The sequence below is a fragment of the Furipterus horrens genome, unplaced genomic scaffold, assembly GCF_987537825.1.
Source record: "Furipterus horrens unplaced genomic scaffold, mFurHor1.1.pri manual_scaffold_8, whole genome shotgun sequence".
NCBI lineage: Eukaryota > Metazoa > Chordata > Mammalia > Chiroptera > Furipteridae > Furipterus > Furipterus horrens.
The window spans coordinates 57,366,635-57,943,350 of NW_028327178.1; the positions used below are offsets into that span (position 1 = coordinate 57,366,635).

Genomic DNA, 576,716 nt, shown 5'->3' on the forward strand with positions numbered 1-576,716 from the left:
ATTGTGAATAAATAAAGCCATCTTTAGGAAAAACGGTATTTTTTAAAATTTTATTTCTTACAAATTAAAAATAGTATGATCCTTATCAAACACAGTTTTTAAGTGTTTCCTAGGTTGCTTCAACTAAGTCCCTACCCCAATACATAGAATTCTGGAGGCCCCTCTAACAAATGAACCCTGAAATCATCTGTGCCAGACAGGAATCCTTTATCCATTATTTGGGTGGGTGAGTGGGTGGGTAGGTGGAGGCTGAATGAAACCCCACTAAAGAGAGGGGCTCAATCACAGGACCAGAAGGCATGGCCTGGTCCATCTCAGGTGCCATCTCCTGACATGCTCCCTCTAAATCCTTCTGCCTCAGATAGGTCAAACCCATCACTGCCTTAGGGTCTTTACATTTTCTTCCTCAGCCAAGGATGTTTCCCCTCCAGTAAAATCCCTATAAAGATGTCCACATAGTAAGGAACTGCTTTTGCCTTTGTTAGTGGCTTTGTTTTTTCTTGGAGTTCATTTTTTCCTATTCCTAAAGTTGGATCTTTAATTTAATTCATTTATTTCTTCATTGTTTTTTTAGATAAATATTAATTTAGCAAAAATAATATATGCTCACTACTTTCCTGCAAAACAACTCAAGCAACACATAAAATTAGAAAGGATAAAACTAAATACGATAATCACCCCAAAGTCTAGTAAAAATATTATTTTTCATGTATCATGACCATCATTTCAGATATCTCTATAAACATTTAAACACTAATATATGGTCATGCTAATTTAAAGTGAAATTAAATTGAATTTTAAGAAAACAAGCTAAACTGTAACTGTAAGAATTATTTATTCAGACATTTTTCCAGTGAAGATATTAGTTTCTCAAAGATCTCTTTAAAAAGTGGTTATAAAAAATATGAATGAGGCAAGTATTTTTTAAATTTAATTTTCAATTACAATTTACATTCAATATTATTTTGTTTTAGGTTCAAGTGTACAGTATAGTGAAAATGTTGCTGGAAATTCAGCTCTTTCTGATGCAGTACAGAATTAAAGATCAGCATGTCAATTAGTATGCAAGCAGAGTTTATTAGTAATACGTTCTCTTCCCTGAGTTGGGTGAGAGAGGCATAGGCCTGTGGTCCCTTTGTCCTGAGAACTTATATAGTTTGTGGGGTGAGGTGAGGGAGTTACATATTGATTGGAAGATAAAGGTGGTGTCCGCTTTCTCCCAAAAGGAAGTGACCACCTAATGGTAGGTAGGTGTGCAGGTCTATTTCCCAGGGTCCTTATCTTTGCTCCAGACCACATCTGGTCATCCATTGTAAAATAGGTACATGATTAGAGACATTTAATTAAAGTTAAGGCAGTTAACCAAAATTATTTATGGGATTTGTAAACACTATGGACCCCTCTTAAAACACATACATGACCGGAGGCAGTTTATCAAAGTTAAGGTAGTTAACCAAAGTTATTTATGGTTTTTTTCTGTAAGCACTATGGACCCTCCCCCCGCCTCCTTCTACATTCTCTAACTTCTACCTAACAGACAATTAATTATATACTGTACAAAGAGATCCCCCAATATTTCAAATACATAACCTGGAACCATACATAAGTTATTACAATATTATTGACTATATTCCCTATACTGTACTTTACATCCCTGTGACTATTTTTAACTACCAATTTGTTCTTCTAATCTATTCATCTTTTTCACCCAGCCCCCAAAACCCCCTCTCCTCTGGCAATCATCAGTGTCTTCTCTGCATTTGTGAGTGTTTCTATTTTGTTTGTTCATTTATTTTATTCTTTAGATTCCACATATAAGTGAAATCATATAGTACTTGTCTTTGTCTCACTTATTTCACTTAGCATTGAGATAATTTTTAAAACATTTCAACTGTATGTTTTTACTTCGTGGAAAAATGAAGAAATTAGAACTCTTACATTTTCTTCTATCACTTGTCCTTTTTACTCGTGAATTTTATAAATTATATTATTATTTATACATTGTCAGGTTTATAACATTTGTATTCCACATCTCACTAAATCTCTCACAATTTAGTCTTATGTGGACCCTGAGAGAAAAGATACCTATGAAGAAGGGTTCTGGGTGGCTAACTGGGCTCAAATTTAAAAAGCAGAGCCTAGCAGCCATTTCTAAACAGGTGTCTCTCATGCAAACCACATTTCAGGGTCCCATTGTTAGAAGAGGCTACAGAATTCTATGTATTGGTTATGGACTTAGATACTGAGCCTTAGGAATGTCATTTTAAACCTGTGTTGTGATAGAGAACATAGTATTTTTATTTAGTTCATGGGAAATAAACTTAAAAAAAAATACAATCTTTACTAAAACTGCCTGCCTCCTGGACTGAATTGCCTGCCTGCACTGTTTCTGCCAGCTGAGCCAGACCTTATAAAGGAGATCCTATTTCAACCAATGGAACAGAGTCTTTCCCCAACTAATCAGAGCTGTGCAGCTATATGCCCATCAGTATCTTCACTGACCAATCAGAGCAGCTGCATTCTGACCAATCCTGACAGTGCTTTCTGGACCAATAAAACCTCAAGGATTTAAAGTTTTCATTTGCATGAGATCAGACCAATCAGGGACCAGGCGCAGGGACTTCTGTTTACGTAAGTTGGCTCCTCTCAGGCATAATGAGTGCACGTTGCCTTTCCATGGAATATTGAACCTTGCTTGTGTTTCCCCTGGCTGGAGTTGAAACACCGAAGATAAAACGCCATCTTGGTAAAGTGGAGCAGATCGGCACAGACAAGTATGGCACGGAGCCTGCTGGAGCAGGTGAAGCAAACCAGAGCAGAGCAGTGCCACCTCATCCCAGGGTCCCCTGCCCCCAGGGATCTCTCACAGAGGTGCTCTCTCATAATTGTTTCACAGTTGAGCTGTTTGCACTGAATGAAGTATGCCGGCATTCATCAGGTGACACTTACTTAAGGGGATACTTAATGGATTTGATATCCAACACTAATCTTTTTGCCATGTCTTTTTTATTATTAAACTTTAGAATTTTCATCACTTCTTCATTATTTGATTTGAATTATCTCAATTTTTTTTCAAAAAGGATCAAAGTCTGCTCTGAGTTTTTACATTCTTGAGCATGTCTGTCTGTTACATACACATATGAACAACTCAGCTAGCTTTAAAATTCCTGGATCATATTTTCTTTCCCTCTGAACTTTGTAGATTTTGCTCCTTATCTTCTGGACACGGAAAATTCTGAGTACAACAGTTCCCTCTTGCATCACATGTTAGTTACCTATTGCTACAGAAAAAATTACCCCAAAACTTGACTGAAAAGAGCAAATACTTATTATCTTACAGTTTCTGTGGATCAGAAATCTGGGAACAGGTTGGCTGGATGATTCTGCCTCAGGGTCTCTATAAGGTTGCAATTAAGTTGTTGACTGGAGTTGAAGAATCTGCTTCCAGCCTCACTCACATTGTTTTTAACAGGACTCAGTCCTCACCACATAGGCCTCTCTAAAGGTTTCTTGGGTATTTAATGACAAGTGACTTCCACCAGAACAAGTAATTAAAAAGACAGATATAAAAAAGAGAGTCCACATGAATCAAGCTGGAAGCCACATTTTTATAACCTTTTCATAACTGAACTCAAAAGTGACATCCCATCACTTCTGTTGTAGTCTATTACCTATAAATGTGCCTAACCCATAATTAAGGGAAAAGAAATTTAGCTCCACCTTTTGATGAAACTGTATCAAAGAATTTATGGGCATATTTTTAAGATCACCACATACTATGTCTGTATTTTTTCTGTATAGAAGCCTATCTTATTTTTTACTTACCCTTGGGATTTAGAAATATCACCCAGCTACCTCTTGGTGTGATCGTTTGAGCACAAATCCAGGTATATCTTAAGAAAATTTTCCTCTACCATATTTTTAGATCTTCTTTTCCATTTTATTATTTTTCTTTGTTCAAAAAATTATTATACTATGTTGGGTTTCCTTTGCTTTTGCATTCATTATCTCTATAATTATTGTTATAACCTTATTGTCTTCCGTTCACTTTTCTGTTAGTTTGTATTTCTTCTAGCTTATTCATCATGTCCCTTAATGTGTTTTCAGTCATGTTTATTCTATGTGTTATTTTACATACAACTACTTCTATAAAGAATATATTTGCTGCATTTAATGTGACTTTGTGCTCTATGTTACCTTTGTTTTTTAGTTTTATTTATTTATTTATTTTTGAGAGTCGGGAAGGGAGGGAGAAAAAGAGAGGGAGAGAAACATTGATTGATTGCCTCTCGTACATGCTTCTACCAGGGACCAAACCAAAAACCCAGGCATATGCCCTGACCTGGAATCAAATGGGCAACGTTTTGCTTTACAGGACAACGCCCAACCAGCTGAGACATACTGGTCAGGGCATATAGTACTTTTGTTTTAAATTTATTTATTGGCTCTGCCAGCTCTCTTATTACCTCTGTGGACTTCTTTTTTCTTTGAAATTTTATACCTTTCTTTTTCTTGAGCTTCCTGCCCTCATTTTTATTTTTATTTATTTTTAAAAATATTTTATTGTTTATGCTATTACAGTTGTTCCACTTTTTCTCCCTTCTTCCCCCTCCACCCAGCCCACACTCCACTTTCATAATCAGTCCCCTCACCATTGTCCATGTCCATGGGTCCTTCATATATGTTCTTTGACTAATTCCTTCACCTTCTTTCAACCTGTCTCCCTCTTCCCCCTCCCCTCTTACAACTGTCAACCTGTTCCATGATTCTATACCTCTGGTTCTATTTTGCTCATTAGATTCCTCTTGTGAGATCATGTGGTATTTGTCTTTCACTGCCTGGCTTATTTCACTTAGCATAATAGCCTCTAGTTCCATTCATGCTGTCACAAAAGGTGGGATTTCCTTCTTTCTTTCTGCTATGTAGTATTCCATTGTGTAAATGTACCATGGTATTTTATCCACTCATCTACTGATGGGCACTTAAGCTGTTTCCAGCACTTGGCTATTATAAATAATGCTACTATGAACAGAGGGGTGCATAGGTTATTTTGAATTGGTGTTTAGGATTCTTCAGTTATAATCCCAGCAATGAGATCACTGGATCAAAAGGCAGTTCCATTTTTAGTTTTTTGAGGAAATTCCATACTGTTTTCCACAGTGGCCACACTAGTCTTCATTTCCACCAACAATGCTATAGACTTCCCTTTTCTCCACACACTCTCCAGCACTTGTTGTTTGTTGATTTATTAATGATAACCATTCTGACAGATGTGAGGTAATATCTCATTGTGGTTTTAATTTGCATCTATCTTGAGACTAGTGACATTGAGCATTTTTTATGTCTATGAGCCATCTGAATGTCCTCCTTGGAGAAGTGTCTATTCATGTCCTCTGCCCATTTTTAATTGGATTATTTGTCTTTCTGGTGTTGAGTTCTGTGAGTTCTTTATATGTTTTGGAGATTTACCCCTTATCTGATGTATTGTTGGCAAATATGTTCCCCCATACAGTTGGTTACCTTTTCATTTTTAAGATGGTTTCTTTAGCTGTGCAGAAGCTCTTTAATTTGATGTAGTCCCATTTGTTCATATTTTCCTTTATTTCCCTTGCCCTAGCAGATATATCGGCAAAAATATTGCTACGCGAGATATCTGAAATTTTACTGCCTGAGTTTTCCTGTAGGATTTTTATGGTATCATGACTTATATTTAAGTTTTTTATCCGTTTTGAGTTTATTCTGGTGTATGGTTTAAGTTGGTGATCTAGTTTCATTTTTTTTGCATGTTCCAGTCCAGTTCTCTCAACACCGTTTATTGAAGAGACTCTCTTTACTCCATTGTATGCTCTTGCCTCCTTTGTCAATTATTAATAGACCATAAAGGCGTGGGTTTACTTCTGGACTCTCTATTTTCTTTCATTGATCTATGTGTCTGTTGTTATGCCAGTACCAGACTTTTCTGATTACAGTGGCCTTGTAATATAGTTTGATATCAGGTATTATGATTGCTCCAACTTTGTTCTTCTTTCTCAAGATTGCTGAGGCTGTCTGTACAGGGTTATTTTTGATTCCTTATACATTTTTGGAATATTTGTTCTAGATCTGTGAAATATGCCATTGGTATCTTAATAGTAATGGCATTGAATCTTTAGATTGCTTTGAGTGGTATGGACATTTTAAAGATGTTAATTCTTCCAATCCATGAACACAGTGTATGCTTCCACTTATGTATCTTCCTCAATTTCTTTCTTCACTGTCCTATAGTTGTCTGAGTACAGGTCTCCTTGGTTAAATTTATTACTAGATACCTTATTTGTTGTTGTTGTTGTTGTTGTTGCAACAGTAAATGGGATTGTTTTGTTAGTTTCTCTTCTGATAATTCATTATTGGTATATAAAAATGCCATTGATTTCTGATTATTGACTTTGTAGTCTGCTGCTTTCCCAAATTCATTTATTAGGTTGAGTAGTTTTTTGGTGGAGCCTATAGGGTTTTCTGTGTATATTATCATGTCATATCTGAATAGTGACAGCTTGCTTCCTCTTTCCCAATTTGGATGCCTTTTATTTCTTCTTCTTGTCTGATCATTGTGGCTAGGACTTCCAGTACTATGTTGAATAAGAAAGGGTAGTGATAGCGGACACCCCTGTCTTGTTCCTGATCCTAAGGGAAATGCTTTTGGTTTTTGCCCGTTGGGTATGATGTTGGCAGTAGATGTTTTGTATATAGCCTTATTATGTTGAGGTATGCTCCCTCTATTCCCATTTTGCTGAGTGTTTTTATCATACATGGGTGCTGAATTTCATCAGATGATTTTTCCACATCTATTGATATGATCATGTGACTTTTGTCTTTCATTTTGTTTATGTGGTGCATTGTGTTTATTGATTTGCAAATATTGTACCATCCTTGCATCTCTGGAATAAAACCCACTTGATCATGGTGTATGCTCTTTTTGATGTATTGCTGGATTTGGTTGTTAATATTTGGTGAGAATTTTAGCATCTATGTTCATTAGAAGTATTGGCCTGTAATTTTCTTTCTTTGTTGTGTCTTTCCTGGGTTGGAATTAGAAAAGTATAGGCCTTATAAAAAGAGTGGAAGCCTTCTTCTTCTTGAATTTTTGGAGTAGTTTGTGAAGGATAGGTGTTAGCTCTTCTTTGAATTATTGGTAAAATTTATCTGTGAAGCCATCTGGTCCAGGGCTTTTGTATGCCAGGAGTGGTTTGATTACTGCTTCAATTTCACTGGTTGTTATCTGTCTATTCAGGTTTTCTGCTTCTTACTGATTTAGTTTAGGAAGATTGTTATGTTTCTAGAAATTTATCCATTTCAGCCAGGTTGTCCTGTTTGGGGGCATATATTTAGTTGTTCATAGAAATTTTTTTTTCTGTTAAAAAAATTTTTTTTAATTGTTGTTCTATTACAGTTGTCCCACTGCCCTCCCACCTCGTCGCTCTCCACTGCCCCACCCCCTCCACATAGAAATTTCTTACACCCTTTATATTTCTATAGTATCAGTTACTTCTCCCCTTTCATTTCTGATATTATTTATTTGGGTCCTCTCTTTTTTCTTGATGTATCTGGTTAAAGGTTTGTCAAATTTGTTTATCTTTTCAAAGGCCCAGCTCCTGGATTCATTGATCTTTTGAATTATTTTTTAGTTTCTATATCATTTATTTTTGCTCTGATGTTGACTTTTCCTTCCTTTTACTTGCTCTGAGCTTTTTGTTGTTGTTGTTATTGTTGCTGTTGTCTTTCTGGTTCTTTTAGGTGTAGGGTTAGGTTGTTTGAGATTTTTCTGTCTTCTTTAGGTAAGCCTATAATGCTATAAACTTCTCCCTTAGGACTGCTTTCACTGTGTCTCATAGGTTTTGGGTTGTAGTGTGTTCATTTTCATTTGTTTCTAGGTACTTTTTGATTTCTTCCTTGATGTCATTGTTAACCCATTCATTATTTAATAACATGTTTATTAGCCTCCATGCATTTGAGTGTTTTGGGTTTGTTTTCTTGAGGTTGATTTCTAGTTTCAGGCCATTGTGATCCAAGAATATGTTTGATATGAATTCAATTTTCTTGAATTTGTTAAGGCTTATTTTGTGGTCTGTCTTTGAGAATGATCCATGTGCATTTAAGAAGAATGTATATTTTGCTTCTTTGGGGTGAAATATCAATTAAATTCATTTGATCTAGATTATTGTTCAATGCTGCTATATCCTTATTGGTTTTTTTGTCTGAAATATCTGTCTGTTGCTGACAGCTGGGTGTTAAAATCCCCTATATAACTGCATTGTTATTGATCTCTTTCTTAAATTTCTCCAAGATTTTCTTTACATATTTTGGTGTTCCTATAGTGTGTGCTTATATGCATATGTTTATAAGAGTTATAACCTCTTATTGGACTGGACCCTTAAGTATTATGTAGTGTCTTTCTTTCTTTCTTACTATGGCCTTTGTTTTGAAGTCTATTTTGTCAGGCAGAAGTATTGCTACCCCAGCTTTTTTTGTCTCCATTTTCAAGGAATATTTTTTTCCATCCCTTCTTTCACTTTAAGCCTGTATAAGTCTTTTGTTCTGAGGTGGGTCTCTTGTAGACAGCATACATGCGGATCATGTTTTCTTATTCATTCAGCTATGCTGTGGTTTTTGATTGGAGCATTTAATCCATTTACATTTAAGGTATTATTGGTAGGTACTTATTCACTGCCATTTTTCACTTTGTACCTGTGTTCCTCTTTCTATTTCTTCTTCTTAAAGCAGTCCCTGTAGCTTCTCTCACAATGCTGGTTTGGTGGAAATGTACTTCTTTAGCCTTTTTTTTTTTTCTTTTCTCACTTTCTTTCTCTCTTTCTTTCTTTTTTTTTTTGTCTGTGAAACTCTTTATTTCATCTTCCATTTCTAATGAGAGCCTTGCTGAATAGAGCAGTCTTAGTTGCAGGTCATTGCTTTTCATTATTTGGAATATTTCAGGCCAATCTTTTCTGGCCTGTATTGTTGCTATTGAGAAATCAGCTGACAGACTTATCAGAGCTCCCTCGTAGGTTCCTTATTGTTTCTCTTTTGCTGTATTTAAAATGTTCTCTTCGTCTTTAATCTTTGCCATTTTAATTATGATGTGTCTTGGTGTAGGCCTTTTTGGATTCATCTTGATTGGGACTCTCTGTACTTCCTGAGCTTGCATGACTTTTTCCTTCACCAAGTTAGGAAATTTCTGTCATCATTTCTTCAAACAGGTTTTCTAACCCTTGCTCCCTTTCTTCTCCTTCTGGTATCCCTCGTCATCGGCAGCCGTCCGTCTCGAGAGACGATGGTGTAGCTTCTTAAGAGTCTGTCTGCACCGCCGAGAATGGCTGTGCAGTCCGACTCGGGAGTGACACGGTATCTGTCTCCTCCCGTGTTGAATTGACATCTTGCGATGACGCTGGAGTGTCCTCTCCAGTGAAGCTGAAGCTACAGAGCCTGGGCAGGGTGATATGGAGGGTCTGCTGTTGCCCATGCAGCAGACCCCCCCTCTCTTCGCAGCTGAAGGGTCCAAGGGAAAGACGGAGTCAATACAGCTTGGCTTCAGGTGCGCCGCAGGAGTTGCTGGTGTTGACTACAACGTCAAACCGCCTTAGGGACTCCGGCTCCGGATTTTCTGTTGGGGTTTACTCCCTTAGCCTTTCCCCTGAAGAGGTATGCCGCAAGGCAGCGGAGGTTTTTTGGAGTCAGAGTTTTCCTTCTCTGATGTGCCCTGACTGGAAGATCGAACCAGCGACACTTAGCTCGCAGGCCGGCGCTCAATCCACTGAGCCAAACCAGCTCTGGTATCCCTATGATGTGAATATTGTTATGTTTCATGTTGTTCCAAAGCTCCCTTAAACTATCCTCATTCTTTTTAGTTGTTTTTTCATTTTGTTGCTCTGATTGGGTGTTTATTTCTACCTTGTATTTTAAATCCCTTATTCTATCCTCTAATTTGTCTAGCCTGCTTTTAATTCCTTCTAGTATATTCTTCATTTTGGTATGGTTCTCATTCATAGTTTTTATGTCCTTTTTGATGCTGATGTAGTTCACATTAAGTTCCTTGTAGTTCTCACTAAGTTCCTTGAGCATCCTTATAACCATTACTTTTAGCTCAATATCTGATGATTTGTTTGTCTCAATTTCATTTAGCTGTTTTTCTGGGGATTCCTCCTTTTGTTTCATTTGAAGGCTGTTTCTTTGTCTCTCTATTTTAGCTATCTCTTTTTGTTTGTTTTTATGTTTTAAATAGATATTCTTTGACTCCCTGTCTTGTGGGGTAGCCTTATTGGTAAGTGTTCTGTGGTACCCAGTAGTGCAGACTCCTTGATAGCCTCATCTGGATGCTATAGGAATGCCTTTTATGTGGGTTACATGGACTGTCCTGTTGTATTTGGGTCTTGGTTGTTGTTGTTTTGCTTGTTAGTGGAGTTTCCCTTCCAGCTGGCTGACGGAGAGGCTCACCACATCTTGTACACTGTTTACAGATGCTGGCAGAATGAAGCAAAACAACATAAAAAACAAAAACAAAACAAGCAAGCCCCCCAACCACTACAGGAATTTCAATGACAAAAGATCAGAGACTAGTTAAAGTTCAAAGAGAAATGGAATATTAGGGAAAGGAGGAAATAAAAAAAAAAATAAGAGAAGTCCAAAGGACAAAAAAGTGATTATGGAAAGGGAAAATGGAGAAGAACTAATACAAGTAAAAAATTGAGAGAGGAAAACAGGAAAAAAGGATAAAGAAAGAGAAAGAATAACAAAAATAAGAAAAGAAAAGAAGGTACAATGGGGTAATCAATGGTAAGAGTAAAATAAGAGATGTGACAGAAAAAATAGAGCAATAAAAATAGAAGAAAAAGAAAAACAGGAAAAAAACTAATGATAAGGCTATGAAAAAGAAAAAATAACAAAAATAATAAAAACAAAAGCAAAGTGGAATTCATCTCAGCAGAGTTTAGTGCTTGCCTGCTGGGTTCCCCATTTGGATATGTCTCTAATGTAGTCTGAGGCTGGTGTACATCAGTGTCAGGTGCTGTCCACGTCTAGCCCTTGGCAGCCTGTTAAGAACTACCAGTGATCCACCATTTGTTGCTGATTCCTCCAGGTTATGGCTGCACCCAGGATGGACCAAGCTGCTCTGCACAGCAGGGTTTTAACAGCACTGGGTCAGGGGTATGTCAGGAAATGACCCAAGTCACCACCGGATCCACCTCTCTCTGCCTCTGGCTGCTGGCCTGCTGTCAGCCTTAGACTAGTCATATACCCAACTGTTTCTGAGAGGGCTTCTGGTGGGATGAAGGGGATGGAAATCTTGGATCTCCCATGGCAAATGCCTTTCAGACTTCAGGGAACATGGTTGGTATGTATCTCTGCCCCCGAGCCAGTGGTCTGAGTCTGTTCAGGATTATTTCCCTGTAGTCAGCAGGATGAGGCCCCTAGTAGGTTATTGGGTGGGGCCTCCAGAATTCAGGTTTGGAGTCTGCTGGAAACCAGAAGGGTGTTTCTATGACTCTCCCTTGAGGGGGACATGCCAATCTGTTTCCTTGGAGAGTATATGGTATGGCTGTGTCCTACAATCAGTCTCTGACACTCCCTGAATCTGCATATGTTGCTGTCTCCTTAGCATGGGTTAAGATGTAGGGTGGGAGAAAAGAAAGAATAAAGGAAAAACACACACATACACACACACACACACACACACACACACAATGAAACCAAACAAACTACATAAAAGGGAAAAAAACAGGTGCAGGATGGAGGGAGCAGGATTGCAGAGGGAGAGTGGGGTAAGCGGTATTCCACAGGGTATGGTAAGGTAATTGCTTTTCCCATGGGGAGGGCTTGCTCTTCTCAAACAAAATACTTACTGCGGAATACAGGTATATCCCAGCACAGAAAGTCCCACAGCAAGTCCCACACATCGCTTCTCAGTGCCTCCCACACTAGACTCTCCTCACAGGAATGCAGTCCATGACACTTTCTTTCACTGGGGCCCTAGGTAAGTAGTTGTGAATACAAGACCTGTGTCTTGGCTTCTTTAAAAATTAAGAAAGAAAAAAAAAATAGCGGCTTTGTCTCTAGCAGGTCTCCTCTCTCCCCATCAGAAACAAACCCTGCATCCTTTCACTGCTGGATGCTACATAGTCTGCTGATTCCAGCACTGGCACTCTGGGTTTGGGAGCTCGGTTTGTGTTCCTAGCTTTTCTTTCTCAGGGAAGTGCCCACAGCTGTGCTGCCACCTCAGCCCACTGCCCTTGTGAACAAGCCAGCCCCTGTAACAACCTCACCCTTCTTACAGGTTGTGCTGTTTCTTTTCCCCCATCCTTGTTGAAAGCCTCTTTTTTGGGTACTCTTCAGTTGATTTCACATCTCTAGTCCTCTCTTTAGTTTTATTTCCAATTTTGTTCTGGGAGGAGGTATGCGATATATCTTCCTACTATGTCATCTTTTTTCTCTCTCCTCTTGACCTCATTTTTTTTAAGACATCATTTTTCTCTAGCTTCTCTGAAATAATAGAGAACTACTTGTGTGAATTCTTCCAATGTCTAGTTGTGTGTTGAGTCTTCTGTGATGTGTGCTTTTCATCTCCAATTCCTTACTTGCTCCTGTCCTCATCCCTTTTTAAGTAGCATTTATGCATAGATCCTGCAGTGTCACTAGTGGTTATCATGGGTTCAGATCGGCGATCAAATTCACAGACCACAATAAGCTTTAGTCTAATACTATGTTTAGATAGCTTTATAGAAGGATACAGAACAGAATATTCAGAATGCATCATTACTTCATCTTTTCAGGGTTCCAACAGCTACCCAGGTACACAGTTTCTGATATCTCCTTATCCACATGGAACATGTGTCACTGCTGCTGATGACAGATAAAATGCACATGGGTAATCTTAACACAAAGGTTTTCACCTCAATTTCTCACCATTTAAAAAATATGATTGTCATGTAACCACAAGACTGGATGCCAACTCTCCCAGGTTCAGACCCACAGATCACAGAGGGTTCTGTGACAGTCATTATCACAATCCCTTCCATCTTCACCTTCTGGTAAGTCTCCTCAGCCAGAGACTGGGTCATTGAAAGGAGGGATAGCATTTCTCTTTCAACTCCCTCACTTCCTGGGTACTTCTTGTTTTATTCTGCATCCTGCTCATGCCTTTACATCCATTGGATCCACCAAAACTTCATTGGATGGGTCTTTCAAAACCATGACACTGTTTTTTTGAAAACCTGTATTTTAAAAAAGCACTTCAAAGACCAAGCCATTGCCAGCACAGTTGCCAACCGGATGGACCAATTCACTTTTCAAACCCAGAACAGCAGCAAGATGGTGCAGATTAGCACTCCCTATAATGCCTTCTTCATCCAACCTTTGTCTTCCCATGAGATCTTCAGATCCATATCCATTGGTTGTAACATCTCTAAGCAAGTTCTTGATCATTATCTGCTGGAAGATGATCTACTACAATTTGTTGGAAGGTTTGGCAACAGTGGTGGAGAAATGTATGTCTTCAACTGCCTAAGTCTCTAGGACCCCTAGTAACAACCACTTTGGAATCTGTCATACAGGAGAGATTGGAGTCTTGCTGTGCCAGACTATTCCATCTAATTTTGCAAAAACTGTTTTATATAATGGCAAAAATATGGCTTCTCTAATTTTTACTTTTTGAAATTTATTAAGATTCTTTCCATAGGGTGACAGCAATTAATTTCTGCCAATGCTCCTTGATTGTTTGAAAAGAATGTGCACTTTCAGTATGTTGTGATTGTGTATTTCACATCACAGCATTCCAACTTATTTTTGTTGTCAATTTGTAAGAAATGTAAGTTAAAAATCTCCTATTATGATTGTGGATTTGTCAATAATTCAATGTATTTTCTCATGTAAGTTTTCAACATGTGTTTGTGGTTGGATCCCCAAGACCTGTTCCATTTCTTCTATATTGTGTCACTTCCAAGTGTTTGGGACATAATTGATATAATACCATGGATGGGCCATGATGGTCTCAGGTAACTGAGGAATGCCTTCCCCTTTGCTTCAGTTTATACAGAATTTGTGCACAAGCCAAGTCTAAGCCAACAACTACCTGCCATTCCTTTCACTGTGTAAACTGGTTCAACCATGACAATATGACCTAAGTTGGTTCATGAAGAGTGTACACTAGGATGTGTGTGTGTGCATGTGTGTGTAGTTAAAGGGAGAGATAGTTGATGCTGATGAGGAAATATTTGTCTCTAGATGTTACTAGCATGAGGAGAGATTGCTTTAGGTGAAGTAAATGCTCTTAAAACAAGTATAATTCAAAAATGTAACTGTGAGTGGTCTTTGGGAGCTTCATTCAGCCACTGGGCCAGATCTCACCTGAAAGCTGTCCTGTCTGGACTGTTGTGGCCTAATGAATTCTCTCCATTATTTAAGCCAGCTTGAATTCTGTCTTCTATTATTAGCAATGAAAAACATCCTAACAAAACTAAATGCTTCAAGGTTTTAATGGTAAGTGAAGAAAATTCATGCCTTGTAATTTTTTTATGGATTATGTTTTTATCATAAAATGTCTTTCTTTATCCTAGTTGACTCTTTAGTTCTTCAATTCTGTTTTTTCAGAAATATTATTGTGGCCAAATCTACTTTTGTTGATATTTGTATGCGTATCATTTTCCATCCTTTCATTTTCAACAAATATTTGTCTTTTTCTTCTATATATTGCCTCTTAAGACAAGATAGAGCCTAATTAATAATCTCTTATCCCATTTAAGTTCTTAATTAATCAAAGACAGATACAAGAAACCAAACGATAGAGCCAAGAAGATATTGCAACAGAAAGTAGATTAGTGGCTATCTTGGCCTGGACAATGAGGGAGAGAATAAAGGGGCATGGGGAATGATGGTTAAAGGTTACAGGTTATTTATTTATTTTTTAAGTAATAGCTTCTAAAATTTATTGTGGTGATAGACACACCACTCTGTAAATATAATAAAAGCCATGAATTTACCTTTTAAATAAGTGAATTGTATTGTATGTGAATTATCTTAATTAAGTTGTTAAGGAAAAGTGATACTGAATAAATAAAGCAAGAAACAATTGGGAAGAAAACTCTTAGAAATTTGAAGCATTGTTGCCAAAACTTATCTATATAAAAATATGTCATATACATTATTATATATAATTAAATTATTATACATAACTGTTACATTAAATTATAATATGAATTATGTAACTATATATATAATTAAAATTATATATAACATTATATATAAATATAGTGTATATTTATATATACACCTGTATGTTTATGTGTATAAAAAATTGCCCACAATATGGCATAATGAGGTAAAAATACAGAAAATATAAAAGATAAAAAAATCCAGCCATGGTGTTGAAATGTCTGTCTAATAAGAACTTCAAAAACACATGACAGAGTAAAAAGGAGAAAAATAGTAAAAAAATAATAATATAATATAATTTCCTGGAACTGAAGCACATACACCTTCAGTTCAAAAGGGCCCTCCAAGTGCCCAGCATAATGAATCAAAGAGATCCATGTGACCTAGCACAAAATTTCAGAATATCAAAAATAATGGAACTATCCTGCAAACTTCCAAAAAAGGTGGATGCAGAGAAGATACATTTTGCATCATTTCTAACTCTGGGTGCCAAAAGAAAATGTACTACTGCCTCTAAATTTCTGAGGAACAATAATCTTTCACCTATACATCTAGAACACACCATTGTTTAAAAGGAAAAGAAAGATATGGAGGTACTTGGGAGGTTTACCTTGTGCACAGTAATTCTCAGGAAGTTATCAGGTTGATGCAAAAGTAATGTCTGACTTTTTTAAAAGAAAGTTTTAGATAGTGTTTATTAAATCTTTGCCTCTTATAATTTTTGATGTCATAGCAACTAATTTATACCTTATTTTTTTCAGATTATCAAAGTATTGTTCATAATCAGCCGCAATATTTGCACCTATGTTTGCCCCATCTAAAGACCACATTAGAAATGTTTTACTCTATGAGTTTCATAAAGATGCCAATGCAAGTACAGCAGCAAAGTATATTCAGAGCACTTATGAGGATGATGCAGTGACTAAAAGAAGTTGCAGGAGGTAGTTTTCCCATTTCCTAAGTGGGGATTTCAGTTTGAAAAATGAGCCAAAAGAGGGTCATCCAAAAAAACTTGATTCCGAAGTGTTGGACGCTGTTGTCACAGAAAACCCCACCATCACCTCTAGGGAACCTGCAGAACAATTTAACATAGCCCATACAACCGTGCTACGCCAGCTGAAAAGAATTGGAAAGGTTTCAGTAGTTGGAAAATGGGTCCCACATGAACTGTCTTCAGAGAATCTACAATAGTGTGTTGCTTGTTGTGAATCATTGCTTTTGTGACACCTTCAGGCACCATTTTTAGGTAGGCTTGTTACAGGTGCTGAGAAGTGGATCCTTTACCATAATGTTAAATGCCACTGATCGTGGATCAGTTGAGGAGGAAGAAGAGTTCAACAATCAAGAAGAGAACTTCAGCCAAAGAAGAACATGTTGACTGTATGATGGGATATGGAATGAATTGTCCATTATGAACTGTTAGACAACAATCAAACAATTACTGCTAATCTTTACTGTGAACAACTTCGTCATTTGAAAGCAGCTTTGAATCAAAAGCGATCCTCCTTAGTCAACAGAAAGGGTGTAATCTTCCATCATGATAATGCTTGTCCTCACACAGCTCAACTCACCAAAAAGTTCTTGAAAGAGCTTGGTTGGGAAATATTGCTTCATCCTCCATATTCTCCTGACCTTGCTCCTTCTGATTATCACTTGTTTTGGGGACTACAGAACCATTTCGATGGTCTTAGGTTGACATCAAGAAAAGAGATTGATAATACAGAAAACTAAAGAACAACATAAACAAACGAACTAAACAGGACAAAGAGCAGAATAGCAGTTAATAGGGGGGAGGGGGGAGGGAGAGAAGGGGGATAAGTAAGGGAAGGGTTTAGTCAAGGAACGTGTATAAATGACTCATGGACATGGACAACAAGGAGGGATATGATTGTGGGAGAAGGGGTGGGCTGGGTAGGGGAGAGCAATGAGGGGAAAATGGGACAACTGTAATTAAAAAACCAAAAAATAAAAAAGTAAAAAAAAAATTTTAAAAAAAGAAAAGAGGTTGAAAATGAGTTGGATTCATATTTTGCTTCAAAACCTAAAGAATTTTACAAATATGGCATTTATGAGCTACTTGACAGATGGAATGAGGTTCTAGAAAGCAAAGAAGGTTATGTTAATGAATAAATATTTTCATAATCACAGGCTTTTTCATTTTTGAAATGGACCTCGAAATCAGACATTATTTTTGCACCCTTATATCTGAGGCTCCCCTCTATGGCCAACGAATGGAAGTCCCTGGGTGACACCCAAATAGCTGTCTTAGAGAGCAATTGGTTCAAAGAAAATGAGGAAAATGGCCAAGAAAAAAAATCAGAGACTGTAGCAACCATCACCTGCTCAGGAAAGCAGCCTCTCATTCCTCAGTGAGTAGGTTCATAAGGCTGAGCTCATTCTCAGCTGACTCCTGGTGTTTGTAAAGATTCCTTAGTGGGGGGCTGCTTTCCTAATACTGAGCCCCAGAAGGCAAAGGATGTGGAAGTAACTCACAGAGACCCAGCTACCCAGATGGATGACCTTGAGAAAGTCCAGAAGAAGAGCAGAATAAAGTTAGTGGGTATATTACTTAGCTGTTGCTGCATAACAGACCATCCCAAAATGTAATGGCTTCAAAAAACCATGTTGTATCACTCATGTGAGTCTGTGAGCTGGCAGGATGGTTCTGCTAATCTGAGATGGACTCAGCAATGTTTGCTCATGCATTATCCTTGAGTCAGCTGTATTCAGCCAGGTGGCTTTCCTGATCTTGATGGGGTATTCTAACAAGTCTGCAGACTCAGCTGGAATAACTGGGCAGACTCACTCAGCTCCAGGTGGTCTCTCATCTTATAGCAGGATGGCCCAGAAATCCAAGAGAAAAAGGAAGCATGTAAAACCTCTTGAAGACTAAGCCCAGAACCAAAACAACTTCCCTCTGCCACATTCTGTTGACCAAAAGGAGTCAGGGGGCCAGCTCAGACTTGAGGGGTAGGAAATAAACTGCACATCTTGATGGGAGGAGCTGCATAGTCATATCATTGATGATGTGGATATATGGAGGAATGAAAAATGAGGACTACTTTTGCAATCAATCTACTAAGGGGAAAGAAATACTTTTATTTTTTATTTTTTAATTTAATAATTGTCGAGGGGAGAGAGAGAGACATCAATGTGTTGTTCCACTTATTGGCTGATTCTTGTATGTGCCCTGACAGGGGATTGAACCTGCAAACTTGGTGTATCAGGACGACACTCTAACCAACGGCCATGAGAAATAAGGATTTTTTAAAGGTACTAAAATGGTACCTTTTTTCCTAGGTGGGCTTTCTCTTCCTTTCTTCTGTATGGATCATTTTCCCCAGATCAGAACTTCAGGCATTCTGCATAGTTCAGACTTTGCTATGTTTTTTTTCCTATATTGCACATGTAGAGAAGCCTTTCAATGGACTCAGTATGGCTTACCTGAGCTAAGGGAGCCAGCAGGAAGGCTTTAAAATCACTCCTGGGAGGACTTCCAGCCAAGATGGAGGTGTAGACAGACAGGCTACATCTCCCTCCACAACTAAGAAGGAATATAACTACCTCAAGGCTGGAGACAACCAGAAGTTCCAGAGAATCAAACTACATGGAAGTCCAGGAGACAAAGATATAAAGAAGAAATACACATCCAGACAGGAAGGAGGAGCGGAGCTGGGAGAAGAGGACGTAGTGTGTTGGTGACAGCAGCGGTGGCAGTAGCAGGCCGGCAGAAAGCGCAGTCACATATTTTGAAAGTCAGGATGGACACCTGGGGAGTGTTCCCAGCTCCTCACCGAACCTTGCAACCCACAGTCCCAGCACCAGGGAAAATCAAGCCTCACTGCTTCTGACTGTGCAGACCAGTGGGGGTTGGAGTGGAGGCAGAAACTGCTGGTCTCAGCAGAGTCCGCTTGTTTAAAGGGCCCCCACGGTCCTAGAACATCTGCAGACCCACCCACTCTGGGAACAACGGCCAGGGCAACAGCTAGAGGGGTGCCAGTCCAGTGGGAAAGTGGGAAAGGTGCATGGAAAAGGGGTGAGTGCTGGGCAGGCGGCATTGTTCCCTCTCGGACCCCTCCTCCACATACAGCACCATAACGTGGTGAAACAGGTTGCCCTGTACTGACGAATCACTAAGGCTCTGCCCCTTAGGACATAACAGGAGTGACAGCTCTACCTGGGATGCAGAGGCAAACAAACACAGGAGCCTGTCAGGATGAGGAGACAGAGAAGCATGGCCCAAAAGGGGGAACTGATCAAGGTTCCAGTGGGAGAACTAAGCGACAAGGAGATAACCAACCTAACAGATGAAGAATTCAGAACACTGGTGATAAAGATGCTCACAGGCTTGACAGATATGCTTGGGTATGGAAAACGCATAAGAGAAGAAGTGAAGGCTATGCTAAGTGAAACAAAGGAAAATCCACACAAAACCAATGGTGAAGGGAAGAAAACCGGGGTTCAGATCAATGATTTGGAACATAAGGAAGAAGAAAACAGTCAACCAGTGCAGAATGAGGAAACAAGAATTGAAAAAAATGAGGAGAACTTCCCAAATTATGCAAAAAAGATGGACATACAGGTCCGGGAAGCACGGAGGGTCCCGGGTGAGCTGGACCCTGAGGGGACCACACCAGGACGAATCATGATTGAGATGCCAAAGGTGAAAGATAAAGAGAGAGTCCTGGGGGCAGCAGGAGAGAGGCAGAGAGTTGCCTACAGGGGGGTGTCTATAGGACTATAAGCTGATTTCTCAGAGGACTCTTTGCAGGCAGGAAGGGACTGGCAAGCAGTATTCAATGTGATGAAAAGCAACCCACAACCAAGATTACTCTATGCAGCAAAGCTATCACTTGGAATGGAAGGGCAGATGAAGTGTTTCACAGACAAGGTAAAGCTAAAAAAGTTCATCATCGCTAAGCCATTATTATATGAAATGTCAAAGGGATTTACTTAAGAAAAAGAAGATCAAAACTATGAACACTAAAATGACAACAAACTCACAACTATCAACAACTGAATCTAAAACATAAAAACAAAATCCAACTAAGCAACCAGAATAGGAAGAGAATCATAGGTATGGGGATCATTTGGAGGGTTATCAGCTGGGAGAGGGGAGGTGTGGAAATGGGGAAATGATGCAGGAACTAAGAAGCAAAATCGGTTGGTACAAAATAGACGGGGGGATGTTAAGAATAATATAGGAAAGGGTGAAGTCAAAGAATTTATATGCATGACCCATGGACATGAACTAAGGGGGGTGGGATTGCTGGAGGGAAGGGAGTACTGGCAGAGGGGAGCAAAGGGGAAAACAATTGGAACTACTGTAACATAATAAAATATACTTTAAAAAAATCACTCCTGGAACATAGCATTGAAAGGGAGACTCGTTCACTTCTCCAACACAGGGAGGCAACTGAGGCTCTCAAGGGAAGGAAGACCTGACTTCCTCCTCCCTCCTGGAGTTGATCTTTCCAGGAAACAGACATAGAGGTTTTGAGTGTAATGGAAGTGCCTGCTTAGGCAGAAACTTAAAATTATGCAGCTGCTCCCATCTACAAATTGAGACCTTAAGTCACCTGGAAGCGATTTGTCTTAATATCTTTTGAGTTTCCTTAAGTTATATAAATGTAAGGCAAGTCAGCACTGCCATTTTTTGAGGAGGAGCATGAATGGACCCTTACTTTTTTTGGTTTAGAAATGTCTACCCCTCCAAAGAGTCTTTAATATACAAAGCCATGGCGGAGATGGTGGCAGATTCACACAGGGGCCAACAGCCTGCTAGAAAAAGGGATATAAGGTTTCCTTTTTTGGAATCAGACTCTCTCATGGAGACTGCTGTGGCCTTCATGAGCTCCCCCAGCAGGAAATGGTGGCCACACCCTCTGTCTGGCTTTTGGGTGGCTTGCCCATTCAGTGCTAGTCACAGGTTTCTACTCAGTTTGTGGCCTTTCCTGCAGTTGTGCATTCAGACAGTTATCAGCCTCAAGCCCATATGGGAGCCTCTGTCTCTGCATAGTCCTTGGGGTTCCTGAGCAATTTGGGTGGCAAGGTTCCAACCTGAGATGCAGAATCTGTCAATTGGAACAAGTGGGGGATTAAAGTAGAACACCAGACCAGAGCTGTGTTATCTGGATGGATTTGGAGAGCTCTTTGTGTTCAGACTCCCAGCACTCTGCAGTGGGCTTCACACGCAGGTCTTCCATTAGTCTCAGTCTTCCCAGTTCTCTGGGATCCCTGACAGCTAACGCAGTGGGGTTCCTTCTCTGCCACAAGCCTCCAGTTGGCATTCTGCCTCCACCACAGCAGGGCCCAGATCTGTCATCAATAGAGGATTCTGGCATAAATTTGATGCATTTCTTTCTTTTTTTTTTAAAGTATGTCTTATTGATTATGTTGTTACAGTAGTTCCAATTGTTTTCCCCTTTGCTCCCCTCTGCCAGTACTCCCTTCCCTCCAGCAATCCCACCCCCCTTAGTTCATGTCCATGGGTCATGCATATAAGTTCTTTGACTTCACCCTTTCCTATATTATTCTTAACATCCCCCCATCTATTTTGTACCAACCGATTTTGCTTCTTAGTTCCTGCATCATTTCCCCATTTCCACACCTCCCCTCTCCCAGCTGATAACCCTCCAAATGATCCCCATACCTATGATTCTCTTCCTATTCTGGTTGCTTAGTTGGATTTTGTTTTTATGTTTTAGATTCAGTTGTTGATAGTTGTGAGTTTGTTGTCATTTTAGTGTTCATAGTTTTGATCTTCTTTTTCTTAAGTAAATCCCTTTGACATTTCATATAATAATGGCTTAGCGATGATGAACTTTTTTAGCTTTACCTTGTCTGTGAAACACTTCATCTGCCCTTCCATTCCAAGTGATAGCTTTGCTGCATAGAGTAATCTTGGTTGTGGGTTGCTTTTCATCACATTGAATACTGCTTGCCAGTCCCTTCCTGCCTGCAAAGAGTCCTCTGAGAAATCAGCTTATAGTCCTATAGACACCCCCCTGTAGGCAACTCTCTGCCTCTCTCCTGCTGCCCCCAGGACTCTCTCTTTATCTTTCACCTTTGGCATCTCAATCATGATTCGTCCTGGTGTGGTCCCCTCAGGGTCCAGCTCATCCGGGACCCTCCGTGCTTCCCGGACCTGTATGTCCATCTTTTTTGCATAATTTGGGAAGTTCTCCTCATTTTTTTCAATTCTTGTTTCCTCATTCTGCACTGGTTGACTGTTTTCTTCTTCCTTATGTTCCAAATCATTGATCTGAACCCCGGTTTTCTTCCCTTCACCATTGGTTTTGTGTGGATTTTCCTTTGTTTCACTTAGCATAGCCTTCACTTCTTCTCTTATGCGTTTTCCATACCCAAGCATATCTGTCAAGCCTGTGAGCATCTTTATCACCAGTGTTCTGAATTCTTCATCTGTTAGGTTGGTTATCTCCTTGTCGCTTAGTTCTCCCACTGGAACCTTGATCAGTTCCCCCTTTTGGGCCATGCTTCTCTGTCTCCTCATCCTGACAGGCTCCTGTGTTTGTTTGCCTCTGCATCCCAGGTAGAGCTGTCACTCCTGTTATGTCCTAAGGGGCAGAGCCTTAGTGATTCGTCAGTACAGGGCAACCTGTTTCACCACGTTATGGTGCTGTATGTGGAGGAGGGGTCCGAGAGGGAACAATGCCGCCTGCCCAGCACTCACCCCTTTTCCATGCACCTTTCCCACTTTCCCACTGGACTGGCACCCCTCTAGCTGTTGCCCTGGCCGTTGTTCCCAGAGTGGGTGGGTCTGCAGATGTTCTAGGACCGTGGGGGCCCTTTAAACAAGCGGACTCTGCTGAGACCAGCAGTTTCTGCCTCCACTCCAACCCCCACTGGTCTGCATAGTCAGAAGCAGTGAGGCTTGATTTTCCCTGGTGCTGGGACTGTGGGTTGCAAGGTTCGGTGAGGAGCTGGGAACACTCCCCAGGTGTCCATCCTGACTTTCAAAATATGTGACTGCGCTTTCTGCCGGCCTGCTACTGCCACCGCTGCTGTCACCAACACACTACGTCCTCTTCTCCCAGCTCCGCTCCTCCTTCCTGTCTGGATGTGTATTTCTTCTTTATATCTTTGTCTCCTGGACTTCCATGTAGTTTGATTCTCTGGAACTTCTGGTTGTCTCCAGCCTTGAGGTAGTTATATTCCTTCTTAGTTGTGGAGGGAGATGTAGCCTGTCTGTCTACGCCTCCATCCTGGCTGGGAATTTGGTGCATTTCTAGAATGCCCGCAGGGCCCATCCCCACTTCCAGGGGAGTAGCCAGCACAGGGCTGCACTACAGCTGATTGAGTCAGTCAGCTGCAGGGGCTCAGGGGCACTTCTGAGGCCAGCTGCTAGGTAGCAGGTGCCTCCCAGCTACCTGACACCCTGTACACCTAGATTTCCCTGGACCACTGCGAGGCAGCTGACCACAGAGCATCTACCTGCTCAGTGACTCTGCCCCTCTAGGGCTTAATTTTTAATTAAACAATATAGGAAGCCTGACTGTGATCCACTGAGGGAATGGTTATGAGCACACAGTGTGAACTGTAAAGACTGGGGTAGAAAAGCCTGGTGTGGACACACTGATGAAAAGAAAGCAGAGGTACCCCTCTTAAGGAATGTCCTGGGCCAGCTACTGAGAACCCCATCCTGGGCAGAACACCATCCTTGTGAAGAGCGAAAAGTTCTAAAAGCATTATTCTAAGGAGGGGAGGATAAAAACTGCTGTCTTCTTTGCAGGTGTTGACTCACTGAAACCTCAGAAGAGGGCTGTCTCTGAACTACTGTGATTATCCCCACTGCACAGACAAAGGAACTGAGGCCCAGAGAAATTGTGAACTGTAGAAGCCCACATCTTAGTAAGAGGCCAATGGGGATGCAGAATGGAAGTAAGGAGTGGGTGAGGTGGAGAAGGGTGGAGACACTGGAGGGAGGTGGGTTACAGTGAGTTGGGACACTAAGGCAAGGAGAAGGATGCTTTCCGGAGGCAGTCTGTGACCACTTCCGCAGCCCCAAACCAGAGGCCACCAGCATGGGATGGCCCCTGTTCCCAGAGGCCTAGGCAGGAAGGCATTGGGACCTCTGGGAACCAGGCCCAGGACTTGCTGGCCTTTCCTTTGCAGACAGCTTGGGAGCACATGCTCCTACCAGCCTAGACTGTTATAATTTTCAGAGTCTTTTCACTTATCAGAGTTTGTAATGCTACATTTGTGTGACTTTCTCACTAATGTCTGGCACCTTCCCCTGCAAACTGGAAGCTCTGAAAGGGCAGGGAGCACACCAGGTGTTTACCACTCTGTCATCAGTGCAAAGTGCATGCTGGCGCATGGCTGACATTCATGAGTAGATGGAATGAAATGAAACAGTACAAAGTTAACCATGGTGAGAGTACAGGCTGGGGGACTTTGTGGGTTGTGGCTTAAACAGTCATTTCTTTGGTCTCAGCCTCACCCTTTATCCTAGGCCTGACTCTCTGCTTGAATGCATGTGTCCTTTCAGCACATAGGAGCTGGAGTGATGATCATTGTTTTAGAGGAAGTATTCAGAGGAAAAAGAGGAAACGAAGTTGATGATTTCTTGGAAGCTACATCTTTTCTACTGTGGCTTTATCTGTTTTACAGCTATGAAATATCTAAATGCAGCCATCCCATTTCACTGGAATGGCTGTCTCAAGGACATAACCAGGAGGTGACAGAGCTGGCTGTGTTCCTGAGATGGGAGGAATCACTCAGGACTCCAACTCAGAGTCTCTGCTATTCCTCTTCTCCTTCAGGGACTGAGTAATGGCCTCATAAAACTGTAGTAAGCACAATGACCTCTCCAGTTTGATTCCTATTCACTTGCAGGAATCATTTACCTACAAGAATTTATTTATTCCCAAACATAGAAGTGTCATCTATTGGTTAAGGATGCAGAATGGTTTCTGTATATTCCAGTATATAATTTGGCAGAATAGTAATTATTGATTATTAGAATCTTCATGGATTTTATGTCTATATTTATTATTGTGCAGCATTATTTGTGCTTCTTATCCTTATACTGTGGTGAGTGAGAATTTTCTGAGAGGAGGTATGAGTGTGCTCCTCCCTGCCTTTCCCTTTCTTCCTTTTTTAATGGCTACAAGAAAGTGTCTAGATAAAACCAACCAACAGGAATGACTACATACTACTGCTTTATGAACCTGACAGATGATTGCAATGGGCAACAAACCTGTAGGTAGAAAACCTATAAAACACCTAAAAATACCTCTCTTTTGTCAAGTTGTGATGAAGAATATCTATAGACCCAGGGAATATAGGTGGATTTCTTAGGTCTGGAAGACAAAATGTTTATAACACACGAGACTGAAATTCTAAGTTGCAAAGATATTAAGGCTGGGCTTGGAGGAAGAGCTTAGGTTTTCTTTATTTACAAGGTCTATAAAATTGGAATCATCCTGTATTTATCCCAGTAGCAGAGAAACAAAAGACACAAAGCCTGATTCTCATAAAAAGCAGGAAGGGGAAGACTTGGGAGTCCAACAAGGGGGATTCCAGGACCTGTCCTGTAGGATTAGGTCTGGGGCTAGAAATTTCATCCATACCACCAAGAACCTTTGGCCTAACAAAACACATCCATTCTTAGTCCCCCAGTGGCCCATCAAGTTCAGCCATGAACACTCAAGAGCATCCACATGAATCAACTAGGGAGAATTCCTCACCTGCCTGCCTCATTCACCTGCATCCATGCTTGTTCTTCACCCAGGCTTGGTTTTCCCTCTTCGGCCACTTTCGCATATTGGATTGGTTAACTGATTCTGTTTCCTTGGCTCAACTCTTGGCACTTTGGAGGGATTTTCATACCTACTGGCTTTCTTCTTCACCCAAGAAAGACACCTCAACCTACCTTTGACTTCTAGTATCCAACAATGAATTCCCTAGTGGGGGGCCACCAAACCAACTAGTAAAGGAGTTACTCTTTTAGAGCAATAGGAAGGGGTACTGGGAAAGAGAAGAGAAAGGAGGGTAGAAGGGAACAGCTATGTAGGCCTTGAAGGCTCCACTGTTCTCCCCAGACACAGCTAAAATGAACCCCTTTGGTCAATCTCCATTTTAGCATCAGTACCACTAACTGCTCAGATCTGTTTGCAAATCTGTGAGATGATTTGAGAATCTGAACATTATTAATGAGAAAGTCTGCTGTGTTCTCTAAATAGTAACACTGTGAAATGGAGTCACCAAATTCCATCAACAACAACAACATATATATATATATATATATATATATATATATATATATATATATATCTCTGAGGAATAAGATTTCATTTTTAAAAAAGCAGGTCAGAAATTTTTAATAAGTATAATTAATGGCTTCAGAGAGATGCACAAGGATATTGCCTTCATAGACAAATAAGGATATGAAAAACTCAATTGCTAAATTAGGAAAACCAAAAGTTCAATAGATGGTCTAAAAAATGGAATGAATACACCTGAATATCAAATTGGCAATATAGAAAAACCTGAGGAATTATCATAAAACTACAAAGAGATACAAAGCATAAAATAAAAGTTAAGGGTCAAGAAAGATAGAAAAACTGCAAAAGCCATCAAATAGGAGTTCTAGAAAGAGAGCATCGTCGTGGGCAGCCGTCCGTCTCTCGAGACGATGGTGCAGCTTCTTAAGAGTCTATCTGCACCGCCGAGAATGGCTGTGCAGTCCAACTCGGGAGTGACACGGTATCTGTCTCCTCCCGTGTTGAATCGACATCTTGTGATGACGCTGGAGTGTCCTCTCCAGTGAAGCTGAAGCTACAGAGCCTGGGCAGGGTGATATGGAGGGTCTGCTGTTGCCCATGCAGCAGACCCCCCCTCTCTTCGCAGCTGAAGTGTCCAAGGGAAAGACGGAGTCAATACAGCTTGGCTTCAGGTGCGCCGCAGGAGTTGCCGGTGTTGACTACAACGTCGAACCGCCTTAGGGACTCCGGCTCCGGATTTTCTGTCGGGGTTTACTCCCTTAGCCTTTCCCCTGAAGAGGTATGCCGCAAGGCAGCGGAGGTTTTTTGGAGTCAGAGTTTTCCTTCTCTGATGTGCCCTGACTGGAAGATCGAACCAGCGACACTTAGCTCGCAGGCCGACGCTCAATCCACTGAGCCAAACCAGCCAGGGCAAAGAAAGAGAGCATAGAGAGAATGGAAGGGAGGAAATTTTCTAAGAAATAAGAGAGGAAATTTTCCCTAAACTGAAAAAAAAAAAAAAATCATGAATACTGAGATTAGCAGGGCCCCTCAGGAGATTAACATGATAATCGAGTAATGTTTTCAAAATTCTTAGTGAAAACCACTTGGAACTATAACTAAATACCAAGCCTAACTATTACAAAGCTATCATTCATTGTGAGGGTAAAATAAAGACATTTTCAGGCATGCAAGAAGTAGAACATTTAAGTTCCAGAGACATGCTCTAAAACAAACAAATAAAAACCAAGTATTAGAGGATAAGCTCTAGTAAGAAGAAAAATCTTCGAAGACATGAAAAGAAAAATAAAAAAACAATACGAAAAACACCAGTGACCAAATAAAATAATAAAAGGTATTTTTAAAGAGTAAATAAATGCTGATTGTTTAAGGTAAGAAATTTTAAATGGCATTGTGGATACATTACTTGGAAAACTGACAGTTTTCCTCAAATGCATACCCTATGACCCAGCAGTTCTGTTTCTGGATATGTATCCAAAAGGAATGTATGGATATCTGTACCAAAAAGATACATGCTGGAATATTTATAGCAGTATTATTTGCAACACCCAGAAACTAAGACCAACCCAAATGTTCACCAACAGTAGAATAAATAACTTGTGATATAGGCATAGAATGAACTACACAGCACAAGAAAGGCACCATGCTATATGCTTCTGTGTGGGTGAGTCTCAGAGGCATAATACCAAGCAAAACAAGTCAGAAACAAAGGAATAGATAATATATAAAGTTAAGAAACAGGACAAATTGATTTATGGTAATGGGAGTAAGTGTTATGGCTTACCGGTGATAGGGGGAAATGACTGGGAGACCCAAAAGTCTTTTGGAATACTGGTAATGTTCTGTATCTCGCTCTGAGTAGTGTTTCCACTAAGTGTGTTCACCTAGGAAAAATTCATCAAGGTGTATAGTTAAGTTTTTTGCACATTAATGTATATATGCTATACTTTTATGAAAAATAAATAAGTAAAATAATCATGGAACAAAAATTCTAGAGAAGTGGTAAGTGGCGCAGAGGGAAGTAGAACTATCTCATTCAACTTCTTGTGGGGGTAACAACTACAGGTAGTGTTTTTTAAGTATAACTTTATACATGTTTCAAAGGTGAAAAAACAAAGAAAATTCGATTGGCATAACAAAATGTAAGAAAAGGGGAAAATAAACAAAAAATACATAAGAAACAAAAAAGTAAAACAGTTCTAATATCAACTATTGCAATAGATGTGAATGGGTTAAACTCATTAATTAAAAGAAAAAGGCCCTGGTTTGATAAAAATACAAACTCTAGTTTTGTGCCCTTTATGTCAAACATATCTAAATGAAACAATCTAGGAAAAATAAAATTGAAGAAATAAAAATGCCAATAAGACAAAAATATGGCAATAATTAATCAGATAAAAGAGAATCCAAAGTCAAAGCATTTAATAAGACAAAGAAAAGGATATGTCATACTGAAAAAATGGAATGCTCCACAGAGTAACAAGTAATAACCACTTTTTATTGCACAGCTTCTAAATTTACAGAGCAGAAACCTGACATAATTATAAGTAGAAAAACACTAGATCCTCAGTATCTCAGCAGGCAAATTTGATAAAACTCTCACAGAAATAAGTAAAAAGAGGATTTGAATAAATCAATTAATGAGCTTGATATAATCTCATACATACACTCTCTCACACACTAATTTCTGCTCCACTAACAGAGATAATGTATTTTTAATCAACAAATGGAATATTCTGAAAATTGACCTTGTGCAAGGCCATAAAGGAAATAATAATAAATTCAATAAAGCTATTAATATCTAGGCCATATTCCCTGATTGAAATGCAATAAAACTGAGTTAACAAAAATGTTTTAATAGCTCTTGAATAAAAAGAAAAATAAAACTACATAATGTACAAATTAGTTGTATCTGAATGATAACAGGAATACCGTATCACAATATCTGTTTGTCTGCCAAAGCAACACTCAAAGAAAAAAGTATGGCTTACATGCATTTATTAGACAACAAAAAAAGATTGAAGATAAATAAACTTTCTGTTCAAGAAATTATTAAAAATTATTTAAAAATTGCAGAAAGGTAGAATGATAGAGTTAACATTGAAGTAGAACTTAATGAAATAAAAAAATGCAGTTGATCAGTGAAATAGGTGTTTCAAATGACAAAAGAAGACAGGACAGAAAAGTAGAGCTACATACCCATCTGCCTTATAAACATAAATGGAACACTCCTAAATAATATACCATATAGAACAGAAACATGAAGGGCCATACAGAGGATGGGGTGCTGCCCAACAAAGTCTACTTCTGTCTAAGAATCATTCTGTATTTGTTTCACTCTCAATGTGTTGCGGCTACACAGGCGAGACTGAACACTCTGAGGCAGTGAATAGAGCAAGCAAGAGGGGTTTTATTGCCAGCGGCCAGGCCGAGACCAGTGTCTCAAAAATAGGCACCGACCCCAAATGGGGTTTAGGGCATGGTTTGTATAGGGCTTTGCTTCTTCTTTGGCAGGAAGCAGCCTTGCGAAGCAGGGGCTGGACAGGGCTGCAGGAATGTCTTGGCAGTAATAGGAACAGAGATTCGCAGGGCCATAAGGTTATCTCTAGCTGCAGGTGCAGCCTCTTAGTCATGGTCAAATTCTTTGTAAACCAATAATCTCTGCAAAAAGGCTAGACATCCTGTAAGACATAAATTTACAAGAGTTATAAACAAGTCACAAGCAAATAGAAGGAGGAAGAGGCTATGGGAAGGAGCTGAGCTGGGGGTCTCTCAGCTTGCAAATCATCGAGCAGCTGTAACAAATGTATTTTTTTCTCTACGTGCAACCCCCTCTCAGTCCCTCTCTGTCTGTCTCTCTGTCTCTCTCTCCTTTCAGCCCTCTCAACCTTCCTTTGTCCCCCTTCCTCTTTCTCCCCACCTCCTTTCCCTCCTCTCTCTGCCTTTCCCCTTTCCTTCTTCCTCTCCCCTCTCTTCTTTGTCCTCTCTCTCTCCCTCTCTCTGTAAATAGGTATGCATCTATCTATTTTTCATCTTTTCTGAATGTACCTATTCTGAATATGTTTATCTGTGAGTCTCTTTGCCTTTCTTTTCAAATTTGTCTTTTTTTTCAGTTTACATTTTGTTTCTTTGTATTCAGATGTTTCTGAGTGTCTTTTGTCCTCTATTGTATTTATGTATTTGTTTCCTATTTCTTTTCCTTAAATGCTACAAATATCAAAAATAAGTGAATGTTACAATTTTATTAATTTAATGTGCCTCAACTTTAATTTTTAATTAAGAACAGACTGTTTTTATAGTACTATCTTAAAATTAAATTGATTGAATTTTTAATTTTTAAATAATAGTTTACATTCAATATTATTTTGTTAGTTTCAGGTATATAGCACAGTAGTCACACAATCACACACTTCACAAAGTGCACCTCACCCATATTTCCAGTACCCACCTGGCACCATACATAGTTATTACAATAATATTGACTATTGACTATATTCCCTATGCTGTAATTTATATCTTCATAACTATTTTGTAACTACTAAATTGTACCTCTTAATTCCTTCCCCTTTTTCAACCAGTCTTTCAACCACCCATCCCATTCCTCTGGCAATCATTAGTCTGTTCTCTGTATCTATGAATCTGTTTCAATTTTGTTTGTTTCTTTTGTTCTTTAGATTTCACATAAAAGTGCAGTCACATGGTATTTGTCTTTCTCTTACTTAACTCACTTAGCATAACACCCTCAATCCATGCTGTTGTAAATTGTAAGATATCATTTTTTCTTTATGGCCAGGTAGTATTTCATTGTATATATGTACCAAAAATTTTTTACCCACTCATCTATTAATGGACACTTGGGTTGCTTCCATATCTTGGCTATTATAAATAATACTGCAATGAACAGAGGGCTCCATATATTCTTTTGAATTAGTTCTATGGATTTCCTCAGATATAGATCAAGAAGGAAAATTAATGAGTGATAGGGAGGTGACATTTTGAGTTTTTTGAGGACCTTCCATACTGTTTTCCCAATCTGCACCAATCTGTATTCTCACCAACAGTGCACAAGGGTTCCCTTTTTTCCACATTCTCACCAACACTTACTTGTTATTCTCCTATTAAATAGGATGTCTTTTTATTCTATTAATAGTTTTGTTTTCTGTACAGAAACTTTTTAGTCTTATTTGTTTACTTTTTGTTTCCCTTGCCTGAGGAGATATGTCAGAAAAATTTTGCAAAGAGAAATGTCAGAAATTTTACTGCCTATGTTTCCTTCTAGGAGTAGGTTTCAAGTCTAACATTTAAGTCTTTAATCTATTTTGAATATAATCTTGTATAGGATGTAAGAAATTAGTCTAGTTTCATTTTTTTGCATTTATTTGTTCAATTTTCCCAACACCACTTATTAAATAAACTGGCTTTACCCCATGGTATGTTCTTGCCTCCTTTGTCAAATATTAATTGACCATACAGGCATGGGTTTATTTCTAGGCTCTCTATTCTGTTCCATTGATCTACATGTCTGTTTTTATGCCAGTACCAAACTGTTTTGATTACTATAGCCTTTTAGTATAGTTTGATGTCAGGTAGCTTGATACCTCCAAATTTGTTCTTCTTTCTCAATATTGCTTTGGCAGTTCAGTCTATGGTGGATCTATGCAAATTTTTAGCTATTTGTTCTAGCTCTGTGAAATACACCATTGGTGTTTTCATAAGAATTGTATTGAATCTATAGATTGCTTAGGATAGTATTGACATTTTAATGATGTTAATTCTTCCCACCGATGAGCATGGTATATGCTTCCATTTATTTGCAAAATCTTCAATTTCTTTCTTCAGTGTCATATAATTTCCTTAGTTAAATTTGTTCCTAGGCATTTCACTTATTTTTAAGTTTTTTAAAATTGTTTTTCAATTAAAGTTCTCCATTTTTCCCCCATTTCTCCCCCCCAACCAGCCCACCCCTTCTCCCACAGTTATTCCCCACCCCGTTGTCCATGGGTCATTTATATATGTTCTTTGACTAGACCCTTCCCCTACTTATCCCCCTTCTCTCCCTCCCCCTTCCCCCTGATAATTGTTATTCTGTTCCTTTCTCAATTTTGTTCATTTGTGTTGTTCATTAGTCTCCTGTATCAGGTGCTATCTTGTGGTATTTTTCTTTCATTGCCTGGCTTATTTCGCTAAGCATAATTCTCTCTAGTTCCATCCATATTGTCGCAAATGGCAGGAGTTCCTTCTTCCTTTCTTCTGCATAGTATTCCATTTTGTAAATGTACCACAGTTTTTTAATCCACTCATCTACAGATGTACACTTAGGCTGTTTCCAGCACTTGGCTATTGTAAACAGTGCTGCTATGAACATAGGGGTGCATAAGTTCTTTTGAATTAGGGTTTCAGGATTCTTCAGATATAATCCTAGCAGTGGAATCGCTGGTTCAAAAGGCAGTTCTGTTTTTAGTTTTTTGAGGAAATTCCATACTGTTTTCCATAGTAGCTGCACCAGTCTGCATTCCCACCAACAGTGCACTAGGGTTCCCATTTCTCCACATCCTCGCCAGCACAAGTTGTTTGTTGATTTGTTAATGGTGGTCATTCTGACAGGTGTAAAGTGGTATCTCATTGTGGTTTTTACTTGCATCTCTCTGATGGCTAGTGATGTTGAGCATTCTTTCATGTGTCTATGGACCCTCTCTGTATCCTGCTTAGAGAAATGTTTGTTCAAGTCCTTTGCCCATTTTTTAATTGGGTTGTCTGTCTTCTTGGTGTTGAGATGTGTAAGTTCTTTATATATTTTGGAGATCTATCCCTTGTCTGAGGTATCACTGGCGAATATGTTTTCCCATATGGTTGGTTCCCTATTCATCTTACTGATGTTTTCTTTTGCTAAGCAGAAACTCTTTAGTTTGATGTAGTCCCATTTGTTTATTTTTTCCTTTATTTCCCTTTCCTTAGGAGATGTATCAGTGAAAATATTGTTATGTGGGATCTCTGAAAATTTCCTGCCTATGTTTTTCTCTAGAACTTTCATGGTGTCATGCCTTACATTTAAGTCTTTGATGCATCTTGAGTTTATTCTGGTGTGTGGTGTAAGTTGGTGGTCTAGTTTCATTTTTTTTTTTTTTCACGTCCCTGTCCAGTTCTCCCAGCACCATTTGTTGAAGAGGCTCTTTTCACTCCATTTTATGCTCCTCCTCCCTTTGTCAAATATTAGTTGACCGTAGAGGCCTGGGTTTATTTCTGGGCTCTCTGTTCTGTTCCATCGATCTATATGTCTGTTCTTATGCCAGTACCAGACTGTTTTGATCACAGTGGCTTTGTAGTATAGTTTGATGCCTGGTATTGTGATTCCTCCTGCTATGTTCTTCCTCAAGATTGCTTTGGCTATTAGGGGTCTTTTTTGGTTCCATATAAATTTTTGAAGTATTTGTTCTAAGTCTGTGAAATATGTTATTGGTATTTTAATAGGGATTAGATAGCATGCTTTAGATAGCATGGACATTTTAATGATGTTGATTCTTTCCATCCATGAACATGGTATTTGCTTCCATTTATTTGTATCTTCCTTAATTTCTTTCTTCAGGGTTATGTAGTTTTCTGAGTATAGGTCTTTTACCTCCGTGGTTAAGTTTATTCCTTGGTGCTTTATTTTTCTTGTTGCTCTAGTAAATGGGATTTTTTTTTTCATTTTTATCTCTGATATTTTATTGTTGATGTACAGAAATGCCTTCGATTCCTGTATATTGACTTTGTACCCTGCTATTTTGCCAAATTTGCTTATTATGTTTAGTTTTTTAGTGGAGTCTATAAGGTTTTCTATGTACACTATGATGTCATCTGCAAATAATGACAGTTTTACTTCCTCTTTTCCAATTTGGATGTTTTTTATTTCTTTTTCTTGTCTGATTGCTGTGGCTCGAACTTCCAAGACTATGTTGAATAGGAGTGGAGAGACTGTACATCCTTGTCTTGTTCCTGATCTCAAGGGGAATGCTTTCAGTGTTTGTCCATTGAGTATGAGGTTTGCTTCGAGTTTCTCATATATGGCCTTTATTATGTTGAGGTATGCTCCCTCTGTTCCCATTTTGCTGAGTGCTTTCATCATAAATGGGTGTTGTACTTTATCAAATAACCCTGGCTGGTTTGGCTCAGTGGATTGAGCGTCGGCCTGCGAGCTGAGTGTCGCTGGTTTGATCTTCCAGTCAGGGCACATCAGAGAAGGAAAACTCTGACTCCAAAAAACCTCCGCTGCCTTGCGGCATACCTCTTCAGGGGAAAGGCTAAGGGAGTAAACCCCGACAGAAAATCCGGAGCCGGAGTCCCTAAGGCGGTTTGACGTTGTAGTCAACACCGGCAACTCCTGCGGCGCACCTGAACCCAAGCTGTATTGACTCCGTCTTTCCCTTGGACCCTTCAGCTGCGAAGAGAGGGGGGGTCTGCTGCATGGGCAACAGCAGACCCTCCATATAACCCTGCCCAGGCTCTGTAGCTTCAACACGGGAGGAGACAGATACCGTGTCACTCCCGAGTCGGACTGCACAACCATTCTCGGCGGTGCAGATAGACTCTTAAGAAGCTACACCATCGTCTCTCGAGACGGACGGCTGCCGACGACACGACTTTATCAAATGCCTTTTCAGCATCTATTGATATAATCATGTGGTTTTTGTCTTTCATTATTTTTTGTGGTATATTACATTTATTGATTTGTGAATATTAAACCATCCTTGCATCCCTGGGAATCCCACTTGATCATGATGTATGATATTTTTAATGTTTTAATACTTTGGGTTTGCTAATATCTTGTTGAAGATTTTTATTTTACTGTTCCTCAGGGATATTGGCCTATAACTTTCTTTCCTTCTAATTTCTCTATCTGGTTTTAGAATTAGATTCATCATGGCTCTGTAAATGAGCTTGGAAGTTGTCCCTCCTCTTGAATTTTTGAAATTTTTTGAGAAGGATGTGTTCTTTTTTGAATGTTTGGTAAAATTTACCTGTGAAGGAATATGGTCTAGCACTTTTTAAATTGGGTGTTTTTGTATTACTGCTTTGAGTTTGTTAGTTGCAATCAGTCTATTCATATTTTTGGTTTTTTAAAAAACATTAAGTTATGGAAGATTGTATGTTTCTAGGAATTCATCCATTTTGTCCTGATTAACCAATTTGTTGTTGTATACTTGTTCATAACATTTATTATACTCTTATGTATTTCTGTGATATCAGTTGTTACTTCTCTGTTATTTCTGATTTTATTTTTCAGACTCCTCTTTCTTTTTTTCTTGATGAGTTTGACTAAAAGTTTATCAACCTTGTTTAGCTTTTCAAAAACCAGGTCTTGTTTTCATTGATTTTTTTGTATTTTTTTTTTTAGGCTCCATTTCACTTAATTTCAATATGATCTTTATTATCTTTAACTCACTCTCAGTTTTGTGTGTTCTTCTTTTTTCTATTTCCTTTAGGTGTAATGTTAGATTGTTTGTTTGAGATATTTCATGTTTTTTGAGGTAGGCCTGTAGTGCAATAATTTTCCCACTTTGGACTGCTTCTGTTGTGTCTATAGATTTTCTGTTGTTGTGTTTCATTTTCATTTGTTTAAAGATATATTTTTTAAAAAAAGATTTCAACTGTGATTTTAGTTATTTATTTTTTAAAAAATAGTCAAAACATCTTTATTTAAAGGATTACACTGTTAATAGGGCACATCTATTACCTAAGGATGTGAATTTTCTTTCCCCTTTGTTAAATATTTTATTGTTTATGTTATTAAAGTTGTCCAGCTGTCGCAAATTTTCTCCTTTTTCCCCATTTCACCCAGCCCCCCCTACTCCCTCTGCAATCCCCACACCTTTATTTATGTCCATGAGTCATGCATATATGTTCTTTGGCTAATACCTTCACCTTCTTACAACCAGTTCTCACCTCCCCGCTTGCTTCTTACCTCTGTCAGTCTGTTCCATGCTTCTATGCCTCTGATTCTATTTTGCTTGTTAGTTTATTTTATTCATTAGATTCCACATATAAGTGAGATCATATGGTACTTGTCTTTCACCGTTGGGCTTACTTCTCTTAGTATAATGAAAACATTATATATATATATTTGCCAATGATACATTGGATAAGGATTTAATTTCCAAAATATATAAAAATTTATATGACTCAAAACTAGGAAAACAGACAATCCAATTAAAAAGTGGGCAAAGGGCCTGAATAGATACTTCCCCAAGGAGGACACTCAGATGGCCCACAGACATATAAAAAACACTCAACATCACTAATCATTAGAGAAATGCAAATTAAACCCACAATTGGATATCACCTCAGACCTGTCAGAATGGTTATCATTAAATCAACAAATAACAAGTGCTGGTGAAGATGTGGAGAAAAGGGAACCTTCATTCACTGCTTGTGGGAATGCAGACTGATGCAGCCACTGTGGAAAACAGTATGGAATTTCCTGAAAAAAAAAATAGTAATGAAAAAAATTACAATAAAAATAAAAAATTAAAATTAAAATTATTTTTTAAAATAAATAATGAAACTGCCTTTTGACCCAGGATTCCACTTCTGGGAATATACCCTAAGAATCCTGAAACAGCAATTCAAAAGAATATATGCACTCCTATGTTTATAGCAGTGTTATTTACAATAGCCTAGATTTGGAAACAGCCTAAATGTCCATCAGTAGATGAGTGGATAAAAAAGCTGTGGTACATTTACACAATGGAATAATATGCAGCAATAAAAAAGAATGAACTCTTACTTATTGAGACAGCATGAATGGACCTGGAGAATATTATGCTAAGTCAAGGTATCTTTTGATTACTTCTTTAATATCATTGTTAACCCATTCATTGTTAGTAACATGTTATTTAGCTTCCATATTTTTTGTGTATTTTAGTTTATTTTCCTGTAACTGGTTTCTAGTTTTATACCATTATGATCAGAGAAGGTGCTTGATATGATTTCAATCCTCTTAAATTTATTAAAACTTGTTTTGTGTGCTAACGTGTGGTCTATCCTAAAAAATGTTCCATGGGCACTTGATAAGAATGTATATTCTGATGCTTTTGGGTGAAATGCGCTGAACATATCAATTAAATCCAAATAGTTTAGTGTGTCACTTAAGACTGCTGTTTCTTCGTTGATTTTTTTGGTTTGTAAGATCTATCCATTGATGTCAATGGAATGTTAAAATCCTCTACTATGACTGTATTACTTCTACCTCGACCTTTATGTTCATCAAGGTTTGTTTTAGATATTTTAGTGCTCCTATGTTGGATGCATGAATGTTTACAAGGGCTATATCCTGTTATTGAATTGATCCCTTTATCATTATGCAATGTCCTTATTTGGTTCTTATACTCTTTGTTTAAAAGTTTATTTTGTGTGATATAAGTATTGCTGCTCCAGCTGTTTATTTTTTTTGTTTGTTTGCTTGAAATATCTTTTCCAACCCTTTACTTTCAGTGTATGTGTGTCTTTGGTTCTGAAGTGGGTTTTTGATAGACAGCATATATGTTTTTTTATCCACTCAGTTACCCTATGTCTTTTGATTGGAGTATTTAACCCATGTACATTTAAAGTGATTATTGATAGGTATGTATTTATTGCCATTTTATTTTTTATAATTATATTCCTCTTTTATTATTTCTTTCTTCTCAAGTCCTTTTACATTTCTTGTAATGCTGGTTTGGTGCAATACATTCCTTTAGCTTTTTCTTGTCTGGGAAACTCTTTATTTCTCCTTTGATTTTAAATGATAGCCTTGCTGGGTAGAGTAATCTTGGTTTAGATTTGCTTTCCTTTACTTTGAATATTTCGTGCCAATCTTTTCTAGCCTAAAATGTTTCTGTTGAGATATCAGAGGACAGTCTTATGGAAGCTCCCTTGTATAACCCTCTTTCTCTTGCTACTTTTAAGATTCTCTCTTTGTCTTTAACCTTTGCCATTTTAATTATGATGTGTGTTGGTGTGGGCCTCATGGGTTCATTTTGTTTGAGATTCTTTTTGCTTCCTAAACTTGTGTTTCTTTTTCTTTTACCAGTGATAGATGTTATCTGTCATTATTTATTCAAATAGGTTCTAAATCCTTTGCTCTCTTTCTTTTTCTGATACCCCATACAATGCAGATGTGTTAGGCTTGATGTTGTGTCAGAGTTCCCATAAACTATTCTCATTCTTTTTTTCTTATTTATTTACTTAATTTTTTTCTTCTCTGATTTGGTGTTTTCTGCTATCTTGTCTTTTAAATTGCTGATTTGATATTCTGCTTCATCTAATCTATTGTTGATTCCTTGTAGTGTATTTTTAATTTCAGATACTGTATTTTTCACTTCTGGCTTTTAAAAATGGTTTCTATGTTCTTTTTTTATGCTTGCTAAAAAAGTGGTATTCATCAGACTAATACAGATTCAAACTCAGTACCAATGTTGGTTCTGAGGCCACTTACTAAATGTCTCATGTCTCAGGGTACACCAAGCTCAGCTGCCACCTGCTGGGTGCCCACGGATGTTTGTGGTGGGGTAGGACCTCAGGGAGTCATCAGGGTGAGGTCAACAGAGTTCTTCAGGCCCAAACAGACCAAGATTGACTGTGTGAAAGGATGGTTCTGCACAAGAATGGTGGCACTGGTTGGGCATGCGAGGGAAAAATGGCCCCACCATAGAGTCACACAATTCAGTGTCTCCCTGATTCAACCTGGACCTCTTCGAGAGCCTTCCTAGAAAGTCTGCATTGTAATCCCAGGCTGGTCTCAACCAGCTGACAATTCTTCAGGGCATGAGCTCAGCAGAGCTGGACTACTGCAGGGGTGGAGGGGGATGTCAGGAAGGTGGGATTATTGCATTTCTCCAGGCTGATGTCATATGGAGGGGGGAGTGTTAGACCCAGGAAAGATAGCATCTGTAGGCAGTGTGGGAGAGGGACTCTGCACAGTGGCTCTACCTTTAGCTCTCTCCCTGGAGTCATACAACCGTCTTTCCTGGGATGTTTCCAGTATGCTTTGAGCCTTTCTTCTTTTTCCAGAGCCTAGTGTGAGTGGCTGCATACAAGATTTTGTGTACTGGTCCTTTAAGAGGATGTCTGGGTTTCTAGCAGACTCCTGTCTCTCACTGGTATCCCTGCTGATTTTCACAGCCAAAAGTTTAGTGGGCTTCTCTCGCTGACTTTAGTGCTCCTGGTTGGGGATCCCAGTGTAGGGTTAAGACCCCATACTCCTCAGGGGGGACCTTGGCAGCTGAGAGATCCCTTCAGATTCTCAAGTGACACACCTGTGTACAGGCCAGCCCTTTTTGCATCTTTGCCCTTCCTACCAGACTCAGTGTGGCTTCTTCTGTAACTCCTTGGTTATAAGACTTTTATTCAGCTAGTCTTTAGGTTAATTGTTCTATAATTTAGTTGTAATTCCAGTTTGGTTTGGGAATAGCTTCCACATACTCCTTTATAATCTTGGATCCATCACCTTGAGTTTTGTTTTATTTATTTTATTTTACTTTACTTTTTAATCCTTACCTGAGGATATGTTTATTGATTTTTAGAGAGAGGAACAGAAAGAAAGAGAAACATCAAGCTCTTGCCTCCTGTACATGTACCTTGACCGGGGATTGAAACTGCAACTTTTTGGTGTATAGGATGACGTTGTAACCAACTTAGCAACCCAGCCAGGGCCTTGAATTTTATTTTTTAGAAATTACCAAAATCAATTAAGCAGTATATTAAAAGGTGTCTCAGTATTTGTTCTACTTTAGAAAAAAAACCTACTAGTTTAAATCACTATTTTACTGGGGTGCAAGAAAAACCACATAACTTTTCATAGAATACAAATCCACTTTTGAAAATAATCAACGTACACACTTTCATGATAAAAAAAAAAAGCTTCAAGCAAATTAGGTTCTTTCTTAATATGATAAAAGGCATCAGACCTCTATAGTAGTCATCATACTTGATAATGAAATAAAAAGAAACAATATAACTATTATTGCACTATTTAATCTTTTTATTGGAGATTATAGCCAATACTATTATATGAGGGGAAGTGGTATTGATATTGGAAAAAGGGGACAAACTGAGATTATTTGCAGACCATATGATCATCTACCTAGAATATTCTCAAGAGAATCACTTGACAAACCAATGAAAGATTTTAGCAGTATAGCCAGATAGAAAAATCAACAGCTTAATTACATGCTAGCAAAAAGCAGTATAGCCAGATAGAAAAATCAACAGCTTAATTACATGCTAGCAAAAAGCAATTAGAAAAATGAAATGAAAAATGATCTCATTCTTAAAAGCAATAAATTTCATAAAATATCTGGAAAAAAACTAATAAAAATGTCTAAGAACTATGTAAAGAAAGCTACCAACATTTACTGAATTGTCTTCAATAAAATTTAGATATATCAGTTCTCCCATAATCTATAAATTCAATGGAATCCCAATTGAAACCTCAGTAAGACTGTTAATGGTATATAACAAGATGATTTTCCCCTTCTGCCTCCAGAAGAGAAATTTCCAGAGGTAGTCTAGAATATTTGAAAAAAGAAAAACGAGGGATAACTTCCTTCATCAGATATCCAAATATTTTATAAAGTTATAGCAGTTAAATCAGTGGTAACTTGCTATGGAAACAAAGATTAGAGAAACAAACCCAGAACATATCATGTACATATGGCAAAACAGCTTATCATGAAATCGATTTTTTAAATTCAGTGGCAAAACAATGAAATATTCATTGAATGATAAGAGGTGATTGACTATCTACCTGAAAAAACCTATATATCATAATTCCATAGTATAATTAAAAATAAATTACAAATGAGTTTTAAAAGTAAACATAAAAGAAACTATTTTACAATTTCTTTAGAAGATACTTTCTTACTAATACCCAAAATCTGCAAGCCAAAAAAGGGCATGAATTAGAAAATTTGCACACAAAAAAATTAAAACTATTTTGTCAAAAAAATAACATAAACTAGTCCTGACTGGTGTGATTCAATGGGTTGGATGTCGTTCTGCAAAGCTAAAGGTCACCAGTTTGACTCCCAAACAGGTACCAGGTCCCTGTGTGTGCAAGAAGTAACCAATTGATGTTTCTCTCACACATCAGTGGTTCTGTCCCTCTCTTTCTCCCTTCCTTCACCTCTAAAAATAAATAAATAAAATCTTAAAAAGAGAACCATCTTAAAAAGTAACATAAAACAAGTGAAAAGACAAATGATGGACAAGAAGAAAATAGCTACAGCATCTGAGTAAAAGCCAGAGCATATACAGATTTCCTACAAATAAATAATAAATAGTCCAAAAAAAAAAATCCCCAAATAAAACAAAGTGGGCAGAATAAATGAAAAGGTAAATTCACATTTAAAAGAAATAACAATGAACAACAAATAAATGTAAGGGATGCTTAATTTTTAATATAATGTTCAGGTAATTGTAATTAAAATTAAAACAAAAATGTTTTTACCTCTATAAGAATGGCAAATATTAAATTGCGACACTGAGTGCTGGCAAAGGTGTGGGGAAACGAGCATTCTCATACATTAGTGGTAGGTTGGAGTTTTTATACAGTCCAACTTAATAGTATCCATGGTTTGAATCTGCAGTTCCACTTCTAGGAATCTATTATTCAGAAACATGTGCCTATGTGCACAGACCAAAATACAAGAAGATTTGTTGCAGCATGCTTTATATTAGTATAATGATCTATCAGAAGAGTGGGAAGGAGGGTGGTTGATGTGTCCAATGGGTAGAGGAGGGTACAGCCCCCAGGACACCTGGAGTGTGGTGTGTCCTGCTATACTGGCTGCAAGTTGTAATGCTTCATGGCCCATCCTGGCCTTCAGATTATAGCTATGTGTTGTGGACAGGTTGGACACCCTGACCAGTGTGGACATCCATAAAGTGGGATCAATAGCATTAAGACTGCATTAGGTTGTTTGAGGATTGAACCAGACCACATTCAAACACTCCCCTAATTTCTTTCCCCATTTCTGTCAGAAAGACTCATGGAATAGTCTGTCTGGTCAGGTAGCCTGCTCCTTTGAGATCAGCAGGGTGAGAGGGGAACTCAAGCCAGCTCAGCCTGCTTACTTGTTAGAAAGACTGGAGAAAACCTTGTTAATGCTTCTACCCTTTGGCATTACTATTATCATAACAACTACAACTGCCATCAGGAGTCTTGTTAAGAGGTCCACCCTCATTCCAGCTTCTCAGCCTGGCTCACGCCTTTCTAAGGCCTCCCTGTCACCTGGCCCTCCTCAGCACTCTGCCAGGCTTGCACCCTCTCCATCCTCTGGAGGTCAATGGTCCTGAGACCCTTCCTCATGCTCCCTGGGGCGTGCAGGCCCTCTGTGCACAATCCCCACTGCAATGTCAACACTCTCTCAGAGCTGTGTCTGCAAGTCCCACTGTCAGCATGGATCTTACTGTTGTTTTCTAAGCTCTGACATGCGTCAGAAGTGAATTTTAACTTTTGGAGTTCATAGCCAGGTTTGAGGGATAAACAGATGCAAATAATTGCAAAACTGTATCATCGGTGTAGTTGCTTGTGGGGAGGAGCTTTAGGTGGCCTGTCTTGAAGCTCAAGGTTTCTACTTCAGGGGTATTTTGTTTAGCTGCAAAGGGGTGATAGAAATTTTAGGAGGGAAAGTAAAGCTCCCCCAGCCACTCTATGGTGTGGTCCCTGCTTATGTGGGACTTGGGTTAATGGCCTTAAATGCAGAGAATGTATTATACATTCTCTGCACTCCTCACCCTGGTCATCTTGCAGGCCGCTCTGATGAGGCTTCTGAAGCTGCTCAGAGATCATGGGGCACCCATGGGTTGGCCACTCCTTTTGTAATCATGTCAATTTGTAGCTCTTATTACTGCATAATGTTATTTCATTAATGTTTGGGTGTACATTTTAATAAATTCATAAAATTCAAACTAAGTCCCATGGTTGGGATGGGGGTGCAGCACTGTGACTCTGCATTTGAGCTAAGAGGTGGAAGGAATCTTGTGTGGGGCTGGGAGCCAGGGGCAGGCTGGGTCCAGGGTGGTTTCTCCATCAGGGCTTGGGGCCTGGGTTCAAACTCTGTTTTTGCCTGCAGTCATTCAGTTAGTCACTCAGCAACTTCCTGAGTACCTGCTCTGTGCCAGGCCCTGTGCTAAATACTAGGAATTCAGAGATAAGTGAAACAGATGCTGTCCCTCTCTAAAGTTCTATCAGAGGAACTGTGTGCATGCATTGTGGGTAGGATTGGTTGAAGACCAACTGTAAACAAATAAATAAGCAACAAAGATCCAGGGAGTGATCTTCTTCTCCACAAGAGAAGAATATAAAACACAGTAATGTGAAGTGGGAAGGGTCAGCCTGGCTGGGGAGGTGACATCGGAGCTGAGACCTGGGTGACAAGGAACAGCTCCATGGGAAGAGCAGGAAGGAAGCAAGGAGGGGCAAATCCAGATCAGACAGTCCCCAAGGTCTCTGTGGTTCTGGTCTGGGGCCAGCTGCTTGCCTAGCACCTGTGAACTCTGGCAGTACTCCAGGCCACACTGGACACCCCCTCCCATCACTGTATGAGCCTCTGTTGGGCTGTAGTCATCCACACCAGGCCTTTGCTGGGTGTGCTGGAGTGCCTTAGGGATCCAATCAGACACTTCCTAGGAGCAGGGCCTTTAGCTGAAACACAGACTAGGAAGCCTCCACATGAATCTGTCCTGCTTCTGTGTGTGTGTGTGTGTAGGTATGTAGAATAATTAGAGCAAACGATATCTTAGCCTCTTTCATTAGAGTTCTGTGGCCTACCTGGCTTTTTTGAGTCAACATCTCTCTTTTCCCAGTGAAGTCCATGGCCATCGATGTTCTCTGCTTCTCCCGCTCAGGCTAGCCCCACTCAGAAATGTGGCAAGGGATTGCCCTTCTTGTAGTGCAGTTGCTGCGGTGCAGGAAATTCTGGCTCTGGGGAGCCCTCTCCTGTCTTTTCCTTGCTGCTATTCATAAGGCTGAACATTTACATCCAGGGCAGAAGCTGAAGCTGGAAAGTCAGAGAAGCAGAAAAGGTAATCTGGGCTGAGGAAACTGATCCTGACTTTCTGCTTGAGCCATTTGTACTTACCACCAGATTCATTCTGCCTAGAGGCTTTGTTTTGTACCAGGATCTGCCTGGATTTCAGGAGAGCAGGTGGGGAACTCACCATGGATCCGGAACAATGGATGCAGCAGCTTCATTGTCTAGGTTTCTCTTTATTTCTGCTGTACACACACACACACACACACACACACACACACACACACACACACACACACACATATTCACAGTGATGCAGCACAACACACAACCTATGCGGCACACGTGAACTGAATGCATGGCAGCCCTGCGACAGTCCAGTGGTGGCAGATAATAGATGTCTGGTCTAATAGGGGACTTTAATAAAAGGACTATTTTCCTAGTTGCAAGTGGGGCTGGTCTTGTCAGGGTGAAAGCCAGGAAATGATCCTGCTGCTCTAAGGCAGTCCTGGCCACCCCACCACCTTTGTCAGGGCCTTGCCTGGTGTGTGTGTGTGTGTGACTCATAACTGGCCAATGTGACTCCAGGAGATTGACTGTTGCTTCTGGGGACAATTTTCTTTGTGCTGAAAAAGAGAGAGAGAGGGAGCCCTTTGCGCACCCTGTTCTTCCAGCTTGGCCAACTGTGGTGGGCAGATGAGATGCTTGGAGCTAAGGCTGATATCTGGACACAATGAGGGGAGATGTCACAAACATGCTGAGAAGAAAGATGGGATGAGTCCTGATCCTTAGTGAACCCAGACTCTCACCACTTAGTTCACCACGTGAGAAGCACAAGCAGGTAGGCAGACCTCAAAGAGAGAAGAATAGGGAGCACCAAACATTACATGCCAAATTCCTGCATGAAATTCTACCCAAAACATGCCAAGAGTGTTATAATAATGAATGTCCCTTCTTGTGGAAACATGAGGCTGGAGAAAGGAGGTTCCCCTGACTGATAATGTCTTCCAGGAGTCAGAGAATAGAGGTTAAGTGTGGCTGGTGTGAATCTCCCATAACAAGTTCAGATGACAGTGAAGATTAAGTAGTGATCTCTGCATTTTAACCAGGTTGTATTTTAGGAATTTGCCCTGGCTGGTTTAGCTCAGTGGATTGAGCGTCGGCCTGCGAGCTAAGTGTCGCTGGTTCGATCTTCCAGTCAGGGCACATCAGAGAAGGAAAACTCTGACTCCAAAAAACCTCCGCTGCCTTGCGGCATACCTCTTCAGGGGAAAGGCTAAGGGAGTAAACCCCGACAGAAAATCCGGAGCCGGAGTCCCTAAGGCGGTTTGACGTTGTAGTCAACACCGGCAACTCCTGCGGCGCACCTGAAGCCAAGCTGTATTGACTCCGTCTTTCCCTTGGACCCTTCAGCTGCGAAGAGAGGGGGGGTCTGCTGCATGGGCAACAGCAGACCCTCCATATCACCCTGCCCAGGCTCTGTAGCTTCAGCGTCATCGCAAGATGTTGATTCAACACGGGAGGCGACAGATACCATGTCACTCCCGAGTCGGACTGCACAGCCATTCTCGGCGGTGCAGATAGACTCTTAAGAAGCTACACCATCGTCTCTCGAGACGGACGGCTGCCGATGATGATGATGATGATGACGATTTCATTGTTATGCTTCTTTTTCTTTTTTAAACTACATTTTTGTTTTGTTTTGTATTTCAGGACATTGACCTTTGGGAAGGGTTCAGGACAGTTGTTTGGCAGGGTGTTTTACATTCTGGATCTGTCTGATTGTTTTCTCATGATTAGATTTAGGTCTCACATTTTTAACAATACTCCACAGGAGATGTGTGTGTTCCTTATTGAATCATATCAGGAGGGACATCATATTAGTTTGTCCTACTCTTTGTGATGTTAAATTTGGCCATTTGATTAAGGCAGTGATCTTCAGGTCTCCTCATTGCAATCTAGTTTTCTCTTTGTTATTATTAAGAAATCTGTGGTGAGACTTGGAGGTTGGTTGAATATCCTGTTCCCCAACTACGATGGCTTCAATATCCATTGATATTTTTGCCTGGTTCAATTAAGTCACTGAGGGTTGCAAAATGGTAATTTTTTAAAGATTTTATTTCCTTATTTTTAGGGAAAGGAGAAGGAATGGAGAAAGAGAGGGAGCAAAACACTGATGTGAAAAACATCAGCTGGTTGCCGCTGGTACGCGAAGCTGGCAATCCAGGCGTGTGCCCTGACTGGAAATGGAACCAGTGACCTTTTGCTTTGTGGGATAACACCCAGCCAACGGAGCCATACCAGTGAGGGCAAAATGGGAATTTTTAAATCTCACATTGATTTTCTGGTATTCTTTTGTAAAGAAGAGTTTCCCCCTTTTTCCATTCTTTCTTTCTCTCTCCCTCTCCATATGGACTGTTGGATTAAAAAATTAAATGTTATAAACTCACATTGCCAATGTGTATAATGCTCAAATTGTCCAAGTTTGGCAAGTGGGAGCATAAGAGGCAAATTTTCTAACCAGGTACATTGTTGCACCAAAGGAAATTGGGGTTCTGTTTTAAGGAGCAAATGGTTATTGGCCAGCAACTAGTGGGCCTGTCACACCTTATCTCCCCAAAGCCTCAGTTTCCTGGGCTTTAGAATGGGGTAATAACTTTCTTAGGATAATTTCCAGGGCCAAATGCATTGGACATGGATTGAATGCATGAAAGGCAGGTGTGCCTTTGTCATAGAGCCTGGCACAGAGAAGGTGCTAAAAAAAAAAAAAAAAAAAAAGATTTTCCCTTCTCATTCCTCCTTATTCCACTGCCTTTATTTAAACTTCTCATCCTACTTTGCATTTGTCACATTATCTTCACTTGTTTCCCACTCAGTTTTCTTGTCTGTGAAACAGGGACACCGAACTTGTTGGGTCGTCATGAGGCTTAGCTATGCTGCTGTCAGTGTAAGCCCCTCTCTAAGTCTTGTGAAATTCCAGTTATCTCCCAAGATCTTGCAGATGATTGTTGGGAGGGGGAGGCAACACACAGTCTCCTGGTCTTCTGTGGCTCTGACTCTTGTTTTGCTGAATTAGTTGTGCATTAATTATTTTATTATCTGGCTCAGAAGTGAAATCTATCTCTTTCTTCAGGTTTTAGAACCCCCCACCCCCTTCACAGCCATAGAAGATGTTTAGGTGTTCGGGGAACCTTGAAAAATATGTGGAGCATGTAGGGGGTGTCAAAAGTGCCCCAACAAGATTTTGTAATGGCTGGTGAGGCCCTTGATTCACACAGTAAGAGTGATTCTGGCCATAATTTGTGCTCTAGAGCACCCTGTGGGATCAAGCTGAAGCCAGTTTCCAGCTTTGACCACATCTTTACACAGCTTATCCTGTTACCTCACTTTGTTTCTCCTGAGGCACTCCCCCAATAAACTGCTTGCCTCAGAATCCCCTACTCAGGCTCTGTTTATAGGCAAGAAGTGGAGGACAAAAGGGATAGAGGGAGATTTGCAAATCTAAGTATTTGAATAAACTAGCATGTGTCCTTGCTCATAAAAATCCTCTGGTTACCCCACACCCAGGATGTTCACTGGCTTCTTCATCCAAGCTGTATTCATTTCAGAGGCAGTTCACTGGTATTTCTCCTTTACGCTCTCCTTACTCCTTCCTTTCCAGGTTGCCAAAAGGAATTCCAAATTACTCTTGCTAATTCATGTAGCAATCCAATGTTCCCCAGTTACAGATTCCAAACTCAACTCCAGGCACACTTTGGCAAATCAAAGCCATTCAGTAATTCGGAGGAAAAAGAATGGACTTCATTCATGGTTGCTGTGGATGTGAATAGCAATCATTGTGTCCCTTCATTACACATATGATCCTGTGTGAGAAGCAAACACACTATACTCAATACATGGTATGTATGCTCTTTGGATAATGTCTCCTAAGTGCTTAGGACCATTCACTGCCCTGCTAAGAATAAAACTCTGACCTTGGACTATAAGGCCCAACATGGTCTGAGCTTTTTGCCTCTGGCTCTCCTCTGCTTGCTTTTCACCTTCCAGACTTTCCATTCATGTAGCTAGATCCTCTTTCCTTCTTTAATGTGGCACGGTCATTCCTGACTCAAGGCCTTTGCACTGGTTGGTCCCCAGCAAACTTCTTTGCCTATCTTCTCTTGGCTAACTCCTACCAGACCTTAGATCTCAATTCAAATGGTTCTTCCTCATAGAGGTTGCTCTGGCCTCTCAAATTAAAGGAGGCCTCATATTAATTTTTTTCATGGCATTTATCACAGTGATTAGCAAATTTATTTATGTGCTTTCTTGTCTCTTCATTTGTTTATTCCATTATACCTAAACAGCAGGAAGGCGGGACATGTTTTGTTAGCCATATTCCATGTGGCTAGGTCAACGCTTATTCGGTTTTCAATATCAGTTTGCTTAATGAATCAAGCCGAGAACCGCACACAAGGTTACCTTCACATGCTTGGCTTAGTCCTCTCGCAGGTCTCCTGGCCTCAGAACATCACGCGTGGCTCTGCTTCAAGGATGACCTTTCCAAAGCAAGCACCGTCCATCTCTCTCTTGCTTCCTACCCTGCTATTGGAGGCCCTCTGTGCACAGGCACCAGCTGCTTCACTTTCAGCGCGCTTTCCCTAACTCGCACACCACGCCTCCAGGTGCTCCCTGGTTACAGAAGGGTAGGTCGGGCTGGTGCGACTACAATTCCCATAACTCCTCGCGAGTCTACGTCACATTATTGGCCGAGCCTCCGGCGGCGTCCAATAAAACGTGGCTCTGTTGGCTTGTGTCACCAGCCGCCCGAGTCCCGGAAGCGACAACCCGGCGTCGTCCCGGTTACTCTGGAGCCCGGTGGCTTGCCTGAATGCTTGCTGATCTGCTGCTATGGGGGGCACAGAGAGCAGTGAGGGCCGCAGGGTGTCCTTCGGCATGGACGAGGAGGAGCGGGTCCGGGTGCTGCAGGGCATCCGGGTGAGCTGGCTGCCGGCGGGTGCGACGAGAGAGTGTGGCCTGGACACGGCGGTCGTGGAAGGCGCCGAGGGTGGGGAGGCCAGGCTGGCCTAAGGGGAGGTGCGGGCGGATAGCGGGTGGGCGCGCCTCACTTGTGGAACAGTGCCTACTCCTTGGTGGAGAGCATCTCTCCCTCCGGCCAGTAAATGAGGGAGGTGTGGCTCGGGGAGTGCCCGAGGTCCCCAGTACAGCGAGTGGCCGCTTCAGGCTTCACCACTATGGTGGCATCAGGTGTGAAAGAGTGGAGAGCGAGAGAGATGATGAGGTCACATTCCAGCTCCAGTTGACGTAATTGTTACGTACCTGAATTTGTTCTATTGCACACCAAGTGCGTGCGTCCTGTTATGTGTACACGAGATGCTTCCAATACTGGGCAATTGCAACAATCTCTTAACTAGGGGTTCTTGGCTTCTCAACACTGCAGCCAGTGGGGTACTTTTAAAAGTTATGATTCAAATCTTAATACATTTCCCCTTGGTTAAAATTATAAGCAAGGGTTTTAATGAACGCCTAGTGTATTTAAAATGAAAAGGAATGACCTTACCTTATTTTACAAAACTATGCTGCTGATATCTCTGACCACATCTCTTGCTAGTTCCCACACTTCCCCCCACCCCACCCCCATCTATTCACTAGCCTCAGGAACTCCTTGTTTCAGCAAGATGTCAGCTTGCTCAAAGCACAGGATCTCTGCATTTGCTGTTTTCTCTCCAGCTTAAAAAAATTGGTTTTGCATAATTTAGTAATTTGTTTTCAGTGATAAGTTCCTAAAATTATATAACATTCTCTAGTTATGTTGTAATAATGATTGTATATTAGCAAATGCCTAAATATTTTACTGACTTAATTTCATAACAATATAGAATATTAAAAACATTTCTAATTATTTGAAACAAAAATATAAAGCATTAATACATTATTCTCTCGCTGAAAAAGCAGGTTTTAAAATGCTAAATCTAGATTTTGATGATTTTGAAGTGAATCCTTGGTTTTCCCTATTTCTCTGCAAGTCAGTTATAATTTTTAGTACAGTCATATAGCAACCACAATTCAGGTGACTGCTGAAAGTCTTTCAAATTTTGTCCTTTCCACCTTTTTTTCTGGAACCTGTTTCTGGTGGTTCTGTCAATACCAAGGGTTTTTATATGATGATTGCTGGGTAATGTTTGCCTAATACTTCAGTTTCAACTTGCTGAAGGGATGTATGCAAAAGTCAGACTTTTCTGGATGCTGTAACTATAGCTTCCAGACATCACGTTGCCAACCACCTAGACATCATACCAGATGCGTTCATTTCCCTCAACAATATCTGTTGCCAAGGTGAGGCAGATCAGTTTCTTACAGCCCCTTGGTTTTAATCTGTTTCAATGTTTTCTTTCATATGAAGTCTGCTGCTTGAATCACAATCTGATTAACACTTCCTTTCTGGGCCCTATTTGCCACCCCACTCCCCCCCCTCCCCACCCCCTGGTTTTGCTTATGTCCAGTTCTTACCATTCTTGTTACATTTAAAATATCTGAGTACCCTTCCCTGACCACTTAACCTAAATTAGCTTCCCATCCACCCTGTTACACATCTCTTTTTTTCAAGTGCCCTTCACCATTTAAAATTTCTGTTAATAATTTACTTGTTTATTGTGTTTCCCAGTACAGTGTAAGGTTCTGGAGGCTAAGGCTCTTGTCTGATTCGAGACTCTACCCTCAGAACGTAGAATAATAAAAGCAGCTCATATTTGAATGCTTAGTGGGGGCATTGGATACCCTTATATAGGTATCTTCTCACTTAACTTTCAACATCCCTGTGAGAGATGTAGAATTCTATTTGCCCATTTTATAGGCTAAAGACAGCTGAGGCAGTGAGAGATGAAGTAACTCATCCAGAGTCACCTAGGTGACATGTGATAGAACTGGGATTGAAGTAGGTAACACGGGCCTGTTCATTGAATGCTATACTTCCTTCTACAACTGTGTCTGGCAGATAGTGGTGCTTTGTGAATGTTGAGTAACTGAATGGCTGAATCCATTGAAACGGAGATTGAGTTTAAATGGAATGCACAGAACTTGGCGTAGGTGAATTACTTAATTAGGGAGGTGGTTCAGAAAACATCAGGAGTCCTACCTTCTGAACAGATGCTTATTAGCTGTGTGACCTTGGGTGAACAACTTGTGTTTTAAGTCTCAGTTATCATATTAAAAAGAAAAAAAAAGGGAGGAAGGTATGATAATCCTAGGTGTTGCCTACAATAAGATGAAGATGTGTGTTGAAGTGTTTAGAGAAAGTACAGAGTGTTTTTAATAGAGTGGGGGCCTCTGACTGTTTGTGTGGCATAGTATTTAGCACATTTGGTACCTCCTAGGTGTTATCTAATCTTGACCTGATGTGTGGCAAAGACAAAATGAGGAGAAGATGGCTGGTGTTGGAAGGTTGAGAGGCAGGAGCCTGAATTGAAATTTAGGTACTGGAGCTTCTGTTTGTGTGCTCTCCCACCTTATCACCTGGTATCCTGCTTTTGGGAATGTTAGAAAGTAGGTCAGTGAGAGTCCCTTGGGAAGTGATTTCCTTAAAGTTGATAGAGGAACATTATCAGACAGATACACTTTATTTTTAGTTTTCTTAACTCTTCTTCAAAGTATAAATCCTCTTTAAAGATGGAGAATCAAGCTTAGAAAGGTTAAGGAGTTTGTCTAAGGTATTACCTGGGTAACTTCTGGGACTTTAATCTACAAGCCTTTCTGTTGCAAAAAGCAGCCTTTTGTCACTTATAGCATCCTCCTCACCACTTACATGCAAGACAGCAAGAAAATTCTATGACAAAGCTTCCACCTGTCCTGACAGGACCCTAGTGTCTCAGCTCTAGCAGAGGTTGTTAAAGTGAGAGGGAGCTTTGGTGACTCATTGATTTCTGGGCAAACTCATTAGACAGAATAAATGACTTGTCCTGAAGCACACTGTGAGGTGCATGGCTCCATGCTATGATAGCCCCTCCCTCTCTTAGAGATCAGAGAAAAGGAGGTGACAGCAATGAAGTGTTTTGGTTTAGTGACTTTTGTTTACAAAATTACTTGAGGGTTGGGGAGTTCACTTTGTCTTTAGGCAGGCAAGTAAAAATCGGTAGAAAAGATAATTGGATGAATAAAATAAATTAATTTTTTAAATTTAATTTTTATTTCATAATCATAAACTAAACTCTGCAATCCAGCTAGACTTGGAAGAGGTAAGGAAAATATGGAACCTAATGAACTGTAGTGAGAGCACAAAGATTGTAGAACATTCCAAGCAGATGGGGGTGAAGGGGTGGCTCTCCTGAGCTACAGAAGGAATGGTCTGGTAGTTAAGATAAAACACAGGTCAAATTTATAAGAATTGTTCACAGTCAGCAATGGTGATCTTCTTGCTGGTCTTGCCATTCCTGGACCCAATGAGCTCCATAGGTACCACAACATCCATGCGTCTTTCACCTGGCTGAAGACCACGTGCTTTCCATTTAACCACTAAGTCTCGACAGTGCTGATGAAAAACTGGGAATCATTTGTGTTTGATCCAGCATTTGCCATGGACAAAATGGCAGGACCTGTATGCTTCAGGATGAAATCCTCATCATCAAATTTCTCCCCATAAATGAACTTGCCACAGGAGCCATTATGGCGCATGAAGTCACCATCCTGGCACATAAATCCCAGAATAATTTTGTGAAAGCAGGAACATTTATAACCAAATTCTTTCTCCCTAGTGCTCAGAGCATGAAAGTTTTCTGCTGGTTTAAGAACTTTGTCTGCAAACAGTTCCAAGGAGATGGTAGCCCAAGGGCTTGCCATTGACAACAATGTCAAAGAACACAGTGGGGTTGACCATGGCTGGACACAGGAGCTCCAGGGTAGTATCTGCAAGGTGACCAAGAAGTTAATTTAATAGAAGGTAGATGCCAAAGAAGAGTATCTTCCCCAGTTCCTTCAGAAAAAGTTGAATATTCCTAAAGACCACTTGTATTTAATCTGCAAGACGTGGTACTGGAACGTGCTCTAGTTCCCTTAGAATTAAATGCTAGGGCCTTGCTGGTTTGCACACTTATTTGCCTAAATTTACATACTGAGTTCCAGCCCTATTTCCTTGGAAGGTAAAAAAAATTAATTCAAAATGCTGCAACTCAGCTCCAGTTTTCAAAGCAAGCATGTGGCCCAAAAGTTTATTTGCTTTTCCCCCCATAAGATGGGTCTAGTAGTGCTTAATTGTCTTTAATTTCATTCAAAACAATTTTGTTAGATTGTATTGTGACAGCTGTCATATCAGTGTGCATTTAAACAAACATCAAAATTGGTGAATTTTTGTGTAGCCATTTTAATATTGAAGATGGAAGAAAATAACATTTTCAGCATATTGTGCTTTGTTATTTCAAGAAAGGTAAAAACACAACTGAAACATAAAAGATTTGTGCAGTGTATGGAGAAGGTGCTGTGACTGATCGAATGCATCAAAATGGTTTGCAAAGTTTTGTGCTGGAGATTTCTTGGTAGACAATGCTCCATGATGGGGTAGGCCAGTTGAAGTTGATAGCAATCAGATAGAGACATTAACTGAGAACAATAAAAGTTATACCACGCAGGAGATAGCTGACATACTCAAAATATCCAGATCAAGCATTGAAAATTATTTGCATCAGCTTGGTTATGCTAATTACTTCTATGTTTGGGTTCCACCTAAATTAAGCGAAAAAATCTTGACTATTTCTGCATGTGATTTTCTACTTAAATGTAACAAAAATTTTAAAACAAATTGTGACAGGTGATGAAAAGTGGATATTTTACACTAATGTGGAATGGAGGAGATTGTGGGGCAAGTGAAATGAACCACCAACAACACCAAAGGTCGTTCTTCATCCAGAAAAGGTGATGTGTATATGGTGAGATTAAGAGTCCTCTATTATGAGTTGCTTCTGGAAAACCAAACTATTAATTCAAACAAGTACTGCTCCCAGTTAGACCAACTGAAAGCAGCACTCAATGAAAAGTGTCTGAAATTAGTCAACATAAAACATTTAATCTTCCATCAGGATAATGCAAGACTGTATGTTTCTTTGATGACCAGGCAAAAGCTGTTAGGCTGGGAAACTCTGATTCATCCACCATATTCACCAGACATTCCACCTTCAGATTTTCATTTATTTTAATATTTGCAAAATTCTCTTAATGGGAAAAAATATTGCAATTCCCTGAAAGACTGCAAGAGGCACCTGGAACAGTTCTTTGGTCAAAAAGATGGAATTATGGGAAGATGGGAAGATGGAAGTTTTGGGAAGATGGAATTATGAAGTTGCCTGAAAGATGGCAGAAGGTAGTGGAACAAAATGGTGAATAAAGTTATTGGTGAAAATGAAAAAGTGTCTTATTTTTACTTAAAAACTGAATGAATGATTTGGCCAACCCAATAAAGACTTTCTTTCAACCAGTATGTTTAACCTCATCCTCCAATAAGAAAAGTCACACACATGGCAATAATGTCCTGTTAATGTCCACTTTGCCATTTCTCTGTCCCATGTAAGCATCCATTTTGTGATTCAACTGAAATTGGTTGCTCCTGAACATTCAGACTCCTCACTCTCTTCAGCCGTTTCTCTAGTACTTCCCCAGCCTGCTGCTTCAGGTGTGTCCCAGACTCATACCCTCCTTGGCTACATCACCTTTACCATCATTTCATTGGTCCTATGAGGGGAGTCTGGGCCATTGTTAAAAGGAAGATCAAGAAGGATGTAGTAAGACACAAGAGACAGTCACAAGAGAAGCCACATGCTGAGCACTGTATCCATAGCTACTGTTTATCCATCACCTCAGTAAAATGCTTACTTGTGAATGTGTTACTTGCCAGGCACAGGGCCTGAGCTTGCACAGACAATAAGGACAAAGCATAAATTTCCTGCCTTCATGGAGACCTCAACCCAGTAGGGAAGATAGACCAAAAGAAAGAAAAAGGAGACAAATGAATAAAATAACTGCAAGTTCTATGAAGAAAACAGAGGGAACAAGGAGTAATGGGACCAGCTAATGCTGCTCTGAGGAGGTGACTTTGAAGATGTGCCTGAGCTAGCCAGGTGAAGTGTACATATTTACTCTTTGCTGAGTGTTTTAAGAGCACTACCTCAGGTATTCCCCATGCTGATCTTGTGAGATTATCATCCCCATCTCAGAGGTGAGGAAACAGGTTCAAGGAGGTGAAGTAACCCAAGGTCACAGTGAATTAGTGGTAGAGCTGGAAGCTCAGATGCTCTTAACTCCATAACTTCTTTGCATGGCAACCACATGGGCTGGGATGTTGGAGAAAGTTGGCCAGTTGATGAAGCCAGACATGTAATGGGCACTTAATGCCAGACAGTGCTGTTTACATGTTGCCCTGGACGAAAAAGTGCAGCTGTGTGTGGAGCTTTGCAAAGATTGTATCTGATGATGATGGTTTAAAAAAAATTTTTTTTTCATTCTTCAAGAGAGGGGAAGGGAGGGGAAAAGAGGGAGAGAAACATTTATCGATTGCCTCTTGCATACCCCTTACTGGGGACCTAGCCTGCATCCAGGCATGTGTTCTGACTGGGAATTGAACTGGTGAACTTTCACTTGCAGGATATCACTCAACCCATTGATCTGGGTCAGTCAGGGGGATGGTATTTATTTAAAAAAACAACTTTATAGTGTTGTATTTTACATATAAAATCACCAATTTCAATGATATTTCTTAAGCAAATTTACAGAATTGATCAACTGTCATCAAAATTGAATTTAAGAATATTCGCAAGACCTAGAAAGATCCATTATGCATATTTGCAGTCGCTTTCCACTCCCACTTCCAGTATCAGGTCACCACTAATCCTTCTGTCTCCATACATCTACCTTTTCTGGACATTTCATGTAAATGCAGTCATACATATTTTATGTCTGGCTTCTTTCACTTAGCACAATGTTTTTGATGTTGGTTCATTGATGTAGCATGTATCAGTAGTTCCTTTTTATTGCTGAATAGCAGCACTGTATGTACTGCATTTTTCAAAACTAGTTACCAGTTGGTGCACATTTGAATTGTTTCTAGTTCTTGACTATTGTGAATAATGCTGCTGTGGACATTTATGTACAAGTTTTTTGGTGAATGTATGTTTTCATTTCTTTTGGGTAGATACATTAGAGTAGGATTGCTGGGTGATTCTGTTTGTGAATTTGGTGAGTGGTTAGGTTTAACTTACTAAGAAACTGTCAAACTCTTTCTAAAGTGGCTATATCATTTTACATCATTCCCATCAGTAATATACAAGGGTTTCAATTTCTTCATTTTTAAAAAAATTACAGCAATTTTGGTGAGTCTGAAATGGTATCTTTCTGTGGTTTAAATTTGCATGTACCTGATAACTAATCATGTTGAGTATCTTTTCAAAAAAATTTTATATTTATTGTTTTTCTATTACAGTTGTCCCACTTTTTCCCTCAGTGCTACCCCCCACCCAGCCAAACCCTTCCCCCACAGTCAATCCCCACCCTGTTGTCCGTGTTCACGGGTTATTTATATTAGTTCCTTTACTAAACCCTTCCCTTACTTACTCCTTTCCCTCCCACCCCACTCTCTCCTGATAACTTTGACTCTTCCTTGTTCAATTTTGTTCATTTGTTTGTGTTGTTCATTAGTCTCCTGTATCAGGTTGATATCACATAGTATTTTTCTTTCATTGCCTGGTTTATTTCACTAAGCATAATTCTCTCTAGTTCCATCCATGTTGTCACAAATGGCAGGAATTCCTTCTTTCTTTCTGCTGCATAGTATTCCATTGTGTAAATGTACACAGTTTTTTCATCCACTCATCTACAGATGGGCACTTAGGCTGTTTCCAGCACTTAGCTATTGTAAACAGGGATGCTATGAACATAGGGGTGTATAAGTTCTTTTGAATTAGGGTTTTATGATTTTTCGGGTATAATCCTAGCAGTGGAATCGCTGGTTCAAAAGGCAGTTCCATTTTTAGTTTTTGAGGAAATTCCAAATTGTTTTCCATAGTGGCTGCACCAGTCTGCATTCCCACCATCAGTGCACTAGGGTTCCTGTTTCTCCACATCCTCGCCAGCACTTCTTGTTTGTTGATTTGTTGATGATGACCATCTGACAGGTGTAAAGTGGTATCTCATTGTGGTTTTTATTTGCATCTCTCTGATGGCTAGTGATGTTGAGCATTCTCTGTATGGACCCTCTGTATATCCTCCTTGGAGAAGTGTTTGTTCAGGTCCTTTGCCCATTTTTTAATTGGGTTGTCTGTCTTCTTTCTGTTGAGATGTGTAAGTACTTTTTATATTTTCGAGATCAATCCCTTATCTGATGTCTCATTGGCAAATATGTTTTCCCATATGGTTGGTTCCCTTTCATCTTGCTGATATTTTCTTTTGCTGAGCAGAAACTCTTTAGTTTGATGTAGTCCCATTTGTTTATTCTTTCCTTTATTTCCCTTTCCTTAGGAGATACATCAGTGAAAATGTTGCTATGTGGGATCTCTGAAATTTCCCTGTCTATGTTTTCTTCTAGGACTTTTATGGTGCCACGGCTTACATTTAAGTCTTTGATCCATCTTGAGTTTATTCTGGTATATGGTGTAAGTTGGTGGTCTAGTTTCATTTTTTTGCATGTCTCTGTCCAGTTTTCCCAACACCATTTGTTGAAAAGGCTCTTCTCACTCCATTTTATGTTCCTACCTTCTTTGTCAAATATTAGTTAACCATATAGACCTGAGTTTATTTCTGGGCTCTCTATCCTGTTCCATTGGTCTATATGTCTGTTCTTATGCAAGTACCAGACTGTTTTGATTACTGTGGCCTTGTAGTCTAGTTTGATATCAGGTGTTTTGATTCCCTCTACTGTGTTCTTCTTCCTCAAGATTGCTGTGGCTATTCGGGCTCTTTTTTGGCTCCATATAAGTTTTTGAAGTATTTGTACTAGGACTGAGAAATATGTCGGTATTTTAATAGGGATTGCGTTGAATCTATAAATTGCTTTGGGTAGTATGGACATTTTAATGATGTTGATTCTTCCCATCCATGAACATGGTATATGTTTCCATTTAGATCTTCCTTAATTTCTTTCTTCAGTGTTATGTAGTTTTGTTGGTAAAGGTCTTTTACCTTTTTGGTTAAGTTTATTTTTAGGTACTTTACTTTTCCTGTTGCTATGGTAAATGGGATTTTTTTTTTAGTTTCTATCTCTGATGTTTTATTGTTATACAGAAATGCCTTCGATTTCTGAATATTGACTTTATACCCTGCTATTTTCCCGAGTTCATTTATTAGGTCGAGTAGTTTTTTCGTGGACTCTATAGGGTTTTCTATGTACACTATCATGTCGTCTGCAAATAATGACAGTTTCACTTCCTCTTTTCCAATTTGGATGCCTTTTATTTCTCTTTCTTGTCTGATTGCTGTAGCTAGAACTTCTAAGACTATGTTGAATAGGAGTGGAGAGAGTGGACATCCTTGTCTTGTTCCTGACCTCAGGGGGAATGCTTTCAGTTTTTGCGAATATTAAACCATCCTTCCATCCCTGGGATGAATCCCACTTGATCGTGGTGTATAATCCTGTTAATGTTTTGTTGGGTTCAGTTTGCCAATATTTTGTTGAGGATTTTAGCATCTATGTTCATCAGCTGTATTATCCGGTAATTTTCTTTCTTTGTTGTGTCTTGACCTGGTTTTGGAATTAGGGTAATACTGGCTTCATAGAACGAGTTTGGGAGTTTTCCCTCTTTTTGGATTTTTTTGAATAGTGTGAGAAGGATAGGAGTTATTTCCTTCCTAAATATTTTGTAAAATTCAACTGTGAAGCCATCCAGTCCAGGACTTTGTGTGCTGGAAGTTTTATCATTAATGCTTCAATTTCGCTGGATGTTATTGGTCTATTCAGGCTTTCTGCTTCTTCTTGACTCAGTTTTGGCAGATTATATGTTTCCAGAAACTTGTCAGTTTCATCTAGGTTGTCACATTTCTAGTGGTACAGATGTTTGTAATAGTTTCTTACAATCGTTTGTATTTCTGTGGTAACGGTTGTGATTTCTCCTGTTTCATTTCTGATTTTATTTATTTTGGTCTTCTCTCTTTTTTTCTTGATGAGCCTGGTTAAAGGCTTGTCGATCTTGTTTATCTTTTCAAAGAAACAGCTTCTACTTTTGTTGATCTTTTGAATTGTTAGTTTAGTCCCTATGTTAGTTTAGTCTCTATGTCATTTAATTCTGCTCTAATCTTGATGATTTCCTTCCTTCTATTTGCTCTGGGCTTTGCCTGTTGTTCTTCTAGTTCTTGAAGCTGTAGGTTTAGATTTTTTTAAAGTATATTTTATTGATTATATTGTCACAATAGTCCCAATTTTTCCTCTTTGCTCCCCTCCACCCAGCACCCCCCTCCCCCAACAACACCCCCCAAGTCCATGCCCATGGGTCGTACATGAAAGCTCTCCTGTCTCACCCTTTTATATATTCTTCTTCTTCTTTTTTAAACTAATTAATTAATTAATTTAACAATAAAAAATAACAATCCCTCCCTCTCAGACTTAAGACCCTTTACAATCTTATAAAGGACAATGGGCGAAGGTCTCGAGCTCTTCTAACTGCTTCAAGCTGGATATGGTCGTCGGCCTACCTACCCTTGGGTTCCGAAATCCCTAATAAGAGCGGGGGTGTGGAGGGGAGGGTGGCCTTCCCACGTGGGGAAGGATCATGCAGGCTCCAGGTCGGTTGGCTGTCCTCGGACAACGGCATGCTTGATTTAACAGGCTGGCATTCTTGTATTCTGGAGGCAACAAATTTGGCAACAGGGTTAAAAGACATCATTCAATCTATAACCACTAGATGACAAAAGACAGGTATTAATTTTTGAATGTCCCACATTAGGGAAAAGAAGGGCTTCTTTGGAGGAAGGTGTGCCAGGTACATCTCACCTGTCCAAAACTCTTTTGTCCATTATACTTAGTTTGGGCTGAGGGAAATGTTTTAGGTTTCCCCCCTCTCGGGCCTCTGGGCTCTTTCTGTCCAAGCCTTCAGGACAGAAGAGAGAAACCAGTTTTAAAGTGAAGCCCACAGACCACCCCATTCTTCACCAACCCAGCCACTTAGTTCAGTCAAACCATTGAGTCTCAGTAGGGAGTGGTAAAGGCAGAATTAAGTGAGGCCTATACATACAGACGATCACTCAGGCAATGAGATCATAGGCTTATGCCCTTTGAAAACAGAAAACACATGTTAATTTATGTAACATAACCCACATACAAGTCTAAATCTGTAGGATTGTCTTACTGGAAAGACATCTAGTTGCAAGGCATTTGACATTCCTCTTGCCTGTAAATTGAACGTCTTTGATAATACCACAGACATAGTTTAATTTTCAAACGAAAACAAATTTTAGATGAAAAGAAACTTTAAAGATGGTAAGCTGCACTACTTTATAGTCTACCACTGAGCATTGTGGTTTTCCTTGAATCAGAATTTTTCTCCCTAAGATTACCCTCCTTGTCATTAAAGGGACGGCTTTAAGTTTATTTTTAATATGTCCTGTTCATTTGCATAAACACAACAAGAGCAGAAAATGATCACTTATGATCTTTAGTTCTGCTTTGCTGGAACTCATGCTAGGAACATTTAGGGTGACCTTTAGTCTGCCCTTCAGGGCACAGAAGCAGAACCACATACCTGGCATTCAGCCTTGCCTGTAAACACCTGTCTTTTCCAAGTCCTTCTGGTTTTCCAATGTGCCTTAAGGTCCTTCCTAGCCATCTTTCAGGAAAACAATGTTCATTCCTTCCCTGGAAAGATTGCCATGGACGGAAAATCCACCAAGGTACCAGGCCTTTTATCTCATGGGCTTTTATTACCTTTGAAAGTTAATCTCAGTTCCTCAGGGCTTTTTGGTAACAACCAGAGCCTAAGCATGTCTTTTTTACGCATGACATTCCAGTCAAAGTCTTAGTCAAAAAAACCTCTATTAACAACTGGTCTTATTAGTTTTATGCAAAGAAATTTATGTTATTACTTCTTTAGAATGCCAAACTCTGGAAGGATCAGATAGGGAGAAAAATATACAGTGTGAAGGAAAATTCTTGTACTTCTACTATTCACTGAACTTGCATTTCCATTCTTTATATTTTCATTTTTCCCCCCCATTAAAATTTTTTTTGGATTTTCCATTACAGTTGTCCCACTTTTTTTCCCCTCTTGCTTCCCTGCCCCCGGCCCCCCCTTCTCTCACATTCAGTCCCCACCCAGTTGTCAATGTGTCATTTATACATGTTCTTGAACTAGACCCTTCCCCTTCTTACCCCCTTCTTTTCCTCCCATCTCCCCCTTTGTTACGGTTAGTTTATTACTTGTTTACATACCTCTGGTTCAATTTTGCTCATTTGTTTGTGTTGTTTATTAGTTCCTTGTAATAGCTGATACCATAAGGTATGTTTCTTTCGTTGCCTGGCTTATTTCGCTAAGCATAATTCTCTCTAGTTCTATCCATGTTGTTGCAAATGGTAGAATTTTCTTCTTTCTTTCAGTACTTATTCATTATCATTTTCCCCCTTTGTACTCGTGTTTTCTCGGTCTCTTTCTGTTTCTTCATGTTCTTAAAGCAGACCCTTTAGCATCTCTTGCAATGCTGGTTTTGTGGAGATGTATTCTTTTAGCCTTCTTTTGTCTTGGAAACTCCTTATTTCACCTTCCATTTTGAATGAGAGTCTTGCTGGGTAGAGTATTCTTGGTTGTAGGCCTTTGTTTTTCATTGCTTGGAATATTTTTTGGCATACCCTTCTGGCTTGTAGTGTTTCTACTGAGAAATCTGATGATAGCCTTATTGGAGCTCCCTTGTATGTTATTAGTTGTTTCTCTCTTCCTGCTTTTGGGATTCTCTCTTTGTCTTTGAATGTTGCCATTTTAATTAATATGTGTGTTGAAGTGGGCCTGTTGGGATTCATCTTCATTGGGACCCTCTGTGCTTCCTGGACTTGCATGACTCTTTCTCTCATGTTAGTGAAGTTTTCTGTCATCAGTTTTTCAAAGAGGTTTTCTATCCCTTGCTCTTCTTCTCCTTTTGGAATTCCTATGATACGTTTCATTCATAATTCCTATTATTACGTTTCATGTTGTCCTGCAGCTGTCTTAGAGCCTCTTCAGTCTCGTTCAGTCTTTTTTCATTTTGTTGAACTGTCTGGGAGTTTTTGTCTACATTGTCTTCCAGCTCATTGATCCAATCTTCTTCCTCTAGACTGCTTTTAATTCCTTCTATTGTGTTCTTCAATTCAGAGATCGTATTCTTCATTTCCTCCTGGCTCTTATTGATAGTTTCTATGTCCTTTTTCATGCTGGTGTAATTCTCAGTAAGTTTCTTTTAGTTTTTTGGAGTTCTTTGTAGTTTCCCTGGAGTTCTCCGTAGTTTCCGCTGAGCTCATTGAGCTTATCCATAATCCATGTTTTGAATTCCATATCTGATAGTTTGCTCCCCTCTATTTCATTTAGCGCTCTTTCTGGGGATTCTGCCTTTCCTTTCAATGGGGGGTTGTTTCTCTGTCTCCCCATTTTTGTGACTCCTATTGTTTTTTGGTGCTTCTTAGAATGATCTGCAGTTCCTGAATCTGCCCCTGGTGGCATCAGATCGTGTACCAGTCTGGGCCTAGGCAGCCTGTTGGAGACTTCCAGGGATCTACTGCCTTTGTCTGGCTTCTTTAGTTGTTAATCTATTCAATCTGTGATTAGCCGGCAGGCTTAAGGACCATGGGTGTGGCAGCTTAATTCCTGTAGGCAGGGCTTTTGCTTCCCCTCAGGCTGATGCCAGTTGGGGGGGCAGGGAATGGTCTGTCTGCAGTACTGGGGATGAGTCAGCACTGGGACCCGGTCAGCTGCCTCCCCAGTTCTCCCCTCAAAGCCACCACACCAAACTCTCCCCAAACGTCTCTAATCCTCTCTGCCTTCCCTCCGCTTGAGCCCAGGGTAAGTGGGGGCCAAAATATTTTTGTATGTGATCTGCTTAAGAGCTCTGTTCCTCCCGCTGTTTCTCTCTGGCTATCCAGAAACCCTGTGGCTTTTTGCTTTTCACAGCTGGATACTATTTTACTTTCCACTCTGTTGCTGTAGGCTTGGAAGCTCAGCTGGGTGTTTAGACCCTGCCCTTCTCAGGGGGAACCCCCAGATGATGAGTTGTTTCTCAGTCCCTTCAGCTGCCAACCGTGTGAGCCCAGCCAGCCCGTCCGCGTCTCTGCACTCCCTACCGGTCACGTTGTGATGTAGTGGCCTTTTCTGTCTCTCCATGGTTATAAGACTTCTCTCCAGCTAGTGTTTGGTTGGTTATTCTGGATGATTTCTCCAAAATTAAGTTGTAAATCCAGACTAGTTCTGGTAGGAGGTTAGTGTAGCTTCCACTTACTCTTCCGCCATCTTGTTTCTCCTGGATTTTTTATTAGAGATTCTACTATCCTTTTTAGGTAGGCCTGTATTGCTATGAACTTTCCTCTCAGGACTGCTTTTGCTGTATCCCATAGGTTTTGGATTGTTGTGTGTTTGTTATCATTTGTTTCCAAAAACTTTTTTATTTTTTCCTTGATGTCGTTGTTAACCCACTCATTATTTAATAGCATGTTGTTCATTCTCCATAAGTTTGAATGTTTTTGTGTTTTTTCCTTAAAGTTGATTTCCAAATTTAATCTGTTGTGATCTGAGAAGATGCTTGATATAATTTCAATTTTTTTGAATTTGTTGATGTTTTTTTGTGTCCTATCATGTGGTCTGTCTTTGAAAATGTTCCATGAGCAATTGAAAAGAATGTATATTTTGCTTCCTTGGGGTGAAATGTTCTATATATATTGACTTAGTCCATTTTTTCAGGGTGTTGTTTAATGCCACAATATCTTTTGTGTTTCTTTGCTTCTAAAATCTGTCCATTGTTGACAATGGTGTGTTAAAGTCCCCTACTATGAATGTGTTGTTGTTTATATCCTTCTTAAAGTCTTTCAAAATTGTCTTTACATATTTGGGTGCTCCTATGTTGTGTGCATATATTTTTATAAGGGTTATATCTTGTTGATTGATGTTCCCTATAAGTATTATGTAATGTCCTTCTTTGTCTCTTTTTATGGCCTTTGCTTTGAAGTGTGTTTTGTCTGATATAAGTATTGCTACCCCAGCTTTTTTTTCACGTTTATTTGCTTGATAAAATTTTTTTTATCCCTTCACTTTCAGTCTGTGTAAATATTTTGTTTTGAGGTGTGTCTCCTGTAGACAGAAGATATGTGGGTCGTGTTTTCACATCCATTCTGCTATCCTATGTCTTTTAATTGGAGCATTTAATCCATTTACATTTAAGGTTATTATTGACAGGTATTTATTCATTTCTCTTTGTACTTGTGTTCCTCTCCTTCTCTTGTTTTCTTCTTTTTCTTACAGCATTCCCTTTAGCATCTCTTGCAATGCTGGTCTGGTAGAGATGTATTCTTGTAGGCTTTTTTTTTTTTCTTGGAAACTCCTTATTTCACCTTCCATTTTGAATGAGCGCCTTGCTGGGTAGAGTATTCTTGGTTGTAGGCTTGCAATATTTTTTTTGCCATTCCTGTCTGGCTTGTAGTGTTTCTGTTGAGAAGTCAGTTGCTAGCCTTATCGGAGCTCCCTTTTATGTTATTTACTGTTTTTCTCTTGCTTCTTTTAGGATTCTTGCTTTGTCTTTGAATGTTGCCATTTTAATTTTGATTTGTCTTGCGGTGGTCCTATTGGGGTTTATCTTCCTTGGGACCCTCTGTTCTTCTTGGATTTGTATAACTTTCTCTCATCAAGTTAGGAAAAATTTCTGTCATTACTTTTTCAATCAGGTTTTCTATCCATTTTCTTCCTCTTTTTCCTCTTGTATCCCTATGATTCTAATGTTGTTTTGTCTCATGTTGTCTTGCAGTTCTCTTAAACTCTCTTCGTTCTTTTTAAATCTCTTATCGTTTTTTTGTGGTGTCTGGGAATTTTTTTCTAAATTGTCCTCTAATTCACTGATCCGATCTTCTGCTTCATTTAGCTTGCTTTTGGTTGATTCTACTGTGTTCTTCAATTCAGAGATTTTATTCTTCATTTCTTACTGGTTCATATTAATATTTTCTATTTATTTTTTTTATGCTGGTGTAGTTCTCCGTAAGTTCCTTGTAGCTTCCCTGCAGTTCTTTGTAGTTTCCTTGGAGTTGTTGGTAATTTTCCCGAAGTTTGTCATCGTTTTCTTTGAGGTTGTCAAGGTCATTAAGTTTCATAATAACCATTTTTTTGAATTCTGTGTCTGCTGGTTGGCTTATGTCTGTTCTGTCTATCTATCTTTCCGGGGATTCCTCTTTTCCTTTTATTGGGAGGTTGTTTCTGCATTTCCCCATGTTGAATTCTTCTTGGTTGTTTTTTATTAGATTTGTCTTCTCTGATTTCTCACTTTCATGATATGAGATTCTTTATAGGAGATTTGGGGATTCAGTGGTCCAGTTTCTTTGATCTTCTGAGCCTGATGCTCTTGTTTTGCCCTTTATGTTGTTTTTTTAATCTGTCTTGTTTTATTTCAGCTACTCTTTGGTGGGTCTTTTCCTCTGGTTAGTTGATTGAGAGTCACTCTGCCCACCTTGTCTTGAGTTCTTTTGTGGAGGTGCTTTTAAAATGTAATCATACAACCCAGGCAAGAAACCCGCACCCTCCAAAAGCTCCCTCAACCATAATTCTACTATCGGCTGCAAATGAGCTAGTTTTATTATCTTTGTAGAGATACTAAGACTGTTATTTCATAGGAGAAACAGATAGTTGTTTTAAATGAAGGAAGGGTGATTTTTGAGAGGGAAGGTGATACAGTATTAATTTTAGCAGTATGGGTCAAGGCTATGCAAGGCAGCTATTAGCAGTTGTACTGTATGTTTGAAAAGGAGGAGAGGATTGCAGTATGGAGTGAGAAAATGGAAGTGTATAGTATTAGGTTTATATAGTAGTTATATGCTGTATGTTTTGCGTGGAAGGTAGGATAGACACAACAGACATCCAAGAAGACAGATGACCAAAAATTGAAGAAGAGGGTTATGGGGGCTAGAAGGTAGGAAACAGATTAGAGAAAGAGTTTTTCAAGAATAAAAATACAGAATAGAAAGTAGCAAGAAAGAGAGAGAGAGGAAAGAGAGATACAAATTAGAGAAGGGGAAGGTGGGAAAGAGAAGGAAAGAAGAAGGTTTGGAGAAGAGGGAAGGGAATAAGTTGAAATTAAAATTAAAAAAATTAAAAGATTAAAAAATGATATAAAATAGAGAGAAAAAAAAGAGAGAGAGAGGAATAAGAGATGAGAAAGGGAAGAAAAAAATAAATGAATGGAGAGGGAGAGGAGGGCAAAATAAAGAATAAAATTAATAAAATTAAAAGTACTTAGAAAGGAAGAAGGAAAGAAGAAGAGGAGGGAGGGAAGAGGTCAATAAGGGGGAGGGAAGGAAATAAAAAGAAAGGAAGAGGAGAGAGTAGAGATGGCGAAAAATTTAAATTAAAAATTTAACAAGGATGAAGGAGAGAAATGCAAGAGAGAGAGAAAGGAGAGAAGGGGTCGGGAGGAAAGAGAAAAAGGAGAAGAAGGGGAGGGAGAAGGAGGGGAATAGATTAAGATTAAAATTGAAAAATTAAAAGATTAAAAAATGAAGTAGAATAGGGAGAAAGAAAGAAAGAGATAACGAGGAGAGGGAGAGAAGGAAAAGAAGGGAAAGGGAAGAGAAAAAATGAGTGGAGAGCAAAGGGGGATGAAATAAAGAAGAATTTAATAAAATTAAAAGTACTTAGCACGAAAGAAGGAAAGAAAGAGAAAGGAAAGGGAGGGATGAAGAGGATAAGGGGGAGGTAAGGAAATAAGACAGGAAGAGGAAGGAAAGGGAAAAAATTGAAATTAAAAAGTTAACAGAATAGGATGAAGGAGAGACATGCTAAAGAGAGAAAGGAGGGAAGAGGAAGGGAGAGAAGAAGAAGACGAGAATAAGAAAGAAAGGGAGGGGCAGTGAGAGAGAGTGCGAAATAAAAGAATGAAAGGATTTTAACTCAATTCAACTATTAGGCAGTCTCTAGGTTTTTTGGTTTTTTTTTTTCCTTCTTTCCTGGGTCCGCCCCTAGTCAAAATTCCATATGTTTCAAATCTTTTCTAGTTGGTTGGCTGGCTGTGGGAAGATCCTGCTTGATTCTGGGGTTGCTAGTCTTTTATTCGTGGGCCTACCGCTGCTCTGCTGTGAGCTGCGTTTAGTTGTCCCCTCCTGTGGCTCCCTCAGCCCTCCTCAGGCCTGTCCAGCAATGCCTTCCCACCTTTAGGCCAGTCTGCGCCTGCCAGCAATCTCCGCCCTGCCTCCAGTCGTGTCTCTATTCCCGAGTTACAGCTTCCGCTTGCTTCCCCTTCCATATGTCTGCGCATGCTACCTCTCTCCCTGTCCCAAAACCATCCTTTTGTTCTGCAGAACTCTGGTGCAATAGGTCAGAGCACTGGGCCCAGCTGCGCTCTCCTGCCCAGGAGCTCTCTCCCAGTCCGGAGTTCTTCAGCGGCTCTCCCGTGTGGGCCTCTCTTCTTCTTCTTGCCCCAAAACTGTCTCTATTCCCGAGCTACAGCTTCCGCTCGCCTCCCCGTCCACACACCTGCATGCGCTACCTCTCTCCTTGCCCCCAAACCACCCCTTTGTCCTGTGGGATTCTAGCGCGATTGCTCAAAGTGCCAGGTGTGAGCGGTGCTCTCCTGCCCAGGAGTTCTCCCCCGTACGGAGTTCTGCAGTGGTTCTCCCATGTAGGCCTTTCTTCTTGCCCCCAAACTGTCTCTCCAATTATTTCCTTATATATTTAGGTGCACCTATGTTGGGTGCATATATGTTTATCAGGGTTATATCTTCGTGATGGATTGTTCCCATAAGTATTATGAAATGTCATTCTTTGTCTTTTTATAGCCTCTGCTATGAAATCCGTTTTGTCTGATATAAGTATTGCTGCCTCAGCTTTTTTTTCATGTCCATTTGCTTGGAATACTTTTTTCCATCCCTTCACTTTCAGTCTGTGTAAATCTTTTGTTTTGAGGTGTGTCTCTTGTAGACAGCATATATGTGGGTCATGTTTTCGTATCCATTCCGCTACCCTGTGTCTTTTGATTGGAGCATTTAATCCATTTACATTTAAGGTTATTATTGACAGGTATTTATTTATTTCCCTTTGTACCTGTGTTCCTCTCTCTGTCTCTTTTTCTTGTTTTTCTTACAGCATTCCCTTTAGCATCTCTTGCAATGCTGTTTTGGTGGAGATGTATTCTTTTAGTCTTCCTTTGTCTGGGAAACTCCTTATTTCATCTTCCATTTTGAAAGAGAACCTTGTTGGGTAGAGTTTTCTTGGTTGTAGGCCTTTGTTTTTCATTGCTTGAAATATTTTTTTCCCATTCCCTTCTGGCTTGTAGTTTTTATGTTGAGAGATCTGTTGATAGCCTTATTGGAACTCCCTTGTATATTATTTGCTGTTTTTCTCTTGCTGCTTTTAGGATTCTCTCTGTCTTTTAATGTTGCCATTTTAATTATGATGTGCCTTGGAGAGGGCCTTTTTGGGTTCATCTTCATTGGGACCCTTGTCCTTCCTAGACTTGCATGACTTTTCCTCTCATCAAGTTAGGAAAATTTTCTCTCATTACTTTTTCAATCAGGTTTTCTATCGCATGCTCCTCTTCTTCATTTATCCCTCTGATGTGGATATTGTTTTGTTTCATGTTGTCCTTTAGTTCTCTTAAACCTTCTCATTCTTTTTCAGTCTTTTTTCATTTTGTTGCATTGTTTGGGAATTCTTTTCTAAGTTGTCCTCTAACTTACTGATACAATCCTCTTCTTCACTTAGGCTACTTTCGATTGATTCTACTGTGTTCAGAATTTGTATTCTTCATTTCTTCCTGGCTCTTATTGATAATTTCTATGTCCTTTTTTATGCTGGTGTTCTCAGTAAGTTCCTTGTAGTTTCCCTGGAGTTCTTTGTAGTTCCCCTGGAGTTCATTGTAGTTTTCTTTGAATTTGTCAAGTTCATTGAGCTTCCTCATTATTATTGTTTTGAATTCCATATCTGATAGCTTGCTTACTTCTATTTCATCTATCCCTCCTTCTGGGAATTCCTCCTTTCCTTTTGTTGGTGTGTTGTTTCTGTTTGGTGGGGTGTTATTCCTCCTCCCCATTTTGGGCACTGGTCTTGTTTCTCCGTCTTAGATTGATCTGCTTTTATTTTCTGCCTTTATGGTGTGACCTTCTTGTATACAGTTGTTGAGCTGCTGCCTCCAGCTGACGCCACTTGGAAGGGAGCTGTCTGCTTAAGGATTTCTCCCGTAGTACTTGGGATGATTCTGTACTAGGACCTAGTCTGCTGTTCTCCAAGCTCTTTCTTGAGAGCCAGCGCCCAAAAGTTATTACAAAGTGCCTCTAGTTCATTTCACCATCCTGTGGCCTCAGCCAGAGACGAGTGTATTCTCTCACACAGTCCTGGGGCAGGTTGGTCCATTGCGCACTGGTGTGGGTGTGTCAAAGTCTGAGTGGTTGCTCTCCTGTTATGGCAGAGGGGGGGAGCCTCTGTGTGCCTGTAGGCGGGTTTGTTGTGGGCCTATTGGGGTGGCCAGGACATTGGTTTTATGCCTGTTGGGGCGGGTCCAGGTGGTGCCTGTATGCGGTGGCCCGCACGTTGGTTTCATGCCTATTGGGGTGTGCCAGGGTTGCCTGGGCATGGCAGCTGGTGAGTTGGTTGCATGCCTGGGCAGGCAGACTGGTGCTCTTCCGTGTGTGCGCTCACGTGACCCAGGGGGAGGTTTGGGGAGTGGATGAGTGTGCTTCTGCACCTGCGTTCCTCAAGAATCTTGTCCCACCCCCAGCCTCTCCTCCGCTCTCCACAAAAAAACGAAAGAGAAAAAGAAAAAGGAAAAACACAGTCATACACGCTGTTTCTTGCCTCTCAGAGCCAGATGCCATCAGGCCCACTCTTGGCTCTACCAGCAAGCAGAGCCTCACTTTCCTCCCGATTCCTCTGTGGAGAAACCTGGGGTCACTAAAAAATCTTTGTGTACTGCCAGCCGCAACTTGGAGAGCCAACCCAATCAGAAATCCCATCTCTTCCCTTTCTCCTCCGCTGTCCTCACCAGCTAGGTCGCTCCCAGGCAGTCTTCTCTGATCCAGGAGCACCAAGGTTCAACTCTTGCCAGTATCCAGATGTTAACTGAGATGTTCTGTCCACAATTAGTCTAAACTACAGACATGTCTTGGGAGCAAGCAAGCGCAGCCTCCCCTCACTCCTCTGCCATCTTCCTCATCCGAGATCTTGAGTATCTTTTCATGTGCTTATTTGCCATGTATGTATTCTCTCTGGTGAAATGTGTATTCAAGTCTTTTGTCCACTTTTAATTGGGTTCTTTGCCTTTTTATTATTGAGTTATAGGATTTCTTTGTGCTGGATAGCAGTCCTTTATCTTATTATGATTTGTAAATATTTTCTCCCTATATGTGGCTTGTCTTTCATTTTCTTTATGGTATCTTTGCAGTGTGAACATTTTTAATTTTGATGGTTTAATTTCTCAAATTGTTATTTTTATTGATTGTGCTTTTGGTAGCATATCTTGTAAATCTTTGCCTAACCTAAGGTTATGGAAACTTTCTCCTTTGTTTTTTCCCAAGAATTTTATAGTTTGGGCTATTATATGTAGGTCTAGAATCCATTTTGAATTAATTTTTTGTGTATGTTGTGAGGTAAAGCTCTAAATTAGAGTTTGGCAAAAAAAAAAATTTTTTTTAATGACTTGATAATAAATACTTTGGATCTGCTGACTAGAAGGTCTTTGTCATTACTATTCTTCTCTGAAATTTCTTGGTGAATGCAGCCATAGGCAATATGTAAATGAATGGTTGGGGCTAGGTTTCATTAAAACTTTATTTACAAAATCAAGTGTTTGGTTAGGTTTGACCCTAGCACTAGGATTGAACCCTTATCTAAATCCATATTTTTTACATGAGATATCTATAATTTTTTCAAACTCCATTTGTTGAAAAGACTATCTTTTGCCTATTGAATTACATTGAGACTTTTGTGAACATCATTTGACCGTAAACATCGGGACTCTCAATCCTGTTGAGAGGTCCATTGATACATGTGCTATACACTGCCATGATTATTGTGGCATTGCAGCAAGTTTCAAAATTGGGACCTATAAGGCCTTAAATTTTGTTGTTATTTTTAAGCTTGTTTTGGCTGTTCTGAGTACTTTGAGCATCCTTATATGTTTCAGGATCAGTTTGTCAACTTCTATAAAAATGCCTATTGGGATTTTAATGGGGATTGATATTGAATCTGTAGATTATTTTGGGAGACTTGCCATTTTAACAATATTGGGTCCTTCAATCAGTGAGAATGAAATCTCCCTTAATTTACTCAGATCTTTAAACACTTTTCTTAGCATTGTTTTGTACTTCCAGTATACAAGTCTTGCACTTCTTTTCTCAAATTTATGCCCAAGTATTTTATTCTTTTTGATGCTGTTATACATGGAATTGTATTCTTAATTTCAGTTTTGGATTCTTTATTGCCAGTATGTACAAACACAATTAATTTTTGTATATTGATCTTGTGTCCAGCAACCTTGCTGAGCTCATTTTGTATTTTGATCTTGCATCCAGCAACCTTGCTGAACTCATTGTTTTTTTATTCCTTAGGATTTTATATAGGTAGGATCATGCTGTCTCCAAATAAAGACAGTTTTCCATCTTTCTTTCTAATTTGGATACCCGCCCTCATTTTTTCTTGCCTTATTGTATTGACTAGAACCTCCAAAACCATATTGAATAGAAGTGGTGAAAATGAATGTCTTTGCCTTGCTCCTCTACTTAGGGAGAAGACATTCAGTTTTCCACCATTAAGTATGTTAGCTGTAGATTTTTTTCATAGTTGCCCTTTATCAGATTGATGATTTATCTTTTAATAGTCCCAGACATTCCTTCCCCTCTGTCCTTATATCCTGTTTTTCTTTTGTAAGCTCTTGGTGGGCAAAGGCTGTCTTATTTATTATAGTGGCTATCTCATTAGTAAGTGCATGTTGTATTGCCTGCTTAGATTAATGAATTGACCCTTCTTTTACTGAAGCTGGTGATCTGGTGGCAGCTGTGCATGAGAATCCTATTCTATTTACAATTCCAAGACTTTAATTAAAATTTGTTTCATTTATATGCAGCAGACTTCCTTTTCTACCTTGCTATTGCCTAATGATAAGCTTCTTGAATGTCTCAGCATAAATGTTGGTGCTCCTTATCATATTGTTTTATATTACATCATCTTTGTTGACAGTTTAGAGGCAGTGTGATAAACAAAAGATCACAGACAATGTCGTCTTGTGCCCTGATACTCACCTCTCTATGTTCAAGATGGCTGTATGGTACAGCACCTCCATGCACCTGTTAGCTAGGTACCTTGAAGAGATTGGATCACAGATCCTCTCCATTCTTCCCCAGGTTTAATGCTCTACCTGACTGAGTGTAGTTGATGAGGTCATAACAGGAAATGCCAACTCGGAAAGCCAGGAAAATGGATGGCCAGGTTCTCTACAGCTTTCCAGTGAATGGTGTCTATGGATCTGAATGTCAGGTCTAGCAAATACTGCTCAATTACACAACATGTACCAGTCCTGGGGCTAGGTGCTTTCTCAAGTGTTATTCTCTTTGGTGCTCCCAAACATCACACCTTCTGAGGTATCAGAAAACAAACTATAGCTAATTCTATAGGGAAGCAGAGAACTTCTGGTCCCTCCACCTTTTCCTCTTCAGCTGCTGAGGAGTGAAGAATCATCTTAAAGATAAAATGGTACAAAGGCCTGGAGGCCAGGATGTAGACTTCCTTTAGTGTTCTCCATTTATCTGGCTCTAGGTTCCCAGAATCACTGGTATGAGGAGGACAGTAAATGCTGGCTACACAACCATGCTGTACCTTAGGGGAAGACTTAGCAACTTTCAAGGGTTTATTTAAACATCTTTCAGATCTTCTCTTTATAGTGCTACAGTGTAACCAGTAACAAAATTTAAATGGAATAAAAGTTGAAATGATTTCCATCTTACCTTCTGATTTCAGTATATAACTCTTAAATCAAATAAATTGAAAGTTCATTGTAATACTCCTTAACTGTATTGCAGTATAGTGCTGATGATCTTTTCTATGTTCAAGATTAATCTATAAAGTAATATGTGGAGAGTTGTTAACTTTAACTCTAAGTTCATCTCAGGTCAGATCCCTCATTTTGGAGGTAAAGATGCTACATTGGAAGCATCTTTGATTCTGTAGGTTTTAAGTGCTACCTTTTTCACCTCATAAAGGGAATTCACTGCATGCTCTCCTGCAGCAGCTCTGGTTTCCAGGATCAAACCTGCTGTTTGTGCTGTTCCTCTGTGGCTGGTAGAGGCTTCAGAATGTTCCCTAGTTCAACCCTCGTTCCCTTCTACACCCGCTCCCTGGTCATCCTCTTTCATCTTCATTTGTGAGCTGACGGGAGTTCTGCATTCTAAATATGGAACTGAGAGATGTCCTGAATGCCACTGGTCATGTCCCCATGCATGTTGCTTGGACACTTGTAACTCACTACTTTCAGTGGAACTTACTTGCATCCCCTCCTCTATCACCTGGAAAACACTGTTTGCTAGGTTGTGAATGAATTCATCCAGACCTACATCCAGAAAGCTGGATCCCACATTTCCTTTTTTTTCCTCTACTGTTAATGACAAATTTTCAGTTATCCCTTCTGTTTCTCTCCTCTTTATCCTTTGTTTTATCCTTCCCATGTTTATTCTTCTCTTTATGTCAGTTTAGGTCTGTTCTGTTGCGTTGGTTGTGGTTTTGGACGCTGAAATAAATCCGGCAGACAGGATGATTGGCCAGTAACGAACGGAGGGCTGTGGCTCGCTCAGACCATCAGCGGAGAGCGGGAAGCCTCATCCTCCTTTTATTAGGGTTTCAAAAGTTGCTAAAAATAGAACAGGGGGTGTGACAATCCAGCCAACAACAGGAGAATTTTACAAGTGATAGTATCATTGATATGTCTAGCACCTATCAGGGAAGCAAGGCAGACACTCTAATCTTCAAAGCCAGCTCCATATCAAGACTTCATTAACAAGGAAGCAGATGGAGTACACAACAGAACCTGTTTTACCCAGGATTCCACGACTCAGTGGCCTCGACAGCCTAAAGCCGAAGGCGGAGACGAGAGTTGCTCATCGTCTCCTGAGTCATGGGATGCCACCTAGGTGGTGGGGCATGAGAATGCCCCTACCCAGAGATCTGTCTTCCTGCAACATCTCTCCCTTTTTGTTTTACAGACGTCTTATGGAGCATGACTGAGGAGATAGCAGACTTAACTTTCTGTCTTTTCTTATAGCGCAAAAACACAATAACAATTACTAAAATGAAAATAAGGAATAAAGAAATTGTTCCAACATGAGTTCCAATGAACCCATTAATATAGGGAACAGGATCCATTTTATCAATTCCACTCATAACATCTTCAAAAATACTTTGACCAGATAATTGTTCTAAATGTTTCTCAAAAGTAGTATGAATTTTAGTTTGTAAGGTAATAATATGCTGGGTTAGATTATCATGATTTAGCAAATGCTTACGAACCCGTTCCCAAGGGAATTCAGTTTCATTATAAGGAACAGGAGTAATACAATAAGAAGATTGGTTCCAATCACATTTTAACAATAACTGTCTTTTAACACTTTGTAGTTGATCACCTACTAAAACAACTGCTTGGTTTAAATCAGCTAACTCAGACTGCATTTCAGCATCAATTTGGCATTGAGCAGTCCATAATTGTTCAGAATTCTGATGCCAAGTCCTTACAAAATCCGCAGTCTGCACAGACTGATGAAGAGCAACACCAGCAGTCGCAGCGGTAGCGGTGACAGCAATTAGTCCCATGATGACTGCAATAAGGAGGCCAATAAAGCGCTTGCTCCGGCGAAGCAGTCGTTCAGCCACCTTATGAAGGAGTCCAGAGGCAGGGCTGTCTTGCCATGCACGGCCAAGCTGAACAGGCATCCAGACTCCAGTTCGGGCTCTCAGGAGGTAGAGACTTTCCTTGGGAGACAAACTCATAGTATGATTAATACAGGTATGCAGAGTACAATTAAAACAAGAGATTTGGCCGGTCTCAGGAACCCAGGTAACTTTCCCTTTGAGTAGTAAATAGGGAAGTTTAACACAAGCCTGAAAATATCTGGTAACATTTTGTACAAAAGTAAGGTTATGAAAACCCTTGGCCTGATATAGCCGTCCCGTCCAGACATTAAGAGGTTCAAAAGCTGCACTTAATTTCCACAAATGAGATTGAGAATAAAAGCCTTTCATATAGGGTAATGGTGGTGAAAAACCACTTTCTTGCCAAACAATGGAATCTCTGGCAGTACCGGTCATCCAAGTAATGTTATTGGTCCATTGTATATTTTGCTTAGGATCTGCCGTACGAGCGGAGCCATACGGACTCCAAGTAATGACGCTTCCATAGGAAGTATTAACAATAACTCGTACTTGTTCTCCCCTGCACTGAGTCCAATGGACCCAATCAGTTACTGAGAGAAATGTTGGCATTTTACAGAGTGGCCCATTCGATGGAGAACAAAATTCACAATGATTTGGAATATAACCAGTAGGAGTATAAGCAGAGAGCATTATTAACAGCTTATTACATAACTCGGTGGTATTTCCTTCTACTGTGAGCCACTTTTGGAGACCAATATTAAAGCAGTGGTAACCGGCACCAAAACAAATAGGTGGACCAGAAACTCCTGTAATATGGAACCATTGTTCCTTCCTCATCAGGCTTTAAAGGACCACGTATATCAAAAGGACCGGGAAGTCAACCTGTTTCATTATGATATATAGGAACAGTAGGGTCCCACCACGAGACCCCTCTCATTAAAGGTGGATTAGCAATATAAGCCCAATAAGTATAATTTTCAGCATTAGCTCCAGGGGCCTGAATAAAATGGCAAGCATTGCCAAAAACAAGGCCTCAACTGTAAGTGGTCTATGATTAGCTTTTACTAATACTTTTCCTTGATTTACTAATTGTTTAATTTGATTTTAAGTTGGCAGGTTCCTTCAATCCTCCTCGCCGCTGTCCTCTCGTCCCCTCTTCTGGGAGGACATGATGCAGCTTAAGGCGTTTGTCAGGAATCCAAATATTCTGAGTGCCTGTGGAAATATAAGCATAACCTCGGCCCCATCGAATAACAGTTGCTGGGAGCCAATTGGAGGTTAAAACATCATAATAATAAACAGGTTGATTTATTGGTGAAACGGTTTTCATTGCCCAATGCCTTTGAGCTGGAACGAGAGAATCATCATCAATTTGCAAAAAATTTAGAGTAAATACTGCATTCATTAATCTTTTCTTTGGGGAGTCCATACTATATCCCCCTTTTTGTTTTTCAAGAAGCTAACGCCCTTTTGCAATTCTTATTAGCATTTTTAAAAGCCAATTGTTTTTTAGTTCTTTTGTAAGATTTTCTTATTTGACAAAGCTTTCCAAGTATTTTAAAATGTATTAAGCCTGATTGGTTTAGTTTTCTTCTTTTGGGTAAGAAGAAAATAATAAATTCCTGAGATATTTCAAGGGCCCTTTGAAATACCTCAAGGTTGCAAGGAAGTTTTTTAACTTTTAAATCTTGAAAACTTTGTCAACTAAGGAATATATATTATGAAATAATATTTGACTATTTAAAGTGATAATAAAAGGTATATAATATTAATATAGACTGAAAAAATTCAGTTTTTAGCATTGAGAAACATGAATTTTTGGATATTAGTTAAGTATTTGAGTAATACATTAAATTAGCAAGATGCCTTTCTTTAATCTGGCATCTAGTTCCTTTTACCAGTTGCTGTAACAACCGAAAATAAATCTTTTGTTTGTTAGATAACCCTGGTCCGCACCAGTTTTAAGTCGGCTGCTAGGCGCAGGCCGAGAGGAGGCGTTGCGCAGAACCGCAGCCCCAGTGGTGGAACTGGCGGCGCTGTGAGGGGCGCGGAGGGGGAACCGGCAAGGCGCGCGGAGGCGACTGGCCCGCCGTGGCCGCGCCGACCGCACACCCCCGGCCCTGCCACAGCCAGGGCGCTCCACAGGAAGGGCCCGGCTTGTGTCCAGAGTCGTTGCCGCTGCCGCCGCCGCCGCCAGCCCCTCGGGTATTCGAGCCCCCGCCCGCAGTGGGAACCTCCTCCCGCCACCACCTCCTGACTTTTCTTTTGAGCCATTTCTGGCTGATTATAAATTCGAGAAGGCAATTGCTCCTCCTTGCCAAGTGGCTCAAAGTCCGATTGAAATGGCTGTAAGGCCTTCGACACCTGGTTAAAAGCGGCCTGTGTTTTGGACCAGTTTGATGAGCTCTTCTAAGAGCTTTACCAACTTGTTTCCACACCCTTAAATTTAACTGATTTCTTCTCTCTGGAGTAAACCAATAACAGTGTTTCTTGACCTGCAAGAATAAATCTGTTAAGGCACTCTCTTTTATTTGTACACCTGAACTTCTAAGTAAAGACTTTAAAAGCCTAATATATTCTTCCTTAACTGAAGGATTGTTCCCCATTACTCCGAAGCGTTTTTCCGAAAAGTTTGCTTAGACCCGTGCGATTTCCTTCTCGGTCCTACCCGTCCCGGTTTTTACCTTCTGGTCCCTGTTCGGGCGCCAGATGTTGCGTTGGTTGTGGTTTCGGACGTTGAAATAAATCCGGCAGGCAGGATGATTGGCCAGTAACGAACGGAGGGCTGTGGCTCGCTCAGACCATCAGCGGAGAGCGGGAAGCCTCATCCTCCTTTTATTAGGGTTTCAAAAGTTACTAAAAATAGAACAGGGGGTGTGACAATCCAGCCAACAACAGGAGAATTTTACAAGTGATAGTATCATTGATATGTCTAGCACCTATCAGGGAAGCAAGGCAGACACTCTAATCTTCAAAGCCAGCTCCATATCAAGACTTCATTAACAAGGAAGCAGATGGAGTACACAACAGAACCTGTTTTACCCAGGATTCCACGACTCAGTGGCCTCGACAGCCTAAAGCCGAAGGCGGAGACGAGAGTTGCTCATCGTCTCCTGAGTCATGGGATGCCACCTAGGTGGTGGGGCATGAGAATGCCCCTACCCAGAGATCTGTCTTCCTGCAACACTGTTCCATCTTTCATTGGCCATTGGATAAATTGTTCTTTCTCCCAGTAGGATTGCTTTTAGCTGTATAATTTCTTTTAAGGTAAATTTTACTTTTAAACATGCTCCAAAATTCAGAAGATGGCGCATAGGGAAAAGAACATCTCTTACTTTCACCTTGTCAGTCCTGCTCTTAGAGGCAGCCCTGGTTACCAGCTTCTTACATCAGTGATTGTTAAGTTAAATTGTGTTACCACTCCATTCCTTCCTTCTTGTCCATACAAGCTTTCCATGGCCTCTAGGTCAAAGGCAGACTCTCCGGCCTGGCTTACAAGGCTTTCCATGTTCTGGCAGTACTTTCTGCCTCTTACTACACATCCCAGCAGTATGGACACTTATTCCTGCTATACACTAAGCTACTTCATGTTTCTATGTCTGTGAGTCTGCTCTTAGTCTGCAGTACTTTCCCTTTGACTGCCTAAATTCCTCTTCATCCTTAGGACCAATTCAAATGTTACCCTATAAAGGATGCATTTTGTGATGTCACTGCCCCACCTCTCAGTGGTCACCATCCTGTGTCCTGCAGACTTTGTTCACCAACCAGTGCTTATTCCTCTGGGCAGAGATGATCTCTTCCTTGCTTACTCCTTTGCCACCACGTGATCAGGAGCCACCTCTTTCTGTCCCCAGCACCTAGTCCAGAGCTAGGCACAAGTCAACAAAATACTTGGACAGAATTTTGAACCACTGGCTGAGTTTTTCTTGCCCCAAACCATGAGTCCAGAAACTTTGTGATATTAATTGAATTAATTGCCAACATTTAAAAACTGGAGGCCTTTCATAAATTTAATTTAAAGTCTGGTCCATATTCCCACGTGGTGACACTTTCTCAGTTATGGGAGCATATGCTTTCACCACTGTCCTCACCACATTGTCCTGCCCTTCCCCTCCTACCAGTTCCCTTTTACTTATTTTTCTTACCTGCTAGACCCCTGTGGGCATTTGTGTTTACCACAGTTGGTGTAGGAGGTCTCCAAGGGCTCTTCTTGGTCTGACATTCTGGGACTTCGATCTAACTTGACCTTATTGAAAACTGAAGGAATAGTGAATAAAATCACAGGATCACAGGATTATGCAGCATCTCTATGGGGATTAAGGTGTCCAGGCACCAGAAGCCACTGGCAGACCTGACAAGCTCATTTTTCTGGAAACTTCCCTGGGTGGTCAGCCTGATGGGAGGAGCCCTAAGCCCTGGTGGGAGATAGCAGTGGGCTGCAGTTTTATCTCCTGGCACCCATCGATCCTCAGAAAACGGTGCCCTGAGTGGCTATGGGAATGGCCATGCAGACCTAGCTCACTGCTGACTCACCATGGAACCTTGCACAACCTGTTTCTCTGCACCACACCTTTTCCACTCTTTGCATGGGGAGACCACCTCTTCTGCTTATGAGGGAGCTGATGCGTTGGTTAATGCAAAGAATAATGCTTAGGAAGCTGCCTCTACATTGTTTCTTCTCAAATGTGTCTAGATGAATAACATGTTAAGACTAAAAAGTGCTTATTTTCATATTGACATTTTTCTAATTAAAGTAGGCTGTTTTATGAGTACATGTTCCACCTTCCACTTCATGTCCTGGGGCTCAATAAAGTATCATAAACTGGGAAATGTGACTTTCATGTAGTTTTATTTTTCTTGAATTGGCCCTTCTATGAACATTGTTACTTGTCGCCTCAGAGTGGCTCTGTGTTACTGGCTGCCTTTACTTGTGCAAGTTTCACTATTAAGTGCCCCAGCATTGGATGGGAGTCTTGGCCCCCGCACTTAAGACTTCCTGTAATCTTGGAAGAATCGTTGTACCTCCCCAACTCCCACTGCTTCATTGGTAAAATCGGAATGCACCTAGCTTGAGGGCTGGCATGTGGGGTGTGTCCAGAGAATGTTAGGTAGTGGTTGTTTTAATCATTATCTTTTTCATAGGAACCCATGTCATTACTCTAGAGTTGAGTGCCTCTGCTACAGCTTTGAGCTTTGTTGCCCTCTTCTGGAATTTGGGGACATTGCATCCTTTCTGGCTTCAGCAGTTTGATGCTAGGGAATTCTCTTTTTCTTTCTCTACATGCAGCATCTTGCAGCTTCCTCTGTAATCTGTTTGCCTGTGGAACAGAGATGCTGAATACATTTAGAGCCTGCACACACATAAGAATGGTTCTTGGCTCAATGTTGACAACCCCTCTCCAGTTAGCCAGGCTTGGGTCTTGATGTTATATTTCCCTCATTTAGTTCTTTGAGACTTTTTCTTCTTGCAAGATGCATCTCATTTTTAAATGCTACCTGTCTACAGTTTCTCATGAATCCTTTCAGGCTTTTTCAAACCTCTGTATAAAAGCATACTCTTTACCTTTTTATAGTACGCATCAGATCATACAGTATGTAATTGCTTCTTTCATTTGCCCTGTGCACTGGTCAGCTGCCAGGTCTTCAGTCATTTAAGTTTCTTGGTGTCTCTTGCGTCCATTCATTCCCCTCACTCCAGCAATTACATTTCAGCAATTACAGCTTTGATTGCTCCTGATGTGCACTGTTGTGACAGACTGTTCTGTGTAAGGTGACGGATGATCTGACTGAGTCCCTGTTCAGAAACCATTGGTGGTTTCCAGTTGACAGCAGAATAAATTGCAGCCTCCTTACAATGTCACTCAAGTCCTTCCCTGAGGGGACCAACCAGCCTTGCACATCTGGTTTTCTTCACAGATTTGTGCTGTGTCAGGCTGAACCTTGGACAACTCTTGAGTGCTCTCTCTCTGCCTGTGCTCCTGTCCTTCTCCTTTACTCTCACCCCTTCTCTGCACTCATCTCTTTAGTCCCAACTCAGGCCATCTCCCTTCCAGCTGGAACTTGCAGTTCCTTTATTAGCACCTTAGTTGAGCTTCTCATATCTGACAGCTTAGCAGCTTGTGTGCGTTTGTCTTGTTCACCCTATTGCACCATAAGCTTTTTGAATGTAAAGCTCTTGGCAGTTATATCTTTACATGCTCCATTGCACTAGTGTGTTATGGACATGTGCCTTTAGTAAATATTTATTTGTTTCATGTATTTAACAAATATTGAGCACCTCCAGTGTGCTGTTCACTTTCTAAGCACTGAAGATACAAAACAGAATCCCTCTCCCATGGATCTTACATTCTGGTAGGAGTAATGACAAGCAAGTGATCAAATGTGAGTTATGTAAGGTGGGTAACAAGTGCTGTGAAGGAAAATGAAGAAGAGGAAGGGAGAGAAAAAGTGATGGTAAGTTTGTAACTTAGAGTGGCCAGGGAAATGCAGGAAGTGTTTTTTTGTGTTTGAACTTACTTGTGACTCAGCTGGGGTTCCCTGACTTCTCTTAGCAATTCTGACTCCTTTGTCGCTTTACTTTTGCAGTAGTTTTCCCTTCCACAGGCCCCTCCCACCTGTTAGTGCTGTTTCACAAGTGCATCTCCCCTGTCTCTTGTCATTGGATCAGCATCCTTTTGCTCCACAGGAGACTGGGCAGTGGTTAAGGAGTCAGGCAGCCTGGCTTGCACTCTGTAAGCTTCATGGCCTGGGCAAGTGCTTTACCCTTTCTGTGCCTTGGTTTTCTAGTGGGAGGTGGGCATTGCATTGTGAGGATTAATGAGGTGATCTGTGAGTGCTGAGTGCACTTAAATAGTGTATTAGTAAGTAGGATGTTACAGCTTGTAGTTATTATGACTGACCTTCTTAATATACTGGGTCAGCGGGACACTGCTCACTTCTATCATGGTTCTTCCATTTGGCGCTGGATAATATGTACCCACTTGCAAGATTTCTAGCAGCACCCTTCTCCCCTAGCCTTTTAGTCTATGGTGGCCACATGATTTACTGATAGACCCCTATGGTTTAATAAAGAAACCTCTAGCCCCCTCTTTGGGAACTTCCCTCTAAAGTAGGTGAGGAAAATGTTTGGTTGCAGTCATGCAATGGTGATCGTTAAGATGTGAGGTTCTAGATTCTCAGTGTATTTGTTAGGACAGAAGTGGTGAGGTCTCTGCATGTGTGTGACTTTAACTGAGGCCTGACTTTGGCTTTTTGTGGCCTGCTGACCTGCAACCATGGCAGTCCTGGGCCAGTGGGCTGGAGAGAGGAGGAGAGACTGTCCCTTCTTGGGTTCCATGTTGTCAATGGAGACATGGTAGTGGCAGGGAAAGGCCCTTCTTCTTGAAATCCCATGTTACTCCACACTGAGGGCAGTAGGTCAGAGCTGGAGGGTGCTTTAAAAACAATCTTCCCACCCTGACCTGTGTTACTTGGTTGGGTGTCATCCCATAAAGCAAAAGGTTGCCAGCCAGTTCAATTCCTGGTCAGAGCACATGCCTGGGTTGCAAGTTTGGTCCCCGGTCGGGGTGCATACAAGAGGCAACCAATTGATGTTTCTCTCTTGCATTGATGTTTCTTTCCTTTTCTTTCTTCCTCTTTTCCCCTCTCCCTAAAAATAAATAAATAAAATCTTTTAAAACCCAATCTTCCCAATTTAATTTTGAACATATTACGCAAGTAGAACACTTAGAATAGTGCTCAGTTTAGACTATGTGGTGACTTACCTATTGTTATTACAATAGTCCCCCTTATCCATAGCTTTGCTTTCCGCAGTTTGTTGCCTGTGGTCAAATATTAAATGGAAAATTCAAGAAATAAACAATTTATGAGATTCAAATCATTTGCTGAGCAGTATCATGAAATCTCGCATTGTCCCACCTGAGATCTGAATGATCCCTTTGTCCAGTGTATCCACAGTGTATGTATAGTACAATAAAATAATTTAAGGCAGAGGTGACATTCACCTAACTTTTATTACAACATATTTTATAATTGTTCTATTTTATTATTAATTTCTTACTGTGCCTAATTTATAAATTAAATTTCATTGTAGGTATGTATGTATAGGAAAGACCAATATATACAGGGTTTTGTATTATCCATGGTTTCAGGCACCCATCGGGGGTCTTGGAACATATCCCATGTGGACTTCTGCATTATTGATTAGTTCATGTATTATTATGTACCCAGTATGTGCCTGGTATGGATTTTATTTAGTATTTGAATAGTGCTTTGCAATTTCACATAATAGCTAATATTGGTTTTTACTTTGTGCAAACTGCATTGTGTAGATTACTTCATTTAATCCTCACAGCAGCATTATAGCCTATACCATTAATTATTTTTATCTCACAGATGAAGAAACTGACTTAGAAAAAGAAAGTCCCTTGTCCAAAGTCATGCAGCTGGTAAACAACTTAGTTGGGATTCAAACCCAGGCCTCTCTGACGACAAAGCACTTAATTCCTGCGCTGTATCACAGGGGTCCCTGTTTCATAGGTAATAGAGGTGATGTTCAAAGAAGTTAAAGAATTAGGTGAAGGCCACATGGCTGGAGCATAGGTAGCACTCCTCTTTTCTTGCATTGCTTTGGATTCGGCCCTCCATCTCCTGTCCACATAGGACCACATCTGGCCAGCTATGATGGCACAGTGACCAGTGGGCCTCTGGCACTGAGTTCCCAGAACCGTGTGGCTCGGGAGGACTCCATTCTGGTTCTCTTGGTACAGGAGCACTACCCAGATGGCGTTTATTCTTACATGACTACTGTGTGTGTATGTATATTTGTTGATTAAAAATGTTGCTTGCTGTATTTTGTAGCAACATTAAAATACATTACAAATCTCCCACTGCCAACAAGAAGCCTACCAGTGTTTTACTTAAATCCTCACTCACCGTGTAGTATGGTTCAGATTATACCACCTGGGCTGGGACTAGGAAATCAGAGCCTGTGACTCACCTGTGACTCACCACACCTGCTCTTTCCCTTGGATCAAATGTGAGCTTTTAACTTTCATCTGCCAGGGCATAGGTTCTTGCCTTTTCTTGCCTGTCTGGCCTGATCATCTGGTCCTATTCTTACACAGTGGCCTTCTGTCAGGCCCTTGGACATGCCAGATTCTGTTATTTTCAGACTTTATACTTAGCCTCTCCTCTACTTGGAACTAAATCATTTTCTTCTGGATTTCAAGATGTAAATGTGGAGGCAGGAGTCTTAACATTGGTGCCATCTCCTCTAAGAGGTCTTCCCCAATACATGTGGCTTCCTGCACACATCTCATCACTGCAGTATTGTATTTTATTCTCTCCTAACACTTAACCAGTAACATACATCACCAACTTTTTAAAAAAAGAGAGAGGGGAAGGGAGAAAGAGAGAAAGGGAAACGTCAGTGTGTGGTTGCCTCTTGTGCGTCCCCAACGGGGGACCTTGCCGACAACCCAGGCCTGTGCTTTGACTGGGAACTGAACCGTGACCCTTTGGTTCACACGCTGGTGCTCAGTCCACTGAACCACACCAGCCAGGGCACATCACCAATTTTTAAGACACGTTTTAACATCTCTGAAACAGGGATGTCATAAAATAGGTGAAATGGTAATTTCATTGGTGTTATTTGTCTTCAGGTTATATAAAAATAATGGTGTGACTTATAACTGTTTTAGGTTGTCCTAGATTGGATGAAATAAGATTTGTAAAATGTTTATTGCCTCACCTCCTATTAGAATGTAAGTGCCATGAAAGCTGGGACTGTGTCTCTTTCACTGCTGTTTCATCGCTGTTTCTTTCACCTACTGTTTCTAGAACATTGCTTAATAAACAAATACTTGCTGAGGGAAAATGGGTTGGAGTTATGCTGTCCTTGGCTAGGCTGCTTCTTCTGGTTCCCAGGACCTCCTTTCTATGTGTGCCAGCACCTGTTCTTCCTGGTCATGTGACCCTTTACAGCGTGACCATTACCAAGGTGACTGCCTGTATCATGCACATTACACATCATTGATCACCCATACCCACATAGATTTTTAGGACCACTCAGTGCTCTCCTCCTTCTGGACACATGTCTCAGAGGACTGGTGCATCTCAGAGAATCCACCGGGAGCTGGTAAATGTTTAACAACTAACTTTTCTCTCAAGGAAGATCCCTGATTTCTGTGTCTTTTTAAGCTAAGTCTCTGATATGATGTGTATATATCTGATCTTTAATTTATGCTGTGCTATAGAACAATTGTATTTGAATTTAAAAAATTGTCAGTTCTCGAAAAAAAATGTGGCTAATTTAAAGCTGGTCATGAAGTCAACCAGCTTACAGAATTCCAGAAAATTTAAAAATTGGCTCTTGCAGGTTAATTCCAGCACACTGTAGAAACACCCAAATATTTTTCCATGCAGATTTATTCTTGAGTGTCAGCTTCATGTCCTGCTTGCCTAGAAAAACATCCCATCTCAGCCTGCTGTTGCCTTACACCCCATCAGAGGTCCCACCTTGACCTTCTGTGTAGATGATTTCAGCAAGAAATTGGCACTAGACTGTGCTATAGAGTTTACTCTTGACTTTACAAAACATTGGCTCATTACAGGTTTTAGTTGCTATGCTGCAGAAAGGAGTGAATGAGCCAGTGAATTTTAAGGCTTTTTTCCTTCTAATATAAACTGGGATTTTACATCTACAATCAAGCTAATTTGCTATTTTTTCAAATAGTCTCTCTTTTCTTGATTTGCTTTTTCTGTCAATCTCACAAAAGTTCTTGAACTAACTTAAGATCAAAACTCCTTTTTCTTTAACTCTGTGCTCTCCTTTGTCCCATACCACTGAGTTATAGCACCAGACAAAACCTGTTATTGCATGTCATTGCTGCTGCTGCAGGCCTTGTCACGTCATGACCAAGGGCATGCTCCCTACTCCAGTGTGCTCCCTATGACAGTGCCAGTTCACCTTCCAAAATACCTGTGTTCTTGCCTGTCTCAGAAACTTTCAGCAAGGCCCACATCTGTTTGAGCCCTCTGACTTTGAAGTTCCTGTCTGTACCAGCTCTACCAAAGTCAACCTTCCCAATGCACACCTTTCAAAGTGAATTTAGGGCTGTAGGCACACTGGTCTCTGACTGTCTGTGTCTCTTTCCACCGGGTTGTCACTGTGTGAGATTACCTTCTCCTCCACACACCGTAGCTTCTCTTCTATCCAAATCTAGCTGCTGCCCTCAGGAGAACGCACAGGAGAACCTTCCTTAGGTTACTTTGCTTATGCTGAGTGACATCCTGTCTGGACTGCTCATTTTTGTTTTTAGTTCTATTTTTATAACAGCTGTATTAAGATGTGATTTATATACCATACAAGTCACTCATTTAAACAATTCACTGGATTTTAGAATAGTCACAAATATGTACAGTCGTCATCACAATCATTTTTATAACATTTTATCACCCACCGCCCCCAGAAAAACCCTTTTACTCTTTAGTTATCAGTCCTTAGTCTCCCCAATTCCCCAAGTCCAATGCAACCACTAATTACTTTTTTGTCTCTGGAGATTTGCCTATTTTGAACATCTCAAATAAGTGGAATCATATAGTATGTGGCCTTTTATGTTTGGTGTATTTTACTTCGCATAATGGTTACAGGTTTATCCATTTTGTAGTATATATTAGGACTTAATTCTCTTTTAAGGATCATATGGTAACTATGTTTAACCTTTTGAGGAACTTACAGAGTTTTCCACAGTGGCTCTATTATTTTATATTGGCATCAACAATGTATGGGGTTTCTGATTTCTCTATATCTTTGTTAACACTTGTTATTATCTGACTTTTTGATCGTAACCATCCTAGTGGGTGTGAAGTGGTATCTCACTGTGGTTTAAACTTGCGTTTCTCTAATGACTAATGATATTGAGCCTCTTTTGTATGTTTCCTTTTTTAAAAAATATGCTTTATTGATTATGCTGTTACAGTTGTCCCAATTTCTTTTCCCTTTGTTCCCCTCCATCCAGTGACCCTCTTCCCTCCAGCTGTTTCCCCCCCCCTTAGTCCATGCCCATTGATTGTGCATATAGTTCTTCTCAACATCTTCCTATCTACTCCACTCCCTCCTACTATGCTTCTTAATTCCTGTACCATCTCCCTCCCTTTCCCCTCTTCCCCCTCCCCACTGACCTCCCCACATAATGTTCCCCATACCTATAATTCTTTTCCCACTCTCGTTGCCTACTTAGTTTGCCTTTGTTTTGATTCCCTAGCTTCTGTTGTTGGTTTTTGTGATAGTTTTCATTTTAACATTCATAGTTTTGATCCTCTTTCTCCTAAACAACTCCCTTTAACATTTTGTATAACAGTTGTTTGGACCTGATGAACTCCTTCAGTTTTACTTTATCCTGGAAGCACTTTCTCTGCCTTTCTATCCTGAATGACAGCTTCACTGGATAGAGTAATTGTGGTTGTAGGTTTTTGCTTTTCATTACAGTATTCCCTCACTTATCGTGGGTATTACATTCTAGACCCCCCACCTCCATAATAGGTCAAAATTCACAAAGTAGGAACCTTACATTTATTTTAGTATTTATATATATTTTAAGGCTTTATAAACCCTTCCCACACACGTATAAACCATTCCCAGTTGCTTATTAACCTTATAGCGAAAAATCTGCGATAAATAATTAAATATAATATTTTTTAAAATCCTGCGATACAGTGAGGCTGCGATAAGTGAACCATGATATAGAGAGGAACTACTCTACTTTGAATATTTCTTGCCAGTCCCTTCTTGCCTGCAGAATTTCTTTTGAGAAATCATCTGATAGTCTTAATTGGGACCCCTTTGCACATAATTCTCTTCTTCTCTCTTGATGCTTTTAAGATTATCTCCTTATACTTAATTTTTGACATTTTGATTATAATGTGTCTTGGCGTGCTTCTCCCTGGGTCCAGTTTTTTTTGGAATTCTGTGCTTCCTGGACCTGTAAGTCTGTTTCCTTCCCCAAGTTAGGGAAGTTCTGCTTCATTATTTTTTCACATAATTTTTCAATTTCTAGCTCTTCTTCTTTACCTTCTGGCAACCCAATGATTTGGATATTGGCTCACTTATAGCTGTCCCATAGGTTTCTGAGCCTCTCCTCATTTTCCTCACTTTTTATTTCCTCTTTCTGCACTGGTTCACTGTTCCTTCCCTGTGTTCTGATTTATTGATTTGATCCCTGGTTTCCTTTCCCTCAACGCTAGTTTCGTAAGTGTTTTTGTTCATTTCAGCAGGACTAGCCTTCATTCCTTCCCTGTCTTGTTTAAGATCTGCTGTTATGTCTGCAAACATTCATATAACCAAAGCTCTAAACTGTGCCTCAGAAAGACTTCCTATCTGCTGCTTCATTAGATTAGATATTTGCTGTCTGGTCAGGTGTGTCACTGGGATCTCTGTCATGATCTGTGCCATCCTGACAGTTTTGTGTTTACCTTTGCTTCCTGGGCAGGGCTGTCACCCCTTCTCCATTATAGGGGTCGGAGCTCCTGTGCACTCATTACAACCAGGTGACCCTTTTCACCACACTGTGGTGTTTTCTATGGGCTGGGGCATCCAAGATGGCTTCCTGCCATTCACTCTCCACTGAGAGACTGGGAGCCTCCTCCTCCATCCCCAACCCCTCCGGGCCTCACAGTCCAAGCAATGGGGGTTTGCCTTCCCTGGCATTGGAATTGCAAGCTGACAGGTCTGGTCTGCAGCTGGGGGTGCTCCCCAAGCGCTTCTCACCTCCCCTTAAATACGGGTGTCTGTGCTTACTGCCATCCCACCGCTGTTGCCACCACTGCTGCCGCCGCCAGCACAGCTTGACCTCTCTGCCCTGGCTTCACCCCTCCTACCCGTCCAGATGAGCTCCACTTCTTTATAACTTCATACATTGGACTTCCATTTATTTTCTGGAACTTCTGGTTATTTCTGGTTTTGCAGTGGTTGTATTCCTTCTTAGTTGTGGAGGGAGATGGAGCGTGTCAGTCTAGGCCCCCATCTTGACCAGAAGTCTCCTGTGTGTGTTTGCCTCCGTGTCTTAGGTAGAGCTGTCGCTCCTGTTACATTGTCTTCTTTTGTATATTTTCTTTGGAGAAATATTTATTCAGATCCTTTGTCCATTTTTAATTGGATTATTTTATTTTATTGAGTTGTGGGAATTCTTTATATGTTCTAAATATACATCTCTTGTCAGTTACATGATTTGCAAATATTTTCTCCCATTCTGTTGGTTATCTTTTCACTTGATTTTGTCCTTTAATATGTAGAACTTGAATTTTGTTGAAGTTCAGTATATCAATTTTGTTTGATTGCTCTTGCTTTTGGTGTCATATTTACAAATCCACTGCCCAAATTGAGATAATAAAGATTTACTTCTAAAAAGAAGAAAAAAGAAATTTACTCCTATATTTTTTTCTAAGCGTTTCATTATTTTAGCTCCTACAGTTAGATCTCTGATCCGTGTGTATATGGTGTGAGGTTGGTGTTCAACTTCATTTTTTTGCATGTGTAAATTCAGTAGTACCAGCACCATTTATTGAAGAGACTATTCTTACCTCATTAAATTATCTTGGCACCTCTGTCAATCAATTGACCATAGATATATGTTTGTTTCTAGATTCTTCATTTTCTTCTGCTACTGTACATGCTTAGTTTTCTTTTGTCCTACATTACTAATTAGCTCTTTAATTTGTATCAGTATTAAATACTAGAGGGACTCCATCATCATCATCATTATTATCTTTAGTTGCTATAAGAAATTAAAATTCAGAAGTGCCAAAAGTAAAAGTCCTACCCCAGCTATTCCAGCTCCCACTTACAGAATTTTGTGTTTTTTATGTAGTCTTTTAGACTTTCACATCTGAATAGATTCATACATGTGTGTATGCATATATGTGAATATTCAGATGCATTTTCACACTTGTGAATTTACATATGAATATATTGACATTTATATTTGTATGTATAATTTTTATAAGTGCATCTCTCTTTTTATAAAATTGAGATATACAGAGTGTTCTATGACTTTATAAATCAGCAGTATATTTTATACATTGGCCCTGGCTGGTTTAGCTCAGTGGATTGAGCGTCGGCCTGCGAGCTAAGTGTCGCTGGTTCGATCTTCCAGTCAGGGTACATCAGAGAAGGAAAACTCTGACTCCAAAAAACCTCCGCTGCCTTGCGGCATACCTCTTCAGGGGAAAGGCTAAGGGAGTAAACCCTGACAGAAAATCCGGAGCCGGAGTCCCTAAGGTGGTTTGACGTTGTAGTCAACACCGGCAACTCCTGCAGCACACCTGAAGCCAAGCTGTATTGACTCCGTCTTTCCCTTGGACCCTTCAGCTGTGAAGAGAGGGGGGGTCTGCTGCATGGGCAACAGCAGACCCTCCATATCACCCTGCCCAGGCTCTGTAGCTTCAGTGTCATCGCAAGATGTCGATTCAACACGGGAGGAGACAGATACGATGTCACTCCCGAGTCGGACTGCACAGCCATTCTCGGCGGTGCAGATAGACTCTTAAGAAGCTACACCATCGTCTCTCGAGACGGACGGCTGCCGACGACGATTTTATACATCCCTTTGTGACAGTTACATGTCTTACAATCATTCTTTTTTTAAATTTAAAAAATTATAAAAAAATTTTTTTCTATCCTTACCTGATGACATGTTCATTGACTTTCGAGAGAGGGGAAGGGTGGGAGAGAGAGGGGGAGAGAAACATCAATGCAAGAGAGAAACATTGATCAGTTGCCTCTCGCATGTGCTCCGACCTGGGACTGAACCTACAACCCAGGCATGTGCCCTGACCAGGAATTGAACCCGCAATGTCCTGGTTTATGATATGATGCTCCAACTGAGCCACGCCATTCACGGCACCTCATTCTTTCTTAATGATTTCATAATATTCCATAGAAGGTATACATCATCATTCTTTAATCAGTTCTCTATTGTTGCATATTTATATTGTTTTCCTTTCCTCTTTTTTTTTTATTCTGTATTTCAATGCTGCTGTATACATGTGGGAGCACTTTTCTTGACTGGATTCCTGAAGTGGAGTTACTGATTGTGGTTTTTGTCTTTAAGTCATTTTTACATTTTTTCCCTCAACTATTCTTTATGATGCTTTATACATATTAGACACTTAATAAATACTTACTGAAGTGAACACTTAAGGGTTTTCATTCTGCATTCATCCTTAGCTTGCTATTTCATTTTGGTAAACTGTTTAATGACACCCTCTGGCCTATTTCACTTCCTCGAAAATGAATGAAAGTTTTGGTTATCCAGTCTTCATTAATAGGAACTAAAGTGAAATGAGTATGTGTGGCACTTGGGGAGTATACAGAGGTGAGTAAGAGGAATCTCTAGCTTTCAAGGTAGTTACAAACCATTAGGATGAGGCAGGTAGGATGTCCCTAAGAGGCACACAAGAGTTCCAATGGGAGCATTAAGGATTGGGTGAAATACTGCTTCACTTGGGTGTTATCAGGGAAGATCTCACAGAGTAGGGGACGCTGTGATGCCTTTAAAGGAAAGATAAGATTTGGGCAAGTGGAGACGTACCAGGGGAGGGGAGCTGCTGATGTTCTTGGTAGAAGAGCAGCATAGTGAACTCAGAGTGGGTGAGAAAAGTGTGAACTCAGGTTCCACTGGTGCGGGCAGGGAGCAGCAGGAAATGAAGCTAGAGAACCAGCAGGGGACCTGCTGTGGTCAGCCTGGAATCCAGGCAGGGGTCTGGCACTAATCTGATAGGTGCTGGGCTGTTAAAAGAGTCTTGGAATGGAATTATATTATTGGAGTTGGTCTTGAGGACGTGGTGTCAGTGGTCAATCTGGGGCATGGTAACAGGATAATCTTTATTTCCAGAGGTTTGTTTCTATGATATAACTTTTTCCCATTCCTCAATTCTTCCCTTAGCTTTCTGAAAATGTGATTAACCGCATGAAGGATTCCAGCCAGCCTTCCAAAGTGGGTCAGCTGACTTTTCCTCCTGCTCCCTCACCTTCCACATTTGACACCTCTAAAGGCCCGGAGAAAGGTATGGCAGGTTGTAGTAATTCTGTGGAAAGCTGGAGTAGAGTGAAAGGATTGAATAACCATGTTCCTGTCAGAACATGTTTAACATCTAATGTGGCTCTGGTTTGTTTACGGGCAATGTAAACAACTCCTTTCCATTAACTGCTTTTGAGGAGAGTGTGGCTTCCATGCATGACAGATGCTGTCTGGTATAATGAGAACAGCATAGGTTAGTCAGAGCTTCTGTGACTGGGGCCAAACTGCTTTGCCTTACTGTTTCAGTTTCTCTGTATGTAAAAAATAAGGAAAAAGGGCTTGGTTCAACAAATCCTGCTTTTAAGGATTTGTAAGCACAGCATAATTATTAATGTTGGTATGGTCCAAAGAATGTTAGAGATTTATGTGAATTGAGACAATTAGGGGAAATTGAGTTGGTGACTCTGGTGTCAACCTCAACAACTCTAATCTAGCCCACAGGTCCTGGTCCTGGCCTGGGCTTCTGAGAGCGCCTTCTATCCTGTACCTCACAGAAGTTCTTCTTGTACCCATGTAGGACTCTAAGCTGATTTGTTCACTACTGTTTCTTGCCCATCACAGATGAAGAAATTTGTGCTTTTCTCTAAATAACTACTTTCATCAAACACAAAGGAACCAAAAAGTTTAAGAAAAGAGGTGTAAGGTACAAAAATGTTAAGATATTACAAACCACAAAAGTCTTGGGGCAATTGCTGTTCAAAAGAATCTGGGTCTTAACTATCACTTGTAACTTGATGTATAATTTTTCACCAGTTGACTCGGGGAGCCATGGCACTATGGAGTATAAACTCAGTCTTATCATGGATAACTGTTCATTGTATTGTATGTGGTCTTGCATTAGAGTTGTATTTTCTACTAATCCTTCCTATTAGGTTATAAGATTATAGAAGGCATGAATGATATCCTGTCCATTCATCATGTACTGGAAGTTAGCCAGGGATCAGGACATGGGCTTCGTGCTGGGGCACTGTGATGAGCAGAAAAGGACACCATTCTTATGGCACCCACAGTTCTAGTTAAGGAACCAGATATACATAAAACCCTGTAGGTCACATGTATCATGATGCTGCAACACTAGATGCATGCCCAAAGTCTAAGGCATCAAAGACTCATTATTTTAAGGCAGGGCTCCAAGGAGGGATGACTTTTGAACTGGATTTTGAAAGCTAGAACAGTGGTAAACAGGTGGTTCAGGCATGGTGTAAAGCATTAGCAGAAGCCCAGAAGTGGTACAGCTTGGCCTGTTTGTGGACCTAGAAGTAATTTGCTATCTCTGGAGTACAAAATAGATGGAAAGAGAAGGTGTCAGGGCCATGCTCAGGCTAGGTCCTGGAGATCTCCACATAGTGGCCAGAAAGCTTTGGCTACATCCTCATCCAGAGTGTTGGCCAGGCCTTCTACATCTTCTTCTCTGTATCGTCTGCCTTAGGACTTCCTGAGCTTTAGGGCAGATCAGTACCTGGATATGGATGCACACCAAGATCTTATTGAATATTCTGAGTTAATTTCTCAAAACCCACACAAGATGCCCCCATCCTTTATGATAAGGGCTAGCTCCTGTGATTTTTCTAGGTGACTTATAAATTGAAGTGGGTCTATCTTAACCCAGGGCACTTTAACTGGTGAGAGGGAAAAGTAATGAAAAAAACAAAAATTGCCAAAATGTATTATGCACACATGAGTTTCAGCTTTGGAAGATAAAAGTAACACTTATTTCAGTTTTAGTAAGTTTCAATAGCTTAAGAAACAAGAATTGTGTTTCATTTGTCATTTGGTTTTAGTTATAACAAAGTATTTTGCTGTTTAAGTGAGTGTGAATTTTTGAGTTTCTGAATGCTAAAAAATAACATAATGGACTGTTTTGGAATTTACTAATTTTATGATATTTTTACTTCTATAATCAGTGCTTGCTTTTATTTTAGTGATAGAACTAATTAGAAAAGAAAGTTAAATTTAAATCCTTATGTCATACCATACCTCAAAATAAATATCAGAGGCGAGTCAAGATTTAAATGTAAGAACTGAAGCCATAAAAATGTGTAACAGTACATAAAAGTACAATAAGTAGACTTTATAAGCACCACATCAAATGAAGAAACCCTAAATTATAAAGAAAAGTGGATCCTGTTGATATAAGAATTTAGAGACAATTTTAAAAAATAAATGAAGAATGAATAATAAACTAGGGAACTATAACATGACAGAATATTGGTAGTCTTAATATATAGAGTTTGTAAAATGTGCAGAAATGGTCATATATATGTGATGAGATTTCAACTTCACTAGTGATTAAAGACACATTAAAAGATGAGTGTTATCAAGGGGGCAGGGAAATGGCCAGGCTCATACATGAAAAATGGGAGTGTGGTTTAGTGCTACTTTCTCTACAATGGATTGATATATTTGATACATTATTTTTGTAGCAATAAAAAGGGAAAATTGTATAAAAAACAAAAATAGGATAAATTACACCTCAATAAAGTTGTCATAAGCAAATAAGTAAGAAAAGGGAGCATTAAAGTCAAAATAAGAACTGGTCATATACTATTTTTTATTCCCAGTTGAGAACCTGACATGTTACTATGGAGCATTTAGGTGTGCCTTCCTTGAAGGTCGCATCACCGCTGGGCCCATCCTTCTGCAGGGGGTCTGAAAGTGGGAATCATAGGATGATTACTTTTAGAAACGACGCCCTGAAGGATTGAGTGCTCCAGCCTGTGAGTTCAGCATGCTTTAAAAAACCTTAGGAGTGGAATAGCAAATCCTCATGTATTCTTTCACAAAGCCTGGTTCTTCTATAATATTTTGTGCAGTTCTAGTTGCTGCCACTTTAGAAGCCTATGATGAGGTGTAGGATATTTGCCCAAGGCCACAGAAAAGTGTTGAAATTTGGCTGAGAGATGGGAAGGATAAAGGCTGGAGAAGGATGAGAATAAAACATTCAGTACCACCAAGTGGTGAGTAGAGTAGAGTGAATTGGATTTGCTCAGAAATCTCTTAAGTTCATGACCATCAAAAGGTAGACCTACTGTAACAACTTAAAGAACCCAATAATATTAGTGATTGATTTGGGTTAAATGATATATAAAATACCATTAATAGGGGGTGTTTGCCATATTCAGGATTAGAAATTCATAGAATGGGATACTAAGAGAAACAAGATTTAAGGAACCTCCCCTCCTTTCCCTTCCCCCATGTCAAACTGAGACCCCAGAGGCTGTCCTTTCATCATGAAGCATGAAGTGGTCCCTCAGCTGTTCTTGGCCAGTGTTTAGTAGAGGACTTAGATTCCAAGTAATTGTAAAGTGAGTAGGGACGGATTTGAAACACGGCACTCAAATAGTTCTACCTACTGCCAGTCCCATGTAGTAAGAGGTTCTGGTGCAGAATGAGGGCGTTGGAAGACCTTTGGGCTGTCCCTCTTCAGACTGGCTTGATCAAGGATATGTTCTGTGTCCATCCCCGGGCATGTCCCTCCTTGGGAGTGTACTTCTGAGCCCCCTTCCTGGATGGCTGCTATGCCATCCTTTGTCCTAGGGTGCTACTGACAGTTCTTTTCTTCTCATCCCTTTGCAGACTCCAAACTGCCCATGTCAGAGTATGGTGGTGGCCAGCCACCATCAGGGGTGGAGGAGGATATCCTTAAAAAGTGAGTATGAGTGCCCACTTACACCTGGCTCTGTGCTCTGGCTGAATGCTCTTTCCTCACTGGGAACTTTTCCCTGGCCTAAAGGCTCAAGGTTTGTCTTACGTATTTTGTCTTATTTAGATTGCATAACAACCATATGGCATAGGTGGTACTAGCCCTAGTTTAAAGGTGAAGAAACACCAAAAGGGGCATGGAGGAGTTGATTGCTAATGTTCTCAAAAATTCACTTGAAAAAGCCAGGGCTAAATAATTTAGTGTCTGGACCTTCTGTGCCTGTGTGTGTGTGCAGGCAGATTTTCAGAGATATGAAGGAGAAAGTGGAGCCCTCTCAATTCTAACTGTAGTTGGTGAGATAGACTTGGCTCCAGGATGTGGGTGACTTCCCATCAGCATAGGCCAAAACCCTGGAGAGCTGGCCATACCTCTGAACTGAGACCTGCTTTACTTACTGAGGCTTGTAGAAGAGTGACTAAGGCACAGAAGCCCTCCTGGAGTGCAGGTTTGCATCCTGACTTTGCAACTTACTGGTAATGTGACCCTGGAAAATCATTGCATCTTTCTAGTGCCCCGAGAAGGACATAATTTGAGTACCTATGTATTGGTTTTGTCCTGATTAAATATGTTAATGTATACAAAGTATACACAGTGCTTGGCACACAGAGTTCTCAGTGAATGGTAATTGTATTGTTATTGATCAACTTCTTAAAACCCTTGAGTACACTGGCCTCTATGGCAAATGACCATGTGAGTTTGTTTAGGGGGCAGAGTATCAGCTACAGTTGAATTTGTCCCTCCAGTAGGTCAGCCTATGTGGGTCTGTTTCATACTCATGGATTGAGATCCACATCCTAAGAATTTCACCTCACTAATCCTAAGAGGCCTCTCCAAGAATAACTAACCTGAACCCTTCTTTTTGGTACTTTTAAACAGTTAGAAAATGATCAAGTAATATATGCTAATAAAAAACTTAGAAACTATATAAAGTGAAAATATCATCCATAAATTCATCATTAAAAGACAACCACTGTTAGTATTCGGAGTGTTTCTTTCAAATGTGTCTTTTCCCTAGTTTAGGTTTATTTTTTCAAAGTCATATATAAATTTATATTTTGCTGTTTTCACTCAGTATTATAATTTTTCCATTTGTTACACCTGCTTTATAAACATTTTTATTGCTAAAAGTTTTTTGTTCTCAATTTTTAGATTTAATCTATAGAGAAATCAAATAACATGTTTTCAAATGATGATATAATATACCATTGTGTGATTATACCAGATGTGTTTTAACTTGACCTTGATTGTTGGACATTTTATATGCATTTTTTTACACCATAATAAATAATACTACTAAGAGGACCTTAGTTCTAGTAACTTTTTTCTCTCTTTAGGATTATTTTACTGGGCAGAAAGCACAGAAATAGATGAAAGGTTAGGAAAAGACTAAGAATAAAGAGTTACATGTTCAAGAAAAAGATAGTTACATGCTGTGTAAAAACCTTCAAGATCTCAAGTAGAGGCAGGGAAGGTGGTCTTCCCACCCTTCCTACCTACTTTGAAAGAGTAGCTAGTGATGGAATTGAAACCCTGCCCCAAGAATCTCTCATTTGGCATGTGACTGCCAGATTCCTTACCTGGTGGTCAGCTTTCCTTCTGTTCCTAATCGATATTGTTCAACTGAGAAAGTGTCAGCTGTTTTCCCTGCCTTGGGGACTGTCACTGAGGCCTGACATCCGAGGGGTCAGACATTGTGAGCTTTCACAGTATTGTCTCTGGCCATCCTCATATTCTACTGGCCTACAGATCCCAATCCCCAAGCTAGCTGAAGTGCGTACACAAACTTTTTCTTGGCTACCTGCTGCCAAGTCATTACCTCTGCACCTGCATCTCCTGTGTCTTTCCTGGCACAGGTATAAACAGGAGCAGGTTATAGTCCAGGATGAGCTGTTCCAGGCTGCAACGAGGGACAGAGAAGCAGTCATGAAGTACCGAAGTGCACCTCTGCATCGGGGGGAGGGCAACGTTGACCAGGAGGAGAAGTCAACTCTGCCGGTGAGTGCAGATTTTCCTAAGCAGGCCTTTCATGCTCTGGCAATGTAGGGAAGGAAAGATAGGGCCTGGGACCTGACTGGTCTGAAGCCTAGAGCACAGGCTGCCCATTTGATGTCCTCTAAGTCACCTTTGTAGAAAGGGTGCCTTTTTAGAGACCAGAAACTTGGTTCTTGTAAATCTGGCTGTGACACTCAAATGCTTTTCTACCTTCGGTCTGGGTTTTCAGTCTCTTGGGACCTCAGGTCTATAGTGCAAGGGCTGGATCATTTGATGGCCTGGTCCTGCTCTGAAACTTGAGAGTTGTAAGTGTTTCAGTGGTATATGTGTTAGGAGGGTATGAAGGGAGAAGACTGGGGCTTGGGGCCATGCAGTAAACAAGATTTGGATTTGTAGAGTTAGGCAGCCTGGGTATGAATCCTAGCTCCCTACTTGTTAGCATGGGCACATCCTCTAGTGTCCATGAGCTTTGGTCCAGGATCAGGATGTTTGCACACAGTATTGCCCAAGGGATCAGCGGAGATGATAAGTAACTGTGAAGGACTTAATGCTCCCTGGAAGATCATGAATGTGTGCTCTTGTTTCTGTTATTGTTATTAATACACCTAACTGGTGGGAGTCTATTAATTAGGAGTCATTGTGCTATTAGTGCAGATGTTCAAAGTGTGCAGTAGTCACATAAAGAATGTTGAACTGGGCCTTCTGGGAAATATGAACATGCAGAATCTTTTACTTTGGGAAATTTTCAGTCAGTGGAGAAGATAGACTTACACCAAAACTGAAAAAGGTCAAATCAGTTACATTAAGTGTGAAATGAAGGTAAAGATAATATGCTTGGCAATGCAAAGGTAGTAGTGTCAATCAACTGCTGGTAGAAGAGATGGCATTTGACCTCAGCCTTGAGCAATGTGGAGCTCCCAGGCTGAGGGAGCAGCTGGGCTGAGTTAGAGGATATGCAGGAGGTAATGGGGACACTGAGAAGTGAGTGAGATAGGAAGCCAGATTAGAGAAGGCCATGGACACATTGAGTAGTTAACCCACAATATAGTTCACAGTGACTCTGAAACTATAGAGGATTCCCAGAAGTTCATAAGGATGGGAATGATGTGATTTGACTTGTGTTTTTAGAACCCTGTGGCATCCTGGTGAAGAATCAGTTGATGCAGAGAGAAAATGGGGTGAGAACACAGTTTTAGAGGCTCTTGCAGCTAGTTTCTGAGGGGGCAGGCAGGTTGTCACCCCTCTGCAGGCAGCCTGACAACCAAGTCAAAAGAACCCTGGTCCTGGGGATGAGGGATTAATCAATATGGCACAAGCAAAAATGGTTGATCACCTAGAACAATCAACTAGCAAGGAAAACTGCAGCTTCCAGATGTGGTATCTTCTTTATTCTCACTGGGAATGTGTTAGTTACAATGAAAGTGAATACACAGCTTCCCTTCTCCACCTGCAAAGGAGAGGGCTAAGCCCTGCTTCCTCAAGACTGTCCCTGTAAGAGAACCTATACAAGTGGGAAGTGACATAAATGATCTTCAGTACAAGTGTGTAGGATTTTTTAAGTGAAGGGTAACATTAAATGAGATAAATCATTATTTGATTCCTGCCCCCAAGTTTCTGGGTGGATCATGCCCTTATGAGCCAGAGTTCCTAGGGAATAGTGAAGCAAGTGACTTCCTTTGTTTTGAAGAGGTTTAGTAACTACTTTTGTGGGCATTCCCATTTTTTGACTGTTCAGCATCCATTTGTTCATGCATTTGGTGCCCCTGTTTCCTTTTGGGAACTACCTGTTTCCTGTTGTTGCGTCATCTTGCTGGGATTGCAGTTCTAATACCCAACTTCCTCTATGGAAGCTAGATCTCTTCTCTCCCCCTGCCATGGTGCAGGCAAAATCTGGGCACAGGGCCAAAGGGTAGGCACTCAGATCTTCTCTCCAGGGACTTTCAGTTTTGAGTGAGTGAGGAGGTCAGGGTGGGAGGCCAGGGTGGAGTCATTTGTTGCATGGCTGACCAGGACATCAGAATGTGAGGCTGCCATTGGTTTTTGTCTGGTCCTCCTGCCTTCTTGACGATTGGATCATTTGCTGGTAACCTGCTGTCAACTCTCCTTTGCTTCAGTTAGCTGGAGTTGGTTTCTGTCTCTTGGTGCTATAGCAGATGCAGAGCCCACTTTTAAAGGCTTACAACCACATTCAATATTCAGTGTAAACAGAGAAGAAGGGAAGCTAGAACCAGGCTCTGTTCTATAAGTGCAGATGAGATATTCACCTAGATGCTGAGAGAAGCTGTGGCCATCACTTCCGTTTGGGTTGGTGTGGATGGCTTGTGCTTTTAGTGGTAATAATTTCAAAACTGTATTTTGTAGGATTTAAATAGGCGAAGAAAGATGGAGAGAAGAACCTGAATAGAAGCATAGAGAATTTTCTTTCTTCATCTGGATCTTCTAGATGCAAGGATTGGAGGAGTGTGCTAGACAGAGTACTAATGGTCCCAATGTTGGGATCACAGCATATCCTCTTAGTGAGGAGGCCAGGTTGCACCCCAAAGCAGGTCGCTGGCCAAATGAACTGGCTGCTCACTTGTTCTTGGTAGCTTTTCTGACTAGTGTCCTCAAGCCCTGCACTCTTGAAACCGTAGCCTTGTCTGGAGGATTTTCTTTTGAGTTTGCTGAATGCAGTTTGACATTTAAAGTGCTCTTCTGTCCTGTCTTTTTGCCTCTGACTTTAACAATATTGATTTTTTAAAAAAATTTTTGCATGAGGGAATGATTCAGCTTACAATTGAGAAAAGTTCAGGAAACTAATGACAAGGAAAGGTAATAATTTTGTAACCAACTTCTGATGACAAATGGGTTATCATTTCCCATCTAGTGCATCAGTGATGAACTGTTTTTAAGAATGTTTATGCCTGATTTTTGGTGCTTGCTGACTGGTAGAGCCCCAGTTATATATTGGTGTAATGGCCCTGGTGTCAGTGGAGCCTGTGTGAGGTGTGCGTCTCTCTGAATTGGGGGGCGTGGGGGGAGTTTAGTGTCAAAATAAATGTTTTGGAGTCCAAAACATTCTAGAGAGAAATAAGAAAGAACAGAGTGGTTTCTTGGGCTGAGTTTTCTGACGGAAAGAGCTTTAAAAATTTAATGGATGGAGTAATAAATGCTTGGCAGTAGCTTTACTTTAGGGAAGAATGAGGTTTATAACCTTGTCTGTTGGATTCTGATACATATTATTAGGTATATACAATTGCATTACACCTGATAGAAAGGAAAAACTTTGATTTCTTTTCTTTTTTTGGTGAGCAGTTTATATTTGTGTGTGTGTGTGTGTATGTGTATGTATATAAATAAAATTTTGTCTGTGTGCTTGTTACATGTTAGGCATTGGGTTAATTTCTGTTAAATAGAAATAAGTAAGATACATCCTGACCTCTTGAAATCTAGCTGAACAGAAGTCCTACAACTAAAGATATACAGAAGAAGCCACATCAAGACTGGTAGGAGAAGCAGAGATTTGGAACTGGCTGGTCCCACACCCTCATGTGACAGCTAAAAATTGGGAGGGATATCTCAGCTGTTCCCTCTAAGAAGCAAGGGGTCTCAGCCCCACATCAACCCCCCCATCCCAGGGTTTCAATGCCAGGAAGAGAAGTCCCCATGACCTTTGACTGTAAAAACCAGCAGGGTTGTGGTTGAGAGAGAGGAAGAGCTTCAGGAGTCGCAGGCAGTTCCTCTTAAAGGCCCATGCACAGATGTACTCGGATTCACTTACTCTGAGTTTCAGCATTGAGGCAGCAGCTTGAAGTAATTTAGTTTCTCAGGGCATCAGGGTGAGAGATGGAGGAGCAGCTTTCCCCCAGACAGAACTACTGGCCAGGGGCCATTGTTCCTTTGCTGAGCCGTACCCATAAAGAGCCAGCAGATGGGCTCCATATCTGAGTCTACATAAACCTAACACTGTTTGCTCTGTGCTGGTGATCTATGACCATGCCCCACTCAACTTTTGAGCCCACCCAAGCCATTTTCAGTAGCTTTTCCATACAAATGGCCTGTCTTGGCTCATGCTTTGGGCTTTCCTAAAAATCTGTCAAACAAAGAGCAGCTGGGCTCAGCATGCCCCATACCATTCACTACGCGGCCCCAGACCTGACACTAGTGGCAGTGGAACTTGGTTCACAGCTTGGTCTCTCTCAGGTGCCTCCAAGCAAATGACTTTGTAGCGCATACAGGGTAGCTCCAGACAGGGTACAGGTGGTGGGTGACTTTTGCCTACATTTCTCAGGAGGCCTCATAACCAGCACACCCTGCGGGTAGCTTCAGACCACCTCAAAGCACCACCCAACCACCTCCACACTCAAGCAACACACTCAAGGGGCAGACTCAATGGCCACCAGAGCTCCACTGAAGTGAGTTCTTCTCTGTGGGGTGAACCCCTGCACAGCTGATCCTACACAGTGGTCACAGCCAGTCCTCACAGCCAATGGGGATAAATTCCTGCCAATGAGATGCTAACAGCAATCAAGACTCAACTACAACAGGAGGGTATACACAGCCCATGTGGGGGGGGTGCGCACCTGAAGTGCCTAGCTTGGGTATCAGGGAGGCTGTGCCACTGGACCCTACAGGATCCTTACTACATAAGGCCATTCTGCCAAGCCAGGGAGATGTAGCAGTTCTACCTAATACACAGAAACAAAAACACGGAGGCAGCCAAAATGAGGAGACAAACATGTTCCAAATGAAAGATCAGAACAAACTCCAAAAAAAGAACTAAACAGTATGGAGACAATCAATCTACTAGATGTAGAGTTCAAAACTCTGGTTATAAGGATGGTCAATGAACTTAGGGAAGGAGTAGAGGAAATTTGTGAGAATTTCAACAAAGAGATAAGAAACATAAAAATGGAGGGAGATAAAAAACATAAAGTAGAATAAGTCAAAATGAAGCATACATTAATCAAAATGAATAGTATGTTACAGGCAATGAGTGGAGTAGATGAAGCTGAGGATCAATTCAGAGATTTGAAAGATAAGGAAAACACCCAATTAGAACAGCAAAAAGAAAAAAAAAAAAAAGAATCCAAAAACATGAGGATAGTAGAAGGAGCCTCTTGGACATCTTCAGTCATACTAACATTCACATCATGGGGGTGTTGGAAGGAGAAAAGAGGAAACAAGAAATTGAAAAACCTATGTGAAAAAATAATGGTGGAAAACTTCTTTAACCTGGTGAAGGAAATAGACATACAAGTCCAGGAAGCAGAGAGAATCCCAAAGGAGATGAACCCAAAGAGGCACACACCAAGACACATCATAACTGAAATGCCAAAGGTTAAAGACAATTGAGAGAATCTTAAAAAAAAAAAAAAAATCTCACCCAAGGACATGCTTATTGATTTTAGAGAGAGTGGAAGAGAGGGAGAGAAATGTCGATGTTAGAGAGAAACATTGATTGGTTGCCTTTTGTACACACCCCAACCAGGGACTGAACCTGCGACCCAGGCATGTGCCCTGACTGGGAACTGAACTGGTTACCTTTCAGCCTAAGGGACAGCGCTTCAACCAAGTGAGCCACACTGGCTAGGGTAACAGTGAGAGAATCTTAAAAGCAGCAAGAGAAAAGCAGTTACCTATAAGGGAGCTCCCATAAGACTGTCAGTTGATTTCTCAACAGAAATTTTGCAGGCCATAAGGGATTGGCAAGAAATATTCAAAATAATAAAAAGCAAGATCCTACAACCAAGCTTACTCTATCCAGCAAAGCTATCGTTTAGAATTGAAGGACAGATAAAGAGCTTCCCAGACAAGAAAAACCAAAGGAGTTCATCACCAAACTAGTATTGCAAGAAATATTAAAGGGTCTTCTTTAAGAAGAAAGCAAAGAAAAAAAAACTATGAATAATAAAGTGACGATAAATACTTATCTCTCAACACTTAATTTAAATGCAAATGGATTAAGTGCTACAAACAAGATGTATGGAAGTTGAATGGATAACAAAACAAGACCTTTATATATGCTGTCTACAAGAGACCCACTTAAGATCAAAAGACACAGACAAACTGAAAGTAAAGGGATGGATATTTCATGAAAATGGAAACAAACAAAAGCTGGAATAGCAATACTTATACCAGACAAAATAGACTTTAAAACAAAGGCCATGTAACAAGAGACAAAGAAGGAACCAGTACTTCTACTTCTGGGTATTTATCCAAAGAAATCTAAAACACTAAATTGAAAAGACATATACATTCATATGTTCATTGCAGTATTATTTACAATAGTCAGTATGTGGAAGCAACTTAAGTGTCCATCAATACATGAACAGATAAAGAAGTAGCGCACCCATACAATGGAGTATGACTCAGCCATAAAAAAAAAAAAAAGAAAGAAATCTTGCCATCTGCAACAACATGGATGTGCCTAGAGGGTATTGTGTTCAGTGAAATAAGTCAGACAGAAGAAGACAAATGCCATACGATTTTATTTATATGTGGAATCTAAAAAACAAATAAATGAACAAGCAGAACAGAAACACTCATAGATACAGAGAACATTTTGACAGTTGCCAGATGGGAGGGGGCTTAGGAGGATGGGTAAAATTAGTGAATAGATTATGAAGTACTAAGTGGTAGTACAGAATAGTCATGGGGATGTAAAGTACTGCACAGGGGATATAGTCTATAATATTTGTAATAACTATGTATGGTGGTAGATGGGTATTAGATTTATCAGGATGATTACTTATTAAGTTATATAATATCTAATCACTGGGTTGTACACCTGAAACTAACATAATACTGTATTTCAATTGTAATTGAAAATAAAAATACTATTTAAAAAAAGATAGAGCCCTTTTCCTTGTGAAGATCTGTTCATCAGGAGAGTTACATGTTCTTAGAAGCGACGATAGAGTGTTTAACATCATACCAAAGGGACTGGAAAGTACTAGAGGAGGAAAGAGGCAGCAACAATAGCCTTTTCCTGGTGGGGTGGGAAAACCTTCTAAGAGGAGGTGACATGCCAGCTGAATCTTTTCTTTCTTAAGTATATTTTATTGATTATGTTGTTACAGTTGTCCCAATTTCTCTTCTCTTTGCTCCCTTCCAGCAATCCCACCCCCCTCCTTACTTCATGTCCATGGGTCGTGTATATAAGTTCTTTGGTTTCACCCTTTCCTGTATTATTCTTAACTTCCCCCTGTCTATTTGTACCAACCAGTTATGCTCCTTAATCCCTGCATGATTTCACCATTTCTTCCCCTTCCCCCTCCCAGCTGATAACCCCCCAAATGACCCCCATACCTATGATTCTGTTCCTATTCTGGTTTACTTAGTTGGATTTTGTTATTTTTTAGATTCAATTGTTGATAGTTGTGAGTTTGTTGTCATTTTAATGTTTATAGTTTTGATCTTCTTTTTCTTAAGTAAGTCCCTTAAACATTTCATGTAATAATGGCTTGGTGATGATGAACTCCTTTAGCTTTATCTGGGAATTACTTTATCTGCTCTTGCATTCTAAATGATAGCTTTGCTGGATAGAGTAGTCTTGGTTGTAGGTCCTTGCTTTTCATTATGTTGAATACTTCTTGGAAGTCCTTTCTTGCCTGCAAAGTTTCTTTTGAGAAATCAACTGATAGTCCTATAGGAGCCCATTTGTAGGCAACTCTCTGCTTTTCTCTTGCTGCTTTTAAGATTCTCTTTATCTTTAGCCTTTGGCATTTTAATGATGATGTGTCTTGGTGTGGTCCTCTTTGGGTTTGGCTTGTTTAGGACTCTCTGTGCTTCCTCGACTTGTATGTCTATTCCTTCACCAAATTTGAGAAGTTTTCCTTCATTATTTTTTCACGGAGGCGTTCAAACTTTTGCTCTTCCTCTTCTCCTTCTGGCACCCCTATGATTCAGATGTCGACACGTTTAAAATTGTCCCAGAGGTTCCTAATCCTCTCCTCAGTTTTTTAAATTGTTGTTTCCTCATTCTTTACTGATTGACTGTTTTTTCCTTCCTTATGTTCCAAATCATTGATTTGAACCCCAGTTTCCTTCCCTTCACTATTGGTTTCATGTGCATTTTTCTTCATTTCATTTAGCATAGCCTTCACTTCTTCCTTTCTGCGTTTGCCATACTTAAGCATACCTGTCAAGTCTGTGAGCATCTTTATCACCAGAGTTTTGAACTCTACATATTTAGGTTGGCTGTCTCCTTGTTGCTTAGTTCTATCACTGAAAACTTGATCTGTTCCCTGTTTTGAGCCATACTTCTCTTGTCTCCTCATCTTGACAGGCTCCTGTGTTTGTCTCTGTGTCTTAGGTAGAGTTGTTGCACCTGTTACGTTGTAAGGGGTGGAGCATTAGGTATTCATCAGTACAGGGTGACCTGTTTCGCCATGTTGTGGTGCTGTATGTGGGAGAGGGGTCGGAGAGGGAACAATGTCACTTCCTCAGCACTCGCCCCTTTCCCAGACACTTCTCCTGCTTCCGGTATGGGACTGGCACCCCTCTAGCTATTGTCCTGGCCGTCATCCCGACTGAGTGGATCTGCAGACATTCCAGGACCATGGGGGCCCTTTAAACATGTGAACTCTGCTGAGAGACTGGCAGTTTCTTCCACTGCTCCAATTCCCACTGGTTTTCACAGTCAGAAGCAATGAGGCTCTATTATCCCCAGCGCTGGAACTGTGAGCTGCGCGGTCTGGTCTGGTGCTGGGAGCACTTCCCAGGTGTCCCTCCCTACTTTTAAAACGTGTGACTGCACTTTCTCTCGGCCTCCTGCTGCTGCCGCTGCCAAACTGCTTCCTCTCCACCCCGGCTCTGCTCCTTCTGCCTGTCTGAATGAGCATTTCTTCTTTATATCTTTGTTTGTTAGATTTTTTGGAACTTATGGTTGTCTCTAATTTGAGATAGTTGTATTCCTTCTTAGTTGTGTAGGGAGATGCAGTGTGTCTATCTAGGCCTCCATCTTGGCCAGGAGTCCCCTCAGCTGAATCTTAAAGACTGAAGAGCAGTTTGCCAAGTGAAGAAGAATGAGGAACGGTGTTGCAGATGAAGGATACTGCAGGAGCAAGGGCCATTGGCTGAGAGAAGACAAGCCTTTTGGCTGGACTCAAGGGGAGTGGTGGGTGTGGCAGATAGAAGAGGTCAGCTTAGGCCTTGTCTTGGAGTGAAATTCTGGAAGTGTGACAGGGATTGTTAGGGCAATGTTTTCTTCATCCTCAAAAGAGACACACAAGAAGAGAGAGCCTTTCTTCTGCTAAATGTCAAACACTGGAAAAAGTTCTAATCGGTAGATGAAGATGTTGGGGCCATATCTTTCTACTGAACAGAGGGAAGTAACTGGATATTTCTCTACCTGAATGTGGCCATCTAACCTAAGGACTCGCACAGGAAAAATGGCTGTCCTGCTCTGCTTTTCAGTTCTCAAGGATGTTTTGATGTATTATTGCATTCTTTTCATTGGTCAGACATTCTAAGAAGCTGCCACTTTAGTTCTATGAACTCTATAATCAGGATTTTAAGAAAATACCAGATTTGAAAGTTTTTGAATTGCAATTTTCTGCAATTATGAGTGAGATGGAAGATTTATTTTGATTTTACTATAGCCATAACCTTTTTTCATAATTCTTCTTTCCTACATCTTTGTAAGTCTTTCTCCTCAGATTATAAGCTTCTCGAGTGTAAAAACTGTGCCCTCTCTCCATGTGAGATCACTTTGGTCTTCTCTATAATGCTCAGCAAATTATAGATGCACAGCAGGTAGTTATGGAATGGCAAATCTCAAGTGATTGAGGGTGTGGGGTGGCATCTGCTTAGGACACTTTGCATAGAGTCTTTTGTTGACTCCTTGAGGCCTCATGGCAGTGCCCCATTGCAAACAGGTGGGAACAAGTACTCATTTCAGCCTTTCGTAGAATGGATAGCAACTCACAGATCTGATCTTTTCAAACAATAAAGGAAAGCAGAATCAAAAAATAGAACAAAAAAACAAAAAACAAAAAAAACAAGTGTTCAGTGCGATATCTTGGAGTCAACTAGAAAGCAGTTTATATGACTACTAATCAGAGACTTAGCGACTTATGGTTTAACTTATGTGGAACAGGCAGAGAGTGGGTCTTTAGTGACTCTGGCCTAGGGATTCTGGTGACTTTGTCCTTATGTTTCCTTCAGTTTGAGCTACAGACAGATCTTGAATTGCTATGAAGATCTACTTGCAAGCAGTTAGAGGGCTGGTAAAAGGCATAATCTAGAAAAATGAGAGCATGACATCCATAGTCCCTTTTCTTTGTTCCCTTAAATCTTGCTGAGTTTTTTTTCTAGATTAGATCAGCGGTTGACAAATTTTCTCTGTAAGGAGTCAGATAGTAAATATTTCAGGTTTTGCAGGCCATATATGGTCTCTGTCACATGTTCTTTCTTGTTTTAATAGCTCAAAAAAATGTAAAAACCATTCTTAGCTCAGAGATCATACCAGAAGAGGTTTGTAGGTTGAATCCACTTGTGGGCTGTAGTTTGCTGACCCCTGGACTGGACAGTGAAGCTCTGGAGATTTTAACTTTTTAAGTCTCTGAGGAACCGGATTCCTCAAGGAGCTGGGGGGCGGGGGGGCAGTGGCGCTGACAGTAGTCCCAGGTCCTCAGTGGTTTTCATTCCTATGAGAAGTTTCATGGCATGGTGCTGTCTGTCAGCCTCAGTCTTCTGATCTGTAAAATGAAAGTTTTTTCCTGGAAACAGCTTTGTGGGCTCTTTGTGAAGGGTCATGAACTTCCACTTTAAGTCCTGATTCTTTTCACGTTTGGCATTTTTATGTTTTCCGCTTTTCTGTTGACATTCCCTATTTACATGTTATCCACCTTTTTCATACTTTTCATAGTTATTCTAAAATCTTTATCTGATTATTTCAACATCTGGGTCAACTCTGGCTTTGGTTCAATATACTATTTCCTCTCTTGATAATGGGTCCCATTTTCCAACAGCTTTTTGTGCCTTGTAATTTTTTATTTGCAATGGACATCATGGGAAGAACAGTAGAGAGCGAGGTAAATAGTGTTTATGCCTAGAAATGCCACTCTTCTTCTTTGACAGGCCATTTGAGTGGGTAAATGAGCAAATCTTGTCTGTAGTTGAGCATGATGTGGGCTCTGTTGTTGCTTTGACTTCAGACCCTGTGAGGGTGGAATCAAAACCTGTTTAGCAGGCTTAGAATCTGATCACTGCAGAGTTTGTTTGTGCTTTCCTGCTCTGCCATCACACTTTTTGGAGGCCCTGCTTCTCTGTCTCAGGATGCTTCCTTGTATCTCTTGTAGTGCTGTTTAATGCTTGGTGTAGGGCTTGGAGTACCATGAGGCTTCTCTCCATCTCATGCCTGACTCTCAGGTGTCAGCAGACCCTGTGCATCTGTGCCTCGGGGGTGTTTGTGAAAGGTGCTCATTTAGTTCTGCCCAACATCCAAGTCTTTTAAATAGTATCATTAAAGAAGAAGATTCTGGGACTTCCAGCCAAAATGGAGGCCTAGACAGACATGCTGGGTCTCCCTCCACAACTAAGGAATACAACTATCTCAAAACTACAGACAACCAGAAGTTCCAGAAAATCAAATTGCATGGAAGTCGAACAAAGATATAAAGAAGAAATACTCATCCAGACAGGTAGGAGGGGCAGAGCCGGGCAGAGAGGATGTGGTGTGGTGGCGGCAGCGGCAGGCCTGCGGAAAGTGCAGTTACACGTTTTAAAAAGTCAGGAGGGACACCTGGGGAGCGATCCCAGCTCCTGACGAGACCCCGCAGATCACGATCCCAGCACTAGGGAAAATCAAGCCTCATTGCTTCTGATTGTGAAAACTAGTGGGGGTTGGGGCGGAGGAAGAAACTGCCAGTCTCTCAGCAGAGTCCACTTGTTCAAAGGACCCCAACGGTCCTAGAACATCCGCAGACCCATCCACTCTGGGAATGACAGCCAGGGCAATTGCTAGAGAGGCACCAGTCCCATACAAAAGTGGGAGAAGTGCCTGGAAAAGGGGCAAGTGCTGAGCAAGTGGCATTGTTCCCTCTCTGACCCGTCCCCCACATACAGTGCCACAACGTGGTGAAACAGGTGGCCCTGTACTGACAAATACCTAAGGCTCCGCCCCCTGTAAGGTAAGAGATGCGACAGCCCTTTCCCAAATCACAAAGGCAAACACAGAAAGATGAGGAGACAGAGAAGTCAGAAGCGAGGGCAGATGAAGGTCCCAGTGGCACAACTAAGCAATGAGCAGGTAGCACGCCTAACGAATGAGGAGATAGACACCTTAACAGAAGCACAGTTTAAGGCGTTGGTGATTAGGATGCTCACAACTCTGACAACAAAGATAAAACAGGACAGGGAAAGAATGAAGGCTATCCTGGCTGAAATGAAGGAAAATGCATATGAAACAAGTGGCGAAGGAAAGGAAACCAGGGTTCAAATCCACAAATTGGAACATATTGAAGAAACAAAGAGTCAACCAGTACAGAAGGAGGAAATGAGAATTAAAAAAATGAGGAGAGGCTTAGAAATCTCTGGAACAGCTATAAACATGCCAACATCCGAATCATAGGGTTGCCAGAAGGTGAAGAGGGAAAGCAAGAAATTGAAAAATTATGTGAAAAAATAATGAAGAAAAACTTTCCTAATTTGGGGAAGGAAATGGACATACAGGTCCAGAAGCACAGAGAGTCCCAAACAAACTAGACCCAGGGGGGACCACACCAAGACACATCATAATCAAAATGCCAAAAGTTAAGGATAAAGAGAGAATCTTAAAAGCAGCGGGAGAGAAGAGAATTACTTACAAAAGAGTATCTATAAGACTGTCAGCTGATTTCTCAAAAGAAACTTTGCAGACAAGAAGGGACTGGCAGTAACTATTCAAAGTGATGAAAAGCAAGGCCCTATAACCAAGATTACTCTGTCTAGCAAAGATATCATTCAGAATGGAAGGGCAGATAAAGTGCTTCCCAGACAAAGTAAAGCTGAAGGAGTTCATCATCAGCAAGCCATTATTATATGAAATGTTAAAGGGACTTATTTAAGAAAAAAGATATCAAAACTATGAACATTAAAATGAAAACAGTATCACAACTATCAACAGAATCTTGGTAATGGAACAAAGGTAAACTAAGCAGACAACTAGAGTGGGAACAGAATCATAGGAATGGGGAGCATGTGGGGGGAGGGCAGCTGGAAGGGGGTAAGGGGAAAGGGAGGGAAATGGTGCAGGAATTAAGAAGCAAGGTAGGAGGGTGGGGAATAGACAGGGGGATGTTGAGAAGAGCTTTATGCACAACCCATGGACATGGACTAAGGGTGAGGAACTGCTGGAGGGAGGGGCGTTGCTGGGTGGAGGGGAGCAAAGGGAAAAGAAATTGGGACAACTGTAACAGCATAATCAATAAAACATACAAAAAAATAAAATAAGATTCTCATAGCCAATACCAAATTTATTTCACTCTTCCCTTTTATTGTCATCATTTTGAAGTACTCTTTACTCCCCAAAGAAAATGAAAAGGTCAAAGTAATATGACTACTCTCACTCCCGTCCTGAATGTTTAGGTCCATATGACTGCCAATGTATAGGGTCAGGTCTTCCACAGGACAGGTGGGCTCTTTCAGAATCAGAAGTAAAGGGACACACCATGCAGCTGACTGTCTCTATGCCCCATTTGCAGCCACTTTTACTAAAAGAGCAGAGGTGTACATTTCATTATTTTAGAGGGGTGGAATAATTAATTGGAAGGGGCACTGTGAGGTCTCCAGGGTTCCTAATTTCTTTATTAAGGCCAACGTTAAAATAATCTGGCTTTGGATAAAAGAAAACTACAGATAGGCATGCATGAAAACTGGTTCAACTGTATATTTAGCTGATTACACACTGAAAAAAGAACTGCGGTTTTATTTCTCATGTATTTTATACAAATTGGGGTTGGAGAGAGGGTATTAAAACCAGTCATGGCATCCAGCCACTGGCTAAGAGTCTGGCACTAAGTCTAGGGGTGGCCCTTAGTGTGTGAGGACAGGATTATGATGCCCACCTTGTGGGTGCTTCTGAGGATTGACCAGGGGAGCAGGTAACCTAAATGTTGGCACCTGGGTGCTTGAGGAAGTGGACATGCTTTTCTGGGAAAGAGAGGCAGACAGAGCACTGCAACCAAATACCTGTCACTGGGATCCTTTCACTCTGGAATGTTGTTTCCTTCTCTGTGGAATGAGGGTAGACAGGGTTTCACATTGTTGGCAATGTTATAATTTATTCTCTTCTTCACCTCCACTGTGGACCTAGGACACAAAGTTGATATGAACAGATTCTTAGAACAGAAACAGCCATGTAGTCTTCTGATCAGCTGTCTGAAAAGAGAGGCAGGGCCTCACAGAAACACCTTTCTTCTGAGCAGAGGCCTTGGGGCTTCCCAGATATGCATTACGGGTATAGGATGAGGGCACTGTGGTGGCTTTGCTGCTGCCAACTGTCTTACCAGCTTCACTTTGTTCTTTGTCCACCTCTGCCCAGCTTCTCAACCTGCTGTCCATCAAAATCACCTGGAAATTTGGTAAAAAGTACACACAGTTGGCTCTCACTCTGGAAAGAACTGGATTAGATTCTTTGTTGTCACGATCCTGGAACCTGTATTTTTAACAGCTCCCATGTAATGCTAGCATAACAGGTCCAGAGCTGGCTCCTAGGCTGACAGTGGGAGCCAGTGACACTAGAGGGACTCATGGCCCTTTTTGCTGTCTGGACCACAAAGGGATGTGGAGTGTTCCCATTGATGCTGTGGCTTCCTGGGCAGGGACCCTGCTTGTTTGAACATTCATGAAGTGACCAATGGACCTGTCCCTGACACAGCTTGCTGACCATCTGGATGCCTTTGTCAGACTTCTCAGCCTCAAAGGAAAGCAGGAGCTCTTTTTCTTTTGCTGAGGAGAGATAGGGAAGAGAATCAGCCATCTGCTGGTATCATGTCCTGGAAGGGGTCCAGGTAAGCTGGACTCAGCATTTTAGGGGACTAGGCATAAGAAAACATTGCCAGAGGCCAGGTGGTGATGGTCATGGGACATGAGGGATGCTAAGTGGCACCCATCAGACTCCCAGTAATAACCTGGTTTATGTGAGAGCCCAGACTGTTGGTTCCTTGTAGCAGCAGCCCCTATAATGCTGGAGGTATGTGGCAGAAACAGAAAGAAACCTTTCCAAAGCATGTTGGACTCGAGCCAGCTGGAGCAGGGGAGGGCTGCTATGATCTAGTTGTGTCTCTTATCATGGAGATGTGGCCCCAGGTGGGCCCAACAGACTTGTCCCTGAGAAGCCTGGTCTTGTTTTTTGTGTACTTCATTAAGTGCATTATGATGATGTCCTTGGGGTGAAAAAGTCCTGCCTTTCTGCCATCTGTTCTATGCATTTGTTTTATGCACCACCGGAAATGTGGTGGTCACCCTTGTAGTGAGGATGGAAAGAAGTACTAGGGTGAGGGAATGAGTAGTGGTATGGGGTTGAGAGGGGCCAGGGCTAGTCTGGACAGGGTCACCAGGGTGGTTCCAGTGGATCAAGGAGAAGGTGAATAGTGGTCTCCAGCTGTTTGAATCCTAGTAGAAAGTGGAAAACTTATGGACTCCTCTTTAAGGAAAGCTATTTCTCTGTGGACTTCTCAGATTAAAATGCAGGGACTTAAGAATCTGACCTGTCCAGAATGGCTGTGAGGTGAGAAGGGAGATTCCCAACACTTTGGGGCAGTGCAAGATGTGCATTTAGTATTCTTTTAGTTAAGTTGGAATTCTAAGTGGGTGTCACAGCCTAGGCTGATTAGTATATGCACAGCCTTCTTCCCTTTGCTGCCTCACACATCTGCAGGTGCCTTTCATTTTCCCTTCTCTGGCCCTGATGCTAGCTCAGGTGACCTCTGCTGTGTGCTGACAAAGCTGGAAATCCTCATTAGCTGCTAACTTTGTTAGGCATATAGTTGATTGTGATTCCATTCCTGGTGTCTTTGCTTCTAATTAGCAGATTGCATTTCTACCAAAATGTCTGTTAGCACCAGGGATGAGCTAAAGAGGCTGACAGCTAGGGCTGGGATCTGGAGATAACTATGAAAGAAGCTTTTTCTCTTAAGCATCTTCAGGGACTCAGCTGCTGACCTCAGTCGGTCTCCTTGGCCTCTGTGTGCCTGATGGGTCCCAAGGGATCTGAGCTGCAGACTCCTGTGCAAAAACCCACCAGCAGAGGGGGTTGACCTGAGCCAACCACAGAGGCATCAAAGCAGCAGGTGGCACCTTTACTGACTTACTGCTTTTGAGAGTTTGGAGTTTTTGTATTTTGAGTAGGTCTTGTGCAGCTGTGTATAAGCCTACAATTGTCAGGAAACCTGACTTGAGAACTGGGGCACTCCTCCTAGCTGGAGGCGTATGGTGTGTGCCGGCAGTCCTGCCTCTGAGAGGACGCAGGCCGTCCAGGCAGTATCTGCTGCTTGTGTTCACTCTGCGCCTGTTCCCTTCCTCTCCTATGGGGGAGTGTTGCTCACCACCCTGCTACTCTCTTCATGCCTGAGGAGCAAGAGCCCTAGGTGATCATGGCAGCAGTATATTTTCTTTTTTTCCGTTTTTTTTAAATATGTTTTATTGATTATGCTGTTACAGTTGTCCAATTTCTTTTCCTTCTGCTCCCCTCCACATGGTTGCCCCCCTCCCTTCAGTCCCCCCTTTTAGTCCATGTCCATTGGTTGTGCATATAGTTCTTCTCAATCTCTTCCTGTCTACTCCATTCCCTCCTACCATGCTTCTTAATTCCTATGTCATCTCCCTCCCTTTCCCACTCCCCCACCCTGCTGACCTCCCCCCAATATGGTCCCCATACCTACAGTTCTTTTTCCACTCTCATTGCCTATTTAGTTTGCCTTTGTTTCGATTTTCTAGCTTCTGTTGTTGTTTCTTGTGATGCAGTTTTCATTTTAGTGTTCATTGTTTTGATCCTCCTTTTTCTAAACCAGTCCTTTTAACATCTCATATAACAGTGGTTTGGATCTAATGAACTACTTCAGTTTTACTTTATCCTGGAAGCACTTTCTCTGCCCTTTTATTCTGAATGACAGTTCCGCTGGATAGAGTATTGTGGCTGTAGATTTTTGCTTTTCATTACTTTGAATATTTCTTGCGAGTCCCTTCTTGCCTGCAGGGTCTCCTTTGAAAAATCAGTTGATAGTCTAATTGGGACCCCTTTGTACATGATTCTTTTCTTCTCTTGCTGCTTTTAAGATTATCTCTTTAATTTTTGACAGTTTGATTAAAATGTGTCTTGGAGTGGTTCTTCCTGGGTCCAGGTTTTCTGGAACTCTGTGCTTTCTGGACCTGTAAGTCTGTTTCCTTCCCCAAGTTCGGGAAGTTCTGCTTCATTATTTTTTCACATAATTTTTCAATTTCTAGTTCTTCTTCGCCCTCTGGCAATCCTATGATTCAAATGTTCATTCGCTTATAGCTGTCCCAGAGGTTTCTGATCTTCTCCTCGCTTTCCTTACTTTTTGTTTCCTCTTTCTGCACTGGTTGACTGTTTGTTCCTGTCCTATGTTCTGGTTTGTTGATTTGATCTCTGGATTTTATTTCCTCATCACTTGTCTCGTATGTGTTTTCGTTCGTTTCATTATGAGTAGCTTTTGTTCCTTCCCTGTCTTGTTCCAAATCTTTTGTTAATTCTGTAAGCCACCTTATAACTATAGCTCTGAACTGAGCCTCTGAAAGGTTTTCTATTTGTTCGTCTGTCAATTCCCTCATCTGCTGCCTGATGAGCTGCGTCACCGGGATTTCAATCGTTGTCTGCTTCATTCCGACAGACTTGTGTTTAGCTTTGCTTCCTGGGCAGGCTATAGGGGGTGGAGTCCTGTGCACTCGTGACTACCCGGCAACTGGCGGCGATCGGTGACCTTTTTTGCCCGCACTGTTGTGCTTTGTGTGGGGGCGGGGGTTCGAGATGGATTCCTGCCGTTACTCTCCGCTCAGAGATCGGGATCCATCCCCCTACCCTCTGGGCCTCTCTGTCCGAGGCAATGGGGGGGTCTGCTCTCCTCAGCATTGGGATCGCGAGCTGCTGGGACTCGACTACAACCAGGATTGCTCCTCTGGCATTTCTCTCAGTCCCGTCACTATCCCCGCTGCTACCGTGGACAGCACCGCGTTTTCTCACCCCTCCTACCCATCTGGACGAGCACCGCTGATTTATAACTTCATACGTTGGGCCTCCATGTGGTTTTATTTTCTGGAATTTCTGGTTATCTTTTGTTTTGAGATAGTTGTATTCCTACTCAGTTGTAGAGGGAGACTGTGTGTGTCAGTCTAAGCCTCCATCTTGGCCAGGAGTCCATGGCAGCAGTATATTTTCATTTTCTGTCCTGTTTGAGTGAAATTGGGCTAGTGCCTGCTTACTGCCATGTGTGTCTCTAGGATGTTACCAGGGCTGGGGAGAGGGGTGGGTCACGGTTTATTTTAAGTCAATTTGTATGGTCTATTCATGTAGTCTTTGGGAAACTATCATTTTGCCTTTTCCTTTTTGCCGAAAAAAAAAAAAAGTTTTAGATATGTCGGTTAGGAGAATGTGTTTGCCCTCTTGGGTAGATGCCATTGCTGGCTACTTGCACAATAAAGAAATTAAAAAAGAATTAGTGAAAAGTGGGACAGGTGAAAAGTCTCAAATTATTCCCTTTTACTTCTGTGTCCACTCAGTGACTAAGCCAGGTCCCCATCTCCCGGGTCTGAGTACCAAGATGATTGCGCTCAGATAGTACAACATGTGTGCCAGTCAGGAGCAGTTTTGTCATTAAGGACAGCCCAGGTGGCAGTGGCTGAAACAGCGAGGTTGTTTATCTAATGAAAATAAGAAGTCTGGGACAGACACCCTAGGCAGGTATGTTCACTCAGTGCTTCAGGAGGGATCCGTTGTCCTCCTTTCCTTTTGACCTGCTATCCTCAGTGTAGCTCTTCTCAGGACGGGAGGATGGCTACTGTGACTCCAGGCATCATATCAGTCTTCTAATCTGAAAGAAGAAAGGACCAAGAGCCTTTTCCTAGTGAAGTTTGGTTGTTCATGTAGGAGTGACACCTTTCCCAGGGACTCTCATTAGTAGAACTGTGTCACAGGATCCCTCTGGCTGAAGGAGGATAGTGAGTAATTTAACTGGGTACTTGACCCCTCCCCCAAATAATTAGGGTTATGTTATTAATGAAGAAGGGGCTGGATGCTGCTCAGGGGGCAAGCAGCACTTTCTGTAGCATGGCAGCATAGAGCCCTGCTTTGGGACCTGTTAGATTTGGACTCATATTCACCAAGTACTGTCTTTGTGACACTGGACATGTTACTTAACCTCTGTGAGTCTCTGTTTCCTCATGTGCCAAATGGCAAACATCTAGAGTTGTTAGGATGCTTTGTGACATGATGTAAGCAGAATATTCAACATGCTTTCCTGCAGATGGAAGGCAGCCAGTTCATTCTTTTCTTTGCATTATGCCAACTCCCCCAAAATGCAGGGGAAGAGAAGCTGAACAGTAACTAATCTGCATCCAAAAGATGGAAGTGGGGACTGATTTTCCACCATGGTGGAGAAAGGACAAGACATGGAGGGCAGGTGTGGTGGCTGTTACTGAGTCCCAGCCTTCCTTTACTTGAGCCAGTGTCATTGTCAGCAGCATGGGCAGCACATCCTTTATCCTGAAGTAGATCATCCAAATCATGCTGGGCATCATCTCCTGACTCCCAAGGTTAATTTGAGCTAAGAGAGGAGATGCTGCTGCTCCAGTGCCTACACTGTCCTGGTTGGTGTTTTTTGTTTGTTTGTTTGTTTGTTTTTTTTCATTACGTAGTTTTATTTTCTTGCAACAAGTAAAGGAGACAGATGGACATCCAAAGCTCTGTCTCTTGTAGGGAGGCTTAGCCATTGCTTATATACACTATTTGGTCATGTAATTGCATGTTTCTTTGGAGTTTGCACATTAACAATATATGCTATTACACATGTCACATGTTCAGAAAATGTCAGAGATTTCTTTACCTGGGCAGGAATTTTACTATTATAGTTAGGGTAGATCATGCTGAGGATGCTGGAAAGACTGTACTGCATAGACTCAGCTTCTTAGTTCCTTTATATGTATTTCTTCTTTGCAGTTGGCAGCAAGCTCATCTGGCTGCAGCTGCATTAAAAAAGAAATACTATGATTCTGTCCCTATTCTGGTTGTTCACTTAGTTTGTTTTTATTTTTTTAGGTTCTGTTGTTGATAGTTGTGAGTTTGTTGTCAGTTTAATGTTCATAGTTTTGATCCTCTTTTTCTTAAATAAGTCCCTTTAACATTTCATATAAGGACTTGGTGATGATGAACTCCTTTAGCTGTACCTTGTCTGGGAAACACTATATCTGCCCTTCCATTCTAAATAATAGCTTTGCTGGATAGAGTAGTCTTGATTGTAGATCCTTGCTTTTCATCACATTGAATACTTCTTGGAAGTCCCTTCTTGCCTGCAAAGTTTCTTTTGAGAAATCAGCTGATAGTCTTATAGGAACCCATTTGTAGGCAACTCTGTGCTTTTCTCTTGTTGCTTTTAAGATTCTCTCTTTATCTTTAACTGTTGGCATTTTAATTATAATGTGTCTTGGTGTGATCCTCCTTGGGTCTAGCTTGTTTGGGACTCTCTGTGCTTCCTCAACTGTATGTCTATTTCTTTTGCCAAATTTGAGAAGTTTTCCTTCATTACTTTTTCACATAAGCTTTCAATTTCTTGCTTTTTCTCTTCTTCTGGCACCCCTATGATTCAGATGTCAACACATTTAAAGTTGTCCCAGAGGTTCCTAAGTCTCTCGTCATTTTTTTTCAGTTCTTGTTTCTTCATTCTGTACTGATTGACTGTTTTTTTCCTTCTTTACGTTCCAAATCATTGATTTGAACCCCGGTTTCCTTCCCTTCACCATTGGTTTTGTGTGGATTTTTCTTTGTTTCATTTTACATAGCCTTCACTTTTTCCCTTCTGTGTTTGCCATACCCAAGCATATCTGTCAAATCTGTGAGCCTATTTATCACCAGTGTTTTGAACTCTGCATCTTTGAACTCTGCATCTATCTTCTCATTGCTCAGTTCTCCCACTGGAACCTTGATCTGTTCCCTTTTTGGAGCCATGCTTCTCTGTCTCCTCAACTTGACAGGCTCCTGTGATTGCCTGTGTGTCTTAGGTAGAGCTGTTGCAGCTGTTACATTATAAGGAGCAGAGCCTTAGGTATTCATCAATGCAGGTTACCTTTTTCATCATGTTGTGGTACTGTATGTGGGGAAGGGTCTGAGAAGGAACAGTGCTGCTTGCTCAGCACTCGCCCCTTTTCCAGGCACTTCTCCCACTTACTGTATAGGACTGGTGCCTCTCTAACTGTTGCCCTGGCTGTCGTTAACAGAGTGGGTGGATCTGGGGATGTTTTAGGATTGTGGGGGCCTCTAAACAAATGGACTCTGCTGAGAAACCGGCAGTTTCTTCCACTGCCTTGACCCCCCACTGGTTTTCACAGTCAGAAGCAATGAGGCTGCGTGGTCTGGTGTGGCTCTGGGATCACTCCCCAGGTGGTCTTCCCTACTTTTTAAAATGTGTGACTGTGCTTTCTGCTGGCTGGCCATAGCTGCTGCCGCCACCACACTGCATCCTCCCCACCCTGGCTCTGCCCCTCCTACCTGTCTGGATGAGTATTTCATCTTTTTATCTTTTTTTTGTTGGACTTCCATGTAACTTGACTTCCTGGGACTTCTGGTTGTGTCCAGTTTTGAAGTAGTTGTATTCCTTCTTAGTTGTGGAGGGAGACGCAGTGTGTCTACCTAAGCCTCAACCTTGGCCAGAAGTCTCCTTGTTTGTGTTTTCCTCGAGGCCCAGAATGAAGTGTTTTTGTGAATTCTGGGCTCTTATGAGGCTTAGGGAGAGCCCACTTGCATGCATTCTTAGTGGAGTCAGAGCACACCAACTCTTAGCAGCAATTCCTCCCTCCATGCCTTGCTGAGTCCAGCAGTATTTCTTTGGAGGATTCTGGTGCTTTAATCTTTGCTGGGACAGGGGGTGGGGTTGCGGTAGCAGCTAAGGCTGAGTACCCAGCAGAGCAGCTCTGTGTGTACGGCCTTTGTGTGATTCAGCAACAGATCTCGGATGCCACTACATCTAGGCGTTCGGAGGCAGTTTCCATGGAGGGGTTCTCTGAAGCTTGTTCACTCCCCTCTACCGACCCCCACATTATCCTCGCCCAGCTGCAGGGCAGTCAGTCACCTACTGTCCTCTTACTTTGCTGACTCTGCCCTTGCTCATACCCTTCCCTAACACATAGTCCTGTGTGGATTTTTTTCCCTCTGGCTGTGTAGCTGTTAGTTTTTCACACAGCCCCAGCCCTCTGTCCTATGTGGCCCCCATTCTTCTCCTCTGCACCTCCACCCTTCTTGGCCACTGCAGTAGGTATGCAAGTGAGCACAGGGCAGGCTTTGCTGAAGAGCCTCTGTTCTTGGGGTTCCTGAGTGTCAGACAATATGGAACATGGGGCCCATTCTCTAGTTGCCTACTTGGACATGATGTCGGTACCTTATCTTTGTGCTGACATGTGCTGGACATTAATAGAAATACACAGCCAGGGCACATGTGTGGAATTTCAAGCATCTGTGAGGGCTGGTGATTTCAGTAGCCTATTGTCTGCCTAACCTCTTCTGAAGAGTTTTTGATGACAAATGAGTAAGACTGTTAACTCTAGGAAACTGGGTATGTGACAGGTTTTCTTTATTCCTTTTTCTTTTTTCCTTCTTGATTCTCTGTAGTGCTTCCTGAATCTTTGCTCCTAAGCAGTGGGTTTTGCCACCTCAGGATTTTTATTTAAATAACTGCAGCTTGAGCAGTGCTTTGCTGGGACTGACAGGAGGACCTCGCTGGCCTTAGGAGGTGTGTCTGTGGGGGTCTCAAGGTGGCCCAGGGGTACAAGGAAAACCTTCACCTCAGTCTTGGTTCTCTCGGCCCAAGTTTCTCACCCTGGTCCCAGCCCATGGGGAAGCCCCTTTGTGACCGTGTTACAGAACCCCTGGGCTGCTCCAGTTGAAAACAAACCCACGGGCTTTTTAGTTAGGGGCCCGATTGCCCGCCGCCAAAATTATAACTCTCAATACCAGAGTTTGATGAAAAGAAAAAGAATTGTTTATTTAACAGTTATATAGATTTAGTTATTTGCGGATTTCTGTTGTTAAGTCTTATGCTCTTTAAAATACCCACAAACACATATCCTTGCCTCCCCCCCTTCCAAACCAGGCTAGTTTTCGGAAAGTCAGAGAAACTGTTTCCCTACTTTCCAAACACAGTTCAGCTTTACCAGCAGCTGCCAATCATTCAATCCTGATTGGGGAGGTCCTTTCTGTGCTGTGGTGCCCTCCAGCTCTCAATGCAGGATCGCCTGGATTCTCAGCCTCCTTGCAAACTGCCTTCTTCCTGCAAACCGCGCAGATCTCCTCTCCTTCTCAAAACCGCATGGCGAGAGCCTCTTAAAGCAGCCCGGAGACCCCTTCTCCAAGCCACATGGAGAAGGCCCCTTCACCAAGCCACGTGGAGGGAGCACACGGGAGAGCGAGAGAGCGAGAGCCCGAGAGCGCGAGCGCGAGTGAGAGCCCGAGTCAGAGCGCCAGAGCGAGAGCCAGAGTGCCAGTGAGAGCCAGAGCCCGAACGAGAGCTTGAGAGAGTCCCAGAGTGAGTGCACGAGCGAGAGTCAGAGCGCCAGAGCCAGAGCCCGAACGAGAGCTTGAGAGACCCCGCTAAAATGTCTGCAGCTGCTTATATATCCCTGACTGCGTCATCTGACGCAGTGGGCGTTGCAAACAGTTCTGACCATTCACAGACCCTTGCGTAGGCTCTGTGTGCTTTCCATACCGTCCCCTGGTTCAAGACTCCTCCCATCTACCTGAGGCTTTGGATGCATTAAAGCCATTTGCATAAGAAAGACAGTAGCCACCAGCCTCAGGCATGTGGAAGCATTTGAAAAGCTGCTTACTTCTCCCCATCCCCCAGCAGCAAACTCTGGGGATTTTTGGACTCCCCTGTTTCTGTAACAACCGCATAGGGCTGCTGGGACCAATGGCTTCTCTTTTGAGATGTTGGAAGTTTTGGAGCCATTTTCTTTTTTCTCCTTCATCTCATCTCCTTATTCCTCCTTGAGCTAGTGATGCCTCAGTTTTTCTGACTGGAGTCTAAAACCCAGGAGAAGAATGACTTACTTAGAATATCTTGGCCTTGATGTGATCAACAGGAGTTCTGTAGGTGATGTAGAGACTTGTGTTTGCTGCTGTATACTGTTTACCCTCTTAATATCATCATGTATTTTACATTTCCCCAGTTGAAAAGTCGAAGTAAAAAATGCACACAGGCCATAGTTTTAGTATGGGTGTAAATGAGATAATATTTGAACACCTAGGAAAATGCCTAGTATGTCTTCTATAAAAATTATTAAACATTTTCTTAGTGAGCCCTAAAGCTGAAAAGCATTCCTTGCCATCCATTTCTGGATTGTGTTTCTCATCCTTCCCTCTAGTATGGCTGTTGTTTTGTTGACACTTCTTAAATCAGAAACCTTCTTTTTAAACTCTTATGCTTCCTCTCTCCCTCTGAACCCTTATCTTCATCCTCTTTGTATCTCCTGGCTCCAGGCACCTCCTTGCCCTGCAGGAACTATACTGACCACCAGTTACAGCCAGTACCTTCTTTTCCTTCCCTTCTTCCCTTCATTTTCGTGTCCTTCATTCACCCCACATTGCCAGATTTTAGTCATGGGTTAAACCCTACCATATGCTTTCTCTGTATGTGGGCCTAGGGTCCTGAGGGCCACAAGAGGCAGTTACACATGAGGCTGAAGGGTCATCCTCCCAGCTTCCACCTCATTTCTCCTGACATTCCTTTCCAGCCAGCTCCCGTGGCATTGCCCACTGTATCCATCCCTGCCCTCTTGACACTGACTTATTTAGCTCCAACTCAGCTTTCTCTGTCCTTGCCTTGCCACCCTCCTTTCTCCATCTCTCAAAGGGTGCATTGTCTGCTGCCGGCTTGGGTCTAGTCTCTTCTCTTCCCTTGGAGCTTGCTGTCTTTCCTTTGTGCTCTCCATACTCAGCTCCTCATTGTCTGAAACCAGTGCCCATTTTCTACTAGCTTCTCTGCTTGCAACCTGGCTCTTCTTTTCCCTTTACTGTAGTGTTTTGAAATCATAGTGGTAAAATCATAGTGGTAAAATCATAATCTCACTTCTCAAAATACTACAATCTAGCCTTTGCTTCCATTAATATTTTGTTCTCAGAAACCACCACCTTCTTCTTTCCAACAAATCTGGTGATTTTCCTTCTTCATGTTTCCTTCATGGGGTATTTGACACGAAGGAGCTACCTTGTCTTTAAACTCTCATTTTTGTCAGCCTCTGTGCCTCCCTTTCTGCATGCTTTATCCATTCAACACATGTTTATCAAGCGGCACAACTGCCGGTACACAGAAGTGACATGTTCCAGCCCTGCTGGTGCCTGACCCAGTTGGAGACACAGACATTAAACAAGTAAATATTTATTAAATTATAAACTGAGATAAATATGATGCTGTTAAAGAACGAAGTATTGAGAGAGAGAGAAACAGTAGGGATCTACTTTAGATGGAGGTCAGGAAAGGCTTCTCTGAAGGACAGACATGTGAGCTGAGTAATACCTAGAGGAAGAATGAAATTAAACAAAGAACTGGGAGAAGGACCCTGCAATAAGAAGGAAGAGCATGGTCAATGACCTTGGGGTAGTGTTACAGAAACAGGGGAGTCCAAAAATCCCCAGAGTTTGCTGCTGGGGGATGGGGAGAAGTAAGCAGCTTTTCAAATGCTTCCACATGCCTGAGGCTGGTGGCTACTGTCTTTCTTATGCAAATGGCTTTAATGCATCCAAAGCCTCAGGTAGATGGGAGGAGTCTTGAACCAGGGGACGGTATGGAAAGCACACAGAGCCTACGCAAGGGTCTGTGAATGGTCAGAACTGTTTGCAACGCCCACTGCGTCAGATGACGCAGTCAGGGATATATAAGCAGCTGCAGACATTTTAGCGGGGTCTCTCAAGCTCTCGTTCGGGCTCTGGCTCTCACTGGCACTCTGGCTCTGGCTCTGGCGCTCTGACTCTCTCTCTGGCACGCTCGTTCTCGCTCTCGCTCTCTCGCTCTCTCGTGTGCTCCCTCCACGTGGCTTGGTGAAGGGGCCTTCTCCATGTGGCTTGGAGAAGGGGTCTCCAGGCTGCTTTAAGAGGCTCTCACCATGCGGTTTTGAGAAGGAGAGGAGATCCGTGTGGTTTGCAGGAAGAAGGCAGTTTGCAAGGAGGCTGAGAATCCAGGCGGTCCTGCATTGAGAGCTGGAGGGCGCCACAGCACGGAAAGGACCTTCCCAATCAGGATTGAATGATTGGCAGCTGCTGGTAAAGCTGAACTGTGTTTGGAAAGTAGGGAAACAGTTTCTCTGACTTTCCGAAAACTAGCCTGGTTTGGTAGTGGGGAGGCAAGGATATGTGTTTGTGGGTGTTTTAAAGAGCATAAGACTTAACAACAGAAATCCGCAAATAACTAAATGTGTATAACTGTTAAATAAACAATTCTTTTTCTTTTCACTAAACTCTGGTATTGAGAGTTATAATTTTGGCGGCGGGCAATCGGGCCCCTAACTAAAAAGCCCGTGGGTTTGTTTTCAACTGGAGCAGCCCAGGGGTTCTGTAACAGTAGGAGGCAACTCAGTGAGAGCAACTGCAGGCAACTGGGTAGGCATGGGGTTTGGGTCAGATGCAGGAAGGAACCTGTGAAAGGTTTTCACAAAGGTTTTGGACAGGGTGGCTTAGAATGGACAAGAACAGAGGCAGGGAGATCAACAGGAAGCTACCCAGGAGTCCTGGTGAGGTGTTATGGTGACCCAGACAAAAAACAGTGACTAATTAGATAGGGAGAATTGCACAAAGAAAGAATAGACATATGTGGGTATGTGGGATGAGGAGGAAGGAAGTGTTGTGCATGATTCTGGGACTTCTGACTGGAGACAGATGCCCTTTGCTGACTAGAGGAATGAGCCATCTCTACTCCCTTGGCCTCTACCCACTCCTAAATGGGTATACTGTCCACTCATGGTCCTAGTATCAAGCAGAGATTGAGCAGCTATAACAAAAAGGCCCCCAGATACATCTGTTCCTCCTTCATATAACAGTCTAGAGGTAGGTGGGTAGTTCAGGGCGGTGCGGCTCTGCCAGCCTCAGTACCTACGGGTTCAAGATGATTGCTCTTCTCTTGGTTCTCAGCCCTTGGGAAAGGGAAGAGGCCAGGTGGGTGCACACCCACTCAGTCATTTAAGGCCAAGACGTGGACGCCATTTCTGTCCATAGTTTAGTGTCAGAAGGCAGTAACATGGCCACACCTAGTTACAGGTTGTTTAGGAAACATAGTCTAGCTGAGTGGCCCCCAAAATATGATTAAACTGGAGGAAGGGAAGAATGGGTGCTGGTGGACAGTAGGAAATCTGCCACTATAGTTTGTTGCCTCTTCATTCTTTCTCAAAGACTTCCCCCACACACCTACGTTTGACCAGACCTCTGTTCAGGGCTTTGAATTTCTAAGTGCTGCTTGAACATATCTCTCTTGATGCCTTTAGCTACCTCCAACTGACGATGTCCAGAACAGAACCTGTCTTCTTTCTAAACACGTGTTTCAGTCTTTTACAAACTATTTTTGCTATTTCTCAGTTCTCCACATTTAGCAGTAAAGGGCCCTAGAGAAGGTATAATACTGTTGGCTCCACCCATTTGTGAGAGGTAGTACTGAGTAGCAAGGGGGGATGTGTCTGAAGAGTTGTCTTTGACTTTTCCTTCCTAGTGGTCAGCTGGCCTTGAGGTCTTTCACTAAAACTTGAGACAGGTGTCTGCTATTTTGAAGATGATCTGTCAGGACGCTGAATATGACAAGGCACATGGCTCTTCCTTGATCATCTGTTCACAGTTAGGCACTGGCCGGACCTCCCAGAGGGATGGTGTTTTCCAGCAGATCAGACTGAACGAGAGAGAAGTCCTCCAGGACTGTGGGCTCCTTCCTAGAAGTTGGATCAGGAGGAAGAGGAGGACTGGGGGGTGGTCCAAGGTGGCCTGACCACTGGTGCTGTAGGCTTACTGGAAGATCTGACCCTGGTTGAGCATTGCTGCTTTTATAGAGTGTTGAGGCCTCAGCTTCCTATCAAGCCCTCCCCTGAGTAAACAGACCTACCCAGCTTTAATGCTAATTCCCTTTGCAGTGAGCCTGAACTTCCTGCATCCCAGTTAAAGGTAACGTATTAGCACTGCCCCATCTGTCACCATTAAAAAAAGTTCTTTTAACAGTTGGTCAGGCATTTCTCCCATGCTAATGAAGAATCTATGAAATTTCTCCAAGGGCTGGGGGCACTGTCAGATGCTCAGCCTTGTCTTCCTCCACAGGAAACTGCAGCTGACAGAGGGAGGGCGGTTGGTACTCTGTGCTGATTCCAGCAAGACCGTCTTCACCTCCAGAGGCTCTCAAAGTATGGGAAAGAGAGATTGTGTGGAGGAGGGCATTCTTATCTTCGTTGCCCTCTGGTTTTCCCTAGAGTCTCCAGGACTGGAGAAAGGGGATGTGTTTTATCTTTGTGCAGCCTGCAAAGCCTCTAGGGGCTGATGTTTTCATCCTGGCCTCTGATAGCAATTCTTTAAACATAGTTGCTCTATCTCCCTAAGAAGAATTTTCCAGCATAGCCTAACTTGATTCATGTCTCTGCTCCCCTAGAGAAGTAGGGTTCTGCTTCTTTGCTGGACCCTCTGGTCAGAAAGGACCTGGGTTTATCAAATTTTAGGGTAGAGATTCTTTTTTTGTTATGTCCAGCCAATGGAATTGGAGGAATTGGCATAGCCTGGACTCAGACACCAGATTGACTGGGATCATATTTTGCTTCCTAGCTGTGCTCCTTGGTTAAGTCCCTTCACTTTTTCAGTTGTCCCTTCTTAAATGAGGATGACGGTTTTGCCTGTGTCCTAGATTGCCACGAGGACTTCTTGCAATAATGTATGTTAAGTGCTTAGGTGAGTGCTTGGCACCTGGTAGGACACAGTAAACATCCTCATGGTTGTTCACAGTTGAAGGGGCTATACTGGCCCCATATGTCTGCACAACTCTCTGCTATTTACTAGGCCCTCGCTCACCAACGCCCTTTACTCTGCCCAACTCGCTCATCTGATGGCCATGTAAAGGATTTTCTAAGTTCTAAGGACTTTACATTGGGTTTTGGACCAGAATCTTAGGATAAATATCGGAGCTCATATCCTGTGTTTGGGGGCAGGGGTTCAACATGCTGCTGTGTACCTGCCCATTGCATTGTTGGTACTCACTGGGGGCAGGCTCTGGGGCAGGTGCTGCTTGTCCAGGTTTAGGAATGGTGGGGAAGAACTCAACTGACTCCTTCCCACTCTTCTTCCTGTCACTGGTCCCAGGGAACTGTGTGGTAATGATTTTGATTGTTGCCACAGCCAGAAAACCACTGTATTTTCTGAATTAAGTCTGAGGCGCTGTTGCCCTGGAGCCTCTTTCTATACTGTTTTGGGCCCTCTAAGTGGCAGTCCTGGGCTAGCCCTTGGCTGAGAGGACTTGAGTCTTGGGAGCAGGCCTCAGGCAGGCAGGGAGGGCAGGCCCCCTTCCTCTGATGTGCTCTGTTTCAGGGCCTAGATCTAGCTGAGAAAGCTCGAAAGGCCCATTATTTTGGGCTGGATCTCCTACTGCCCCCTTACCTTTTGTTGGGAGTCCTAGGGTTTTGCCTTTGTCCCTAGAGGCCTCCCTTTGTGGTGGCTGCCCTGGGAACTGTGGTGCACATTACTGGATGGGGCTGCTCAGTGGGGAGGCATCCTGCCCTCCAGCCCCTTCAGTGGGCTGCCTTTGGTGTGTGGTATTCTATTCCTCATCCAGAAAGTTGCTGGTGGCTTGACTTGCATCCAGAAAATGTAGAGGAGGAACAGTTGGGAGTAGATGAGGAATGAGAAATGTTGGGGTTTTAGGATGGGCTGGGGCATTCACTTCTCAACCATAGGTAAGTCACATTGCTTCTCCTTGACAAAAACTCAAGATTAAGGCCAAATTAAGAGCTAAGTCTGTGGGTCTTCTTCACATGGGAGGAAAGGAGGGTTCCTTTCACAAGCACTTTGTGCTGGAGCTACCGTCCACTCTCCACCCTCACCCCTCATCCCCCACCCCCATGTACCTTTTCTTTGGTTCTGTTTTGCAAAACAAGCCGGTCCTGACTTTGCTGTGGGTGGAAGGACTGCAGTGGTTTTGGCAGCCAAAGAGACTTTTCATGAACTGGAGAAGGGACATAGGGAAATCACAGTGGTGACTTTAACTTCCTATGGCAAATAGCTGTTGGGTTTAAGGAACCTGAAGTTGGCATCCTAACATTGACTTTCTTGCTTGTTTCTACTGAGAAGCCAAGGCCCTGACAGCAGGAGCCCTGTTGTCCTTCTGCCTCTTGGAGGTTGAGGAGAGGGGGCCTGGTGCAAATCTTCCTAATGCTATTCCAGTGAGCATGCTGCAGCCCGCCTGAATGTCTGCCTTAGCTCCATGCCTTCCATAGCTGCTCTTGCAGCGCATTGGCCCAACCCGGGTGGATCTTGAGTAATTGTTGGGCAGGGAAACAGCTTCTAGGAGAGCTTGCTGAGTTGTTTCAGCCTTATCAGCCCCTTGGCATTCTTCTCCCAGATAGACATCAGCACACTCCTACTTCTCTTTTATGTCTTCATCTTTTTCTCCTTGTGACCCCGCCTCTCCCATCTTCTTTCTGGCCTACAGGCACACAGCCTAGAGCCTTTATGGGCTGCCTTTCTGCAGCAGTGGGCTAAGAGAGGGCTTGCAGGCTCTGCTCTTTCTGTTCTGTGGGCCATGGCACTCCACCATGAGTCTTTTGGTGATGTGAACACACATACCAAGCCCCACTGGAAGCTGTTGCCATTGAGAAGCTCATTAGGAGCCATTTCCCTGAGGGGATGAGGAGGACAGGGATTGCCTGCTTGGAGCCTTTGTTGGGAAAATACTAACTTCAAGTCAGTATACAAATTCTAGATGTAGTGGGACACTTATTAGAATTATCCACATGCTTCTTTAAAGCTTTTGTAGCAGCACAGAAATCCCTGTGGCCTTGGTCTTTAATCTCTGGTTTACAGGTAGATAAGAAAGTCACCTATTCTGTTAGTACATAAAATAGTCTCAGCAGATAGAGCTCCAGTTCTTTCAATCATAGTCTGAACTGGTCTATGAGAGAGGTAGTGAGTGGTAGAAGAATCCAAAAATACTTAAACAATTTGTGTGACCTGGGCATTCGTTTCTCCATTTGTAAAAAGGGGACAATAATACTTACTTTACAAAGTTGTTGCAAGGACAGAGTATAAACATATTCAAAGTACTTAGCTCAGTGCATTGCACAATGTAGGCCTGCGGTAAGTATTCATTCCCTCTTGGAGATGGTGCCCGCACCTGGTTTCTGATCAGCACATCCTTTCCTCCAGTTTCTAAGCCAGGTACTCAGCTTGTAGGGAGTGTTTAAACTCCCCTGTGTGCATTTGTGCCAGGACACCCAGGGGCATCCCTCTTGGGGGAACTCTTTCTAAGATGCTAGCTGTTGGCAGAGGAGGGAGTTGAGGCAAGGAGCCCAGCCTATCCAGGAACATTTTTCCTTTTGTTTCCTCCAAAGCAGGCTGATTCAAGCAGCTCAACTGCCAAAGTGAAAATCCTGTGTGGTCACCCTAATTGGTTTTCAGAGGAGACTGATTTTTGCCTGTGTAACCACTGCTAGGGAGCCTGATGTCTCTCTCCTTAGGGATCACCAGATGAATTTTGTTTTTAGCCACCACAGAATCCATCCTCTACCTTTTTTTAAAAGGACGTGTTTAGGAGCCCTGTAGATGAAGGTAGGCACCTTCAGCCTTTTGGTTTGGAGGCTATTCCTTGGAAGGGTTCCCAGGTTAAGAACCTGAAAGCAGACAAAGAAATGGCCACAGGTGAAATGAGGCTAGTGTCAGTCTTCCTGGGTCTGGCAGTCTTCCCAGTGGAGGTAGTGAGTGGTCATACTTTAAAATCCTGGGGAAAGGGACACTGCAGAGAGAATCAGAGCTCCTCAAGTATATGAAGAATGATAACCTGAAAAAGAGTAAGCCAGCTATTCTGGTTCCCAAGAGAGCAGAAGAAGGCACTCCAGGCATAAATTGTAGTAGGAGAGAATGTGAGGATGGGGAAGGGTTAAAAAAATTAGAGTTGATTAAAACTCTTCTCTCTCAGCAGGATCTGTCCTGGCTGGCATGGAGCAGAACTGTCTTCAGTTGGGAAGGAGATGTACAGTTAGGATTTTCAAGGCTGGGAACAGGTTCTGAGTTCATCTCCCTCAACTCTGTCACTGTAAAAAGAACTGAAGCCTAGATGAGATTAGGTGGCCTGTCCAAGGGCCTGAGCTGGTGCCCATGTCTGAAAGTCCCTGGGCATTAAGCTCTGGGTTGATAGCATTGGCTGCAGAGTCATCTCTGAGGCTCTGCTGCACAGCATCTGCTGCTGCATCGGGAAATGTCTTTCACACTGTTCCTTGAAATCTAGTAGTTTCACTGAGCTTCCCAGGGATTCTGCAGTATATCTGTATTTGAGTCACTAGCTCTTTTTTTGGCAGTCCGATTATTCAGGCCTGACAGGTAGGCAAAGCTGTCTCATTAAAGACAGATATACTTGTGTGGCTTGGGAAAAAAGGAGCATTCCAGTAGTTTAAAAAAAGAATACTGGTCATTCCTTTTATTTGTAAACTCAATGTATTAAGATTTGTTGTCATTAAATGAATGAAATGGGAGCCAAGTGTTGTACCTTACTATTGTGAAATGCTCAGATGTTCAAGGTGCTGTAGTGTCTGTGTGTATGTGCACACCACGCCTGTGCGTGTAGTACAGCCTGGTCCTGGGATAGGTGCTTTGCATATATTTTCTCTCATGATTAACCTGCTAGTTAGGGACAGTCTCAGCCTATTTTGCAAATGACTGAGGCTCAGGGAGGTGAACCCAAACCACGGCAGCAGGTCTGTAGATATTGATGCTGGAGAACAAGATAACAATTGCAGCTACAAAGCAGGCCTTCAGGCTTGTCTGGCTGTTGCCATCTCCTTTTCTTCCAACCCCACCGTGCATTAGAATCTGGGGTAGAGGGAGGCAGAGAAAGGAAATAGAGATTACAGAGGCGTCTTGGGTGATTCTGTTAAATATGACTGCTATTGAGAATCTATAGGTTTTGTAGAAGGAGAAAATGAACATTATTAAAATGCTTCTCCTTAGTGTCCAAAAGAACTGCGGGGGAGCCCTAGACTGCTGGAGAATGTGATGTCCTGAGTGAGGTGGCATCTGCTTTAACCTCTTCCTTACTCCACCTGGAACTAGAAGGGGTCAGGGTGGCCTGACTTGTATGCCACAGATCAGTGGGGAAATGGAATTTGTGTCTCACCAGTCTTTTTTCACCACTGCATCTCCTTTGTAAACTGAAGTTTCCCTCCACCCTGTCACACTTTACACTATAGGCTGGAAGGGCTAGAAGGCCTCTGTTTCCTCATCTGTAACAGCCAGCAGCTTCACAGGTTATGAGGACTAAATGAGAACTCATTCATTTACTTGTTCCCTCAACAAATGAGAGCATGAGTACTCTATGCTCTGTTCTCAGCATTGGGATATGATGTGGACATAATAAATTCTTAATTTTTGTGCTTATATTTTAGTTGTGTAGAATATAAGTACAGGGAGAAACACAGTAAACACATAGATAATAGGTCAAATGATAAGTGTCATGAAGACAAACAAGGTTCATTTTAAGAGGGATGGAGAGTGAAGGGTAGGTGTGCTTTTTTCATTTTTCCTGAGGTGAAATACGTAAAATGTTTTAGTGTTAATTCAATGGCATATTCACATTCTTGTACAACCATCACCTCTACCCAATGCCAGAATATTTTTGTCCCTCCCAGAGAGGGTCCACCTTTATATAGAAAGGTGATATTTGAGCAGAGATGTGAAAAAAATGAGGAAGTGATCCATGAAAATATTTAGGACAGGACCTTTCCAGGTAGAGGGACACAAGTGGGAAACCTTCAGGCCAAGAGCTTATTTGTTGAACTTGAGGGCCTAACAAGGTGGCCAGAAGGCTTCTCAGGGTGAGTTGGGGAGAGCCATGGGTGGTGGGGTTGGAAGCCCTGCTGAGGCCACAGTGGTCAGATCCAGGAGACCAAGGGGGAACCTTGAGGGGCTGGAGTGACTCAGTGGCATATTGGGCATGCAGCAGGTGCTCACTAGGTGTGCAGCATCCTTTCTGGTTGCCTTCCTGGTTCTCTACAAATCACAGCTTTTTGGTTTAGTCTTCATCTGATTATCTGCATGTATCTTGTTAATGAAGGCAAGAATCATGTTACATTTGTTTGGTTTGTCCATCTTTTACACCTGTAAATTGATTAGTGGTATTACAGATTTCTGCCTCTTTCTCCTGTTTGTTTATGCTTGGAAAAAAATCTTTAAAAAAAAGTTTTATCTTTTCCTTGATTAAATTGCAGGTTGTACTTGGGGACATTGCCTGTAGAAAAAAAGATATACAAACTCATTTTGGAAGATCCAGGAAAAGATACTTAAAGTTAGTAATGCAGGGAGGGGTAAAAGGGAAGTTGGAATGCATTACTATGAAAACACGATCTAAAAAATAAAAGGCTTCTGCACAATGTAAGGCAAGGCTATATTGCTTACCATGTATAGATTGTTGGAAAGTAGAAAGAGTGCGGACTCCTTTGAAACCAGAGCCAGGAGATAATTTTTAAAAATTGAATGGGAAATATAGCACAGAGAAATCTTGGGGTAGAAACCTGAGCCAGTTGTAAGTAAGGTTTAAATCAGAAGTCATACATGTAAATGTCTTCCAGGGCCAAATAGGCCACGGAAGCAGGTGAGAATTTTGGCAATGGAAGATAACAGGGAGTGGTAAGGACTGGGCACTGCGAGGCTCACATGGTTCTTCGTTGGGCTGGCCTGCTGTTGCCCTAGGATATGGGCCTAGCAGTGCTGAGTGGATATACAGGTCTTATGGGAATTTTTAAATGTCAGCAGATATTCAGGCTTTAAAAAAAGGAGAGAAAGGAGTTGGAAGAGAATGAAGAAATTGTGTGGTACAAACAAAGCAAATCTAAATATGGTCAAAAGGCCCACTGGATTTCAAACTTCCATTCAGATGAACCTACCCTCAAGAGTTTTGGGGAATGCAGGTTGTTGGTTAGTTTTTTAGCTGAAATTCAGGACTGAGTGAGCTTTCCTGCAAATCATCTGTGGCTCTGTTGATAACCTTAAGTTTGTAATCTGTAAAACAGGCCACTACCAGCTGCTCCAAGTCCATGGGGAGCTTTAAAATCTTAATTAAAAGGCCACAGCTATATAGAAACACGACCCTTGGTGAAGTGACAGTCTTCCCATGGCCATCAGTGCCCATCAGCAGGTGCCATTCCCAATGTCCCCTCCAGCCTGAAGCAGTTTGCTATTTTTTAGCTGTTCTGTAACTCCATCAACAAAATCCGCCTCCTGGTGCCACTCATCTGTATGTTTAATTATATAAATGGATTTACAAATCACAGTGGTGTTGAACTACATCTTATTTCTCAGAGCATATCAAAGCATGGTACACTGTGTCTTGTTGACCATTCATTCAGTCTGAAAGTAGACACAATAGAGGATTATTGCTTTCTTCTGGTGAGGAAAATGGAGGTCTCTGTAAAGAGGGTCTCATGGGATGGATGTGGAATGCTTTAAGCAGCTTTTTTCTTTTAACTGAAGATTTGTATTTTGTGTTTCTATTAAGCCAGTTGATTGCTGACTCATTTTTAGCAATTGACTTAAATTCTCAAGCCACTACTCGAGTTTGTATTTGAGTAAGGAGGTATGTGCAGTGTTGGAGGAGGATGCATGGGGCCAAGAAAATGATCTATCAGGTACCCTATAGGAAGGGCTGCTTTCTCCCCTTCTAAGACCAGTAGCTGAATGTGTTCTTCTAGAAAGGCCTCCCTTCTGTCTAACCTGCATCACATATGTAATTTAAACTCCTTCCCTTTTGATTGATTTCAGTAAAGAATAACTAGTGAGCACCCTTTCTGAGTAAACCTTCATTTTTGTGCTCTTAATTCCATTGTATTCTTACATGCTCTGTTGAATTTTTCATTCTCTGCTCTCTCTCAGCTCACCAACATGGTTAGATCTTCTTGTCTTCTCCCATACTACTGATTCTTCAGCATCCCTCCTTCCAACAATGGCTTGAAGCCCTGATTACCTGCTCATTTACGGAGTTTTTATAACCTGGTGGTCAACCTTATTACTACTCTTTTACAGTGATTCTCTCAGAGATGCCATTGATTTGTTCTGCCTGCCAAATCAAGAGTGTTCTCCAGGTCTCACTCTATCAGTGTTATTATCGTTGAGTCATTTGAGTTACTTGCAGGCATTGTAATTATATTCTTAAACACTTTAGCTCATATTTCATCTCCTAAGAATAAGAACATTTCTACCTAACTACAATAAAATGATCATACTCTATATGTAATATAGTTATTCATGTGGAAATAATACAATAATTAATAAATAATGATACAAGAATAAACTGTGTGTTTTGCTTACTCATAACTGTAAACCTACTTTTGCCCCACCGTGCATAGGCCATATTCAGTTTTTCTGGATGTCCCAATCTTGTCCTTGATAGCTGTCTTTTAACAATCCAGGATTCAATTAAGGATCATGCATTGCATGTGCATGTTGTATGCCTTCAGTGTCCTTTAATCTGGTAGAACAGTAGCCCAGGCATTATGTAGTCTCTTATGGCATTGATATTATTGAAGAGTTTTGTAAAATGTCTCTAAACTTGTATATATGTGATCATTTCTTCATGATTACATTCAGGTTAAACATTTTGGTCAGGATAATTAAATAAGTACAGCAGTCCCTCTCTATATTGCGGTTCACTTATCGCGGCCTCACTGTATCGCGGGATTTTTAAAACTATTACATTTAATTATTTATCGCAGATTTTTTGGTATATCACAGGATTTTGCGGTACTATATATGTATGTTGTTAAAGTTACGTAGGTTTAAGAGTGTAGAATAAATGTAAGGTTCCTACTTCGCGGGGGCGTTTAGAACGTAATACCCACGATAAGTGAGGGAATACTGTACTCTTGTGTTTTCTCAGTGTACTACATGAGGAAACACATGATGTAACCTTGTGTTTTTATTGATAATGTCTAATTTGATCACTTGGTTAAGTGGTGTATAACAGATTTCTCAATTTTAAAGTACCTTTTCCTTTTTGAAATCAAAAAGTAATCTGTGGGGTACTGCTGTTGTTACTGAACAAAAAACAAAACAAACCACGGGAGTCTATCTACCTGTTGCCACAAAAGCCAAACTCGTGAGTTGGGTGCTGATGCAAAAGGAAAAAGTTTTATTCTGATGCTGTACCATCTTGGAGAAGGAGGACTCCCCATCTCAAAGCTCATCTTCTCTGCAAAGCCCAGGCAAGACCCAGTTGTCCTCAACAAGACCAGACTAAAAGACAGTACCCAGAATTTCTGCTCCATTTTAAAGTACCATTCTGTGGAGCCCAAGGCAGCTGCTAAGTGATCATCCAGGTAGCTTAGCTTATTCCCAGCTGCTGGCCACCTCCAGGCTCCCTCCTGGAGGTTGTGCATGGAGCTGGTGCAGCCATGGCTTCATGGCTGCTACGGCTGCGAGGTCATATGCTTCCGGATCAGAGACTGTGTGAACACGCTGGCAAATGCTTCATCGGGTCAGCGAGAGAGGGAGAGATTATGTCCTGGAGGCCATGGGCTAGTGCACTGTCTTGAGTGCAGGTTCTGAGCAGCGAGCGACAGGCAACAACAGTGCAGACCCTGAGCAGTGAGCAAGTGCAGAGGAAGTCCTTAGCAATGAGCAACAAGCAAGAGATAATTTCTTTTTTCCCCTGGGGCTATAATCTGTTTTGGGTATGGGATGGGTCAGGTGCTCATAACTGCTATTAAACCCTTAAAGTGAATTTTTATTTCAGCTACAAAATTTTTGGTTGGTTCTTTTTATAGTTTCTATATCTATATTTATACTCTCATTCTGTTTGTGTATACTTTTCCTGATTTCCTGTTATATGTCTGTTTTCCTTTATTTCTTTGAACTTATATAAATGATTTTTGTTTAGTAAGTCTGATGTCTGGACTTTCTTGGGGGTTCTTTCTGTCAGTTAATTTTGTGCCTTTGAAAGGGTTATACTTTCCTGTTGCTTTGTATTTCTTTTTATTATTTTTGCAGTTGTTGAAGAGTGGACATTTGAATATTATGATGTCATAACTCTGGAAATCAGTCTTTCTCTTTCCCAGGATTTTCAGTTTTCTCACTTTTTTAAAGGCCATAGTAATCTATCTGTTCAGCTATATTCTCCAACTATTTATTCTTGCAGAGACTATATCTTTTGTTATGTGTAGTCAGTGAAACCTCTATTACTTTAGCTTATGTTCAGCTAATGTTTTGACAGAAATTTCCTTTAATGCCAGGGCTTAAAAAAACACCAGATAAAAAACAAAATAAAATTCAAATATTTTCCTAGTCTTTGTAGATTTGCTGATTGTTGGGAAACCTTTCAACAGTTAGCTAGGCTTGTTTTGAACTTAGAGGTCAGCCCAAGGTAAAAGATTAGGGGCTTCTCAAGTCTTTTCTGAGCATGTGTCTTGCCCTTGGACTGTGTGTGGCTCTCTAAATTTTCCTGTATACATAGATGCTTTTAACTCTCCTACTGGCTCAACGAATCTTCTCTAGCTTTTATTCCTAGGTGTTCTGTTGTTTGAACTATAGTCTTTTTCCCTAGCCATGCCTGGCCCCTTTCCAACCAAAGTCCTAAGTTAGGTGAAACAGTGGGATGTGCTTTGCATAAGTCCTTTAGACAGCCCTTAGACAGGCTAGAACAAACATACATAATAATTTACAAATAAAATTTGCTCCCTCTAGGACCAGGGAAGAGGGTCCCTCATTGGATATGTGGGCTGCTGCCAAGCCATGGAAGGGGAAGGATGAGGGCAAGTAAGAATGCCACAAAATTTTTCTGCTTTTCAACTTTTCACGTTGCCTTTTTCTTGAGTCAGTGTTTGATTGCTGTAAACCTTCTGCTGTATTTCGACATTCTGACAAAGTTGGTTCTGACAGTTTCTGCTTATTTTCCACTGTTTCTGTGAGAAGGTGAGAGCTTAGAGCTGCTCACTCTTCCATTTTCCTCAATTGATTATTCTCATCTGAATCATTATGCTGATGGTTGCAAAATGGTCACTTTGAATTTCTACAATTTTTTTTTTTACATTTATTAGTTGGCATTCTTTTATTGAACAAAAAGTGCTTTATTTTCTGTCTCCTGTTTGTGTATTAATTAGTATTGATATGAATTTAAACATTTGAACAGCTTATTATTTTATATGACTTTAGAGAGGTATAATTTATATAAACGAAGTCCAAATACTTTCTGTGTTCAGGTTGATGACGTTGGCAAGTGCAACATGTAACAATCATATAACAATTATCTGAATCAAGTTATAGAACATGTCTTTTTCCCCAGAAATTTCTCCCATGTTCCTTTAAAATGGCCTTTTTGTTTTTGCCTTTTATTTTGAAATAATTATAGCTTTGCAGGAAGTAGCAAAGATAGTAGAGGAATTTTCCCTGAAGGTTACATCTTGCATAACTGCATTATAATATCAAAACTGGGAAGTTGACATTGGTACAATGTGTAGGTATAGTTCTGGGTCATTTTATCACATGTGTACATTCCTGGAACCAGGAGTTCAGGCTCCCTCTACTAGGCCTCTGTTGACACCACCCTGGCTGTGGAGACAAGAATCCTTGTTACTGTCTCTTAAGTGGTCTCCACTGGCACTGCAGGTGACAGGGTGTCACTACTGGTGGAAGGTGGTTAGGGATCTGCCTTCTCACCTGTTATTCTTGTAGCACCAGGTTATCTTGTCCCAGATTTGTGAAGAAGGACATACAGACTCCCCAGTGGGGATATGGCTGCAGGGTTTTTTTGTGGGGTTAGGCTGGAGTAGGGTATTTATTTAAAAGTTTCTGTCTTGCTTGGCTGCTTCTTTCCTCATCCTTTGGCCAAAAAAAGAAGGCTTTTCTGGGGTCTTTTCATCTACTCCCATTGACATATCCTAGAGTTCCTAGTCTAGGTTATATGAGGCAAAATGGAAACTTAGGAAAATCACTGCATTGTCATTCTTTGGGTCCCAAGTACCCTAGCCAGACTGACACCTTCTTTCTCTTTACCTTTCAGGATCATTTTCTGTTTGTTTTGTATGTACAATGTCCACAATTTTAGCTGTATTACCAGAAGGAGTAGGAAGGAAGTGTATCTACTCCTGCAGACTCACATTTTAAAGACTTTGACACATGCTGTCAGAATTCTCCATAAAAATGGCAATACCAGTATACATTCCTACCAGTATTATATGACAGTGAATGTGGCTAACACTGCATTTTATGAGCCTTTTTAAATCTTTGTTGATCTGATAGGCAGAAATTGATGTCTCATAGTATTAATTTTTGTTTCTTTGGTTTCAAGTGGAGGTTGAATATTTTCATATTTATCGGCCTCAGTTTTTCTTTTCCTGTGAATTGTATCTTCATGTTCTCTGAAAGAGATAGAAGAAAATTGAAAATTGAAAGAGAGGGGTAATGTGCTACTATATTACTTATAGTCTAGCTAGGAGACAGAAGCCACAGCAATCATTTGAACAGAAAGAACTTAATATCAAGAACTGATAGGTAGGTATAAAGTTAACTAGGTTATTAAAAGTGTAAGACAGGAACACTGAGGTGTTATGGAAGTAGCAACTGCAGGAAGCAGCTCTCACCTCTGGGGCTGGAGGATCAAAGGAGAAGGTTGTAGTTTTTCAAACTCAGGTGGTGAAGCGGGGTTCTGGTCAAGATGGCAGTAAAATTCAGTACTTGAATCCTCCCACAACCACATTAAAATTACAACTAACTACAGAGCAACCTGAAATCTAGAACCACTGGAAATCTAGCTGAACAGAAGCCACCTGAAATCTAGCTGAACAGAAGTCCTACAATAAAGGCTATAAACAAGTCAAATTGAGACTAATAAGAGGGTTGGAGATACAGAATGGAGTGGTTCCATACCCATGTGTAGCAGTTAAAAATTGGGAGGGACATCTAAGCTGTGGAGGTCCCCCTTAGGAACAAGGAGTCCTAGACCAACATGAGCACCCCCCCCCCACCATAGGCTTCCAGTACGATGAAGAGAAGACCCCATAACTTCAGGCTGTAAAAACCAATGGTGATTGTGGCTGAGTGAGAAGGAGGGCTACTGGAGTCCTAGGCATACCTCTTAAGGGCCCTTTGCTTAGATTTTCTCAGACTCACTCGCTCTGAGCTCAGCACTGGAACAGCAGTTCAAAAGGCACCAGGGGAGGGACTGAATTGACTGGCATCAGGGTGAGAGCTGGAATGGCAGCTTTGCCCCAGACAGAAATGCTGGCAGAAGCCACTTTTCCATTGCTGAGCCCTCTTCCCACAGAGCCAGAAGGCAAGTACCATATCTGATTCTCCATCAACCTGGCTAACATTGTTTGTCCGGCCCTGGTGATTCTCCATGACTCCACACCATTCAACTTGCAAGCCCACCCAAGCCTGTTCCAGTAGCTTTTTCATAAAAGTGGCCTGTCTTGGCTCATACTTTCTAAAGTCTATCAGACAAGTGGCATCTGCCTCAGTGTGTTCCATACCACTCACCCTAAGACTAGCACTAGCAGCAGCCATCCTTGGTCCACAGCTTGCCTTTCCTGCGTACCTCCAAGCCCAGCACAAATAGCAGCCAACAACATATCACTTTGTAGCACATGCTGGGTGGACCTGGGCAGGGCATAGGTGGCAGCTGACTTTGGCCTGTGCCTCCTGGAGGTCCCAGAGCCAATGCACCCTGTTGACAGCTTCAGACCACCCTGGAGCACAACCCAACCAGTTCTACAAGAGACACACTCAAGTGGCAGACTCAGTAGGCATCAGAACCCGCTGAAGTAAGTTCTGTTCTTTGGGGTTGGTCCCTGTATAGCTGATCCTCCACAATGGCTGTTGTCAGTTCTTACAGCTGATTGCCCCAAGAGTAAATCCCTACCATCGGCATGCCAACAGAAATCAAGGATCAACTACAACAGGAAGGTGTACCTGAAGTGCTCAGCTTGGGTGACTGGGGAGTCTATGCCAGTGGACCCTACAGGACCCCTGCTACATAAGGCCACTCTACCAAGTCTGGGAGATGTAACAGCTCTACCTAACACATAAAAACAAACACAGAGAGGCAGCCAAAATGAGGAAACAAAGAAATATGTCCCAAATGAAAGAACAGAACAAAATTCCAGAAAAAGAACTAAACCAAAAGGAGACCAGTAATCTACCAGATGCAGAGTTCAAAACACTGGCTATAAGGATGCTCCATGAACTTAGGAGAAGAGTAGAGGAACTCAGTGAGAACTTCACGAGATGGGAAACATAAAAACAAAGATAGAAAACATAAAAAAGAACTAGTCAGAAATGAAGAATACACAACAGGGAAACAGCAGTGGAGTAGATGAAGCTGAGAATAAAATCAGTAATTTGGAAGATGAGGAAGCAGAAAACACCTAATCAGAACAGCAAAAAGAATAAAAGTCCAAAAAAAAAGAAAGAATAAAAGGATAGCATAAGAAGCTTCTGGGACAACGTCAGGCACACTAACATTCATTTCATGGAGGTGTCAAAGGAGAAGAGAGAGAGTAAGGCATTGGAATCCTACATGAGGACTTCCAGCCAAGATGGAGGACAAGACAGTCATGCCGAGTCTCACTCCACAACTAAGAAGGAATACAACTACCTCAAAACTAGAGACAACCAGAAGTTCCAGAAAGTCGAGCTACATGGAACTCTAACAAACACAGATATAAAGAAGAAGTACCCATCCAGACAGGTAGGAGGGGTGGAGCTGGGGCAGAGGATGCGGTGTGGTGATGGCAGGAGCTGCAAGCCGGCGGGAAGCGCAGTTACACGTTTTAAAAAGTAGGAGAGACACCTGGGGAGTGCTCCCAGCACCAGCACTAACACCAGACCAGACCACACAGCTCACGGTCCCAGAGCAAGGGAAAATAAAGCCTCGTTGCTTTTTTTTTTTTTTTTATGTTTTATTGATTATGCTGTTACAGTTGTCTCAATTTCTTTTCCCTCTGCTCCCCTCCACACGGTGGCCCCCCTTCATCCACTCCCCCCTTCCTTTAGTCCATGTCCATTGGTTGTGCATATAGTTCTTCTCAACCTCCTCCTGTCTACTCCATTCCCTCCCACTCGTCGTCATCGGCAGCCGTCCGTCTCGAGAGACGATGGTGTAGCTTCTTAAGAGTCTATCTGCACCGCCGAGAATGGCTGTGCAGTCCGACTCGGGAGTGACACGGTATCTGTCTCCTCCCGTGTTGAATCGACATCTTGCGATGACGCTGGAGTGTCCTCTCCAGTGAAGCTGAAGCTACAGAGCCTGGGCAGGGTGATATGGAGGGTCTGCTGTTGCCCATGCAGCAGACCCCCCCTCTCTTCGTAGCTGAAGGGTCCAAGGGAAAGACGGAGTCGATACAGCTTGGCTTCAGGTGCGCCGCAGGAGTTGCCGGTGTTGACTACAACGTCAAACCGCCTTAGGGACTCCGGCTCCGGATTTTCTGTCGGGGTTTACTCCCTTAGCCTTTCCCCTGAAGAGGTATGCCGCAAGGCAGCGGAGGTTTTTTGGAGTCAGAGTTTTCCTTCTCTGATATGCCCTGACTGGAAGATCGAACCAGCGACACTTAGCTCGCAGGCCGACGCTCAATCCACTGAGCCAAACCAGCCAGGGCTTCTTAATTCCTGTATCACTCCCTCCCTTTCCCCCTTCCCCCTCCCTACATACCCATAGTTCTTTTTCTACTCTCGTTGCCTATTTAGTTTGCCTTTGTTTCGATTCCCTAGCTTCTGTTGTTGGTTGTTGTGGTACAGTTTTCATTTTAATGTTCATAGTTTTGATCCTCCTCCTTCTAAACCAGTCCCTTTAACATCTCATATAATAGTGGTTTGGATCTAATGAACTCCTTCAGTTTTACTTTTTCCTGGAAGCACTTTCTCTGCCCTTTTATTCTGAATGACAGTTCCGCTGGATAGAGTATTGTGGCTGTAGATTTTTGCTTTTCATTACTTTGAATATTTCTTGCGAGTCCCTTCTTGCCTGCAGGGTCTCCTTTGAGAAATCAGTTGATAGTCTAATTGGGACCCCTTTGTACATGATTCTTTTCTTCTCTCTTGCTGCTTTTAAGATTCTTTATCTTTAATTTTTGACAATTTGATTAAAATGTGTCTTGGAGTGGTTCTTCCTGGGTCCAGGTTTTCTGGAACTCTGTGCTTCCTGGACCTGTAAGTCTATTTCCTTCCCCAAGTTCGGGAAGTTCTGCTTCATTATTTTTTCACATAATTTTTCAATTTCTAGTTCTTCTTCTTTTCCCTCTGGCAATCCTGTTATTCGAATGTTCATTCACTTATAGCTGTCCCAGAGGTTTCTGATCCTCTCCTCACTTTCCTTACATTTTGTTTCCTCTTTCTGCACTGGTTGACTGTTTGTTCCTGGCCTATGTTCCGGTTTGTTGATTTGCTCTCTGGATTTTATTTCCTCAACATTTGTCTCGTATGTGTTTTCATTCGTTTCATTATGAGTAGCTTTTGTTCCTTCCCTGTCTTGTTCCAAATCTTTTGTTAATTCTGTAAGCCACCTTATAATTATAGCTCCGAACTCAGCCTCTGAAAGGTTTCCTATTTGTTCGTCTGTCAGGTTCCGCATCTGCTGTCTGGTGAGCTGCGTCACCAGGATTTCAATCGTTGTCTGCTTCATTCTGGCAGATTTGTGTTTAGCTTTGCTTCCTGGACAGGCTATAGAGGGCGGAGCCCTGAGCACTCGTCACTACCCGACAAGTGGCGGTGATCGGTGACACTTTTCACCACGCTGTTGTGCTTTGTGTGGGGGCGGGGGTTCAAGATGGATTCCTGCCGTTTCTCTCCGCTCAGAGATCGGGATCCATCCCCCCACCCTCTGGGCCTCTCTGTCCGAGGCAATGGGGGGTCTGCTCTCCTCAGCATTGGGATCACGAGCTGCTGGGACTCGACTACAACCAGGATTGCTCCTCTGGCATTTCTCTCAGTCCCGTCACTATCCCCGCTGCTACCGTGGACAGCACTGCGTTTTCTCACCCCTCCTACGCATCTGGACGAGCACCGCTGATTTATAACTTCATACGTTGGGCCTCCATGTGGTTTTATTTTCTGGAATTTCTGGTTATCTTTTGTTTTGAGATAGTTGTATTCCTACTCAGTTGTAGAGGGAGACCGCGTGTGTCAGTCTAAGCCTCCATCTTGGCCGGAAGTTCTGCCTCATTGCTTTTGGCTGTGCAAACCAGTGGGGCTTGGGGAAGAGGAAGAAACTGCTGATCTCTCAGCAGAGTCAGCTTGTTTAAAGGCCCCCCACGGTCCTAGAACATCTGCAGTCCCACCCACTCTGGGAATGGCAGCCAGGGCAACAGCTGGAGAGGCACCAGTCCCATAGGAAGGGGGAGAAGTGCCTAGAACAAGGGTGAGTGCTGAGCAAGTGGCATTGTACCCTCTCAGAACCCTCCCCTACACACAGTGCCACAACGTGGTGAAAAGGGTCGCCCTGTACTGACAAATACCTAAGGCTCTGCCACTTACAATGTAACAGGAGCAACAGCTCTACCTCAGACACAGAGGCAAACAAACACAAGAGCCTGTCAAGGTGAGAAGACAGAGAAGTATGGCCCCAAAGGGGGAACAGATCAAGGTTTCAGTGGGAGAACTAAGTGACGAGGAGAAAGCCAACCTAACAAACGAGGAGATAGCCAACCTAACAGATGAAGAGTTCAAAACACTGGTGATAAAGATGCTCACAGGCTTGACAGATACGCTTAAGTAGAGCAAGCACATAAGGGAAGAAGTGAGGGCTATGCTAAATGAAATGAAGGAAAACCCACACAAACCCAATGGTGAAGGGAAGGAAACTGGGGTTCAAATCAATGATTTGGAACATAAGGAAGAAAAAAAAAGTCAGCCAGTATAGAATGAGGAAACAAGAATTGAAAATGACGAGAGGCTTAGGAACCTCTGGGACAACTTTAAATGTGCCAACATCCAAACCATAGGGGTGCCAGAAGAAGAGGAAGAGCAATAAGTTGAAAACCTATTTGAGAAAATAATGAAGAAAAACTCCCCAAATTTGGGAGGGAAATGGACATACAAGTCTAGGAAGCACAGAGAGTCTCAAACAAGCTAGACCCAAAAAGGACCATACCAAGACACATAATAATTAAAATGCCAAAGGTTAAAGATAAAGAGAGAATCTTAAAAGCAAGAAGAGAAAAGGAGAGAGTTGCCTACAAAGGGGTGCCTATAAGACTATCATCTGATTTTTCAAAAGAAACTTTTCAGGCAAGAAGGGACTGGCAAGAAGTATTCAATGTGATGAAAAGCCAGGACCTACAACCAAGATTACTCTATCCATCAAAGCTATTATTTAGAATGCAAGGGCAGATAAAGTGCCTCCCAGACAAGGTAAAGCTAAAGGAGCTCATCATCACCAAGCTATTGTTATATGAACAAAATCCAACTTAGCAAACCAGAATAGGAACAGAATCATAGGCATGGGATCATTTGGATGGTTATCAGCTGGGAGGGGGAAAAGGGAGAAATAAGGAAATGATGCAGGGATTAAGAAGCACAATTGGTTGGTACAAAATAGACAAGGGGAAGTTAAGAATTATACAGGAAATGGTGAAGCCAAAGATCTTATATGTACCATCCATGGACATGAACTAAGGGGGGGTGGGATTGCTGGAGGGAAGGTGGGTACTGGGCAGAGAGGAGCATAGAGGGAAAAAATTGGAACTACTGTAACAACATAATAATATATACTTTTTTAAAAAAAGGTCATATGCCATAGGCAAGTGGGAGTTCATCACCACTAAACCAGTATTACAAGAAATGTTAAAAGAGTTTTCTATAAGAACAAGGTGAAAAAAAAAATGATAAAAAATATGAACAATAAAATGGCAATAAACATATTTTTCAACACTTATTTTAAATGCAAATGGATTAAATTCTGCAATCAAAAGACATATGGACACTGAATAGATAACAATACAAGACCCTTATATTGGCTGTCTACAAGAGACTCACTTCAGATCAAAAGACTAAGACTGAAAGTAAAGGGATGGAAAAAGAATGTTCATGAAAATGGAAACAAACAAAAAATCTGGGTAGCTATACCAGGCAAAATAGACTTTAAAACAAAAGGCTATAAGGAGAGTCAAAGAAGGAGCCAGCAATTTCATTTTTGGATATTTATCTGAAGAAACCCAAAACACTAAATCAAATAGACGTATACATTCATATATTCACTGCAGCATTATTTACAAAAGCCAAGATGTGGAAGCAGCCTAAGTGTCCATCAATAGATGAAGAAGTGGTACACACATACAATGGAATATGACTCAATCATAAAAAGGAATGAAATCTTGCCATCTAGAACAACATGGATGGACCTAGAGGGAATTGTCCAAAGTGAAATAAGTCAGATAGAGAAAGACAAATGCGAGGTTATTTCACTTTATGTGGAATCTAAAAAAGCAAAATAAAGAAGAGGATCAGAAGCCAATTTATAGATAGAGAGAACATTGTGATGGTTGCCAGATGGGAGGTAGTTTTGGAGGCTAGGTGAAAAAGCTGATGGGATTAAGAAGTACAAAATGATGGTAACAGAACAGACATGGGGTGTAAAGTACAGCATAGGAAATATAGTCAATAATATTGTAATAACTGTGTATCTGTCAGAGGGGTACTATAGATTTATCAGGATGATCGTTTAATAAGTTACATAATGTCTAGGTTGTATACCTAAAACTAATATAATATTGTATGTCAACTGTTATTGAAAAATAAAAAATTATATACTTTAAAAAGACTCAAGTGAAGAATTGGGCCCATGGAAACTCATAGTTTGGAGGAGGAGTACTGCTAGGTTAAAGCTTTTGTCTCTCAAGGAAGGGTGTGAGAGGAAGTCTGTTCTTCAGGTTTTGGAAATAAATGGAATCAGCTGCTGCTACAGGGAACCATGGTGCTTCTGGTGAAGGAGCATTGCTGGGATGAAGTACACAAGCACAGAGGAAGGAGCCAGTCTCTTTCTCCTCTATCCTTGCAGTTTCCTTCTGATGTCCCCTAATGAAGAGACTCATTCCTACAGGGTCCTAGGCTCAGCATCACAGAGCTCAGTGTGGAAGGGTGTGCTAGGATGTGAGATACAAGAACTCAGTGGCCAGCTCGGCTACCCTTCCCCTAATGGTTGTTGCCTTTGCTGTGTATGGGGTTAGAGAAACAAATCTGCTGTGCCTACTTGGCTTGGTTCTTTAGTTCCTTCCATAGTTTGAACAATTTGCCATAGTGAGCATGATTTTAGTGTAACTTTTCTTTTTTTTTTTTCTTGTACAACATGGTCCTTAATATATTTTCCACATGTATACTGTACTGTGCATGTACTACATATATATTGTCATATAGAATCAGGTATAAAAATATGTATATATATGTATGTGTAGCCCTGGCTGGTTTGGCTCAGTGGATTGAGCGTCGGCCTGCGAGCTAAGTGTCGCTGGTTCGATCTTCCAGTCAGGGCACATCAGAGAAGGAAAACTCTGACTCCAAAAAACCTCCGCTGCCTTGCGGCATACCTCTTCAGGGGAAAGGCTAAGGGAGTAAACCCCGACAGAAAATCCGGAGCCGGAGTCCCTAAGGCGGTTTGACGTTGTAGTCAACACCGGCAACTCCTGCGGCGCACCTGAAGCCAAGCTGTATTGACTCCGTCTTTCCCTTGGACCCTTCAGCTGCGAAGAGAGGGGGGGTCTGCTGCATGGGCAACAGCAGACCCTCCATATCACCCTGCCCAGGCTCTGTAGCTTCAGCTTCACTGGAGAGGACACTCCAGCGTCATCGCAAGATGTCGATTCAACACGGGAGAAGACAGATACCGTGTCACTCCCGAGTCGGACTGCACAACCATTCTCAGCGGTGCAGATAGACTCTTAAGAAGCTACACCATCGTCTCTCGAGACGGATGGCTGCCGACGACGACGACGATATGTATGTGTATATATGTGTGTGTACATATATATGTACTTCTTAGGACAGTGGTTCTCAACCTTCCTAATGCTGTGACCCTTTAATACAGTTCCTCATGTTGTGGTGACCCCCAACCATAACTAAAGCATAGTGATTAATCACGAAAACAATATGTAATTATATATGTGTTTTCCGATGGTCTTAGGCGACCCTTGTGAAAGGGTTGTTCGACCTCCAAAGGGGTCGCGACCCACAGGTTGAGAGCTGCTGTCTTCGGGGATTCTAAGTATTATTAAGAGTAATTTTAATTACATCTGATTGTCCCTTTATTATTTTTTTTACATTAAAATTTTTTTTAAGCTTTTATTTTTTATTGTATTTTTTCCATTACCATTTAATCACCTTATACCCCCTCCCCCCACAATCTCCCCACTGTTGTCCCTTTACTTTAGAACCTATCTCCTCTTCTCAGTTCAGTAAGGTGAGACTTCAGTTTATATTTCAGTCAAACCAGAGATTCCCTGTGGCTGGAGCTTGTTCGCACATATCTATTTCACCTCTACTTGTCCTCATTTGTTTTCCTATTTATATTGATTTTAAATTTGTAAGGACTGGACCATATTTATCTTATTCACAGGGGCTGAGGGCACTTGCTCAGTAAAGTTTTGTCAAATCGATATTGATAGTAACAACAATATTTCTTTTACATATAATTACTCACTTAATTCTCATATCAACTTTTAAGTAGTTATAACCATATTACATCCATCTCAGGTGAACATTTTTCACATTTTAACATCTCTGAAATTTTATAATTACTGACATCTTATAATTGATTTTTTTTTCTTAGTGGTAATAGAATAATAGTTTATTGTACAATTGATGGTGTTTTAGATTCAATTAAATTTGGTGTTATTTCCCTTTTATAGATCAGGAAACTGGGGCACAAGAGGTTAAGTCTCCTGTCCCAGGCCGCTCTGGTAGAAAGCATCAGACCCAAGCTGAGAAGCCTGTCCTCCATTCTTGGGGTCCTACTCTTCTTCCTTGGCTGCCTTCCTCTCTGAGTGTCTGCAGAGAATGTCCTCTGCACCCTGCCACCTGTCTCTGTCTCGTCCAGCCTCCAAGTCTAGCTCAGATTTCACCTGCCATGCCAACCTTTCATTTCCCATGCTACCTTGCTGGTCAGCTGTCATTTCTTTACCTTTTGAACCCCATAGCATTTCCTTATGACACATTTCACTTGATTATCTGTGTCTTTTGTTTAGTGGAGTTTACATTTTCCAAGATAACCAAACTCCAGGTTAGCTTATAAAGTAAAAACTATTCATGATCAAAATTACCCATGTATACCCTTTAGGAAGACTGGATTAGGTTTGAGGTCCAGTACACTTAGTTTTTCCTGCCACATTATGCAAGTCACCGTTTTTTTTAACTTAGCACCAGATCAAATAGTTGTCTTGTGTTCTGTAGCTAAGTTGTAGGAAAAATACTGATTTTCAACACTTGGCTTGCACTTGTGAGTGTAACGAGACATTTATACTCTAAGAGATACACAGGAACTGAGGTGAACTGTGGAAGGCATGTCTTCTGCTTGCACAAGGCCACCCTACAGCCCACTTTTTATTGCACGGCTCAGCTGGTGTGGCCAGATGGGGCATACCTGCAGTAAGCTAATTGTGCTCCTTTCCAAGGCATTTGTTCGTTGAGAAGAATGGCAATTTTTCTTCATTTTTTAATTTTAAAAATATGGTTTTAACACCTCCGTTGTCTTTTAAAGTGTCCAATTTGATGATTTTAGTATATTCATAGACATGTGCAAACATTACCCTAAATTTTAAAATATTTTCATCACCCCCCCCCAAAAGAAACTGCCCAATAGCAGTCACTCTCCATTTTCCACAATCCTCCCAGTTATGGGTAAGCACTAATTTACTTTCTATCTCTATGGATTTGCCTATTCTGGACATGTCATATAAGTGGAATGATATATTATGTGATCATTGTGACTGATTTCTTATTTAGCATAATGTTTTCAAGATTTATTTATGCCAGAGGCATATATCAGTACTTGATTCCTTTTTATTGCTAAATAACATTCCATTGTATGCTTACAGCACATTTTTTTGTATTCATTCGTCAGTTGATGGACATTTGGGTTCTTTCCACTTTTTAGCAATTATGAGTAATGGTGCTGTGAACATTTGTGTACAAGTTCTTCTGTGGATGTATGTTTTCATTTCTCTTGGGTATATACCTAGGACTGTATCTGCTGGGTGATACAGTGATTCTGTGTTTAAACCTGTTGAGAAATGCCCAGGTTGTTTCCCAAAGCAGATGCCTGTACCATTTTACATTTCACCAGCAGTGTATAAGGGTGCTAGTTTCCCCACATCTTCACCAGTATTTGTTATGTTGTTTTGAGTGAAGTGGCTTTGACTTGCATTAATGACTCATGGTGTTGAGTACCTACTGATGTGCTTATTGGCCATTTGTATATCTTCTTTGGAAAAACAGCTATTCAGATCCTTTTCTCATTTTTAATTGAGTTATTTGTCTTTATTCAATTGTAGCGGTTTCTTGTATATTCTGGACAATAATCTCTTATGAGATATATGATTTATAATGGGCATCTTTATACTTGATGGTATCCTTTATTTATTTTTATTTTTTTGTTAAATTTATTGGGGTTACATTGGTTAATAAAATCATATAGGTTTAAGGTATACAATCCTATAATACATCATCTGTATATTGAATTGTGTGTTTACCACCCCAAGTCATGTCTCTTCCATCACCATTATCTCCCCTTTATCCTCTCCTACCTCCCCCCCCCCCATTTCCTTCTGGTAATGACCATACTGTTCTCTTTCTATGAGGATATTTTTCTTTCTTTCTTTCTTTCTTTTTCACGCAGCCACCTTACCTGCTCCCCTCTGACAACTGTGAGTCTGTTTCTACTTTATTAGTTAATTTTGTTCATTAGATTACACATATAAGTGAAATCATATGGTATTTGTCTTTCTCTGACTGGCTTATTTCACTTAGCATAATACTCTATTTACACAATGAATACTACTCAGCCATAAGAAAGAAGGAAATCTTAACATTTTGCAACAGCATGGATGGACATTATGGTGTCCTTTAAAGTACAAAAGTTTTTAATTTTCCTGAAGTCCAATTTATCTATTTTTTCTTTGTTGCTTTTGCTTTTGATATTGCATCTTAGGTCCTGAATATTTATACAAATATTTTTTTCTATGAGTTTTATAGTTTTAGCTCTTATACTTAGGTCTGTGTTCTACTTGGATGAAGGTAGGATTTGTTTTTTATTATGAAAGAAAAAAATAACTCCCCAGGAATCTTAACAAAGGAATATTTCACACTCAGAACAGACACCAGGATACCCAATTACAGGTGTATTGACTCCAGTCCTTTTCCATTTCCTCAGAGCAGAGGTGGGAAGGAGACAGTTGAAGCAAATAAGCAATTCTGTAAAACAAAGGCTTTAAATCCCTACAAATATAATTAAAATCTAAGCTGCCCTTTTGCTTTTAAAAAAATGTTTAATATATCAAAAGGCATGCTTTACTGATGTGCTAGTCCCACCAGAAAATAACCTCAATACCCCCATGTCAGTTACATGGTGAAGTTGACCAGCCATCTCATATTTCTAAGCCCCTCTGTGTATATACATGTGAGTCTTTAAACCAGAGCCACGGGGCTCAGTGACTGCTGCTATAATGTGCTTCCAACCAGTATCCACCCCTTTTAAAAGGGTGGGCAGGGCACAGTGAAACCCTTAAGTGGTAGTGAGGGAATAACAGCCCCAAACAGCCAACTTTTTAAGCACCTTCAGCCTTATCTCCACTCAAAAGGAGATTGTTATTCCAATCAGACTACTCACCTCAAATTTGGCTCTCAGTGACCAGAATGTTTTCTCCTTTAGGAAAAGCACACGTATCTGCACACCTGTATATATGATTTTTTGTTTTGCTTTTAAATATAAAAATACTACTTTGCTTCATGTTATTAATGGAGGACCAAGCAATGAGAACTTTTTGTTCTAAGGCAGGGCTACCATCCCATCCCTTTATGTTGAGCTTATCTTCAAGTGAGGGCATTTAGCCCCAGGCAAGACAAGCACCACACCAGGGTAAGAGGGCATTTTCCTGCCTAATTCCCACCCTTTCCTTGCTCCTGATTCTCAGTTTTATTAGAAAACTGATTATAGTCTTTTTAAGAAATGGCACTTCCCACCAAGAGGGGAAAAATAACCACAAAGTAAGCCCTCCACTTCTCCCACGTCCTTCAGCTACCATGAAGACTAAGTCCCACCCCTCCTTTCACAAATGCTTACTGTCTATGTAGCTACACATATTGGGCAAACATACCTGATTAAATGGAAGCAGTGATTATGTCCCTTTCCTCACCCCCCTGCCACACACACTCATGCATTAGAAAGCTTTAGTGATGGGGGAACATAGAGGGTGTGTTTGTGAAGATTTTAAGAACTTGACCTCTCTATTTTGGTCAAAGAAAGCAAGAGATATTAATTGGTCATGAAGCATAAAAAAGGACCTTGATATTCTGTCCTTTGAGTTACAGCTATTATGACAATTGAGGGGGGTGAGAGTGGGAACAGGATGAAGAATTAGAAGGGGGTTCACTGATTGCAAGTCTAGTCCACTTAGTTTTTGTACTGGAAGGGCTCATCACGAGTTTCGTTGAGAGGGCTTTGTCACTGCAAAGGAGTCACAGTTGGCAGAGGGGTGACAGTCTTCAAAGTAACCCTTCTTCTCCTGGCTGACAGTCCAGGGAATGTGGGAGCTAGTGGTATGGTTGGCCATGTCAGCAGAAAAGTTGTTGATATTGGCGGTTTTGTGGAATCCAGTTAGGCAATGGACATTGGCCAGGACTCCCATTGGGATTGTAGGCTTGCATGTGGTACTGGTGCTACTTATTCAGTCTCTTGATGGACTTGATGCACATTAGACCATTCTCCTCTCATGTGGTCTTGGTGATGAAGTTGGTATGGCAGCCTGCACAATTCCACTTCCCAGAAATAAGCTTAAGATAAAAGGTTTTGAAGCAGCTTTTTGGCTCCTTCTTGAACCTTTGTCTGGTTTGACCTCCTTGCCTCCACTCCAGCCTCCACCATGTCCACAAGGATGACCCAGAAGACGACCTACAAGGTGTCCACCTCTGGCCCCCGGGCCTTCAGCAGCCGCTCATACTCAAGTGGGCCCAGCATCAGCGCCTCAGCCTTTTCCTGGGTGGGCAGCGCCTACCAGGTTGGCCTGGGCGCCAACATGAACCTGGCTGGAGGTTTCGGCGGAGCGGGGAGTAGAGGGTCCATCAAAGCCATCCAAGTGAACCAGAGCCTGCTGAGCCCCCTGAAGCTGGACGTGGACCTCAATCTCTAGGCCATGCACAACCAGGAGAAGGAGCAGATCAAGACCCTCAACAACAAGTTTGCTTCCTTCATCGATAAGGTGTGGAGCCCGGAGCAGCAGAATAAGATTCTGGAGACCAAGTGGACTCTTCAGCAGCAGAAGACGACTCGCAGTAACATGGACAATATGTTCGAGAACTACATCAACAACAACCTTTGGCGGCAGCTGGAAACACTGTCCCAGGAGAAACAGACTGGAGGCGGAGTTCGGCAACATGCAGGGGATGGTGGAGGACTTGAAGAGTAAGTACGAGGACGAGATCAACAAGTGCACAGAGATGGAGAATGAATTTGTCCTCATCAAGAAGGATGTGGTTGTAGCTTACACGAACAAGGTAGAGCTGGAGTCCCGCCTGGAAGGACTGACTGATGAGATCAACTTCTATAAGCAGCTGTATGAAGAGGAGATTCGTCAGCTGCAGTCCCAGATCTCCGACACGTCCGTGGTGCTGTCCATGGACAACAGCCGCTCCCTGGACCTGGACAGCATCATCGCCGAGGTCAAGGCCCAGTACGAGGAGATCGCCAACCACAGCCGGGCTGAGGCTGAGACCATGTACCAGATCAAGTATGAAGAGCTGCAGTCATCGGCTGGGAAGCATGGGGATGACCCGCGTCGCACCAAGATGGAGATTTCTGAGATGAACCAGAGCATCAGCCACATCCAGGCTGAGATTGATGGCCTCAAAGGCCAGAGGGCTGCCCTGGAGGCCTCCATCGCTGACGCCGAGCAGCGTGGTGAGCTGGCCGTCAAGGATGCTCAGGCCAAGGTAGCTGAGCTGGAAGCTGCTCTGAGAACCACAAAGCAGGACAGGGCCCGGCAGCTGCGTGAGTACCAGGAGCTCACGAGCGTCAAGCTGGCCCTGGCTGTGGAGATCGCCACCTACCACAAGCTGCTGGAGGGCGAGGAGAACCGGCTGGAGTCTGGGATGCAGAACGTGAGTATCCATACCAAGACCACCAGCGGTTTCTACTCAGGTGCGCTGAGCCCAGCTTATGGCAGCTCCAACTATGGCATGGGCTTCCAGGCCAGCTTGGGCTCTGGTGGGAGCTCTGGCTCCTTCAGCCGCACCAGCACCAGCTCCTCCAAGACAGTGGTTGTGAAGAAGATTGAGACCCACGATGGGAAGCTGGTGTCTGAGTCATCTGATGTCCTGCCCAAGTAAACAACTAATGCTGTCCCTCCTGTCCTCGGAGCTGCGCAGGGGAATGGAGGGCACAGGAGGCCTACCTGAAGTTCAGACCCACCCAGTCCTCAGCTTGCTCTTGGGGTGGGGGAGTTTACCGCCTTTTACCCATGTCCCTGACTAGAAGCCAAATCAAGTGTTTTCCTTTTTCCCCAAAATAAAGTCTCACCTGGCTGTGCCAAAAAAAAAAAAAGAAAAAAGGTTTTTGTGACTCCAAAGTCTTCACAGAAGACTTGACAGAAGATTAAGTGGGCCACCCCAAGATAATCTTCCATGTCTCTTCCTTCACAGGGTCCTATATGGAGTTCCCACTGGGTAAGCGTGACATTGGCATTTTGTCCCCACGATTTTGACACCAGCATACAAGTAGGCCTAGTAATGAGTCTCCATAATATTTCTGCCGTAGGCTTTGTCTACTCTCACGCCACAGTAGTAGGGCCTAGAGAAGCCACTGAAGGTCAACCAAAGGGGTGCCGATCAAAGTATATTCCTGTTTCATTCCAAACCAGGGTGCTGATTGTTCATTGTGTTCATTATCCATTTACAGGTAGGCCTTAAGTTGGTCTCTACAGGCTTTTGGTTATACTTGAAGACTTCACAGAACACCAGTTTCTTGGGGTCCTTGTGGAGAGATTCCCAAAATATGGCAGCAGGGATAAGATAAAATTACCTGTTGGAGACTTCATACTGAAAAGTACTAGAGCCATCAAAATTCCACTTGGTCCCTGGCTGGGTGACTCAGTTGGCTGGAGCATCATCCCATGTACCAGAAGGTTGTGGGTTTGATTCCTGGTCCAGCACATACATAGGTAGCGGGTTCAACCCCTTGTCGGGGTGTGTGTGGGAGGCAACTGATAGATGTTTCTCTCTGACATCAATGTTTCTCTCCTGTCTCTCAAATCAATAAGCATAACCTTGGGCAAGGATTTAACAAAAATAAAAATTCCATGTAGACAACTCTTCTATACACTTGTCCAGGGTCCAGGTCTTACAGCGCAGTTCTTCTCCAATATCTTCAATCCAGATATAGATAGCTTGGACTTTATTACCATGAGGCAGGGACATGCACACCTGCTTGACACCTTTGTTCAAGTTGGAATTCGCTGAGGTGGCCATGGCGGAAGATGTTTGGAGAGGGCGAGCTGGGTAGCAGGCCGTGAGAGCGAGGTGTGGAGAGGAGAAGAGGAGGCCAGGGTTGCTGCTCAGGCAATACATTCTCCTCCCATCCTTTGCTCTCTATTTTTTTTTTCTGCCTCACTCGATCATAAACTGCTTAGGGAAAGAAAGTCATGTCGTATTTATCTCTATTCCCTTCACCACCAGCTCAGTGTCTGATATATACTGGACTTCTGAGTAAATCAGAGAGAGCAATAGAGGCCTGATTAATGAAAGTGTGAGAAAATATTTCTCCTGTTAATTCTCAAGTGTGTCCCAGACCCTGCAAGTGAGCTTACATCACTAATACTGTAATAAGCAAATCATACAGGGATTACCAAAAAGGATTTTCCTTTTCAATTTTAACTTCTGATTATTTAAAAACAAAGTCTCAATATGATGCTTTTATGTTTTCATCCAATCCTCACACCAATGTCCCTCACAGTCACAGGATATCTAGTCCTTTTTAATGGAGTGCACATGTCAGGCTCAAAAGTTTTGGGGGTCTAGCTATCAGAATTTAAGAATGTTTTATTTTCATTGTGCCTACTTTTACATGTAGCTTCTATTAATTGCAAGTGATAATGATTTTCTATTTTTAGTAGTTACGTAAAGTTTTAAAATCAATTTAACTAAAAAAACAAAGTAGATTTTTAAAAAATATATTAAATAAGGTGATCCACAGATGTTGCAAAAATCACTAGGGAGCCCTCGAATAATGAAAGTTAGGGAAACACCTAAGGGAGGGTTTACCCTTTTGTTTTCTCTTTATTTTTTCATTTCTTATTTTTATTTTTGAATGGATAATACATTGACATGACTCAAAAGGCAAAAAGTACCAAAGGCTACAGTATAAAGGCCCCTCACTTTGTTTCTCCAGCCACCTGGCTCCCTACCTTGGGGTAAAACTTACTGATTTTTTATGTATTTCTTCAGAGGTTGTTAATGCATATACAGAAAAATCTTCCTATGGGATCTTTTACTACAGTTTTACACAAATGTTTCCTTACTCTTCGCCTGGATCTTTCTTGCCTTTGAGGTAGTTCTTGGCCTGGGGTAGCCTGTCTAGATTTGTGGTGGTCTTGCAGATTGCTTGTGACCTTTCACTCACCCTACTTCTGTAGTGATGTCTCAGATGTTTAATATGTGAGAAAGGCATGTTCAGAGGTTGTGCTCCTAGGCAGTACTGCCGTGTGTAGATTAGGACTGCTTTTGGCTACAAGAAACAGAACATCCAACTATGAGAGGCTTAACCGTGTAAACAAATATTGTCTTCCTGCAAAAGACGACTGGCCCAGTGGTGTCTGAGATAAGGTGGCTTTTTCACAGCTCTGTGGCCTTACATTCACAGTTACAGGGCAACCAGTCCTCCCACCAGCGCCCCTCACAGTTACAGGGCACCCAGTTCTCACACCAGCATCCCTCCCAGTCATGGGCCTCCAGTCCTTACCAGAGTCTCAAGCAGGAAGGGGTAGAGTCATGGGTCTGCTTCTTCATTTGGGCAACACTTTTGTCCAGTGATTTATACATGTTTCGTTGGCTGGAACTAGCATGTATGACCATCTTACACCAATCACTGCAGTGGAGGCCAGTGGTTGGTTTAGGTCTGTCACAATTTTCCCCCAACGCTTGCAAAGGGGCTTGCCTTTCCTGGGTTTAGAGGCTTCTACCTTCCACAAAACTAGGGATTAGCAGCCCGGTGGGAATGGCCATGGATAGCCAGTGCACAGTGTCTGCTACAGGACTTAATAGGGATGCCAGTAGAAGAGCTGAGACAGATGTTCTTGCTCAGAGAAGTATCAGGTCAGCACATCCATTTCTGAGCTCAAGAACTAGAAGCAGCAGCTGATTTGGCCTAAGGCACTGGCAGCTGGCGACACAAATACTCTTCTTGCCCCGGGTTTTATGCAGTAGAATTAGATCCCAGAGGTTTTCTTCTTTTGAAGTTTCTTCCCCTGGGGACTTATATCCTTTGGGTGAATTCTTTGTTCCAGTCTTCCTGTTAGAAGAAACCAAAACTGCCTCTGCTCCCTCCTGGCTGGTGTCTGGATTCTTGGAGCCTGATTGAGCAGCTGGTCATCAGCCAAGGGGTCAGAGCTGAAGAGGGGGTGCTTGAGTGAATAGAAGATGCTGGCCTGCCCTGCTTTCAGAGCCTGAGTTGGCATTCTTTTATTTATTTTTTAAGTATATTTTATTGATTATGTTGTTAAAGTAGTCCCGATTTTTTTCCCTTTGCTGCCTTCCACCCAGTACCCCACTTCCCTCCAGCACTCCACTCCCCTTAGTTCATGTCTATGGGTTGTGCATGTAAGTTCTTTGGCTTCACCCTTTCCTATATTATTCTATCTATTTTGTACCAACTGATTATGCTTCTTAATCCCTGCACCATTTCCTCATTTCTTCCCCTTCCCCCTCCCAGCTAATAACCCTCCACATCATCCCCATACCTATGATTCTGCTCCTATTGTGGTTTGCTTTGTTGGATTTCTTTTTATTTTTTATATTTAGTTGTTGATAGTTGTGAGTTTGTTGTCATTTTAATGTTCATAGTTTTTACCTTCTTTTTCTTAAGTAAGTCCCTTTAACATTTCATATAATAATGGCTTGGTGATGATGAACATCTTTAGCTTTCCCTTGTCTGGGAAGCACTTCATCTGCCCTTCCATTTTAATGATAGCTTTGCCAGATAGATTATTCTTGGTTATAGGTCCTTGCTTTTCATGACAGTGAATACATCTTGCCAGTCCCTTTTATCCTGCAAAGTTTCTTTTGAGAAATCAGCTTTGTAGGTAACTCTCTGCTTTTCTCTTGCTGCTTTTAAGATTCTCTCTTTATATTTAACTTTTGGCATTTTAATTATGATGTGTCTTGGTGTGGTTCTCCTTCAGTCTAGCTTCTTTGGGACTCTCTGTGCTTCCTGGACTTGTGTGTCTCCTTCCTTTGCCAAATTTGGGGAGTTTTCCTTTATTATTTTTTTCACATAAGTTTTAAATGTCTTGCTCTTCCTCTTCTCCTTCTGGCACCCTTATGATTTGGATGTTGGTATGTTTAAAGTTGTCCCAGAGGTTTCTAAGCATTTCCTCATTTTTTTCAATTCTTGTTTCCTTATTCTATACTGGTTGACTGTTTTTCTTCCTTATGTTCCAAATCATGGACTTGAACCCTGGTTTCCTTCCCTTCACCATTGGTCTTTTGTGGATTTTCCTTCATTTTATTTAGCATAGCCTTCACTTCTTCTCTTATAGGTTCGCCATACTTAAGCATATCTGTCAAGTCTATGAGCATCTTTATTACCAGTGTTTTGAATTCTGCATCTGTTAGGTTGGCTATCTCCTCGTCTGTTAGGTTGGCTTTTATCTCCTCGTCATTTAGTTTTCCCACTGGAACCTTGATCTTCTCCCCCTTTTGGGCCATAGCTTTCTGTCTCCTCATCTTGACAGGCTCCTATGTTTGTTTGCCTCTGTGTCTTAGATAGAGCTGTCACACCTGTTATGTTATAAGGGGTGGAGACTGTACAGGGCAACCCATTTCACCATGTTGTGGCGCTCTATGTGGGTAAGGAGTCTGAGAGGGAAGAGTGCCACTTGCTCAGCCCTCGCCCTTTTTCCAGGCACTTCTCCTACTTCTGTATGGGGCTGGCACCTCTTTAGCTGTTACCCTGGCCATTGTTCCCAGAGTGGATGGGTCTGCAGAAGTTCTAGGACCATGGGGGCCCTTTAAACAAGCAGACTCTGCTGAGAGACCAGCAGTTTCTTCCTCTGCCCCAACCCCCACTGGTTTGCACAGTCAGAAGCAATGAGGTTTTACTTTCCCCTGTGCTGGGACCGTGAGTTGTGTGGTCTGGTCTGGTGCTAGGAGCGCTCCCCAGGTGTCCCTCCCTACTTTTTAAAACGTGTGACTGCATTTTCCATCGGCCTGAGGCTGCCACCGCTGCTGCTGCCTCCACCACACCACATCCTCTCCACCCCGGCTCCGCCCCTCCCACCTGTCTGGATGAGTACCTCCTCTTTATATCTTTGTTTGTTGGACCTCCATGCAGCTCGATCCTCTGGAACTTCTGGTTGTCTCCAGTCTTGAGGTAGTTGTACTCCATCTTAGTTGTGGAGGGAGACGCAGCGTGTCTGTCTAGCCTTCATCTTGGCTAAAAGTCTCGGCCTGAGTTGGCATTCTTGTGCCCATGCTGAAAGCCCAGTCTTTCCAGTCTCATTCTCTCCTGCTTCACTGTTGCTCTTTTCTCCTTCCTGTCTTTTTCTTACTCAACTCCTTTTCTACTCTTTCCTCTCTAGCCCTGTAGAGCTGAGAGCTAGAGGCCCAAGGTCTTTTCTTTCCTTTCAGTGTGCACAACTTTAGGAAGCCCTGTTGTTTTCATGAACTGTGAAGGGCACAGGCACTGTTCAGAAGGTGGAGACTTGGGGAAGGTTGGAGGAATGTCACAGGAATGAGAAATGGATGTAGAGATCCTGTGTGACTGAGCCTAGTCAGGGGATTTGCAAGGATAGTGGAGCCAGAGAAGGCTGGAATTTGGTGGTTATATTCATTTGTGTGTTTAATCCTTTTGTAGCTTTACTAGTATTCATAAAGCAAGAGGCTCTCAGCAAGGCAGTGAACAACAAGCTGATGATTAATTGCTCTTTTTAAATTGTAATTATATCACTCACCAGAACTGTGAACATTAATTCTCAATTTATAGAGTGAGTAATTTAATAATGAAGGGGCTGTTTGTTGTGCTCTGTTCTTGCTCTTGCATTTCTGCAATGCCAGGCCTTCTGCCTCTCTTAGTCTGATGGTGCCCGCTTCCCTCGTGATTTTAGTGCCTGTTTTGGCCTTCTGATATCACTTTTTGTTGACAGTGGCTGGGGCTTGGGGTGATGTCACATTCTCTAGAGAGAAGGAAAACCAGTCATTTCTGACTCCAATCTGATGCTGCTTTTTATTAATTTCTCTTCTAGCAACAATAGCCTGCTTTGGCTAACTCAAGAAAAAGAACATGAACTTATTGGAAGGATATTGGAAAGCTCACAGAGGCCAAGGGAAGGCTGGAGAAGCAGGTCTTGAAAGAAGAGAGCTAAAACCAGGGTCTGTGTGGGAGCACTTATTCTTTGTAGGACATTAGGCAGTTAGTGCCTGCAGGACCTAAGAAGGGACTCAGCTTCAGAGTTTCTAGTCTATCATTTTACACTGGATTGATTCCAATTCTTGAGCCAGTCACACCCTTGGCAATGGAGGGTGGGTCATTTGACTGTGCCCACTTTACCAGAAGCAGGAATGTTTGGTGGGCACCCTCCACAGGCCCTGTCTTCAACCTCTGGATGTTTACCTCTTTTCTGTCACAGGAGAGAATGTGCCCATTGTAGGGAAGGAGCCCACAGGGAGGAAAGATTAGCACCACCTGGGGGCCACTGGTCTACAGCAGCAAGGCTCTGGCCTTCCTTTCTTATGGATGCCATTTTGCATTTTTCTTCTTGAATTTGTAGTCTGATTTGCTGGTGTTGGAGTACAGGAAGACACGCTCTTCAGATGGCCACTCCTGGACTTTTCAGTAACATCATTTTGTGCATGGCACTGGGAACTCCTGAGCAGATTCATTGTCATTTTGGACCAGGTGTGTAAGAAATACCTTGTACTTTTAAGAAACCCTGTGGATGTTTTTATGTTAGATATGCCTGCCTGGATACTTTCTGTCCCTCAAAACAGTCACGTATCCTGTTTGGTATGATTTTTCCAATCATGAAACTATGTGGTGTGGAGCCACATGCATTTACCTTTTTGATCAGCAACCATCATTTGTAAGCTGGTAGGCTGTGTGAAGGGTGCAGGCTGGAGCCACAGCATGCTGGCCTCCACTTGTAGGTGGGAGGCCTCTCTGGTACACACTACAAATACATGGTATTGGCCTCTTTTGCTGAGGAACTGAATCAGAAAAGAAAGATAGTTAAATACTTTTCAGGGAGAGTAACAGGGCACTCTTATGAGTAGGGGAGTGCTGTAGACAAATGTTTGTAGACAGATGTTTGTATCCTCCCCAAAATTCATATAAAATTAATCTATGGAAACCTACTCTCCAGTGTGATGATATTTGGAGGTGGGGCCTTAGGGAGGTGATTATGTCATGAGGGTGAAGCCTATGAATGGGATTAATGCCCTTATAAAAGGGACCCCAGAAAGCTTCCTTGCCCTTTTTGTCATGTGAGACGAATGCCATTTATGAACCAGGAAGCAGGCCCTCACCAAATACCAAATTTGCAGGTGCCTTGATATTGGACTTCTAAGCCTTCAGATTTATTTGACCTCAGACATATATATTTATTTTAGAAATAAATTTCTGTTATTTGTAACCCAGTCTGTGGTATTTTTTAATAACTCTAACAGACTAAGAGTCTAGTTGAACTTCTTCAGATCCCCATAGATTCATTTTTTTTCTTGATCTCTCGTGGGAGATACCATACCTTGTACAAAAAGTCTTGAAAACTGCCTGCAGATTTTGTGATTACCAGTGGATGTGTTAACCACAAACTGGATGATTAAGAATCCGAATCCATTTTACAGCCGCTGGCCTCATGGTTTTCTTCTCATCAGTGATTCCTGTCTTTGTTTGATGTAAGAAACCCAGTTTAGCTTTGACCTCATCTCCTGGATTATTCTCCCTTCAAGTTCTTGAACAACCTTCTCCCTAACCACAGATCCACCATCTGTTTTGCCCTTTTTGCTCTCTTCCCTCTGGAACTTTTTCGTTGCTTTCATTGCATTCTCAGAACTTCCCTGTTCTCTGAATTCATTATCTCTCTGGTATCATTTGTTTTCTTACCCTGTGAAGACCACAGTTAGCATGTCAGGTTTCACCTCTCCTCTTTCTAGCACTTATTATATGTCTATGCCCAAACTGGAGTGCTGCGGGAGAAAACTCAGGAGCCAACATGTAGCATGTTGGCCCTGCCTCAGTGCCACTGCACAGTGTAGCAGCACTGCTCTCTGATCTTCCATGACTGCCTATAGCAGCTTTTTTATGGTTCTCCCCACCTAGGTACCCCTCATTCTCAGCAAACACCTTTGCCTTGAAGATCACTGAGGAAGAAGGCTTTCTATTTTGAACTCCTGCTGCTTCTTCCTTTCATATTAGTGTCTCTGACTCTTCACCCCTCGAACTTGTGATCTTGATTGGATTCCGAGGAAAGGTCTTATCTGGGATTTTAATCTGCCATTGTCCTTCCTCTTGCTTATTGTTTACAATTTTTCCTCCCTACTGACTCCTTTTCATCTTTATCTGTTTGCCCAAGATTCCCCAAACATCCTATTATTATATATTTTTAACCTAGTTCTAGTGTTGTAGAAACTATGCATCCTTCTAGGTATTTGCCAGGGCAGGGCAACCTGCTTCACCACTTTGTGGCTCTGTGTGTTGCGGAAGGGCCAGAGAGGGGACATTGCCATTGCCTGGCTTCTGGAGGTTTTGCCCAGCACTTGTCCTGTTTCCAGTAACTTCACCCACTTCCTCCATGTGACAGGTGCTGTTCTAGCTGTTGCCCTGGTTGTGATTCCCAGAGTGAGTGGGTTTGTGTATGTTCCAAGTTCGTACAGACCCTTTAAATGGACTGTCCTGAGAGACCAACAGTTTGTTCCATTGCCTCAACCCCCACTGGTTTTTGCAGCTAGAAGTCATGAGACTTTATCTTCCCGATGCTAGAACCCAAGGCAGTGTGGTCTGGCCTGGGGCCTGGATTGACTGCTCCCAAGGTATCCCTCCCAGTTTTTATTCACCACATGTGAATGTGAGGACCACCCATCCACTGCCACTGCTGTCACTGCTTCCTCAGCACCACACCACGTCTTCTCTGACCAAACTCTGGGTCTCCGCGCTCCTACCCATCTGGGTGAGTGTGGCTTCTTTAAATCCCTGGTTGTCAGACTTCCATACAGTGCAATTTTCTGGCAGTACTGGGTGGTTTGTTTGTTTTTTTAAGTATACTTTATTGATTATGTTGTTACAGTATTCCCAATTTTTTTCCTTTCACTTCCCTCTGCCAAGTACCCTCCTTCCCTCCAGCAATCTCACGCCCCCCTTAGTTCATGTCCATGGGTCGTGCATATAAGTTCTTTGGCTTCACCTTTTCCTATGTTATTCTTAACTTCCTTCTATCTATTTTGTATCAACCAATTATGCTTCTTAATCCCTGTACCATGTCCCCATTTCTCCCTCCTCCCCCACCCAGCTGATAACCCTCCAAATGATAACCATACCTATGATTCTGTTCCTATTGTGGTTTGCTTCATTGGATTTTGTTTTTATTTTTTAGATTCAGTTGTTGATAGTAGTGAGTGAGTTGTCATTTTAATGTTTCATATAATAATGGCTTGGTGATGAAGAACTCCTTTAGCTCTACCTTCTCTGGGAAGCACTTTATCTGCCCTTCCATTCAAAATGATAGCTTTGATGGATAGAGTATCTTGGTTGTAGGTCCTTGCTTTTCATCACATTGAATACTTCTTGCCTGCAAAGTTTCTATTGAGAAATCAGCTGAGAGTCTTATAGGCAACCCTTTGTAGGCAACTCTCTGCTTTTCTCTTGCTGCTTTTAAGATTCTCTCTTTATCTTGAATCTTTGGCATTTTAATGATGATGTGTCTTGGTGTGGTCCTCTTTGGGTCTAGCTTCTTTGGGACTCTCTGGGCTTCCTGGACTTGTATGTCTCCTTCCTTTGCCAAATTTGGGGATTTTTTCTTCATTAATTTTTCCTCTTCTCCTTCTGGCACCCCTATGATTCGGATGTTGGCACATTTAAAGTTGTCGCAGAGGTTCCTAATCCTATCCTCATTTTTTTCAATTCTCATTTCCTTATTCTGTACTGGTTGACTGTTTTTCTTCCTTATGTTTCAAATCATTGATTTGAACCCCGATTTCCTTCTCTTTCCATTGGTTTTATGTGGATTTTCCTTTGTTTCATTTAGCATAGCCTTCACTTCTTCCCTTATGTATTTGCCTTACTTACGCCTATTTGTTAAGCCTATGAGCATCTTTATCACCTGTGTTTTGAACTCTACATTTGTTAGGTTGGCTATCTCCTCGTCTGTTAGGTTTGCTTAGTTCTCCTCGTCACTTAGTTCTCCCACTGGAACCTTGATCCGTTCTCTCTTTTGAGCCATACTTCACTGTCTCCTCATCTTAGCAGGCTTCAGTGTTTATTTGCTTCTGTGTCTTAGGTAGAGCTGTCACACCTGTTATGTTGTAAGGGGCTGAGCCTTAGGTATTCGTCAGTACAGGGTGACCTGCTTCATCATGCTGTGGTTCTGTATGTGGGGGAGGGACCCGAGAGGGAACAATGTCGCTTGCTCAGCACTCTACCCTTTTCCAGGAACTTCTCCCACTTCCTGTATGGGACTGGCACCTCTCCAGTCGTTGCCCTGGCTGTCGTTCCCAGAGTGGGTGGGTCGGCAGATGTTCTAGGACTATGGGGGCCCTTTAAACAAGTAGACTTTGCTGAGAGACCAGCAATTTCTGCCTCCGCTCCAACTCCCACTGGTTTGCACAGTCAGAAGCAATGAGGCTTTAAAATCCCTAGCACTGGGACCATGAGCAGTGCAGTCTGGTCTGGTCCTGCGAGGACTCCCCTGGTGTTCCTCCTGACTTTTAAAAACGTGTGAATGTGCTTTCTGCTGGCCTGCCACTGCTGCCACTGCTGCCACTGCCACACCGCATATTCACTGCACTGGCTCCACCCCTCCTTTATTTGTTGGACTTCCATGCAGCTCAGTTTTCTGGAACTTCTGATTGTCTCTAGTTTTGAGGTAGTTGTATTTCTTCTTAGTTGTGGAGGGAGATGCAGCATGTCTGTCTATGCCTCCATCTTGGCTGGAAGTCTGGGTGTTTTTTGTTTTGAGGTTAGTTGTAATTCTTCTTGTGATTGTGCAAGAAGGCAAAGCATGTCTACCTGTGCCTCCATCTTGACCAGAAGTCTGTCACAATCTTGACTGAAAGCCCCGGAAGATTTTTGTAGGTGCTTTTTATTAGGTTGAAGAAGTTCCCATATATTCCTAGTTTGATGAGAGTTATGATGAATGGGTGTTGAATTTTGTCAAATGCTTTTCCTTCAATTGGTATAATCATGTGGTTTCTTCTTCAGACTTTTATTTCAGTGGTTTTCATTAATTTTTATGACAATTCAATCAGCATGGCTTTTCTAGAGTAAACTCAACTTGGTCATAGTGTATGTGTATATACAGGCATGTTTGTGTACACATATATATGTTAAATATATTATGCTAATATTTTCTTTAGGATTTTTACATCTCTTTTCTTTATGTCACTAAATCTTGTTCTGTAGGGTTTTTTTTTGTTGTTGTTGTCTTTATTTGATTTTGGCATCAGGGTAATGCTAACCTCTTGAAATGAATTAGGAGGTGTGGTTTCTATTTTGTTGAAGAGAATTTATAGAATTTGTAATATTTCTTTTTACAGTAAATGGAGGAATTTGATAGTGAAATAATTGAAGCCTGGAGATTTTTGTTATCAAAAGGTTAATATGAGTTCATTCTTTACTAATTACTATTCAGTTTATTTACATCATCATAGGTGTATTTTGGTTGGTTGTAGTTTTTGAAGAAATATTTCATTCATCACAGCTGTTGATTTGATGTGTAGATTTGTTTGTAGTATTCTCTTATCTTCTTAATGTCTGCGCTCTGTGTAGTGATAGTCCCTCTTTCATTCTTGAAATTGTTAATTTGTTTTCTTTTTGTGAATTTTACTAGAGGTTTATTAGTTTTATTGATCTTTTCAAGTAACCTGCTTTTTTTTCAATTACAATTTACATTTAATATTATTTTGCATTAGTTTTTAGTGGTTAGACAATTATATACTTTACAAAGTGATACCTCTACAATATTTTAAGTAATCCCCAGGAACCGTACATAGTTATTCCAATATTGTTGACTATATTCCCTATGCTGTACTTTACATTCCTATCACTATTTTGTGGCAGCCATATTGTACTTCTTAATTCCTTCACCCTTTTCACCCATCCACCGAGGCTTCCTCCCCTTTGATAACTATGAGTTCGTTTCTATTTTGTTCATTTACTTTCATTTTAAATTCCATATATAAGGGAAATCATACGGTATTTGTCTTCCCCTGTCTGACTTATTTTATTTAACATAATACCCTCTAGGTCCATCCATGGTGTTGCAAATGGTAAGATTTCATTCATTTTTTTTGACTGAGTAATATTTCATGAGTATATATGTACCATAGCTTTTTTATCAAATGTCTGTTGGTGAGCACTTTGATTGCTCCCATATCTTGGCTGTTGTAAATAACAATATAATGAACATAAGGGTGCATATATGCTTTGTAATTAGAGTTTCAGGTTTCTTCAGATGTATATCCAGAAATGGAATTGTTGGGTCAAAAGACAGCTCTGTTTTTAATTTTTTTGAGGATCCTCCATACTGCTTTTCACAGTGGCTGAACCAATTTGCATTATCACAAACAGTGCACAAGGGTACCCTTTTTCCACATCCTAGCCCACACTTATTATTTGTTGATTTATTGATGGTAGCCATTCTGACAGTTGTGAGGTGATATCTCATAATGGTTTTGATCTACATTTCTCTGATGATTAGTGATGTCAAGCATCTTTTCATATGTCTATTGGCCATCTATATATCCTCTTTGGAGAAGTGTCTATTCATGACCTTTGCCCATTTTTTAATTGGATTGTTTGTTTTTTTTGCTGTTGAATTTAAAAGTTCTTGATAAATTTTGGATACAAACTCCTTATCAGATATATTAGCCAATATGTTCTCCCATTCAGTGGGCTATCTTTTTATTTTGTCGATGGTTTCTTTACTGTGCAAAAACTTTTAGTTTGATATAGTCCTATTTGTTTATTTTTTTTCCTTTTTTTACCTATCAGCAGAGAAATGTTGCTATGAGCAATGCCTGAGATTTTACTGCCTATGTTTTCTTTTAGGATTTTTATGGTTTCAAGTCTAACATTTACATTTTTAATCCATTTTGAGTTTATTCTTGGTGTGGCATAAGAATGTGGTCCCGTTTCACTTTTTTGCACGCATTTGTCTAATTTTCCCCATACCACTTATTGAATAAACTATCTTCAGACCATTGTATGTTTTGGCATCCTTTGTCAGATATTAATTGACTGTAAAGGCATGATTTTATTTCTGGGCTATTTATTCTGTTCCATTGATATATATGTCTTTTTATGCAAGCACCATGCACTTTTGATTACTATGGCCTTGTAGTATTATTTGATATTTGGTAGTGTGATTTCTCCAACTTTGTTCTTATTTATGAAAATTTCTCTTGGTATTCAGGGTGTTTTGTGGTTCCATATAAATTTTTGGAATATTGTTTCTAGTTCTCTGAAATAGACTGTTGGTATCTTGATAGGAGTTATGTTGAATCTGTAGATTGCCTTGGGTAGCATGGACATTTTACAATTCTTCCTACCCATGAACACTATATATGCTTCCTCTTGTTTGTATGTTTTTCAGTTTCTTTCTTCAGTGTCTTATAATTTTCCAAGTAACAGGTCTTTTCCATCCTTAGTTAGGTTTATCCTAGGTTTTTATTCTTTCTGAAGCAATTTTAATGGGATTGTTTTCATAATTTCCCTTTCTGATAGTTAACTATTGGCATATAAAAATGCAACTGATTTCTGGATATTAATTTTGTATCCTGCTACTTTGCTGAATTTATTTATTAGTTCTAGTAGTTTTTGGTGGAATCTTTAGGGTTCTCTATATACAGTATATGTCATCTGCAAATCATGATAGTTTTACTTCTTTCCAATTTGGATACCTTTTGTTTCTTCTTTTTGCCTGATTGCTATGGCTAGTACTTCCACTGCTATGTTGAATAAGAGTGGTGAAAGCAGACATCCCTGTCCTGTTCCCAATCTTAAGGGGAATGCTTGTAGTTTTTATCCATTGAGTAAGATGTTGGCTGTGGGTTTGTCATATATGGCTTTTATTACATTGAGTATGTTTCCTCTATTCCCACTTTGCTAAATGTTTTTTTAGTCATAAATGGGTGCTGGATTTTTATCAAATGCTTTTTTGGCATCTATTGATATGATCATGTGGTTTTTATTTTTCATTTTATTTATGTGGTGTATCACATTTATTCATTTGCCGATATTTTACTATTTTTGCATCCCCAAGAAAAATCCCACTTGCCTATGGCATATGACCTTTTTTAAAAAAAAGTATATATTATTGATTATATTGTTACAGTAGTTCCAATTTTTTCCCCCTATGCTCCTCTCTGCCCAGAACCCGAATTCCCTCCAGCAATCCCACCCCCCCTTAGTTCATGTCCATGATCATGCATGTAAGTTCTTTGGCTTCACCTTTTCCTATATTATTCTTAACATCGCCCCGTCTATTTTATACCAACTGATTACACTTCTTAATCCCTGCACCATTTCCACATTTTCCCCCCAGCCCCCTCCCAGCTGATAACCCTCCAAATGATCCCCATGCCTATGATTTTTTCCTGTTCTGGTTTGCTTAGGTGGATTTTGTTTTTATTTTTTAGATTCAGTTGTTGATAGTTCTGAGTTTGTTGTCATTTTAATGTTCATAGTTCTGATCTTCTTTTTCTTAAGTAAGTCCCTTTGACATTTCATATAATAATGGCTTGGTGATGAATTCCATTAGCTTCACCTTGTCTGGAAAGCACTTCATCTGCCCTTCCATTCCAAATGATAGCTTTGCTGCATAGAGTAATCTTGGTTGTAGGTTGCTTTTCATCACATTGAATACTGCTTGCCAATCCCTTCCTGCCTGAAAAGTATACTCTGAGAAATCAGCTGATAGTCCTATAGGCACTCACCTGTGGGCAACTCTCCGCCTCTCTCTTGCTGGCCCCAGGAATCTGTCTTTATCTTTCACCTTTGGCATCTCAGTCATGATGCGTCCTGGTGTGGTCTCCTCTGGATCTAGCTCGCCTGGGACCCTCTGTGCTTCCCGGACCCGTATGTCCATCTCCTTTACAAAATTTGGGAAATTTTCCTCCTTTTTTTAAAATTCTTACTTTCTCTTTCCGCACTGGTTGACTGTTTTTTTCTTCCAATGTTCCAAATCATTGATTTGAACACCGGTTTCCTTCCCTTCACCATTGGTTTTTTGTGGATTTTCCTCATTTCACTAAGCATAGCCTTCTCTTCTCTTATGCGCTTGCCATACTCAAGCATATCTGTCAAGCCTGTGAGCATCTTTATCACCAGTGTTTTGAATTCTGCATCTGTTAGGTTGTCTGTCTCCTCATCTGTGAGGTTGGCTACCTCCTTGTCGCTTAGTTATCCCACTGGAACCTTGATCCATTTCCCCTTTTGGGCCATACTTCTCTGTCTCCTCATTCTGACAGGCTCCTGTGTTTGTTTGTGTCTGCATCCCAGGTAGAGCTGTCGCTCCTGTTATGTTGTAAGGGGAGGAGCCTTAGGGATTTGTCCATACAGGGTGACCTGTTTCACCACGTTGTGGTGCTGTATGTGAGGGAGGAGACCGAGAGGGAACAATGCTGCCTGCCCAGCACTCGCCCCTTTTCCACACACCTCTTCCACTTTTGCACTGGACTGACGCCCCTCTAGCTGCTGTCCTGTCTGTCGCTTCCAGAGTGGGTGGGTCTGCGGACGTTCTAGAACAATGGGGGCCCTTTAGACAAGCAGACTCTGCTGAGACCAGCAGTTTCTGCCTCCACCCCAACCCCCACCGGTCTGCACCGTCAAACGCAATGAGGCTTGATTTTCCCTGGTGCTGGGACCGTTAGCTGTGAGGTCCGGTGAGGAGCTGGAAATGCTCTCCAGGTGTCCCTCCTGACTTTTTAAAACGTGTGACTGTGCTTTCTGCCGGCCTGCTGCTGCTGCTGTCACTACACGGCATCGTCTCCACCCCGGCTCTACCCCTCCTACCTGTCTGGATGAGTGTTTCTTGTTCATATATTTGTTTTCTGGACTTCCATGCAATTTGGTTTTCTGGAACTTCTGGTTGTTTCTAGTTTTGAAGTAGTTGTATTCCTTCTTAGTTGTGGAGGGAGACGCAACATGTCTGTCTATGCCTCCATCTTAGCTGGAAATCTAAATGTGCATTCTATTTCTTTATTCTTAATATAGGCCTGTAATTCTATGAATTTCCCTCTTAGCTCTGCTTTCTCTGTGTCTCACAGATTTTGGGATGATTTGTTTTTATTTTCATTTGTTTCAAGTATCTTTTGATTTCTTCCTTGATTTCATTATTGACACATTTATTGTTTAGTAACATATTATTTAGCTTCCATATCACTGTGTGTTCTTCAGTTCTCTTCTTGTGGTTGATTTCTAGTCATTAGCTTCTGGTCATAGAGGATGCTTGATATGATTTCAATGTTCTTAAATTTATGGAGTCTTGTTTTGTGTCTGAAACTGTGTTCTAGTCTAGAACATGTTCCATGTGAACTTGAAAATAATGTATATTCTGCTGCTCCCTTTGGGTGAAATGCTCTGAAGACAATTAAATGCATTTGATCTAGTGTGTCAGTTAAGACTGCCATCTTCTTGTTGGTTTTCTGTCTTAAAGATCTATTTATTGATGTCAGTGGAATGTTAAAATCCCCTACTATGATGATATTTCTGTCTGTCTCCCTTTATGTTCATCAAGATTTTGTTTACATATTGAGGTGCTCCTGTGTTAGGTCAATCAATTTTTCCTAGGGTTATATTCTCTTGTTGGATTGTTCCCATTATCATTATGTAATGTCCTTCTTTGTCTCTTAGTATAGCCTTGACTTTAAAGTATATTCTGTCAGATATGAGTATTACTGCCCCAGCTTTTTTTCCATTTGCATAAAATATCTTTTCCATTCCTTTACTTTTAGTCTGTGTATATCTTTTGTTCTGAGGTATGTATTTTATAGACATTGTATAGGGGAGATCGAAAATGGCGGAGGAGTGAGGGGAGGCTGTACTTCCTTGCTCCTGAGACCTGTCTGTAGTTTAGGTTAATTGTGGAAAGAGCATCTCAGTTAACATCTGGATACTATCAAGAGTTCAACCTTGGTGCTGTTCGCTCAGAGAAGACCATCTGGGAGCGACCTGTCTGGTGAGGATAGTGGAGGAGAAAGGGGCAAGATGGGATTTCTGGCCGGCTTGGCTCCCCAAGTTGTGGCTGGCAGTGCACAAAGAGTTTTTAGTGAACCCAGGGGTGGAAAGGGAGGCTCTGCTTGCTGGAAGAGCCAGGAGTGGGCCAGGTGGCATCTGGCTCTGAGAGGCAAGGAACCGCGTATTTTGTGTATGTGTGTGTGTGTGTGTGTGTGTGTGTCTATGTGTTTTGTTTGTTTTTTGCAGATCAGGGAGGAAAGTCTAGGTGCAGAGCAAGGTTCATGAGGAACGCAGGCGCAAAAGCGCACTCGCCAACTCCCCAACCCTCCCCACCTGGATCTCATGAGCACACATGTGGAAGTGCCCCAGTTCGTCTTCCTGGGTGCACAACCAGCCTACTGGCTGGTGCACAGAAGCTCCTATGGTCTGCCTGCCCAAATGCGCAACTCGCCCGCTGGCCAGCCCGCAGTAGCTCCCGCCATGTGCCCGCTCCAGCACATAGCCAGTCTGCCCACTGCCAGCCCCGAGTCTTTGCACAGAAGAGTGCGCAACCTGTCCACCCTGGTACACAACCTGTCAGCATGCCCCTGGCCTGCGGGAGGGAACACACTTGCCACTGCTTGAGGCCAAAGGAGGGTGAAGTGAACTACAGGCGCTTTCTAAAAGTTTTGGGTACTAGATCTGGAGAAAGAGGTGGCAGAACAGCAGACTAGATCGCAGCACAGAATCTTACTCAGTGATACAGGAGAAATCTCTGAAGCAGACTACTCCCCTCCAAGTAGCATCAGCCAGAGGCAGCAGCTTAACAAATGTGTATACAAGACAGTCACACCACAAAGGTAGGAAGTAAAAGCAGGTCAATCTAAAAACAGAAACAAGAAGAGCCACTCAAAATGGGGAGGAGAAATAACACCCCATCAAAAGGAAAGGAGGAATTCCCAGAAGGAAGGATAGATGAAATAGAGGCAAGCAAACTATCACACATGGAATTCCAAAGGATGGTAATGAGAAACCTCAATGAACCCAACAAACTCAGAGAAAACTACAATAAACTCCAGGGGAACTACAAAGAACTCCAGGGAAACTACAAAGAACATCAGGGAACTACAAGGAACTTACCAAGAACGACAGCAGCATGAAAAATGATAAAGAAAATATCAATAAGTACCAGGAAGAAATGAAGAACACAATTTTGAAACTGAAGAATGCAGTAGAAGCAATCAAAACCAGTCTAAATGAAGCAGAGGACCAGAACAGTGAGCTAGAGGAGAACATAGAAAAAAATTCCAAGACACTGAAACACAGTGAAAAAAGGCTTAAAAAGAATGAAGCGGGTTTAAGAGAGCTTCAGGACAATTTGAAATGCAACAATATTCATATCACAGACATACCGGAAGGAGAAGAAGAGGGGCAAAGGATAGAAAACCTGATTGAAAAAGTAATGACAGAAAACTTTCCAAACATGAGGAGAGAAAAAGTCTCACAAGTACAGGAAGCACAGAGTGTCCCAATGGAGATAAACCCAAGGAAGCCCTCTCCAAGGCATGTCATAATTAAAAGGACAACATTCAAAGATAAAGAGAGAATCCTAAAAGCAGCAAGAGGGAAACAGCAAAAAATATACAATGGAGATCACATAAGGCTATCATCAGATTTCTCAACAGAAACACTACAAGCCAGAAGGGAATGGCAAAAAATATTTCAAGCAATGAAAAACAAAACCTACAACCAAGACTGTGCTACCCAGCAAGGCTCTCATTCAAAATGGAAGGTGAAATAAGGACTTTCCCAGACAAAGGATGACTGAAAAAATACATCTGCACCAAACCAGCATTGCAAGAGATGCTAAAGGGAATGCTTTAAGAAAAAGAAGAGGATCCAGGAAGTGCCGATCAATCTAAGAAGCAGCAACAAACAAGAAGAGTCACAAAAACGGAGAGGCAGGAAAACAATCCCCATTGAAAGGAAAGGAGGGATCCCCAGAAAGAGTGCTAAATGAAATAGAAGAAAGCAGACTATCAGACATGGAATTCAAAATATGAATTATAGAGAAGCTCAGTGAGATAGGAAACCTCAAAGAAAACTACAAAGAACTCCAGAGAAACTACAAGGAACTTACTGAGAATTACACCAGCATGAAAAAGGACATAGAAGCTATCAATAAAAGCCTGGAGGAAATGAAGAATACAATTTCTGAATTGTAGAACACAGTAGAAGGAATTAAAAGCAGGTGAGAGGAAGCAGAAGATCGAATCAGTGAGCTAGAGGACAACGTAGAAAAAAGTTCTCAAAGAGTGCAACAAAATGAAAAAAGACGGAAAAAGAATGAAGAGTTTTTAAGACAGCTGCAGGACATCATGAAACATAATAATATTCATATCATAGAAATACCAGAAGGAAAAGAGAAGCAAGGGATACATAACTTTGAAAAACTAATGACAGAAATCTTTCCTAACTTGATGAGAGAAAGAGTCATGCAAGTCCAGGAAGCACAGAGGGTCCCAAGGAAGATGAACCCCATCAGGCCCACTTCAGGACACATCACAATTAAAATGGCAACATTCAAAGACAAAGAGAGAATCCTAAAAGCAGCAAGAGACAAACAACTAATGACATACAAGGGAGCTCCAATAAGCCTATCGTCATATTTCTCAACAGAAACACTACAAGTCAGAAGGGAATGGCAGAAAATATTTCAAGCAATGAAAAACAAAGCCCTACGACCAAGAATACTTTATCCAGAAAGGCTCTCATTCAAAATAGAAGGTAAAATATGGAGTATCCCAGACAAAAGAAGGCTAACCCACATATATAATGTCTAAAAGAGACCCCACCTTAGAACAAAAAATCTACACATACTGAAAGTGAAGGGATGGAAAAAAATATTTCAAAGAAATGGACATAAAAAAAAAAAAAGATGGGGTAGCAATGATTATATCAGACCAAACAAATTTCACAGCAAAGGCCATAAAAGGAGACAAAGAAGGACATTTCATAATACTTCAGAGAAAATCCATCAGGAAGTTATAACCCTTGCCAACATATATGCAACCAACATAGTAGCACCCAAGCATATAAAGAAAATTTTGAAAGACTTCATGAAGGATACAGACAGCAAGACTCTCATAGTAGGGGAACTTAACATCCCATTGTTAAAAATGGACAGGTCTTCAATGCAAAGAAACACCAAGGGTATTGAGGCATAGAACAACACTTTATATCAAATGGACTTAGTTGATATATATATAGAAAGTTTCACCCCAATAAAGCAAAATATAAATTTTTTTCAAATACACATGGACCATTTTCAAAGATAGACCACATGGTAAGACACCAAACAAGCCTCAACAAATTCAACAATATTGAAATTATAACAAGCATCTTCTCAGATCATAATGACTTGACACTAGAAATCAACCTCAAGGGAAAAAAAAAAACATTCAAACTCATGGAGAATAAATAACATGCTATTAAATAATGAATGGGTTAATAATAACAACAAGGAAGAAATAAAAAGTGTCTGGAAACAAATGATAATGAACACACAGCAACCCAAAACCTATGGGATACAGTGAAAGCAGTCCTGAGAGGAAAGTTGATAGCAATACAGGCCTACCTGGAAAGGATAGAAGAATCTCTAATAAAAAATTTAACCCTACAGCTACAAGAACTAGAGGAACAACAACAACAACAACAACAACAACAACAAAAAACAAAAAAAAAAACAGTGCGAGTAGAAGAAAGGAAATCATCAAGATCGGAGCAGAATTAAATGACATAGAGACTAAACAAACAATTTAAAAGATCAATAAAACCAAGAGCTGGTTCGTTGAAAAGATAAACAAAATTGACAAGCCTTTAACCAGGCTGATCAAGAAAAAGAGAGAGAGCACCCCGAAAATTCAGTCAGAATTAAAAAAGAAGAAATCACAATTGATACCACAGAAATACAAAGGATTGTGAGAAATTATTACGAACCACTGTATCACAAGAAATTTGACAAATTTGATGAAATGTAGAAATTTCAGGAAACATATAATCTTCCAAAACTGAGTGAAGGAGAAGCAGAAAGTCTGAAACCGATAACAAAGAGTGAAATTGAAACAGTAATCAAAAAACTCCTGGCACACAAAAGCCCTGGACCTAATGGCTTCACAGGTGAATTTTACAAAACATTTAGTAAAGAAATAACTCCTATCCTTCTCAAAATCCCAAACTCTTCCTATGAAGCCAGTATTACCCTAAATCTAAAATCAGGTTAAGTCACAACAAAGAAACAAAACTACAGGCTAATATCACTGATGAACATAGATGCTAAAATCCTCAACAAAATAATGGCAAACTGGATCCAGCAACACATTAAAAGATCATACACCACGGTCAAGTGGAATTCATCGCAGGGATGAAAAGATAGTTTAATATTCGCAAATCAATTAACGTAATACACCACATAAAGAAAATGAAAGACAAACATCACATGATCATATGAATAGATGTTAAAAAGGCATTTGATAAAGTCGTCGTCGTCGTCGTCGGCAGCCGTCCGTCTCGAGAGACGATGGTGTAGCTTCTTAAGAGTCTATCTGCACCGCCGAGAATGGCTGTGCAGTCCGACTCGGGAGTGACACGGTATCTGTCTTCTCCCGTGTTGGATCGACATCTTGCGATGACGCTGGAGTGTCCTCTCCAGTGAAGCTGAAGCTACAGACTGGGCAGGGTGATATGGAGGGTCTGCTGTTGCCCATGCAGCAGACCCCCCCCTCTTCGCAGCTGAAGGGTCCAAGGGAAAGACGGAGTCAATACAGCTTGGCTTCAGGTGCGCCGCAGGAGTTGCCAGTGTTGACTACAACGTCAAACCGCCTTAGGGACTCCGGCTCCGGATTTTCTGTCGGGGTTTACTCCCTTAGCCTTTCCCCTGAAGAGGTATGCCGCAAGGCAGCGGAGGTTTTTTGGAGTCAGAGTTTTCCTTCTCTGATGTGCCCTGACTGGAAGATCGAACCAGCGACACTTAGCTCGCAGGCCGACGCTCAATCCACTGAGCCAAACCAGCCAGGTACATTGATAAAGTACAACATCCATTTATGATGAAAACTCTCAGCAAAATGGGAATAGAGGGAGAATACCTCAACATAACAAAGGATATATGCAAAAAACGTGAAGCCAGCATTATACTCAATGGACAAAACCTGAAACCATTCCCGCTGAGGTCAGGAACAAGACAAGGATGTCCACTCTTGCCACTCCTATTCAGTCAGCATAATCCTGGAAGTTCTAGTAATAAAGATTAGACAAAAAGAAAAAAAGAAAGAAAAAGAAAAAGAAAAAAGGAATAAAGAAATAAAAGGCATCCAAATTGGAAAGGAAGAAGTAAAACTGTCTTTATTTGCAGATCACATGATAGTTTACATAGAAAACCCTACAGACTCCACTAAAAAACTACTCGACAAACTTCCTATTTGACATAATAAGTAAAATTGGCAAAATTGCAGGGTACAAAGTCAATATTCAGAAATTAAGGTATTTCTGGACACCAACAATAAAATATCAGACATAGAAGCTAGTAAAAAAAATCTCATATACTATAGCAACAAGAAAAATAAAGTACCTAGGAATGCATTTAACCAAAGAGGTAAAAGACCTGTTCTAGGAAAACTACATAGCACTGAAGAAAGAAATTAAGGAAGATACAAATAAATGGAAGCATATACCATGTTCATGGATGCTAAGAATCAACATTATTAAAATGTCCATAATACCCGAAGCAATTTATAGATTCAGCACAATCCCTGTTAAAATACCAGTGACATATTTCACAGACCTAGAACAAATATTTCAAAAATTTGTATGGAACCAGAAAAGACCCCAAATAGCCACAGCAATCTGAGGAAGAACACAGTAGAAAGAATCACAATACCTGACATCAAACTATACTACAAGCCACTGTAATTAAAGCAGTCTGGTACTGGCATGAGAACAGATATATAGATCAATGGAACAAAATAGAGAGCCCAGAAGTAAATCCAGTTCAATATAGTCAACTAGTATTTAACAAAGGGGGAAGGAACATAAAATGGAGTGAGAGGAACTTCTTCAACAAATTGTGCTGGGAGAGCTGGACAGGGATGTGCCAAAAAAATGACACTAGATCACCAACTTACACCACACAGCAGAATAAACTCAAGATGGATCAAAGACTTAAATGTAAGCTGTTACACCATAAAAGTTCTAGAGGAAAACATAGGCAGGAAAATTTCAGATATCCTGTGTAGCAAGATTTTCAATGATACTTCTTCTAAGGCAAGGGAAATAACAGAAAGAATAAACAAATGGGACTACATCAAACTAAAAAGTTTCTGTTCAGCAAAAGAAAACATCAGGAAGAGGAGAAGGGAACCAACCATATATGAAAACATATTTCCCAATGATACCTCAGACAAGGGATTGATCTCCAAAATATTTAAAGAACTTATAGGACTCAACACCAAGAAGACAGACAACCCCATTAAAAAGTGGTCAAAGGACCTGAACAGTTTTCCAAAGAGGACATACAGAGGGTCTATAGACATATGAAAGAATGCTCAACATCACTAGCCATCAGAGAGATGCAAATAAAGCACAATGAGATAGCACTTCACACTGGTGAGAATGGCCATCATCAATAAATCAACAAACAACAAGTGCTGGCGAGGATGTGGAGAAAAGGGAACCCTAGTGCACTGTTGGTGGGAATGCAGACTGGTGCAGCCACTGTGGAAACAGTATGGAACTTCCTCAAAAATCTAAAAAAGGAACTGTCTTTCGATCCAGTAATTTCATAGCTGGAATTATACCCATAGAATCTGGAAACACCAATTCAAAAGGACCTATGCACCTCTATGTTCATAGCAGCACTATTTACAATAGCCAAGTGCTGGAAACAACCAAAGTGCCCATCTGTAGATGAGTGGATCAAGAAAATGTTGTAATTTACAGAATGGAATACTATGCAACAGAGAGAAAAAAGGAACTCCTACCATTTGTGATAGCATGGATGGAACTGGAGAGAATTATGCTTAATCAAATAAGCCAGGCAACAAAAGACAAATGCTATATGATATCACCTAATACAGGAGACTAATGAATAACACAAACAAATGAACAAAATTGAACCAAAGATATGTAAACAAGGAACAGAATAACAATTACTGGGGTAGGGGGGAGAAAAGGGGTGTAAGTAAGGGCAGGGTTTAATAAAGGAACTAGTATAAATAATCCATGGGCATGTACAACAAGGTGGGGATTGACTGTTGGAGATGGCGTGGGTTGGGTGGGGGGAAAGAAATGAGGGAAAAAGTGGGACAACTGTAATATAAAAACAATTAATATATAAATAAATAAGTAAATAATAAAATAAAGACATTGCATATATGGGTCTTTTTTTCTTATCCATTTAGCTACCCTTTTATCTTTTGATTGGCATATTTAAGCAATTTACATTTAAAGTGATTATCGATAGATACATATTTATTGCCATTTTATTTTTTTATTTTTTACTTTTTTTAATGTGTTTTATTGATTATAATATTACATTTGTGCCAATTTCCCTTCCCTCTGCTCCCCTCCACCCGGTGGCCCCCCTCCCTCCAGTTGTCCCCCCCTTTTAGATCATGTCCATTAGTTGCGCATACAGTTCTTCTCAACCTCTGTCTATTCCATTCCCTCCTACCATGATCCTTAATTCCTATATCATCTCCCTCCCTCTCCCCATTCCCCCTCCCTGTTGACCTCCCCCCAATATGTTCCCCGTACCTATAGTTCTTTTTCCACTCTCGTTGCCTGTTTAGTTTGCCTTTGTTTCAATTCCCTAGCTTCTGTTGTTTCTTGTGATGCAGTTTTCATTTTAGATTTCATAGTCTTGATCCTCCTTTTTCTAAACCAGTCCCTTTAACATCTCATATAACAGTGGTTTGGATCTAATGAACTCTTTCAGTTTTATTTTGTCCTGGAAACACTTTCTCTGTCCTATTCTGAATGACAATTTCGCTGGATAGAGTATTCGTGGTTGTAGGTTTTGGATTTTCATTACTTTGAATATTTCTTGCCAGTCCCTTCTTGCCTGCAGGGTCTCCCTTGAGAAGTCAGCTGATAGTCTAATTGGGACCCCTTTGTACATGATTCTTTTCTTCTCTCTTGCTGCTTTTAAGATTCTCTCTTTATCTTTAATTTTTGACATTTTGATTATAATGTGTCTTGGAGTGGTTCTCCCTGGGTCCAGTTTTTTTGGAATTCTCTGTGCTTCCTGGACCTGTAAGTCTATTTCCTTCCCCAAGTCTGGGAAGTTCTCCTTTATTATATTTTCACTCAATTTTTCAAGTTCTAGTTCATCTTCCTCGCTCTCTGGCAAACCAATGATTCTTATGTTGGGCTTTTTATAGCTGTCCCAGAGGTTTCTTATCCTCTTATCGTTGCTTCCCATTTCCTCTCTCTGCATTGGTTGACTGCTTGTTCCTTCTCCATATTCCAGTTTGTTGAAATGAACTCTGGATTTTTTTTCCTCACCATCTGTCTCGTATGTGGTTTTGTTCCTTTCGTTATGAGTGTTTTTCGCTTCTTTCTCATCTTTTTCCAGATCTTTTGTTAATTCTGTAAGCCACCTGATAACAATGGCCCTGAACTGAGCCTCTGACAGGTTTCTTATTTGTTCATCTGTCAGATTCCTCATCTGTTGCCTGGTGAGCTGTGCCACCGGGACACATAGCTTCCACCTAATCCTGCTGCCATCCCCAAAAACTTAGATAATTGTGTTAGACACTGTGACATCAAAAGTATATGTGATCATCTTTTTGCCTATCTACAAATCTTGACGTTTTTAAACATTTGAATATTAGGATTAATAATGTGTATCTTCTGCTTTGTTATGAAGCCTATGATAAAATGTACATGAAAGTGGTAATAATATCAATGGCTTTCTAACTGAATCAACTCCTATTAAACACTTTCAGCCTATTCACTGCTTTGTCCTCTTCTCTTTTTGTTTTCTGAAACTCATCCTCTAGTCTCTGCCTTTTTACTATTATGAATAATGCTTCTATGAATATAGGTGTACAGGTATCTATTTGAGTTCCTGCTTTCAATTATTTGGGATATATACTTAGAAGTGGAATTGCTGTATCATAAGGTGTTCTTATGATTAAGCTTTTGAGAAACCATCAAACTTTTCCACAAATGTCGCACTATTATATATTTTCACCAGCAATGCACAAAGGTTTTGATAACTCCATCGCAAAGATTTCGATGTGTTGTTATTTTTTTTAATTGGGGAAGTAAAAATATATATATTTTTATACTTTCTTTGAGAAAATTTAAAGAAAATTTTGTTGTCCCATGGATTATTTAGAAGTGTGATATTTAATTTCACGTTTTTGAAGGTCTCCTTGTTATCTTTATATTATTAATTTCTAATTAAATACATTCTGGTCAGAGAATATTTTCCATGATTTCAATTAATTTCAGTTTATTAAAGGTTATTTTATGACCTATGAGATGGTCTAATTTGTGAATACTCCATGAATGCTTGAAACTAATGTTTATTTCTTTTAGGTGAAGTGTTTTATAAATGTATATGGATTCTGTCTGTTCATGGTTGTGTCAGCTCTTCTGTATTCTTGCTTATTTCCCATCTAGTGGTTGTATCAATTTTTGAGGGAGTTGTGTTGAAGTTTCCAGTTGTAAATCTAGAATTCTCTATTTCTATGTCAGTTCTATTATATTTGCTTTTTATGTAATAGGAACTGTGTTGTTTGCTGTGTACACTTTCAGATATTATGCTGTTTTAGTGATTTGTCCCTTTTATCTCTATGTAATGTCCCACTCCTTAGCTAGTAATATTCTTCACTCTGAAAACTACTTTGTCAGAAATTAATGTTGCTTGTTTGGCTTTATTTTAATTGGTGTTTGCATGATATATTATTTAATACCTTAACTTTTTTTTCTTTTAAATATTTTATTGTTTTTCTATTATAGATGTCCCACGTTTTCCCCCATTGCTTCCCCGCACTTGACCAACCCCTTCTCCCACAGTCAATCCCCACCCCATTGTCCATGGGTCATTTATACCAGTTCCTTAACTAGAAAGTTTCCCTCCTTACTCCTTTCTCTCCCTCTCCACTTCCCCTTTATCACTGTTAGTCTGCTCCTTGTTTAATGCTTCTGGTTTAATTTTGTTCTTTTGTTTGTGTTGTTCATTAGGTTCCTGTATTAGTTGATATCATATGGTATTTGTCTTTCGTTGCCTGGATTATTTCACTAAGCATAATTCTCTCTAGTTCCATCCATGTTGTCACAAATGTTAGACGCTCCATCTTTCTTTCTGCTGCATGGTATTCCGTTGTGTAAATGTACCACATTCTTTTATCCACTCATCTACAGATGGGCACTTCGGTTGTTTCCAGCACTTGGCTATTGTAAATAGTGCTGCTATGAACATAGAGGTGCATAGGTCCTTTTGAATTCGTGTTTCTGGATTCTTTGGGTATAATCCCAGCAATGGAATTACTGGATCAAAAGACAGTTCCATTTTTAGATTTTTGAGGAAGTTCCATACTGTTTCCACAGTGGCTGCACCAGTCTGCATTCCCACCAACAGTGCACTAGGGTTCCCTTTTCTCCACATCCTCGCCAGCACTTGTTGTTTGTTGATTTATTGATTATGGCCATTCTGACCAGTGTGAAGTGCTATCTCATTGGGCTTTGTATTTGCATGTCTATGATGGCTAGTGATGTTGCGCATTCTTTCATATGCCTGTGAACTCTCTGCATATCCTCTTTGAATAAGTGTTTGTTCAGGTCCGTTGCCCATTTTTTAATTGGATTGTCTGTATTTCTGGTGTTGAGTCCTATAAGTTCTTTTCATATTTTGGGGATGAATTCCTTGTTTTAGGTATAATTAGGAAATATGTTTTCCCATGTGGTTGGTTCTTTTCATCTTGCTAATGTTTACTTTTGCTGAGCAGAAACTCTTTAATTTGATGTAGTCCCATTTGTTTATTCTTTCCTTTATTTCCCTTGCCTTAGGAGATGTATCAGTGAAAGTATTATTACCTGGGATGTGTGAAATTTTCCTGCTTGTTTTCCTCTAGGACTTTTTTGGTATCATGTCTTACATTTAAGTCTTTGATCCATCTTGAGTTTATTCTCATGTGTGGTGTAACTTAGTGGTCTAGTGTCATTTTTTTTTGCACGTCCCTGTCCAGTTCTCCCAACACCATTTGATGAAGAGGCTCTTCTCACTCCATTTTATGTTCCTTCTCCCTTTGTCAAATATTAGTTGACCATACAGACCTGGGATTATTTCTGGGATCTCTATTCTGTTCCATAGTTTATATGTCTGTTCTTACGCTAGTACCAGACACTTTTGATTACAGTGGCCTTATAGTATAGTTTGATGTCAGGGTCAGGTATTGTGATTCCTCCTACTGTGTTCTTTTTTTTTTTTTTTAGTTTTTTAAAATATGCTTTATTGTTTATGCTATTACAGTTGTCCCAATTTCTTTTTCTTTTTTTCCCCTCTATCCAGTGACCCACCTCCCTCCAGTTGACCCCCCCTGCCCTTTGTCCATACCCACTGGTTGTGAAATTAGTTCTTCTCAACATCTTTCTGTCTACTCCACTCTCTCTTACTGTGCTTCTTAATTCCTGTACCATCGCCCTCCCCCCATAATGTTCCAAATACCTATAATTCTTTTCCCACCCTTGTTGCCTACTTAGTCTGCTTTTGTTTCAATTCCCTAGCTTCTGTTGTTGGTTGTTGTGTTACAGATTTTTTTTTAAATTAATTTATTTATTTTGGATATTTCAATTATAGTTGTCCCATTTTTCCCCCAGCCCACCCCTTCTCCTGCAATCATATCCCTCCCCGTTTTCCGTGTCCATGAGTCATTTATACATGTTCTTTGACTAAACCCTTCCCTTATCCCCTTTCTCTCCCTCCCCCCTCCCTCCTATTGACTGCTATTCTGCTCTTTGTTCTATTTAATTCTTTTGTTTGTATTGTTCTTTAGTTTCCTGTATTAGGTGATATCATATGGTATTTTCCTTTCTTTGCCTGGCTTATTTCACTAAGCATAGTTCTCTCTAGTTCTATCCATGTTGTGGCAAATGGCAGGAGTTCCTTCTTTCTTTCTACTACATAGTATTCCATTGTGTAAATGTACCACAGTTTTTTGATCCACTCATCTACAGATGGGCACTTAGGTTGTTTCCAGCACTTAGCTATTGTAAACAGTGCTGCAATGAACATAGGGGTGCATAAGTTCTTTTGAACTGGTGTTTCAAGATTCTTCGGGTATAATCCTGGTAGTGGAATCGCTGGTTCAAAAGGCCGTTCCAGTTTTAATTTTTTGAGGTAATTCCATACTGTTTTCTTTTTTTATTTTTTTAAGTATATTTTATTGATTATATTGTTACAATAGTTCCAATTTTTTCCCCTTTGCTCCCCTCCGCCCAGCACCCCCCTTCCCCGACAATCCCCTCCCTAAGTCCATGCCCATGGCTCACCCTTTCATATATTCTTCTTCTTTTTTTTTTAAATAATTAATTAATTAGTTAAATATTTTAACAATAAAAAATAACAATCCCTCCCTCTCAGACTTAAGACCCTTTACAATCTTATAAAGGACAATGGACGAAGGTCTCGAGCTCCTCTAGCTGCTTCAAGCTGGACATGGTCGTCGTCCTACCTACCCTTGGGTCAAGAAATCCCTAATAAGAGTGGGGATGTGGAGGGGAGGGTGGCCTTCCTACAAGGGGAAGGATCGTGCAGACTCCAGGTTGGTTGGCTGTCTCTGGACAACGGCATGCTTGGTTTAACAGACTGGCATCCTTGTTGTATTCTGGGGGCAACAGGGTTAACGGACATCATTCAATCCGTAACCAGTAGATGACAAAAGACAGGTATTAATTTTTCAATGTCCCACATTAGGGAAAAGAAGAGCTTCTTTGGAGGAAGGTAAGCCAGGTACATCTCACCTGTCTAAAACCCTTTTGCCCATTATATTTAGTTTGGACTGAGGGAAATATTTTAGGTTTCCCCCCTCTCAGGCCTCTGAGCTCTTTCTGTCCAAGCCATTAGGATAGAAAACAGAAACCAATTTCAAAGTGAAGCCCACAGACCACCCCGTTCTTCACAAACCCAGCCACTTAGTTCAGCCAAACCAGTGAGTCTCAGGAGGCAGCAATGCAGACAGGATTAAGTGAGGTCTATACGTACAGACAATCACTCAGGTAATGAAATCGTAGGCTTATGCCCTTTGAAAACAGAAAACACATGTTAATTTATGTAACATAACCCACACAAAAGTTTATAGATCTGTAGGACTGTCTTATAGGAAAGACATCTAGTTGCAAGGCATTTGACATTCTTCTTGCCTGTAAATTAAACATCTTTGATAATGCCACTGACATAGTTTAACTTTCAAATGAAAACAAACTTTAAATGAAAAGAAACTTTAAAGACGGTTAGCTGCACTACTTTATAGTCTACCACTGGGCATTGCGATCTTCCTTGAATCTTGATTTTTCTCCCTAAGATTACCCTCCTTGTCATTAAAGGGACTGCATTAAGTTCATTTTTAATTTATCCTGTTCATTTTCATAAACACAACAAGAGCAGCAAATGATCACTTATGATCTTTAGTTCTGCTTTGCTGGAACTTACGCAAGGAACATTTAGGGTCACCTTCAGTCTGCCCTTCAGGGCACAGAAGCAGAACTGCATACCTGGCATTCAGCCTTGCCTGTAAACACCTGTCTTTTCCAGGTCCTCCTGGTTTTCCATTGTGCCTTAAGGTCCCTTCTAGCCATCTTTCAGGAAAACAACCTTCGCTCCTTCCCTGGAAAGATTGCTATGGACCGTTCATCCATCCAAGGTACCAGGCCTTTTATCTCGTGGACTTTTATTACCTTTGAAAGTCAGTCCCAGTTGCTCAGGGCTTTTTGGTAATAAAAGCATGTCTCCTTTAGGCATGACATTCCAGTCAAAGTCTTAGTCAAAAAAATCGTTATTAACAACTGGTCTTATTAGTTTTATGCAAAGAAACTTAGGTCATTACTTACTTCTTTAGAATGCCAAATTCTGGAGGGATCAGATAGGGAGAAAATATATACAGTGTGAAGGAAAAACCTTGTCCTTCTAATATTCAATGAACTTGCATTTCTATTCTTTATATTTTTATTTTTTTCCCCCACTAAAAATTTTTCTGTTTGTTTTTCCATTACAGTTGTCTCACCTTTTTCCCCCTCTTGCTTCTCTGCACCCTGTCCCCCCCTTCTCCCACATTCAGTCCCCACCCAGTTGTCCATGTCCATGGGTCATTTATACATGCTCTTTGACTAGACCCTTCCCCTTCTTACCACTTCTCTCCCTCCCATCTCCCCCTTTGTTACTGTTAGTTTATTCCTCGTTTACATACCTCTGGTTCAATTTTGCTCATTTGTTTGTGTTGTTCATTAGTTTCCTGTAACAGGTAATAGCATAAGGTAATTTTCTTTTGTTGCCTGGCTTATTTTGCTAAGCATAATTCTCTCTAGTTCCATCCATGTTGTTGCAAATGGTAGAAGTTCCTTCTTTCTTTCAGTACTTATTCATTGTCATTTTCCCCCTTTGTACTCGTGTTCCTCTCTGTCTCTGTTTCTTCATCTTCTTAAAGCAGACCCTTTAGCATCTCTTGCAATACTGGTTTGGTGGAGATGTATTCTTTTAACCTTCTTTTGTCTTGGAAACTCCTTATTTCACCTTCCATTTTGAATGAGAGCCTTGCTGGGTAGAGTATTCTTGGTTGTAGGCCTTTGTTTTTCATTACTTGGAATATATTTTGCCATTCCCTTCTGGCTTGCAGTGTTTCTGCTGAGAAATCTGATGATAGCCTTATTGGAACTCCCTTGTATGTTATTAGTTGTTTCTCTCTTGCTGCTTTTAGGATTCTCTCTTTGTCTTTGAATGTTGCCATTTTAATTATGATGTGTCTTGAAGTGGGCCTGTTGGGGTTCATCTTCATTGGGACCCTCTGTGCTTCCTGGATTTGCATGATTCTTTATCTCTTCATGTTAGGGAAGTTTTCTGTCATTAGTTTTTCAAAGAGGCTTTCTATCCCTTGCTCTTCTTCTTCTTCTGGAATTCCTATGATACGGATATTATTACGTTTCATGTTGTCCTGCAACTGTCTTAGAGCCTCTTCAGTCTTGTTCAGCCTTTTATCATTTTGTTGCACTGTCTGTGAGTTTTTGTCTACGTTGTCCTTCAGCTCGCTGATCCGATTTTCTGCTTCCTCTAGCCTGTTTTTCATTCCTTCTACTGTGTTCTTCAATTCAGAGATCGTATTCTTCATTTCCTCCTGGCTCTTATTGATAGCTTCCATGTCCTTTTTGATGCTGGTATAATTCTCAGTAAGCTCCTTATAGTTCTTCTGGAGTTCACTGTAGTTTTTCTGGAGTTCTTTGTAGTTTCCGCTGAGCTCATTGAGCTTCTCCATAATCTGTGCTTTCAATTCCATATCTGATAGTTGGCTCCCCTCTATTTCATTTAGCACTCTTTCTGGGGACTCTACGTTTCCTTTCAATGGGGGGTTGTTTCTCTGTCTCCCCATTTTTGTGACTCCTATTGTTTGTTGGTGCTTCTTAGAATGATCTGCACTTCCTGGATCTGCCCCTGGTGGCGTCAGATCCTGTACCAGTCTGGGCCTAAGCAGCCTGTTGGAGACTTCCAGGGATCTACTGCCTTTGTCTGGCTTCTTAGTTGTTAATCTATTCAATCTGTGATTAGCTGTCAGGCTTAAGGACCGTGGGTGTGGCAGCTTAATTCCTGTAGGCAGGGCCTTTGCTTCCCCTCAGGCTGACGCCACTTGGCCGGGAATGGTCTGCCTGCAGTGTGGGGATGAGTCAGCACTGGGATTCAACCATCTGCTTCCCCAGCTCTCCCCTCAAAGCCACCACACCAAACTCTCCCCAAGCATCTCCAGTCCTCTCTGCCTTTCCTCCGCTTGAGCCCAGGGTAAGTGGGGGCCAAAATATTTTTGTATGTGATCCGCTTAAGAGCTCTTTTTCTCCCGCTGTTTCTCTCCGGCTACCAAGAAACCCTGTGGCTTTTCGCTTTTCTCAGCTGGATACTATTTTACTTTCCACTCTGTTGCTGTAGGCTGGGAAGTTCAACTGGGGGTTTAGACCCTGCCCTTCTCAAGGGGAATCCCCAGCTGCTGAGCTGCTTCTCAGTCCCTTCAGCTGCCACCCGTGTGAGCCCAGCCAGCCCTTCTGCTTGTCCGCACTCCCTACCGGTCACGTTGTGATGTAGCAGCCTTTTTTGTCTCTCCGTGGTTATAAGACTTCTCTCCAGCTGGTGTTCGGTTGGTTATTCCAGATGATTTCTCCAAAATTATGTTGTAAATCCAGACTAGTTCTGGGAGGAAGTTAGTGTAGCTTCCACTTACTCCTCCGCCATCTTGTTTCCCCCCATACTGTTTTCCATAGTGGCTGCACCAGTCTGCATTCCCACTAACACTGCAGTAGGGTTCCCGTTTCTCCACATCCTCCCGAGGATGTGTTACAGTTTTCATTTTAATGTTCATAGTTTTTATCCTTTTCCTTCTAAACCAGTCCCTTTAACATTTCATATAACAGTGGTTTGGATTTGATGAAATTCAGTTTTACTGTGTCCTGGAAGCACTTTCTCTGCCCCTCTATTCTGAATGACAGCTTCACTGGACAGAGTAATCATGGTTATAGGTTTTTGCTTTTCATTCCTTTGAATATTTCTTGCCAGTCCCTTCTTGCCTGCAGAGTTTCTTTTGAGAAATCAGCTGATAGTCTTATTGGGACCCCTTTGTACATAATTGTCTTCTTCTCTCTTACTGCTTTTAAGATTCTCTCTTTGTTGTTACAGTAGTTTCTTTTTTTTATTTTTATTTTCTTTTTATTTTGGTTTTTCAATTACAGTTGTCCCCTTTTCCCCTAATTTCTCTCCCCCACCCAAACCACCCCCTCTCCCGCAATCATATCCCTCCCCGTTGTCCATGTCCATGAGTCTTTTATACAGGCTCTTTAATTAAACCCTTCCCTTACTTATCCCCCTTCTCTCCCTCTCCCCTCCCCCCTATTGACTGCTATTCTGCTCTTTGTTCTATTTAGTTCCTTTGTATTCTTAATTTTTGACAGTTTAATTATAATGTGTCTTGGTGTGGTTCTCATTGGTTCCACTTTTTTTTGGAGTCTCTTTGCTTCCTGGACCTGTAAGTCTATTTCCTTCCCCAAGTTTGGGAAGTTCTGCTTCATTATTTTTTCACATAATTTTTCAATTTCTAATTCTTCTTTACCTTCTGGCAGCCCTATGATTCAGATGTTGGCCCGCTTATAACTGTTTGATAAGTTTCTGAGCCTGTCCTCATTTTCCTCACTTTTTGTTTCCTCTTTCTGCACTGGTAGACTGTTTGTTCCTTCCCTGTGTTCCAATTTGTTGATTTGATCCCTGGCTTTCTTGCCCTCACCACTAGTTTCATAAGTGTTTTTGTTCATTTCAGCAGGGCTAGCCTTCATTCCTTCCCCATCTTGTTTAAGATCTGCTGTTAGGTCTGTAAGCATTTTTATACCCAAAGCTCTGAACTATGTCTCAGAAAGATTTCCTATCTGCTGTTTCGTTAGATTAAATATTTGTTGTCTGGTCAGCTGCGTCGCCAGGATCTCTATCATGATCTGTGCCATCCTGACCATTTGTGTTTACCTTTGCTTCATGGCCAAGGCTGTCACACCTCCTGCACTATAGGGGGTGAAGCCCCATGCACTCATCACAACCAGGCAACCCGTCTCACCTCACTGTCGTGTTTACTGCGGGGGGGTGGGGGTCCAAGATGGATTTCTGCTGTTAACACTCTGCTGAGAGACCAGGAGCCTCCTCCTCCATCCCCACCCTCTCCGGGCCTCACAGTCCAAGGCAATGGAGGTCTGCCTTCCCTGTCTTTGGAATCGCAGGCTGACTAGTCTGGTCTGCAGCTGGGGGTGCTCCCCTGGTGCTTCTCGCCTCCCCTTAAATATGAGTGCCTGTGCTTACCACTGTCCTGCCTCCATCGCTGCTGCTGCCACTGACAGCACAGCTTGAACTCTCCTCCTTGGCTTTGCCCCTCCTACCTGTCCAGACAAGCACCTCTTCTTTATAACTTTATACGTTGGACTTCCATTTATTTTATGGTACTTCTGGTTATTTCTGGTTTTGCCGTAGTTGTATTCCTTCTTAGTTGTGGAGGGAGATGGAACGTGTCAATCTAGGCCTCCATGTTGGACAGAAGTCTCCTGTGTTTGTTTGCTTCTATGTCCCAGGGAGAGCTGTTGTTCCTACTACGTTGTAAGGGGCAGAGCCTTAGTTATTTGTCATTAACCGGTGACCTGTTTCACCACGTTGTGGTGCTGTATGCGGGGGAGGAATCCGAGAAGGAACAATGCCGCTTGCCCAGCACTGGCCCCTTCTCCAGGCACTTCTCCCACTTCCGCAACGGACTGGCACCCCTCTAGCTGCTGCTCTGGCTGTCTTTCCCAGAGAGGGTGGGTCTGCGGATATTCTAGGTCCATGGGGGCCCTGTCTGGATGAGTATTTCTTTTTTATATCTTTGTTTGCTGGACTTCCATGGACTTTGATTTTCTGGAACTTCTGGTTGTTTATAGTTTCGAGGTAGTTGTATTCCTTCTTAGTTGTGGAGGGAGATGCAGCATGTCTGTCTTCACCTCCATATTGGCCAGAAGTCTCGTTCCTACTGTGTTCTGTCTCACGATTGCTGGGGCTATTTGAAGTCGTTTTTGGTTTCATATAAAATTTTTTAAGTATATTTTATTGATTATATTGTTAAAGTAGTTCCAGTGTTTTCCCATTTGCTCCACTCTTCCCAGCACCTCCCGTCCCCCAGCAATCGCACCACCCCCCAAGTCCATGCCCATGTGTTGTGCATACAAGTTCTCTGGCTTCACCCTTTCCTATATTATTCTTTTAAAAATTAATTAATTAATTTCTTATAACTATAAAAAAAAAATCCTCCCCTCTCAGACTTAAGACCCTTTATTATCTTATAAAGGACAATGGGCAAAGGTCTTGTGCTCCTCTAGCTGCTTCAAGCTGGGCATGGTCGGCGTCCTACCTACCCTTGGGTCCAGAAATCTGAAATAAGAGTGAGGGTGTGAAGGGGAGGGTGGCCTTCCCACATGGGGAAGGATCTTGCAGACTTCAGGTCAGTTGGCTTTCCCTGGACAACAGCATTCTTGGTTTAACAGGATGTCATCCTTGTTGTATTCTAGGGGCAAAAGATTTGGCAACAGGTTTAAAAGGCATCATTCAATCCATAACCACGAGATGACAAAAGGCAGGTATTAATTTTTCAATATCCCACATTAGGGAAAAAAAGGGCTTCTTTGCAGGAAGCTTGCAAGGCACATCACACATGTCCAAAACCCTTTTGCCCATTATATTTAGTTTTTGCTGAAGGGAATATTTTGGGTTTCCCCCCTGTCAGATCTCTGGGCCCTTTCTGTCCAACCCATTAGGATAGAAAAGAGAAACCAGTTTTAAAGTGAAGCCCACAGACCACCCCATTCTTCACCAACCCAGCCATTTAGTTCAGCCAAACCGTTGAGTTTAAGGAGGTAGCAATGCAGACAGGATTAAGTGAGGCCTATACGTACAGACAATCACTTAGGTAATGATATCATAGGCTTATGCCCTTTGAAAACAGAAAACACGTTAATTTAGGTAACATAACCCACAAATCAGTCTCTAAATCTGTAAGACTGTCCTATTGGAAAGCCATCCAGTTGCAAGGCATTTGACATTCTTCTTGCCTGTAATTAAGCATCTTTGATGATGCCACAGACCTAGCTTAACTTTCAAATGAAAACAAACTTTAAATGAAAAGAAATTTAAAGACAGTTAGCTTCACTACTTTATAGTCTACCCCTGAACATTGTGGTTTTCCTTGAATCATGATTTTTCTCCCTAAGATTACCCTCCTTGTCATTAAAGGGACTGCAGTAAGTCCATTTTTAATTTATCCTTTTCATTTGCATAAACACAAAAAGAGCAGAAAATGATCACTTACGATCTTTAAGTCTGCTTTGCTGGAACTTACCCAAGGAACATTTAGGGTGACTTTCAGTCTGCCCTTCAGGGCACAGAAGTTGAGCCACATACCTGCCATTCAGCCTTGCCTATAAATACTTGTCTTTTCCAAGTCCTTCAGGTTTTCCATTGTGCCTTAAGGTCCCTTCTAGCCATCTTTCAGGAAAACAACCTTTGTTTCTTCCTTGGAGAGATTGCCATGGATAGCACAAACACCAAGGTACCAGGCCTTTTTTCTTGTGGGCTTTTATTACCTTTGAAAGTCAATCCTAGTTCCTCAGTGCTTTTTGGTAAGAACCAGAGCCCAAGCATGCCTCAATTAGGCATGACATCCAGTCAAAGTCATGGTTAACAAATCCTCTATTAACTACTGGTCTTATTAGTTTTATGCAAAGAACCTTATATCATTACTTACTTCTTCAGAATGCCAAATTCTGGAGGGATCAGGTAGGGAGAAAAATTTACATTGTGAAGGAAAATCCTTGTCCTTCTAATATTCACTAAAATTGCATTTCCATACTTTACATTTTCTTCTGTTCACTGTCCTACATGTGATGGTTTTTTTATTTGTTTGTTTTTCTATTACAGTTGTCCCAGTTTTTTCTCTATTGCTTCCCTACACCCTGCCCACCCCTGCTCCCATAATCAGTCCCCACCCAGTTGCCCATGTCCATGGGTCATTTATACGTGTTCTTTGATTAGATCCTTCCCCTTATTACCCCCCTCTCTCCCTTCCTGCTCTCCCCTTGTCACTATTAGTGTACTCCTTGCGTACCTCTGGTTCAATTTTGCTCGTTTGTTTCTGTTGTTCATTAGTCTCACGTAATAGATGATAGCATAAGGTATTTTTCTTTTGTTTTCTGGCTTATTTCGCTAAGCATAATTCTGTCTAGTTTCATCCATGTTGTAGCAAATGGTAGAAGTTCCTTCTTCCTTTCTTTTACATAGTATTTTAGTGTGTAAATGTACCACAGTTTTTTGATCCACTCAACTACATACGGGCACTTAGGTTGTTTCCAGCACTTGGCTATTATGAATAGTGCTGCTATGAACATGGGGCTGCATAGGTTCTTTTGAATTGGTGTTTCAGGATCTTGGCATATAATCCTAGCAAAGCAATTGCTGGTTCACAAGGCAGTTCCACTTTTAGTTTTTTGAGGAAATTCCAAACTGTTTTCCATAGTGGCTGCACCAGTCTGCATTCCCACCAGCAATGCACCAGGGTTCCCGTTTCTCCACATCCTCGCCAGCACTTGTTCTTTTTTGATTTGTTGACGATGGCCATTCTGACTAGTGTGAGGTGGTATCTCATTGTGGTTTTTATTTGCATCTCTATGATTGCTAGTGATGTTGAGCATTCTTTCATATATATATATATGGAGCCTCTTTGAAGAAGTGTTTGTTAAGGTCCTTTGCCCATTTTTTAATTGGGTTGTCTGTATTCTTGATGTTGAGTCCTATAAGTTCTTTATATATTTTGGAGATCAATCCCTTGTTTGAGGTATCATTGAGAAATATTTTTTCCCATACAGTTGGTTCCCTTTTCGTCTCGCTGATGTTTTCTTTTGCTGAGCATAAACTCTTCAGTTTGATGTAGTCCCATGTGTTTTTTTTTTTTTCCCTTAACTTCCCTTGCCTTAGGAAAGTTACCAGTGAAAATGGTGCTACACGGGATATCTGAAATTTTCTTGCTTATGCTTTCCTCTAGGACTTTTATGGTGCCATAGCTTACATTTAAGTCTTTGATCTATTTTGAGTTTATTCTTGTGTATGGTGTAAGCTGGTGGTCTAGTTTAATTGTTTTGCATGTCCCTGTCCTGTTCTCCCAACACCATTTGTTGAAGTGGCTCTTTTCACTCCATTTAATTTTCCTTCTCCTTTTGTCAAATATTAGTTGACCATATAGACCTGGGTTTATTTCTGGGCTCTCTGATCTCTTCCATTGATCTGTATGTTTGTTCTTATACCGGTACCACACTGTTTTGATTACCGTGGCCTTTTAGTATAGTTTGATATCAAGTATTGTGGTTCCTCCTACTGTGTTCTTCTTCCTCAGGATTGCTGTGGCCATTTGGGATCTTTTTTGTTTTCATATAAATTTTTAAAATATTTGTTTTAGGTTTGTGAAATATATAATTGGTATTTTAATAGGAATTGCGTTGAATCTATAAATTGCTTTGGGTAAGTTGGACATTTTAATGATGTATTCTTCCCATCCATGAACTTGGTATATCGTTCCATTATTTGTATCTTCCTTAATTTCTTTCTTCAGTGTTATGTAGTTTTCTGAGTACAGGTCTTTTACCTCATTGGTTAAGTTTGTTCCTAGGTACTGTATTTTACATGTTGCTATAGTAAATGGGATTTTTCTTCTAGTTTCCATCTCTGATATTTTATTGGTGGTGTACAGAAATTCCTTCGATTTCTGAATATTGTCTTTGTGGCCTGCTATTTTGCCATTTTCACTTATTAGGTCGAGTATATTTTTTGTGGGGTTTATAAGGGTTTTCTGTATACACTATAATGTCATCTGCAAATAATGACAGTTTTACCTGCTCTTTTCCAATTTGGATGCCTTTTATTTCTTTTTCTTGTCTGATTTCTGTGGTTAGAACTTCCAAAACTATGTTGAATAGGAGTGGAGAGAGTCAACATCCTTGTCTTGTTCCTAACCTCAGGGGGAATGTTCTGAGTTTTTGCCCATTGAGTATGATGTTGGCTTCAGGTCTCTCCTATATGGACTTCATTATGTTTAGATATGCTCCCTCTATTCCCATTTTGCTGAGAGTTTTCATTATAAATGGATGTTTTCCTTTATCAAATGCTTTTTCTGCATCTATTGATATGATTATGTGGTTTTTGTCTTTCATTTTGTTTATGTGGTGTATTACGTTTATTGATTTGTGAATATTAAACCATCCTTGCATCCCTAGGATGAATCCCAGTTGATTGTGTTGTATGATCTTTCTAATGTGTTGCTGGATCCGGTTTGCCAATATTTTGTTGAGGATTTTAGCGTCTATGTTCGTCAGTGATATTGGCCTGTAGTTTTCTTTCTTTGTTGTGTCTTGACCTGGTTTTGGAATTAGGGTAATACTGGCTTTATAGAAAGAGTTTGGGAGTCTTCCCTGTTCTTGAATTTTTTGGAATAGCCTGAGAAGTATAGGAGTTATTTCTTTCCTAAATGTTTTGTAAAATTCACCTGTGAAGCCATTAGGTCCAGGGCTTTTGTGGGCCGGGAGTTTTTTGATTACTGCCTCAATTTCAGTAGTTGTTATTGTTCCTTCAGGCTTTCTGCTTCTTCTTGATTCAGTTTTGGAGGATTATATGTTTCCAGAAACTTCTCCATTTCATCAAGGTAGTCAAATTTCTTGTGATATAATTGTTCATAATAATTTCTTACAATTCTTTGTATTTCTGTGGTATCGGTTGTGATTTCTCCTCTTTCATTTCTGATTTTATTTATTTGGGTGCTCTTTTTTTCTGGATGAGCCTCGTTAAAGGCTTGTCAATTTTGTTTATCTTTTCAAAGAACCAGCTCTTAGTTTTATTGATCTTTTGAATTGTTTGTTTAGTCTCTATGTCATTTAATGCTACTCTGATCTGGATTATTTCCTTCCTTTTACACGCTCTGGGCTTTGTTTGTTGTTGTTCCTCTAGTTCTTGTAGCTGTAAGGTTAGACTTTTTATTTGAGATTCTTCTATTGTCTTCTGATATGCCTTTATTGCTGTGAACTGTCCTCTCAGGATTGCTTTTGCTGTGTCCCATAGGTTTTGGGCTGTGTGTGTTCATTATAATTTGTTTCCAGAAACTTTTTGATTTCTTCCTTGATGTCACTGTTAACCCATTCATTATTTAATAGGATGTTAACATTCTCCATGAGTTTGAATGTCTTTGAGGTTTTTTCTTGAAGTTGATTTCCAGTTTCAAGCCATTGTGATCTGGAGAGAATCTTCCTATAATTTCAATATCCTTGAATTTGTTTAGACTTGTTTTGTGTTCTATCATGTGGTCTATCTTTGAAAATGTTCCATGCACACTTGAAAAAAATGTATATTTAGCTTCTTTGGCCTGAAAAGTTCTATATATATCAATTCAGTTCATTTGCTTTAGAGTGTTCTTCAGTGCCTCAATATCCTTGGTGTTTTTTTTTTTCTTCTAAGATCTGTAAATTGTTGAGAATGGGGTGTTAAAGTCCCCTTCTATGAGTGTGTTGCTGTCAATATTTTTCTTGAAGTCTGTCAAGATTTTCCTTATATATTTTGGTGCTTCTATGTTTGGTGCATATTTGTTTACCAGGGTTATATCTTCTTGATGGATTGTTAACTTAAGTATTATGAAATGTCCTTCTTTGTCTCTTTTTTTGGCCTTTGCTGTGAAATCTATTTTGTCTGATATGAGTATTGCTATCCCAGCTTTTTTTTATGTCCATTTCCTTGTAATATTTTTTTCCATTCCTTCACTGTCAGTTTGTGTAGCTCTCTTGTTCTGAAGTGGGTTTCTGGTAGACCGTTTATATGTGGGTCATACTTTTTAATCCATTCAGGTACCCTATGTCTTTTGATTGGCGCATTTAATCCATTTACATTTAAGTTTATTATTGATAAGTACTTATTCATGTCATTTTTCCCCTTTGTACCTGTGTTCCTCTCTGTCTCTCTTCATTTCTTCATCTTCTTAAAGCAGACCCTTTAGCATCTCTTGCAATGCTGGTTTGGTGGAGATATATTCTTTTAGCCTTCTTTTTTCTTTTGTCTTGGAAGCTTCTTATTTCATCTTTCATTTTGAATGAGAGTCTTGCTGGGTAGAGTAGTCTTGGTTATAGGCCTTTGTTTTTCATTTTGTCTTGTACTGTTACCATTCAGAAATCTGATGATAGCCTTATCGCAGCCACTTTGTATGTTATTAGCTCATTCTCTCTTCCTGCTTTTAGGATTCTCTCTTTGTCTTTGAGTTTTGCTGTTTTAATTATGATGTACATTGGAGTGGGCCTGTTTGGTTTCATCTTCATTGGGTCCCTCTGTGCTTCCTGGACTTGCGTGATTTTCCTCTCATCAAGTTAGGGAAGTTTTCTGTCATTAGTTTTTCATACAGGTTTTCTATCTCTTGCTCCTCTTCTTCTCCTTCTGATATCCGTATGATATGGATATTATTACATCTGATGTTGTCCTGCAGGTGTCTTAAACCCTTTTCATTCTTTTTCAGTCATTTTTTGTTATGTTGCACTTTCTGGGATAGTTTTCCATGTTGTCCCCCAGCTCGCTGATTTAATATTCTGTTTCCTCTAACCTGCCTTTGATTCCCCTTACTGTGTTTTTCGATTCAGACATTGTATTCTTCATTTCCTCTTAGGTCTTTTTGATAGTTTCTATGTCCTTTTTAATGCTGGTGTAATTCTCAGCAAGTTCCTTGTAGTTTCCCTAGAGTTCTTTGTAGCTTTATTTGAACTTCCTGAGCTCATTGAGCTTCCTAATAATCCATATTTTGAATTCCATTTATGATAATTTGCTTACCTCTATTTCATTTACCACTCTTTCTGGAAATTCCTCCTTTCCTTTCGATGGGGAGTTGTTTCTCTCTCTCCCCATTTTTATAACTCTTCTTGTTTTTTTCTGCTTCTAAGATTGATCTGTACTTCATAGATTAGCTCCTGGTGGCATCAGATTGTATCCGAGTCTGGGCTTAGGCAGCCTGTTGGAGACTATCAGAGATCTATTGCCTTTGTTAGTCTCCTTTACTTGTTAATCTACTTAATATGTGATCTGATGTCAGGCTTAAGCACTGAGGTTGGGGCAGCTTAATTCCTGCAGGTTGGGTTATTTCTTCCCCTCAGGCTGATGCTACTTGGATGGCAGTGGTCTGCCTGCAGTATGGGGAATGAGTCAGCAGTGGGACTCAGTTGGCTGCTCGCGCAGTTCTCTCCTCAAAGCTTCTACCCCAAACTCTCCTTAAGCATCTCTAGTCCTCTCTGCCCTCCCTCTGCTGGGTCCCATGGTAAGTGAGTGCCAATATATTTTCAAACATGACCCATTTAAGAGCTCTTTGTCTCCAGCTGTTTCTTTCAGCCCAGAAAAAACAACAACAACAACAACAACAAAAAAAAAAAACCTGTGGTTTTTCTCTTTTCAAAGCTGGATGCTATCTTACTTTCTTTTCTGTTGCTCTAGGCTGGGAATCCCCACCTTTCTCAAGGGAACCTCTGGCTGCTGAGCTGTTTCTAAGTCCCTTCTGATGCCACACATTGGAACCCCGCCAGCCCTTTTATGTCTCCGTACTTCTTACCAGTCACGTTGATTTGGGGCAGCGTTTTCTGTCTCTATGTGGTTATAAAACTTCTCTCCAGCTAGTGTTCAGTTAGTTATTCCAGATTATTTCTCCACAATGAAGTAATTTCAAGTTCGTCTTGGGAGGAGGTTAGTGTAGCTTCTGCTTACTTCTCTGACATCTTGGATCTACCACTAATACCTTAACTTTTAATCTCCCACATAAACATCCTTTCCGCGTATTGTTGGATCATTTTTTAAAAATTTATTCTGACACTATCTTCTTGAAATAGGTGTGCTTAGATCATTCCTGTTTAATGTAATTAATTATATGGTATGGTTTAAGTTTGCCATTTTATTATTTGTTTTCTGTTTGTTTCTACTGTTTTTCGTCCTCCTGTTTCTCCTTTCCTGCCTTTCTGTAGGATACTTGAACATTTTGTAGTATTTCATTTTGATGGGGAAAAAATATGTATATATATCTTTGCTTTATTTCTTTAGTGGTTGCTCTCTATAATATACATACTTAATTTACCACAGTCTACTAGTATTAACATTTTACCACTTCAAGTGGAATATAGAAACCTTAACACCAGTTATGTTTCTTTATCCTCCCCATCTAAGGATATAGTTATCTTAAATATTATTTGTGTATATATTGAAAACCGTTATCAGAAAGTGTTGCAATTTTTTGCTTTCAAATGTCAAACATAATTTTTCAAAGTCAAGAGCAGCATTATTTATTATTCTTACCCTTTCTTTTACTCTTTCTTTATTCCTGATATTCTAAGTTCCTTCCTTCCTTTCTTCTTTTCATCCCTTCTTCCATTCTTCCTTCTTCCCTCCTTCCTTTCTTATTTATATTTTAAAATTATATCCTTTTTATGTGAAGAACTTCCTTTAACAATTAGTGCATATCTGCTGGGAGGATTTTTTTAATTGATTATGTCTTTATTTCTCCTTTATTTTTGAAGAATATTTTCACAGGATACAGACTTCTGGGTTAACAACTTTTTTCAGTCTTGAAATTTGTTGTGCCACTTCCTCTGGCCTGTATGGTTTCTGTTGATGTAATGCAGGAGGTCAAGCATGGGGATCTCAACTGTTTGTCAGACAAGCCAAAAAATTCATAAGGAAGACTGGGTGGAATAGATATTGCCTTTATTACTCACGTTACAAGGAGCACCAACAGCAGCAGGTTGGCAAAGCAGGACTGCCTGTGTCTGAGACTTGTTTTAAGGGATCCCAGACAAAGGAGGTATGTATCCTACATAAAACTCCAAACTATATTACCTCAGTATAAAGAAAAGGTCAATAGTCACAGTACAGGAAGCAACTTTTAAAAGGTGATAAGGAGGAAGTTATAGTCCATTGCCAAGACAATACACATTCCTTCTAGCCAGTGGCCATCTGACTAGCCCTCAGTCTTTGGAGGGCGAAGGGCCATATATTGACCCCACCATTGAGAAATCTGCTATTATTTGTATCATTCTCATATAGGTAAGATTTTATTTCTCTTTGCCTACTTTTCAGATTTTTTCTTTGTCTTTAGTCTTAAAATTTTAATTATAACTTGCTTGGGAGTAGACTTCTTTGTGTTTATCCTATTAAAGTTCACTTAGTTTCTTGAATTTGTAGGATTTTCTTTTGTTAACTTTGGGACGTTTTAGACCATTATTTTTACAAGAGATTTTTCTTTACTATACTTTTTCTCCTTTCTATTTTGGCCTCTAATTATTCTTTGTGTTTTATATATTTCCCCCAGTTTTTCTGTTTTAACTATATATTTTTATATATTTTTTAATTATATTTTTCATATATATATATATATATAAATTATTTTTATAAATTTACATTATCCATTTCATCCCCCTGCTTTTTAAAAATGGGGTTCATTACTTATTTTGCTGGAATCCTTCTTTAAGTAATTCTTTTAGAAAAAGTTTATGTATTAGAAACTTTATCCTTCCATGTTTTTTACTTTTCAGTAATTTTATAAAACTACTAGGGAAAGCCCTGGGAAAGCTTCTAAGGAAAGTAACTTTAGCCCAATACTTTAAAACCGTTTGTCCCCTGTCTTCTGATATTACCAGTAAGATCTTACAGTTCTTTATTATCCTCTTTACTGTAGTACTTTTCATAACAAATCTTGTATTAGATTATTGTGTTCACCTTTGGTTTTCCCACTACTGTGCCTTGAAAGCAGGGGCCTTAACCTGTTAATCTTTGTAAATATAGCCCCTAGCACAGTTCTCAGTGTTTGTTTCTTTGGATTGAAATGTGGAAAATAGGTTTACCAGTGATAGGTAACAGAATTAACTCAGAACAGAAAAACAGGAAGGGACAAAAAAGAACAGAATGACCGCAAAAACAAAAAGGAAAAGCGGTTATGGAACATTGAGAACAGACAAAACACATTCCAGGAGCAGAAAGAATACAGGACAGAGGGTGAATCAGGTGGTGAAACCCCCTAGTCAATAAGGGAACAACAACTCACTGAAATATAAAAAGTAACCAATAGAAACGTATACAACATATACTTCCCCCTAGTGTGGTTTGTTGCTTTAAATACCAGTATCCGAACCCCTTTCAGGTGGGAATTGGTCCTGATCTGACTAATTTCCCCCACTTGCTGGAGAGTCTCCCCAATAAATCAATTGCTCTGCTATAAGCTTGCTCCTTTCTCCTGATTTCTTGTTGACTCCAGACTCACAATCAGGAGACGCATATAAACTGATACGTTTGGTTCTCTGGTCTTGTTTATTATTTATATTGTTTTTTGACTGGAAATATCTGAGCCTCTAGAAAATGCTAAGACGTGGGCAAGGAACCACAAAAAGTGGTCCTAGTAATAAGTTGGGCTCTGCTGTCAGTCTGCTTCTCTTGCTTTCAAGATCAGCCACAATTTGAACTGGAAAATAAATTGGTCCTTTTTAATGGATACCTTCTGTTGTCTTTTCCCAACCAGTTTTCCTTTTCTAGCAGGCGACAGTCACAGGGTGCGAATGAGTGTTCTCTCTCTTTGCTTCTTGAAAAGTGTTGAGCTCTTGACAGCTTGTGTGTTCCCCAAAGCAGAGGCTGGGTCTGAGTCACTGTTTCATTCTCCTGATGTCCAGCACGTGGTCTCCTGGACTCTTAGGTTAGTGGGGACCTCTGAAATTCATAGATAACACTGGGGAACACACTTTTTGGTGAGTTAGATCTGACACTTGTGTTTGACTAACTTTTGGTATCTGAATCCAAAATTGACCCCAGTTTTTCTCTATCACGTCAACTTTTTAAGGTACAGGATACCCTCCCTTTGTCCCAAAAATCTTACAAAATGTACATACAAAGGAAAATAAAGAAAAAATTACCTGGATATACTGTTTATTTAGAGTTATTTTATTCATATAAAGGCTATATATTGTTACTGTAAGTCAAATTGTGTACAAGTAGTAAAGTTCTGCTACCAAGCATTCATATTAAGGTATTTTATCTTTTCAAACGACAGGCTAGGAAATGCCATAATGAAATACTTGAAACAGTCTCCTTTAATTGGCAAAGCTTTGACAAATTACTTCATGAGACCCAGTTTTATGTGCAGAGGTGGGAATATAATGTTCTTTCTGTCAACAAGTGGCTCATGTAGAATGTTTGGATCACCAGGTTTGAGGTCAGATCTTGGAGGCCAGTTTGCTGGCACTTAGTTCTTCACCATACTCCTGTTTTTCGAAAGAGAGTAGTTCAATGAAAACTGGCACTAGAATTACAGCTGAATGAGGCACTGGGCGTATAGCTGATGGTTGACTAGGGTACTCTTATTTTACATTTATTTTTCTTGTTATATACTGACGTTTTCACTATGTAAAAGTAACAGTCACTTGAATGATCTCTGGGCTCTCACCAAACCATAGGTATACCAAATGGTAATTTATCATGTGTTCCCTTCGTCCACATTTGTAAACTCTTGACACACTGCTTGCACACCTTGTGAGGGGCCCGAGACTTATCTTAACCATCAAGTTTTACTTTAAAATATGCAAAATAGGCTTGCCTGACAAATGCGCTGTTGTTTGTGCTTTGGGAATAGTGAAACTGCCACAGATATAACAAAACAAATCTGGGTTGTTTAGGCACTTACAACGAGAAATAGCAGAGGCAGACATGATCTGAAGGAAAGGAAATAAGTAAGTATGTAAATAAAAAAATAAATTCTGCTAACTCCTTGTATGCAGAAAAGAACTCAGACTACACTTAGGAATACGATTCACTGTATAGAGCAGCACACAACCTCTCGCCACAGGTGTAACTGAATAGCCTAGACAAGTATGAATCTGTTTCTGGTCTCCAAGGTCGTCCCCCACCCCTCCCCTCTTGAGGGAGGTTTGTTCTCAGCCAGTAGGAGAGCACTAGTGCTTCCCTTGATCCAGGCTCGATCCAGCCTAGAGTGGTCACATTAAGATAAGCTGTAGAGGAAAACTTGATGTGATAGAAGAAAACTAGCTGCAATTTTGAAATTAGCATGCCTATTTAAGTCTAAAACAGCTGAAAAATCGAACTCAACAGAAATTATGTTAAAAATTGTTCCCCTGTGTCATAGCTGCCTAATCACTGCAAGTTTATTTTTTGCAGGAATTCAAGATGGGCTGTGGTCTGAGTTGCTGTGCACTTCAATGTGATTTTCATTACCTGATTTTATCCAGACAAAGGCTGTGGTGTTTCTGAGCAGTCTGGGCTATTTTAGGCCTTGGACTGTTGTTCTCATATCCTGGAGTGTTCAGTTTCTTGCTTTCCCCAGTTTAACAGGACAAGTTTCAGGGTCGACCTAGGTTACCCTCCTTTAGAAAGCATTACTGGCTCTCCCAGGACTGGTTTCTGCTGCACTGTGCTCTGAGCTTAGTTTACCTTGCTACTTTGCGCCCTATTACCTAAAATACAAATTACTTGAAGGCAGTGTCTGTGATTGAGTCACCTCTGAATCTCTGGCTTTCAGCCAGGAACTTGATGGGGACTTAAAATAAAGAAACAAGGTATGGAATGACTAAAAGAATCTTGTCTCTGGCTACACCTAGCAGGTACTGGGTACTGTGAGCTGTAAAACATGTTTGAAAGGGAGAAAGGTTGCTGGGTCTGAACTGATTGCATAGGGTCTGGAAATGCCTGGACAAACTGCATGACTTTGTCCTAAAATGTAGTTATTTCTACCCTGGCCAGTTGGCTTAGTTGCTTGGAGCATCATCCTGTACACCGAAGGGTTGCAGGTTCGATCCTCATTCAGGGCACGACCTAAGTTACAGGTTCAGTCGTCAGTCAGGGTATGCATAGGAGGCAACTGATTGATGTTTCTTTCTCACATTGATGTTTCTCCCTCCCTTTCTCTCTCTAAAAAAAATTTTTTTAAATCAATGAAACATCCTTGGGTAAGGATTAAGTAGATAAATTAATTAATTAATTAATTAATAAGATGTATTTATTTCTTTGTGATCTGGTCATATTTATCGTCATAATACTCCCATTCCTGGGATAAAATCTGGATCTCTGTTACTTTTAAAAAAGGGAAACAAAGGAGAAATGACTGTCCAAAGTGGTCTTCATAGTGTTATCAGGAAAACCCTGGTTCTTCTTGACGACACAGTAAAGAATTATAGATCAGTGACCCTATTACTGTTCACACAAATTTTAATAATGAATGGGAGAGCAAAAGCAAGGATGGCCAAAGGTGGGGGTGGTACACTCACTCTAGGGTGGCCAGAGGCCTGGCAGCCAGAGAGCCAAAAATGCCATGAGAACCAGGAAACAAGTCCATTGTTCTGACGACTTACATGGTTGGCACTATGGGGATGAAGAAGTTACATATTGATTGATGGATAAAGGTGGAGCCATCTTTTCTCGGAGGAACGTGACTACCCAACCTTAGGTATGTGTGGGGATCTGTTAGCCTGAAACCTTATCTTGATCCAGAACTCCATTTGTTCACCTTGTTTTAAAACATGTAAGTGAAGGGAAGCAGTAAATTAAAATTGGAGCAGTTACCCAAACTTGTTTATGGGCTCTTTCTGGAAGCATTAGGGACTCCCTGTAAAACAGATAGTGACCAGAGGTAGGTAATTAACCAAAGTTGTTTTATGGGCTTTTTCTTTGTGCACTGTGGACCTATTCCCACCTTTCTGGTCTTGGATGAAAGCACAGTTTCAAAGTCTTTCTTTCCCAGACAGTGAAAAGGATACATACAATTTCAAGGACTACCCTCCTGTGTTTAATATGGTGTTTCCTGTGATGTTGGAACTCCTGGCAATGCTATCAGGCCAAGCCCAGGACTGCTGAGTTAGTGGGTGAGACATGTCTCCATCCACTACTCATTCTTCTGTGACAACAGCAGAAACAGGGCTGGAAGGTGACCCAGCTTGTCCTGACTCCTGGGTAAGAGATTCATGCAGCTGACCACACCTTACATTCCTGGGTGCCTCTTAAGTATCCTGCTAACAGCCATACCTGGGAGCCTTAAGATTTTGCTTTTCTGGGTTGGGAGTTGGGGGAGAAAGTCAGAGAACAGAAGAGCAAAAAGAAGAAAGTAGGACTTCAGCCAAGATTGAGGCCTAGACAGACTGCGGCGTCTCCCTCCACAACTAAGAAGGAATAAAACTACCTCTAAACTAGAAACAACCAGGAGTTCTAGAAAACCAAGCTGCATGGAAGTCCAACAAACAAAGATACAAAGAATAAATACTCACCCAGACAGGTAAGAGGGGTGGGGCTGTGGCTGAAAGGACACGGTGTGGTGGTGGTGGCAGCGGCGGCAGCGGCAGGCCAGCAAAAAGCACAGTCAAACATCTTTAAAAGTCGAGAGGGACACCTGGGGAACACTCACATCACCAGACCAGACAGCACAGCTCACGGTTCCAGCACTGGGGACAATAAAGCTTCATTGTATCTGACTGAGCAACCAGTAGGGGTTTGGGCAGAGGCAGAAACTGCTGGTCTCTCAGCAGAGTCCGCTTGTTTAAAGGGCCCCCACAGCCTTAGAACGTCCCCAGACCCACCCACTCTGGGAATAATGGCCAGGGCAACCACTAGAGAGGCACCAGTCCCATATGGAAGTGGGAGAAGTGCCTAGAAAAGGGCAACTGCTGAGCAAGCTGCATTGTTCTCTCTCAGACCCCTCCCCCCAAGACATTGCCACACCATGATGAAACAGGTCACCTGTACTGACTAATACCCAAGGCTCCGCCCCTTACAGTGTAACAGGTGTTCCAACTCTACCTGCGACACTGAGGCAAACAAACACAGGAGCCTGTCAAGATCATAAGACAGAAATATGGCCCAAAAGACAGAACGGATCAAGGTTCTAGTGGGAGAACTAAGTGATGGGGAGATAGCCAACCTAACATATGCAGAGTTCAAAACACTGGTGATAAACATGCTCACAGATTTGACAGATATCCTTAAGTATGGCAAACGCATAAGGGAAGAAATGAAGGCTATGCTAAATGAAACAAAGGAAAATCCACATAAAACCAATGGTGAAGAGAAGGAAACCGGGGTTCAAATCAGTTATTTGGAACATAAGGAAGGAAAAAACAGTCAACCAGTACAGAATGAGGAAACAAGAATTGAAAAAAATGAGGCGAGGCTCAGGAACCTCTGGGACAACTTTAAACATGCCAACATCCAGATCACAGGGGTGCCAGAAGGAGAAGAGCAAGAAATCGAAAGCTTATGTGAAAAAATAATGAAGGAAAACTCCCCAAATTTGGTGAAGGAAATAGACATACGAGTCCAGGAAGCCCAGAGAGTCCCAAAGAAGCTAGACCCGAAGAGGACCACACCAAGACACATCATCATTAAAATGCCAAAGGTTCAAGATAAAGAGAGAATCTTAAAAGCAGCGAGAGAAAAGCAGAGAGTTACCTACAAAGAGGTGCCTATAAGATGTCAGCTGATTTCTCAAAAGAAACTATGCAGGCAAGAAGGGACTGGCCAGAAATATTTAATGCGAAGAAAAGCAAGGATCTACAACCAAGACTACTCTATTTAGCAAAGCTATTATTTAGAATGGAAGGGCAGATAAAGTGCTTCCCAGACAAGGTAAAGCTAAAGAAGTTTATCATCACCAAGCTATTATTATTTGAAATGTTAAAGGGACTTATTTAAGAAAAAGAAGATCAACACTATTAACATTAAAATGACAAACTCACAACTATCAACAACTGAATCTAAAAAACAAAAACAAAACAAACTAAGCAAACAACCAGAACAGGAACAGAATCATAGGTGTGAGGATCATTTGCATGGTTATCAGCTGGGAGCAGGGAGGGCAGAGGGGGAGAAATGGGGAAATGGTACAGGGACTAAGAATCATAATTAGTTGGTAGAAAATAGACGGGGGTAAGTTAAGAATATGATATAGGAAAGGGTGAAGCCAAGAACTTATATGCACAACCCATGGACATGAACTAAGGGGGATGGGATTGATGGAGGGAAGGGGGTACTGGGCAGAGGGAAGCAAAGGGAAACGAAATTGGGACTACTGTAACAACATAATCAATAAAATATACTTTAAAAAAAGAAGAAAGTAAACGCTTATTTGAATTCCACTATCTAGAGAGAAAGAAGTCTGATAACATCCTTGTTCATATATGCACTTTTGTAAATGGTCTTTTTATCTAACAAAAGTTAGTGGACATTTTCATGTCATTAAATAGAGATCAACACCTGGATAAGTGTAATTTTTTACATTTCCTATTTTAATATTAAAATCAACACTGTACGCATTTGTACATCTACATCTTAGCTTCTTTTGTCCATATTTCCTTTACGTTAAGTTCCTAAAATGGCATTGCATAGTCAAATTATATGCACATTAAAATTTATATATATATATGTGTGTGTATATATATATATATGTTTAGATTATTCTCTAAGAAACATTTCGAGAAAAATAGTTTACTGCATGTATATATATTATATATATAATTTTTCTAGTAACTTTGTGGTTTTGTTGTTAACCTATAGCTCTGCAGTTTATTTGAAATGTATTTTAGTGTACAGCATAAAGTAGGTGGCCAATTTTTTTTCTTTGAAAAGTAGTTGTCTCAATGTCATTTACTAATTAAGATATTCTGAGTCAGTTGATTTATTGATTTGAAATAACTTTTGTTTCATAAATTAATTCCCCATGTTTAGTTGAAGTTGTTATTCTGTTTCTTGACACTTTATTCACATAACTTATCATGTACCTATGGTTGACAGAATGGCACCAGGTGTTATACTGGTGGAGTCAGACTGGGCCTTGGTAGTTGAGTTCAGAGCCAAGACTCAAACTATAAGAGAAAGTTTATTTCAAAAGTTACAGAAGTAGAAGATTAGTAGAAGAAAGCTTAGCAAACAAGTTACAGGAGCAAAAGAAGAGACCTTAGAGCTTAGGAGAAAGAGAGAGGCAAGGAAAATGTGCCTGTGGGAAGAGGGTAGGAGAAAGGGGTGGGGAAAGGCTTGGTTGTGGCTCTATACGAGAGCTGCAGTGGGCCCTCTGTCTTGAGGGTATTTATTTGGTGGTCTCAGGGATAGATCCCAACAGAATATTCATGAGTTTCCAGGTGTGTTCTTTCAGGGTTGTGGTCTCTACTAATCGGTCAGCACCACAGCAGGGGGTCATTAGTCATTACTGCTGGTCCTGATGTCAGCCAGGGTGTCATTTGTCTGGTTTTGCTGCTTTTCTGGACCTGAAGCTGAAATACAACTAAGGCCTAGATGTATTTGACGTGGGACAGAACCTCATTGTCCTAGAGACTTAATGCTTGAGGGTTGTTCTCTGGCTTCCTTAATTATTTCCCCTCTAAGGGGGTCTAACCTGCATGACTAGCGACATGCCAGAGGAGGAAAGGTCAGGAGGTCTGAGCACCGTGAACAGTGATATGGTAGGGGCAGAAAAGTACCCTGAGGGCAAGGTCCTTGTTTTCCCAGTTTTGCACATTCCTAGGCACCCGATGCTTTCCATTTTGTGACCTTCTATACCTGGCCCATAGTCCTTGTTCTTCTCATTCCTGTGTGACTGGCTACCGCATATATTTAATGTATTCATACTATGATGCTTCAGAATTCTAAAATTTAATTTATTTTTTAAGTAAATAGTCACATGATTGAAAATTAAAAACATTCAGGAAAATAGACAATGAAAAGCCTCCCCCCAATCTTTAACCCATCTACCCAGTTCCCATCCTCCTCCATAAGGAATCACTATTACTAGTTTTTTCTGTGTTCTTGCAGAAAAAATTCTTAATGCACATTCAAGGAAAAATGAAAATTTATTTTATTTTTATCCTTTTTACACATATGGTGGCATACTCTATATACTATTCTGTACTTTTTTTTTTTAACTTAACATTATCTTGGAGACCTAATCCCTTTTAATTACCCTAGCTTTATAATATATTTTAATATCTGGTGGGACAAAGCCTGCTGCATTCTGTTCTAAATTTTCCTCATTGTTCATACACATTTATTTTGTCAAATTTCGGAATTGGGTTTTCAAGTTGAAAACACCATATTTATGTGCAGTTTCAATCAGAGAAGATTAACATCTTTATATTTAGTATGGAATTCCCTTAAATGTTTTTTGACAGCATTAACTACATGCAGACCTCTCTTTCTCATTCACCAGTGGAATACTTCCTGTGCTTCCTGTGTGCTGGAGGCAAGCTGTCAATAGAAAGACCATGGTTTTGCCCTCCTAAAGCTTCTATACTGGGGAAGAATATGAGAAATAATTAGGCAACTGAAAAATGTTATACATGTTATGGATAAGGAAAGCACAGAGTACACATTGGAGGAACACAGAGCCCAGGAATGGGTTTTGTGGGGGATGGGTTGGAGAGAGAGATGAAAGAATTGTCAGGAGAGAGATCCAGAATTCACTGATGTCTAAACTGAGATCTTAATATTGATAAGGAGTTAGCCTATCAGAGATTGAAAAGTGGAGGCAGAGAGACAAATTTCAGGCCAGAGTGAACAGCTTATATAAAGACCTGAAAATGAGGCAGAGATAAGCAAGTTAGAAGAATGAAAAGCTGCTCAGGGTAGCTGGAACATGAAGCGAAGAGGCGGTTGAAAGAAAGGAGGTTGACAAGATCAGGACCTTGCAATCCAAATGAAAGCCTTTTTTACAGAGGGAAATGGAAAATTATCAAATTGTTTAAGTCTCTGTATTTGTTTCTGAGGTGTGTGTAACAAAGTACCACAGACTGGGTGGTTTACAGCAACAGAAATTTATTGTCTCATAGTTCTGGAGGCCAGATGTCTGAAACCATGATGTTAGCCTGGTGAAGGTGCTAGGGAAGCCTCATTTCCAGGCCTCTCTCCTTTGGTAACCTCAGCCATTCCTTGGCTTACATATGGCTCTCTTCTCCATGCCCCTTCACATGGCATTCTCCCTGTGTGTGTGTCTGTCTCTTAAATCCAAAATTTCTCCTTTTTGTAAGGACACCGATCATATTAGATTGGGGTCCAACTTAATGACCTCATGTCAACTTAATTACCTCTGTACAGACCCTATCTCCAAATAAGGTCACACTCTGAGTTACTGAGTTAGAAACCTCACATAAGAATTTTGGGGGAAGACAGTTAGCCCATAATGGTTGGTAAGTGACACTGATCTGACTTGCATTTTAAGTCAGCAGTATTGGAGAGTGGCTTGCAGGGAAGGAGAGGCTGGAGGATGAGGAAAAAAACTGGCTGTACTTCAATAAGAGATAAGGATCTGGCCTGGAGAAATGACAACAGACTTCCAGAGGAGCAGATGATTAAAGAGCTAGCAAGGAAACAGAATTATAGAACTCAACTCGGTGATTATAAATCTGTGAGAATTGAGGGCACTTGGCTGTCTGTTATAAGTGGCATATTGAACACAACCATTCACCTTGCTTGGCTCCTTACCCAAGCCCAATTAAAATGAGTAAAAACACTGGGAGAGGAGATGATGGCAACAAAATTGTGATAGCTGGAAATGAGGTCAATGATCTGTAATTGGCTAAGCAGACCAGAGATAGCTGGATCTCTAGTCTACATTGTAGAAGTACAAAAACAGTTGGGCCACATCAGGGAGCCCTCGTCGGCAGCCGTCCATCTCGAGAGACGATGGTGTAGCTTCTTAAGTGTCTATCTGCACCGCCGAGAATGGCTGTGCAGTCCAACTCGGGAGTGACACGGTATCTGTCTCCTCCCATGTTGAATCGACATCTTGTGATGACGCTGGAGTGTCCTCTCCAGTGAAGCTGAAGCTACAGAGCCTGGGCAGGGTGATATGGAGGGTCTGCTGTTGCCCATGCAGCAGACCCCCCCTCTCTTCGCAGCTGAAGGGTCCAAGGGAAAGACGGAGTCAATACAGCTTGGCTTCAGGTGCGCCGCAGGAGTTGCCGGTGTTGACTACAACGTCAAACCGCCTTAGGGACTCCGGCTCCGGATTTTCTGTCGGGGTTTACTCCCTTAGCCTTTCCCCTGAAGAGGTATGCCGCAAGGCAGCGGAGGTTTTTTGGAGTCAGAGTTTTCCTTCTCTGATGTGCCCTGACTGGAAGATCGAACCAGCGACACTTAGCTCGCAGGCCGACGCTCAATCCACTGAGCCAAACCAGCCAGGGCGAAGCCCTAGAGAGCTCCAAAATCAGAGGGACCAGGCACATCTGAAAGTGGGTGCTGGGAGTGGGATAGAGAGAGTCTGTGTGAGTAGTTGGATTCCCTCCCCACCTGTGTAGTATGGTAATTGCACTTTCTTCATATTTGCAGAAGACCCATGGTTTCTTCTCCAGGTTATCACCTGCTGATATTAAAGCTGAAGGACTCTTGAGTGCAGGGAAAGCAGGCATCACTAAGATGGCACATCATGCTCAAGACCAGGTGAGACCTTTTAGACCTGCCTGACTCCAAGAACATAGGCATAAACCTTCCAGACAAGAGATTAAACCATTCCTTTATGAGAAGCTGAGGAGCTCAAGTGAAGAGCTGCATAAACACTGAAAGTTGGAAGTTCTTTAGTAAAATGTTCTGAACTGGATCACCCTTCCAAGTGACAAATTGCTCCGTAGAAATATACCTTGCAACAGTTTGTTATTGCTTTAGTTTTAAATATGATCATCAGACATTTGATAACTTTTTCTGAAATCATCAAAATATAAACCAATATAAATATCAGACCAAAGAGTCAGCCTCTACAATCCCAAACAAACAAACAGGCAAACAGAGAAAAAAGGAACACAGGGAACAATGCAGGGGAATAGAAGAAAAGCTTTTTTTACAGTTAAAAAAATCCTCAGATTAGAGGAAATATTGTATTCATAAAATTAAGAGGAGGAGCTGTACAAAAAAATAACACTTAAAAAAGAGAGGTCTTAGATAGTAAACATATGATACTAGAAATTAACAATTCAATTGAAGAAACAGAGTTGAGGCATTCTCCTAGAAATTAGAACAAAACTTCACAGATGGAAACTATGAGAGAAACATTAGGATCATCAGAGACTTTGTTTAGGAGGTCAGACATCCAAATAATAGCAATATCAGAAAGAGAAAACTGAAGAAATTATTAATGAAATGATTTTAGAAAGTTTTCCAGAACTGAGGAATAAGCTTCTGGATTTGAAGATCCCATTAGTTCCCAGCCCATCAGCTCTAGAGAATAGGTTTATGCCAGGCTACATCTTCATGAAGTTTTAGAACATAAAGCACCAAAACTTGTCCTACAGGTTTTCAGAGAGAAGGACGTATTATCTATTGCTGCATAACAAATTACTCCAAAACATAATGGCTTAGAACACAAAGTGGCAAACTTTTTCTTAAAGTATTTTAGGTTTGTGGACCACACAGTCTACTGAACTCTGCCTCTGCCCCACAAAAGCAGGCATAGATTATACCTAAATGAGTAGTTATGACTGTGTTCTAATAAAACTTTATTTATAAAAGTGCATGGCTACTCCAGGGCTATCGTTTGCTAACCCTGGCTTAGAAGAACATTCTGTCTTACAGTTCCTGTGGCTTAGCTGAGTCATTCAGCTCTGAGTCTCACAAGGCTCCACTGAAGTATGGATTAGGGCAAAGTTCCAACCACGTTTGACTGGGGTGGATCTGTTTCATCACTTATTCACGTGGCTGTTTGCAGGGTTCAGTTCCTCTGGGTTATTGCATCAAGGGCCTCAGTTCCTTGCCACTCAGTTCTCTCTGTAGGCAGCTTGCTTCATCAGAGTGAGCAAGCTCTGAAGAACTTAAACAAGACAGAAGCCACAGTCTTTTATAACTGTGGAAGTGACATCCAATCACTTATACCATATTTTCTTTCTTAGTACCAAGTTGCTAAGTCCAGTTCATGTTCAAGGGGAGAGAATTGCCATCACAAGGGTACACCAGAGATAGGGATCATTGGGGCCACCTTAGAAGGCTACATAACTCAAGAGGAAAAAAGAAGAGGTTATGCACAAAGAGTTAAGAATTCTGAGTGTCTTCACACAACAGAAACACTGGAAGCTACAAGACAGTGGAGCAATGTCTTTACAATTCCCAAAAGAAATAAACATTTAATTCCAGAGAAAACAAAGTAATACTAGAAAGGAGATATAATTGCTCATCTATGAATAATATTTATGCTGTAAACACTAAATGTTGAGCTATAATAAATGTTATGATCAAACCCATTGGGATGATGGGGCAAAGGGAGATAAGAATGGACGTATGTTTAAGGGAGCTAAATCGTCATCTTTCATAGTAAGTCAGTAGATGGCAGATTAGAAACATGGAGGCAGATATTGAAGAAACGTCTAAAATAATCTTGGTGGTCTCTGAGGAAATGGGAAGAGGTGAGACAAACAGACTTTACATACTATTTTGATGTTAATAGAAATGAACTTTAAAAAGAGGATATCTAAATTCAGCGTGGTATCCAGGATGGATTCTGGAGAACAGAAAAAGGACAATAGTGGAAAAATATAAAATTTGAATAGTCTCCAGTTTAATTAATAGTAAAGTTAGCTTCTTCATTTGGACAAAAGTACCATAGCAATGTAAGATATTAACATCCAGGCAAACTGGGTGAGGAGAATGTAAGAGCTCTATATTCTCTTGGCAACGTTTTTGTCAATTTAAATTTATTCCGAATTAGAAAGATTTATGTAAGAAAAAAACAGAGAAAGACAAGATGGATAAGGCTCAGCGTTGATGCTCTCTGGCTACTGAGATACACAAGAAGAGAAGCAGGTTCCGTCTGCAGGTGGGTGGGGTGTGGAAATAGGATAGGCTTGGCTGTAGACACTTCAGAGAAATCTGTGTATCCAGGTACAACAGCTGTCTCTAGACAGGACCTCCAGATTAGCGAACCAGAAGTATGAACCACCAGTCCCTGTTGATCAGTAGATGGAATGTGCCCATGGAATGTGTGTGAGGGGAAAAGAGAAGGACAGAGCTCTAATAAATAGCAAGAACATTAGGAGAAAAATGCTATTTTTACACTTTGAGTTTCATTCCTAATTGTAGTTCTTTGTATTGATTCACTTGTTTTTATGAAATCAGTTACTACTGAATTTCTACATTATATTATAATTCTAATTAAGAGCTAACAAACTCCAAAGCCTGTGGAAGCCATGCACAATTAATTGGTTGAAACTGACCTTGTATGTAGGTAACAAGGAATGGTATAAACTATGGCAAACTGAAGTGTGCCTGCTCTGCCCAGAACGGGGACTTCAGCTTCAGCTTCAGCTGATTCTTGCTAGGTGGTAATGTGGGTCTAAAAGTGACACATTTTATTTCTAAGTAATAAGTACAGGATTTTATGTGAAACCTCCCAATTTTTAAGTGTTGGCAATTAATTATTTTTAATTTTTGTTAAACAAATAGAACATGTCTGTCAACAGAGTGGCTTGCAGACCACTTTTTTGTGACCTCTATTCAAATTCTTTCCTGTGTGTGTGTAGCCACTCTTCTTTCCCTTGTCTCAAACCTTATCTATGCATTTAATACAAAGTACCCCAGCAGACTGGCAACATAGTATTTGATGAGGCTGTTGACAAATCTGAATCTAGGACATATTCATAGGCAGTCCTGTTTATTAAACCCCTGTGCTCCAGAAGCACTGGCTTACTGATGTGAACTGAATGCAATTGGCCAGATTTAGCTTCTTGCTCAAAGAGAGTTTATTTATCTCACGATTGTCCCTTGTCAATGATGACTGTGTCATAAGGGACAGGGTCCAATTTCATGCCAAAGTGAGACAATGTGGCTTAAGACCTGTGGATCTATTTTGTAGCCTAGAAGATTAATCTAGCAGGACTTGCTCTTCATAAAGCCACAGCAGAGCATGGCACATTTTCCTTTCAGGTATTTGCAGATGAAGTCCATTTTTTAAAATTTACCACCATGCTGCTTGTTGCAATTGGGAAAGAACACAGCTTTACCATTAGAAGATAAAAATGCAAACCTTCAAATGAAGTTTCCCAGTGTTGTATCCTGGAGTTTCTTTGTACATACAGACCTCATAGTGGCTCTTTTTCCAAGTTGTTCAGGCATATTCTCAGTCCTCCATGAAGTCTTAGAAACACCAGATTTCCTGGATTGTATTTGGCCACTTTCCTGAGAGTCCCAAATGCAAATTTGGAAATACAGATCTGGTTTTTCACCAATCTCTTATGTATGTGGCCTAATCAAAAATCTTTACTCCACATGTGACTTTGAATTTGGAGAAAAAGCATTACAGGTATTTTTCACATGATGAATTATCAACCTCATATTAAAAATTAGCTAGATCATCTTTTTCTGGTTTCTAGTATAGCTAAAGAATGTTTTCCTCTTTATTTTATGTCTGTTTTTTCTAAGTTGCATCTCATTTCTTGCTTGAACTTCATAATCCTACTTTTTGTGGAAGACTATCTCTTTTGCCTATTGATTGGCACTTTAGGATTTTTTTAAAAAATATAAGTATAGTTGGCATATAATATGATATTAGTTTCAGGTGTACAGTACAGTGATTTGACATTTATATATGTTATGATGTAATCAACACACTTAGTTTAGTAACTAACCATGCAAAGTTATCACCTGCATTTTATATGTACTTTTGAATTATCCAATACATAAATTGTCTTCATTCCCTGGAGAACGAAGCTTCTCCTGGTGTCTGTGGCTTCTATTTGTCCATGCAGTGTTGGAACCTATCATGATTATATGTACGTAAAGCTTGCTTTATATACTGTAAATCTGGTTAAGTTTGTAAAAATTAAATTTTGTAAATATGAATCTTTTTTTAGGGAGCCAGCATGGTGTTGTAGAAGAATATGGGACTTAGAATCAGGTATTTTGTATGAAATTTCTTACCTATAGTAAGCAATGGGTCAATAAATCTTAAAATTAAAGAAAAAAAATTAAAGTTTTAAATTCAGATCTCTGTTTTGCCTTTACTGGCTAAGTGATCTTAGTTGGGCAAGTCCGTTCCCTTCTCTGAATCTTGGCTTTGTCATTTTGTTGATAGGGATGCTGACCCTACCTGTTGACCATACTAGATTATTACTAAGGAACAAAAGAGGTTGTGAGTAAATCAGTTCAAAATTGATGTTAATAAATTACATTGCTGCTGTTATTTTAAAATATACAGGGTAGTTTGCTCTTTGAAGAAAACATAAGGAACATGAATGGTCGCCTTATTTCAAGAGTTTTTCTAAAGTTGCAGGTACCTCTATACTGTAATCTCCGGTGAGAAGAAGGACTGCAAGAAATATAACTCAGGCCACTACTGAGTGCTTTTACCCACATTAACTCCTTGAATCATCACAATCATTCTTTGAGAAAAGCCTTAGCTTTATTTTTGCAAATGAAGACAGGGAGGCCATATTGCCAGGAATGCCTGGCTGGAGAACCCACTCTCCTGACCTTCAAAGAGAAGTCTGGACATCCATTGATTGGTCCAGCACCTGATTGGCTCTCGTCTACTTGTTTCCTGACTGCTTATGGATCCAGGCCCTTGAGCCAGTCTTGGAGGCCTGGAGCTGGTTTAATTAGGGCCAGGAGAGTTTCTGCCCAGTGAACCTCAAAGTATCAGTTAGTTGCAGGACACTAGCTGTAGTTTGAGGGAACTACCAGGAAGCTGTTAGTTTTAGACTTTTTTTAAAGTATATTTTATTGATTATGTTGCTACAGTAGTTCCATTTTTTCCCCCTTTGCTCCCCTCTGTTAAGTAACCCCCTTCCCTCCAGCAATCCCACCCCCCTTAGTTCATGTCCATGGGTCATGCAATAAGTTCTTTGGCTTCACCCTTTCCTGTATAATTCTTAACATCCCCCTGTCTATTTTGTACCAACCAATTGTGCTTCTTAATCCCTGCACCATTCCCCTCCCAGATGATAACCCTCCAAATTATCCCCATACATATGATACTGTTTCTATTCTGGTTTGCTTAGTTAGATTTTAGTTTTATTTTTAGATTCAGTTGTTGATAGTTGTGAGTTTGTTGTCATTTAGTGTTCATAGTTTTGATCTTCTTTTTCTTAAGTAAGTCCCTTTGACATTTCATATAATAATGGCTTGGTGATTATGAGCTCCTTTAGCTTTACCTTGTCTGGGAACACTTCACTGCCCTTCCATTCCAAATGATAGCTTTGCTGCATAGAGTAATCTTGGTTGTAGTTTGCTTTTCATCACGTTGAATACTGCTTGCCAGTCCTTTCCTGCCTGCAAAGTGTCCTCTGAGAAATCAGCTGATAGTCCTATAGGCACCCCCCTATAGGCATCTCTCTGCCTCTCTCTTGCTGCCCCCAGGACTCTCTCTTTATCTTTCACCTTTGCCATCTCAGTCATAATGTGTCCTGGTGTGGTCCCCTCTGGGCCCAGCTCACCCGGGACCCTCTGTGCTTCCTGGACCTATATGTCCATCTCCTTCACAAAATTTGCGAAGTTTTCCTCATTTTTTTCAATTCTCGCTTCCTCATTCTGCACTGGTTGACTGTTTTTTTCTTCCTTATTTCCCGGTTTCCTTCCCTTCACCGTTGGTTTTGTGTGGATTTTCCTTCATTTTACTTAGCATAGCCTTCACTTCTCTTATGCGTTTGCTGTACTCAAGCATATCTGTCAAGCCTGTGACCATCTTAATCACCAGTGTTTTCAGTTCTGCATCTGTTAGGTTCTCTATCTCCTCATCTGTTAGGTTGGCTATCTTCTCATCACTTAGTTTTCCCACTGGAACCTTGATCAGTTCCCCCTTTTGAGTCATACTTCTGTGTCTCCTCATTCTGACAGGTACCTGTGCTTGTTTGCCTCTGTGTCTTAGGAAGAGCTGTCGCTTGTGTTACATTGTAAGGGGTGGAGCCATATGTATTAGTCAGTACAGGGCGACCTGTTTCACCATGTTGTGGCGCTGTATGTGGGGGAGGGGTCCTAGAGGGAACAATGACACCTGCCTAGCACTCGCCCCTTTTCCAGGCCCCTTCCCATTTTCACACCGGACTGGCGCCCCTCTAGCTGCTGCCCTGGCCGTCATTCCCAGAGTGGGTGGGTCTGCGGATGTTCCAGGACCGTGGGGGCCCTTTAAACAAGTGGACTCTGTTGAGACCAGCAGTTTCTGCCTTCACCCCAACCCCCATTGGTCTGCAGAGTCAGAAGCAATGAGGCCTGATTCTCCCTGGTGCTGGAACCGTGAGTTGCGACATCCGGTGAGGAGCTGGGAATGCTCCCCAGGTGTCCCTCCTGTAAAAACATGTGACTGCACCTTCTGCCGGTCTGCCGCCACTGCTGCCACTACCACACCGCGTCCTCTCTTCCCCTCCTGTGAGAAACACTCACAATAAAACACCGGGACACAGGACTTGAGTGGCAAAGTGAGGCATTTATTCACGAGTCTGCAGAGTCAGGCACAATGCCAGCGAGGAGAATGTGCACACGAAGTAGACAAAGAAAACTGGTTTTATAGTAATGCAATTAGCTCCCCTTCCCTAAGGCGATTAGCTCCCCCTCCAGTCTCCTTTTCTCCCCGTTTCTTCATTACTGGTTAATCTGGATTCACAATCTAACCGATTAACTACTTAACTCAGGGTGTGATTAACAAAGCGTAATCTAGTTATAGGTCTATCTCCAACTTATTTGCAGAGTTATCTAGCTACATCTTCCCATTTCTCTGTGTTTGGTGACAACAGTCTTCCTCCTTTTGATCCCAGAGATATGCGTGAGAAGCCTCGGAATGTCATTTCCTCCACCCTTTTCCATGATTCATCTGTTAATTATCTCCTACGTTTGAGAGTCACTGGCTTGCTTCTTTATCCCCAACACTCCTACTTGTCTGCATGAGTATTTCTTCTTTATATCTTTGTTTGTTGGACTTTCATGCAGCTTAATTTTCTAGAACTTCTGGTTGTCTCTAGTTTTGAGGTAGTTGTATTCCTTCTTAGTTGTGGAGGGAGACGCAGCTTGTCTGTCTAGGCCTCCATCTTGGCTGGAAGTCCCTGTTCTAGATTTTAAATATTCTCATCCAGATGGGAGAATAAATGGGGAAAGTCCAAATCCATCTCAGTATTTGTGGGATATAGAATAGAGTTCCCCCAAAGGTATTATTTTGAATCCAGCATTAGACTTAGCTAACTTTGCTAGGCTCATTGCACCAAGAATACTGGTGTGTGGCTTTTCTTGATTTTGTATTTCTGGATTGAGGTACAATTTTCAATGGTGGGTTATTGGCCTGAAATCATATGTAGTGAACAAGAAATATAGATAAGAAAGATCTCTCTATTGAAAGAGCAGAGGGAAAGACAGAGGTTCTCTTAAAAGGGTTGGAGGTAACTCTTTGTCGCTGCCTCTCTGCCTTCTTAAGGGAATTTGTCTCTCACTGATTAAGCACAGACAGGAAAGAGTTTATGAATCTCACCCAAACTTGGGAGACCTTCAGTTTGGTATTCTAAGTTCTTTTATCGCAGAGTTATTGTGTTTTCATCAAAACCTTGTTTTATTTCCTACTTGATCCTTAAATCTTGGCGCTTGCCAGGGTCATATTCCATTTTTATTGAACAGATCTCTGAGTGATTCCCTACCTTTCTGTGTTTTCAGCTGTCCTTTCTACACTAAAGACTTCTAATTCTGTGACATGTCCAGGTCAAATTTCTCTTCTTGTCTCCCTAGTCTGCTCTTGTCTCTGTTATCCAAGTGGGTTAACAGTAAGCTAGAAGTGTGGCTAGCATCTCTGACTCTTCCCTCTCTCTCACCTGGTTACAGTTACAAGTCCTATTCACTTAAAAACAAAGTCCTATTTACTTAACCTTCAGTTTTCCCTTTCAAGTCAACCCTCTTTTCTCCCCATGACCGCTCTTGTAATCTTGGCCCTAGCTGCTGCTTAGTGGGATCCTGGCCTCTACCTGATCTCTCTGTCAGTAGTCCTTGTTCCCTTGGAATCCATCCTCCATCGTACCCACCAGAATGATCTATCAGAAACATATGTCTGCTGATGCTACTCCTTTGGTCAAAACCATGCAAAGCTTTCTTTGATTTCTGTGACCAACTGCTAGCTCTATAGTTGAGCAGTCAAGGTACTTAGCTGTGCCTCTGCTGGCCTCATTCCAGCTTTTCCCCAAGGAAGAGACCTGCACCCCTACTGGAGGTGCAGGACTTTGCTAGGCTAGTCATCATTTGCAAAAGACTCTGCAATTCCATCTCTGTTCTTTTCTTAGAATGCACCTTATGTTTCAAAGGTGCTTAAGTCACTGGTCCTGTATCCCAGGAAAAAATGTCTGCTAACATCAAACTCAAGTACCCTCTTTTCTCTAGGGGCCCTTCGCGTTCCTCTGTACCTTCCTCTCATGGAGCACTGTATGTTAGGAGGCCAGGATGTACTTGAGGACTGATGTTATTTGTATTATTTCCTCCTGTAACAGTGTAAACTTTGGGCTTGATGCAGATGTGTCGGGAGAGTAACGAGAGCCCAGCACAGAGCCAGGCACACAGAGGCTTTGTCGTGTTGGACATAACTAAACAAATAGCCAATACCCAGGTAGCTGTATGGACCCGGGAGCCATTGCTTGGCTATATTGGGTGACCATCTAGGTTTCTCTCTCTTTTTTTTTAAAGTATATTTTATTGATTATGTTGTTATAGTAGTCCCAATTTTTTTTCCCTTTGCTCCCCTCTGCCCAGTATCCCCCTTCCCTCCAGCAATCCCACCCCCCTTAGTTCATGTCCATGGGTCATGCATATAAGTTCTTAGGCTTCACCCTTTCCTATATTATTCTTAACTTCCCCCTGTCTATTTTGGGCCAACCAATTATGCTTCTTAATCACTGCACCATTTCCCCATTTCTTCCCCTTTCCCTTCCCAGCTGATAACCCTCCAAATGATTCCCATACCTATGATTCTGTTCCTATTGTGGTTTGCTTAGTTGGATTTTGTTTTTATTTTTTGATTCAGTTGTTGATAGTTGTGAGTTTGTTGTCATTTTAATGTTCATAGTTTTGGTCTTTTTTTTCTTAAATAAGTCCCTTTAACATTTCATATAATAATGGCTTGGAGATGATGAACTCTTTTAGCTTTACCTTGTCTGGGAAGCATTTTACCTGCCCTTCCATTCTAAATGATAGCTTTGATGAATAAAGCAATCTTGGTTGTAGGTCCTTGCTTTTCATCACATGAAATATTCTTTGCCAGTCCCTTCTTGCCTGCATAGTTTCTTTTGAGAAATCAACTGATAGTCTTACAGGGACCCCTTTGTAGATAACACTCTGATTTTTTTCTTGCTGCTTTTAAAATTCTCTCTTTATCTTGAACCTTTGGCATTTTAATGATGATGTGTCTTGGTGTGGTTCTCTTTGGGTCTAGCTTGTTTGGGACTCTTTGTGCTTCCTGGACTTGTATGTCTATTTCCTTCACCAAATTTGGGAAGTTTTCCTTCATTATTTTTTCACATAAGCTTTCAATTTCTTGTTCTTCCTCTTCTTCTTATGGCACCCCTATGATTTGGATGTTGGCACATTTAAAGTTGTCCCAGAGGTTCTTAAGCCTCTCCTCATTTTTTCCAATTCTTGTTTCCTCATTCTGTACTGGTTGACTGTTTATTTCTTCTTTATGTTTCATATCATTGATTTGAACTCTGGGTTTCTTCCCCTCACCATTCGTTTTGTGTGGATTTTCCTTCATTTCATTTAACTTAGCCTTCACTTCTTCCCTTATGTGTTCGCCGTACTCAAGCATATCTGTCAAGCCTGTGAGCATCTTTATCACCAGTGTTTTGAGCTCTACATCTGTTAGGTTGGCCATCTCCTCGTTTGTTATGTTGGCTATCTCCTTGTCACTTTAATTCTCCCACTGGAACCTTGATCCATTCCCTCTTTTAAGACATAATTCTCTGTCTCATCTTGACAGGCTCCTGTGTGTGTTTGCCTCCTTGTCTTAGGTAGATCTGTTGTACCTGTTACATTTAAGGGGCGAAGCCTTAGGTATTCATCAGTACAGAGTGACCCGTTTCACCACGTTGTGGTGCTATATGTGGGGGTGGGGTCTGAGAGGGAACAATGCTGCTTGCTCAGTACTTGCCCTTTTTCCAGGCTCTCCTCCCACTTCTGTATGGGACTGATGCCCCTCTCACTGTTGCTTTGTCTGTCGTTCTTAGAGTGGGTCGGTCTGTGGATGTTCTAGGACTGTGGGGGCCCTTTTAACAAGTGGACTCGGCTGATAAAATGGTAGCTTCTTCTTCTGCCCCAGTCCTCACTGATCTGCACAGTCAGAAGCAATGAGGCTTTATTTTCCCCAGTGCTGGGACTGTGAACTGCATGATCTGGTCTGAGGCTAGGAATGCTCCCCAGTTGTTCCTCCCGAGTTTTTAAAATGTGTGACTGTGCTATCTGCCAGTCTGCGGCTGCTGCTGCTGCTGCTGCTGCTACCACCACACCGCTTCCTCTCCACCTCGGCTCTGTCCCTCCTACCTGTCTGGATGAGTATTTCTTCTTTTTTTATATATAAACATTTTTTTTAATTATTTATTTTTTTGTTTATTTATTTATTTATTTTTTGAGAGAGGGGAAAAGAGAAAGGGAGAGGGAGAAACATCACTGTGTGTTGCCTCTCACTTGTGCCCCCAACTGGGGACCTGTCATGCAATCTAGTCATGTGCCCTGACTGGGAATTGAACCAGCGACACGTGGCTCTCAGGCTGATGCTCAATCCACTGAGCCACAGCAGCCAGGGCAGTATTTCTTCTTTATATCATTGTTTGTTGGACTTCCATGCAGCTCAGTTTTCTGGAATTTCTGGTTGTCTCTTATTGTGAGGTAGTTGTATTCCTTCTTAGTTGTGGAGGGAGGCGCAGCGTGTCTGTCTAGGCCTCCATCTTGGCCCCTAGATTTCTCACAGCTCACATTTTCTTATATCAGATGTGTCCAGTAATAATCTTTTTGAGCCAGCCAGCTATCCTTTGAAAGGGAATCTTTTCTCCCTTCTGGAAGGATCTGGCTTCCAGATTCTTGGGTCTCCTTGATTTGATGGTTGTGGGCCTGAGAGACTGGGACAGAGGAGGTTCCTATCAGCTTGTTCTTGAGGCCATCCTTTAAACATACTTGTTATTGAAAAGAGTTCTGCTGGGGCCCCCTTTTTAAGGGTATGGAAGCTCCTATATCTCACACAGTCACCTACCACTCTCTCTGAGTAGATTATAGCGAGTGAGCTCAGGGCCATGCCTCTGCAAAATGTTCTTGCCTCTCTGTTTTAATGACTGAAAGCAAGAAGGCAGCAGAGCACTATAGAAAAAAAATGCGGTTTTATTGTATTGTCTTTACAGTAATGTACCTTGGGGCTTTTGCCATATAGATTTTTCTCTTGCTTTTTTTTTCTTTCGCGTGTGTGTGTGTGTGTGTGTGTGTGTAATGAAAAGCTTTCCTGACAGATGTCAGAAAGCCACTTCTAGGGCATTGATGGTTACAAAAAAGAGAAAAGGCCTTAGCTTCCTCTCCTTGTCAGCTGACCGTGTGTTTCCACACCTGTGCTGTCATCTAGAGAAGGCCAAGTACCTGCCTGCAAGTCCCTGCTTCAGGGGTGCCTCCCGGTGCACAGTCTGCCCTGCAGGGCACCTGGCACCAGGGTTGGTCAACTGCTGTACAGCTTCCTAGTTTATAGTCTTGCTGTCATTCTCTCTGCTGAACTCTATGCAGTTTTCAACTTCATATGTGGCACGTGAGGCTGAATTTGAGCCTTCCTCTTCCCCTCTGTGAAATTCCTGCTCCAGGAAGTTCCTTCCCCTCTGTGCCCTGTGCTGTGCTGCCTCTGGGGGTCTGGGATTCTGTTGTTAACCTGGGGTGCCCAGACCCCATTTTGTACTGGAAATGCAGTGTCTGGGTCTTGGTTGAATGCCATCAGGAGATTTAAGAATATGCTAACAGTTCGGGTTGAAATACTGACTTGGCTGCCATCTAGCTCTGTCTTTGGGTGGTTCTTCACCTCTTCCCTCCCTCAGAGCCTCTCCCCTGTAGAAGGTGGCATGATTGTCCTGGTGCCTGTTAGGATGGTGTGAGATGACCTGCAAATCAAAACTTGACAGAGGGAGGTGTTCATGAATGTCTTCCTCCTCTCTTTTCTTTTATGTTGCTCTCTTTCCTTTTTTGTAGGTCTCTTTTCTAGTCTTCCTGACTCTGAGGAATCTTTTCTTCCTCCGAGTTCTTATGCATTTGGTACTTCCCACCTTATTGTAATTATTATGGATGAGCTTATCATCTTTCTCATGTACTTTGGCAGTTGTGGACTTTGTCTCCCAACAAAGCTCATCCTATCAGCTGCTCACCAGGTTTCCTTGCTCGGTACATGCTTGCTGAGTGCATGAGCCTAACCACTAACTTCCAAGTCAGTCTCCCCAAGGCGACTGGATCCCCTCAGAGACAGCCAGCCTGCCTTTCATTATGTTTGTTACCTGCACTTGTTTTGACTCTATATTAAAATGTATATTTTAAGAGGAAATAAATGAAGGCATATGAAGCAACAGCCTATCCATGTGGGCCCTAATGTTCTCTTAATACAGATCACCATGGCAACATGGTAGCCTTTACATTTCATTAGTTAAGAATATGAACTCTCCTGCCCACAGATGCTAAGTGGATTGGCCACCATTACCCAATGCTACCTGCAGATGTCTCTTCTTGAAAGACAGTGGACCTCATTACCAGGAACTTTTCCTTGGTTGGGGATTAACAGACAGCAGCCCTGGCCTCCTATATCCCCTGTGTCTCCCTATTGTCTGATTCTATTCTCTGTCACAACCTGGTCCCTCCTACCACAGGCCTTATGGCATTGTCAGTAGGTCTAAGTAGGCATGAGGTGGGGTGACAGGGATATTGGCCAGTGGGGTTGTGGACTGCATTCCTGGTATGTCTGCTTCCATTACCACAGTGAATCCAGGAAGGTGTGAGGATGGATTTTTTAAGGTTCAGTTTAGCAGGTCAACTTAAAGCTTCTAGTACCATATGGACAGCTCTGTTGTATCTTTCAGCTACTTCCATTTCCACTTGCTGTCCCCACCCAGTTCAGTCTTTGGGGTGACAGACTCTAGCCTCCCTTTCCGTAAAACCAGCCTGTCCTCTGAGTCCCTGCCTCACTACATCATGATGGAAAGGTGAAGTTGTAAGCTGCTGGCTTTAGACTTTTTTTGTAGGAAAAAAATATGTATGTATATTTTTTCTGGTAACAGAACACATTGAGACCAGGTGCAGGTAAATGGACCTGAATTCTGACAGTTGCTCAGGAAGGCATGACAGCATTCTTTAAAGCCATCAGTCTCAGAATGGTGTGTAGACAGCACCTATTTCTGGGCAGTTTGACTTCCCTAGCCCATTAGCTAATAGCAAATGGTACCTCGCTAGACAGGCTTTTGGATATTGTATGAAGGCAGTTTCAGCTTTGGTGGAAGTTGGTAAAACTAGGAGATTTTTATTAGAGAAAAAGACTTGTTTACCCCTTGGGTCCTTCCCATAAAGAGGCTGTGCATGCTGCAGAATGACAAGCTCAACTGTCCCTATACTCCAGCTGTGACTACCCTGGAGGCGTGGAAGCTAACTGGCCACATCTTCCCATTCTGCAATCCTTTGCCCTCAGTCTTTCTGAGCTGACTGAGATTGTGAGTGGCCACAGCTGATTGAGGATTCTTTTGGCAGACAGGTGTCTAAATGAAGACACATGTGCATGTCAGAGAGTGTTTGCTTTTCAGTGTGCATACGGGGAGATGGGTCTTACTGTATTGTTCCCACCCCATAGCCCCCTTCTCCAGGGAACTGCCCTTCTCTGCTGGAGGTACTTCTTTTTAATGAACACTCTAGTTTCTTACTTTGGTCAACCTGGCCACAGTTGTTGGTCAAATTATTTTTAAATATATACATTATTGAAGTATAACAGTAAATGCATGGATCTTAAGCCAACAATTGCACACATTTTTACACAGGACCAAGATATAGGTCATTTCTTGCATCACAGAAGATTCCTTTGGATTCTCTCCTAATTAGTACTCCCCAAATATAACCACCATTTTGACCTCTACCACCATGTTTTGGTTTGCCTATTCTTGCATTTTGTATATGTGGAAATGTACAGTATGGTATTCTTTTCATTCTAGCTTCTTCTGGTCTTCATGATGTCTATGAGATTTATCTGTCTTGTTGTATTGAGCAATAGTTTTTCCTTTTCCATTGCTATGTAGTATTTTATTGTCTGAATATACCACCATTTATTGATCCAGTCTACATGGTAGATATTTAGGTTGTTCTAGTTTAGGACTAATATGAATAATGGTGTTATGAATATTTTTTGGACATGTGTTTTGGGGGACATAAGTATTTGTTTCCATTGAGTATTTACCCAGAGGTAGAATTTGTTAAATATCTTTCTTCAGTGGTTGTATCAATTTACATTCCCTTAAATAGTGTGTGAGAGTTAAACTCTTGCTCATTTAAGAAAAATGGACTGTCTTTTTCTATCATTTTGTAGGAGATCTTTGTATATATAGAATCAAGCCCTTTGTTGGAAATATATAATGCAAGTATCTTCTCCCAGTCTGCGGCCTTCCTCTTCACTCTCTTAATAATCTCTTTTGTGAAGTCCCATTTCTCAATTTTTCTTGTACATGTGCTTTTTGCTTCCTGTTTAGAACATCTTTTTTCATATTGTGGTCCTGAAGATATTTTCTACTATCCACTCTTTTCTTCTAGAAGCTCCTTTAAGAAACAGCTTTATGTGGATATAATTCATATCATAAAATTCACACTTTTATACAGTGCATTGTTTTTAGTATATTCATAGCATTTTGGAATAATGACCACTATCTAATTTCAGAACATTTTCATACTATCCTCCTGAAGCCCCATACTCATTAGCAGTATCCTTCTATTCTACCCAACCCCTTAGCTTCCGGAAACCATTAAACTGTTTTCTGTATCTATGGATTTGCTTATTCTGTACATTCAAAGAATCGTGTAACACATGACCTTCGTGCCTGGCTTCTTTCACTGAGCATAACATTTTCCAGGTTCATCTGTGTTGTACCATATACCAGTGCTTCATTCTTTTTTATGGCCAAATAATATTCCATTATAAGGATATACCACATTTTATTTATTCATTCATCAGTTGATGGCATTTGGGTTGTTTCCACTGTTTATTATGAATAATGCTTGTAAAAACATTGATAAGTTCTTTTTGACATATGTTTTCAATTATTTGTATAATTATTCTCTATAGAGTTATTCACATACAAGGTAAGGCTTAACTTTAACCTTTTTAGGAATGCTCAGATTGTTTTCCAAAGTGGCTGTACCATTTTACATTGCCACCAGCAATGTATGAGGGCTCCAGTTCTTTTACATCCTTGCAACACTTGTTATTGGCTGTCCTTTTAATTGTAGCTATTCTAGTGGGTGTGAAGTGGTACCTCTTTGTCGTTTTTGATTTGCATTTCCCTCGTGATTAGTTATATTTGGCATCTTTTTTATGTGCTTATTTGCCATTTGTATATCTTTTTGAAGAAATGTCTATTCAAATCCTTTGCCTTTTTTCCTCCTTTTTAAATTTTTGAGTTGTGAGAGTTTTCATATATTCTGAATATAAGTCCCATATGAGAGAAGTAATTTGCAAATATTTTCACCCATTTTATGGGCTTCTTTTCACTTTCTTGATGATGTCCTTTGAAACAAAAGTTTTAATTTTGGTGAAGTTTAGTTTGTCTGTTGTTTCTTTGCCCGCTCGTACTTTAAGAATCCACTGCCATATTGAAACTCACTAAGGTTTATCCCTATGTTTTCTTCTAAGAGTTTTGTAGTTTTAGCACTGAAATTTAGGTCTTTGGTCCATTTCAAGTTAGTTTTATATATGTTGTGAAATAGGAACCCAACTTCTTTCCTATGTACATGGAAGTCCAGTTGTACCAGCACCATCTGTTTAAAATACTGTTCTTTCCTCACTGTTTGGACTTGACACCCTTGTCAAAATCAATTGACTATAAATATAAGAGTTTCTTGCTGGACTCTGAATTCCATTCCATTAATTTATATATCTATCTCTATATTACTACCACACTGTTTAAAAATTTTTTTATTGAATTTATTGGGGTGATATTGTTGGTTAATAAAATTATATAGGTTTCAAGTGTACATTTCTGTGATACAGCACACACTGTCTCGGTTACTGTGCTTTTGTAGTAGTTTTTGAAATCAAGAGGTGGAAATCCTCCACTTTTGTTCTTTTTCTGAACTATTTTGATTATTTTGGGTCGCTTGGGATTCTGTATGGTTTTTACGATATATTTTTCTATTATTGCAAAAGAAAAAGGGCAGCTGAGATTTTGATAGGGATTGTGATACTATATTTCAAATTCTTTAAAAAACTTTCTTATTTAGGTCTCTGGTCCATTGTGAATTAAATTTTGTCTGAAGTACCACGTAGTGATACCCATTTATTAAAAATATAATTCTTACCTCACTAGATTTCAGGAGGACCTTTGTCATTAATCAGTTGACTATATATGAAACGGCTTTTTCTGGGTTTTATTCAGTTCAATTGTTCTGTTTATTTCCTTGTGCCAATAATACTTTTTATTAATTATTGGTTTGGCTCAGTGGATTGAGCGTCGGCCTGCGAGCTAAGTGTCGCTGGTTCGATCTTCCAGTCAGGGCACATCAGAGAAGGAAAACTCTGACGCCAAAAAAACCTCCGCTGCCTTGCGGCATACCTCTTCAGGGGAAAGGCTAAGGGAGTAAACCACGACAGAAAATCCGGAGCCGGAGTCCCTAAGGCGGTTCGACGTTGTAGTCAACACCGGCAACTCCTGCGGCGCACCTGAAGCCAAGCTGTATTGACTCCGTCTTTCCCTTGGGCCCTTCAGCTGCGAAGAGAGGGGGGGTCTGCTGCATGGGCAACAGCAGACCCTCCATATCACCCTGCCCAGGCTCTGTAGCTTCAGCTTCACTGGAGAGGACACTCCAGCGTCATTGCAAGATGTCGATTCAACACGGGAGGAGACAGATACCGTGTCACTCCCGAGTCGGACTGCACAGCCATCCTCGGCGGTGCAGATAGACTCTTAAGAAGCTACACCATCGTCTCTCGAGACGGACGGCTGCCGACGACGACGACGATATTTATAATAGGTCTGATTATCTCATGTATTAGTCCTCAAATTTTGTTGTTTTCAAGATAACCTTGCTTTTCTAGGTCCTTTGCATTTCTCTACCAATTTTATAATCAGTTTGTCAGATTAACATCTATAAATTAATTTGGAGAAACTGACATCTTAACATTCTTCCAATCTCTCTTCCTCTCTCTCTCCCTCTTCCCCTTTCCCCCACCTCTCTCCTGTCTCTCTCTCTCTTTCTTTCTCTCTTATGCTAATAAAAATGGTATTGCTTTTTATCATTTATTTTTTACTTATTTCTAGTATTTAGAAATAGTTAATTTTAATAAATTGTGTAGTTTCCTTGTGTTTTTCTATATTCAGCCTGATTATCTCAGTGTCATAGTAATTTTACTTTTTCCATTCCAAAGATTGGAATTTTTTTAAAAATTATTTATTTTCTTGCCTTGTTATACTGACTGAACCTCCAGTATAATTTAGAATATAAATTATTATAGTGGGTTCTCTTAGTTAGTTGTACACTTAAGGGGAAAATGATTAATACTTCATGATTAAGTATGATGTTAGCTGTATGTTTTTATAGGTACTGTTTGTCAGATTTTTACTCCTAAGTTGCTAAGTTTTTATCATGAGTGTGTTTAGAATCTTATCAAATACTTTTCTGACTCTATTGATAACCATGTGTGTTTTGCCTTTATTCCATTAATGTGATAAATTATAATTGATTTTTAAGTCAAGATAATTGAGGTGTAATTTGCAACCAGTAAAATTTATCCTTGTTGTTTACAATTCTGTGAGTTTGGACAAATGCATACTCTTATGTCAGACTCTCCATGTGTATTATAAGTTGCATTGGCATAATGTTGGCATGAAGAAGACATCCTTATGACCTGAATTTAGGTAGGAAAACTGAGACCCAGAGAGACAGGTTATCATTTATCCAGGGTCTTATTTCTAATTAATAACAAGTGGAGATGCAGAACCATGTCTTCTGACTCTGAAACAGATGTTTGTCATCACCCTTTGTTGACAATAGCAGCCTACTAGTGAGGCTCCTTCCAGGAAGTGGCCACAGCTTCCACTCCCACCCTGGGGCCAGTTTTCACAAAAGACCTAAGAAAAGATTCAGTCAGTGACTATAATGGCAGGGGAAGCTGAGAGTTCATGGTGGTCTGTAGAAAGGATACCTAGGTTACTGGACAGGGAGCCTGGCCTGAGTGGGTCTACCTAGGGCCAGCTGTAGTGTGTGGGTTCTTGACTTCGTGTAGGAAAAGTTTCACAACACAGAGTCCAGGTGACTATGAGGATACATTTATTAAAGCTGGGGACAGTAAAACAAGGAACAGCTTAGCATAGAAGAAGAAGCAGAAGAGCCGAGGCTGGGCTGCCTTAGTTCACTGGGAAGTCAGAGAAAAGAGGGCTTTGGGGGCAGCTTTAGGCAATTAGCCTGGGACAAGCTGCCCATTGCCTTGGAGTTTAGGATACTTATGCTTGTGGGGAAGGAGGTAGGGGAAGAAGAAGGGAAAGGGAATGGCAAGGAATGGCTGGGTCCTTTGTCCTGAGGCTTTTCTCTCTCTCTTTCAGGCAGGAGTCTTAGGGGATGTCCCAGGGGAGGGTTTTAGAAGAATATTCATCAGTTCTCCACATGTGCCCTTTCAAGGTCATGGTTTCCACTGATTGATCTGTGACAGGGCAGGAAGTCTTTAGTCATTGCAGTTGGTTCTGGTGTCACCCACCTGGTTTTGTGGCTTTTCTGGGCCTGGAGTTGAAATAGGACTGAGGCCTAGATGTTATCTCTAGAGAGGTTACCTTCTGTATCTGGCTATAAATTGCTCAGCCATTGTGTTCAGCTGTTTCTCAGTTTACCTATTCTACTTGCCAAGGAATTTTTCTAGGTTACTATTCTGTGTCACCTAGACTTAAGGAATGGGGAAGGCTTCCCAGAGGCACTGAGACCTAAGACTCAAGAATAAGCAGGGGTTAACAAGCAAAAGGTGTTGGGAGGGACAGAGGAAGGGAGTAACCAACCAGGAAGAGGGGACTGTATGCCAGATAATAGAATGAGAGGGGCAGGATGAGACTGGAGGGTTAAGCAGGAACCACATCATTCAGGAACTGAAAGCCATTTTAAGGAGACTTGGAATTTATTTTGTAGACATATTGAATCAATTGAAGGCTTTTATATAGGGAAACAGCATGATCAGATTTGTATATTGGTGAGGTGGCCTTGCTGCAGTATGAGGAATTTTGTAGAGTGAAACAAGACTGGAGGAAGGAAGAGGAGTTCCCAGATGCTGTAGTAATCGAGGAGGCAGTTAATGTGTCCTGAGCCAGAACGATGGATGGGAAATAAATGGAGAATGCTTCTGGAAATATTTAGTAGGAAAAAATCAGTAGCATGTGTTGCATGGTTCGAAGGAAGTTGAGAGGTAAAGACAAGACCCTTAAATGAAAATGGAGTCTCTTTGCCCTGACTGATGTGGCTCAGCTGGTTTAGCATTGTCCCAGAAAGCAAAAGGTCTCTGGTTTGATTCCCCTGTCAGGGCACATGCCTAGGTTGCTGACCCGGTCCCCAGTTGGGGCACATGCGAAAGGTGACCAATTGATGTTTTTTTCACACATTAATGTTTCTCTCCCTTTCATTCTGCCTCCCTTCCCCTTTCTAAAAATAAATAAAATGTCAAAAGTGGAGTTGCTCTGGTTGAAATAGCAGTGGTACACCCACCTCACCATCTCTTCTGTGCTGTAGCAGCTCCTGGGATAACTCGAAGGGAACATGGTTTGAAAATCACTAACCAAAATCAGTGGCTTGGTGAGAGGGCTTCATTCTCTTTAACCCTTCCCCTTGGGTGAGGACACTAAGGACACTCCTTTCCCCCTAGCTTCTAACATGCCACTCTCATCTGGGATCCCTGCCACTCATTCTCATCTTTTTCTTTCTCAGTCTCTTCTAGGTCCTCCTTTCCTTTTCATCTTAAATGTTGGGCCTTCAGCCTTACATACTCAGCTTCTACGTTTCTCAGTCTTTGTGTTTTCCCAGGAAATATTGTCTCCTCCCTGGGTTTCACTTGTCCCTCTAAGATCAGTAAACCCCTCACCTCCAAACTGCATAACCAGTGGTCTACTTGACATCTACTCTGAGACATTCATGGGTCCCTAAAACTCAGAATCTTATTCTCTGCCACTTCTCCCTCCACCCTCACCCCCTGCTCCCTTTGCTGGAATTGAAAGCTTGTTCTTACTTTTCTGTTTAGGCTCAATTAACTATTTGTTTGTTTGTTTGTTTGTTTTCTTGCTCTCAAAGACCCTTCTTCCCTAACTTTGCACCAACAACAGTGACTGGTATATAATAGGCCTAATAAATTTTGGTTGAATGACTGTATCCTGTGGCTTCAATATGCATCCCAGTGCCTAACATTTCAGGGGCCATCAAGAAATGTTACTGCTGAGAACAACTTCACCTACTGAATGTCTGTTGTGTGCTTCTCACTGTACTTGGTGTCCCTTGGCTCAAAGATGGCAGAAAGAAAATGGAGCTTCTACAAAAAGTGTTTAAGGATTTGCTGCAGAACCTGGGAATAGAGGAAGAAGAGAATGGAGTCACTGAGCACCTGCTGTGTGCCAAGTGTCTAACATCCTCACTTCATTGAACTCCCACAGTAAAACCTTGATGTAGCTGGACCCCCTGTGTTTCATCCAGGAAAATCAAGACTTAGATAAGTTACATAACTTGCCTTAGATCATACAGCTGGTAGCCTAGACTGGGTTTGAACTTACTCTTAAATTCAGCCTGTCTGATGAATAAGAGACTTAATGAATGAGCAAGACTTCTGGTAAAGATGGTGGCATAGGCAGACATGGCTTGCCTCTTCGCACAGCCACATTAAAATTATAACTAAAACATAGAACGGCCATCACTTAGAACCATCAGAAATCAAGTTGAATGGAATTCTGACAACTATGAAATTAAAGAAACCCTATCCATCTAGACTTAGCTGGAAGCTGGTACCATATTTGTTATTCCATCAACCTGGCTAACACAGTTTGACCCATCTTGAAGATTCCCAGAGACTCCGCCCCGACCAATTTATGGGCCAACAGAAGCAGCTTTTCCTTATGAATGGCTGGTTTTGGCTCATGCTTCACAACTTTCTAAATCCTCTCAAACAAGCAGCAGATGGCCTTAGTGAGCCCCAGGCCCAGCACCAGCAAAAGCCAGTCTAGATTCACAGCTTGGCTTCAAATGAGAATCTCCAAGCCCAGAACAAGTAGCAGCCATATAAGATTGTTTTATAGATCAGGCAGGATGGCCCCAGGCAAAACACAGATGGAGGCTGACCCTGGCCTGCACCACCCAGGAAAGCCCAGGGCCAGTGCACCCAGTGAATGGCTAAAGACCACATAAGAGCACCACCACCCTGCCCCTGCACAGCTGATCCTCCACGGAGGGCAGAGGTTGATGGTAAGTGGTCACAGACAATCTTTGCAGCTGACTGGCCTGGGTAAATTCTTCCTATCGATCTACCAGCAGCAACCAAGGCTAAACTACAAGAGGAGGGTGTACACAGCCCACATGAAGGGTATAGCTCAAGTACCCAGCTTGGGTGATCGGGGAGGCTGTTCTACTGGACCATACAGGACATCTACTACATTAGGTCACAATATTAAGACACGGAATCAAAGCAGTCCTACCTAATACATAGAAATAAACAAAGGGAGGCTGCCAAAATGAGGAGACAAAGAAACATTGCCCAAATGAAAGAACAGATCAAAACTCCAGGAAAAGAGCTAAACAAAATGGAGATAAGCAATCTATTAGATGCAGAGTTCAAAGCACTGGTTATAAGGATGCTCAAGGAATTTAGTGAGGACCTTAAGAGCATAAAAAGATCCAGTCAGAAATGAAAGATACACTAATTGACATAAATAACAATTTACAGGGAAACAACAGTAGAATGGATGAAGCCAAGAATCAAATCAATGATTTAGAAATAAGGAAGGAACAACCAACCAATCAGAACAACAAGAAAAAAAGAATAAAAAAATCAAGGATAGTGTAACCAGCCTCTGGGACAACTTCAAGCTTTCCAATATTTGCATCATAGGGGTGCCAGAAGGAGAAGAGAAAGAAATTGGAAATCTATTTGAAAAAATAATGAAATAAAACTTTCTTAATTTGGTGAAAGAAATTGACATGCGAGTCCAGGAAGCACAGAGAGTCCCAAACAAGAGGGTTGTAAAGAGGCCCAGTACAAGACACATCATAATTAAAATGCCAAAGGTTAACGATAAAAGAGAGAATCTTAAAAGCGGCAAGAGAAAAGCAGTTAGTTACCTACAGGGAAATCTCCATAAGACTGTCAGCTGATTTCTCAAAAGAAACTTTGCAGTCTAGAAGGAATTGGCAAAAATACTCAAAGTCATGAAAATCATGGACCTACAGCCAAGATTGCTCTACCTAGCAAAGATATCATTTAGAATCAGAGGGCAGATAAGCTTCCCAGACAAGAAAAAAACTAAAGAAGTTCATCATCATCCAAACCATTATTATATGAAATGTTAAAGGGACATATTTAAGAAAAGATCAAAACTGTGAACCATAAAATGGCAAAAAATGCATATCTATCAACAATTGAATATAGAAAACAAACTAAGCAAACAAAAACAGAGACAGAATCATGGATACAGAGAGCACTTGGATGGTAGCCAGATGCAGAGGTGGGTGGGGGAATGGGTAAAGAGGTGAGGGGATTAATAAGTACAAATAGGTAGTTACAGAATAGCCATGGGGATATAAAGTACAGTATAGGGAATAGAGTAGTCAAAGAACTTATACACATGGTCCATGGGCATGAACAATGGTGTGGGGATTGCCTGAGGGGGTTGGGGGTGCTAGGTGGAAGGGAGGCAAAAGGGGAAAAATCAGGGCAATTGTAATGGCATCATCAATAAAATATAATTTTAAAAAATAAATGAATGAGCAGTTAGCTATTCATCTGTCGTTTTCCTTAGCTAAACTGTGAGCCGGGAGTGTGTTTTATACTTCAGAGTCTTGCATAGAGTATGTGCTTAAGAAATTGTGATGTAATGAATGAACTGCAAGAAAATGTCAGTAGAATGCTAAACTAGGAATTGGTCTGCCTTCACCCTTCCTGTTGCTTTATTAGTCATCCATTAAATCTGTTGCCTCCTTTCTTTCTTTTTCAAGTCTTTTAAATAGTGAGAACACCTCTTACATTTAGCAGTGTAGATAGGAGATGAGTAATTAGATAATTTGGCAAAATTTTCTGAATACCCAGCGCAGTATTGTGTGAACTCAGGGCCTCCTGTGTAGTGTGCCGGGCTAAGGGCGGAGTCCTGCTCCCTATGGGTAGCAACAGTAGCTACTGAGCAACCAGGATGGACAAGAGCTGTGTTAACGATACATGTCTGCTGGCTGGCATGAAGCCATATCAGTTCCCAAGGCGGACTGGGAAGCCAGGACAGGAGAGAGCTACTTTGACTTCCTGTCTTAGCATACCTGTTAAGTTGTATGAGGTGGGGCCTTAGGTATTCGCCAGGGCAGGGCCCAGCTCAAGATACAGGCCCAGAGGTAGGACTGCTTTCTCTACCACTCCTCTTGTGGCTTCAGCTCTCCTTCAGTGAAGAACACTTGCATCTCCAGGAGGGATTGCTGGTTCTCCATCCCAGAACCTCCTGGTAGCCCTTTGCCCCAAGAGATTTCTTATTGCTGTTGTCTTTCTCCTTGTCATTTCTTGGCCACACCAAGAGCTTAGGGCTTGTTTACCTATCCAGAGGCCTCAGCTGTTGGATTCCTGTTGAGGCTGAGAGGCAGAGACTGGTCTGAGGTTGGGTAGAGGGCCCTACTACATTGGCACAGCTTCTGACTGTGGTGCCAGTTTCTGGTGTCTTTCCTCCTATAAAAGTTGCTTGTTCATTTACATGACTGCAGTGCTGTTCTCCATGTACCTGCCATTTTTCCTAACATGAGGTGCTGATCCCCTGGTATCAGTTGAGATTCTTTGATTGGAACCCATAGACACCAGCTCCAGAGAACTTAAAAGGGTGTGTTGAAAGAAACTGGTGAGCAGCTGAAGAATCAGGCCTGGTCAGAGGTCACACTGGAGTCTGGGAAGCAGGGACTCCTGTGTAGAAGGCCTGTCCTATTGAATAGGATAGGACACTAGCCATTTTAACATCTGGTGTTTGCTCAAGACTACTCTCCCCAGAGTCACACGTGATCTTGGCAAGAAGATGGAAAATTCTGTTGGGAGTGAAATGGATGTCAGCAGTCAGAATTATGCAAATGTCTGTTCTAGCTCCTCTAGTAGTCCAGGCCCTGCCTTCCTGTCCAAAGAGTTTCTACCAAAGCCCTCCTCAGCCACCACCATTTATGGCTCCTCAGACCGCCCCACAGACCTACTCTTTGTATCACTCACTGATAGCCTCTCTTACACCCCAGATATTGATGATTGTGTTCTCCTTTATGTCTTGATCAGTCTAGCTAGGAATTTATCGGTTTTTTAAAAGTATATTATATTGATTATGCTATTACAGTTATCCTAATTTTTCCCACTTTGCCCACCCTCTGCCCAGTACCCCCCTTCCTTCAGCAATACCCCCCTTAGTTCTTGTCCATGGGTCATGCAAATAAGTTCTTTGGCTTCTCCATTTCCTATACTATTCTTAACATCCCTCTGTTTATTTTGTACCTACCAGTTAGGCTTCTTAATCCCGGTACATTTTCCCCCGTTCTTCCCCTTCCAAATGATCTCCATATCTGTGATTCTGTTCCTGTTCTAGTTGTTTGCTTAGTTTTGTCTTTTTTTTATAGATTCAGTTGCTGATAATTGTTTGCTGCCATTTCATTGTTCATAGTTTTGATCTTCTTTTTCTTAATTGCGTCCCTTTAACATTTCACAAAATAAGGGCTTGGTGTTGATGAACTCCTTTAGCTTTACTTTATCTGGGAAGCACTTTATCAACCCTTCCATTCTAAATAATAGCTTTGCTGGATAGAGTAATCTTGGTTGTAGGTCCTTGCTTTTTATCACTTTGAATATTTCTTGCCAGTCCCTTCTTACCTGCAAAGTTTCTTTTGAGAAGTCAACTGATAGTCTTATAGGAACTCCTTTGTCGGTAACTCTGCTTTTCTCTTGCTGCTTTTAACATCTCTTTATCTTTAACCTTTGTCATTTTAATTATGGTGTGTCTTAGTGTGTTGCTCTTTGGATCCAACTTGTTTGGGGCTCTTTGTGCTTCCTGGACTTGTATGTCTATTTCCTTCACCAATTTAGGGACATTTTCTTTCATTATTTTTCAAATAAGTTTTTAATATCTTACTCTTCCTCTTCCCTTCTGACATCCCAGTGATTCAGATGCTGTCACTTTTGGAGATGTCCCAGAGTCGTCTTATTCTCTCCTCATTTTTTTTGAATTCTTGTTTCTTAATTCTGTTCTGGTCGACTCTTTATTTCTTCTTTATGTTCCAACATTGATATGAACCCTGGATTTCTTCCCTTCACTATTGATTCCCTGTGGATTTTTCTTTAGTTCACTTAGTGTAGCCTTAATTTCTTTCCTTATGCTTTTGTTGTACTCAGTGAGTTCTCTGACCATCCTTATCACCAGTGTTTTGAACTCTGCATATGATAGCTTGGCTATCACCATTTTGTTTAGTTTTTTTTCTGAGGTTTTGTTCTGTGATTTGGATGATATTTCTTTGTCTCCTCAATTGAGCAGCCTCCCTGTGTTTGTTCCTGCTTTGACTCCTTGTCTTAGTGCACCTGTTAAGTTGTATGATGTGGGGCCTCAGGTATTCGCCAGGGCAACCCACTTTACTGCTTTGTGGCTCTGTATGTATGTGTGTGGGGGGGGGGGTTGAAGGAGGAACAATGCTGCTGCATGGCTGCTAGAGGCTTCTTTGGTACTTGCCCCATTTCCAGTCACTTTACCACCTTCCTGTATGTGACTGGTGCCCTTCTAGCTGTTGCCCTGGTGGTGGTTCCAGGATTGGGTGGGTTTTCATATGTTCTAGAACCTTATGGGTCCTTTAAATGGACTATCCTGAGAAATCAGCCATTTCTTCCACTGCCCCAACCAACCCCCACTAGTTTTTACAGCCAGAAGTTATGAGGCTTTGTTTTCCTGGTGCTGGACCCACCCATGGGCTTCGCAGTCTGACCTGGGGCTGGGATCACTCGCTCCTAAGGTATACCTCCCGATTTCTATCCACCACACACTGCCCATTCTGCTGGCTGCTGCCACTGCCACTTCACCACCACCACACCACATCCTCTCCACCCCACTCCCATTCTCCACTCCTCCTACCAATCTGGTTGAATATGGCTTCTTTAAATCCTTAGTTGTTGGACTTCCATGCAGTTCAATTTTTCTTGCAGTACGAAGTGTTTTTTGTTTTGAGGTTAGTTGTGGTCCTTCTTATAGTTGTGCCAGGAGGCAAAGTGTATCTACCTACACTTCCATCTTGACTTGAAATAGGAATTTACCAATTTTGCTGATTGTTTAAAAAGAAAAATAACTTTTGACTGTTGATTTTTCTCTATTATTTGCTATTTTATTGATATCTGCTCCTATTTTTATTATTTCTTTTACTTTTGGTTTAATTAGCTGGGTGTTTTTGGTTTATTTTTTCAGTTTCTAAATGGAACTATAAATCATGGATTTGGCAAACCTTCTTTTCTAATAGGAGTTTAAAGCTGTCAAGTGCCCTACAATGATCATTTTCACTGCATACCACAAGTTTTGTCCTATGTAGGTGCAGTTTGGGGCTAGTCATAGATTTGGGCAGAGTTCAAATGCAGGATTTGGGGCTCTTCTTCCTGGAGTATTTCCCCTCACACTCCACATGCTGTGGTAGCTGCTAACTATTTGATTTTTAGGCTCTCAGTGTGACATCATATGTGACCTATTCTTAGGTAAAACCCATTAAATACAGCAGAGTTTTTCAGTACTGTTTCCTCCTTCAGTATGTTAGCTCTCCTTGAACTGCTACCTGTGTTTAATAATTATCCAGGAACTTCAGAGAGCTGTTTTTTATATTTTGTCCAGAATGTATCATTTGTTTTTGGCTAATAGGAGCTAATAGGAGCTAATATGGCTTCTGTCCTATGGGAAGTGGATCTCTTCCTGTTTGCACTAGCATTGTACCACCTGTGTCACTAGATGTCATTGGTTTCCAAATAGATTGCAAGGACAGGAATGAGGCCTATGGATATTGCACCTCTTTGCAGCCTCTGGTCCCCTCTGAAGGTCCAGCCCTGGGAAGTGTTGCAGGTATTTTTAGTCAGGCTTTCTATCCCATGGCTCCAGCTGCTTCCTATATGCTGGAGATCTCCAAATCTCTGTCTCTGGCTTAGGCCTCAGCTGACCTACAAACCCACCTGTCTTCTGGTGCCTCTCACTGGATACCACTGTATAGGTAACACGTTTACAATGGAACTTGCCATCTTACCCTCCACCCCACCACCCCCAACCCAATGCTCTTCCTGTGTCCCTACTCACTTTTTTTTGTTTAATTTGTAAACCTTTATTATGAATGGAACACATGAGTTTCATCTTATCCTTTGTACTGTACATTCGCCAGAGAACGACTGTGAATCTGGGACCGCACTTGTACATAGTACACAGCCTATGTCTTCCCTCGACAGAGCTTGTAATGCAGACACTGGAGGGTTGAGTCAGCATCCTATGGGGCTCGAGGGGGACCCACTCAGTTTTTTTTGATAGAGAAACATTATTCTTGTATTACAATCTCTGTTAATAAAAAAACCTCATCATGCCCCTGTTTGGGTTTCTGGCCTCATCATCTCTTGTCTCATGTTCCTCCCCTTTGCAATCTACTTTTAACACTGTCATGAGACTGACCTTAGGAAGAGGCAATTTTGAGTATTAACAGTCTCATTAAAACTCTTCAGCGCCTGTCCATTCCTTGAAAGCATTTGAGGTCTTTGTGGCTGTGGTCCTGCCTGCCTCTTCTGGCCCCACTCCCAGGCACTCCTCCTGACTCCTTCTGAGCTACAGCTGAGCAGCACAACTGCTGTTCACAGAATAACTCTTTCATGTGCCTGGGCCTGCTCATGTGCTGTGGGCTGTGTGCTTCTCCCAATTCTCTGCCACATGGACTCTCAGTCTTGAGTTAGAAGAATGTTGCCTTCTCTGTGAAACTTCTTGACCTTCTAAGGTGGAGTCAGGTGATCTCTCCTCTGCAAAGACCTCTGTGACAATTCTTTAAGTGCTAAGTGGTGGACAGCAGCCTTGTCTGATCTCAGTGCCCCGAAATCCTCATGCAGAACAGGGCCCAGCAGGACCCATTTCCATCACTGAGAACTCTCCAGGGCTGTAGGCTTCCTGCATTAGGTTGGTAATATGCACAGTAACTCTTGCCCCAACAGATGTTCTATGTGTCCACTGAGCTGAAAAGCTGATTCATGTTCAGTAGGTGGACTTCAGACTCATGCTTAATCTCCATGAGAAAGATAAAACTCTTACTTGTCCTTACGATGTGAAAAATATGCAGCTAACAGTTATTAAAGAGAAAAAAAAGACTTACGTTATTGAGCTTTTATGATGTGCCAGGAGCTTTTCACATATGATTTTGTTACTCTTCACCACAGAGAAATTGAGCCACTGAGAGGGGAGCTGACTTTCTCACAGCCCTGCATATGGTAAGGTTCAAAATTGGGATTCCAAAACATGTCTCTGGCTCAAAGTATCTAATTACGCATTCAGTGAGTCTAATGGCTTATTGTAGGCATTGGAACGAATATCTTCTATCTCTTCTTTTCTCCGAACACATGCTACCTTTTCTTGTTCTGTGTTAGCCTGTCTGTCATCAGTAAGAACCCAGGCTTGAATGCCAGGGACTGTGTTGTTTCAGCAGTGGCAGAAACCCTGTGTGTAGGCCCTCTGCATCGTCTCAACCATGTCCATGATGAGCTTAGTACTAGTCATAGAGTAGCTACTTCTGAGTATTTGTAGAGCCCACAGGGATAGCTGGCAGGTCTCTTCCTGAGTATGTGCTGCTTGTTTCCTGCTGAAACAGCCGGGCTCAGAGTTGTGAAGTCCTCAGTGCTTGCCTGACAGAGGAGGAACGGTACTCTTTCTTGCCTTTGCCAAGACCAGGGCACAGGATGCCTGAAGAGTCTTTTGGCTCTTGGGATTGCTACCATCCTCATATTTCAGTGTGCTCTATATTTTCTTTATGCTCTGTGGCACTTCTGGGAACAGAACTCAAGTAGTGCATCCTGGTCACCTGAAAGAACCCAGTGATGGGATTAATCAGAGCCAGATGAGTCATTGCCACCATAATACCTCACAGAGGAGTGAGGGACCATGCAAGGTGAGCCTTCACCCCCAGCACTGTCTACTGATATTGGAAGGGTGGCGGGTAATTTTTCCATTAGCATTTTGCCTTCCTAGTCATTTTGGGTCCAGCAGTTTATAGATACAGCCTTCATACTGTGCTAGAATCTTCTCCAGTGACTTAAAAGTTTAGTGGGATTGACACAATGACACACTTCCCATAGGGGTATACCCTGGGGTTTAATGGGGAGTAACCAGTCCCCTCCACATGTGCACACAGGCATGCACGCATCTGCATGCATATGCATACATGTATGCACACACACACATACTTTCTAGCTCCAAACATAGTAAAAATTCTGTACTTCCAGGATTTGCTGGTTCAGGAGCCACATTAGGCAAGTCAGTTTCCTCCTGGCATCGGGGCACACACTCCACATTTTATGGTTGGGTTTGCCCCCCAGCAGGACACTTGGCCTCCTTCCTTGGCCTGGGTGCAGAAACCTTCTAGCTCTTTCCAGAAACTTGATACCTCTTTTAAAGATTGAAGATTTGCCATGATAAAAGATATGCATAAACATGTTAATTCTAAAAATTGTTTCTAAACAATATCTTGAACAGATTTGTTAGAATAATTTATGTAGTCCCTTGCCTGAAGTATTTCTTTAATAAAGACTTATAGAGAAGTAATTTGGGGAGGTAGAAAGAATGTGGCCTTCATGATCATACAAACCTGAGTTCAAACCCCAGCTCAGCCATCCAATAGCTATGTGAGTTTGAGTTCATGCTCCTCATCTGGCACCCATATCCTGTATGCCACTGTAATAGTGACAATAATAACCACACAAAATTTATTAGAGAATAAATGTATAAGCTCTCCAAAAGATTCTTGAAGATCATAGCATTGTTATAGGTGGCCTAAGTTATAAGTACAAATTCACTTCAACATACATTTGTTAAGTATTTACCTACCAGGTACCATGCTAGACAAATAAAAGTGACTAGGGCTTCTCTCATGAAGCTCTTATATTTGCAGGGGAACAGTAAATATAGATCAATTAGTATAACAATAATTAGAATAATTTTTAAAATATATTTAAATGCAATGGGAGAAATAGTTCTGTTTGGATGGATGGAGAGAGAAGGAAAAAATATGTTGGTCAGAACTTTGCACTCAAAGAAACCAGCTCTGGCTGTCATATCAAAGAGGGAATTCACAAGAGGGATCCTAAGAACTGGTCAGTGGATGTGAGCCTAGAGGGTCAGGTTTGGGGAACTCCCTGGAAGCAAGAAAGCCTCAGTCTAGAAGCTCTACCAGTGATGTCCTCATTGTACTGCTATTCCTATTGCTCTCACTGTGCTCTCTGTCAGTTCCCCCATTCTGTGTCATTTACTCAGTATTTAGATTCATGGGATGGTGACTGTCAGAGCCCCAGCCAGGTGCCTGCCTCTGATGAGCCCAGGGCAGAGTGAACATACATATCTGCCCCCACCAAGATATACTACAGCACCCCCCGTTGTCCCCTAAGACTCCAAGGTGGGATTTTAGAAGGTGCTAAAGGAAGGGTTGATTGAGGCCTGAACAGTCAAAGGGCCACAGAGCATGCAGGTGGGCCCTTGAAGAATCTGCCAGGCTGTCAGGCAGGGTATAGAACAAGAGGCCTTTTTGACAAAGAACAGTAGGAGACAAGAACCAATACCATGGAATCTGGTGTGTGAGGGAGAACTACAGTGTGGAATGGGCAGTATTTTCTAGGTAGGTGAGACTAGGACTAAGACTAGGACTTTAGCTGTTCATATTCTTTATCCCCAGAGGTAGCACAGGCAGGGATTATTGATGGACCCGCAGAGCTGGAGCAGACTTCTGAGTGGCTCCCAGGACCTCGAAGGCCATCAGGATGACTGCTGCCATCTTCTGTAGCTCAGCCTCTAGGCAGTGCCACGGGAGCTGACCGGGAGCCCACTAAGTCCCATTCTGGCTCCAGGGCAGCTGTTGCATGTTCTTGATGTCACTGTTTTAGCCCAGGTCATAGGTGTTGACAGTGGAGGTAGGGCAGTGCTGCAAAGAGCGCATGACATCTCTGGTAGGTGTGAATCTTGGCCAACCTGCCTGCTGACACAGCTATAGGCCCAGGGGGGACCTGAGCCCCAAGCCAGCTCCTCCCAGGTAGTTGGGAGCTGCTTCTTTGACTCTTTCACTTCATGACATTATGTAACACGCCTTCTAACCCATTAGCACACCTGACCTTCAGGTTCGGGGTTCACATAAGGTCAGGAAAGAATTGCTCTGGAAGCCTTTGGGCTTACCAGAGCCCCACACTCATTCATGGCTGGCTCTGTTCAGTTTGTGTCTTTCTCTCGGAACTGGAGGTGGAGCTGTAGATTGAGCCTTGTTCTCTGCTACAAGCAAGTTCAGTCACACATCATGTTTGAGCATCATCTCTGAACTCAATATTTGTAGCTGCAGTGAGAAGCAGTAGGCAGCTAAGTGGAATCCTGGTTCCTTCCTCCCTCTCCATATGTCTTTTCATCCTGCAGATTTCTATACACGAGTAAGCTCGCTTTGTCCCACTTCTGCTTATTTCAAGTGGCATGTTGTTACTCTGCCCTGAAAGACAGACCCTGCATCACTCACAGGCAGGGACTGTATTCTCCATCATTACTTTTTAAAAGGTGTTCAGCTAGAACATTGCATATTATTTCCTCTGTAAAGGTTTCTTCTTGCCATGTTTGTGTAGCATACAATTGTTGTAACTGCAGTTGATATTTTGTGTGCCTGCTCTTGCAAGTGCATGGCGCAGGAAGATAGATAATCAGGCCATCCTCATGGGCAGCAGCCTTCTAGTTCGGCTTTTATGAACTGGATTTAAAAAAATAAATAAATAAGATCATATCACTCTCCTGCTTAAAACTCCAGTGGCTTCCCACTGCTCCTAGAAGACAGTGTACACTCCTTGGTGCCACCTGCCAGGCTCCACACAGTCCATCTCAGCCTGGCTTTCTTGCAGTTTCTCTTGTCTCTCTCTCTGCTCAGCTGTTTGTTGTGTTGTCTGTTCTGTTCTTCCTGTGCTTTAAAAGGTGTCACATTTGTTTCCAGGTAAGGGCTTTCGAATTTTATGTTTTCCCTGCTGGGAACCAGCTTCTCTGCATCTTTGTGGACCTTCCTTCCTGTCCTTTCACTGTCAGCTCAGATGTCACCTTTTCAGAGGGCCCTTGTTTGGTCAGTGAGTCCTACCCTACCTCTCTAGGCTGTCACTCTCATCACTGTCCAACACCCTCTCATTCATCACAGTACTCCTTGCTCTAAGAATAGTCTGGCTACGTGAACATCTAGGACATTTCTGTGACTGACTGACCAAATGAGTGAAATAGTAGCAGCAGGGACATTTGTATAGGGAGAGGAAGCCACAGTAGGGATTGTGCAAAGATGCCAAGAGAAGAGAGGACATCTGCAGAGAGTATCCACATAGACCACATCAGGCACTCTGCTTCGGGGAGCTCTCCCTCCCCAGGGGCAGCTTTCATTCACACTTGGTTAACGCCCCCCATTTTCTAGTTTTTCATATGGAAGTCAAAATGTTGTTTTTGTTTTTTGTTTGTTTGTTTGTTTCTGTTTTTTTTGTATTAAATGGTTTTGTAAATGCTGGTGACTGATTCAAACCAAACCAAACCCAAACCACCTTATAGACCAAACACAATGGGATCATGTAGTGGATGGCCCACTAACTTGACTTTCCTTTCCTAAATCTTTTATCCATTCACCAAATGTTTAGTAACTCCTCTCCCTGAGTTCAGAGCTTCAGATATGGAGATAAAAAGTTTTCTGTCCTCAGGGTGTTTATGGTTCACAGGAGGGGAAAATAACCAATCCAGTACAATGCTGAATGATAGGACTGTGACAGAGGAGGGTACCTGGCAGCCTCCTTTTCCAAAGGAGACTGGGCTGTCACTTGGGGCTTTCACACACATGCATGAGGTCCCATGTGATTCACCATTACTTTGTGCTAATCTGAGGTTCCTCCTGCCCACCCCCTCTATGCCACCCAAGTGGTGTGTTTAATTTCCAATCCTCATCAGTCCTGTGCCCTAGAACTAACTCAATTACAAACTGCTGAAGTGCTATCCTAGCTTCTTAAGATGGTCTTGCTTGGAAAATTATACCAGGTAGGACTTGATTACTCTGGGAGATGAGGTACATTACTTGTAAATTTTAGCTCTACCATGCACTGATTGTGTGGCTCTGGGTGACTTAATTACTCTGTGCCTCATTTTCTTGCCTTTTAAGTGGGTTTAATAATAGTTCTCTACCCCACCACATGGTTGTGTAAATTAAAGGAGCATTTAGGTATCTATTTAACTGTTAATATGATAAAATGGTCACTGCTGCTTTTATTTGCTTGCTCCCAATTGTTTTAAGAGACTGCTGATCCTTGTTTTTGTTATAGCCAAGATTAACTTTTCACCCAGTACCTAGGTGTTGCTAAGGGGAAGGAAGGCTGCAGAGAGTGTGGTACTTATGGGATCAAATGTGTGAATTAACCAGCATCGAGCATTTCCCATTGTTTCTTTCCTTGTGGTCTTATTCTTTTCTTACTTTGGCTGCATGGGGACAGCAGGCTTCAGTTACCTCAGAGGCCATCTGTCCTGCGATCTCTTGAACTCAAAGTCTCAGTACTCTGGTCCACCCTATGGATGGGGGTTTCAGCGCTGCAGCCAGTGGGTGGGAACTGGGAAGGAAGCAGCATGAGCAGACTCAAGTCTTTAGAATGAAACTATTTTCATGCAGCTTTCCCTGGTAATAAAAGGAAATGGGGGCTGCAGAGAGAGCTTGTAATATTTCAGCAGATAGTCTTGTAGTAGAATGTTTTCTCAAAGTTTTCTGCAAGATATCAGGGACTCTTAGAAAATGTGCATCAAGTAATGAGGAACGAAAATGTGGCTTTGAGCACTCCCTCTCCATGGCACATTGCTGAGCTGTCCTCTTTTTCTTAGCACAATAGCTGGTTTTGAAAGTTAGGAAGATAATCCTAGAGAAGTAGGCTCTCCTGGTTTCTCCATGGACTCTAAGGATCTGCGAGTTGGTCCTGGGTCAATGCCCACATAGCTCTGATCCTCCCCACTTTTCTTTTGGGCTCTATCCTGGACAGGACCCATTTGATAGACAATTAAGAAGAGCGAACTCCTGTGGCAACCCTATGAGGAAACCTGGGTTTAGAGAAACCAAGTACCCAGTGTCTTGTGGTAAATAATTGTTAGAGCCAGAATCTTGACCAAGCTTTTAGGCATCACAGTGTACAGTCTTCTTAAAGATTAGCATCTCTTTCCCCCCCAAATCAACTTCCCAATAATATCATTTATTTTATTCTTTGAGCAAATATTTCCCACGTGGCCCTGGGCATAAAGCAGCAAACACAACAATGCTCCTGACCTCCAAGAATTTACAGGCTAGAAAGGGTATAGGCAGGTAAACAAACCAGCAAATGCACAATTTGTCATCCTGGAATGCATCTCTGTATTCATATAAATTTGTTCACAGTGCAAGTTGGCATCTGGCAATATTCAGCAGTTTATGTGTAAGCATATCCATGTGCTAAATGCCATATTAGCTGTGTGAATATGTGTAGCTATGTATAGATGACACATGTAAGTGCAAGGTACACTATTTCATTCATCTTCACCATCTCGGTGGATATAGTTTCCCATTTTTAGGCCAGCAACCTGTGTTTCCCTGCCTGCCTCCTTACATTTAATCAGGCAGTCTTCTCCTGTGGGACCCTCTTTTCCACGCTAGCCAGCCTCTGTTCAAGTCCTCGCTGTCTTCTCTAACCTGGTTTATTGCCTAGGCCTTCTAACTGGTCTTCCAATCACAAGTCCTTTTTTTCCCCCTTAATATCTTGTTCACTTTATTTAAGAATAATTTGTTTCCTTTATAATCCTATATATTTTTAACATCTTTATTCATAAAATCACCTATTTAAAGTATATGGTGCTTTTTAGTATAGCCACTGTATTGTGCAACTATCACCACAGTCTAAGCTTAGGACATTGTCATCACCCCAAAGAGAAACCTAATACCCCTTAGTAGTCAGTCCACATTCTCCACTGTCTCTCGCCATTAGAAACCACTAACCCACTTTTTAAACTCTATACATGTGCCTATTCTGGATATTTTATTTAAGTGGAATCATAATAGGTAGCCTTTTGTTTCTGTCTTCTTTCATTTAGTGTAATGTTTTCAAGCATATATCAATACTTCAGCCATTTTTATTCCTGAATATATTCCATTGTGTGGATATCTATCACTTTTTAAAAATTCAGGTGGATATTTAGCAACTGGGTATAGGGAAAAGAGGAATGGCTGACTGGTGATGGACACAGTTTCTTTTCGGAGTGATGAAAATGTTCTGGAATTAGATGATGGTGATGGTTGCACAACTTAGTGAATATACTAAAAATCACTGAATTATACATTTTAAAAATTTATGTTTTATGATATGTGAATTATATGTCAATAGATATAGATAGGCATATTAAGGAAGGGTACACATAGATATAATGAGGGAAAGTAAACACTGCTATGTGCCTGTGTGAGAGGGTTGTTGACATATAGCAGAGCATCTTAGTATCAGTTCAAGGGCAGAGATTTTCTCAGATCATATCAGAGTTATATTTTTCTTTGAGATTTGCCTTTTTACATTAAAAATCTGCTATCCATTATGGTTGTGAATAGGTATATTCTCTTTTCTGGTTGAGTGTCTAAGAACACTTTTATTATTATGATAATCATTCTTGGCTCCACTTTTTTTTTTTTTTTTTTAACTACAGTGACTAGATACTGCATTTAATGTTTTATACTTCTCGTATACATAATCTCATTTAACTTCACTACAACCTTATGAAATGTAAGTGGTGATAATCTTCCCATTGTATAGATTAGGAGACTGAGATTTAGAGAAGTTCTGACTGGAACAAGGTCACTAGGGAAGTGCAGATCTAGTATTTAAATCTAGTTTTTTCAAACCTACAGCTTGCTCTCTTAACCCACTACTCTATCATTTTTTAAAATTAGAATACGTTATTATTAAAGAAAATGTTGTGTGGAACATAATTTAGACCAATCATGGATCTTACAGGGTCTTTGAGATGTCATTTTATATATATTCTTTTTATATAGTGTCTTGTTACTCAAAGTAACAGTACCTGGAAGCTTGTTAGAAATGTGTACTCTTGGGCTCTTCCCAGACCTCTAATTTAGAATATATATTTTATCAAAATCGCAAGTGATTCAAATGTGCTTTAAACATTTGAGAAGCACTATTATAATACATAGCTTTAGAGGCATCCAGTTTGATGATCAACCAGTGAATTTACATTATCTGAAAAATTCAGGATGAGATGCTGTGGTCCCCAAATATTGTGAGGTTGGTAAACTGGGAGTCAGGAAAACTATATTCATAGGCCTACATCTGTGTTACCTGGAGCAAGTCACTAAATCTGAATTTTATTTTGTTCATACATGAAATGAGGAATCTTTGTCTCAGTTCTTGAAAATAAAGCATTTGAAACCATTAATTTAGCACTCAGATACCTCAATAGCTGTGTCACGTATCTTTCTAAATATATCTTTTCCTCTCTTTTTAAAATCTGTTTTTGTCTTTATATTTAAAATGTATTTCTTATCAATAACATAGAGTTGGGGTTTTGCTTTCTCATTGGGGGATCTGATAAGCAAAATAATCCCCCACCCCCCAAATATCCACCTCCTAATCCCCAGAACCTATGAATATGTTCTTTTATATGGTAAGAGGGACTTTGCAGCTGTAACTAAGTTGAGGCTATGTGATGGAGATTTTATCATGTATTATCCAGGTGGGTACAATGTAACTTTAAGGATCCTCATCAGGGAAAGAGGGAGACAGGAATGTCAGAAAGAAAGAGATCCAGATGATGTTGGGCCATGAGCCAAGGAATGCAGGCAGCCTCTTGAAGCTGGAGTAGGCAAGTTAAGTATTATCAGTTCTTCTCTAGGGCATTCAGAAGGATACAACCCTGCAAACACCATGAATTTAGCCAAATAAGATCTATTTGAGACTCCTGACAACTATAAGAGAATAAATTTGTTTTGTTTTAAGTTACTAAATTTTTTGGTGATTTCTTACAAAATAAGAAACTAATATGGTAGTTAAGTCTGTTTATGTTTAATGCCATTATTGATATGACTGGATTTAAATTTACCATCTTCACTTTTAATTTCTGTTACATTTGTTCTTTGTTTTTCTATTGCTAGTTTCTTGAAGGTTTTTTGGGGGCAGGGCAGGGAGTGGACATGAATCAATATATTTTAGAATTCAATTTTACCTCCTTTATTTACTTTTTATTTTTGCCCTTTCTGTTATTTTTTTAGTGGTTGCTTCAGAAATTACTTTTAAAAAGAACTTATGATAGTCTATGTTCAAAAATATTCTATTACTTCAGGAAGTATTTAAGAACTTTATAAAAGCACCTTTCTTGGGATTCTTCTGAGCTTCTTAAATATGTTATGTGTTGTATTTATTTTGGGAAATTCTTGTCCTTTGTCTCTTCACCCTTCTGCCTCCTTTTTCTCTTCTCCCACTAGGACACCAATTAAATATATGCTATTTCATTTGATATTGTTATATTATCTTGGGTGCCCTGTTCCATTTTATTTTTTGTGATCTTTGTGTTTCATTTTGAGTAATTACTAATGATTTGTTTTCATGTTCATGGATTCTTTGCTCTATCCAGTCTGTTAAACCCATGATTTCTGTTTGGTTTGGTTTTATAGTTTTGGGTCATATCAATGAAAATGGTGAAATGAGGATTTCTGAAAAGTCTCTCTTCCATAAAACCAATGAAAATGGTCAGAATCTTTTTTTCAGAACTCTGAAAATTAACTAAAAGCTTGCAGCAATCCAGGAATATTTGTTCAAAAAAATTGGTGAAAATCTCAGTAAGGACAGTGAGTTTTGTGGCATTTTAAACTGTCTTATTCCCACCCTCTTCTTCCCAACTAAAAGTAACCTGGAAAACAAATAGCTCCAATCATGGTAAAAAACATAAAAAACAAAACAAAACAAAAAAGCCCGGCAGCCTGGCAACTCACTGGAAAGGGTAGAAGAGGACTGGAGTCACTCAAAAACCCTCTTCCTAGATAATTGTCAGTGGTTTTTCCTATCTGCTGACACCCCACTTGCAAGGCCATCTTTATTTGATGTTACTTAGACATTGCCCAGTGGGAACTGCCTTTTCCCAGAGGGCATTTGTCAAAATTATCAGAGGCGATTGTTGAACATCACAGCTGCCTGAGGAGGTGGATCACAGTGTAGGCAAACAATAGGGTAACTCAAAAGCTTAAAAAGAAAAACTAGGGAATTAGATGCCCATAGGGAGCTTGGAAAAGCTCTGACATATTTCTGGGAATCTAGAAGTCCACATGTATGTATAGGGCTGTGCACAGGGAGATCTGAAAGAGATTGACACCTAGATGTATCAGAAACTGTCAAAGTCTAAAGTCAAAGAGGGGATTTTGAAAGTAGCAAGAGAAACTCAATTCATCACATAAAAGGAACCTTCAATAAGATTAACAGCTGATTTCTCATCTTAATAAACAATGGAGGTCAGATAGTATCCATATCCCTGTGGAAATCCTCCATCTCTTCACATGTGGTATCTCCTCTTTTTTCCTAGATTCTTTAACATATTAATCACAGTTATTTTAAGTCCCTCTGTGTTGATTATAATGTCTGGGCCCCTGCTAAGTCTGGTTCTGTTGTGTATTTTTTTCTTTAGGGTAGAACATTACTATTTTGTTTTCTATGTGCGTGTTTTAAAACCTTTTTGTTTGGATGCTCAGTCTTACGTGTAAATAAAATAGTAAGGACTGCAATTTATATTTATGTCTATGAAGAGTTTTCTTTTGTCAGGCTATTAGTATGGGTCTCTTGTAAGTGCAATATAGTTCGATTTTCTTTTTATTTCTTTCATCCAAGGTGATAATTTTAAGGGCAAAATTAATTGACTCGCATTTTGTATTACTTACCTTACCTGTTGCTAAATACCAAATTACAAAATTTGGTGATTTAAAATAGTCAACATTTATTATCTCCCAGTTTATATGGGTCCTCAATGTGGGCCTGACTTGGCTGGTCCATCTGCCTCAATGTCTCCTACAGGCTGCACTCATGGTCCCATCTGAGGATGCAGCTTGGGAAGGCACTGCTTCACCTTCCTTCATGTGGCAGGATTTTGGCAGGATTTTGTTTCTCACTGGCTCAGTTCCTTACCTTGCAGGCGTCTCCATCATTTGAGCAAGTGAGGGAGAGAATGTGAGCAAGACAAAAATCACTGTCTTTGGCTACCAGAGAGTGATATCTTATCACACTTGCCATATTCTACACATCAGAAGTTAGTCACATGGCAACAGCCCATACTCAGGGGGAGGGCATCACACAAGGGCATGAGGACTGCGGTCCATTTTAGAAGCTGGCTATCATATTTATTGTGGTAACTGATTTACTTATTACTGTAATTTTAATTGGTATTTTCTGTTTACATCCTCTTTTCCTCCTCCTTCTCCCTTCATTTTCCACTAATCTCCCTATCTTTCTTTTTATGTCCACCTCTTACTCCCTTCCCCCACCTCATCTTCACCCTCACCCTCCCCAACTTCCTCTTTTTTTAACTTGCCTTGTGCTCTATCATCTGGCCTCTTTCTCCTTCCTCTCCTCTCTCTCTCTCTCTTCTCTTCCTTCTCCACCATCCTCTTCCCCTGCCTTCCCTGCCATACTATTCTTCTGAAATAGAGTCAAGACTGACAGACTCTTTTTTCATACTTGTTATTTTTGCCTTCCATTGCAACATTCTGGCTGAAATCTCTATACTATATTTCAGTTTGCTAATTTCTTCCTTACAGCCCACAACTTCGGGTTTGTCCTGTTTTTCATTTTGAAGAAATATAAATTTATAACATTTACCTGTTTTGAGGTTTTCCTGTTCTGTGTTCATAATTTCTTCTTTTTAAGTCAAGAGTTATTCCTTCCATATATCTTTTGAATACCTTAAGTACACATTTAAGACATTTTACCAATTGGAAATTTGAACACTGGCTGAATATTTTATGATCTTAAATTAACATGAATTTTTTAATCTTTTTATTGAATTTATTGGGATGGCATTGGTTTATTAATTATGTAGGTTTTAGGTATACAATTCAATAACACATCATCTGTATATTGTATTGTGTGTTCACCATCCCAAGTCAAGTCTCCTTCCATCACCATTTACCCCCCCCCATACCCTCTTCTACCAACATTAATTTATTTTTGATGTGCAATGGTACTATGATTCTGTTTAGAAAAGTAAAAGATCTTACCTTTTAGACAAATATATTCGAGTATGTACAGATGAAATGATCTCCTATAAGAAATCTGAGGGTTTGAGGGGTTGTGGAGAGTATAGGTGAAACAAGATTTCATTTATATTATTTTCTAATTTTTGAAGATTAATGATGGCTCTTTGGAGTTTTATTACATTATTCTGTCTTGTATTTAAATTGTTGCATAATAAAAAGTTTTTTTTTAATCCTGTTTATAGTGTCCCATAAGCTAAATTTAATCTCGAGTGAACTTGTTACTGGACAGAGAACCTGGCCCTGAGAGGGGCCAGCTGTAGTGTATGGGTTCCTCATGTAGGAAAGAGTTCACAACATGAGTCTAGGTGATTATTTAAGCTGGGGATAGTAAAATCAGAAAGGGCTTAGCATTAAAAAAGCAACAGGAGAGCCTAGGCTGGGTTGCCTTAGTTCAGTGGGAAGTCATAGAAAGGGGCTCTTGGGGACAGGTTCAGGGAGTTAGCTTGGGATGAACTGCCACTGCCTATTTCTTCCCTTATTGCTAGTCTCAGGGTCCCTTACAGTTCAGGAGATGCACGCCTGTGGGGAAAGAAGCGAGGAAAGAAGAGAAGAAAGGGAACAGTGCAAGGCTGCTCCCCAGCTGTGCTGGATTGCACCTGTCTTGAGGCTTTTCTCTCTCTCTTGCAGGTGAGAATCGTGGGGAGGTCTTAAGAAGGGTTTCAGCAGAATATTCATGAATTTCCCAGGTGTGCCCTTTCAGGGTCCTGGTCTCCACTGAGTGGTCAGTGCCAGGGCAGGGGGTCTTTTTAGTCATTGCAGCCAGTCCTGGCTCACCGACCTGGTTTTGCTGCTTCTCTGGTCCTGGAGTGGAAATACAACTGAGGCCTGGATGTTGTCTCTAGAGAGGTGACTTATTTGCCTATAAATTGCTGTGTCATTTTGTTCAGCTGTCTCATCTCAGTTTTCTATTCCACTTGCCCTGGCTTACTGGCCAGTTTCAAACTCATATTCCAGTTGCTGATTTTATTGGTAGTCTTTCTAAGCATTACATTTCCACACATAATTGCAATTGGTTTACAGATTTGTTTTGAGTAGGAAGCCTTGTTTTGCTTTGCTTTGCTCTGTTTTCTCTGTCATTTTCTTTTCTTCCTGTGTAGCATTTTGGTGATTTCCTACATCTGCACCCAAGTGCAGGACCAGGTGTGAGTGTGGCCCTCAGAGGCCTGTCTCTACTGTGGTCCTGGCGGTGCTGGGGCTCTGGCACCTGACCCACAGGTACATGGTTCATTTGTTAGTGCTATAGCCTTGGACTGTAGGCTGAACTTAGGTTCAAGCAAGCTGAAAACCACATCCTACATGGGGGTCTTGAGGAATTTTTTACACCAGCTTCTTATTCTGGGGGAGATTGAAGCTTTGTGTAGCAAACCTGGCTTCATGTCCTCACCTCTGTGGAGTGGAGTTTGTTCTGGCTATTTCTGCAGCCTCATCTACTGCTTTGCATTTCTGTTTTGTTGGGCATTTTATTTTTGTTTTTGAGCTTGGCCATGTCTCTTTGGTTTTGTGCTTTTATTTTTTACCTGTCCTACTATGTACTTGGAGCAGAGTAGACACATCAGATTATGAACCTGTTGTGCTCTCTTAACTGGGGGAAACCCTTGACTAAGTCACTAAAGATTCCTTTCAGTTCCCCATTCAAAGACTGTAATCTGCTGAGTAGATCTTCATAATGGTGATATTTTTCCTTTGGTTTGGAGACAACATATTTTATTCAGTACTTTTTCTCCAGAAGACTGTTTTGGAAATCTCCTTAGAGAAAATAGCAAACCACTACCCCCACTTACTCTGTCTGTGGTCCTCCCAGTACATATCCCTCTCTGAAATTATCTGATTTATTTGCTTACACATTTGTCTCTGCCACTGGGATCTAAGCTCCAGCCCCTTTACGATAGTGTCTTTCATCTGAGGGACACTCAATAATGTTCTAATGATTACCGAATCAGTCACTAAAACCTGCCTATGCCTCCCTAATTTCATGGTCATGCTGCGAGATGCCTGCTGCATGGCCTATCATGAGTCCTGGAAAGTAGATATTGGATTGCAACAGCTTGTAGCGTGACTAGTGTTGTCTGATGACTGCCTCCATTAATCAAAATTGAATCATTGAGTGCCTACTCTGGGCCAGGCACTGACATCCAAGTGTTTGAATCTCATTCATTTTGTATAACCCTTTTTCTCTAACCTCCTATCCAGTGTCAGTCATTGGATTTCATGATAAATCTCAGAGACGAACAGAGCAGGTAGGTAGTGCTGAGTAGTGGATGAAGTGAAGGCTGTGAGCTAGTCACCTGGCTATACCACTGTGATGGATGCCAAGGCTTTGGGGGTATCATGGAGTCAGGCAGAGTCACACTTTCTGTTTCAGTGGGCAAGACAGACTTGTACCTTTCGACACTGTTCATCACTTACTTACTTGATAACACTTTAGTTGTGTGACAAAGATGTGACTACAGAAGGCCTCCTATCTCCTCAATATACCTTCTCCTGTGTAAACAGTCTCTCTGGTCTGAGGAAGCTGCAGTGGTTGGGGAGCTTTGCCTGGAGCCTTAGCTCTGCTTTCCATCCCTGACATTGGCATTCTTGCTGGCACAGGCCCAGGAACCATGGGTTCAGCATTCCTGGAACCTCTGTTGGTATGAGGCATCCCAGTGTGTCAGGGAGATGGTGGGTGGAAATGTGGAAGAGCCCTCGTTTGCTGCCCCACTGACTTCTAGTGAATGGCCGTGGAAAAGCCTCAGAACAGTTTTGCCTCCAGACATCATCTTCCTGCTTGGCTGGGTCTGTTGACCAGAAAATGGCAGGTCCAGAGCCCTGGGAGATATTTCTGTGCTGGCTGCTTTATTGTATCAGACCAACTTCTCTGATTGCACCATGGGTACTTAACCATTCAGTGCTGCCTGCTAAGGGTCCAGCACAGATTAGCCATGCTCACATTCCTGGGACATGCTTAGCACCATGCTTTGATAAATACTGGAAGAAATCCCCAGCATTCAGTCTCACTGTTTGTATTTAGCTTTTTTGAAGTGTTAGCATTCCAGGCATTCCAGAAGCCTTCTTGGCAGTTATAAATATTCTACAGCTGCCTTGGCAGCCAAGCTGCTACTCTTTTCTCTATTCTACAGGTAAAGAGAAAATACACAGGAAAGGCTAGCAGCTTGCTCAAGCTTATCGGCCACTCTGTGGTCTAGCTAGCATTAGAACTCAACTCTCAGGTGGTCAGCCTATCACCAAGCCCTGCTGGCCTAGAGTTTTCCTAGGAACAGTGTGGTCCTCTAAACCCAACCCTTTCCTCAGGTGCTGTCGTGTGGTAAGCTCATGACCAACCCTTGCCTCTACCCCTACCCCCACTGGGGCTTCAGAAAGGTTTCATGCCAAAGACAGTAACAATACCAAGGAAATGAGCTTTCACAAATATCAGCTCTTTCCTACCCAGTATTTTTTAACAGTTCAAACCCATGTACTCATACCGTAGTGTAGTTTGAAGGAACAAGCCCAGAACTCAGAGTCACACTGACTTAGGTTCATGGTCCACCTCAGTTGACGACTAGCGTTGTGCTCTTGGGACCATGAGAATTAAGTGACACAGTCTAGAATGGTGTCTGAGCACACTTAACCCTTAGCAGAGGGCAGATATCAAACAGATGGCATTATTCCTCCTACAAGCACCAACCCTGTGTTCTGGAGTTCTCAAACTCTGCTTTGCCATGATGTTGGTACCCCATTGTGGTGGCTTGCAGTGACCATGCCCCTTTCTGTGGGGTTTCCTTTACCTCTACAGAGTGCTTTGGGGTCCTTTTCAAGGTTTATATATTATACCTGACTGAGCAGGACCTTGGCAGAGTTAGGAAATTGTTTCAGGTCACCCAGTTAGTTAAGGGTGGGGTGGGTTCAGCCCCAGGTCTGCTGGTTCTACATTGCTTGTCCTGGTTAACTAAGCCACTCAGCCTAACTGTGACCATGAGGGAAGGTCCTCAGCTATCTGCACCAACAGTTCTGCTTTTTTCCCCATCAGGTGGGTGAGGAAGCAGCTCTTAAGATTCTGGAATTATGATACTGCTCACCTTTCAGATCCCTGACCCCTAAGGCAGGGAGTTTGCCTGACCAGAAGAAGGGCATTTTGGTACTCCTACCTCTTAGAATTTAGACAGTGAATCAATGGCATGGTATGGTGCCTGGTGTAAGGACTCCATGGCCAGGCCCTGCATCTGCTGAGGTTCAAACCCAGCTGCTCCCTCATAGCTATGAACTATGGGGTAACTTGGCCCCTCTGTTTCTTCATCTATAATAGGGGATCATAATAATCCTACCTACCTTTTAGAGAAATTGTTAGGATCAAATAAAAGAATCTGTGAACAATACTTAGACCAGTACTTGGCACATGTACACTGGTAAGCATTCAGTAAGTGATAGTGCTTGTCATCTGCAAAATGGTTCTAGCAGTGACTAACCTTTAAGTTTTGTGGTGAAAATTAAACACAAGATAGGTAAGTGATCTAACATAGCACAGGTTTCAATTTGTTATTGCTGTTCTCATGTCACTGTGAACAGAAATCATTATGAGTTTCACCTTACAGCCCCAGCCCAGCTGCTTCTGTTTAAAATGAGCTTTGTTCTCTTCCAACTAGCCCAGGGAGCTGGACAACCAAGAGGCAGAGCTGAGATGCCACAACACCTTCTATAAGGAACAACTGGAACGCATTGAGAGGAAGGTAAGGCTAGGGCTAGACTGCCTTTTGGGGCACCAGGTTCTAAAGGCCCCATTGGGGATAGAGGAGCCCACAGTTCTCAGTGCTCATTTTCCCCAATAGCCAGCCACCCTACGGACATACTCTCCTGCATGCCGCAGTGAGCATCACACCCCCAACCTTTCAGCAAGTGGCAGTCACAGAGATCTTTTTGTTGAATGTGGCTGGCTTGTTATAGTTCAATTTTAGAAAAAACTCATTTCACCATAGGGCGGTGCTGAGACCCAGTACACCTTTCTCACTTTAGTAAAGTTGCATTGGATATAAGTAATAATAACATGAAGTCTTGCTATACACATGTATTATAGTTGCATTATTGATTTTCTCATGGGAATTGGAGAGATCAAAGTGCAGCGTGGCTACTCTACTTTTCTAAGAATAAGCCTTTGACATGAATGAGATTCAAAGACATGTCATCTTTCCTTTTTAAAAAACCTATAACAATTCTCCTTTTTTCTAAAGTATATTTTATTGATTATGTTGTTATAGTAGTTCCAATTTTTTTCCCCTCTGCGCCCCTCTTCCCAGTACTCCCCTTCCCTCCAGCAATCCCAAACCCCTTAGTTCATGTCCATGGGTCATGCATATAAGTTCTTTGGCTTCACCCTTTCCTATATTATTCTCAACTCCCCCCTGTCTGTTTTGTACCAATCAATTATGCTTCTTAATCCCTGCACCATATCTCCATTTCTCCCCCTCCCCCTTCCCAGCTGATAACCCTCCAGATGATCCCCATACATATGATTCTGTTCCTATTCTGGTTTGCTTAGTTGGAGTTTGGTTTTATTTTTACATTCAGTTGTTGATAGTTGTGAGTTTGTTGTCATTTTAGTGTTCATAGTTTTGATCTTCTTTTTCTTAAGTAAGTCCCTTTGACATTTTATATAATAATGACTTTACTTTGTCTGGAAAGCACTTCATCTGCCCTTCCATTCCAAATGATAGCCTTGCTGGATAGAGTAGTCCTGGTTGCAGGTTGCTTTTCATCACATTGAATACTGCTTGCCAGGCCCTTCCTGCCTGCAAAGTGTCCTCTGAGAAATCAGCTGATAGTCCTATCGGCACCCCCCTATAGGCAACTCTCTGCCTCTCTCTTGCTCCCCCCAGGACTCTCTCTTTATCTTTCACCTTTGGCATCTCAATCATGATGTGTTCTGGTGTGGTCCCCTCTGGGTCCAGCTCGCCCGGGACATTCTGTGATTCCCAGACCTGTATGTCCATCTCCTTCACAAAATTTGGGAAGTTTTCCTCATCTTTTTCAATTCTTGCTTCCTCATTCTGCACTGGTTGACTGTTTTTTTCTTCCTTATTTTCCAAATCATTGATTTGAACCCCGGTTTCCTTCCCTTCACCATTGGTTTTGTGTGGATTTTCCTTTGTTTCACTTAGCATAGCCTTCACTTTTTCTCTTATGCGTTTGCCATACTCAAGCATATTTGTCAAGCCTGTGACCATCTTAATCACCAGTGTTTCCAATTCTGCGTCTCTTAGGTTGTCTGTCTCCTCATTTGTTATGTTGGCTATCTCCTCGTCGCTTAGTTCTCCGACTGAAACTTTGATCTGTTCCCCCTTTTGGGCCATACTTCTCTGTCTCCTCATTCTGACAGGCTCCTGTGTTTGTTTGCCTTTGCGTCCCAGGTAGAGCTGTCGCTCCTGTTATGTTGTAAGGGGCAGAGTCTCAGGGATTAATCAGTACAGGGCGATCTGTTTCACCACGTTGTGGTGCTGTATGTGGGGGAGGGGTTCAAGAGGGAATAATGCCGCCTGCCCAGCATTCACCCCTTTTCCAGACACCTCTCCCACTTCCACACTGGACCGGCACCCCTCTAGTTGCTGCCCTGGCTGTCATTCCCAGATTGGGTGGGTCTATGGATGTTCTAGGACCATGGGGACCCTTTAAACAAGTGGACTCTGCTAAGAGACTGGTAGTTCCTGCCTCCGCCCGAACCCCCACTGGTTTGCACAGTCAGAAGCAATGAGGCTTGATTTTCCCCGGTGATGGGACGGTGAGCTGCTAGGTCCGGTAAGGAGCTGGGAATGCTCCCCAGGTGCCCCGCCTAACTTTAAAACACATGACTACGTTTTCTGCCGGCCTGCCACTGCTGCTGCCGCTGCCGCTGCTGCCACCACACCACACCCTCTCTGCCCCAGCTCCACCCCTCCTACCTGTTTGGATGGGTATTTCTTATTTATATCTTTGTTTGCTGGACTTCCATGGACTTTGGTTTTCTGGAACTTCTGGTTGTTTCTAGTTTTGAGGTAGTTGTATTCCTTCTTAGTTGTGGAGGGAGACACAGCTTTTCTGTCTATGCCTCCATCTTGGCCAGAAGTCCCCTATAACAATTCTTAAAAATTCATTTGGTAACTTGTTTACTTTGGGGCATAAGGAGGCAGTTCATTTGTTGACCAGGACAGGCTTTTTTTCACAGAAACAACTTAAAACACAGGAGGGATTTTTGGGAGGGTAAAAAAAATTGTTCTCTCCTGCCTGAGACAGCATGCCAAGCAATCCGAGCCATTAGCTTATTGCAGGCTAATCTTTGAGAATCATTTGTCATGGTTTGGTGCTTTGAAATTGACAGTTTGCTTAAGGGGCTTGATTTTCATAGGGGATTTCACCTGTGGTATGTCATACTAGAGCCTGGCTGATTTCTGGATTTCCAGATTTCCAGGCAGTGGGGATATGAGGGAGGTTCCTCCCTCCTCCATGAACACCCCTACCTGTTCACTTTCTTTGAGGTATTTAGGGGACCATGAGAATTGTGATATAAACACAAAGTGCTGATGTTGACCACCTGTGGTCCCAAGGGTTGGCAGGGCACCCCAAACTGCCTACAGAGGTGGTCCTTAGCAAGCACATATTTCCCCGATCAGCCTCCTGCCCAGGTTTGACTTTAGCTATAATGATAAGGATTGTGATTTGAGATCCTGGAAAAGGGTAAAAACATTCCACCAGCCATAGCTCTAATTTTCACAGTTGCCCACATGCTCATAAGCATAGATTTCCTTTTGTTATGTGTGCAATTTTACTGTCTCCTGCCGTACTCCTGCATTTTCCTCTCTGGGTTTGGCGTCTAGAAGTGTGTGTCTGTTTGGGGTGGAAAGCAAGTAACCTCGGCATTTTACCGCCCCTAAAATCTGTTTCTTTTTGTCACTCTCCTCACTCCTCTCTACTATAGTTCTCCTTCTTAAAACCAGTTCTCTGCTTTCCAGAAGGAAAGGAAATTCTCCTGGACAAGTCCTTCTTTCTCATCTGGTCTCCCCACTCAGCATAAAGTGAAGTCCAAACTCCTTATGTATGTAAGGTGTAGGATTTTTTTTTTTTTTTAATGAGGTTTTCCTACATGATTGTGAACAGTTATTTAATGCATACAGAAAGAGGTACAAAAACATCATCTCCTCTATGACTCGTAAACACGTGCATTTTGCTGGTGATAATACAAAGAAGGAAAGTGCCTCCAGCATCCCCGGGAACTGGAGATTGGTGAGGGATCTGGGGAATGGGGGTGGGGGTGGGGCGCTGGATAAAGGGGATCAAGGAGGCACAGTCGAAAGCTTAACTGTATCAGTTTTGGAAAAAGTTTTCCATTGTCTCTGTGGATAATTTTACTCCTGTAATGGCTTGGGAGGATGGAAACACAGTATCTGACAATCTCTTTTATTAACTGTTGCTTTTATATAATTCTGCTTTCATTTGTTGAATACTCTCAGACCTTGACATTTCAGTTTCTGTACAAACGGCTTCAGGGCCTTCCAATCATCCAGCTCCTTTCCTCCTCTCCCCTCCCCCCGCCCCAATTCCTCATAGTTTCAAAATTGATGGTGGCAACCTATTCAGGGGGAAACTTGGAACAGTTGTTGAATTGTCCTCGACCACCCCAAATTGTTGGGTGTTTGGTCACAGATGAAAGAAGGCTGGGATGGGGGAGGCAGAGACCTGGGCTCTTGGAGGTGCCAGGATGTGGCCACAGGTCTCTTGGCTAGATCTCTGCTGCCCTTTTGCCTGTAGGATACTGGCCTGGAGTGCTGGCCCATTGTGCTTGGCATGTAGGGAAAGCCTGCACAAAATCCAGACTCATTTTCAAGAAGGAGGGGACTTCTTGACCCTTTTGCACTGTTGTATTTTTCCCTAGATTATTATTCTTCAGTACGAAAATAATATTTTGTAGGGTTCCTATGCTTTATAATCTTTCTGAGTAATTGTTCCTCACACCCACACTGCAAGAGCTAAGTGAGGAGTGTTTTCTGTTTCACCACAGAGGGCATTTAGCTGCTGGAGGTGCCTTGTGAGGGTCTTCTGGCACCTGGAAGCACACCCCAGACATGGTGTTTACACGCGGGCTGTGAAGCAGAGGGCAGAACCAGTTAATGATGGCCCTGTGCTCACACACAGGTATCATCACACTCTGCAGCCATAGCACCTTCTCACTTCTCAGTTTCTGCATCTGTAAAATGGAAATATTAATGCTTTCTTTCAGGTAGTTGGTGGGGGCATTAGACAAGGTAACATCTGCAAAAATGTTGTTGTATGCTATGGCTTCACTCTCAAGTGTAAAGAGTATTGGGGGTCCTGTTTCAATTCATAATACTTCAGGTTTGGATTTAATGGATGGATGTATGCACACACACACTCACTCACGTATGTGTGCTGAGATAGATTTTATCTTACAGGATGGCCCACTCTCTGGGACAGGCTTCTCTCAGATGACTACCATGGCATGCATTGGTCATTCAGTATGCAGAGGTAGAAGAGGGCTCTGTAAAAATCAGTGCGGAGACCAAATGTTGCTTACAATTGGGTGTTTCTCACATGCCTGAAAGTGTTAGAGAACAAGGCCATTTCCATTTCTGTATGTCAGGTATACAGCCCAGGAGGATAAAGCTCTCTACTATCTGTGACCCTTTTGCCACCTTAACTGGTCTCCCAGGGCCTTTACTCAGCTGCCACATTGTGATTGCCTATAGAAAACAAAAGAACTAGTAGTGAACTCCACCCATACACACCTGGGTTCAGCTATCATGAGGCTAAGGGTGACTTGTGCCACTTCAGAACCAGCACATTTATTGTCTTCTAGCAGAAGCCTTGGTGCTGAGTGGCTCTGAATTGGACCTTGACAGCTGTTGAGCTTACCACTCTTCTGCCCTCCACCATGGGGCCAAGTAGGGAAGGAAGACTAGCAGGCTTTGGAGTCCAGCAGACCATAGCCGTAGTTCTGCCTCCATAATTTAACAGCTTTATGACTCTGAACAAGTTGTTTAAATTCTTTTACCTTCCATTTCCTTATCTTCGAAATAGGAATTTTAAGATTAGCCTACCAGTTGTTTTAGTGATGAGTAGTTATTTATGTAAAAGTACCCGAGATAGAAATATTCAGCTCTCTTTCATATTATTTCTACCCTCTTTCCCCTTATTTAATAAATTCATAATCATCCATTAACTCCACATTTATTTAATTCTGCTAAATGCCCAGAGATAGTTCAGACAGTTGTGGTTTCTGCCTCACAAAATTCAAAATCCAGTTTAGAAAGGTGGGGGGCAGGTGTTGAAGATTAGGACCCCGGATGGGAGGATGCATGAGAGCCAGCTGCATATGACCAAAGGACCTTTTAGCCATGTAAAAATAGTCTTGCTTTTTTCCAAACTCAGGACCTGCAAAGTGGAGAGGGCATTTTGGAGGGCTAGCTTCAAAGACTGAGGCAGGGAAAAAGGAAGAAACTTGGAAATATGTGGTCTTTCTGGATTTCAGGCTCTTTTCCCTAGAATGTAGATCTTGCTTCCTTCCTATCAGTGCACATACCATCTGAGCATTGATATGTGAGTAGTAGCCCTTCCTCTTGTTTTTGTCTTTGCTTCTACTCTGGGTTTTTTTTGTTTGTTTGTTTGTTTTTTTTAAGGTACAACTGTGCTGTGATCTTGCCAAGCCTATAGTCTTCTCAGTGATAGCAATAAATAGCACCCTGTCTGGTGTCTCTGGGGGTGTCACTTAGAGCCTGTGAGGAAAACAGGTGCTGCTCTAGGGTTCAGAGAAGAGGTATTTAATACAGGAAATCCCACTTCACAAGGGAAGATGGTGCTGGTAAGGCTATGGTTTAACCCAAGCTTTTAGGCACTGTTAATGGGAGTATAAATTGGCAAAGCCACTGTGGAAAACTTATCCAGTGTCTACTGAAGCTGGATGTAGGCACACCATATGATCTGGCAATGATCTACCCAACAGAAGTGTGTCCCTGGGTTCACCAAAAGAAATGCTGTAGAATGGTCATCACTGCATCATTCATAATAGCCCCAAACTGTCAACTGTAGGATAGTACATTACAGAAGTCATCACAATGGAGTCTTGTCTAAGACCAAGGATGAACAAGCTTTAGCACCAGGCAGTGATATGGAAAACTCACCAACAGAACACTGAGCAAACGGGCCAGACAGAACAGTATGTGCACATCGATGGGCCCATTTATATGACATTCAAACACATCAAAATTAGTCTGTGGTGTCAGCTAATGGGATAATATTACCTTTTGAGGATAGTAGTGAGTGACTAAGGGAATATGCAGGGAGCTTATGGGGTGGGGCAAGGTTCCCTTTCTTGACCTGGGTTTTAGTTACACATGTGTGTTCAGTGGTGAGAATTCATCAAGCTATGCTTAGAGGGTTTAATACTTTTCTGCTAGTATGTCATACTTAATAAAAAGTTAGATGCAGTTGAAGAAGGCAGGCCTATCCTTGGGCACCAGTGGAATCACCAGCCACACCCTCTTCTGCACACCTGTAGGCCTTGTGTCCCTGTCGTGTGTTCTGGCACTTGTCACACTGTCTTCTGGTGCCTGCTGTCGTGGTTTCTCCCCTTCCAGACTGTGAAGGTCTGTCTGGGAGTTTAAAGTTCTTGCTGGTCTGATTCATTAGGGTGATTCATCACCAAGGGCCAGGGATGCAATGTCTGGCATAAAATAGGTACTCCGTAAATGTTTGCAAGAATAATGAAAGTGTGTGTGGACAAACAGGAAACTGACACAGTGGTCCTCTGGGAAGAAAAGGGGGGCACTCTTGCCAAAAAGGCTTTTTGGTAGAAGCTACTTTTGGAGAATGAGCAGGACATGTAGAAGGTGGGACCTTTGGATGGAGAGCCCAGCCACTGTGCTCCACGTGACAGTTGGCAGTGGGCGGTAAAGCTGTAAAAACAGACTGGGGTCAGATTGTGAGGGGCCTTGGGTGACTGGGTGACAAGTGTGGCCTTCTTTTAGGATAATGTTGAGAGTTCTTGAAGGACTGTAAGCTGGAGAGGAATTGGAGCTCGGATATCCAGAAAAATTATTAAGACAAAGAAAGAAATTCAAGTGAGCCACTACATTTGGGTAAGGTGACCAGTTAAATTCTAAACATGCACATGTGAGGTGGAGATGACCATCATGTGGTTGAGAATGCCAGAGAGTTCTGTGTCCTACAAGGTAAGTCACTACAATTTTTATGAGCATATGCCAGGCTCTTTTATGTAAGTTATCACTAATCTTTGCAGCAGTCCTGCAAGGTGGATTATATTACACATTTTTACAAATGAAAAAACTGGGGATTAGGTGGAATGAGCTGCCAGAGGCTACTCAGCCGCTGGGTGAAGTCAGAGCTCCAGTGTCCCCACACTTTCCCCCACTTCGTGCTGCATCCCAGATCAGTTCAGGAAGAAAAGCTTCAGGAGAACATAGTTGACAGTGCCAAGGCTGCAGGCAGAGAGAACTAGGGTTGAGAAGAGACCTCTTAATTGCTTTGAAAGTCACATGAATTACGTTGAAGGAGCCTTTTCAGGATTGCTGGGTTACGTGTAGGGTTATATGTGTCCACAAAGAGAGAACACTGTAGTTTAAAAGGGAGTCACTTGAGCCCCTATATGGGAGGAGGAGAATTCATAATGTGTCTCTGAGGGGGATCTGGTGGAAGCCAGTTTCAAAGGTGATTGGAAGGCATGCAATTAAAAGGGCCAGTTTTACCTGAGAGAGGTGTTCTCAGAGGAGGCACCCTTTGGCCCAGGAGGCTGCATGATGAGTGAGTGGTGTGTGTTGTTGGAAGAACTGCTGGCCACCAACTGCTCTAATGACTAGCAGATATTTCTCCTGAGTGTGGGGAGGCTTGCTTTGTGTCAGGCCCAAAGTCAGTACCAGAGACTTGGAGAAGTGCTGGCCATTTAGGATGTTTCAGTTTATGACTGAAACAAGGCAGGTATTCCCAATGTGACATGCTACAGAGAGAAGCTGCCAGAGCAGTGGGAATTCAAAGGAGGGAACAGATAACAGTGACCTGAAAATAGTACAGTAAGAAATTGGCCCTAGTGGGGAAGGAGCCTACATCCCCCAGTCATCATGGGGAGCAGTTCTTTACTTGCTGAGCAGGTAAAAAGGTCTGAGCCCAAAGAACTTCTGAAGATTATTGAGTCTAGAAGCTATTCATCGCATGAGGTAAAGAAGGATACCTGCACACCAGTTACCCTACTAGTGCCACTTTGGTAATGGTTCCAACATAAAAGTGACCATTTTGTGTGTTTTCAATAGTGTATGGAAGTGATAAGTGAAAGAGCATTTTGCTAAGAGATTTAGAAAAGCCGTCCTTAGCGAAGACGGACTTTCTATGCCTGTGCCAGTGGTTCCCAGGGCTTTTGGTAAGGGCAGTCAGTGAGACAGGAGGAAATAAAGAAACTGAGAACCAGTGCTTCAATGCAGTTATTTTCACAGATAAGAAAATGGTCTCAGAGGCAACTAAGTGGTTTGAGACTCACATGATAAGCTGGGTTTTTAGATCTAGAGGGACCTGGGTTTGAATTCAGCTTCACCACCTAGTGCCTTTATAGGCATAATCAAGTCATAAGCTCTCAAGTCTTGGGTGTCTTCATTTTTACAAGGGAACAGTAATAATCACATTTTCAAGATAGTAAAGTGTATAACATAGGACCTATTCTACTGTAGTATATTGTAATATAAATGGTAGCTGCCATTACTATTACCAGCCAGCTATACTGTCGCCAGAGGACATATAACTAGTTAATTGTATAACCAGGACTCAAGGTCCTTGCTGTTCTATTCATTAGTCTTACAGGTTGTTGTTTGTTTGTTTGTTTTTACTGTAGGGTGAGAGTAGTGGTTAATTACAGGTGCTTAAATTATATGCTTTTATATATTGGCTTCCACCAGCCCCACCTCCACCTCTACAACCATCACTTTACCCCTACCCTCACATCCAACTCCTTCACTGCCACTTCTGCCATCACTTCCATCATCATCACCTCCATGACCATCACCTTCACCACCCTCACTTCCGCCACCTCTACCACCTTCCTCTCTAATGGCACGATCATCTCCACCATCACCTCTATTACATTTACCTCTACCTCTACCTCTCCCATTTCTGCTGTCCTCACCTCCACCTCCATATCCATCTTCACCATCACCTCCACCATCATCATCACTTTCACCACCTTCAACTCCATCTCATTACTTCCATCATCACCTCTTCTATTCTCTTCCCAGCCTCAATCAGCTCAGTATGACCCTTGGGCCTTTTCTTTACCCCTTGTCCATGAGATGCTGAGAAGGGAATCCAAAATTACCCTTTGGCCTCTCTCTACTGGTGTTCCACCACCCTACTTCACTGGTGACCAAGTCCTGACCAGGGCATAAGCTTAAGGCTCCTGATCTTCCTTTGTCTTCCCTGCACAATGGCAGTGCCTTGCTAATCTCTCTCTTGAACGGTAGTCATCACCTCCCTGCTTTTTTTCTTTTGGCCAGACCTTCCACCTATGATCTGGTATTTATTTGTTGTAGGAGGACTCTTTCTAAAGCCCACTAGTGACTCCCTGCTGTATTCAGCCCTTCCCCAATTATACCTGGCATGCTCTCCAGGTGTACAGCCTCTCCCTGAACACTAGAATCACCCTGGAGGCCTTCTCTGGCCACATCCTGCTGCCCTCTCTGTACCCACCTGCCACACATTCTAACTCACTGCTTTCTTCCCAGAGTGAGCTTAATGCCTGGTAGATGCCTGACACAGTGGCTCAGCAGTCAGGACAGATGACAGCACTGACAGCACACAGCAACTAGTGGCAGAATGGGGCTGTGGTGCATGCAAGTAGATGAAGGTGATTCTCTGCATGTTGCTTGGTGCTAGCCAAGGGATCCAGGACCTCTCTGCCCTGAAAACTCTACCTTGGGCATGAGCATCATGAGAATCACCCAGCAGTCTGCTTGGAGCTTAACCAGCCATGGAGTAGCATTGCCTTTTTAAAAATTGCTTATACTTATTTCTTAAGTAACACACATTCACAGTAAAAAAATAAACAAAAATTTCAGATAAGCCCAAGAAATGAAATGAAATTTGCCAACTCAGCAACCCACCTAGAGAGCTAACCATTGTTAACACCGTGGTGGACACTGACCAGACCTGTTTCTGTTGTGATAATATTGGTCATGGTATATTTGGAAAAATGGATTATAACCACCCATGTCATTTGGTCACCTTTTAAAAACTCATTCCATTGTGGACCTTCTTTCTATATCAATCTATTTCTATACTTAATTAGTTGTATACTAGTCCTTCTTATGACTGTGTTATACCTTATTCTACCAGTTCCCTTTCGTTGCACTGTTCAGTTATTTTAGGCTTTTCCTAAAAAAGGGGGTGGGGGCTCCTTTGACCACCTTTATTGCTGCCTGAACTCAAATATTAGGCAAAATGTTTAGAACTGCAAATACTGGGCCATATATTGTGTCCATCCTTCAGGCTTGTCACACCTTGCTAGATTGTGCAGTAAGTTTGTAACAGTTCGCTTCTGCCAGTGGTATATGATGATGTTAGACTCCCATCCTTCCATCAACATCGGCTATTTTCTTTTTCATTTTTTAAATTATTTACAAGTGTGTAGACTTCTGGTCAAGATGGTGTCATAGGTAAACACGGTTTTCCTCCTTGCACAATCACATCAAAATCACAACTAAAATATAGAACAACCATCACTCAGAACCATCATAAATCAAGTTGAATGAAAATCTGACAGCTACAGAATTAAAGAAACCACATCCATCCAGCCTGATAGGAGGAACAGAGATGCAGAACAGTCTGGTCCCATATCTATGTGTGGTAGATAAAAATTCGGGAGAGATATCCCCACACCAGGTCCCCCAGCCCAGGATTCCAGTGCCAGGAAGATAAGTCCCTATTGCTTCTTCAGGAGTCCCAAGAAGTTCCCTTTAAAGCAGGAGTCCCAAACCCCCAGGCCACAGACCAGTACTGGAACTGGTTAGGAATTGGGCAGCACAACAGATGAGCAGCAGGTTAGCGAATGAAGCTTTGTTGGCATTACTGCCTGAGCTCCACCTTCTGTCTCCCCACCACCCATACTTTCCCAGTCTGTGGAAAAACTATCTTCCATGAAAGCGGTCCCTGGTGCCAAAAAGGTTGAGGACCGCTGCCTTAAAGAACCCACACACAGACTTACTCATACTCCCTCTGAGTTCCAGCACCGGGGTAGGAACTTGAAAGGCACCAGTGGCATACAGGGAGGAACTGAAGTGTCTGGTGTCAAGGCAGCAGCTGGAGGACAGCTTTTTCCCAGACAGAAAGTTGGGCAGAGACCCTTGTCCCTTTTCTGAGCCCTTCTCCCACATTGCCACAGAGCCACAGAGCCATATCTGAGACTCCATCAACCTGGCTAACACTGTTTGCCTCACTCTGGATATACCCTGAGGCTTCGTCCCACCCAACATATGGGCCCACCCAAGCCATTAACAGTAAGTTTTCTGTGTGAATGGCTGGCATGGGCTCATGCTTCACAACTTCCTAAATCCTATCAAACAGACAACAGCAGGCCTCAGTAAGCCCCCAATCCCACTTGCTAAGTGACCCCAGGCCTGGAACTAGCAGTAGCCAGCTTATATGCACAGCTTGGCTTTGCCTGGAAATCTCCAAGCCCAGCACAACTAGCAGCCTTCTCATATTGATTTATGGCTCATGTGTTCTGGCCCCAGGCAGAACACAGATGGATTGGATGCTTTCCTTGGCCTACACGAGCTGGGAAACCCCCGAGCCTGTACTACAGTCCATGTCAGAGCACTACCACCCTGCCCCTGCATAGCTGATCCTCCACAGAGGGCAGAGGTCCATGGTCAATAGTTAGAGCCAGTCCTTGCAGCTGACTGGCCTGGGTAAATCCCTCCCCTTGACCTGCCAACAGCAATCAAGGCTCAACTACAAGAGGAGGATGTACTCTGCCCACACAAAAGATGCACCTCGAATATCCAGCTTGGGTGATAGGGGTGGCTGTGCCAATGGACCCTACAGGACACCTACTACATTAGGCCATGCTACCAAGACAGAGAGTAGTAGCAGCTCTACCTAAAACATAGAAACAAATATAGGGAGGCTGCCAAAATGAGGAGACAAAGAAACATTGCCCAAATGAAAGAACAGATCAAAACTCCAGAAAAAATACTAAATAAAATGGAGATAAGCAATCTATTTGATGCAGAATTCAAAACACTGGTTATAAGGATGCTCAAGGACTTTAGTGAGGACCTTAAGAGCATAAAAGAAATCCATTCAGAAATGAAGAATACACTAATTGAAATAAATAACAATTTACAGGGAAACAACAATAGAGTGGATGAAGCTGATAGTCAAATTAATGATATGGAACATAAGGAAGCAAAAAGACAACCAATCAGAACAACAAGAAGGAAAAAGAATTTACAAAAAAAACATAGATGGTGTAAGCAGCCTCTGGAACAACTTCAAGCATTCCAACATCTGCATCATAGGGGTGCCAGGAGGAGAAGAGAAAGAGCAAGAAATTGGAAATCTATTTGAAAAAATAATGAAAGAAAACTTCCCTAATTTGGTGAAGAAAATTGATATGCAAGTCCAGGAAGCACAGAGAGTCCCAAACAAGAGGGATGTAAAGAGACCCACCCCAAGACACATTATAATTAAAATGCCAAAGGTTAAAGATAAAGAGAGAACCTTAAAAGCAGTAAGAGAAAAGCAGTTAGTTACCTACAGGGGAGTTCCTATAATACTGTCAGGCTAGGAGGGTTTGGCAAGAAATATTCAAAGTCATGAAAATCGTGGACCTACAACCAAGATTGCTCTACCCAGCAAAGATATCATTTAGAATCGAAGGACAGATAAAGAACTTTCCGGGCATCTCCTTTAAGTCCCTTTAAAACTGCTGAGCCGTTTCTTGTTCCAGGAAGCCTCTCTGGATCCTTCCTGGCAGAACTGTATTTCCTAGGCCCCCTCTTGGCCACCGCATCTTGATACTGGTCAGTCTCTTGCCCTAATTCAAGCTCCAGATCAGGAAGTGATTCTTACTCCCATCATAGCACCAGAGATCCAGAATACAGAGCAGGGAAAAAAGAGGAAGGAGACAGGTACTCTGTGCAATGGCAGCCCCCCAGCACAGGTCCTTGGGGAGCCTGAAGACCCTGCTTGCCTACCCAACAAAGGGGCCGCTTCCATAGGTCTCTCTAGAGGGAAAAGTTTCCTGCTTTCTCATCAGTGGCAACTGAGGCCTATCACGGGACACTGGCAGACCATAAAGGGACAAGAGCAGTCACATGTGTCATACTGCATTTACTTCTTTATTATTTTTTTAAATCCTCACCCGGAGATATATTTATTGATATTTTTTAGAGAGAGAGGAAGTGGGGGTGTGGGGGGAGAGAGAGAAACATTAATGTGGGAGAGAAACTTTAATCAGTTGCCTCTTATACACACCCCCACCAGGGGTTGAACCCACAGCCTTTTAGTGTATGGGATGATTCTTCAACCAGCTGAACCAGCCAAGATATCTTCTACTGCATTTAAAAGCTACATCAAGGCTTTTGGTCAAGATGACAGTGTAGGTACTTGCATTCTCCCACAGCCACATCAAAATTACAGCTAAATCACAAAACAACCACCTGAAATCTAGCTAATGAAGTCCTACAACTAAGAATGTAAAGAAGAAGCCACATCAAGATGCATAGGAGGGGCAGAGAGCAGAATGGGCTAGTCCCACACCCACATATTTCAGATAAAAATTGGAAGAAATATCTCAGCTGTGGAGGTCACCCCTGACGAGTGAAGGGTCCCAGCCTCCTCAGCCCTGGATTCCAGTGCCAGGAAGAGAAGTACCCATGACTTCTGGCCATAAAATTCCAGCAAGGATTGTGACTGAATGAAACAGAGGGCTTCTGGAGTCCCAGGCAATTTCTCTTAAAGGACGTGTGCACAAACTTACTTGGACTCACTCCCTCTGAGCTCCAGTGCTGGGGCAATAGCTCAAAAGGCACCAGGGACATAGAGGGAGGAACTGAGTTATCTAGCATCAGAATGAGAACTGTAGAGGCAGCATTCTCCCAAGGAGAAATGCTGGCAGAGATCATTGTTCCTTTTCTGAGCCCGTCTCGCATAGAGCCAGCAGGCGGGTGCCATATCTGAGTCTCCATCTATTTGGCTCACACTGTTTGTCCTACCCTGGTGGTTCCCTGAAATCCTGCCCCACCTAATTTGCAGGCCCACCCAAGCTTTTTCCAGTGGTTTTTCCATACAAATGGCTTGTCTTGGCTCAACCTTCAGAATTTCCTATATCTCTCAAACAAGCAGCATCAAGCCTCAGCATGCTCCCTAACTTTCACTAAGTATCACCAAGCCTGGCCATAGTGTAGCCATCCTCTGTTCACAACTTGGCCTCTCCTGGGTACTTCCAAGGCGAGCACAAGTAGCAGCCATCTGCAGATCGCTTTGTGGCTCATTCTGGCAGGCCATAGGCTGAACACAGGTGGCAGCTGACCTTGGCCTGCACCTGCTGGGAGGCCTCAGTGCCAGCATACTCAGTTCCCAGCTTCAGACCATGTCAAAGCACTACGCAACCACCTGTAAAAGTGGCACACTCAAGGGGAAGACTCTGTGGGCACCAGACCCCACTGAAATAAGTTCTCCGTAGGATGGGCCCCTTCACAGCTGATCCTCCATGGTGGTTTCAGCCAGTCCTTGCAGTCAATCATTCTGGTAGTAAATCCTTCCCACTGAGGTGCCAACAGCAATCAAGGTTCAACTACAACAGCAGGGTGTATATATCCCACACAGGTTGGAGACACATCTTGGCTGTGCCACTGGACCTTATAGGACACCGGCTACATTAGGCCACTCTATCAAGTTTGGGGGATGTAGCAAATCTATCAAGTACATAGAAACAAACACAAGGAAGCAGCCAAAATAAGGTAAGGAGTCAAAGAAACAGGTCCCAAGTGAAAGAACAAGAAAAAGAACTAAAAGGAAATGCAAGCAAGCAAACTAACAAATACAGAGTTCAAAACTATAGATATAAGGATGCTCAAGGAACTTTGTGAGAACTTCAACACATAAAAAATGACATGGAAAACCATAAAAAATAACCAGTCAGGAATGAAAAATAATTAACAGGGAATCAGCAGTAAAGTAGATGAAGTCAAGAATCACTTCGGCTATTTGGAATATAAGAAAGTGAAAAACACCCAGTCAAAACAAAAAAAGAAAAGAAAAATCCCCCCTGCAAAAAATGAGTATAGTGTAAAGACACTCTTGGACAACTTCAAGCATACCAACATTTGCATTATGGGGATGCTGGAAGGAGGAGAGAGAGAGCAAGAAATTGAAAACTTACTTGAAAAAATAATGACAGAAAACTTCCCTAACCTGGTGAATGAAATAAACATACTAGTCCAGGAATCACAGAGTCCCAAACAAGATGAACCCAAAGAGTCCCAAACCAAGGCACATCATAATTAAAGTGCAAAAGGTTGAAGATAAAAACAGAATCTTAAAAGCAGCAAGAGAAAAGCAGTTACCTACAAGAGGGCTCCGATAAGACTGTCAGCTGATTTCTCAACAGAGACTTTGCAGGCCAGAAGGGATTGGCAAGAAATATTCAAAGTGATGAAAGACAAGGACCTACTCTCTCCAGCAAAGCTATGATTTAGAATTGAAATATAGGTAAAGAGCTTCCCAGATAAGAAAAAGCTAAAGGAGTTCATCAACACCAAACCAGTATTACGTGAAATGTTAAAGGGTCTTCTTGAAGGAGGAGGAGGAGGAGGAGGAGGTGGAAAAGAAGGAGAAGAAGAATGAGAATATGAACAATACAATGACAATAAATATATATAGATATATGTATATATATTTCTATTTTTATTTATATATTATATATATATATAGATATAGATATAGGTATAGATATATATATATAACATAATCAACAATCGAATCTTAAAAACCAAAATAAAGCAGAACAGATAAACAGACACATAGATACAGGGAACAAACTGTTGGTTGCCAGATGGGAGGAAGTTTGAGGGATGGGTGAAAAAGGTGAAGGGATTAAGAAGTACAATTTGGTAGTTACAGAAGATCACCGGGATGGAATATACAGCAAAGTGTATATAGTCAATACTATTCTAGTAACTATATATGGTGTCAGATGGGCATGAGATTTATTGGGATGATAACTTAGTAAATTATATGAGGACTAATCACTGTGATATACACTTGAAATTAATATAATATTATATGTCAACAGTAATCGAAAGATAAAAATCATTTAAAAAAAGAAAAAAAAAATCCATGTCAGAGCCTTCCCTCAAACATTAGAACACCAGCAATGATGTGCAGGGTAAAAGTTGTGAAGAAGTGAACTTCTGGCCAAGATGAAGGCCTAGACAGACACACTGCATCTTCCTCCACAACTAAGAAGGAATACAACTACCTCAAAACTGGAGACAACCAGAAGTTCCAGAACATCAAGCTGCATGGAAGTCAAACAGCAAATATATAAAGAATAAATACTCATCCAGACAGGTAGGAGGGGTGGAGCCAGGGCAGAGAGAATGCGGGGTGGCAGAGGCAACAGTGGCAGGCCAGCGGAAAGCGCAGTCGCATGTTTTAAAAGTTAGGAGGGACACCTGGGAAGTGCTCCCAGCACCAGACCAGACCAGACCGCGCAGCTCACAGTTCCAGAGCTGGGGATAATAGAGACTCATTGCTTCTGACTGTGCAGATCAGAGGAGGCTGGGGCGGAGGAAGAAACTGCCAGCTCTCAGTAGTCTCTGCTCGTTTAAAGGGCCCCCACAGATCTAGAATGTCTGCAGACCCACCCACTCTGGGAACAGTGGCCAGGACAACAGCTAGAGAGGCGCCACTCCCATATGGAAGTGAAAAAGTGCCTGTAAAAGGGGCAAGAGCTGAGCAAGCGGCATTGTTCCCTCTCAGGCACCTCCTCCACATGTAGTGCCACAGTGTGGTGAAACCGGTCGCCATACTGATGAATACCTAAGGCTTCGCACCTTACAATGTAACAGGTGTGACAGCTCTACCTAAGACACAGAGGCAAACAAACACAGGAGCTTGTGAAGATGAGGAGACAGATAGGTATGTCCCAAAAGATGGAACAGATCAAGGTTCCAATGAGAGAACTAATCAACAAGCAGACGGCCAACCTAACAGACATAGAGTTCAAAACACTGGTGATAAAGATACTCATAGGCTTGACAGATACGATTAAATATGGCAGATGCATAAGGGAAGAACTGAAGGCTGTGCTAAATTAAACGAAGGAAAATCCACACAAAACCAATGATGAAGGGAAGGAAACCAGGGCTCAAATCAATGTTTTGGAACATAAGGAAGGAAAGAACAGTCAACCACTACAGAGTAAGGAAATAAAAACTGAAAAAACCTAGGAGAGGCTTAGGAACCTCTAGGACAAAGTTAAAAGTGCCAACATCCAAATCATAGGTGTGCCAGAAGAAAAGAAAGAGCAAGAAATTTAAAGCTTATGTAAAAAAATAATTAAGGAAAACTTCCCAAATTTGGTGAAGGAAGTAGACATACAAGTCAGGAAGCACAGAGAGACCCAAACAAACTAGCCCTAAGGAGGGCCACACCAAGTCACATCATAATTAAAATGCCAAAGTTTAAAGATAAGGAGACAATCTTAAAAGCAGCAAGAGAAAAGCAGAGTTACCTACAAATGGGTACCTATAAGACAATCAGCTGGCTTTTCAAAAGAAACTTTGCAGGCAAGAAGGGATTGGCAAAAATTATTCAATGTGATGAAAAGCAAGGACTTGCAACCAAAATTATTCTATCCAGCAAATCTGAAATTTAGAATGGAAAGGCAGATAAAGAGCTTCCCAGGAAAGGTGAAGCTAAAGGAGTTCATCATCACCAAGCCATTAGTATATGAAATATCAAAGGGACTTAAGAAAAAGAGGATCAAAACTATGAACATTTAAATGAAAACAAACTCGCAGCTATCAACAACTGAATCTAAAAAATAAAAACAAAATCCAATGAAGCAAACCACAATAGGAACACAGAATCATAGGTATGGAGGTCTTTTGGAGGGTTATCAGCTGGGAGGGGGAAGTGGGAGAAATGGGGAAATGATTCAGGGATTAAGAAGCATAATCGGTTGGTACAAAATAGACAGGAGAAGTTAATAATAATATAGGAAAGGGTGAAGCCAAAGAACTTATATGCATGACCCATGGACATGAACTAAGGGGGGTGGGATTGCTGGAGGGAAGGGGGTACTGGGTGGACGGGAGCAAAGGGGAAAAAATTGGGACTACTCTTAACAACATAATAAAATATACTTTTTTAAAAAGTGGCCTCTGGTGGTGGTTTTTTTTAAAGTATATTTTATTGATTATCCTATGACAGTTGTCCCAGTTTTCCCCCTTTGCCCCACTTTGCCCTGTACCTCCCTTCCTTCCAGCACTCCCCTGCCTCCCTCAGTTCATATTAATGAGTCATGCATATAAGTTCTTTGGCTTCTCTATTTCCTATACTATTATCAACACCCCCCTGTTTATTTTGTACCTACCAATTTTGCTTCTTGATCCGTGCACATTTCACCTCATTTTCCCCTTTCCCCCCTCCCCATTTACAATCCTCTATATGATCTCCATATCTATGGTTCTGTTCCTGTTCTATTTGTTTGCTTAGTTTGTTTTAGTTTAGTTTTGATAGTTGTGAGTTTGTCATTTTACTGTTCATAGTTTTGATCTTCTTTTCTTTAAATGTATCCCTTTAACATTTCATATAACAATGGCTTGGTAATAATGAGCTCCTTTCGCTTTAGCTTCTCTGGGAAGCACTTTATCTGCCTTTCCATTCTAAATGATAGCTTTGCTGGATAGAATAATCTTGTGATACTTCTTCCCAGTCCCTTCTTGCCTGCAAAGTTTCTTTTGAGAAATATGCTGATAGTCTTATGGGAACTCCTTTGTGGGTAACTGTTCTTTTCTCTTGCTGCTTTTTAAGATTCTCTCTTTATTATTAACATTTGGCATTTTAATTATGATGTGTCTTGGTGTGGTCCTCCTTGGGTCTAGCTTGTTTGGGACTCTTTGTGCTTCCTGGACTTGTATGTCTACTTCCTTTGCCAAATTTGGGAAGTTTTCCTTCATTATTTTTTCATATAAGCTTTCAATTTCTTGCTCTGCCTCTATTCTTTCTGACACCCTTATGATTCAGATGTTGGTATGCTTAAAGTTGTCCCAGAGGTTCCTAAGCCTCTCCTAGGTTTTTCCAGTTCTTGTTTCCTCATTCTCTACTGGTTGACTATTTTTCTTTTTTATGTTCCAACTCATTGATTTGAACCCCGGTTTCCTTCCCTTCACCTTTGATTTTGTGTGGATTTTCTTTCATTTCATTTAGCATAGCCTTCATTTCTTCTCTCTTTTTTAAAAATATTTTTTTTATTATACTGTTAGAGTTGTCCCAATTTCTTTTCCCTCTGCTCCCCTCCACCCAGTGACGCCCCTCCCTCCAGTTGTCCTCCCCTTTTAGTCCATGTCCATTGGTTGCACATATAGTTCTTCTCAACCTCTTCCTGTCTACTTCATTCCTTCCTACTATGCTTCTTACTTCCTATACCATCTCCCTCCCTTTCCCTCTTCCCCCTCCCTGCATATGTTCCCAATACCTATAATTCTTTTTCCACTCTTGTTGCCTACTTAGTTTGCCTTTGTTTCAATTCCCTAGCTTCTGTTGTTGGTTGTTGTGATGCAGTTTTCATTTTAATGTTCATAATTTTGATCCTCCTTCTAAATCTTTAACATCTCATATAATAGTGGTTTGGATCTAATGAACTCCTTCAGCTTTACTTTGTCCTGGAAGCACTTTCTCTGCCCTTCTTTTCGGGATGACAGTTTCGCTGGGTAGAGTATTCATGGCTGTAGGTTTTGGATTTTCATTACTTTGAATATTTCTTGCCAGTCCCTTCTTGCCTGCAGGGTCTCCTTTGAAAAATCAGCTGATAGTCTAATTGGGACCCCTTTGTACATGATTCTTTTCTTCTCTCTTGCTGCTTTTAAGATTCTCTCTTTACCTTTAATTTTTGACAATTTGATTATAATGTGTCTTGAAGTGGTTCTCCCTGCGTTCAGTTTTTCTGGAACTCTCTGTGCTTCCTGGACCTGTAAGTCTATTTTCTTCCTCAAGTTTGGAAGTTCTGCTTCATTATTTTTTTACATAATTTTTCAATTTCTAGTTCTTCTTCTTTGCCCTCTGGCAATCCTATAATCTGAATGTTCATTCGCTTATAGCTGTCCCAGAGGTTTCTGAGCCTCTCCTCGTGTTCCTCCCTTTTTGTTTCCTCTTTCTGCACTGGTTGACTGTTTGTTCCTTCCCTATGTTCTGATTTGTTGATTTGATCTCTGGTTTTCATTTCCTCACCACTTGTATGTGTTTTCATTCGTTTCAGTGTGACTAGCTTTCATTCCTTCCCCATCTTGTTCCAAATCTTTTGTTAATTCTGTAAGCCACCTTATGACTACAGCTCTGAACTGAGCCTCAGAAATATTTCTTATTTGCTCATCGGTTAGGTCCCTCATCTGCTGTCTGATGAGCTGTGTCACTGGAATTTCAATCATGGTCTGTTTCATCCTGCCAGTTTTCTGTTTACCTTTGTTTCCTGGGTGGGCTGTAGGGGGCGGCGCCCTGTGCACTCGTCACTACCTGGTGACCGGCGACCTTTATCACCACTCTGTGGCGCTTTGTGTGGGGGAGGGGGTCCAAGATGGATTCCTGCCGTTACTCTCTGCTGAGAGACTGGGAGGCTCCTTCCCCACGGCCTCACTGTCCAAGACAATGGGGGGTCTGCCTTCCCCAGTGTTGGAATCACGAGCTGCCGGGTCTAGACTGCAGCCAGGATTGCTCCCCTGGCATTTCTGGCGGTCCCACCACTATCCTCTCTGCTACCGCGGACAGTACAGCCTGACATTTCCTTCCCGATTCTGATTTCGCCCCTCCTACCCATCCAGACGAGCACTGCTGTTTGTAACTTTATACATTGGGCTTCTATGTAGTTTTATTTTCTGCAATTTCTGGTTATCTTTGGTTTCGAGGTAGTTGTAGTCCTACTTAGTTGTGGAGGGAGACATAGTGTTTCAGTCTAAGCCTCCTTCTTGGCCGGAAGTCCCCGCCTTCAGTTCTTCTCTTATGTGTTTGCCATACTCAAGCATATCTGTCAAGCCTGTGAGCATCTTTATCACCAGTGTTTTGAACTCAACATCTGTTAGGTTTGCTATCTCCTTGTCTGTTAGATTGGCTCTCTTCTCATCACTTAGTTCTCCCACTGGAATCTTGACCCATTCCCCCTTTTGGGCCATACTTCTCTGTCTCCTCATTTTGACAGGCTCCTGTGTTTGTTTACCTCTCTGTCTTACGTAGAGCTGTTGCACCTGTTATGTTGTAGGGGTGGAGCCTCGGTATTCATCAGTTCAGGGCGACCTGTTTCACCACATTGTGGCGCTATCTGGATGAGTATTTCTTCTTTATATCTTTGTTGGACTTCCATGCAGCTCGATTTTCTGGAACTTCTAGTTGTCTCTAGTTTTGTGGTAGTTGTATTCCTTCTTAGTTGTGGAAGGAGACGCAGCATGTCTGTCTAGGTCTCCATATTGGCAGGAGTTTCCTTCATTACTTTTCCACATAAGTTTTCAATTTCTTGCTCTTCCTCTTCTCCTTCTTATACTCCTATGATTCGGATATTAGTACATTTAAAGTCATCCCAGAGGTTCCTAAGCCTCTCTTCATTTTTTTTCAATTCTTGTTTCTTCATTCTGTACTGGTTCACTGTTTGTTTATTTCTTCCTTATGTCCCAAATTGTTGATTTGAATCCCAGCTTCCTTCCCTTCACCATTGTTTTGGTGTGGATTTTCCTTCATTTCACTTAGTATAGCCTTCGCATCTTTCCTTATGTGTTTCCTGTACTCTATCATGTCTGTCAAGTATGTGAGCATTGTTATTACCAGTGTTTTGGACTCTGCATCTGCTAGGTTGGCTATCTCTTTTTTGCTTAGTTCTTCCACTGGAGCCTTGATCTCCTCCCTCTTTTGAGCCGTACTTCTCTCTTCTCAACTTGAGAGGCTCCTGTGCTTGTTTGCCTCTGTGTCTTAGGTAGAGCTGTCCCACCTGTTATGTTGTAAGGGGCGGAGCCTTAGGTATTCTTCAGTGCGGGTTGACCCTTTTCACCTCCTTGTTTCACTGTATTTGGGAGAGGGGTCAGAGAGGTAACAATGTCAGTTGCTTAGCCCTCGCCCATTTTCCCTTTACTTTACCCAGTTCTCATATGCGACTGGTGCCCCTTTAGCTGTTGTCCTAGCGATGGTTCCCAGAGTTGGTGGGTTTACAGATGTTCTAGGACCAGGGAGCCTCTAAATAGACTCTCCTGAGAGATAGGCAGTTTCTTCTCCTCCCCTCGAGCCCCCACTGATTTTCACAGCCAGAAGCAACGTGACTGTATTTCCTGGTGTTGGAACCATGAGCTGCACTGATCCGGCCCAGGACTGGGATCACTCCGCAGCTAATGTGTGGCTGCTTTTTCCAATGGCCAACCATAGCCACTCCCTTACTGCCACCACACCCTGTCTTCTCCACCCTGGCTCTACTCCGCCTGCCTATCTGGATGAGTATTGCTTCGTTATATCTTTGTTTGTTGGACTTCCATGAAGTTTGATTTTCTGGTAGTTTTGGTGCTTTTTTGTTTTGTTTGTTTGTTTTTGTTGTGAGGTAGATGTTATCCATCTTATAGTTGTGGAAGGAGGCAAAGTGTGTTTATCTATGCCTCCATCTTGGCCAGAAGTTGAGTTCCCATTTTATAGTATTTAATTAAAGACCTCCAGGGCTTCTGGTGAGCACTTTTGATGGCATCATACTTTATGCAGTCCCAGATTTTAAAGTCAAGGACAGAGAGGTTAAATTATTTACCCAAGTTGAATGGCTCTTTAAAGGGCTTCTAAAAAACAGTGTTCCATTTAAAAAAAATGCTTTGGAATTAAAATAATTTATGCATTGTTATTGATTCTTGCTAAGATATGTCACCATGAAACTCTTTAGGATCCCATACTTTCTCTTGTTCTTCCAGGAGGAATATAGGTTGTTTCATTGTTTTTTATCAAAATGGTCAGACTTGCCAAATATTTTGATATGTTATTTGCATCTGATGAGAATCCTGGCTATCAGTAAAATAGCTAGAATATATGGCAGAATCTTCAAATTTGCTTCTGGTTGCTGGCTATTAGCTGGTGAATTTGCCTAATCTAGAAAGGTACTTACTGGATACTTACTTTCGGGCAGCCACCATGTGGCTCATAGAGCCTGCTACTTTATAGATACTCAATAAATGCTTATTGTATGACTCATGAGCAAATGAGAAAGGGTTCCCAGCCAACTTGGAGGGAAACCTGCTTTCTAATTAGGTTTCACAAAGCCCATTGTCTAGTGGCAGACATGACTGTCATTGTCTAGGGGTGAGGGGGAGGGGGTGCTAGGAAAGGGATCTCATTACTTTAAATAATACAAAAGCAGCAGCAAGCTGTTTGGGAGTAAAGTGAGTGTGAAGGTTTCTGAGCCTTGTGAGAAGAAACTGAGCCTTATTGCCAAGACTCCAGGGACGTTTGCCCACATGTGGGAACAGAATATAAAGCTAATCTGGCATATTAGCCTGCCAGAACTGTGACAGTGTTGTGTTATTTCTGGTATTTGTATTTTGTGACATTTTAAAAAGTGTGGTGATGTATAATAGTTAACATTTTATGTTTTGTCAGCAGTGCTTATTGCAAATATCTCACTTTCCTCATGAATATGTAATCTTAAAAACATAGGCAACACTTTTGTGGTATTAATTATATCCTATGACCACTTCTCCATACCCCCCCACCCTCTGCAACGTACTTGAATGTACTTCATTGGAAGATGGAATTTCCTTCACAGGAATTCATGTTAAAGCAAACTCTAGCAGAATGCATTTATTCCACTTAAGTAAACATCTTTTTTTTTTTTTTTTTAGATTGACGCTCAAATATGTTTATGATTGTAGGAAGAATAAGAATTATGAGGAAGTCCTGACTGGTGTGGCTCAGTGGGTTGGGCATTGTCCTGCAAACCAAAAGGTTGCCAGTACGATTCCCGGTCAAGGCACATGCCTGAGTTGTGGGCCAGATCCCCAGCTGGAGGCATGTGAGAGGCAACTGATTGATGTTTCTTTCACACATCAATATTTCTCTCCCTCTCTTTCTCCCTCCCTTAGCCCTTCTCTAAAAATAAATTTTAAAAAACCTTTTTAAAAATAAAAAATAAAAGAATTATGAGGAAAATCAGTAAAAAAACTGGGTCAATACAGTTTAAAGAGAGAAAGCAGATGAATGACTCAACAGATTGAGGAGTATGACCAGAATGAAGGGAACAGGTTTCAGTGGGATCAAGAGGCATCAAAGGAGTTTTGATAAGAGAAACATGAAGATTATGAACATTTTAAGTTGCTAGGATATAAATGATCAACTGCTGACTGTGATCCTGAGGCCAAAATCACACCTCTGCTGAAGTAAGAAGAAAAGATATAAATGTGTGAATCTTCTGCCACTCAGGAAGGATAAACTGATGAGATTGTTACCTATAGGACATGAGTGGAAATGTGCTGGGAAGACAGAGAAGGAAATGGGTCATCTCTAAGTGTGCTTTTTATGTATCGTTTAAGTTTTGAACATATTATTCAAAAGTTAAATCAACAAAGATGGGGTTAAAAATTACTATTGGGTTAGCCAAAAAGTTCATTTAGTAAGATGGCTCTGGTAGTGCTTAGTTGTCTTTAACTTAATTTGAAACAATTTTGTTATATTGTATTGTGACAGCTGTCATATCGGCATGCATTTAAAAAAACGTAAATTTGTAAATTTTTGTGCAGCCATTTTAATATTGAAGATGGAAGAAAATATGCAACATTTTTTGGCATATCATGCTTTATTTTTTCAAGAAAAGTAAAACTGCAACTGAAATGCAAACAATGATTTGCGCAGTGTATAGAGAACATGCTATTGACTGATCAAAAATGTCAAAAGTGGTTTTGCAAGTTTCATGCTGGAGATTTCTCGCTCCACTGTGGGGTAGACCAGTTGAAGTTGATAGCAGTCAAATCAAGACATTATTTGAGAGCCATCAATGTTCTACAATGTGGGAGATAGCCAGCACGCTCAAAATATTCAGATAATAAAGTTATTGGTGAAAATGAAAAGTGTGTCTTTTATGGAAAAAACTAAATGGAATTTTCAGCGAACCCAATACAAACAGAAATAAATGAGCCTCACTATATAGCAAATAGATGCCACCCCACACAGAATGAACAATGTTAATTTATGTGGACTTACCCTCTATGCAAGATGGCTAGACTCATCTCTCCCTACTCATTTCCTCTAAGTACAACTATGAGCCTGGGAAATAAGCTAGGAGGCAACCATAGAAGAACTCTTAAAATGTAGGAAGAAGAAAAAAAGACTGGCTAGGGACCCTGGACCGGAAGAATAACAGTTTGGTGCCTCATGAGGTCCCACCCAATGACAGAAAGCAACCCAGTTTTTATCTCTGGCCTCCAACCCTAGTGGAAGACAACTGCCCAGGGAGGCTTATTGCTCCACCAGACTGAGCAGGTAGGTCCAGCAGCACCAGCAAGGGGGATCCAGTGCGAAACCCCTAGAAGCACTCTTTATGCTTGCAGGACGGAGACTTCCTTGATACAATAAGCATGATGCCCCAAGTGGCTCAACAGCATCAATAGGTGATCATGCTACAAGGGACCCAAATGGGAGCACTCTTTGTCCAGTCAGTCAGAGAATCCCCTTCCTACCTAGAGACCACAGGTGGCTAGGAAGCACTGGCCTGGGAAGTATCTTTGTCCTGTGGTCCAGAGAGTCTCTCACCTAGAAACAACTGAGAGGGACATCCTGCCACAAGTTGCCATGGCAGTGATCTTTGTGCCCTGTAGACCAAGACTCCCTTCCCCCACCTGGAGACCCTAGGAGGCCTGACATTGGCAGAAAGGATTTCCCCACAACAAGTGGCTGGCAAGAAAGCAATCTTTGTTCCCACAGCCTAGGGAAGCACTTTCTGCTCCCACAATCAACCCTAACAGAGATTATCAAGAGCTTCCTCCGCCCCCTGCCAGTGACATCAGATAAACCAAGCAGACCAAACTGGTCTATAAAGGCTGTGATTCAAGGAGCTGAGTAAATCCTAAAGAATATAAACCCAAAGAAATCCACACCTAGACTCATAAGAATTAAACTTCTGAAAATTAAATTTTTAAAAATCTTGAAAGCATCAGAGAAAATCAACATATTAGTTATATGGTAACACCAATTTGAATGACAATGGAATCTCATTTAAAATCATGGCAGCAAAAAAGAAATGACATTTTTCAGGTATTGAAAGAAAAAAAGAAATCTGTTAGCCATGAGTTTTGTACCCAGCAAAACTATCCTTTAGGAATGAAGAGGAAATAAGATATTCTCAGATTACAGAAAACAAGAAAATTTGTTGCTAGCCAACCTACCTTTAAAGAATGGCTAAAGTAAGTTTTTCAAACAAAAAGAAAATGATATAAGAAATAATCTTGGAACATAAAATGTAAGAAAGAACAATGAAAAAAGCAAAAATATAGATAAATAGAAGAGATTATTCTCATGAGTTTTTAAAATTATATTTAATGATTGAAACAAAAAATATAACACTGATGTGAGACAAATGGATGTTTAAAAAATGCTCAAAGCAAAAGATTTAAAAAATAGAAGAAAAGAACCTAAATGGATGTAAGATCTTCATACTTTAAGTGGTAAAGCATTGTTACCAGTAGATTGTGATATGTTACATATGTATATTCTAATATTCAGTGCAATCACTGAGAAAATTACATAAGGCGATATGCTCAAAAACTATTAATAAATCAACATAGGATCCTATGAAATGTTTACCCCACCGGAAGGCAAGAATATAGAAATGGGCCTGGCTGTTGTGGCTCAGTGGATTAAGCGTTGGCCTGCGAGCCAAGTGTCACTGGTTCGATTCCCAGTCAGGGCACATTACTAGGTTGCACATCAGGTCCCTAGTTGGGGACGCGAGTGAGAGGCAACTACACAGTGATGTTTCTCTCTCTCAAAATAAAATAAACAAATAAATTATTTAAAAAAAAAGAAAAGAGAAATGGAGAATGAGAAGCAGAGGGAACAAAACGAAAACATAATAAAATGGTCGACTTAAGCTCTGATATGCTAATAATTACCTTACACTAAATGGTCAAATTTACCAATTAAAAGGCAGAGATTACCAGAGTAGATTAAACAAACATACACACAACTGTGTTGCCTATAAGAAACTCAGTTCAAATACATTGACATAGTTTGAAAATAAAAGGGATGAAAAAAAATATTATCATGTTTACACATCAAAAAACATAGGAGTGGCTATATTAATATCAGATAAAGTACTTTAGAGCAAAGAAAATTATCAGAAAACTATCAAAGAAGGACATCATATGATGATAAAAGTATCAATCCACCAGAAAGACATAACATTCTTAAATGTGTATGCAATCAAATAATAGAATCTTTTTAAAGTATATTTTATTATATTGTTACAATAGTTCCAATTTCTTTTCCTTTGCTCTCCTCCGCCCAGCACCCCCCTCCCCCAACAATCCCCCCCCCAAGTCCATGCCCTTGGGTCGTACATACAAGCTCTCCTGCCTCACCCTTTCATGTATTCTTCTTCTTTTTTAAAAAAATTAATTGATTAATTAATTATAATAATAAAAAATAACAATCTCTCCCTCTCAGACTTAAGACCCGTTATAATCTTATAAAGGACAATGGGCAAAGGTCTCAAGCTCTTCTAGGTGCTTCAAGCTGGACATGGTCGTTGTCCTACCTACCCTTGGGTCCAGAAATCCCAAATAAGAGTGGGGGTGTGGAGGGGAGGGTGGCCTTCCCACATGGGGAAGGATCGTGCAGACTCCAGGTCGGTTGGCTGTCCCTGGACAATGGCGTGCTTGATTTAACAGGCTGGCATCCTTGTTGTATTCTGGAGGCAACAGATTTGACAACAGGGTTAAAAGACATCATTCAATCTATAACCACTAGATGAAAAAAGACAGGTATTAATTTTTCAATGTCCCACATTAGGGAAAAGAAGGGCTTCTTTGGAGGAAGGTGTGCCAGGTGCATCTCACCTGTCCAAAACTCTTTTGCCCATTATACTTAGTTTGGGCTAAGGGAAATATTTTAGGTTTCCCTCCTCTCAGACCTCTGGGCTCTTTCTGTCCAAGTCATTAGGATAGAAAAGAGAAACCAGTTTTAAAGTGAAGCCCACAGACCACCCCGTTCTTCACCAACCCAGCCACTTAGTTCAGCCACACCATTGAGTCTCAGGAGGCAGCGATGCAGACAGGATTAAATGAGGCCTATATGTACAGACAACCACTCAGGTAATGAGATCATAGGCTTATGCCCTTTGAAAACAGAAAACACATGTTAATTTATGTAACATAACCCACATACAAGTCTCTAAATCTATAGGACTGTCTTATTGGAAAGACATCCAGTTTCAAGGCACTTGAAATTCTTCTTGCCTGTAAATTAAACATCTTTGATAATACCACAGACATAGTTTAACTTTCAAATGAAAACAAATTTTAAATGAAAAGGAACTTTAAAGACGGTTAGCTACATTGCTTTATAATCTACCACTGAGCATTTTCCTTGAATCACAATTTTTCTCCCTTAGATTACCCTCCTTGTCATTAAAGGGACTGCATTAAGTCCATTTTTAATTTATCCTGTTCATTTGCATAAACACAACAAGAGCAGAAAATGATCGCTTATGATGTTTAGTTCCACTTTGCTGGAACTTACGCAACGAACATTTAGGGTGACCTTCAGTCTGCCCTTCAGGGCACAGAAGCAGAACTACATACCTGGCATTCAGCCTTGCCTGTAAACACCTGTCTTTTCCAAGTCCTTCTGGTTTTCCATTGTGCCTTAAGGTCCCTTCTAGCCATCTTTCAGGAAAGCAACCTTCGTTCCTTCCATGGAGAGATTGCCATGGACTGTGCATCCAACCAAGGTACCAGGCCTTTTTTCTCATGGGCTTTTATTACCTTTGAAAGTCAATCCCAGTTCCTCAGGACTTTTTGGTAACAACCAGAGCCCAAGCATGTCTCCTTTAGGCATGACATTCCAGTCAAAGTCTTAGTCAAAAAAATATCTATTGAGAACTGGTCTTATTAGTTTTATGCAAAGAACCTTATGTCATTATTTTCTTCTTTAGAATGCCAAACTCTGGAGGGATCAGATAGGGAGAAAAATATACAGTGTGAAGGAAAATCCTTGTCCTTCTAATATTCACTGAACTTGCATTTCCATTCTTTATATTTTCATTTTTCCCCTCATTAAAATTTTTTTGTTTGTTTTTTCATTACAGTTGTCCCACTTTTTTCCCCCTCTTGCTTCCCTGCATCCTGCCCCCATTTCTCCCACATTCAGTCCCCACCCAGTTGTCCATGTCCATGGGTCATTTATACGTGTTCTTTGACTAGACCCTTCCCCTTCTTACCCCCTTCTCTCCCTCCCATCTCCCCCTTTGTTACTCTTAGTTTATTTCTTGTTTACATACATCTGGTTCAATTTTGCTCATTTGTTTGTGTTGTTCATTAGTTTCCTGTAATAGGTGATAGCATAAGGTATTTTTTGTGTGTGTCCTGGCTTATTTTGCTAAGCATAATTCTCTCTAGTTCCATCCATGTTGTTGCAAATGGTAGAAGTTTCTTTCTTTCAGTACTTACTCATTGTCATTTTCCCCCTTTGCACTCGTGTTCCTCTCTGTCTCTTTCTGTTTCTTCATCTTCTTAAAGCAGACCCTTTGGCATCTCTTGCAATGCTGGTTTGGTGGAGATGTATTCTTTTAGCCTTCTTTTGTCTTGGAAACTCCTTATTACACCTTCCATTTTGAATGAGAGCCTTGCTGGATAGAGTATTATTGGTTGTAGGCCTTTGATTTTCATTGCTTGGAATATTTTCTGCCATTCTCTTCTGGCTTGTAGTGTTTCTGCTGAGAAATCTGATGATAGCCTTATTGGAGCTCCCTTGTATATTATTAGTTGTTTCTCTTTTGCTGCTTTTAGGATTCTCTCTTTGTCTTTGAATGTTGCCATTTTAATTATGATGTGTCTTAAAGTGGGCCTGTTGGGGTTCATCTTCATTGGGACCCTCTGTGCTTCCTGGACTTGCGTGACTCTTTCTCTCCTCATGTGAGGGAAGTTTTCTGTCATTAGTTTTTCAAAGAGGTTTTCTCTCCGTTGCTCTGCTTCTTCTCCTTCTGGAATTCCTATGATACGGATATTATTACATTTTATGTTGTTCTGCAGCTGTCTTAGAGCCTCTTCTGTCTTGTTCAGTCTTTTCATTTTGTTGCAATGTCTGGGAGTTTTTGTCTACATTGTCTTCCAGCTGGCTGATCCTATTTTCTGCTTCCTCTAGCCTGCTTTTAATTCCTTCTACTATGTTCTTCAATTCAGAGATCGTATTCTTCATTTCCTCCTGGCTCTTATTGATAGCTTCTGTGTCCTTTTTCATGCTGGTGTAATTTTCAGTAAGTTCCTTGTAGTTTTTCTGGAGTTCCCTGTAGTTTCCACTGAGCTCATTGAGCTTCTCCATAATCCATGTTTTGAATTCCATATCTGATAGTTTGCTCCCCTCTATTTCATATAGCACTCTTTTTGGGGATTCTACCTTTCCTTTCGATGGGGAGTTGTTTCTCTGTCTCCCCATTTTTGTGACTCCTATTGTTTTTTGGTGCTTCCTAGAATGATCTCAAAGAATAGAATCTTAAAATACCTGGCCAGGTAATACAGTTGGCTAGATCATTGTCCTGATATGCCAAGGTTTCGGATTTGATTCCCCAGTCAGGGCACTTGCAAAAATCAGCCACTGAATGTATAAGTGGGTGGAACAATGGATCTCTCTGTCTCTGTCTGTCTCTCACCGTGTGTGTCTCTCTCATCTCAGATCAATAATTTTTAAAAAACTGATAAGGCCAAAAATAGAAATACACAAATCTAAATAATTGTTGGGTGTATATCAACACTCCCTTTTCAGCAACTGATGGGAGTAATAGTTGGAAAATTATCACAGATGTAAAAGGTCTAAATGACACAATCAAGCAATAGGCTCTAATTAACATATAAAGAATACTGCAACAAAAACACAATTTATATTTTTTCAAACACTGCTAGAACCAAGACAGACTATATCTTGGGCCATAAAACAAACCTTAAAAAATTTATAATAATTGAAATCAACATATCAGCTAATGTGGGATACTGCTCAAACAGGACTAAAAGGGAAATTTATAGTAGTAAATGCTTCTATTAGAAGAGGAAAAGTTTCCAATTAAATTTAAGTTTTTACCTCAAGATACTAGAAAAAGAAGAGCAAAATAAACCCAAAGCAAGTGGGATGAATGAAATAATAAAGATAACAGAAATCAATGTAATTGAAAGAAGAAAACAGTAAAATTAGTAAAACAAAAAACTGGTTCTTGGAAAAAAATAATAAAACTAATAAAGCTCTAGCAAGACTGACAGAAGACATAAATCATCAATATCAGTCATTAAACTGGTTATATCCTGAGAATTCACATCCCATAGATGAGAATAAGGTTAATACTAAGAACAGCTTTATGCTCAACTTCGACAATATAGAAGAAATGGACCAATTCTTTGAGAACTGCAAACTACTTACACTCAACCAAGATGAAATTGATAACCTGGATAGTCCTGTAACCACTAAATAAATTGACTTCATGATTTTAAAATGCCATAAAAATAAATTCCAAGCCAAAATGATTTCTCTGGAGATTTCTACTAAATAGTTAAAAAAAAACTAAAACCAATTTTACATTATCTTTTCCAGAAAATAGAAAATCAGGGTAAATTTCCAACTCGTTTTATGAAGCCAGGATTACCTTAACAGACAAATAGTACTACCGAACCAGACAAAGAGAAATGAGAACTACAGACCAAAATGTCTCATTAACTTAGGAACAAACGTCCTCAACAAAATATTTTCAAACCAAATCCAGCAATGTATAAAAAGAATTATACATTATGTAAGAAGTCTCTCCAGAAAGTATTAAGTCATATAATATGAAAAATAGAGATATTTATTGAAGAAGATACAAGAAACATTGTATATAGGACAATGATTCCTCAGTCCCCTTCAAAGAACACAGCTTGGGACCTCACAGCATCTCTTCCACTGTTCAAAACATGCCTCAAAAATGTTTGTTGGAATCACCATCAGCTGCCCCATCATATTTTCCTTAATCATGTCAACTATCTGAAATCTCTTCCCCTTCAAAGGTGATTTTAGTTTGGGGAAAATTCAGAAGTCTCAGGGTGCCAACTCTGGGCTGTAGGGGGTCTAAGTCACCTGGGTCACCAATCTTTGTTGATTACAGCCCATACATGTTCAACATTCTCAGGTGTTCTGCTTGTTGCAGGCTTTGCAGAATGTGGATCACTTTCAACAGATTCTTGACCATCTTTGAAGCATTTGTGCCACGCTTTTATTGGCGCCATACTTCTTATTGGCACCTCACTCATTGCATCATCCCTGAAAGCCTTCTGAATTATCTAAATTGTTTCCATGCAGGAATGTTCAAGCTTAACACAAAATTTGATACAGATTCATTGTTCTGCTCATTCAGTCATTTGAATGCAATGACCGTAGAGTACACATGTTCACTCAAGGGCATCTACTGCCCCCACTGACTAATACAGTGAAGTCATCACTGTTCATGAATGTGCATTCCAGTTCACTCTCCTTGGCTGCCAGGTTACATCAATGTTGTGCAAACTGTTTTCATTATATTAACAATGGCTGGAGTTTTTGCACATCAATGTTGTGCAAACTGTTTTCATTGTATTAACAATGGCTGGAGTTTTTGCAGTCAGACCTCACAAATATACCATGTGTATATAAAATGGTATTTATTCCAGGTATGCAAGTCTGGGTCATTGTATAAAGATCAGTTATTGGGATCTACCATATCAACAAGATAAGGGGGAAAATTATCGTGTTAATTGACACAGAAAAGCATTTGACAAAACAACAACCATTTATGATAAAAACTCTTAGAAAATTAGGAATAGAAGAGAACTACCTAAACTTTTAAAGAGCATGTACCAAAAAACATACGACTAACACCATATGTAGTCATGAAATAATACTTAGTGCTTTCCTCTAAGATCAGGAACAAGGCAAGGATATCTGCTTTTTTTACTTATACTTAACACTGTGCTGTAGTGAACCCACAAGTAAGACCCTAGCCACTTTAGTAATACAAGAAAAAGAAATTAAAGACATATGAAATTAGAAAGGAAGAAATAAAACTGTACCTATTTGCATATGACATGGTTATCTACATAGAAAATTCTAAGGAATTCTTTAAACAAACAAGAAACCCCTCCTAACCTCCTAGTACTGATAAATGAGTTTAGCAGAATTATAAGACATGAACTCAATATGTAAAATCAACTGTATTACATATTGCTGTATACTAATAATATCTGGAAACTGAAACTAACACCACTAAAAGCATGATCTGCAAAAGGGAAAATTGATGCAATAGACCTTATCAAAATTAAAAACTTATGTGAAAAACTCTGTGAACACTATGAAAGGAGAATCTACAGACTCGTAGAAAATATTTGGAAGCCAGATATCAAACAAAAGACTAGCATCTAGAATACATAGAAACCTCTTGAAATGCAACAGTGGAAAAAAGTAATTAATTAAAACAACAAATTTAATTAAAAATTAACCAAGGGGATATACAGATTGCAAATAAGGTCATGGAAAGACATTTAATATCACTAGACATTGGAAATATGCAAATTAACCCCACAATGATATTACTACATACCTATCAGGATATCTAAAATACTGAGTCACTCATGCATTGCTAGTGGGAATATAAAATAGTACAACTATTCTGGAAATAGTTTGTCAGTTTCTTATAAAAGTAAACATGCAATTACCATGTAATCCAGCAATTGTGCTCCTTGGCATTTATCCCTGAGAAGTGAAAACTTATGTTCACACAAAAGAAATGTTCATAGCAGCTTTATTCATAATAGCCAAAAACTAGAAACAACTCAAATGTTCTTTAACAGGTAAATCATATGGTACATCTATATATAAAATACTACTTGACAATAGGGCCCTGGCTGGTTTAGCTCAGTGGATTGAGCGTCGGCCTGCGAGCTAAGTGTCGCTGGTTCGATCTTCCAGTCAGGGTACATCAGAGAAGGAAAACTCTGACTCCAAAAAACCTCCGCTGCCTTGCGGCATACCTCTTCAGGGGAAAGGCTAAGGGAGTAAACCCCGACAGAAAATCCGGAGCCGGAGTCCCTAAGGCGGTTTGACGTTGTAGTCAACACCGGCAACTCCTGCGGCGCACCTGAACCCAAGCTGTATCGACTCCGTCTTTCCCTTGGACCCTTCAGCTGCGAAGAGATGGGGGGTCTGCTGCATGGGCAACAGCAGACCCTCCATATTACCCTGCCCAGGCTCTGTAGCTTCAGCGTCATCGCATGATGTCGATTCAACACGGGAGGAGACAGATACCATGTCACTCCCGAGTCGGACTGCACAGCCATTCTCGGCGGTGCAGATAGACTCTTAAGAAGCTACACCATCGTCTCTCGAGACGGACGGCTGCCGACGACGACGACTTGACAATAAAAAGGAATGAACTATTGATACAAAGATGAATCTTAGACGAAGCTCCAGGGAATTAGGTTGATTTAAAAAAAAAAAACCAGTCCAAATGGTTAAATATTGTGGGATTTTACTTCTATAACATTCTTGAAATGACAAGATTATAGAGCTGGAGAACAGATTGTGGCTGTCAGGGGTCAGGGAAGTGGGGATTTGGGCAAAAGGGGAAGAAGGTGAGTGTGCATAAAAGGGGAGCACAGGAGATCCTTGAGGTGATGGCACTGTTCCGTATTTTGATAATGGTGGTAGTTATATGCATCAATTCATGTGATAGAATTGCATGTAACTAAATATGCACAAATGAGTGCATATAAAACTGACAAAATTTGAGCAATACTAGTGCACTATATCAGTGTCAGTGTCCTGGTTGTGATGTTGTCTTATAGTGGTGCAAGATGTTAACACAGGGAAACTGTGTAAAGAGTAGACAGGATTCTCTGTATTATTTCTTACTACATCCTGCCTATAAATCTGCAATTATCTCAAAATAAAACAGTTAATTGCAAATGAAGCTAGGTAACTTTTGAACATAGTGTTCTGTATATCCTCAAAAGCATGTATTCTAAGGAAGAAATTTTGAACTTCACTTAGTTGGTTTGCTTTCAGTAGTAAAATTGGTGAGGCAATTTCAAACTTTTATTTGCAATTTAGGACTGAAAAGTGAGTATTTTTCATTTAATCTTTATTTTATTTTTCCATTATCATTTAGTCCTTTTATACCCCCCTCCCACAATCAGTCACCACACTATTGTCCAGGTCCATGAGTCCTTTTTCCTTTTTGCTCAATCCCTTCACCCTCTAACCTTCCCCTGGCCCAACTGTCATCCTCCTCTCCATCTATGATTCTGTCCCCATTTTCCTTCTTAGTTCAGTTTGTTCATTAGATTCCACATATGAGTGAAATCATATGGTATTTTTCTTTGATTGGATTATCACACTTAGCATGATGTTCTCCAGGTCCATCCATACTGTCGCAAAAGGTAAAATTTTCTTCTTTTTTACAGCTGAGTACTGTTCCATTGTGTAAATGTCCTATAGTTGTTTTATCTACTCATCTACTGATGGACACTTGGGATGCTTCCATATCTTGGCGGTTGTAAATAATGCTGCAATGAACATAGGGGTGCTTATGTTCTTTTGAATTAGTGTTTTGAGTTCCTTCAGATATATTCTCAGAAGTGGGATAGCTGGGCCGAAGGCAGATCCATTTTTAACTTTTTTAGGTAACTCCATCCTGCTTTACACAGTGGCTGCACCAGTCTGCCATTCATACCAACACTGCAAAAGGATTTCCCTTTCTCTACATCCTTGCCAGCACTTGTTTGTAGATTTATTGATGATAGCCATTCTGACGGGTGTGAGATGATACCTCATTGTGGTTTAAATTTGCATTTCCCTCATCATTAGTGATTTGAAAATCTTTTCATATGTCTATTGGCCATATGTATGTTCTTTTTGGATAAGTGTCTCTTCAGGTTCTTTGCCCATTTTTAATTTGGTTGTTTGTTTTTTTCATGTTGAGTTTTGTAAGTTCTTTATAAATTTTGGATATTAACCCCTTATCAAACGTATTGGCAAATATATTCTTGCATTCTGTGGGTTGTCTTTTTATTTTGTTGATGTTTTCCTTTGCTGTGTGAAAACTTTAGTTTGATGTAGCCCCATTTGTTTATTTCTCTTGTTTCCCTTGCCTGGGGAGATATAACCCATAAAATATTGCTACAAGCAATGTGTGAGATTTTGCTATGTTTTCTCCTACAATTTTTATGGTTTCATGTCTGACAATTAAGTCTTTGATCCATTTTGAATTAATTCTTGTGTCTGGTGTAAGAGGGTGTCCTAGTTTCATTTTTCTGCATATATCTGTCCAGTTTTCCCAACGCCATTTGTTGAATAAACTATCTTTAGCTTACTGTGTGTGCTTGCTTCCTTTGTCGAATATTAACTGTCTATAAAGGTGTGGGTTTATTTCTGGGCTTTCCATTCTGTTCCATTGATCTATATGTCTTTTTATGCCAGTACCATGCTGCTTTGATTACTGTGGCCTTATAGTTTTGTATTAGGTAGTGTGATTCATCCAACTTTGTTCTTCTTTCTCAGGATCACTGTTATTATGTGGGGTCTTTTGTGGTTCCATTTAAATTTTTGAAATATTTGTTCTAGTTCTGTGAAATACATCATTGGAATCTTGATAGGAATTGTCTTGACTCTATAGATCACTTTGGATAGTATGGACATTTTAATGATGTTAATTCTTCCTATCCATGAACACAATATGTGCTTCCACTTATTTGTATCTTCTGTTTCTTTCTGTGGTGTCATAATTTTCCAAGTACAGGTCTTTTACGTTCTTGGTTAAGTTTATTCCTAGGTATTTTATTCTTTCTATAGCAATTCTGAATGGGATTTTTTTCTTAATTTCCCTTTCTGTTAGTTTCATTATTGGCATATAAAAATGTGAGTGATTTCTGGATATTAATTTTATATTCTGCCACTTTGCTGAGTTCATTTATCAGTTCTGGTAGTTTCTTGGTGGAATCTTTGGGGTTCTCTCTGTACAGTATCATGTCATGTGCAAATGAAGACAGTTCTAATTCTTCCTTTCCAACTTGGATGCCTTTATTTCTTCTTCCTATCTGATTACTGTGGCTAGGACTTCTAGTACTATGTTGAATAAGAGATAAAAGTGGACATCCCTGTCTTGTTTTGGGTCTTAAGGGAAATGCTTGTAGTTTTGCCCATTGAATATGATGCTGGCAGTGGGTTTTCATATATAGCCTTTATTATATTTAGGTATATTTTCTCTAATCCTCTTTGCTGAGAGTTTTTATCATAAATGGGTGCTGGGTTGTATCAAGTGCTTTTTTTGCATCTATTGATACGATCATGTGGTTTTTATATCCTTCATTTTGTTTATGTGGTGAATCACATTTATTGATTTATGAATATTTTGCCAACCTTGCATTTCCAGAATTTATCCCACTTGATCATGGTGTATGATCTTTTTGTTACATTGCTATATTCAGTTTGCTAATGTTTTGTTGAGGATTTTAGCGTCTATGTTTATCAGGGATATTGCCCTATAATTTTCTTTGTTTGTAGTGTTTTTATCTGGTTTTGGAAATAGGGTAGTGCCGGCCTCACAGAATGAGTTTGAGAGCCTTTCCTCCTCTTGAATTTTATGAAATAGTTTGAGAAGGGGTGGTGTTAATTCTTCTCAGAATGTTTGGTATAATTCACCTGTGAAGCCATCCAGTTCAGGGCTTTTGTTTGTTAGGACTTTTTTTTATTAATTCTTCAGTTTCACTAGGTGTAATCTGTCAATTCAGATTCTCTAATTCTTCCTGATTTAGTTTTGGAAAATTGTATGTTTCTAGGAAATTATTAATTTCATCTCATATGTCCAGTTGTGGACATACAGTTGTTCATGATATTTTCTTACAGTCCTTTGTGTTTCTTTGTGTTAATTGTTATTTCCCCTCTTTCATTTGTGATTGTATTTATTTGGGTCCTATGCTTTTTTTCTTGATTAATCTGGTAAAAGGTTTGTCAATCTTGTTTATCTTTTCAGAGAACCAGCTCTTGGATCCATTGATCTTTTGTATAATTTTTTTTAGACTCTATTTCTTTTATTTCTGCTCTTATCTTTACTATTTTCTTCCTTCTACTTCACTTTGGGCTTTGTTTGCTGTTCTTTTTCAAGTTCCTTTAAGTGTGAAGTTAGCTAGTTTATCGGAGCTTTTTCTTTTTTTTTTTGAGATAGGTCTGTAATGCTATGAATTTCCCTCTTAGTATTTCTTTCCCAGTGTCCCACATATTTTGGATTGTTGTGTTCTCATTTTCATTTGTTTCAAGGTATCTTTTAATTTCTTCCTTGATCTTGTTAATCCATTCATTGTTTAATAACATGTTATTTAGCTTCCATGTCTTTGTGTGTTTATCAGTGTTCTTCTTGTGATTAACTTCTAGTTTCATAGCATTGTGGTCAGAGAAGATGCTTCATATGATTTGTCTTCTTAAATTTGTTGAGATTTGTTTTGTGTCCTAATACGTGATCTATCCTAGAAAATGTTCCATATGCACTTGAAAAGTATGTATATTCTGATGCTTCAAGGTGAAATGCTCTGAAGATATCAATTAAATCCTTTGATCTTATGTGTCATTTAAGGCTACTGTCTCCTTGTTGATTTTCTGTCTGGAAGATCTATCAGTTGAAGTCAATGTGGTGTTAAAATCCCAACTATGATTGTAATTCTGTTCATATCTTCCTTTATGTGCATCTAGATTTGCTTTACATATTTAGGTGCTCCTATGTTGGGTATGTACATGTTTACTAGGGTTATATCCACTTATTGTATCGTTCCCTTTATCATTATGCAGTGTTCTTCTTTGTCTTTTACTATAGCCTTGGTTTTAAAGTTTTATTTTATCAGATATAAGTACTACTACCCCAGCTTTTTCCCCCCTTCCCATTTGTGTGAAATATCTTTTTCCATCCCTTTACTTTTAGTCTGTGTGTATCTTTCGATCTGAGATGTGTCTCTTGGAGGTAGCATATATATGGGTCTTGTTTTCTTATCCATCAAGCAACCCTATGTCTTTTGGTTGGAGAATTTAAGCCATTAACATTTAAGGTGATTATTGATAGATACGTATTTAGTGCCATTTTATCATTAAACTAGTTTTCTCTGTTTTTTGTTTGTTTGTTTTTTCCTTTCTCTTTTTCTTCTTCTTAAAGCAAGCCGTTTAACATTTATTGCAGTACTTGTTTGGTGTTAACAAACTCCTTTAGTTTTTTCTTGTCTGAGAAGCACCTTATTTCACCTTATTTTAAATGATAGGCTTGCTGGATAAAGTAGCCTTGGTTATAGGTCTTTGCTTTTCATCACCTTGAATATTTCACATCCCTCCCTCTGGCCTGAAATGTTTCTGTTGATAATCAGATGCCATTCTGATTGGTACTCCCTTGTGGGTACTACCTGCTTTTCTCTCATGGCTTTTATCATTCTCTCCTTGTTGTGAATCCTTGTCATTTTAATTATGATGTGTCTCAGTGTAGGCCTCTTTGGGTCCAACTTGTTTGTGACTCTCTTGGGTTTCCTGGACTTGTATGTCTTTGTCCTTCACCAGATTAAGGAAGCTTTTAGTTATTGTTTCTTCAAATAGGTTCTTGATCCCTTGATCACTCTCTTCTCCTTCTGGTATTCCCATGATGTGGGTGTTGTTATGCTTCATGTTGTCCAAAGTGTTTTTAAGCTCTTCTAATTTTTTTTCTTTTTGCTGCTCTGCTTGGGTGTTTTGTTTGTTTGTTTGTTTGTACCTTGTCTTCCAAATCACTGATTCAGTCCTCTGCTTCATCTAACCTACTGTTTATTTCTTCCAGTGTGTTATTTATTTCAGATATTGCATTCATTGTTTCTGACTGATCCTTTTTTATGGTTTATATGTATTTTTCATGCTGTTGAGTATCCTTATAACCATTACTCTAAACTCTATCTGATAAATTGCTTGCCTCCATTTCACCTAGCTCTTCTGGAGAATTCTCTCGTTCTTTCATTTTGGGTCTGTTTCTTTGTCTTCCCATTTGGCTGCTTTTTATATTTGTTTATATGTATTAGTTAGATGTGCAAAGACTCTGGTGTAGGCTTTTGTCAGATGCTCCATGTGACTGACCCTGGACTCTGTTTGGAGCTATCAGCGATCCATAGCTTGTGGCTCCCTCTGCTGGACCTATTTTTGTGCAGAAAGAACCAGGCTGGGCACCAAGGCCGGCTTTATCAGCACTAGGCCCAGGGGATGGTCATCTGAAATCTCATAGAGCTCCCAGAGATCTTACTTAGTTGTTAAACTAATCAATGATATACCCTCAAGGTGTAATCAGCTTAAGCTCCACAGGATGGTGCAGAGTAATTCCTGAAGGTGGGTTATTGCTCCCCCTCAGGCTGATGCCATTCAAAGAGGAGTGCTTTGCCTGAGAATAATGGCTTCTGTTGTTTACGGAGTGACTCAGCACAAGTATCCTGGCAGCTGTTCCTTCAGTTGTCTCCTCAGAGCCACCAACCCCAGGCTCTCCTCAAGTGTCTCTAGTCCCCTCTGTCCTCTTTCTGCCAAAACCTAAGGTAAGTGCCTACAAATGAAATTTCGTGTGTTGGCCCTGGAAGAGGCTCTCTGCATTTCCTGCCATCTCTCTCTGGCAAAGAGAAATCCTGTTGCTTTTCACAGCTGGATGTTATCTGGGATTCATTCCAACTTTGGTTCTCTAGGCTAGGGAGCCCAGCTTGGGGTTTAGACTCCACACTTCTCAGGGGAAACCCCTCCAGCCACTGAAATATCCCTCCAGAACTTCAGCTGCTGCCTATGGGAACCCAGCCAGCCCTCTCACACCTCCTCCACACTCCCTACCAGTCTCGTAGTAGTGAAGTGGTTTCTTCTGTCTGTCCATGGTTATAAGGCTTCTCCCCAGATGGTGTTCAGTTGGCTATTCAGGGTGATTTCTCTACAATTTAGTTGTAATTCCAGATTGGCCCTGGGAGGCAGTAAGTGTAGCTTCCACTTACTCCTTCACCATCTGGATCTGATGACTGAACAAATGAGTACTGATGTTGTGAGGAACTAGAGTTCTCACTGGAGGAGAATGGAGTTACAAATACCAAATGAAGGAAAAAGAAGCAGAACCCTCTGGTGTTTTTTGGAATTAGAGGAATCAATACAAACTCATGATTTTTAATAAATATATTCTTCACTGAAAAAACACCAAAAAATAAATAAATAAAGACAATAACGTTGAGCCCTCCTGTTAACTAGATCTTTCTTTCTAATTACTGTTCCTAATTGAAACAAACCAATGCTCATTGGAAACAGGCTAGTTCCAAGAATGGAGCAGGAAATTGACCAGGTGTGCCTGAAACATCTTATTTTGTGAAAATATAAGAAATTTTTCTTAAAAAAATGATGAGGTTGTGTGATTCTACTTGGGGCAGAGGAGCAGCCTGGCCATATTTGGAATACCTTTTCTGAAAAAGAAAATGAAAAATGACAGAAATGGATTATTTAAAAAAGAACCTAAGACCATACTCATATTAAAATATATAGAAACAAAAGGGGGATAAGGAAAGGAAAACTTTATCAAAAATGACAACTAATAAATATAGAAAGAATGATAATCACTCTTTTGCCTCTATTGTAATAGTAATTAAGTCAGTTAAAAACCATGAATTGATCTAAAACTATTAGATGAAAAACTGTTGGAAAATGGGATAATCACATGGTCTTATACCATTATTCCTTAAATTATTTATTAATTATGAAGGAAAAGGATATGGTTGTCATTACATGTTTCTACATAACAAATCACCTCAAAACTTAGTGCATTAAACAATCATTTTATCACAACTGTGGATACTGTGAGTTAGGGGTTTAAATGAGGTACAGGAACATCATAACTCTGCTATTTATAATATCTTGGGCCTCATCTGGGAAGATGTGAAGGCTGGGGTGACTTGATGGCTGGGGCTCAAACCTCTAGAACTGTCTTTTGCTTATACATCTGGCAATTGGTGCTGGCCATCAGTTGGAACCTATGCTGGACTGTTGGCCAAACATTTACATGTGGTTCTCCATATGGGCTGTTTAGACTTCCTCACAGCATGGCAGCTGGATCTCAAGAGAGCAAAGTAGAAATGAATGGCATTTTATCATTTAGCCTCTGTTAGTTGAAGCAGTCACCAAGTTCCACCCAGAGTTGGGTGAGGGGATATCGACCTCACTGCGGGATGGGAGAAGTGTCACATCACATTATAAACAGAGCATGTGGGATGGGAGACATTGCTGCAATTATCTCTAGAAAATATCTGCTATATAAAAGAGAAGTTTAGTGTTATACACCTTAATTTATTATCCCTAACAATGAGATACACTGATAATGGCACTACATCACCTACATTATTTCTCTACCAAGGATTTTAACCTGAATCTAATCATGAGGAAACAATCATTCAAATGCAAATCAAGGGAGAGTCTCCAAAACAACTGTCCTGCACTCTTCAAAAACATCAGTATCCTGAATGACCAAAGAAGGGTAAGAACAGTTTAGACTGAAGGAGAATAAAGAGCCATGTCAACCAAATACAATGTGTGATCCTTGACTGAGCTCTGAATTGGAGACTATTCTTGGGACAACTGAAAAATATTAAATGTAGATTTAAAATATATATATTTATTGATTTTAGAGAGACGGTAGGAGAGAGAGAAATATCGATGTGACAGAGAGACATCAATGTGAGAGGGAAACTGACCAGCTGCCTCCCTCACGTGCTCTGGCCAGGGATTGAACCCACGACCTAAGCATGTGCCCTGACTGGAAATGGAACCCCTAACACTGGTGTACAGACGACGCTTCAACCAACTGACCCACACTAGTTGGAGCTCAGATGTCCTGAGTATGGACATTGTTTTGTGTTTATGTAGGAAAATATCAGAATATCCTTCTTCTTAGAAGATGTAGTTGGAGTATTTAGGGGTGAAGGGTAATGATGACTTCAACTAAGTCTCAGATAGCTTCAGCCCAAAAGAGTGTGTGTGTGCACAAGTGCTCAAATGTGTAGATGTGGCAGAACCCAAGCCAGTGATGAATCTAAGTGAAGCATACATGAGCATTTATTGTACTAGTCTCCAAGTTGTGTAGGTTTGAAACTTTTCAAAATAAAAATATAGGGGTGGAGTAAGCCTGCGTCCAGACTCCCCGCTAAGTAGCAGAAATAATATTTCTAAGAGGATGGAAGGAAACAAAGGGATGTTAAACAGAAGAGGAAGAAAGAAGAAAAAATAAAGAAAAAGCAGCCATCAGCATTGCTACTAGGTCACGAAGACACCACCCACGTGTGACAAGTGTAGTAGCTGTGATGCACATGGAGTCAGAAGAAAAAGCCAGTGTGGCCCACTGACAGACCTCCCTTTCTAGGAAGGAAACTCATAGAAAGGCAACAGCCAAGTTGCACAATCTCCAGTGTTTTGTAGCAACAAAGAATAGAAGGGATGGTAGCCATGAGAGATAGTGTAGTGAAGTGTGTGGAGGTGGCTCTGCTGAGCCAGGCCCTGCCCTGACTTTTACTTGCCCCCGGAGGCTGTCAACAGACCTTGGATCTGGAGTGGTAGTCAGGCCACTCAAAAAAGTAGACATGAAACTGTTAGCTCAGTCTGTCATAACAAATTACCACTGATTGGGTGGCTTCAAAAATAGAAATTTATTTCTCACAGTTCTGAAAGCTGAAAGTCCAAGACCAAAGTTCCAGCCAATTTGGTTCCTGGTGACAGCTCTCTTTGCAGTTTGTAGACAGCCACCTTCCAGTTGTGTCCTCAACTGGTGTAATGCTTAACTTTATATGTCAAGTTACTCCAGCTAAGGGATGACCAGATACTGGTAAAACATTATTCCTGGGTGTTTCCATGAGGTGTTTCCAGAAGAGATTAGCACTTGAATTGGTGGACTCAGTAAAGAAGATGGCCCTCCAATGAGGCTGGGCGTCATCCAATCCTTTGAAGTCCTGAATAGAACAAAAAGGGAAAATTTGTTCTTTGCTTGAGCTGAGATATCCATCTTCTCCTGCCCTGGAACATTGGCATGCAGTTCTTCTGCCTTCAGACTCAGATTAAATTACATCACCCACTTTCCTGGGTCTTTAGCTTGCAGATGGCAGATCATGGTACTTCTTGGCTTCCATAATTATATGAGCCAATCCCTCCACACAGTGCTGCACTACCTCGTCTTTACTTCCACTTCTACCTCTACCATCTCTTTCTCTATTTCTCTGTTTTCTATTTCCTAGGTTAGTGCCCACAGAGTGCTGAACTCTCTGGTGTCTCTCCTTATAAGACACCAATTCTGTTCGATCAGAACTCCACTCTTACGACCTCATTTAATATAATTACTTCCAAAGAGGCCCTGTCTCTAAATATACCCACACTGTGGTTAGGGGTTCAGCATATGAATTTTGGGGGAAGGGGATGTGGACACAGATGTTCAGTCCATAACACCACACAAAGACAAAGTTCCCTTGCTGAGATTCTCAAGCCCCCAGCGCCATATTGAATCACAAAGTTTTAAAATATAAATGTGCATTATTGCCTGCTAGCTTAATGTCTGAGAGGATAATACTAAGGAACCGAGATGATGATAAGGATCTAACAGAAACCTCTTTACACTATTTTGGGGGCAAATTCTAGGCCTAGAGAGATTATTCATGTAAGGATGAGTAAAAAGAAAAGAAATCTTAAAAACCCAGCAAGAGGCATATAAAAAATGATGCAGTGCTAAAGGAGAGAAACATAGTACTCAAGGTAAAAATAGCCTTTCTTTTTTTTAAGTTTTAAACTTTTGCTAGTAGAAACTATGTATTTGAGTTAGTTAAGAAGTCACTAACAAGAAATAAGGGGGGGGAAAGAAGAAATAAAGAAAATGATTCCTGGTTGCTGAGAAATGTGTAGGACTACAGCATTGATCTAAAATACAGAGAATTGGGTTCTTGGGATTTCTAAAGAAGCCCCAGAACAAATGGACACAGGAATAATCAAAGATATCCTAGAAGGAAATCTGTCTGGGTCAGAGAGAGACCCAAATTGGTAGACTGCAACTTATGGGAGAGAGCGTAGCCTGTGGCTGCAAACAGGCTTTCCTCAATAGGAAGTTGATGGCATTCAGACCTATGCATGGAGTCTGCGCACTCTGAGCCCTGCTTGTACTCTTCAGCTGTCCTGACAGATTTCCCAGGCTCAGTTTACACAGAGGCCCTTGAGTCTGCGATGCCTCAGGCAAGAAACATCTCCTGACAACACCACCACCCACTCCACAACCTCTGCTCCCCTCCCCAGCCCCCCATACCACATACTTCCCACCTTTCTTGGCACCTTCATGTTTCCCAACATTTGGAGTGGTTTGTAGGTGCAACTTGGCCAACTTTTGGGGGACCAGAAGGACCCTCTAGCTGCCAATGTCCCTGTTGACCCAGGCATAGTGCTAGATCTGCAGTTCATACCTAACAGCACTTGTCTGATCAAAACAATGGCGAAGGGAGGCTCACTCCTTGGGCCAGGGTGACTTCAAGATAGACAATGGGAATCGGGGGGGGGGGGGTGGCAGCCAGAGTAAAGGAGGCACAAACCTGGGCAAGTCCTGACAAGTGAGGGGTGAAGTGGGGAGCAAGCTCAATGGTCAAGCCTCTTCTTTGCTCAAGAGCAGGCAAACTGGCCATGCCGATGGAGAGACTTTCAGGGCGAACTCCCAGCCCCTTTTGCTGTTCCTTCCTCAGATCCAGGATTAGGGGCAAGAGAGCTCTTTCCCTTTGTTATCCACGTGAAGGCTCAGAGGCACAGGAGCCCATTTAGCAAACTCTGGCAAATGTGTCCCACAGAGTGCTGTGCCCTCCTATCCCCACACCACCCCTTAAAAGGCCTTCCCTTTTAATTCCCTCTCAGGGTCAGTATGCTGATAGGGGAAAGCTTTGCACCTGGGATAACTTTAGTTGCCTCTTGCAGAGAACTAGGGATTGACAATGTTATGAGGTTAGGGGACAAGTGTGCTGGGTGAAGGTGGAGCTTGACTACCCATCTGTATTCTGCTTCCAGACACTCCCTGCCGACTCCTGGCCAAGCAGCAAGCCTCAGTGATGTTGCATCAGCTGAGGCCCTTGGGCTGTGGTACACCCAAGCTTTTATGTATCTGCTTCCTCACTACCTGAATTGGCCATGCTGTTTGGCCCCTAGGGACTCACAGAGGTGAGGGAGACCTGGCTATTTTTGGCCTGGGTTAGGAAGTAGTTCTGTCTCCAGGCAGAGAGCCAGTGGGCCAGTTTCTGACAAAAGTGCCTCACCTGGGGTAGCAGAGATCCTGAGAAAGTGCTATGTGTTGGTCACACTAGGAATTTCTTTTCCTTTTATCCATCCCATCCACCCTCCCTCTTATTTTATGCCATGTTGTGTGCTAGGGGCTGCAATCACAATATTGAATAAGATTCAGACCCTGCCTGTTCTGATTGGCCCGCTCAGAATCTGATGGGGAACCTGGACATATCACTCAAGGTTGAAAACTGCTCTGAGAAGAGTCCAGGGGACAGAGACACCAAACAGCCTTGGGCAATCCAAAGACAGCTCATAACTGCCAATCTGTATGTTTCATCTCTCTCTCTCTCTCTCTCTTTCTCTCTCTCTCTCTCTCTCTCGCTCTCTCGCTCTCGCTCTATCTCTCTCTCCTCCCCTGACTCCCAAATTTTATTTATTCAACTACTTTTATAGGAGATGTTTTATCATGGACACCTTTCCTTGGCAGTGAATAATAATGTATGGTATCTTTTTAAAAGCCTGTGTAGTATTTTATTCTTTGGATGTACAATAATTTATTTGGCCCTGGCTGGTTTAGCTCAGTGGATTGAGCGTCGGCCTGCAAGCTAAGTGTCGCTGGTTCGATCTTCCAGTCAGGGTACATCAGAGAAGGAAAACTCTGACTCCAAAAAACCTCCGCTGCCTTGCGGCATACCTCTACAGGGGAAAGGCTAAGGGAGTAAACCCCGACAGAAAATCCGGAGCCGGAGTCCCTAAGGCGGTTTGACGTTGTAGTCAACACCGGCAACTCCTGCGGCGCACCTGAAGCCAAGCTGTATTGACTCCGTCTTTCCCTTGGACCCTTCAGCTGCGAAGAGAGGGGGGGTCTGCTGCATGGGCAACAGCAGACCCTCCATATCACCCTGCCCAGGCTCTGTAGCTTCAGCTTCATCGCAAGATGTCGATTCAACACGGGAGGAGACAGATACCGTGTCACTCCCGAGTCGGACTGCACAGCCATTCTCGGCGGTGCAGATAGACTCTTAAGAAGCTACACCATCATCTCTCGAGACGGACGGCTGCCGACGACGACAATAATTTATTTACTCCCCTACTGATAGTTACTCATTTTTTACTATTATAAACAATGCTGTAGTAAAAATTATTTAATATATATCTCTCTGCACTTATCTATTTCCTTATGACAAGAGATGCTCATTTAAAACGCTGATACCTATTGCCATAGTGCCTTCTAGACAGATTCCATCAAATCCCACCCTCCCCAGCAGTATGTGAAGGGACCTGCATAACAATGCTTCTGTCTTGACAGTCTTATAGGAAGAATGTATCTTGTGTCCTATTTGTATGTTTTGATTTAATGTTGAGGCTGAGAGTCTGTTCTGAGTTTACTGGTCATTTGTATGTGAGGTAGCTTGTGAAGGCTACAAAGCTGGACTGGGGAGGCCTGGTGGCAGGTACTCCAGGAGCAAGGAACAGTTCCAGAAGAAGTGGAGAGGTGTGCATGGCATGGCATCTTCTGGATGGACTACCTAGATTATGGCTAATTATGGGATGCCTCAGGGAAGCAGTGAAAATAGGGCTGGACCTATTTTGACTTAGGACTTGAGACTTTAATCCTGAATGGTATGGGGAGCCATTGAGGGATTCTGAAGCACTCCATGTTTGGTGTTTTTCCTACCTCTCACATCCGCAGGGGCTCCTCTTACCTTCAGTTAGGCTGCCAGCCCTGTTTTCAGGATGGAATCAAAACATGATGCCAAAGTGCTTCATCAGGAGTGAAGTGCCATGATGATTCTTCTGTGGAGCTAACAGTCTTGGCCCTCCACCATGGACATCCGTCCAACATGAGCTCTAACCCTGCCTCAACTCTTTAATGCATTGTTTCAGTACTTACAAATGAATTTCTTTAACAAATCAATTGTTGGGCATAATAACTATCACAATAGTTACAATTTAAAAGCTACTATTAGCATACACACACGTCTTCTTTTTTTATCACAGAAATCTATAAGAAAGTGATATTTCCTCCATTTTATATAAGAGCATTTGAATCTTTCTAAGGCAACATCACATGCCTAGGGTTTCTGGAAAAGCCAGAACTGGATCTAATCATACTGGCCATTGTCTCCTAGGAGTTGTTTCCACTCCTGGTATAGATGGCTCCCTGATTCCCAAAGACTTCTGCAATGCGCTGTCAGTGTATGCTTTCGTGGTGACAAACGAGCTTTTAAATACCTTAAAATTCATTTTATTTAATATACTCCTAACTTTCTAAGTTGGTCCTAGAATCTTTCAGCCCAGTGTGCTAGCCATGGCACCCAATATCCTTGTGCTTTTATCTCCTTTCTTCTTTGACTAGGTTGGAGAATGTCCCTCAGCCCAGTACCACCTATGGACTGTGGATTTCTAACTCCAGGCCTCTTTTATTTATGATATTGCTTATTCAGTATCTCTACATATGTTGAACTGACTGTATTTACAGATATGAAAATAGAACCTTTTTAAAAATACCCTTATGAAGCTCCCAGACATTAGGCTTATATTAAAATCTGTGTAACTTTCCTCAGTACTTGTGACATTTGCATTTGCACAGCTTGGAGAGCAAATACACACTGATGGTTACAGATTTGTTTTCTCTTTTGCTCTCATTTATGGAGTTCAAGTCTTAGTTCATCTAGGTATTTGTTTTTTTATAGGGAGCAAAATACTCATTTGCATCTATTACTTTTCTTTGTATCAGGTTTTCAAAATAATTCTTTGATAAAGAAGAGCAGGCTTGGGTGAGACACAACTGGATTTGAGTCCTAGCTCACTCACTTTCCACCTTTGAGTCTCAGGGTATTTGTGGAATGGTATGAATGAATTATAGAAAAGCACTTTGGGACTGGCCTGTAGTAAGTATTCATAATAGCTGAATTCCTTCTCCTTTAGATTAGGTAGCATCCTGCAAAAACAGCAAATATTTTTCAAAAGATTCTTTTACACCTTTAGTAAACATTTAGCAAGGCCCTTTATTTACTTAATATCGAATTGAGAAAATTAGTAACTTTTGCAAGAAGGTAGGGAATTATTTTTAACATATATAACAATTTATATACTCCATATACACTGAGCTACATTGTCCTCACAAAGCAATCTACCCACCAACATTTTGAAACTTTTCTAAAATTAGAAATTGAAATCCATAGGACTTGACAAACCATGAAGAAAATTCATCTGTGTGAAGGAAAGGAGAAACAAAAGCAAGGTTTGTTATTTTCACTGAGAATTGACAGTAGGAATTGAACTTTTTTCAAATTGTTTTGGGTAGCAAAAAGGGTCCATGAAAGAGATTGGTATATAAATGGGTAATTAGAAAGTTTGGTCTAGCATTTTTTGTCTTCCTTTTTTTCAGCCTTCTTTCCTCTTCTGTTTTTTGTTTTGTTTTGTTTTAAAGGAAGTCTCAAACGACTAACTATCAAACAGCTAGGAAACAATATAAAGGACTAAATTTTGGTGTCCCACTGTAATTCCAAATTTTGAAATACAGAAGTAAGATTTTTCAGAAGTCAGTGTTCTTTGGGGAGCACAAATTTGGCCCTCAGCACCTATGTGCCATATTCAGTTATGAATGGGCTGAACGTCTGCATTTCTTGACTTCCTGTTGGTTCAGTTTGTGGATGGGCTAGAGGAGTTGCTTGGTGAGCCGCACTGCCTTGGAGGTCAGGTACTTGACACACCTGGTGGTGTGGGGCAAGTACAAGAAAGTCAAAGCTAAGACACATTCCCAGGCCCAGCTCCATGCCCCCATCCCCAGACTGAAGATCCTCGTGGAAGGTTAGCAGCTAGGAGTGCACTTGGCCAGTTGATCCTAAGTCTAGTCAATCTGGGTTCCTTGTGTACTCTTGAGTTTTGAACACTTTGTTTCAAGGCGTGGAATCTCCACCAGCTCCTTTGAAAACTGTTTTCTGATCTGAGTTGTAACTTTCAGGCCCTGGGAACAGTGCGATTTTTCCTCTACTTCCTTTGAATCCTATTCTAGCCCACTTCCTTTTTCTTCCGTTTTCCTCCAGCTTCTTCCACATCTTGGCAGAAAGAACTGGCAGTCCCTTTTTGCTAAGACCCTTAGGATCTGCACATTGGTCTGTACTCTTTTAAGAATCCAGAACCTCAGTGGAAATAATTTTAAAGCATGTGTTGCAAAATCAGTTGAATCAGAGTTTGAAAAATATTTTCAAAAAAAATTGTTCAAAATGTAATTGTTTGCAGTAAAATATATGAACTACTTTAGAGAGTAATATAATTTGTGAAATTTCCGGAAGGCGGCATATATCTAAAAAACAAATACTGTATTTAAGCCCCAGCAGCACCTCATCTGTTGCCAGCAGCTTCTGGAAAGAACGAGATTTTCTCGTTTTGAGGGGTAGAAGGGAAAGTTACTGCCCATGATTTGCACATAAAATGGATGGGAATTTCAATGTCTTCTATTGCCTTGCCACTGCATTCTCTTTGTCTTTCCTCAAAGAATGAGGGAAGAAACATTGGAGGGAGTTGGACCCTAGGAAAGCAGATGTCAGCAGGAGATGTAGAAAGAGAATTGGAAGAGTAAGAGGCAGAAGGGGCCCATGCTGCCATGATGTGAAATCCTGGGATTGAAAATCCAGGAGGAAAAAATGAGTGGGAGTGGAGAGAAACATCTAAGAAATGTTAGAAAGAATGCGAGATCTCAGATGTAAGTGGTGTAAGTTAAGAGTGTGAGAAGCTGCCTAATTGTATTGATTTCTTTAAAAGCTAGCTCTATGAATACTGTTTAAATTATTTATTAAAACACCTGAATTAAAACACCATTACCAAGGCTCTTTCTGCTTTGAAAATAGAAGCTCCTTTACTAACAAATTTTAATAGAAATAAATAAAGCTATGTTCCTGAGTAGAAACATGTCAGCCCTGCCTCTGTTATAAAAGGCTGCTCACATCATAACATTGGACTTTCAGACCAGCAGAATTATGGGCAGTCTTTTGGAGAGTCCTGTTAGGTTCTATGCTTATGTTCAAAAACAGGGACAATGCCTCCCATCTAGTTCGGTAAACATATCATGCTTCGGGACTGCTAGGATGCTTTGCCTCTTCCAAAACCTGCCTTTAACCACACTTAGTAGTTTTTTCCTGGAAGTGAAATGAGCATCCTCAGCTTGTCCTCCTGTGGAGCATCACTGGTCAGTCCACAAATGATTAAGCACATCAGATCTGTGCTGCACAGATAGGTGGGCTGGATGACCCTAGGCTTAGCAGCTTGCTCCTGTGTAACTTGCCCTTCGTGGGCACGGGAAAGTGTATGTGGTCCTGTTTGCCTCTCAGCACCCCTGGCCACTCTCAAGCAGGTGCCATTTCTCTCCTCTGTTAAGGACTGTGTTTCACCTTACATGCCCTTGCACAAGGTGCGGCAGCTCCAGTACCCACACTGCCCTGCTCCAGGCTCAAGGGGCCAGGAGGACTCTGCACATCACCTGTGCTCAGCAGCCTTTGTGGTGCCGGGCATAGGGCCAGGTGCTGGGGGGGTGCAGGGGGGGCAGTGATCCATGAGACCCAAGTCCTGCCCTCCAATTCACCATCTGTGGGGAGAACATGAGCAGATGCTTGCAACAGCATGTAGTGAGGGCAGCCACAGTCAGCAGGAGGTCAAGTAGCCCAGAGGAGGCCACATCTGAAACCCTTTCTGAAGGAGGCAGCATCTGAGCTTGCCTGGAAGATTCCATGAGTCAGGCATATAGCCATTTAGAAATGAACACTTATTGGATTGGATACCTATAATATACTGAGGGAGGGGTATTAAGAAGACTCCAACGGGGTTCCTCCCAGGCGCACTGCCTTACAGGTGACATTAGGCGAGGTGGAGGATATGAAAGGAACCCAGTAGGGGCATAAGGGCTTCGTCCTTTAGGGGGTCACGAGAGAAGATGGTTCTTGGGCCTAATCTGGAGACATGTGCTGGCACTGGCTAGAAGGTGGGTCTGTGGCAGAGGAGCTGGTGTGTTAGGCCCAGCAGGACACAGGAGGAGGCGTAAAGTGGTGTGGCATGTTTGAGATGGTGAGCATGGGGATTGGGGAGCAGAAGGCAAGCAGAGGTCATGAGAATGGGACAACTAGGGCAGGTGGTTGCAAGCAGCTGGGGTGGACTGGTTAACAAACAAGAATGGGTTTGCTGAAAGACGTACTGGACTCCCAGGATGGGTAGGAAGATGAGAAGTGAGGCTTGGGCATGTTAGAGGACAAGGGCAGCCCCAAAGCAGAAGCAGCCATGGGGAGGGAGGCACCAGCAGAGATGGGGATACCAGCTGCTCTCCAAATGTGTGCCCCTTGTTCAAGGTTCCAACTCCACAGAGGGGATGTCAGTGGCCTTGCCTGGGTCAATACAGGCCCTTGATCAAAATTCCCTCAAACCACAACCAATGGACATAAGTGGTCTAGTACAGAGGTCAAGGGTGACTCGAGATGGAAACAGATGCTGGGCAGTCACAGCCCCGTCTTGTCCCCGCAGTATTAACTAAGAGTCCATGGCAAGTGCCTACCCCCCAACTGTCTTTTATTTCTTCCCTCATTCCCCTGCTGCCCTGAGTGACTTTTAGGATCTGCATTTCTTGATGCACTAGGAATAGACAGCCAGCCCACCTACCTCAGAGGGTGATTCAAGAACACCCAGGAAGTTGTTCTCAAACTCTTTGGTTTGGGACCCTTTTACACTAACATGTTTATATGTGTGATAACTGTCAACATTGACCATACTGAAAATTGAAACAGCATATTTAAAAGTAGCTTATTCATGCATTTTAAAATAACAGCAATAAACCTATCATGTCTTAATATACATAACTTTTTTTTAAATCCTCACCTGAGGGTTTTTTTTTTTTTTAATTAATTTTAGAGAGAGAGGTAGGGAGAAAGAGCAACATCAATTGGCTGCCTCCTGTACACACCCCGACCAGGGATCAAACCCACAACATAGTTATGTGCCTTGACCAGGAATCAGACCCACAACATTTTGGTGTATGGGACAACACTTCAACAAACTAAGCCACCTGGCCAGGACATATATATAACATTTTTAATGAAAACATTATTATTTTTCAAACCAAAAAATAGTTTAGTGAGGAGAGTGGCATTATTTAAAAATTTTGTGAATCTAGATGTCTGGTTTAATAGAAAGACTGCTGAATTCTCATATCTGCCTCTGAATTCAGTCTGTTGCGCTCTATTGTTTGGTTGAAGCACATGAGGAGCATCTGCCTCACACAGATATATAGTTGCCAAAGGAGGACCATGGTATGTCATAGAGGGCCTCAGGAACCCCTACTTGGAGGTGACCATGGGAAAGCTTTGTTAGACCATGGGGTGCTGTTTGCTCCCAAGATGGACAGCTTCCCCTGAGGCTTTGGGCTGTAACCTGGTTGAGTCCCCTTTTATGTCCCCTCAGGCAAGCTCTGTGGCACACAAGACCCCCCTTTTACCTGCTCCTGCCTCTGGGTGGCTTGAATTCTGGCTCTGTTTCTCTTGTATCTTCTTTCCCCTGCATGCCTGCTCACTGTATCTCAGCATACCTTTTCTCTCACACATCCTCAGAATGCTTCCGTAGCTGCCACTTAGAACCTAGGAGGTGGAAGGCACTTCCCAGGACAGCACCCTGTCACAGAATGCAGCCTCTCTGCAATAGGTGCTGATTCTTCCTACTCCCACCCTTGTTGGAAGCCACCGCTTTCCTCCCAGCCCCACCCCAGTTCTCTCCTCTCAACAGCCCTACAGTTTGGACTTTCATCTATTGCTCTTTGGCCTAATAGGTTATCAACCAGAACTAGTTTAGGAATTGTTCTCATTTCTAATAGCATGAGGAAGATTTATTCTCCCCAACATTTTATTAAAACCCTCTGTCTGGTTGGATCTGCTGTGGGTTTGAGGTTTATACTCATTCCTGGTCTTCATGCTATGAATTGACATGGTAAAAGGGAAAACCACTCATGGGAGAATTAGCCAGATGCAGCTATTTTATGTTTTAGGATAGCATCCAGCAGTGCTCCTCAGGCAAGCTGTTTACCCTTCTGAGCATCATTTGTTCTTCAGTCTATAGACAGGGGCTGTTAATGTCTGCCTTACAGCATTGTCATAAGGATTAGCAACCCAACACATAGTAAGTGTCTGTAAATGGTAGGTTTCATTGTTGTTATCATTATTATTCTTTTTCTTCATTCAGGGATCTCTTGGCTTCTAGCATGGAGTACCATTATTTTTATCAGTCATAGTGGATGTTCTAGCAATATCCCATTTTCAGATCTAAGTTAGTTCCTGTTCAAGACACTCTAGCTTACTACTACTATCCCTGTGTGAAGGCCCAAGAAAATGGCTCCCAGAAAAGTCTAGCATGTTGCCCAGTGTCCCAGGGATGGCTTAAAGCTTGAAATCCAAGTCTTGTAACACTTGGCCTCTCATTTCCAGCTGTCCTGTGTTCTGGATTGCAAGTGATCAAAACACCGGTGATGTCCATGTGGCCCTGGCTTGCCAGGGGCCTGCTGGAAACATTGTGCATTGGGCCACTTTGGACAAGCTATAGTGCAGTCCATGGTATCCACACAGCCAGGGCAGTCTTGAAGCTGAATGAGAATCATGAACACAGACCAGTATGACCCTGATCAGAGACTGCTAGTTGCCAACTCAGTGTTCATTCTTCTTTTCTTCTTTGATGTTACAACTCCAGTTTTACTTGGGGTGGCAAAGACTCCTGTTAGCATCCACTGCCTAGCCTCTCAGCAGCTGAGGGTAGCCTTTTGACCTCATTCTAGCCTAGCACACATGAGGGAGGGATATGTGTGGCCTCAGAGAAAGCTCTTCTCAGCTGGAGCCCTACCTGCCTGCCTTTCTCTGGATAACTGAAATGTGGATCTGGTAGAGCCCCAGCACCCTTTCCTCAGGAAAAGGCAACCGTGATGACAGAGGCTACACAGGATGCTAAAGCGGACGGGTAGAGGGAGCCAGAGACTCACTTGACTGAGTTCATCACCACTCAGGGTCAGCCTCCATTTGCCTTCTTTTTTTCTTTGTGGGGAGGGAGAGAGTCTTTATTGGTTTATTAGTATTAAAACAAACACACACAAAAAAACCTCTTCTAGCAGTTAATGCTTTTTTCTTTTTAAACATTTGTTTATTTCTTTCTTATATTTTTTACTGTATTTTTCCATTACCATTTAGTACCCTTATACCCCCCTGTCCCCCCCCCCAGCACCACACTTGTCCATGTCCATGAGTCCTTCTTCCTTTTTGCTCAGTCCCTCTACCCTCTAACCTCCCCCCAACCCTGAGTCTGTCTCTCTTTGCTTTTTAGTTCATTTTATGAGAGGGAAACCTTCCATGTGATTAGAGCCACAGTTACTGTAGGCTTTCAGTCAGCCAGTAGCCAGATACAGTCCTAATTGATAAAGAGCTCCTTATAACATACTGTTACCTAATATCAAAGCTTAGGCACAATTAAGAATTTGCCTTCTGTAGGACCTAATTGTATTGATCCATTTAACCATTCCTGATTCAGCAGATATTGAGTTACTCTTTTGTACCAGGTACTGTACCAATGGCTGCATTTAAATTAATATTGCTGACATTGACAGATAAATTTGTCTGTCATACCCACCCGGCTGCATCTTGGGTTCTGAGGAATTCTGCCTCCTATGTGGGATGGGACTTCTTGGAGGCCACTGGCCAGGTGGAGGTATAGCAGAGATGAGCAGAGAGCAGAGGGTGCCCCTGGCTCCTAGGGGCTTAGTTGCAGATTCTGCTCTCCATGCAGGCAGTGCGGGGAGAGCTTGCAAACACTGGCAGGGGCAGGAGATGGAGAAGTGAGGCCTGAGGGGTGTATGTGTTGGGGATTGGGGGATGGTCTCAGAATTCCAGTGCTCAGTCCCCCTTGGGCTCCTCCATGTAACCCCATTTTAGAGGGGTCAGGACTGGGGAGAAGTAAAGGTACTCTGGGAAACAGTGAGTGGGGCTGGACATTTCATATACCCCAGAGAGGTGATGTGCTAAAAGTTAGCAGGAAAGTCACGTGGGCTGCCCACATTTTCCCCCAAGCACAGGAAACCACCCTCCTTGACTGAGTACATGTAGTAAGTATATGTTTCGCAATATAGTCTTTCCTATAAGACAGCCTTTGATTCCCACTCAGGTCGTGTGATCCAGGCCTTAAGAACCAAAAGCGCTGAGCTGCCCACACAACCACCAGTCCTATAGGTGATATAAGCATTAAGAAATAACAGGGAGCCAACACAGGTGACTATGCTATTCACTTGGCTTTTATAATGTAGATTCACTAACCTAATAACAATAATAATCACTCAGAAAAAAATCAGTAATAACATCACACAAGAGAATTGGGGGATAACGAACCCAAGTCCCAGAGTCTCAGTCTGTATGGGTCCAGGAGACAGCATGGTGGGCAAGGGAGCTGTCAGCATCTTACAAGGCAGAATCTCCAGAGCCTGGTTGGCAGCAGGGCAAATGAAGTCTGTGGTCCAACAGGGCAGAACCTCTGGAAGCATGGCAGTCAGGAGATCAGCACGGCTCACAACAGCATATTGGTGTGTGGAGCTCAGCTGCCTCGGTGGCGGTCTGAGGTCCCCACCGTATACCCTTGAGGGTTGCTTACTCCACTCTCCTGAGTCTTGATAAATGTCTTAAGACCTCTGGTAAGTCATTGGGGAATTCCCAGTGGGCTTATCCTGGTGTACTCTGCCTCTACAGATGGGTCTGTTTGTGTCACATGTGCAGATATCTTGAACACTCCACCTTACCAGGCATGACTTAGTTTCCTTCTTTTTTTTTTTCAGTATATTTTATTGATTATGTTGTTACAGTTGTCCTGATTTTTTTTCCTTTGCTCCCCTCTGCCCAGTAACCCCCTTCCCTCTAGCAGTCCCACCCCCCTTAGTTCATGTCCATGGGTTGTGTATATAAGTTCTTTAGCTTCAGCCTTTCCTATATTATTCTTAACATCCCCCTGTCTATTGTGTATCAACCAGTTATGCTTCTTAACCACTGCACCATTTCCGCATTTCTCCCCCTCCCCCTCCCAGCTGATAACCCTGCAAATGATTCCCATACCTATGATTCTGTTCCTATTGTGGTTTGCTTCATTGGATTTTGTTTTTATTTTTTAGATTCAGTTGTTGATAGCTGTGAGTTTGTTTTCATTTTAATGTTCATAATTTTTATCTTCTTTTTCTTAAATAAGTCCCTTTGACATTTCATACAATAACGGCTTGGTGATGATGAACTCCTTTAGCTTTACCTTGTCTGGGAATCACTTTTTCTGCCCTTCCATTCTAAATGATAGCTTTGCTGGATAGAGTAATCTTGGTTGTAGAGCCTTGCTTTTCATCACATTGATTATTTCTTGCAAATCCCTTCTTACCTACAAAGTTTCTTTTGAGAAATCAGCTGACAGTCCTATAGGCATCCCTTTGTAGCTAACTAACTGCTTTTCTCTTGCTGCTTTTAAGATTATCCCTTTATCTTGAACCTTTGGCATTTTAATTATGATGTGTCTTGCTGTGGTCCTCCTTGAGTCTAGCTTGTTTGGGACTCTCTGTGCCTCCTGGACTTGCATGTATATTTCCTTCACCAAATGAGGGAAGTTTATCTTCGTTAGTTTTTCATTTAAGCTTTCAATTTCTTGCTCTTCCTCTTCTCCTTCTGGCACTCCTATGATTTGGATGTTGGTATGTTTAAAGTTGTCCCAGATGTTCCTAAGCCTCTAATGTTTTTCAATTCTTATTTCCTCATTCTGTACTGGTTGACTGCTGTTTTTTTTTCCTTATGTTCCAAAACATTGATTTGAACTGTGGTTTCCTTCCTTTCACCATTGGTTTTGTGTGGATTTTCTTTCGTTTCATTTAACATAGCCTACACTTTTTTCCTTATGCATCTGCCATACTTAAGCATATCTGTCAAGCCTGTGACCATCTTTATCACCAGTATTTTGAACTCTACATCCGTTAGGTTGGCTATCTCCTTGTTGCTTAGTTCTCCCACTGGAACCTTGATCCGTTCCATATTTTAGGCCATACTTCTCTGTCTCGTAATCTTGACAGGCTCCTGTGTTTGTTTGCCTCTCTGTCTTAGGTAGATCTGTTGCACCTGTTACAATGGAAGGAGCGGAGCCTTAGGTATCTGTCAGTACAGGGCGACCTGTTTCACCACGTTGTGGTGCTGTGTGTTGGGGAGGGATCTGAGAGGACAATGCCGCTTGCTCAGCACAAGCCCCTTTACCAGGAACTTCTCCCACTTCTGTATGGGACTGGCACTCCTCTAGTTGTTGCCCTGACTGTCATTCCCAGGGTGGGTGAGTCTGCAGATGTTCTAGGATTGTGGGGCCCTTTAAACAAGCAGACTCTGTTGAGAGACTGGCAGTTTCTTCCTCCGCCCTAACCCCCACTGGTTTGTACAGTCAAAAGCAATGAGGCTTTATTTTCTATGGTGCTGGAACCATGAGCTGTGTGGTCTGCTCTAGTGCTGGGAGCGCTCCCCAGGTGTCCCTCCCCACTTTTTAAAATATGTGACTGCACTTTCTAACGACCCGCCACTGCCGCCACCGCCACACCACATCCTCTTCACCCCGGCCCCGACCCTCCTATGTGTCTGGATTAGTATTTCTTTTTTATATCTTTGTTTGTTGGACTTCCATACAGCTCGATTTTCTGGAACTTCTGGTTGTCTCTAGTTTTGAGGTACTTGTATTCCTTCTTAGTTGTGGAGGGAGACACAGTGTGTCTGTCTAAGCCTCCATCTTGTCCGGAAGCCTCTGTAGTTTCCTTCTTGAACCAAAGTGTTGTGGATGACTGGCAGCCATCTTGGTTGACATGAATAACGCCATTTTGTTTTAAATATTTTATCCTATCTTGACTGGACCAATGCCATTTTATTGGTCCTGCTCTCCACAGCGCACTTAAAAGGACAATGGAGACAGAAATAGATCTGTTTTCTATGTGCATCCCAGGAGTTGTGCTTTCTTTGTTTACCTCAGGCCAGAACTGGTCTCTTTCCCTGGGGAGATGCCTGAGCACAGGACCTGAGTCCAAGTAGGCCCTGTGTATGTGGACAAACCTTGTGGATCAGCTGGGACTTCTGCTCTGAGAAGGAAGCAGACATGTCAGCCCCATGTCACTGTGCAATGCCCAGCCATGGAGAGACTAAAGTGCAGTATCTGTGGGGAGATGGTTAGATCTGCTCCATGGCAGGACTCCAGGTCTGCTTAGTACCAGGATATGGTGACAAGGGACCTGGACTCCACAGCTTGCAGGGGGCTGGCAGCCTGGTGGAAATGAGAGACAGGGAATTAGTATGTTCTAGCACAGAGGGGTGCACATCATGGTGGAGGAAATAAAATCCCAGAATGACTGTCTGTGCCTGGCCGCAGAGGCTTATTAAAGGAGGTGGTGTCAGAGGAGGCTGTTAGAAAAGTATAAGAATGAGCCCAGTCAAGGCACAGGGAGCTGAAGCAGTTCTAGTTGGCAGAAGAGGAAAGGGGCTGATATCAAGGTTGTGAGGGCACTGAGGGGTGTAGGCTTTAGCTGAAGGTATTTGGGGGCAGGGCTGGGATGGCTGGAAGGTCACTGTGCCAGCTCTTGGGGTATCAGTGTGAAGGGGGTAGGCTGGAAGTAGCAGACCTTGCCCCCAACTCCTTCAGAGGATGAAGTGCAGCCAGGCCCTGACACCGGTCACCCCCACTGCTGTATCTGATCTTAAAGGCTGACCTGCTTTGTGCCTTTGCAGTTCAGAAAATTGCTGTCCCCTTTGTATCCATGCTTGTCAGTGCATATTGACCATGACCATGGTTTGATGCAGCCCCGGTCCAGGTGCTTCTCCATGCAGTGGGCACACATGGCTGCCATGCTCACAAGCTACCTTAGGACACCTACAGCAGGATATACCTGCATACCACCACTGCATTCTTTCCCTCACCTTTCTACACCTCCTTCCCACAGCATCCCCAGAGCAGAGGGACTCCATGAGTGTCAGGAACAACATTTATAGGAAGGAGCCGGTTGCCACAGCAACCCCAGTGAATGGCTGGTGAATGGTCAGCAGTCTCTGTCTCGGTCCACAGAAAGCACTATAGGGGGAGTGGCTGTCTGGACCCCACTCAGGTTTGTGGGTATGCCGGTAACGTGGGTGAAGGGACTATTCAGCAAAGGAGCTGGATCAGCAGCCCTGGGTTGACAGTTCACCGGACTTGCTGACACTGTGAATGGTCTCAGTCAAAGCCACAATCTCATCACAGCTGCTGTTTCACGTGAAGCCTGCATAGTCCGTGTGGAGAGGGCCAGTCAGAGGGACTTTGCAGTGACCCCAGAGGTGCTTCACTCATTACGGGGGCTTCCCTGGATCATCTGCCAGCTACTTGGAAAATAGGTGGGGTTTCTGTGTGACAAAAGCCCTGCTGCCAGCAGGAAAGCAGTTGTCAGCAATTTGGAGAAATAATAAATAGCTGAGCAAGGGCTCCAGGCTAGACAGTGTCCCAGGCGTGCACTCGCCCCCCACCAGCAGCAGGGCAGAGTCAGCTCTGGCTGCCCTCCTTGACTACTGTGGTGCTGCAGGGCTCCAAGGAGCTACAGCATTCCACCTGTCACAGGAGTGGGTGCATGGGCTCCTTGAGGTCCCCCAGGGGCAGCAGAGTGGGGAGGGAAGGCTGAGGGGAATCCTTCCCCTACCTCCCGCAAAACAGTGCCCCTGCATTTCTGAAATATGCCAGGCTTCTGAGCAAGAGAGTCCCTTTGAACAACATCTCTTTAGTCTGTGTATGAAAGCCCCCGGGCTAGGCATTCTGTAAGAACCGTTCTAAATCAACATTATAAGGTTTTGTGATTATATGTGTAACTTAATAAGGTACATCTCTCTCAGTACCTTCATTTTTCCATATGTATTACTGACCAGTGGCTCTCAGCCAGCGTTTTTCTCTACGCTTAATGCACCCCAGGGCTAGAACCTTTCTCTCTGAGAAGTCTTGTCTCACTAAATGGAATTCCAAAGGGTGCTGTAAGGGGGTTAGGGATCTGGGGAAGCAGAAGCTCCAGCTCTAGGCCTTGAATTTCTTGGTGAAGGAATAGGGGAAGGGCTTTTGGGGCTGAATTGATGGGGTTTCGATTTGGCCAAGGGGAGGAATGGGATAGGGTTTATTTAGCAACTACTACTTCCCAGGCAGTGTTCTGCATGTTGGGGAGTTTGCAATAAGCAAGACAGTGCTCTGTTCTTCAGGAAACATAATTTCACGTGCAGAAGGAAGAGCCAATTGAAAGGCCCTGAGGTGGAAATGAACTTGCATGTCAACCCATTGGGGATGAGGGAGGGGTGGTGGTGAGGCCAGCCAGGAGGAGGAGCCTGGCCAGGCGGGCCTCAGTGGGTGACAGGAAAGCGGCCTGGTGTCCTTCTGAAGGGGTGGGACGCGGTGGGAAGGCGTTCAGCAGAGGAAGCTACTCTTTGGGAAGGTGGCTGTGGCTGGTGAACGGTGAACTGGTAGGGCGGGCACAGGAGAGGAGAGGCCGGCGCGGGGTCTCCGCGGGCGTGGCAGTGTTCGCTGAGGCCGGGGCTGGGGCCTGGGGGGTGGGCGGTGCTGCTGAGGGCTGGCGGGCTGGAAATTTGGTCAAGGTTAGAGTGACTAGACATACTGGTGGGTTTGAGGGCTTAAATTAGAGGGACGAGTGGGTCAAGGTGGCTTTAGGTTCTTGCCCCGAACTAATGTGTGTATGAGAAGAAATGGACGGCGTGGGGACATGGGATGTGGGAGTTAAACTTAGTCTTGTTCCAGAGTGTCCGGTAAAGCGTCAGCCCCCACAACTCAGATCTCCGTGGGTCGCCATGTATGCTGGAGCAAAGAAAGTGAAGTGGGCATTTGGGAAACATCTCTGCTTGTAGCTGTGCTCCAGCGCCCCGAGAAACATCCTGTGGCTCAGACACTGCACGGCGCCTCGGTCCAGGCTGGTATCAGCTATTACATCTTGCAGCCTGCATGGTTGCCTTCTTTTCTCAGGTGGGCCCACAGCCTCTGCTCTGAACCTGACGGGAGGGGGCATCCTCTGCTGCCATCACAGCTTATCCCTTTTCTGGAGACCTGCCACCACAGCCTTCACAGTGCCAGCTAGAACAAACTCAGCCCCCCTACTAGGTCATTTTTGCACAGGCCAGGAAGTCTCTGTCATGGTGAGCTGGCCATTCTTCAGTTAAGGTGCAGTGTCCTAAAGAGATGCTAAATCTGTATAAAATCCATGAAAATTTCAGAGCTAAGTTGAGATTCTGATCCATAGAAGTCATTCAGCACAGCCTCTGAGTGTCCAGAACATTCTGCCATAGCATTCCCAGTGAATGGCCCTTGACCTTGATATTTCCTGCCATAGGGTGCTCACAACTTCATAACGTAGCTCCTTTCTTTGCTCTTGAGTTCTGATAGTTTGAACTTTCTCTATGTTGGGCACCCTTGGAAATTCTACGAAACAGTCCTGGGTCTCCTTCTGGAGGCACAGGTCTGTCCCTGTCTTATCTGCAGCCTTTAAGACAGTGAAGGTGTCCTTCAAGCCCATTCTCTAGACTCCAGGTCCTTATTCTCATTAGATAAGATGAGAGTCATAGAAACCTCATGATCCTGGTCACCACCCTCCTCAGGAGACATTGTGGATTGTTCCTCTCAGATTTGAGGCCTAAAAAGGAACCCTGTTCCTCCAGAGTGTCTGTTCCTCACTCCTGACACTTCTGTCTTTCTATTTCCTCAGTCTTGGGTGAAAGTACTGCTGATTGGGAGAAGTTTTCCCTTTCTCAAACAGCTCTTGTTGCCTGAAAGACTCTTCAGCTGATTTGTTTTTAATTGAGTGATCTGTAAGCTTCAAATGAAGCATTTCAAAATCATTTGAATTCCTGGGTAAAGGACGTTTTCTCTCTTCTCTCCATCACTGAGGTGTCTTGTCTCCCTGAGTTGCTCATTCGTATTCTCTACCTCGGCTAGCCCTGTGGAAGTTGGTAGTGCTGCTTCCAGTGCTCTGGGCAGCCTTGGACAAGGGCTAAGCAGATACTGAGCATGCCCAATAGTTCCCATTTTTTGCTTAGGAGTTGTTATAATAGCCATTGATTCAGTGAGCCCAAGTTCTTTGCTACTGTTACAAGAAAATCAAATGATGCCAGTGCAATGATAGCAGGTCTCCAGATGGGACAGGTTGATTTCAAAGGGAATGCTGCCCAGGGAAGGATGCTCCAGAGCCAGCTGAGGAGCTCTATCTGGGAGTAGACACTGAACTCCCCCAGGGAGATGTGGTTTAAAGCACAGCTTTGTGAGGGGAGAGGTGTTGGGTGCCCACCTGACTTCATTTCAGTAGAGGGAAGAGGCAGTGACTATCCTGGGCATCCTGTGCAACTCTGCTTCTGGGCCTAGGGGGAGGCCATCCCAAAATAGGTAAAGTGACCAACTCCTCAGGGAGGGGGGTACACTGGATGTCCTGGTGCCTACCCATGCAGAGGAGACAGTGACTTGTCAGAGGAGGAGGCAGCTGGCCCACAAATGGCCCTGCCCTGAGCTCACCAACACCACTGCAATTGTAGACGCACCACCCAGTCCCAGAGTCCTGCCCAGAATGAACAGATGGGTATTTGGAAGGCTGAACCTAGAAGGACCTTATTAGACTAGTGACCAGAAAAGGGCTTTTGTTTGCTGTGTTGAAGATGCTAATGGCAGGGCTGCACAGTCAGGCAGTAGAGACACTGGAGCTGTCATTCCAGTGTGAGCCAAGACCTGGAGGTGATGCTAAGACACATGGAACAATAGATTGGTGCTTTCCCTCCTTTATTTATTTAATTTAAAAAGCCATGTGTACACATGATTAAACATGTAAGACAATGTAAAACTGAACACCACTTTTCTGCCAACCCCTTATCCCACTTCCCAGAGAGTAGCCACTATTAAATACTGTCTTGTGCACCCTTTCAAAAAATTTTAATGCATATTCAAGCATATATTTTACCCAAATCAAATCACAGTATATTGTTCTACAGCTTGCTTTTTCCACTTTAATAATATGTCTTGGAATTCTTTCTCTGTTGGCATATATAAATCTTTCTCATTCTGGTTAACAGTTGCATAGCTGAAATCATAGATTCTTCAAGCTGGAAAGAACCTTCCAATCAATGTGATCTAATTGCCTCATTTTGCTAGAACCTGGAGAGGTGACGTGACTTGCTGGAGGGCACAGTGTGTTAGTGCGACAGAAGGATTCCTCCGAGAACTTCTTTCCGATCTGAGTATTGGGGATGACAGACAGGAATGACCGCTGCTGGCCAGCTGCATTTCATTGCATCATTGTCTACATCCATCATTCTGTGTTGTTGGCAGTAGAAGGAAGGGCAAGAGGACAAACCCTTTAGTTAGAGAGAGGAAACGATCTGTCTTCTGCACACAGTGAAGTACAGTGCACAAGATACTGGAGTAGAAATATCATCTGGGCTTGTGTGTTCAGGTGTCAGTGAGAAACCCCCTATCTTTATCAATAGAACAAACTGCCCATCATTTGGACAGTGAAGGGTTTTCCTAGAAGTCCCCAGATCTTGAGTGTGTTCTTTTGTAGTTCTTGTTAGGCACTGAAGCAGAACTTGATGGCAGGTGGCTGTGACTCCTATTGGCCCAAAACTTGTTCCTTTGTTGTATTTTCTGACTTCACCCCAACTACTGCCTGTAGCCACTGGAATCCTACCTTATGTAGTTGAGGGATGAGTGAGAGCCTTCTTAGGGAACTGCCAGCTGCAGTTCGTGTGGCCGTAGGACTGCCCACACTGAAGATGGGACCTCTTGCCTCTGAAGTACTTGAGAGTCAGTATTTGTACGTTAATACACTTTCTATTTCACAGTGTGCAGGTCAGAGCCAGGAGGGCCATTGGAGATCTGCCAGGCCAGCTTGCCCCACCCCAGCATGTGTGCCTCCCAGGGTTGCCCGCTCATGTGCCAGGGTGTGAGAGATGAGACTTCAGACTAGAAAGGGCATATCTTTCTGGAACATTACTTGTATAAGGAGCTTCAGGGGGAGAAATGCTATTTTTATATTAAAGCAAACACTGATATTATGGAATAGCATGGAAATTTGAAGTTACTTTTTAAGATAAAATAACCAACTTCAAAAGCAGTTTTATCCCTCCTTGCCCTGGTCAACTTTAGGCTTTACCCTCCTGTTCCCTGGAGGGCACCTATTGTCGTGTGTTCTCTCTGTCTGTCTGTCTCTCTCCCCCTCACCCCCCTCTGCTATTGGGGACTTTGTTGGAAAATATTTAAGTTAGATTGTATAGATTTTCTTAAGAAGATGGCAGTTTATCTTAAGGATGTGCACAGCTAGAACCAGGAAGTTGGCAGGGGCCTCGGCTGTGCAGATGGGTATTTCCCTTTGGGCTGGGCTGTGTTCATCCCCTCCTGACAATTCCACAAGCCTCTCTGTGTTCTCAGGTCTCTCAGAGTTTCTCCCATGGCCCTGACCCACCCTAATGACTTCCTCTTGTGTTACCTCCACTTGTTTCTCTGCTTATTCCCAAAAAGAAAGCTGATTTGGCCCAGCTCATCTTCTCACACCAGCCATGCTGAGGATTGCCTGGTTCCTTAAGCCACTGCTTCTAGAGGCGCAGGCAGCCAGTTGAGCCTAAAAATGGATATGAACCCATTAGTGGGTGATGGTTCTAACCCAACCAGTTTACCGCACAGAGAAGAATAGCAGACCCTAGAAAGGGAAACAGTTGGTGAGAGTGATGGGCGCCTCCCTCCCTTGCAAGTCCTCTGTACCACGTGAAATGTATTTCCTAGTAAGAAACTCTTGAGCTGTCTTGCTTCCTAACTCTGTATCTATCCAGGTAGATGTTTTCCCTATCAGCCAAGCTGTGGTCTGAATGAGCACCTTCCTACTGCTATGGCCCAGGCTACCATTTAAGGTCATTATCTTACCACAAGTTTAATCAGCACACACCTCCTCATGGACACATAGTGGAGAATGAGATGAGAGCCGAAGGAGGGCATATCATGGGAGGAAGAGCAGTGCTAAGACCAGAATCCCACCACTGTGCTGTTCTAGCTGGGCTGTCATGTCTGTTCAGCAAGGAGTGGCTGGCAGTGCTTCAGGAGCCATTAATCTATGTGTATCTCTAAGCACAATGGCCAGGGGAGCTCCCTTCGCAGGAATGTCATGGTATCAGCAGACAGCAACTCTAAAAGATTCTTCTCTTCTTGGATGAATACAGTGGTGCTGCTGCAGGTGAACATGCTGGGTATGAGGCAGTGTCTTCTAACCAGGACATCATTACTAGATCAGCCTGCCTTTCCACCTGACTGGGTCCTGTTCCTATTCTTTACTGACCTTTTATAGTAGTAGGTTTCACTCTGTTCTCGGATAGAGAAAGTGTGGGCAGTCAGACAGACCTGGGTTTAAATATTGCCTTTACTATTCACTGGCTCTGTGACTTTAGACACTTTCTTTATCTCTAAGTGTATTTTCTCATCTATAAAAAGGAGTATGTTTCCAGGCATCTCTGGATGATAAAATTTGAATAGATTGTTGCAGCAGGTATTCAAAAACTATGGCCATTCTGACCCTTCATTCTGTCCTGCTGGGTTCTTGCCCTCCCTTCCATTCCCGCTGCTAATGTCTTAGGCTCAGCTTAGACACTCCAGCCCAGAAGCCTTCCTGAGTGGACAGTTCTGGTGTTTCTACAGAGTAGGATTGTGGCCTTGAATGAATCTTCACCTCCACGACCCCTCAGCCTCTTTGTCTGTGAGACAGAGAATCTCGAATTTATGTTATAGCACTTCAGTGAGAACTACATGTGATGTGTGGAGAGCACCTTCCAAAGCCTTTCTCTCAAGAATTCTGCTTTGTCAGTTTTGCAGCAATCCCCTTTACTAGGGTTCCCACAGGCTCTGTCGGTTATGGGCAAGAAGCCTCAGGGCTGTAGGGCTGAGCATAAGATCACCCCAGGACCCTAGTCTCCAGCCCAGCTCACGCTCCCCTCAACTGCCCTTCAGAAGTCTATCTGGGTGGGAATGGAGACCTCCTGTTCTTCCTCAACAGAGCAGAAACTTTAAACCATGTTACAGTTTGGTTTGTTTGATTGCTGGCTTATCTCTTTGGGTTTATAGTTTCTCCTTAACTGGAAAGCCACCTGTGAACAGATGTGGTCACTTAGTTATGAGCACCTAAAGTGTGCTGGGCATGTATGCCCAGTTTAATCCTCCACCGCCCCACACAGAGTCATGAGGCAGATGTTGCTGAGAGAGGCTGTGTACTTGAAGCAAGTGGTGGAGCGAGGGTGCTGCCAGGAGCCTTCCTCCCACTCCGGAGCCAGTGATTTCAGCCTCAAGAGAGTCTAATTTCCTTGGCTGTGAGGCCACTGAAGTGCAGCCTCCTCTACTGCTTTCTCAGCATCTCCCTACCCCATGGTGCCAACCTTCACACTGGCCCATTTGTACATTGGGAATTGTGGAACTTCTCATCCTTTACCTATGTTCAGGGTTCTCATCTATGTAATATGTGACCCCTCATAGAGTATCAGGATAGTGATGGGATCTTAACCCCAGGCTTTTTAAAATTCTCATTTGATGTATTTGTATAATTATGAGCACAAGAAGAGTCCATATGTTAGATACAGCCCTTGTGCATACACATTCATGTTCCTCGTCAAAGCTGAGAACACAAAGGCCTGTCTTGAAACCCACAGCAGACATTGGCAGAGATGCAGGACCCATGCACATGTGCAGCCACAATGGCACCACAGAGCTCTGGAGACTGCACCCACAGGAAGAGAAGACCCATCTCACCGAGATGGGGATCCTGCTGTCACCAAGACTGACCCAGCCACTTGGGATAGGTAACCCCAGAATCAACCTGTTTGTGAAGATAGGAAGATCATTTCACAGTGAGAATGCACATTGTTTAAAAGTTGGAGTTGCCTCTCATCCCCTTGTTCCAGCCCAGGTTTGCATAGCATTTTGACTGCTGGGAGCATAGTTCCTGGTAATGTTACCACAATCCTAGAAGAGAACTTAGAGTTTATGGGGGTTGCATTGTTCTCAGCTCTCTTTGACATGTTTGATACCATGGTGCCCCTTAGGTGCACTGACTCAGGCTGATGGAGTTCACATATGCACCCTGAAGTGACTGTCCAGTAGGCAACCTCTGAGGCTCTAGAAGGATGCTTGTGCACTTAGGTCCAGCTCCTTGCCCCAGCCTGACCTGTGTGGCAATCTGTGTGGTGGTGGGGCCACCCTCTGTCATCCCTAACACAGGGTAAGCACCTTATAGCTTCTCCTCAGGCTCCAGCAGTCACTCACTCTTTTGCAGGAAGGTTGTTTCCTCATGGAATCACTTCTGTAAAAAGAGGCCACATCAACGAGGACTCTGTTGCAAGTGACAAAAATCACAATCCAAATACTTATATTAAAAAAAGAAAACGAGAGAGAAAAGGGAGTAGGGAAGGGAGACATTGGCTCACACAATCAAAACCCCCAGAATAGATCTGGCTTTACATGTTTCTTGAATCTGGCCGTCCACAAGGTCATGAGAGACTCCCACTCAGCTCTACTTCCTCGGGTGGGTTCCATTGTCAGGTTCCTCAAAGTGTCCCTTGGCAGTTTCAGGCTCATGTCATTGCAACATCCATAAGAGTAAGTCCGCTTTCCTAGGAGTGGAAAGATAAATGCCCTGATGGAGCTGCTTGACCCAAATCACCCAGAGTGAGAGCACATGGCCTTCCCGAACCCATCCCTATGAGCAAGCTGATGGACATACTCCTGGCTAAGCCTCGGTGACCAACAGCAATTTGAATGGGGGAGGCTACAGTGACTCGGAGGAGAGAGAATGAGTAGAGGCTGGGTGACCACTGGAGGGAAAATTTTGACCTTTTGCCTCCACTAGGATGTTAATATATTTGTGTTGTGGTGACTACTCCTGATCAAAACCAGTCATATTTTAACCCATCCAGTGTTCAGAAACAAGGCCAGCGTATTCCCTCTCCTGGTGGATTCTAAACTCCTTGTTTCTGGTGGATAGAATACTTTGCTTAAGATAAGATTCTCTTCTTGATGCTATCACAGATCACAGAGATGAAGACAAGCCAAGTCTAATGATGATGGGGGGCCCGCATCTGCCATCTAAAAGCAGAGCTCCCAACTCTACTTGCTGACAGTCTTATCTCTCAAACGTTTGAGGAAGAAATTAGAGAAATTGGTCTGAGCCAAAAAAGAATTAGAGAAGCAGAAGGAACATAGGCACCTTGAGAAGCAGTGGCTACACTGCTTGAGGGAGGCTGAGTGCAAAGGGAAAACTCCCCAGGCTTCCAGATAAGTTGTAAGATGTGGGTGAAGAGGTATTGTAGACTGGCAACAACCAACTGAACCCTGTGAACCCTGGCTCTATTCAAGATGAAGCAGAGATTTTCTAAAATGTGCCCTGGAAACTGGTTGCAAACTTTTCACGAGACTGACCTAGTCATGGTTTGTGAATGCTCTGCTCACACCTGTGTGGGCTCCTGTGACTACTGCCTTTTAAAGAGTTCCATGTTTCACTCAGCAAATTCTTCTTTGACTCTTGTTGTGATCACAGTCCTTGTTGTCTCAAAACTCCTGCTTTAATAGGAGGAAAAAAACTGTCAGTACCCCTAAGACAGGTCACTATCACCTCTCCCTGAACTTCGGCAGTAGCCTCCTAAAGTGGTCTTCCTGCTTCTCTTCTGCATGCCCCCCGCCCCTTCATTCCCAGCTGCTCTGTAATCCATGGGCACTGTCCTCTACTTCAGACCCTGCCCTGGCATCATGTCCTCCAGAGTCCTCCCTGCCTCTCCCCCTCCCACATGCCTTCACTTCACAAACTCCTCCACCCTCACCTGTGCCTCTGCGCTCCCTAGTTTCTCAACCTTCCACACTAGCCTTCCACACCTTCTTTCTTTCTCTGTTATTTTCCTTTCTCCTTGTTCATTTTATTTTTCCTTTTCTTTCTTTCTTACCTTTTGGTTTTTTTCTCATTTAAGTCCCAACTACAGTTTAACTTCTCAGATGGTTTCCCTTGCCCTTCCCCTTTGCTGTCCATCACACTGTCCTGCTTCATTTCCTTTATGTGAATAGCAGTACCTCATTCATTTTCTCGTCTGTCTCCACACTGGCTCGTAAGTTCCTCAAGAGTGAGACTGTGCCTGCTCTGTTTGTTTCTTGCTCCAGTGTGACCTCATTCTAACTAATTCTATCTGCAACAACCCAATTCCCAAATATGGTCACAGTCTGAGATACTGGGGTTAGTACTTCAACATATGAATTTGGGGGTACAATTCAGCTCAGCACAAAGTATCCATGGGAGTTCTTCATTTTGCCACTCTGCTTCTGAGGCCTAGAGCTATGCTCAAGCCACCCTAAGGCTTACCCACAGCCCATGGGAAAGAATTGGGGAACTAAGGCCTCCCCAGGAACCTAGTGACTCTTGCTTTGCCTTGTGACCCACTTGTGCTCTTTTTAATGATGTTTTCCTCTTCCTTCCTGCTCCATTCTGTCCACTCTCATCTCACACTCAGCTAGCCCACTTTCCCTGTGTTCTCCAGACTGTACTCTCACCCAGTGGTCTGCTCTACCCTAAGTCCAATTAGTAGCAATCCTGGGTAGCCTTCTGACTGGACGCTGTCTCCAGAAAGGGCAGTCTGGGTGTGCTGGGCCCCTTAAGTGACATGTACAGCACATGTTAAAAATAATGTTGTGGCACCACTAAAGATCCCCAAAGACATGATTTTGGTGTCAGAGCTGATGAGGTGAATTAGAAGAACCTTCAGAGAGGCAGTGGGAACTGTTTTCTAGGCTTGGGCCAATACTGGCCAGGGTATAACTAAGCATGCAGGTGGGTGAATGGCACTCAGCTTCATGGAGCATCTGTGGAGCAGAGTTGCTGCATATGGCCTCAAGAGACTGGAAGGCAGGCTGAGGAGGCTCACCACTAGGCCAGGATGCTCAGGGTTTCCTGGATGATGCCAAGAGCTGGGAAATGTTGTTAGCAGAGGAGTAACAAGATTAAGTTTATGCTAGAGGAGTTAGCAGTTATGTGGAAGAAATTTGCAGCTGGAGTAAAAGATATAAGGCTCTCATGATTGTCTTGGGAAAAGACAATGAGGACCTGAAGTAGGGCATTTGGGAGGGAAGGTGGAAAGGAAGACTGGGATTTGCTACATTTCTGAGGCATAACAACAAATTGGTGACTCTCAGGGCAAATAGGGAGTAAAGAGGTGATATTATGAAAGTTCTTAACTAGAATAACTCAGTTAAAAGGAAATTGGGGAAACTCTTAACAACACAACAGAAAAACAAACAACCCAATTGTAAAATGGGCAAAGAACTTTAATACACAAATGGCCAGCAGGCACCTAAAAAGATGTTCAATGTCATTAGTTATTAGGGAAATACAAGTCTAAACAACAGTGAGCTATCACTTCTCGTCTATGAGGATGACTATAATTAAAAATAAAAAAGAAAAGTGATGGTGGTGATGCAGAGAAATTGGAACCCTCGTACATTGTTAGTGGGAATGTAAAACAGCTCAGCCAGTGTAGATAACAGTTTGGCAGTTCCTTGAAAAGTTAAGAATTACCATATGATCTGTGAGTTCCACTCATAGGTATATACCCAGATGAATTGAGAAGAGGGACTCAAAGGCATGTACGTGTATGTTCATAAAAGTGTTGGTTGTTTAGTTTTGTGACTGTATTAAATGCCACTGAAATGTTCACTTGAAAATGGTTTATTTTAGGTTATGTGACTTTTACCTTAATAAATAATTTAAGAACAATAGGAAATATGAGGCTTAAAAGGAGGAAAAGGCATGTTAAATGTGCATATGTTGAGGACCTGTGGGGCATTTGGGTCCAGTGGGCAATTGGATATGCAGAGAGGACTTTGGCTTCACCAGTGCTCGAGTTATATTGTAAGGGTCTCACACTGACATTGTTTCCTTTAGGGACATGTAAAATGATAGATTATGGAAGTAGTTTGGATTTGCTGCAACAGCACTTCTGTGTAACATTTGGCATAGGGGCTAATGACATATTTTTGGGTCAAGTGGCTAAATGTTGAGATGACTAGGTTGCTTTGCGATAGGTTTAATTATCACATTAGGAAGATGCTAAAAAACAGATAAGCATCAACCTAGAGACTTTTCCTCACTCCTGTCTCAGTCAACATTTTTATTAGCGGTTTAAAGAGGTAGAAAATCCACTGATCAAATTTGCTAATTATTCAAAACTTGGATAGATGGTAAATGTGCTGAATGACTATCAAAGATCTTTGCTATTTGAGACTGCCCTGAATGTGTGTACTTTTCCTTTCTTTTTGTGTCAGTGTCTAAATTTTGATTTAGATACATTTTCTTTTAGTAAAAGGCAAAATATTTATATGATCTGAAGAGAAACCAGAGTATAGATACATTTTCTTTTAGATACCTTCCATTCCTGTCCATGTAGCCTATGTGTTTCTGAGTGAGGTGAACCCAGTGCCAATTCTAATGTGTTCCCCAATTGGCTCAAATTAATCTTCACATTCCACCCTCCTGGCCTTAGTGGTTGATTAAGATAACATGACTTAGTATAGGCCCAAATAACAGAAAAGAAGTTTGGGGACCTTGGAGTACAATGATGCTTTGGGCTTCAGAGAACATTCTGTCTTTTCTTGCTTCATTCATTCACCTTTTCTGTTGACAAGCGTGACCTTCCATTGCATATTGAAAGGAATGCTCTATTTTCCTGCTGTACATCAATAAGGAAAGAAGCAAGGGGCCCCACAGGTGCTGGCAGCCACCTTGCAGCCATGAGGAGAACCAGGCTTAGGATGAAGCTTATCTAAAGAAGACAGAATAGAGAAGTGGAAATAATCAAGTTTGGTGACTTTATTCAACCACTTGATTCTTACCAAAAGTACAACTGGACTTTGCAGTTACACAGGCCAGTAATTCTTTTAGTTGTTTAGACCACTTGCAACTACTTGCAACCAACACTGATCACAGTCTTAAATCAGTCTCCAAAGATCTCCCCAGATCACTTTCATTAAATTGAATGTTTGTTAAATTGTTACATTGAAATTTTGTGGGAATAAATATTAGACTTTTTTACTTGGTTCCAGAAAACTTATTGTACAGGTACTTTTTAGCAACATGAAGAAAAAGGGGTAAATCCCTCCCATTGTCATGCCAAAAACAACCAAGACTCAACTACAACAGGAGGGTGTACACAGCCCACGTTGGGGGATGGGGCATGACTGGAGTGCCCAGCTTGGGTGAATGGGGAGGTTGTACTACTGGACCCTATAGAACACCTACTACATAAGCTTACTCTACCAAGCCCAGGAGACCTAGCAGCTCTTCCCAATACTTAGAAACAAATACAGGAGGCTGCCAAAATGTGGAACATGTCTCAAATGAAAGAACAGAACAAAACTCCAGGAAAATAACTAAGCAAAATGAAGACAAGCAATCTACTAGATGCAGAGATCAAAACACTGGTTATAAGAATGCTCCAGAAACTTAGAACTTCAATAGCATAAAAAAGGACCAGTTTTAAATGAAGGGTCCACTAACTGAAATGAGTAATTTATAGGGAATAAATAGTGGAGTAGATGAAGCTGAGAATCAAATCTGTGATTTGGAATATAAGGAAGCAAAAAACACCCTAGCAGAATAGCAAAAAGAAACAAGAATCCCCCGGAGTCTCTGGGACAATTTCAAGCATACCAACATTCACATCCTGAGGATGCCAGAAAGAGGAGAGAGAGAGAGAGCAAAAAATTGAAAACTTGTTTGAAAAAATAATGACAGAAAACTTCCCTAACCTGGTGATGAAATAGACATACAAGTCCAAAAAGCTCAGAGAGCCCAAACAAGATGAACCCAAAGAGGCCCATGCCAAGACAAATTATAATTAAATGGCAAAAATTTAAAGACAAAGAGAGAATTATAAAAGCAGCAAGAGAAAAGCAGTTAGTTACCTACAAGGGAGCTTCCGTGAGGCTTCCAGCTGATTTCTCAACAGAAACTTTGCAGGCCAGAAGAGATTGGCAAGAAATGTTCAAAGTGATGAAGTAAGGAACTACGACTAAAATTACTCCACCCAGCAAAGCTATCATTTAGAATTTAAATACAGGTAAAGAACTTCCCAGACAAGAAAAGGCTAACAGACTTCATCACCACCAAACCAGTGTGACATGAAATGTTAAAGGGTCTTTGTTAAGAAGAAGAAGGAGAAAAGATAAAAAAATATGAAGCACACAATGACAATAAATATGTATCTATCAACAATTGAATCTTAAAAACAAAATAAATGAATAATCAGAACAGAAGCAGACTCATAGATACAGAGAACAAACTGATGATCGCCAGATTGAAGGGGGGTAAAGAGGATGGGTGAAAAGGGTGAAGGGATTAAGAAGTACTAATTGATGTATGCACCTCGGCAGCACATATACTAAAATTGGAACGCTACAGAGATTAGCATGACCCCTGCACGAGGATGACACACAAATTCGTGAAGCATCCCATATTAAAAAATAAAAAAGTACTAATTGGTAGTTCCAGAATAGTCATGGGGATGTAAAGTACAACATAGGGACTAGAGTCAGTAACGGAGGGGAACAATTTTTAACATAATTCCTGTTGACTTCAATTTTCAGCTGTTTTAGATTTAAATAGGCATGCTGATTTCAAAACTGTAGTTAGTTTTCTTCTATCATGTCAAGTTTTTTTCTGTACAGCTTATCTTAATGCGACCACTCTAGGCTGAAATGAGCGGAACACTAGTGCTCTCCTCTTGGCTGAGAGCAAACCTCCCTTGAGAGGGAAGGGGTGAGGGATGACCTTGGAGACCAGCGACAGGTTCATACTTGTCTAGGCTATTCAGTTTCACATGAGACAGTGTGGTAAGAGGTTGTGCGCCGCTTTATATAGCGAATTGTATTCCGTAGTCCTAGATCTTGTCTGTATACAAGGAGTTAGCAAAATTTATTTTTTTATTTACATACATATTTATTCCCCTTCCTTCAGACCATGTTTGCCTCTGCTATTTCTCGTCGTAAGTGCCCAAACAACCCTGATTCGTTTTGTTATATCTGTGGCAGTTTCATCATTCCCAGTCAGAGGGCAAACATCGGCGTATTTGTCAGGCAAGCCTATTTTGCACATTTTAAAGTAAAACTTGGTGATGAAGATAAGTCTTGGGCCCCTCACAAGGTGTACAAGCAGTGTGTCAAGAGTTTACAGATGTGGATGAAGGGAACACATGATAAATTGCCATTTGGTATACCTATGGTTTGGCAAGAGCCCAGAGATCATTCAAGTGACTATTACTTTTACATAGTGAAAACGTCAGGATGTAACAAGAAAAATAAATGTAAAATAGAGTATCCTAGACTACCATCAGCTTTACGCCCAGTGCCTCATTCAGCTGAAATCCCAGTGTCAGTTTTCATTGAACTACTCTCTTTCAGAAAACAGGAGTATGGTGAAGAACTAAGTGCCAGCAATAATGAAGATTTTGAAATTGAAGACAATTCAGTTCATAATGAATTTAACCAGCATGAGTTGAATGATTTGGCACAAGACTTGGGACTATCCAAAAAGGCTTCAAAACTCCTAGCATCAAGACTCACAAGAAAAACTTGCTTGAAAAAGGAGCGAAGGCATCCTACTTTCAATCAAGAGAAAGTGCATTTCTGCAGTACTTTCGAAGTAACAGTGACTTTGTGTATTGCCATAACATACATGGTTTAATTAAAGAATTGGGAATTCCAATCTAGAATGCAACTGAATGGCAGCTGTTCATCAATAGCTCAAAGCAGAGCCTGAAATGTGTCCTCCTCCATGATGGCAATTTATTTGATGCTGTCCCAATTGGCCATTCAGTTTGTTTCCATGAAGAATATGAAGACATAAAAAGTGTCATTGATCTGTTGCAGTATCATAAGCACAGTTGAATCATCTGTGTTGACCTTAAAATTGTCTGCTTCCTTCTTTGTCAGCAATGCAGATACACCAAGTATCCCTCTTTTCTGTGTATGTGGGACAGCAGAGCTCATGAAAAGCATTGGGTGGAGTTGAATTGGCCTCCAAGATCTGACCTCAAACCTGGTGATCCAAACATTCTACATGAGCGACTTGTTGACAAAAAGAACATTATATTCCCACCTCTGCACATAAAACGGGGTCTCATGAAGCAATTTGTTACAGCTTTGCCAACTGAAGGAGACTGTTTCAAGTATCTCATTTTGGCATTTCCTAGCCTGTCGTTTGAAAAGATAAAATACCTTAATATGTATGTTTGTTAGCAGAACTTCAATACTTATACACTATTTGACTTACAGTAACAATATTATATGAATAAAATAACTCTAAATAAACAGTCTATTCGGGTAATTTTTTCTTTACTTTCCTTTGTATGTACATTTTGTATGATTTTTGGGACAAAGGGCAAGTATCCTGTACCTTAAAAAGTTGATGTGATAGCGTAAAACGGGTCATTTTTGGATTTGGATGCCAAAAGTTAGTCAAAAACAAGTGTCAAATCTAACTAACCAAAATTGTGTTCCCCAGTGTAATATTTCATTAACTGTGTGGTGTCACATGAGTATAAGATTTATCGGGATGATCCCTTAGCAAGTTATATAACGTCTAATCACTATGTTGTACACCTGAAACTAATATAATATTGTATGTCAACTGTAACTTAATAGTAAAAATGATTTAAAAAGGAAAAGGAAAAAGACCTGAGAATTTTTGCTGATATTAATTTTCATGTGATATGCAATTAGAAAGACCAGTTTTAATTGCCAGCCTATTTGATACCAACCCCATGACCTTGGCAAATGAGATATCAGCACAGATTTGGTGCTGATATAGCTTAGCAGTGGCAGAGTGGTCATGTTGTAGGCATACTAGCTTAACCCATAAGGAAATCTGTGACGAAAGACCTAGAGTGGTACAGCATCCACAGTGGGCTTCTTTCGCAAACTCTGCTGCTTTCTCTTGGATTCTTGGATTTGTCCTCCCCTGACCACCCTGATCAAACAATACCAGCTGAGCCTCCTAATTCCCAGCATCATCCTAAATTTCATTTGACCTGACCAGACCAGCTTAGGTTCCTCACCAGTCCTGTGGGTAGGGCAGTGGGATGCATTGGTTGGCTTGGACTTCAGTCACACACTGCCACCTCCAGATCTGGGGTTATGATCTGCTTTCCTAGAACCACATGGATTCATCAAGGAAAATGGGGGGCAGTTGGGGAGGGAGAACAGAAATGAGTGCTAAAGAGGCCAGCATCAGGACTGACTCAGGAGGCATCATTTTGAAAGCTTATGCAATCTGACCATGTTCCTGTGGGGGTGATCTGTATAATGGGGGCGACAGTCATATTCCTCATCGGGCTGCATCTCTTCCATTCTGAAACATAGGTAGCTGAGGGTCTTTCCAAAGAGTGCCTGCAGGATTTGGGGAACGTTTGAACATTTGAAATAATGCTGTATGAGGAGGGGTTGGATGCTAGTAAAAGAAAATTCAGTGGCACCATGATAACTGAGGTGTCAAGTTCTTCTATAAGATCTCAGTGAAATCATACCATTAACCACTATCATTTATGAGTGCTATTGTGTTGCCAGCTATTGTATCAATACTATCTCCTACACTATCTCCCTCATCCCTATAGCACTTTTTTGAGGGAGGCACCAGACCTACTATGTAGTTACTGTCCTCGTTCAATAGATGAAGAAACCAAGGCACAAAGTGGTTAAGTAATTTGCCTAAAGACACACAGCTAGTAAGTGGCAAAACCAGGTTTTAATATAAACTCTCAAGCTCAGGTTTCCCTGACCTTAGAACAGTGATTCTCAACTTCAGCTGCACATGAGAATCCCCTAGGGGAGCTTCTTTAAAATACTGATGCTTGAGTGCTACCCCAGACCAATCATCAGACTCTCCTGGGGGGGCCCAGGCATAATTTCTGAACTTTGCCAGGTAATTTTCATGTGCCAGCACAGCAAGGACAGTCAGCCTGGAGTGTAAACCCCAAGCTAAGGGCCACAGCACAGCTGCCTTCAGTAACCCAGCAGGAATTTCAGGTATATGGAGTTGCAGGTATAAAACCACAGAGACATATAAGAACTGCGGTGAACTAAGGAGGGCAGGACCTAATCAAGGGCATTCAAGTTTTTGAAAAGTTAATACCTATAGCCCATAGGAGGCCTACCTTTTCCACATTTGTGCTTCTCAACCTTCCCATGCACTCCGATCACCTGGGACCTGGTTTCAGAGCCTGTCACGAGTTCTAATAAGCTCACAGGTGATGCTGATTCTCCTTTGATTAGCAAGGCCTCAGGCTTCCACACTCTCAGTCTGGCCAGGTGGAGGTGTAATTGAGAGGCAGCTTTCAGCACTATGGGAGGACCAGGTTCTAAGCAGCAGGGTGTCCAAACTTGTAGCTGCCTGTCTGGGGGGTCTTCCCTCTCTCTCAAGTCTTCTGAAAGGGGCTAAAGGTGTGCTTTCAGAAGTGTGTTTGGCCTCCATCGCAGAGGGCTGAATGTTCTAATGCTGAGAATTACTAAGTGCAGTGCCATGCCGGGAGCCTGCCTCTGAAGTTCATCTGAATACAGAAGTTCATGGATCAGCACAGAGAGGTGACCTAAATGCGTAGCACCTGAAGGTCAGATGTAACTAGGGCCTGAGAGGTCCTGCACCACAAACCCCTTGTTTCTTAACCAAAGAGTTCCCAGCCTCAGAGATTTTCACAGCTTCCAGGGTTGTCCTTGAAATGTTTACTCTGCTATTCTTTGTTGCAGAGAATCAGCAATTCACAGCAGTAGGACTTTGATAATTTCCTCAGGATTGGATCACCAGCGAGTTGCAGAACTGGAATTAAAATTCGTGTCTGTTGATTTTTTTTATCCCTTTTTATTTTCTGTTGTGCTTTGCATTTTGTTTTCAAACTATTTAATTTAGATAATCATTTAGCCAAATATCTTTCTGCAAATGTAAAAAAACGAAAAAGACAGCAGCACCAAGGCATGGCTGGCTGCCCAGCTTTTGTGTTAGAGTAGTTATGCTGCTGGTCAGATGGCCCTGCCTCCTTGCACACCCTGCCCATGGAATGATTACAGTGCTAGATTACCTTGTCTGTCCTCTTTACTGCCAGCACGCTGTTGAATTCTCTCCCTGTCTGCCCTCACATGGCTTCTGTCCATCTAGGTTAAAAGCTGCTCTCTACTTAGCAGTCGTTTAAAGCTCTTTGCCCTCCTTTCTATTTTAATGACCACTCCCTAGCCTCAGTTTGGTTCCAGGGTTTCCATCCTAATCTATAGGCTCCAGGAGGTCTGCATAGTGTGAAATTTACCTTCCACATATTATAGATATTTAAAACAATTTTTTTCATACATCGCTTTGATCTTTTTACCCTTAATTGTTTATCATACTTCTTCCATGACTTCATTTTTTCTGGTACCTTCCTATACACTCTAACACAAAGTCCCATTAGATTCTCAAACAAGAGCCAACCTTGCACCTCTGATCAGCCCCTTATATGCAGATCACTCAACTAGTTTGTGAGAAGCCATACGATTCTGTCAGCCCTGCACGGTCTTGACAAATACTCCAAAGGGGTGGGTCTTCTCACCAAGACAGCTCTTGGATGAAGATCAGCACTCACCCAGAGGCCTGGTGGCTAATGTTTAGAATTCAATGTAATGTTTAGAATTCAGTGTAAATCAAAACATTTTTAAAACCTGTGCAGTTATTACTAACACAGCTTTGCATTTATCTAGTACTTTACAGTGTGCAAAGTGTGTGTGTGTCCATGTGTGTACATGCATATATGAGAGGGGACAAAAAAACCCAGAATTTTTTAATAAAAAATTGTGTATTCTTACGTGTTTAAACTTCAGTTGCCTTCAAAGTCCTCTCATTTTTTTCCACTGCTCAAAACAGTTTTTGAACTTGTCAATTTTGATGCCTTTTAGTGCCTCTGTCATTTTTGTTTCACCTCTTCCACATCAGCAAAACATTTCCCTTTGAGGACTACTGTCATATATGGAAACAAAAATAGTCACTTGGGGTGAGATCTGGTGAACAGAGAGTGTGGGGCACAGGGGTCATGCTGTTTTTGGTCAAAAACTGCTGAACACTCAGCGCAGTGTAGGCAGGTGTGCTCATAAATCACCCGTTGTGAAGTGGGCAAATGTATTGAAAGAGTCTTCGAAAAAAATTCACTGAAGCCGAACACAGGCTCTCACAACAATGCCTGCTGGTACACTGATACAGATGGGTTCTTAGAACAGTCACCTAGTGGGAGAAGCCTGTACTACAAGGGGCCCACCCTCCAGAAGATAATTCCAGTTTTGGGGGGGTTCCCCTCTCATATGTAGACACCCAACACTCTATACTTTTCACTCCCTGGTAAGGAGAGTGTAGTCAACTCCCACCCCCAAGCGCACACACACACACACACACACACACACACACACACCAGAAGTGACTGAAACACTAAGAGACTCAGCCAAACACACAGAAGAGGTATGGTCCAGAAAACCCAGTTCTGAGCCTTAGACTCATGGCATAGCAGAGACAGACAGACAGACAGACAGAGAACCTGCTTTTTCTCTGACTTTTCACAAAAGCAAATACTTATATGAGGGTCTCACTTAAAGCTACTATTACAACCCTCTCATTAGCAAGTGACATTCAGAGGGAAGCCAGCCAGATGTGTTAAAAAATAGGACATGAGAGAGATTTCCGGCCAAGATGGAAGCCTAGACGGCCCCACTGTGTCTCCCTGCACAGCTGGGAAGGAATACAACTACCGCAAAACCAGAAATAGCCAGGGGTCCCAGGGGATAGAGCTGCATGGAAGTCCAACATATGAAGTTATAAAGAAGTGGTGCTTGTCTGGGCAGGTGGGAGAGGTGAAGCTGGGGCGGAGAGGTCAAGCTGTGTTGGCAGTGCCAGCAGTGGCGATGGCGGTGGGACGGCGGTAAGCACAGACACCCATATTTAAGGGGAGGTGAGAAGCGCCTGGGGAGCACCCCTGGCTACAGACCAGACCCGTCACCTTGCGATTCCAATGCCGGGGAAAGCAGACCCCCATTGCCTTGGACTGTGAGGCCCAGAGAGGGTGGGGATGGAGGAGGAGGCTCCCAGTCACTCAGCGGAGAATGAACTGCAGGAATCCATCTTGGACCCCCACTCCAGCACAAAACACCACAGTGTGGTAAGAAGGGTCACCTGGTTGTGACAAGTGCACGGAGCTCCACCCCCTATAGCGTAGGAGGGGTAACAGCCCCGCCCAGGAAACAAAGGTAAACACAAAACTGTCAGGATGGCACAGATCATGATAGAGATCCCAGTGGTGCAGCTGACCAGAGAGCAAACATCTAATCTAACAAAGCAGCAGATAGGAAATCTTTCTGAGGCACAGTTCAGAGCTTTGGTTATAAAAATGCTTACAGACCTAACAGCAGATCGTAAACAAGATGGGGAAGGAATGAAGGCTAGTCCTGCTGAAATGAACAAAAACACATACGAAACTAGTGGTGAGGGCAAGGAAACCAGGGATCAAATCAACAAATTGGAACATAGGGAAGGAACAAACAGTCAGCCAGTGCAGAAAGAGGAAACGAAAAGTGAGGAAAATAAGGAGAAGCTCAGAAACCTATGGGATAGCTATCAGCAGGCCAACATCTAAATCATAGGGTTGCCAGAAGGTGAAGAAGAACTAGAAATTGAAAAATTACATGAAAAAGTAATGAGGCAGAACTTCCCTAACTTGGGGAAGGAAATAGACTTACAGGTCCAGGAAGCACAGAGTTCCAAAACAACTGGACCCAGGGAGAACCACACCAAGACACATTATAATCAAAATGTCAAAAATTAAGGATAAAGAGAGAATCTTAAAAGCAGCAAGAGAGAAGAAGAGAATTACATACAAAGGGGTCCCAATAAGACTATCAGCTGATTTCTCAAAAGAAACTGCAGGCAAGAAGGGACTGGCAAGAAATATTAAAAGGAATGAAAAGCAAAAACCTACAGCCACGATTACTCTATCCAGCAAAGCTGTCATTCAGAACAGGAGGGCAGAGAAAATGCTTCCAGGACAAAGTAAAACTCAAGGAGTTCATCAGATCCACACCACTGTTATATGAAATGTTGAAGGGACTTGTTTAGGAGAAAGAGGTTCAAAACTATGAACATTAAAATGAAAACTGTATCATGACAACAACAGAAGCTAGGGAACCGAAACAAAGGCAAACTAAGTAGGCAATGAGAGTGGTAAAAGAATAATAGGTATGGGGAACATTTTGGGGGGGGTAGCGGGAAGGGGGGAAGGGAGGGAAGGGAGAGAGATGGTACAGGAATTAAGAAGCATAGTAGGAGGGAGTGGAATAGACATGAAGATGTTGAGAAGAACTATATGCCCAACTAAATGGCAGGGACTAAGAGTGGGGACAACTGGAGGGAAGTGGGTCACTGGGTGGAGAGGAACAAAGGGAAAAAAATTGGAACAACTGTAACAGCATAATCAATAAAGCATATTTAAAAAAAAGAAAAGAAAATAGTACATGAAATAGATGTCTAGGAAAGGAGGGGTGCCTGGAAGGGCAGGATGGGGGTACCCTGGAAGAGACACAAACTAGATCATGACACAATCAGGTGTGTGCTTCAGGGGGAGCATTCCTGTGGCCTTAAGGCAGGGAGCGCAGATTCAAGGAGGCTAGACAGATTACTGGAGGCCCACTAGGTAGAGAGTTGGCCAACTTAGGCTGGAGGTAACAGTAGCAATGCTGAGGCAACACTCATGAGACTGTGGAAGAGACAAAGTCCAGAGATCTGGAGTAAGCTGAGTAATATTGCCTTCATTTATTCTTCAGGTATGGCCTCTGAGCTCACATATGAGGGGACAGGCACATTAGCTGATGACTGCAGTAGTCTCCAGGTGGCATGGTGTCTTCTACCCTCTCCTCCTAGTAGACTCTCCATTACACAGCAGCTGTGATTCTTCCAGAATGGAAATCAGATTGTCACACACACACACACACCTGAGCAAACCTTCCACTGGCTTCCTGCCAACCCTAGAAGGTGCTCTGCATGAGTGTGTTCAGGCCCTTATGTCCTTTCATTGCCTCTGTTTTCTCTTAACATATTCCATCCATGCTCCTCTTGCTTTTCCAAGAACACACCAAGAAGTCCCACCTAAGGGTTACAAAATTTACATTGATACCTTGAACTTTTCACAATATACGTTCATTCATTTCTTCTTTACGTTTTTTATTCCTTCCTAATCAGAGATTGTTCCAAATCCTGAATACATTTTTTTTCCCTCTTAAATTAGCATTCCTAGGAGGCTGGGGAAGCTTTTGTAATTTGGATGGTGAGATCTACGTTTGCCTGGATGACTGGTCCTGGGCATGTTGACAGCTCTTGAGCTTGATTCTCATTCTGGGACTTCCTTGAGCCCTCACCCCTGGGCCTTTCCCCAGCAGCACTGATTTGCTGGGAATCCTCCCTTGCCCCAGGCAGCTAGGGTTCTAGGCTTCAGAATTTTCTACATATGTTCTTTTCATGTGGCACGGTGTACACATTTCTACCTTAAAGCCAGCTTGTTGGGAGGTTCCTGCCACAGCACCTGGCTTAAGAGGACTGTGGAACCTTGTGAGCGACGTGCTTGTGGCCATGAAAGAGATCCAATGAGTGGTGCTCTTATCTTCTCCCAAAGCATTTGTTCCCCTTTTTGGGGAAAAGATCCAAGTTCTGGATTCTCACTTAACCACTGTAGCCTGCTCTCTGCCCAGCTCTAGGTCTCCTCTGAGCCATGGTTACACCCTGTGTCCAAACCTGGCACTGTCCTTGGCACCCATGGAGTGGAGCGCCAGTCACAGAGTGGCACCCTAGCAAACTTTCTCAATTGACTAAGCAAATGACCATGTCCTTATCATGTTTTTGATCTTCTGGTGGTTCGTACCCCTATTTCCATTTACTCGACAACTTTTTATTGAGGACATACTGTCAGGCAGTGTGAGAGGCTCTGGGGATAGATCAGCAAACAAGACATGTGAAAATCTCTCCCTTTGTGGAGTTTCCATCCTTAAGTAACTTTCCCTTACTCTTTCAACACTTCCAGATCTCTTCCAGAGCTATTCCTTGGTTGATATGTATTTGGGTGTTAAGTTCTTAATACATGAATCGAGTTTTCCCTGTGCCAAGCACTGTTCTGAGCATTTTGTACGCTTTATCTCATTGCGTCTATACCACTTACAACAAAACTGTATGAAGGATACTCTATTAATGCCCTCATTTTATATATGAGAAGCCAAGGAGGCAGACACCCAGTCTGGATGCTGGTCCTTGTTTACACACTCATGGGAACAGGGTCCTAATTCAGCTCATCTGACTCCAGGACCCATATCCATCCTCACTGCCCCAGGTGGCCTCTCACTTGATACTGACATGCTCCTTAGACCTTAATTCTGTCTTTCTACTGGACGGAAATGCCTCGTAGAATCTTCATGTCCTGTGACACCCTATGCAGTTATGTATCTGTCATGGCTCCCAAGTTCCCAAGTCGCTCCTTTGCAGGCTGTTAGAATAAACTCGTTGTCTGCCTGTCCACAATTGCCCTCACCTGCTCTAAGAATGGGCTAGTAGGTTAAGCAGACCTCTCCCACTCCTGTGTTGCAGCTCCTCAGTGGGGGCAGCAGAACCTTTTTCTTGGCCTGCCACAACTGTTTCCCTGTCCTCCTCTTCTGAGCCTTCTCACAGTGCTTCCCCTCACCCTTGCACTCTCTTTTGATCTTGCAAATTCAAGCCCTTGGAGAAATCAGACAGTATGAAATATGAAAACTGCTTGGGAAGTAATTGAAGAAACACTGTGACTTTTGAAACCCGTAGAGATAACACACCTTCTTGCTCACATTATTTAATTTTTAATGGCAGATTTAATTAATGGAAATCAGGTGTTCTGGTTTCTGATGTGCATACAGAGCAGTTGGAGGAGGAGGAAGGAGGAGGGGTGCCACTTATAGGGCAGAGAAAAAGACTCCAAAATGAGGAATCAGAAGAGTCTGATGGGAAAGAAAAATTCTCCAGAAATAAGTTCACTATCAGTGTGTGTTAATTAATGCGTGCAGATTTAGTACAATTCATTTCAGAATGATTTCCTAGTGACTTATGAATGGGTAACAGGGCTCCTTGTCAGGCACTGTGGGATTGAGCTGTGTGTACCCAGGTACTCCCCTGGTAGTGCACTCCACCATCCACACAGCTGCCAGAATGTTCTTTCTGAAATACAAATCAATCCTGCCACTCCCTTGCTTAAAAAAGAAAGCCTTTGTTCCCCACTCATTGACTATGGGTTGAGGTCCAGGCTTTCAGCCTGCAGTTGAGACCCCAACCTTCCCCACCCCACACTGTTCCCAGGCTGACTTTCTTTCCAGCTCCTTCCCTTGCCTTTGCACCTGATGGGACTATAGCGCCTACCAGAGGGGTGCCCCCCATGCTCCCTCTTGCTGCTGCCTCTATTTACACAATCTCCTCATTATTGGCTCATTTCTGCTTATCCTATAAGACTCAGTTCATTAACTATGGATGTACCCTTTGACCCAAGAATCTGACTCCTAGAATGTACTTTCAGACATACTCACTTGAGCACAAAGGTGTAGATCCCATATGACTTTCAGCAAGTTTGTAATAGCCAAAGATGGAAAACAGCCTAATAATGTGCACAGTGGGGAACTGCTAACATGAGCTGTGGGACACCAAGTCCTACAATGGGATACTAATTCAGCAGGTAAATGGCTGAGGCCTCCAGGAAGTAAATGAAGAGATAAGAAGAGGCACTGTTAGAAGTGGTGCCAGAAGTTGGGTGTGCATAAGTGAGCCCACTCAGGCATGCGCAGTGGAGGAGGGGAAAGTGCAGGCTGTTGAAAAGTTTGCTGGTCACCAAATACCTACCCTCTGTCCTTTCTCTTTTGCCTTTTTAAATCATGTGTTGTGTTGTTAGTTCAAAAACATTGTTTAATGTAAAAAAAAATGACATAGGCCTCAGTTAGCTCCTAAGAAGCCAGTCTATCCTAGACTGTACTTCCTGGTGCCTCCACATCACCTGGGATGACTGGCTGAATGTCCATTGTAATTGTGATGTTGCATTGTCTGTGAGTCCGTGAGGCCTGGAAGCAGACTCACTTGTCTCAATACTCACTGGGTTTCCAGTATGAATGTCAGGGGCCCTCCAGTCCTTTAGAAGAGTCTGCAGAATGCCCTGCTATTCCCAGAAGAGGGTTCTGGGTGCCCTTCAGAATCTTCAGGAAGGCACATGCTTGTGAACACAGGAAACCAGCTCAGCATTCCCAAGGTTTGATCAGGACCTTCATGTGCCAGGGGAGCAGCAGTGGGTTATTCCACAGCAACCTGTCAGTCCCAGGTCTGCTCAGGCAGATTAGATGGCAGGGTGTGTGGGTCAGGGGAGGAAGGGGACTTTCTCTGAGTCATTCCACAAAACAATAGAGGAAGCTGCAGTGGGGTAATCACAACCACTTTCTTGGCCTGTGGGCACTTCCTGTGACAAATCTTGCTGACCACATGTTCAGTCTGAGCTTGTGGTCAACTTAACCACTTACTGCATTCACCCTTGACAGCCTGTATGCCTGGAAATAGAGGGTCAGACCAAAGGCACTGATCATACTCGTCCCATCTAGGACATGGATGCTCCCTTGGAAAGGGACATTGATGAATGGTGGGGCCTGGAAAATGGGGACCTGAACCTTTTCCAAAGAGGAGAAGGCCTGAGTTGTGAGGCTGTCTTGTGGGAAAGGAAACAGACTGGGATCAGTTGGGGGGGTGCTTAGGTAAGGCACATGTTAGCTTTAGAAAGTTCCATGGTGCAATGATAGTGACTACTATGGATAGGAAAGGTATCCTGAGCCAGGCACTGCTGGGCATGGTCTCTCAACCACCCTGTGAGGAAGAGAGTACCCTGTCCTTCAGCTAAGAAACAAGACTCAAGGAAGTATATGACCCAAAGAACACAAGTAGCACGTGACAAACTGTAGGTCTTTGGACCGTGCAGTCTTCTGTGAAGGTCCGTGAGTTGGAGGCACAAACTGAGTCTCAGCATTCCCCATCAGGTTGTCAAAGAAGAGCTTCTGCTTAGAGCAGAGAGGAGGCCCTGATTTCACTCCTCTCTGTCCTTACTGCCTTGCCTAGAACAGTCAGTATCAGATGAACATCAGGCTGTTTGAGTGAAAAATCATGATCTTTTGGTTAGAACATCCAGCTCCAGAGAGAAATATGCTGGGCCGCTTGTACTGAGCATGTACCTGTGGGAACCAGGGCAGCCTGGTTGTGAGGGAAGGAGACCCCACTTTATTTCATACCTGTCATGTGGTGGCAGCTTTCTTATCCAGCCGAATGCCTGATGGCCATCAAAGGGAAAGATGTCAGTTGTCTCCCAGTTCAAAGATGAGGACATAAGCCAGGAAGAGGCAGTGCGACCCGCCCAAGTTCACTCAGTACCTGGGAGTGGAAGCCCTGACATTGACCCCTGGTACCATCCAGAGCAGGTTCTACATTGCAGTTTCTGCCCCAGGTATGCTCCCTCAGGAGCAGCCTTCCATGTTTACCTCCCACTTGGCTCTTCCCTGAGGTGTCCATACTCCACCTTTGATGTACTGTTTATCCTAGGGGAGGTGCTTCCTGCCCCACCTTGGTTCCCTTCCCTAAAGATGGCTCTGATCTGGGCATCTGTCACTTTCTTCGTCTCGTCTAAGGAGGGGTTTGTTCCACTCAAATCAGGCTATTTGATTGCTATCTTGTCATTCTTGCTGGCGGTGAGGAGGTTCTGACTGCCAGCCTTATCTTGGGCTGGCCTCTGGGTGGTTTCATTCTTGAGACTGATTTCTGCAAGAAGTCAGTCTTCCAGTCACAAGCCTCACCGTTCTCTGCAAGGAGCCATGGGGGCAGGTGGGGCTAGCTGGTGTGTTTCTTTTGGCCTCCTTGGAAAAGCAGGTGGAGAGTGCTGGACTCTGAGCCTGTGTGGCCTGGAGCGATCTGCCTCTGAGGCACAAAGAAGTGGAGTGACCCGGAGTCACACTTTGGTAGCCCCCAGCGTTCAGTCCAACTCTCACATGCACTCACTAGGTAACCTCAGGAAGGATGTAAGTATGTGCCTTTGGAACTACCCTGCGAAGCTTTGGCCAGAGAGTCACCATGCCAGGGAGCACCTTGGTCTTTGCAGGCAGCAGGGCACATTCCTGACTTAAGATATGACATCTGGGTTGTAACCCTGGTACAGCCACTTGCTATGTGACTTTGGGTTAGTCGCTTCACTTCTCTGAGCAACAGAGTCTACTTATAAAATAAGGCTTGGGCCAGATTCAGATTCAGCAAACTTTTTCTTTAAAGATGGTAAGTAATTTAAGCTCTATGGGCCATACAGTCTCTGTCGCAACCACTAAACTCAGCCATTGCAGCACAGAAGCAGTCATAAACAAATGTGTAGACAAATCCTGAGTGTGCCATTTTCCAATACAACTTTATTTACAAAACCAGGTGGCAGGTCAGGATTTGCTATGGGTGGTGGATTGCTGACCCCTGAACTAGAGAATCCATGTCCTTCCATCCTTTGCTCCTCTGGGGTTCCATAGCCGTGGTTGGTTCAGAGGGAGCTAGATCCAAACTGTGGATCGGTCACCGGTCTGCTTTGATGCTGGTCAAGAAATTAGTGTATGTCAATTTCCGTGAGGGGGCCAGAGGGAAATTTCAGTCTTTGTAACCAGTTGTGTTTTTCTCTTTGTAGAATGCTGAGATGTATAAACTATATTCACAGCAATTCCATGAAGCTGCTTCAAAAATGGAGACCATGATAAAGTAAGAATTTGTTTATTATTCTTCATAAACTTAGCCTGTATTTGTAAAAAGTTCCCATATATGGCTTAAAACCTGCCATCACCTGCCTAATTTCAAATTTCTCTAATAACACAAAGGAACATCTGTTACTCAGTTCTCTCACCTGGATCTGAGGCAGCCATTGGTCATCTGTAATTGGCCACATGAGCAGTCACTTCTTCCCCAGCAACCCGGCAAAAGGGAATGTGGCTGTGGCAGACCGGCAGGGCTGTTTCAGGCTGAGTGTCCTGTGAGCTGGTCTAGGAGCTGGCCGTCAGGTCCCTGGGAAAGTCAAGGAAGGGGTGCTGCTGATCCCCCATTTGTGGAAGGGGTTTTCAGAAGGTGGGGGTAGTCTGTTTCCTGTGGGCAACCCGGTATGCCTGGCCCTGTGCCACAGCTCTTATATGCTGACATTCAGGGAGTCCCCTGTTTTACTCAGAAGGACTGGGGCTAAGGATACTGATGGCTTTCTCAGGTCACATAGTGCAGCTGAGAGCAGCATTGTGAGCCCCATCTGTCATGCTCCTATACTGTCAGGGGAGGCCCCAGAGCCAGAATGTCAGGATGGGAGGTGTATGCGTTGTATACAATAAATACATAATTCTGCTTAGTTTAGGGTGAAGGTCATGGGAAGGTCAGATGAGGTGTTCCTCTAGGGGAGTCAGCCAGGCCTTGTGCTCTGGATCTTTTGTGTAAAGATGGTGTCCATGGACCTGGTAGACCTTCCTAAAGTAACCAAGGGCTCTGACCCCTTCCCCCTTTCTCCTCCCTCATAGAACTCACCTTTTCAAGGGTGAGTTAGGGTGACTTTCAAGCAAACTAGTTACAGTACAGAGTGGTAAGGGTTTGGGTCTGCACACAAGAAGGAAACAGGAGGTCTGGGAAACTAGCAGGTAACATATTGCTTGTGAAAACAGCTGCTGCTGAAAAACGTGTGAGAAGCCAGGAAGGGCAGGGGCAGATGTACATGCAGTACAGGCCCAGGGTGTACATAGAACAACTGAAGCTGGGGGAAAATACCGCCAGATTGTGGGAGAACTGACTAAAGAGCAGGTTTGGGAAAGAGAAAACAGTTATCTTGGAAGAGTTCAAGTCCTGGAGTAGTAATAGGAGACTTTGAAGAGGAACTTCGCGGGGGGCAGATGGAGATGAGGAAGGCCTTGTGCTTTCCCATTGGAACCCCACAGGGCCTGGGTGCAAGTGAGCACCATGAGCTATGTGGACCCTGAGGAATGGAATTTCAGCTGCCTTTGCAGGATGTATGGGCCACACCACACACAGAAGCTCCTGTCCTCACAGAAGAGGGCCCATCTGGCTCACCTGAGGCTGACAAATTCTCAGAATCACAGTCAGTGAGAGAAAGAGGTTGTTGGGAAGCAGTCACACCTCAGAGGTGGGTGACAGCCACCTGAGTAACGTAACTCCTGGAAAGGGCAAAATCGAGTCCACTTCTTGCTCTGGCCCACCCCCTGGAGAGTCTGTGGGGCAGCATTGCCAAATCCACAGCCCCTCCCTCTTCACCTGATCATGAACCAACTGCTGAGGGAGAGAAACCAGGCAGCTTTACAGTCACTGACCATGCATTCTGTCATCTGCCATGTGTCCCACAGTCCTGGGAGTTGGGACTCCTGACCTCCTGGTCCCTGGCTTAGTGAATTTGACTCTACTGTCATACTCTTTCTCATCCTCATATCCTCTAAAGGCAAAGAGGAGCTAGCATATGAGTATATTTTTATCCAAGTGAAGGGTTGTTTGTTTGCAACATCTCTGATAATGATTTACTTACTAAGCATAGTACTAAATGATAGGTGCTCTTTAAGCACTTCAGCTATATGCTCTCATTTACTATTGTTGGTTCCATTTTATAGATGAAGAACTGAAGCTAGAGAGGTTGTCCACAGTCATATATGCTTACCTGCTGGGCTGGGTCAAGCTTAGCTGAGACTACTTTGGAGCTACTGTTCTTCACTATTTGTCTTTGCATCTTCCCTGTCCCTTGAAGGCCTCCTCTGAACATAAAATGGATGGCAGGATGGAGCTAAGAGCCTGCCTGGGCTTTGAAGTCAGGCTGACCTTGAATCATACCTCAGCCCTGCTTCTGGTTGGCTCTATGCCCTTGGGCAAGTCACTTAACCTCTCTGGTTTCCTTATCTAGAAAACTTAGAGGAACCCTTTAAAGCTTTGAGTGAGATACCACATAGAAAGTAGGCATGTGATATTAACTATTAAAACCTATAGAGAATTTCCTTGAGTTTATTTGAGCCAAATTGATGACAGTTGTCATGAAGCAAACTCTTAAAGAATTGAGAAAATGCTCCGGAGAGTGGAAGTTTTGGAGCTTATTTTATACACTAGCATCAAAGGAGATGTAAGGAGGGTTACATGAAATCCATTGGTAATAGATGAAGAGGGCAGGAGAAAGCAAAATAGGGAAACCTCTGGGACTAGATAAAAAGGTAAACCATAGAGACGCATAGTTATTTTACATTGGTGGGTACAGTACTAGTTATTAATTATCATTTACAGTACATAGCCATGGTAGGAGAGGGAACAAGATAAGAATGAAGAGTTCTGTGGTCTTCTGTTCTGGTACAGCAGGTTGTGCCCTGAGGGGTCTGGAAAAGGAGATTACACTGACATTTCAAAGGTATGTTCTTAGATGCAAAAAGACAGTAGGCTCACTTAAGGTAAAGATTGGCCTTTGTCAAGGAATCTACACAGGCCTAACTCTTAACTACCTGCCAGGACCCATTTTTAGTTAGGAATTTTAATGTACAGACCATCCTATTGTTTTTGGTAGAAAAGAGGCTCTTCCACAGGATTGTGAGGAAAGCATTCTGAGGACCCATGCACAGGAGATTGTAGTGTGGCATGGTTTATTCAGGTGGAAATGAAGCAGCCCCCTGGGTTTCCTGTGTGCCATCTCTGTCCCACCGTGGAAAAAGTCCAACTATGTCGTCCTTAGCAAGGCCAAAACAAAAGGCAGTGTCTAGAGTTTCTGCTACATATCAACCTTAGTCTTTTGGACCCCATGCAGTCCGCACAGGCCCTGGTAGCTGCTAGACCTACATGTTCACTTGCTCCCAGGAGAGAAAGAATGCATGAATGCACTGGTGCATGCATTACCGGGTGGGGCAGGGGACGGGGGAGGGAGAGTGCTTCTTTTTGCCTCTGGAATTATATTAGCTTGGGCTTTGGACAGAACAGGTGCTTTTCAAAAGAAGCAATCAACTTCCCAAGTTTTCATAGGCTTTTGATAGGTTTATACCCCCTAGTTAGACTGACAGGCCTCTTTAGTCAAGCATCTCCCCCTGTACCCCCCAGCAATTTGGTACCTGAGTGGATAAGGGAGGAGAGCTAATGCCCTTGATGGAAAAATGCTGTGATCCCCTGAGGTTTGAAGCTGTAGTTTCCTGGTGAAGCGAACAGACTCATGCTCCCCAGATTATTAAACTTAATGTCTACTTCCCTTTACTTCGGTAACATTATGTGGTTGCTTTTGGTCTCTCAGTTTGTAAGGCCTGCCATGCAGGTCTCCTTTGAGCTTCGCAGGTTTAGTTTGTGGCTCTTTTTTCATCCACAGACTGTTACTAATAATGGCAGTCATTTGAATTACTTTTATAGCACCTAGCTTGGCATAGCATGGAACAGATATAATAAAGTTTACCAAGAAAGCATTTTGCCTTTTCCTAAACAAAGTAAACAGTAAGTAGTGTAGAGTTAAAATTTTCTGTACTTAAACATTGGGGGTGAAAGTAGAATCCTTGATTGGGAGATTTCTTGGATTAGCAAACAATTGTAAATTGCATTGTAAATGCCACAGGAATAAGTGCCAACTGCTGTCAGCAATAATACTGGAGAATTTTCTTCCAAGACAGTGAGCATCTTTTTATAACTTTGAGTAAACTAAATAGTTACTTAGATGGTTAATTAATGTCCATGCATTCACGCATTTACTTAACACCTGTGTATAAAGTGTCTTGTTACCAGAAAGAGGACCTGGCCCTGAGCAGTCCTGCCCAGGGCCAGCCAGTAGTGACTGAGCTCTTGACTTGATGCAGGAAAGGTTTCACAACATGAGTCCAGGTGATTTTTAAAAGTATGTTTATTAAAGCTGGGGACAGTGAGACAAGGAAGGGCTTGGAAGGTAGTGGAAGCAATGGAAGAGCCTAGGCAGCGCTGCCTTGGCCCTATGGAAATGTTCTAGGAAAGAAATGAGCCTTGGCAAGGCTGCTTTAGCTCACTGGGAAGTCAGAAAAGAAGGGCCTAGGCAACAGGGTCAGGGGGTTACCGTTGGATGAACTGCTGCTGGCCATTGCTCCCTGGTTGCAAGTCTTATGGGGTCCCTTAAAGTTTAGGAGATGCATGCCTGTGGAGGAAGAAGGGGAAGGCAAAGGCATGGGTTTGCTCCTGGAAGGGAGAGTGCATGTGGGGCCTTTGTTTTGAGGGGTTTTAAAGGCTGGGATTTTAAGGGAGTTTGTAAGGGAAGATCTTAATAGAATATTCATCAGTTTTATGCTGATGTGCCAAAATGAGATTTATTATAACATCATCTGTCCTTGAGTGTGGTTGGCAAATGGCACTAATTGGGTTTCTGCTATCTGTTTCCCTGAGTAGGGTGATTTAAGCTATTTACCCTCTGGTTGGAAAGGAGAGGTACAAACCATTTACTCTCAAGTGTCCTTGTTTTGGGGAAGATAGGATTTGCTAGATGGCTGCAAACTGCTTGTTTAACTATCTGTCTCAGTTTCCCTATTCCGCTTGTCCTGGCTTACTAGTCTGTCTCACTATTTGCCAGGCACCACGGTAGGCTCCAGTGATAATGATAAATAAGACAGCTTCAGTTCCTACCATCAGGGAGCTTATAGCATTTGGGAAATGACAAACAATATTTTTAAATTAATAGCACAACAAGCAATTGCCCAAATAATGATTGATTACAGTAACGATTTGTGAAAGAAAGACTGAGTTTGAATTAAAAACCCCATGTCTAAGTCCCCAAAACCAGACTTGGAAGTTAGGAAGGCTTTTCTAAGGAACTGACATTTCATCTGATGCCTGCAAAATAAGAAGTTGGCTGATGGAAGGAAGAAGGAGAAAGAGCATTTAAAAAAGGAGTACCAGTGCAGAGGCCCCAGGGAAGAAAGTATTTTAGGATATTCAAGGAATTGAAAGACCAGTGTGGCTAGAGAGAAATGAATGAAAAGAGAAATAGGATGAAGCTGGAAAAAGTGAGCAGAAGCCAGATGAAGCACAATTTTATCCTAGGAATAGTGAAATATCATTTCAGCTTTCTTACTTTACTAATACATGTATTTAAGGTATTAATTTCTCTGTAAACATGCTTTAGCTATACCCTACAAGTTTTGATACATTGTATTTTCATTGTAATGAAGTTCAAAATTTTTCTAATTTTTATTCTGATTTCTTTTTGAATCATGCCTTATTTTTAAGTACATTTTATTGACTATATTGTTACAATAGTTCCATCTTTTTCCCCTTTGCTCCCCTCTGCCCAGCATCGCCCCTCCCCCAACAATCCTCCCCCCCAAAGTCCATGCCCATGGGTCGTACATACAAGTTCTTTGGCTTCACCATTTCATATATTCTTATTCTTCTCTTTTTTTTAAAAATAATTAATTCATTGATTAATTATTTTAACAATAAAAAATAATAATCCCTCCCTCTCAGACTTAAGACCCTTTATAATCTTGTAAAGGACAATGGGCGAAGGTCTCGAACTCCTCTAGCTGCTTCAAGCTGGACATGTTCATTCTTTGAGTCCAGAAATTTCTAATAAGAGTAGGGGTGTAGAGGGGAGGGTAGCCTTCCCACAAGGGGAAGGATCGTGCAGACTCCAGGTCAGTTGACTGTCCCCGGAAAACAGCGTGCTTGATTTAACATGCTGGCATCCTTGTTGTATTCTGGGGGCAACAGATTTGGCAACAGGGTTAAAAGACATCATTCAATCCATAACCACTATATGACAAAAGGAAGGGATTAATTTTTCAATGTCCCACGTTAGGGGGGAAAAAAAGAGCTTCTTTGGAGGAAGGTGTGCTAGGTACATCTCACCTATCCAAAAACTTTTGCCCATTATACTTAGTTTGGGCTGAGGGAAAAATTTTAGGTTTCCCCCATCTCAGACCTCTGGGCCTTTTCTGTCCAAGCCATTAGAATAGAAAAGAGAAACCAGTTTTAAAGTGAAGCCCATAGACCACCTGATACTTCACCAACCAAACCACTTAGTTCAGCCAAACCGTTGAGTCTCAGGAGGCAGCGATGCAGACAGGATTAAGTGAGGCCTGCATGTACAGACAATCACTCAGGTAATGAGATCATAGGCTTATGCCCTTTGAAAACAGAAAACACATGTAGGTAATATAACCCGCAAACAAGTCTCTAAAATCTGTAAGACTGTCTTATTGGAAAGACACCAGTTGCAAAGCATTTGACTTTCTTCTTGCTTGTAAATTAAACATCTCTCATGATACCACAGACATAGTTTAACTTTCAAATGAAAACAAATTCTAAATGAAAAGAATCTTTGAAGACGGTTAGCTGCACTACTTTATAGTCTACCACTGAGCATTGTGATTTTCCTTGAATCACGATTTTTCTCCTTAAGGTTACCCTCCTTGTCATTAAAGTGACTACATTAAGTCCATTTTTAATTTATCCTGTTCATTTGCATAAACACGACAAGAGCAGCAAATGATCGCTTTTGACCTTTAGTTCTGCTTTGCTGGAACTTACACAAGGAACATTTAGGGTGACCTTCAGTCTGCCCCTTCAGGGCACAGAAGCTAAGCCACATACCTGCCATTCAGTCTTGCCTGTAAACACCTGTCCTTTCCAAGTCCTTCAGGTTTTCCATTGTGCCTTAAGGTCCCTTCTAGCCATCTTTCAGGAAAACAACCTTCATTCCTTCCCTGGAAAGATTGCCGTGGACTGCACAATCAACCAAGGTACCAGGCATTTTAGCTCGTGGGCTTTTATTACCTTCAAAGTCAATCCTAGTTCCTCAGGGCTTTTTGGTAACAACCAGAGCCCAAGCTTGTCTCCTTTAGACATGACATTCCAGTCAAAGTCTTGGTAAAAAAAAAAAACCCTATATTAGCAACTGGCCTTATTAGTTTTATGCAAAGAACCTTATGTTATTACTTACTTCTTCAAAATGCCAAATTCTGGAGCGACCATATAGAGAGAAAAATATACAGTGTGAAGGAAAATTCTTGTCCTAATATTCACTGAACTTGCATTTCCATTCTGTATATCTTCATTTTTTACCCCACTAAAATTTTTTTTTCTTCGTTTTTCCATTAGAGTTGTCCCAATTTCCCCCCGCCTTACTTCCTCGCACTCTGCCCACCCCTTCTCCCAGTCAGTCCCCACCCAGTTGTCCATGTCTGTAGGTCATTTATACATGTTCTTTGACTAGACCCTTCCCCTTCTTACCCACTTCTCTCCCTCCCTTCTCCCCCCTCCCCCCTTGTTACTGTTAGTTTATTCCTTCTTTACATACTTCTGGTTCAATTTTACTCATTTGTTTGTGTTGTTCATTAGTATCCTGTATTAGTGATAGCATAAGGTATTTTTCTTTCGTTGCCTGGATTATTTCGCTAAGCATAATTCTCTCTAGTTCCATCCATGTTGTGGCAAATGATAGAAGTTTCTTCTTTCTTTCTGATACGTAGTACTCCATTGTGTAAATGTACCACAGGTTTTTGATCCACTCATCTACAGATGGGCACTTAGGCTGTTTCCAGCACTTGGCTATTGTAAATAGTGCTGCTATGAACATAGGGGTGCATAGGTTCTTTTGAATTGGTGTTCCAGAATTTTTCGGATATAATCCTAGCAGTGGAGTTGCTGGTTTAAAAGGCAGTTCCATTTTTAGTTTTTTGAGGAAACTCCATACTGTTTTTCATAGTGGCTACACCAGTCTGCATGCCCACGAGCAATGCACCAGGGTTCCCATTTCTCCGCATCCTTGCCACCACAAGTTGTTTGTTGATTTGTTGATGATGGTCATTCTGACTGGTGTGAGGTGGTATCTCATTGTGGTTTTTATTTGCATCTCTATGATGACTAGTGATGTTGAGCATTCTTTCATATGTCTGTGGACCCTCTGTATGTCCTCTTTGGAGAATTGTTTGTTCGGGTCCTTTGCCCATTTTTTTAATTATGTTGTCTGTCCTCTTGGTGTTGAGTCCTATAAGTTCTTTATATATTTTGGAGATCGATTCCTTGTCTGAGGTATCATTGGCAAATATGTTTTCCCATGTGGTTGGTTCTCTTTTCATCTTGCTGATGTTTTCTTTTGCTGAGCAGAATCTCTTTAGTTTGATGTAGTCCCATTTCTTTATTCTTTCCTTTATTTCCCTTTTCTTAGGAGATATATCAGTGAGAATGTTGCTACGTGGGATATCTGAAATTTTCCTGCCTCTGTTTTTCTCTAGAACTTTTATGGTGCCACGGCTTACATTTAAGTCTTTCATCCATCTTGAGTTTATTCTGGTGTGTGGTGTAAGTTGGTGGTCTAGTTTCATTTTTTTGCATGTCCCTGTCCAGTTCTCCCAACACCATTTGTTGAAGAGGCTCTTTTCACTCCATATGATGTTCCTTTCCCCTTTGTCAAATATTAGTTGACCATATAGACCTTGGTTTATTTCTGGGCTCTCTATTCTGTTCCATTGATCTATATGTCTGTTCTTATGCCAGTACCAGACTGTTTTGATTACTGTGGCCTTGTAGTATAGTTTGATATCAGGTATTGTGATTCCTCCTACTGTGTTGTTCTTCCTAAAGATTGCTGTGGCTACTCAGACTCTTTTTTGGTTCCGCATAAATTTTTGAAGTATTTGTTCTAGGTCTGTGAAATATGTCATTGCTATTTTAATAGGGATTGCATTGAATCTATAAATTGCTTTGGGTAGTATGGACATTTTAATGATGTTGATTCTTCCCATCCATGAACATGGTATTTGCTTTTATTTATTTGTATCTTTCTTAACTTCTTTCTTCAGTGTTATGTAGTTTTCTGAGTACAGGTCTTTTACCTCCTTGGTTAAGTTTATTTCTAGGTACTTTATTTTTCCTGTTGCTTTGGTAAATAAAATTTTTCTTTTGTTTCTATCTCTGAAATTTTATTGTTGGTGTACAGAAATGCCTTAGGTTTCTGAATATTGACTTTGTACCCTGCTATTTTGCTGAATTCACTTATTAGGTCAAGTACTTTTTTTGTGGAGTCTATAGGGTTTTCTATGTACACTATCATGTCATCTGCAAATAATGAAGTTTTACTGCCTCTTTTACAGTTTGGATGCCTTTTAATTCTATTTCTTCTCTGATTGCTTTGGCTAGAACTTCCAAGACTATGTTGAATAGAAGTGGAGAGAGTGGACATCTTTGTCTTGTTCCTGACCTCAGGGAGAATGTTCTCAGTTTATGCCCATTGAGTATCATGTTGGCCTCAGGTTTCTCATATATGGCCTTATTATGTTGAGGTATGCTCCCTCTATTCCCATTTTGCTGAGAGTTTTCATCATAAATGGGTGTTCTACTTTATCAAATGCTTTTTCTGCATCTATTGATATGATCATGTGGTTTTTGTCTTTCAATTTGTTTATGTTTTGTATTATGTTTATTGATTTACAAATATTAAACCATCCTTGCATCCCTGGTATGAATCCCACTTGATCATGCTTTATGATTTTTCTAATGTGTTGCTGGATCCTGTTTGCCAATATTTTGTTGAGGATTTTAGCATCTATGTTCATCAGCGATACTGGCGTGTAGTTTTCTTTCTTTGTTGTGTCTTGACCTGGTTTTGGAATTAGGGTAATACTGGCTTCATAGAATGAGTTTGGGAGTCTTCCCTCTTCTTGGATTTTTTGGAATAGTCTGAGGAGGTTGGGAGTTAGTTCTTTCCTAAATGTTTTGTAGAATTCACCTGTAAAGTCATCCGGTTCAGGGCTTTTGTGTGCCGGGAGTTTTTTTATTACTGCTTTAATTTCACTAGTTGTTATTGGTCTATTCAGGCTTTCTGCCTCTTCTTGATTCAGTTTTGGAAGATTATATGTTTCCAGAAATTTCTTGCCATACAATTGTTCGTAATAATTTCTTAAAATGCTTTGTATTTCTGTGGTATCAGTTGTGATTTCTCCTCTTTCATTTCCAATTTTATTTATTGCATCCTGTCTCTTTTTTTCTTGATGAGCCTGGTTAAAGCCTTGTCAATTTTGTTTATCTTTTCAAAGAACCAGCTCCTACTTTTGTTGATCTTTTGAATTGTTAGTTTAGTCTCTATGTCATTTAATTCTGCTCTGATCTTTTTTTTTTTAATGTTTTATTGATTATACTGTTACAGTTGTCCCAATTTCTCTTCTCTCTGCTCCCCTCCACCCGGTGGCACCCCTCCCTCCAGTTGTCCCCCCACTTTAGTCCATGTCCATTGCTTGTGCATATAGTTCTTCTCAACCTCTTCTTGTCTATTCCATTCCCTGCTACTATGCTTCTTAATTCCTATACTATCTCTCTCCCTCTGCCCCTTCCCCCTCCATGCTGACCTCCACCCAGTATGTTCCCCATACCTGTAGTTCTTTTCCACTCTTGTTGCCTATTTAGTTTGCCTTTGTTTTGATCCCCTAGCTTCTGTTGTTGGTTGTCCCTTTAACATCTCATATAATAGTGGTTTGGATCTAATGAACTCTTTCAGTTTTATTTTGTCCTCAAAGCACTTTCTGCCCTTCTATTCTGAATGACAATTTCACTGGATAGAGTATTCACGGCTGTAGGTTTTAGATTTTCAGTACTTTGAATATTTCTTGCCAGTCCCTTCTTGCTTGCAGGGTTCCCCTTGAGAAGTCAGCTGATAGTCTAATCGGGACTCCTTTGTACATAATTCTTTTCTTCTCTCTTGCTGCTTTTAAGATTCTCTCTTTATCTTTAATTTTTGACAATTCGATTATAATGTGTCTTGGATTGTTTCTCCCTGGGTCCAGTTTTTCTGGAACTCTCTGTTATTCGTGGACCTGTAAGTCTACTTCCGTCCCCAAGTTCGAGAATTTCTGCTTCATTACTTTTTCACATAATTTTTCAATTTCCAGTTCTTCTTCTTCGTCCTCTGCCAATCCTATAATCCGTATGTTCGATCTCGTATAGCTGTCTCAGAGGTTTCTGATCCTCTCCTCACTTTCCTTGCTTTCTGTTTCCTCTTTCCACAGTCGTTGACTGTTCCTTCCCTATGTTCCGGTTTGTTGCTTTGATCTCTGGTTTTTATTTCCTGACCACTTGTCTCGTATGTGTTTTCGTTCTTTTCAGTATGAGTGTCTTTCAATCCTTTCTCGTCTTGTTCCAAATCTTTTGTTAATTCTGTAAGCCACCTAATGACTATAGCTCTGAATTGAGCCTCTGAAAGGTTTCTTATTTGTTCATCTGTCAGATCTTCATCTGCTGCCTGGTGACCTGCGTCACCGGGATTTCTATAGTGGTCTGCCTCATTTTGACAGATTTGTGTTTTTCTTTGCTTCTTGGGCAGGCTATAGGGGGCGGAGCCCATGTACTCGTCACAACCCAGCGACCGGCGGTGATCCACTATCTTTTTCGCCACGCTGTGGTGGTTTGTCGTCACTACCCGACAACCGGTGGCAATCCACAACCTTTTCGCGGCACTATGGCGCTTTGTGTAGGGGCGGGGGTCCAAGATGGATTTATGCCGTTATTCTCCGCTGAGAGACCGGGATCCGTCCTCCTGCCCTCTGGGCCTCGCCGTCCAAGGCATTGCGGTGGCTGCCTTTCCCAGCATTGGGGTCGCGAGCTGCTGGGGCTTGACTGCAGCCAGGATTGCTCTCCCTGCCGCTGTCCCTGGTGCTACCACAAACAGCACCGCCCAATTTCACTCTTTCTACCTCTCTGACGAGCACCGCTGGTTTATAACTTCATACATTGGACTTCTGTGTAGTTTTATTTTTGGAATTTTTAGTTATCTTTTGTTTTGAGGTAGTTCTATTTCTTTCTAGTTGTAGATGCAGACCGAACGTGTCGGTCTAAGCCTCCATCTTGGCCGGAAGTAGGAATTCTGGTCTGATCTTGATGATTTCCTTTCTTCTACTCACTCTGGGCTTTGCTTGTTGTTCTTCCTCTAGTTCTTGTAGCTGTAGGGTTAAGTTTTTTATTAGAGATTCTTCTAGCTTTTTTAGGTAGGCCTGTATTGCTATGAACTTTCCTCTCAGGACGGCTTTCGTTGTATCCCATAGGCTTTGGGTGGTTCTGTGTTCATTATCATTTGTTTCCAGAAACTTTTTGATTTGTTCCTTGATGTCATTGTTAACCCATTATTTAATAGCATGTTATTCATTCTCCATGAGTTTAAATGTTTTTGAGTTTTTTATTTGAGGTTGATTTCCAATTTTAAGCCATTGTGATCTGAGAAGATGCTTGATAAAATTTCAATTTTCTTGAATTTGTTGAGGCTTGTTTTGTGTCCTACCAATGTGGTCTGTCTTTGAAAATGTTCCATGCACACTTGAGAAGAATATATATTTTGCTTCTTTGGGGTGAAAAGTTCTATATATATCAACTAAGTCCATTTGATCTAGAGTGTTGTTCAATGCCTCAATGTTTTTGGTGTTTCTTTGCTTCGAAGATCTGTCCATTCTTGACAATGGGGTGTTAAAGTCCCCTACTATGAGTGTGTTGCTGTCCATATCTTTCCTGGAGTCTTTCAAAATTTTTCTTACATATTTGGGTGCTCCTAAGTTGGGTGCATATATGTTTACAAGGGTTATATCTTCTTGATGGATTTTTTCCTTAAGTATTATGAATGTCCTTCTTTGTCTCTTTTTATGGCCTTTGCTGTGAAATCTGTTTTGTCTGATATAAGTATTGCTACCCCAGCTTTTTTTTCATGTCCATTTGCTTGAAATACTTTTTTCCATCTCTTCACTTTCAGTCTGTGTAGATATTTTGTTCTAAGGTGGGTCTCTGTAAACAGCATATATGTGGTTCATGCTTTCTAATCCATTCAGCTATGCTTTGTCTTTTAATTGGAGCATTTAATCCATTTACTTATTCATTGCCATTTTTCCCCTTTGTACTTGTGCTCCTCTCTGTCTCTCTCTTTTTCTTCTTCTTCTGAGAGCATTCTCTTTAGCATCTCTTGCAATGCTGGTTTGGTAGAGATGTATTTTTTTAGCCTTCTTTTGTCTGGGAAACTCCTTATTTCACCTTCCATTTTGAATGAGAGTCTTGCTGGGTAGAGTGTTCTTGTATGTAGGCCTTTGTATTTCATTGCTTGGAATATTTTTGACCATTCCCTTCTGGCTTGTAGTGTTTCTGCTGAGAAATCTGATGATAGCCTTATTGGAGCTCCCTTGTATGTTATTAGTTGTTTCTCTCTTGCTGCTTTTGGGATTCTCTCTTTGTCTTTGAATGTTGCCATTTTAATTTTGATGTGTCTTGAAGTGGGCCTGATGGGGTTCATCTTCATTGGGACCCTCTGTGCTTCCTGGACTTGTGTGACTCTTTCTCTCCTCATGTTAAGGAAGTTTTCTGTCATTAGTTTTTCAAACAGGTTTTCTATCCCTTGCTCTTCTTCTTCTGAAATTCCTCTGATATGGATATTGTTACATTTCATGCTGTCCTGCAGCTGTCTTAGAACCTCTTCATTCTTGTTCAGTTTTTCTCATTTTGTTGCACTGTCTGGGAGTTTTTGTCTACATTGTCCTCCAGCTTGCTGATTCGATCTTCTTCTTCTTTCCTGCTTTTAATTCCTTCTACTGTGTTCTTCAATTCAGAAATTGTATTCTTCATTTTCTTCTGGCTCTTATTGATAGCTTCTATGTTCTTTTTCGTGCTGGTGTAATTCTCAGTAAGTTCCTTGTAGTTTCCCTGGAGTTCCTTGTAATTTCCCTGGAGTTCTTTGTAGTTTTCCTTGAGCTCACTGAGCTCATTGATCTTTCCCCTAATACATGTTTTGAATTCCATATCTTATAGTTTGCTCCCCTTTATTTAATTTAGCACTCTTTCTGGGGATTCTACCTTTCCTTTCGATGGGTGGTTGTTTCTCTGTCTCCCTATTTTTATGACTCTTATTATTTGTTGCTGCTTCTTAGATTGATCTGCACTTCCTGACTCTGCCCCTGGTGGCATCAGATCGTGTACCAGTCTGGCCCTAGGCAGCCTGTTGGAGACTTCGAGGGATCTACTGCCTTTGTCTGTCTCCTTTAGTTGTTAATCTATTAAATCTGTGATTAGCCATTAGGCTTAAGTACCGAGGGTGTGGCAGCTTAATTCCTGTAGTCAGGGCTTTTGCTCCTCCTCAGGCTGATGCCACTCGGAGGGGAATGGTCTGCCTGCAGTACTGGGGATAAATCAGCACTGGGACCCGGTCAGCTGCTCCCCCAGTTTTCCCCTCAAAGCCACTGCGCCAAATTCTCCCCAAGCGTCTCTCGTCCTCTCTGCCCCCCCTCTACTTGAGCCCAGGGTAAGTGGGGACCAAAATATTTTTGTATGTGATCTCCTTAAGAGCTCTTTTTCTCCTGCTGTTTCTCTCTGGCTAGCAAGAAACCCTGTGGCTTTTTTTTCACAGCTGGATACTATTTTACTTTCCCCTCTGTTTCTGTAGGCTGGGAAGCCCAACTGGGGGTTTAGACCCTGCCCTTCTCAGGGGGAACTCCCGGCTGCTGAGCTGTTTCTCAGTCCCTTTAGCTGCCACCTGTGGGAGCCCAGCCAGCTCTTCCCCATCTCCGCACTCCCTACCAGTCACGTTGTGATGTAGCGGCCTTTTCTGTCTCTCCGTGGTTTAAGACTTCTCTCCAGCTAATGTTCGGTTGGTTATTCCAGATAATTTCTCCAAAATTAAGTAGTAAATACAGACTGGTCCTGGGAGGAGGTTAGTGTAGCTTCCACTTACTCCTCCGCCATCTTGGATATCCTCCATAGCTTATTTGTAAATGTATTGCTTAATTTCCAAACATTTTGTAATTTTCTAGTTACTTTTTTAATAATTGATTTTTTGTTTAATTTTGTGATTAGAGATAACTCTTAAATCCTTTTTAAAATTTTGAAACTTGGTTTATGACCCAGTTTTGGTAAGCTTTCCATGTGCCCTTGAAAATATTGTGTATTCTCTCCATGGGTATAGTTTTCTGTGTTTGTCAGTTAGGTTTAGGTGGTCCATCATGTTCAAATTTTCATTAGTGATTGATGGATTTCTAGTTTTGTTACCGAACAGCAAGTGGGGTCCTGCTGCCCACTACTACCCTCTAGACAAAATTCTGTAGGCAAAGGTTTGGTGACAAAGGAAAGGAGTCTTTGTTCAAAAGCTACACAATTTTTGGAATAACAGCTTTCCACATACATTAGTCACTTACAGCTTTAATCACTTAAGACTATCAATTAAAGGCCAAACTCTTTATTGCCTGAGTTCTATCATTTCCGCATGTTAGTTTTTAATTAGGGTCTGCTGCATGGGCAACAGCAGACCCTCCATATCACCCTGCCCAGGCTCTGTAGCTTCAGCTTCACTGGAGAGGACACTCCAGCGTCATCGCAAGATGTCGATTTAACATGGGAGGAGACAGATACCGTGTCACTCCCGAGTCGGACTGCACAGCCATTCTCGGCGGTGCAGATAGACTCTTTAGAAGCTACACCATCGTCTCTCGAGACGGACGGCTGCCGACGACGACGATGAGTTAATTACCTTGTTTCTATAGAGTTAATTATCTAAAACAACATAGGATGCAAAAGCTATACAATTTTGGAAGAAGTACAGGCTTCTGCCTCAGAGTTCATCCCCTCTAGAACACCCAAAGAATAAATCTGCCACTCTCTGCCAGGGCAGCCCAATCCTAGGCTTCGCCCAGAGTTCCTTCCCATCCAAAATACCATCTGTTGGGAAATGCAGGCAGCTGCAGCATGATCATCCAGGCATCTTCAAGGAAGAAGAGAGCCAGAGAGCCCTGCTTTTACTTTAAATCTTCTGGTGCATAATTCCATGTGCTCTGGAGGCATTTAGCTTCTCAGCCAGTCCTGCCCTAGACTGTTTGCCATTGTCTCAGACAATCTCCTCCTACAGCCCCTCCCTACTCCTCCCCAGTGATATGATTAGATCTCTCTGTATCAGTTTCTTTTTGAGATCATATTCCTTCTGACTGAAGGACTTATTTAGTATTTATTTTAGTGCAGCTTTGCTGATTTCAAATTTTTAGTTGTCTGGATATATCTTTATTTTGAAGATTACAGCAATCCTCTGTTTTAGCTCTTTGAAGGTGTCTTCACATTCTCATTTGATATCTGTTTTTCCCTGGTCAGCTGTTGATCTATTGATATTATTACTCCTTTGTTGTAACTTTTTTTCTCTGATATTAATATTTTCTTGTTGTCTTTGGTTTTGTAGCAGTTTGACTATAGTGTGCCTAGGTATAAGTTCCACTGCCCCGCTCCCCACCTCCACCATGGGTTTAATGTCTTGTGATTTGATTTCTTTTGTTGTTGTTAACTTCAGAAATTTCTCAACCATTATCTCTGCAAATAAAATCATGGCTTATTTTCTTTCCTCCTCTCTGGAATTTCAGTTACATATATTAGTGTATCTCACTTTTTTTTTCTTCTATTTTTCATCTTTTTGCCATCCCCAGGCTATAGCCTGAGTTTTTTTCTATTGACATTGCATTTTACTAATCCTCTTTTTAATGTGCCAAGTCTGCTTAAACCTATTTATTGAATTTAATTATTGCATTTTATTCAACTCTAGAAGTTCCATCTGCTCTTTTTTTTATTTTTAATTCTGTCCCTGTTGAGATTTTGGATTTTGCGATCTGTTGTAGTTATTTTGAAGTCACCTGAGGGTCTTGCTGTGGTCCTATTTATTTGTGTGGTTTGACCAAATGTCACACATTATACAGATAAATACAGTGGCTCTGGAGTATATTATCTTTCTCAGTTACTGCACCCTATTTCTTGTTTGCCACCTGACTGAAGGCAGATCACCTAAAACCCATGAGGGACTGAGCTGAATGGAGGCTTGCCTGCAGTTTTGGTAAAGCTCAGGCTAATTCTGATTTAGCCGTTCCTAGGATATTGCTTTCCATGGCTCCTTTTTGTTAGTGAATTCTAAACTTTTTTTTTTTTTAAGTGAAATAGCAGGATTTGGGTGAAGGGAAATAATACACCCTCGGGGATATAGAGGACAGGCAGACTCTAGTAGCAACTGCTGCTACACAACCCTCCATGCATTTTCTTGGTTTTCAGGAAAGCCGGCTTTCTTTCAAACTGTCCATCCTACTTCATGGGTTCCTTACCACCATTTCACGTGCGTGCGCTGGGCCCTCCTCCTAACCAATCCCTTTCCCTGGACCTTCCGGGGTTCCAAGCCCTTATCCAATCTGTTTCTTTTCCCAGGCTAGGCTCCACCCCTTTGTTGCCATTTTGGTTCCTACTGCGCATGCTTCAAAGTTCTGCTGCGTCCTGGTTTTTACTGGGCGTGTACTTCCCTCCCACTGTGTTGGTTTCTGCTGCGCATGTGCCTAGCAAAGGAATTTTACCCACTGTTTTATTCCTCCAGTATTTTTGCTTCCTCAGCTTTGTGAGACTTGAAAATGCTACTCTTTTTCAGTGGCTTTTTACTTGGCTCTTTAGCATCTTGCATTAAGTAACTCAGGAATTTGACAAATGCTTTAAAAGAGAAAAACCACTGAGTGTTGGCTCACTTATTTTTAGCTCCCTTCTCTCCAGATTCCTGATCCCTCCAATTCTAGCTGCTTTGGCAGCCTCAACCTCCAAAGGAATGTTGTCTCTCTACAGTCCTGTGAACTTGCCAAAAGCCCTGCTGGCTTTTCTGCCTTTTAGCTGAAGCTGATGGCCCTACTCTCAGCCTCTGTTCCTAAACCAAGAATTTGCAAAAACTCTGAGGGCAAAAGTGGCTTAGGGAATGAATGCTTACCTTTCTATAGTTCCCTTCATTTAAAATCTTGGCCCTTAAGTCCTACTTTGTCTAGTCCTTAGATGCCTTCAAACAAAAAAGGAATCTTTATTCAAAAGCGTCACAATTTTGGAATAACAGCTTTTCACAAAAATTAGTCATTTAGGCCTATCAAGGCTGAACTCTTTAACTCTGGTTACAGCTTCAATCACTTAAGCTTATCAGTTAAGGCTAAACTAAACACCTGTGTTCTAGCATTTCCCCCTACTAGTTTTAATTATCTTATTTCTATAGGGTTAAGTTTATAAACCAAAACAACATAAGATACAAAAGCTACACAATTTTGGGAAAATGGCAGGCTTCTGTTCTCTATAGAACACCCAAAGAATAACCCTGTCACCCTCTGCCAGGCTAGCCCGGCCCTAGGCTGTGCCCAGAGTTTCTTCCCATACAAAATATCATCCGTTGGGAAATGCAGGTAGCTGCAGCACCATCATCCAGGCATCCTCAAGGAAAAAAGAGCCTTCTTTTATTTCAAATCTTCTCACCCATAATTCCATGCGCTCTCCAAACAAATATTTTTAATTGCAGCTTTTAAAATTATTTTCTCAGAGGACAGCATAGTTTTTTTCACAAGCTCGTCCACTGTAGATAGGAGCAGAAGTCCTGACTTAGCTTTTGAGGAATGATTAGTTTGCCAAACAGAAAATGGCCATGCCAGGTAGAGGAAACAGGAAGTACTAAAGCAGAGTCAAACACTGGTTATGTTAGCAGCATTGGACAACAATGTCACAGGTGACTCTCCCAATTTTTCTTGGGCCCACTTAGCTTTCCTGAGTCTGCCAAGCCCAGCCTTTGTGCAGGACCACAGAAGGTACCTGCCTGAGTTGAGGGTTGACAGAGAACTTATGACTGAAGAGTGTTGTTGGTGAGGCCAACATTCACAGTTTGAGGACTCTTGTTTTAGAAGAATATTATTGTTGGGGTAGAAATGAATATTCAAAGTATGTATGCACAGGGACCCACACCCAGACACACTCACACACACATACAGACCCCTGTACCTCACAACAGCACAGCAGGTGGAATTATTCAGATTTCCTGAAAGAAGAGATTAAGACCTCAGGGAATGTCCTGTATTTATTTTGTCACATCTATTTTTTATGACAACCTTCAGTTCTCTTCCTGTGGGATTCATTCAGAGCCGGTCGTGGCTTCTTCCTGTCAGGAAACTTATACAGTCCTCCATGGCCCCACAAAGAGCCAGCCCTCAAAGAGTTTAGAACAGTTGAGTCTAAGGAAGAAGGGTATTAACTGTTTCCTGAAACTGAGTCATTGTGCTCCAAGGACTTTGATCCAAAGAGGTCTAATTAATGTGAACATGGCCAACTGGAACTTGCTGAAGCTGAGCTTCTGCTGTATGTTTTCACCCTCACTGGCAAGTAAGGCTTCTTAAATAAACTATGGGGGAGGGATTTGAACCCTCCTGAAAGAAAAAATTCTTTTCAGAGGCTTGAACTTCCCCAATTTGCATCTACTTAGTAAATGACAGATTGATTACCTATTAAAACAATGGTCCTTTATTTGAACCCCTAATAAGGTGGCATTCTAAACATTCTTTATTCCAGGTAATGTTCAAATTAGTCTGAATTTAACATGTTTCTATCTCTCACTTCCCTATTTTACCTAACCTTTTAAAAGGAGCATTTTCTATTCAGCATTTTCTATTCAGAAATTTACCAAAATATGTGGTTTAAACAGATGTACATGGCCCTTTGAAAGGCTAACGAATCAAATCCCATTTAATAATTCATTTAACAACTCAAAATTCAGTTTCAGATGTGGAAACTGAGTCACTTTACCTCTCAGGCTCATTTTCCTAGTCTATAAAACAGCGACTATGATGATGCTGGTTTGTCAGGCTTTTATGAAGACTAAATGTGAAAATCCACAGAAGTGCCTCGGGACACACAGCCAGGTAGCAGCAGAGTGGGATTTGAACCAAGTCTGTATGTGTCGACACTTGCTCTTTCCTGCTATATTGGGATGCTTACCCTCTTTCAGGAGTTTACAGGACAGAGGATTAGCTGCTTGTTGATTAGCTGATTGCCTGACTTTCCTAGAACTGTACCATTTCCTTATATTTCAGCCTACAGCTCTGTCTGTGTGTAGTTTTTTCCAAACTGCATGGTCCTTTGTGGGCATTTACTTCCATACCTGATGTGTCCCGGACTTACTGCAGACTTTCCGTGGATCAATGGTTCCAGGAAAACCTCTGTCATAGACAGGGAACTGGCACGACTAAACATTGACATTGCGGCTCTACAGGAGACCCGGTTGGCTGACAACGGAACTATCAGAGAAACCAACTACACCTTCTACTGGCAAGGGAAGTCTCCGGACCAACCAAGACAGCACGGTGTTGGGTTCGCTGTGAAGAACACGCTTGTTAACTCCATAGAGCCACCCACAGGAGGCATAGAGAGATTACTTACCCTCCAATTGTCAACAACTTTCGGCCCAGTCAGCATTCTTAGCGCGTATGCCCCAACCCTCTGCGCCACCACCGAAGAGAAAGAACAGTTCTACCATGCACTGGACAAAGCGTTATCCAAGATCCCCAGAAGTAACGCTCTTTATCTCCTTGGAGACTTCAACGCAAGAGTAGGAGCCGACCACATGGCCTGGCCCACCTGCCTCGGAAACTTTGGGAGAGGAATGATCAATGAGAATGGTCAGCGACTGCTTGAGCTTTTGTGTCACCATGGCCTGTGCGTGACAAACACATTCTTCAAGTGCAAAGAGATCCACCAGGTGTCATGGAGGCACCCCCGCTCCCGCCACTGGCACCAGCTTGACCTCGTCATCACTAGAAGAACGGATATTGGCAGCACCCTCCTCACCCGCAGCTAACACAGTGCAGACTGTGACACGGACCATGCCCTCGTGGTAAGCAAGGTGCGCATAATGCCGAAGAGGTTGCACCACTCCAAGATGAAGGGTCGCCCACGCATCAACACCAGTTGTGCCAGCAACCCAGTTAAGACCCAGCAATTCATCAACAGGATGGAAGATGCACTCGGCGAGGGAATGGCGGCAGATGACATTATCGAATCCAATTGGCCACGTCTCCGCGACGCCATATACAACTCCGCCATTATTGCTTACGGGAAGAAAGAGCGGAAGAACGCTGACTGGTACGAGGCTCACTGGGAAGAAATGGAAACCGTGATCGAGGCTAAGAGGAAGGCCCTACTGGCTTACAAGGCCACGCCCACTCCCAGTACACTTCAAGCTCTACGGGCTGCCAGGAACAAAGTCCAGAAGACCGCCCGCCACTGTGCCAACACCTATTGGCTAAACCTGTGCAGAACCATCCAGGAAGCCGCCGATATAGGCAACGCACGAGGAATGTATGAGGGTATCAAGAAGGCAACAGGCCCAATCCCCTCCAAGATCGCCCCCCTTAAGTCCAAGACAGGTGAGGTCATCACTGACCAGGAACAGCAAATGCGGCGGTGGACCGAGCACTACCTCGAGCTGTACGCAACGAGGAACACCGTAACAGACACTGCTCTTAATGCCATCCCAGACCTACCAGTCATGGAGGAGCTAGACACCCCACCTACTGCGGCAGAGCTCGGTAAAGCCATCGACCGCCTCGCTTGCGGGAAAGCACCAGGAAGCGACGGAATCCCTCCAGAAATCCTAAAGAGCGGGAAACCAGTCCTGCTACAGCCGCTCCACCATCTACTCTGTCTCTGCTGGAAGGAGGGTTACATCCCCCAGGATATGAGAGACGCCAACATTATCACCATGTACAAGAACAAAGGAGACCGCAGCGACTGCAACAACTACCGGGGCATCTCTCTCCTCAGCGTCGTCGGCAAAGTATTCGCCTGGGTCGCTCTAGCCCGCCTGCAGACCCTTGCTTCCCGCGTCTACCCAGAGTCCCAGTGTGGCTTCAGAGCTGGCCGATCAACAGTGGACATGATCTTCTCCCTACGCCAGCTGCAGGAGAAGTGTCACGAGCAGCATAAACCACTCTACCTCGCCTTTATCGACCTCACGAAGGCGTTTGATCTGGTCAGTCGAAGCGGACTCTTCAGCTTGCTACGGAAGATTGGCTGTCCACCACATCTGCTTGCTGTGGTCATGTCCTTTCACGACAACATGCACAGCACGGTGTCCTACAACGGCGCAACCTCTGAGGCCTTCCCAGTCAGCAGCGGAGTAAAGCAGGGCTGCGTCCTCGCGCCTACGCTGTTCGGAATCTTCTTCTCCATGCTCCTCCAATACGCCTTTAAGGACTGCAGCGAGGGTGTCTTCATTCACACCAGATCCGATGGCAAGCTCTACAACCTGGCCTGTCTACGAGCCAAGACCAAAGTCAAAGAGGTGCTCATCCGTGAGATGCTCTTCGCCGACGACGCAGCCTTGACATCACACTCCGAAGAGGGACTCCAGCAGCTAGTCACTTGCCTTTCCCACACATGCAAGGAGTTCGGACTAGCCATCAGCCTGACGAAGACGAACGTTATGGCTCAAGGCACGGGGACTCCCCCATGCATCACCATCGACGGATACACCCTGGAGGTTGTCAATGACTTCACTTACCTCGGGTCCACCATCTCGAGCTCTCTGTCAGTTGACTTGGAGGTCAACCGGAGAATCGCCAGGGCAGCCACAGTTATGGCCAAACTGAACCGGCGAGCGTGGAACAATTCCAGCCTCACTGAGAAAACCAGACTGCGCATCTACCAAGCCTGCGTACTCAGCACTCTCCTCTATGGCAGCGAGACGTGGACCACCTACGCAAGGCACGAAAGGAAACTCAACAGCTTCCACATGAGGTGCCTGCGACGCGTCCTGCATGTCGCCTGGCAGGATAAGGTCCCCAACACCGAGGTGCTGAAGCGAGCCAACATGAGCAGTTTGCATGCAGTTCTTAGTGAGAGACGCCTCAGGTGGCTCGGCCATGTCAAAAGAATGGATGCAGGCCGTATTCCCAAAGACCTCCTCTACGGCAAGCTAGCAGAAGGCCAGAGGAGGACAGGGCGCCCAAAACTGCAGTTCAAAGACATCTGCAAAAAGGACATGACACAATGCTCCATCAATCTCAACACATGGGAAGTTCAAGCAGACGACCGCCTAGCCTGGAGGCTCGCGGTCAGGCAAGGTACGTCACGCGCAGAGGCTGCGCGCAACGAGGAGGCGGTCCAGAAAAGATCGAGGCGGAAGCAGCGTCAACAGCAGCAACAACAGCCATCTGCCTTCACCTGTAACAAGTGCGGAGGGATTGTCACTCCCGAGTCGGACTGCACAGCCATTCTCGGCGGTGCAGATAGACTCTCAAGAAGCTACGCCATCGTCTCTCGAGACGGACGGCTGCCGATGATGATGACTTCCATACCAATGCTGGCAGATATCTGCCTCTTTTGTGGCAAGAGAGACAAAGATGTGTGGAGATAGAGAAAGTAGACCAACAGAGGTACTGTTTGTGTACCATGTGGGGATGGAAAGTCCAAACAGAAGGTGTGGGATGAAAGCACTCTCTAAGGCCAAAGCCCTAGGCTTGTTGTGGGGGTTAGTGAATGTGGGCTACCTGCAGAAAGCTACTGTGGCTTCATCTGGGAGAGGAGAGGGTTAGCTTCTTGCCTGTGTACCCGTTAGACTGGAACCCTGCAGTTCTCCAGCTGAACCTGGACATGCATGGCCTCAAGATCCTCAATGCAGCACTCCAGCAGCTGTTATCAGCTCTTCAGGGTTGACATTCAAGGTAAAACCTATTTGCAATACCAGGATCTAATGAGTTTTAAAGATAGTTTTCAAATCTGAGGTTTTACTTGGTTCCTAATTTCAGAACACAAAATCTACTTAGTTGTTTCTTTGTACATCCTATGTTCGTCTAGAATACCCTCCCTCTTTTATCCTTACACATTATGCTCACTTTTCAAAATTCAACTGAAGCATCTTTTCTGCTTACTGTTTGTCTTACCCAGAGGTCAGTCCAATATCTTAATTTTCTCTGCATCCCCACTGTCCAACTCATGGCTTAGTCATGATAGATGCCCACCAAGTGTGTGTTGAATGGGCTGATGAGCTGATGCCTGTTGTATGGACATTAGGGGTGGGGTTTTTAAACAGATAATTCACTGTTTAAGTACCTTCTCTGTGGAAACTTCTGCTACATGCACAGGGCCCCATATCAGGTGGAGGCCCCATGTGGAGTAGAGCTTTGAGGTCAGACAGGTGAGTGAGAAGGTCCCAGCAGTGCTGCCCCGTGTGTGGCCTGTGTCAGATGATGTAACTGCTCTTAGAAACACTTCCTTTGCTTCAGAAGTTTGTTTTGAGGGCAACAGGAGGTAATTTGTTAAGAACTTAAGTACTCAGTAAACAGTACTATTATACAGAAACTCACATTTCAGTGAGGAAGAGATTAGAGTGCAGTAGCCAAAAGAGCAAAGTAAATGGAGAAGCCAAAGAACCTATATGTATGACCCATGGACATGAACTAAGGGAGGGGGTAGATTGCTGGAGGGAAGGGAGATACCAGGCAGAAGGGGACAAAGGGGAAAAAAACTGGGACAACTGTAAAAGCATAATCAAGAAAATATACTTAAAAAATGTATATATATATATATATATATATATATATATATATATATATATAAATCAAAGTCATTGTTTAAAAAAGAGCTTATAGTCCTAGATACATAGAGTGATTCAATTACTCTTTGAATCTGGAGCCACGGAGGAAGGGGGGATCTTGGAACCACACAGTTTTCCTAGGGATGTGCCCTAGAGAGATCTTCCATGTGTGCGCAAGCAGGCACAGGTGAGGAGTCGCTGTGGTCCTGGGTCCAAGCGTGAGAAGTTGGAAACAGCCTCACTGCCTGTGAACAGATCGGTGCATAGCATTATCCACCTGCCTCTGGAATAGGAAACAGCAGTTAAAAAGAATGAGCTGGAGTTCTGTGTGCTGGCACAGGAAGATGACTGAGACATCTTTATGGGCGAAAAAGCAACTTGTGGTTTATTGTGTATGTGTACACCGGACACACATACACTGGCACACTGTCTGTTCTATAGGTATGTGTAACTTATGTGAATATAGAGAAGAAAGTCTGAAAGAATACACTCCAGACGAACATGTAGTTACCTCCAGGAAGTTCCAGGGTGTTCAGAATTATAAAAAGGGTTAAAAGGGACTTAGCTTTATCTGATAAGTTTTTAATTTTGTAAAGAATATATTATGTATAGCTTATGTAATATGAATATAAAGACAATTACAAGAGAAAGAATGATGATGATTAGAGCCCAGGGAGAGGAAGCTTCACAGTACAGTACAGTACAGTCAGATCTCAAATCTGACAGCTGAAAGTGACCACGCAGAGGCAAGAACTGTCCCTGGAACTGTGTTCCTGGTTGCACGAGTGTGAGTATGTGTTTAAGTGTGTGTGCATGCATACCCATGTGTGCATGTGTGTGTACATGTACATGTGTGAGTGTGTGGGAGGGCATGTGTATGCTCATGTGAGTACATGTGTGTGCACATGCATTGCATTCTGGTCAAGACTTGACCTCTATCTCTCACTGGTGCCCCTTCCTTGAACTTATGTTCCATCACAGACTGAGCCTGCTGTACTAGATCTATGGCTGGTTTTTTCTTTAATTTTTAAAGTATATTTTATTGATTATGCTATTACAGTTGTACCAAAATTTTTCCCCTTTACCCGCTCTGCCAAGTACCTCCCTTACACCCTTTTAGTTCAGGTCCATGGGTCATCCATATAGGTTGTTTGGCTTCTCCACTTCCTTTACTATTCTTAACATCCTCCTGTATATTTTATACTTACCAGTTATTCTTCTTGACCTTCTCCCCCTTTCACCCCCTTTCCCCTCCCCACTGATAACCTTCTGTATGATCTCCGTATCTATGATTCTGTTCCTGTTCTAGTTGTTTGCTTAGTTTATTTTTGTTTTGTTAGCTTCATTTGTTGATAGTTGTGAGTTTGTTGTCATTTTAATCTTCATAGTTTTGATCTTCTTTTTCTTAAATGTGTTCCTTTAACATTTCACAAAATAAAGGCTTGGTGTTGATGAACTCCTTTAGCTTTACCTTGTCTGGGAAGCACTTTATCTGCCCTTCAATTCTAAATGATAGCTTCGCTGGGTAATCTTGATTTTAGGTCCTTGCTCTTCATCACTTTGAATACTTTTGCCAATCCCTCCTTGCCAAAGTTACTTTTGAGAAATCAGCTGACAATCTTATGGGAACTCCTTTGTGGGTAACTCTTCTTTTCTCTTGCTGTTTTTAAGATTCTCTCTTTATCTTTAACCTTTGGCATTTTAATTATGATGTGTCTTGGTGTGGTTCTTTTGGGACTCTATGCTTCCTGGATCTGTATGTCTATTTCCTTTGTCAAAATAGGAAAGTTTTCCTTCCTTTTTCACATAAGTTTTCAATTTCTTGCTCTTCCTCGTCTCCTGTGGCACCTCTATGATTCAAATGTTGGTACGTTTAAAGTTCTCCCAAAGGTTCTAAGTCTCTCCTTCTTTTTTATCAGTTCTTATTTCTTCATTCTGTACTGGTTGACTGTTTATTTCTTCATGTTCCAAATCGTTGATTTGATCCTGGCTTTCTTTATTTCACCATTGGTTTCATGTTGATTTTCCTTCATTTCACTTAGCATAGTCTTCTCTTCTTCCCTTATGCATTTGCCGTACTCAGTCATTTCTGTGAGCGTCGTTATCACCAATGTTTTGAACTCTGCATCTGTTAGGTTGGCTATCTCCTTACCGCTTAGTTCTCCCTTTTGAGCCTCTTTTGGTCCATACTTCTCTGTCTCCTCACCTTGACAGCCTCCTGTGTTTGCCTCTGTGACTTAGGTAGAACTGTTGCACCTGTTAAGTTGTAAAGGGTATTCATCAATGTGGGGTGACCAGTTTCACCACTTTGTGGCGCTGTAGGTGGGGGAGGGGGCAGAGAGGAAACAATGCCACTTACTCATCACTTACCCCATTTCCAGTCACTTCACCCACTTTCTGTATGCGACTGGCATTCCTCTAGCTGTGCCTTGGTGGTGGTTCCCAAAATGGGTGAGTTTGAGTACATTCTAGGACCATGGGTGCCCTCTAAACAGACTCTCCAGAGAGATAGGCAGTTTCTTCCGCTGCGCCAATCCCAGAAGCAATGAGGCTTTATTTTCCTGGCACTGGAGCGCTGAGCTATGCCAGTCTGGCCTGGGACAGGGATCACTCTCCAGGTGTCCCTTCCGGTTTTTATAATATGTGACTGCTCTTTCTGCCAGCCGGCCGAAGCTATTGCCTTGCTCCTACCACTGCTGCACCATGTCCTCTCTACCCAGGCTCCCTGCCTCTGCCCCTCCTACCCATCTAGATGAGCATTACATCTTTATATCTTTGTTGGTTTTCCGTGCAATTCAATTTTCTGGTAGTTCTGGTTGTTTTGTTTTGAAGTAAATGTAATCCTTCTTATGGTTGTGGAAGGAGGTGATGTATGTCTCCCTACCACTCAATCTTGCCAGGAATTTAGATCTGTGTGCTTTTGTTGTTGTTGTTGTTGTTGTGACGTATATTTTATTGATTATGTTGTTACAGTAGTTCCAATAGTTTTCCTTTGGGTCCCCTCTTCCCCGTATTCCCCTCCCCTCCAGCAATCCCATCCCATCCCAACTTAGATCATGCCCATGGGTCGTGCATATAAGTTCTTTGGCTTCACCCTTTCCTATATTATTCTTAACTTCCCCGTCTATTTTCTACCAACCAATTATGCTTCTTAGTCCCTGCACCATTTCCCCATTTCTCCCCCTTTCTCCTCCCCCCTCCCTGCTGATAACCCTGCAAATGATCCCCACACCCATTATTCTCTTCCTGTTCTGGTTGTTTGCTTAGTTTGTTTTTGTTTTTATTTTTTAGATTCAGTTGTTGATAGTTGCGAGTTTGTTTTAATTTTAATGTTCATAGTGTTGACCTTCTTTTTCTTAAATAAGTCCCTTTAACATTTTATGTAATAATAGCATGGTAATGATGAACTCCTTTAGCTTTACCTTATCTGAGAAGCTCTTTATCTCCCCTTCCATTTAAAATGATAGCTTTGCTGGATACAGTAATCTTGGTTGCAAGTCCTTGCTTTTCATCATATTGAATACTTCTTACCAGTCCCTTCTTCCCTGCAAAGTTTCTTTTGAGAAATCAGCTGAGAGTCTTATAGGCACCCCTTTGTAGGTAACTCTGCTTTTCTCTTGCTGCTTTTAAGATTCTCTCTTTATCTTGAACCTTTGACATTTTAGTTATGATGTGTCTTGGTTTGGTCCTCTTTGGGTCTAGCTTGTTTGGGACTCTCTGTGTTTCTTCGACTTATATGTTTATTTCCTTCACCAAATTTTGGAAGTTTTCCTCCATTATTTTTTCACATAAGCTTTCTATTTTTTGCTCTTCTTCCTCTCCTTCTGGCATCCCTATGATTTGGATGTTGGCACGTTTTAAAGTTGTCCCAGAGGTTCCCAATCCTCTCCTCATTTTTTTCAATTCTCATTTCTTCATTCTGTATTTATTTATTTTTTATTTATTTTTTGTTTTTCAATTGCAGTTGTCCGATTGTTCCCCCATTGCTCCCCACCACCCAGCCCACCCCTTCTCCCACAATCATATTCCACCCCCGCATTGCCCATGTCCATGAGTCATTTATACATGTTCTTTGACTAAACCCTTCCCTTACTTATCCCCTTTCTCTCCCTCCCTCCTCCCACCTAATAACTGTTTTTCTGTTCCTTGTTCTATTTAGTTCATTTGTTTGTATTGCTCCTTAGTCTCCTGAATTAGGTGATATCATATGGTATTTTTCTTTCTTTGCCTGGCTTATTTCACTAAACATAATTCTCTCTAGTTCCATCCATGTTGTGGCAAATGGCAGGAGTTCCTTCTTTCTCTCTGCTGCATAGTATTCCATTATGTAAATGTACCACAGTTTTTTAATCCACTCATCTACAGATGGGCACTTAGGTTGTTTCCAGCACTTAGCTATTGTAAACAGTGCTGCTATGAACATAGGGGTGCATAAGTTCTTTTACATTAGCATTTTAGGATTTTTTGGGTGTAAACCTAGCAATGGAAGTGCTGGTTCAAACAGCAGTTCCATTTTTAGTTTTTTGAGGAAATTCCATACTGTTTTCCATAGCGGCTACACCAGTCTACATTCCCACCAACAGTGCAGTAGGGTTCCCGTTTCTCCACATCCTCGCCAGCATGTGTTGTTTGTTGATTTGTTGATGGTGGCCATTCTGACAGGTGTAAACTGGTTTCTCATTGTGGTTTTTATTTGCATTTCTCTGATGGCTAGTGATGTTGAGCATTTTTTCATGTGTCTGTGGACCCTCTGTATGTTTTCTTTGGAGAAGTGTTTGTTCAGGTCCTTTGCCCATTTTTTAATTGGGTAGTTTGTTTTCTTGATATTGAGTCATATAATATCTTTATATAGTTTGGAGATCAGTCTCTTGTCTGAGGTATCATTGGCAAATAAGTTTTCCCATGTGGTTGGTTTCCTTTTCATCTTGGTAATGTTTTCTTTTGCCGAGCAGAAACTCTTTAATTTGATGTAGTCGCATTTGTTTATTTATTTTTTTTTTTATTTCTCTTGCCTCAGGAGATGTATCCGTGAAAATATTGTTACGTGCGATATCTGAAATTTTCCTGCCTATGTCTTCCTCTAGAACTTTTATGCTGTCATGACTTACATTTAAGTCTTTGATCCATCTTGAGTTTATTCTGGTGTGTGGTGTAAGTTGGTGGTCTAGTTTCACTTTTTTGCACGTTCCTGTCCTGTTCTCCCAGCACCATTTGTTGAAGAGGCTCTTCTCACTCCATTTTATGTCCCTCCCCCGTTTATCAAATATTAGTTGACCATATAGTCCTGGATTTATTTCTGGGCTCTATTTTGTTCCATTGATCTATATGTCTGTTCTTATGCCAATACCATACTGTTTTGATCACAGTGGCTTTGTAGTATGGTTTGATGCCTGGTATTGTGATTCCTCCTGCTGTGTTCTTCTGTCTCAAGATTGCTTTGGCTATTCGGGATCCTTTTTTTGTTCCATATAAATTTTTGAAGTATTTGTTCTAGGTCTGTGAAATATGTCATTGGTATTTTAATAGGGATTGCATTGAATCTATAAATTGCTTTGGGTACTATGAACATTTTAATGATGTTGATTCTTCCCATCCAAGAACATGGTGTTTGCTTCCATTTATTTGTATCTTTCTTAATTTCTTTCTTCAGTGTTACATAATTTCCAGTGTACAGGTCTTTTATCTCTTTGGTTAAATTTCTTCCTAGGTACTTTATTTTTCTTGTTGCTATAGAAAACGGTATTTTCTTTTTTGTTTCTGCCTCTGTTATTTTATTGTTGGTGTACAGAAATGCCTTAGATTTCTTAATGTTGACTTTGTACCATGCTATTTTCCTGAATTCACTTATTAGGTCGAGTAGTTTTTTTGTGGAGTTTATAGGGTTTTCTATGTAAACTATCATGTCATCTGCATATAATGATAGTTTTACTTCCTCTTTCCCAATTTGGATGCCTTTTATTTCTTTTTCTTTTCTGATTCTGTGGCTAGGATTTCCAACACTGTGTTGAATAGGAGTGGAGATAGTGGACATCCTTGTCTTTTTCCTGATCTCAGAGGGAATGCTTTCAGTTTTTGTCCATTGAGTATGATGTTGGCTTCAGGCTTCTCATACATAGCCTTAATTATGTTAAAGTATGCTCCCTCTATTTACACTTTGCTGAGTATTTTCATCATAAATCGGTGTCATACTTTATCAAATGCTTTTTCAGCCTCTGTTGATATGATCATGTGATTTTTGTCTTTCATTTTTTTAGGTGATGTATTATGTTTATTGATTTGCTAATATTAAACCATCCTTGCATCCCTGGGATGAATCCCACTTGATTGTGGTGTATGATCTTTTTAATGTGTTGCTGGATCCTGTTTGACAATGTTTTGTTGAGGATTTTAGCACCTATATTCGTCAGTGATATTGGCCTATAGTTTTCTTTCTTTTTGTGTCTTGACCTGGTTTTGGAATTAGGGTAATACTGGCTTCATAGAATGAGTTTGGGAGTCTTCCCTCTTCTGGGATTTTTTGGACTAGTTTGAGAAGAGTAGGCATTAGATCTTCCCTAATTGTTTTGTAAAATTCACCTGTGACGGCATCCAGTCCAGGGCTTTTGTGTGCCGGGAGATTTTTGATTACTGTTTCAATTTCATTCTGTGTTATTGGTCTATTGAGACTTTCTACTTCTTGATTCAGTTTTGGAAGATTATATGTTTCTAGAAATTTGTCCATTTCATCTAGGTTTTCAAATTTCCTGCCATACAGTTATTCGTAGCTATTTCTTACAATACTTGGTATTTCTGTGGTATCTGTTGTGATTTCTTCTCTTTCATTTCTGATTTTGTTTATTTGGGTTCTCTCTCTTTTTTTCTTGATGAGCTTAGCTAAAGGCTTGTCGATTTTGTTTATTTTTTCAAAGAACCAGCTCCTACTTTTGTTGATCTTTTGAATTGTTTATTTGGTTTCTATGTCATTTAATTCTGCTCTGATCTTGATGATTTCCTTCTTTCTACTTGACCAGGGCTTTGTTTGTTGTTGTTCTAGTTCTTGTAGCTTAAGGGTTAGACTTTTTATTTGAGATTCTTCTGTTCTTTTCAGATATGCCTGTATTGCTATGAAGTTCCCTCTTAGGACTGCTTTTCCTGTGTCCCATAGGTTTTGGGCTGTTGTGTGTTCATTATCATTAGTTTCCAGAAATTTCTTGATTTCTTCTTTGATGTCATTGTTAACCCACTCATTATTTTATAGCATGTTATTCATTCTCCATGAATTTGAATGTCTTTGATTTTTTTTCTTTGAGGTTGATCTTTAGTTTCAAGGCATTGTGGTCTGAAAAGATGCTTGATATAATTTCAATTTTCTTGAATTTGTTGAGGCTTGGTTTGTGTCCTATCATGTGGTCTATCTTTAAAAATGTCCCATGTGCATTTGAAAACAATGTATATTTTGCTTCTTTGGGGTGAAAAGTTCTATATATTTCAGTTAAGTCCATTTGGTTTAGTGTGTTGTTCAATGCCTGTATATCCTTGGTGTTTTTTTGCTTCGAATATCTGTGTATTGTCGATAATGGAGTGTTAAAGTTCCTACTATGAGTGTGTTGCTGTGAATATCCTTCTTGCGGTCTTCTAGTATTTTCTTTATGTATTTGGGTGCTCCTATGTTGGGTGCATATATGTTTATCAGTGTTATATCTTCTTGATGGATTGTTCCCTTGAGTATTATGAAATGTCCTTCTTTGTCTCTTTTTATGGCCCTTGCTTTGAAATCCCTTTTGTCTGATAAAAGTATTGCTACCCCAGCTTTTTTTTTTCATGTTAATTCGTCTGGAATACTTTCTTCCATCCCTTCACTTTCAGTCTGTGTATATCTTTTGTTTTGAGGTGTGTTTCTTGTATACAGCAAATTTGTGGGTCCTGTTTTTGTATCCATTCTGCTAATGTATGTCTTTTAATTGGAGCCTTTAATCCATTTACATTTAAGGTTATTATTGACATGTATTTATTCATTTCCTTTTGTACCCGTGTTCCCTTCCCTCTTTCTTTTTTTTCCCTTCTCCTTCTTAGATCTTTCCCTTTAGCATCTCTTGCAATGCAGGTTTAGTGGAGATGTATTCTTTTAGTCTTCCTTTGTCTGAGAAACTCCTTATTTCACCTTTCTTTTTGAATGAGAGCCTTGCTGGGTAGAGTATTCTTGGTTGTAGACCTTTGTTTTTCATTGCTTGAAATATTTTTGACCATCCCCTTCTGGCTTTAGTGTTTCTGTGAGAAATTGGTCAATAGCCTTATCAGAGCTCCCTTGTATGTTATTTGCTGTTTTTCTCTTGCTGCTTTTAGGATTCTCTCTTTGTCTTTGAATGTTGCCATTTTAATTATGATGTGCCTTGGAGTGGGCCTTTGGGGCTTCCTCTTCATTTGGGACTCTCTGTGCTTCTTGGACTTGCATGATTTTTTCTCTCATCAGGTTAGGAAAATTTTCTGTCATTACTTTTCCTATCAAGTTTTCTATCTTTTGTTCTTCTCCTTCTCCGTCTTGTATTCCTATGATCCAGATATTATTTTGTCTCATGTTGTCCTGTAATTCCCTTAGACCTTCTTCGTACTTTTTCAGCCTTTTTTCATTTTGTTGTATTGTCTGGGAATTTTTTTTCTACATTGTCCTCTAACTCGCTGATTCAATCCTCTGCTTCCTTTAGCTTGCTTTTGATTGATTCTACTGTGTTTTTCAGTTCAGATATTGTATTCTTTATATCTTCCTGGTTCTTATTAATAGTTTCTATGTCCTTTTTTATGCTGGTGTAGTTCTCTATAAGTTCCCTATAGGTTCCCTGCAAGTCTTTGTAATTTTCTTAGATTTGTTGATAATTTCCTTGTAGTTTGTCATAGTTATCTTTGAGATTATCAAATACATTGAGCTTCTTCATCACCATTATTTTGAATTCCATGACTGATATTTGGGTTATGTCTATTCCATCTACCTCTCTTTCTGGGGATTCCTCTTTTTCCTTTCATTGGGAGGTTGTTTCTGCGTCTTCCCGTGTTGAATTTGTTTTTGTTTTTTGGATTTGTCTGCTTTGATTTCCTGCCTTTGTGGTATGAGGTTATTTATAGGAGATCTGGGGGTTTCAGTGGTGCAGTCTCTTTGATCTCCTGAGGCTCACACTCTTGGGATACCCTTTATGTCGTTTGTTTAGGCTGTCTGGTTATATTTTAGATGCTCTTTGGCGGGATTTTCCCTCTGGCTAGTTGATTGAGAGTCACTCTGCCCACCTTATCTTGAGTCCTTTTGTGGAGATGCTGTTAAAAACATAAACACACCGCCCAGGCAAGAAACCCACACCCTCAAAAATATCCCCCACCCCCTATCCCACTATCAGCAGCAAATGAGCCAGTATTAATATAAATGTAGAGAAGTTAGGACTATTATACTATAGGAGAAATAGGTAAGAGTTGTTCTAAATGAAAAAAAAAAAAGATGATTTTTGAGATGGGGGAATGATAGAGTAATAATAGTAGCAAGTAGTGTCAAGGCTATGCAAGACAGTAAGTAATATTTACATTGTTTGTTAAAAAAAGAGAGGGAAGAATGCAGAATAAAGTAAGAAAGTGGAAGTGTATAGTATTAGATTTATATAGTAGTTATATGCTATATATTTCATGTGAAAGGGAGGGTAAACAAAACAGACAAACAAACAGACAAAAATTAAAGAGGAAGGATGGGAGGGAGTGATGGTATGAAACAAACAGTTTAAAAAATTTTTTAAATAAAAGTAAAAATAAAAATTAATTAAAAATTATTTTTAATAAAATAAATTTAAAAACTAAAAATAAAATGAAAACAAAAAATGAAATAGAAATAAAAATTTTAAACAAGAAAGTTTTTACTCAGTTCAGCCTTTGTGTGCAGTCTTCTTTTTCTGGATCCACATCTGGTCAAAATTCCATGAGTTTCAAATTTTTTCTGGTTGGCTGGCTGTGAGGAGATCTGGCTGGTTTCTGTGGCTGGTTTTCTCTCAGTCGTGGGCCTGCTGTATCTATCTGCTGTGAGCCGCAGAGTTGGATCTCTCCCCACTTGTCTTGTGGCACCCTCCAGCAGTACTCAGGCTTCTCTAGCAATGCTGTTCTGTTGACAAGCCAGTGCACATGTTCTTAGTCCCCGAACCGCCTTGGATTCTGCCTTCACTCCTCCTCCCAAGAAGTCTCTGTGCTCCAAGCCGCAGCACCAGGCTGTGTCTGTCCCTGGCTGGCAGTGCCTCACCATTCGCCTGCACACGTCCACCTAAGGCCATGACCGAGTCTGCATTTCTAAGGCAGCTCTCCTGGCCCAGCTCAACTCCTCTCTTTTTAGTGGCACCATGATGTGTGCACCTGGGGCGTGGGGCTGCCAGCCCAGACCTGCCAGTCCGGGCCACTCACCGTCCTCCCACACCTCTGGCCGCTTCAAGGAAACCTTTCTATTGTTTCCCTATGGGACTCCGCTGGTCCCAGTGCCCACACTAGGCAGGAGTCTCCAAGAAGATCCCGGCCCGTGGGACGGTCTGCAGCTGCCCCTCTGGGGTGCGGTGCGGTAGCAGCGCCGGGCTTGGTGGACCCAGCGACTCCCCCCTGAGAGCACGGGCGAGCCTTCTGCCCTTTCCCACTCCGCTCTCGCTCTCCCTTTTCCGCTCGTGCTGTCCAAAATTCATACTCACTCGCTCGTCTCCCTGTCCGTATCCCAAGCTTTCCACGATAGGAGCAAGCTGACAACACTGTTACCTATTCCGCCACCATCTTCCTCCGGTCTCAGCATCATTCTGTATTGATTGGCTGTTTTTTTCTTCCTTATGTTCCAAATCATTGATTTGAACCTTAGTTTTCTTCTCTTCACCATTGTTTTTTTTGTGGATTTTCCTTCATTTCATTTAGCGTAGCCTTCACATCTTCCCTTATGCATGCGCCATACTTAAGCATGTCTGTCAAGCCTGTGAGCATCTTTATCACCAGTGTTTTGAACTCTTCATCTGTTAGGTTGGCTCTGTCCTCGTTGCTTAGTTCTCCCACTGGAACCTTGATCTATTCCCTCTTTTGGGCTATACTTCTTTGTCTCCTCATCTTGACAGGGTCCTGTATTTGTTTACCTCTGTGTCTTAGGTAGAGCTGTCACACCTGTTATGTTGTTAGGAGCAGAGCCTTAGATATTAATACAGGTGACCTATTTCACCACATTGTGGTGCTGTATGTGGAGGAGGGGTCTGAGAGGGAACAGTGCCGCTTGCTCAGCACTCACCCTTTTTTCAGGCACTTCTCCCACTTCCATATGGGACTTGCGCCTCTCTAGCTGTTTCCCTGGCCATCGTTCCCAGAGTGGGTGGGTCTGTGGACATTCTAGGACCATTGCAGCCCTTAACAAGCAGACTCTGATGAGAGACCGGCAGTTTCTTCCTCTGCGCCAACCCCCACTGGTTTGAACAGTCAGAAGCAATGAAGTTTTATTTTCCCCGGCGCTGGGACCATGAGCTGCTTGGTCTGGTCTGGTGCTGGGAATGTTCCCCAGGTGTCCCTCCCTACTTTTTAAAACGTGTGACTGCGTTTTCCACTGGCCTATCACTGCTGCCATTGCACCACCACCACTGTGTCCTGTCTGTCTGAATGAGTAGTTCTCCTTTATAACTTTGTTTGTTGTTCTTCCATGCAGCTCGATTTCCTGGAACTTCTGGTTGTCTCTAGTTTTGAGGTAGTTGTATTCCTTCTTAGTTGTGGAGGGAAACGCAGCATGTCTGTCTAGGCCTCCATCTTGGCCGGAAGTCCCTGTGGTTTTTAAATGTCCTTTAGCTACAGCTTTTGTGTTGAGAAGAAATCTGTTATGATGTATCAACACAAAAGGCACATGTAAACTATGATTCTGGGTGAAGCAAGAATAGACATTCTTGAGTTAGAAGCCCAGCTCCTGGAATGCTGGAGGTCTAAAGAAAGGTGGGCTCCTTTCCTTCCAGTCCCCCTCTCACCTGCCTTTATTAGGGCCCAGCACACTCACGCAGTATCCTGCAGGTAATATTGATCAGGTTTGGTCTGATGTACCATTTCTTACAGTTATAGGGAGGTCATGAAAGATGAACCTTGAGGCAGGCAATGTAGTTTTTTGCTGACAGATATACCCAGAAGTTCCATCTGGAATGAAGTTATTGAGCAAAGGAAACTTAGGAATTAGCCAATGGGTTTCTGTTCTGCATTCTGTATTTGCCACCATAAGTCAAGTGATGGGTGCCTGGCGCTTCCTGCTGTGCCATGCTGGCTGTCAATAGAGAGATTGGGAGGGTGAAGAGGAAGGGAGACCACAGGGTTGAAGGGCTGAGTATGTAAATGCCTCCTGGGAGGGAGAATTTTGGCCAGAGCATGTAACTGCATTCCTCTGAGAAGTCTCATTTGTAGCAGGACTTGAGCCTTGCACTGCAGCTTGAAAGTTTAAGTTAGCTCTAGAGAAGGACTTCGTGATTTGCAATGACAGATAATAACGTGATAATTGAGGGAAGAAAGCTGTAGAGCCTTATCTTCTTCTGAAGATATTTAAGAAAAAACAACAATGTTACTCTGTAATTGTAATGTGGTGTAACAGCCCTGTTCCCCATCTTGTCACAAGCAATAAAAGGGCTACTTCCTCTGCATGAGCATGGGCATTCTGTCTGGGCCTCCTCTGGCTGGCAGACAGCTGGCCACCAGGTTTCTCCCATGAAGAGTTTCCTGGTGGTTTGCTCTTGACTGCTGCTTAGGGAGAGAGGCCATCCACCTTCTAGTGACTCATTCCCAAAGCACCTGCTCTGGCATTGTGGGCCACCATCTGCAAAAGGGAGTTGGGGAGGACTGGCTATATTTGCACATAACCTTACTTACCCTTAATGTCTTTTATAAACACTTCAAAAAGAGGATTAGGTAGTGGTAATCTGGAGCCTCTCCTGAGACTGGTACAAGACAGGACATGTGCATGATGGATAAGATACGGTCTTTGCCTCCACTGGAGAGCACAGATACTCCCCAGGCTACCCTGCTTACAGCCTGCCCACCTCCCAGGGCAGCACTCTCTCCCTCTGATCTTGTCTCAAGTGTATCTTTCTGCCTACCACAGATAGAATGCCTCCTTTGTGCCTCTTGGAACCCGGGGGCGCCTGGGACACACCTTAGGGTGCCACTTATAGCACCATTTTGCACTTCTGTGTTCAGACATCACATTCTACTACACCACAGACTTTTTGTGAGCAGGAAGCTTGCTTTACTCACCTTTCTATCCCCAGGGCCCACTTTAGTGAGTGGAAACCCGCCATGACACTGCATATGTGCTGTATAACAATACAGGATATAACATTAAATGTGCCAGCAGTGTATGAGTAAAGCAGTCTCAGAGCAGAGGAAATGGAGCAATGATTTCTGCCTTACACACTGGGGCTTAAGAGATGAATTCACCTTTGTGCTGGATCCAGGCAGGCTTTGCTGTCAGTGGTCAATGTGAGCAGAGAGAGTTGGGGTGGGGCCTTTCTCTGTGGGGTGTTAAAGGAAGGTTGGACACATGCACCAGAGGGGAGAAACAGATATTTAAGGGTGTAGGGATGAGGCTTGGATGTTGCTGAAAGGCAGGCTGGCCCCAGATGCCGAGGATCTTCTGAGCTTACGAAAAAATTTGGAATTCACTCTACAGGCAGTGGTAAACCATAAAAAAGCTTTTAAGGAGAAAACTGACATGATCAGATTTGTGTTTTAGAAAAATAACTGGCTACATTTAGGAGATGAAAGGGTAATGGTTTTGGATGGGAAGCAAGAATCCTACCTAGGACCTGCTGTAGTACTACAGGCCAGGAGGACCTGCCATCCAGAAGCCACTGTGTGGGCATGTGCAGCGTGAGTCGGGCAGAGGGGATTCCTGTGCTCAGGGCAGTGAGATGAACAAATGGTCAGCAGTGAAATAAGATCATTATACAATATGCTGTGAAGAAGATAAAATAGGATAACATGATAGAGGGTAACGGGACTTCTAGATAGGGGATAGAGGCAGTCTCTGATGCTGGAACACAGCTGTGATTAGAAGGGGTCATGCAGATACCCGGGCATGGGTGCAGTCGGTTACTGGGGCACTAAGCACCAGGCCAGGAAGGCCAGGTCCGGTGGCAGGTAGGTGAGGAGTAGGGAAGCATGGAGACTCTTGACTGAGGTTGGATTGAGCATGAGCCTCCCAGAGTTTTGTTCAGTGCCCCCTCCCCCAGTGCTATGGGCAGATGAGGGCCTCCCTAGATGCCAGTAGGGCAGTGGGCTCAGCAAAGGTCCTGTTGTATTTGAAGTGCCTGGAGCCAATGTCCCGGGCTGATGCCTGACCCCAAACCAGGGATTCTGAGGAGGGTTCTGAGGAGGGTAACTGCAGCTTCAAGGGAAGGGCAGCCTCAAGGGGCAGCCTCTACCCGGTGCTTTCATACTGTTTAGAGATCCATGAGATGGGAAACTAGACTTAGAGGTGACAATTTTGTTAGTCCCCTCCCCTCTACAAAGATGCAACTGGCATTTCATTTTCAGCTCTATTAATGCTCTCACTTTAGGAATAAAGCCAACATCCCCCTAGGCCCGGCTAGGGCTCTTTTCTTTTGTGCTACTTTTGTTTTGTTACATTTAGATTAATTTCTAGGGATTAAATGTTATTACAGTTGAATAATTTTTTTCAAATTATTGAAGAGGCTACTGCTTAACACCATCATCATTAGGTTGATTTTTCCAAGTACTATTGCCCTGCCCTGCTTCCTAAGAAAGAGCTTTGCTCAGGTTTCTTTGTGATGATTTCTACTGTGGGAAGTAGCAGGCTGGCTGGAGGCAGGACCTTTCTGTCTAACTTGTGATAGGCCCTGGCATGCTAGCACTGCCTGGCCATGGGCCCGCCCTGCAATGTGACGTGTTGGTGTGTGCACACTCTTTTTTCCCAAGGAGGTAGCCCTGGCCAGGGTGTCAAGAAATTGTTAGGTGGTAAAATGGTGGCAGAGATAAAGAACTCCCCTCAGATCTGATCATGGTCAATCACACTATTTGTTCCTCTGCATGCACCAAGGGCTCTGGGCTCTGTGGACCTCCCAAGAGGCTGGCAGCTGGACCCACCATGGCAGAGGTTGGATACTGTGTCCTGGTATTCAGTTCTTCCAGAATCAGGTTGATGTTCCAGATTTACTTCCTCTACAGCAGTCTGTAAAAGCATATTCATTTAACAGATCTTGAAGTTTAATGGAAGCAGGTATCTCAGGTGATTATGTTTCAAGATCTTTACAGCCTCCAGACTATAGGAAGAAAGTCCATGGTAGGAACATTGCAGAATATGAATGGTTGGGATTTCCACCCCTGCTGTCAAAGAGCTATCTGTCTCTGCAAGTTCCAGCAGAGGGCCTGCCTTGAAGTCTTCATCTTCAGCAAAATGGTGTGCATAAAATGGGCTGGCCACATGGATCCCTGGCACTTGAATCATGCCCACCCCAAGTAGGTCCAGGCCAGAGTGTACCCTGAGAGACACAACTTGACTTGTGGCTGTCAGTTGCTGGTTTTATTGTACAGGAAGAGCTTTTGTTCCAGGTATAGTCCAAGAGAGTCAAGATCCACAATTCTCAGACTTCCCCATAAAGGCCAGTCACTCTGGAAAGTTGATGGTATCTACACTAGGTGTGATTAACCACCACCACCATCATTGCTTCCCTCCCACACACACATCTACAAATGAGATCAGGATTTGAGTTACTCTGCCTGGTGCTATTCCTGAAACCACAGAGCCCATGACTGGCCAGGCCATTGGGGTCATCTAATACAGTAGGCAGGGTTCTTCCTCACCCAGCTGTCCAAGTCTGTTTCATCTCTACACGGCCCTGACTATTACAGAAGTGTTCTCCAATGGAGTTCAGGGCTCACTTGGGAACTTCCTAGCTCCCCATTGGGGACTTTCTAGAGCACAGTGAAGATGCCTCTACATGCCAGCCAGACAAATGCTTGAAAGTAATTTTGTGTCCCCCTACACTTCTTCTTAAGCTTAATCCTTCCAGCACTAATACCCAATAACTGAAACCACCCAACAAAGCACACGCTAGGCTTCCAGTCTCCATCTCTCCTCTCTGTGCTCCTTGTTAGCAACAGACTCTGGGATCCAGACTAGGCTGAGCAGCCAGAATGCAGTGCACCATCATTTCCCTTTTCTAGAGAATGGGCTCCATCGACAACATGCTCACCAGGCTGCAACACATTATTAGCTCAATTATGCACTGTTTTATTAGAGGGGCGCCAATGATCATATAAAGCTTCTGCAAGCTTATCTCCCTGCATATGTATTAGATAGTATTTGGAATTGGGTTCAGGACCTTGTATTTAACCCCAGTAGACTTCTTTGGGTAGATTCAGTCCAGCCTACAGGCTGATTATTTGGATATGTGAATTCTGTCATCCAGCATATGCGTGCACCATCCTTCCAAATTTATCTTCCATAAACTTGCTAAGTGTACCTTCTCCTCTTCAACTAAGTCATTGATGAAAACGCCAAGTTGCACAAGGCTATAGACAGAACACAAGTAGACCTCCTTCAAGGCTGACCTCCTGCACAGGGGTTCAGTGATATAACCAGTTCTAACATTTACTTCCTGGGACATCCAGCCTATCTTATTCATCCTTTTCCACCAGATTGGACTGTGAAGGCAGAGGCTGGGGCTAGCTTGCCCTGGCTGGTTTAGCTCAGTGGATTGAGCGTCGGCCTGCGAGCTAAGTGTCGCTGGTTCGATCTTCCAGTCAGGGTACATCAGAGAAGGAAAACTCTGACTCCAAAAAACCTCCGCTGCCTTGCGGCATACCTCTTCAGGGGAAAGGCTAAGGGAGTAAACCCCGACAGAAAATCCGGAGCCGGAGTCCCTAAGGCGGTTTGACGTTGTAGTCAACACCGGCAACTCCTGCGGCGCACCTGAACCCAAGCTGTATTGACTCCGTCTTTCCCTTGGACCCTTCAGCTGCGAAGAGAGGGGGGGTCTGCTGCATGGGCAACAGCAGACCCTCCATATTACCCTGCCCAGGCTCTGTAGCTTCAGCGTCATCGCAAGATGTCGATTCAACACGGGAGGAGACAGATACCATGTCACTCCCGAGTCGGACTGCACAGCCATTCTTGGCGGTGCAGATAGACTCTGAAGAAGCTACACCATCGTCTCTCAAGACGGACGGCTGCCGACGACGAGTCTGCTAGCCAGGATATCTGTTACAAGGAAGAGGAGAGTGTGGAATGACATGTTTCCAGTGGGCTTGTTTGTTCCTACTGACACCAGTTCCTTTTCTAAGCACTCTGAAACCAGCCTCTTTACCAAACCATTCTAGAAGTTTATCAGGGTTCTTGCCTACATTTTAGGGAATACATCCTTTTGAAAACCATGAAAAAGAAAACTGTTCTTTTACAGTGTTCCTTGTTCTCAAGGATTCTTTAAAACTTACCTACAGTAGCTCGGTGGTCTAGACCTCGAGTTCTCTTGGTATTCCTGGGTACAGGCACTGAGAAGAGCTTGGTGCCCTCCTAGCCCAGTCTCATCTGGCCAGACCAGGCCACCTTGTCCTCAGGAAGCCCTGGTGGGCACGCTCCATTCTTGCTGCATGGGGCAAGTCTCCATGGAGCAGGGCATAGGAGCAACATGAGGATTTGCTTCCCACTGGATTTGCACCCAGCACCCAAGGCCCTGAATGGCCTCATCCCTGTGGGACTGGAACCCCTCTGTCTGCTCTTCCCACAGAGAAGTTCAGGCTCTGGATCCCTCATTGAGTCACCCTGGGATTTCCCAGTTACTAGGAGCAGTAAATGCCCTTTTTGCTTAAACTATTTTAATTGGGGTTTTGCACATGGAAGTGAAAATTATAGATGTGCCTTTCATTTTCATTCTGGGCCCAGCTCACAGATCCTCAGGGCCTACTTATTCAGATGGCCCAGTTTTTCAGAGCTGACCCTGAGCCTCATTATCAGCCTCCCTCTGGTCTTGGTTGGTTGGTCTGGTATGTGGAGGCCTGCTTGTTGTTTGGGCACTGTTAAGAGGACTAGTCACAGGAACATGTGTGCCTCACTGTGTGGCCCTTACGACCATTTCAGGGCTTAAGGCCGCTTGAGGAGCAGGTGAACATTGACCTCCGACTCTCTCAGCCCAGGCAGCCTTTCTTCTGACTAGAATGCCCCAGAACATTTCAGGTAGACATGCCTAATATTTCCCTCTCTTTTTAGTGGCCATACCCCACCCCCCAGATGTCCTCCTTTAGAGCTCTCAGAGCTCCCTTTCTCACTAGTCTGCTCCAAATAGAAAGGAATTAAAGTCCCATACCAGCTTAAGCCTCTGGTGTTATCTGCACTTGCAAAGAGGGGCCAGGACAAGCACCACGTAGGTTAGTAGGTCTCTTCCCCTTTCATGGAGCACTGACACCTGCCTGAAACAGGGAAATAGTCTTACCCCATTTTTATGATGAAACTGAGGCCCAGCCAGCTAACCTGCCTGAGGTTGTTGGTCCAGGAAATGGTAGAGCGAGAATTCAGGGCGCAATCTTTTTTGTCCACAGCCTGGGTTGTTGCTGTCATCTTGCAGCCACCAAGAGCTCAGAATCACTAAGGTGCATGTTTATCAGATGCCAGAGATTCTGGCAAGATGCTGAGTCATTGTTTGGAGGAGAGAGCCATTTCAAGGCCTTTGCTGTGCCTTCCTGTCCATAGGGCCGTCAGTAGCCTTAATGACACAGTGCTCTGCAGATCTGCTGGTACCCATATGCTATAAGCCTGGGTTGCCTCAGAATCCCATGGAATGCAGAGTCCAGGACCCTACCCCAAGCTGTTAGCCCTGAAACCTGCATTGTTTTAAACAAGCTCCTTAGTGATTTTTATAAACCCTACAGTTTAGATCAGCTGCCAAAGTGAATGTGTCCCAGCCAACAAATTACTCGCAGTCCACTTTCCTAGAAAAGCACCCAGGGAATTCCAGTAAATCCATCCCAGTTTCTGAATAGCTTCAAAGACCCTAGACACTGGAGGAGTCTCCTGCCTTGTTCCCAAGTGAGGCGTCCTCCCCCTGTCCAGACCGCTCCCCAGTATCAGGCCCAAGAGAAGGTCCTCCTCAGCCTGTAGCACTGGCAGCCCTGCAGGAGGGAACACTGGACACTGTCCCCATGTACTCTGAGGCCTGTGGGGCTGGCATGAGCTCCTCAAGTGGGCTCAGACTTTCCTACTGCCTTGCTGGACTGCAGAGCAGCAAGTACACCTTATTACCAGGCAACATCAGTCTGCCACCAGTGGGCATGCTTGGACCTGGCACAGAAAGGCCGCAGAGCCACTTTGACTGTGATGAGCTGCCCATTTGGGCATTGATTCAGCAGCCACCTGGTGTAGCCACCATCACTGAACTCCTGCCCTGTAGGGGTTCAGGGTCTGAAAGGAAAGCCACCATAGTGGGGTGGGGTCAGTATTTGAGTGACTGCCAAACGGGTGTGGTCTCAGGCTGGGGGGATGTCAAGAAAGCTGGGTGATGCTTCTGTGTAGCCTCCTTTTGTACACCTGCTCTGGGGGCTCTTAGCTCCCTTGGGTCTCTCCAGTGGTTTTTGTGGATGGTGGGTCTTATACTCAGTAGGACCAAGGTGGAAGGACTCAGGAAGCTTTGGGTGACAAATTAAATTTTGTCCTGGTGGTGATAACACTTAAGAAAAATTAATTCTTCCAGGTCTCACATTCATGAGTTTTAAAAATTCCCTAATCCTAGCCCTGGCTGGTGTGGCTCAGAAGATTGAATGCCAGCCTGTGAACCAAAAGGTTGCCAGTTCAATTCCCAGTCAGGGCACATGACTGGGTTGCGGGCTAGGTCCCTAGTTGGGAGCCTGTGGGAAGCAACCGATCGATGTATCTGATGTATCTCTCGCACATCAATGTTTCTCTCCCTCTTTCTCCCTCCCTTCCCCTACCTCTAAAAATAAAAATAAATAAATAAACTCTTTTTAAAACTTTCCTAATCCTAGACACTGATTAGCCTGTCCCTAAAATTCCCCCCTAACAATAACAAAAATACTCTTTATTCACAATTCCTGCTTTTTTTTCTTCAGTTCATATTATTTTATTTTAATTTTTAAGTATATTCTATTGATTCCGTTGTTACAGTAGTCCCAATTTCTTTCCCTTTGCTCCCCTCTTCCCAGTACCCCCCTTCCCTCCAGCAATCCCACCCCCCCTTAGTTCATGTCCATGGGTCGTGCATATAAGTTCTTTGGCTTCACCCTTTCCTATATTATTCTTAACTTCCCCGTCTATTTTCTACCAACCAATTATGCTTCTTAGTCCCTGCACCATTTCCCCATTTCTCCCCCTTCCCCCTCCCCCCTCCCCACTGATAACCCTGCAAATGATCCCCACAGCCATGATTCTCTTCCTGTTCTGGTTGTTTGCTTAGTTTGTTTTTGTTTTTATTTTTTAGATTCAGTTGTTGATAGCTGTGAGTTTGTTTTCATTTTAATGTTCATAATTTTTATCTTCTTTTTCTTAAATCCCTTTGACATTTCATATAATAATGGCTTGGTGATGATGAACTCCTTTAGCTTTACCTTGTCTGGGAATCACTTTCTCTGCCCTTCCATTCTAAATTATAGCTTTGCTGGATAGAGTAGTCTTGGTTGTAGGTCTTTCCTTTTCATCACATGAATACTTCTTGCCAGTCCCTTCTTACCTACAAAGTTTCTTTTGAGAAATCAGCTGAGAGTCTTATAGGCACCCCTATGTAGGTAACTCTCTGCTTTTCTCTTGCTGCTTTTAAGATTCTCTCTTTATCTTTCACCTTCGTCATTTTAATTATGATGTGTCTTGGTTTGGTCCTCTTTGGGTCTAGCTTGTTTGGGATTCTGGGCTTCCTGGATCTGTATGTCTGTTTCCTTTGCCAAATTAGGGAAGTTTTCCTTCCTTACTTTTTCACATAAGTTTTCAATTTCTTTCTCTTCCTTTTCTCCTTCTGGCACCCCTATGATTCGGATGTTGGCATGTTTTAAAGTTGTCCCAGAGGTTCCTAAGCCTCTCCTCATTTTTTTCAATTCTTGTTTACTCATTTTGTACTGGTTGACTTTTTTTCTTCCCTTATATTCCAAATCATTGATTTGGAACCCTGGTTTTTTTCTCTTCACCATTGGTTTTATGTGGGTTTTCCTTCATTTCACTTAGCATAGCCTTCACTTCTTCCCTTATGCATTTGCCATACTTAAGGATACCTGTCAAGTCTGTGAGCATCTTTATCACCAGTGTTTTGAACTCTACATCTGTTAGGTTGGCTGTTTCCTCATTTGTTAGGTTGGCTATCTCCTAATTGGTTAGTTCCCCCACTGGAACCTTGATTCATTCCTTCTTTTGGGCCATACTTCTCTGTCTCCTGATCTTGACGGTCTCCTGTGATTGTTTGCCTCTGTGTCTTAAGTAGAGCTGTCGCATCTGTTACGTTGGAAGAGGTGGAGCCTTAGGTATTCTCAGTACAGGGCAACCCATTTCACCACGTTGTGGTGCTGTATGTGGGGGAGGGGTCTGAGAGGGAACAATGTCACTTGCTCCGCATTCACCCTTTTTCCAGGCACTTCTTTCACTTCCGAATGGGACTTGCGCCTTTCTAGCTGTTGCCCTGGCTGTCATTCCCAGAGTGGGTGGGTCTGTGGATGTTCTTAGACTGTGGGGGCCCTTTAAGCAAGAAGACTCTGCTGAGAGACCGGCAGTTTCTGCCTCCGCCTCAACCCCCACTCATTTGTGCAGTCAGAAGCAATGAGTCTTTATTGTCCCCAGTGCTGGATCCGTGAGCTGTGCAGTCTAATCTGGTGCTGGAAGTGCTCTCCAGATGTCCCTCTTGACTTTTTAAAATGTTTGACTGTGCTTTCTGCCAGCCTGCTGCTGCCGCCACCACCACCACCACCACACTGCGTCCTTTCCACCCTGGCTCTGCCCCTCTTACCTGTCTGGATGAGTATTTCTTCTTTATATCTTTGTTGGTCTTTCATGCATCTCAATTTTCTGGAACTTCTGGTTGTCTATAGTTTTGAGGACTTGTAATCCTTCTTTGTTGTGGAGGGAGATGCAGCATGTCTGTCTAGTCCTCCATCTTGGTCAGAAGTCTCTTCAGTTTCACAATTGGTGCTTTTTAAAACTTATTTAAGCAGTGATAACATCATCTTTAGAAAACTTTGCTCATTTTGTTGATCTTTAACACACCAGCCAAGTAAAACTGCAGCATCAAAATACCTTGTCTTTCCACACACACACACACACACACACACACAGTCTCTCTCATGCACTCACACACACTTACATGGTAGCATACACAACACACATACTTTCTCACTCATGCACTCACACACACTCACGCAACCCCTAACCAGATTATATTATACATTTCGTGAGCTATTCTCCTGTCGATGGCATTATCTGTGACTGTTTCCCTAGGCTCAAATCTGAAAGAAACTGAATTGAACCCACCGAAATCAGACTACTGGAATGCAAACATGGAAATGGGCCTACATTTGTATTATACATATTTATTTGCTGCTAAAGGGATCTGTTAAGAGCCAAAGATAGGAAGTTCCTAGTAGCAGATTCCTTAAGGAGGTTATGTTCATTCCTTTATTGTCAAAGATGACTCTTCTGGCTTTCAAGTTTCTTCTCTAGAATTTCACAGAGATAGATGAATTGCTTTCCAGACTTTTCAGTGATGCCTGTTGTCAGGAATGCCCAGAAGTTTTACTTAAGCTAACAAATGACTACTCTTTCCATTAGTTCTGCAAACAGTCCCCTAATTAGTGAATTAGCTAATAGCAGTCACCTCTGGGGTTGTTAGCCTTGGCAGTGCTGGCACTGCTTGGAACACAGAGTCACTGTCATTAAGCATATGTCAGGCTTTGCTGGGAGCCCTTGCAAAATTGCTCCCCCTCTTTTTATCTTTTACATTATTTCCTTAGGTCAGGTAAACTGATGCCTACCTCAAATGGGTATGATTTTCTAAATGTGGATTAGAAATATGTTTTTTTTTCTTTTTTAAGTAAAGGGGAACTGAAAAAGTGACCACATTGATCCTTGATGAGAAAACAGTTGTTATGACACATAGTTCCACATTTTAAAGACACATCAGTTTAGGAATCATTTTGGAAAGAGCATGTATCTTGTAATGTGCTCTGGGATTCACATGTGACTGCAAATCACCTCCTCTGTCTTGAGCTATGCGGGACACTCAGCCAGTGCCTCTGGCAATGTTTTCACCCTAGGTCTTAGTTTCCTGTAAGCAGTATGGCAGTATCAGCATGAAGCAGAGGGAGTCAGTGGGTCTGAGGTGTGGCATCAGTCTGTGTACAACATTACTATTAGGATAATCTTGAATTAGGAACACTCCTGGGGCATACAACCTTACTTGACCTCACTCTGCCTTGCAATGAATATACCTTGAGTCCTAGACTCACACAATGACTAGTCTTTGAGTCCCAGGCTTACATGATAACTAGTCCTCAAATACCAGCCTCACTCAGTGACTACTAGTTCACGAGTGCCAGGCTCACAAAATGACTAATCCTTAAATCCTAGGCTCAGTAGATGACTAATCCTCAAGTCCCAGGCTTACACAATGATTCATCCATGAGTCCCAGGCTCACTTGATGACTAGTCTATATGTCCCAAGCTTAACTAGATGACTAGTCCTAAAGTCTCAGGCTCACACCACTGTATCCTCTGGTCTCAACCTCGCACAGTGACTAGTCCTTGAGTCCGTCTCACAGGATGACTAATCTGTAAGTCCCAGGCACACTCAGTGACTGGTCCATGAGTCCCAGGTTTACATGATGACTAGCCTGTAAGCCCTAGGCTCACTATATGACTAGCCCTCAAGTCCTAGGCTCATATGATAACTAGTCTTCTAGACCCAATCTTGCATGATGACTAGTCCTTGAGTACCATTCTCACCCCATAACTGGTCAGTGACCCCAGGCTCACAGGATTAGTCTGTAAGTCCCAGGCTGCAGTTTCAGACAAGAACAATACTGCATGGGTGAAGCACAAAAGAATGAGCCTAGACTGGGTTACCGTGGTGGGAAATTATAGACAGGTAACAATTGTAACAAATAGCTCTTTGCATTCAGGTTTTGCTACAGTGCAGATTCTTGCTACATCAGCTCAAAACCATTTGCAGCTTAGTCTAAATGCCTATTTAAGCCAAGGCCAAAAGTCTAAAGATATAAAGGGAAAACTGGGATGTTCATAATACAAAGCTTGCAGCTAGTCATAAATGTAAAATTTATGACACTTTCCATATGGTAAAAATGAGTAGTGAACATTTATTTTTTCCAAAAGTAACAGAAATGCATCTTGAGGAATTAAAAATTATGAAAAGGCGATTATACAGCATAGCAAATCTTTAGCGTGGATTAAATTAAATTGTTTAGGAGGTAAAATGCCAGGTCAACTTGCATTTCGAAAGAAGGAAGGACAGTGCTGGGATGGGTGGGAGAGCTGTACTTTCGTTTTGCTTTTGCTTGGGGCTGATGTGGCAGAAAGTTGTTGGTTCATGGCCCAGAAATCCACACTGATGGAAGGCTTTGGCCAGTGCAGTCCAGTGTGTGTGTAGGTACTTGATCTATATAAAGTATATTATACAAGACACTCTCAGACCAAACAGTTGCTTCCATCTGGGAACCCAACTAGTGCCCTTTGGTGCCCAAACCCTGGATCAGCCTCTCCTGTTTCCTCTGATTGCACAGCTCCCAGAGCATTCCTGGTGGCCCCACAGCCAGGTGAACCTGGGTTCAAATTCTCCTCCTGTGTGACTCCCTAGCTATGGGTCCTGGGATGTGGTTCATCTGCTCTGAATCTCAGTTTCCTTACTTGTAGTGTACTGTCCTTGCAGGCTGGAGTAGGGATAACATGAGGTGTTTATAGAACACCTAGTACAGAGGTTGGCACAAAACAAGACCTTCAAAATTGTTATTCCTAGACTGTTCAAATACTGTCATCACTGGGTACATGTGGCTATTACATTGGATTTCACAAACTTAGAAAAAAAATATTTGGTTAAATAAAATACATTACTAAAATTAATTTCATCCATTTGTTTTTAGTTTTTTAATGTGGGTACTAGAAAATTTTAAATTTCATATATGGTACACATTCCATCTATATTGGACATTACTATTGGTCTATCTTCCCTCAGCCCTTGCCTGCCTCCCTCCCTTCTCAGTGCTTCCACCACCTCACAGGTTCCCAACTTGCTAGACACCAGCCCTGTACACCACGCCTCTCGCCCCACCCCACACACATAGCCCTCCTCCTCATCTGCAAGGCAGCCTTGCACCAACAGGTGTTATCCCCATTGGACATTTACATAAACTGAGGAATTCAATCCAGATCATGCAAGTAGAAAACTGTGGAACCAGTGATCTTGCAGAACACCCTTCTCATTTCTCATTTTAAACATAAAAAAGGTATGTGAAGTGAAATGACTCTGCCAAGATCAGAAGCTATTTAGTAGTCAAGTAGGGACCAACCTACGTTTTTTGCTGCAGTCCACTGGATTTCCCCACAACATATGCCCCCCATTTTTATTGGCTGATGTACAGCAGGGTCTAAGGTGGCACTGAATTCAGTGTCTGTGTGGAAATGGAGACACTGAGCTTCTAAGCATCACAGAGGAGCAGCTTGGGCAGTGCAGTGGACCACAGGTTTGGATGAGACATAGAGCTACATGTGATGCAACCTTCAGGACCAGTGCATCAGTAGCTGGGCTAGGGGAGATGGGAGAAGATGGCACCTTCTAATCCTGGTCCTGGTACTACATGGGCTTTGGAGGTTGATGTGAGTGACCTCAAGCAAACACCCTCTACCTGCTATAGTTCAAGATCTTCATTTGTGTGAATATTGAATTCTATATTCTGCTGGTGCTCAGTACATGGTAGCCTCCCTCTAAAGGTTTAGAATCTCTACATGGGTTTTGCTGTGAATCACCAGTCTCTTGTTACAGTGCTGTGACTCTGTATGGTTTTCATCCTCAAGTGACACCAGTGGGCACATATCAGTAAGAATTTGAGCAGAGTGTGAGCCAGACAGGCTTGAAAGGGGTTGGAGGGCATGTATAGGGAGAGTACTGCAGGGTTTTTTCAGTCTCTTGCTGGGGGAGCTGGAATTGCAATAACCTCTGGGGCCCAGATCCACATAAGGATCCCAAAGTCTAGAATTTCTCATGTGACTGGGAAAATGTAGGGTTTCCAGGCTATACACAGAGGCCAGGCTGCAGATTATCTTACTATGCAGATGGCCAGCAGCAAGTCATGACCCTTGAGAATCCAGAGAAACAGCTTTTCTTATCCAGGTCACTGTATCCTCACTCTCCTGGTGTGTAAAAGTGCAGGCTGCAACAGAATCTATTTCCACTAAGACAAATTGGCAAGAGGCCATTATCTTGTGACTATTGGTCTATGAGTGAGGAAGATGATGACCGTCTTGATGGCCAGCATTGCAGGGAGAGGAGTCCAGGCACCAGACTTGAGAGCAAAGCCGCCTGAGTTTCAATACCAAACCCACTGCAAGCTAGTGCTCTGACACTGAGCAGATTAGACCATGACCTTGGTTGGGTCTGTTTTTGCAGCTGTAAAGTGGAAGTGAGAGAACCACCCAATAAGCTGGTATTTAGGTCACATGAAATGTAAATATAAAGGAGGAGGTGGGGAGCCTGGCGCATAGGAAGGACTCGATCAGTGCCATTCGTCTTATTTATTACTGCTGTTGACTCTGCTAGAATCCAGCAGCCAGTTCAGACTTCCAAGATACAATTTTGTGTGCCATGAACCACATTAAAAGATTCATGCCAATAAAGTTGTAAATGAAATGCATCTCATCATAATAGGGAAAATCCCAGTACATACCCAAGATGCCCCAGTACTTAGTCAAGAGAGCTCATTTTCCTCTGGGGCCATCAGGCGGTAACCACCAGCCAGGCACAGAAGATAAGGTCAGCCCTGCTGGCTAGTCAACAGCTCCTTAGGGTCCGCCTCCCTCAGGACTCCCTGCACATTAGGCACTGCCAGTCTCTCGCAGAGGGTCTCCAAAAGATCCACTTGTATGCCCCCAGGGATTAGGCCCTCACTGCTTTCCAGTTCAAGGTGTCAAGAAGCTATCTTGTTGCCCCTGTTCTTCCTGCAATGCCTTCTTGTCTGGTTCTTCCTTTGCTTCTTTGTGGTCCTGCAAATATTCCTGTGAGTGGCACAGAAAGGTAGGTTGGATGGCATTTATGTTTATCCGACCCTTCCTATGGTCCAACAATGAAAGCACTTTGAAAATATTATCTCATTTATTATCACTATTCTATAGACATAGTTGCCTGAGGGGGATGGAGCGAATGAACAGGAGAATCAGGCTGCCTCCAGAATCTACACCTCAGAGGAAGGTGTGGCTAGGGAACACATCTGGGACCAAATGGTGGAATTTTGAGTGCCCGGAGTTTGGGCTTTATTCTGATGCCTTGGGAAGCCATCAGCAGTGACTAAGCTATGAAATGATAAGATCAGATGTGTGTTTTAGGAAGATAACTCTAGTAGTAGTGTATTAAGTCTGTTAAGTCGAATTCTCACATCCTATCCTTGGGCAGTTGATTATTTTTAAACTCCAGTGCAGGAAATTATATTTGTCTTCACCTGTTGTTTTAGCCCATCTCTCAGTCCGTGTGTATGTGTTTGGAGTGGGGGTGGGGGGAGGGGCATGTACACCTGGAAAATGCCTTGAGATAGCTTCCTGCCATGTAGCCACTGGTTTGTGACAACTGTGACTTGTGACAGTATAGAAAGCAGGAATTTTATCTCTCCCTTATCTGGGTAGTGATGGAACAAGATGGGATGCCAAAATAACATTACTGATCTTTTAACAACTATGCCAGAGTTTACACTTACTCTATCCGTGAGCAAATTAATTTGGAACTTATATTTTAGGATTTCAGGGATAAGGACACCCTTCACTTACTCTTTCTGGTTCAACAAATACTAACTCCTACAATGTTCAAGTACTCCTTTACTCTGCATCTCATACCCATCTATCTTCATCCTCTATAATTTGTTATATATGTATATGTATGTACCTATAATAACACTATAAGAAATGACTTTTTAAATCCATCCAGGTGCTGTGCATAGTACAATCCTTTAGATCTACAATGTGTAGATTTGGTGTTTACACATTGTTTGATTTGCTGTTTACTGTAGCATCTTAAAATAATCACTGATGAAAAATTCAGATGAGTATATATCTTTATAGTTTTTCAAAATGATACATAAATATTGTAAAAATGAAATGACGCAGAAAAATATAAAGTTTAAAGAATGCAAAATTTCTCCATGCTTATGTTTTGGTGATATCCTCTGCTCACAAAATCACAGATACATAATTGCACACAAGAGGGATCATGAGTTCCTGAGAAATACACAATTTGGTATCTTCTACTCATACTTCCCCTCATTCACATGCCATGAACCTCTTTCTGCCTCAGTTGAAGTAGATTTACATCTTCATTTTTAATTAGCATATTATTCTTCTATATGATTATAGAAGAATTTATATAACCAATCCCTTATTGATGAATCTTGGGTGTTTTCCCATTTGCTTACAAATATCATGAACACTGTGACAAGCAGCCTTAACTGTCTTTGTGCACTTATTTGTTTAAGTCCTTCTAGAGGGAGGTGTTCAGTCAAAGGATACATACACAAAAAAATATACCTACATATATATGTATATACTTGCAACTTAAAAAATTGGCCTTCTGGAACAATAGAGGTTCTGTACCAATTTTCACTCCAAACAATGATGCTAGAGGGTGTCCGGGCTCCCAAATTCCCCAAGCAGAGGATTATAACAACATTTCTAAAAAATATCATTGCCAATTTCAAAAACAAAAAATAAACAAAACCTCTCACTTTTAAAACTCCCCGTTTCCTCAGGTATTAATGAGATTAAACCCTTTTCTATGTTACTGGCCATTTGTATTTTTTCTTCTGTGAATTCCTGACAGCCTTTGCCCATTTTTTTCTTTTTATTTGTGTTTAAAAGGTCTTTGTATAATGGTGTTATTAATCTTGTATCATTTTTTTGTTGTAACTGGTTTTCTAGTTAATTTTTTTTTTTAATTTTTTGTTTAATTTCTTTCCCTTTGGAAGTTGACTTGGTCAAAAGAATTTTTGATGTTCACTTTTCTGGTAGTGAGTTGCATTCCTAGGGCCTTACCTCCCCCAATACTCATATTTTTAGGACTAGTATCTCTGTGATTTTATTCTCTGCCATCAAATCATTGTTCCAAAGGATCCCACTGTGATTTATTTAGGTGTAAGAAAGGAACTACAAATCCACCTTTTTTTTTTCCTAAATAAGGAGTTCCTTGTCCTATTGGCAATGATATAAAATTCCACCCAATCATATGCTGAATTCCTCAAGTCTATTTCTAGACTGTTTTTCAATGCCAATCCTGCATGTTTTAAATATGTTTAAAACATTATGCAGCTATGGTGGGCTCTTTTTTGGGATAAGTGCCTCTTTTTTAAATACATTTAGTCCTTTCAAATCGCCATCTTTATTGTGTTTGTTTTATTTTGAAATATTTTCAAACTCATGAAAATGTTACAAGAATAATATAGTGAATTCCTACTTGTCTATAACTCAGATTCCCTAATTGCTTACATGTTACAGTTTACATTATCACCTTTTCTCTCTAGATAAAAAATAATGTCTTTTTCTGGCATGGTGACCTATCACCGCTAAGTATTCCAGTCCATCGTGCACTTCTAAAGGACATGTCTTTCAGACCACACAGACCTATTCTAATCAGGAAACCCACACTGATTCAGCCACAGACTACATGTACATTTTATCTGCCTCCCAACATCATCTCTCTTCTTTCTGTTCTGGGATCTTGCCCAGGAGTTTGTGCTGTATTTACTCTCATGCATCATCAGTCTTATTCAGTATGGAGAAATTCCTTAGTCTTTCCCTGTCTTTCATGACTTGAACAGCCTTAAAGAATACAGGCCTTTCTTTTTATAGGGTGACCTCAACCTGGATCTGCCCAATGTTTCTTATAACTAGACTCAAGCTGTATGTTCTTGGCAGGAAGACCCCAAACTGGTGCTGTGCCCTTTCCAGTGTATTCCATCCTACTGCTAGTGATATTGAGATTGACCTGGTTATACTGGCTTCTGCCTGGTCTCTCTGGTACAAAGTCTGCATTTTTCCTTTGTATTTGATTACTATTTCATTCAGGGATACTCCATAGTGTGCCAGTATCCTGATCCTAATCACACCTCCATCTATCAAACTCCTCTCCCAGGGGTGACTTGCCTGAATCGGCCACCACAATAATTGTTTCAAACGGTGATTATTTATTTCCATTGTTTCTTCTATATTTATGAATTGACATTCTATTAAAGGAGTTTTCCCTTCTCCCCCAATTAGTTAGGTACTTGTTTATTTGTTTATGTTAGTAAAGAATCAAGGATTCACAAGTACTCACTGGGTTGTATATATACTCTAATTTATTTCAATGTTCAAAATGTCCTAGATTTGCCCCTTCAAACATACTCTTCTGTCCTTTTAACATGTCTCTTCATTCTCTGAGCCTTTATTTTCCTCTGGCACAATGTGTTCCAGGATTATCCTGTTCTTTCCCAGCCCCAGTCCTGGAATCGGCCACTTCTCCAAGAAACCCTATTCCTTTTTCTGGAGAATGCTATTTAGAAACCAAGACCTGGGCACTGAGTGTGCTTGTTGTGATTATACATACACACATGCATGCATCTATCAGGATTTCCATGTGTATCTGTGTATGTATAGCTTACACTAATACCTCTATTTCTGATACCTTGGGTTCTTTGTAGCCTCTATGTTAAGAGATCCCTTCTCAAAGAGCAAGAGGCCTGGCTTCTGGTATCTTCAACACATATACTTACTTGTTCAACCACTGAACTTTTGTGCATCCATACCCACTGCTCCAGCTACAGGCACACCACTGCCACCACTGTCCAGTGGACCTTTACCACCCACTTTTTCCAGCTTCTCCTGCTGAGGGGGAAAGCAAAGTAGAAGGAAAAGACATCCATTCTTTGTGTTTTGAAAAGAGCTCCAGTCCTTCACTGACTTCAGGCTGATGGGAGTTAGAAAATGGAGACATAGCTTCCTTCCAGCACTGCATGTTTGCAGGATATAACCATGTCCCCCAGCCTTGCTTGTCTGGGCTTCCTCACCTTGGATTAGGTTGTGTCAGGGGTCTTGCTGGACTCCAGTGACCCATAGCTGACTCTGTGATCATACTGAGGGAAAGCAATTCTGGTTCAAAGCCAAGCTATGACATTAGAGGATAAGACCAATTTTTCTGGGTGCTTTCTCTAGAAAAGACATTGCCACAGTTCCCTTCTTGCCTTTGGTGACATTTGAGGAACAGGGGAAAATGATGCCCTTGAAGATCCCCTTGGCCTCCTCGGTTGTCACTCTCCGTGGAAGGGAATTGGGGCCATCTTCCTTTTCCCTCTCCCACATAATGAGTTAGGCCCAGTATTCAGGAGCTCCCACACAAAATGCCAGGGTTAGCCAAAAGAAGCCCCTCTCCATGATTTTAGGTGCTGTTAAGTTTCTGAATATGCTGGAGGAGACCATGGTATAAGGGGAAGGACTCACAGGAAAGCCCCCACTCCCATATTTATCTGTTTATTCATTGTGATTCTGTGTAAGATTTCAACTGATAAAACATTTCGACAACTTAAAAGGCAGAGAGGAAAAGCTCTGTGTGAGAATAGCTGAAGAAGATAAGGTTCAGAGTTACCATTTACATTGGAGTCCAGTGGGACTGTTCAGGTGGGGCTGGGGAGTGAGCAGAGCTTCAGGAAGAACCTGAGTTCATGGACAGCTGGGGACAGATGGGAGAAAGCCCCTAGATGAGGCCACTCATGGTGGCAATGGGGGGTAAGCAGAAAGAGGTGTGGGGGGTGTACCTGAGGCCCATGCCAGGCATCCGGGGTAGAGGGTTTGGTGACATTAAAGAGCTCCAGAAGCATGTTGGAGTGTGAGGAGCTCAAGACTTCGATTTGAATTTCACTAGGCAAAGGCCATACAGGAAGCCAGAGGTGGGAAAAGGTTGGCCAGATCTAAGGGGCACCTGCAAGGAAGGTCACCAGAGAGGCACTTACTTAACACCACCAATAAGGTTTCTGTCTGAGGCATACCTGACTAGAACTGGGTTCATTTCTGGCCTTTCTGGCCTGTGTCACTTGTGGGGAACAGCTCTCTTGCCAGAGCACAGAACACTGCAAACTCTCTCTTGCACTTGAGTGACAGGCTGGTGAGGGTAATATCAGCATTCCTATGCCTAGGCTTAGTATCTTAGCTTATGTGGCTGCCTTAATTCTGCTGGTGGCTGTGGATGGGTGGAGGGCTGTGGGTAGGCCAGCCCATCTCTGATGGCAGCTCCTTGGTTTGGTCATTTGCAATCAGTGTTGAACACCTGGCTGCTATGAAGGTATCCTGGGCCATGTGGGTCCCATCCATGGGGCTGGGTGCACATAGGAGAAGTAGCAATGGCTAGGCCCTTGGGAGCCTTCCCTCAGAGTGGGGGCGTGGGGGGTGGTGAGAAGGAATCACTGGATAACTTAATGGGGTGCCATGGCCCAGGCTGAATGTGAGCAAGGTTAGTGACAGGAAAGTGAAATATGATGGAAGGGGCTTGGGTCTAAGGATAGGGACAGGGCTGCGACTGTTGTCTGTAGTCTGCTGTGGTGACTCCAGTCAAATCTCTCTTCATTTGACTGAGGATCTTTTTACTTATGTAAATCAATTAAGTCTTGAGCAGGCCACTCCATGTCTCAGTCCCAGGGACACCTGGGCCAGGTGGCCACCACCAAAGAAATTTCTACTTCCTCTTTCAGTGGCTGACATCCTGGCCTCTGAAGTCAAAGGCACTGCCCAGACTTCTTGTGTGAGCTCAGGAGCCCACCTCCATAGCAGCATCTCCCACCTCGGTCTTGGCCTGTGAAGAACATCCATCACAGACCTTCCAAGGGCACTGGCAACCCCTCAGCACTATACTCCTCAATGCCCTGGGGATGACAGATTCCCAGAGATGGGTGAGCAGGCCACCTGTCATAAGTCCCAGCACCTGGATTCATTCGTTTCACACACCTTATGCAAGTACAGCATGACAGCTTCTGCCGCCTGTCCCAGCTGACCAACTTATGAATCCAGAGTCACTGCTCAGTGTGTCACATCAGCAAAAGCCTGCCTCAAGTCACATTCCTCCCTACCTGCCTCTACCATACATAGTCCCCTGCAGATCTCTTGTGTGCATATATCCCCACCTGTAGCAGATACTGTTCTCATCTCCTGGGAGAAAGTGCAACTGTGGGTCTGGAAGCAGGAAGTTGTAGGGAGCGGGGGCTCTTGACATGATTCAGTGCTCCCTGGAAGATGACTGCTCCAGTCTCTTGAGGTAGGAGGAGGCTTCAGGCTTTGGCATTAAGAGGTCTCTGGTTTTTCTCAATGTGCAGAAGAAGATGGCAGATGAGTGAAGAGAGGCTACCCTTAGTTGCTCCTGAGACTGGTCTATAGTTTCAGCTAAATGTGGACAGTGCATCTCAGTTAACATCTGGATACTGGCAGGAGTTGAACCTTGGCACTGCTGGTGGTGGAGGAGGCCGTCTCTGAGTGATCTGTCTGCTGGGGTTCGCAGAGGAGACACAGGAGAGACATGAGTTCTGGCTGGCTTGGCTCCCTGAGCAGCAGCTGGTGGAGCACAAAATTTTTTCAATGCCCCTGCATCTCCCCTGAGAGCAGTCAGAGGTGGAGATCCAGGCTGTGCCCGATGGCAAGGCCAGGAGTTGGCCAGGTAGTGTCTGGTTCTGGGAGGCTGGGAGCAGTGTTCTTTTTTGTGTCTGTTTTTTTTTAATTTATTGATTGTTTTTTGTGGCTAGAGGCGGGGCAAGACCCTTGAGGCGTGCACGTGTGCTCCCACAGGGGCACACTTTGCCCCCTACCCACCTCTCCGGCCAGAGCACTCACCTGGAGCAGGGGAACACTACTGGCCTGTGGACCTGCCATCCAGTGCAGAGGAACGCCCATGACCTGCCCATCAGCACAGGGGAATGCCCCCAGTCAGTGCGCCCGCCTGCCTACCAGCATAGGGAAATACCCTCGGCCTGCCCCTTGGCCCAAAGAAATGACCCAGCCTGTGCGCCCGCCCGCTGCCCTGGCCCACCTGCCAGCTGGCAGGCAAAAGCACACTTATCACGCTCAACTTGGGCTACAGCCGAAAGAGGAAAAAGTGAAATAGAGGAGCTTTGGAAAACTTTGGGTGCTCATTCTGGAGAAAGAGCTAGAGGAGCAGCAGACCAGATCCCAGGACAGACTCAACCCCAGTACTACGGGAGAAGTCTCATAAACAAACTACTCTCCTCCAACAGGCATCAGTCGGAGGCAGCTCAACAACTGCCTGAAGTGGGCAGAGTGACTGTCAGTCAGCTAATTTAAGGGAAGGACCCACCAAAGAGCAAGACAACAACAACGGAAACCAAAATACTACTAGAGAATCCAAATAAAAGGCATAAAGGGCATCCCAAGAGCATACAGAGATTAAGGAGTCTGCAACACTGAATCACACAGGATTTCTACCACAGAAGGTCATACCACAAAGGCAGAAAACCAAAGCAGATCAATATAAGAAGCAGAACAAACAAGAACAGCCACCTATAATGTGGAGGCAAAGAAACAACACCCTATTAAAAGTAAAGGAGGAATCCCCAGAAGGAGGGATAGATGAAATAGAGGCAAGCAAGCTATCAGACATGGAATTTCAAACAATGGTAATGAGGAAGCTCAGTGAACTCAACAAACTCAAAGAATACTACAACGAACTCCAGGGGAACTACAAAGAACCCTGAAATACTACAAAGAACACCAGGGAAGGTACAAGGAACTTACTGAGAACCACACCAGCATGAAAAAGGCAATAGAAACTATCAATAAGAAGCAGAAAGTAACAAAGAATACAATTTCTGAACTGAAGAACACAGTAGAAGCAATCAAAAGCAGCCTAATCAAAGCAGAGGATCGAATCAGTGAGTTAGAGGACAACATAGAAAAAAATTCTCAGACAATGCAACAAAATGAAAAAATACTGAAAAAGAATGAGTAGGATTTAAGAGAACTGCAGGACAACATGAAATGCAATAATATCCGTATCTTAGGGATAGGAGAAGGAAGGGAAGGGGAGGGGGAAGAGGAAGGAGAAGGAGAAGGAGAAGGAGAAGGAGAAGGAGAAAGAGAAGACCAAGGGTCAGAAAACCTGATTGAAAAACTAATGACAGAAAACTTCCCGAACACAAGGAGAGAAAACGTCTCACAGGTACAGGCGCTCAGAGGATCCCAATGACAGAGGAAACACAAGAAGGCCCACTCCAAGGGACATCATAATTAAAATGGCAACGTTGAAAGACAAAGAGAGAATCCTAAAGGAAGCAAGAGAAAAACAGCAAATAATATACAAGGGAGTTCCAATAAGACTATCAACTGATTTCTCAACAGAAACACTACAAGCCAGAGTGAATGGCAAAAAAATATTTCAAGCAATGAAAAGCAAAGGCCTACAATCAAGACTGCTCTACCCAGCAAGGCTTTCTTTCAAAATGAAAGGTGAAATAAGAAGTTTCCCAGACAAAGGAAGACTAAAAGAATACATCTCCACCACACCAGCATTGCAAGAGATGCTAAAGAGAATGCTTTGAGAAAAAGAGAGAGTGACAGGAACACAGGTACAAAAGGAAATGAATAAATACCTGTCAATAGTAACCTTAGGAGATCCAAGATGGCGGAGGAGTAAGTGGAAGCTACACTAACCTCCTCCCAGGACAAGTCTGGATTTACAACTTAATTTTGGAGAAATCATCTGGAATAACCAACGGAACACTAGCTGGAAAGAAGTCTTATAACCACGGAGAGACAGAAAAGGCCGCTACATCACAACGTGACCGGTAGGGAGTGCGGAGACGCGGAAGGGCTGGCTGGGCTCACACGGGTGGCTGCTGAAGGGACTGAGAAACAGCTCAGCAGCCGGGGATTCCCCCTGAGAAGGGCAGGGTCTAAACCCCCAGCTGGGCTTCCCAGCCTACAGCGACAGAGTGGAAAGTAAAATAGTATCAGCTGTGAAAAGCGAAAAGCCACAGGCTTTCTTGCTAGCTGGAGAGAAACAGCAGGAGAAAAAGAGCTCTTAAGTGGATCACATACGAAAATATTTTGGCCACCACCTACCCTGGGCTCAGGCAGAGGGAAGGCGGAGAGGACTGGAGACACTTGGGGAGAGTTTGGCACGGTGGCTTTGAGGGGAGAACTGGAGGAGCGGCTGACTGGGTCCCAGTGCTGACTCATCCCCAGTGCTGCGGGTAGACCATTCCCCTCCAAGTGGCGTCAGCCTGAGGGGAAGCAAAAGCCCTGCCTACAGGAATTAAGCTGCCACACCCACAGTCCTTAAGCCTGACAGCTAATCACAGATTGAATAGATTAACAATCAAAGAAGACAGACAACAGCAGTAGATCCCTGGAAGTCTCCAACAGGCTGCCTAGGGCCAGACTGGTACATGATCTGACGCCACCAGAGGCAGATCCAGGAAGTGCAGATCATTCCAAGAAGCACCAACAAACAATAGGAGTCAAAAAAATGGGGAGACAGAGAAACAACCTCCCATCAAAAGGAAAGGTAGAATCCCCAGAAAGAGTGCTAAATGAAATAGAGGGGAGCGAACTATCAGATATGGAATTCAAAACATGGATTATGGAGAAGCTGAATGAGCTCAGCGGAAACTTCAAAGAACTCCAGAAAAACTACAAGGAACTCACAGAAAATTACGTGAGCATGAAAAAGGACATAGAAGCTATCAATAAGAGCCAGGAGGAAATGAAAAATACGATCTCTGAATTGAAGAACACAGTAGAAGGAATTAAAAGCAGGCTAGAGGAAGCAGAAGATCGGATCAGCGAGCTGGAGGACAACCTACACAAAAACTCCCAGACAATGCAACAAAATGAAAAAAGACTGAACAAGACTGAAGAGGTTCTAAGACAGCTGCAGGACAACATGAAACGTAATAATATCCGTATCATAGGAATTCCAGAAGGAGAAGAAGAAGAGCAAGGGATAGAAAACCTCTTTGAAAAACTAATGACAGAAAACTTTCCTAACATGACGAGAGAAAGAGTCACGCAAGTCCAGGAAGCACAGAGGGTCCCAATGAAGATGAACCCCAACAGGCCCACCTCAAGACACATCATAATTAAAATGGCAACATTCAAAGACAAAGAGAGGATCCTAAAAGCAGCAAGAGAAAAACAACTAATAACATACAAGGGTACTCCAATAAGGCTATCATCAGATTTCTCAGCAGAAACACTACAAGCCAGAAGGGAATGGCAAAAAGTATTCCAAGCAATGAAAAACAAAGGCCTACAACCTAGAATACTATACCCAGCAAAGCTCTCATTCAAAATGGAGGGTGAAATAAGGAGCTTCCAAGACAAAAGAAGGCTAAAAGAATACATCTCCACCAAACCAGCAATGCAAGAGATGCTAAAAGGTCTGCTCTAAGAAGATAAAGAAACAGAGAGAGACAGAGAAGAACACGAGTACAAAGGGGAAAAATGACAATGAATAAGTACTTATCGGTAATAACCTTAAATGTAAATGGATTAAACGCTCCAATTAAAAGACATAGGGTAGCTGAATGGATTAGAAAGAATGACCCACATATATGCTGTCTACAAGAGACCCACCTTAGAACAAAAGATCTACACAGACTGAAAGTAAAGGGATGGAAAAATGTATTCCAAGCAAATGGACATGAAAAAAAAGCTGGGGTAGCAATACTTATATCAGACAAAACAGATTTCACAGCAAAGTCCATAAAAAGAGACAAAGAAGGGCATTTCATAATACTTAAGGGAAAAATCCATCAAGAAGATATAACCCTTATAAATATATATGCACCAAACTTAGGAGCACCCAAATATGTAAGGAAACTTTTGAAAGACTCCAAGAAAGATATAGACAACAACACACTCATAGTAGGGGACTTTAACACCCCATTGTCAACAATGGACAGATCTTCGAAGCAAAGAAACACCAAAGATATGGAGGCACTGAACAACACTCTAGATCAAATGGACTTAGTCGATATATATAGAAGTTTTCACCCCAAAGAAGCAAAATATACATACTTCTCAAGTGCACATGGAACATTTTCAAAGATAGACCACATGGTAGGACACAAAACAAGCCTTAACAAATTCAAGAAAATTGAAATTATATCAAGCATCTTCTCAGATCACAATGGCTTAAAATTGGAAATCAACCTCAAGGAAAAAACTCAAAAACATTCAAACTCATGGAGAATGAATAACATGCTATTAAATAATGAATGGGTTAACAATGACATCAAGGAAGAAATTAAAAAGTTTCTGGAAACTAATGATAATGAACACACAACAACCCAAAACCTATGGGATACAGCGAAAGCAGTCCTAAGAGGAAAGTTCATAGCAATACAGGCCTACCTAAAAAAGCTAGAGGAATATCTAATAAAAAATTTAACCCTACAGCTACAAGATCTAGAGGAAGAACAACAAGCAAAGCCCAGATCAAGTAGAAGGAAGGAAATCATCAAGATCAGAGCAGAATTAAATGACATAGAGTCTAAACTAACAATTCAAAAGATCAACAAAAGTAGGAGCTGGTTCTTTGAAAAAATAAACAAAATTGACAAGCCTTTAAGCAGGCTCATCAAGAAAAAAAGAGAGAGGACCCAAATAAATAAAATCAGAAACGAAAGAGGAGAAATCACAACTGATACCACAGAAATACAAAGGATTATAAGAAATTATTATGAACAACTGTATGGCAAGAAATTTGACAACCTAGAGGAAATGGACAGATTCCTGGAAACCTATAGTCTTCCCAAACTGAATCAAGAAGAAGCAGAAAGTCTGAATAGACCAATAACAGCTAGTGAAATTGAAGCAGTAATCAAAAAACTCCCAGCACACAAAAGCCCTGGACCGGATGGCTTCACAAGTGAATTCTACAAAACATTTAGGAAAGAACTAACTCCTATCCTTCTCAGACTATTCCAAAAGATACAAGAAGAGGGAAGACTGCCAAACTCATTCTATGAAGCCAGTATAACCCTAATTCCAAAACCAGGTCAAGACACAACAAAGAAAGAAAACTACAGGCCAATATCGCTGATGAACATAGATGCTAAAATCCTCAACAAAATATTGGCAAACCGGATCCAGCAACACATTAGAAAGATCATACACCACGATCAAGTAGGATTCATCCCAGGGATGCAAGGATGGTTTAACATTCGTAAATCAATAAACGTAATACACCACATAAACAAAATGAAAGACAAAAACCACATGATCATATCAATAGATGCAGAAAAAGCATTTGATAAAGTACAACACCCATTTATGATAAAAACTCTCAGCAAAATGGGAATAGAGGGAGCACACCTCAACATAATAAAGGCTATATATGAGAAACCTGAATCCAGCATCATACTCAATGGACAAAACCTGGAAGCATTCCCCCTGAGATCAGGAACAAGACAAGGATGTCCGCTCTCCCCACTCCTATTCAACATAGTCTTGGAAGTTCTAGCCACAGCAATCAGACAAGAAAGAGAAATAAAAGGCATCCAAATTGGAAAAGAGGAAGTAAAACTGTCATTATTTGCAGATGACATGATAGTGTACATAGAAAACCCTATAGACTCCACAAAAAAACTACTCGACCTAATAAGTGAATTCGGCAAAATAGCAGGATACAAAGTCAATATTAAGAAATCAAAGGCATTTTTATACACCAACAATAAAAACTCAGAGATAGAAACTGAAAGAAAAATTCAATTTACCATAGCAACAAGAAAAATAAAATACCTAGGAATAAACTTAACCAAGGAGGTAAAAGACCTGTACTCAGAAAACTACATAACATTGAAGAAAGAAATTAAAGAAGATACAAATAAATGGAAGCATATACCATGCTCATGGATGGGAAGAATCAACATCATTAAAATGTCCATACTACCCAAAGCAATTTATAGATTCAATGCAATCCCTATTAAAATACCAGCAACATATTTCACAGACCTAGAACAAATACTTCAAAAATTTATATGGAACCAAAAAAGAGCCCGAATAGCCACAGCAATTTTGAGGAAGAAGAACACAGTAGGAGGAATCACAATACCTGATATCAAACTATACTACAAGGCCACGGTAATCAAAACAGTCTGGTACTGGCATAAAAACAGACATATAGATCAATGGAACAGAATAGAGAGCCCAGAAATAAACCCAGGTTCATATGGTCAACTAATATTTGACAAAGGGGGAAAGAACATCAAATGGAGTGAAAAGAGCCTCTTCAACAAATGGTGTTGGGAGAACTGGACAGGGACATGCAAAAAAATGAAACTAGACCACCAACTTACACCATACACCAGAATAAACTCAAAATGGATCAAAGACTTAAATGTAAGCCGTGATACCATAAAAGTCCTAGAGGAAAAAATAGGCAGGAAAATTTCAGATATCCCACGTAGCAACATTTTCACTGATATATCTCCTAAGGCAAGGGAAATAAAGGAAAGAATAAACAAATGGGACTACATCAAACTAAAAAGTTTCTGCTCAGCTAAAGAAAACATCAGCAAGATGAAAAGGAAACCAACCATATGGGAAAATATATTCGCCAATGACATCTCAGACAAGGGATTGATCTCCAAAATATATAAAGAACTCATACGACTCAACACCAAGAAGACAGACAACCCAATTAAAAAATGGGCAAAGGACCTGAACAAACACTTCTCCAAAGAAGACATACGGAGGGCCCATAGACATATGAAAATATGCTCAACATCACTAGCCATCAGAGAGATGCAAATAAAAACCACAATGAGATACCACCTCACACCAGTCAGAATGGCCATAATCAACAAATCAACAAACAACTTGTGCTGGAGAGGATGCGGAGAAACGGGAACCCTGGTGCATTGCTGGTGGGAATGCAGACTGGTGCAGCCACTATGGAAAACAGTTTGGAATTTCCTCAAAAAACTAAAAATGGAACTGCCTTTTGAACCAGCAATTCCATTACTGGGATTATATCCGAAAAATCCTGAAACACCAATTCAAAAGAACCTATGCACTCCAATGTTCATAGCAGCACTATTTACAATAGCCAAGTGCTGGAAACAACCTAAATGCCCATCTGTAGATGAGTGGATCAAAAAACTGTGGTACATTTACACAATGGAGTTCTATGTAGCAGAAAGAAAGAAGGAACTTCTACCATTTGCAACAACATGGATGGAACTAGAGAGAATTATGCTTAGCGAAATAAGCCAGGCAACGAAAGAAAAATATGTTATGCTGTCACCTATTACAGGAAACTAATGAACAACACAATAGTAACCTTAAATGTAAATGGATTAAATGCTCAAATCAAAAGACATAGGATAGCGTAATGGATATGAAAACATGACCCACATATATACTGTCTACAAGAGACATACCTCATAACAAAAGATCTACACAGACTGAAAGTGACGGAATGAAGAAAAGTATTCCCAGCAAAGAGACATGAAAAAAAAGCTGGGGTAGCAATACTTATATCAGACAAAACAGATTCCACAGCAAAGGCCATAAAAAGAGACAAAGAAAGAATTTCATAATATTTAAGGGAAAAATCCGTCAAGAATATATAACCCTGGTAAACATATATGTACCCAACATACAAGTACCCAAATATATAAGGAAAATATTGGAAGACTACAAGAAGGATATCAACAACAACACACTCGTAGTAGGGGACGTTAACACCCCATTGTCAACAATGGACAGATCTCCAAAGCAGAGAAACACCAAGGATACTGAGGCATTGAAAAACACTCTAGATCAAATGGACTTAGTTGATATATATAGAACTTTTCACCCCAAAGAAGCAAAATATACATTCTTTTCAAGTGCACATGGAACATTTTCAAAGATAGACCACATGGTAGGACACAAAACAAGTTTCAACAAATTCAAGAAAATTGAAATTATATCAAGCATCCTCTCAGTTTCCTTGAAACTGGAAATCAACCTCAGGAAAAAAACACAAAGATATGCAAACGCATGGAGAAGAATAACATGCTATTAAATAATGAATGGGTTAACAATGACATCAGGGAAGAAATCAAGAAGTTACTGGAAACAAATGATAATGAAAACACAACAGCCCAAAACCTATGGGACACAGCAAAAACAGTCCTGAAGGGAAAGTTCAAATCAATAGAAGCCTGCCTAAAAAGGACAGAAGAATCTCAAATAAAAAATCTAACCTTACAGCTACAAGAACTAGAACAACAACAACAAACAAAGTCCAGAGTATGTATAAGGAAGGAAATCATCAAGATCAGAACAGAATTAAATGATGAAGAGACTAAACAAAACAATTCAAAAGATCAATAAAACTAGGAGCTGGTTTTTTTGAACAGATAAAATAGACAAGCCTTTAGTCAGGCTCATCAACAAAAAAAGAGAGAGAACCAAAATAAACAAAATCTGAAATGAAAGAGGAAAAGCAAAACCAATACCACAGAAATACAAAGGATAGTTAAGAAATTACTACAAACAACTCTATGGCAAAAAAAATGACAACGTAGATGAAGTGGACAAATTTCTGGAAACATATAATCTTCCAAAACTGAATCAAAAAGAAGCAGAAAGCCTGAATAGACCAATAACAAAGAGTGAAATTGAAACAGTAATCAAAAAACTCACAGCACACAAAAGTCCTGGACCGGATGGCTTCACAGGTGAATTTTACAAAACATTTAGGGAAGAACTAACGCCTACCCTTCTCAAACTATTCCAAAAAATCCAAGCGGAGGGAAGACTCCCAAACTCTTTTCTATGAAGCCAGTATTACCCTAATTCCAAAACCAGGTCAAGACACAAAAAGAAAGAAAACTACAGGCCAATATTACTGATGATAGATGCTAAAATCCTCAACAAAATATTGGCAGACCGGATCCAGCAACACATTAGAAAGATCATACACCATGAACAGGTGGGATTCATCCCAGGGATCAAGGATGGTTTAATATTTACAAATCAGTAAACATAATATGCCACCTAAACAAAATGAAAGACAAAAATCATATGATCATATCAATAGATGCTGAAAAAGCATTTGATAAAGTACAACACCCATTTATGATAAAAACACTCAGCAAAATGGGAATAGAGGGAGCACACCTCAACATAATAAAGGCTATATATGAGAAACCTGAATCCAGCATCATACTCAATGGACAAAACCTGGAAGCATTCCCCCTGAGGTCAGGAACAAGACAAGGATGTCCACTCTCTCCACTCCTATTCAACATAGTCTTGGAAGTTCCAGCCACAGCAATCAGACAAGAAAAAGAAAATAAAAGGCATCCAGATTGCAAAAGAAGAAGTAAAACTGTCATTATTTGCAGATGACACGATAGTATACATAGAAAACCCTTTAAATTCCACTAAAAAACTACTCAACCTAATAAGTGAATTCAGCAAAATTGCAGGGTACAAAGTCAACATTCAGAAATCTAAGGCATTTCTGTACACCAACAATAAAATATCAGAGATAGAAATTAGAAAAAAAATCCCATTTACTATAGCAACAAGAAAAATAAAATACCTAGAAATAAACTTAACCAAGGAGGTAAAAGACCTGTACTCAGAAAACTACATAACACTGAAGAAAGAAATTAAGGAAGATACAAATAAATGGAAGCATATTCCATGCTCATGGATGGAAAGAATCAACATCATTAAAATGTCCATACTACCCAAAGGAATTTATAGATCCAATGCAATCCCTATTAAAATACCAGTGATATATTTCACAGACCTAGAACAAATACTTCAAAAATTTATGTGGAACCAAAAAGGACCCCAAATAGTCATAGCAATTTTGAGACAGAAAAACACGGTAGGAAGAATCATAATACATGACATCAAACTACTACAAAGGCACTGTAATCAAAACAGTCTGGTACTGGCATAAGAACAGACATATAGATCAATGAACAGAATAGAGAGCCCAGAAATAAATTCAGGTCTATATGGTCAACTAATATTTGACAAAGGGGGAAGGAACATGAAATGGAATGAGAAGAGCCTCTTCAACAAATGGTGCTGGGAGAACTGGACAGGGACGTGCAAAAAAAATGAAACTAGACCACCAATTTACACCACACACCAGAATAAACTCAAGATGGATCAAAGACTTAAATGTAAGCCATGACACCATAGAAGTCCTAGAAGAAAACATAGGCAGGAAAATTTCAGATATCCCACATAGCAATATTTTCACTGATGTATCTACTAAGGCAAGGGAAATAAAGGAAAGAATAAACAAATTAGACTATATTAGTCCCTCTCTATATCATGGCCTCACTATATCGTGGGACTTTTTAAAATATTATATTTAATTATTATTGTGGATTTTTTGCTATATCGCAGGATTTTGCAGTACTGTATATGTATGTTGTTAAAGTTACATAGGTTTAAGAGTGTAGAATATGTTTAAGAACAAAAGTAGTATTTATAAAAGTGTAGAAAAGGTTAATTAGGGAGTGGGAAGGGTTAATAAGGGACTGGGAACGTTTTATAAGTGTGTGGGAGGGGTTTATAAGCCTTAAAATATATATAAGTACTAAAATAAATGTAAGGTTCCTACTTTGTGGATTTTCACCTATCACAGGGGATGTCTAAAACGTAATACCCACAATAAGTGAGGGAATACTGTACGTTAAAGAGTTTCTGCTCAGCAAAAGAAAGCATCAGGAAGGTGAAAAGGGAACCAACCATATGGGAAAACATATTTGCCAATCATACCTCAGACAAAGGATTGATCTCCAAAATATATAAAGAACTTATATGTCTCAATTAAAAAAATGAGCAAAGGACCTGAACAAATACTTCTCAAAAGAGGATGTACAGAGGGTCCATAGGCATATGAAAGAATGCTCAACATTACTAGCTATCAGAGAGATGCTAATAAAAACCACAATGAGATACCACTTTACACCAGTCAGAATCTCCATCATCAACAAATCAACATGGAGTGAGAAGAGCTTCTTCAACAAATGGTGCTGGGAGAACTGGACAGGGACGTGCAAAAAACTGAAACTAGACCACCAACTTACACTTCACACCAGAATAAACTCAAGATGGGTCAAGGACTTAAATGTAAGCCATGACACCATAAAAGTCCTAGAGGAAAACGTAGGCAGGAAAACTTCAGATATCCCACGTAGCAATATTTTCACCAATACATCTTCTAAGGCAATGGAAATAAAGGAAAAAATAAACAAATGGGACTACATCAAACTAAAGAGTTTCTGCTTAGCAAAAGAAAACATTACCAAGATGAAAAGGAAACTAACCATATGGGAAAACATATTTGCCAATGATACCTCAGACAAGGGATTGATCTTCAAAATACATAGAGAACTTAGACATCTCAACACCAAGAAGACAGACAGCCCAATTTTAAAATGGGCAAAAGACCTGAGCAAACCCTTCTCCAAGGAGGATACACAAAGGGTCCATAGACACATGAAAGAATGCTCAATGTCACTAACTATTAGTGAGATGCAAATAAAAACCACAATGAGATACCACCTCACACCAGTCAGAATGGCCATCATCAACAAATCAACAAACAACTAGTGCTGACGAGGATGTGGAGAAATGGGAACCCTACTGCGCTGTTGGTGGGAATGCAGACTGGTGCAGCCACTATGGAAAACAGTATGGAATTTCCTCAAAAAACTAATAATGGAACTGCCTTTTGAACCAGCAAGTCCATTGCTAGGATTATACCTGAAGAATTCTGAAACCCCAATTCAAAAGAACCTGTGCACTCCTATGTTCATAGCAGTGCTATTTACAATAGCCAAGTGCTGGAAACAGCGTAAGTGCCCATCTGTAGATGAGTGGATCAAAAACCTGTGGTACATTTACACAATGGAATACTATGCAGCAGAAAGAAAGAAGGAACTCCTACCATTTGTGATAGCATGAGTGGAACTAGAGAGAATTATACTTAGCAAAATAAGCCAGGCAACAAAAGACAAATACCATATGATCTCACCTAATACAGAAAACTAATAAACAACACAAACAAACAAGCAAAATTGAACCAGAGGCATGTAAACAAGGAAAAAACTAACAGATACTGATGGGGAGGGGAGAAGGGGGTGGTAGGGAAAGGGTTTAGTAAAGGAACTAGTATAATTAACCCATGGACATAGACAATGAGATAGGGATTAACTTGGCGAAGGAGTGGGCTGGGTTGAGGGGAGCAACGGCAGAAAAAGTGGGACAACTGTAATAGAAAAACAATAAATAAAAAACAAAAACAAAAGAAAAAGGTCGCTGGTGGCCTCGATACCAGTGTGAGGTGCTGGGTCTGCCTCTGAGCCTTCTGTACATGGACAAGTCGCAAAGGGCAAGGTTGAGCCTTTGTCTCTTGAGGATCTAGCACACTGTAGACCCTCAGTAAATAGTTGTCACTTGAATGAGGAAGTGCCCTTCATTTACCTGGAGTACAACAGTGGAGTTACCTGTACAGTGGCATTCTCCATGAATAGACTTTGTGGCATGAGGGAGGTACAGGGCAAGAGAGTAGAGCTGATCAGGCCTTGGTTCTAGGAGCCTTGTCTGTGGGCATGGCTGCAGCTAAAGCTCGGAGCTCGAAGGACAGGCCCAGACATTTGGCCGTCCTATCACAGGAAGCCCTGGGCCAGGGCACCTGTATTGTCATGCTTAGAGGGGGCTCTCCACCTTGTGTTGGCCAGGATGTAGGCTGGAGGGCAGACTAAAGGAAGGGTTGTAAATTAGTCAGGAACTGACTAAGGTTGCCCTGCAGGGAGACAGGGCTCAGAGGGAAAAGGTGGGGAAAGAAGTGGCTTCTGCCCTAACTGGTGTGGCTCAGTGGGTTTGGCATCATCCCGCAAAACAGGTCACTGGTTCCATTCCTGGTCAGGGCACATGCCTGGGTTGCCTGGGTTGCAAGCCAGACTCCCAGTTGGGGACATGCTAGAGACAACTTATCTAGAGGCAACTGATCAATGTTTCTCTCCTCTTTCTCCCTCCCTTCCCCTCTCTCTAAAAATAAATAAATAAATAAATTTTTAAAAAGAAGTGACTTCTCCCAGACTGGGGTCCTAGAGGCCTTTTATGCAGTTACTAATGCTGGCTCCCACCTCTGCTGAGGGCCAGTGTTGGGGAAGGGGGTGTCCTGAACACCTTCAGCGGCCCCAGGCAGAACATGGCTGGGGCCCTGGGACCCCTCCACTCCAGAGCCAGGACCACCTGCAGTATGGGTCTCTGATTGGCAGAATCAGTGCCAGAAAGCTCTTCAGCCCCAGGCAGTCTTAATGTGGTGCTCTTCAGATACAAGACACCACTGTGACCCTGCTGTTTCCTTCCTCATCACAGCTGCCCAGAGGTGCCAACCTGTGTCCATCCCACACATCTAGTGAATCAGGAGTGGCCCTTAAGGGAAACTGTGCATGCTCTGTCATCTTTTCAATAAAGGAACAGAGCCAGGAATGGCCCTTTCCCATTCTGGATGTATGTGTCTACATTCATGTGTGTGCATGAAGTGGTAGTCCTGGGGAAGAATTCTGTCACAGGCAGCCTCTCCTTCATTGACTAAGCAGCACCAGAGGCCAGTTTATGTTTTGTCTCCTCTTGTGAGCAGAGCTCTCCTTTAGTGCTCAGCAGAAGGGCCATCTCGCCAGGCTTTGGCTCTTGGAATAGCTGCCTCCAGCCTGAGAGATGGAGGCAACTAGAGGCCAGCATTCAGCAGCTGATAGTGATCCCATGTGGCATGTCAATCGATGGTGGGATTTTTGGGTTTCACTTACCCAGGCTGAGTGGCACATTGTCAATAGCAGCCAGTTAAGCAAGTCCTTAGTAACCAGCTGGTCTCATCAACACCTCAGCGCTAGTTATGGATTAAAGCAGAAACCTTTCCTGAACAGCTAGATTGTCGCTGACAAAGATGAATGTCTAATTCACTTGCAATCTCCTTAGTGCTGCCTGTAATAAAAAGCATGCTCTATATAATCATCCCCTGCCAATGTTTCTCTGAAATTAAATAATCAGGAGGACATATAATAGTCCAGTTCCACACCAGGCCAATATTATCAGATTGATGTCAGCAGTGATAATAGAAGAAGGAGTAGTTGATGTGATTGCATTTATTAAATAAGAGAGCACAACAAGGGTTTAGGGCTGCACACAAGAGGGTGCTGTGTACACTCAGACTCTGAGGCTGAAGATGCTGTCCCCACCCTCTCCCAGACCAGCTGCACTGGTGGGATTGTTCACTGCCTTTGTTGTCTCTGTCCCACCTTTCCAGTTAATGCTGCTCTTTGTTCTCACCCTCCTTGCATGGCTGCACATTTATGATCTTCCTCCCTCACTCTCCCTGCTGTGGATCATGGCCTGCCAGCCCTCTTCCACTCCCCACTTGGATCAGCGAAATTCTGGCTCCAACAGGGGCTTTGCCTACTGTGTGGTTTGGGACAAGTGTCTTTTGTTTCTTTTTTGTTGTTTTGTTTCTTTCTTGGTTGTTTCTGCTTTCCTTTTTTAGAATATTTTGGGATCCTCCAAAGGTTGAGTGGAGCTAAGATGATGCTGTGGATAGCAAGGGCTATGGACCAAATACACCAGGTTTTTATCCTGGCTCCATCTCACTGCTGTGTGATCTCAGACAAGTCACTCAACCTTCTGAGACTAGTGTCCCCATCAACAGAAAAGGACAGTAATGTCCCGCTCATAGGGTTATTATAGATATGCCTAGGACCTGGCATTGCCCTGGCTGGTTTAGCTCAGTGGATTGAGCGTCGGCCTGCGAGCTAAGTGTCGCTGGTTCGATCTTCCAGTCAGGGTACATCAGAGAAGGAAAACTCTGACTCCAAAAAACCTCCGCTGCCTTGCGGCATACCTCTTCAGGGGAAAGGCTAAGGGAGTAAACCCCGACAGAAAATCCGGAGCCGGAGTCCCTAAGGCGGTTTGACGTTGTAGTCAACACCGGCAACTTCTGCGGCGCACCTGAACCCAAGCTGTATCGACTCCGTCTTTCCCTTGGACCCTTCAGCTGCGAAGAGAGGGGGGGTCTGCTGCATGGGCAACAGCAGACCCTCCATATCACCCTGCCCAGGCTCTGTAGCTTCAGCGTCATCGCAAGATGTCGATTCAACACGGGAGGAGACAGATACCATGTCACTCCCGAGTCGGACTGCACAGCCATTCTTGGCGGTGCAGATAGACTCTGAAGAAGCTACACCATCGTCTCTCGAGACGGACGGCTGCCGACGACGAGGACCTGGCAGGTATTGGTTCTCAGAATGACCAGGACCACAAGCCTGTCCAGATACAATCTCAGATGAGGCTAGATTTTCCACCCCTACTGTATACCAAGATAGAACCGTGCCCCTTGTCGTCGTACCTCCCATAGCCTGATCTTCATCCAGATCTCTCCCTCTGGGGAAGGCTTCAAAGGAGCACATGTAACAGCTCTAGAGATTTGGTTGTGAATTATAGCTCTTTCATTTTCCAGTTAGGTGAAAGACTACAAGTCAGAGGAACCAGTTCTTCTCTAGATGAAGATAGTAACCCACAGGGGTGACAGATATCAGGCACTGTGCAGGCCACAGAGCCTGGCATTTGCTGGATGCTCATTAAAGAACGGTTGCTATGGCCAAGGAGCCTTATGTCATAGAAGCTTGCATGTTGCTATGTTAGAAGATGTCTAGTGATTCATCTGCCTCCCACCAATTTCCATTGGTCTGGAACTCCAACTGTACCTCTGGAGAACAGGTCAGATTCCTTTTCCTGCATGGCTGCATGGATTTCCTAGGGCTGCTACGACAAAGAACCAAAATCAGACTGGCTGTCCCTGAAGGTGGGAGGGTTGTTCTGCTTTGTGCTTTTCCCCAAGCTCCTTGGCATTCCCTGGCTTGTAGATGCATCGCTCCAGTCTCTGCCTCCGTCACACTGTGGCCTTCAACCTGTGTTTCTGTGTCTCAGTGTCTCTCCTCTTCTCATAAAGACACCAGTCATATTGGATTAAGGCCCCACCCCCACCCCAGAATGACCTCATTCTAACTACTTGTTTTCAATTAAGGTCACATTCTGATGTTTCAAGGACATGATTTTGGGGGTAGACTCTCCAACCCACTGACCTTCAATGTGTGCAGACAATTCTCAGGAGCCGTTGATCCCACAACCTCACCACATTGTCTTCTCTAGACAGCCTTTTTGGCTGCACTAAGTGACAGACACCCAGCCCCAGTTAACATAAGCCAAAGACTGAGTGTATTCGATTGTGCTACAGGAAAGCAAAAAACAGTTCTAGTTGCACATCAAGTTCAGATGGTGTGAGGGTATGTTTCTTTCTTGACCGTGGCCATGGCTGTTGGAGGTCTAGATACAGATCTTCCCTGTGGGGGCACAGTTTCGGCTCTGTACCTTTCATTGGGCTCGTGAGGTTGTGGGACTGGACCGTGCTAGCCCAGTGTCGATCATCTGGACCAGGGCAGGCAGAGCCCCATGGAAGCTGTAAAGGGTACATCTGCTTCATCTGGTGGTCATGCACTAATGGATGAGCATGGTGCACAGTTGCTGCTTTATAAAGTTGAGTTCCTGAGGCCCTCATGTGAGAGCATCTGGGAAATCGTCACTGAGGTACTCCCTTAAGGGCACACCCAGTCACATGCTCTCTCCATGCAGCTTAAGTCCTGTATGGACACAGATAGGTGGACATGGAATCCAGTGGTGTGTGTGCTGGTGAGGGCAGACTGAGGAGGCTCCCATAGGCAGAGAAGGCTGCTCAAAGCTCTGCCCCATGGATAGGGCAGTGAGACCAGAGAGAAGGAACAGACACAATGGGAAAAGCCTCTGGGGTCCCCAGGCCATGTGTTGGGTGCTTCCCCCTGGTGCAGCTATGTTTGGGTGAAAGTGGGAGCAAGGCCAAGAAGCCAGTAGGCCACCCAAAGCCTGAAACTAGAGCCCTCACCCAGCTCATGAGGTGTTTGGGACACAACCTGACCTCTTAGAGCATTTGGGCTAGTGGCCAGTAATTTTAACAGCACAGCTAAATACAAATGACAGATGGCAGTAACAGGGTGTGTGGGGACCACTCAAGGGCAGTGAGTCTGGAGTAAGATTCACACCTGATTGCTGGCTATGTTTATCAGATGGTGAGCATGAGCAAACTTCTGGGTTTCTCTGGGCCACTATTTCTTCATTTAAGACAAACTAAAAAAACGTATAGTTCCCACCTTATAGAGTAATTCTTAACATAGGGTCCAGTGAACTGTAATCACCCAAGAAATGGGGCTTTAAATTAGCTTGTTTTAGAAATCTGGCCTGCTTTATATTCTAGAAAAGTTACTGATTGCAGTAGAGAGGATGAGCTAGAGATAAGGAAGAGTTTAACTTTGTTGTAATGACGATGGAGACAAGGGGTTGCACTGGGGGCTTTTTGGAGATAAAACCTAGTGTGGCTTCGGTGTGATGGGCAGGTGGGAGTAGACTGTGGGAGGAAGTCAGGGACAACTGGGTGTCCAGCTAGGCCGGTGGTGTTGATGATATCATCCAAGGTAAAAGTGAGGAGGAGGTGCGCTGGGGCAAGAACCAGACCTCCTTGCAGGCTGCTTGCTGGGCTGCTTAGCCATCAGTGCCCACACAGGCAAAGACCTAGAGGCTCATATCCTGGACAGTGAACCCATGCACTGGTGTGCTGGAAGAGAGCTAGCAGAGTGGAGTCAGGAAAGGGCCTCTGAGCCTTGGGAACAAGTGGTGCTGCTGGCCTGGCGAGTGGGTGGATGGGCACTTTTGAGCAAGACAAGCTCATGAGGCTGGCCTGAGGAACAGGGTTGAGAGGGAGCAGAGTCCAGGCAGTGCTTCTGGGAAAGAAAAGTGGCTGAGAGGAGATAAGAAGCAGAAGTTTTTGGGGGTTTGAAACAGTTTCAGGCTTTTGGAAAGATGAATGTTTTCAGTAGAAAAAGTAGAATGGCAAAGGCCTAAGAGAGAAAGGCCAGTGGGAGTTGAGAAGAAATCGCTGATTGGCCCTGCAGGGAGTGGCATGGGAAAGGGAAACTGGGAGGGCAAGGGAGAGGCCACAGAGGAACTCAGGGATAGCTAGGCCTCAAAAGGCCTGAGCACTAAAGAGAAGATGAGGACCTTCTAGAAAGATCAGCTTACCAACTGGAAGGCCTAGAGGAGTCTGCTCTGGGAACTACCCAGAATTGGATGAAAGGAGGGGCGGAGGATAGCAGGAGACAGGAAGGTTTGACCTCTACAAACTTGAGCCAGAGGCCCTTAGGGAAGCACCTGAGGGGGATAGATGGGCCATGTGGATGGAGGATGAAGGATGGAGGATAGTTGGAGGCAAGGACAGCAGTAAGGGGCATCTAGAGCCACCCAGGTAAGGGTAAGTTAAGTCACCAGGGATAAAGAGGATAAGTTTCTGAGCTACTTGGGAGTTGGAATGGATAAAGCTTCAGTTTTCCTTTTCATTGGAAAGAGGCAGAGCTGATACAGTAAGAAGGTAAGAGGAAAACATTTAGAATGGAGGCAGGACAGTGCTAGAACTAAGGTAGGGAGGCATATAGAACAAAAGCAGAGGAGCCATCTAGAATGAAGGCAGGGAGAGACATCTAGAATGAAGACAAGTGGGAGATATCTAGAATGACTCTAGGTCTCCAACTGGGTTGGGTAACTGGAGGGATAGTGATGCCACTCACCAAGACAGGGACTAGGGAAGCAAAGTTGGTTCCTTGGTGCTAAATAGTGAATTATTTAAGAAAAAGAAGATCAAAACTATGAACATTAAAATGACAACAAACTCACAAATATCAACAACTGAACCTGAAAAATAAAAACAAACAAACTAAGCAAACAACCAGAATAGGAACAGAATCATAAGTATGGGGACCATCTGGAGGGTTATCAGCTGGGAGGAGGGAGGGGGAGAATAAGAGAAATGGTGCAGGGATTAAGAAGTGTAATTGGTAGGAACAAAATAGGCAGGAGGATGTTAAGAATAATATAGGAAAGGGTGAAGCCAAAGAACTTACATGCCCTTACATGAACTGGGGGGTGGGGGGGTAACTGGAGGGAAGGGGGATACTAGGCAGAGGGGGGCAAAGGGGAAAATATGGGTACAACCATTATAGCATAATCAGTAAAGTATACTTAAAAAAATAAGTGGTGAATTCCATTGAGGACACCATCAGTTGGGGTATCGTATGCAGCTTGGGTGGAAGGCTTTAGGGGCCTGTGGGGTCCAGGGGTCTTGTGTTCCAAATGGTTAATTGTTGGGATGGGAAGAGGAGAAGTTAGAAGGTTGGCAGGAGTAATTGCTGAGCTAGCCCAGGGGTCTGCTTGGCGAAGGAAAGGAGAAAGGGTTTTTTGTGTCCCAAGGGGGTAGAGTGGGGAGTGGCGGCCTGGAGATGGAGTAGTGCCCACTGTGCAGTGCCTGGCAGTGTGTGTGATACTCACTTCTTAGGAGGGGAACTGGGCTGCAGCCTGGAGAGTTTAAGGCAGCTCTTCACTGTCCTCATGGACCTGACTGCATGTGCTGCTGTGGGATGAGAGGGAGGAGTGTGTTTTTATTCCTGGCTAATACTTTGTCTTTTTCTGATGTTCTTATCACTACTCTGATCACAGAAACATGTTATTGCCACCAAGGAGGCAGAACTCTGGGTCATGGGCAGCATTGCAGGAGGGGTTGGTGGGTGCATGCATGATTTTGAATGCCCAGAGATCATCATGGCATTGATGCAGCCTGTTAGCCTTTTGGGGGTCCTCACTCCCCAGCATTTGCATCATATCCCTGGTAACCAGTCAGCCAAAGGGCCTATTGTCTGAGTGGACAGGGAAGTGCTTGGAATCGGGTGGTCTCTGCTTACTTTTGCCCATCTGTGGCCATCATGCCCACGCCCAGGGCTCTTAGAGGCAGGCTGTGGTTGCCTTCTGTGCAGGTGGAGCAGCAGCCAGTTTCCTGAGTGCCCGTGACACCACTGGACCAGAGGCCACAGTGGTTCTGAGTCCTGAGTGGCTCTGCATGTTGGGGCTCTCCTCCCCATCTGACTCCTGACCACATGGTGAAAGGTGAAAGTGGCAAAACCAGACCTTTGCCCTGGGTTTATCAGATCCCCAAATCTGTGCTCTCCCTCCTGGCCCCCAGGGCACTATGTTCAGGTTTTCTGGCTCCTTGGAGAAGGGATGCTATGATTGGTGCCTCCTTTCCTCAGGCACCAATCCTGGAGAGAGAGGCCTGGGCAAGCTCTGAACTGGGTCTGGAATGATATGGAAGCTGAGGTTATAGAGAGAGGACATGTTCAGACAGGGTTCCATTGTCAAGCCCACATCTGGAGTCATAACGCCCAAAGCCTCCTTAGCTCTGTTCCACCAGGTGCCACCATTAACCCCAGCCTCCCTTCCTCAGCTGTTCCCAGTTCTCCTGACCCCTGCCCCGCTTTGATGTCCCACACTATCAACCAGGTTGTTAAAGAGAGTGGCATTGCACAATACACACTGCTGTCTGTTCTTTAGCAGTCTCTGGGCAGGAGGTATCCCCATTATTAAGCACCCCAAAGCCAACAGACACCCTCATACAGGGGAACAGGGCTTATCTCAATCCCTGGGAATTTCACAGAACACTCTAGATATTTTGTGTATTGTGTGTGCATTTGAAGAGCAGCTGGTCACAAGACTAGATGTTTTGGAAAATCTGAGCAGTTTCTTGTGCAGTGTAAACAAGGTTACCATGGACCAGGGCCAGGTAGGACTGTACTTGGATAGAAAGCACCTACTTTCATGGATGATTTGACCACAGGCCTAGCCCTACCCTTCTCAGCGAAAGCCTTTTATGTGTCGATCTGTGCTCTCCCTGTCAGATCTCATTCAGAGCATTTTGCAGGCAAATGGGTGAAATTTCTTCCAGCTGACATTTGCTTACCATCCTGTCTCCTCATATTGTTACTGATAAATCCCTGAGGAGTGAGGCCTCTGCAGTCCCTGAGGTGGTGCTGGTGTGAAGGGGATGGATTTCACCATGGCCCAGTTTTTCCGGAGCTGGGAGCCCACTAGGTGTTTGGTGAGGTCTGCCCTCAAAACACACAGTGGCCCTTGTTTAGGGACCTGAAACCAAATGAGGAGGGAACAGAGAGAGTGGGACAAGTTATGAAGAGATTGCTCTGCCCATTTACAACCCTCAAAGCGAGAGTCGTGTCTCTGTTTTAGTCGTGTCTCTGAAGAGGGCAAAGCTCTTTGGGGTCTGGGCTCTAGTTCTAGGATGACTCAGCCACCCCACCTGACGCAGGTCACTCAGACCTCACTTATCCTGTTTCAGAACACCTCTCCACATAGACCTGTGAGCCTTGCACAGACCTGCAACTCAAAACAGCTCTGCCCCTACTGAACCTGGTGCTTCCCCAGTCAAGGAGGCCTGCTGTGCCCACCAGCAACTGAGCCGCAACCAGGAACAGGCCCTCCTGGGGGTCACAAGATGATAGAGTGCTGCTACAAGGGAATGCAAAAGAGGGTGCAACAACACCTGTGTCCTCAGGTGCTCCTGCTTCAGGGGCCGTGCCCACTGAGGAAAGGCAGTGTAGGACTGGTGTGAAGAACAACAGGGGTACCAGGAGAGAGCCCACAGAAAGACACAGCCTCACAGGCTGCACCCTGCAAGGACAGGTCTGAAACAGAAAAGGAGAGGCCCCTGCCTCCCGAGAATGGAGAACCAGAGAGTAAAACAAAGAGGGGAAGGCAGTGGAATGGAGAGCAGAAAGCTAAGATCTGTGACTTCATGGTGTTCCTAAAGGAGAACATGAAGCAGCTAGAACTGAAGTGGTAAGCATAGTCAGAGAGAGAACTTGGCAAAAATGGAATTCCCATCCAAAGCCTGTCTCTCCTTCAGAAAAAAATCCATTTGTAAAGGCCCATAAATAGACACATTCATGTCAAAAAGTTTTTACATACAAGAATGGAGAGACATTCTACAGGAATTGGAAGAAGCAGGTGGTTACCCCACTGCACCCCAGTTGTCTGCAATGACAGATGGAACCCAGGGAGAGGATCCCCTGATTTGAGGAGCCCATCTGTCTCCATGTGCTGAGAAAAAAACCCACATGTCCTCCTTAAGTAAGAAATCTCTAGGACCTCCTTTGTGCTGTGTGCACATGAACCAGAACTGTGTCCTCAAGGATGGGAATGGCCTCATCCCCCGTGGTTGCATCCTCAGAAGGCAACCTGATGGAACCACATATTGCTGGGGCAGATCCTACCCAGCATGGCCTGCTGGGAAAACCCTTCTGCTCCACTTCTTCCTGGAAATGAGAAGGTTGTTTCTCCTGGCATGCCCTTTACCTTCTGAGTTGCAAACATTCGAGTTGGCATGGCATGGCTTCTTCAGTTTATAAATCATCATTTTTATTCCAGTTCTCTGCCTGAGTTTTAACTGGTCTTAGCCAAACCTGGTCACTTCACTCCCCTCATTAGTGATAGTTTCAGAGGTAGGCATTTGACCCAATTCTGGCTAATGGAAAAGAAGAAAGCTGATATGCATGAACAACAGACCTCAGATGACAGCCACCATGCTGGTTTGGTGCAGGAGAAGGAGGAAAGATCTGGGCCAGGGTGGCATCACTGATAGCACAACAGTACTGGAAGTGCCACCTCCAGACTCTTACAATGTGGCAGTAAATCCTAGGTGTCTCATTTCCTAAGCAGCTGAGTATTCTATTCCTTTATGTGTGTAACTGATGAACTCAGTGTCTTTGAGTTACCTTAAAATAATAATGGTGCAGTACATAAAAAGCTGTGGTATATTTATACAATGGAATACTATGCGGCTGTAAAAAAGAGGGAAATCTTACCTTTTGTGACAGCATGGATGGACCTGGAGAACATTATGCTAACTGAAATAAGTCAGTCAGAGAAAGACAAATACCATATGATCTCATTTATATGTGAAATCTAATGAAGAAAATAAATAAACAAACAAAATAGAAACACGCTCATAGATAGAGAGCAGACTGACAACTCTCAGACGGGAGGGCATTGGGTGAAAAGGGTGAAGGGATTAAGCAAAAAAGGTTATTGACACAGACAACAGTATGGTGGTTACCAGAAGGAAAGCGGGGTGGGGGGAGGTAAAAGAGGTTAAAGGGGTGGTGATAAATGGTGGTAGGAGATTTGACTTTAGGTGGTGAGCAAACCATATAGATGATGTATGATAGGGTTCTAAATCTGAAACCTATATAATTTTATTAACCAGCATTACCCCTAAAAATGAAAAAAATTTAAATAATAACGGTGCTGTTCTGTTCTAGCACCTACTACTGCATGGCTAGATCTTTAAAATATAGAGATCCTGGGCTGGCAGAATTATTCACCTACAGTTTCTCCTGTGCAACAGGAGCAGAGCTGTATAAGGCATATAGTGATCTTTCCATTGCTGGGAGCCTTGGTGAGTGGTTTTCTGAATTTTTAACTCTCACTGAGCGCCCTGAACCATGGGTGGCATTTATTCTGAAAGGCGTCATCAGGTGTTTCAACCCCAGCTACAGGTGCGACAGTTCCCATGCAGACTTAGCCTGCAAACCAAGTCAGAAAACCGTCTGTGGGGCCAGTGTGACCCAAACTGTGTTTAAAGAATATTCCTGCATCTTCCACCTCCTCTGTATGACCTTGGGCAAGTTACTTAACCTCTCTGTGCCCCAGTTTCCTGATTTGTAACAAGGGGTGATAAATAACAGCACTCCATGCACAGAGCTTTTAGGAGGAGGGTGGCGTCTGGCATGAAGGCAGCACTATGGTGTGAGAGTGTGTGTGAGAGAGAGAGGAGGAGGAGGAGGGGGAGGAGGAGGAAGAGGAGGAGGAGAGAAAGGGAGGGGAGGGGAAATTGAAAAGGAGTCAGGAGGAACTATACCAGTCAGAGAGGAGCCCAAGGACACTGGTGACCAACTTTAGTATAATCTTTATTTCACTTTTTTGTTTTTGTTTCATATTTTAAAAAGAAAATCTTGAGGTTCTGTAGGTGCTAAACCTCCTTTGAAAAATGAAGAAAGAAAAAAATAGTAAAGTACTCCCAAAATACCGAAGTGGTTATCTCTAGGAAGTAAGATTCTGAACAATTTTCTTTTTTAGACGTTCCTATAGTATTTCAGGTCTCCTCGTTGTGCATGTATGGTTTTGAAATCAGAAAAACAACTTTGTGTGAGAAAGTAGGTACAATGTGTGTCACCATGTGGTAACAAATCAGGTGTACAACTTAGGCCAGAATTGCCCTGGAGGCAGAAAGCGTCAGCGGAGGTCCTCCATCTGGCCACTGAGCCCTCTCCCCCTAGAGCAAGACCCCAGTCCTTCTGGCATCTGCTGCTGTCGAGCCTGAGCTCCCACAGCACTAGACCCCCTGTGGCCCCCTTGTTCTCTCTGAGGAATAACTGGATGCTCATGGGCCAAGCCTGTTGCCTAACCCATGTCGTTGAGTGAGTGAGCCAGTTCCTTCCCCTGCCCACTGCAACCAAGTCCCAGGCCTGCCTGCTCTCTGTTCTGTAGGCCTCGCAGGCTGCAGCCTGTGTGCTTGGGGCTGCAGGCCCAGATCCTTCGCTGCTACCGTGACCACCTGCATGAGGTGCTCCTGTGCTCGGACCTGGTCAAGGCTTACCAGCACTGCGTGAGTTCTGTCCACAAGGTAAGCCCCTGGGCTGCTGGGCTGTGGGGGCATTGGAGGCAGGCACTGCGAGGGCTGACAGTCTTCCATCTTTGTCTGCTACATCAGACATTCTAACCTCAAGGTCTCTGCCTTTTACACAATGAGAGACTTGTAGGCTTTAGATTCTCTCAGTTCCCTCCTGGTTCAGATGTCCTGCCTGGCTGTTTCCATCAGTGCTCCTGGAAATCTGGGATCGGAAAAGGGCCCTATGGGCACTGGACCCTACAAGGCCAAGTCTAGAAGCAGCACTGGGTAAAGTCAGGCCCCACCTTCAAGGGGCCAGTCACCTAGCTTATGACACCCACTTCTTACCTTTTAGCACTTGGGGGTAGGAGAATGGAGGAGGGCCCATGATATAGCATAGGGGTCATGGAAAGGGCAGGGAAGCCCTGTGGAAGGGAAGAGGCTTGGGGTTCTGGAGCTGGAGGAGGGGGTGTGGTCTGCCTTAGAAGATGAAGGGCCTGAGGGTACCTCTCTGCCCACTCCACTCCTATGGTCATCTGAAGGGGACCAGCCTCTGATGGGTGGGAAAGGTTAACAGTGGGCTCAAGTCTCAGGGGCGCTGCGGCTGTCCTAGACATCTGAGGCTGACAGCTTCCCTCCCCTGCGATGTGGTCCCAAGGGTCTTTCACTCTTTCCCTGACCCTCCCAGACAATTCTTGTTCTCCTCCTCCCACATCCACCAATTCCTCTTCCTCTTCTAGACCATTCCATTCCCCTACACTGTTCTAGAATGGACTTGGCCCTACCCCCACCCTGACATAGCATTCCCTGCCCCCCGCCCCCATACACACACACCTAGGGGCACCTTGGCTTGGACCCACCAGAGGGCTGGTATGTTTGTTAAATGAGTTGTGGGCCCTGGCCAAGTGTCTCAGTTGGTTGAAGCATCGTACATGAACCAAAAAGATTGCAGGTTCAATTCCCAGTCAGGGCACTTACCTAGGTTGTGAGTTTGGTACAGGAGGCAACCAGTCAATGTTTCTCTCACTCTCTCTCTCTCTCTCTCTCTCTCTCAAATCAAATCCTTGAGTGAGGACTTTTTTTTAAACTATAAGATGGGGTCTTTTTCCCGTGGAAAAGCCTCTTTTGCCCAAGTAGGGAACAAACTGCTGTGAGTACTGATGGTGGAAAACCTAAGGTCAGAAGTCAAGTGACCCTCAGGCCTGATTAGGCAGAGTCTGCCGCTCAACAGCCTGGCCTCACCAGAGCCCTTCTCACTTTTCTGTCAGCCTGTCTGAGGCTCTACCCAGCTCACACCTGCCCAGGGTCAGTTCTGGGACAGAGTGAACCCAGCTGCCGGTCCACACGGGATTAGGTGAGTGCAGAGCCTGGAAAGGGGGTCATTTCCTTGCTCCTGTGGAGTATGGAAAGCTCTTTGCTCGACTTCAGGTTGAGCAGAAAGGACATTGCCAACCATTGCTGCAGCCCCATCCATGGAAGGAGCCTGGAGCTGGGCCAACTTGCTAGACTATATTGGGTGGGCCCTTCCAAGGCCCCGCACACCACACACCTAACTATTTTTACCAAGCAAAAGACCTGGGGTCCTACTGCAGCCCCCTTGGCTTCCTGGCAGAGCCCCATCTTTGTCCTCTCTCTCTCTATCCAGGCCCCACATTCATGGAGTTGTCAGTCCCTTCCCACAGCAGAGTATATCTTTAACAGTTGTACAAATGTAGCTTCATTGCACCGAGGCCAAGATACGGTCACAAAGGAAGGCAGGTTGCATTTAAAGCCCTTGTGCTTTCTAGCTGCAGCATGCCTGAGAGAGATCCTGGGGCACTGCCAGGCCTGGCTTCCTCTTTCCCTCACCTGTGCCCTCCCTTCCCGCAGAAAAGCATGTTTGACCAGACTCCAGAAGGGCCTCGGTGCCAGACCTTCCAACTGCACCCTGTGTGTAAAACATAGACAGTTCCAGAAAAATTCCCACTGCCCCCTGCCAGCCTCCATCACAGAAAGAGTTCAAGGGTTTCTAATAGTGATTTGCTTCTAGAAACAGTCAGGTGGCAGCATCTCTGGCACCAGGGAGTAGGTGCAGGAGAGAGGCCCGACTGGTTGGGAGTTGTGCAGAAGATACTTTCCAGACTGAACAAGTTCCTGCCCCTGTGCAGCACCTTCCAAGCCTGGGGACATGAGCATTTGTGTGGATGTGGGCAGTAAGCAAAAATGTGAGGGCTTTGCACCAGAGCATGCTCTCTTTGAGTGGTTTCTGATAGGTAATTCTCAGAGAACAGAGGGGAGACTTCAGTGGGGCTGAGGAGAACTGAACTGAGACCTGCCTGTCCATGGGGGTAGGGAGGTCAGATGATTGGAGGGTCCGTGTTAGCTGGTCCCTACAATCACGTGCTGAGTGGACACTGGGCATGGAGGTGAAGAGGCCTACCTCTGGGTCTCAGGACCAGCTGGGGAGGACTGTTTCCATTAAACAGTCATACTCCTGAGCAGCCCAAGAGCCTGGGCCCACTTAGAGCCTAGGCCTAAAGATGTGCAGGGCCATGACTAAACTCTGACCTGTTGTCTTTGTAGGGTTGAGAAGCAACTGTCATTCCTGACCCTGGCAGTGCCTTGGAGCCGTGAAGAAAGGACCAATTATGGGACCACTGCCTACAGACCCCCAGGCCACAGCCATTTTCTGTCGGATGCCCATGATGTCCCTGTGCTTGGGGCCACCATGTTCTTAAGAAATGGAGGATGTGCTACTGTCTGAAAACAAATAAAGCAACTATCTTTGTTTTCATTCATTTCTGCAGCTGGCAGATAGCCACTGCTGCCTCTCTGTACAGCCCTGTGCTGGGCCCAGCATTATAGGCTAATGAGACAGGCTGCACACCTTGAAGAGCACCCAGCCTAGCAGGGGAGACAGGTGGGAACCTATAATTCTGCTGCAACCACAGAAGCAGGTATAAGATAAAATGAAAGGAAAATGTTTTTTTCTAGGGACAAAGCAGGGAAAACAGGCCAGCTTCCTGACAGAGGCTCTGCCTCGGTTCCAATTCAAAGCTGAATGGAGGACTGCTGGGCAAGCTAAAGGCTGTTGAGAGTGGGATCCCAGATGTGGGATTGGGGGAGCACAGACTGTGCACACTGGGCACTTGCAGAACGCAAAGTGGGGGCCAGAGGGCAGGGGGTAGATGCCCTCTGCTGGTGGGCTCTCTAGCAGGGAGCAGCGTTTTCCAGTCCCTCTGAGTGATGCCACCCACATTCCCAGGGGAGGATGGGCTCAAGTGGGGCAGGACACCTGAAGGCTGGTGGGGTAAGCAAGGAGACAGATGGAGGCCAAGCTCGGGAGCTAAAATGGCAGGGCCCTGGGTCTGAGTGGGAGAGGGGGGAATCAAGGATGATTTCTAAATTTCTGGCTTGGGTGCTATTGATTTAAAGACTGAAATAAGGGACACAAGGGATTGAGAGAGGCAGACAACAGCTGGGTTTGAGATGTGCTCCGCTCAGTTGGTATCTGAACACTGACCTGCTAGTCCTTGATCTTTGGCAGGACCTCCAGCTAAGGCATCTTGAGCACCCAGCGCTGCACTCTGGCCTGGCCCAGTGCTGCGAGGCGGCCAGAGGAATTTGAGGCGGGACTCCTGATCTGCTAACCGCTCTGCTGGTGACCTTGCATTTCCTGCTAAAGTTTGTTTGGAGAGCCCCAAGTCATCTGGAGCTAAAAGACTGCAATCTTAACTCAAGCTTTGCAACCCAAACAGCTCTGCTCATCCCCAGATCGTCATTCACAAACTCAAGTGGGAGGTTGAGGCTTGGTGGTGTCCAGGTGTCTGAGCAGGTAGTATAAAGCAGTTTTATTCAGCTAGGCTACAATTGGCTGAGAGGAAAAGAGCTTTAAGAGATGCCCTCTCTAGAAGTTCTAGGTCAGCTAGAGGTGACCACACAGACATGAGTGGTCAGGGTGGATATCAGGGTGCTCTGTCCTGAGCCCCTCCTAGTCTTCCCCTGGCAGCCCAGGGAGGGGCTGGCCCTCTGCAAGGTCAGCCTAGTGGACAGATCACCTGGCTGATTGTTGTTGTTTTATTTTGTTTTTTATTTATTTTTATTGTATTTTTTTCCATTATCATTTAACCCCCTTATACCCTCTTCCACCTCCACCTGGCCTCTGGTGTTCAGGGCTTTGTCCAACTTCCAAATCTCACAGGAATAACTCCAGACTCCACACTCCTATGCAAGAGTCATTTAGGGGCAGTGGTGTGTACACATGGATCCCTATGTACCTGTCCACCTGTGCATTTGTGTACATAGGTACCTTTGTGTGTATGTGCATGTATATGCATGTGTACTTGTGTTTGTGCACAGGCAGCCAGTCATGTTTGCCACCTGCTAATGCTCCTAGCCTCTCTCTACTTGGATCTCAGATAATTTCCCTAACTCCTTTGGAGTCAGAACCAAGCTTCCCTTGCCTGATATCCACCCTTTGCCTATGGGGTACTTAAGAGATGTGAGTTCAAAGCCATCTGTGTCATTGCGTTGGAATATCAGTATGTGCAGGGGAGAGGGTGCGTGTGCTCAGGGTGCAGGCTTTGTGTGCTTATGTGTATGCATCTGTACATGACCTCCTTAAGTGTGAACCTGTGTCTCCAATCCCTCCACATGGCCGTAGCTAATAGAAAGTCACGCCTGAGAGAGCACTGCATGGGTAAGGACTGTGTCCAGCAGGATGTGGGCCTGGAGGCAGACAGTCCTGGGCTTAGGTCCCAACTGCCTGACTGTTGAAAGGAGTGTTAATACCCATCCCACCCAGTTGTGGGGGATTAAATATGATGATGCTGGCTGTGAGTGACATCTAGGATCCAAACAGGAAACTATTGTAGAAAGCACTCTAGTTATTTAAACATAGGGAATTGAATGCAGGGAGTTGATCACAAAGGAGACAGAGGAACTGAAACCTTAAATGGAATGGTGTAGTAACCCAGAAATTAGCAACAGTGGGAAGGTTCTGTCACCCTAGGGCTAAAGGGACAAAGGGAAGAGGCAGGATTGCCCAGTGAAAGCTGGCACCACAGGGGCTCTGCTCAGAAGAGCTGGAACCAAGAAGGGGACACAGCTGCTGCAGGAGATGTTGCCTATGGGCCCTCCCCTCCTCCCACCCTCCAGCCTCCATTCATTCGTGCCTCTCGTTGGCTGAACCTAGCAGGGATGGGGGGGCAGGTCAGCGCCAGAGCTGCCCCTTACATGGAGGAGTGGCGCTGAGGCCCAAGACCACAAGCAGGTTAGCAGGAAGCACATGAGCAGGACCTTTGGATGTACTGGGTGCGCATGTATGCCTGTGCTTGGGTGAGTGTGAGTGGTAGGTGCCAGTGTCATGCTTACACATGTGTGTGTGCATTTCCAGTTTGTATTGGCACATGATGGCCAGATTACAGAGGATATTCCCAGTTAGCAGTCGGTTTCATCACTTAATCATGTGCTAGGTACTCTCCACCTGTCTCACACAGTCCTATGGGGTAGTTACTCCCATTACTCTCTCAGAGAATGGGAGTAACTAGACTCAGTCTGCACGGTGTTCAGTCCTGATGCTACACCTCCTTTTGGCGGCATAGTCCTGCTTGTATGCTGGGCCAGGCTCCAAGGACCCAGCTGGAGGGGGCAATTCTGCACTCTTTCCCCTCACCTGGCTCCCCAGATGGGAAATGTGGAGTTCATTCCTTCCAATGTTATTGACCTGGGGAGGCCCAGCAATGCACACATAGTAAAATTTTTAAGTCTTCATGCAACTTGTCCCCGTTACTGTTTGAAATGGCTTCTCTGTTGCTCACAGCACTCCTTGTCTTGATGGGCCCTGGAGCAGGTTGAGGTACCTATTCCTTTCCATTTGGAGAAAGGGGCCCTGCCTCAGACACATGCTGCCACCTCATCCACCCATACAACTGCTGCCTTCCCTGCCTAATGCAGACATAGCCACGGACATTCCAAGTCTTGTAGGTGGCTGGGTTGGGGGCAGGAGCAGGTTGTGGAGGGAATGTCTAATGTGTACTGGGCACAGGGGGAGCAGAGTGTCACTGCAGATATGGAGAGGGCTCTGCACTGTGGCCACTGCTGCAGGAGGTGACTCAGGAGGACATGTGGTTAAGTGCAGCAAAAGCCTTTTTTTTTTTTTTTACTGTGTGGTTGCCTCACACTTGCGCCCCCAACTGGGGACCTGACGTGCAACCTAGTCATGTGCCCTGACTGGGAATTGAACCAGCAACACTTGGTTCGCAGGCCAACGCTCAATCCACTGAGCCACAGCAGCTAGGGCTGCAAAAGCCTTTTAAAGTGTACAAACTCAGAAAAAAAACAAAACCAAGGAAATGACACCGCCCCCCCCAAATCATCCATTGTTGTTTACAAGAGATGTTACCTTAATGCTGAGGGCATGGGTTAGTTAAGAAAAATAGAAAAAGATACACCTGCAAACTGAGAAAGCTGGGGAATGGTCGTGTTCCTATGAGACAAGGTAGACATTGAGACAAGGAGTGCTGTGAGGAACAGAGGAGCCATTTCAAATAGTAACGGGGACAAGTTGCAGGGGGCCTTAAAAATTTTACTATGTGTTCACGTGGCCCAAGAGCAAAATACACAAAGTGAGATTCACAGACCAGAAAGGAGAAGCAGCCAAATCCACAACTGTCGTTGGATCTTTGAGAACACACACCCCTCAAAGATCCAACTATGGCAGGTCAATGACTTAAAAGAAATCAGAGTGCACAGGTCATGTGTCCGGAAGTGTTTGCCCTGGCCCTTGCTAGGTCTCTGTAGTGTCTGCTGGGCAGCTGGAGTTGGAGTATCTGTGTGGCAGCTGCTTCTGAGCCTCCAAGCCTGTTTCCTCATCTATAAAAGGGAGACAGTCACAGGTGCCACCTTCTAGGGGCTGGTGAGGAGAGGTGTTCCTCAGTGCTCATTAGTGTGACTGCAGAGGGCCTGACACTCAGATCCTCCTCAGGACTGGCCATAGACAGCCCTCAACCCTGAGTTCCCTTCCTCTGGAAAGTGCCTTTGTAAAGGAGCCACTTCACCAAAGCCATGACCCAGGGGACCAGGGGCGACATTCAATTATTAGAAGGGTGTCTATACCCAAGAGCTGAGCAGGGCCTCAGTAATACTGCTTGGCAGCCCAGCTTGTCCACTTACCCCAGCTCCCTCTCCTTATTGACCTCAAGGGCACCTCCTAATAAATGTCCTGCAGGTTCATCTCTGCCTCAGACTTGGCTTCTCTGTTACTGTTATTATATCCTAGGCACTGTGAAAACCATAGCAACACCTAATCCATGCTTTCTGGGCTTATAGTCTAGCAGGAGAGCTGACATTGGAGCTCAGTTGTGAGGAGGCCCCTAGGAAGAGACCCTGGGAGCCCTCGGCTCCCAGGCTGTGGGGGCAAGGCTCCCCTGAGTTCAGGCTTATTCTGGGATCTGAGGGCTGAGCCAGAGATAGCCAGGTAAAGTGGCCACTTTGCTTATAGTGTTTATAGCAAGGGCAAAGAACTGGAAATAACCTAAATGTCCAACAATAGGGGATAAAATATGATTTCACTGCTGGGATTATACCCTAAGAAACCTGCGTCACCAATCCAAAAGAACCTCTGCACCCCTATGTTCCTAGCAGTGCTATTTACAATAGCCAAGTGCTGGAAGCAGCGTAAGTGCCCGTCTGTAGATGAGTGGATCAAAAAACGAACATTTACACAATGGGATACTACACAGAAAGAAAGAAGGAAGTCCTGCCTTTTGCAACAGCATGGATGGAACTGGAGAGTATTATGCTAAGTGAAATAAGATAGTTGGTGAGAGACAGATACCATAGGATCTCACCTATAACAGGAATCTAATGAATAAAATAAACTAAAAAACAAAATAGAACCGCAGGCATGGAAATGTGGAACAGACCGACAGTGACCAGAGGGGAAGGGATCAGGGGACAATGGTGGAAAGAAGGGGAAGGGACTAGTCAGAGAACATGTGTGAATGACCCATGGACATGGACAACAGTGTGGGGACTGACTGTGGGAGTGGGGTGTGGGCTGGGTGGAGGAGGGCAAGGGGGGAAAAATAAGGACAACTATAATAGAATGACAATTTTAAAATATTTTAAAAATAAAAAAATTTTTAAAAGATACCTCTGCAGCCACTAACAGTGACGTGCAGTATAGTTATTAACATGGAAGTCATACACTACTTTAAGAAAATAAATAGTATATTCTGTGTGACCTATTCTTTCGATGAAAACATATCACCTAGACATATGTAAAAATATACACACATACACAAAGAATTATATACATCAAAATGTTATAGAGGACAGAATGATTATATTATGGGTTTGTTTCTTTAAAGATAGTTAACTCTTGTTCTAAATTGACCTGAACATTTTTATAAAATAGCCCCCAAGCTCAACTCCTCTTGAATGCCCTTGGTGGATGCAGCCCTCCATGGCCTGGGCCCTGGGTCAAGGCAGCCCATTGTCCTGTCTTCACAAAGGCTGTGGGGTCCAGTGTTTGCCCCTTGGCAGAGTCTGGATCTCCTTGAATAAGGAGTTGGGGTTCTTTTACCTGCTGAGCAGGGGCAGTGAAGCTAGGAGAGGAATAAGGCAGGGCCCAAAGTGTGCCAGGACGGAGGCCCCCAGAGGAATGGCGGTAGGGGTGTCCTTAGTTATTCATCTTATGAACAACAAACATTAGCATTGAATGCCTGCTATGTGCAGTCATGGTTCTAGAGGTGGAGATGCAGCATTGAGCAAAACAGGGACCCTGCACCCAGGAGTTTGGAGATCCAAGAGAGACAAGATAAAATCAATGCTACAGGATGTTTTGCAATGGGGGGAAATTGGGGGGCCCAGGAGCACCATGGGTAGAGGTTTCCATTTCCAGGGAAGACAAGACACCTACACCCCGATTTCCTAGGGGTTCCCATTCCCAGACAAGGCAGCTGCCAGCATCTCCATGGCCTGGGAACCAGCACAGCCAATTCCAGGTTACTCTTAAGGAAAAATATTTCCACTTCATACCTGATAACGTGCCTCATTAAATTTAATGGGCCATTTATTCCTATTAAATAAACATCAACTAATTATAAAAAACATATTTGCTGAAGTTTATGGAACAAATAAACCAATTACATGGTTATTCACCCTCAAAACACATAGCAATGAAAGGTGCAGACCACAATGGAGGGGTTGGGACAGCTAGTGGAGTACCTGGAACTCAGAGTCCCAACCCCTCCCCACTTCCTTTCTAGAGCTCAGTGGGCTTCAAGAAAGTGTCCTGGAGAACTGGGCAGACTGGAACCCAGACAGGAGCTGACTTAGGCCCTTAGGGCAAGTGATGGAACCCTAGCTCAAACTACTTAAAAAGAGTGTTGTTGCCTCCTGTGATTGAAAAGCCCAGAAGGTAGCCTCAGGCATGGGTAGATCTCAGAGCTTAAACAGTGATTGGGACTTGGTCTGTCTCCTTCTATCCCAGGTCTGTCCTCTATATGGCCTTCATTCTTGGGCTTCATGAAGTGCCCCAATGATTCATGCCTTATAGAGTTTCTCTTTCCGTAGTGATATCAGGAACCTCTTAGGGGAGGCCAGTAAATATATGAAAAAATGTTCCAAATCTTTATGACTCATCAGGAAAATGCAAAATAAAACCACAAAGAAGTACTCTGCACAACCATCCACTGGCTGAACTTACAAGAACAGACAATACCAGATACTGGTGAGATGAGCAAACACCGGGGCCCTTATGCACTGCTGCTAAGAATGCAAAATGATTAAACTACTTTGGAAAAATGGTTTGGCAGTTTCTTATAAAGTTAAACATACAACCTACACTCTGATGCAGCAAATTTACTCCTGGGTCAATATCCAAGAGAATGAATTGCATGATGTCTAGATGGTACACAGGAAAATGTTCCTATTCCTAACAGCCTAAATGTCTATGGACAGTAGAATGGGTAGGTTGTTGTTTATACAACAAAATACTACGTAGCAATGAAAAGAACAAACTAGAAAGCCCTGGCTGCTGTGGCTCAGTGGATTGAGCGTCGGCCTGCGAGCCAAGTGTCGCTGGTTCGATTCCCAGTCAGGGCACATGACTAAGTTGCACGTCAGGTCCCCAGTTGGTGGCACAAGTGAGGCAACCACACAGTGATGGTTCTCTCCCTCTCTTTCTCCTTTCCCCTCTCTCTAAAAATAAATAAACAAATTAATTAATTTAAAAAAAGAAAAGAACAAACTAGAACTCCCATAATGACAAAACTAAATCTCACATCTCATGGAGAGAGAAAAACCAGATAGGGGAGTCCATGCTTCCTTTAGCTTCCTAATAAATGACCGCAAACCAGCTACTTACAACCACGTGGTCCTGGGTCAGCCCTGGCATGGCTGATCCTGTCCCCTGCTCGGGACTCAGGAGGAAACAGTCAGGGCATAGCCAGGCTGGGATCCTCTCCCAAATTCCCCTGGCTCTAGGCAGATCTCCTTCCCTTGTGACTGTCAAATGAAGGGTACTCCAGTCCCCGGCCACATGACTCACAGGTCCTCCCTCAAAAGGGTACTCACTTCTTCAAAGCCAGTGAAGGCAATTCTCATATGACCATGAGGGAGAGAGGTCCCTCAGTTTTGCCCTAGCCTATTGGTTAGAAGCTAGTCACACACTTTTGGGAAGAGTTACACAAAACTGTGACTCACTGGAGGGCAGTTCTAGAGGATTCCATTTCTACCAAGTTCAAGAGTGAGAGGGCAGTATCTTGAGGTAGATCTTGGGGAATTATCTCCAAAAATGCGTTGGTAAGAGAAAAGAAAAAAGAAAGAAAATGAAGGAGGTCCAGAACAAGGTGTACAGTTTGTATTTTTTGAAAAAACAGGCAAGAATATCCATGGGTGTCCACATTTGCTTGTAGCAGTGTACCATGTCTCTGAGCTGAGGGCCTGGCAGGAAGGAGACTAATTTTTCATTGTGTATCCTTGTGTATGCTACTTGGATTCTTTTTACCTTGAGCATGTATTTTTAATAATTAAAAGGCCTGTTTTAATTGTTAAAGAAAATGATCAGACCTCTTGGAAGGTAAACGGTTCTGGAGGCAGCTGCAGCTGCCACACCGGTGGGGTTGTCTCCACCTGATCCCTACCTTGCTGTGGAGAAGTAAGAGGTCGTTCACATGACTCCAATCAGTCCAGTAAGCTGCCAGGGTCTTCGCCAACAGATAGGGAGAACACATCTGAGAGAATTCACACAGGGGACAGTGGAGCCAAGAAATAGACACCTGTTGACATTACTGGGCAAGACGTCTTTGGACCTTTCAGAGAAGTCATTGAATGTACCTCTGGATGAAGCAAAGTTAGATTTTTGTTAAGACTGGTCCTATTCATTATTTATGTCTGGTGTCCACTGTGATTGGCTGTTAAGTATTTTGAATGTCGCCACTGGTGTTTGTCCTTCAACCAAAACACTCTGCCTGTTCTAGAGGGAGTTTTCAGTGAGCGGGACGTGACCCGGGTGGCATGGGTTCAGGTCCAGCCCCTCTCCAGCCTTGCCCTGCTGCCCCCTTCTCCTCGTGGGGCCTGTGCCATGCTCCTGGGACTGAGGCCCAAGATAACCAGTTCCATGACTGGCTGTGGTCTTACCGACCAAAGACACAGGAGAGATGGGCTGGGCTCATCCGCTCCTCACACATTCCCCGCCAGGGGCCCCGTGACACCTATGCTTCTGACCTGGTGGGGATGCAAGCCTAGAAATGGTGACATCAAAGCTGAGGTTCAGGGCCCATGAGCCCAGTGCTATTCCTAACCAGGCAAGTGGGTGGGTGCTTCAGGGTGGCCTGCCCAGAAAAGGAGGAGTCTGTGCTGGGGCTGGCCGGAAAAGGTCAGCAGGGTGACTTCAGAGACAGAGGGAAGAAACATCACGTGGAAAGCTCATGGTAAATTAGGGAAATCACAAAAATCCCCTATGAGGAAATGTGGAAGGCAGGAAGAGGGGGTGAAGGAGGCAACTGGCATGGCTGGGGCTGCTGCAGAGGCCTGGCTTGTGGTGGTCAAACACGGACTGCAGCATGCTCAGCATGTCCCCTGGGCAACGTCACTTTACTTCTTCATGCCTCAACTTCCTCATTGGTGAAAAGGGGCAGTCATAGCCCCTCTCTAGTCAGTGATATTGAGAGCTGAATGAGGTGCCTCAGGGAGAGCTCTCTGCCTGGGGGATGCCCAGTGTTTTCTCTCGTCCTCACGGTAACTCTGGGAGCAGATGCCATTTGCCGCATGAGCCAGAAAAAGGCACTGAAGGAGGGGGACATGACTTGAGTGAAGCCCAGGGCGGATTGGGACCTGTATTTCTGACTCTGAAGACTGCTCTGTTAGATGGGAGGGTTTTCCCAGGAGGGGACACAGGTAGTTCAAAAAGATTCCCCAGAAATGTCAACTTCCCTTTCATCTCCAATCCTACCCTTGAGGTATGCATGGAACTGGGCATGGCCAGGAGTTTCAAAAGAGCTCTCTGGAGATGGGTTGGGATCGAATGGCTGGAAGAGGGCATGTCCCAGCCAAGGCCACAAACACTGGAGCAGAGACCAGCTTTTCCTGTTGTACCCTCCAAATTTTCCACAGAAATTATGAGAAAGAATAAAGGTTGCTGTCATAAGCCATTAAATTTTAGGATGATTTGTTATGCAGCAATAGATAGCAAACACTTCCTACAACCCTTATATAATATACACTACTCTGTGTACTCATAATATAGAAAGATGAAGTCCCTGTCTTCATGGGGTGTGCATTCCAGAAGTGGTGGATAATAAACCATCATCCCTTATACCAAAAAGTTTGGATTCAGTTTCCCATCAGGGCACATACCTAAGTTATGGGTTTGATTCCTGGTCTGGGTGCATATGGGAGGCAACCAATTGATGTTTCTCTCTCACATATCTCTCTCTCTCACTCTCTTTCTCTCCCCACCCCACCCCTCTCTCTCCCCCTTCCTCTCTAAAATTAATAAACATATCCCTGGGTAAGGATTTTTTTTTAAAGCAGCCAAAGTACCTTGAAATAATAATGACAGCTTGACAAGAAGTTGGAAAGAATACAGAGAGATCGCACATATCTTCCCCTAACCTCCCCCAGAGGTTATGTTTTATGGAACTATAATGCGATATGGAAACCAAGACACTGACATTGATACAATGTGTGTGTTTAGTTTTGTGATCTTTATCACAAGTAGATTCAGAAACCATCCTCCGATTAAGTTAGAATGTTCCCTCCCTTATAATGATATTTAGTGTCACGCTTCCTTCCCTGCACCATTCCTCACTCCTGTCAAACTCTAATCTGTTCTTCGTCCCTGAAGTTTTGTCATTTGGAAAAATGTTATGTATATGTAGTTGTACTATTTTCATTTTCTATGATTATTGATATATTAGGGCTGTTTCATTTTTTTGTTTTGTTTGTTCCTTTTTTCTTTCTGTTTCTTTTTCCTTCTTCCTATGGGTTACTTGAATGCATTTTAGAATTCCATTTTGGTTTATCTGTAGTGTTTTGAATGTATCTGTTGGCATAGATTCTTATACTTGCTCTAAGGATTACAGTCTACATATGTTCTTATCACAGTCCAGTGTTTTTAACAGTTTGAATGATGTGTAGAAATATTATCTTTTTATATCTCTTTACCCTCTCACATTTATAATATGATTATCCGAGATATTCCCTCTAACTACACTAAGACATGAGACAGTGGTATAATTTTTGCTTCAACAATCCAATGCAACTTCAAAACTTCAGGACAAAAGTCCATTGTTCTTTCTTCCTTCCTGTGTCCCAACATCCCTTCTTTTATAATTTTTTTTTCTTTTGGAGAACTTCAGTTAGTCATTCTGTCAGAGTAGTTCTGATGTTGACAAATTCTCTTACTTTCCCTTCATGTGAGAATGTCTTGACTTCCCTCATTCCTAAATGATATTTTCACTAGTTATAGAATTCATGGACAACAGTTCTTTTCTTTCAGCACTTAATAATATCATTCCATTTCCTTCCAGCGTCCATAGTTTCTGACCAGAGATCCACATTATTTCAACTGTTTTCTTGTACAGGTAGGGAAGTCATTTCTCTGTTGCTGCTTTCGAGGTGTTTTTGTCTTTGGTTTTTGGAAGTTGGATGGTGATGATGTATCTTTGCATGAATTTCTTTGAGTTTTACCATTTTTTAATTCCTTTGGCCCCTTGAATATGTAGGTTTGTGTCCTTTGCCAAATTTCGTAACTTCCCAACCATTATTTTTTTTATTACTCCCATCCTCTTATCTCCTTTTTTTCTAGGACTCCTTCAATGGCAAGAATGTTAGATCTTCTGTTATATTTCCCAAGCTCTAGAGGCTCTTCTGCTTTTTCTCCTCATTCTATTTTTCCCTGTGTTTCAAACTACATAATTTCTATTGCTCTGTCTTCACTGTTTCTTTCCTTTTTCTCCTCTGTTCTGCTGTGGGTCATCTATTGAGCTTATTCTGATTTTAATTTTAAAAAATTTAAAATATCCATTTGATTCTTCTTTGTAGTTTGATTTTCTTGCTGAGAGTTTCTATATTTTCATTTGTTTCAAGCCTGTTCATAATTGCTCATCAGAGCCTTTTTAAAATGATGGCTACTTTAAAATCCTTGTAGATAATTTCAACATCTGTGTCACCTTAGTGCTGGCATCTGTTGACTATGTTATTTTCAAACAAGCTGAGCTTTCCCTGGTGTTTGCTATGATGAGTGACTTTTGATTAGGTCCCACACATTTGGGGTACTGTGTGCTGAGACCCTGGGTTGCATCTCAGCCTTTGATTTTGTAGCTTGCCTCTTCAGACCCTGCATGTGTGGGGCAAAGAGGGCACAGTTCTGTTACTTTTGGGTAGGAGGATATGTTCAACTCCATCACTTCAGCCCAAGGAATTTTAACACAATGAGAAAACCCGCACTGCTTTCCTGACCCCTGGGGTTCTGACTCTTGAGGCTGTGGGATGCAAGCGCAAGGGGTGGCTTTTCCAGAGGCAACAGCTCTAGAAAGCACTCCCATCCTTGGGGACATCATGTGCAGCCTGACTCTGAGCCTTAAGGTGACAAGCACCCACCCTGGGCCTCCTGGGCATAGTGGTGCTGTGGGAGCTAGACCAAACCAGAGCCTGAAAACTGGAGATCTCCTGGGTGGGTTCTTCTCACTGGCGTGTCTTTTTCGCTCGACACTTGCCCAAGAGCATGTCCGTGCTTTCCGCAGCTGCCCCCCAGCCCGCTGCCCACTCTAGCCCTCATCAGCTTTTAGATCCAACCTGCCTTGGTCTTTACGTCCACCACCTATTTGGACCCTGAAGTCATCTGAATTTGCAGTCTCAGGACAAGGCAATGCTGACCCCCTCCGCTGCCCTCAGGAAGTGTCTATGGAGTTGTGGGTGGGGAGCTCTGCTACTGTGTCTTTTGTGCAGTGTAGTGCTGATAGTAACCTGGTTGCATCCTCAAGGCCAGAGGAGAGCTGGTGACAGACCTAAGCCCACACTAGTCACAGCTGGCACAGAGAGAGGCAGGAAGCCTGAGGAGGGCTCGTGAGTGTGGGGGCTTGTGGTCAGGGAGACATTCTGGAGGAAGGAGAGTTGGGAGCATGGGCCTTAAAAGATGGAACAAAGAGGTGGGGGCACTCCTGGACAAAGGCACAGCATGGGAAAAGAGCTGATATACAAAGGCATCTTTGGAGTAAGAATCTCAGCATGGCCTTCTGCAGGATTCAAGTCAGCAGAGTAGGTGAAAGTTACACTCATCTCCTCCCAGGACCAAAGTGGATTTACAACTAAATTATAGGACAAACAGCCTGAATAACCAACTAAAGACTAGCTGAACAAAAGTCTTATAACCAAGGATTTACAGAAGAAGCTACATGAAGATTGATTGAAAGGGCTGATGCTGGGCCCACATGTGACAGTTAAAAACCTGGAGTGATATCTCAGCTGCAAAGGTACCCCCTGAGGAATGTGAGGTCTCAACACCTGGGCTACCCAGACTGGAGCACCAGGCTGTGAAAATCAGAAGGGATTCTGTCCATCAGGGAGAGACAGGAGTCTGCTAGAAACCTAAGTGCCCTCTTAAAGGGCTAGCACACAAAATCTCATTTGCAGCCACTTACCCTGGGTTCCAGTAGAGGAAAGGCAGCTTAGAAAATTGTGTGGCTTCAGGGAAAAGTTGAAAGGACAGCTCCCAAGGTCCCTGTATTGAGGCCTTCACCTATGTCACCCACAGACACCATCTTCCCAGGGTCAAGCACTCCCCTCCGTACAACTCCTTGTGGCCCCATGCTGCCAAGCTTATACCCTGCAGATGTATCTGCTGGCTGCCACTAGCCTGGGACTAGTGGTACAAACTTTCTTGGAGGGCTCTTAGGGAGGTCTGGTGGACTTGGGGTGTCAGAGAGGAACAGGGAAACATTGAGTTCTTTAGCTCTAGGGTGAAGACCATTCCCCCCGCACACACTGGACCAGTGCCACCCTGCCCCTCCCCCTGCCATAGAAGATCCACTAGCCCCATATTCCCAACTGTCTAAGGCCCTGCTGTATGAAACTCTAGCCCTGCAAAGGAGTGAGCTCGTTGCTAGCAGCCTGGGACTATGGTGCAGAATTTCTTGGAAGGCCCTTGAGGAGGTCTGCACAAACTTAGGGTGGGCTGGCAGAAACTCGGTTTTGTGGCTGTAGAGCAAGGGCCATTTTTTCCTTGCACTACCACCACCATTCCTGTGCAGAGCCGTCCCTCCACACAGTCAAATATTGGTTTGCTTTTGCCTGAGGAACTCTGCTGGCCTCACCCTGATAACTCCCCAAAATCCCACCCCACCACAGAGATCCTCAGGCCCACAGTGGGTGTCAGCTGACCTTGGTATACTCTGAAACTTTTGCTGAGTAGCCTCAGACTCAACACTGGCACCAACTTTGAATCTGTATCAACCTGGTGAACACCACTAAGTCCTACCTGGTGACTCACTGAGAACCTACCTCATGCAACTGGCAAACTGCCAGAGGCGCTTTCAGTGACTGAGACTAACAGACATCCAGAAGGCAGAAGCAGGTGAAGGCAGATCTCAGGGTGCCTTGGGGCTTTTGTTGACCTGCCCTCAGGTTTGCTGCTAGTGGGAGCTGGCCTGGGTATTCAGCTTGGCCCCTCTTATGTACACCCAGGCCCAGGAGATGCAGCCACAAACTGTGAATTGCTATGTAACTCCAAACTGGTATCCCAAGGCTGGTTACAGGCATTGCCTGCTATTGACCTACACCAGAATCCCTCCCAAGAGGCCCCAGAATCAACAAACCTGGTGGTGAGCTTCAGACCACATCAGAACACAATCCAATTAACTTCACAGTGCACACCATAAGGGAGATCTCAGCAGGCACCAGACCCTGATAGGGTGAATTCTGTTTTGTGAGGTCAGTCCCCACACAGAAAATGTGGTCAGGGTCAGTCCTCATAGTAAGCCAGTGCGAGGGTCAACCCCACCAAAGGATGAGCCAACAGCAATCAAGATGCAATACAACAGGAGAACTCGCACAACCTACACAAGGAACATTCCTTGAGCTTCTAGCACAGGTGATCAGGGAGACTGTACCATTGAGCCCCAATGAGATATCACCTTACGCCTATCAGAATGGCCATCATCGATAAATCAAAAAACAACAAATGCTGGCGAGGATGTGGAGAAAGGGGAACACTTTTGCACTGTTGGTGGGAATTTAGACTGGTGCAGCCACTGTGGAAAACAGTATGGAAGGTCCTCAAAATATTAAAAATAAAAGTGCCCTATGACCCAGTGATTTCACTTCTGGGTATATAACCCCAGAAACTAAGAAACCCAAAAAACTAATTTGAAAGAATACAGGGTGAGGCAAAAGTAGGTTTATAGTTGTTCATATGGAAAATAATACTATAATTAATAAATAATAGTAATAATACAAGAATAAACTTTTTGTTTTGCATACCCACAACCATAAACCTATTTTTTGTCCCACCCGTATATGCACCCCTTTTTTCATTGCCGCATTATTTATAACAGCCAAGATATGGAAGCAACCCAAGTGCAAATCCAGCTGAGTGGATAAAAAAGTTTTGTTACACATATGCGATGGAATATTACTTGGCCATAAAAAAATGAATGAAATCTTACCATTTCTAATAGCATTGATGGAGCCAGAGAGTATTATGCTAAGTGAAATAAGTCAGTCAGAGAAAGACAAGCATTATATGATTTCATTTATACATGGAATCTAAAGAACAAAGTAAACAAACAAGCAAAATTGAAACAGACTCATATATAATAGATACAGAGAACAGACAGATGGTTGCCAGATGGGGGAGGGTGGTAAAAATGTTGAAGAGATTAAGAAGTACAAATTAGTAGTTACAAAATAGTCATGGGGATGTAAAGTTCAGTATAAGGAATATAGTCAATGATATTGTAATAACTGTGTATTGGGCCAGGTGGGTACTGGGAATATCAGAGGGAGCACTTTGTGAAGTGTATGATTGTCTGACCACTGTGCTTGATACCTGAAACAATCAATGATACAAAATAATGTTGAATGTAAACTGTAATTATAAAATTAAAAAAAAAAAAGAATCTCAGCATGGCAAAAAATGCTGGGTACATTGGAGGAGAAGCAGTTACTTAGGTGATGGCCCACTGGCACCATGGGATCCTGAATGCTTTGCTTACCCTCCATCCAGGCCTGCTTCTTTTGATAATCGGACCTGGATTTTGTTTGGGGAAACCACTTTCCAATGCCACCCTCTGACTCTGAAGAGCTTCCTGATCCCTGTGCATCAAGTGTCAGGTTGTATCCCCTGGCCACCATGACTGGTTTGAAGCAGCTACCTGATCTAGCCTCCTTCATGAGGCTCCAATCTGGGAACTTCTCTGGACCTTCTGGCAAAGAAGCACCTGGAGCTGCCAAGGCCACCATATGCAGAGACTTGCATGGATGTGAAACAGGGTAATGGCCAGCAGAGCCCATGATGACCATGCAGTGCCCAGACACAGCCATGCTCACATGCTGCTCATCTGAGCCAGTATAGGCCCCTTGAAGTGTAAGCCCAGTTGAGTTTCTATCTCCTGTAACCAACAGCGCCTGACTGGTGAGAGCAGGGGTGGCTGGAAAGTGCGCTGGGCTGGCAGAGAAAGCCACGGAGGACCCAGCAACCTTCTCTTCAGAGTGCTGGCACTTGGGCTGAAACTCTTTCCTGCTTTAGAGCAACAGGCCAAAGGCTTGGATAGCAGGGATGGCTCTGGACCCTGGACAGGCCCCTCAATCTTCTCTGTACCTACCAGCCAGAGTGGGCTTCTAGAATGCAGCAATGTCTGTGGCTTGCTGCTGTGTCTGAGGCTGATAGCACCAACCTCAGAGGTGCATGTGAGGAGGAGCAAAAATGACCCACAGCATTTCATACTCATAGCCAACTAGCCCAGGGAAAGACCCCAGCAAATATCAGTGAACCCCCCAGGGAACACTGGCTCCGCGCCTGCCCTCAGTGTATATACACGTGTGTGCACATAACACGGGTCATGGGAGGAGGTGTTCTGTATGTTGAAGGAACCTCTAGAGGGTCTGTGCAGGGAGGGTCTCTACCTTCTCTTCTCTCTCAGATCTTTTCAGCCACAGTGTGGAGAGCACAGTAGGGAGGGACAGGTGAAAGCTGGTGATTAAGGAAACCTCCACATCCTTAAGGCAGGAGATGACAGGAGTAGAGGAGGTGAGAAATGGTTCTGACATGGGGGCAAGGGACAGGCAGGAATCAGGGTGATCCTAGCTTCGAACCTGGTGGCCAGGGATCAGTGGGCATGCCCCAGGGGTCTTGGGTACCCAGTATACCCTCTGCTTCCTCCCTTGGCGTCCTGCTTACCCATTAATAGTAGGCACCCACCATAGGAGGAAAGAAGGCACCTTTGAGTCTACTTTTGCTCAAAGCTTTGAGTCAATAGAATGCAGAAGTGGCTTGGGGAGCTGCTCCTGTGGTGAGAACCTTCTCCCAAACCCCAATCAGTCATTCCTAGTAATTGTTCCATGCCATCCAACAACCCCATGCCCTCCGGACCGACCAGAGCAAAACCACAGAGGAACCCTAGAGAGGAAGGGCTCAAGCTGTCCCACTGATTCTTCTACCCCCATGATGCCTGATGCAAATCCAGCTGAGCCTCCTGCCTCTCCATCTACACTAGGGTTACCCCCTTGGATGGCAGTGTCAGGACACACACACACACACACACACACGGGCTCATGCAGATAAAGAGCTCCAAGCTAACTGCAGGTCAAGTACCCCTGGGTTCGATGGAGCTCCAGAGAGTGGGTACTGCTGCACTGGGCTCATTGGAGCCCAATGTCTCTAATCATCAGAGAAAGGCAACAGTTATTAACCATTTTCTCTTCAACAAGCTGACTGTTGGGGTCTTCTGCCCATGTTCTTATTGGATTGTTCTCTTTTCCTTATTGATTCTTGGAAGTTCCTTCTACATCGTGGATACACATCTTTTGTCAAATATATGTGTGTTGCAAATATCTTTTCCTAAATCCTGGCTTGTCTGGTCACTTCCTTTTTATAACTCTTAATGAACTCTTAATTGTAATGAACAAAAATAACCAACTGTAAGGTAGTCAAATTGAGTCACATTTTCCTTTATTTATTTTTGACATTTTGTTGAAGAAATCATCCCTAGTCCACAGTCATAAAGATAATCTGCTCTGTTGTCTTCTAAAAGTCTTACGGTTTTCTTCATGGTGCTTGGGCCTATAGCTCTCCTGGAATTGATGGTGTGTGTGATGCTCAAGTGTTTCACAATGAAATTTCCATCTTGGAAAGACTTGCCTTTGCTGTTTGGGGCATGGACAGAGTGGTGATATGAACAGGAGCAGGGGGACAGAGTGGGGATGGAGGGAAGTGGTGTAATCTGGTATAATGTTTCCAAAGATGTTCCATGGGGCTCAGGAATGCAGCGGCCCTGTGGGAGGGAAAGGTGTTCAGGAGGACATAGGGAACAGGGATGGACATTTTCTTAGGCCCACTGTGACGCTCACACTCATGCCTCCTCACCGCACCTCTCAGAGGCATCTCCAACTCCTTCTCAGGGATGAGGAAAGCGGGGCTTGGAAAGAGACAGGACTTGTTGCACATTAACTAACCACCCCAGAATCCACACCCAGGTGTGTGGCTCAGAAGTCCACAAGGAAGGAAGGTGCTTGCATCTGGTTTGCTGGTTCATTAGTGTGCTGTGTAGCAGAGTGGCTGAGTTGAGACCACAGACTATGGAGTCAGACTGCCAGGGCTAGCTTCCCAGTTCTGCCACCTACAAGCCAGGGAACTTGGGCAAGTCACTTCACCTCTCCTGCCTCAGTATACCCATCTGTAAATGTAGCAGAGTCCTGTGTAGAGTCAGTACTTGTTCAATAAAATACTAAATAGGACTTTTGAAAAAGATGTTCACCTTCATTCAGGGATATGCAAATTAAAGCCACAATAAAAAATCAGTACATGTCACCAGATAGGCAACAACAGTACCAAGTGTGGGTGAAGATGGGGAATGCTGGTATTGCCAGTGGAAATGGGGTCTTTGCAGTGTTGTGAGAAAAGTATTTTGGGGGACCCACGTGGGAGGAGAGGTCTGCTGGTAAAATTTATTTGGATGTAAATAGGTTTCCAGTGGCTCATCTCTGTCCATACCAAGAAAAATAAAAATCCAACCTTGTCCTCATCAAGCCCAGAACAAAGGTCAAGGTCCAAAAGTTCTGTGCTATGCCTAAGCTTAGTTCAGTTTAGTCCATGTCTGTCCCCATTCAGCTAGCATAGTCTGTTCCTGGCTGTGCTCCAGCTGGCACCATGCCCAGGCTTGCCTGTCTTCTGCTGTGGGCCCCAGTCAGCTGCTGGGGCCACACAGCTGCTATGGAGAACACATGAAAGAACTAACGCCCATGTGTTAATGAAAGAGATAGCCGGTTGCATCCGGGGAGATTGAAAAATTGGTCCTTTCTACCTAAACAGGGGAGGGTGAAGTGCTAATCCCCTTGGAGGAACAATGCTGCAATCCCCTGGGGAGCCCATAAATGCTGCACCTTCCCAGCTAAGCAGGCCCAGGGTCCAATTCAACTCCCCATCCCATTAGGCTCAACAGTGTCTGATTCCCTTTGCTTCCTTTCTTTATTAATATCTAGCTACCTTTCCAAACTGCTGCCAGGACTGCAAACCCAGCTATCACTTGAACAAACTGTTTTGGGTTATCCACCAAAGCTAAACACCCCAGGGTCTAACTGCCGTCAAGAGCCTACAAAGATATGTCCACAATAGCTCCCTGCACAGTGGCCCTAAACCAGGGACACTGGTCCATCAGCAGAAGGGAAGACCAGTATCATGTGCAAGAACACCACAAAAGCAGAGTGAACAAACTGCCCATCAGCAACGCCACCAGTATGGGTCCTCACATCCTGCAGATCCGGTTTCTGTGATGTTTGGTGACAGACACAGCAAAGCAGCAGACCACGCTGAAAATACACAGAGAAAACCAAGGGAAGGATTAACCCAGAAATAGGATAGGGGCTGCTAGAGGGAAGGGAGGGGAACGAGGTGGGAGGGACCACTTGGCCACTCTAAGTTCCTTACCCCAGACTGTAGCTGTTTTCTCCTCTGTGGGGATGACAGCCAGGTTCTTACACAGCATGAACATGGAGGTACTCTGCTGCCCTCACTCACCCAGCTCGCCTTCCCACCAGGAGGCTCTCTGGTCCTTTCAGCTTCAGGCGCTCCTGCACCTGGCCTCACCTTCCCTGGGGTATTCTACTAGAAGGCATCCCCATGCCCCCAACCTTTGTGCGGCCCTCGGAACGTGCAGGTCACAGGGCAAGCACCGTCACGGGTGACTGCTGTCTGTCCTACTGCTGAGCAGCCCCGGTCCCTGCGATACCCCGCCCGCCCGGCTACAGTCCAGGACCACCTGGGTTTCCATCCCGCCACTCCCCGACCTCAGGACCCTGGGGCTGCTTTCCTCCAGGGTTCGCTCCGCATCAGAAAATGCGCAGCAGGGAGGGGCGCAGGTTGGGTCTTGGTGCTCCGCCGGCAGAGAGCGTTGTTTTGCTCACTGGAGAGGGTACCCGTCCCATTCAGCAGCTGCGGTCACCGAGGCCAAGAGCTGAGAACCTACAGCTCCACATGGCCCTGGATAGGGCGCTTCGCCTCCCCGAGCCTCGGTTTACCCTTCCATGAACGGTGATTGTTCTTCTAGGCCCTGGAGACGCTCGGTACAGCCCGGACGCGGGGAGCACCGAATGCCATCCTGCCGCGGCTCCTACGCGGAGCCATTTAAGGCCCGCAGCCGCATCGCTCTTTGAAGGCTCGTGGTGTGACCAGGAGGGCGCGCTCCGCGGGACAGAGCGCCCTCTGGAGGCCGCCTCCGGCCCCGCCCCGCCAGCCCCACCCCCGGCCTCAGGACGCGCAGGCGCGCCTCACGGCGCTCCGCGGGCGGCGAGATCGAGGCTGGTCCGCAGCCGCGCGGCGCTCGGCGCCTCATTCATGCTGGGCAGCGGCGACGCGTCCACGCAACGGAGCCCGGGTGCGGCGGCGGCCTGGGCCTGCGCGGCTTGGACGGCCCCGCGGCTGAGCAGGCGGCTAGGCGGGGCAATGGCCAGCGGCGGGGCATACCCCGGGGCAGCCGGTGAGTAGGGGTTCAACTTTACCCTTGGCGCAGAGCGGGGCCGGTGGGGATCCAGGCGAGGGAGAGCGGAGTGGGAGACGCCCTCGGGCCCACGGCAGCGGCGGCGGCCTCCGCGAGGACGTGAACGTCCGACCGGGCGGGCAGGGGGTGTGCATGGGGTACTGCGGCGCGCGTGTCCGCGTGCCCTGCGGCTGCGGCCCGGTTCCCTCGTGTGTCCGGGCGCGGGCACGGTGCCGGCCCTGAGCTCGTCGTGTCCCCGCTTGGCCGGGGTCGGACCCGGCCCAAGGCCCTGCGCCATTGGCCGCCCCGCCGTTCGGGCCCGGCCCTCGGTGCTCTGCGGGGCAGCGCTCTGTGCCGCGCGGCGAGGCTCGGGCCGCGGCTGCCCTCTCCTCAAAGACAGGAAAGAAAGTTTGCGGCTGCCCCTTGGGGGGGGCCCTGCGGGTGCCGAGGTCGCGCCCGGGGGCTGGACCACGGGTTGGACCTCCGGCCGCCCGCAAGGCCGGGCCGGGCCGGGCTGGGCAGGCCCGAGAAGGGCGTGCGGGGCTGCGCCCCGAGTCCTCCCCAGGGCCCTGGGGTGGAAGCTGGAACCGCGTCTTCGGGATCCCCGCCCGCCCCCGCCTCTGCCTCTCTTGGCCTGGAGCGCCGGGAGATGGGCGCTGTATCCGCCCGCCTACGGGGCCGCGCACCCGGGCTAGAAGGGGGCGGTGCGGGTGTCTCCTGGGCAGTCACCCCGCTCGCTTGGGCCTCCTCGGACTTCCCTTTGTAGGGCCTCTCCAGGGTCAGTCGGCTTCCCTCGGAGGCTTCCGATTGCTTCCTGGAGAGTCCGGGCCTGGTGCATCGTAGCTGGGGCGGCGTGTCTGATTTCGGGCTGCCTCTGGGAGGGGGGAGCGAGGTTCCAGGGAGTCACCTGCCTGCTGTGAGATCGAAAGTGCAGCCGGGAAAGGAGGGCGGTGAGGGGCTCCAAGTGACTGCTTAGCGCCTGGAGCTGCCATTGCTTTTCTGTGGGGTGCTGGGGCCACGCCCCTTGAAAGAAAGGGGTGTGTGTGTGTGTTGGGGGTGATGTGGACCGTGTCTGTGCGCCCTGAGCCTGAGCTTCTGCACCTTCTTCCATTCTGTGGCCAGTTCTATGGGTCTGGGCAGGGAGTGGTGGTGGGGGGGGGGTCAGCCTTGGCTTCTCTGGCCCCTGTGGAGCACCCCGCAGGGTACCTTGGGCTCCCTGCTGGTTTTGGGGTATGCAGGTGTTGCACTAGGAGGTTGAGACTCTGCCCAGCCCTTGAGGAGTACCCAGTCCCAATGCCAGAGGCAGATCACACACAGAGAGGTAGTACAGAGAGGCCCAGCAAGGGCATTTCAGACAGGGTACAGCATGGATGGAGGTCTGGCAAGCCCCTGTGTGGTTGAGGTGTGTGCTTGGGAGTGAGGGACAATTGAGGTGCCATGGAAAAAGCAGACAGCTGTTTTCTGGCCTCCTGTGGCGCTGATGTTATTTACTGTGTATTTTGATACCCCAGGAAGGTCCCCATGTCTAAAGAAGCTGGCCAAGAGAAGAGGGACACCACTTCCAGGGAAGACCAAGTGGTGGGCACTTTTTCTGAGGAGCAGGACTCAGGTGGTGAGAGAGCAGGTCATCTTGGGACTACCTCCCGAGGCCTGTGTTGAGGGAGGTGAGGTGGATGATAGGCAGCTCTGTCCTTGTTCATAATGGGCAGGATAGCAATGGCTTCTCAGATCCCGTATGCTCCAACCTGTCCAAGCCCCAGAAGGAACCCAAGCCAGGGACATGGGGCTTGGGTTCTCTCTCTGAGTGAGTGAGTCTTTGTTTCTTAGGGTGAGGAAGAGTGGTTGGAGGAGGGGCTGGCTGGAGGACAGGGGACATTGATCGCTTCATATGGTGCTGCACAGCTAGGCCCATCTTGTCCAGGGGTCAAGCCTGCTGTGCCAAGCCTGTCAGCCTCTGTCCTGGCCTTTCTATCCCTTGCTCACCCCCAGTTGGCACACCCACCACCAGTTCAACTTCTCCCTCCTCAGTCTGGCTCTGACTGGGCCCCAGTACAGCCTGCTTTCCATGCCGGGAAGCTACAGTCATTCTCACTGTTCCCTCCGCATGGTCCAGGAGGTTCTACGCCAGGCCTTTGCTCTTGCTGTCTGCCACCCAGGGTGCCCCCTTCCCCAACAGCTCCCACCATGCCTGGTCCTTCTAGAATGGGTGAATAGGCTCCCCCAGGGAGCTTCCCCAGACCACAGGGATTGGTTCTGCTCCCCTGCCCCCCAGCTACAGAGCACAGCATGTGTGGTGCTTCCCTCCCCTGACCCAGCATGGTCCTCCCAAGCGCCCAGGCATGAATGCATTTTTTGCAATGAACGCATTTTTTTCCTGGGCAGATCAGCAGTATGTGGGAGTTCCAGCAAGTCTGCTGGTCGTCCAGGTCTCTATAGGAGTGTGGGAATCAGTCCCTGTCCTGCCAGGACTAGCTGGGTGATCTTGTTTCTATCTGAGCCCTGGGCACCCTCTCTAAGATAGGAGAAATAACCCAGACATCTTAGCTGACCCTTGTGAGATGTTGAGCTTGAGGGACCCAGTCTTGGGTTCTGGATCCTCCTTTTCCTGGCAGGCAGCCCCATCCTCTTGGCCAGTCCCTTCCCTACCCTTCCCTTCTGGGCAGCCTCTTTTGTGGGGGAAGGAGAAGGAGAGTAGGACCAGAATTTGGATGATGGCTTCTTCAGCTGGGTCCCTCTGTTTAATATGAAAAGTAGGACCTGTAATTGCATTAAGATGTGTATAATTATCTTGGAGGAGGGGAGAGCCCAGCCCCTGGTAATTGTAGGTCTGCTTTGAACTGATAAACGGTGAGTGATTCATGTTTTCTTTGGTGTTCACATGCACTCAGCTTTTACCAGGCCTGCTGCCACTCTGAGGAGCCTTTTCTCTGTGCTGCTTTGGGCTCCTGAACTGGGGTCAGGGTGTGGGGGGTTAGGGACTCCTCTCCTGGCTGCCAGCAGAGATCCTTAGTGGCTGTAGGTCTTAGGGCTAAGTCTGGGCAGAGATCCTCGAGGAAAGGCAGCTGCTAGCCTGCTGGGAGGGTCCTGCAAGTCATCATAACCTCGTTTTCTTGCCGGTGAGATCCTGGCGAATGCCTCTTGCTCCCTGAGCCTCAGTTTCTCTACTTGAGCAGTGGGTATTTGCATTGACTGGGCAGAGGGTGTGTGGGGAATGAGGACAAAGTGAGGGAGCAGGTCCTGCTCTGTTCAGAACCTATTCTTTTCTTCATTCATTCATTCATTCATTCACAAGCATTGGCTCCTGGGGTCAGCTTTGGAGATACTGAGGCAAACCACAGGATCTCAGGGAGCTGTCATTCTAGTGGGAGGAGCATCTGGGAACAATAAGTAACAAAGCAAGTCTTGTGTTGCAAATTTAGAAATGGGTGACTGGTTGTGAGGGAGCAGCTGGTACCTTTAGCTAGCAGGTCAGGGGAGACAGCTGATACCGAGCAGGGGAGGGAAGAGCAGTCCAGGAGAGAGGACAGCAAGTCCATGGGCCCAGGGGAAGGCAGACATGGAGGCCCAGAGACCGCTGGGCCTTGTCCGGCAGCCAGCTGTTTAGTGCCCACCTCCTGACCTGGACTTGGCAGAAGTTCTTTTTGTCAGAAGGTCCTGTAGGCCTCAGCTTCCCCACCTGTAAATTGGGGCTTTTGGGCTTTATTAGGGGCATTGTCTGGGAGCAAAGGACATTTGCCGCTCCCACCAGTGCCTACTTGAAGTTGGGGCTCAGCATCTCTGTGGTCAGTCTCCAGCCAGGAGTTGAGTGAGAGGCCCCAGTATATCTGGCAGAGCCAGGGCGGGGTCCTTCCTGGCATGGAGAGGCCACCCTTGTTGATGGAGGCTAACCCTTGCAGGAGTGCCCTGACCTTCCCCTTTTTACCCATGAGGAAGGGGCTATTGTCACCCCCATTTTTCAAGTGGGAAAAACTGAGGCTGGGAAAGAGGAGTGATCCCTCTTCAGGGCTGCATGGCTACAGTGAAAGAGTCTGGATTTAACGCTGCCAAATTCTGGGCTAGGGGAGGTGAGACTTTTCAGAAGAAGGGAGGCCATGGCAGGATTTGGCAGGGGGTGGGGGTTGCTAGTGACCTCACGTACAGTTCAGAAAAGTGGCCCAGACTACTATGTGGAGACTGGGCTGTAGGTGGGCATGAGAGGTAGTGCTGTGGTCATCCGGGTGAGAGAGGGAAGGTCAGATTGGGGGAGATCTAGGGGTAAGTGTGATCTGGGCATCAAGGATAAGGGTCATGGGCATGCCTGGGGCCTGGTATGAGGGTAGGTGGTGCTGGGAGTGTGACAAGGTCGGGAGGAGTGGCAGATGAAGGTGAGCCTAGCGGCTGGGTTGGGGCAGAGGGGCTGGAAGTTGGGGAGAGAGGGCCACTGCTGAGGCGTGGGGTTCAGGGAGCCCCCGTTCTCTCTTCTCTTTGGGGGAATTTCTCTTTCTTTGGAGTTGGGTTGTGGGTTTTGAAGGGAAACTCAGAGGCAGTTGACCAGGAAACCTGGGAGGGTCAGAGCATAGGGTGAAGGGTGAGGGGGCAGGTTGGGGTCACGCTTTGGCTGGTGATAGTAGGTGGGAGGTACACACAGCTTGGCTTCTGTATCAGTCCTCAGAATACAGGGGCTCAAGGCCCAGCAAGGGCCTGTCCTTGGGGCCAAGGTGACCCAGATTGCCCTCTGCCCACATAAAGGATTGCTGCCCATTTCTCCTTGTCTCCTGTGGGAGTAGTGCCTATGAGTAGGATTATCCAGAGCCTACAAGGGAGCATGTGTCCCCAGAGCCTAGGGCAGAGGCTGTCACCTGCCATGGGAACTTAGAGCTTGGGGGCTTGCTCCTAGGACATGGGGAGGATCTGAGTCAGGAGATGATGGCTCCCAGTCTAGACCCCAAACCATTCTCACTTGCCTTGTTCCTGTGTCCATTACTCTTTTCTGCCCAGTCGGCGATGGCAGGTCTAGGCATTCATGGTATATGTCTGGTGGCCAGGCAAGCGTCCTGTGCTGCATGTTGGGATCACAGGCTTGGTCTTGGTGACTCCTGGTGCACTGCTTGCTGTTTGTAGGGCTTTAGGCTAGGGAGGTGTCCTTTCTGCACCTCCGGCTTCTCTAGAGTTAGTTCGTGGAGCATGGGATGTCCCATCCTGGACAGGCACACCAGAGAGCTCAGGAGGTGGCATGTGGGCATGTCCCCCTTCTCGGGGTGAGGCTCTGCATACACTCACACCTTCTTTCTCTGTCTTCCCACAGGGATGAGGCTCCTGGCCCCGTGATGCATGTTCCTGCAGGACCCGAGCACCAAGGCCTGAGGCCCAGGCCTGCCATGCCACTACTACGTCTGAGCCTGTGGGTGCTCCTGATGCTGTTGCTGCTGCTGGGAGTAGTTCGGGCAGTGGCAGGTGCCACTAGGGCAGGCAGGGGTCTGCAGCCTGTCTTCCGTACCTTCTCAGCCAGTGACTGGGGCCTCACCCACCTAGTGGTCCATGAGCAGACGGGCGAGGTGTATGTGGGTGCGGTGAACCGCATCTACAAGTTGTCAGGGAACCTGACACTGCTGCGGGCTCACGTGACAGGCCCTGTGGAGGACAATGAGAAGTGCTACCCACCGCCCAGTGTGCAGTCGTGCCCGCATGGCCTGGGCAGCACTGACAATGTTAACAAGCTGCTGCTTTTGGACTATGCTGCTAACCGCCTGCTAGCCTGTGGCAGCGCCTCCCAGGGCATCTGCCAGTTCTTGAGACTGGATGACCTCTTCAAGCTGGGTGAACCACACCACCGCAAGGAGCACTACCTGTCCAGCGTACGTGAGGCTGGCAGCATGGCAGGTGTGCTCATTGCCGGGCCGCCGGGCCAGGCCCAGGCCAAGCTCTTTGTGGGCACACCCATTGATGGCAAGTCTGAGTACTTCCCTACACTGTCCAGCCGCCGACTCATGGCCAATGAGGAGGACGCAGACATGTTCAGCTTCGTGTACCAGGATGAGTTTGTATCATCGCAGCTCAAGATCCCTTCAGACACACTGTCCAAGTTCCCAGCCTTCGACATCTACTATGTGTACAGCTTCCGCAGTGAACAGTTTGTGTACTACCTCACTCTGCAGCTGGACACACAGCTGACCTCGCCTGATGCCGCTGGTGAGCACTTCTTCACTTCCAAGATTGTGCGGCTCTGTGTTGAAGACCCCAAGTTCTATTCGTATGTCGAGTTCCCCATCGGCTGTGAGCAGGCGGGTGTGGAGTACCGCCTGGTGCAGGACGCCTACCTGAGCCGGCCTGGCAGTGCCCTGGCCCACCAGCTGGGCCTGACTGATGATGAGGATGTGCTGTTCACCGTGTTCGCTCAGGGCCAGAAGAACCGTGTGAAGCCACCCAAGGAATCGGTGCTGTGCCTGTTTACACTCAGAGCCATCAAGGAGAAGATCAAGGAGCGCATCCAGTCCTGTTACCGTGGCGAGGGCAAGCTCTCACTGCCCTGGCTGCTCAACAAGGAGCTGGGCTGCATCAATTCGGTGAGTGGGTACCTCACCTCCTTGTGGGGGGTGGGGGGTGCTGCTCCCACCCTGTCAGCCTCACCCACTGGGCAGCCTTAGCTCCCTGTGACCCCATTCTCTGAAACAATAGCAATGCCTACTACATGCCCATGTGGCTCTTGCCCTGTGCCAGGTGCTGCTGCTTGCCCATTGTCTCCCAAAGGGTAGGGATTGCCCCCTTGGTGTCAGCCTCAGGGCCAGCTTGCAAGTCTGTACTGTCCTCTTCTTTTAGGAGGTCGGGGTGAGGGAACAATACTGTGTCCACCAGTCCTCAAGGCCCTGTGGATGTTGGACGGAGCACTGACCACAAACTTAGCAATATTCTGGGTGCTTGCTGGCTCCATCAAGTCTCCATTTTACAAATGTGGTCTCTAAGACTTATTTAGGGTCACACAGCCAGTCAGTAAGAGGCAGAGCTGGGGCCAGACCAGGGTCAGGTGGGCATTAGACACCATCTGCCCCACAGTCCCCTGTGAAGAGGCTCTATTCACCCTTATCCTGGGCACCTGGCCATGTGTCTGCCCTCTGGGCCTCTCTGCCTTCACCTGGCAATTTACATGGCAGTGGAATCAGACGACACTGGCCCTGACCTTGGGGCTGCCTGAGCACACGGGTGCTGGGAACTTAGTAGCTGACAGCTGTAGCTCCTGTCTCTAGGACCTGATGGGCTGGCCTTTTGCCAGCTACTTTTTCATGCAGCCAGGTGGTAGCATCCACTGTTTTTCAGAGGAAGATACCAGGTTTAGAGGGGCACTTGTTTAGGGTCACAAGTGAGAATTCACCCTGGTGGGGACTTCCAAAGACCGGATTCAGCTCCACTACTTTTACTACCCAGGACTTGGTGGGTCGCCTAGGGAAAGCCCAACCCCACCTAGGCCTCAGTTTTCCCATGTTCTTACTGGGAGTGACACTGGTTTGTGTCTAGGGCAGGTGGGATGGCAAAGGTCCCCTTCCCATGTCCAGTGCAGTGGGGGCCTCATGACAGGGCCATCTCCATATTGAGGTCCAGGTATACCAGACAGATGCATTGTCCATCCTCCTCTTGGCCTTTCAAGGAAGGTGTTTTATCTCCATTGTACAGATGGAAAAACTGAGGCTTGGAGGGGCAGCACCTGCTAAGGTCACACTGTATGATTTGCATTTTTTGTACCCATGGCAAGGTCTGCCCCCTTCCTTGGGCACTTCTTCCTCACATCCTCTTCAATCTCTCTTCCTTATGGTCCTCCCCAGGCAGGTCTTGGGGCCCCTCTAGGACCCCGGTCCCAGCCCTAGCCTTGCCTCTCCACCTGTCTGTCCCCGTTTAGCTCCTAGCCCTGGTGACCCTACCTCATTGGTGACTTCTCCCCCTGCAAACCTTAGACCCCCAGCCTGCGACCGGGCAGACCAACTGTCCTCTTTCATCCACCTAGAACCGGCTTCTTTCACCCTATACTTTCCCTCTTGTAGTGGAACAGCAGCCCCAACATTCCCTGTCCCCTGGCCTTCTCTGGAACCTCACACTCAGTCACCTTTATAGGTGGGCCCCTCCCTTTGCCTTTGAGGTTGGACCCTTATTTCCTGTATTGAATAAACCCTTCAAGACAGGATATGGCCAACCCTAACCACATGCCACCAGGGATGGGGGTTGGTTGGGGGTCGTTGCTATCCCCTACCTCTGTGTGGCTATCACTGGTGTAGTGCTCTTGGCATCCTGGTTGGCTACTCCCTGGCCTGGCCTTGCCTTCTCCCAGGCGGCCTCCTTCTTCACTCTTCCCACTCCAGAATTGGGTGTGGGGTCTGTGTGTAGTTTGCCTGTGAGACATGGGTCCAGCCCTGGGCCTGTGTGAGCCTCGGGCAGCCTCAAAGAGCCTTGATTTCTTCATCTATCAAGTTGGTTCAGGACTCCCTCATCCCTCAAATCTGTATAGGTGGTGCCCCAGGCCACATAACTTCTGTGTGGCCATGTGCTTGCCTCTGAGGACCCTCGATGTGCACCTTCAGTTAGTAGAGCTGGCTGATCCTGGCTTTGAGGCCCTGCTCTTAGGGAGAAGGTGTTTGGGAAAGTCTGGGCAGCCCAGAGTCTCACCTCTATCCTCCCACAGCCCCTACAGATCGATGATGACTTCTGTGGACAGGACTTCAACCAGCCACTGGGGGGCACGGTTACTATTGAGGGCATGCCCCTGTTTGTGGACAAGGAGGACGGCCTGACTGCTGTGGCTGCTTACGACTACCGGGGCCACACCGTCGTGTTCACCGGCACCCGAAGTGGCCACATCCGAAAGGTCAGGCATGGCTGGGGGCAGTGATGGGGTAGATGGAGTTGGGGGTCGGAAACAGCATTGTTGTGTGACCTGGAGGCCAGATCTGGTATATGAAGAGGTGGGAATGCCACTCTGTGCTAGGTTCAATGACCATGGGGGCCCAGGACAGGTAAGGGTGGCCCATGGTGCCTCAATGGGCCCCTTCCTACCTTCCCTTGCTCCTCTTTCTGTGGGTCTCTTTTGCATCTGATACTCTAAAGACCCTGGTTGGGCAGGTCGGGGTTGGTGAGGGGCGTGGCTATCCTGCCGTTGCCCTGGGGCCTAGAGATGCTGGTCCTTCTCTCTGAGGACAGGAGAGACTTGGGAAGTGTGTGAGTGGGTGGTGGAGGCAGGCATGATTACCTGGGCTCCCTCTCCTCCTGGTGATCCAGTGTCTGCTGAGGTAGCCCTCTGCTATGAAGGAGGCTCCCTCTCTCCTTGAGGAGGCAGCAAGGCCAAGGGCAGGGCAAAGGTAGTGCCCATTACCCCCACCTGACATTGGCTGGTGTGAGTGAAGTGTGGTAACTGACTGCAGAGTGACAGGGAGCAGCTTTAGGACCATCCCCTGGGCTTCTCAGGATGAGAACTGGGGGTACTGTGGGGCAGGGTCTATCTGATGATTCCAGGTCTCCTTCTTACCAGGAAGTGTGGGGCTGAGCTGAACTGTTATGGAGCAGGGCTGGGAGGGCTTCCTGGAGGAGCAGGTGCAGTGAGCCACCTTGTGGATCAGGGTGACTTGATCAGTTGGGGACCAGACCAGGGTAGGGCTGGCCTGCTGTGGAGGAAGTTCCCAGGGTGACTTTGGGGTGGGGGGTGCCCCAGAGGGTCAATGCAGGGGCAGAGCCTTGTAGATGAAATTACACCTGTCCTGAGGTGGGAATGCCACTTCAGCTTCCTGCTGAGCACCCCTGGGTGGAGGCTGGGCTTATCTGTGCTCTCAGCCCCCATGCAGAGTATGCAGAGAGGTCTCCCCATGTCTGCATGGTGAGTACCCTAGGAATCATGTTCTACCACTTGCAGACTCTGATCTCTGAGAAGGGTCACCACCTCTCCTTCACCAGTTTGGGCTGGGGAAGCCCCGGGGGCCTACTGACTAAAGACCAACCTGGGATGCTGTGGGTTTCTGCTCACAGTGACCATGAGGCTGAGTACCTGACCAACTCCAGCTACTGGGGGGATGTGGGGCAGGCGCGTGTCGATCTGCCATCATCCATGCAAGCCCCTGGGCTCTCAGAACCAGTCCTCTGGTGTGACCCATCCTCATACCCTCAGCAGTGGTGTTGGGGGTACTGCCTGTGGCCTGCGTGTGCGGCTCTTCCTCTTCCCAGAATTGAGGCCCCCAGGATGCACCCCTTCCATTCCCAGAGAGGACATATGGGGCTGGGGGAGCAGGGGAGAGGGCTCTGAACCTCTCTGGGGTGTGCAGTGCAGGTTGTGCCTGGTAGGTGCCAGAGGCAGGTTCATCGAAGTGGAGGGAGGGATCTCTTGGAGATATTCCACAGGGTGTCCCAGAGCCTGTTACCCAGCAAGAAGTTGGACTCCCTGGGGCTGGTAAACCCTCTTCCAGTATTTTGATGACTGGTAGGCTGGCAGGCAGCTGGCTGTGCCCACAGCCCACCCTGCAAGGCTGGGAGAACAGGTTAGTTGAGCCTTACTCTCCTCCTCCCCCACTCCTCACTCCCCTGCCCCAGGGCCTCTTCTGGGTGAGGTCTGGGTGGGAGCTTTTGAGTTGAGGTAGTCCTGCTTTCCTGCGTCTCTGCCCACTTCCAGAGTGGAAACTGAGACCCAGCATGTGGACTGTGGAGTTTGACTTGGTCCCATCAATAAGAGATTTCATTCTGTGTGGGGGAACCACAGCCAGAAGTCCCTCTCTGCCTTTCCTCAACCACCGCTGCCCTCCCACCATATCTTATTTACAGAGCCCCATCCTGGGCACCAACTCTTTCCACCCCTGGAATCATCGGCTGGACACCGCGCACTGCACATGAGTGGACAGTGCCTTTTCTGGGTGTGGGGTCAGCCATGCGCAGGTGCTGCTGGCTTGATGGTGGCAGTCTTCAAAGTTGGGGGGGTTCTATTGTATTCCATCCAAAATACCTGCCTGAGTAGAGGGCGACTCAGGAGGCTGCCGCATTGTTGTTCATACCTGTCTTGTATATATGGCTGAGCACGGTGTAGTCTCAGCTCTCCTCTTCACTAACTGTGTGATTTAGCGCTGACTCGTCCAGCTTCTCTGACCCATGGTTTCCCCAGATACAACCTGAGGAAGGAGCGAAGATGTTAGGCAGACCCAGAGCCTTATGCACTTCTGCTCCCCACTTAGGACATGCAGTAAGTGCTTGTGTGGTGGCAACACCCAGAGTTCTCACAGCAACCCTGTCGTCCACTTGAGAGGTGAGAAAACTGAGGCATGTAGGTGGAAGCAGCAGGTGTCCAGGGTTACTGGCTCCAGGGTCCTTGCTTGTGACTGTAGCCTCTCTCCCTTTTTTATGGGGGCCCTACTTCAGTTACCTTCTCCCTCTCTGAGTAAGCCTAAGGCAGGCCTCATTTTTTTCCACAGCCCAGGACATCAGCCTGGGACCAGGTTGAGTGCTGGCTCCTGTGGTCCAGTCCCCTTCTGTCTGCCTTTCCCTTCTAGAAACTATGTGCCCTCAAACCTTGTATCTAACCCCAGGGCATGCCTGCAGGTGGGGGCTTGAGTATGGTGGGACTAGGGGGAAACGGGCACACCTTGGCTCCACAGCCATGGCTCCAGTCCCACCTGACCTCTGGCCTCCCCTACATCCCCATGCAAGGCCTCTAGCTGTGACCTGTGGCAGAGTGCCTGCTCTCTGGCACATGCCTCCTGGGCTAGGGCCCAGCCTATGGCAACGGAATTTACTCTACTGCCTCATCCCTCCCTTGCTGCGTATGGGGATGGCTGTGGTCTCAGGGCTAGGGCCTGGGCATGGAGGGCCACAGTGTGGCCTCTGCTCAGCTCAGCTCAGTCCTGTGCCACCTTCCTACTTGGCTGTCCAGCTGCATCTCCTCTAGGCCTTAGGGAGGGCTGGGCCCTTCCTGGCCTAAAGGTGGGCCCAGGACTAGCTCCAGTTTGTGAGTATGCTTGGCCCTGTCTTCCTTCCTCCTGCCCTCTGATCTTACTACATGCTGGAGCCTGGGCCCTGGGGACTCTCACCTACTGGTGATCCAGGGGCAGTACCTGCTCTGCTGGACACACCCCTGCCTTCTGCAGGCCTAGTCCTTCCTGGGCTTTAAGAAGTGACTGAAGAGCTCCAGGGATATGGGTGTAGGGGTAGCCCCCAGGGTGAACTTCTCTAAGCATTATATAAAATTATAGCTGATTAACTTAATACCTGCCAACTTCAGCTACTTAAGGCTGGCTGGGGGTACCCATTGACACCCCTGCTCTTCCCTAGAGGCCCTACTTGCCACCTGTTCCTCTCCCCCCACATAGGCAGCTTGCCCTCGGCTGACATAGCCCCAGAACCCCAGCCCTGCATGTAGCCCGTTCCACCCCCTACCTGCCCCTGCTGTGCCCTCGGGGACCCCTGGGCCCTATAGCAGCTCCCAAGGGGAGCCTCTGGTTTGAGTCCTCTGAAGTCAGCTCAGGTACCTATGGCGGGTGGGGAGAGATTAGGCCCTGGACTCCTGCCAGCGAATGCCCACATGCCCAGCCTGGTAGCTGCCTCTGACCCTCCCTTTCTGCAGAGCAAAGGCAGGAACAGTCCTCTGCCCTGTGGGCCTGGCGAGGGGTGCCCGGGGCCAGCCCTGCGCAGGTTCCGGTCCTGGGGCTTGGGGGAGGAATTCAGTGCTGCCCTTCGTGTGACCCTGCCTTCTCTGGTGGCTATGGGCCCTGTCTGCCCTCCGTATTTTGTGTGAGAGCTCTTGATTGTTAAGTTTTGGCAACAAAGAAAACATTGTGGGTCAACCAAAGTGTGCTGTGAGCCACCAGTTTGTATCCTGGGGATACGGGCCATGGCACTGTGGGCCTCCAGGGAACTGGGCCTCAGGTTGGGGCCCAAAGGACAGTTGTCCAGGTGGGTGCTGGGGCTGTGTCTGTCCATAGGTAAAGCCCCTTCCTGTTAAGTTCTCAGTGTCTTTCCCTCCACATTGGGCTGTTAGGTGGCCCGTGGGCATGTTGATACTATTTTCTCTGTGTTTCTCTATGGAGGAGAGAACGAGGGCTGTGATTGTAGTGCTTATCCCCCAGACCCTGGGCCAAGCTGGCCAGGCTGCCATCCCTTTGCTTGCAGCTTCACCCCTGGAGCTTGGCTGTTCTCACCTTGCCCTCGGGCAACACTGCTTTGTCTGTGGTTGCTGCTCTGGGCCTGTACTACTGAGGACAGACACCTCTTATCTTCAGAGGCCTTCACGTCTCTGAAGCTTCCCTCTAGATGGGTCTGTACACTCCTCTGGCCGAATCCTTTCCCCTGACAGATTCTGAAATTCAGAGATCCTGAAAGTCCAGTGGTGGTGCTTTCGAGACCTATGTGGAGCAATTGGCAGCAAGTTCCTGCAGCTGGGGTGGCCAGTGTGGGCCTCTTCTCAGGGTCTCTGTGCCAGGTCCTCCCTCTCCTGAGGTGAAAGGCTGTTTGGTGCATCCAGCAGGGGTCCCTGCTCCCCAAAGCCCAGGTCTGTGGAGGAGGCATGTTGGGGAGCTTTGAGAGGCTGGGGTCAGGGATGCTGGCCCTAAGATGCTGGGCAGGATTGGGTCCCAGGCCCCCAGCCTCCCAGTCTTTCAGCTTGCTGTGCCACTTTTCCCTGACCCGCCTGTGGCCCTGAGGATCTGTGTCTCGTGTGTCTCGGGGCTGGTGTTGGTCTCCAGCAACCTGTCCTCCAGAGCCCGTCAGGAGCTCCGCGGGGCAGCCTGCACTGTTGGCTTCTGTGGGCCCGAAGGCATTCTCATGCTGAATGAGCTGTGAGCCCTGAGCACATGCACATGGCTGCCTGTAGTGTGTGGCTACTCTGTGACTGATAGGCACTCTGAAGGTTGATGTACCCACAGGACACTGCTGTGGGCGGGCAGCCTCGAAAGTGTCACACGAGAGCATGCCTGGCATCGTGTCCCCTTGAAGCCCCCTAGTCACTCCATTCTCTGAGTCACTACACTAGCTGATCTCCATCCTCCCGAGAACTGTGTTGTTGGTTTGGGGACTTTTTTGTCTTGGGCCACATGGCACATTTTCTTTTGTCTTCCTTTGCTCAGTGCTCTTTGTGAGACTGTCCTACTGTGTGGGCAGCTGGAGCTGGTTCTGTGTTGTGGTGGCATGTACTTCACACATATGTGCATGGTGTTCTGCTCTGGGAAGGCTTGGTGTGTTCTACATGGGCTTATGACAGCAGCGCTGCTTTGTGAGTTTCTGTGCATGACTTGTGTGCACAGCCTTTGTGAGCACTGAGCTGCATTTCTGTTGGGTTTCTGCCTGGGAGCGGGGCTGCCTGATCTGTTGTTATTTTTTTGTCCTGAATCTCCAGGTGTTTCCAAAACTAGGTAGGGCTGTATGGTAGTGCCTAGCAGGGTGACTGGTGAGCATGCAGTTGTGCTCATGGCAGGTTACTGGTCCTGGTAGTGGTCATTTCCCTGGGGGTTGTTGGCAGGGACTGGAGTAGTCCTGGCTGCCTGTTTCCTGTCTTAGCTGCTGTGCCTGTGGTCCCCATGGGTGTACTACTTCTACTCACTGAGGACCGTAGTCCTCGGTACCTTTGGGTGGCATTTTGTGGTTTCCTGCAGACATTTGTGTGTCCTCTTGATGTCTGTGTTTCCTCCTCTTTGTGATTCTCCTGGGTGCAGCTGGCCATGGTGCACTGAGCTAGAAGGGCACAGAGACCTCTCATTCAACCTGCAACTATGCCTAGCGCCGTCCCAGAGCACTGTCCCAGAGCCCGTGCCACATGGTGGCTAGTAGAGTTGCCCACAGACATCAACAGAGGGTCCTGCCCCAGGCCTGGTACTCCAGGCCCTCCTTTTTGTAGGGTTTGCCTAATCAGTCCTCAGCCCTGGCAGGGGCACCTGAGTACCTTTGATAAGTACGACCCTTCCAGATACAGGCTAGCAGAGGCCTCCCTGTGCTCAGTCTTTAGCGTGCCTAGGCTCAGGGCTATCCTTGTGGGGGCAGCTTCATGAGGGTCCAAGGTTACTGACTACAATGAGCAGTTCTACACCCTATGGCAGATGGACTCTGCCCTCTAGGATGTCCTCTTGGGGGTCAGGGTGTGGGAGCCCCTGGCAACACAGTGAGATGAGTTCAAGGGTTGGGACAGTCCAGGAGATTGGGGAGTCTGCCAGGAAGAGTGTCTGGAGGGAGGGAACAGCATGGCCAAAGCTCAGGGGTACCCTAGTACATGCTGGGAACTGAGGGGGGCTGGAGGAAGAAGAAATGTCCGCTGGTGCCTCAGCCATCCCTCCTTATTCTGCACATGGTGGGAATTAATTGGTGACCCTGCAGTGGTTAGCATTGTTGGGGCAAGGTTATGTCCCACAGGATTCTGGGAGAGGCTTTGGAGGGCTGGCCTAGGTGGGAGCAGGGAGCTAGAGGATTGTGGTAGCTTTGAGAAGGTAGAAGGGGCTTGTGTCTACCTGCTCATGCTGGGGACCCCGTGGGTGGGGATAGTGTGTGTGATGCGGGTCTGTGAGGACCCAACTCTGTGGGGCTCTGGAATCATAAATGGGAGGGCGGGCAACAAATGGCTTTTGGGTTTGAGATGACATCAGGCCAGATGGTCACTGGTGTCTGCCACAGCATACTTGGTGACACCAGGTGCTAAATTTCAGGCTGCATGTGGGAACCCTGGCCACATCCTAGCCGAGGACAGCCCCAGATAATGACATGTGATGGAAGGCAGTGCAGTCTACACTGCCTCATGGCCTAGCATTATGCAGCCTCCACAGCAGTGGCAGATTCTCCAGAAGAGCTTTGTACCTCCACCCTATGGCAGGATTGAGCTTTGGGGGCCCAGTCTCTACACAGTTTCCAACAGGCTGGCCTCCCCAACTTTGGGAACCTTGAGTTTCTCAATTAGTTGACAGATGAGACTGAGGGTCATGGAGGACCACCGCTGTGTTGGTTGGTCCCTGTTCTTCTCTTCTGTGAGTCGGGGGTGGGAAAAATGAGATTCCTGGGACCCTCCCCCAGTATACCTTGCCAGGCATGTCTGGTCCAGTTAGAGCCATTGAGCCTCTTAGAAATCATGTTTTAATTACCCAGACCCAGTTATTGCCAAGAGGAAATGGGTAGTTGCTTTTCCAGTATCACACTCTTCCTGGCCTTTCTGAGAATGGTCCCAGGAAGGGGCCTGGAACCTGACCCCAGCCAGAGGAGGAGGGAATCCTGTGGCAGCCTGTGAGTGGACAAACAAGGATCCAGGAGCTGGGTCTATCTGGGCCTCAGCCATTTGGCCCTGACTGGGAAGATGAGATCTGCCCCGTGGCAAATCCTCCTGGGAGAGGGTGGCAGAGGCTCCCTCCCCATGTGCACTGCCCCCCTGGGCCACTGTGTCTCCTAGGGCCTGGGAACAGGTGTGGCAGCTGCATCTCAGGAGGAGGAAGACGCCTGTGAGGTCCCAGCCCTGTGTGCAGCCACCTCGCTGGCTACCGCTCAATCCTCTACCCATCCTCCCAGCCATGGTCCTGTTCTCTCACCCCTACCCCTTTCTGGAGACCAAGAATCTGCTTAGTCAGTGCACCCTCACTTTACAGAAAGAGACATGAGGGCTGCCATCTTGGGGTGGGTAGCAGGGAGCTCTCTCCCCTCCTTTTGGGCCAAGCTGGGCAATCCCCCTGCCTCTAGGCAGCTAGGGCGCGTGCCGGCCTTGGCAGGCAGCCTGGACAGCCCAGAAATCCTCCCCAGTGCCCCCGCCTGCCCTCAGCCTGGAGAATGGGCTCTTTGTTGCCTCTGGACTGGATGGACAGCTGACCTGGTCGGGCTGTCAGCTGCCTGCCTGCAGCAGTTGGCCAGGGCCATGCAATGATGAGTGTAGGGGCAGCCAGCTGGGCCAGGCTGGGGCAGAGGCCTTTAGGGCCTGGGGCCACCCACCTGCCCCTCGCTGCCTCATCTTGGCCCTGGGCAGGGTTCCCTTCGCAGGGACCCTCGCCTGTCTGTGGAGAGGGCAGGCAATGTCCCAGTGGTGGTGATGTTAGGTACTCAGTCCATAATCAGCACCTGGCCTTGTCCTGGCTCTAAGAGGTATCTGGTGCCTGTCCCCTCCCTGGGGGCGCTGATAGCCCTTTTCCTAGGCTCAGAATCCAGGGGACTCCTCAGTACAGAGGAACAGGGAAGACCAGGGAAGAAGTGAATGGGGCTGGAAAACCCAGGCAGAGGCTGGGTGATGGTGACTATGCACCTCTGGGCCAGAGTGGAGGGTGGGTGACCAGGCCTCATGTAGCTTGAGAGATGTGCCTAGACTAAACAGCTTCACTAAAGCCATCTGGGGTGGAGGGGGGCTCCTTTCTCAGCAGGGGTGGGGAAGGGCACTGTAGCAGAGGGATCTCTGTGGGCAGGGCTGGGTTTAGACCCTGAGTTTTTTTTTGTGGTGGGAGGTAGGAGACAGGGTGGTTGCAGCCAATCCTGGGCTGTTCTGGTGGTCTTTGGGGAAAGGTTTGTTACAGAGGTAACCGCTGGAGGTAGCGGGGCACACCAGGGGACTCTGGAAGTCTTCTGTGTGCTCTGCAGGCCCAGCTACCCCAGGGTGGGCCACCTCCAGGTGAATGGCCCTAGAGTGGATAGCTGTGGGTGTGCTGTGAGCATGCATGCTGCCGATGGTGGCCTGTACTCCATGTCCCGCCAGCAGTCTGGCCCTGTGCCTGCCTTGCATGCTCATTCTTCCTAGAATGACCTCCTGGTGGCATGCTGCATCCATCCTCCCACTTTTGAGGCAGACTCTGTGTCCCCAGGTTCAGTTGGTAGTCCAGTGCCCTTGTGAGCCTCAGTTTACCTGTCTGGGCTACACTAGCCCTGCAGCCTGAAAACCAACTGGGATGCAGTAGGCATGTCCGCAGGACTGGTAATCCCCAGCTGAACCCCCAACTGTCACGTGTGTGCATGCAGGGGCCTTGCTAAGCATGGACCATGGCTACTCATTGCATGGTGTGGGGCTGTCACCCATGTCTACCCTCTGGCCTGTGAGCTGGGCCTCCCTACATCCCCCTCAGTCTGTGCCCTCCAGAAATGTCACATCTCCCTGCGGCCTCCCTGTGTTTAAGGGTTTGGGCTCTCTGGCAGGTGAATGGACAGATGGATGTGCATGCTCCCCATCACAGCTGTTGGTTGTTGCCTGTTAGAGTTGGCATACTACCAGCCCAGGGGTGGGGACATTCTGCAGACCAGGCCTGGCCTGCCTCCCCTCTTCCACCTCTCCAGGACCCTGGGAAGGAGGCCTGCTCTCTGCTTGGCTCCCGCCATGCCTCAAGCAGGTGTGTCCCCTGGATACGACATTCATGCCTCAGCCCATGCCTTCATCCCTGAGAGGGGAGAGGCATGCAGGCCTGGCCAGGTGGGGGTCAGAGTGGGAGAGGCTGGGGCCCCTCAAGTGTCTCTGTTCAGACCCCTCAGAGTGTCCCCTGTCAAGGCCCCGGGGACAGGTGTTCCCCAGTAAGAGAGACCAGGTTGGGGTATTGGGGGATGAACTGTAGACCTGAAACTCAGAGATAGGATAGGGTCAGGCCTGGGTTTCCGGGTGGTATTGGAAGCATCTGCAGTGATGGGGACAGGGGAGGGCCAGGCCTTGGGGAGAAATCCAGAGTCCTGATCCTGGTCATTTAGGTTAAGGTAGTCAGTCTAAGCTCTGGGTCTCCACTGGGGCTGTGCCCTGCTCTCTCTGTTTCCTACTTCCTGGCTGCTGTCCAGACTGGCCTTGCCAGGCCTATGTGACTGGCTGCTGGGGTTTGGTGATTGCCATGTGGCCTGGCTATCTCATGTCCTCCTGTTCGACACACTGGCTTGGTCCTCATTTAATCCTCAGAAAAGATTTGTAGTGGAGATGGCTGACTGCTATTCCCATCTGACAGGCAGGGGAACTGAGGCTCAGAGAGGTTTCAGCATCCCACCAAGGTCACACAGCTGGAGAGTATTTGAGCCAGGGCTTAGGCCCAGGCAGTATGGGTCCAGAGACTGGACTCCTGGTTTCCCTGGCCCTCCCTTGTGGCTTACGTCTCTCCCAGCTGGTCCAAGAAGCTGACTTTCAGCTCCAGTGAGCAGCTCTCTGTTAGCAGTGCCTGCCTCTAGGCTGCCCACCCAAGCAGGGCAGGAGGTTTGTGGGAGTAGGCTGGGTCAGGCTGGGGTCCCATCCCGTTTCCACCCGCAGGGGCTCTTGCACCTTCCTCTCAGAAGCTGGCTGAAGCCATTTGGGCAGCTATAGTACCAACCCAGGTCTGCCGCCCTCTTCCTGGCCCTGGGCCCTGCTTTTCCTGGTCTGGTTTGACTTTGCTTGCCTGGTGGGGAGGCAGCTGAGCAGATGTGAGGGGGGTGGCTCTAGGCTCTCAGGAATGCGGCCCTCCCATCTCCCACAGCCAGCAGCCTCTGGCTCAGAGACACAGCGCCCCACCCTGGCTGGTTACCCTTGCGCAGCCCCTTTTGGAGCTGGTTCGAGCCAGGGGCTTTTACCTGCCCCATAGCCCATCACTGTCAGTCATGCCTGCCCTGTTTTATCAGTGTGAGGGTGCAAGCAAGGGATACTGGGCTGGGCCCTGGCCCAGGCCCTACCCCCATGGTGGAGGTGGAAAGGTGGGGCGGCCCTCCTGATCATAGTCAGAGCAGGGAGGGGCCTGAGCAGGGCCCGCCGCCATGGGAGCTTGCGCAGACCAGCTGAGCTGGGCATATGCTGCCCCATGAGTCCCATCTCTGGAAAGTCCCTTGGGTCTTTCTGTTAATTAAATACATTTGTTTGGTAAATGTAGCTAAAAATACTTATAGCATTGTAAGCTGCAGTGAAGAGTTGGCTAATTAATGCCTGGTTTGTTTGGTGTCTGAAATATGCCTTTCTCTGGGGGTGTGCCCCAACTCCAAAATGCCCTGGGGCTTGGTCCCTCACACTCACGCACCCTCCTCACTCTGCAGGCTCCAGGGGTCTCGCTTCTTGACCTTCTCATCTGAGCTGAACCTCTCTCATGGTTCCTTCAGGCCCCTCTTTTACCCCACCCCCACCCCCCCACATATCTCCTCATCTGGGATGTCTAGTCTGTCACAGGTCATAGGGAAGGTGGTGCACTTTCAGGGATACCTGCTGCCTTTGCATCAGGTATGGCTGTGCAGCTTGGGCTGTGGCCTCTGTTGACTGGTAAAGGGGCTAGGTCAGGACCAGCTTAACTGTATGCAGTTTGACCTGCGCAGGCTGATGGGATTGCGGTGGGGACTTCTGCCTTGTTCTTTTAGGGTTTTGGGGGATGGTTCGGGGAGGCGTTTGGGATCCTCATCTTAAGTGGGTGTGGGGCTGGGGCACAAAGACATTGGCGTAGCTTCTCTCAGGCCCTCACTGCCACAGATCCTGGTGGATCCGGCCTACCCTGGCGGCCGGCCAGCCCTGGCCTATGAGAGTGTGGTGGCCCAAGAAGGTAGCCCCATCCTTCGTGACCTGGTTCTCAGCCCTGATCGCCAGTACCTCTACGTCATGACAGAAAAGCAGGTGGGTGCTACACTGCTAGATGCATGTGGGTGGGCCTTTTCTGGGGAGATGCACATGACTGCTGTGGGCGCATACTATCCGTGCTGCCTCTAGGTTCTCCTGGGCCAGGCCTAGAATCCCCAACCCCTCCTTGAATGACTTCATGTCCATAGGAACAGACATTTGAATGAAAGCATTATCAGGGTATTGGATTTTGGGGTATGTATCTGGGGTCCTGAATTCTCAGATTGTAACCTAGCTCAGCACTGGCCTCATCTGTTGGGTGGAGACTTTGGGCAACAGCCTCTGTGGGGCCTGTGGCTGGCATGGCCCAGCTTGTGTTCCTGATCTGCCTGCTTGCAGCCAGCCTTTGCCCTTCTGTTCTACCTGGTGAACCATGGTAGTTGGAGGGAGGGGGATTGGGAAACGGGTGGGAAAGACAAGACCTCCCTTCCTTCTTGGTCGGCTCTTGCTTCTCTTCTGCCCCTCTTCTGGCTGTTGGGTTCTTCCACCTCCCTGGGGACATCAGAGCCAAGCAGGCAAGGTTGGGGTGAACAAGGCACAGCCTGCCTCTGTGCTTAGGATTGGGGTCAAGGAGCCATGGCTTCCCCTGGAACCTCAGAGTCCAGGAAGATAGGAGAATAACTAGTGGGAGCACTTGGTTCTTCTCTGGGCAGCTTACCTGCACCAACTTGCTCACTCTCTGGCTGTCGCCACCCTGGGCTCCCAGGGGAGAAGCCTGACTCAGCCAAGGCCGTGTCACCCAGGACTGGCTTTGAATAGACCTAGCTGGAAGAAGTCTCGAGATGGGGGTGCCCCAGTAGTGTGGGGTTAGAGGGGCACACGGTAGTGCTGAGGAAGTGAGGCTGCCAGGAGTCCCTGGGATGGGCCTTGTGGGGGCCTGACACGAAGTTTCCTCTTGCCAGGTGACACGGGTGCCTGTGGAAAGCTGTGTGCAGTACACATCATGTGAGCTGTGCCTGGGCTCTCGGGACCCCCACTGTGGCTGGTGTGTTCTGCATAGCATGTGAGTCTGGATGGGGGTGCAGGTGGGGCAGGAGGGCTCTGACGCCCTGGCCAGGCGCTCTCTGCCCCCGGAGGGCCCCAGACAGCCTTACTGTGTGCTCAGGTAGTCATAGTGTCCCTCTTAAGCTCCACTGGGTCTTCCCTAGAGGTTTCCTGTGACCAGCTGAGTGACAGCCAGCTCAACCACATGCCAATAAAGATGGGGTACAGTGAAGTTGGTGGGCTTCCCCAGTGCAGGTGTCAGCTCCGCTGAGCAGGCCATAGGAGCTGGGTTGCTCCTTGGACCTGCCTGCCCGCGCCAAGCCCAGCCTCCTCTGTCTGCAGCTGTTCCCGCCGGGATGCCTGTGAGCGCGCAGGTGAGTCTCAGCGCTTTGCCTCGGACCTGTTGCAGTGCGTGCAGCTGACTGTGCAGCCTTGCAACGTCTCTGTCACCATGTCCCAAGTCCCGGTGAGTGCGGCCACCCAGGAAGGGCTGGACAGGTGGGGTGACAGGACCCCACTCACTGACACCTTCTGCCATGCGCGCCCCAGCTTGTGCTGCAGGCCTGGAATGTGCCCGATCTCTCCGCTGGCGTCAACTGCTCCTTCGAGGACTTCACGGAGTCTGAGAGCGTCCTGGAGGACGGCCGCATCCACTGCCGCTCACCATCCTCCGAGGAGGTGGAGCCCATCACTCGGGGCCAGGGTAAGTGCGCCACAGCTGGGTCTGGGCAGTGCTCGAAGAGACTTCCTGCCGGGGACAAAGAATGGGTGTCACATGGTGATTGAGGAGCATGGCAAGCTAAGGAGCAGATGCCAAATGGGAACAGTATAGGTAGGAGTCATGGGCCATAGGTGCAAAGATTCTGGGGTCACACCTGGTATGCTTCGGGGTCCACAAGCCACAGAGACTGAGATGCAGCCAGGGCTTTGCACTTGGTGATTGGGGTGGTCGTTGGCAAGATCATTTCCTCTTCGGGATTGCCCTGCACGGGTACCCTGGGTCGAGCTGCCTCGGGTGGTCCTGGTGACGTGAGCCTGTGCTGTCCTGCAGGAGACCAGCGGGTGGTAAAGCTCTACCTGAAGTCTAAAGAGACAGGCAAGAAGTTTGCGTCTGTGGACTTTGTCTTCTACAACTGCAGTGTCCACCAGTCGTGAGTGTTTCAGGCCTCCTGCATGGGCAGGGTATGGTGCAGCATGGGCCAGTGGTGAGGGTGGGAGGCTAGGCCTGCTGTGAGAGCAGCCCCCCGGGCAGAGGGTCCAGATGAGCCTGAGGCCGGGGCAGTGGTCAGAGTAGGTGGGGTGGGGGTGGGGGGTGACATGCACCTGTTCACACCTTGAAAGTCTTGCCCTTAGCCTTGGTGTGAGGAATGGCCTATGGGCACCAGAGCAAAGCAGGGAGCTTGGGGGACTGGAGAAGGGAAGCTGCTATATCATTTGGATGGGAAATGGTATGCCATGGGACAAGCTAGGCTATTTAGTACCTGCTGTTCTGGGGCAGGTAGAAATCTGGGTCTGCTTTATCTCCTGCTGCTCCAGGTATGGGTCAGGGAGTAGAGGCTTTGGCACAGAGAACCGGGGTGGAAGCTGTCCCTGGTACCAGCCTATTGCTCATCTACTTCCTGCCTTGGCCATGAGCAACAGGAAGAACAGGAGAGTCTGAGGACCTACTGTTTGTCCTGCCATGAGGCTAGAGGGGAACTCTCGGCCCCATCCCTGACTTGGAAGGTCCCTAGTCTTGGAAGGGCCAGCATGGGGCATGGAGGTGGTGGGGTTCAGCCTCCCCCCAGCCCCCAAGATGGGCTTTGTTGATGTGGCCTGAGTGGTGTTATTACCAGGGCAGGATGGGATCTTTGGAGCTGGGTGCTGTACTCCAGAGCTGGAGGGGATTGAGGGTCTCAGGAGAAGCCCAGTGACTGGCAGTTTGGGAAGTCCTTTGGAGAGCTGGTGGCATTTGCCTGAAGGTCAAGGGAGCCATGGAAGCTAAAGACACAAGGTGCTGGTCATACAAAGCTGCAGGGGCCAGATCACTGAAAGCGCCCTGTCTAGGCTCTGGAGACATGTCAGAATGAATGGGATAAGCTCCTGCCAGGTAGAGCCTTCAGGGCGGTGGATATCTCCCACAGCTCTGTTTAGCTCTGCAGCAGCTGCAAGCCACCAAAATTTAAATCTAAGTTAAGACAAGACACAATTGAAAATGTAGTTCTTTAGATGTACTAATACATTTCCAGTGGCAATTGTCATGTGTGTCCTAGTGTGGCTAGTGGTCACTACAGTGGACAGTGTAGACTTTTGTCTGTCATCAGGGAATTTCTGTGGGTTGGCTCTGGGGTGGACTATCAGGTGATTGAGGGTCTGGGGGAAGAGCAGTGAAGGAGGAAGGGGAGCACCAGGCAGTGTAGTGGATAAGACCAGCTGACAGGGAACGTCTCTGAGCAGGTGGAGGATCAGCCAGTGCAAAGGCCCTGGGGTGGCCCTGTGACCAACCACTAGAGGAGCAGTAGGGAGGTGGAGTGGTGTGGGCCTGTGTAGCAACTGGGGAGGCATGTGATGCCCAGCCTTACTGTCCACCACCCTCCTTGCAGCTGCCTGTCATGTGTCAATGGCTCTTTTCCCTGCCACTGGTGCAAATACCGCCATGTATGCACACACAATGCTGCCGACTGCGCTTTCCTGGAGGGCCGCGTCAATGTGTCTGAGGTAAGGCCATCTTGGGTAGTGGGGTAAATGCAGGATTTCAGAGGTGTAGCAGAGCCACCTGTTGCCTGCAGGTGGGCCTGGGAGAGCTCCTATGGGTAGCTGGGATGCCAACCAAGAGGTCTGTGATATTGAGGACATCCTTCATGAATGTCTTGGCCTGAGGCCAGCCAGTGACATTTATTGCTGTGACCTTTAGGGGAAGCACAGAAGCCTCAGACCAGCGGGCCCCTCTGGAGGATGATGTGGGGAGGGGACTATCCATGCAGGCAGTGGAAGCCCGGAGCATGAGGTATCTTGCTACTTGGGCCCAGTGTCCTGAATGCATGCGAATAAAGAAACATATCAGGCTGGCCTGCAGGGTAGCTGGTCAGTTCCTGGAGCTGTCTGAGTTTCTGCTTGGTAACTGATAGTAATTAGGTTGTAATTATTTGGAACCTGGGCAAGGAACTGACGTTATTTACGAGCAGTAGCATTGCTATTCCTGGAACCCGAACTCTCAGAACCAGGATGGGCAGACCTGGAACCTGCCAAGCATGGAGAAAATAGGCAGGGCTCTCCATGTCTAGCCTGCAGACAAAGAGCCGGAACTTGAAACCAGGGCCCTTTCCTTTGCAGTGAAACCATGCCTGTTGGTGGTATAGGGAAAAGGGTGTGAATCCTTCTGGCTGTGGGGCACTCGGGGACTGTAGCTGACCTGGACTTCTGTGGACAGTGCTGGGGCAGAGGAAATGCATGCACAGGGCCCCTGCCATGTCGTAGGCCCTTCCTCACAGAGTCTTCCCTGGTCACCCCTCACCGTCACCCTTTGGACCCTTTGTTGTGCATCATAGGACAAGATGGCGGGGTGGGGGCAGGCAGACTGGGGGCATCTGGGGGTGGCAGTGTCTGTGAGAGTGGGTGGGCGTGAGGGCCATGGGCATAGCAGGTGGGCAGTATGGCCTTTCTTGGGAGTTTGGCTTGTATGAGGAGCTGGGCAAAAGTTTCCCATAGGTGGTTAAGGGCCCTGGGGCAGCAGGAAGCTGGTGTGTCTGATCCCAGTGAGTTGAGTGACCCAGGAGTCTAGGGACCTCAGGAGGGCTGCTGTGGGCCCTGATGGCCAGGGGAAGGTAAGCAGCAGCTACAGACCCCTCCTGAGGGGTCTGCCCATGCAAGGCTGAGCTGGAAATGATGGAGGGTCCACGGAAGGTTATTGGGGAATGGATTTATCTCACAGATACTCCTCTTAAACTGTAGTCTGAGGTGTTACGGGTACATTTATAAAGGAGTATAACATCCACAGACTTAACCAATCCCACTGTGTGAAACAGCGTGGGCTCTCAGCCCAGGCCATACCTTCCCATCTCTGGTTTAGGTTTGGTTCCTCTGGGGCCACCCCTCACTTAGGGGAATGCTCACTCAGCAGTGTCTTGGTTTTCTACCCCATTGGAAGAAGTTCTGTCAAGGAGGAATCCAGGTCCATTGTTCCACACTATCTTTCTCCCAGCTCATCCTGGTCTCAAGCTACTCACTGGGCCAGAAAGGAAATGGCTGAGGTCCCTAGGTGCCAAGGCCCAACCAGAGAGATTAGCCAGGGGTCACAGAGTCTGACAATGATGTTGGCCTCCTGGTCAACCGAGATAGTGTCAATGAAGAGCAGAGGTGTGAAATGGAATGACAGAACAGTCCTGGTGGCCAGGAGAAGCCAGGGCTGCTGTGGGGCCCAGGGAGGGCGGCCAAGGTCTAAGGAAGTCCCAGGAAGATCCCTGGGCCTGGAGTCTGGGCTGGGTGCCCCTTCAAGTGGCCAGGAGAGTGCTGGCATAGGCGAAGGCTCCTGAGTGCCGGGTTTGTGACCCCCCTATACACATCACCGTCATCTTTCTCCTTGGAAACAGAAGACCCAGGGAAAGTGGTCAGCCTGCCTGGCCATACCCTTATGGCTTTGCCTCCTTAGTGTCCCTTAAGGGCACCAACCCTGCACAGAGCCAGGACTGGGCCTGCTCTGTGTTGGGGGGTATTGCAGGCCTTGGGGATTATAGCCTGTTTTCAGCATCTCTATTTAAAGCCCAGCTCACTAGTGTGCCCCTGGGGCTGTCTCCTCCTGTGGCTGCTGTCAGTGTGCTGCAAAAGATCTGGGCTCTTGCATCAGTTATTGTTGCTGAACCACTGGCCCTGGGGGCCATGACTGTTTTTCTGCCTGGCTGTTTTTACATACTGTCCTGGTCCCCAGCAGAGCTTATAGCTCCAGCGCCCAACTCGTGGCTGCTTCTGTCTCAAGGGCCTTTTCAGATGTGGGCCGGAGGGGGACCCTTGGTCATTGAATGGCAGAGTTCTAGAACACCAGTCAGGCTACTTTGGGTGCAGAGGGGAGAAGGCCAGCCCAGGGCACAGAATGCAGCCACACAGCCTGGCAAAGTTTAGAATCCAGATCTCCTGCCTCTGGTTGAACTGTTTCTGAAGTCCTCAGTCTGCTCGTGTGTAAAGTGGGCACAGTGGTGCTTGCTCTGGAGAAGCATAGGCTATGCACACGGATTGCAGTCTGGGCCGCAGGAGGGTTCCACCAGGCTCACGGGCCCCCTCCTGTGCACTCAGCTGAAGCCTTGTCACTCCCAGGACTGCCCACAGATCCTGCCCTCCACCCAGATCTACGTGCCAGTGGGTGTGGTGAAGCCCATCACCCTCACGGCCCGGAACCTGCCGCAGCCACAGTCGGGCCAGCGTGGCTACGAGTGCCTCTTTCATGTCCCGGGAAGCCCGGCCCGCGTCACTGCCCTGCGCTTCAACAGCTCCAGCCTCCAGTGCCAGAACTCCTCGGTAAGGCCGGCTGGGCTGCGGGGCTTTCAGGGGCCCCTCTGCCAGGCCGCGGGGCTTTCAGGGGCCCCCTCTGCCGGGCCGGGGGTGCCACACTCACAGCCTCAATAGCTGGTTTCCGCTCATGAGCAAAAGGGCAGGGCACAGTCTGGTGTTCAGAGGCACTTCAAGCTCCTCAGTGAGTGCCATGCCCCTCTGACGTGCCTGGGTGTACAGCTGGGGCACTGCCAAGCGCCACCCAGGTGTTTGGAGGGAGCACATCTCAGACACAGGAATGGGCAGTTCAGATGTGGTGGGATATGCACACAGGGCTTTGCATGGGGTCTTTGGGGTGTGTGGGAGGAGGCTGGATTGAGGGTGTTTGGAAATGCCCACATGCCATCATCCCCCAGTGCTTCTAGGAGGGCTAAGGCCAGGGTGATAGTGCCCAAGCACTCAGCTTCCTTTATGTCCCCTGTGGCCAGACACAGGGACAGTTTATAGTGGCCCGTGCACTTGCACACTAGCAGGCTGGTGTCTTGAGTGACAAAAAAGCAGCCACGTTTGGAGCCTCAAATCTAGTAGGATGACAGTTTCAGTGCTTTTTATCAAGTCCAGTGAATTTAGTGACAATGATCTTTGCAGAGCCAAAACCTTTCCTGGTGGTTGTGAGGGAGTAGTGGTCTCAAGAAGCCCTCTTCCAGCTCTTTCTGTGATTGCTCGCAGGCCTTGGTTTCCTCATATGTTCAGGAAGAATGTAGTCAAGTCAGGAGAGTAGGGGGTTTCCTGTGGTGGGCAAGGCCCTGTTGGGTGGTGCCTCTGTGTCCTCTTCAAGGCCTGTGTTTGGCCCCCACCCCCTAGGATTTTAGGGGAAGGGCCTTGAGGCAGAGGTCTGGCCCCCTGCCAGTGGTGGTGGCCCATTGGCTGATCTTGCTTTCCTAGCACAGGGTGGGCTGGGGTCTGGAGGCCATCGCAGGCGCCTGGGGGCCACTCGCCCAGCTGGCTGGCATTAAGGGTTACTTGTGCTGTCCTGCCTATCCTGTCCTTTCAGTTCTCTCTCTTCCTTTCTGTATCACTGATTTCTGCTAGTCATTCCTTTCACCTCATCTCTCTATGGCCCCCTGGCCTAGTTGTGTCCACCCTCTCCTTCCTCTGCATCTAAGTCTATTTGTGTGTCTCTTATTTCCCTATTTCTTCACTATTCCTGAGCCCCTGCCACCTCTTTCCCTGTACTCCTTATCCCCTCTGGCTCACCCCTCTCACCAGGCTCACATTTATCATTTCTGTAGCCATTTTTAAAGGGAAAGGGAGTATCAGGGAATGTGATAGGATTCAGTTAAATTCCTGCGGATAAAATAATGATGAGTTGCTCTGGGATGGAGTGGAGGACCTCAGCTGCAGAAAGTGGGGCACAGCTGGGAGTGCTGGGCCTGGGTTCCTGGGGAGGGGCAGTGGCTCTGAGGCTGGGTGTGGTGCGGGTTGAGCCTCACCTGATAGTGCTTTTTGCCAGCCTCTGCCCAGGCATGGGGACACGCAGCTTGCCCTCAGGGCAGCTCCAGCATAGGGATTACTGAGCTTGTTCAGCAGACATAGAGATGGAGGCTCACAGAGCATCTTTGACAGGCATCCAAGGGACCCACCTGGGAAGTCCTGATTTCCTGGTGAAGCTGATTACAGGGCTGAATAGGGAGGTCAGCCTAGAGTGTACACCTCATGTGCTGCTGGGGGCAGAGGCTTGGCTGGAGAGCAGGGGCCATGGCCACCAGGAAGGAAGACATGGGGGTTCAGAGGCAGGGCTGGGTGTGGCAGGAGAGGCTTAGATGCCTAGGTTGGTTAGCAGGCAGGTTTTTCTGTTGGATTTTCCAGCTCTAGATTGAAAATGCAGTCTGGACAGGCAAAGCCCCCAGACCCTGCCTTGCCAAGCTTGCTCCCAGCATCTGGTCCCAGAGGTGGTGGGCAGGAGGGGTGCATAGGCCCTGACCTGCCCCCTGGGGTTTTGGCCTGACCGCTCTGCATACTACCCACAGTACTCTTACGAGGGCAATGACATCAGTGACCTGCCTGTGAACCTGTCCGTGGTGTGGAATGGCAACTTCATCATTGATAACCCTCAGAACATCCAGGGTGAGCCAGGTGGGGTGGCCCCCAGGGGTGGGACTGTGCTGGGTAGAGCCAACCATGTTTTTCCCTGCAGCCCACCTCTACAAATGCCCGGCCCTGCGGGAGAGCTGTGGCCTCTGCCTCAAAGCTGACCCTCGATTTGAGTGCGGGTGGTGCGTGGCAGAGCGCCGCTGCTCCCTGCGTCCCCACTGTCCTGCTGACTCCCCTACTGCCTGGATGCATGCCCACCATGGCAGCAGCCGTTGCACTGACCCCAAGATCTTTAAGGTAGGTGGGCCTTTCAGGCTGCTGAGGAGAGTGAGTATTCTGCTTGCCCAGCTGTCTCCCCTGTGTAGCCTCTCCTGGCCCAGGATGGCCCAGGATGGCCCAGGATGGCCCTGGCTGGCCTCTCAGCCTTTGTCTCTTCACAGCTGTCCCCGGAGACTGGCCCGCGGCAGGGAGGCACGAGGCTCACAATCATGGGTGAGAACCTGGGCCTGCGCTTCGAGGATGTGCGGCTGGGTGTGCGTGTGGGCAAGGTGCTGTGCAGCCCTGTGGAGAGCGAGTACATCAGTGCCGAGCAGTGAGTACCACCCGGGATAGGTGGGGAAGGCACCGACACCCAGCTGGACCCCACAGCCTGCTGACGACCCTGGTGTCCTGCAGGATCGTCTGTGAGATCGGAAATGCCAGCACAGTGCGGGCCCATGATGCCCTGGTGGAAGTGTGCGTGCGGGACTGCTCCCCCCAATTTCGAGCCCTGTCACCCAAACGCTTCACCTTTGTGGTAAGCCCCAATCCACCCAGCCCAGAACCCTCTCCTCCCGTGGGGCCTCAGGGGGCTGCGAAGTCTGTCTGCAGGTTCTGGCATGACCCAAAGGCCATCTCAAGTGAGGGGATCCTTGTCCTCCCATGGGGCCCTTCATGCAGCAACACCTCTGCTCCTGGTCTCCACCTCCCTCCTTGGGGGCCTGACTCCAGGTTCCCCTGGGCACTTTGGGCCCTGCCTATGGGCTGTGTCTGAGAACCCATGAGCACAGGGCCTGGGTAAGGCTGGGGACGCAAGCAGTCTTCTGGGCCAAGGGGTAGGCCTTTCTTGGAGCTGTAGCAAGTTTCTTCTTCCCCTAGACTCCATCCTTTTACCGCGTGAGCCCTGCCCGGGGACCTCTTTCGGGGGGCACCTGGATTGGCATCGAGGGCAGCCACCTAAATGCAGGCAGCGATGTGGCCGTGTCTGTTGGTGGCCGGCCCTGCTCCTTCTCCTGGTAAGGAGTATGGATGGGGTTGGGGGTTGGGGGTAGGCATGGCCCACCTTCCCCTGGTGGTAGTTGGTTCAGGTGGCTGCATGTCCTCTACTATTTCCTGGGAAACAAGGTGAACAGGGAGAGCCTGGCCAGGGTGATCACTATGGAAACCAGTGGTGAGAAAGTTACCATGGAGACAGGTTACCTCAGAGTGGGAAGGGCAGGTGGGCAGACCTGGCGGGTGGGCAGGGCCTGGTCCCAAGGGGTAGGTACAACCATTCTGTCCTGGAGCTGGGGGATCCCTTCAGAATATAAGTATTTTTAAAAACATTTTTAAGAGAGAAAAATGTGCTTACAAAAGCCCCGAGGCTTGAAGTGGATAATTTTAGATCACGGATGATAATGGAACAGCCCTTTAAATATTTTCCTATGGTAATTACCCGTTATCAGACTAATTATTGGTGTTTGCAGCCTTGCTGTACTCTTGGGCCTGGCGGCTGTGGGGCCTCCCAGCTGTGCTAAAAGAGCTGAGAAGTTGGGGACCCAGGTGTAGGCAGTGACTGGCTGGCTGCCCGGTGGAGGCGACTGAGTTCCCCTACTCTGGCCAGCTCATTCTGCCTACTCTTGGTCCAGCCCAGGGTTAGCCCCAGTTTCACATCAGGGGAGGCGGGTGCATCACTGAGCATAGCAAGAGTTGGTACTGAGCTTGGTACTCCAGCTCTCCTGGCACCAGAAGCCACAGGTTGAGTGGAGGCAGTGCCACAGCAGGTGGGACAGTCAAGGTCTTGTAGGCTTTGTTCTGCTGCCCATCGCTGGGCTGCTGCAAGGCTGTGTTGAGACCCCTTTGAGCTCCCTTCCCATCCAACAGGCTTGCTTGTGGTGCCTGCCTGGGCTGAGCTTTCGCAAGTCGGGGCATGGGCCATGGCTGGGCCACCTGAAGAATGAGTGGGGCAGTCAGGATTGCCTCTTGCCCCTCAGCTAGTGGGTCAGTCAGATAGGACCTCGAATGCCAAGCAGCATCGTTCGGAAGGAGAGGGCCAGGCTGGGGCCCAAGGTGGGAAAACATGTACCTGGCCCCTTGGAGGGGCTGATGGGAAAGTGGCTGTAAGAGTTGTCAGCCACCTGTGGGCAGGTCCTGGTACAACCCTGTTTTAAAAATGGGCAGGTGAGGCCTGGGGAGGAACTTGCCACATGCCTGTTTGCAATGGAGCCTAGAAGCTTAGGCCACCTGGGAGGTGAGCTGCAGCACCCACATCCTCACTTTCCCCCCTGACCCCTTCAGGAGGAATTCCCGGGAGATCCGGTGTCTGACACCTCCTGGGCAAAGCCCTGGCAGCGCCCCCATCACCATCAATATCAACCGTGCTCAGCTTACCAACCCTGAGGTGAAGTACAACTATACTGAGGACCCCACCATCCTGAAGATTGACCCTGAGTGGAGCATCAACAGGTGGGGCTGCCCCAGCCTGCCCTGAACCCCAGCGATCCCCTCTGTTCCAAGTGATGCTGCCAAGGATGGAGCTCTTGCATTAGGTTCACCTCTCCCTCCTTCCTTGTGTCATCCTGCCGCCAAATTTTCTGCTTATGTGGAGGTACCGGTTGAATTTCTGGTAGAGTTTCCTTACGGTGATGGTCCTGGTTCAGAGAGGGCAGGGGGCAGCCACACTCTCACTGTGCTGCCCACCAGGTCTGTCTCCAGGTGGAAATAGAAACAGCAAAGTTTAAGATTGTGGTCACTCCTTTGCTCTATATGCAGCAACCTGGAAGAGCATGTTAAGGAAAAATCCCTCTAAACTCTAATGCTATGCTCTTTAAAAAAAAAAAAAAAAAAAGAAGAGAAGAGAAAACAAAGATAAGATGTCTGAGCCACAGCTCTCAGGATGATGGACTCTTGTCTGCTCTGAGATGTGGGTGCTGTAATCGGAGTTCCAGTGCTGAGAGCTTGTGACCTGCTTATGTCTTCTGGGGATCTGGGTGGTGTTTGTGCTGGGCCGGGGCAGAGAGCTCCTCCCCATGACCCCCCCATCCCCTTATCTTCTAGTGGAGGGACCCTCCTAACGGTCACAGGCACCAACCTGGCCACCGTCCGAGAACCCCGCATCCGGGCCAAGTACGGAGGTGTCGAGAGGGAGAACGTGAGTGCTTGCCCTGCCCCCTCCCTGTGCGGCTCGAGCTGCCTAGGCGGTGGCTGTGCTTGGAGGCCCCAAGGACGGTGGCCGGCACTGGCCTCCGAGTGTGCACATGTAGCTGCAGCCCCTGACCCTGCCAGGGCCCAGCTTCATGTGCAGAGCAGCCGGCCCAGTGTCTTCGCGCCTCTGTCCCTAGAGCTGCCTGGTGTACAATGACACCACCATGGTGTGCCGGGCCCCATCGGTGGACAACCCCTCCCGCAGCCCGCCCGAGCTGGGGGAGCGACCTGAAGAGCTGGGCTTTGTCATGGACGACGTTCGTGCCTTGCTTGTGCTCAACGCCTCCTCGTTCCTCTATTTTCCTGACCCGGTGTTGGAGCCACTCAGCCCCACTGGCCTCCTGGAGCTAAAGCCCAGCTCCCCGCTCATCCTCAAGGTGGGACTCAGTCAGCGGGCTCGCGTGTGGGTGTGGGGTGGCTGGGTCGGGGTGCAGGTGAGGCAGTAGGGCCAGTGGGGCTCTCTGGCTCACCCCCACCCCTGCAGGGTCGGAATCTCCTGCCACCGGCGCCTGGCAACTTGAGGCTCAACTATACAGTGCTCATAGGCTCCACCCCCTGCACTCTCACTGTGTCGGAGACGCAGCTGCTCTGCGAGTCACCAAACCTCACAGGGCAACACAAGGTCACGGTATGTTCATGGCCAGGCCATCTGGGCCTCCTGGGTGCCTCCTGCCTTTGACCTGCTGACCCAGTCCCATCCAGGGCAACTCTGTTTGAGCCCCAGACTGGCCTCTTGCCCAGAGGGAGCCCAGCTCCAGTGCAAGCCCTAGCGTGGCCCTCACCCAGCTTGGCCCTCACCGTGTGGAGGGCCTGGTACCTACCCTGGGTCCCCCGTGTTTCCATCCCTGCTGAATAGTCCAGACCAGGGGCGGTTGGCTGTGGGGATCTTAAGAGTGTGGGGCCAGGATACTTGAGTGGGCATGTCACCTTCTGAGCAGCCTGCACCCCAACCCCCAGGTTCGGGCTGGTGGCTTCGAGTTCTCGCCGGGCATGCTGCAGGTGTACTCGGACAGCCTGCTGACCCTGCCTGCCATTGTGGGCATTGGCGGGGGCGGGGGCCTCCTGCTTTTGGTCATCGTGGTCGTGCTCATTGCTTATAAGCGCAAGTCACGAGATGCTGACCGCACCCTCAAGAGACTGCAGCTCCAGATGGACAACCTGGAGTCCCGCGTAGCCCTCGAATGCAAGGAAGGTCTGTTGGGGCTCTGGGCACAGGGAATGTTGGAGAGCTTCCAGGGGTACAGGGCTCATTGGGGGGTGCTGCTACCTCTGAGCCAGGGCCCATCCCGCCTGCCATCTTTACTCAGTTTATGACATTCCCGATGGCCTCACTATGCCAGGCTTGATCCCAGGGAGGAGGCAGGGGCCTGACTGGGGCCTGAGACCATGGGCAGGTATGGCTTATGTGCGGTGCTGCTTACAACATAGGCTCTTTAGCTAGAGAGTGTGCATCTGAGTCCCAGCTTGGCTGCAGGACCTTAGATGGACACATAACCATTTTGTGTGCCGGTTTCTTATCTGTCAGATATCATGCCCACTTCACTGGGTGCTGTGAGTATCCAGATGGCCTGGGCAGAGTCCGTAGAGCAGTATAGCATGCATTAGTACTAGTGCTGATGTGGTAGTGGCTTCATGCGTGTGACCAGGTGTGGTGGGAGGATGGGGCCTTTTTTTTTTTTTTTTAATCCTTTGGCATGAAGACCTGAACTGGCTTTTGTCCTTGAGGAGCCCTGTTTCAGGGGGTCAAGGCTATAGCCCATCCTTTTAAGATGGGGCATGTGTATGTCATAACCCTGGGGTGTGGGTGGCAAAAATTGGCTCTGACTGGCTTCTGCAGGCAAAGTGCAGGGTATGCTGGCTTCTGGAATGTAACCCTGTCAGGAGTCCCTTGTCTTGGCACTCCTCTCCCCCTGTGGTGACAAGATAGCCACAGTGGGTGAGGTCAGCTTCCCCATTATACTCAACTTCAGCCAATTTGTGCTGTCACACCTGATCACATGCCCCCCAAGCCTGAGCCTTTGAAGCCCCTGACAAAGTGGGTGGACCTCAGGGGCAACTGAAGGTGGTCCAGAGAGTGGGGTGGGTTCCGGCAGGCAGAGGCTGCAGTCATTGGAAATGGGTGACCATTGGGTTAGGGGGTCAGCAAGCTGGAACAGAGAGCATCCTCAGGGGCTGCCCATCTCTGCCTCGTGTGTCATAGGAAGGCCAGTGTGCCCAAGGCCCTGGCTCATCCCTGGCAGAGCTAAGGTCACTGCTGCTGGCTGGGTGAGTGGGAATGAGTACTGGCAGCAGAGAGGTGGGGGCTGGGGCTGTGGACTGCACAGTGGTCACTTGAGGGTTGGGTTCATCTCCAGTGCATGTGTTGGCCCACAGTGGCTGGCTTCCCTGGCTGAGTGTGAGATGGTATGTTAGGGCTGGGTCCCTAGCAACAGGGCAGCCTGGGGCAGCCTCCACGCACTCATTGTCCTGGGCTCTGTGCACATCTCCGAGCCTCATCTGAGGAGTCTGGGGGTAAGCGAAGCGGCACTGATGATAACCCTCAGTTACGGGGTGATTATGAGGTGCTAGGCGTAACTGAGCGTTTTGCAGATATTGACTAGTGAATGCTCACAGTTCTAGAAAGCAGACACTAGCAGTATTCCTGTTTTTGAATGAGGAAAGGAGGCTAACTGGCGGGGTGGGTTTTCAACCACTGCATAAGGGCCACATGGTCTTAATGAGCCTGGTATCAGGTTGTTAACTCCAGTGGGACAGCAGTATCCGTTTGCTGAGTACCCTGCCTGTTTTGGGAGCCCCCTCACTCCCGGACATACCTGCCTGCCCAGTGGGCAGTCCTGATGGGACAGGCAAAGGTGCAGCGACCAGTGAAGAGTTCAGGAGCCTCCACTGGGGCAAAAACGGCCGTCTGCTGAGGCGGGTGTGCACGAAGCCTTGATCTATAGGCACATGCAGGTGCAGCAGCTGCTGGGCACTCCAGGGCAGCCAGGTAGAGATCATCAGATGCCTGGCAGCTGTGTTGAAGAGAAGGCCTGGCTCTCAACCCTATCAGCCATTGCCCAGAGCCCACCAGGAGCTCCTCTGGCTCCTGATCAGAGAGCCCATCCCTTGGGCTGTTGCAGGATCAATACCTCACACTTCTGGAATGTTTCTGTCAGGACCTGCCCCTGCCTACCTTTGTTTCTGAAAGAGGCAGAGCCTCCTGAAGTGGGTGGGCGGTGTAGAGGGCCTCCTGGCCTGAGCTATGCATTTGGTGGTTATCAGAGTGGAGGACTGAGGAGCTTGGGGACAGCCCATAGCCCCTGGCTCCTGGCACCTCTGCTCCCCACCATCTCCCTCAACTGGACTTGCCCCTTCTGTTCCCAGGCAACTGAGTCCAGGGGAGCCACAGCAAGCAGTGGACACCCCCTCAGGTTGTAGAAGAGCTGTCACACATAGTTACTCTCCCCCCAAATGCCAGTGTGAGGTATGAGGGCCCTTTACAGCCTGGACCTGGTCTCAGAAACTTCTCTACTCTTGGCTAATCCTGTTATAACTCAGAGAAACAGAGGGGTTTTATCCCTGTGTTAGGACTAGGGAAACTGAGGCACAATTCCCTAAGGTAACCCAGCCAGCAAGCAGCAGAGCCAGGGTTTGAGCCTGACCCTGAGTTGGGGGCAGTCCTGGGGGCCAGCAGGGTACCTGCCTTGATACCTGGTCTGGCTGTAGCCTTTGCAGAGCTGCAGACAGACATCCATGAGCTGACCAATGACTTGGACGGTGCTGGCATCCCCTTCCTCGACTACAGGATGTATGCCATGCGGGTGCTCTTCCCCGGGATTGAGGACCACCCAGTGCTCAAGGAGATGGAGGTGGGCTATTGGCTGGGGCTCATCTAGCATTGCCTGAGAGCCTCCTTGGGTGCTGGTGGGCAGCTGGAGGGTCCTGAGGAATGGCTCAAGAATGCAGGGAGGGGAGCTGGGAAGCAACGAGGAAGGGCAGGCAGGAGCCTAGGCGGGGGGAGGTGGCACTTCCCAGCCAACCACCCCAGTGACTGGGCTCCTTGGGTCTGCCTTTGTTTTGCGGAGCCCTCTAGTCTGTCTCATACACCCTATAGCTCACCTGGCCTATCTCCTGGGTATTTCTGAATGCCAGGCTTCACTGGGCAGGATCCTGGCCCATGTATGCTGGGAGGTGTAAGTTCCCAGCTAGAATTCTTGTGGCTGTTTGGGGTGGGAGCACATGGCTGAGGCAGAATGGAGGCCCTCAGAGAGCTGGGCTTTTCTCTGGGGATGTTGGCAGAGCCCAGGCTATAGGCACAACACATCTTTTAGGGGCCTCCTACAGCAGGCTAGGAGTCCAGTTCCTAGCTAGGAATAGGCAGAGCTCCGCAGGTCAGCTCTGTCATGTTCTCTGGCCAAGGGCACCCTATCTGTGCACACCTTGCATGTTGGGGGGCCTACTCTCCTGTGCAATTCCATTGGTGGGATGTTTCCTCTTAAACTGAACCTAAAAGGGCTTTCTTGTCTCTCTGGCTGGGACCCAGGGCATCCCCTGGGATTGCTGCCACCTTGCGGGCTCCATGCCCTCCTCCTGTTGGGTCTCCTAATGTTGCCATCTACTGTGTTAGTCCAACTGCTTTCTTAGCTGTGACTCTGTGTTCTTCTTGGGACCTGTCACCTGTTTGCCTGAGCTGGGAGCCAGGTGTTACTGGTGGCTTCTGGCACTGCCTGGTAAGGAACCTCATGTCTGTCAAGCCTTGGTACAGATAAGAGAGAGGGCCGGTTCCCTGGAGCCAGCCATGCCTACATTCCACCTCTTTTTCACAGCTTCATGCCATGTGGCCCTAAATAAGCCTCTTTCTCCACTGGACTTGGGGAAGGTGATTTCTGTGTCTGTGGTTGTGGCAAGAGCAGAGTGAAACCATGGAATGTACACTTATGGTACCTAGCAGATGGGGTGTTGGGTTGGGCTTCCTTCGAGCTGCTAGAGCCGGGCTGCAGGCAGTACTGGTCCCAGGCCCTGACTGCACAGCGGCCCTCAGTCTGCACCCTTCACTGATGCCTGGGTCTCTGCCTGGACTGGGTTTCTCAGGCAGCTGCCAGGCTACGTTCATTTTGCTGAGGACAGTTGAGGTCTGGACACCTGCCAGGATGATGTCACCCACCTCTGAGGTCTACTTTCTCGTCTTGCCCCTGCATACCTGGTCTGGACAGCCCCTCCTCCAGAATGCCTTCCCTGCCCCTCCCTACCATGACAGAACTGCGTTCTCTGCTGTGGGTCTGAGCAAGCTCCCATCCTCCCCAGGTGCAGACCAATGTGGAGAAATCACTGACACTTTTTGGGCAGCTTCTGACAAAGAAGCACTTTCTGCTGACCTTTATCCGCACACTGGAGGCCCAGCGCAGCTTCTCTATGCGTGACCGTGGGAACGTGGCCTCGCTCATCATGACGGCTCTACAGGGAGAGATGGAATATGCCACAGGTGTGCTCAAGCAACTGCTGTCTGACCTCATTGAGAAGAACTTGGAGAGCAAGAACCATCCCAAGCTGCTGCTGCGGCGGTGAGCCCACACCTCCTTCCTACAGACAGCGGAGGCCCTGCTGAGTACTTGCCCCAGGGGCTCTACGGCTGTGGTCCTTGGGGAAGCGTCAGCTTCCTTTGCCCAGATATTGGGAGCAGGGACCAGGTGTGCCAAGCACAGAGCTCCACTCTGGGGCTATCAGTGGCGGGCCTGAGCCATATCAGAGACTTGCTCTGGGGTTGAGGGCTAGGTCTCCGCTCCAGACCCCACAGCTGTCCAGCGTTCATGGGTGTCTTCCAAAGTCTGACCTGTAGTGCTGTAGGGAGGGGAGGATGGTAAGGGTGGGCATGTTGTGTGGGCCTGGTAGTGGGAGTTATGTCACCCCTGCCTGTGTCTGTCTTCAGGACTGAGTCAGTGGCAGAGAAGATGTTGACCAACTGGTTCACCTTCCTTTTGTACAAATTCCTCAAGGTAGGTGGACTGGGGAGGAGAGAATGTCAAGAGGGTGTTGGGAACAGCTGGATGGGTGTGAGGAAAAGAAGAGACCAGAGATGAACCGTCTCATCCCAGAGTGGCTCAGAGGGAGCTGGGGCTTAGCATGGACTCCCCAGGACGTGCACCCATTGGCTCCTTTCCTGACTCTCCACATGGCTGTCCAGGCTTTAGCCAGCTGCTGATGCAGGAGTGGATGCCCTAGCTCTGAGGCGAGCTGCCTTGGGCCCTACAGGCAGTGTGTAGCTAAGCTAGAGTTTGGATATAGGCCCAGGTCTCTGTACTGTGCCCATGTCCTGGAGCTAAGGATGAAGGGGGACACCCTGGTGGGGGCCTCTTTGCGTCCAGCAGCTAGCGCTGGGCCAGCCTGGGGAGATGTCTGGGAGCTCCTGTTGGCTCTTGTTGTGGGGAAGGGTTGTGCAAACAGGCCCCTGCTCAGCCTGGGGGAAGTCCCCCATCCTAGAAGACAGGCCCTAACCTGTGGCTCTCACCAGAATGGGGAGGAGGCCAGAGGGTGCAAACTACAACCTCAAGCTAAATGTGAGTCTAGGTGGATCCTGTCTGGGCTACACTTAGAAAGTGGGAGATCATTCAGACCCAGACATCTGGTTTCCCTTGAAATCCGAAGGCTTGGCAGACGTCACAGGGTGTGCGTGGTGAGGCCATCAGGCTGAGCCCACAGTATATGTTCACGCATCCTTCTGCCTCATTTCTCTGACCACTGTGGACAGACAGTGTGATAGGCAGTGGAACCTAGTGGCCTGCATATCCCCGTGTTCGCTTTTTAGTCATTGGCCTCTGTTCCCTGTGTCCTGACTGAATCGTGGATCCCGAGAGGGCCTTCAGCTCTCCCAGCGGAGTGCTGCTGGGCCCAGGCTGCTGTGGCTCAGAGGTGCCCAGAGCGGATTCCTGCCTGGCTGGGGAGGGAGGGTAAATGGGAATCAGAGGGTGGATGTCAAGGGGGTGGGTGAGATTTGAGCAAGGAAGGAAGGGAAGGAGTTAGCAAGGCAGAGGGGGGAGCAACTGTGAGGTAGGTGTGAGGTACGGCTGTGGGATGGGGGAGACAGGCTGGGGCTGAGTTCATCTGGGAAAATTTGGGCCCATGGAGAGTAAATGTTGGGGTCTTTATTATGTTGAACTGGGAGCCAGTAACACAGAGTTGTGCATTTCCTGCGAAATTCCGTGGCACTAAGTGATGTATTTACATTCTTATTAAATTGCATTCTGGAAGCCAGGAGAAGCAAAGTTTGAGAGCACAAACCACTGGGTCCAAGCTGTCTTAGCTGTATTGACCCCTGTCTGTTCCCAAGTCTCCACAAGGCAGAGAAAGGGGGCTCAGCTTGACAAACCCTGTCTGAGGACCTGGATTGGGTGTGTATTCTATGTAATGCTGAGTAGAGGGTCAGGCTGCAGGAAGTGGGGTAAGTGGGGTTGGCACAGGATGTTGGAGGCAGAAGCAGAATGGCTGTGTGGGAGCTGTGCTTTGGGCTTGAGGTCAGGGGCCACTTCACAGAGGGCTGGGTGGGGTAGTGGGGAGAGGGAGAGGGAGGCCAGGCCTGGCCAAGGGAGCAGGAAAGATCTCGGTCAAGCTGATGGGCCTACCCTTATTTGGGGCTGAGTAGGGCCAAAGTGTGCTTTGATCTGCTCAGAGTGCTCCTCTGCTCCCAAATCATGTTTGCTCCTTCACAGTGTGGATGAGGACATATGCTGGGCAGGAGGAACTGGCCCGGGGCCATTTGGTGGAGGTGGCCATACTAACGTCTGCCCACACCAACTGTAGGAGGGCAACCTGACCCTGGCCCAGTCTGCTCCTGTTAACTGTCTTTGTGCCAAGACTGTTCTGGTTTTTTCATGGTATACAGTCAGTCCCTTGTATCTACAGGTTCTGCATATGTGGATCAACCAACCCAAAAAATATTCAGGAAGAAAGATGTTACATTGTTACTGATGTATTGCTATGTAGTTAGGCCTATGATGGTTGTATCAGTTTTGAGCAGGTACAGACTTTTTTCTTGTCCTTATTCCCTAAACAATAGAGTAGAACAACTATTTACACAGCATTTCCATTGTATTAGGTATTACAAGTAATCCAGAGATGATTAAACTAAACAGGAAGATGTCTGTAGGTTATATGCAAATACGCCATTTTATATAAGGGACTTGAGCATCCAACCTTTGTTATGGGGCAGGTCCTGGAACAATGCATTCACTGTGGGTACTGAGAGACAACTGTACTGGAGTATTTCTTTTTCAGTTTTATTAAGATATAATTGACATATCACTGTATTAGTTTAAGGCATACAACATGATGGTTTGATTTACACATTTGTGAAATGATTACCACAACAGATTTAGTTAACATTCACCATCTCATACAGATAAAAACAGAAAATTCTCATAACCCAATGTTTTTATCCATTGGTCCATGTTTTGACTAGATAGACTTTATTTTTTTAGAGCACTTTTAGTTTCACAGCCTCTTCATTATTACATCCTTCACCAGAGTGGGGCATTAGTTACAATCAATGAACCTATGGCGACATGAAATAGTATCCACCAAAGTCCATAGTTCACGCGAGGGTTCACTCTTGGTGCTGTGTATTTTGTGAGTTTGGATAAATGATAATGACGTGTATCCACCATTATAATATTAGAGTAGTTTCACTGCCCTAAGATCCCTGTGCTCCCTTGTTCACCTGGAAACCACTGATATTTTACTATCTCCACAGTTTTGCCTTTTCCAGGATGTCCTGTAGTTGGAACCATACAGTGTATAGCCTTGTCAGATTGTGTTTTTTCACTTAGTAATGTGTATTTTCAGGTACTTCCATATCTTTTCATGGCTTGGTAGTTCATTTCTTTTTAGTGTTACACAAATTGTTTTTAAACAACCCAGATCTCCTTCATTCTTGGCTGCTTTTAAAAACAAAATTTAACTAGAAAAGTAATCCGTACTCCTTTTAGCGTACCTAAACATCACAGAAGTGAGTGTAAAAGGTCTGAGGCCCCCACTAGTTCTGGAGCTAACAGCCATCAGAGTTTTGATGTCTTCTCAGGTTGATTTCTTAGCTGAAGCAAATGTCCGTAAATAGATTAAGCTTTTGATATTAAGAAGAAGTCCTGGGATTGTATATTTTCTTCTTTATAGGTATTTTTCTTTTTTTAGTACCATACATTTTGCATTGCACTGTGCTTCCCCACGGTGTGTGGCCATTTGTGCAGGTCTGGACATAGGCGGTTATCTCATTCTTGTTAACAGTTGCATAACGTTCCCTAGTGTGGGTGTCGCACATTTTATTAACTGTTGTACTGCTGATAGGTGTTAGGAGAGCTTGAATTTTTCCTCTCCATGACTGGCACTGTAGCCAACATCCTGATCCAGTGATCTTTGCTTGCTTTGTGAACATTTAAGTGATTGTAGGTGATCAGGCATGTTCATTTTTTATTGGAACATATGCTGCCAAGTTGTCCTGCGAAAGAAGGTTGCACCCATTCAGTGTTTGAGAATCTTACCCACTTTAAGTAACCACATCTCACAGCAAAGATCACAAACATAAATAGGAAAATAAAAATCATGCACCACTCAGCAAGGTAAAATACACAACGCTGAGAATCTTACCCAGGCCTTGGATAACACCCGCTTTATCAGCTTTTTTCATCTTTGCGAGCTTGATAATTTGCCAGCTTGTTGCTTTAGTTGCAGTTTCTGGAACAAGTTCGGCAACTTTTTGTTTGATTGGCCACTTTAAAAATTTTTTAATGTCTTTTTTTATTCTTGCTTTTTTAGGGTTATTTCAGTAGTTGTATAGTTGATTTTTTTTTTTAATACAAACCTTTCCATTTTTAGTACTTCCTGTGTTGTGCATAGAAATTATTTTTATTTGTGTATAGTGTGAGGTAGGGATCTCACTTGATTCCCATCTCCCCCAAGTGGAGAAGCACTTGTCCCACCATCATTTTTAAAATGGCCTGTATTCGTATTATGTTTTTATTTGAAAATTCAGTGGCAATTTCTGCATGTTCAGAACTGGGGCTGAGAGGCATCTGAGGGCTTTGTTTTTCCAGGGAGCCTGGGTCTGAACAAGGTCCTTGCATTCTGGGCCTTCCTGTTTCCTGACCTTTAATTCTTTCATTGCTGCTTTGCCCCATCTGTGCAGGTACTGTGCAGGAGTGGTTGGAGTCAGCACTGGGGACCCTGCTGGCTGAGCCAGGAATAGATAGCCCATTCAGCCTACACCTCTCTGAGGGCACTTGACATTTAAGGACTAGGTACTTTATAGGTAGATAGATCTGGGTTAGAATCCTGGCTTCTGCTTATTCACTGTGTAACCCTGGGCCAATAACCTCTTTCTTCAGACTTTTAGAGTTGCCTCTTTCTTCTCTGCAAGGTGCAAGCAGAGGAGCCATTGAGCAGGCGTTTGGTCTTGTCCAGATGAGGTTTGTAGGAAGAAAAGCAGCTATTAATGGTACTGCATCCTACTCTGCCCTCATTCTTGCCTTCTTCTTGGCTAACTTAATGAGCTAAAGTTTGCATATCAAACATAATTTCAGAGACAGGCATGTTCTTGGAAAGTCTTGGACTATTTATTTAATTATTGCAGGTACTAACAAAACCAGAGCATCTGGTTATGGGGCAGAGCTGCTTTTTGTGTGACAGAGCGGGTGGGAGGAGGCCAGTATGCTGCCCTCTTGGGGCACACTCCTGAACTCCCATCAGCCAGCCAAGGTGACAAAGGCGCCTGTGCCAACACTCAGGCGGGGCTCCACTTGTGTAGAGGACACAGCAAGTCTGGGCCCTTGAGGTGTGGCACCTGCGGACAAGGCCAGTCCTGGGACAGACGGGGCTGGTGAGCTCTGATGTTGGCTTTCTTCACTTTGCTGTAAGGACATGAGCCTCTCCCTTTGACAACTCTTGGCATTTCTGGTCCAGCAGTGTCTGGAATCCTGTGCGCGTGCGGGCTCCATGCTGGGCATTGGGATATAATGTGGATGAAGCAGCAGTGCCCTGCCCTGGCCCTCAGGCAGCTTCCACTCCAGCTGGGAGGAGACATCGAAGAGAGCAACAGAAGCTGGGGGTTATAGCAGAACCCTGATGGCAGTGAAGGCCAGCAGCTTTGGCCTGGTGGTCAGGAAGAGCCTTTCTGAGAAGGGAAATTGGGTAGAGTCCAGAAGGGCCAGTAAAGACCTGAGGAAGAGATTTCTGGCTGTAGGGACAGTAGGTGCCAAGGCCCTGAGGCGGGACACTGGGTGGTTGGAGGAGCCAGGTGGGCCCCTGGCAACCAAAGTGGGCATAGTGTCTGCCCAATCCATGGTCCAGTGTTGGCACCTCAGTCAGGTTTCAGTGAGTGGGGTGCTACAGCATTGGCTGGAGACTGGGGCTATAGACCTGCTGCGACCTGAGCTGGGGAGACTTCAGGGCTTTAGTCTTCCTTGGCATGAAGCCTGCTTGGCCACATTGTGTTCTTCTCTGATACACTCCTGACACTCCTTGCTAAGGTCACATTGGGATTTTCACATCACCTTTCATAGGGGTGTGGGTCTGTTGTTTAATTACTCTCTTGTGTAGTCTTTGTTGGGCTCTGAAGCCAGGGTTCTACTTACCTTCTTATAAGAATTTGGAGATGTTGCTCAATTCTCCTGTGGGAATGGTGCAGAGGCCTTGGAAGGGTAGGGGTGAGTGGGCAGGGATGGACACCCCTGGGGTCCTGGCTGCAGCCTGATGGCCTGCTCGCCTCCTGCCGCAGGAGTGCGCCGGGGAGCCGCTCTTCATGCTGTACTGTGCCATCAAGCAGCAGATGGAGAAGGGTCCCATTGATGCCATCACGGGCGAGGCACGCTACTCCCTGAGCGAGGACAAATTGATCCGGCAGCAGATTGACTACAAGATGCTGGTGAGTGCAGGCTTAGCATCCTGCCCTCTCTTTCACCCATATTTTCCCATGGGACTGTTCCCTGAGAGGTGGGTGCTGATGCTAATTCCTTCTTGCACCCAGACCCTGAACTGTGTGAACCCTGAGAATGAGAATGCACCTGAGGTGCCAGTGAAGGGACTAAACTGTGACACCGTGACGCAGGTTAAGGAGAAACTGCTGGATGCTGTGTACAAGGGTGTGCCCTACTCCCAGCGGCCCAAGGCTGGGGACATGGACCTGGGTGAGTGAGGGAGGAGCTCTTATGCTAATTGGCAGTGTGGCTGTGCTGGGGTTCTGGGCAATGGGCCTGTCAAGGTATACAGGCCAAAGAGAGGGGCAGCTCCAGGGGGTGTATCCGGGGGCCATAGGTAACAGGCTTAGCTGGAGAAGTCCAAGCAGGATCTCTTGTTCCAGGCCAGGCACTGGGTATTGGTGGAGGGTGCTGGAGGCTGTGGCAGGAGGGTGTGAGAGAAGGGATGTCATCCCATGGGGCTCTGCATCTGGGTGGGTCATTGTGTGGGCAGGGAGCACACTTCAAGGGTCACTTTTTCTAGGGAAGAGCAAAGAGTTGGGGTTCCCACTTACTCTAGAAGGAGGGTGGGCCATTGGAGCTGGGGGAGTGGCACTGTGCCTAATGAGCTGGGCATGGGGGGGGTGCCTGCAGAGCAAGGGGAGGGCCACAGGAGAAGGGGCATGTCTGGGGCCAGGGAGTCCCATGGTAGGTGTGGCTGGAGGTCGGGGGGTGGGGAGGAACCAAGAGGCCTCAAATGCCAGGCTGAGGAGTTGGAAGAGCTTCCTAGAGCTCAAAGACAGGGCGTCTTGTGGAGGTCAGGCTGCCTGGAGTGGGACAGCTGCAGCTGCAAGGCGCAGGGCTTAACTGCAGGGGCAGTGCTTCCTGCTCTAAGCCAGGATAGGAGCTTTTTGGAGGGTGGAAAGGAGGAGCCTTGTCCTTTTGTTATTTTGCTGTTCAAGGCCTTGCACTACGTGCCTCTGGGACACCTTTCCTTTTTGGGCTGAGAGGTGAGACCAAGGAAAGGGCAGTGGAGGCACCTGCCTGTGGCCCTGCCCCTCAGTGTTCTCCTCTCCTTCAGAGTGGCGCCAGGGTCGCATGGCACGAATCATCCTGCAGGACGAGGATGTCACCACTAAGATTGACAATGACTGGAAGAGGCTGAATACTCTGGCTCACTATCAGGTGATCCTGGACTTTCCACCCTCTGGCCATATAGCTCAGCCTCTTTCCTCGGAAGCTGGTGTCCAGGCCCCTGGTTGTGGGTGGGCAACAAATGTTGGGCAGAAAGGGGATAGCGGTTACATGTGTGATCTTCCCAGACTCAACACTGGGCCCATCTGGTTGTTCCAACAGTCCTGGGTGTGCACCATTGGGAAACCTGAGGGTCAGAGTGGTGAGGTGACTGGCCTCTAGGCACAGTACCAGGAAGGGCTAAAGTTGTCACCACCGTACCTAATGGTTGGTCATAAGTCTCCTGGCCCTCTGTCCACAGGTGACGGACGGGTCTTCGGTGGCGCTGGTGCCCAAGCAGACGTCTGCCTACAACATCTCTAACTCATCCACATTCACCAAGTCCCTCAGCAGATATGGTGAGGGGTCGGGAGGGGACAGTGGGCAGGGCTCCCTGGCCTAGATAGGATACCTCCCCTGTGCCTCTCTACAGCAGGGCCATGTAAAGGCTAGAAGGGATCCCATCATAGCCCATCACTTGGACAGTTGACTGTTCCCTCAATTTGGTGGCTGCACCTTTCCCCCCGTAGCAAACACCCACACACATTGTGTCACCTTCTACGCCTGACAACCCAAGCAGGTAGGGCTGAGGACCCCAGTTTTCAGATGTCAAAACTGTGGCTCATACAAAGGAGCTTCTGACCCAAGGCTGCCCAGCCAGGGCCAGGATGAGATGTGGGTGCTGGATGCAATGGGCCTACCAGCTAACTGTGTGGTGCCTGCAGAGAGCATGCTACGCACAGCCAGCAGCCCTGACAGCCTGCGCTCACGCACGCCCATGATCACACCTGATCTGGAGAGCGGCACCAAGCTGTGGCACCTGGTGAAGAACCATGACCACTTGGACCAACGGGAGGGCGACCGAGGCAGCAAGATGGTCTCAGAGATCTACCTGACACGGTTGCTGGCTACCAAGGTAGGCCTGGATGAATAGGCAGTGGGAACGTGGGGGCAGCAGAGCCAGCTGCCCAGGTCACCAAGGATATGAGGGGCTCCTGGTTGTGCTCTGGAGCTCTGTTCCTTCACCTGCCTACAGGGCACACTACAGAAATTTGTGGATGACCTGTTTGAGACCATCTTTAGCACTGCACACCGGGGCTCGGCCCTGCCTCTGGCCATCAAGTACATGTTTGACTTCTTAGATGAACAGGCTGACCAGCACCAGATACACGACTCAGATGTGCGCCACACCTGGAAGAGCAACTGGTACGTTCAGAGTGGGATTTGGCAATGGGGCCAGGTGAGGCAGGAACTGAGCTACTGCAGGAGGCCTCTCCTCTGGGGGCCCTGTTCTAATGGATGAGGGAAAAGGCCAGCCTGGGTTTGCTGTCTCCCAGCTGTGGTCAGCCTGTTCTTCATGTGGGCCTTTCCGACTCACCCATCTGGGGGGTGTCTGCTGCCTCCTGTACTCTGGAACTGGGCAAGGTCTCTGCTCCAATTTGGAGGACCTCCTGTGCTATGGGAGCTAGATGTATACATGGGTGTGCGTGTGTGTGTCCCTGGGAATACACAGCTGTGTGCAAGGGTGTGAGCGTGGATTTGTGTGAGAAGATGAGCTTCATGGGCCAGGACCATGTTGGCCATTGGCAGTGATGAGGGCAATAGAGGTAGTAATAGCAAATGCTTTGGGACTCTCACCACTCCCCTGGTAGCTAGCACCCCCCCACCCCACCCCCCAGCAGCCACTACCCAGCCTAGCTTTGGTCTCCCTGAACCTGACCATGTACAACAGCAGCATTTGGCCCATCCTCAGAGAAGCTCCTGTGCCTCTGTTCTCTTCCTCCCTGATCTCCTAGTAATCTCACCCCTTCTAGCACTCTGGTTTCTATATGTTGTTACTTTTAAAACTTAGATGCAGGCCTGGGCTTCCCACTCTGCCCGTCCTGCCTGTGGACCTTGAAGGAGCTCCATGGGGCACCATGGGAGGCAGCATCGTCAAGGGCAGTACCATCCGGAATTCTCTGCAGTGATAGAATGTTCTACATCTGTGCTGTCTAGAATGGTCGCTGCTGGCCACGTGTGGCTATTCAGCACTTGTCATGTGATTACTGCAACTGAGAATCTGAATTTTTAACTTTGTTTATTTCAATTTAAACAGCCACAATTGGCTTGTGGCTATTGGGTAGCCCAGTTGATGGCTGTCTTAGAGGTTGAGTTTTGGAAACAGAGGTCAAGTGTATGTGGGAATGTGTCCCCTGGAGCCCTTCTTGGGTAGAAACAGGCTTATGATCATGTATGAGTATGTGTGTGTCAGCGTGTCACCATGTGGAGGGACTGCACTCTATTAGATTGTGGGTGGCAGGAAACAGCCCTCACTTCCTGAGAGTCTGCACCCCTTTCTGGGCCTCCGTTTCCTCACCTGCATGGAAATCCATGGTCACTGTGAAGGTCAGAGCCAGGCAGGCTGGGAGCCTGCTGACTGGCCCTTTCCCCATACTGTCTGGAAGGGATGCTGAGGCCCCCTGTCTGACCATGCATCTGGCCTGCCTCTCTGTAGCCTGCCCTTGCGCTTCTGGGTGAATGTGATCAAAAACCCACAGTTCGTGTTCGACATCCATAAGAGCAGCATCACGGATGCCTGCCTGTCGGTGGTGGCCCAGACCTTTATGGACTCCTGCTCCACGTCTGAGCACAAGCTGGGCAAGGACTCGCCTTCCAATAAACTGCTCTATGCCAAGGACATCCCCAACTATAAGAGCTGGGTAGAGAGGTGAGGCGAATGTGCAGGGGGGTTGGCAGCAGGCTGAGGGCCAGGAACCAGCTCATGTGTTGGCCTGCCATCTGCTGGCAGGTACTATGCTGATATCGCCAAGATGCCCGCCATCAGTGACCAGGACATGAGTGCATACTTGGCCGAACAGTCACGGCTGCACCTGAGCCAGTTCAACAGTATGAGCGCCTTACACGAGATCTACTCTTACATCACCAAGTACAAGGACGAGGTGAGCATGCAAACCAGTCTCACCCAAAGCTGCTTGCTTCACACCCCCTGCTCAGCCCTTTACTAGGCCTTGCTAAGCAGGGCTCTCTCCCCGTGACCCTTCTGTCAACCTCACCCAGCTCCACCTTCTCCTTCTTGGGCCTCTCGGCTGGCCAGGCACCTGCCTTCTGTGCTCTGCTTGGCCACCTCACTTGCTAGGGCAGGAGTACAACGCTGTCATGACAGCCCATCAGGCCTGGAAGGATCAGTCTGGGCTGTAGCAGGTCAGGGAGCATGCATCTGGACAGTTTGGTGGTGCCTGTGAGCAGACTGCAATGGCTTCCTGTGATGCAGAACTTGGGTTGGTGATTGACTCTTCCCTGAGGGCCCATTACGAGGTTGATGGGCTTGGGAGGACATCTCTAGGGCCAGGCACAAGAGCCTTCCTCCTTCAGTATCTTTTCTGCTGACCTGCAGTGAGATTTCAGCAGGTCTCCTTATCATCTGCTGCACAGAGATGGGGCTCCCTGAGATGTCTGAGGAAGAAGGACTGACTCATGGACTGAATTGGATGGGGCACACAGGGTCCAAGAGGCAGGATAGGCACGTCTACTGCCAAGCCCTGAGGCCAGAGTGGGCCTGACTACATGTCTGTAGAGCCCACCAGGCTGAATCAGAGCCATGCCAGGAAGAGAGAGAGAAGGGGGAGGCCAGGCTGAGACAAGGGGCCTGTCACTGGGTGAGTAGGCCTTGCGGAACTTGGGCTTTCTCTGAAAGTAAGATGGGCTATCAAGGTTTAGAGACAGCTGTGATCTGATTATCAGGTGCCCAAGGGGAGGGGGAGGCAGGGTCAACTAAGGGCTGAGCTGTGGTTGGAAGGAGCCAGGACTTGCTGATCAAACTGGCTATAGGGTGTGACTCCAGACTTAAGGCACAGTGAGCTACAGGAGGTAGAAAAGTCCAAGGACTCTGCCTTGGACTTCTATTTAAGTTTGAGGGAAGTAGAGCTGGGGCTCCGGAGTGACTCAGGTGCCAGGGTCAGGGTGGGGATGTCAGCAGTGAGCAGAAGGACCTTCATCTGAGGCTGGAGGAGGTGGCTATGGAATAGAAGGGGGTTGGGCTGAGACTGAGGTGGCAGGGGCTGGGTGTGTGGAAGTGAGGTTGGGCAGATGTCCCAGGGCTGAGAAGGACAAGCAGCAGATCCGGGTGACCTGACAACACTGACTGGGAACGGGGAACTAAAGCCTGCCGTCTTCGGGCTCCTGAGGGCAGCGGAGAGTAGCTAGAGGTTCTCTGAGGAGCTCTACTGTAAAGGGCACAGAGAAATTGTGGTGATAGGGTGGAAGGAGATGGTGACGTGGCCACATGCTGATGACCTGATGCTCCAGCAGGAACCAGGAATGTGAACTCAGGGTGTTCTTGCTTCCTGGGGGCCTGGAAGCAGCAGGCCAAGGTGCAATACACAGAGGGTTTCCAGGGGAAGGCGGCACGTCCGTGTGCCCAGTGGTCAGGCTCTGTTCCCATCTATCAGTGGGGAACTTCACCAAGGGGACATGAGGGCTGACCGTGAGCCGAGCCCTGATTGGGGCTGGTGTTTGGGGGCTCAAGGGTAAGAATAGTGACTAGGGGCAATGGGGACTCATTCTTCACACTGGGGTCCTGGGGGTCCCTCAGCTCAGAGTGCAAAGGATGGAATTAGGTATCTGTCCCAGAGCTCCCGCTAGCCACAGCCCTGTCACCTGTTCATTGTGTATACCCTCCACGCTTCCACGTAGTGGCCCCACGCGCACGGCAGCCCCAGCCAGGCTCGCTCACAGCCTCGCTTGCCTCCGCAGATCCTGACAGCCCTGGAGAAGGATGAGCAGGCTCGCCGGCAGCGGCTCCGGAGCAAGCTGGAGCAAGTGGTGGACACAATGGCCCTGAGCAGCTGAGCCTTCTGGCTGCCCCTGCCCAGCAGGAGACTAGTGAAAGGGCCTGCAGGGGTGGCCTCCAACCTGACAGTCAGAGCTGGGAGGTCCCTGGAGGCAGCCTTCCCCCATGTGTGCCAAGTGCCTGTGTGCTCAGGGCAGGTGTGCAGGCCGGTGTCCTCCTGGCCCTCCCTTGCTCCTGGCCGAGAGGTCCTGGTTGGTACTGGTGTGGGTGAGACAGTGCCTGCAGCACCCTCCATGCCCAGACCCTCTAGCCACAGGGCAGGGGGAGCCCAGGTGGGGCTGCAGGCTCAGGTGACTGCTGAAGGCCTGGGGAGAAAGGCTGAGCCCTCCAGGAGGGGAGATTCCAGGCTGGCAAGCCAGAAGGCCCAGGGAGAAGGCTTGAAGTAGGTCAGCCTTCCTAGCTCCCTTGGCAGAGTCCAAGTGCTGAGGCCTGTCTGGCAACCTGGGGGAGGCTGACTACCAGGCCTGGCCAAGGTGAGCCGAAGTCAGTCTGGGCCAGTGCCCCCCTCACACTCGCTGCTGCACCACACTGCCCTCCTCCGATTCACTGCGTGCTCTCTGTGGGGGGGCGGGGGGGCCTAGGAGCACCTCGCCCAGGGAGAGGCCCCCAGCTCCCTCCTATGGAGGGGCTGCAGGAAGGTTGTGCTCACAGCTCCCAAGTGACTTTCAGGACTTGGGGACTCCCTTTGTGTCCTTAGGGATGTGCCTCTGGGAGCCGCTGGGGCCTGGGGCTCTATTCATGAGAGTACGTTCCCATCGTTCCTCCACTGCATCTGCTCTGGGCAAGCTCTCCAGCATGGAGCTCCTGGAAGCAGCCCCAACCATCCTCTTCCTTCCGTCCATCTCTGTCTGCCCTGCTCTCCACATCCACCGGCTTCCAGTCTGGCATCTCAGCAGCGTGCTGGCCCCTCAAGTGCAATGAGATATCTGGGTTTTTTGTTGTTTTTTTTTTTTTAAAGGGGAACAAAGGAATCCTGCTGCACTCTTCTTGGGCCTCTAGGACCGTGGCTAGGCCTCTTGGGTCATACCCTATGGCCTGACGGGGAGCAGGATACAGTGACCAGAGGGCTTGGTGGTTAGCTCTGTCCACCCTGCCCTCAGTGAGCAAGAGAGAACAAATTTTTAAAACAAAACCTGTACATTGTTATATATATGTGTGTGTATATATATATATATATATGTGTGTATATAAATATGTGGCTCTAGCCTCAGTCTCCAACCCCAGTGGGGTCTTGTATAGTTGACTGGAGGAGAAATTGTACAATTTAAAATAAGAAAATTAAGGCAGTGGGAAAGCAATACCAAATGGTCGTGAAGCAAGTGGCCGTTTTCCCCGAGCAGGACACCCCAGGCCTCCGCGCATCGACCTGCGGGTTTGTCCAGTTATTTGTTTTGATGTAAAAAGGAAAGAAAACTTCTCTCAGTGTCCCCCCACCCCCACCCCAGCTTCCAGGGCGAAGGGTTGTGAGTTTCTGCATGACTGTGCTAGCGTTAAGTCTGACTTGATCTTTTTTAAACTGCAAGTGTTGAATACTAGAGGTTGTTAGACACTTTTTAAATGTTTTTTAATTAGTCACTTGTGAAAGCAGACAAGTGACACCCCCCCCCCCCCCGTCTTCAAGTTCACTTTTCTGACGGTACTAAAGATTCCCACGAACTTTAAGGGACAGCTAACTGTGGATCTTAAAAGTCCCTCCTCCTAAGCCCTGTGAGCTAGACTGCACACCTTGGAGATCAGGTTAAGGGCTGCCTACTCACTTGGGGAAGCAGTATGAAATATGAGAACTCCTGACTTGAGAGGCTCCTGGGATGGACGTGGGTGGGCAATGAGCAGGGCTCCAGTCTCCAGCTGCTGTGGCCGACTAGCTGGAGCTCTGGCAGGTCCTGCTGACCCTAGTAGTGCAGCCTGCCTGGGCTCATGTCTGGGCTGACTTGCGGGGCCAGAGCTGAGGCCAGTCACTATAGAGATCAGGCTCACTTTTTGGTGACCACTGCTCTGGCAGGAATTCCAGTCCCTGGGTGCACCCTTGCCTCCCTTCTAATGCCGCCTGGCTCTGCATGGGTGTGGGCTTCAGGTTTTCTCCCGTCTTCCCTGGATGCTGGCTTCTAATTGAAGTCCTGTTCTTCCAGTTCCACATGGGGTCTGGGACTCCACCCCTGCTCTGCCCTCTTCAGAATCCAGCCCCCACCCTCCTTCCTGAGGCCTCTCAGCCTGCAGTGAACCACCCATGCTCGCCTCAGAAGGTGGGGGGTGGCCTACCACATGGCGCACACCTATTGGGTGCAAGCACTTTAGCAATATCTGTTTACATGTGAGCTGATCAAGCTGATTGTAAGCCTGCCATCTACCCAGTGCAGCAGGTCCCGCACCTCCCTCCCTGCCAAGCTGTGTAGTAAAACTTGAGTTCTTGTAATTCGTTGCCATAGCCCTCCCAGCTCTGTAGCACCCCAGGCACCCCACCATCATCTCCTGAGGCTTGTTCTGCCGGGGGCTCTAACCCAAGCTCTGACACAGGCCTGCGGGTGTGTGGGGCCCTGACAGGAGCCTGGGGATATAGTCCTGCTCTGCAGTGAAGGTGGGTGTAGCTGTCCTGAAGGCCCCTCTACAGTCCCAGGCCCAGGGAGTCTGGGCAACAGCAAGGAATGCTGTGCAGGACGTCTGTCCTGTTCCAGGCACTGCTGCTAATGGCCTGTCCTGCTTCAAGCTGCCCCTTCCAACCTTCCCCACTCTCGTCTCAGGAGTGCCAAGGGATGGCTCATGCCTTGGTCTGGGAGCCGGGCCTTTCCATATACCTCGAACTTGCTCTATGCTCCCTGACCCAGGGCAGAGCGGCTGGGGTTGCTCCAAGATGGGGGAGCCCCCAAATGTCATTTCCGCCCTCCCTGGTCTGAGCTTGCTGAGAACCTCCACCCTGGTTTTTCTCCCAGTTCTGGATGTGATGGCTCATGTTGGTGCTACACAAGCTAGAATAGATATATTTACAGAGAGATATTTTTAAGAAGAAGCTGACAATTAGCTGTCCTTTAATGCCGCAGGGTCACCATCCAGAAGTAGAGTAATCTCTAGGCTGGCCTGAGCTGCCCCTTGCCATTTCCTCTCCCAGGAGCAGTGTGGCTGATGGGGGGCTCAGCCCACAGATTGTGTAAATACATGGCCATTTCCTATTTTACTGTTCTTCAGATTTAGTACTTGTAAATATACACATTAAAGAGAGATTAAACATTTTTTGCTAAACCTCATGGCTCTGGGCTTTTCTTACAGGGAGGGGCCTAAGGGGTTGGCAAACTGCTGCATACGGAAAGCACATTCCATACTTGGAATGGTGTCTCCTGGACCATGCTGGGACTTCTGCCCACAGGGTGTGGCCAGGTCTTGGTGCTGACAGTGCAGAGCATAACATGCAGCAGCAGTACCCCAGGTTCACCACAGGTGCTGATTCCAGTGAGCAGCCTCAGGAGTGTGTTGCCTGGGCCAGGATTGCACTGCTGTGTGCTGGGAACTTGCAGGTGTCCTGGGCCTTGGAGGCACTTTGAAACTATCTGCTGAACCTGAAAACAGGTTCTGAGCACCTGATTTTCCCTGTGGCACTAGCAGTGTCTAGATTGGTCCCAAGTGGGAAAAACCACGAAGAGCTTCCTGGACAAAGCAAAATTTAGGCTGGAGATATATCTGCACAAGAAGCGCTAGGGAAGAAAGGCAATGCCAAGAGGAAACATCCCTTGAGCACGAGGCCAACGGAAGAGACATGAAGGAAGAGGAAACCCATGGGGTGGCCAGAGCAGTCTGGGGTTGGGAGAAACGCCTCCCTGGACGAGGCACAAAGAAGACAAGGCGTCGGGGCCCTGAATCCCCACTGTTTCTCACCAGACAATTCTGTCTTTACTTGTTGCTATATGTTGCACCTTTATATAATGTTTTGTTTTATTAAAAAGGACTGCTTTGCTTAATAAACAGCTTGGGGCTGGAGCAGATAGGAGTTGGATGTCATTATAGACCAGTTTGAAAGGGTACGGCCAGTTGTTCAGTGGATTAACTCCATGCCATGGTTCTAGGTTGATTTAGTAGGTAATGGGTTGTCTTGTTTTTGTTCTTTTTTTAAATAAGGGTGTAAGAGAGAGATGCCTCACAGGTGGCATGTCCCATATCTATTGATGCAGACTACTTTGGGGGTCCCAAGTTATAGAATCACTCTCCCTCACTGTCTTCTGCTTGTCACATCCATGATCCTTCTGTGGCAGCAACAGCAGAATGAGGCCTAGACACAGTATTCCTGCTTGTCCTCCCCTTGTCAGGGAACAGGTACCCTCAAGATAAAGTCACTTTTAAGTCATTATTGCTCCATCAAAAAAATAGGCCACCAACGTGGCAAATATCTGAACCACCTGGAGACCACCCCAGGAATATATTATAATAGAAAATTTATCTTCCTTAATGTCCCTCCTCTGTCTTTGATTCCTTGGGTTGAAGTGGCATCTTCAAAAAGAAAATAATATATACTACCGAAGGTGAAAGTTTTTCTCAGAGAAAGAAGTGTTTGCCGGGGACTAATAGAAACTACCTAATTTGGGTCAACTACGAGGGTATGAGCTCCCTATTAGCAGGAATTTTATCTTCCCTATTCTAGTATCCCCAGTATCTAACCCAGGGGTATATGATAAATGACCATTATTGAAAGGGCACCAGCAATGGAAAAATCCAATGCCATTTGTCTCTAGATACATTTTAAGAATTGCCACCAAATAAGTGAGAGATCGCAAACAAACAGGAATGTAAATTGCCCTTTCCGTTTCAAATGCTTTCTCTGGGGCATGAGAAGTGCCATAATGAGTATAATGAGTATAACAGAAGATCCCAGCAGGGCTCCAGAATGCTAATTTCAATCCACGGGCTCCAATACCAATATTCATAAACTCACCGATATGGAAAATCTCTTCTCTCTTTTGAAAGATCATATTCAAAGTTGAATCAAAAGCTGGAATCAGCGGGCAAATGAACCCGTTTTCAGGCCAAAGAAATAAGAATGTTCAAGTCAAGTGTGTTAAATTAACTCAAACATGACTTTTCAAGTGAAGTAAATAAGACTAACTCAACAGCAGTCCACCATTAAACATCTGCACTTCAGAGAAGCAGCATGGGGTGGCCTGTCCTGAGTATTCGCCTGCCACCTCTCCCACCCACGCCCACCCTTCTCTGTTCGGCTCTGCAGGACTGAGAGTCTGTCTGCAGGACCCGGAGTCTGTCCGCAGGACCAGGAGTCTGTCTGCAGGACCAGGAGTCTGTCTGCAGGCTCCATTTCTTAGGCTCCCTGGCCTCCCAAACGCCGGTTCAATTCTATAGAGTGAGTGGACAGACAGCAGACGGCAGGAAGCCAAGAAGTTTTCTGCTTTTGACTCCAACAGAGTGGCAGTGGCCAGAGACTGCTAGGTGTTTTCATCTGGATCATTCCAGAATGTGGCAGTCCAGGCCAATTCCAGACCAGGCCACAGGGGCACCTCTCCAGTGGGTTCATAACTGACCTCAGCACCTGGGACAGGCTCATGCGCTCCAGTTAGGGGGCCGATGCAACTTCTCATCGGCGTATTGTCTCTTACTTTTTGTTCCTCTGGCAACTCCAAACAAATTCAGTAGCTATCCACCCTCTTTCGATTTTAGTTTCCTCACTTCTCAAATTGGGCTAATAATATCTGGGAAGCAGGTAGGTGTGAAATTAACACTTTCAGAAATCCTATGCACTAAAAACTCAATAATGACCCCAGCGTAGCTCAAATTTTCAAAAAATAGTAACAAACAAGTATAAAGAAACTCACAAAATTCTAATTTCTAGTGTAAAGACTTTAAGATATCTTAATATAAAAAATATTGGTACCTTGCATTCCAGGCATCCTAATTACATGCTTTGCCCACCTACTGTGTGTCTAGCACCATAAAATCCACCTTATAGGCACATTTGGAGGATCAGTAATAAGATATGTGAAGCCCCCAGCACAGTGTCTGGCCTGTAAGGCACAAATACATGGCAGCTATAATTATCTGCATTGTAGACCATTTTAACAGCAATCATTCAGGAACGGTTGCCCTACTATGTAGCCAGTGGCCTTGAAGTCAGGGACATTTATCCACCTTAGTATCTTCACCGTATTAGGTACTGCACACAGTAGGTCCTCAGCGACTTAATTATTTTATGGAAAGGAGAGCATTTACCCTTCTGCAGGAGATGGCTGCTTCTCTCTATTCAGGTCAAGACTTTCCACATTCGTTTCCCTGTTTCTGCCAGGTGGAATGATATGTTTCCCATCTAGGCTCCGCTCAGATGTCACTTCATAAGTAAAACCTTTCTGGATTCTGCAGAGATGAACATAATGTCCAGTTCCGCTGAATGCCCACTAGCACACGTTCTGCCCCTTTCTGAGGACTCTGGGCTTCTCAGGCCCTGTATCATACACCACATATATGTCTGTTATACACAATTTTAAGTTACTTAAGAGAAGATCCATGTTATCAAACCGTAACGGTATCATATCTGCAGTGAGACAGACACAGCTTCATACCCAGACTACCGCAGTGAGAATCTGGGTGCCATGGACAAAGGACATGACGTCTTTGAATCTCATCTTCCTCATTGTAAAATGCGGCTAATAGTGTCTCCTTCTCCTTTAGAGACTTCTGCGGTGAAGATTAATAAGAATAAAGTAGCTTACAGACATTGGGCATGCAAAATGATAAGTCCTTCTCCCAGATTTATCTTTGAGCCTTCCCCAGAACCTAGGACAGGCCCTGGTATGAAGTATACACTCAATTAATTTTTGTTTGCTTGCTGAATTGAATTAGGGCAGTGGAATTACTGGACCAGAAAATGCTAATGAGAGTTATGTGGGAAAAGATGATTCTGTTGCCAAGAAGATTGGGAAATATCAAATTGTATCTGAATACAATCTTTGAAATGGCATTTTAAAAAAGTTTTGATATTCTAATATGCGTTATTTGGCTATATATCTCTGGTTTGGCTCAGTGGATTGAGCGTCGGCCTGCGAGCTAAGTGTCGCTGGTTCGATCTTCCAGTCAGGGCACATCAGAGAAGGAAAACTCTGACTCCAAAAAACCTCCGCTGCCTTGCGGCATACCTCTTCAGGGGAAAGGCTAAGGGAGTAAACCCCGACAGAAAATCCGGAGCCGGAGTCCCTAAGGCGGTTTGACGTTGTAGTCAACACCGGCAACTCCTGCGGCGCACCTGAAGCCAAGCTGTATTGACTCCGTCTTTCCCTTGGATCCTTCAGCTGCGAAGAGAGGGGGGGTCTGCTGCATGGGCAACAGCAGACCCTCCATATCACCCTGCCCAGGCTCTGTAGCTTCAGCTTCACTGGAGAGGACACTCCAGCGTCATCGCAAGATGTCGATTCAACACGGGAGGAGACAGATACCGTGTCACTCCCGAGTCGGACTGCACAGCCATTCTCGGCGGTGCAGATAGACTCTTAAGAAGCTACACCATCGTCTCTCGAGACGGACGGCTGCCGATACGATACGATACGATACTAGCAGTGTGCTTTTCAGAAGTTCCCAAGGGATTTCTTGAGTACAACAGGGCTGTAGACCCCTGGCTCAGAGTAGTGGTTCCCTGGGGTCCTTGTTAAAATGAAGGTTCTGATACAGAGAGCCCCAGGCAGATGCCTGTGGCCAACAAGCTCCAGTGACCTGAGGCCATAGTCCTGGGATCCCACCTTGTACAAGGTCTGTCCAGAAAAAGTCCAGCCATTGTTAATACAACTAGAATGGTTTGCGTGACGTCAATGTAACCTGGCAGCCAAGGGGAGCGGGCTGAACGCGCATGCATGAATGATGACTTCACTGTACTAGTCAGTGGGGGCGGTAGGTGCCATTGAGTGAGCGTGTGCACCTTGTGGCCGTCGCACTCAAAATGGGCGAATAGAGCAACAAGTCTGCATCAAATTTTGAGTTAAGCTTGAACGTTCCTCCGCAGAAACTTTTCAGATGATTTAGAAGGCTGCAGCTGTGGGAAACATGATTGGCAGCTTCATCACGACAACACACCTGCTCAAGCATCATATCTCATGCACAGATTTTTGGTGAAACATCAAATCACCCAGGCGACTCAGTCCACCTACAGCCCAGATTTGGTGTCCTGCAACTTCTGGCTTTTCCCAAAAGTAAAATCACCTTTGAAAGGGAAGAGATTTCAGACTGAATGACATTCAGAAAAATATGGGGTAGCTGATGGCAATTGGGAGAATTGTGTGAGGTACCAAAGTGCCTACTTTGAAGGGCACTGAGGGATTATTGTCCTATGTACAATGCTTCTTGTATCATGTATCTTCTTCAATAAATGTCTATTTTGCATATTACATGGATGGGTATTTTCTGGACAGACCTCATATATCAGGGCTAGAACTGCATGTTCTTGCCTTTCTTAGCCAGGAGAACTTTTTGCTGAGAAATGTTGCCTTTCCAGCACAGATCCTGCTGTTCCATCCCATGAAAATTTGGACATACTTTTCTGATGGAGAAGGTGTTGGTGCAGCCTTTGCTGGCTCTAGGCCTGTTTCCTCCATGGCCTAACAGGGATGGCCATTCCTGCTTCATAGGATGGGCCTAAGGATCAGATGTGTGAGGTTTGGATGAAGCAGGTCTGTGTCTGGATGACACAAGTGTGACATGTCCCCAAGGAGTGTATCTGGATCTTCAGGCTATCCCCAGGCAGTGACAATGACAGAGGCTGAGTACCCAACTGTAGTTTAGCCACTGACAAAGCTCTGCCAGGGAATGGACTCATTGGGACCTCACAGCCACTTTCTGATAAAGGAGTTATTTATCCCCAACATAGGATGCTGAGGGGCACACAGGTGTTACCCAAGGCCACACAATAGTAAGAGACAGCCAGACTGAAATCAGGTCACAGCGAACCAGTAAGGAGATCCCCAGAGAACCCTGTAGTGCTCTGGCCTGCTTTCCTGCAATACCTCACCGCTCCAAAAGCTCTGACAGCAGGCCATATATCATAATACCTCCTGCTCCAAAACGGGCTTCTCCTGACAGCCAGGGCTGCAGGTGTCATGCTCAGTGCCAGGTTCAATTATGAAAAAGAAATTGGTATAATCACCATGAAATTACATCGGAAACAAATTTACCAAATGTGGTCCAGTCTGAGGTGTGACATGTCTGGTTCTCACAGCTTGGTCTCCTCCAGCTTTCCGGTACTATCAGCCTTGCCTCAATTACCCTCACTTGTTGCCCAGGGCTCCAGCCCTGCCAGCCTGAAAGCGGTTGATCATCTCTAAGCTGCAGTCAGGTGCACACCATGCACCGATCAAGCATAATTGTACAGCTGGCTCAGTGTGGGAAAGAAGCAGGCACCTTTTGATTGCTGACCCAGTGGCTCATCAAGGGTATAATAACCATCAGCTGCTAATACCGGGACATGTGGAAGGGGATGTCTGGGTGGCACAGGGGTGAGGTTAGCGATCCAGCACATTTAACTGAGCCCGTTTGTGCCCAGCATTGTGCTAAGCCCTGCTGTGAGACGTCAGATGGCACACGGACTCTGTGAGCTGGGGGTGCTCCTTCAGATATCCCCCAGCGATCTTGGCCTCAGTGCACCCCTTTTGGGCCTTCTTGGAAATCCGACAGCACATCAGATGGTCTTGCTCTGTGGGAATATGTGGACTTTCTGAAAATGGTGCTGTGTGACTTATTCTGATTTATCATTGGATTGTCAGTGGTAGTGGCTTGAGTCACATCTGGGCTGGGCATCTAGTTCTGGCATGAGGATCCAGATAGCAGAGCCTCCAACCAGCCTCTGTTGGGCACATGGCATGAATACAGAACAAAGGTTGGTTGTGCCACACGTGGACATTTGGGAAGTTGTGTCTGTAGCACAGTTCAGATGATACTGACTGATACAAGCTGGTAGCATTGTCAGTATGTTACAGTAGAAAGGCAGGACCATCACCATTGCAATCTAACAAAGAACTAAAGAGAGGAGGCTAGAAGCAGAGGGATCATGTCCCACCCTCTAACACAGAAGCCCTGAGCCTGGTCTGATAATATTGCCAGGTGTTCCAACATCACAAGAAGTCACCATGCTAACACGGGAGGAGGGCAGTCCTTGAAATTCTATGTATCAGTTTCCATTATCTGGGAAAGGAAGCCTCTGAAACTGTGTTTTCATTCCAAGGCCTGAAAGGGGGTCCACAGTGCCCAAAAAAGAATCCCATAAAACAACTTTGGTTAATTGCCTACTTCTGGTCGCTATCTATTGCTATCTGTTTTACAAGGGAGTCTCTAACGCTTACAGAAAGAACCCATAAATAACTTTGGGTAACTACTCCAACTTTAATTAACTGCCTCCTGTCATGTATCTGTTTTACAGACAAGATGAACAAGTGGAGTCTACATCAAGATAAGGATTCGGGCTAACAGATCCCCTCACATACCTAAGTTTGGGTAGTCACATCCCCCCAAGAAAAGTTGACACCACCTTTATCTGTCAATCAATATGTAACTTCTTCACCCCCACCCCACCAACTATATATGTTCTCAGAACAAAGGACTCTACCTCTCTGGCCACCGGGCCTCTGACCACAGTAGGGCGAGCCTTTGGCCACCCTTGCTTTTGCTCTCCCATTCACTAATAAATTTTGCATGCTCGCTGATGGGGCTTGCGGATCTGTAATTCTTTATTGCATCATTGAGAAGAATCAAGGCTTCTCCAATAACAAGTACAGAAGAGGATGTGAGGATAAAGAGAGATAAGTTCCATCACTTGCCCATGTACACAGCTATCAATGCTGGAGTCAAGATTCAAACCCAGATTGCCTGCCAGCCTACTTGGGGTCTTATTATTTAGTTTGAAAGAAATTGACTTTCCAGCATCATTGCTGCGTCCAGTTGAAAACCACCCAAGCAATTCCTGAGCCTATGTTCCTTGTTGGGTGCCCATTTTAACCTAAACTGGCCTGAGCAGTGAGAGGAACTGGTTGACTCATGTAATAGAAAAGTCCCATGGTACATCTAGCTTCAGGCATGGCTGGATCCAGAAGCTCCATAAGATCAGGAGGAATCTGTCTTTCTCTTTCTCTGTCCTCTATATGGGCTTCTTGCTCAGGCATGCTTTTCCCAAATGGGGACTAAAGATGGCTGCCAGCAGCTCTAGGCTTACCAGCTACGTAACCATGGTGGAAAGTGTGCCTTTGGTCAGCACATGTCTGGTTAGGGATTTCATAGGCCAACTTTAGGGCCCATGTCTCTATTTGAATAAATTATTCTGTTTCATAGGATGAAGTGCTCTGATTGGCCAGATCCAGGTCACATGCCCAGTGGAAGGTGGGGTCAGTCCATTTGCTCCTCAGTGTTTTACAAATCGTATAGAACTAGGGGGTCTCATGCAGTTAGTAAATTCTGCCTGTGTCTGCACCCAGCCAGGGTACTTGATGAGATGGCTTGATTGTCAGAGGTGCCCTGGGGCATCTTTATGTTTACCTGGTCTCTTTCTGGGGGCTGTAATTAATTGCTGACTGCCCAGTTTAAGCACTGAACATGCCTGAGTCTTGTTTTCCACCCAGCTTTTGTTGCTTGTGTGACCTCTGCTGAGTGGCAGATCTGGCCTGAGGCCATGCACAATACCAGTGATCTCTGCCAGGTTACAGATGGGGTGGGCCATGAAATGATGTAGTGGGGGACAGTGACACATCTTTGTCCATAAGGGGTGACCAACCTCGTGCACAGTTTGGATGTTGGTGCATTCTGATCCCTAACCTGGAAATATTTTTCATAAGAGTACTGGAGTGGGGACCTACAGGACTGGGGACCTCCAGAACTGGGGATGGGTGTGGGGTGGCCTACTTCAGCCCTAGTGGTATCATTTTTCCTCCTTTACCCCACCAACCCTCCACCGAACCAACCACTGTTCCTCATCATATCCTCCCACCAGTCTACCCCACTGACATTGCCATCTACCCACTTCTATCAGAAATTCACTCCTCTTCCTTTCTCTCCAGCTTCCTAATCATCCGTCCACAGATTCACTGGGTTGGGTTGAGGCAAAATCCTGAAGGATCCTGAATGCCACATAAAGAGTTTAAGTCTACAAGTGTTGGTGAGAATGTGGAGAAATTGGAACACTTATGCTCTGTTGGAATGTAAACTAATGCAGCTGCTGTAGAAAACAGTATGGAGGTTCCTCAAAAAATTAAGAATAGAATTACCACATGATCTAGCAATTCTACTTATAGACATTTAGCTGAAAGGACTGAAATCAGGGCCTTGAAGAAATATTTGTACACCCATGTTCATAATAGCATTATTCACAATAGGTGAAAACAACTCAAGTGGCCATTGATGGATGAATGGTTAAACAAAACGTGGTCTGTACATAAAATGGAACAGTATTCAGCATTAAAAAGGAAGGGATTTCTGACACATGCTACAATGTGGTAGAACTTTGAGGACATTATGCTTAAGTGAAATAAACCAGTTACAAAAGGATAACTACTGTATGATTCCACTTATATAAGGTTCCTAGAGTAGTCAAAGTCATAGAGACAGAAAGTATAATAGAAGTCACCAGGAACCAGGAAGGCAAATGAGGAGTTAGTGTTTAATGGGAATGGAGTTTTGGTGTAAGAAGATAAAAAAGTTCTGGAGATGGATGGATGGTGGTGATGGTTGTACTTAATGCCACTGAACTAACTGTATACTTAAATATGGTTAAGATGTTCAATTTTACGTTATGTGTAATTTACCACATTTTAAATAATGCTGAAAAATTTTTTAAAGTGTCTGAGCTTTGTTGTGTGAACAAGAGGGCCACAGAATATTCTTCAGCAGAAGCACTCAACTCTTCCCCTTGGCCTCGATGGTCAGATTTACCCCTTAGCTGTAACGACTTGACACCTCTGGCTGCAGCCCTGGCTACGGTCCCACTTTCCACAGTCTGAATCCCCCAGCTCCTACAGGAAGACCCTTTGGGCATCCCCACCCTGGCCAGGCCCAAGCACAAATGAGGAGGTTGGAAGCTGTGACCCAACCCCACATGGTCCCATGTGTCCAAGCCCCAGCTGGGCTTGGGGCTTCAGCCTCCACCTCTCACCTAGTGGGTCCCTGGTAAAACTTCCTTGAACCCAGCTTTCAAAAACACCTCTCTCTTCTGTCTTCATGACACTGTTTTTATTTGTTTTTAATGGATAAAGATATTTTTCTTTATATAATCACCTTGTCATTGTAGCCCTAATAAAATTAATATTTGCATATCAAATTTTAGGAATTGCCTCAAAAGTTCATTTTTCACAGATGGCTTGTTTGATGAGAGCTGAGGAGTTGCCCGTCACACTTGGTTTTCTGTATTCCTCATCTGAGTCCACAAGCCCCCTTCTGTTTTAAAGACATTTCTTGTGAGAGAAGTGGGTCCGTTGTTTTCAGAACTGTTACAGTATGTGGGCATGTGGCAGTGGTGACTTGCTCCTTTGCACCATGCAGCCGGAGTACTGAATCTTGGAGTCTGGATTCCGGTTCCATTTTCCAGGGAGCAGGCCCTGTGCTTCCTGAAGCATATGGCCAGCACCTCAGCCTCAGCCATGCCCTCTCCTGTCATGGCCCCCAAGTGTCCCACTACTTAGGTGGGCCTGTTGTCTCACCTCTTTCATCCCCTGGGCCACCGGGGGTTCTTCCAGCTACCTTGAATTCTCCACTAAATACACTTTCTCCTTTTTAACTTGAAGAAGTTATTTAAAAGGGAGACTTTATGGCAGTATCATAAGTGGTGACTAGTATTGCTTGCCATAAATAGGTGCCTGAAAAAAGAGTATAATAAAAGTAAAAACAATATTAAATTTTAGTAACAAGTCATTGCACACATAAAGTCCTTCTGTCCGATAAAGTTATCAAGTGTCAACCAGATATAGAGAGACACCTAGAACCCAGCTGAGGCTTTGAGACCCTCTGTGCTCTCCGCTGAGTCTGTACTCCCTGCTTCCTGGTTCTCTTGCCAGCTGCCCTGGCAGTGTAGGGGCTTCAGCCATTCCTTGTAAGAAATTCCAGTCATCCCCTAAGGGCTCCATTGCCTAAGACTTGTAAAAATTTGCAAATGTCTGCAGCTAGCTTAAGTAATTGCCTCTTTGAGGCTTTCCTCTTGCAGAGAATCTGGTCTTTTTGCAGAGCTGTCTGTCCTGCAGAGAATCCAGCTAAGCAGCCCACTACGACTGACTTGTCCCTGTTGCTGCCAGATGTCACATAACACACCTACTTGCAGAGGCCCCACCCCCACCCACTTCCTGCCAGGTTGTTTTCCCACAGAAGGAAAAGACCCTATATAAACCCTGCCCTAAACTCCATTTGGGGTCGGCACCATTTTGGAGACTTGGTCTCAGCCTGCCTGCTGGCAATAAACCCTTTGCTTTCCTTATCCACTGTCTCCGAGTCACTGAATCTGCTGTAACAGCAGGAGGCTGGGGTGGGAGGTAGGGAGGGTTCCAAAATCGCCTGGGGTGGGTGCCCCTCAGCTTGATGCTGGCACTGTCTGGCAGCCCACTTCTGAGCCAGATTGCCACCTCTGCCTGCTGCTCCTCCAGCTAGGTGATCAGGACTCCTGCTCCCTCTGCTTCTCCCCTGGTTTAACTTCCCTCTGGGGCACTGCTTCTTTTGTGATTGAATGCTGCCTGTGAGAGTCCTCAGATTCAGCTAAGGTCAAGTCTGTGCTCCTTATACTACTCATGTACCACTCAGTGTGCCCACCCCACATATTTCAAATACCTGGCATCAGTATTCCTAACCCAGTATGTGTCCCTGCTCCTTCTCTACCCGGCTCAGTTGCCCTGAGTGAGTGCTTTTCCCAGCACTTTACCTCCTTTTTTCCACTGGCTTCCTGACACCTCATGGGGAAGCCCCCAGGGCCCTTCCTCAGACACCAACCCCGCCCCACGTGTGTCTGAGCAATGCTGTATCTGTCTCCCTGTGCTCTTGGTCTCTGGCAACAGCACCACATAGGTGTGTGAAATTCCTGTTATTCTTTGTATGTTTGTAGGGCCTAAAAGAACAGAGGGGAGTGTGCAGCAATAGTTTTTAGTCCAAGAAAGAGAACCAGAAAGGCCCCACTTCTCTTGCTGGAATGAATTACTTAAAAATGGTTTTCAGGGACTTTTGGCCAAGATGGAGGCATAGACAGACATGCTGCGTCTCCCTCCACAACTAAAAAGGAATACAACTACCTCAAAACTAGAGACAACCAGAAGTTCCAGAAAATCAAGCTGCATGGAAGTCCAACAAACAAAGATATAAAGAAGAAATACTCATCCAGACAGGTAGGAGGGATGGATCTGGGGTGGAGAGGACTCAATGTGGTGGCAGCAGCAGGCTGGCAGAAAGTGCAGTCACATGTTTTAGAGTCAGAAGGGACACCTGGGGAGTGTTCCCAGCTCCTCACTGGACCTAGCAGCTCACGTTCCTAGCACCAGGGAAAATCAAGCCTCATTGCTGCTGACTGGGCAGACCAGTGGGGTTGGAGGCAGAAACTGCTGGTCTCTCAGCAGAGTCCACTTGTTTAAAGGGCCCCCGTGGTCTTAGAACATCCGCAGGTCCACCCATTCTGTAAATGACGGCCAGGGCAGCATCTAGAGGGGTGCCAGTCCGGTGTGGAAGTGGGAGAGGTGACTCGAAAAGGGGCGAGTGCTGGGCAGGAGGCATTGTTCCCTCTCGGGCCCCTCCCCCACATACCGCGCCTCAACCTGGTGAAACAGGTCACCCTGTACTGATGAATACCTAAGGCTCTGCCTCTTACAATGTAACAGGAGCAACAGCTCTACTTGGGATGCGGAGGCAAACAAACACAGGAACCTGTCAGAATGAGGAGACAGAGAAGGATGGCCCAAAAGCGGGAACAGATCAAGGTTCCAGTGGGAGAACTAAGTGATGAGGAGATAGAGAACCTAACAGATGCAGAATTCAAAACACTGGTGATAAAGATGCTCACAGGCTTGACAGATATGCTTGAGTATGGCAAACACTTAAAAGAAGAAGTGAAGGCTATGCTAAGTGAAATGAAGGAAAATCCACACAAAACCAATGGTGAAGGGAAGGAAACCATGTTCAAATCAATGATTTGTAACATAAGGAAGAAAAAAACAGTCATCTGCAGAATGAGGAAGCAAGAATTGAAAAAAATGAGGAAAACTTCCCAAATTTTGTAAAGGAGATGGACATACAGGTCTGGGAAGCACGGAGGGTCCTGGGCGAACTGGACCCAGAGGGGACCACACCAGGACGCATCATGATTAAGATGCCAAGGGTGAAAGATAAAGAGTCCTGGGGGCAGCAAGAGAGAGATGGAGAGTTGCCTACAGGGTGGTGCCTATAGGACTATCAGCTGATTTCTCAGAGGACGCTTTGCAGGCAGGAAGGGACTGGCAAGAAGTATTCAATGTGATGAAAGGCAACCTGCAACCAAGACTACTCTATTCAGCAAGGCTATCATTTGGAACGGAAGGGCAGATGAAGTGTTTTCCAGACAAGGTGAAGCTAAAGGAGTTCATCATCACCAAGCTATTATTACATGAAATGTCAAAGGGACTTAAGAAAAAGAAGTCAAAACTATGAACACTAAAATGACAACAAACTCACAACTATCAACAACTGAATCTAAAAAATAAAAACAAAATTCAACTAAGGAAACCAGAATAGGAACAGAATCATATGTATGGGGATTATTTGGAGGGTTGTCAGCTGGGAGTGGGGAGGGAGTGAAACGGGGATATGGTGCACGGATTAAGAAGCAATTGGTTGGTACAAAATAGACAGGGGGAAGTTAAGAATAATATAGGAAAGGGTGAAGCCAAAGAACTTATATGCACGGCTCATGGACATGAACTAAAGGGGGTGGGATTGCTGGAGGGAAGGGGGGTACTGGGCAAAGCGGAGCAAAGGGGGAAAAATTGGAACTACTGTAACAACATAATAAAATATACTTAAAAAACAGTTTTCAGGATGCAAATTTATCTTTAAGTAAGCAGACTGCAAGAGGGGGAAGCGGCATTCCTGGCCTGGAAACCTGGGTCTTGTAGTTATTACTGTATGATGGGGAAAGCCTCTGTCTCTTCCTCCGCCTCAGTTTCTTCATCTGTAAAATGGAAGACCAACTCTAACAGCCCTGTCAGGGTTGATGATAGAATTGTATGATAACATTTGAGTAGAAAAGAGTAATAGGGATTGTTAAAGGGTATTTCTTAGATGTCCAGCCAGTAGGGTAGTCAGCTGGACTTGGGTCCCGGACTCAGGACCCCCACAGTTGCATGCTTCAACCAAGCAGAACAAGGAACTTGACCTAACTGTTATTTGAGCAGTGACTTATTCCTTTGAGCAATGACCTGGGGAATAGCGGAAAATTTTTGTCTATACACGCTGTATTTCTGTCCAAATTCCAGCACCTGCAGGAACAAGAATGCACCTGAAATGCTTTATAAACCCCCCAATCCCTAAGGTTGGGGCTGTCCACCTAAGTCCGGCTTGTTGACGGGTGGGCAGTCGCTGGCCAGCTAATAAAGTCTCTTTAAATTCTAATTTGATTGTCTCTGACCATTTGGTTCTCGCACTTGCTCCACAACATTTGGGGGCCCCAGCGAGATACCCAGCCTTGACTGGGCATGGGTGGTGAGACAGGCCCGCCGCCAGATCCATCTCAGAGAGAGACCTCTGAGAGATGTTCCTCAGTCCCAAGTGGGACACTGGCAGGCGAGTGCCCGCCCTATCCTGATTGACTACACAGAGCCGTTCGGATTCTTACCGGTAAGGACTTGGATTCTGAGGGAAAGGAATCCTTGGGTTGGAACAGGGGCGCACCAAGGGGGTCTCAAGGGAGGAGTGGACGCAGCATTACCTCCAAGACCCAGTCCCAGACCATGACAGTGGCCAGTGACCACAGGTTTGTCTGTCTTAAATGTCGTCTTGTCTGTTTCATGCAAGAACGGGTCTGTCTTAAGTGTTGTCTTGTCTGTTTTGTATAACACGGGTCGAGCTGCACTAAAACCCCACTGGCTTCTTTGTTAGAATCTATCTTCTTCACCCACTGTAATGCCTTTATAAAACAGTGCTGCCTTTGGTGAGCCCCCGCGGCTTCGTGCGGTCCCGTGTGTCTAGCTGACATGTGGCAGGACAGCGGCCACAAGCTCCGGTTGGGAGCAATTCCCTGCGCCTTCAGTGGACACTCGGGAGCTGCTGGAGGCCCTGACGGCCTAGTCTAGAGTAAGCAAAAGACAGCGGACAGCCTCGGCGGCAGGTGAGTGGCAACCCATTTAGGCGGCGGGCTTGGACCACTGCCATTGAGACTTGGTAAAGCTCTTCTGGTTTGGTTCTGGGTTGTGCTGCCTGCAGCCGATGCTGTTCATCTAATCTCAGAGGCCTAGGTGGGGTTTGGGTGGAATTGTTTAACCTCTGAGTAAATGTGTGAGTGAATGTTATTTCCTCCTTTTGTGTGACTCCACAGACTTCGGTCTATGGAGTCTGAGTGGGCTTTAGCCTCGCAAGAGGAAAGGCCAAGTGGGCATTTGTTTGGCCTCCTTTGGGAGCTCCCAGCCCCTGTTTGTCCGCATTGTGAGAGGGCCATTGCTCCCATGCCTTGTGTTCCTGCCCCTAATTGTAATCCAAATTAAGTGCGTATTTGTAGCAATCACCTTAGCCAACATAAGGGAACATGAAAACCAAGGCTGTCAATATAGGCAGTGCATTTCATTGTCACAGAAAAGCCTAGGACCCTCTGTACTGTCTCCTGCCACCTTGTAGCCCTGGCCAGCTGGCGACCAACCAGGCAGAGGCACTGGGAACAGATAGTACAGAGTGAGAAGGCCCCTTAAAATTTCCCCAGAGAAATTGCTTGCAGCATTTCTTTCCACCCCATGTAATTTCTAGCAATTCAATTTGCATCTGAATACTCCCTACTGAAGCTGCAAGGAGGGGCAATGTTAAATTTGCTAGCCAGGTGGCCATCTAATCCCCTTGCTACAGGTTACAGAAGCAGCAGGATGTCTGTCTCTCCAACAGGGAAAGAGAAAAAAACAGTGACACTTTTAAAACTCAGGCCGCTTTTCTTCAAAATGGTGCAAGCGGCAGCAGTGGCATCTTGGCTGCCAATCAACAACACCTCTAAAGCTGTAACTAAAGGGCCCTCAATCTCCTCACTGCTTCAGCAAGGGGGGACATGCCTATATCTTAAGGAAAAATGTTGTTACACATGAATAAAACTAATGTCCATTCTAAACATCCTTTTCAATAGGAAAGGAAAAGAAATAATCAGGTAGGCTGCTATAAAAATATGAAAAAAGCGAACATCCTCCCTGTCAGGGAATTGTCCCAGCCTAACAAAAGTTTCCCAGTATAGACCCTGAATAGAATAACAGGCTGGAGGATGGGGCTCAAATAAGAAACCTTAAAAGCCTCATCATCAGGGGAGTCAAAGTGTTACAGAACCCCTGGGCTACTCCAGTTGAAAACAAACCCACGGGCTCTTTAGTTAGGGGCCCGATTGCCCGCCGCCAAAATTATAACTCTCAATACCAGAGTTTAGTGAAAAGAAAAAGAATAGTTTATTTAACAGTTATATAGATTTAGTTATTTGCGGATTTCTGTTGTTAAGTCTTATGTTCTTTAAAACACCCATAAACACATATCCTTGCCTCCCCCCCTACCAAACCAGGCTAGTTTTAGAAAAGTCAAGAGAAACCCTTTCCCCACTTTCCAAACACAGTTCAGCTTTACCAGTAGCTGCCAATCATTCAATCCTGATTGGGGAGACCTCGTCTGTGTTATGGGGTCCACCAGCTTTTAATCCAGAACCTCATGGATTCTCAGCCTCCTTGTAAACTGTATAGTTAGTCCTTTTGAAATCCGCACAGTCAGCCTCAGCCTTAGTCCAATTCGCACAGTCAGTCCTAACCTTAGTGAAATCCGCACAGTCAGCCTTAACCTTAGTTAAACCCGCACAGTCCGTCCGCCTAAAATGTCTGCCGCTTATTTTTAAATTCCTGACTACATCCTCTGATGTAGTGGGTGCGGTAACCAGTTCTGACCATTCACAGAACCTTACGCAGGTTCTGTGTGCTTTCTCCATACCATCCCCTGGTTCAAGACTCCTCCCATCTACCTGAGGCTTTGGATGCATTAAAGCCATTTTGCATAAAAAAGACACTAGCCACTGGCCTCAGGCATGTGGAGGCATTCTGAAAAGCTGCTTCCTTCTCCCCATCCCCCAGCTGCAAACTCTGGGGTTTTTTGGAACACCCCTGTTTCTGTAACAAAAGGGTCCGTTCTCTAAGGACCAAATGTCTCCAAGGCATTCAAAATACAGCTCCATCAGCATTCCTACAGAAGCTCAGGGACCGAATAAGAATGTATTCTGGTCTAAATCCAAAGAATGCTGTAGGACAGAGACTCTTAAAAGTCACCGTTGTAACAGAAACTGGCCAAATATTTGTAAAAAATTACAAAAGGTAAATAAATTGGCCAAATAGAACAATTGAAAAACTCCTCAAGAAAGCTCAAAAGTGTAAGTTAAAAAAGAAGCAGGAACTTCAAAAAGCTGCAAAATATCTCTGCAAATCTAGGAACTTTTAGCTGCCAAATACTAAGTTTAAGTATAGTCCTTCACCGTATAGAAAAAAACAAATATTAAAAGCATGTTATAGTTAAATCTAAAAAAGTAAAGTATATTTAAAAGGTTTGTAAATGTTGCAGAAGGTCTATGAAAAGTCGTAATAATAAAAAGGAAAATTATGAAAGTTTTAAACCTAGAAAAAGGAAACCTCAGCTGCTTGTGTTCTGATTTTATAAAAGCGTACCTTTGTCTGTTTTGTTGTGGAATTCTCTGTATTTGTTTTTGACCAATAAGACCTAGAAAAGGTTGTCTGTAAACCAGTTGGCAAAAATTTCTTCTGACACACAAGACCCAGGAAGGGTCATTCAGGGCTGCTAAGTGCTCCAGCCTAGGCAAGTGAACATGTCTCTGCCAAGTGCATGTCTCTCTAGAAGGCCAGTGAACATGCTGGAAAGAAAGGGCCTAGCTATCTGTGTTTTGAATTATTGCTCTGTTTATGCTCTGAAAGGAAAAATTGAGGTTTCCCAGGGAAATTTAAAACTTCACATAAAAAGAAGGGAACCAGAAAAAATAGAAAACATAAAAATAAAGGTTTGTAAAAATTATATACAAAGTTTGTTAAAAGTTTGTAAAAGTTCTAAAAAATTGTATGGTTTTAGTAACAGAAAGTATAAGGAATAAAAGTACAGTTTTAAAAGACAAGGATTTTCCTTCATGCTTTTATATTTTTCTCCTTACCTGAACTCTCCAGTATTTAGCATTCTAAAGAAGTAAAAAGTAACATAAGGTTCCTTTGCATAAAACTAATAAGACCAGTTGCTAATAGTGGTTTTGTCAGTCAAGGCTTTGACTAAAATGTCATGCCTGAAGAAGGCATGCTTAGGCTCTGGTTGTTACCAGAAAGCCCTAAGAAACTAAACTTGACTTTTAAAGCTAAGAAAAGCCAAGAAGGAAAAAGCCTGGCACCTTGGTTAGTTGTGCAGTTCATGGCAATCTTTCCAGGAAAGGAATGAAGGTTGCTTTCCTAAAAAATGCCTAGAAGAAACCTTAAGGCACAATGAAAAATCCAAAGGACTTGGAAAAAAGCAGGTGTTTACAGGCAAGGCTGAATAGCAGGTGTGTGGCTCAGCTTCTGTGCCCTGATGGGCAAACTAAAGGTCAACATAAAAGTTCCTTAAGTAAGTGCCAACAAAGTAAACTTAAAAATTATATGTAATCAATCACTGCTCTTGTTGTGTTTATGCAAATAAATAGGCTAAATTAAAACTGGACTTACTGCAGTCCCTTTACTAACAAGGAGGGTAATCTTAAGGAGAAAAATCATGACTCAAGGAAAATCACAATGCTCAGTAGTAAATATAAACTAGTACAGCTAACTGTCTATAAAGTTTGTTTTCATTTAAAAGTTAAACCAGGTCTGTGACATTATCAGAAATGCTTAAATTACAGGCAAGAAGAATGTCAAGTGCCTTACAACTAAATGTCTTCCCAATAAGACAGCATCTTAAATTTAGAGACTAGTTTGTGAATTGTATTGTGTAAATTAACATGTGTGTTCTTTCTGTTTTCATAGGGCATAAGCCTATAATCTCATTACCTGAGTAATTGTCTGTACATATAGGCCTCACTCAAGAAGCCCATCTGCATTGCCACCTCCTAAGACTCAACGGGTTAGCTGAACTAAGTGGTTGGGTTGATAAAGTATAGGGTAGTCTATAGGCTTCACTTTGAAACTGGTTTCTCTCTTTTCTATCCTAATAGCTTGGACAAAAAGGCCCAAAGGTCTGAGGGGAAATCCTAAAATATTCCCCTCAGCCCTAGCTAAGTATAGTGGGTAAAAGGGTTTTGGACAGGTGTGACATGCCTTGCCTCCAAAAAAAGTCATTTATTTTCCTAATGTGGGACATTGAAAATTAATCCCTGCCTTTTGTCATATAATAGTTGTGGGTTAAATTATGCCTTTTAACCCTGTTGCCAAATCTGTTGCCAACTTGTCCAACAGTGCCAGCCCTTGGAAACCGAGCATACTGCTCCCTGGGAACAGTTAACTGACCTGGACTCTGCAAAATCCTTCCCCATGTGGGAAGGCCACCCTCCCTTCCACCCCCACTCTTATTAGAAATTCCTAGATCCAAGGGTAGGTAGAATGATGACCATGTTCAGCTTGAAGCAGCTAGAAAAGCATGAGACCTTCGCCCATTGTCCTCTATAAAATAAAGTGTCTTAAGTCTAAGAAGGGGAATTATACAGGGGCTTCATTCCATAAAGGCCTAAAAGAGTTTTGGTCCTAAGGTCACAATATCACCCTTTAAACACCCAGGACTCAAGGATTTGAATCCCCAAATAAAACCAGTGGGGAATGTTAAAGGGTATTTCTTAGATGTCCAGCCAGTAGGGTAATCAGCTGGACTTGGGTCCCAGACTCAGGACCCCCACGGTTGCATGCTTCAACCAAGCAGAACAAGAAACTTGACCTAACTGTTATTCCTTTGAGCAGTGACCTATTCCTTTGAGCAATGACCTGGGGAATAGTGGAAAATTTTTGTCTATACACGCTGTATTTCTGTCCAAATTCCAGCACCTGCAGGAACAAGAATGCACCTAAAATGCTTTATAAACCCCCCCAATCCCTAAGGTTGGGGCTGTCCACCTAAGTCCGGCTTGTTGACGGGTGGGCAGTCACTGGCCAGCTAATAAAGTCTCTTTAAATTCTAATTTGGTTGTCTCTGACTGTTTGGTTCTCACACTAGGTCCACAACAGGGATTATATTTGTGATACTTGCAGGTGTGTTTTTATACCCTGTAAATCTTACTATCCTAAGCAAAGGAATTCTCCCATCATTTCTCGCTGAGGTACTCACTTCCTTTGTGATCCAATGGACAGGAGTGAAGGGAGATTCCTAAACCCCTTAAGTTGCTTCAAGTGCCAGAACCAGTTTCAAGATGCAGAGAGCACTCAATAACCCCTGCCATAGTAGGCAGGGTTGGGGGCCAGAAAGCCAGGAGTCAGGAGTCAGGAAGAGGAAGATAGTGGGGTGAGGGTGGGGGAGCAGAGCAGCACCCAGTCTTGACAGAGAAGCAGCACATGTCCAAAAGTCAAAGCCTTCAGTAAAGGACTGAGGCTGAGAAGCAGAGGTGCATGGGATCAGGGCTGTGGCCCAAATAACTCCAGGGAGAACCATTTACATTGTTGTCTGTACTAATGGTCCCCTATGGAGTTTCACAGTGGACAACCTGCCAGCTGTACAAGGCGAACCAATGAGTGAGACACTTCCACTGGAGGCTGAAAGAACAACACACTATCCTTTCCCTAGTGTCAGCAAGCCTGGTAGGCTTTTCCTTAGGTCCTAGTGTCATCTTGGGAAAAAGGAAGAAAAGGGAGGAAGAGCCCTTATTAGGAAGTTGAATTGTGACTTAGAGATAACATTTTTTTTTCAACTGCGACTGTTAAAACAAAAGAGATATTAAATAGCACGAGATTGATATTTAAAGTTTAAACTTTTGTTTCTATTCCAAGCAGGGCAGACTCTTAGGAGCAAGTTTAGATAAATTATAAAAAATTAAGGAGCTACAAAAATACCTGAACAGAGCTGTGTGTATTTTCAACCCTAGAGACTACACTGGGCTCCCTTACAGACTGGAGGTATGTGGGCTCTGCCTGCCAGTCCTTGGTCTTGGGGAACTGCTCCTCCTCCCAAATCAGAGCAGCCAGCCACTTCCCCTAATTGACACATGACTCAAATCAAAGCATCCCTTCCTCCTGTCAGGCTTAGCACATCACCTGAAACTGTTGAAAAGAGAAAATGTTCCTTTACTTGGAATGAACCACTAAAGACCACATTAGGAAATTGCTCAGAAGTGCATCCAGATCAGAGGAATGTGGAGCCAAGAGGTGATAAAGAGAAAACGGGGGGAAGGTAGGAGGAGAGAGGGAGAAAGGAAGAAAGCAGAGGGGAGAGGGACATTGAACTTCTGGATCCAGCTGTGCCTAAAGACAAACACTATTCTGGCTGTTAATTATATTAGACAACAAATTCTTTTTTTTCCTGGTTTTGCTCAAATCAATCTGTCATGTGCTACCTCAAGAGTGCAGACCTATACTGTTCAATGCGATAGCCACTGCCTATTGAGAACTTTAAATGTGGCTAATTTGAACTCAGATGTGCTCTGAGGATAAAATACACATCCAATGTAAAAAATCTCATTAAAATTGTTCATACTGATTATGTGTTGAAATGATAATATATTGGATAGAGAAGGTTAAATATGCTATTACAGTTAATTTTATGCCCTGACTGGTGTGGTTCAGTTGGCTGGGCATCATCCTGCAAAATAAAAGATTACCAGTTCAATTCCTGTCAGGCCACATGCCTGAGTTGCAGGTTCAGTCCCTATTTGGGCCATTATGAGAGGCAACTGATCGATATCTGTCTGTCGCTCTCTCATCGCTGTTTCTCTCTTTCTGTTTCTCCCTCGCTTCCCTTCTCTCTAAAAGTAAATAAAATCTTCTTTAAATTTTTAATTTTACTTGTTCCTTTTAACTTTTAAAAATATGCTTCCTAGAAAACTTAAAATTCCATTTCAGGCTCATGTTATCATTCTATTTGACAGAGGAGAAATAGACCAATTTTCTAGTAATGAAAGAATATGCTTATTTAATTTGTAATTGAGGAGAACCCATGACAGAAGCTACACTAACCTCCTTCCAGGACCAATCCGGACTTACAACTTAATTGTGGAGAAATCATCTGGAATAACCAACTGAACACTAGCTGGAGAGAAGTCTTATAACCACGGAGAGAGAGAAAAGGCTGCGCCATCACAACGTGACTGGTAAGAAGTGCGGACATGCGAAAGGGCTGTCTTGGCTCCTGTGGGTGGCAGCTGAAGGGACTGAGAAACAGTTCAGCAGCCGGGGGTTCCTCTTGAAAAGGGAAGGGTCTAAACCTCCAGCTGAGCTTCCCAGACTACAGCAACAGAGTGGAAAGTAAAATAGCATCCAGCTGTGAAAAGAAAAAAGCAACAGGGTTTTTTGCAGGCCTGAAAGAAACAGCTGGAGAAAAAGAGCTCTTAAGTGGATCATGTACAAAAATATTTTGGCACCCACTTACACTGGGCTCAAGCAGAGGGAGGGCAGAGAGGACTAGAGACACTTGGGGAGAATTTGGGGCAGTGGCTTCGAGGAGAGAACTGAGGGAGCAGCTGACTGGGTCCCAGTGCTGACTCATTCCCCATACTGCAGGCAGACCTTTACCCTCCAAGTGGCGTCAGCCTGAGGGGAAGCAAAAGCCCTGCCTACAGGAATTAATCTGCCACACCTTCAGTGCTTAAACCTGACAGCTGATCACAGATTGAATAGATTAACAACTAAAGGAGACAGACAAAGGCAATAGATCTCTGGTAGTCTCCAACAGGCTGCCTAAGCCCAGACTGGTACACGATCTGACGCCACCAGGGGCAGATCCAGGAAGTGCAGATCAATCTAAGAAGCAGCAACAAACAAGAAGAGTCACAAAAGTGGGAGACAGAGAAACAACTCCCCATCGAAAGGAAAGGAGGAATCCCCAGAAAGAGTGCTAAATGAAATAGAAGTAAGCAAACTACAGTAGTCCCTCTCTATATCGCAGTTCACTTATTGCAGCCTCACTGTGTTGCGGATTTTTTTAAAAATATTATATTTAATTATTTATCGCGGATTTTTTGCTATATTGTGGTATTTTGCGGTACTGTATACGTATGTTGTTAAAGTTAGATAGGTTTGAGAGTGTAGAATATGTTTAAGAACATAAGTAGTGTTTTAAAAGTGTGGAAAAGGTTAATAAGGGAGTGGAAAGCTTAATAAGGGAGTGGAAAGGTTAATAAGGGACTGGGAATGGTTTATAAGTGTGTGGAAACGGTTTATAAAGCCTTAAAAATATATATAAATACTAAAATAAATGTAAGGTTCCTACTTCGCAGATTTTAACCTATCCCGGGGGTAGGGGGGTCTAGAATGTAATACCTGCAATAAGTGAGGAAATATTGTATCAGACATGGAATTCAAAAGATGAATTATAGGGAAGCTCAATGAGTTCAGGGAGCTCAAAGAAAACTACAAAGAACTCCAGGGAAACTACAAGGAACTTCGGGGAAACTACAAGGAACTTACTGAGAATTACACCAGCATTAAAAAGTACATAGAAGCTATCAATAATAGCCAGGAGGAAATGAAGAATACAATTTATGAATTGAAGAACACAGTAGAAGGAATCAAAAGAAGGCTAGAGGAAGCAGAAGATCGATCAGCAAGCTGGAGGACAACTGAAAAAGAACGAAGAGGTTTTAAGAGGGCTGCAGGACAACATGAAACATAATAATATCTATATAATAGGAATACGAGATGGAGAAGAAGAGGAGCAATGACTAGAAAACCTGTTTGAAAACTTCCCCTAACTTGATGACAGAAAAAGTTATGTAAGTCCAGGAAGCACAGAGGGTCCCAAAGAAGATGAACCCCAACAGGCCCACTTTAAGACACATCATAATTAAAATGTCAACATTGAAATACAAAGAGAGAATCCCAAAAGCAACAAGAGAGAAACAGCTAGTAACATACAAGGGAGCTCCAATAAGGCTATCATCAGATTTCTCAACAGAAACACTACAAGCCAGATGGGAATGGCAAAAAGTATTCCAATCAGTGAAAAACAAGAGCCTACAACTGAGAATACTCTACCCAACAAAGCTCTCATTCAAACTGGAAGGTGAAATAAGGGGTTTCCCAGACAAAAGAAGGCTAAAAGAATACATCTCCACCAAACCAGCATTGCAAGAGATGCTAAAGGGTCTGTCCAAAGATAGAGACAGAGAGGAACACAAGTACAAAGGGGGAAAATGACAATGAATAAGTACTTGTCGGTAATAACCTTAAATGTAAATAAATTAAATACACCAATCAAAAGACATAGGGTAGCAAAATAAATTAGAATGCATGACCCACATATACGCTGTCTACAAGAGACCCATCTTAGAACAAAATATCTACACAGACTGAAAGTGAAGGGATGGAAAAAAATATTTCAAGCAAATGGACCTGAAAAAAAACCTGGGGTAACAATACTTATATCAGACAAAACAGATTTCACAGCAAAGGCCATAAAAAGAGACAAAGAAGAACATTTCATAATACTTAAGGGAAAAATCCATCAAGGAGATATAACCCTTGTAAACATATATGCACCCAACATAGCAGCCCCCAAATATGTAAGGAAATTTTTGAAAGACTTCAGGAAGGATATAAACAGCAACACGCTCATAATGGGGAACTTTAACACCCCATTGTCAAGAATAAACAGATCTTCGAAGCAAAGAAACAGAAGGATATTGAGGCATGGAACAACACTGTAGATCAAATGGACTTAATTGATATATATAGAACTTTTCATCCTAAAGAATCAAAATATACATTCTTTTCAAGTGCACATGGAATATTTTCAAAGATAGACCACATAATAGGACACAAAACAAGCCTCAACAAATTTAAAAAAATTGAAATTATATCAAGCATTTTCTCAGTTCACAATGTCTTGAAACTGGAAATAAACCTCAGGAACAAACTCAAAAACATTCAAACTCATGGAGAATAAATAATATGCTATTAAATAATGAATGGGTTAACAATGACATCAAGAAAGAAATGAAAAAGTTACTGGAAATAAATGATAATGAACACACTACAACCCAAAACCTATGGGATACAGGAAAAGCAGTCCTGAGAGAAAAATTTATAGCAATACAGGCCTACCTGAAAAGGATAGAAGAATCTCTAATAAAAAATCTAACCCCACAGCTACAAGAACTAGAGGAACAACAACAAAGAAAGCCCAGAACGAGTAGAAGGAAGGAAACCTTCAAGATCAGAGCAGAATTAAATGACATAGGGACTAAACAAGCAATTCAAAATATCAATAAAACCAGGAGCTGATGCTTTGAAAAGATAAACAAAATTGACAGGCCTTTAACAAGGCTCATCAAGAAAAAAAGAGAGAAGACCCAAATAAATAAAATCAGAAATGAAAGAGGAGAAATCACAACCGATACCACAAAATACAAAGGATTGTAAGAAATTATTACAAACCACTGTATCACAAGAAATTTGATAATCTAGATGAAATGGACAAATATCTGGAAACAAATAATCTTTCAAAACTGAATCGAGAAGAATCAGAGAGCCTGAACAGACCAATAACAACTAGTGAAATTAAAGCAGTTATCAAAAAACTCCTGGCAGAGAAAAGCCCAGGACTGGATGGCTTCACAGGTGAATTCTACATTTAGGAAAGAACTAACTCCTATCCTTCTCAGACTAATCCAAAAAATTCAACAAGAGGGAAGACTCCCAAACTTGTTCTATGAAGCCAGTATTACTCTAATTCGAAAACCAGGTCAAGACACAACAAAGAAAGAAAACTGCAGGCCAATATCGCTGATGAACATAGATGCTAAAATCCTCAACAAAATATTGGCAAACCGGATCCAGCAACACATTAGAAAGATCACACACCACGATCAAGTGGGATTCATACCAGGGATGCAAGGATGGTTTAATAATCACAAATCAATAAACATAATACACCACATAAACAAAATGAAAGACAAAAATTACATGATCATATCAATAGATGCAGAAAAGGCATTTGATAAAGTACAACACCCATTTATGATGTAAACACTCAGCAAAATGGGAAAAGAGGGAGCATACCTCAATATAATAAAGGCCATATATGAGCAACCTGAAGCAAACATCATACTTAATGGGCAGAACCTGAAAGCATTCCCCCTGAGATCAGGAACAGGACAAGGATGTCCACTCTCTCCACTCCTATTCAACATAGTGTTGGAAGTTCTAGCCACAAGAATCAGAAAAGAAAGAGAAAGAAAAGTCATCCAAATTGGAAAAGAGGAAGTAAAACTGATATTTTTTGCAGACGACATGATAGTATACATAGAAAACCCTACAGACTCCACGAAAAAACTGCTTCACATAGTAAGTGAATTTGACAAATACTATAGCAACAAGAAAAATAAAATACCTAGAAATAAACTTAATCAAGGAGGAAAAAGACCTGTGTTCAGAAAACTACATAACACTGAAGAAAGAAATTTAAAAAGATACAAATAAATGGTAGTATATACCATGTTCATGGATGGGAAGAATCAACATCATTAAAATGCTCATACTACCCAAAGCGCTTTATAGATTCAATGCAATCCCTATTAAATTACCAATGACATATTTCACAGACCTAGAACAAATACTTCAAAAATTTATATGGAACCAAAGAAGAGCCCGAATAGCCACAGCAATCTTGAGGAAGAACAACACAGTAGGAGGAATCACAATACCTGATACCAAACTATACTACACGCCCATGGTAATCAAAACAGTCTGGGTCTGGCAAAAGAACAGACATATAGATCAATGGAACAGAATAGAGAGCCCAGAAATAAACCAAGGTCTATATGGTCAACTAATATTTGACAAAGGAGGAAGGAACATAAAATGGAGTGAAAAGACCCTCTTCAACAAATGGTGTTGTGAGAACTAGACAGGGACATGCAAAAAAATCAAGGTAGATTACCAACTTACACCATACACCAGAATAAACTCAAGATGGATCAAAGACTTAAATGTAAGCCAAGACACAATAAAAGTTCTAGAGGAAAACATAGGCAGGAAAATTTCAGATATTCCACCTAGCAATATTTTCACTGAGATATCTTCTAAGGCAAGGGAAATAAAGGAAAGGAAATACAAATCTGATTAGAGAATTTCTGCTCAGCAAAAGAAAACATCAGCAAGTTGAAAAGAGAACCAAACATATGGAAAAACATGTTTGCCAATGGTACCTCAGACAAGGGATTAATCTCCAAAATATATAAAGAACTCATACGACCCAACACCAAGAAGACAGACAACCCAATTAAAAAATGGGCAAAGGACCTGAAGAAACACTTCTCCAAAGAGGACATACAGAGGGTCCATAGGCATATGAAAGAATGCTCAACATCACTAGCCATCAGAGATGCAAATAAAAACCACAATGAGATACCACCTCACACCAGTCAGAATGTCCATCTTCGACAAATCAACAACCAATATGTGCTGGCGAGGATGCGGAGAAAAAGCAAGCCTAGTGCGCTCCTGGTGGAAATGCAGACTGGTGCAGCCACTATGGAAAACAGTTTGGAATTTCCTCTAAAAACTAAAAATGGAGCTGCCTTTTGGACCAGCAATTCCATTGCTACAATTATATCCAAAAAATACTGAAACACCAATTCAAAAGAACCTATGTACCAGTATGTTCATAGCAGCGCTATTTACAATAGCCAAGTGCTGGAAACAATGTAAGTGCCCATCTGTAGATGAGTGGATCAAAAAACTGTGGTACATTTACACAGTGGAGTACTATGTGGCAGAAAGAAAGAAGGAACTTCTACCATTTGCAACAACATGGATGGAAGCAGAGAGAATTATGCTTAATGAAATAAGCCAGGCAATGAAAGAAAAACACCATATGATAGCACCTAATATAGGAGACTAATGAAGAACACAGACAAAGGAGCAAAACTGAACCAAAGGGCATAAGCCTATGATCTCATTACTGGAGTGATTGTCTGCACATGCAGGCCTCACTTAATCCTGTCTGCATCGCTGCCTCCTGAGACTCAATGGTTTGGCTGAACTAAGTGCCTGTGTTGGTTAAGTATGGGGCAGTCTTGGGCTTCACTTTAAAACTGATTTCTATTTTCTATCCTAATGGCTTGAACAGAAAGGGTGCAGAGGTCTGAGAGGAGGGAAAACCTAAAATATTCTCCTTAGCCCAAACTAAGAATAATGGGCAGAAGGGTTTTGGACAAGTGAAAAGTGCTTGCACACCTTTCTCCAAAGAAGCCCTTTTTTCCCCTAATGTGGGACTTTGAAAAATTAATACCTGCCTTTTGTCATATAGTGGTTATGGATTGAATGATGCCTTTTAATCCTGTTGCCAAATCTGTTGCCCCCAGAATACAACAAGGATGCCAGCCTGTTCAACCAAGCATGCCATTGTCCAGGGACAGCCATTGACCTGGAGTCTGCACGATCCTTCCCCATGTGGGAAGGCCACCCTCCCCTCCACACCCCCACTCTTATTAGGGATTTCTGGACCCAAGGGTAGGTAGGACGACAACCATCTCCAGCTTGAAGCAGCCAGAAGAGCACGAGACCTTCACCCATTGTCCATTATAAGATTATAAAGGGTCTTAAGTCTGAGTAGGGGGAATTGTTATTTTTTTAAAATTAATTAATTAATTATTTTAAAAAAAGACTAATATAGGAAAGGGTGAAGCCAGGGAACTTACATGCATGATCCATGTACATGAACTAAGGGGGTAGGATTGCTGGAGGAGGGGTGATGCTGGGCAGAGGGGAGCAAAGGGGAAAGAATTGGAACTATTGTAACAATATAATCAATAAAATATACTTTAAAAAATAAAGAATATGCTTTTTTATTGTGTGTGCACATGTGTGTGTATGTGTAGTCATCTGTCTTAACATAAACTGCTTCTGAGGAGAATGATTTATGCTAACCAGGGGGTTCTTGGTTTCCTGAGTATGTAATGAATCTGGGCCTGGAAGTTTGAGGTGGGAACTGGAAAGAGGAAATGCTCTGTTTCTTGTTTTATAAACAGCTTTACTGAGCTGTAATTAACATATAATACAATTCACCAGTTCAGAGTGTACCATTCAGTGCTTTATGGTATATTCTCATGGTTGTACAACCATCATTGCAATCAATTTTAGAACATTTTCATCACCCCAAAAGAAACCGCCTCCCTCTTTCCTCCATTGTCCCCAATGAAATGACTCCTAGTTCCTTGCACCACTTATCTACTCTCTTCCCCCATAGATATGCCTATTCTGGACATTTCATATAAATGGAATCATACAATATGTGACCTTTCACGCCTGCCAAAACTTTTTAAAAGTTCTTCCATGTTTTGGCATGAATCGGAAAGGACTTCATTCCTTTTTATGGCTGAATAATAGTCTATTGTATTGTTAGCCTAAAAATAAAAGGCCAAAGTGAGATCAAAAGAATAGCTATTTAGAAAGCACTGATTTGGGCAGAGACACACTTAGTGACAAGGCAATGGGTATTTATGAGAAAGGGAAGGAGAACAGTTGAAGGACATATGAGTTGTTTCCACTCTGATCATTATGACTAGTGCTGCTTTGTACATTTGTGTACAAGTTTTTGTGTGGATGCATGTTTTGTTTCCATTGAACAGATACCTAGGAGCGGAGATGTGGGTCATATGAAAATTTTGTCTGACATTTGAAGGACATACAAAACTGTTTTTCACAGCAGCGATACCATTTTACATTCTCACCAGACATATGCGAGGATTCCATTTTCTCCGCATCCTTTTCAACACTTATTGTAACCTGTCTTTCAGATTATAGTAATCCTGGTGGGTGTGAAGATTGTCGTTTTGGTTTGCATTTCACTGATGATCAATGATATTGAGCATCTTGTCATGAACTAATTGGCCACTTATTGACTATACAAGGTCTGTCCAGAAAAGGTCCAGCTATTGTTAATATAACAAGAATTGTTTGTGTGACATCAATGTAACCTAGCAGCCAGGGAGAGTGGACTGGAATGCACGTGCATGAACAATGATGACTTCACTGTACTAGTCAGTGTGGGTGGTAGACGCCGTTGAGTGAGTGTGGGTACTGTGTGGCCATCACATTCAAAATGAGCAAGTAGGGCAATGAGTCTGCATAAAATTTTGCATTAAGCTTGAACATTCCTCCGCAGAAACTATTTGGGTGATTCAGAAGGTCACAGCTATGGGAAACTGGCGACTGGCAGCTTCATCACAACAACATGACTGCTCATGCATCATGTCTCATGCAGTTTCTTGGTGAAACATCAAATCACCCAGGTGACTCAGCCCCTCTATAGCCCAGATTTGGTGCCCTGTGACTTCTGGCTTTTCCCAAAACTAAAATCACCTTTTGAAGGGGAAGAGACTTCAGTCTCTCAATGACATTCAGGGAAATATGACAGGGCAGCTGATAATGACTGGGATAATTGTGTGAGGTCCCAAGGTGCCTACTTTGAAGGGGATTGAGGCATCATTGTCCTATGTACAATGTTTCTTGTATCTTGTATCTTCTTCAATAAATGTCTCTATTTCTAAAAAGATTTTATTTATTTGTTTTTAGAGAGAGGAAGGGAGGGAGAAAGAGAGGGAGAAAAATGTTGATGTTCAAGAGATACATCAATAGGTTGCCTCTCGCAGGCTTCCAACTGGGGATCTGGGCCACAACCTAGGCATGTGCCCTGACTGAGAATCAAACCAGCGACCTTCTAGTTTGCAGGTTGGCACTCAGTCCACTGAACCACATCAACCAGGGCTTTATTTTTCATATTACATGACTGGATACCTTCTGGACAGACCTCGTATATCTTCTTTGGAGAAACATCTATTCAGGTCCTTTGTCCATTTAAAAATTGAGTTATATGTCTTTTAATTATTAAATTATAAGAATTCTCTCGATATTCTAGATACAAGTACACTATCAAATATACAATTTGCAAAAAAATTCCTCTCCTTCTGTGGGTTATATTTTCACTTTCTTGTTGTCTTTCAAATGCTTAGCTTTTAATAAAAGAATGGGCAATGGAATCCAGGAAAGAGAATCTGGAGCTTGTAGGAAAGGTAATGCCTGGGAAAGTCAGAGGGAAAGTAACTCTGAACAAACAGAAATACTGGGTAAAATCTCCTTTCAATCGTTACTTGGTGATAAACTTCCTGTTTCATTTTTAAATTTTAATAATTATAGTAAAATACACACTACATGAAACTCACCTTCATAATAATTCCTCTTTATTTATTTATTAGAGAGAGAGAGATTTATTGCTTCACTTACTTATGCATTCGTTGGTTGATTCTCGTATGTGCCCTGACTGGTCATTGAACCACCAACCTTGGCATAACAAAATGATGCTCTAACCAACTGATCTACCTGGCCAGGAGCATTCACACCATTCTTAAGTGTACAGTTAGTTCAGTGGCATTTTGTATATTCACATTGTTCTGCAACCATCACCACCATCAATCTCCAGAACTTTTTCATCTTCCCAAACTGAACCTCTGTATCTATTAAACAATAATATTTTATTCTCCCCACCCCACCCAAGCCACTGCTACTTCTGTCTATGAATTTGACCACTCTACGGACCTTCTATAAATTAAATCATACAGTATATGTCTTTTTGTGACTGATTTATTTCACTTACGCATAATGTCCTCAAGGTTCATTCATGCTGTAGCATGTACCAGAATTTTCTTCCTCTTTAAGGGAGAATAATAATCCATTGTATATATAGACTGCATTTTATTTATCTATTCACCTTATGTTGTTTCTACCTCTTATCTATTGTGATTTACAAATATTTCTCCCATTCTATGAGTTACCTGTTTACTCTGTTGACAGTGTCTTCTGATGCACAAAGGTTTTTAATTTTCATGAGGTCCAATGTGTATTTTTTCTTTTGTTGTAAAAGAAAAAATGTTTTCTTCTTAAATTGTCTTTATTTTATTTCACCCTCTGTTTTGAAAGATAGTTTTACCAGGTACACAAATCTGTTGAGTAATTTTCTCTCAGCACTTTGAAGACATTAATTTATCATTTTATGGTTCCATCTATTATTCTTAAGAAGTTGGCCATCAGTTTAATTGTCTCTCCTTGAAGGCAATTTTAATTTTTACTGGTTATTTTTAGGATCTGAGTTTCCTCTTTAGTGTTCTGCAGTTTTGATCCAATGTCTTCCTAATCCTTGTATCACAGCTGTAGCAGAATATTCTCGATATTGACACTTCTAGCAGAGGCCACCTATAGGCCCTGCCCAGAGGTCATTTCTCAGCCTTTGCAGTGATGGTGCAATGACTTTGTCCCACTATTTAACATCTTTCTCTTGAGAACACTGGAATGTTTCCTGTCTTGTTCAACATGCCCTCACAAGTACAGGGGCCCTCACCCCCCACACACACACTACCATCTGCTGCATTTTTGCCCTCTGTCTGAGTCCCACAAGTTCTGACCCCAATGCTGCTGATGAAGGTCTTGGTGGAATAGCGTTCATGCTTCCCATGGTGCGTGGGGGAGGCCAGAATATTCCTCAGTTTAAATTCCCACACTGAGATGGTCCCCTTCTGCCTCCACCCACCAAGGTCAATGGACAGCTGTAGATCCTGCTTGGACATCAATGTAAAGGACATGAAGCCCTGGCTCATTGCTTATGGTGGATAATCCTGGATTAGGACACAGGTGCAAAGTTGTGGAGCCACTTCACCCAGGGTGAGTTCACAGCATGATTTGGAAGGCTGATAGGCAGTTACTCTTGACTTCTGAATTCCTGCGAGTAAATACTTCCCATAGCATTTGACTCTCAAAATGTCTCCCATCATGAGGTCAAACTGAAGTTAGGAGAAAATATGTTCCCACAACTCTGTGCAGGTGGGGCTGACAGATCTGTTGAGAAGGGCTGGCATGAGGAGCAGTCAGCGTGGGGTCGCCAGGTTATTACCAAGGGATTCTAGAAACGTTTTAAAGTATATTTTATTGATTATGCTCTTGCAGTTGTCCTAATTTTTTCCCCTTTGCTCTCCTTTTGCCCAGTGCCCTCTTTCCCTTTAGCAATCCTCCCCAACTTAGTTCATTTTCATGGGTCATGCATGTTAATTCTTTGGCTTCACCCTTTCCTATACTATTCTTAACTTCCCGATGTCTATTTTGCACCTACCGATTATGTTTCCTGATCCCTGCACCATTTCTCCCTTCCTTGTCCTTCCCCCTGCCAGCTGATAGCCCTTCAAATGATCCCCATACCTATGATTCTGTTCGGTTCTTTGCTTAGTTTGTTTTTGTTTTTATTTTTTAGATTCTGTTGTTGATAGTTGTGAGTTTGTTGTCATTTTAATGTTCATAGTTTTGATCTTCTTTTTCTTAAATAAGTCCCTTTAACATTTCATATAATAATGGCTTGGTGATGATGAACCCCTTTAGCCTTACCTTGTCTGGGAAGCACTTTATCTACCCTTCCATTCTAAGTGATAGCTTTGCTGTATAGAGTAATGTTAGTCGTAGGTCCTTGCTTTTCATTATTTTGAATACTTCTTGCCAGTCCCTTCTTGCCTGCAAAGCTACTTTTGAGAAATCAGGTGACAGTCTTATGTGAACTCCTTGGTAGGTAACTCTCTTCTTTTCTCTTGCTGCTTTTAAGATTCTCTCTTTATTTTTTGACTTTGGCATTTTAATCATGATGTGTCTTGGTGTGGTCCTCTTTGGGTCTAGCTTGTTTGGGACTCTGTCTTTCTGGACTTGTATGTCTATTTCCTTCGCTATATTAGGGAAGTTTTCTTTTATTATGTTTTCAAATAAGTTTTTAATTTATTGCTCTTGTTCTTCTCCTTCTGGCATCCCTATGATTTGGGTGTTGATTCTAGAACCTTAATGCACATCAAGGCCTAGTAATTTAAATTTTGCTAGTTTTAACTCTCCATCCATTTTCTCATGGGCTGACTTTTCAGTGAGACTTCCAACCATCTTATTTGTAATGGCTATTACCCCTGAACTGTCTCCAGCTCTCCATTTTTCTACATTTTTCTCCTATGCACACAACACTATCATTTTACTTGTCTTGCTTGTTGCTTTGCAAGAGCAGATATTTTTTTCCTGTGTTGATCCCTATTGTATCTTCTCCACCCAGAACAGTGATGGATGCACAGCAGGCCCTCAGGAAGTATCTGTTGAATAGATGAATGAGTGGTGAATGGCTGCCTGGTCTTTGCACATGCAAAGCCTACACTTTTATGTGGCCATCGTCTTGCTTTTTCAGCCAGGTGCTGAAGAACCATTTCTCCTGCAGATGTATAGAGCTGTCACCTGTTCAGCATGATTAGCTGTTTTCATAGACTGTTCCCAGGAGTCTTCAAGACCCTGATAACTTCCCCCCACCACTCCATCCAGAGAAAAGCCTCTGTGTTTCCCACTTGGAGGATCATTTCTCTTTTGTGACATAGCTATCAACTCTGATTTACGCACAGAGCTCTGGGTTCTAACTGCACACCCCTCCCCATGAAGAAATCACCATGGGTTAAACATTGAGAAGTTCCGAGGCTGCCAGGGTAGATTGATTGCAAAAGTGTCCCTGCTCCTTATTTCCCTAATTAAAGCCCATATTGCCCTTCCCAAGAGGATGTAGGGTACGTTTTGCTACCCCTGGAATCTGGGCTGTCCCTGTGACTCGATTTGGTCCACAAAATATGGTTGAAGTGTTGGTGTGCCAGTTCTGAAACTGGGCCTCAAGAGGCCTTGCAGTGTTCCCTTTTCCTTGGATTACAGAAACAAACCTAGGCCAACCTGCTGGAGGATGAGAGGCCATGTGGATGAGAGGCCAGCTGTCTTGGTTATCTAAGGCCAGCCAACCCCAAGTAGCTGACCTGTGGGTCTGTGAACAATAATTAATGTTTGTAATTTTAAGCTGCAGAGTTTGGATAAAATGCAGAATTCCCAGTTAAATTTAAATGGCAGGTACACAATAGAAAATTATGTATTGCTTACCTGAAATTCAGATTTAACTGGGTGTCCTATGTTTTTATTTGCTAAATTTGGCAACCCTAGTTAAGCAGCAATGCTATGGACTGAATTGCAATCTCCCAAATTCACATGTTGAAGTCCTAGTCCCCAGTACCTCAGAATGTGACTGCATTTGGACCTTGAAAGAGGTAATTAAGGGAAGATGAGGTCACTAGGGTAAGGCCCTAACCCTTATAAGGACTGATGCTCTTATAAGAAGAGGAGATTAGGACATGGATGCACACAGAAGGAAGACCATGTGAGGCCAAAGTAAGGAGATGACCATCTGCAAACCATGGACAGAAGCCTGGAAGGAACCAGGTCTGCCCACAGACGATCTCAGACTTCAGGCATCCACAATTGTGAGAATATAAATGCCTCTTGTTTGAGCTGCCCAGCCTTGCTCTTTGTTACTGCAGCCCAAACTGATGACATAGCCTTGGGGGGGGGGGCATCCCTGGGGGCAGATGATGCTCATTGTACCTTCTCATTTGGGTGCCTGCTATACCCCCAGGGACACCACTCCTGGCATATGAACCAGGTTGGGCTGCAGAGCCAAGGTGTCTGCACTTAGTTCTCAGTCTTTACCAGCAAACAGAGCTATGTGGCCATGTCCATGCTGATAAAATGATGAGACCAATTTCTGCTACATTTGTGGTAAAAGCTTACTTTTTAAGAGCAGCAGAGGCTCCTCTGTGATGTGAGAGCAGATGAGTGATTCCCCAGAGCATGGCCATGACATTCCAAGCCAGGTTTCTGTGTCTATGGAAGATGGCCAGAGTCTGAAGTGTTGTTGAGTGTTTTGACTTCCATATGTGGCCTGGAAGCTTATAGTCCTCAGGCCTGTGTTGTGGCTGGTGGAGGCCTGGGGTGCACATTACTCTCCTTTCTCAGATGCCTGGGTGTGACTGCCCTGCCATTGTCCAGATTGTCCAGCTGACTCCACCTCCTGAATCTTGCAGATCTTCCATCTCAGAGCTTAAAGGTGAGGCTCTTGTTCCCAGCCTCTTGGCATCCAAGACACTGTACATGAGCTACATCAGTACTCTCGTTGTGACCAGACCCTCTGGTCCAAGCCCCCTCACTTAACAAGGCTGTTCAAGGGTGACTCCTGCCATTCTGTGCACACTTGTGGACTTAGAGCCACCCACCCTGGCTTTGTGGCATGATTTTGGCTGTGGTCTTAATGCGGTTTTTCCTGCATGGTTCCCATTTCTCCTGTTCTTCAGGCCTCCTGGAGAGCCTACCAGCTAGCACTGATCATCAATACATGGAGTTTCTGTTGCTTGTAATCAAGAATCCTGATGGTTTCAAGGTCCCCATGTCAGTCAGGTGCTGGAGTCAAACTAACAAGATGCTTGGTCAGCTGGATGGGATGTCTCCCTCAGTCACTTAGGTCACCTGTTCCCTGCAGTTAGATGAGCCAGGCTCTGGGAGTGGGAAGAATCTGTGTATACTCCCAGATGGAAAACCGATGCCCTCCCCACACTTCCCCATGGTCAGTATATTGCCCCTGTGTGCTGAACTTCCCCTGCTTCCCACTGAAGATGTGACCTAGCACCCAGGACTGCCTTTCCCTGCCCTTCCAAGGCCCCTGATGACAAGCTTATTATCCAAACATTCTGACATCGTAGTTCTATTCACTCTACCAACCAATCTCTCCACACTTACTTGGGACTCCAGAGATGTCCTGAAATATTCCAACAAATTAAACATGTTCCACTAGGAAAGAAGCCAGTCTACTTACCTTCTTCTACCTGTTTACCTGGTGACATTCCATCTTTGAATTTAGCACTGGACAGTCCTATTTCCATGGGCAACCAAGAGGCCCCCATCAACATAGAAGGCCCAGGCCTTCTTGCTCATGCCCAGCTTGATTCTCCCAGATTTCTCTTGTTCTCTCAGAGCCAGGGTGTATAAAATCAGAGGCTTATATATTATGTCATTCTTTAACTGTTTCTGAGTTTGGTATATTCAGTTACAGAATGATGATGGAGTGTTCCTCCTAAGACCCATGCATGAGGCCTGGGCTCCATAGCTGCAATGAGCTCACTGTCCTGTCAGAGGGCCCATATCCCAGGCAGGGCTTAGCCTGTAACTTCTTCTGCCTCATAAGTGCTGGGCCTCACAGTGGCAAAGTCATCTAGATATAGTTTCTGGTGCCATCCTGTCCTAGAAAGTCATCCTGTGAGGCCAAGGGGAAGTGTTCTCATCGTCTATGTGATGACATTTTGTTGCAGCTTTGGCTATATACTATTCCTTAGCATTGCCCAGCTCCATCAGCCAGCATTCCGAGTTATAGGTAAACAGAAACAAACTCTAATTTTAACAGAACCAGAACTTAATGAGAGTCTATGGGTCACCTCACAGGACCTCCAGGAATCTATACAACAGAGTTGTTCTGCAAGACTGGGTACATCACTGCTGTCACTACCATTGTGCTAGATGATGACCTGTCCCATCCTCACCACTATTGCAATACTCTGGGCCTTCCTGCCCTCACCATGCTCTCTACTTCTTTGTGTCACAGCTTTTTATTTAAGTTGGGGTGGGAGCTTCTGGTTGTGGAGCTAAATCTTTGCTCTTTAAATGCCAATTATGGGCCAGCCATTGACATCACAGTATAACAGGGCAGAGCAGCCATCCCCAAGTTCCCCACAGCCCATGGTCTATGGGATGGAAAAAGGAGATAATACACCTTTAAAGGTACTTTGCATACCCATGGCTGGTAGCTAGTCTCTTAGTTATACAGATAGTTGTGGTCACTGCCTGGCATCAGGGAGATGGGAGGAACTTTGACCATAGAGTGGTGACAGAGAGCTCACAGTGCCTGCTCGAGATTTGTGCAGGTGACCACAACTGGTCACTATATCCACTGTGTCACAGGCTGCAGTTAGGATTTAAACAAAAGGCGGCAGCCATTTGGTGCACTGGACCATGTGGTTTGAAAGACTGCAAAGGGACCCTATCAGCCTGCCACAAGGTCTGGTGCATAAGAGAGAGAGCCCTGACATAGCTGCTATGTAGTTTATAGTGAAGCTTGCCCACGGTGAGACGGAAGAAGCAGCAAGCAGCTATGCAACTTGTAGGGATGATTCAGCCATGCGGCCTAGGGCTAATAAGAATGTAGGCATGCTGCTGCTTTGATCATGCCCACTCTAGCTGACTCTGAAGCCACCAAGGACTCTGCCTTGCAGACCTGGACTCTCTCTGGACTCTTGGAACTCAGGACATAGGGAGAGGACACTCTCTTAGGACTTGTGCCTTTCCTGAACTTCAGCATGATCCAATGTAACACAGCACATGTTTTCCTGGACTATTATGTAGAGGCTGATGACAACATACCCCAAATCCTGAAGGAGAGAGCTGACAGATAAGGAATGGGGAACTATTGGGATTGGTTTTGGTTTATAGCCTTTTGGGGAGCAAAGGAAGTGCTGGGTCTCATGGGAAAATAAGGCTCTGAGCAGGAGTGCTCCCAGCACCCCCAAGGTTGGAATATTGTAAATAAAGACCTGTCTTTCTCATCACTAATCATTGGGTCATACACCAAGGTGCCATTTGAACAAGACACCCTTTCCTCAGTAACAACAAGATCTTGCTTAAGTGCCAAATCTTAAGCTTCACCTAGAAGATTGGGAGAGAATTCTACATTTGACAAGATTTTCAGTAATTCTTATACCATTGTATTAATTATTTATTAACTACATGACACATCACTCCAAAATTTGGTGGCTTAAAACAATAAACACTAATGATCTCACACTGTTTCTCAGGGTCAGGGAGTGGCTTATCTGGATGTTGGCCAAGGCTTTGGTCATCTGAAGGCTTCCCTTGGCTGGAGGGTTCACTTTTTTTTTTTAATCCTCACCTGAGGGCATATTTTTATTGCTTTAGGAAGAGAAGTAGGGAAAGAGAGAAACACCAATGCAAGAGAGAAGCATTGATTGGTTGCCTTCCTGTATGCAGCCAGCCCAGGGATCGAACCCACAAACTAGGTATGTGCCCTGACCAGGAATCAAATTCACAACTTTTCAGTAATGAGATGATGCTCCAACTGAGCCACACCAGCCAGGGCTGGAGGGTCCACTTCCAAAGTGGCAGCTCACTTCCTGGAAAGTTAATGCTGGTGTGGCAGAAGGTGGGAATTCCTGCCTTTTGGGCCTCTCCATTCCATAGGACTTCTTGAGTGTCCTTACATCATGGTGGCTAGCTGCCCCAGAGCAAGTGATCCAAGAAAAGGCCATGAGGATGTCCCAGTGCCTGCTATGTAGGGCCTAGCCTTCAAAGTCATGCATTTTATTTCACAGGTTGGCCCCACTCAGGCTGGGAGGGGTTACACAGGCAGTGAAAGTCAGGGGTGGGGATGCTGGGGCTGTCTTGGAGGCTGCTGACCATAGCTTGACAAGCTCTGGCTTTGCCATGAGCTCACAGCCGTAATGCATGGGGGGCTCTGCTCAGAGGGTGTGTGCATAAGCCAGGTCAGCCAAAAAGTACAGCCAGGATTATTATTTTCTTTTTCTAACCTCTTGAGTGGGATTGTGATATTGTGATTTATAATACAAAACATATATTTTTTCTTCATCCCAGTGTCTGGCACAGAGCTCCTAAAACCCTGGAATTTCCAAGGTGATGAGAGTGATAAGGATATCTTTGTTATGTTAACGAGGTGGCTTTCGGGAAGCCCCTTGGTCACCTAAGGATGGGGGCTGATTAGAGGTGATTAGAGGTTAGGAACTTTCAATATCTCATCCCTTCCCCAACTCAGAGAGGAGGGAGGCACTGGAGGTTTATTCTATCATTAATGGTTAATCATTTATTTAATTAACAATGCTCTTGTAATGAAGCCTACATAAAAATCCAAAAGGACAGTGTTCAGAGAGCTTCAGACATGGTGAACACATGGAGATTATTAGGGGGAGAGTGCCCAGAGAGCATGGAAGCTCCTTTTCCCATATCTTCCCGAGCATATCTCCCATTTGGCTATTCCTGGGTTATATCTTTTATAATAAACTGGCAATTATTAAGTAAAATGTTTCTCTGATTTCTGTGAACTGCTCTAGTAAATTAATCAAACCTGGGAGGAGGTTGTGGGAACTTCTGATCTATAGTTCGTGGGTCAGAAACACTGTGACAACCTGGATTTGTGAATGGCATCTGAAATGGGGCAGGTAGGGTGGGGGGTAAGTCTTGTGGGACTGAGCCCTTAACCTGTGGGATCTATGTTATCTCCAGGTAGACAGTGTCAGAACTGAGTTGAATCATAGGACACTCAACTGGTGCCTGAAATTGCTTGGTGGTTGTTAAAAAAAAAACACATACATTGAAACTGGTATCAGAATCATAGAGCTATTTAATTCAGTTTTTTCATTGCTTCTTGTTTATTAATATAAATAATTAAGGCCGTGAAATTTCCCTTGAAGACCATTAGCTCTAATGCAGTATTTTTATTATTTCTAGGTATTCCAAATTTAGGTTTAGATTTCTTCTTTAATCCAAATGTTGCTTAAAAGAGAGCTTTAAAATTTCTAGGCAAAGGGCCTATATATTAGTTATATCTAGTTTTATTGAATTGTGAAGAGAGACTTTTTCTGTACTTATTTTTTAACACAATAAAATGTGTGTCATTTAAAAATTCAAATATAGCATTCTCAAGCTTAAAACAAAAATCTTGTCTTCTGTCCTACCCAACTCCATTCCCTTGAAGTAACTATTCTTAACCCTTTTATATACCTTTTCTGTTATGTGTCATCAACTGTCTCAGTAATAAAACTGTACTACTAATTGTAGAAACTTAAATATTAGACAGTAAATGCTGAATTACATCTTTATTCAATAAGGATGTAGCTATTGTGTTTCTCACATCTCCTCATCTCTATGTTCTACCTTTGAAGTTCTATCAGTTTTTGGTTAAATCAATGTCTGGGATTCGTCATGCTCTGGTGGTCTAACATTGCTTGTAGCTGAGGCACATAGTGTACCACGATCACATTTTTTTTCCTTATGCAGTCTTCTGCCTGGAATTGCCCCACTTTTTATATGAAGAAGACAATACTGATAATTCAAACACTTTAGTAATCCATAAGTTTTAATTTTTCTTGAGGCTATCCCTTTGGAGCCTGAATGTTTAAACCAACTCTTGCTGTGGTCTCAGGTCTTCTTTTTCTCATTGCTTGGCAGTTCCTTTGGCCTCAGTCCTGTGTTCCATCTTTAGGGTGGGATGTCTCCTTTTTTCCTGGCTTGTGCCACATGCAGACTGAGTGCATTCTCTGGTGGGTTCCTTTGTAAGTGAGTACGTAGGAGGCAAGATGTTTGAGACCCTATGTGTCCAAAAATACTGTATTTTACAGTTACGCTTTAAAATTATATTTTACACTTCTACTTGATAACTATTTGGCTGGATATTGAATTCTATGTAGGAGTATGTTTCTCTTCAGCATTCAGAGCCATTGCATCGTCTTCCAGCTTCTAGGGCTGCTGTGGTCCTTTGTATGTGAGCCATTTTGGTCCCAGAGGTGTTTATGGTGTCTCTGCCTACAGGGTTCTGACACTTTGTGGCTATGTGCCTCCGTGTGTACTTTTTTTTTATTCACTGGGCCTTAGTGAGGTTTGTCAGTGTGGAAACTAATGTTATTCACTTCTTTAGTGTTTTATTTTTGTTTGTTTGTTTGTTTGTTATTTGGACAATTTTCTCTCCTTAGTTTCCTGTGTTCTCTCTGAATTCCTATTATTCAGACATTAGACATCCTGAATTGACTATGATTTTCTTATGTTTCCTTTTCTTTTGTCATTTTACTTTACTCTCTGGAAGATTTCCTTAGCTTTGTCTTTCAGTCATCCTACTGAATTATTAAATTTGTGTTCCCACATATTTAATTTTTAAGAGTTTCATAGAAGTTGTTCTCTGAACTTCTTTTGTTAGAGCATCTTGTGTTACTTTTAAAGACTTTCCCTATCTCTCTGAAGATATTTGTTTTGGTTTTTCTTTGAAGTTTTGCTCTGCTGCCTACATTAGAAGCCCTTTGAGACCCTGGTTTACTCTTTATTTTTTAATTAGAAGCTTTTTACAGGTCATCTTCACCTATTTATAGTTAAAGGAAAATAATAAAAACTGATTAAACACAGTATTAGCATTTGTAAGAGCCCAAACTGGAAATTACCTAGATGTCCATCAAAGGTAGAATGGATAAAACAGTATAATCCTATAATGGGATAGTATGCAGCAGTTTGTACAGGTGACTCTCACAAACATATTGTTCAATAAAAGTATTCAGACATGAAATAGTGCATATGAATGATTCAATTTACATAATGTATAAAAATAGGCAAAAATGAATCTATGCTGCCAGAAGTCAGGATAGTGGTTATCTTTGAAATGGGGTGAGGGCTGGGAATGGCTAGAGGGGCTTCTGGAATGCTGGTATGCTCTATTTATTGATCTGGGTACTGGTGGCACAGGTGTGTACAATTAGTGAAAATTCACGCATCTGGACAGTTAAAATGAGTACACATCACTGTACATTGATTATACTTTAATATGGTTAAAAACTTAAAACTGATCTGACTTCTGGTCAAGATGGCTGAGTAGGTAAATGCTGTGCTCACCCCCTCCCAGAACCACATCAAAATTACCACTAAACTATAGAACTATCATGAGAATCATCCAAAGACTAGCTGAACTAAAGTTCTATAAGTAAGGATATAAAAAAGAAGCCATGTTAAAACTGGTAGGTGGTTGATCAGTCTGGCCCAGACCCACAGTATGGCAGTTAAGAAACAGGAGGGATATCTCAACTGCAGAGGTCTCCCCAAAGGAGCAGCATGTCCTAGCCTCACACAGGACTCCACAGCCCAGTGTTCCAGTGCTAGGAAGAGAAGTTGCCATAACATCTATCTGTGAGAACCAGCAGCTGAGTGAAAGGGATGCCTTCAGTAGACCCAGGCATTGTAGGTCTTAAAGGGACCATGCACAGAATTACTCTCTAATGGACTCACTCGCTCTGAGCTCCAGTGCTGGGGAAACAGCTCAAAAAGCACCAAGGAAATAAGGCAAGAAGCTGAATTAAATATATTCAGGGCAAAAGCTGGAGGGGTAGGGTCAGGACACCTCACTCCAGGAAACAGAAGTCCTGGCAGACACCATTATTTATTTGTTGAGCCCACATTCACACAGCTGGCAGGCGCAGATGGATGCAAAATCTGAATGCTCCATTAACCTGGCTAACATCTTTCACCTGACTCTGGGGATTCCCTGATACCCTGCCTCACCCAACTCACATATCCAGACTAAACTACTCTAGTGGCTTTTCCACACAAATAGCATGTCTTGGCTCATGGTGGAAACTTTCCTAAAATTTCTTAATTGTTCACTAACCTCAAATAAGTAACAGCTGGCCTCAGCATGCCTCATTCCTGGCTAAGCAGCCCCAAACCTAGCACCAGTGGCAGCCAGCTTCAGTTTGCAGCTTAGCCTTTTTCAGGTTCCTACAAGCCCAGCACAGGTGGAAACTACCTGCAGACCTCTTTGCAGCTCCTGCCAGGTGACCCTTGACTAGGCACAGGTAGTGGCTGAATTTGACCTGCATGACAGCCTCTCACAAGAGGCCTCAGAAACAACACACCTGGCAGCCAGCTTCAGACCACACCAGAGAACCACTGAACCACCTCCACAAATTATAAATGCCAAAGGTGGACTTAGCAGGCACCAGAGTCCTGCTAAAGTGAATCATGATCTGTGGGGTCGGCCCCCACACAACAGCTCATCAGCTAGTCACAGCTATTCCTTACAGCCAGTCGGCCTTGAGGGTCAATCTCTCCTATTGATGCCACAACACCAATCAAGACTCAACTACATCAGGAGGGCACACAAAAACCATACTACAAGCACCTCTACTGTATAAGGCCATTCTGCCAAGACTGGGAGATGCAGCAGACCTATCTAATACATAGAAACAAACAGAGGGAGGCAGCTGAAATGAGAATATAAAGAAACATGAACCAAATAAAAGAACAGGACAAAACTCCAGAAAAAGAATTAAACAAAATGAAGACAAACAATCTACCAGATGCAGAGTTCAAAACACTGATTATAAGGATGCTCAATAAACTAATGGGAAGAGTTAATGAACTCAGTTAAAACATTAACAAAGAGATAGAAAACATAAAATGGAGATTGAAAACATAAAAAAAACAGTTAGAAATGAACAATACATAACTGAAATAAAGAATACATTACAAGAAATCAACAGTATAGTAGATAAAGCAGAGGATCAAATCAACAATTTGAAAAACAAGCTAGCAGAAAACATCCAATGAGAACAGAAAAAAGAAAAAAATATTTAAATGAGGATACTGTAAGCAGCCTCTGGGAAAACTTCAAGCATACCAACATTTGCATCATGGGAATGCTGGAAGAAGAAGAAGGAGGGCAAGAAATTGAAAACTTATAAAAAAATATAATGACAGAAAACTTCCCTGACCTCGTGAAGGAAATAGAGATACAAGTCCAGAAAGCGCAGAGTCTAATACAACATAAACTCAAGCGGCCCACACCAAGACACATCATAACTAAAATGCCAAAGGTTAAGAACAAAGAAGAGAATCTTAAAAGCAGCAAGAGAAATGAAGAGAGTTACCTACAAAGTAGTTCCCATAAGACTATCAGCTGATTTCTCAGAAGAAATTTTGTGAGTAAGAAGGGACTGACAAGAAGTATTCAAAGTAAGGAATAATGAGGACCTATAACCAAGACTACTCTACTGAGCAAAGGTATAATTTAGAATTGAAAGACAGGTAAAGAGCTTCCCAGACAAGAAAAAGCTAAAAAATTTAATCTCCACCAAACCAATATTACAAGAACTGTTAAAGGGTTTTCTTTAAGAAAAAGAAGACAGATGGTCTACATGAAGTCAAAGAATACAATTCTTTCAACATCCTTTCAGGTAATCTCCTAGAGACAAAGGTGACTTGGCCACATAATGTGGACATTCTAGTTGCTTGGCAAATACAGACTTAGAGTGTGTTGGGGATATCATGTGTCATAATTTGGTGATATCAGCCCTTAAGATCATCTCATAAGTGTGCTTTGATTGCATTTCTATCTATCAATTTAAATTTCTGTGGAAATATTTTTTATAGGGGAGAAAATATGAAACTAGGTGATATCAAGATTTTAGTTGAGCATCAGAAAAATGCAAATAAAAATCACGAGATATCACTTTACACAAGTAAGAATTGCCATCATCAACAAATCAACAAATAACAAGTGCTGGCAAGGATGTGGAGAAACAGGAACCCTAGTGCTCTGTTGGTGGGAATGCAGACTGGTGCAGCCACTATGGAAAACAATATGGAATTTCCTCAAAAAACTAAAAATAGAACTGCCTTTTGAACCAGCGATTCCACTACTAGGATTATACCTGAAGAATCCTGAAACCCTAATTCAAAAGAACTTATGTACCCCTATGTTCATAGCAGCACTGTTTACAATAGCTAAGTGCTGGAAACAACCCAAGTGTCCTTTGGTAGATGAGTGGATTAAAAAACTGTGGTACATTTACACAATGGAATACTATGCAGCAGAGAGAAAGAAGGAACTCCTGCCATTTGCGACAATATGAATGGAACTAGAGCGAATTACGCTTAGCAAAATAAGCCAGGCAGTGAAAGAAAAATACCATATGCTATCACCCAATACAGGAGACTAATGAACAACACAATTAAATGAACAAAATTGAACAAGAAACAGAGTAATAGTTATGAGGGGGGAGGGAGGAGGGAGGGAAGAGGCTAAGTAGGGGAAGGGTTTAGCAAAGGAACTAATATAAATAACACATGAACATGAACAACAGGGTTGAAATGGACTGTGGGAGAAGGGATGGGCTGGGTGGGGGGTAGCAATGAGGGAAAAAGTGGGACAATAAAAAAAAGAGATTTTAGTTGGTTTGGTAGTTGTTCTTTTCTCTGAAAATTAAAAAAAAAAAAAACTCATACAGTTATAAAAATAGGTACCTATAACAAAATTATTATATCTGTCTTGCTTTGATAGCTGTGATAATGTTTAGGCTACTTCTATAGTTTCCTTTTCTTTTAACCACTCTTTCCCAATTTCTACCTCCTAACAAAACCAGCTGCAAAGTGTTATCCTTCCTATTTTACAATGCAATTATAAAAGTAAGGTGAAGAATAAAAGTGAAAGTACTTAAAAAGAAAAACAATAAAAATAAAGATAAAAATATGAATAAACACCAGCAATGAAATAGCAGAGACAAAAACTAGAAAAAAAAATCCCATTTACTATAGCAACAAGAAAAATAAAGTACTTAGGAATAAACTTAACCAAGGAGGTAAAAGACCTGTACTTGGAAAACTACAGAACACTGAAGAAAGAAATTAAGGAAGATACAAATAAATGGAAGCATATACCATGCTCATGGATGGGAAGAATCAACATTATTAAAGTGTCCATACTACCCAAAGCATTTATAGATTTAACACAATCCCTATTAAAATACCAATGCCATATTTGCCAGATCTAGAAAAAATATTCCAAAAATTTATATGGAACCATGAAGGACCCCAAATAGCCTCAGCAATCTTGAAAAAAAAGAACAAGGTACGAGGAATCACAATACCTGATATCAAATATATTACAAGGCCACCATAATCAAAATAGTCTGGTACTGGCATAAGAACAGACATATAACTCAATGTAACAGAATAGAAAGCCAAGAAATAAACCCAGGTCTTTATGGTCAATAAATGTTTGACAAAGGGGGCAGGAACATAAAATGGAAAAAAAAAAGTAGCCTCTTCAACAAATGGTGTTGGGAGAACTGGACAAGGACATGGAAAAAATAAAATGAAACTAGACCACCAACTTACACCACACACGAGAATAAACTCAAGATGGGTAAAAGACTTAAACATTAGCTGCACCACCATAAAAGTCTTAGACAAAAACATAGGCGGTAAAATTTCAGATATCCCATGCAGCAGTATTTTCATCGCCGTATCTCCTAGGGCAAGGGAAATAAAGGAAAGAATAAAGAAATGGGACTGCACAAACTAAAAAGTTTCTGCTCAGCTAAAGAAAACTTCAGCAAAATGAAAGGAAACCAATCACATGGGAAAAGATATTTGCCAATGTTACCTTGGACAAGAGTTTGATCTCCAATATATAGAGAGAATTTATACAACTCAACACCAGGAAGACAGTCAGTCCAATTAAAAAATGGGTAAAAGACCTGAACAGACACTGCTCCAAGGAGGACATACAGGGGGCCCATAAACACATAAAAGGTACTCAACATCACTAGCCATCAGAAAGATGCAAATTAAAACCACAATGAAATACCATCTAACACCAGTCAGAATGGCCATCATTAACAAATCAACAAACAACAAGTCCTGGCAAGAATGTGGAGAAAAGGGAACCCCAGTACACTGTTGGTGGGAATACAGACTGGGGTAGCCATTGTGGAAAACAGTATGGAATTTTCTTTAAAAACTAAAAATGAAAATGACTTTTTATCCAGTGATTCCACTGCTAGGATTATACCCAAAGAATCCCGAGACATCAATTCAAAAAAACCTATGCACCGCTATGTTCATAGCAGCACTACTTACAATAGCCAAGTGCTGGAAACAGCCTAAGTTCCCATCAGTGGATGAATGGATCAAAAAATGGTGGTACATTTACATAATGGAATACTACACAGCAGAAAGAAAGAAGGAACTCCTACCTTTTGTGACAGCATGAATGGAACTGGAGAGTATTATGCCTAGTGAAATAAGCCATACAGTGAAAGAAAAATATCATATGATCTCACCTAATACAGGAACCTAATGAACAAAACAAACAAATGAGCAAAATAGAACCAGAGGCATGGAAACAGGGAACAGACTCACAGGGACCAGAGTGGAGGGGTGAGGTGGGTAAGGTGGGAAGAAGAGGAAGGGATTAGTCAAGGGACTAGTATGAATGACCCATGGACATGGACAACAGGATGGGGATTGACTGTGGGAGAATGGATGGGGTGGGCGGGGTGGGGGGAGCAATGCAGGATAAAGGGACAACTGTAATAGAATAATAAATTAATTTTTTAAAAAAAGATAAAGAGGACATCCTAAAGATGGCAGTGGAGTAAGTAGCAGTCTTGTCTGCTTGCTCCCTTCACAGAAAGACTTGGAATACAAACACGAAGTGGAGAGTGAGTGAGAGTGGCTTTCATATAGGGTGAACAGGGACAAGAGCATGGGAACAGCTTGGAAGAGGGCAGAAACCATGGCCCGCACTCTCCAAGTGGAGTTTCCAGGCTCCCCAGCCCAGTGCCTCCCTTACACTGTATAGGGTCAGCTGCTGCCTGGCTCATTAGCCGGGATATGCTTGGAAACTGTGCACCTTCCATAGGGTCCCTGACCAGCAAAGTCTGAGAGGGAGTTAGTGAGAAGTTTTGGTGAAACAGTGAGAGGTGTGGAAAGACAGAGACCAGCCCAGACTGCGAGAAACTATGTGAATTGAGGCTTGGTGGGGACCCCTTGGGCTGGCAACCCTGCACCCGTGGGCGCGTGCAGCAAGGCTCTGCCAAACAAAAATGCAAAACTGAGCTGTGAAGAGAGGCCCACATGGGGGAAAGCTGAGGCAGAACCCCAGACTTGGTAGGGACCCCAGGCAGGCAACACTGTGCCCCTGCGTGTGTGCACACCAAGGCTCTGCCAGGCAGAGACGGAGGCTGGTGTTACAGTTTGGAGGCCACACAGAGACTTTTTTGGAGGAAGAGCAGAGACAGGACCCGAGGCTGGGCAGGGACTATGGGCATGCCCACAGACTCGCCGGCCAAGTAGCATTTCTAGACAAGCACGAGGAGCACTGGAGGGTGCTGCAGGACCAGTGGGTGGGTGGGTGAGGCCAGCTCAGTGCGGCTCACAGCAGAGAGGTGCAGCAGACCCACGAGCAGAGAATAGCAGCCTCAGAATCCAGCTAGATCTCCTCACAGTCAGCCAGCTAGAAAAGAAGATATGAAACCCATGGAACTTCGATCAGGGGTGGATCCAGAAAGAGAAGAAAGTGGTAAAAACCAGACATTACTGGGACAAATTCTGCTATGGTATTTTTCATGAGCTATTTTCTTGTCCTGCAGTTTATGCATTTTAAGTAACTAGTTGATATATTATAGTTTATTACAAATATCATATGTTGCTCCTCCCTTGTATTATCCCAGCTTAACATCCTATCTCTTCTTATTTTGGCCTTAAATTCTAACTTCTTTCCTACTACTGCAGGGGCACCAAATATTCCCTGTAAAAAGTTTCAATATGTAAGTATGTAAGGGTTTTAAATGTCCTTTGTAAGAAGTAGCAAGCACTTGCTAAAAGGCCTTGGAAAAAGGAATGTAAGAAGGAGTGTTATAGCAATTAGTGATTTACAAGCTAAAAGCATCTCAGCCTCTATTTGCTTGTGTCTTGTTTATACAAGCTAAAAGCACTTCAGCCTCTATCACCTTCCATTTGCTTGCTTGTATCTGGTTTATAACATTTGTGAATGTTGTGCTTTGCAGAATGTCCAGCCATTTAAAGATAAATTGCTTTGCAAGGAGTTCATCCCTGGCTGAAGAGCTATGCTGCCACTGGAGATAACCTTATAGCCTTACAAATTTCTGTTCCTGTTAGTGCCAAGATGTTCTTTCGGTCCTGCCCAGCCCCCCCGCCCCCTTCCTAAGGCTGTTTCCTGCCAAAGAAGAAACAAAGAGACTGCATAAGTATAAAAACCTGGCGTTTAGACTCCATTGTAGGTTGGAGCATGTTAAAGACCAGCTCAGGGTCTGCCCAACTCCTGGTCATTATTAAAATCCTTTGCTTAACTTTATACACCACTTCAGAGTGTTCAATCTTGCCTATGTAGCCATAACACTACGACTAATATCTATTCTTTCAGCTTAAACTTAAAAAAAATTTTTCCTCTCTTAGCCTGGTTTTCAGTCCTCATTCCTTGTATAACTACTCCCTCTATCATCTCAAATTCATTTCCCTTTCATTTGAACATCTCTTAAACTTTTCTTTATTTTTTTCTCTCTTATTCCCAGCCTACCTATATCAATAATTGCCCATAAGTTATACTGGGAAAAACTTCTTTTTTTAGCTTGTTTTTTTTACCTTCTCTCCCTCTTCTTTTTCTCCTCCTCTTCCTCCTCCTCCTCCTCCTTCTTCTTCTTCTTCATCTTCATCTTCTTCTTATTTATTTTGTTTGTTTGTTTTGTTTATGCTCCCCTTGCACTAAATATATAACATATAACTTCTGTATAAACCTAATACTATATGCTTCTTCTCTCTCCTTCATTCTGCCATATTCTCTCCTCTTTTCAACAAAATGTAAATATTACTTACTGTTTCACACTCCCTTGTCCCTACTCACTATTATTATTACTCTTTCACCTTCCCTCTCAAAAATTACCTTTCTTTCAGTTATCCAACTCTTATCTGTTTTTCCTTTAGTATAATAGTCTTATTCTCTTTATATTTATATTAATACTGGCTAATTTTCTGATGATAGAGTGATTGTGGGTGGGGGATATTTTTGAGGGTGTGAGTTTCTTGCCTGGGTTGTGTGTTTATGTTTTAACAGCAACTCCACAAAAAAGTTCAAGATGTGGTGGGCAGACTGACTCTCAATCAACTAGCCAGAGGGAAGGTTCCACCAAAGAGTAACACAACAGCAATCAAAACTGAAATACAACCAGACAGCCTAAACAAATGGCATAAAGAGCATACCAAGAGTACCAAGCTCAGGAGATCAAAGAGACTGAACCACTGAATCCCCTAGGTCTCCTATTACAGAAGGCCACATCATGAGGGCAGAAAATGAAAGCAGACAAATATAAGAAAAAACAAACAAACAAGAAGAGAGACCTAAAATGGGGAGACAAAGAAACAACCCCCCAACACAAGAAAAAGAGGAATCCCCAGAAACAGTGCTAAATGAAACAGAGGCAATCAAACTATCAAACATTGAGTTCAAAAGAATGGTTATAAGGAAGCTCAATGAACTCAACAAACTCAGAGAAAACTACAATAAATTCCAGGGGAATTACAGAGAACTCCAGGGAAACTATAAATAACTCCAGGAAAGCTACAAGGAACTTACTGAGAACTACACCAGCATTAAAAAGGACATCGAAACTATCAATAAGAACCAGGAAGAAATGAAGAATGCAATTTCTGAACTGAAGAACACAGTAGAAGAGATAAAAATCAGGCTAGAGGGAGCAGAAAATGGGATCAGCAAGCTGGAGGACAATGTAGAAAAAAATTCCCAGACGGTGCAACAAAACAAAAAAATACTGAAAAAGGATGAAGAGGGTTTAAGAGAATTGCAGGACAACATAAAACATAACAATATCTGTATTATAAAAATACCAGAGGGAGAAGAAAGGGAGCAAGGGATAGAAAACCTGTTTCAAAAGGTGATGACAGGAAACTTCCCTGACTTGAGGAGAGAAAAAGTCACACAAGTCCAAGAGGCATAGAGGGTTCCAATGAAGATGAACCTAGGGAGGCCTACTCTAAGACACATCATAACTAAAATGGCAACATTCAAAAACAGAGAGAGAATCCTAAAGGCAGGAAGAGAGAAACAGCAAATAACATAAAATGGAGGTCCAATAACACTATTAACTGATTTCTCAACGGAAACACTACAAACCATAAGGGAATGGCAAAAATATTTTAAGCAATGAAAAACAAAGGCCTTCAACCAAGACTACTCTACCCAGCAAGGCTATCATTCAAAATGGAAGGTGAAATAAAAAGTTTCCCAGACAAAAGAAAGTTAAAAGAATATATTTTTAGCAAACTATCATGGTAAGAGATGCTAAAGGGACTGCTTTAAGAAGAGGAAAAAAGAGGGAAAGAGAGAGGGGGGTGGGATAAGGGAGGGGAGAGAGAGAGAGAGAGAGAGAGAGAAAGAGAGAGAGAGAGAGAAGAACATAGATACAAAGGAGAAAAATCACATAGGGTAGCTGAATGGATAAGAAAACATAACCCTCATATATGCTGTCTACAAGAGACCCACCTCAGAACAAAAGATCTACACAGACTGAAAGTGAAGGGATGGGAAAAAGTATTTCAAGCAAATGGACATGAAAACAAAACAAAACCAAAAAAGAAAAAATAATGGAGACAGAAATATTTATACCAGACAAAATAGATTTCACAACAACGGCCATAAAAAGAGACAAAGAACGACATTTCATAATACTTAAGGGAACCATCCATCAACAAGATATAACCCTTGTAAGCATATATGCACCCAACATAGGAACATCCAAATATATAAGGAAAATCTTGGAAGACTACAAGAAGAATATCAGCAGCAACACACTCATAGTAATGGGACTTTAACACCCCATTGTCAAGAATGAACAGATCTTTGAAGCAAAGAACACCAAGGATATTGAGGCATTGAACAACACTCTAGATCAAATGGACTTAATTGCTATATATAGAACATTTCACCCCAGAGAAGCAAAATATACATTTTTTTCAAGTGCACATGGAACATTTTCAAATATAGACCATATAGTAGGACACAAAAAAAAGCCTCAACAAATTCAAAAAAATTGAAATTATATTAAGCATCTTCTCATATCACAATGGCCTGAAACTGGAAACCAACCTCAAGGAAAAATACTCAGAAACATTCAAATTCATGGAGAATGAATAACATGCTATTAAATAATGAATCAGTCAACAATGATATAAAGAAAGAAATAAAAAAGTTTCTGGAAACAAATGACAATGAACACACAACAGCCCAAAACCTATAGGACACAATGAAGGCAGTTCTGAGACAGAACTTCATAGCAATACATGCTTCTCTAAAAAGGATAGAAGATTCTAAAATAAAAAATCCCTACAGTTACAAGTACTAGAAGAAAAACAGCAAAAAAAGCCAAGAGTGAGACGAAGGAGGAAAATAATAAAGATCAGAGCAGAATTAAATGACATAGAGACTAAATAAAAAATTCAAAGATCAATGGAACCAGGAACTGGTTCTTTGAAAAGATAAAGAAATTTGAAAAAATTTTAACCAGGCTCATCAAGAAAACAAGGGAGAGGACCCAAATAAACAAAATCAAAAATGAAAGAGAAGAAATTACAACTGATACCATGGAAATACAAAAAAAAAAAAAAAGGCAAGAAATTACTACAAACAAGTATATGACAAGGGATTTGAGAACTTAGATGAAATGGACAAATTTATGGAAACACACAGTCTTCCAAAACTGAATCAAAAAGAAGCAGAAAGCCTGAACAGACTGATAACGAAGAGCGAAATAAAAGCCATAATCAAAAATCTCCCGGCACACAAATGCCGTGCAGTGGATGGCTTCACAGGCAAATTTTACAAAACATTTAGGGAAGAACTAATTCCTATCCTTCTCAAACTATTCCAAAAAATCCAAGAAGAGGGAAGACTCCCAATTAGGGTATTACCCTAATTCCAAAACCAGGTCAAGAAACAACAAAGAAAGGAAACTACAGGCCATGATTACTGATGAAAATGGATGCTAAAAAAATCAACAAAATATTGGCAAACTGGATCCAGCAATACATTAAAATGATCATACACCACAATCAAGTGGGATTCATCCCTGAGATGCAAAAATGGTTTAATATTTGCAAATCAATAAACATAATACACCTTATAAAAAATGAAAGATAAAAATAACATGATCATGTCAATAGATGCTGAAAATGCATTTGGTCAAGTACATCACCCATTTATGATGAAAACACTCAGCAAAATGGGAATAGAAGGAGCATACCTCAACATAATAAAGGTCATTTATGAGAAACCTGAAGCCAACAGCATACTCAATGGGCAAAAACTGAAAGCATTCCTCCTGAGATCAGGAACAAAACAAGGATGTTCAATCTCTCCACTTCTGTCCAACATAGTGTTGGAGGTTCTAGCCACAGCAATCAGACAAGAAAAAAAAAGGCATCCAAATTGGAAAAGAGGACGTAAAACTGTCATTATTTGCAGATGACATGATAGTGTACCTAAAGCAATTTATAGATTCAATGCAATCCCTATTAAAATACCAGTGACATATTTCTCGGACCTAGAACAAATACTTAAAAAATTTATATGGAACCCAAAAGGGCCCCGAATAGCCACAGCAATCCTGAGACAGAAGAACATGGTAGGAGGAATCACAATACCTGACATCAAACTATACTACAAAGCCGATGTAACCAAAACAGTCTGGTACTGGCATAAGAACAGACATATAGATCAATGAAACAGAATAGAGAGCTCAGAAATAAACCCAGGTCTCTATGGACAACTAATATTTGACAAAAAGGGACAAAACATAAAATGGAGTGAAGAGAGCCTCTTCAACAAATGGTGCTGGGAGAACTGGACAAGCACATGCAAAAAAATGAAACTACACCACCAGCTTACACCATTTACCAGAATAAACTCAAAATAGATCAAAGACTTAAATATAAGCCGTCATATCATAAAAGTCCTAGAGGAAAATGTAGGCAGAAAAGTCTCAGGTATCCCATGTAGCAGTATTTTCACTGATATATCTCCTAAAGCAAATGAAATAAAGGAAAGAATAAACAAATGGGACTACATCAAACTAAAGAGTTTCTGCTCAGCAAAAGAAAACAACAAGATGAAAAAGGAACTAACAATATGGAAAAACTTATTTGCCAATGATACCTCAGACAAGGGATTGATCTCTAAAATATATAAAGAACTTACAAGACTCAACACCAAGAAGAAAGGCATCTCAATTAAAAAATGAGCAAAGGACATGAACAAACATCTCACCAAAGGGCATATGAAAGAATGCTCAACATCACTAGCCATCAGAGAGATGCAAATAAAAACCACAATAGATGCCAACTCACACCAGTCAGAATGGCCATCATCAACAAATCAACAAACAAGTGCTGATGAGAATGTGGACAAAAGGGAACCCTAGTGCACTGCTGGTGCAAATGCAGTCTGCTGCAGCCACTATGGAAAACAGCATAAAATTTTTTCCAAAAACTAAAAATGGAGCCCCCTTTTGATCTAGCAATTCCATTGCTAGGATTATACATGAAGAATCCTGAAATATCAGTTTAAAAGAACCTATGCACGCCAATGTTCATAGCAGCACTATTCATAATAGCCAAGTGCTGGAAACAGCCTAAGTGCCCTTTGGTTGATGAGTGGATAAAAAAACTGTTGTACATTTACACAATGGAATACTATGCAGCAGAGAGAAAGAAGGAACTCCTGCCATTTGTGACAAGATGGATGAAAGTAGAGAGAATTATGCTTAGTGAAATAAGCCAAGCAGTAAAAGACAAATACCATGTGATATCATCTAACACAGGACACTAATGGATAACACAAACAAATGAGTAAAATAGAATCTGAGGCAAGTAAACAAGTAGCAGACTGACAATGACCAAGGGGGAGGGGGAGGGGAGAGGGGAGAAGGGGAGAAAAAGGAGAAGGGTCTAGTCAAGAAACTACTATAAATGACCTGTTGACATGGACATTGTGGTAATGGGGTGGGGATGGACTGTGGGAGAAGAGGTGGACAGGGTGGGGGGTGCACTGGGGGAAAAAGTGGGACAACTGTAATAAAAAATAAATAAATTTTAAAAAGGAAAAAGGAAAAATAAATAAAATATGAATAGTAAAATGGCAATAACTACATAGCTATCAATAATTACTTTAAATATAAGTATATTCAGTGCTTCTATCAAGAAACATAGGGTGGATGAATGGATGAGAAAACAAGACTTACACATGTGCTGCCTACAAGAGCCCACTTCTGATCAAAGGACACACACAGACTGAAAGTAAAGGGGTGGAAAAAGAGATTTCATAAAAATGAAAATGAGAAAAAGCTGATATAGCAATACTTACATCAGACAAAATAGATTTTAAAACAGAGACTATAACAGACAAAGAATAATATTTCAAAATGATAAAGAAATTAACTTAAGAAGAGGATATAATCTTTGTAAACATTTATGCACCTAATGTAGGAGTACCTAAATATATGAAACAAATATTGGCCAACATAAAAGGAGAGGTTGACAGTACTACACTAAGAGTAGGAGACTTTAACACTCTATTGACATCAGTGGAGAGACCATTCAGTCATAGAATCAACCAAGAAAACAGTGGCATTATGTAACATGTTAGACCAGATGGATTTAATTATATTTTAAAAGCATTTCAGCCCGAAGCAGCACGATACATATTTTTTTAAAGTGCACATGAAACATTTTCCAGGATAAACACATGTTAGGCCACAAGCAAGGCTTAATAAATTTAAGAAGATTGAAATGATACCAAGAATCCTCTTCTATGAAAATGGTATAAACTTAAAAATCAATTATAGAAAAAATCCTGAAATACAGACAAACACATGGAAGCTAAATAACATACTACTGAACAATGAATAGACGAACAACAAGATCATGGAAGAAATAAAAAGATATCTTGCAATAAATGAAAATGAAAACAAAATGATTACAATCTTTGGGACACAGCCAAAGGAGTTCTAAGAGGGGAATTCATAGGAAAACAGGATTATCTCATGAAGAAGAAAAAAGTCAAATACACTATCTAAACTTACTCCTAAAGGAACTAGAAAAAGAACAATAAACAAAGCCTGAAATGAGTAGAAGGAAGGAAGTAACAAAGATCACAGGAGAAATAAATACAATAGAGTCTAAAAAATACAAAAGATCAATAAAACCAGAAGCTGTGTCTTTGAATAGATAAAACTGATGAACCTATAATGAGACTCATCACAAAAAGAAATAGAACCTAAATAAAAAATTAGAAATTAAAAATGACACTCTAGAAACACAGAGTATGATAAGAAAGGATTTCAAACAAGTATATGCTGACAAATTGGACAACCTGGAAGAAATGGATACATTTTTAGAAATACACAATCTTCCAAGATTAAATCATGAAGAAACAGAAAATCTAAACAGACCGATAACTACAAATGAAATTGAATCAGTAATCTAAAATCTCCCAACAAACAATAGTCCTGGATTGGAAGACTTCACAGATGAATATCACAAATCAGAAAAGAATTAACATCCATCTTTCTCAAACTATTCAAAAAAAAAAATGAAAAGAAGGGAAGACTCCTAAATTTGTTTTACGAGGCCAGCATTACCCTGATTTTAAAACCAGGCAATGACATTACAAAGAAAAAAATTATATGTCAATATCACTGATGGACAATAATGCAAGAAATCTTCAGCAAAATATTAGCAAATCAAATTCAGCAATACAGCAAAGAGATCAGACACCATGATAAGTGGGATTTAATCTGTGGGCTGCAAGGTTGGTTCAACATCCTGAAGTCAATTAATGTGATACACCACATAAAAAGAAGGTAAGTTAAAAAAAAATATGATCATATAAATATATTCAGAAAAAGCATTTGACAAAATTCAGCATTCATTTATGACAAAAAAGAAAAGAAACTCTCAGCAAAATGGGAATAGAGAAGATATAGTTCAAAATATAAAGGCTATATATACCCTACCCACAGCTAACATCATACACAATGGTGAAAAACTAAAAAGCATTTTTCTTAAGATCAGGAATGTCCACAAGGTTGTCCACTTTCACCACTTCTATTTAGCATAGTACTGGAAGTCCTAGACACAGCAATCGGACAATAAGGAAGGAAAAAAAAAGGCATTGAAATTGGAATGAAAAACCTAAACATTATTTGCTGATGTCAAGATTACTATGTTTTGAGAACTTCTAAAGATTCTCTCAAAAAAAGATTAGAACTGATAAATCAATTCAGTAGAGTAGCATAATACAAAATTAATATTCAAAATTGGTTACACTTTTATATGCCAATAATGAATTATCAGAAAGAGAAATTTTAAAAATTTCATCTACAATTGCATAAAAAAATAATAAAATATTTGAGAATAAATTTATCCAAGGAGGTAAAAAACATATACTTGGAATACTGTAGGGAACCACTCCTCATGGTTTAGGGAATTGTAGCCCCAGTCTGAGCATGACTGCTGCCAGCATTCTGGTCGCGCCTGTCTTTAAGCCTCAACATAAGGCTTCGCGAGAGACATAACCGAAAGCTACTCAGAGGGTTCCCATGGGAATTGGATTTAAAGAATGCTTATTATGCTTTAGAACTTGCTCTGCTTTCTTTATCTGTAGTATAATATAAACAATTTCTAGATAGGAATGTATGAAACCTTGCACCTAATGCCAGTGTGGCGCCAAGATGTTTAATAAACCATAACACAGACTGGTCACTTTGGCCCCTGTACTCATACATGTAATCTGTTATTGTTAGCTGTAACCCTAATGCCTCCAAACTATTGATGATTCATGGATCTTGACCTTGTATCTCTCATGTGTATCCTCCCCAATAAAAGACATGAGGGAAGAAGGTCTAGCTGCTGTTCTCCACTAGAGTGGCAGCCACCTTCCTTCCCCCAGACATAATAAAATGTCCTGGGTAAAAGTTTGTTCTGCTGTGGTCACAAAGCCTCTGCTGGACAGAGCAACTTCCAACTGAGCCTAGGGTGTGTGAGGCACCTCTGCCATAGAATACTATAAGATATTGAAGAGATTGAAGAAGATACAAATAAATGAAAGCATGTATAGTGCTCATGGATAGGAAGAATTAACATTGTTGACATGTCTATACAACTCAAAGCAATCTATAACTTCAATGCAATCACTATCAAATACCAATGTAGCAATTTTGGTCAAGATTGAGGCATAAGTAGACATGCTTTACCTCCTTGTGCAACCATAAAAAGAATTACAACTAACCTCAAAACCAAAAAACACAGAAATGCAAGAAAACCGAACTGTATGAACCTGACAACTAAGAATTTAAAGAAGCCATATTCATCCGGATGTGTAGAGGGGTGGAGCTGGGGAGCTGGGACAGAGAGGATGAGGTGTGGCAGTGGTGAAGTGGTGGTAGTGGCAGCAGCCAGTAGAATAGGAGTTCCTTCATTTATGTGTGGTGGATAAAAATTGGGAGGGATACCTAGGGACCAAGCAATACCAGCCCCAGGCCAGACCACACAGCCCAGGGTTCCAATGTTTGGGAAATAAAGCCTCAAAACTTCTGGCTATTAAAACAAGGAGGGGTTAGAGCAGTGGAAGAAACTGCCATTCTCTCTCAGGAGAGTCTTTTTAAAGGGCCCTCATGGTCTTAGAAGGTAGGCAAATTCACCCACTCGGGGAACCACCACCAGCTAGAAGGGTACCAATTGCATATAGGAAGGGGGTGAAGTGACTAAAAATGGAGCAAGTGCTGAGCAAGCCTCCAGCAGTCAAGGAATGATATTGTCCCCTCTCTGACCCCTCCCTCACATACAGAGCCACAAAGTGGTGAAGCGGGTTGCCCCACACTGAAAAATACCTAATAGCCTCATACAACTCAACCAGTGCACTAAGACAGGGAGTCAAAGAAGCTCTACCTAATATATAGAAACAAATACAGGGAAACTGCTAACTTGAGGATACAAAGAAATATGGCCCAAGTTAAAGAACAGAACAAAACCCTAGACAATGAACTAAATGAAATGGAGGTAGCAAACCTATCAAATGAAGAGTTCAAAACACTGGTGATAAGGATGCTCAGAGAACTCATAGAGTATGGCAAAAATAAATAAATAAATAAAATAAAGGAAGAAATGAAGGCTACGCTAAGTGAAATAAAGAAAAATCCACAGGGAACCAACAGTGAAGAGAAGGAAGCCACGGTACAAATCAATGATTTGGAACATAAGGAAGAAATAAACATTCAACCAAAACAGAATGAAGAAACAAGAATTCAAAAAAACTAGGAGAGACTAGGAGAGAATAAGGACACTCTAGGACTACTACAAAAGTGTCAACACCTGAATCATAGGGATGCCAGAAGGAGAAGAGGAAGAGCAAGAAATTGAAAACTTACTTGAAAAAATAATGAAAGAAAACTTCCCTAATTTGGCAAAGGAAGTAGACATACAAATCCAGGAAGCACAGAGAGTCCCAAACAAGTTGGATCCAAAGAGGATCACACCAAGATACATCATAATTAAAATGCAAAAGGCTAAAGATGAAGAGAGAATCTTAAACGTAGCAAGATAAAAGCAGAGAGTTACCTACAAAGGAGTTCACATGAGACTATCAGCTGATTTCTCAAAAGAAATTTTGCAGGCAAGAAGTATTCAAAGTGATGAAAAACAACAAAGGACCTACAACCAAGATTACTCTATCCAGCAAAGATACATTTAGAATGAAAAGGCAGATAAAGTGCTTCCCAAAGTAAAGCAAAAGGAGTTCATCACCACCAGGCCCTTATTATATGAAATGTTAAAGAGATTTATGTAAGAGAAAGATCACAACTATGAACATTAAAGTGACAACAAACACAACTCTCAACAACTAACTCTAAAAAACAAAAACAAACTAAGCAAACAACTAAAAGAGGAACAGGATCATAAATATGGAGATCATTTAGAGGGTTATCAGCTGGGAGGGGAAAGGGGGAGGATGGGGAAAAAAGTACAGGTATTTAAAAGCATAATTGGTACGTACAAAATAGGGGGATGTTAAGAATAGTAAAGGAAGTGGAGAAGCCCAAGAACTTACTCATGACCCATGGACATGAACTAGGGGGTGTATTGCTGGAGGAAAAGGGGGTACCAGATGGAGGGGGGCAAAAGAAGAAAAATTGGGACAACTGTAATAGCATGTGCAATAAAATATACTTAAAAAAATACCAATGTAATTTTTCACACAACTAGAACAAACAATTCTATATTTTATTTGAAACTACAAAAGACCTCAAATAGCCACAACGCTCTTTTTAAAAGAAATTTATTGTTGTTCAATCACAGTTTCCCCAATTCCCCCCCCATTGCTCTCCCCTGTCCCCTCCCACCCACCTCCCACCTTCAATCCCCCCCTATTGTTCATGTCCGTGGGTCCTTTATAGCTGTTTCTTGACTAGACCCCTCCTCTTCTTTCCTCCTGTATCCCCCTCACCCTTCCCCTCTGGTTGCTGTCAGTTTGTTCCTTATTTCCATATCTCTGGTTTTATTTTGCACATCTATTTGTTTTGTTCATTAGATTCTGCTTATAGGTGAGATCATATGGTATTTATCTTTTGCTACCTGGCTTATTTCGCTTAGCATGATATTCTTCAGTTTCATCCATGCTGTCTCAAAGGGTAGGAGTTCTTTCTTTCTACTGCATAGTTTTCCATTGTGTAAATATACCATTTTTTTTGATCCACTTCTTTACTGATGGGCACTTAGGCTGTTTCCAGCACTTGGCTATTGTAAACAACACTGCTATAAACTTAGATGTTCATAAGTTCTTTTGAATTGGTGTTTCAGGATGCTTGGAGTATAATCCCAGGAGTGGGATCACTGAATCAAAAGGCAGTTCCATTTTTAGTTTTTTGAGGAAATTCCATACAGTTTTTTACAGTGATTGCACCAGTCTTCATTTCCACCAACAATGAAGCAGGGTTCCCTTTTCTCCACATCCTCACCAGCATTTGCTGTTTGTTGATTTGTTAATGATAGCCATTCTGAAAGGTGTGAGTTGGCATCTCATTGTGGTTTTAATTTGCATCTCTCTGATGGCTAGTGATGTTGAGCATCCCTTCATGTGGCTATGAACCCTCTGTATGTCGTCCTTGGAGAAGTGTCTGTTCTGGTCCTTTGCCCATTTTAAAATTGGGTTGTTTGTATTCCTGGTGTTGAGTCTTAAAAGTTCTTTATATATTTTGGAGATCAAACCCTTGTCTGAGATATCAGTGGGAAATATGTTTTCCCATGTGGTTGGTTCCCTGTTCATTTTGCTGATGATTTCTTACGCCATGCAGAAGCCTTATAATTTGATGTAGTCCCGTTTGTGTATTCTTTCCTTTCTATTCCTTGCCCTAGGAGATACATTGGTGAAAATATTGCTGCGTGGGGTATCTGAAGTTTTACTGCTTGTTTTCCTCTAGTACTTTAATTGTGTTGCTACTTATATTTAAGTCTTTTATCCATCTTGAGTGTATTCTGATGTATGGTGTAAGTTGAAGGTCTAGTTTCTTTTCTTTTTCTTTCTTTTTTTCTTTTCTTTTCTTTTTTTTTTTTTTTTTTTTTTTTGCATGTCCCTGATAAGTTCTCCCAGCACCATTTGTTGAAGAGGCTATTTTTACTCCATTTTATGTTCCTGTCCTCTTTGTCAAATATTAATTGACCATAGAGACCTGGGTTTACCTGGGCTCTCTATTCTGTTCCATTCATCTATGTGTCTGTTCTTATGCAAGTACCAGACTGTTTTGAATGCAGTAGGCTTGTAATATAGTTTGATATCAGGTATTATTGTACCTCCTACTTTGTTCTTCTTTCTCAAAATTACTGAGACTATTTGAGGTCCTTTATGGTTCCATATAAATTTCTGAAATACTTATTCTATGTCCATGAAATATGCCATTGGCATTTTAATAGGGATTACATTGAATCTATAGATTGCTTTGGATAGTATGGACATTTTAATTATGTTAATTCTTCCAATCCATGAACACGTTATATGCTACCATTTATTTCTGTCATCCTTAATTTTTTTCTTCAGTATCCTATAGTTTTATGAGTACATATCTTTTACTTCCTTGGTTAAGTTTACTCCTAAGTACTTTATTTTTTGTTGCTGCAGTAAATGAAATTTTTCCTAGTTTTCATTCCTGATATTTATTGTTGGTGTACTAAAATGCCTTCACTTTCTAAATATTGACTTTGTATCCCACTATTTTGCCAAACTTACTTATTAGGTTGAGTTTTTCTTTTGGTAGAACCTACAAAGTTTTCCATGTACACTATCATATCATCTGCAAATAATGATAGTTTTACTTCCTCCTTTTCAATGTGAATGCATTTGATTTCTTTTTCTTGTTTGATTGCAGTGGCTAGAATTTCCAACACTATGTTGAATAGAAGTGGTGAAAGTGGACACCTTTATCTTGTTCCTGTTCTTGGGGGGACAGCTTTTAGTTTTTGCCCATTGAGTATAGTGTAGGCTGCAGGTTTCTTGAATATGGCCTTTATTATGTTGATGTATTCTCCCTCTACTTCCACTTTGCTGAGTGTATTTTTATCAGGAATCGGTGCTGTACTTTATCAAATGATTTTCAGCATCTATTGATATGATCATGTAATTTTTGTCTTTCATTTTCTTTATGTGGTTTATTATGTTTATTGATTTGTGAATATTATACCACCCTTGAATCCCTGGGATGAATCCCACTTGATCATAGTGTATGATCTTTTTAATGTATTGCTGGATCTGGCTTACCAATATTTTGTTGTGGATTTTATCATCTATTTTCATCAGGATATTGGCCTTTTGTTTTCTTTCTTTGTTGTGTCTTGGCCTGGTTCTGGAATTAAGATAATACGGACCTCATTAAAAGGACTGTGGAAGTCGTCCCTCTTCTTGAATTTTTTTGGAATAGTTTGAGAAAGATAAGAGTTAACTCTTCCCTAATGTTAGGCAAAATTCTTCTGTGAAGCCATCCAGTTCGGGGTTTTTGTGTGTCTGGAGGTTTTTGTTTGTTTGTTTGTTTTTAAATTATCGCTTCAATTTCACTTGCTATTGTCAACTATTCAGACTTTCTTCTTTTTTTTTTAAAGTATATTTTATTGATTATGTTGTTACAGTAGTCTCAAATTTTTTCCCTTTTACTCCCCTCTGCCCAGTACACCCCATACCCCCAGCAATCCCAGCCCCCTTAGTTCACATTCATGGGTCATGCATATAAGTTCTTTGGCTTCACCCTTTCCTATATTATTTTTAACACCCTCTGTCTATTCGGTACCAACCAATTCTTTTTCTTCTTCTTTTTTAAATTTTATTTTTATTGTTTTCTTTAAAATTGTCCCATTTTCCCCCTCATTGCTACCCCTCATCCAGCCACCCCTTTTCCCACAGTCAATACCCATCCCATTGTCCATGTTCATGGTTTATATTAGTTCCTTTTCTAAACTATTCCCCTACTTACCTCCTTCACTACCTCTTTCTTCCCCCCAATAACTGTTATTCTGTTCCTTGTTCAACTTTGTTCACTTGTTTCCATAGTTCATTAGTCTCCTGTATTAGGTGATATCATATAGTTTTTTTCTTTCATTGCCTAGCTTATTTCGGTAAGTATAATTCTCTCCAGTTCCATCCATGTTGTCGCAAGTGGCAGGAGTTCCTTCTTTCTTTCTGCTGCATAGTACTCCATTGTGTAAATGTACTGCAGTTTTTAATCCACTCATATATCAAAGGGCACTTAGGTTGTTTCCAGCACTTAGCTATTGTAAACAGTGCTGCTATGAAAATAGGGGTGCATAGGTTCTTTCGAATTGGTGTTTCAGGATTCTTCGAGTATAATCCTAGCAGTGGAATCACTGGTTCAAAAGGCAGTTCTATTTTTAGTTTTTTGAGGAAATTCCATACTGTTTTCCATAGTGGTTGCACCAGTCTGCATTCCCACCAACAGTGCACTAGAGTTCCTGTTTCTCCACATCCTCACCAGCACTTGTTGTTTGTTGATTTGTTGATGATGGCCATTCTGACAGGTGTAAAGTGGTATCTCGTTGTGGTTTTTATTTGAATCTCTCTGATGGCTAGTGATGTTGAGCATTCTTTCATGTGTCTATGGATCCTCTGTATATCAACCTTGGAGAAGCGTTTATTCAGGTCCTTTGCCCATTTTTAATTGGGCTGTCTGTTTTCTTTGTGTTGAGATATGTAAGTTCTATATATATTTTGGAGATCAATCCATTATCTGATGTATCATTGACAAATATGTTTTCCCAAATGGTTGGTTTTCTTTTCATCTTGCTGATGTTTTCTTTGTTGAGGAGAAACTCTTTAGTTTGATGTAGTCCATTTGTTTATTTTTTCCTTTATTTCCCTTGCCTTAGAAGATGTATCAGTGAAAATATTGTTACATGGGATATCTGAAAATTTCCTGCCTATGTTTTCCTCTAGGATTTTTATGTTGTCACATCTTACATTTAAGTCTTTGATCCATCTTGAGTTTATTCTGGTGTGTGGTGTAATTTGGTGGTCTAATTTCATTTTTTTTGCACGTCCCTGTTCAGTTCTCACAGCACCATTTGTTGCAGAGGCTCTTTTCATTCCATTTTATTATGTTCCTTTTGCTTTTGTCGAATATTAGATGACCATATAGACTAAGGTTTATTTATGAGCTCTCTATTCTCTTCCATTGATCTTATGTCTGTTCTTATGCCAGTACCAGACTGTCTTGATCACAGTGGATTTGTAGTATAGTGTGATGTCAGGTACTGTGATTCCTACTATTGCATTCTTCTGTCTCAAGATTTTTGTTGCTATTCATGGTCTTTTGTGGTTCCATATAAATTTTTGAAGTATTTGTTCTAGGTCTGTGAAAGACATTGCTGGCATCTTAATAGGGATTGTATTGAATCTGTAAATTGCTTTGGGTAGTTTAAACATTTTAATGATGTTGATTTCTTCCCATCCATGAACATGGTATATGCTTCCATTTATTTGTACCTTCCTTAATTTCTTTCTTTAGGATTATGTAGATTTCTGAGTATAGGACCTTTACCTTTTTGGTTAAATTTATTCCTAGGTACTTTATTTTTCTTGTTGCTATAGTAAATAGAATTTCTTACTAGTTTCTATCTCTGATATTTTATAGTTGGTGTACAGGATGCCTTTGATTTCTGAATATTTACTTTGTATCCTGCTATTTTGCCAAATTCACTTATTAGGTTGAGTAGTTTTTTCATAGAATCAATAGGGTTTTCTATTTATACTATCGTGTCATCTGCAAATAATGACAGTTTTACTTCTTCTTTCCAAATTTGGATGACTTTCCTTTCTTTTTCTTGTCTGATTGCTGTGGCTAGGGCTTCCAAGACTATGTTGAATAGGAGCGGAGAGGATAGACATCCTTGTCTTGTTCCTGATTTCAGGAAGAATGTTTTCAGTTTTTGTCCACTGAGTATGATGTTTGCTTCAGGTTTCACATATATGGCCGTTATTATGTTGAGGTATGATCCCTCTATTCCCAGCTTGCTGAGTGTTTTCATCATAAATCAGTGTTGTACTTTATCAAATGCTTTTCCTGTATCTATTGATATGATCATGTGGTTTTTGTCTTTCATTTTGTTTATGTGCTGTATTATGTTTATTGATTTGTGAATATTAAACCATCCTCGCAGCCCTGAGATGAATCCCACTTGATTAAGATGTATGATCTTTTTAATATGTTGCTGAATCTGGTTTCCCAATATTTGTTGAGGATTTTAGCATCTATGTTCATCAGCGATATTGGCCTGTAGTTTTCTATATTTGTTGTGTCTTGACCTGGTTTTCGAATTAGAGTAATACTGGCTTCATAGAAAGAGTTTGGAAGTCTTCCCTTTTCTTGGACTTCTTTGAATAGTTTGAGAATAGGTGTTAGCTCTTCTTTAAATGTTTTGTAAAATTTGCCTGTGAAGCCATCCGGTCCAGGGCTTTTATGTGCAGGGAGATTTTTGATTACTGTTTCAATTTCCTTCTTTGTTATTGGTCTATAAGACTTTCTACTTCTCTTTGATTCAGTTTTGGAAGGTTATATGTTTCTAGAAATTTGTCCATTTCATCTAGGTTGTCAAGTTTCTAGCCATCTAGTTGTTTGTAGTAATTGCATACAATCTTTTGTATTTCTGTGATAATGGTTATGATTTCTCCTCTTTCATTTCTGATTTTATTTATTTGGGTCCTCTGTCTTTTTTCCTTGCCGAGCCTGGCTAAAGGCTTGTTGATTTTGTTTATGTCTTCTAAGAACCAGCTCCTACTTTTGTTGATCTTTTGAGTTGTTTCTTTAGTCACTACGTCATTTAATTCTACTTTGATCTCGATGACTTTCTTCCTTCTTCTTGCCCTAGGCTTTGTTTGTTGTTGTTGTTCTAGTTCTTGCAGCTTTAGAATTAGATTATTTATTTGAGATTCTTCTATCCTTTTCAGATATGCCTGTACTGCTATGAACTTCCCTCTTAGGACTGCTTTTGCTGTGTCCCATAGGTTTTGGGCTGTTGTGTGTTCATTGTCATTAGTTTCTAGAAATTTCTTGATTTCCTTTTTGATGTCATTTTTAACTCATTCATTACTTAATAGCGTGTTAATCATTCTCCATGAGTTTGGGTGTCTTTGATTTTTTTCTCTGAGGTTGATTTTTAGTTTCAAGGCATTGTGGTCTGAAAAGATGCTTGATATGATTTCAATTTTCTTGAATTTGTTGAGGCTTGTTTTGTGTCCTATTATGTCGTTTATCTTTGAAAATGTCCCATGTGCCTTTGAAAAGAATGTATATTTTGCCTCTTTGGGATGAAAAGTTCTATATAAATCAGTTAAGTCCATGTGGTTTAGTGTGTTGTTCAATGCCTGTATATCCTTGGTGTTTCTTTGCTTGGATGATCTGTCTATCGTTGATAATGGAGTGTTGAAGTCTCCTACTATGAGTGTGTTGTTGTTAGTATCCTTCTTGTGGTCTTCTAGTATTTTCTTTATGTATTTGGGTGCTCCTATGTTGGGTGCATATATGTTTATCAGTGTTATATCTTCTTGATAGATTGTTCCTTTAAGTATTATGAATGTCCTTCTTTGTCTCTTTTTATTGCCCTTGCTTTGAAATCCGTTTTGTCTTAAATGAGGACTGCTTCCCCAGCTTTTTTTTCAGGTCTGTTTGCGTGAAATATTTTTTTATATCCCTTTACTTTCAGTCTATGTAAATCTTTTGTTTTGAGGTGTGTTTCTTGTAGACAGCAAATATGTGGGTCCTGTTTTCTTACCAATTCCGTTACCTTATGTATTTTAATTGAAGCATTTAATCCATTTACATTTAAGGTTATTATTGACATATATTTATTCATTTCCCTTTGTACCTCTGTTCCTCTACTCTTTTTTTGTTTTTTCTCTTCCTTTTTTTCTAGAGTATTCCCTTTAGTATCTCTTGCAATGCTGGTTTTGTGGAGGTGTATTCTTTTAGTCTTCCTTTGTCTGAGAAACTCGTTATTTCACTTTCTACTTTGAATGAGAGCCTTGCTGGGTAGAGTATTCTTGGTTGTAGGCCTTGCTTGAAATACTTTTGACCATTCCCTTCTGGCTTGTAGTGTTTCTGTTGAGAAATCGGTCGATAGCTTTATTGGAGCTCCCTTGTAAGTTATTTGCTGTTTTTCTCTTGCTGCTTTTAGGATTCTCTCTTTGTCTTGGAATGTTGCCATTTTAACTATGATGTGCCTTGGAGTGGGGTTTTTTGGGTTCCTCTTTATTGGAACTCTCTGTGCTTCCTGGACTTGCATAACTTTTTCTCTCATCAGGTTGGGAAATTTTCCGTCACTATTTCTCCTATCAGTTTATCTATTCCTTGTTCCTCTGATCCCTCTTTGATTCCAATTACTCTCATATTGTTCTTCCTTATGTTATCCTGTAATTCCTTTACCTCTTCTTCATACTTTTTCAATCTTTTTAAATTTTGCTGTATGGTCTGAAAATTTTTTTTCTATGTTATCTTCTAACTCACTAATCCGATCCTCTGCTTCGTTTAGCCTGCTTTTGACTGATTCTACTGTGTTTTTCAGTTCAGAGATTAAATTCTTCATTTCTTCCTGGTTCTTTTTGATAGTTTCTATGTCTTTTTTTATGCTGTTGTAGTTCTCTGCAAGTTCCCTGTAATTTTCTTGGAGCTGTTGGTAACTTCCTTGGAGGTTGTCATAGTTGTTTTTAAGGTTGTCGAGTATATTGAGCTTCTTCACCACCAATGTTTTGAATTCCATGTCTGACATTTGGACTATGTCTATTCCATCTACCTCTCTTTCTGGGGATTCCTCTTTTCTTTTTATTGAGAGGTTATTTCTGCATCTTATCATGTTGGATTCTTCTTGTTTGTTTTTGTTATTTGGATTTGCCTGCTTTGCCTTCCCACCTTTGTGGTATGAGATTCTTTATAGGAGATCTGGGGGTTTCAGTGATGCAATCTCTTTGATCTCCTGAGCCTGATGTTCTTCGGTTACCCTTTATGTCATTTGTTTATGGGTCT

General features: G+C 43.5%; 2 protein-coding genes, 2 long non-coding RNA genes, 1 other non-coding gene and 1 pseudogene across 9 annotated transcripts; 3 read left to right on the plus strand and 3 right to left on the minus strand.

Moving 5' to 3' along the window:
• Positions 1–36,518: 36,518 nt before the first annotated feature.
• LOC150002976 (uncharacterized) lies at positions 36,519–49,173 on the minus strand. Its single transcript, XR_016512736.1, has 3 exons — positions 48,878–49,173; positions 44,215–44,443; positions 36,519–36,882 (listed from the first exon to the last, which is right to left on the minus strand). It is a non-coding gene; the product is annotated as an uncharacterized LOC150002976 (long non-coding RNA).
• A 27-nt stretch (positions 49,174–49,200) lies between these two features.
• On the plus strand, positions 49,201–432,959 carry CHCHD6 (coiled-coil-helix-coiled-coil-helix domain containing 6). Of its 5 annotated transcripts, XM_090285892.1 has the most exons (8): positions 49,202–49,393; positions 92,376–92,496; positions 96,087–96,159; positions 98,067–98,208; positions 210,517–210,627; positions 256,710–256,793; positions 346,680–346,750; positions 432,749–432,959. In XM_090285892.1, exons 1-8 carry the CDS (start codon positions 49,307–49,309, stop codon positions 432,927–432,929), a joined length of 870 nt encoding a protein of 289 aa, XP_090142018.1. In that variant the 5' UTR covers positions 49,202–49,306; the 3' UTR covers positions 432,930–432,959. The 5 variants fall into 5 exon arrangements, with proteins under 5 accessions (XP_090142021.1, XP_090142022.1, XP_090142018.1 ...); XM_090285895.1 differs by lacking the exons at positions 346,680–346,750; positions 432,749–432,959 and adding an exon at positions 336,682–336,738 and having other exon boundaries at positions 49,201–49,393; XM_090285896.1 differs by lacking the exons at positions 346,680–346,750; positions 432,749–432,959 and adding an exon at positions 333,343–334,251 and having other exon boundaries at positions 49,201–49,393.
• LOC150002978 (glutamine synthetase-like) lies at positions 152,181–155,248 on the minus strand (annotated as a pseudogene).
• On the plus strand, positions 332,303–332,404 carry LOC150002979 (U6 spliceosomal RNA). The gene has a single exon (XR_016512826.1). It is a non-coding gene; the product is annotated as a U6 spliceosomal RNA (small nuclear RNA).
• Positions 432,960–450,820: 17,861 nt separating the features above from the next.
• LOC150002980 (uncharacterized) lies at positions 450,821–453,544 on the minus strand. The gene is made up of 3 exons (XR_016512647.1): positions 452,817–453,544; positions 452,639–452,698; positions 450,821–451,164 (listed from the first exon to the last, which is right to left on the minus strand). It is a non-coding gene; the product is annotated as an uncharacterized LOC150002980 (long non-coding RNA).
• Positions 453,545–459,148: 5,604 nt separating this feature from the next.
• PLXNA1 (plexin A1) lies at positions 459,149–504,868 on the plus strand. Its single transcript, XM_090285897.1, has 31 exons — positions 459,149–460,406; positions 462,509–462,691; positions 474,185–474,325; positions 475,231–475,331; positions 475,655–475,778; positions 475,862–476,015; positions 476,364–476,463; positions 477,895–478,009; positions 480,599–480,799; positions 482,803–482,899; positions 482,970–483,163; positions 483,307–483,458; positions 483,542–483,662; positions 484,004–484,140; positions 485,402–485,569; positions 486,161–486,254; positions 486,445–486,684; positions 486,792–486,935; positions 487,265–487,499; positions 490,013–490,155; positions 491,591–491,847; positions 492,213–492,279; positions 498,045–498,191; positions 498,294–498,453; positions 499,304–499,407; positions 499,718–499,814; positions 500,181–500,371; positions 500,492–500,661; positions 501,953–502,165; positions 502,247–502,397; positions 504,211–504,868. The coding sequence occupies exons 1-31, from the start codon at positions 459,171–459,173 to the stop codon at positions 504,304–504,306; spliced, it is 5,733 nt and encodes a 1,910-aa protein (XP_090142023.1). The 5' UTR covers positions 459,149–459,170; the 3' UTR covers positions 504,307–504,868.
• The last annotated feature ends 71,848 nt before the right edge of the window (positions 504,869–576,716 follow it).

What these genes read in the sequence shown, in the direction of transcription:
- CHCHD6 (XM_090285892.1), top strand. Translation starts at nt 49,307, where the DNA reads ATGGGGGGCACAGAGAGCAGTGAGGGCCGCAGGGTGTCCTTCGGCATG. An exon ending in GAGGAGGATATCCTTAAAAA is followed by an intron (nt 96,160 to 98,066) that starts GTGAGTATGAGT and finishes TTCCTGGCACAG; the next exon opens with GTATAAACAGGAGCAGGTTA. An exon ending in AGGAGAAGTCAACTCTGCCG is followed by an intron (nt 98,209 to 210,516) that starts GTGAGTGCAGAT and finishes TCATATTTGCAG; the next exon opens with AAGACCCATGGTTTCTTCTC.
- PLXNA1 (XM_090285897.1), top strand. Translation starts at nt 459,171, where the DNA reads ATGCATGTTCCTGCAGGACCCGAGCACCAAGGCCTGAGGCCCAGGCCT. An exon ending in AACTGCAGTGTCCACCAGTC is followed by an intron (nt 476,464 to 477,894) that starts GTGAGTGTTTCA and finishes CCCTCCTTGCAG; the next exon opens with CTGCCTGTCATGTGTCAATG. An exon ending in CCTGAGTGGAGCATCAACAG is followed by an intron (nt 485,570 to 486,160) that starts GTGGGGCTGCCC and finishes CTTATCTTCTAG; the next exon opens with TGGAGGGACCCTCCTAACGG.